The following is a 446,147-nucleotide window of genomic DNA, read 5'->3' as shown; positions in this document are numbered from 1 at the left end:
GCTTCTTCCTCTCCCACTCCCCCTGCTTGTGTTCCCTCTCTCACTGGCTGTCTCTATCTCTGTCAAATAAATAAATAAAATCTTTAAAAAAAATGTTTAAAAAAAAGAAAGAAAATATTGACTTTGGTCGATAGCCTATCAGCCCCCTTTCTACGAGCAAAAGCCTCTGGTCCAGAGGTAACTACATGCAAAATGTGCTTCTGTGGGCTCCATCAGAGACCAGCAGCCTGCTGACCCAGCCTGGCCACATCCGGGTACTTCCCGGTTCTGTCTGGTCCTCCTACTGTGAGCTCTGCCTCCCCCTCCTGCCTTCAACCAGCCTTCAACCAGCCTTCCATGAACCATGCTGGCCATCTCTGAGCTAAGGGGCCTTAGGAATGCCTGCTGCTCTCTATTGCCCCCAACTGGTCACCCCGCGCTGGCCAAAGCAGCCTGGCATCTCCATCTGTGTAGCAACGTGAAGGAAGACTGCATGGTCACAGTTGTGATCTAGTTCTGTGAGTATGTCTTAACTTTCCTAGGGGTTCTTCCAGAAACCAAATCATCCCTTGCACAGCTTTGCATCTCCAGGGACCTTAATAACTAGTCACTGAATGAATGACTGAACCATCTAAGGACAAATTTGCCATGGTGCCTTGGTGGAAGGTTGAGATAGGCTGTAGAAAGAGGGTGTATCACTTCTGCCCCAAACACACTAAAATGGACTAAACAACAGAGGAGAGCCCAGCAGGCCCCTTGTTGTTCAGGTCAGGGGACACCTCTATCCCTTCAGAACCCCTTGGAGGTGACCTTACTGCCAAACAAATCTGGACTCATCACCAAGTTACTGGTTCAGAGAAGACCAGGTCCAATCTCCGGGGGTGGGCGGGGGGTGGCTGAGCTGATATAGAAACTGCCACACAAGAATGTTTTGGGCACATCCTGGAAAGAGGAACCTGGCACGGAGGATCACTGTGACTCATTTGCTCTTCCATTTCTCAAGAGGAAGTCAAATCAATCACAAAATACCACTTCCTGAAATGACGAGTGGTTAGAGTGTTTTCTTCTCCTTGTGAAATACAATTCCCTAATATTGGGGTAGGCGTGTGTATTTCTCAGTTGCTCTTCTTGAATCAGTCTCTGTAGTCACAGCTGACTTCCAGTGCCAGGTTGGCCACTGACGAGAGGTTGGACCCTGGACAGATCAATTCATCTTTCTGTGCCTTTGCTTCCTCTTTTTTAAAATGGGGACATGACACCATGTGTGGCCAGCACTGTTGAGAGGATTAAATAAGAGGACTTATGTACATCTCTTTGGACAACCCAGGAAAATACAGATGTTAAGCACTTGGTCTCTGGACTTTAGAACCTATCCCAATGTTCTGAGTCTCATGCAGCCCAGATCTTTTCCCTCTTCTGGAAAACACAGGAATGGGACTGGATAACTTTGATGGCATCTTCCAGATCTGAGAGAACATGACTGGGTCAACAGAAAGGTGGCCATTTTGAGCCAACTCCGAGAAAGATAAGTTCTCATGTCACTGAGAGAGAAGCATGTTGAGCAGTGTGTCCAGGGTGAAAGGATTCTACCACATTCAAACTCTAATGAGAGGCCCTGTTCCTAATAACAGTTGTCGCTTCCCCCCAAAATAAGGTTGATTCTCAGGTGACCACACCTAAGCCATTGTGCTGAGTGAAGAGTAGGTAAAATATCTACACAAAACACAGGATGTCTTGTGACCATTACGCTCTTCTGGGATCTGGTCACCAGAGGTCTTTCACAAGGAGTCAGTCAAGGGAGGCCTGGGGAGTCAAGGAGATGACTTTGACTTTATGTCCCATGAGACCTGAGTTCACATCCTTCACCTGCCTGTGGGTAGCTCCAAGAACTTGGGCCAGTGGCTTGTGTTCTCTGAGCTTCAGCTCCCTTATATGTGAAATAGGGATACCGGCGCTGTGGGGAAGTTAGAGGTCAGAGAGGAAGTCTCATGAATGAGCTCCTCTCCCATGACTCATACCTTCACAGCAGGGATGAATATGTTATGATCGAATTGCATTTATGAGCACACACTGTGGAACAGGGGACTCTTGTAAGTACTTTAGCTCAAAGCACTCTGAGTTAGCTGCCATCGTGACCTCCGGTGGAGCTGAGGGCTGCCGTGGCCTAACGGAGGTCATGCAGGGAGTCAGGGTGGGGCTGGGATTTAAGTCCAGATCCATCTGCCTCTAGGATTTATATCTGAATCATAATGTGACACAGCCACCAGGGCATGTGGCAATGCATTAAAGGATTTCAAAAAACATGCACTTGATATTTGCAATATGCCCAAGTTAAGGGTCATTCCTTCCAGAGCTATTATTTTGCATTTCCACCCTGAAGTGATTTCCTAACTCTCCTTCAGCTTAAAGATGGCTGAGTCTAGCAGGAATTAGACCAGATGGTGCTTACATTGCCCTTTCTTGCAAAGGAGGGGCTCCCCCCAGCATACACACTCATGCACCTGCTTGCTGGGCCTTTCTTCTGGCCCAGGCTTGGCTCAGGCTGGTGCCTCAGCCTCAAGGCCCCCAGGAAGTAGGCTCTGCTCCATACCTATCCACACTCAGCCACCCCAGGGTCCTAGCAAAGGAGCGGGTATAGACACGCACAACATGTCACCTAGAACAGAAAGTGCTTCTCAAACGCTTAGCTCACCTCCAGGAAATCTAGCCCCAGGAGAGAATCAGGAAAACAAACATCCAATTCTTAAAAGCAGCCATGTCCCTCCTGTGGTAGAGTAGTTGCAAAAATCTCCCAAATCCCTCAGCCCTTTCTGCATCCACAAAAGACACGTGGCCCCATCACCCTAGTGTTTGCCCTAGCAGACAGCCAGCAACCATCACAAAATGAGGGAGGCCATCCCTACCAGCATCCTCACCATGGACACACCAGCAGAGCACAGAAGACTGCATGAGCCCAGGAGAGCTTGACCCACCAGCAAGAATAATTGCTTATTCTTTGAAGCCGCTGAGTTTTATGGCTTGTTATACTGCGATAGCTAACCTCACCCACCCCAGTTGCACCCAGTTATAACCTGAACTCCCCCAGCCACACCTCCTTGGTTCTGAATTTCTCATGCCCTGATTCCAGCCAGGAGACCCGACAGGGGGTTGGTGAGAAACAGGCTAGGTTTGAATCCTAATTACCCGCCCCCCAGCCCAAGTCTTAGCCCCTCAGATCCTCCTTGGGACTAATGCTATCCAGCCCTCGGGGCCATCGTGAAAACCCAAGAGAACATAGATGAAGCTTAACACTGGGTAGGTTTTCAATAAATGGTAGCTTCTGGGAAGTGCTACATTGACATTTGTTAAGTTTTTGTCTTCAAAATTGAAGCCCTGTTTCAAACCCATGGCAACACCGTTGGGGTTTCAGGGAAGGTGGAAGATATTCGATCCCTTCCTCTCCTTGTGTATTTGTGAAAAATCCGTGCTACACAAAGTCCAGTGCCGAGCACAATGGAAGGATCCAACTTGGGAGAATGCAGTCCTCATCTCTAGGATGGACACTCGCATGGAGGACATGTATAATGGGAAATTTATATTTGGTCTTTGTCCCTGGTTCCTGGCACAAAACTCTGAAAACTCTTGGAATTTCCTGAGCAATGGGAACGTCTTGGTTATTCATATCAACCCCTTTGAACCACACCTGTGTCTATGCTACTGTGGTGACTCCTGACAGGCTCCCAGATACCTTCAAGGTGGGGGCTGACCTCCAGAAAGACCAAGACATGATTGGCCGGCTGGAGCTCCCAGCCCCACCTCTCACTCCTACCCCTGCCTCTGGGGAGGGGTCTGGGACTCAAAGTTGATTTCAATCACTAACAGCCAATGATTTGATCAATCTTGCCTATGTCACAAGACCTCCACAAAACCCCCCGAATGACAGAGTTCACAGAGCTTCCGGCATGGAGGTGTTGGGATGGTGGCATGCCCGGGGAGGTACGGGGTGCTACCTTCAACCCATACCTCAATTATGCATCTCTTCCCATTTGGCTGTCCCCGAGTTTGTACCCCTTAACATAAATCAGTAACAGCGAAGCGTTTTCGTGAGTTCTGTGAGCCATTTGAGCAATTATCAAAACTGAGAAGAGGGTCACATGAATCCCTAAATTTGTAGCCGAGTTGGACAGAGGTGTCCGGGCAACCCATTTGCAACTAGGGTCTGAAGTGGGGGCAGTTTTGTGGGACCGGGCCCTTAACCTGCGGGGTCGGTGCTCATTCTGAATGGCTAATGCCAGAATTAAGTTGAATTGAATTGTTGGAGACTCAGTTGGTGTCAGAATCAGAGAGAGTAAGCCAAATATCCAAGGCTATCATCTTCCCTCTAGATGTGAACGCTCAAGGCCATGGCCTGTCACACTCCCTCCTGGGACTATGCCCATGGCAGGCTTTGGGAGAGAGCAAAGGACCAGGGACTGTGCAGAGGCTCTGGTCTCTCCCCGGGCAGGGCCATGGGGAACAGCTTGGGCCTGTGTCCATGGCAACTTTCTCCTCTTTCCAAATTTGCAATTTTGAATATCAGTCTCTGCCAATATCCAAGGGGATTCACAGGAGACTCCCAAACCTATAATTTGGGGCACACACTGTAAGAACCCTTGTGTGGGGCTGGGCATTTGGGCCCTGCTGCCAGTGTGCCTAGCGGAAGAGACGCAGGGGGCTTCGTTCAGGCCCTGCTCTGCGGTCTGGGCCTGGGGCTGGCTCAGCCTGGAAGAAGGACACCTCTGTTATTGGCAGAAAGGTACTGTCTAGCCTCAGGCCCTGGCCCAGTACAGTGAGATGCTTGGAGAATCAGTCCCAAGGCGAAGGGTTGAACACAGTACTCCGAATTCAAAGAAAGGGGCAATAGCCAGAGGTGACAGCAGGGTACTGACATCAGGCCTATTTCTCTTGCTCGCAGCGGGCACGTGAATCCAGCCTGCCCTCTGTTCAGGACGGCCCCGCCTTCACCGCCATGCTCTCACGCAGTCTCAGAGCCAGGCCGGTCAGTAAGGAGCATACTGTGCCCCTGTGGGAGCACCTCCCCCGTGCAGATTGGTGTAATCCTATGTTAGCAGTTATCATATGCTGAGCACATACCATGCGCCAAGCCCTGATATCATGGTTCACACACCCTCCAAAGATGTCTTGTTCATTCCTGTTTTAAGAGGAAAGTAAGGCCCAGAGGTCGTAAGTGACATATGCCAGGTCACCCGCGAGCAGGCGCTAAGCTGGCATCTCAACCCCAGCCTGCCAGGGGGTCTGACACCAGGTGGCTCCGTCTGTTTCTACAGTGAGGACGGGGCACAGGTGTCCACCAGATGGTACGTGTGTGATGGAGCTGACTGCGTGTTCTGTGGGCTCTACCCACCCAGCCCTGGAGCCCCCAAACCACTGATAGGCCCAGAAATCTGCTTTCAAGGCATTTGATTCTCCTTGGTGACCTCTGTTAGCAAATTTAAAGGATAAAGACTTTTGAAAATCATCAAGTCATGGACTCAGTAATATTTGTTTAGGCATATTCATAACCAACAGGATTTCATCATAAAATGGGCCTAACCCCCTCCTCATTCTCCATGCGGCTCCCTGGAGCTCTTTCTTTGCTACAGGTAAGATGTGGGGGCAACAGTCATGTATCCTGCTGGGGAGGGTCAGAACTTGCCTTGCCAGCCATCAACCCAGGGAGTCTGAGTGGAGAGAGGAACGCCACTGTTCACAGGCAGCCCAGGCCCAAGGACGGGACTCGGGGAGGAAGGCAGCACTCACCCCTGACCCAGCAGTTCAGCCCCTGGGGCCGTATTCTGCAGATGCATTATCTTGCAGACAAAAGTGCCTTCACAGCCTGGCTTATAACCATGAAGATCTAGAGATGGCCCGTGAGATGGCCCGTCGTGGGCTCTGCTGTGTAACCCGGATGCCCCGAGCACTGACATACAGCCCCCCATGCCTCTCCCTCCACTGTAGATGTCCTCACCTAAGGTGCACTCCCTTCCTGGGGGCAGCCGCCACCAATGGCTGGTCACTGTGGGGGTATAAAGGCCTGGTCCTCTCGCCCCAACTCAGCACAGCCCTGAGCGCCCACCCCAGCCTCAGGTGAGGCTCTGTTGTGCCTCCATCATAGTCTAGCATCTCCCTCTGCTCAGTCCTGCTCGCGGACTCCTCTCTGGTGCTGGTCCCCATAAACTTCCTCCAGGCTAATCCCCACCTCACAGCCGTTATGAGATAACCATGGTGTCGTCAGAAAGTCTGTAACACACACGTCATAGTTATTTTAAATTCTCCACCTTATTATGCCGAAATCTCTGCCATGTCTGAGTCTGGTTCTGAGGCGTGGCTAGAGCTTCCTGGAGCTGGGTATTTACGTTCTTTAGGTCAGTCAGGCTCCGATCATACTCCATTAGGTTGGGCTCTGAGGAAATAATTTCCTTTGACGTCAGGCCTTGTTAAGAACAGAACACTCGGGTCAAAACTGGTTCCTTTTCCTCTCCTCCCGCAGATATTTACTGCGGGAACCCAGCCAGGCTCCTGGAGGTAAATCGCACAATGTGGTGGGGTTCTTGCCTTGCGGGGTTGTCCACACCGAGCTGCCCGCAATTCACCAGCTACATTGCAGTTTCCCTCTGCGGGCTCTGGTTCCCACGGTGGCGTCCACATGCGAGTTTCTGCTGTAGTTGTGACTCCTCGTGCCTGCTTGTCTGTCTCCAATCCGGCAGGCAGTGGTTTGCCCTGCGTCCTCCCTTCTCTTATGGCTCCCAGAGGAGGGATCAATTTTTCAGTGGGTTCAGCTTGTACCTGTTCCTGGGACGGGGTGGTGACTTCCAAGCTCCTTCCACGGGCTTGGTTGTTCTCTTCAGGTGGTGTTTTGGTCTTGCTGTTTGGCATGTTTTCTCATTGTTGGTGGGAAGCCATGCATAATGTATTGGGTAACCAAAACTGAAGCGAGTTGCTCTTCGTGTGGGGTTTTATGTTAATCTGGCCAGGCGCCATGCTCGGATTAACACTGATGGTAACCGTAGGCACCAGACATTTCAGTTTTTCTGGCTTCCTTGTTTTTTTTTTTTTTTTTTTTTTTTTTTTTTTTTTTTTAGCTTTCTCAATGGTTTTGGGTTTCCCTAAGAACTCCTCCTTAAATAGAGCCTCTGCTTGCAGCTCCTTGGGCTGCGATGTGCTGTTACACTGGAGCCCAGCGATGCGCTGGCGAAGTGTGAGAAGGGAAAGCATTTTATAATCTTGTGATTAACTCTCAGGCTTTTTGTGGGCCTGAGTCCCCGGGCTATGACCCTCAGAAGTATGAAATAGGCCACGCCCTTTTTTTCTTCCTCCCCTGAGGTGAGAGGGAAGTCTAGATGAAGCTGGAGTTGGCTACCTACCTTCCCACCAGGTCACTATGGCTCTGCTAGGTGGTTTTGCTATGGAGAACATTTTGGTGATATTTCCCAGTGGTTACTTTTTCCTCCCCCCTGTCCAAAACACACAGGGATTTTTCTTGATTCTTTACCTTGAGAATCTGGCAAAGTTCCTGAAGGTAAAACCCACAAAAGCATGCCCCTCTCACTGGCTGATTCTGGGACCCCAGGAGTTTCTCACTCTCAAGCTAATCCACAGCCCGCCTCCAGCAGGTAGTCAAATTTAGCACATCAGTGTTCGTGCCAGATCATGATTCCAGTGGCTTCTGTTCCAGGTAAACTGATCTTGGCTATTATTTTCTGAATTCCCCAATGTCTCCAGATTTGAGGTGGTGGTTTGCCCTGGGACCTCAATTTTCTGATGAGTCTAAAAAGTCATTGATATTAAGTTCATTTACATTTTTCCTTGTTGTATGAGTGGAAATGACAATTTCCAAGCTTTTTCCATGTCAAATTTTATAGCTGCTGCAGAATAATTATTCTTTTTCAAACAACTCCTACTGTACCTCCCATCCTCCTGTCCCTAGGGGCTCCTGTCCCTCCATGTCCCAGGGGCCCATGATCTACAGAAGACTTGAAAGAACAGCTTCCTTCAGATCCCGCCATTAGACTGTAACAAGTGATGAATGAGCTCCAGGAAGTGGGCATTTTTATCAGTTTTGTTACCTGCTGTATCCCCAGTGCCTGGAACAGTGCCTGGCACAGTGACTGTGTCCTGAGTGACTAAATGAACTATCAACCTTTTGTTAGAGAACCCTTGAGTGAACTTCCCAGGTGTGGCCACCTTTGATGGCCTCAGCTAGCTTTCATCTCTATGACGGTCTGACTGTCTCTGGGACCCTCAGTTGACTGGTATTGGGTTAACATTCCCTGAACACTGGAGAAATAAGACAGGGTGCCTGGTTCCAAGTAGAGGGTCCTTGTGCCCAGTCTCCATCAGGCACAAATTGATCATTCCACTTTCTTTTTTAAAAAATTGCCAAAGGCAACAGCTCAGAGCCAGAGATTAATAGTAGAATCCAATGGTTTGTCTGGACAGGAATTCTTATTCATTCAGGAATTACCCTGTGCCCTTCTTTGAACTCTTTGTTTTTTATTAGATACGTAATCCTTATAAAGTTTCTGTGATGTGACCTCTCATGATCTCCCTTCTATAGTGAGGAACCCAAACAAAGAGACTATATAACTTGAATAAGCTCACAGAGTAAGTGTTGGACCTCGGATCTACATCCAGACTTGGCTTTCTCCAAAAACTAGTCTTATCTTTTCAGAATTGGGAAAATGATGTCAGCAGCAGGTGGGAGGGTTGACTTTCCCTGTGCACTGGTGAATTAACAGGAACTGGATCACAACATGGGGCAAAGAGGAGGAGGGAGCAGAGGTCTGGGTAGAGGAGGGAGGGCCATTGCTTAACTGAACACTGGGCAGAGCTGGTCTTCAGGATGCCTGACTCTTAGATGGCATTTAGGGCAGCTGTCTGAAGGTCAAGGCCATGGGCATCTATGTTCCCATGTTCATCTTCACTTTCCTCCCAGGTCACCAGGATGCTGCTTCCTCCTCTCCTTGTTTCTGGGGTCTCTGGCTGGCACTGATAGCCATCTAACGTGTTGAGAGAAGCCAGTTTGTACCATTAACCCAGTCCTACTGCAGGGAGCCGGATGGGCACGTTCCAGATGGGGGATTTGATGGCCATGGCCAAGGGTGTGGCCGATGTCCATAAAGGCAGAGGTACAGCTGTGAATGAGCACTAGAGATGGGTCAGCTCAGATCTGGGTTGAGTCCTGTCTCTGCCACTCACTGGCTGGGTGCCCTCAGGAGTCAAATTGCTTCCTGAATCTCAGCTTCTTTATCTGGCCAACAGGGGGAGCTGCTCTGCCCCCAGGAAGCTGGGGCAGCATCAAATGAAGACTGCAGGGGACGGGGAGCTGTGGGGTGCAGAAGGGCTGTGAGCCCTCTCTGCGGTCTGCTATTTTGCAATCATTCTCAGGGTCAAATCACTTCTCCCAGATGTGCAGGAACAGAAATCATCGTAAGAAAATGGCTCCCTAAGGAAAGCCTCTGACTCAGCCCCTACTTGGTTCAGTCGCTGGGGGTGGGTAAGTGTGGGCTTCCGCTTGGCTCCCCAGTGGGCAGTGTGTCTGGCAGAGCTTCTGTCTAGACATTCACTAGGGGCTCTGCCCAGCCTCTCCTGAGCCTCCTTGTTCCCGGGGCACAGATGCCTCCAGCCTGCCAGCTCGGAGCCCAGGAAAACAAGAGGGCTCCTTCCCGATGTTATGGGCTGTATCCCCTCCTAAAATTGAAGTCCTAAGCCCCGGCCTTTCACAATGTGACTGTATTTGGAGGTAAGGTTATTAAAGAGGTAATTAAGTTAAAATGAAGTCATTAGGTCAGGTCCTAAATCCAACGTAACTGGTTAGAAGAAGAAATTAGGACACAGACACCCACAGAGAAGGACATGTGAAGACACAGGGAGAAGACGCCAGCTGCAAGCTAAGGGGAGAGGCCTCCAAAGAAACTAACCTTGCCGATACCTTGATCTCAGACTTCTAGCCCACAGAGCTAGAAGAAAATAAATTTCTCTTGTTTAAGCCACTCAGCCTGGGACACTTTGTTATGGCAGCTAGAGCAAACCAGCATGCCTGGCTTTCCTCCTCACGGTGAGTCAGGGTGAGGCAGAGACGCCATGAGAGACAGGCGCAGGGACGGACTGGTTGCCCAATCAAGGCCAGGAGGCAGCAGTAACAATTATAAATATACACACACACGAAGAGTCTTAAATCATATGAGGCAAAAACTGACAGCAGACGATTGAATAATAAGAACTGGAGATTTCATATCTTTCTCAGTAATTGATAGAACAATTAGACAGAGCATCAGCAATGATCTAGAAGGCCCGAGCAACATGATCAACCAATCTGACCTAATTGCTATGTATTGGACACTCCTTATTATGGGTGCAGAATATACATTATTTTCAGGTACGTACGGAATGTTGCTCAGGATAGGTCATATGCTAGGCCATAAAACGAGAAACCAACCAAAATGTACATCCATGTAATTGAAGCATCATTCAGCTAAAAAGGAACAAACCACTGATACACACAGGACCACGAATGAAGCTCAAAGACTTCAGGCTGAGTGAAGGACTTCTGATACAAAAGACTACATAGTAGTGGGGTGCCTGGGTAGCGCAGTCATTGAGCGTCTGCCTTCGGCTCAGGGCGTGATCCCAGAGTTATGGGATCGAGCCCCGCATCGGGCTCCTCTGCTGGGAGCCTGCTTCTTCCTCTCCCACTCCCCCTGCTGTGTTCCCTCTCTCGCTGGCTGTCTCTCTGTCACATAAATAAATAAAATCTTAAAAAAAAAAAAAGACTACATAATACAGGATTCCATTTCCATATCTAGAAAAGGCAAATTTATAAAGACAAATGGCAGATCCATGGTTTCCTTGGGCTGGAGTGGGAGTAGGGATTAATTGCAAATGTGCACCATGGAATTTTTTTGGGTGATAGAAATGTCCTAAACTTGGATTATGGTGATGGTTGTACAATTCTACAAATATACTAAAAATCATGGAATTGTACATTTAGAATGGGTGAATTTTATCATAAATGAGCTACACCTCCATAAAGCCGTTAAATACATATGAGGGGCACCTGGGTGGCACAGTTGGTTAAGTGTCCATCTCTTGGTTTTGGCTCAGATCGTGATCTCGGGGTCGTGAGACTGAGCCCCACGTCAGGCTCTCCACTCAGCACAGAGTCTGCTTAAATTTCTTCCTCCCTTCCCCCTGCCCTTTCCCCCTGTGCTTTCTCTTTCTCTCTGTCTCTAAAATAAAGAAATAAATCTTTAAAAAATAAATAAATCCACCCATACTTATATGAGATAACAAATGATGTGAAGAAAAATAGGCAGTGAAGAAGGGTAGGAAGGTCACAGTGGTTTGCAAATAGTGCAGTCATCCGTGGCATTTGCCAAATACTTTCAAATTCCCCTTCTAGGCACATGGTAGGATGACACTTCCTGGACTCCTTATGGGTAGTTGGACAGTGAGTTGACAATGAGTGTGACGTGCGGGACTTCCAGACCGAGGATTCCATTGCTCACCCGGGATCTTTCTAGAGCTCAGTCTCTCCCTTGACCCCCTGGCCTGGCCACCAGCACCACGTACATGATTGTTTCATCAGCCTGGGTGTTTGAGTCACTGCGATGGACAGGTGACCCATGACTCAGTTACTGCATGACCTACCCTACTGGGACGCAGACAGGTGGTCAGGGAAAGCCTCAAAAGATGGGAAAAGTCCGAGGGAGGTCAGTTTGTGAGTCAGGTGGGTGTCTGGGGGGAAAGGGTACTCCGGAGAGAGGACAGAGCACGTGCAAAGACCTGGGGCATTGGAGGAAGAGCAAGGAAGCCGGTGTTGCTGGTGCTCAGCAAGTAGGGGGCAGGGGAGATGATGTGTGACGCGTAACGGTGAGTCAGCTGGAGAAATCCACCGGGATGTGCTCAGCGAGTGCTGCTCCTCTAGGCTTTAAGAGCCTTGTTCCAGCTGCAATATTGGGAGGAGATGGATAGGCCGGAGGTAGAATCAGGAAGACCAGTAAGGAGGTCTTTGTAAGAATCTAGGTGAGAGCTGCCTTCACACTCTGCCACTGCATCATTCTTCCTATAAAAAATTCTTTTCTCCCCCAGCTTTATTAGGATATAATTGACATCCAGCACTCTATAAGTTTAAGGTACACAGCATATAATTTGATTTACATCTATTGTGAAATGATGACCACAATCCATTTAGTTAATATCTGCCATCTCATGTAGGTACAAAAAAAAAAAAAAAAAAAGAGAGAGAGAAAAAGAAAAAAAATACTTTTTTTCCTTGTGATGGTAACCCTCAGGATCGCCTCTCTTAACTTCGAAGTGTATCTTACAGCAGTGTTCATAGACTCACCGTGCTGTGCACACCACTCCTCTGTGGGACTTGCTTATCTTACAACTGGACATTTGTACACTTTGACTGTTTTCCACCAATTCCCCCTCCCCCTGCCCCACTTCCAGTAACCACAGATCTGATCTATTTTTCTTTCTTTTTTAACTTGGAAGTGTAGTTGACATATGATGTTGTAAGTTTCAGGTGTCCTATAAATCTGATCCAATTAGTCCTACACTTAAAACTTTCAACAGCTCCGTATTGAGCATGAAAAAGAGTCCACGTTTCTCAACATGGCATCAACCTACCTCCCCTGCACCACCCACCACTTCCCTTTCTATGATTTCGGTTCCCCTGTCTCTGAGTCTCCTATTCTCCCACACACTCGCCTCCCCACCTGGGTCCATGTGGTTTCCTCATGTCCCTGCCATCCACAGCAGGGAGGGGAGAGGAGATGTTCCAGAGAAAGACCACTTGAGAGAAGCCAGAGCTGGGAGGGCGCTGGGGTAGGGTGTGAGGGAGGATGTCCAGTCCAAGCTGCCCCCTGGTCTTGGTCCTGGAGGTTAGGTTGTGGGCCAAGGAGCTGGGGTTCTGAATGGATGATTGGACTCAGAGTGGCTTCTCCTTCCTTCTGGACTCTCTGGCCCAGTGTGGGCAGAGGTTACCCTCTTTCTGCCCACCATGATTCAGACCTGGCTACTCATGGTGGGAAGTACCCAGGAGGGTCAGGTAACCGGGTGAAGCCCCCAGCCCTTGGGAGAGAACCGGGCAGGCCAGTGGGCAGCAGCAGCGTGGGAAGCTGGTGAGCCAGGAGGCTGGAACTGGTCTGAACGGGCAGGATCGTGCCACAGGAAAAGCTTACAAGGGTGAGAGTTTTAGCCAGCTCTCATTTAGTCTCTCCCCGAATGAGAGACCAAAGTGCTGGCTGGCCTCTGGCTTCCTGCTACGTGGCAGGTCCCTGACTCAACAAAACTCTGGGCAGAGTGAAGAGATGAAGTACAGCACCACAGTGTAACCCCGAAGGATCTCCCACCTGCCCCAATTCCCTGGAAATATCCGTTCAAAGCGAGCTCACGTTCCCAAATGACTTCCTCCAGAATCTATGGTGAGAGAGAGGAGAGAAGAGGGAGAGTCAGAGAGACAGACAGAGGGACAGAAAGACGGAAAGAGAGAAATCAAGAGAGGAAGAGAGACAGCACAGCTGACCCAGAGAGACCAAGGATGGGGAGGAGAACCCACTTGCCCGGTGCTGGCTGCCTTTCCTATTTTCAGAGCCTTCTGTAGAACAGCATGGCTGGCCCGTTGTTATAAAGCTGCCAAGCTGTTTGTGGTCAGATAATGATTTTAAAGTTAATTAAGTCTGAAGGAATGAAGTACAGACGCCTGCTACCATGTGATCAATCTCAGACACGTCACTCTGAGCCAAAGATTTCAGACACAAAAGGACACACGCCATGTGGTTGCATTTGTATGAACTACCCAGAGTAGGTAAGTCCTAGGGACAGAAAGCAGATCGGTGGGTGCCAGGGCTGGGGGAGGTGGGGAGCCACTGCTCAGTGGGTATGGGGTTTTCTTTCGGGGTGGCGAACATGCTTTGGGACTAGAGAGAGGGGGCAGTTGCACAACATCGTCAAGGTACGAATCACTGCGGAAGTAATGGCTTGCTTTCAAATGGTTAATTGGGTTACGTGAATTTCACTGCCCTTAAAAATGTAATTCAACCAACTTCTTTAAATTCAGGTATCTCATGCAATATCTCATTCGTCTTTTCCTTAAAGAATTAGCATCTGTACTAATTAGCATCTGTCCCGAAGCCAGGAGATGGGGGGTGGGGGTGGAGGCGGGTGGGTATCTGCTATACTGTGAAAATCTGGTGGCCCAGAAGCTTCCACAAAAGCAAGTGACTTTTCATTTCAAATCAGATGATGCTATAAACCCAACTGAGGGGAAAATATCTGATGATTTCACAGACCCTTAATGCATTAGACCTGACCAGAATTAAAGGCTGATTTCAGCTGCTCCCCACCCCTACTACAGAAAGGGAGATTCAGGAGATGACACATTCTGAGAGGTGTCCTGTAGCATGTGTCCAGCTCTGCGTCAGATCCAGGCCACCTGGCTTTGTGAACCCAGAGCTTGAGTCCTCATCCCTACACACTCAGACCACAGCAAGGGCCGCTGTGTGCCATCTGAGGCCTCCCCAGCCTGGGTCGGGTGGTTCCGGGCCCTGGGCGCATGGGAGGTTCACCTGGGAACTGAAAAATATGCTGATGTCTGGAACCCACTCCAGACCAGTCTCCAAGTATCTAAAAATACCTGGGGATTTTTAAAAGCTCCTTCAGGATTCTAACGTCGAGCTAGGTTGAAGACCACTGTCTGTGTTTCTTCCTCTGGTATCTGGAATTTCAATCATCCTCGGAAATTGTCCAGGTCCAGAGAACAGGAAACACCACGGCACAACCCCCCAGCCAGCATCTGTGTGATCCCCCAACAAGCAGCTGCACGACCACCCACGCAGCAGCTGCACGTGACCCACCCCGAGGGATGTCCCACCGTGCCTCGGTGACCTCCTGGCACTTCACTGAGGGCTACTGCATCAACTCCCTGGCCGGACCGCTTCCAAGCAGGATACGGGGCTGCTGTAGGATGCACCCCATTCCCCGTGAAGGACCTGCCTCTTGTCCCCATAGTCTCTGGGCACAGTGGTCTTTCCAGACGCTGACTGTCATCAGAGCCCTGAGTCACTGGACTCAAATCCCTGCAACAAGTATGGTCATGTTGAAGGCTCTGTGTTTCAGGCAGACCCAGAACAGCTCCCAAGTTCAGGGGTGAGGGCTGTGGGCACCATCAGCCAGTGCCCAGGCCCTGACCACCGATGATGCCCCTTGACGCTTCCAGCCTGCGGGACCAAGACAGCTCCTTGAGTGACCCCATCTCTCAGCCTCAAGTGACCCCCATCTCGCAAGCAAGAAGCCAAGAGCAAAGGTAATCATACTCCACATAGAATAAAATAAAATTCTTACCGAAATATCTGGCTGCAAATGTTCTTCTTTTGCTGGAAGCTGTCGGCAGCATAATGAAGCTGGCAGACTATGTGCAAATTTCTTGTGTATCCTTTTTATAAAGAACCAACCACATCCTCAAGCAGACAAGCTAATTCCTGTTTTCCAGTAACAGGAGATCAGCATCTATAGAAAAGAAATATATTTAGAATGCCCTTTATCTGGTGTTTTCTTGGATTTCAAACAAGAAGGCTTGCTGTGAGGAATTCGTCCCTCAAATACAAGTGGGCCCAGGCATCTTGGAATGGCCTTGGGCAAGTCACGGGACGCCTAGGTATCAGTTCCTCATCTGTAAAATGGGAACAATAATGACAACTGCCTCTCCGGGCAAGCAGAAGATCAACAAGACAAGGGAGGCTGTGAAACAGCAAAGCCCTTCACACGTCAGTTCCCACACAGCCTAGAAAGTGGCCACAATGCCCTGCAAGTACGCAGAGACTGCCAGGATGCTGTCTGACTCCCGTCTGGTGTGTGCCAGAGTCCTGCTAGCGGGGAGACCGAGGACATGGTCCCCACGGCCGCATGGAGAGATGAAGCCCCCACAGCAGCCAGCGGCAGACCCTCAGCCTCGTACTCTGGCTGCTCATGGTGCAGCTTTTTGTTCCATTGCTAGAAAATTCAGCACCATCCCTGCATCACTTCAGGTGTGGGAAATTGAAAAGGAAATCCCAATTAGGAAACAGCCAAGTGACATTTAGGCAGCCATCAATGTCATTGACATTGTGGTCTTGGCCATCTCAGGGAAAGGCAGTTCCCAGGGGGCGGTGCTGTTCCATTTAAATACATATGGAGCTTACAGAGGCCAGGAGCAACCCCTGGGAGGACAGCCCCCAGAATGTTCTTCCTACTCCCCTTCTTGTCTTCTCTGATCCCGTCTCTGCAGTATTGCACGTGTAGTGTGTTCGTGATCGCAGAACCGATCCCTGCCATGCAGGTAAAACAAGCATTGGCCAGCACTCGGTGTGGGCAGGTCCCTTCCCCCGTAGGCTGCAGGAAAGCAGGGACTCAGGCTGCCACCGCCACATGAGGTGGAGGCGGGGCTGTGGGCTGCTGGGCCGGGCAGCACTGTCCTAGGCTGCAGGGGGGCCAGCCTTGGCCATCTGCGGACAGTTCCAGCTGCTGGCATCCCTGAGGGGTGCACGGGGCCAGTACAGAGGAATCGCCCAGTGGTGCCTCTGGGGAGTGACCTGGGACAGCTGGCCGCCAAAGAAACCACACTGTTCGAAGACAGCAGCAAAGCCCCAAACCAGAGGCTGGGGTGGAGCCCAGCCCAGGGGCTACAGGAGCAGTGTAGCAAGCAGAGAACTCTGGAGCTGGGACAGACTCAAGGACCTTTAGGGACCCAGAGTGACATCTCTCTGTATTCTCCAAGCACACAGGGCTAGGAGGGGAATAAAGAGTGATAGGTAGAAGCCCTTCCTATGACCTTGTGTAATAGGGGCTTTAGAATTGAAAACTCTGTGTCTGTGTCCAGGCTTTTCCTTTTTCTAGTAGTGTGAATCTGGACATGCTACTGAGATAGGGCTACCAGAAATAGCAAATACAAATACAGAATGCCCAGTTATGTTTTTAGTGCAAGTGTGTTCCAAATATTGCATGGCACATAGTATCTAGTATAAAGGTATTCATTGTTGGTCTGAAATTCAGATTTAACGGACTATTCTGTATTTTATCTGGCAACCTTATGCTTATACCTTCTGAGTATCCATTTTATCTTTGGTCAAAAGAAAGATAATCAGGTAAGAAACTTTCAGTTGCTGGAAACAAAAAGGACAACTGAAATTGTCTTAAAACATAAGGGGGGATATTTTGGATCCTTTAGTGGTAAAGACCTCATCATATGGACTTCAGACCTGGCTGGATCCAGCAGCTGATAATGTCAACCAAGTCTGGTTCCCTCCCACCCTCCCCTGTTTGCTTCCTGGGTGTCTGTTTCATCCACATCAAGGTTTCCTAATTATTAAAAAATGCTGAATGCCATCTTTGGGAGCTAATATTTTCTCCTTTGTGTCTAATAGGAAGAGAACGTATCTTTTGGTGTTTCTCTCAGAAATGCTGGGAAGCTTCTCTTCCCTACCTTCCCAAATATCTCTTGCCTTATGGCTTTGACTGGGCAACCAAATCCATCCTTGAACCAGTCCTGATGGCTGGGGAATGAGATGTATGTACTGGCTAAACCAACCTGGTCTCATCCCAGGAGCTGGGTGGACCGGGCTGGTATAGGAAAGAGGTAGATGCTGGAATAGATGTCAGAGCCCTGTGACCAAAGTGGGGAGCCGGCTCCAAATACAGTGCCCACAGCAGACTGCTCTAAGGATAAGATAGATGAGACTGACCTCAGGTGTGTGTGTGTGTGTGCACATGTGTGTGTATGTGTGTGTAAAATGTTAGCTTTTCCCCTTGGACATGATCACCCTTACTTTCTTTCTCAGCCCCTACCTTTCTCCCGGCCAGATGTATGACCCAATCTCCACTCCGCTATCACAGAGCAAAGAGGCCTCCCTGGGAACCAGTGTGCTGGGCCTCTGTCCTGGCTCTGCCATGTGCCCTTAGCAGGTCTCTGCCCCTCAATGGCCCCCATTTACATCATGGGGGTAGTGCATGTGTGTAGGGGTGTGGGGAGCGTGGTTGTACCAGGAGGGCTCTGGTTCGAGGAGTGACCTTTGCAGACCTCAGCCTGCAGTGAGAATGACAAGGCTCTAGGGCATGGGCTTCTGCTTTGGGGAAAACAAGGGTGGAAGGGCAGATATGGTGGGCCTTGCTTGTCAGCCGCAGGGAGAGGGGAAGCAACCTCAGGGGCAGAGGAGACAGGAGAACTGCTCTCCAAGCACCCAGCCTAGCCCTCCCCTTATCTTCACTCATCTTTCTTGGCAGCAGTGTTCAAGGGCAAGCCACATCCCAGGTAAGCCCAGCAGAGTTGGGGCACTGCTCCCAGTGCCTAGCAGCGCCCAGCCAGGTAGTCGTGGGGAGCCAGGGGATGACTCAGCCAGGAGCAGCTTGACTGGCACCAGCCACACGGCCAACGGGCTCACTGTGGGAGAGCGTGCTGGGAGCACCAGGTCTCCTGGCCTCAGGCCAGTGTGCCCTGCACGAGGCGTGCCCCGACCCACAGGCATTATGCACAATGACGACCAGCTCTCAGTAGGCTGGCTGTGGAGCAGACTTGTTAACCTGACAGTTTACCGGGTGAATATTTCAGCGGACTCGTGGGTCACCCCAGCACAGTTTAGCGTTGTGGAGGCGGAACCTTCAAACCCACGGTGCTCGAGGCTCACTGCCACCCCATCCCTCTAGGGTGGCCGAAGGGTCCCGCTGTGCAGCACTGGCCCGGCACGTGTTCACCCTGCGGCCCCTCGTTCATCCCCGGCAGCCTCACGCTGCGCCTGCGTGGGAGCCATGCCAACGAGCGCCCACCACCCGGCGGGCATCCGGACGTCCAGGAAAGCTGCCTGGGTGCTGCCCGCTGGGGTCTGCTCACCTGGGACCCGGGGCCGGACACCGCCGTCTCCGCCGCCCAGAGCCGGCCTGGGATCCTTCCTCGGACACCGCCTGGGAGCCATCCTCGGGCTCCCTGCCCCCTCTGTTCACCCAGTGGCGGTGGCCTTGGCCCTGCCCCCTGTCCCCCATGTGACGAGTGGGCAGGGGAGGCGGGCAGGACCAGGAGGAAGCTGCCCGGGCCCAACATCATCAGTCAGATGCAGGCTCCCTGGCTCCTCGGTGCCTCTGGGGACGTTGTGTTGATGGCAGTCCTTGGCCTGCTAAGAGCCTGCGGCTGCCCCGCCTGAAGAAGCCTTGCCTGCCAGGCTAACCTCTGCCAGGAGGGGCTGCGGCAGGCCGGCGGAAGCCCGCCTGGAGTTCGACTTGGTGCAGAGCGCCCCCTGGCGGGCACCAGCGCACACCGCCTCGCACACCGGGGGACCGTGGCCTTCCTCGCAGACCCAGCTCAGGGGCTCCCAGCCTGGGTCGGCCAGCTCCCACCCTCCCCACCCTCGCCTGTAGCCTCACCTTTCCTGGTGCCACATGTGGCTGGGAGGGTGTGTAGGATTCCTGGGGATTTCCACACTGGGTCTTCCTGAATTCTGCCCAGCGGGCCAGTCTTGTATCTTCAGTCTGGGCAGGAAGGTGGGGCTGCAGGCCATTAGCAGGGCAGGAGCCCTGTTCAGGTTGGGCGGGGGGATCTGAACCAGTTCCCAAAGAACCAGCATCGCTTAAATCTCCCCACTTGGGCAACTGAGGTCAGAAATGTTCAGTGAATCTCCCAAGAAGACAGATTTCAAGTGGTATTGCTGAGATTTGAAACCAAGGCCAAGGACAGAAACAGGACGGTAGCCTTCATTGACCTGGCCTTCCAGTGGCTCTGGTGGGCAGTCCCCTTCTGTGAGGCTGTGCCAGCTCCCCTTCCCCTGGACTCAGTGTGGCCCTTTGCTCTTGTCCTCCTGACCAAAGCAGGGTGGCTGGCCACGGACTGGAAACCTTAGAAAGTCTGATTTGGCATCTGGGCAGAGCTGGGGCTGGGATGGAGTCTGGGTCAGTCCAGTCTCAGGAAGATGATGATGGCAGAGCAGGCCCATCATCTACCCTAAGCACTGCCCTTGGAGTTCCCTGGGAGTAGAGCGGGTGGGCCGTGGTGGGGAGTAGTTGCTGGCAGAGGCAAAGAGGCACGCAGCCTGGCGCAGGGCCAGAGCTCAGGGCTTGTGAGAAGCAAGGTGTAGTGTATTGTTCTTGGACCCCGTCCGTCCCCATGGCTACCGTGGGCATGATGGCAAAGCAGCAGGCTAGGCCTCCTTGGGCATGCACTATGGAGGGCTATGACCTCGCTCCTGGCTTGCTGGGGGAGGGGTGGGCGCTGTAACAGAGGGCGCAGAAGCACTGGAGTCCGGCAAAGGTGGTTTTGACTCCTGCCTGGACATCTTTTAGCTGGGTCACTGGTAAGTTACACTGCCTCTCTGAGTCCCGTTCCCCATCACGGCAGTGGGGATTGAGGGAGGTAAGCCGCTCCAAGAACCTGGCTAAGTGCTCTGGACCTGTCCTAATGGCCATAATGCAGCTGCACTTAACAGGGGCCCAGGAAGGGTTGTTTCCTCCGTCGTCAGCTGCGGCATTAGCTAGGGCTAGTGTTTGGTTCTCGAACCGGGTCTCCTGCACATTTTATACATTCTGCACTTGAATTTACATTACACATTAAAGAGTGAGCCATTTTTATAAGGTGGGATGACCACCTTATAATCAAACACTCCTAGGTGATGTCAGGACCTGAGTTTTCATTTGTACTTAACACAATTGACAGCAAGTGGCAGAGAACGTGCCTATCTTTAATGTTTCTGTTGGGCTCTGGTGCCCTTGGTCTTGGGAGCCAGCAGTCATACTATGGCTGCCTCTTGGGCTTTTTTCTGGGGCCAGGAGATGGAGTAGGAACCCTCAGTCCTAGCCAGAAGCCTGTCACCATCCATGGGCTGACTAGCTTCTGTGAAGTTAGGGTCCTGGGAAAGGGAAGTCCCCAGAAATCATGGTGGTCACAATGACCCTCTAGAAGCTTCTTATCAATGAGCTACTGAACCCCAGCAGTCACAAATTCAGCCAGAACCACTCTGTAGATCACATTGCATTAAGAAACCTTAGGAGACATTTTGTTTGTTTTTACATAGCAAAGTTTTATTTTCCCTAGTTGTTGAAAGTTATAAACATTGGAAGGATATATATTATTTTATGCATATAAATATTTAATTTGATGCTGGAGTCAGGGGATTGTTTCCCCTTTCTTTTGAAGAGGGCTTACCATTGTTGAATAGAAGAAGCACTGAACTAATTAGTATAGATAGAGCAAGGGGTGCGTGGGTGGCTCTGTTGGTTAAGTGTCCAGCTCTTGATTTCGACTCAGGTCATGATCTCAGGGTCATGGACTCGGGGCCTGGAGTCTGCTAAAGATTGTCTCTTTCTCTCTCTTCCTCTTCCCCTCCCTCTTCCTTCTCCCCCACCCCTGACTGGCACCCTCTCACTCAAAAAATGTATGTATGTAGAGCAACCCTGGCTGTAATTGGCAATTGTGGCCACACGATGGTGCTCTCAGAACACTACTTACAAGTGCGTGTGTGTGTGTGTGTGTGTGTGTGTGTGTGTGTGTGTGTGTGTGTGTGTGTTTTCAGCAGCACACTGTCATTTCCGAGCAAGCCCTTCTGAGGTGGGGCTCTGTAGGCCTGAGGGCGGTCAGAGGAGTGACTTGAGAAGCACCCATGGGAAACACACACTTCTGGGCAATTCAAGGCTGGGACAAGGGTGAGGCAAGTGAGGCGAGCCAGGTGCAAATCTGAAGGAGGGCAAGCAGTCCAGGACCTGGCCTACTGGGCTGAGATGAATGGCACAAGCCCTGGGGAACGGCCCCCTAAGTCCTCAGGAGAGAGGAAGATGCTTTGATTATGACCCTGGTCAGGTAGGACCCAGAGAGTGTGGCCAACATAATCAGATGCACATTCTGGGGGAGGGTTAAGAGGAATGGGCAAGGTGCTGCTCATTGGCAGTCCCGCTCTGAGTCAGAGGTGAGTGTGAGCGTGGCGGCCAGCCACAGAGAGGCCGGCGGGATGAGGAAGCCGAGTGGAGCATCACCCTGGAGGCTGCCCACCTGTCCGCAGCTCAGGCTTGCCGTGGCCTTTGGTGGCCCCTGCCCACGGCATCTGCCCCTGAGGTAGAAGAGGCCACAGTGCAGCAGCTGGACTCCAACAGAGCCGTGGAGGGCCTGGCGCCTGCGGCAGGTGTGTCTCTGCCCAGGTCCGGGTCCTTAGTATTACTAGTGACACCGAGAGAGTCAATGCGGCCTGCAGTGTGGCCTCTGGAAGCCGACAGAAAGAGCTGACCTACAAAGAAGGGTCCCAAGTGTACAGGTGGACGAAGAAGTCAGCAGATGTTGTGGTCAGTCTAAGTCATCATTGTCTATAAAAGAAATGGGAGTAATGAATGAAGACAGGGGTGTGACTACTACTGAATATAAGAACATGGAAGAGAAGAATGGGGCAGAATTAGAACCTCCAGACTCCTGGGTCCTTCCTTGGGGCTTGAACGTTGTCTCATAGAGATATAATGGGAGCCATACATGCAATTAAATTTTTTCTAGTAGTCACATGGAAAAAGGCAGAGGAAATCGCTTAATAATATAATTTCTCTAATACAACATATCAAAATATGATACAGTTGGCTCTTGAATGATGTGGGGGCTCAGGGTGCTGAACCTCTGCCATCATCATCTTCCTGAGACTGAACTGACCCAGACTCCATCACAGCCCCAGATGCCAAATCAGACTTTCTAAGGTTTCCAGTCCGTGGCCAGCCACCCTGCTTTGATCAGGAGGACAAGAGCAAAGGGCCACACTGAGTCCAGGGGAAGGGGAGCTGGCACAGCCTCACAGAGGGGACTGCCCACCAGAGCCACTGGAAGGCCAGGTCAATGAAGGCTACCGTCCTGTTTCTGTCCTTGGCCTTGGTTTCAAATCTCAGCAATACCACTTGAAATCTGTCTCTTTGGGAGATTCACTGAACATTTCTGACCTCAGTTGCCCAAGTGGGGAGATTTAAGATTTAAATTCCGCTTTTGACTCCCACAGAACTAAACTGCTAATACCTATTGCTGATTGAAAGCCTTACTGATAACAGTTGATCCGCACATATTTTGTATTCTATATGTATCATCTACCGTATTCTTACGATCAAGGGAGCTAGAGAAAGGAAAATTTTATTAAGAAAATCTTAAGGAAGAGAAAATCCATTTATAATACTGTACTACTGTATTTATCAAGAAACTCATGTTATTCAAAGGTCAACTGTCATTTCAACATGAAACCAGTGTAAGTACTATCAATGAAAAATTTTATATTCTTTTTATACTAAGCCTTCCAAATCTGGTGTGTATTTTAACATTTATACCACATTTCCTTTGGATGCTAAATTTCCACTGGACTATTTCACCTGTATTTAGATTTCACAAGATTTGGAGTCAAAAAAGACAATTCACCTACCCAAATTTTTCCAAGCATATGTAAAAGCTTTCCAACAACTAGATTGTGTATTGATTTTTAAATCAAAATGAAAATTAATTAAAATGAATAATTTAATTGTCTGTTGATCCCATTTCAAATGTTCAATAACCAGAGGTGGCTGGAAGCCCTGCTATAATGCACAGTTCAGCTCTAGACTTTTTCTTTAATTAATTAATTACTTAATTAAATTTAAATATTGTTACTTACATACAGTGCAATATTGGTTTCAAGAGTAGAATTCAGTGATTCGTCACTTACCTACAACACCCAGGCTCATCACAACCAGTGTCCCCTTTTAATATCCATCACCCATCTAGCCCATCCCCCACTCACCTCCCTCCATCAACTAGCTCTAGACTTTTTAAGGTCAAGTATGTGTTAACATTTAAGAATACCAAGTAAAGAATAGAAATAGAATGTATAACTTCCAAACCAGTAGAGGGAGATAAAGACCAAACCAAAACCAAAACCAAAAAATGCACCAAGAAATACTTCCTAAATTCAACAGAAGAAAGACAGGAAAAAAAAAAAAAAAAAAAAAGAACTTAAAAGAAAAATCATGGTAAATAGAAACACAAAAGAAGGTTAAAAAAATAGGTATAAACATATCAGTAATCATAGTAAATGTGAACAGATTAGGCTCATATAGTAAAAAATAGAGGTTACTTAGGTTGAATTTTTAAAAAATCAAATTCTAGCTGTTTGCCAAGAGATATACCTAAAACATAAAAACACCGAAATATTGAAAAAAAAATGAACTGAATCTGATGTACCCCCAAATAGGAGCTAAACGTGCTGTAGTGCTTGAAATAAGACAGAAGATGTACTGAGGGGAAGATTTAATGAGGATAAAGTTTATTGTCACCACAAGATAATAAAGAGAACAATTCTTGGAGATACAAAAGTCTTGAACCTCTAAACACCTAAAAAAGCTTGAAAGGAAGAAAACAAGCAAACACGAACCTGTGACCTAATGAGGAGAATCTGACCAGTTTACAACCTTAGTGGACATCTTATGACAGCACTCTCAGAAACCAATAGAATAAGCAGAATTGAAAAAAATTAGTAGAGAAGTAAAGATTTTATTTTATTTCGTTAGTTGACAGAGAGAGAGAGTGAGAGAGCACAAGCAAGGGGAGAGGCAGAAGGAGAAGCAGGCTCCCTGCTCAGCAAGGAGCATGACGATGGGGCTTGATCTCAGGACCCTGGGATTATGGCCTGAGCCGAAGGCAGATGCTTAACTGGCTGAGCCACCCAGGTGCCTGAGAAGCAAAGATTTTTTTTTTTTTTAAGATTTTATTTACTTATTTGACAGAGATAGAGACAGACAGCGAGAGAGGGAACACAAGCAGGGGGAGTGGGGGAGGAAGAAACAGGCTCATAGCGGAAGAGCCTGATGTGGGGCTCGATCCCATAATGACGGGATCACTCCCTGAGCCGAAGGCAGACGCTTAACCGCTGTGCCACCCAGGCGCCCCGAGAAGCAAAGATTTTGAGCAACACAAGGAGCACGCTTGAAGTAATGGATATTCACAGAAGCCTTCGTGGAACATCGATAGAAACCGAGCGCATAGCCCATCACAAAAAAGGCGCGACAGATCAACACTGAAGAATCGTTATTATTCACAGTTCTCCAACCTCTGCGCAATAAAATCAAGTATCAGTAAGAAAAAAGAGCTGAAAATAAAGGATATGTATTGAAACGCTAAAAAACTCATTGTTTGTTTATGTCTCAAAGCAGATATTGGAATGGAAATTACAGAATATTTAGAACCGCATGCAGCACAAACAATGCGTTTTAAGACTCATCGTAGGTAGCTCGCTAACACCGTCCCTCAAAGGAAACGTATGGTGTTAAACGTGTATGATTAGAAAACAGGAAAGTTGAAAACTGAGAATGAGTTGAAGACATGAAACAAAGGCAGCACGTAATGACAGCTGTTGTTGTCGTGTTTGGTCTATCCAATTCAGCTCTGCGGGGGGTTGGAGAAATGGCTTGTCCGTGCGATGTATAAGTTCTAACTTCAGGACCTAGGCTCAGCCCTTTCCTTCTTGTACACTCTCCAAGTCATCTTATCCACTTCTACCATGTTTTAAGATACCCTCTAATGAGCCTCAAATTGATATTGACAGATAACACCCCTAAGTTATAGGCTTCCTTTTCTGGCTGCCCCGTTACCCTCACTGGTTGGCTTAACACATCCCACACTGGTGGCCCAGCCTGTCCCAAGCTTGCTCCTTTCTCCATGTCAATAAATGTTACCGCCCACACTAACTTTCAGCAAAATCCCAGGAGGTCATTCTTGATTTTACCTTCTGACCCATTCCATGAGGAAGGCTTACGGTTACTTCTGTTTCCAATGCATATCCCCAATCCAACCCTTTCTCTCTGTCCCCACTATTATCACCCTAGATGGGCCGCCACCACGTCTTGTCTGGCCTTATACAGGGACTTCCTCACTGGCTTCCACATGTGCCCCATCCCCCCCCCCCCGGCCATTCTCCACATGGCAGTAAATAGTAAATCGGAGTGTGCCACTTCTCTGCTTAAAACACTTCACTCATCATGAAAGTCTCAAGTCCAAACTCCCCTCCAGATCTTAGAAGGTCTTCCCTGAGGGGTTCTTGCCTGTTTCTCCATGTCATCTTGGAGACACCCCCACCCCACCCCCTGCTCCACCCCTTACCAGCATTATGCTCTGGGCAAACCGGTCACTTAACTCCTTTCCTGTCCCAAAGGCTTTGCACCTGCTTCTCTCCTTGAAATCCTCCCCACCTACTCTGTCAATAACACCTTGACTTTGTTGAATAAACAAATACATACTTATCTGTTAACATAGGAATTTTTTAAAAAATCCTTATTACATAGCCAAAGACCATGAGGCCCAGAGAGATTGAGTCTATTTTTTAAGGCATTTTTGACTATAAGAACATAAACCTAATGGTTCCAGCAAAACATTTGAGATGCTTTCTGGCTGGACCACCGTGGTCCACACACACATTACTGTGGCTAGGGCAGAGAATAATCTCATCTGATAGACCCTGGTCATGTGTCCATCCCACTGCTGAGGGGTGGGATCAACTCCCACCAATCCCCATGGAGAGAGGATAGGTGAAGAGAGGTTTCCTGAAGCAGCTATATTTGCAACAGCCCCAGAGAGAATGCATTCAACGTGGTGAAACAGGTGAGTAGTTAAACTGTGGTACATCGAATCCTACTCAGCAATAAAAAGGGATGAGCTTTTGATACACGTGGCAAGGTAGATGGATCACAAGGGTATTATGCCGAGAGAAAAAAAGCCAATCTCAAACAGTCATATACTGTATGATTCTATTTAGATAACATTCTCAAAATGACAAGATTGTATACATGAAGATCAGACTAGTGGTTGCCAGGGTTAGGGATGGAGGGGGCAGGAGGTGGGTGTGATTACAAAAGGGGTAGCACCAAGGAGATCTTTGTGGTGACGGAATAATTCTGTCTCTTGGCAGTTACAGAAATCTACCCATGTGATAAACTGTCACAGCATGATACACATTGTACCAATGTCAGTTTCCTGGTTCTGAGATGTAGCCAGTGGGGAAAACAGGGTAAAGGGTATGTGGGACTTCCCTGTAACATTTTTGCAACTTCCTATGAATCTATAATCATTTCAAAATACAAAGTTTAAAACAGAATATTCACTAATAGCAACTGTATACATTCCTAATCTATTATGTATCTACATAGAAAGGTCTTCTTAGGAAGTTAAAACTTGCTAATATAGTCACTTTAAAAGATTTCTCTAAAAGATCAAAAGGCAAAAGGTATATGATAATTAATGAATATAAAATTGAAATAAAAACTCTTGGAACAAAACTAAATTTTTATTGTGGTTTAAAAAAATATAAATATAGGGGCGCCTGGGTGGCACAGCGGTTAAGCGTCTGCCTTCAGCTCAGGGCGTGATCCCGGCGTTATGGGGTCGAGCCCCACATCAGGCTCCTCCGCTAGGAGCCTGCTTCTTCCTCTCCCACTCCCCCTGCTTGTGTTCCCTCTCTCGCTGGCTGTGTCTCTCTCTGTCAAATAAATAAATAAAATCTTTAATAAAAAAAATTAAAAATAAATAAATATAAAAAATAAACTATTGATAACTCCGGTGTTGATTGTCCATCCAGTGGCCACTGGGAAGCATCGGTGTCACACTTGTGTATATTATGTCTAGAGCTATGTCTATGTGTTTAGGAGTAAGTGAATTGTTTAATGTTACAGAACATTTCCAAGCCGCTACATGGAAACACTGTGACTATTGCACGGATGTGCTGTGCCTGCGGGACGATGAATTTGAGTTCTAAGAGAAACAAGAAAATGGATGCTTGGCGCTGTTGGGAAATGAGATTTTGTTGTGGAGAATCTACCACTTTCAAGTGCTCTGCAAGGAAGGGTTTGAAAAGTTAAATAGCTTTTTTAAATCATTTCTATATTCAGTCTCTCCCCACACAGCGGATGGTGGCCGTGCTGGCCCTGGCACAACATATAACATAAACCTGAACCTACAAACCAAATCCATGACATTTGCTTTTTCTCTTGAGGATGTAGGGCAAGCCATGTGGCTTCTGGACAGTGCTTAACATTTTTAATCAAGCATTTCCTCATGGCATTAAAAAGAACATCCGAAGGGCATATTCACGACCAAGTCATGTTATTTTAAAGTCCCCTAAAACAGGACACTTTCGATGATTTCTACCATGCCGAGTGCACCTTCCTGCATAAAGGTTTGCTCTGCTCCTGCATATTATTTATCCTCCCACAATATTACATTATTTAAAAAAGGATTTGAGGCAGGTATGTGAAAAGCTTTTTCTGACTATTGGGTCATTTCCTTCAGATAGATTCACGGAGGGTAAATAAAATACTTCAAGTTTAGGGTTTTCTGCAAGAAACCTCTGGAAGGAAAAGACAATCGGTCTCCATGAGTGAGCGTCACATCCACCCATATTTAGAGCGATCATTCCCACATTTCATAGTTCTCCAGAAACACAGAGAGGTACTTCGGCAGAGGACCCAGCTATAATGACTTATAATGAAACTGCCCATAAATTTTCCCTTAAAACCTGAAGTGAACCTGTGGCTGAGGTTTGAGAATTCAAATGTGCTCTCCGGGCAGATACCTCGGTGGCTGTGAGCAGAAAGCAGAAGTGGCCTGCCTCCCTGCTTCTTCCCCTTGCATCAGAATCAGGCCAGCTCCTGCAAGAGCCCCGGTGGGGACAGCTTCCCAAGCTCTCCAGGCAAGCCCGGCAGCAGGTGGCCTTGGGGAGTTTGAGCCACGGGTCCTGCTGGTGGCTGGTGGTGGGGATGGGGGCTCCTCTCTGAAGGGGCAGATGTTGCTCCCCGGGCCTGCACACTGGCACAACCACGATATTTATAGAGTCTCACAACTGCCCCCTGAGCCTGGGGGGAGGGATCAGCAGCCTCTTTTTAGAAATGTGGGTGAAGGCACAGAGGAGTGATCTGCCCTGCAGCCCTGCTGTTTCCAGCGTTTGTTTCCCCATCACCAGAGCCAAGTCCTAGTTATCCTTGTGGTGAGTCCTCTAGCACCAACACCCCCTTTCCCCCTGGGACCACACTGGCCCTGGAGCATAGGAGGAGGAGACCTTTCCATAGTCTCCTGATTTCTTATGTGATGTGATGGTGAGGTCAGCAAGCCTGTGAGACGGTGGTGTGCTGGTAAGCCCTTAACAACCAGCTCTCAAAAATATGTCTGCCTGCCTGCCTATCTATCTATATCTATGTCTGTCTATCTATCTATCTATCTATCTATCTATCTATCTATCTATCTATCTATCATTTATCTATCATCTACCTATCTACTATCTATCTACTATCTATCTATCTATCTATCTATCTATCTATCTATCTATCTATCTATCATCTACCTATCTATCTACTATCTATCTACTTATCTATCTATCTATCTATCTATCTATCATCTATCTACTATCCATCTATCATCTATCTACTATCTACTATCTATCTATCTATCTATCTATCTATCTATCTATCTATCTTCTATCATCTATCTATCTATCTGCTATCTATCTATCTATCTATCTATCTATCTATTATCTATTTCAGTTTATTATACATTTTACTGATATAAAGCATGTGGAACCCATAATTTACAAATAATAATAAAGCATACAATTCTCGACTGCAAATTCTTTTTTTTTAAAAGATATTATTTATTTATTTGACAGAGACAGAGACAGCCAGCGAGAGAGGGAACACAAGCAGGGGGAGTGGGAGAGGAAGAAGCAGGCTCATAGCAGAGGAGCCCGATGCGGGGCTCGATCCGGTAACGCCGGGATCACGCCCTGAGCCGAAGGCAGACGCTTAACCGCTGTGCCACCCAGGCGCCCCTCGACTGCAAATTCTATTTAGTCAATTAGTTTTTATGGAATGCCGTTATTACTTTTTGCCCAATTTTTGAATCTGTAGCCAAACTAGACCGTCAATTTAACCATGATTTGACAAACGGAGTGGCGTCCTGATTCACAGCGCTTTACCCTGTAATTTATGGTCATTAAGTCTGATATGTAATATACTGCTAACTCTTTCTCAGATGATGTTCATTAACTGAAACCATTTTCAGCTTTCGTGCTACGTATGTCAGAACTTTCCTCAGTTGTCAACGGCTTGAGTGACTTTGTTGAACTGGATAATTGTTTTCGAACACCAAAAAAGTATTTCCCCAAGTTTGTATGCTCTTGACAATGTGATGGCTATAGACACGGCCCGATTTAAATTTAATCTGTGTTAACAATTTCCCCACCACTTCCTTTTTTTTTTTTTTTAAAGATTTTATTTACTTATTTGAGAGAGAGACAGCCAGCCAGCGAGAGAGGGAACACAAGCAGGGGGAGTGGGAGAGGAAGAAGCAGGCTCCCAGCGGAGGAGCCCGATGTGGGGCTCGATCCCAGAACACCGGGATCACGCCCTGAGCCGAAGGCAGACGCTTAACGACTGAGCCACCCAGGCGCCCCTAACTTTAAGGTTTTAATGACACAAGAGTACTTTTCTTCTCTCTGGGTCAATCATGTTTCTTGATTCTACAATGAATATTGTGTGAAACCACATTACTGTCAATGCCGTTGATTAGTTTTCAAGTTTTTAGGACCAACCTATCGATAAAACAAGTAAGAGTCTTATAGTCCCCTAACACAAAGATTTTAAACCACAATGACATGAAAACAGTAAGAAAACTTAATAAGGGGATGAGAGAGGAAGTGTAACCAAGCTAGTATCTTTATCTTTCATAGCAACGAATACAGTCTTGATTTAGTAACGGAAGACTGCACGTACTATGAAAATCATGACAGTAACTGCCAGAAAGAAATAGAAGAACATGATGAACAAACTTGGAAAGGCACAGGTAGAAGAATAAACTACAAATACGATTACGAATCAGGAAGGAGTCTGAGAGAGGAAGAAGAAAATAAGGGAAGGAAGCAAATTTTCTTGTTTTTCATTTCTGAAGGTCAAAAGGTACTGTCTAAAATTAACCCTAAAATAGAATTATCAGTTAAAGTTGTAATGGTAACCATGAGCAGATCTGTAAAAAATCACTCTTAGTGATTATTTGGGCCAAGGTGAAAATAATCACAGGCAAAAGAGAAGCTAGTTTTTGTGTTTTTATAAGCTGAATTTTGCTTCCATGTGCAGGTATAGTTTTATAAGTGAAAAAAAAAAAAACACCCCACATCAGTACTAAAAAAGCGACTTCTGCTTCCTCATCCTGGACCCCGTTTACTTTGCAGTAGCCTTTTTTACAGCATATTTTGCTTTCGACCACATATGCAAATATCCTGCATTCACATTTCATCCCTATTTCCACTTTCCTTGGCTCTCCCCTTTCCCCCTTGCCAGCCAGGGGAATTCTCTCCTTACACCGAGAAGTGGTCACATTTTGTGCTTGTCTACACTCCAAATATTCACAATATGCTAAGCGTCGCGTTTGGCCATAGGTACATTCTTATTATTTAAATCCCATTACCCTAAATGTATGTATTGGAAAGGGAGGCTCAGGGGGCTTAGACACCTTACTCTGAGTGCTACAGTTTAATGGCTTAAGTTGGTACATTCCTGTTCTTTGCAGCAAAGGATTAAGATAGTTAAACCAATATGAGCACGGGCACCTCCCAGGAAATGCCCCCAGGCAGAACTGTTGAGAAGTGAAGGGTGACCTGACCAGCCAGGTTACACACTTGTTCTATTTGATTCTCATGAAAGCAAAATCCATATGAAACTGTAATTTCTTCATTTTCAGATGAGGGGACAATCTCAGTGCAGTTAAATAATGGGCCTGAGCTCACCTCTCCCCACCTGCTTCTCCCCGCCCCCAACCACCTGCCTACAGGAACACGTGGTCAGTCCCTTCCTCTGATAGGTCTCCTGGCTGCCAGAAATGGTGCTCCCTGGAGGGAGGACAACAGGGTTCTGCAGCCTCCTCTCTGAGCACAGCGGCTCAGCGCCTCTGATGGGAACTGTGGCAGCCCTGCTCCCGTCGCTGTTCAACGTGCAGAGCTCCCGCTGATCTCCTCCTGCTCTGCCGTTTCTGTAGGGCGCGTCCGGGAGCCACGCCTGAGTGGAGGCCCCAGGGCCCCCAGGCCAGCTGGCCAAGTGGTTACTGAAGCAGGGAGCCAGCACCTGCTGTGCTTCCGCTGCTTTCCCCTGTCACCGAAGGCCACTGTCTGGTGCCAAAGCGCAGAGGCCCCCGGGATGGCTGCAGAGGAGTTGGGCTCTGCACCCTGAAACAAGGGATGTGGGACCCGAAGAACAGCCCTGGGATGTGGAGAAAGGTGCGTCCCTCCCTTTGCATCATCTCGGTGCATCTTGGCAGGAGTTGGGAGGAAGGCTCCTCCACAGAGACCTCTGATCTTGCCTGAGCTCGCACATCCAAGAACGGAAGCTGGGCCACCCTGCTCTTTCTGCTCCACCCTGCCTCTCCGCACAGTCCTCGGGCAGCGGTCTTAACCCTACTCAGCAACTCTGGACCCCCCAACCCCAGCCTCCCAGGCCTTTGCTTCCCTGTCTCCGGGGGCAAACATGGCAGCAGCTCATTCAATGGGGCCTTTCTGTTTCCTTCTGCTCAAGGAGAGGACAGGCTTCGCGGCCTTGCAGGGACCTTTTCTGGGGCATGGGCCCCTGGCTGGGTGTGAGGCTGTAAGGATGCAGGATGAGAGGGCCTTCCCTGCACCTGTCCTGCCCCCAGCCCCTCAAGAGGTGGCAGCCAGGACAGCCAGCTGTGCTCAGGGCAAGCCATCAGCGGTTGTTCTGATCGGGCACTTGACCGTGGTGACCCCAAAATGACCTAATCACCATCACTTCCCAGGCCCCACCCAGGCCACATTTGTTTGGTCCAGGTGTTTATGGTTCCAAATGAAGATGTGAGAGGAGGGCACAGCTCTCTCTGGGAGGCTGAGCTCACATGAGAGAGGACACTTAGGAACCACGCATGGCCATGTTCCCCCGTGGATGCCGAGGACCGGGGAAGGGAGCAGGTGGAATGATACAGACAGCGGGAAGCAGAGACCAGAGGAACAGCACCCGTGCTCACTTCAGTGAAGGCAGCCACTGGGTTTCTGCTCCAACGGGGAGCTTACCCAGTGAGGCCTGTGGAAGAATCACCCAGGCTCCTGCCTGTGGGGGCTGAGGACACACGTCCCATGCAGGCCCTACACTAGGCTTCACTAAGGACAACGGAGACAAGTCTCGCCTTCAGAAACCATGTCTCTGTTCTCTGCCCCAGCCTCCCTCCGAAAGGTCAAAGACATGGTAGCCCGGACACCGCGGCCACGGTGTGGCGTCTTCATTCAGTGCTTGCCTGGGGGGTCAGTTTTACTTCACAGCCAAGCCTTGGAGGTGCATAGCAGGTCCTTGGGTGCCACTTTCCCCCCTTTATCTTCCTGGTGACAGCCCGGGAAAGCTGAGCACAACTCCATCCAGACCAGATATCCCTGCCCCGCCTGCCCCGCCTGCCCTCCCTGCGCTGGAACGTGGCCTCCTGTACGTTCCCAGCTGGCCTCTGAATATCTCTGCCTTCCTACCCTCTGCTTCCCAGGCCTCGCCTAGCGGGCTCCCAGCACCTCCATCCTCTCGCGGTGCAGACTGTCTTCAAGGAGCCTGAGGCTCCAAGGTAAATTCTTCTCAGGCCCTCCCCTAGGGTGAGTTCACTGTAGCCAGTAAGGGTTGAATGGGGCCTTTGGAAGTGGAAAAGCAGCCCCTCCTGGATTAGGTAGAATTTTGGAAGGGCCATCATCTAGAGGTCTAACCCCTCTCTCGTGGCCTTGCCACCCCATCCTTCTGCTGCCGGCTGTGTCCGAGATTCAGCGGGGGCTTGCATGGCTGTTCTAGGTGCCACAGCAATGCAGAGTGCTCCCCTCTTCCCCTGCCCCCTCCCCTTCCTTCCTCCCTCTCCCCATTACAGCTGTTGTAGCTGTGGTTGACCTGGTGCAATGACCGGAAGGCCGTTCATCCCTTCCCTGGCATAGCCCCAGGCCCTTGTGTGATGAACGTGGTTTTACTTTGGTTTCTCCTGGTTTCCCCAGGCCTGCAAGCAGCCTCTGGGACCCCACGCCCCACTGCTCAGCTATGCCTGCTCCTGGAACCCTAGCTCTTCATGTTAGCCCCTCCTTGGGCTCTCACTTGAGGTCTGGGTCCCAGGCCTTGCCCCTGCCATCTTTTTGGGACTGACCAGCTTCGCGGTCACCTCTCTGCAAACATGTCCCCCCAGCACCTACCAGATGCTTTGTGAATGCTTTTCATTTTTTTTTTTTAGCATTTTTTTTGCATGTAAACAGTGGGTTCATTTAGCTTTTATTGAGCTGTGAGAAATGATCTAATTTTATTCTTTCCTTGTATTTCTATCTAGTTGTCCTAGTTTCACTTACTAATAGTTCATCTTTCCCCGCTGACGTGAGATGTCGCCTTTGAGTGTGCTAAATCTGCACACCTGATTGAGCCTATTTCTGGATCTTACGTGCCGTTGTTCCTTCTAATTATCCCTGAGAACACTTTTCCCATGATGGAAGATACAGGGTATGTTAGGGTTTGCAGTATACCTAGTACTCCCTTCCTGCTCTCTTTCTTTCTCTTCTAAAACAAGTTTCATTGTGGAAAATATTTTAATATACGTAAATATAATAATATAATGAACCCATGTACCCACAGTTCAACTTCAACTTCGATCAGCATTTTGCCATTTAAAAAAAAAAGATTTTATTTATTTATTTGACAGAGAGAGACAGTGAGAGAGGGAACACAAGCAGGGGGAGTGGGAGAGGAAGAAGCAGGCTCCCAGGGGAGCAGGGAGCCCGATGCGGGGCTCCATCCCAGGACCCTGGGATCACGCCCTGGGCTGAAGGCAGACGCTTAACGACTGAGCCCCCCAGGCGCCCCCGTTTTGCCATTTTTGGTTATGTATATCCTATCCCCTACTTAATTATTTTACTCATTTTTTAATGTAAAATTTTGTATATGTTGAAATGCATGACTTAAAAAAATTCCTCCATTTGGGTATGTAACCCATACCTCTATCAAAGCATAAAATATTTCCATCACTTCAGAAAGTTCCTTTGGTCTTCCTTCCATTCCGTACTTCCTTCCCAGAGGCAACCACTGCTCTGATTTTTTTTTTTTTTTTTTTTTTTTTTTTACCAGGGGTTCTTTTTCATTTAAATGCACTTTTTGTGTGTGGCTTCATGCAGTCAGTAAGGTCTGTGAGATTCATCCGTGTTGCAGGCTGTATTGATGGAAGGATCTTTTTATTGCTGAGTAGAATTCTATTATATGAATATACCATGATTTGTTTATTCATTATCCAGTTGGTGGACATTTGGGCTGTTTCTGGTTTTTAGCTATCATAAATAAAGCTATTATGAATATTTATGAATGATCTTTGTGTGGACATGTGTTTTAATTTATCTTGGGTCAGTAGGTAGGAATGCATTCCTGAGTCACATAAGTGTATGTTTAACTTTGTGAAAACTGCTAAACTGTTTCTGAAAGTAGTTATATCATTACACATTCCTATCAGCAATGTAGGAACATTCCAGTTGCTCCAAGTCCTCACTATTTGGTGTTAATCATCTCTTTTAGCCATCGTAGTGCGTGTGTTGAGGCATCTCAGTGTGATTTTAATTTCCACTTACTGATAAGTAATAATGTTGAGCACCTTTTCATGTACCTTTTGGTCATTTATATATATTTGTGTATATATGTATATATTCATGTATATATATGCATATATGTATATATTTTATATATTAAAATTTTTTTTGGTATCTAAGGCTTTTGTACATTTTTTATTGGGTTGTAAATCTTTAAATTGTTGATTTGATGGAGTTCCTTATATGTTCTGGTTAATTCACTGGTCAGATATATCCTTTGGGAATATAATCCCGGCCTGTGATTTGCTTTTTCATTGTCTAACAATGCCTTGTCCAAGAAGCTTTTTCCTCCTCTCAGGGCCCATAGATATTTTTTAATGTTTTCTCTCAGGAGCATTATAGCTTTAACTCTTTCAGTCTGAGAAACCCCTTACGTTTTGTTTATTCGTTGTGTTTAAGGGTTTTTTGTTCGTTTGTTTGTTTGTTTCTTTTTTTTTTTTTTGGTATATGGTGTGAGGTAAGAATCAAGATTGATTTATTTTCATCATGGACATCCATGTTGTTCCAGCACCATTTCTTTTTTAAAAATTTTAATTAGATTCAATTAATTAACATATAGTAATTATTAGTTTCAGAGGTAGAGTTCAGTGATTCATCAATCATATATAACACCCAGTGCTCAGTACATCACGTGCCCTCCTTAATGCTCATCATAGAGTTAAGGGTCCATTTCTGGGTTCTTTATTCTGTTCCATTGATCTGTGTGTCTGTTTTTTGTGCCAGTACCATGCTGTCTTGATGATCATAGCTTTGTAATAAAGCTTGAAGTCCAGAATTGTGATGCCACCAGCTTTGGTTTTCTTTTTCAACATTCCTCTGGCTATACGGGGTCTTTTCTGGTTCAATACAAATTTTAGGATTATTTGTTCTAGCTCTGTGAAAAAAGTCGATGGTATTTTGATAGAGATTGCATTAAATGTGTAGATTGCTCTAGGTAGCATAGACATTTTAAATAACATTTGTTCTTCCAACCCATGAGCCTGGAATGTTTTTCCATTTTTTTGTGTCTTCCTCAATTTCTTTCCTGAGTGTTCTATCGTTTTCAGAGTACAGATCCTTTGCCTCTTTAGTTAGGTTCATTCCTAGGTATCTCATGGTTTTTGGTGCAATTGTAAATGGGATCAACTCCTTAATTTCTCTGTGTTGTGTCTCATTGTTAGTGTATAGAAATGCAACTGATTTCTGTGCATTGATTTAATAACCTGCCACGTTGCTGAATTCCTGTATGAGTTCAAGCAATTTGGGGTGGAGTCTTTTGGGTTTTCCATATAAAGTATCATGTCATCTGTGAAGAGTGAGAATTCGACTTCTTCTTTGCCAGTTTGAATGCTCTCTATTTCTTTTTGTTGTCTGTTTGATGAGGCTAGAACTTCTAGTACTATGTTGAACAACAGTGGTCCAGTACCATTTCTTGAAAAGGCCCTTTTTCCCATGAATCTTTTTTCAAAACATACCCTCACCTTCCTTATTGCCAGAAGCTGCACTCCATTCCCCTTCTAAGCTGGCTCCTCACTGATATCCTGGCTCTGATCTCATGAGATCTCCCTGCAAAGTGGAGCCTCTTTAGGGAAGACCTCATTGCTGTCAGTGTCACATCAGTGGTGGGAGGGCATAAAGGCACTCAGAATTAAACAGAAGTTTCAGCTGTTTAGTCCTACTTCCCTAAAATAAAACCGTTTTGGCATGACAGGTGTGTGGCTGTGCATGATGAGTCCGATGTCTATGAATTTCCCACAGACAGACCAGATCTCATCACACCAGGTATCGAGCATGGCGGAAGGCATATGGTGGTGTTGAGGAGATGGCAGTGGGACAAATGGAGGTGTAAATCAAGAGAGGTTTTGTCCAGTGCCTTACTGAAGCTCACATCCTTAGTGATGTCTTTACCTTCTCAACCACCAAAGATAAATGAGCTTAGCCTAAAGGACTTGTTCTTGGGTTTAAAGTTCCTTGAGAAAGGCATTCTTCTCTCTTATTTGTGTCTGCAGAACCCAGCTTAATACCTGGTCCTAGCAAATCATTATGCTGGCTGAAGAGGGTTGAGTGGCTTAAGTTTGACTGAATAATAGCTTATGGTTCTTCTTTATCTTCTCAGTGAGCTCCTTGTTGGGTATGATGTCAATGCTACTGATGCGGAGCTGTAAATTCTACCTTCCAGCTATTTTTGAAAATTAAAAGAAGTATTTGACCATCTGTAGTCTTCCGATACTCTGTCATTCTCCAAGTCTCCACCAGAATTTACCACTACTCCTGTAGGCTCCAGGTGTCTTGTAGGGTTATTTCCCAGTCACACCAGTATTCACGTCCTCCATCTCCAAGAAAGTACAATTTGCTGGTTGGATTTCCTCTCTTTTTCTGGAGTTTATCATAATCCTACAGGGAACATGAAAATTCAAGGACATTGCTTTCGCTTTGGATTTTAAAAAAATGTCCCACTGCTATGTAAACAGCCTTCTTTCTTCTTGATTCCAACTTGTTGTAAGAAATACATTGTAATAATGACATGGGAAAGAGTTTATGATGAATTAAGTGAGAAAAAAAACCCAACATGTTATAAAGCAGAATTTATGGCATGATTTTAAATTTGTTAAGAAAAAAATAAAGACCAAAGAAATATATTTTGGTAAACACAGAAAAGAAATGAAATGTTATTCTCACATGGGTTATTGCTTAGCAGTTTATGGTATTTAGGATATTAATGATTTTAATTTTATGCTGTATTCTTTATACTTTTTTTGCATCATGTGTGAAGTTAACATGATTTATTTTAAAAATCAGGAGATTATTATCAACTTTTTTGTTTATTGCCCTAAGTGTGGATCATAAGCTCTCTGCAGAGAGTATGATAGAGACTACCAAAATGCATTCTCTCCGGGTAATAGGATTAAGGCTGGCACATGGCTGAACTGCACCTCCCAGCCTTCCTTGCCATTAGATATGGCCATGCAATCGCAATGGATTGAGAGCCAAAGTGATGCATGCCACTCACAGGTTGGGCTTTTGTGAGTAAAGATGGGCTTTGTCCATTTGCTTTCCCAGTTTGCTGATGGGTTGCAGATGACAACAAGCCTTTAAAGGACAAAGTAGCTTGTGTTCCTGTATCACTATCTGAGGGAGAACCACCTGCCCTCTTGAATTGTAGGAAATAGCCTTAATGGAAGCTTTGTTTACTTATCTCAGTTTCTCCAGGGTCTAGCTGGGACCTGGCACAGAATAGGTGCTCAGTGCGTTTGTTGATAAGAACTGAATGTTGACTTTCCCGGTATCTTTGTCACAAAGTTATAAATAAAATATGTATCCTTAACTTATCTCAATCTTATTATGCAGAGTTAGTAAAATACTACGGCATGTAAAATGTGAGAAGCTTGCAACAGTATGTTTCACTTACTCCCTCATCTTTGTGAGACTGCTGTCATATATTTTTTGTGGGTATGGTATAAACGCCAAAGTACAGTATTACATTTTTTGTTTTAAACAGTCCTAGTGTTTTAAAGAAATTAAGGCAAGAAACAGTAAATAGTTTGATTATATTTGCCATTACTAGTGCTCTTCTTTTCTTTCTGTAGACCTACATTTCCATCTGGTTTCTTTTCCCTTCAACCTCAAAAACTTCCTTTAGAATTTTTTTTTTTATTTTAAGATTTTATTTATTTATTTGACAGAGAGAGAGAGAGAGAGAGAGCAAGCACAAGCAGGGGGAGTGGCAGAAGGAGAGGGAGAAGCAGTTGGTGGGATCAAGCCACCAATTTGTGGCTCCATCCCAGGACCCTGGGATCATGACCGGAGTGGAAGGCAGATGCTTAACCTACTGAGCCACCCAGGCGCCCCCCCCCCCTTTAGAATTTCTTGTAGCACAAATCTTCTGGAGATAAATGATTTCAACTGTTATTAATCTGAAAATAAATTTGGTTCTTATTTTTTTTTCAAGGATTTCGTTACCAATTTCTGGTTTTTTCTTTTAATATGCTAGAGATATTTTTCCATTGTCTTATGACTTCCATTTTTTCCTGACAAAACATTGGCCTGGGGTTGTGTTTTTGTTCCCCTGTATGTAATACTAGTTTTCTCTGTTTCTAAGATAACCTTTCGTTTTTCAATGTTAGGAGTTTGACTCTGATGTCCCTAAGTGTGGGTTTCTTTCTGCTTTGCTGTGCTTGGGGCTTACTAAGCTTATTGTATCTGCAATTTGTTACTTTTCAACAAACTTTGGAAATTTCAAACATTATTTCTTCAAATATTTTTCTCTACTCTCTTCTCTCTCTTCTTTCCCTCTGGGACTTCAGTTACACATCTATTATGCCATTTGGTATTGTCCCAAAGGCAACTGAGTGCAGCATGTTTATTTTTCTTCAATTTTTTCTTCTCTATCTTTCAGATTGAATAATTTCTATCGATTGGTCTTCAAGCTCATTATTTTTTTTTCTTTTGCAGTCACCATTCTGCTGTTGGCCATCAGTAAAGTTTTCATTTCAATTATACTTTCTGGTTCTAACATTTACATTGTTTTGCCCTTCTCTTATTTTATTAACACATACAGTGTTATATTAGTTTCAGGTGTACAATATAGTGATTCAACACTTCATACAGCTCCCAGTGCTCATCACAACAAGTGCCCTCCTTAATTCCCATCACCTATTTAATCCAATCCCCACCCCATCCCCTCTGGTAACCATCAGTTTGTTCTCTATAGTTAAGAGTCTGTTTCTTGGTTTGCCCCCCCTTTTTTCCTTTGCTTGTTTGTTTTGTTTCTTAAACTTCACAGATGAGTGAAATCATATAGTATTTGTCTTTCCCTGACTGACTTATTTCACTTAGCATTATACCCTCTAGCTCCATCCATGTCATTGCAAATGCCAAGATTTCATTTTTTGTTATGGTTGAATAATATTCCATTACATACTTATACCACAACTTCTTTATCCATTCATCTGTTGATGAATACTTGGGCTGCTTCCATAATCTGGTTATTATAAATAGTGCTGCTGTAAACATACGGGTGCATGTAGCCCTTTGAATTAGTGTTCTTGTATATTTGGGGTAAATACCCAGTGGTGTGATTACTGGATCCAGGGTAGTTCTGGTTTTAACTTTTGTTTTCCGCAGTGGCTGCACCAGTTTGCATTCCCACCAATAGTGCCCGAGGGTTCCTTTATTTCCACATCCTCACCAACACTTGTTGCTTCTTGTGTCTTTTTAAAATTTTAGCCATTCTGACAGGCGTGAGGTGATATCTCATTGTAGTTTTGATTTGCATTTCCCCAATGATGAGTGATGTTGAGCATTGTTTCATGTGTCTGTTGGCCATCTGGATGTCTTCTTTGGAGAAATGTCTGTTCATTTCTTCTGCCTGTTTTTTCATTGGATTAGTTATTTTTTGGGTGTTGATTTGTGTAAGTTCTTTTTCTTTTTTTAAAAAATTTTTATTACGTTATGTTCGTCGCCATACAGTACATCCTTAGTTTTTGATGTAGTGTTCCATGCTTCATTGTTTGGCGTATAACACCCAGTTGTGTAAGTTCTTTATGCATCTTGGGTACTAACTCTTTATTGGATATGTCATTTGCAAATATCTTCTTACATTCAGTAGGTTGCCTTTTAGTTTTGTTGATTGTTTCCTTTGCCATGTAGACGCTTCTTATTTCGATGTAGTCTCAATAGTTTATTTTTTCTTTTATTTCCCTTGCCTCAGGAGACATATCTAGAAAAATGTTGTTATGGCTGGTGTCAGAGACCTTACTGCCTGTGCTCTCTTAAAAAATAAGGATTTTTATGGTTTTAAGTCTCACATTTAGGTCTTTAATCCATTTTTAAAATTTTATTGATTTGATCCATTTTGAATTTATTTTTGTGTATGGTGTAAGGAAGTGGTCCAGTTTCATTCTTTTGCATGTAGCTGACCAGTTTTCCCAGCACCATTCGTGGGAGAGACTGTCTTTTTCCCATTGGATCTTCTATGTTCCAATCTTCTTATATTTTCCATTTATTTGCTGAAATTTCCTACCTTGCAGTTATTATAACTATCTATTCTTTTTAAATCCTTGAATATGTCTCTAATAACTGCTTTAAAGTCCTTGGGTGATACTTCCAACATTGGGTTCATCTTGGGGTCTGTTTGTATTGACAGTTATTTTTCTTCTTATAGGTCACATTTTTCTATTTCTCCAGATTTTCACTAATTTTAGTCATATGCTGGAGAATGTAGATGGTACACTGAAGGGATGCTGCATTATGTTTTCTTCCATTAAAGAATGATTAGTTTTGTTCTGGTTTTCAGTTTAACTGCTGGAATCTCCTTTTGGTTCTGCCAGGTTTGCTTCAATTATTTGTTAGGGCTTTTCTGTTTCAATTTTGAAGTTGTTCCTGGTTCATAGCTCCTACTCTAGGGTGTGGTTCTTACTCCTCTGCGTGGACTTTCTGGACCGTGAGATGAATTCTCAACATGTTCAGTGAGGTCTTTCCAATCTGAATGGGATGTAACTCTAGCCTTCCTAACACTGCCCAACCTCCATTCAGTTCTCAGCCTTGGAGAAGGTGATCTAGGTCATTTGGGGTCTTACCCCATGTGTGCACAAGCAACCCTTGGCCAAGGACACACACGATGAGTTCCCACAAAACACATTCTTCTTAGGACTCTACCCTGAACATTCCAGCCCCTTCCATCTTACACATGTTTAGTTCAGGGAGATTATTGTCCCCAGGCCTCTGCTTGCCTGTGCCCTGTCAGGAAGTCACCATAGGAAGAAAGCCAGGGCAACTGTGGGGCTCACACCTATTGTGTTATTCTTATCTCAAGGACTGTAGTCTTCTGCTGCCTGCTGTTTAATGCCAGGAAACAGTTGTCTTATATATTTAGAGTTACTTTCAGTGGGCGGGTATGTTCTGTAACAGTTACATATCACAAATAGAAGCAGAAGTATAATTGCTATTTTTGGACATTTAAAAAAAAATCATAGAATCTCACATTTCCCTTCAATAAAAATACAGACGTACACGAGCAGTCCATAGTTCCCTGGCTGCTGCAGGGTCCGAGCATGGGCAAGTGTCTCAAGAATAACAACTTGTCTTCGTGCAGCTCTTTCTAGTGTTTAAAAACCTACTGGCAAATATTACTTGATTTGTTCCTATGACATCACAGTCGTTCCACCCCACAGATAAGACATAAAGTCTTATGTAAAGATGGTAACTGTCTTAGTACAGTAGTGAAAATTTCAACTGAGATCTTCAACCCAGAGCCCACCCTCTAACAACTTTCCTCTTCAGTCGACAAAAGCAAGTCTCTCCCTGGGGAAGAGTCTTGGCCCAGCTGCCAAGAAAATTAACATTTCTTTTCCCACAGTGGTGCACACTATATAGCATCATGGATCTTGGAAATAGTATAACCAGAGATTTTAATTAGTTGCTTTAAAAGCAGTGGCACCCACTGTGGACTGACAAGGTGATTCTTGTGCAGCTGCACGCACTGCGGCGTGTCTCAGGGTGACCCCAGGTGCCCCTCCTGTGCTTCCAGATTTCCAGCTTCCAGTGTAGCTTCCTTGGTACCTGTGGATAGCAGATGAGAAATGAAAGTTCAAGTAAGAATGCTGGTAACTCTGCCCCCTGCCCCCTGCCGGGGAATGGGCCTGGGGTCAGCAGGGCCGTATGGCCTCGGTGTTAAGCTGGATGGGTCTCCCATTTTGGCTGCTGCCTCCTGGCAAGTTTGCACTGGCAAGAGTTGAGTTTCATTGTAACGGTGTTTTCATTTTTGAGCCAATGTCAGAGACTTTTTGCCCCCCATGATAAAGGATGTTGCCCCTCACTTACAGTTACGTAGGAATGGTCAGTTGATTGTGAACTAGGAACAGGTGGTGAGCTGGCCTGCAAAGATCAGGCGTTCACGGTACCTACTGCTTTTGCTCATGGGCCACAGGGAGGTACTCTGTTTGGAGGGACTTGCTGGCCGTTGCTACACGGATGATGCTGTGGATAGGTGATATGAGATGATACAAACTAATGAACCTGAAGGAAAGAGAATTGTGAGGCTGAGTTTCAGAGAACTTCATCCTATTACTTAAACTTTTCTTTCATGATGACTTCAGTGTTGCCCCACAGCTGGCCATCTAACGCTGGAGGACTCCCTAGGTCAGTAGTACAACTTAGGTCTGAGGACGGAAGAGGATGGAAACCAAGTGAAAACTCTCTCTGGGCCCGAGAGAGAGGAGGCTGATGACCCCATGCAATGTCCACGGGTGCACTTTAGACACATCTCTAACTAAATTCACCTAAGCCCCACTATTGTCTGTGTTTTACCAGAGGTTCAAGGGGAATTCCAACTGGACAGCACAGGGCTAAATTCTGTGTCCACTACTCACTAGCTTTTCCTCTTTGTCCTTGGCCCCAGCCAGCCCTGCTTGACTGCTGAGCTCACTGCCCTAAGGGGCCTTTCTGTAGGGCCCGAATCATCCACCAGAACCAGGCAGTGCTGGTCATGTCTGGGTAATGGGCAGAAGCAAGCATCTGCTGACTCTCCACTTCTGCTTTCTCCAGGAAATGAGCAGAAACGCAGTTCAAGTGATTCATAGTGAAACGTTGCTGGAGACTAACCATGCTGGCTGAATCCTCTTCCCCCAGGTCTGAGGGGCTCTGGCTGGGTCTGGGGGCACCCATGCCACCTGACGTCTGCAGGCCCTGACCGCCGCACCTCTGGGTAGGTCTCCTTGTTCCTGGCCAGGCCACGCCGGGCCAGAGGTGGGCATGGAGGTCCTGTCTGTCAGGGAAGGGCCTACTGGCCGCCTCCTGAAAAGCTGGGCCTGGGAGCACACGTGACCGCCCGTGCCTGAGCTGGGCTTGTGGATGGGGGGGGTGCTGATGAGCGGGAAGTGTGTGCCTGTGGGCGGTGCAGGTAGTTGGGGCCACTCGAAGGCGTGGGTCTGCTGGGGTGTCTGTCGCTGCTGGAGTTTGCCGAGCCGGCCTCGGCTCCAGCTCCATTCCTCATCCTCCGACCTCAGGTCAAGCCCTTTCTCACGGTTCTGCTAAGGAAGGTGACGAGCCGCACCTGGGGGAGGCTGGATGCAGGCCTGTCTGTGCTAAATCCCAGGGATGGAGAGGGGAGGCTGACCGGGAGCCCCTCCGCCCAGCCCCCGCCCAGGCCTCTGAAGGGTGCTGAGCAGTGTGGGCCGCGTCAGCCCGGTCACCAAGAGACCTAGCTTTGTCCTGGTCCGGGGGTCCTTCCCCGGGGGTCTGGTAAGTAGGTGCCTCTTTGGGCCTCCCTTTACTCATGTGAATTACCCCATCAAACCCCAGAAACGCCAACATTTTCTGAATCAGCAGGACCACCTGGCTCACAGAGCCTTTGCTTTTCTCCCCTGAAATCATACCTTATAGAACACTGAACCAATCCTTTGTTCCAGCTTCTCTCAAGCGATGAGGAGCGAATCGGGCAACTCGGGATTTCATGTATTACTCTTTCCAAGGACATTTCGATGTTGACATGACGTTCTGCAAAATCATCCATTTAATTATTCGAGAAATACTGAGGGAGAGCCACTTCCTGCCAGCCCTGTTAAAGGCATTGGTGCGGTGGGCTGAAGTGGGATGGGGGGGTTGGGAGTAGGGGATTGAGAGGCCAGGAATGTGTGTGCCTCCTGGGTGGAGTCCTGAAGGAAGAGAGGGTCTGAGCCCTGTGATCTTTGAGAAGCATTCTGGGGCGGGGAATAGAGAACGTCAGGGTGCACTGCAAGGAGGCCTGGTGGGGGCCAGTGGGGCAAAGAGTGGCGAGGTGCAGGCCGGGTGACCCAGCCAGAGAGGGATGCCATGGGGTCAAGTAAGGGAGGGCCTTCCCGTTCAGTGTGAGGACCTGGGTTGTGCCCCCCCAGACTTAGGGAGATTCTAAATGGTGAGTAGGTAGAAAAGAAAATTTAGAAACAGTGATTAGGGTATAAGAAATATCACCTAAGTGTTTTTTTGTTTGTTTGTTTCGTTTTGTTTTAAATCATCAGCACCTTTGAGGTCCTTCATAGGCTTGGCCTCTCCATCTCTTGTCAGACAACATGGTTGTCCAGAATTTGGGGCTCACTGGTCCCTTGCTTTTCTTTATAGTTTTACCTCATATGTTGAAATTGCTAAATACGTCTTATTTAGTTTTGCATGTTTTTTGGACTTTGTAAATAGGAATTAAAAATTCTTTTAAGACTTGCTTCATTTGCTCCACATTATGGTTCTGGAATTCCTTCGTATTGTTGCATGTGCTTCTAATTCATTCATGTTTCCTGCTTGCTGTATAGTATTCTGTTATATATAAATGTATCTCAATCTATTTCCCCAAGTTAATTCTGATGGGCACTTGGGATTTTTTTTAGGTTTTTGTTTTTGTTCTTCTATTATAAGCTGTTAGGTGCTCCCGCACTTGCAAGTATTACTAGGACTCCCCTTATGCATATATCCCAGGCTACGTGTGCAAGAATTCCCTAAGGTACGTACCCTGGAAGTGGAACGGGTAGGTTCACATATCTTCACCCTTACTGGATGATACCAAATTGCTTTCTAAACCAATTGCACTATTTTACCCCCCCCCATCAGCAATATGTAAAAGTTTCTCTTGCTCCACATGCTCGCCAACAGTTGATATTGCTGGAGTTTCCACTGTTGCCAATCTAGTGAAAATGAAAATCTACCTATGTTTTTAATTTGCATTTCCTGGATTACTAAGGTCAGGCATCTCTTCATATGCTTATTGGCCATTGTGGATTCCTTTTCCCGTTCAAATCTTTTGTCCATTTCTCATTGGGGTCATCTGTCTTTTTTACCCTACTGATTTTCTGTAATTTAATACATAATTGGATATTAATCCTTTTGTCATATATGTATATTATAGTTTTCTCTTCTTTGTGCCTTGTCTCATTACATTATTTGCAATTTCTGCTAATGATCAAATTTCTTAATCTCAAATGAGCTTCATGTATCCATATGTTCTTTTATGATATATATGTGTTATCTAAGAAATTCTTGTCCACTATGAAATCATAAAATTATTCTCTTACATTTTTGTTTTCTTTTATAATTTTGCTTTTCACATTTAAGTATTTTTGTCCCATCTAAAAATGATTTTTCTGTATGGTGTGAGATAAAGGGTAACATTTTATTTTATTTTGTTTCTCCCAAATGGATAACAAAGAGTGTTAGCTCTATTAATTAAAAAGACCATTCTTGGGCGCCTGAGTAGCTCAGCTGGTTAAGGGTCGGGTCATGATCCCAGGATCTTGGGATCGAGTCCTGCATCAGGCTCCCTGCTCAGCAGGGGGTCTGCTTTTCCCTCTGCCCCCCTCTCCGCTTATGCTCACTCTCTCACAAAAATAAATAAATAAAAAATTTTAAAAAATTTAAACATAAAAAGGCCATTCTTCAGGCGCTGATCTACACGAGCTCTGCTGTAAATCAGGGTGTCACGTACGTGATGTCTGTTTCTGGGCCCTCTCTTCTGCCCATTTGTTTATTCCTTTGCCACTACTATATTTGATTAATTCTACGCTTATAACAAACTTTGATATCTGAAAAGAGTCTCTTTATTTTTTTTCTTTTTCTTCCATCCTGTCTTGACATTCTTGGTATGTTCTTCCTTCATATGAATTTTAGAAACAGTTTGTCAGACTCTACAAAAAGCTCTGATCAGGTTTGATTGAAAATGCAATTTGGAGAGATATACTATCTTAATGAAAATGACTCTTCCAACTTATGAACCTGGTTTGTATCCTTATTTATTTAGATGTTCTTTAAAATGTTGAAATTACATTTTATAATTTTCTTTATAAAATAGTGCATATTTTGTTCAGAGTTATTCCTAAGTGGTGTATTTTTATGCATTTAAAACATAGATGTTTTTATACACTTAATACATAGACATCTAATTTTATACATTTAATATGTACATATACATATATGTATTTTATATCATTTTGTATTTATATTTATATCATTTTATATGATTTTTTATCACTTTAATTGTCACTAAAAATATGTGTTTCTGACTTGCTGATGTATGCTTGCATTTTAAAGAAGAATCATTTTAGCTGTTCTATGGGTAGCAAAGGAAGAAGGAAGACTATCAGTTAAAAGGATGTTGTACTAATTCAGACTAGAGGTATTGGTGGCTCATCCTGAAGTGACAGTAGAGATAATGAGAAGTGGTCAGAGTGCTGCGATTCTAGATACTTTCTGAGTGTGAGATTTGATGATGTTTTAAGTGTAGGGTGTGCGAGAGGGAAGTTGAAGACGACTCCGGAGCACGCGGGAGAATGGGATTGTCATAGTTTGAGATCGGTCAGGGGCAGAAGGAACATACTTGCAAAGTGGTGGTTGTTCCAGAATATAGGTTTGAACAGATAAAGGTGGAGCTGTAGATTAGACACCAAGTGTAGAAGTGAAGTCTCGGCAGCCCCTGACCCTGTGCGACCTTCATGGTAGAAAAGCAAGACAGCTTGGTCACCTGGGGGGTTAAGGGGGAGATAGCTTGCGCAGGAGGGAGGGAAAGAAGACAAGCTCCTCGGAGTTCTTGAGCCATACTATAGAGCTTTTGAAATTTTATTTAGTTACATATATTTATTTCCAAATGGGGACTTGAATTTATTTCCATTTGTTATGTAAGCCATCAAAGTCCATGTGCATTTTGCACCTGAAATGATGTTTCCTGGCAACACGCGTAAGCCCTTGGTTGACGGTCCCATTTGAAGCATCTGCACACCTGTTAGAAGCTTCCATCTCAAAGTCTAGAGCTGTGCTAGCTAACACAGAAGCCTCTAACCACACCTGAAATCCCAGTCTCAACTGAGATGTGCTGTAAGGCAAACTGCACATCAGATATCAAAGATGTTACAAACAACAAGAAAAAGGAATCTGAAATATCTAATCGATACTTAGAAATAGTGATTGCATATTGAAATGATAGTATTTTGGACATACTGGGCTAAATAAAATATATTTAAAAATATATTTGAATAAATGGCTTAATTAATTTTGGTTCTTTACTTTTACTTTTTAAATGTGGCTACCAAAACAATTTTAAGTTACACATGTGGCCTGAATTCGTGGCTGGCTTTGTATTTCTTCTGGGCAGTACCCTTCAGATGTATTCATGTTCGATGGCCAGAGGCTTTTGTGGGAAACACAGTTCAAGAAGGAAGGGAAGCCAGAGAAGTGAAGAGCCACTCGTCCTGAATAATTCCAGGGAGAAAGAAAGTATGGAGGGTAAGAAGAATGGATTTAGTACTTACAATAAATTAGACACGGGGCAAGGCCCTGGTATTTGCCATCTTATTTAATCCCCACAATAAGCTCAGTGTCATTACTCCCATTTTACAGATGAGGAAATGGAGGCTCAGAGAAGTAAGGTCCTTCATCCTCAGACAGTAAGTGGTTCAGCTGGGATTTGAACTTAAAGCCTGTGCACTTTGAATTAGCGCCACCACCACTGTGAGTGGAAGAGGAATAGTCAAGGTTTGGCCGAAGTGTGAAAACTGCTCTTCCCTTTTAGCAAATGGTTAATCCTTTTTTTGAAAATTCATCTTTGCAGAAGATTCACAGCAAACAAAAAGGTTGCGTGGGGATCCTTTTTATCCCAGCATTGCCCATAACAGCAATGGAGACACCCGACGCATCCCATGATTAGGGAGTGGAAGTCAGTTATAGACAATAGACCAAGAACAGCTTCTTGGTCATTAAACCCGATAATTTAAGGGAAACGGCAACATAGGCTATGTTTATGATATGATGACGGACGGTTGATACAATGAAACTGTTTATACATCAGTTCTAAGTCAAATATGCTTCGACGTGAAAAGTAGCATGCAGAAAAAAAGGGAAGTATCTTAATTTTTGTTTTTAACATGATAATAATAACAATAATAATAGTAATAATAATACAGCCCAAGTAGCACTCCAATACGGCTTTTTAAAGGACAGGCACAAAATAGAGATATAGAGGCATAGATGAGTAAAGACGCATACAGGAAGAAACTGCTAGGGAGGCTGGTCCGAGCTTATCAGGAGTTAGGAAGGCCGAAGCATGCTGCGGGGAACCCACAGGCTTCCTCCTCCTACTCTTTGGGTGTGGACCAGATCGAGCAGCGAGGGGCAGCTGGCTGGCCGATGGACGTACTAAAGGCAGGGCCCAACGACCCTGCCGCTCTTTCTGCGTTTCCGCCCAGAGCATGCAGCACACCCCTTTACTGGAGTGGGACTCGGGGAGTCTTTCACCTCCTCCGCGGGTGCGCGAGGCTCTCCCCTTCTGTAGTGCATCCAGCGCATGCGCAGCAGCTGCAGGGGTGGGGGTGGGAGGTGCAGGGGGTGGGCAGGGACGGCCACCATCTTTGTAGAGAGCGAAGGGTGAGTGAAGAACCAGGAGAATCCAATAGGGTCGGGCAAAAATCCATGTATTGAAAAGGGGAAAAAACCAAACAAAGGGACAATACTCTGCAATCAGAACACAGAGACTTGTAACTTCTAGTTCTTCCTTTCCCATACCTGTCTCCAGGAAACATTTAATTATGTAAATTAACGGGGGGCACGTACCCCTCCAGAGGGATTCCACTGCTTCCCCTTGTGGAAGGGATCGCTCTCAGAATCTCCCATCTAAAACATGTCTTGGTTCCAAGAAATACTTCTTACCTCACGCAATTTAAAGTGTCTGAATAGTCTCAATTTTGACATGTGTATTTAATGGGATGATCCCCCTCCTCCCATATAATGAAATAATAGTGTCATTTTATAATTGATAGAAACTTGGAGTTGAGGAAATAGAGGAAAGAGAAAGGGAAAGTGTATTGATGAAAAGCGACCACACAAGGAAGAAAGTGATGGGTGCCCCAGTTACTACAGGCAGTAGGTACTGATAAATTTGGGAATTACCAGGTGCTCCCTTTTATTCTGTTTGACTCCACACACGGTGTCCGGGCACAAGTGGCTTTCACAACCAGGCTCCCCCTTTCAGCTGCACCTGGGTGTAATTACTAACACCTTGCAGTTTGGATGTAGGATTGAAGCCTGGGAAGTGCTGTCATCGAGTAAGGGGGGGATGGGAGGCTACGGAGGGAGGGATAGATAGGACGCTACCTGACTAGGCTCAGGTAGGGGGCCACATGATCAGGCTCACCCCAAATCCCAGAAATGCTGAGGCCTAACAAAACCAGAGATAAGAGAACAAAGCAGACCACCCTGCCCTGGGTGTCAGAGGTCGGGTCTTTTCTGGCAATCACATTGTGGCCATAAAGAATGACCAGGCCCTAAAGAAGAAGTAAGCCATTAAAGATGTTATCACCAGTCCTTACTCAATGGTGCTATCAGTGGTAGAGGCATTAAAAAGATTTAAGTTCCCCGGTCAGTTTTCAATAAAAGACCAACCATAAAAGCCCTCAGTGGCAACTTGCTTGTTTGAGACCTCTCTCACTCCTGAGAGCTTTTGCGGTCTCCTGGCTTAATAAAATTCTGTCACTTTGCTCACTCTCCTTTGTCTGCAAGGTTCATTCTTTGACTCTGAGGCAAGAACCTCACTCTCTTGCTTCATCATGTGCCGGTAGTGGCTACTTTCTAATCACAGGACGGCTCCGTGGTGGTAGGAGTTTGGAAGTTGGAGAGAAGAGGGTTATTTCTCAGTTGGGGCATCAGGGATACCTGGCCCAGGAGGCAGCCAGGAGCTGTGTTTGGAAGGTGACAACACGGGGTTACGTGGAACAGAAGGAGGGGCATCCCAGGGAGAGAATACTGAGTAAAGGCAAAGGATCACGTGATGAATGAACAGTCCATTTGGCCAGACCAGACCCCACTGGAGGTGCAGTGGGAAGTTAGGCAAGGAAGGAGGTTGGGCCATATCATTGATGGCCAAGAGCTTGGGAGTGTTCCTTGAAAACATGGGGAGCCATTGAAGATAATAGAGCAAGGGAGTGGTGTGATGGAGCTGTGCTCCCCGGTCTGCCACTGCGGGGTGAGTGGGAGACAGTGGGGAGCCTGGAGGCAGAGAGGCCTGCCAGGGCACGGCTGGGGAAGACATGGAGCAGCAGAGCGCTCACCCCGGGCTGCCAGGAGATGCCCCGCAGAGGGCAGGCCGCCCATCTCATCCATTCGTGTACTATTTTGAGGTTCCTTGACTCCTTTTGAGGCTCCTCAGGGTCATTCTCGCATTTCCTGTGCACGTAGAAGAATTACGTCTGGGTCAGAAAATATTTCTTTTTTTTTTTTTAAAGATTTTATTTATTTATTCGACAGAGATAGAGACAGCCAGCGAGAGAGGGAACACAAGCAGGGGGAGTGGGAGAGGAAGAAGCAGGCTCATAGCGGAGGAGCCTGATGTGGGGCTCGATCCCAGAACGCCGGGATCACGCCCTGAGCCGCTGTGCCACCCAGGCGCCCCGCTGGGTCAGAAAATATTTCTGACACATCCAGAAACTCACGAGCTTGTAGGACACTCTTTTGGGTTAAACACATATCCAGGTGTCAGAAGAGAAATGTGAAGGCGCTGAACGCAAAGCTAATTTGAAAAGTAAAACTTCATTGGTAGACTGACCCTTACGGAGCATTATTCCAGGTGCTTCGTGTTACAGGTGGGGAAGTGAGTCACTTGCACCCCTGAGGGTAAGCTTTCAAGTCCAGCGTGGGGACCAGCGGCAGTTCCTCTCCTTCCATGTTTCATGCACAAACGACCCGGCGCACGGAGAAAGCTGTACAGAGCCACAGTTCCGGGGGCTTGTTCCGGAGGCTGAGTGTGTCATGCTGGGTGTGCTGCTGCTGGCAGCCCGGGAGAGGCCGGCCAGCTGGGGTCCACCTTGTGCCCGGGCTCATGAACCGTCGCGGTTCCCGGAGATCAGCTCCTGCCTGTGGGGATGGTGAGGTCGCCCTGCTCTGGGCCAGCTTGCCTGGGCCGCACGGAGGACCCGGCACCAGATCTCCTGCGGCCGGACCTCAGCAGCACCTTTGTAGAGCCAGTCAGGGAAGCCCTGCGGTGCTGCTGGCGAGTAAGAGCTTCCTGCTAGAGCCCAAGGTGCCCTCAAGGTACATTCTTACCACCATTGCTGACTGGGTCAGGCCAGCCTGGACCGCTGGAAGGGGAAGAAGGGTTTCACAGTCAGAAAAGTCTGGGTTTGTCCTTGGTTCTGATGCTTGTTAGCAGTCTGAGTTCGGATAAGGTACCAATTTTCTCTGAATGTCAATTTCTCCGAGGCTTGCTTTCCCCTCTATGTCAGGGGAATGATAATATCGACCATGCATGTTTTCTAAGATCAGAGAGCACAGACGGCTCTGCGGGTAGACGCTCGTCCAGTGATGGCGATGTGTCCACGAGCGGCACTTCCTGAGGTTCCCCGGGAGAATGAGCCACAGACTAGCTCCCACCATGGAGCGGCTCCCCAGTGGTGGGGGCTGGGCTTCTTGTTTCTTGTGCTGTCCCTAGCCCATGCCTTCGTGCAGACAGTGACAGCTCGGTTTCAGCTAAGCTTGGAGGGTCTGGCCAGGGGAACTGCTCCCTGGCTATTTCAGGCAATGTGGAAGTCAGTGCACATACCGAGATACAAAACCAGGGACCCTCCTGCAGGACACGGCAAGTTCCTATATTCTGTTGCTATTGCACAAACCGCAGAGGTGTGTGATAAGCGGGAGTGCTTGGACTGGAATCAGAAAAAGGAAGTTACGATGGCCATGGCAGGTGCAAGCTGCCCAGTTCCTGTCAATCAAAATCCCCATCTTAGTCTTCATGGGGGATCCCTCAACTTTTGGAAATAACCGAGTCATTTGAGGCAGGATGTAGGGCTCTGGGCTCTGCTGTTCTCTGCTGGTGGGAGCTCTCAGCCCTTGGCTGATGGAGGAGGTGGGGACACTTGCTAACTGAAGAGGGCTTGGGGCAGCACCCAGGCGTCTGCTGGTCCTTGCCCTAGAATGGGATGTCAAGTCTCTCAGGGAGCCTCCAGCACTACTCGTTCCTCTGTCCTCCCGGCCATTGTCTGCAGGGACGCTCGCCACAAGAGGGGTCCCCCTACACGTGCTCTTGTCCTTGCCCTGGAGCTGGCTCTTGGAGACCGCACTCCTGCTCCTGGTTCCCACTCTTTGTCTTCAAGATGGCCACCTCACCACCTCTAGCTTTGTCTCTGTGCGTCCCAGGACATTCCTCCGAAGTCTTGATTTAATCCACTGAGTGTCCTGCTATCTGTTTAAAATCAGTGCCTCTTTGTGAGGAAATCTGAGATCGGACACTCTCAGCAGACAGGCCAGGAGGGGGCTGATACAGAAGAGAAACCAGGTCTAGGGTGGGGGCAGCTTGCCTTGTCTGTGGGGCTGGGCCCTAAAAAGTGACTGAGGCCCCAGAGCACATCCATGGAGGGCTCTCTGGGATTAGGCCCCTCCTGGAAGTGCAGGCAGATTTTAGGAGCCTGGAGGCAACAACACACACAATGGGAGTGGGGTAAAGTGTGGCACGTATGGGGGCTGGTGTGAGCCACAGGGCAAGAGGCAAGGGTGTTCTGCCGACATCTAGCCTGAACTGGCTGTGCTCTCATGTATATTCACTTGTTTAATTCTTTCCACAGCCTTTTGAGAAGATATTGTTCCCATTTTACAGGTGTAGGTATGGAGGCTCAGAGACTGTAAGGCACGAAGGCAGAAAGCTAGAGAGAGGTCGAGCTAGGATTTGAATGAGATCTGTCTGAGGCTGCTCTGGGTCTGCCCTAGGAGCTGGGTCAGGATGCAGTGAGACAGGTCCTGCCCGAAAGTCCAGGTTCAGGGTGGTGGTGGTGTCTTACTGGGGAATCAAGGCTGCCATATAGCCAGACTCAGAGGTCCCGTTCCCAGACATCCTGAGCTGGTCTGCTGGTGGGCCTGGCACCCTTGGCCCCCGCCCAGCTCACAGTCAGCCCAGGAGCTGCTGTCAGGCCTCCACACACAGCTCCTCATCTCGCTCTGGACTTCTTTAAGGAAGCACTCCTCCAGGGGCTTGCGACCTCTTCCCAGGCCTCTTGCCTCTCCTGGGGCCACCTCGAAATCCCCTGAGACCTTGTAGAAACCATGCTCGCCAGGGGCCCACCCAGACCAGTGAAGTGGTCATCTCCAAGGAGCAAGGCCCCCCCAAGGGGTTCTGGTGCGCGGCCTGGGTTGGCGAGGATTGCTCTGTTTCTAGACGCGTTGAACTATGCTTCATCCCGTCGGATTCTCTTGGATGTCCCTTTGCCTCTGTGTTTCCAAAGCAACCCTTCCTCGCCTGCACCTGGGCTGTACTTTAGCCTCCTGGCTCTTCTAGCTTCTTGTCTTTCCCTCCTCCAGACCTGGCTTAGTGCAAGCCAGGAAGCACATTTCTAGAATATGTTTATCGGGTTGTTCTCCTCTTCCACACCTTCAAGATCTCCTCGTTATCTAGAACACCACATCCGTGTCAGCCTACCCTCCTGGTCCTTCCTGACTCAGCTGCACTGTGATTTCCCGTGATGCCCGCGGGCACCCTTCTCCCCTCTGGAGAGCCGGGCTGCTTGCACTGACCTTGTTGCCTGCTCACCGTCCTGTTCCAGCCCTTTAGCTGGTTCTGGTCTGTGCTGTGCTGTTAGTGAAGCCCTTTTGAGCAGCAGCCTCAGTAGGACAGGGAGAGGCAGGATTGGTTGGTTCTCAGCTGCAAAGACAGCTGGGGGGTGTATCTTTTACCCACAACCCCAAATCTGGCTCCTCCTTGCTCCTAAGAAGCTACAGCCTGACGCTGTGGCTGCCGCATGGTACTTGCTCAGCAAATGCTGAGGACTTCACGGCAAGCAGGAAGGGCTGCCTGGAGGAGGGTTCTGTGCGCCGTCATCTAGCACTGCCATGCTGCTGAGCTCTGAGGGAGGCTAGAGCTCTCTCTGGAACTGCGGCTTTTCAGGAGCTCAATGCAGCCCCCGTGGGCAGTCTCAGGCCCCAGGGAGCACCTGCTACAGTCATGACAAAGCTTGGTCGCTTCTCCTCTTGCTCTTTCAGGGACAGCTGGTACTCACCCTGGTGGCCCGGTGAGGCGTGGGACGTGGTGGTCTGAGGAGAGGGAAGTGGGAGGTGGAGGAGTGTCTGTGGACAGGGCTCTCTGGGGGACCGAGGGGAAGCCAAGGTGGTTGTGGTTGTGGCCGTCCTCCGTGCCTCGGCTGTGTGGCCCCTGGGCAAGGCAGGCAAGGAAGGAGGTCATATGTTCCATGCTCAGAGGTCTCTGGTTTGGGGGCCTGCAGCGTGGAGCCTCTCGAAGCCAGCAGAGGCAGAAGCTAAAGGGACGGTATCACCTCTGTCTCCTGCCCGTGTCACGTCACACGGGTGCACATGCCCCTGATGTCATTTCTGTTCCTGGAATTTCGCCTTTTCCAGAATGTCATGGAAATGAGGTAACACAGTGTGTGGCCTTTTGAGACTGGCTCCTGTCACGTGGTGTCAGGCCTCTGAGGTCCATCGGGTTGCGGTGTGGATCAGTAGAGTGTTCTTTTTTACCGTGGAGGAACATTCCATTGAGCGGCTATACCTGAGTTTGTTTATTCCTTCACCCCCGAGGGACATTTAGGCTGTCGCCAGGCTTGGGGGCTATGAATAGACTTGCCGTAAACATTCATGTGCAGGTTCTGGACGGACGCGAGTGTTTATTTCTCTGGGTAAACACCCAGGAGCGTAACTGCTGCGTGGATATATGTTTAACTTTCTCAAAAAACTGCCCTTAGTGGCTGGACTGCTTGCGTTCCCATCAGTCAGGGTGAGAGTTGTGGTGTCTATGCATCCTTGCCAACACGTAACAATTTGTGTGTGTTTGTTTGTTAAAGACATTTGAATAGGCACATCCTGGTATCTCAGTGTGGTCTTCATGAGCAGTCCACTAACTGTCCACCTCGAAACTTCTGCTTGCAGTAGGCTGGGAGTGAGCAGAGCGTCCGTATAACCATAACTTCTCCTACAACAGATCCTTCTTTTCAGTTTACTTTTAACTTGTAAGCTGTCCTGTTAGCAGGAAATGCTGGGGAAGAGGAAGCAAAGCCTAGCCCCACCTTGCCCATGTATTTGGAACAAGAATGGCTTTATTTTTTTCTGAGAGCTCTAGGTGGAGGCCAGGTCCTTGCTGACACAGGAGCAAGGGAGTCTGGATCTGCTGACATGCAGCGAGGAACTGACTTTCGAAGGGAAAGGAAAGCAGATCACTTCTAACCTTGCATGGGAAGTGTGCTGTTCTGTTCTGTCTCGTCTGGTTTAGAGGCTCCCCCGGCTCTGGGGCCTGGGGGCCATGGTCTGTGATGTCGGTGGTAAACAGGTATGCCTCTGTACAACCCAGGGGTGGGAAGAGTCACATATGCTGATGAGAAACAGGGAGAGGATTCTGTCTTGAATCTTATCATAGCAGCTCTTTGTCACCAGGTTTGAGCTTCTCCACAGAAGACCTGAGGCCCAGGCTTCCCTGCGACCTGCCCCGCGAGAGAGCGGCTCCACACGCCTTCCTGCTCCATTTTCCCTGGAGTCTCTTCCTGGCACCTTAGCTCCAGGGGCTGCTAAATCACATCTTATATCCTGAGATTTTACCTGTTGGCAAATTACTTCACAGAAAGCCAGGGAGGACACGGTCCATGGAATGTTGGTTTAGCAGCACGAATATCCGCAACCCAGCGGATTCTCCAGGCTCTGGATGTTATCCTCCAGTGCGCAGCCGTGAGCCGGATGCCCTGGGCGCTCTGTCTCTGACCCTGGGGGCCCACGTGGCCACTCCCTGGGAATCCCTCCCGGAATCATCACTAGACGCATCCTCTGGTTCCCTGCCCACGTGCGCAGACAGGGAACACCGCCCCTGCACCGGCCCACCGCACACAGCCACAGGCTCGCAGCCCACTCAGGCACCTCTCCAGCCACTCTGCGCTGACTCACGGTCCCACATCTCTTCTGTGGTCAATGCATAAAGGCCAGAGGGTAGAACTGAGATCACCAAGGTCATTTCAGTGAGGAGAAACCTAGTGTCAGAGAGGGGAAATAACTTGGTGAAGGCACCACAGCAGCCCGGCTGGGACTGGACCCCTGCCCTGGGATTCCCATCCCAGCCCTGAGGCTCCCCTCTGCCTTGGGGGCTGCATGAGTGGGCGGCTTCCTGCCTAGCACCTCTCTCTTGCTGCCTCACGCAGGCTGCAGGAAAGCAAGGCCTCTAGCCTGCCTGGTTGGACGTGCGAGGAACCATGACTAAACCGTGCTGTGTGTCACATGCCCTAAGCCTGACTGGGAAACAGCTCACTGGCAGAGAGGCGGCCTGGAGAGCCCTGGGACCCTCCCCGCCCCCCAGCATCCAGTCCTCTGGTTCTGCCAAAGCCATCTTTCCCTTAACCTTGCCCCATCCCCACCCCCACCCTGCTCCGCCCTGCAAACTTCCACCTCTCCAAGAGATCTTTATGGGGAGGCACGCCTTCCCTCAGCCTGGGTTACCTGCCAAGCAGGTGTCCAAGCCCTTCTGTCTACCCAGGGCCCCAAACCAGCTCTTGTTTGAGCTTAGCCTCCAGTGTGCATTGCTGCCTACAGACTCAGGACGGATTATGCTTTGGCCGCTGACTGACAATGGCACCCTGGGTGGGTCCCTTCCCTGCTCCGAGCCTTGGTACCAGCTGTAGACGCAGGCTGATAACTTTGACATCGCTGGAAGGTAGGAAGATTACGTGAAGTGATGCAGGTAAAGGCCTGTACCAAGGGGGCACCAATAAATGACCATCCATCCCCCCATCCTAACGACATGTGCCAAGTACTGACTTAACCCTGGTGCCCTGTGAGGGATCCTGCTATTATCCCATTTTATAAATGAGGACAGAGGCACTGTATGTTTCATCTATTTGGTCTAAGCCATTGATTCAAACTGGAGTGTCCTGGTTCCAGAGTCTCTGCTGGTGGCTGATACGCTGTGTGTATTAGAATAGAATCTATGGAAGTTTGGGCTTTGAAGTGGTGTTTGTTCAAATTGTTGATTTTTGTGAAAAAATGCCCTCAGCTCCCATTCTCATCAGGTGAGGCCAGTGGGTGGGGTCAGGGATCTTGTGGGTGAGAATCTGTCTCTTTTTGAAATTCTGATGTTCGTTCATCATGGATTTTTTGGTATTAATTTTTATTTTCAAAGATATTGCATTAAAGTGTTATTTATCTGGGCTACTGAGATTTTACACGTTCCCTTACATCTTCTGCCTGAGGTGAGTGTCTTACTTGCCTCCCCCTAAACCCAGCCCTACCCCAGTGAACCTACCCCAACTTATTGCATTTTGCCCAGGATAGGAAAGCATTAGCACCTTCTTACAGAGGTAAGAAGGCACTTTTGATAATGAAGTAGGTTAGAATGATTTCTTCTTGCCATTTGTCACGTAGCCCTGAGAAGTTAGTTACGCCTTGTCACCTTCCTCTTCCAAATAAAACTGAAGTAGGTCTAGAACCGGGAGAGGGGATGGCCACAGCCTGACAACTGAGTTAGACAACTTCTCCCTGGGATTTCACAGATCCCCATTTGTTAGAAATTCTTGTTTTGAAAACATCTCTATTGAAGAGAATGTGTTTCAAACGTTTCACTTCAGTAAATATGGCTTCTTAATTTCAGAGGAAGTCTGAAGTGGTTTCCGATATCTCCCCTGCATATCCAGCCACTTTCCCCAGGACCACATTTTCACCTTATTATCTCACCTTCTTAGTCTGAAAATGTGGCATGGCGGCGAGCCCACAGAAGGGTTATTGAATGGATCTATTAGTAGTGCCTGTAGGTGTGGCTACAAAATGACTTTTATGTGCTGGAGGCAACACTTAGCTTGGCTCTAACAGCCATCCTGTGCGTTGCGTTACCTGTGCTGGACCTGGGACTGGTTCTGTTGGTGATGGAGATGGTGGTTTGGTTGGGACATAGGGACTGTCAGAGTCTGGGAAATCCAAGTAGAGATCTTGAAGTGAGAAAAGAGACCTTGTTTAGAAGAGGGCTCTGGACTACAGAGAGAGAGAGAGAGAGGGAGGGAGATTTGGGTGCCATCAGTATATAGGTTCCTTCATTCATTCATTCATTCATTCGTTCATCCGTTTATACAGGAACATTTGGTTGAGCACCTATGCCGTGCCAACCACTGACCTAGGTGCACTGCCTTCCTTCATGGGGCTAACAGTCAGTGGATCTGTGGCTCTCAGGGGGAGGAGCCCACGAAATGAAAACACTTGCCGTCTGACTCCAGAAAACCACTGCAGGGATCCCTGAAGGAGACTGAGCACCAGACAGGCAGAAACGCAGGGCAGCAAGATATGTGGCGAGATGCAACAGAGATGCCATTGCTTTTTCACCTACCAAGTGAGCACAAATGAAAAAATGATAAGTCAGAAAGTGTGAACTCGTGTGCATTCTTGGTCAGAGGACTATACAGTGATGCAGAGTTTAAGGAGAAATGGTTTGGAAATATGCGTCAAGATCCAGCTATTTCCTTTGCAGGAATTTAAGAATGTATTACAAGCTATCATTTAGTCACCGATACATGCAAAGACTTAGATAGGAGGCCTATCATCATAGTGTTATTTATAGTAGTGAATAATTTGAAACTAGTTAAATGAATGATCAACATGGCTCTACGATCACCATAAGCCATTCAAAATGACGTAGACGATCTTGAACACGGAAAATATTCATGAGATGTTTTTGTGACAAAAAAGTTGTGAACTAATTTAAAAGAAGATATTTGTGATTTTTAAAACCAATGAAGGAGAAGTTTCTAGAATATACTCCCTCAAAGCAATAAGAGAAAGACTGGCAAGAAAAAAATAAACAAAGGTTACAGATAGTCAGCTGGCAGAGAAGGAACTACAAATAGCTAAGAGGCATCTGTGCTGCTCAGGCTCATTAGAGAAATGCAAATTAAAATGACAATGAGGGATCACTTTACTTCAATCAGATTGGCAGACATTAGAGAGCCAGGTAATTGGTGAGATGGAAGAGGAGCCTGTGGGCAAAGTGTGGTCTGGTGCCAGTTTCCTGGAAGCATCTTAGTTGGTGATACTTTCTTGAAGTTAGCAGGTGTATAACCTTGACTCAGCTCTCCTGCTCCCAAGTCCATACCCAGAGGCAGTCACATGCAGCCCCATGAAGGGACCTGCATGGGAAATGTCCAGAACAAAATTGAGTGCAGTATGGAAAGTTGTGGGCAATCTGGCCGTGACTGCAGAGTGAACAAGTCCAACAGGCACGTGATGCCCACTTTGTAACATGGGGCAGCAGTTAGAAGAAACGAAGCTGACAAACACAGAGCCACATGGGTAGGTCTGAAGGCATATGCTGAGTGAAAAAGTGAGTGGCAGAAAAGATGCAGAAGGTCATTTGGGGAATTCAAAATGCCTGTATTCAGAAATCATGTCATCTGTACCACGTTTTATAGGGACCCAGGTTGTGAAGCAGGTGGGGTGGGCAGGGTGGGGAAGAAGGCAATGTGAGTGGGAAATGGGGGCCAAGCAATAAGTGAATCAACCAACGAAGCCAGACAGGAGCCTGGTCCAGGGCAGGGAGGACTACGCTGGGATGTGAGGCACCCACCACCTGCTCCTGAGGGCCAGCCCCACAAAACAAAACTCCTACCAAGCCCCAGCCAACCAACCATCAAAAGTAAAAGTATAAAGTTTGCTTCAACAATATTAGGAGGATTTTTTTTTTTATTAAACAACATATTCATAGATAAAGGTCGGAACACCAACTGGCATTTTTCTAGGTATAGGCAAGCTGGTGTCAAAGGCTCAGAAACATCCAGAGTAAAGCCAGTGCATCACTGAGATACTAATTAGTGAAAACTGATGGTGCACACACCAAAAAAGACACTTTACGACATGGGAGCACTCAATCCAAAACACGGGATGAGGCTCAGGGGTATATTGTTACAAAGCAGCTTATATAGTGAGACAGCAGTGACTTCATTCTTCACAGTGAGTGGTTATAATGTTAGAATTTTTTAAATGACAGGCAGTTGGTCAGTGGTTGCCTCATATCAATCTTGGAAAACAGTTTAAGTTTTGCTTCTGATTTCCAGATACGTAAGCAAGAAACAACTGAGGTCAAGTTAGTCTTGCAAAATAAGTTAAATTAAGCTTTGCTTGTATGACTAAACTGGTTTTGTCTGCTCAGGGAATTTTCAAGGTTGGTTTGTTTTTTGTTTTAATACTTCATATTCTTCCCGATATTTGGTTCCTTTCCTATTTTGACACTGAACTTTGTAATAAGAAAATGAAGTTTGAGAGTGATAAGCATGTGTGCTGGAAGGAGCGCTAGGGACTCATGGAGTTGTGTGCATAAAGGGTGAGAATGTTTCAAAGGGGGATGGTAAGTCTGGCCACATGGCCCTTCGTCCATTCCCATTCTAGCCTGCAGGGAGGTGTGTGCTGGGCTAAAAATAAAGCATGAAATAGCCCAGAGAAGAACACTGGTGGTTCCATCTTTGTGTGCCCAACCCTCTGGTTGCTACCCCATGATGTGTGGTTGTTGGTCACCGACCAGACTCCACAATGGATGCCTACATGGTGACACTGTGGTCAGGGAGGGCTTTTTGCAGGAAGCCTGGACATTCTGGGCTGCACGTGGAGTTTCCTATACTCCTGACATGCAACGAACAAATCTTTGCTGTGCTGTGAGTCAGTCATGACTCAACTAAAGACTAGGACAATTGAGAAGTTGAGGACACAAGGGCATCTTCTCAAGGTTACCCTTCTGGCCAATCGGTCTTTGGCTATTTTTACTGCATAAGTTCTCGTCTCATGCCTACTGACCCAAGATCAGCAGCTTGCACCCAACACCCCTGTGTGCTCTAATAAAGGAGCTCTTTAAAGTTAGCATGGGGGGGGGTTCAAGAGTCCTTTTGAAGACTAAGTTCTCTAAAAATATGGAATGTGAACCAAATCATGCTGAGAGTGAAGAACCTATATCCTTTCAGACTCGTGTGGTAGAGGGGCGTTACCACTGCAGATATAGAATTACAGGCCTGTGCAAATACGGGTGACAGTTGCACATACCCCTTCTACTTTCTCCACCGTTTAGAGGAGGAACAGCAGCAGGTAATAAATAAAACAGAACCAAACAACAGCAAAAAAAAAAACAAAACAAAACAAAAAAACACGCTTTGGTGTTAAAGGTTTGCACTTCAACTGGACATCTAGCTGCCCGTATGCCTTTGCCCAGCCAGCTTCCTTCCTTATATAGAGAAAATAAAAATGCCCATTTCTCCCCCGAGTCTGGGGAAAGAGCCCAGCACAGTGCCAGACACATGTCAGATTGTCCCTATAAAGTCACATCTAAGTCAGAATCTCCTTTAAAAAAAGTCTTCCTATTTTTGTCAGTTTCCTTTCAGATTATCAGGGGAACCATCTGCAATAGGAACTGAACCGCGTGAGTGCAGCACCTTGTCCCACACCCAGCTTCATCAGGAAGTGCTGTGACAGGTCTTGACATTTCTGGTTTTTTGTTCTGAATTCAGATCTGCTTTGCTAAGGCATGGAGGCAGAAGACGTTTCAAGGGCTGAAGACAGAGCTGAGTATCCGGGTTCCAAAAATGAAGGCCAGCCTGATGTTGCTCAGCCTGACCTCCCACGTGGAGGGCAATCTCCTGGTCCCACTGCTCTCTGGGAGATGCTAGAGAAGAAATTTCTGGAATACCAGAAGTTGGCCCATGGGAGCCCGTCTGAACATCAGCAGAGCCTGTTGAATCTCCTCCCACTGTTCCTGAAGGTCAGTATTCTTATTTTTGAAACTGTAAGAAGACGATACAGTGCTCTGGGGACACTTCTGGGATGATCGGAAGCCGGAGTTGGTGGTTTTAATATCATCACAAGTGGTCCCTATTGGGTTTCTTAGAGGGGAGTGTTGTGCTATTTAATAAAGATGGCAAGCAAGGCTCATCTCCAGGATGAGAAAGAGTTGGAAAGGACAGTTGGCTCTTGAGTAATATTGTCTCCTTAGTTAAAAAAAATTATATTGTTCAACCACAATCCCGGTGTGGGAGCCAGAGAAAGACCAGCTCCTCTGAAGTTAGGGAAAGAATGTGTGTCCTGGGTTGCAGGGATGGCAGGTAACCTCAAACACCAGCAATGCCAACAGTGAGGCCTGGGAGAACCCAGCCACGGGCATGGGAGAGAAGCCCAGCTTGTCCACTGAGCTGCCATTCTGGCCAGTGGCAGCTGGTGACAGTTTGGGTACAAAGGATTCCCTTTGTTATCTCAGAGCAAAGGTCCTGCCCATGAGGTCTGCTTTATAGTTGAATATATTGAAGTTAAGTTGCAGAGTTGGAAACACGTCTTTTTATGAGGACTTAATTTTGCTTGACTATTGATTCTTGGTTATTATTTTTAAAAAAACCATATAGGTACATTCAAAGCACAGAGAATATGAGATACCTTTCACATTTGAAACTAGACTAAGACAGATGGAGACCTGGCTGGTTTTCATTGGGAAATTCCCTTGCTGATTTGTTTCATCTAACTTATTAACCAGAAATAGTTAAGGACTTCCAAAGATGAATCAGAATCTTCTTGGGATCGTATTTCTAGGATGCGTTGAGTACTTAGGCATGTCTTTCTGTAAAAAATTTTTCCAAGTAACTTACCGTCCATGAATTCATTATTTTCCTCCATCTTTTGGACTTGTATAGCTCATCCATTCCATTTCACAGTTTGGATAACTGGCACATAAAGAACGTACTGGAAAAGAAGAACTAGGAGAGGACAGACAGCTCAGGTTTCTCATTCTTAGCCCTCCCTGCCCTGACAACCCTGCTTCTGGAGGGTGGTTTAGTCTCCCCCAGTTCTCAGGTCAACTTTGCCTTATGGAAAGAAAAATCTAAACAACATCTTGCCCCCGCCCCCCCGCCCCACCAAAATTTGCTGCTCTCCGTGCATGTGGGCTTGGCCATCACATTATCCCTTTGCCACCCACTGGACATCCGTGGCTCAGTTGAAAGGACTCTTGTTCACGAGCCAGAGCTTGGTCCTCCTTCACTTCTTTCCAGATTGTTGATCAGAGAATTCATTCATTTGTTGTCCACATATTTATTAAACTTTTATACCCTGTGTTGGGGCCTGGGGCTCTGAGAGTTAAGAATATAGACAGAGGTTTTACCATCGTGGAGAGTTTAGTCCAGGGTGGAGGATAAATAGCACCCGGAATGTGTCGTATTTGCTTGTAGGGGTTAACGACTTTCAAAATGGAAAGTTTTCACGTGAAAAATCAGATTTCCAGTGTCTCTTGAAAATTTTGGTAGATGTCAGTAGTACTAACCATTGGATGGAGATGGTGAGGGGCACCCCTTTTAGACAGAAGCTGGTCTCTGTTTCTCAGTTTATCTCAGTCCTCCACTCCCTAATATCTTTTACCCAACCCACGTTCCTCATTTATGTTGCCTGACCTGAAGGCATTTGAGCTTTGACCCCACATGTACACGCAGTTCCTATTACTGAACTTCGATATTGGTCCGTGTTTCCCAAGCTCTGCGCTTGTAACTAGAGGCACAATGGCCCTATTGTTGAACGCATGGGCTTTGGGGTCAGAGAGGGTGTCAAGTCCTGGCTCCATTACTAATTAGCTATGCATCCTTGAGCAAATTATTAAATATTGCTGAACCTCACTTTCCTTATCTGTGAAGTGGAATCAATAACACTTTGCTGGGAGTCCGTGAGGGTGAGAGAAGATAATGATTGTAAAGTTCACAGCACATGGAGAGCAGACAGGATCCCAATGACCTTTCCACCAGCCGCCAGGATACTAACTGCGGGTGTGCCGTTTGAGATCCCATTGCCACAAGTCCCCAGACTGCTGACACAGTCTGATAGGTTTTGAGTCCCTGGAGCTCACCTCTGATGAACCCTGAAGAAGCAGAATATTACAGGCTTTTGATCTTTGCTTAAAATCTATATTCTTTTATTAAGTCCTACATGTCTACAAGCCTCTTGTTTCTGTGAAATTCTAACTAAGAAAACCCCACCAGAGTCAGAGCCCTTTAGGCTTCTTCATTAAGGGTTGGTGATGGAAAGAAACATGGGGAAGGTCAGAGGGTTTGTTTTGTTTTGTTTTGAGTGTAGTGCAGATAAAGTCTGAAATGTAGATGAAGATGGAGAACCCCGTTGGAACACAGGTCCTTGTGTAAGAAGTCAAGCTTGAAACCGCTCCGTTCGGACTGTTATAACTGCAAAACCGTGTTCTTCAAGGTTGTCTGTTACGCACTGCCTTGGAAATACATGAGAATTTAAAAAGTTATGCCAAAGGGGCGCTTGGGAGGCTCAGTTGGTTAAGCATCTGACTCTTGGTTTCGGCTCAGGCCAACATCTCAGGGTCATGGGATCCAGCCCCCTGTCTGGCTCTACATTCAGCACAGAGTCTGCTCGAGAATCTCTCTCCTTCTCCCTCTGCTGTTCCCGCTCAAGCACTCCCTCTCTCTAAAATAAATAAATAAATAAAATCTTTTAAAGAAGTAAAAGAATAAAAAGTTATGCCAAAGCCTTCGTCATGTTGGTTGTCATGGCAACCATGCCCCCTGTGGACCCTGAGACAACCGAGCGCTCTAAAGGAGTCCCGGACTACTTTGTTCAGTGGAGTGCAACTCTCTATACCTGACTCTTTTCACTTTGGGCCCAAGGAAAACTAGGATAATCTAGAATATTCTTTGTTTTAAGATAATGCACACAAGGCATGTTGAATTGCCGCTCCTGCTTGGAAAGGGCCGCGTGCCTGGGTTGCGGGCACTTGCCTGCCTGGCCCAGGCCCCGTGTCGGTCAGAGGCAGTATGCAAGGGGCAGCCCATGTGTAGTCCGGGCTCGGGTGAAGGTTGACAGCAGTGAGTGCCCTGCCGCAGTGGCCGCCACCTGCCTCGACCTAGTGAGTCTTGAGATTTGGCGAGAGGTACTGTTCTGTGTGGGAGACTCCCTCAGAGCTGCTGCTTTCCCATCTTCTTCCCAAAGAACTTCCTTTTAGCCTCTTCGGCTTTCTCTCCTATTTGATTCCTCCAAATCCACAGCAGAGGACAATGTTTTCCCTAACTCTGCATTAACTGCTAGGCAAGCGCAAGGATGGGTTTGGTTGGTTCTGTAGCAAATCCCAGCCCCATTGCCTCCTGAGTGGAGAACAGCTGCAGGCTGTTGAAAAGTGAACCCATGCACAATCTAGGTGACTGTCTTGGTAGTAAGGAAGAACTTGATGGAATTTCAGGGCGTTGGAACCCCAACAAGGAACTTCTCTGGAAGGATGAGTCAGAAAAGAAGTTCTCATCCAGAACTGCATGCTCTCCTCCCCCGCCAGACTCCATCGGGCCTCTCTTGAGGTCAGGGAGGAGTTCTTAGCCAGGGCAGGCGGGCCCTTTCACGGATACTAGCTAATACCATTCACCGCGCTCCACCTACCTCTTGTTTAGTGTTATGAGCCCTCATAATACCCGTGAGGTCGGCGCCATTTTGATCCCAGCCTTGCCGCTGAGGAAAGAGAGGTTTAGAGATGTTGCGTAACTTGGCCGAGGTCACCTCGCTGTTCGCGAGGAGCAGAACTTAACTGGGCCACTCTGTCCAGGCCTGTGTCATTAGCCCCTGGGCTCCCTCCCTTGGGCAGTGCTGGGGTTCATAGAGCAGAGCTCATTTGGCTTCCTTCCCTGTCCCGTGACTCCCTGGACATCCAGCTTCGCCTGGCTAGTACCGATTGTGTACAAAAGAATGTCATGCCCTCTCCATGTGATGTTTGGGCAGCCCCAGGATGTTGCAGACAAGAATGAGGTTTCATTGCCTCACACAGGAAGCAGCACAGAACTAATGACTTCTCAGCGTGCACAGCAGTGTTTCCACGAAGGATTCAAGCGACTGTTGCTGTGTTCCTGCCACGAGCCTTGGGCTTTGGTCTTTCTAGAACCCTTCCTGTCATAGGGTCTCACACCAAGAGAAGAAAGCCTTCCTCTAGCAAGCCTGGGCTGATCCTGCTGGCTCTTGGTTGAGCTGACTTTGGGGGAAAAGGAAACACTGCAGATCCTCACGTTGCCCAGAGATATCCGGTGATAATAGACACCGGGAAAGCTGGAGCTATAGATGTAGCTGTTCAGGATTGTTCTTGGAATTTGTACCTGGAGAGAAAACAGGCAGAAAGCTAGGGAACCCCTGGCAGTGAATGCAAAATTCCTCACCGTCTGGGACAGACAGCCTGGGGTGGGGGGAACCAAGGGGGACGAGGGGAGCTCTGTGGATGTGCTAGATTAAAGATGCGAGAATGGGTCCACACGGCTCCCTTGAAGAGGTGGGATCCACATCCCCTCCCCTGGGATCTGGATGGATTTGTGATGACTCGGCTAATGGAATAGGGCAGACGTGACATTTGCAGGTCCAGGCTTCAAGAGACTTGCAGCTTTTTCTTCCCATCGCTTCTCACTTCCTGTCACTCTCAGGACCCTGCTGCCATGCTGTGGGGAAGTCTCAGCAGCCCTGAGTAAAAGCCTATGTGTAAAGGAACCAAAGCCCCCGACCTTGCTGCTGACAGCCAGTGCCAACTTACCAGCCATGTGGGTGTGCCGTCCAGCAGGTGGATCTCTAGCCCTGTTAGCTGCCCCAGCTGAACGAAGCAGAGAAAAGCTGTCCCTGCTGAGCCCTGCTCAAATTGCAGATCCATGAGAAAAATAAGCCCCTCAATTTGGGGGCGGTTTGTTGTGGACCGATCTCTAGCCAGAACAGTGGGTAACACGGGGAGGAATCATTCATTTCCTAGTGTGGAGGGATTGGAATTAACACTAACTCGATTGCACTTGGCAGTGAGTGTTCGTGCATGCGTGTGTGTGCATGTGTGCAGATATACAGGTAATTACAGGTACTTCTGAGACGCACAACCCTGCCAGTGGTGCAGAGCTTATGCCTTTGAGTGTGGCCGATCATTCTCATATAAACCACGCGTGAACCCAACTGACAGCGGGAGAGAGAGAAGTAACATTAAATATAACAATAGGGATGAGCAGTAATTGTTCCCAAGTGTAGTGTCCTGAGGGAGCATTGAAGGTAAATACCCTTCTTTGTCCATCCCTGACATAGCCAACCTCAGAGTGGGGTCCACGACATGGCGAATTACCATCTCAGAGAAACAACATTTTGTGTGTGCAAGCAAAGTTTTGATGCATCACTTTTTTGTAAATTTAATTTACAGCGGAGAGGGTCATCTGTATCACACTAGCAGGGAAAATTCGCATGAAGTCTCTGAAATGTTTTGAGCTCACTTAAAGATCAAACCACCAAACTCGAGGGTAAGGAAGACATAGTAACATTGCAGCCATCCTTGAAAACCAGCCAGGTTCTGTCATTCGAAAGCTGGGGTTTTCTCCCATCCCCTTAAGAGCTTTTTTCGTTCTCATCTTCCTTTGGAGGCCACAGCATCATTTTCTTTCTCTTTCTTCCATGGGAGAGACAGCCACGAGGCACGATGGTGCAGCTTAGATAATGTGAGTAAATAAAACTTAAAAAAAATATTGAGCAATATTCTCCCAGCATGCAAGTCCCAGTTTGGGAAAAAATTAGGTCCTTTTGGAAGCTGCCTTAACTCTTTGGGGGTCTCCATGGTACCATTCAGTAAATGATTGACTCTGTGCACCAAAGTGCACCCCAGTGGCCTGAAAGAGTTAATGTGGCCTCCAGAAGTGCCCATCGCGGTCCCAGGAAGGAGTGTGAGCCTTGGGAGACTCTGGCTGAGCATACAATTACTGTTCAGCTCACAGTGGCCCAATTTACTTTATTGTAGAGTGCCTGCAGGAGTCCCACTGCTTGAAGACGATCTGGATGCTTCTGAGTCGACTGCCTGCAAATTGGTCTTTGAGGGGTTTGCCCGAGCAGGGAGGAGGCACAGGAATTTGTTAGGAAGACATCATAGCAGAGTTTTCAGTCCTGGACAGGAGATAATCGTATCAGAAATTCCTAGCGGAAAGGACTGATTTTTTCTTTCCGGGGATTCAAATTACCAAGTGATAGCCGGTTTCCAGGGGGCAGCCATAAATTTCTTAGCTATGCACATGCAACCTGGGTATGAGTGAGATAGCTCTTCACTCTGCTGCTTACCTGATTCTCCGGGCTTACTCTCCTGCCTCAGCCTTAGTTTCTGTAAAGTGGGAATAATCATAACAACCCTAATTTCAAAGGTTGTCGTAGGACTAATGGAAACAATGCACATAAGGGCTTGGCCCAGCGATTGGCACAAACCCGGCATGCAATACATTCAGCCGTCAGTCTGCGTGTTGTGGATTCATAATCATGTATTCGCTTATCGAATATTTGTTGAAGGTCTACTATGTGCAATAGCTTTTAACATTCACTTAGCATGTCTGTAGTGTTTTTTCCTTTTTTAAGATTTTATTTATTTATTTGACAAAGAGAGAGTGAGCGAGTAAGTGTGAGAGCACAAGTGGTGGAGGGGGGAGAGGGAGAGGGAGAAGCGGGCTCCCGGCAGAGCAGGGATCCCCACGTGGGGCTTGATTCCAGGATCCTGGGATCATGACCTGAGCCGAAGGCAGACCCTTAACCAGCTGAGCCACCCAGGCGCCCCTAGCATGTCTGTAGTTTTAGCAAAGTTCTGATGAACTGCTTTTTTATTTACAAAGGAAAGGGGCAACTCTGTCCATTTATAGGGCAGACAATATAAGAAGTATTTCAGGTCACAAAGTTTTGTTCAAAACAAAATAAATATCCATGTACTCACCACCCATATAAAAGAAAGAAAACATTTCAGATAAACTGAAGCCACCTGGGAATGGGTGCTAGAGTTCATTCCCCTTCTGCCCTCCTCCAGTACAAACCCCCATCCTGCTGAGTTATCATTCCCTGTGGGGGAATATATGGATATAGTACATGCATCAAAGTGCATGAACATAGATATTCATTGAATATATTATATGGATACAATATGTATTATGTATATCCAAATATATCTATATCCACGTTATACGATAATATGAATACATTTTAATAATCCTAAGTGATATTATTGTGAATTTTATTTGTAGATTGACAGGTTTTCTAGATTCAAGATTCTAATATGCTTTGGCAACTTGCTTTTTACACCCAACATTCTATTTCTGGATTTATCCATATTGATACCTGTAACTCTATTTCTTTTTCAGTTCTGTATAGTATCCTTACATAAGTATGCCGCAAGTTATTCATTCACTGTCCTATTGATGAACATTGAGTTCTTCCAATGTGACACAATCATAGATAAGATGCTTAATAGTTCATGTTCATGTCTCCTTGTGCACATGTGCCAGCATTTCTTTTTTTTTTTTATAATGATTTTTTATTATATTATGTTAGTCACCATACAGTACATCCCCGGTTTCCGATGATGTGCCAGCATTTCTATAGGGAATATGCCTAGAAGGGAATTGCTGGGCCATAGGATGTGTCCTCCTATAACTTTATTGGATTGGGTTAAATACTTTTCAAAGGGATTTTTTGCAAGTTGTGCTCCATCAGTAGATCATGGGGGTTTCCTGGTGCTTTCCCACATTTAGTATTGTCAGGCTTTGCGTTCTCACTAACCAGAAAAATATGACTATCTCATTGCACTTTTAATTTGCATTTTCCCGATTATTAGTAATTTGGTATTTAGTGTATCTTTTATAAGTTACTTGTTTCATTTGCCTATTTAAAAAAATGAGGGTTTTTTTTTTATTAATTTGTAGGAATCTGGATACTATTCCTTTGTCTGTTATATGCATTGAAAATATTTTTTCCCAATCTGTGGCTTATTTCCCTTGTATGTAGTATCCTCTAATATAGAGAAAAATTCTAGAAGGTTTTTACTCTTTAATGAATGCGGTGTCTACAGCAAGGAAACACATTTCCCCCTGGAATTTTATTGCTTTTCTCACCTTTTCTAGAAGGACGATCTCTGCTTTAAAAAACTCGGTCATGTCTTTGGGCAGGAATATAATTTAATATGGCTGGTGAGCAGGAGCAGTGAATGGCAGTCCAGCAAAACTGTATTTTGTTGAGGCCACTAATTGCCAGGAACGTGCTCAGAAGCCTACCTTCCTGGGAAGGTGGGAAACCAGAAATGAGGAGTTGCCAGGAACTCAAGTCCTGTGCCAAGAGTAGTCACTCCATTCTGACTATTGGTCTAGAGAGAGCTCTCCTCATCCTGGGACTAGTAACGTCTGCCTGTGACAACACAGGCGAACAAAGAGAGAAGATTCTAATGAGAAGCAGACTGGGAGGGAATTCTGAAAAGGGTCAGGCATCCTAAGTGGAATTTTAAAATTAATGACTTCTTTTAAATAGTATCCTAAACAATGAAAGAAAAAGTCCAAGGCAAAAAGATGAACAGATAGGATAGAACTAGAGAAGGAACAGAAAAGAAAGAATTTTAAAGAATTAAAAAAAAAAAAAGAAATAGGAGATTAAAAGCGACAACAACTTGGACTCAAAAGAATTTCCTGAGCCTGGAACTAAAGCTAGAAAGCAAAGGAATAGATCGAGAAATTTCATTTCATGTGAATTTCAGATTTCTGTACAGTGAAACCTAATAATATCAAATTAAAAGAGAAAATGGCAAATTAAAAAAAATCACAATAGTATTATGGACATTTTTTTATGCGTAAAGAGCTTTTTAAAACAAATAATAGTGAAAACCCTAGTAGAATAATAGGCTAAGGGTAAAAACAGGTAATTCAAGAAGCATGAAAAATGCTTGTCTATTTCAGTAATCAAAAGGCTGCAATCGAGGTGAGATCTTTTTTCTTCTATCAGTTTTCTTATTTAAGATGAAAAAACATGATAGTGCTCAATGGGTGTAGAGAAACTAGTCCTCTCCCAGGGAGGCCCTGGCGAGGCTAATCGGGTCAACTTCCTCTGGGGAATGAGTTAGGAATATGCACCGAAGCACTAAAAAAATAAAATAAGAAGCATGCCCTTGTAACTTGCAATCCCACTCTTTAGAATTTATCAAAGGAAATAACTGTCTGACTTAAACTAAGATATCTGCGCAAGGTTCTAGAAGCATGAAGCCTGCGAGAGGAGAATCTGTGAGATGCAGCAGTGGGTGGGGTAAGGAAGGTGAGGGAGAGGGGAACCTAGAGAACCACCTTAGAATTTCCCACTGGGGCAACTTGTGCTTGGTAGAACCATTTGTGGAGACGAGATACAATAGATTTGGGAGGAAGGCAATGGTTTGGATTATGTGTACTTGACACTTCAGGAACACGAGTTCAGGGCCCAGTTAGATGTGGGTTTGGAGCTCAGCAGAAGTTGAAGACTTCACGGGCACTAGGGTAGGGATACAGTGGAAGCCGCTGGGGTAGGTGTTTCGGTGGCCTTTGGGATGCACCTGGGACAGTGAGGTGGCCCACTGGCTCGGGCTGGCGGGGAGAGTGGCAAGGCGAGGCTCATGCCTTGATCTGTAGCTTTGACATGTCTGATGGAATCCTGTGTATTGCACTTCAGGCCTGGGAAAACTCTGTGGGGATCATCTGCTTTCCCAGTCTCCAAAGGCTGGCAGAAGATATTTCTAACCAGCTCGCCCAAGAGATACAGAAGGCACTTGCGGGAAAGCCTGCAGGTAAGAGAACGCTTAATGGAGAGCAAAACAGCCTTGCGCGCTCCTCCCAGGACTTCTGTGAAGCCCCTCCCTGCTTTCCAGTGGAGTCGGAGTGGTGCCTTCCAGAGAGCCCTACAGGCTCACTTCTGCCACTGAGGATGTTGGGAGTGGAGGGAAAGGTTGGCAGAGGAGGGAAGAGGGACTTGCAGAATTCTGCTCCTCCTGGGAGGGATACACACACACACACACACACACACACACACACACACACACACACAAAGGATCAGGGTCTCTGGGGGGGGTACTAGGATAAAAATGTGTGTTCAGTGAATAGCTCGATCCAGAAAAGACACAGAAGGGAAAGCCAAGCACCTTTTCTGTTTTGGGGTCTCCTGACTTGCATTCTTCTGCTCCTAGAGCTGCACCCTGGAGGCTGGGCAGGAGGGGACTCTAGGGGGAAGGAGTATCTTGAGCATAGTGTGGGTTGCAGAACTCTTTTGCGACATAAGGGGCTGGAGGATATAGGAAGTGGGGTGAAGACTCTGGATTGTGAGAAGTCCAATAGCTGAGGCGCTTCTTATTATTTGGTAATGGAGAGCTATTGATGGTTGTTGAGCAGGGATGGTGGCAAGATAAAGACGGTCCTCCAAGGAGATTAATCTGGCAGAGTGTGAGATGGCATGGGTTCGGATGGCATGGTGGAGAGGAAGGGAGACAGAAGTGCCCTAAGGATGCGAGGGCACATCTCACGGGAAAGGAGGCCAAGGGGAGGGAAAGGTGGCTGGACAGGTCACCGCACTGCCCTGCTGGTAACGCTTTCTCCCCTTCACGTGCTGTTGCCAGAGCAAGCGAGGGAGGCAGCCGGCCAGTTGCTGCGGTGGAAGGGGGATGTGGATCAGGACGGCTCCCTGCTCCTGAAGTCAGTGTTTGTGCTCACGGGGACCAACGCGGTAAGTGTCGGGCCCCGTGGGCCCCAGCTGGGGAGCTCTGTATCCACGTGTGGCAGGAAGTCCCAGCAAAGGCAGTGGCACATCTCAAGGTGTCTTTTTTGCTATGATACTGAGTTATCGTTTCTCCGGCCCTATTTCCCTTCTGACCTAGAACATGGACTTGAGCATCTGAAATTCACTTTCGAATCCTGCTTTTTCAGTTGACAAGCTGCGTGTAACCTTGGGCAAATTGTCACCTTTCTGTGACACAATTGCGTGGCTGATTTTAAAATGGGGATAATGCCTTAGTTCAAGGGTTAGTGCAGGGATGAACACGGCTGATTGTATGGACAGTTTTGTGTGTCCGGGCAAGCCTGGGATGTCTCGTGAAGGTCAATGAAACCCCCCAAGCCCCCTGAGTCAGACTACGAAGCCACCTTAGTTACCATCCTGTGTACCTGCTGTCTGTCTGACTCCAGAGCCTGTGCCCTGAGCCACGGCTCTTTACTGCCTCCTGCTAAACTCAGATGGAAGGAGCCAGCATCAGGCACCTGTCCCTGCCTGCCCAGAGACAGCGCCTGGATGAGACTGGCTCCTCTTTCTTCCCTTCCCACGGTGCCCCATCCTGGTGGCCGATGTGTCCTCCACTGTGAAGCTGGGGCTCTGGGGCTTCCCTGCAAGTGGACAGCGGATGGCTGGTGTCCTCTTAGGCAAAAGCAGGCCCCGGCAGCTGTGGCTATCAGCAGAAATGGCCAGAGGTCCTGGACAGGGCAGGCCCAGAGACTCATGTGTCTGGTGAGAGTGCCCACTGCATGCCAGCCTGGCGCTCAACGCCGGGAGCAGCAGAGAACCAGATGGGGACACGGCCACCCTGAGGCTAAAGGTGAACACAGACCTCAGCCGGGCATCTGAAACAGTGCGCAGAGCCGTGAGAGGAGCTGGGAGTGCAGTTGCTAACCGCAGGGAGGATCCCCTGGCCTTTGCTCTATATACCCCCCCCCCCGCCCCCAACCACCGCCAGCACAGCAGCCTGAAGCACAGGGCAGGAGCCTTTCTGCCCGTGGGGCAGGACTGTTCACAGTCTGGTAGTAAAAATCAACCTAAGAGCTTGTTTTCCACTGTGAGCAGCCAGCCCTAAAGGCAGTGAGACAAGTAAGCAGCTGGCTTTCAGGGGAGCCAGTGCAGCACGGAGGACAGGGGAGCCCCCCTGAGCAGGGTCCCAGCAGAGCCAGGTGTCCAATACGGGTGTGGCCATTATAGTGTACCGGAAGCTTCGAGGGGAAAGGGTGGGACCAGCCGCTTGCATTATCTTCCTGGTCCTGACCCAGACTATACATTCTTCCTTTCTCTTTTTCTCATTTTGCCACTGTATCTGTCACATTAGTCAGCTGGGTGGGAAGTTGGGTGAACAGTGTGCTTTAGAGTAATGCCATACGTGTGCACACGCGCACACATGTGCACACACACACATGCAGACATGGCTGGGGGTTTGCCGTAACCCCCAGGGGAGCTGCAGGCAGAGCACGGGGAAGAAAGCCTCCAGGACGCTCCATTCTGAGGCTGGTCCCCTCTCGGCCCCCTTCCTGTCTTCTCCCATCTGTCTGGCCACCCCGGTTATCAGGCTTCCCCTGTAGGACCGTTTCGGTCTTGGGGAAGTCTCAGATCTGAACAAGGGGACAGGAAGGGCCTTGATCAGGTCCTTCACGTGTTATGAGCATGTCCTCCTGAGTGTCCAATTCTCTAATCAGGAGGCAACCTACCCAAATCAGTAGTGTGATCGTTTAGGAAAGCCCTTGTTTTTAGCTCTGCACCTGTCCCTCCCTCCCTCTCTTCCTTCCTTCTTTCCTTCCTTCCTATTATCTATCCTATAAAAGATGAAAAGTTTATCGAGCACATAGTGGACACGCTGTATAAATTCAATCTTCACAGCCGCCCTAGGTGGGTCAGATGCGTGTCTCCACTCTTATGTGAGCCTGTGTTGCCCAGAGAGAGGACGGGATTTGCCCATGTTCCGGCTAAAACGGCTGCAGGGGCTGGACCATGCTGCGCGGGGTGGTCACGTCTGCGCTTCCCTTGCAGGAGACCCTGGGCAGAGTTGCTGAGTCTGGCCTTCCAGCCCTGCTCCTGCAGTGCCTTTACCTCTTCTTTGTCTTTCCTCTGGAAAAGGACGAGCTTATTGAGAGTGATGTGCAAGTTCAGAGGATGTTCGTGCAGGTGAGTGAGAGGAGGGCTCCACGTCCCTGGGCCAAGACTCTGCTCTGCTTCTTGGAGATGTTTTCGTCTTCCTCAGCCACAGGCCTAAAGCAACTCTGTCCTCCTGGAGGGCCAGCTCCTCTGTCTGCCCCCAGGCTCTGCAAATGCCAGCAATCCTGTGCATCTGGAAGATGAATGTCCTTCTCTCCGTCTTGTTGCATCCCTGTATCAATAGTCCCCTGGTTCTCCCCCAGAAAAGTGTGCCGCTCCTCTTCCTCCTTCACTTGGCCCCAGCAGCTCCTCTTCCTCCAGGCTGCGTTCCCGGGCCCTGCCTGCCCCTCCCAGCAGGGGGAGCCTCCTGTCCCCCTGCCTTCTCTGAGGACAAGCATGCTAACAGCATCTGCATAAGGGTAGCTGACGTTTTCCAAGTACTTCCCTGTACCCACCCCTGCCATGGCCTCCCCGAGCCCTCTCTTCGTTCCAGGATGTGTGTAGTATTACAATTCTGATTCCATGTCAACTAAAGGATGGTGAGTGAAAGTGGGTCCAGGGTCACAGAGGTAGCGGGTGGGGGGCTGGGATCGGGACCCTGGAGATCTGGCTCCCAAGCCCACTTTGTGATGTCACCACCTTCCCCCTCCCGGAAGCTGTCTCAGGCTGCTGCACATCAAATGTAGTTTCCTGGCGTCCTTCCCCGTCTTTCCTCTCCTCTCTCACTACCAGCTGCAACTTTTAGCATAACTTCTCGCCTCTTTCCCTGCCCCCTTACTGACCACTTCTGCTTTCTCAGCTTCCCAGATGCTGCATTCACCAGAAAACTCCTCCTGCCTCTCTGGAGGAGACCTTGGCGGGGGAAGGGTAAGGAGGGCCCTGTGTCCTCCTCATCTTCCTGCAGCCAGGGCCTCCAGCACCGTCTCACAGAGCAGGTGCTGAAGAGCTTTTGTGAATTTCCAATTGCGCGTGTGCATTGCACATGGGCATTCACGTTAGCGTCTGTTTGAGATTCATTCTCAAGCCATTATCATCGTTATCAGAGGTTATCTCACAGTTCACTTGTGGTAGGTTACCCTTAAGTTGCATTTGTTGGAAACTTAGGCCTCATTTAACTGTGTATAAATGATATTCTAAGTGGTGGCCAGGATGCAGTACTGGGCATTTTGACACATCTTTACCATGTGGCTTTTACGTGTCCTGCAGAGAACTAGTGAAGCCCCGCCTTCACGGCCCGATCCATATATGGGCAGAACGCGAGCCACAGTGATAGGCCATGGCGGCGTTCCTCAGGGTTTTCCTCATTTCATTCTGCAAAAATATATGGAGCTGCTCCCATGTGCTGCCCTACACCAGGCTGATGGTTCCAGGAGCAAGCATAGTACTCTCTCTCGTAGAGGTGGCAGAAAGACAGGGAAGCCAAACAGGGAAAATAATCATGTAATTAAAGAACAGTGTCCCAATGTTTTAAGCGCTCTGAAGGAAAAATGGAAGGTGTGCTGGGAAATGAGGACAAGGGAACCTGATTTATAGTAAAGCATAAAGGAAGGCTGCCTGGAGGAAATGGCCTTAAACCAGAGCTGAAGGTTGTAACGGAGGTGTGAAGGGGAAGGGGAGGGGACAGGAGCAGAAATGGTGTCCAAGCCAAGGGTCACATGGCCATGCCCACCGGCTGGGGAGGCCAGCAGATGGGGTCTGGAGCTCAGCTCTGTGGCTGTCCAGCTTGGACTCTGTCACTGTGTCCAGAAGGGGCTAACAGATTCAGATGGAAGGAGCCCTCCATATTTGCCCAGCTAGAAGGAGATCCAGGTAGACCCCCCAGAGCCAAAGGGAGGGCTGCACACAGTCACAGGAGAGAGGAGGCAGGGCTGGTCTGCACAGAACTCTGTGAGCCACAGTTTACCCCAAGTGGCAGGAAGGTATCAGAAGTCTCTCTGGTAGCCATAGGGAGACAGGTGGGGAGGAGGCACAGGGCCCAGATAGGAAGTCATATGCTAAGGCTCATGATCTTATGAGAAGTAGAGTTTGAGTGCCAACCAGGGATCTGGGAACACATTTTTTTTTTTTTAAGATTTTATTTATTTGAGAGAGAGAGCGAGCATGAGGACGATCAGTGGGGAGGGGCAGAGGGAGAGGGAGAAAGAGACTCCCCACTGAGCAGGGAGCCCGACCTGGGGCTTGATCCCAGGACCCTGAGATCATGACCTGAGCCGAGGGCAGGTGTTTAACTGACTGAGCCACCCAGGCGCCTGGGAGCACACCTCTTTTTAAATAGTACTGGGTCCTATTAATTCTGTGCTTAACTTTTGATGGCATTTTTTCCCTGCACTTCTTTGTAAAAGGACAGCTCCCTAAGTCAAACCCTTCTTTGTTATTCTGAATTGGAAAGGGTAACAACTGCTTGTGTTAAGATTGTGCCCTGGGGGTTATACGCAACTAATGAATCATGGAACTTTACATCAAAAACCAGGGATATACTGTATGGTGACTAACATAATATAACAAAAAATATTATTATTTGAAAAAAAAAAGGAGTACAGACTTGAGCCCACGCCCTGTCACCCTTTTCTAGGTGGCGCTGCTGACCATGGTGCTCTGGGGCAGAGGGTGACCCGTACAACCCATCCTTTGCACTGAGACATACCCTTCTGAGCTCTGGAAAAGGAGGGAAGAAATCTGTTACAGGAAGGAGGCTTCCTAACTAGGCATCTTTTTTTTTTTTTTTTTCCCAGATGTTGCTGAACATTTGCAGTGAGTCTCAGGGGCTGGAGAGACTTCTATCAGGAAATGAGCTCCAATCTCTAGTGATTGCCACTACCTGTCTCCGGGAACACAGCTGCAGTTTTTGGAAGGAGCCCACCTTCTGTGTGCTGAGGGCAATCTCCAAAGCTCAGAACCTCGGCATCATCCAGTACCTGCAGGGTATGACCCCGGGAGACCAGGGCTGGGATGTGGGCCCACTTTCTACAACGAGACCCTGGAACCAAAATAGAGATGGACAAACAGGGTCTTCACGGATGCCCATCTATGCCCCGTGGATGACCCTTCGCTTGGTTTCCTTCATGAAAGTGCGTTTATTATTTACCGTGGTGCTCCATCGGGGGAGGAAAGGAAAGGGGAACTCATTTAGTGCACACACGCTATCACACACACACCACCGTGCTGGGCCCATTCGTGCAGTGTCTCATCTGTCTCTTTGAGATGGATATCAGTGCCGTTGTGTAATGGGGAAAGCGGAGGCTGAGGCTGGAAGAACTCGCCCAGCTCCCTCGCTCACAAACAGGAGAATCACGTTCTAAACCCGGAGATGCCCAATCCTGTGCTTTTGGCTCCGCTCTGGGCAGCATCTGTAGGGGTGAAGGTCGTAGATTCTGGAACCAGACAGCTGGGCTGTGGACTCCAGCTCTGTTCTCCTGTTTTCATACCTGAATGACCTTGAGCTCTTAAGCGCCTATGTGGCTCAGTTCTTTTATCTGTGAAATAGGGGTAGGAAACCCTTGCCCTGTGGTCTGTCTTCTCTCTGGGGCCTCCTGTAACAGGGGGCGTCAGTTGCTGACAGCTGAGAGAGTTCACCAAGCCCACTGCCCTACTGTAACTGAGCCCAGGACCAAACGTCAGCCCCAAGCTAGGGATTCAAGGCTCCCGGGAAGGCCAGGGCCCAGCAGAAATGGCCCCGGGCTGAGTTGGCCTGAGATGCTTAGTAGCCCAGGGAACTAAACTCCATAGGCTGGAGTCAGAGAGCCCTGAGAAAAAGCTGCGTGCATTGGCGGCATGGGTCTCTCACTGTGTCATTATTGTTAGCTGTCCCAGACAATAACCAGAAAAGAAAATACGCACTTCGGTGGGGAGACTGCTGCCTGGAGCACTGAGCCCAGGACCCCCTTAGGTTCGGAACGGGTAGTTTCCATGGGCGTAGAGGCTGAAGAGAAGGTCTGGAAGAAAGGGCTGGCCTGGTGGTTACCTGCCAAGCCTGCAGTTCTTGGGGCTAACCTGCCCCACATGCAGACTCTGGGGGGCATCTGAAGCCTTGCAGCTGAGGGACAGAGCATGTGTTAGACACATGTGTGTCTTTGCTGACACCCAGAAGCAGCTACTTCCAGTGAAAGAGCTCGAAAAATAGTGATCCACCGAATGCAAATCCAATGACATCCCTCTTCTGACTCAAACCCTCCCTTGGCTTCTCACAGCTCTGGGTAACTGGCAAGTTGCACGGCCAGGGCCCACACATGAGCTGGCCCTGCCTTCCTCCCCCTCCGTCGTGGCCCACACTTCTGGGTGCTAAACCGCTGGGTACCTTAGTAGCGGAAACACACCATCTTTTGGTCCCTCGCCTTCTTACATACTCCTATATCCTGCCCTGAACTTTTTTATCAGGTGATCTCTGAGCATCTACGGTGTGGCTTCCTTAAGAAGGTCTTTCTCAGTGCCCAGCGCTGGCATCGTGTAGCTCACTACCCGATGGACCCGCCCCTCCTGCCCCTGCTGCATGCTGGGAATTAGGAGCAGCCAGCTAAGACGCTTCCTTCCTCTTCCTGTTTCACCCACTCTCCATCTGGGTCTGCAGAGTGTGGCTCTTGGGATGGCACTGCCCATGGGGGAGACTTCTTCTTGACTCAAGACCCAGCAGAAAAGTGTTTTGAATTAATTCACATTTACATCTTGATATACACAGTTTAAAGGAGGGCCGGGAGGGGACAACCATGACAGAGAAGCTACGGCCTCCAAACTCAACAGGGTTGTTTTCTTCCTGCAGCCATGGATTGCATCAAACTGTCCCTTCAGAACCTCTCCAAGCTTGCAGACAGCCTCCCGGCTCCCGAGGTGAGCGAGGCAGTGAACCTCATCTTGGGCTTTGTGAAGGACTCCTACCCTATCTCCTCGGCTCTGTTTCTAGAGTTCGAGAATGGAGAGGGCTACCCTCTGCTCCTCAAAGTGTTGCTTCGGTAAGTGGTTGTCGTTGGTGGGAGAGAAACTGCCAAAGCCTAGGTCCTCAGTATCATTTGGGGGGCTTTGGAGAAAGACAGAGATTGAGGCTTCTTGGAATGTCTTCTGAAACATAAATTTCCACAGAGCATGGCCAGAGAGACTTTTATTGCAAAAAATAATTCAAGGAGCATCAGGGTTTGGAAGCCACTTCCTTTGAGGCCTGATGAAGAATTACCATGTTCATCTGGTGATATATACCACACGCATGCCCACTGGCTTGCCAGCCACCTATCAGAACCCACATCTCCATGTTGGAGCGCTCTCTGGGACTGTTGTAACCAGCTCTGCCGACTTGCTTGGGGGCTGAAAGTGCTGAGGAGTCAACAACCCCCAGAAGTAGCCCTCAGCTGAGGGCTGGCAGGAGTTGATGTATAAATACCCAGCAAAGTTGCCCCTTGGGTGGGACATCTCTACCCCCCTCCCAGAGTCCCCAGGAGCATTACACTCCTGTTGCCCTGCAAGGTGCTTACCTGATAATGCCCCTGCACTGGCTTCCTTCCCTTCCTTCTTACAGACTCCTTCCACTATCAGTAGTTTTTGGTCCAACTCCCAAATAAAATAGCTTCTCTCTCTCAAATCTTTGACTATGAGAAACCCAAATGTAGACACCATTGAGCTGGGCCAGGACTCATCTCCTGCAGTCTGACTTGCCATATCATTTTCAGGTCAGGTCCAGGGATAGATAAGACAAGAGATGGAAATCAAAGAAATTCTTTGATTGTTCCAACTTCTCCATTGGTCTTGGGGAAGCTGCTTAAAGGCAGGGCCACGTACACTCCCTTGCGCTCTGCTGTGTGAATGTGAGAAGCTGTTTTCGTCCATGGGGTATTGCTTCCCACTGTGCTTCACAGACTTCACTGCAGAGTCAGGTTTCTGGTCTAGAGGGGTCAGTTGGATGAGGGGGCTGAAGCCCCAAAAGGATGTGATTAGATGACAACACCTTGAGGGCCTTCCTCCAAAGGGACATTACGCATAAACGTTCCTGTGGGGTTGCTAGGTTTTACACTGGTCTGGACCATAACCAACTGGCTACTGCTCCCAAGGCGGTTTGTGTCATAGCAATTCCTAAACATTTCTTTCGTTAAATGAGTGGTTGGTTTTCTTCAGACTTTTTGTGGAAGCCAGAGGGGGAAATGAGCCTGTTCTGGGGAGTGTCAGGAAGGACCCATCTCAGCTCATTGGGTTTTTTGTTTTTTTTTTTTCCCTGCCTTACTTGAAGTCATACTGGAAGCACTTTTGCTCTTGACATGGCAGAGCTGGAATAAGATTTGATAGAGAGACAGACCCTTCTCCACAAGAAGAGAAAGGTAGCCCACCTACACATGAGTAGCTAAGAATGAAAATAATACTCAACCTTGACATAAGCATAAGGAAATCTAATAAAGTTTGATTACTTCCCAAGAGGTTTGTTTGTCCACTCGAAATATTAAATCTCTCATTTTGGGGGTGCCCTGCTCTGCTGGTGTGCATGTCTTTTGGGGTAGGTTCTGCCATAGAAACCAGAAACATGAGTAAATGCTATAGCTCTTCACAGGTTTCTACGTATTCCGACTGCATATCCTTACACCAAGGCTGACGTTTGCAGAGTGACTTTTATCCAGGGCGCTCCCCTTGCCTTTTGGTGCCGAACTGGTGCGGACCTCTGGGGGCCTGCCATTGCCTCTGCACCCCAATGAGGAGCGCCATGAACAAACATGGCTGCCCCATCCAAGAAGTCCATGGAGCTGGCCTTGTCTGTCCCTGCAGGTACAATGGCCCGACGCAGAGCGAGGTGGACCCCCACCTGGAGGAGCTCCTGGATCTGGTGGTGTGGCTGACCACCTGTGGGAGGTCAGAGCTGAAGGTGTTTGACAGTGTCACGTACCCTCAGCTGGAAGGCTTCAAGTTCCATCACGAGGCTACTGGTGGGTCATTTTATGTCTCTGGGGGCCTGGCAGTGGCTGGCACTGTGCCCTGACAAATGCTACACGGGTCTTTTCCTGATTCTTTGTGAGGAAACCAACACTGGGCACCTGTTAGTGATTCTGTCATGCCTTCATGGAGATGACCTATGGATTTAAACTTGCTCCTCTTTGGATGTTTTTAGATGTCTTGGTGGGACTTAGAGGAAATTTTTTGCTTAATGAATGCAAAGACCCTCTCAGGTAATGGAGGGAGCCTCTGACCTCCACCCCCACCTCTACTGTGACTTACTCTGCAACGTGTGTTCCTATGCGAGGACTGATGGCCCCAAAATAGCCACCCAGCCTCAGAGTCAGGGCCTCCTCAGTTCTTTGAGGTTGGTTGGTTATTTGCTTGATGAACTCTGCTTAGCAGAGGCACCGGTGTGACCAGGCAGGTATCTGCTCCCTGAAATATCTCTGTAGAGACTGTCACACACACTGAATTATGATCTCTGCAAGTGGCTGATAAACGCATCAGGGACAATGCACTGTGACACCAGGCAGGTGGGTCGGGTCAGGAAACTGCCCAGAAGGAACCATTCAGGTGGGGTCTCAAGGTTCAGAGTGGATCACCTAGGGAAAAGGAAGAGGATAAAGTTTAAAGGCAGGAAGTACAGGCTGAGGGAAGACGTGGGAACTGCAGACGTCCCAGTGAGTCTGGGGAAATGGGCACGGAGACAGGAGCAGACCAGAGCGTGGAGGCTGTGAAGCTGTAAGGCCGGCTTAGGGGAGGGCACCTTTGGACGCAACTCCAGGAGATGCACAGGGAAGAGTCTAGATCAGAGGGGAGTTCCAGGAACATCTCTGGGGTCTGAGGCGGGGAGGGCTGGAGCCAGGGAGTTCTCCGATGGAGTGTCTCCTGGGCAAGAGAAGACGAGGCTTCGCCTTCGAGCTGAAGAGAAAGGAGGGGATGACTTCCGAAGGTGTCCCTGCTTAGCCACTTGGCTAGAAATGAAACTGACTTTGCTTAGTAATCTTTAACATCATTTGATTTTAATTGATTAAAACCAACCCTCCAGCCCAGCTTTCTCCAAAGGAAATATAATGTGAGACATATCACATAATTTTAAATGGCCTAGTAGCCATATTTTAAAAAAAAATTAGAACAGGTTATTTTTCATAATATATTTTAGTTAACCTAATACATCCAAAATATTACCACTTCAACATGTGGCCATATAAATGATTGTTAATGGCGTTTTGGGGCCTTCTTTGTGCTACATCTTAGAAATCTGGTGTCTATTCTTATACTCATGGAACATCCTGGTTGGATGGCCACATTTCCAGGGCTCTGTGAGCCACCACATCTTGGACAATGCAGCTCTAGCCTTACTCACACCGTGGGCAGCTGGCTTTTCTGGACTTGCAATAGACATTTACCCACAGGAGCTGGAAAATAGAAACTGTAGATGGTACTTCCTGATGGCAACGCAAGGACGTGTTTCTAAGCATAGGCAGGAGAAATGACCTGCAGGATTATTCCTTCTTTCATCTTCAGGGGTGACTGTTAAGAATCTTCAGGCCTTCCAAGTCCTACAGAATGTTTTCCACAAAGCCAGCAACCCCGTCCTCTGCACCAAGGTCCTGGCCGCCATCAGGACCATGTGGGCCTGGAATGCCCGCAACTTCTTCTTGCTGGAGTGGACCCTGCAGCCCATCTCGCAGTTCGTGGAGATCGTGCCCCTGAAGGCAGCCCCAGTGCAGAAGCACTTCTTCCAGCTGCTGGAGGCCCTGGTGTTCGAGCTGCATTACGTGCCCCACGAGATCCTGCGGAAGGTGCAGTGCCTGATCAAGGAGAGCCCCGAATCGCCCTGCACTCTGGTGGCCCTGCAGAGTGTGCTCAGAATAGTCGGCAGGGACCTGCTCTTCACCGACATCTTCCGGGACTCTGGTCTGCTGGGCCTGCTGCTGGCCCAGCTGCGGAAGCGGGCCAAGATCCTGAGGAAGTCAGGTGCCTCCCGGGAGTGCTGGGAGGGGGCGGGGGAGCAGGCTGGGGGGTCTGTGTGCCACTCTGCTGCCCATCCACATAACAGGAAAAGTGAGCGTGCCCGTGTCCCCTGGCACCGTGAGGGTTGGAGAAGGTACCTTGGGCACGTGGCTTCACAGAGCAGGCAGCCCCTCTATTTCCTATAACCAGACTGATCTCCAGGAAGAGGCCAGAGGGATGAGTGTACCTCTAAACAGACTCATGGGGCTAACTCCGCCTGACGAATTCTCAGCTTGCAGATCTCTCCTGCACCACATAGTGTCGGAGTATGGAGCTGGAGAGACGTCGGGGGGTAAAGGAGCTCAGAGAGTCCTGGGGCTCTGGCAGGGCAGAGGGTAGGGGACATATGTGTGTGTGTGTGTGTGTGTGTGTGTGTGTGTGTGTGTGTTGGGGGGGGTCAGCTGGTACATAGCCTCTTTTTGGTGCTATCAGGCCCAATAGTCTCCCCTCTGGAGCAGTAATCACTGCAGCCCGGCTTCCCCTCCAAGTCTTGTCCCGCTTCTGTGTTCTTCTGGGCTCTGCACCTGTGGCACCTTGGCAATATCCCTTCACCCCTACCTTGGCCCTGGGCTCTCAACCTCAGCAGCCTCTGCTCCGCTGGTGGGACTTCAGGCTCCCTTCTGTCCAGGCGGGAGTGCTGGCCCGAGCTCTGTCACTGCCTGACCACACACCCCACACACAGACCCTGCTGTGGTTGGTCCACGCCTCCCACCTCCACCCACCTGCGGATAGCAGCCAGGGTGTGAAAACTCCTTTTCCAGTTCTTCCGGGCTTTCCTGCCCCTGCCCCTCTGGCCTTTCAGCCTGGAGAAGGCACACTGGGACACTGAATCCAGCCCCTTACCTCTCCCCACCTTTTGGCCTTTCCTCCTTGTACTGCATTGTCTGGGAGGGGCTGAGGGCTCTCTAGCCATTGGCTGCTTTTGGAATTGGGCTTCAGAGTCAAGCTAAAGTCGTCCGTCTTGTCTATTCCCTGATCCTGTCTCAGGGGAAGAAGCTGAAGGAGAGAGTGTGGGCATTGGGGCCAGACAACCCTGGATGGGAATCCTGTTCATGTTACTTACGAGCTGAGTGATCCTGAACAAGTTACTTAACCTCTCTGAGCCACTTTCCTCCTCTGTTAAATGGGTGCAAGAATGTCTACATCATAAGGATGTGGTTAGTACTAGGAGGAAGTACTGAGAAGGTCTCCCTGCTGTGCCTGGGGTATCTTAGGTGCTCGAGAGATGTTAGTGGTCTTCTCCCCCGTAGCTTCTGTGGTACTGCATGGAGGACTGAGAGAGGCAACTTTGGGAGGCCAGGAAGGACTCACATCTCCCTGGGAGTGTTTGCAAATAGGGTCAAGATTGAGGTTGAGGAGCTCCCAGCTTTATACATCTGGGCCTCTGGACCGGGCCTTGGAGACCGTTTTGCCATGTGCTTTTCTCCCCTGCCCTTTGCATAGTCTTTTTGTTTAATGTTTCTGTGTTACCTTACTGGGTATTGCTTCTCAGCAGCCTGCTATTGAACTTGCTTTTAAATCCAGTCCTCAGACTATGACCATTCCCAGCAGAACTGGAAATTTTTTGTGAGATGGTGCGCACTCAGTCTTACTTTGTGCTTTCTGTTGCTATTTATGTTTCTATTGTTATGGTGTCTAGTGCTTAGTGTTTCTATTGTTTCTTATTCTTCTTAGATACTTTGTCTCCTGGGTAATAAACTCTCCATTCATTCATTCATTCATTCCCCAAAGAGGTATTGAGTTTCTCTCTTGTGTCAGGCACTTTTCTGGCACGCAGGATGCCAGGCAACAGTGAACACACAGGCCTGGTTTGCCCTCATGAACCTGATGGAAACACCCATCCACTCCGGAATCTGTCAAGCGTCTCCGCACGTCAGGTGTGAGCTGGCAGTCCTCCCTCCCAGCCACGGATGGCACAGTGTAAAACTGTCCAAAGGAAGGTCAGAAGGCAGGCCTTGGGCATCACGGAGAGCGCTGGTTCTCAAAGAGTGATCCTCAGACCGGCTCCGTCAGCATCATGATCTGGGAACTTAAAAAAAAAATGCAGTTATAGAATCTCACCTGAGACCTCCTAAGCTAGAACTCTGGGGAGGAATTCCAGCTTCTGGATTTTAGCTTACTCCCCAGGGGATTCTGATGGGCTTAAGTTGGAGATCTATGGCTGTAAGGAGTTATAAGATGACTTCTGCTGAATGGGGACGTGCACTCCCTTATAATAGATGAAGTATGTTCTCATTTCCTTAAGACTATAGAAAACTAATGGAATCAGAGATTTGGGGGCCATACCATGTGTACTTAAGATTGTATTTATTGCTTCTTAAATACAACAGGAAGCAAAGAGTCCTCGCTTGATGTGCACGATACAGAGAGAGAACTGACCTGTGTGATGCTGAGAACGGTAGTCACACTTCTGAAAGGCTCAGTACGAAATGCAGGTAAGGATGGTACCAAACTCATCTTGTCACTGCTTGGTAAGACATTAATTATCTCCGGTGGTTTATGTCAGTGCTCCAGGTTATATCCAAGGAATAACCAACACTAAAGCTGTGGCTAATGTCCATTTGCTGGTTGATGTCCAGTGACCATCAGTAAATTGGTAGACATCTTGGTTGACAGATTTTACTTTTAAGATTGCTAAATAACTTTGCGATAGAGATATCCTAAAGAGGTATCTTAAATTTATGAGACCACAGGGTGCTCTCCCCCTCTTTCAAGTAAAATCTATTAATATCCTGCTGTGCCAACTAAGGTGCTTTTTTAAAAAATCAGAATTATAAAATATAGGTAAAGAAAACTAATCATTTTTAAGAGGCTTCCAGACCATGATGAACTTAGTAGCTCCATCCAGCCAAACATTTTCAGCTTCTTAAGATCATTGACTTCCATTTTTTAAAAAAATAGGTGCATTACCTATGCATGTGTATATATTAGGTTATGAAACAGATGTATCAACAAAGTGACATCAGTGGGTTTAGGGATTCGGGGCGTCTTTATCTGAGCCCCTCATGGATCAACGATACCAAATGTGAATGATTATTTCATATGCAGGGAGTGTCTAATGTTAGACTATAAATGCATATTCCTAGGCTCCCTCCCAGAGATCTAATTGTAGCAGGTCAAGGTAGAGCTCGAGAATCTTTTTTTTTTTTTTTTTTTTAAGTAAGCTCCATGCCCAGCATGGAGCCTAGTACAGGGCTTAAACTCAAGTTCATGAGATCAAGTGTAAGATGCTTAACTGACTGAGCCACCCAGGCACCCCAGGAATCTACTTTAAAACAGGCTCCCAAGGTGATTTCCATGTAGGGGTGCCTGGCCCATAAGTGGAAAAATCCTGTTTCATGGAGTCGACCAGCTCAAATCTACATCACACCACTTGAATGATTTGGTTACTTCCTAATTCTTATTCCACATGTGACCCCACCAAATATCAATCCTGCAAAAGAAATTTTTCCGATTACTTTTAAACAAAAGCATACCACTAGTCAAAGTTCTTTAATCCCCCCACTCTGGGCAACTAGCTCAGAACTAAATATGTTCGTAACTTCAATTCTGGTTCGTTTTCAGTAAGAATTTTGGCAGAGAAGAGAGGGAGTTGTCATTGGCCCTGGATTAGGCTACTAAGTGGCAATAAAGGTTAGAGGTATTATCTAGTTAAAGTTTGTATTAGGTAGGTTTCTTAAAAAAAATTCACTGAAAAATTTTTGAAAAAAATTTCAAAAACAGAATTTTCATTGAATAAAAAAACAAGTTTTTTTTTGGTTTGTTTGTTTTGTTTTGTTTTTGTTTTAATTGCTCCGTAGCTTCAGCTTCTCTTTTCCCCTTCTCATTTTAACAGTGGGTATGGATTTGGGGGGAAAAAAAGTTTCTAGTGGGCAGAAGACACGCATATAAAGGGAGCAAAACAAACTTGGATGTTGTAAGAGAAAGCTTTCTTGTCATTAAAGCCAAGGCACCGAGGCCCCATTGCTCTAGCCCCATCCTGTCTGTCTGGCCCACAGTTGTCCTGAAAGACCACGGCATGGTGCCCTTCATCAAGATCTTCCTGGATGACGAGTGGTACCGGGAAGCCTCGCTCAGCATCTTGGAGCAGCTCTCCGTCATCAACGCCGAGGAGTATATGAGCATCATTGTGGGCGCTCTGTGCTCGTCCACTCAAGGCGAGCTGCAGCTGAAACTGGATCTTCTGCAGGTGACGTCCAGTCTCCCTCTGTGACGGGCTTTCCCTCGGACAGGTAGTAGGTGCTTGGCATTTGCGCAGGCATTCCCTTGGTCCCTGTACTGTCCGGGTCAGGAAGTACTAACTGCTCTCACAAAAAGTCCCGCATCCTCCGTAGCCTGACCCCTGGGGAGTTTCTTTCCTGTAGAGTCCAATCAGTGGGGGAGGGGGATGCCATTCAGGGACAGCTGCCATCTGGGCATCTCGCTCAGCCAGGGGACAGAGAAAGGAGCATGGAGAGCTGCACGAGGCGTTCTGCAACCTTAGAACTAGCACACTTCTGTCCAGCTTGCTTGGGGCACAACTCACTTGGATACGAGGGGCACCAGGAAAGGTACTGTGGCTGGGCAGCCGCTTCTCAGACACACTGTCAACGGTGGAAGCGAAGTCTGGTGGCCAAGCAGCTGCCTTGTTGAGTTGACCAGCATTTAGCGAGTGTCTACCCCCTAGCAGCCGAGTGCCCAGCTCACACAGCCATCCGGGCGCTCAGAGACGAGTGCTCCTAAGAAGTGAGCAGTCATTGCAATGCAGTGCGGTAATGCCCTAGGAGGTCCTGAGTGCGGGCTTAGCCACGGGCGCAGAGGCTAGCAGAGCCCACTCCTGCCTCGCACGTTGAGGACGGCTTGCAGGAGGATGTTGGCGCTAGGACGAGAGGCCTGGCCGCAGAGGACACAAGGGGAGGAGTCACACCGGGGTGTCCCTTGTGGGTAACGAAGATGAGTGTAGGTTTTTGTTTTTGTAATATTTTAAGGATCATCAAATAATCGTAGCACAGTTAAAGTGATAACACATGCCCTCACCACCATGCCTTCTGCCTTACGATTTTGTTGTCCTTGTTTTTCCATGCCTTTTGTCTTTGTGGCCTTACACGTTTTTTAAAATTCCCTTTCTTTTGTTATATCTTGTTGAAGAGAAGTATCCCCCAGGGGCCCTCACGTACATGTGCAGCACAACCCCGTGCACAATACACACTCGTGTCTCAGTGACGTACGGCTACCCTCGATCATCGGTGAATTTAAAAAAAATACGGAGTTGCTCTGACTTCCAGAATTAAACAAGCAGGCCTACCCAGCCATGACTATTTCTGTACAAAACCATTTGAACATTTAGAGAACGGTGCTCGGTTTCTTTTACCTACTTGCTTCTCTGCAGAGCCTGTCACTGTCATGTGATTGTCCGACACGTGTGTTCCCATCATCACATGGCCTGAGCTTGTGCTTGGCATGGCCAAGGCGTCATGAGAAGCCAATTCAAAAGGGACAAGATGACCATAATTACCACGCATTTCACAGATGACCAGAACCAAAACAGTGATGTAATTATAGGGCCAAAGAAATCATGGGGCGCCTGGGTGGCTCAGTCAGTTAAGTGTCTGCCTTGGGCTCAGGTCATGATCCCAGGGTCCTGGGTTCGAGCCCCACATCGAGCGCCCTATTCAGCTGAGAGCCTGCGTCTCCTTCTCTCCCTGCTTATGTGCTCTCTCTCTCTATCAAGTAAATAAATATAATTTTATAAAAAGAAATTAGTTTTATATGAAATAAAATCAGACTTATATGAAACAAAAAGTTAACTATCTGTTGAAAGGTACTAGAGTCCCATGATTATGTGAGGTAAAGAGACTGAGAGGGAGCATGTGAGGGAGCGTAAGGGAGAGAGAGAAGAAGAATTAAAGGCAATTTGCGGCTCGGAAGGACCTGAGCTTCATGTGGTCTGGTCCTACTGTTCCATCAGGGACATGTCCAGAAAGCATTTAATATAAATTGTGCATTGTAGCTTGAATCTAAAACTAGTGACTTATAATCTAGGGATCTTTCCTCCTTAGCCTGCCATTTATTACATTTTTTTTCTCACATGTCTGTCTCCAGCCTGATTTACACGAGCCTTATGCCAATAAGCAACAGAGAAGGCATGACCAAAGTAGTCAGGCCCTTGGGTTCCTGGTGGATGAATCATTGGAATCCCCAACTGTTTCTGGTATTTTCCTATTAAGAGTCAAACAGATTTACAGAGAGGAAAGTTTTGGCTTTACTCTGCTTGGAGACAACAAGAGTCTCTGTGTCCGTTATAAAGTATCCTGCTTTGCTCATGGAAAGTTCATCTTACTTACTCTGCAGCCCAGAGACACGTTATTGGAGTGTCAGCCCTTGGGTAATAGGACTGAATTTCTAGAATTAGCAATGTAAAGCCTTTATGGTATTTTACAGATTCAATACCATTTCAGAGTCATGCTATCAAGGGATTAACACTGTGTTAAGCTTATTTAACAAAGTCATACCCTGTGTTCAATGTGCCATCTTCTCCCTTGGTGCCAAGTCACTACTGGGCAATTTGGGGTGGCGCCTGGAGCTGCTAGGGCTCTCCCAGGACTGGGGCTGTAGGCACGTTGTTGCTCTAGTGGGTGGTGGGGAGACATGGGGCTGCTCCCGACTGGCCCACCACCGAGTCATGTGAGGGGCTATCCAGTGTTTGCTGGAGTCTGGTATGGAATCTGCATTTGTTCCAAACGTCTTGGGAATCTGTTGGAACTTTAGAAACAAAGAGAGAAAATTAGCTCTTTCTGGATGGATCTCCCTCTTTAGAAGTTGAGGGTGGACTCTGCTCAAAGCACCGTGCCTGCAAAGTGAGTCAGATGCAGGATGAGGGGGAAGTGATGGAGCGGGGTGACCTCTGAGACCCTACCCTCTGCCCCTCCCCTCCCCAGAGGTTTGCCATCTCTGACAGGCATTTATACCCAGGTGTGACCCTCACTTCCTTTCCCTGAGGCAGTCGGCCAGTTGCTTTGGAGGAGAGAATTCCTCCAGAAACACCCAACTTCAGGCAGTCGTTTCCAAAATCCAGTGGCGCTTCCATACCAACAGGAAAGCACATGTGACTTCACCACCTAATCCTGGCAAATGATAATTGAGTTAAAGAATAATGTAAGCAAATGAATTTCCTCTCCACTGCCTGTGGGACTGTGATTGGGTTATGCACAAATTCAGATTGATCTGCTAATATACATTTAGCTGTTCAACTCTGTGCTTAATCGCATTACCTCACGAGTCTTCTAGCATGACACATGGAAAATTATGAGGAATAACACATAATAGAATGTGAAATAAATCCTGTTAGTCCTAACGTAGTTAGCGCTTTGCTGCAGACATCCATTTTATAGATTCAAGCTGGAGGAATACTAACTCAGAGACAATGACATGGTAACTGAGTTAAGGAGGAGAAAATGTGCTTAACGCTGACCTTTCTTGAAATGTGTCAACCCTACCCTGATTACTTTGACTTCAGCTGATTAAATTTACTCCCTTCCGCAGACTGGCAAGCCTTGGTGATGCATTATCATGCAAAGTTGAATGACAGTAATGGAGACCCTCCTCCTAGGCCCCCAGTTCCTGACAAATCGTTTCCCGAAGTAGCACAGTATTTATTTTCCTTTATGATAGAAATGTTTCTCTTTAGTTGCTATGAAATTAAGCCTTTGTAATTGGATTCTGGACTCTTTACTTTATGACTCTGCAAATATGAAATTAACCCCATCCCAAGAAATAATAGAGCAGTCTAAGTTCTAATGAGATTACCCCCATTTTAGATAATGATTCTGAATTTAATAAATCAAACAAAGCAACAATTAAGGACAGCCATTTCTTTTCTCCTCCCCCCTCCCAGCAGGAGGAGAAAGGAGCCATCTAGGAATTACAGGGGACAGACCCTCTACGAGACACAGGTCCTAAGACGGACTTTCATTGGGTCGCTCTGTTTTAAAAATATCCCCTCTCAACACTCCTTGAATGATGGAGTCCTTTGACCAATATCTGGTTGAAATTGGATGATTGGAAGGTGGCTTCTTGAATAAGAGGGGAGTTTGGTGGTCACCCATGCTGAGACAAGTGCCTGTAATTTGATTTGTTTGTTTTTTGCTCATTCTCCCTTTTTCGTATTTGTTTTGTCCTGTGTCCTTGTGATAAACAACAGAACTTCATTCCATTCGTTTACCTTCAACAACCTCCTACTAGCTTTAGGAGCCGCCGAAAGCACTCCTATAAATTTAGAGGGCTTAACATCCTACAACTTCAGATTTCCCAATGTCTTGGTGACTGGTTTATTTTTCAAGGCGTGAGTCACATGTCCAGGCACAAGGTCAGATGCAGACAGTGCAATGCATGCTATAAATTTACCAGTGCCCATCCCGTCACCCAGAGTATCAGTCGGTGGGACGAGACCAGCACCACCACACACACTGCAAGGTTAGAGTGTGTTTCCAACTTGGTGGAAGAAGTAATATTCTGTTGGGAGTGAGTTGCTCACACGAGGCAGGCACAGATGAAGCAGATCTGGGTGTGGTTGTCCTGGCCCCGGAGTCCCCTGGGTGGGGAATAGGGGCAGGCTGCTGCAGGGATGCTGTCTACACAGAGAAAGGCCTTGTTTGTCTAGAAGGCTTGGTGTTGCTACACCATGAACTTCACACTCCCTGAGCATCAGCCTTCTGGAGAACCTGCTTTCACAGTCTACATGCTTCTTTTAAGGACCTGCCTATAAAGTAAACTTTCCTGGGTTTTGAGCCAAATTCAGAAGTAGTTAGTCCAGATCTTTCCCTCCCTCCCCCCTCCCTCCCTCCTTCTTTTCCTCTCTCCTTCCTTCCCTCTCTCCCGTCCTCCTTCCCTCCCTCTAAAACATTTGTCAAATACTGTATATTGCACACGGACCTCAATGAACAGCATGCTGTAAGTGCTCAATAAATGTTTGATTTTAGAAGGAAGTAGAAGTTTTGTCTAGTACTATCTCAGTGATATGAAGAAGGTAGATTCTACTATGTATGTTATAAATAGCCTAAAGTCCACATATGGTCTATTCTAGAAGCTATAGTTATGTTTCCTTCCATCGAAAGTTTCTCTTCTCTGCCTTCATGACTTCATATTTTTCAACCAGATATTAATAGACTCATTTTACCATCTTTCTTCATTAGAGGTACTCATGCTTGCACAGAGGGAGATAAATAATGATAAGCTCCTTCATATAGATTTCACTGTGAGTCTTCTTTGCAATGGAAGAGATGGTTCATGCCACCATTCAGCAAATATTGATTCAGTGCGCGCTACATTCCACGGCAGTGGGTTGCCTGATTTCACAGAGCTTCAGTCTAGTGGAGGGCCGAGGCAATTTTCAAGTAACTTCATGACAGTGTGAAGAGAGTTTGGTTCAGCAAATGAGAGGGGGCTGTGTGAGCACTCGGCCCGGGGTGAGTACAATCCAGGGGTCAAAGGAAGCTTTCTGGAGGGAGATGCATCAAAGTTAAGATCCAGGAGGGGAAACCAACCCTATCCCTGAGCATAGGCTTCGACAGCAGCCTATGAAAGGAGGCACTGAGGGGTAACCTAAAACTAAAAGGAGGAGGAACAAGATGGGCACCCCACTGTCCGGAAGCACCCTCAGCCAGCTCACTGCTCCCACACCTTGAACAGGGAAGAGCACAGGCAGTGCTTTGGCAGGGGGGTGCTGGAGCTTGGCGTTAACAAGCTGCTTCCTGGATTTTCCTCATTTTTATCCTGTTGATGTCTCAGTCTCTACTCAGGATCCTGGAGACCCCCAAAGGCCGTGCCGCTTTCAGAGTGTCCAGTGGCTTCAATGGACTCCTGTCCCTGCTCTCTGACCTGGAGGGGTCTCTCCAGGAGCCCCCGCTGCAGACATGGGGGATGGTGTCCCCCAGCCAAACCCTGGATCTGGTCCTGCACACCCTCCGTGCCTTGTCCGCGGCGTTGCACCTGGACCCTATCAATGGGGACTTCTTCAAGAGGAACGGGCTTTTTGAGAAGCTGGCCGAGGACCTCTGTTTGCTGGGTTGTTTCGGAGCCCAGGAGGAAGAGGGAGCCCCTCTGCACTCCGGGGCGGACACAAAGGCCAGGCCATTTGCTGATTTGCTGAGTGTGGCCTTCACCTCCGCCAGCCCACTCCCACCCAAGATACAGAGCTGCCTCCAGGTCCTCAGCTTTCTGGACAGCATGGCCAGTGGCACCCTCCACCTGCGCAGAGACCTAAAGGAGTTCCCAAGGCCTGGGCAGGACCCAGTTGTGAATGCCCAGAAGGAAGAAGCTGGCGGGGACTCCCAAGGAAACTTCAAGCAGTGGCCAGAACTGGAGGAGAGGTAGACCTTTGCTGCTGGCTTCTGTAATCGGCTTATCAGTGTATTTCTCTCTCCTGTTTTCTCCCAAATATCCTGTGCATGTGTAGTGGGTAGGAAGCCTAGACCTACAAACTGGGGGGAGGTGGGTGGGGGAAGGGGTGCAAAAATGTCACATGACTTTTTTCCTTTAAATCAAGTTAACTTCGACTCCAATCTCTTCTACCTTGGGTGCTGGCAGAGAACCAATCTGAGTCAATACGTGGTTAGAGGATGCTTTTGAGTGACACAAGAACTGGGGGGCTTCCCAGATCTTGGAAACCAAGGACAGAACTCTGCCGATAAGCTCATTTTCTCTTTTGCCATCTTTGCTGCTGTTCCGGGGAGGCTTGGAGCCTGTACCCAGCCACCCTGGTGTGCTGGGCAGACTTTGCCTTTGGGAGTCTGAGCTTACCCACTGCCCCCACCCCACCTTTGTCCCTGCACAACCCGGGGGTGGAATTGAGGTCCTCTGACTTGCAGGATAACCATTGTATCCTTCCCCCTCACTAGTTCCTCCTGTTCTTTTCTCACTGCTTCCACTTCTCGTAACAAAGACAATCATCTCCGCTTTCCTCACAGGCCCATCTCCTCCATGAGCCCAGACTTTTGCAGACAACGCTTTACTTTCATTCCTGTAAGACAAACTTCCACTAAAGCAAGGAAGCCCAGAGAACACCCCTCTTCCTTTGGCGTGGCAGGGGAAGAAAATGAAAGAACATGTAACAAGAGTGGGTTCTCTTTTTTATTCCCCTAAGGTAGCAATGACAAAACACAAATTAATATTGCAATAAACTATCCTGCCTACCACCTCTCCACACCCTCTGATGTTTACCGGCCACAGAACGCCCTTCTGAGAGACGTGTACTTTTATCCAGCGATGTTGGATTGGCCAGACTTCAGTGCTGGGGGCTGGTGGTGAGGGGAATAGATGCCAAATCTCCAACTACGTAGATAATCATATCATTGTTCTCGTCTCTCTGGCTAATTTGCTAAATTAATTGGTTTTCTAATCTTGCATTTGCGCAGACACCAACTTGCTCATGAAGTATGTATTGCTGGCTTTGATTTGCTAATTTTTTAAAAGGACTTTTGTTCATGAGAAAGTTTGGTCTTTCACTCTCTTTCCTTGACTATTTTTACTATCAAGTTTATGATAGCTGCCTAACGTGAGTTGGGCAGTGTTTTCTCTTCTATTCTCTGGAAGAGTTTATGTAAATAAAGATTACTATTTCTGTTCCTTAGCTGTGTGATGGAATTTGCCAGTAAGAACCTCATAAGCTCAATGTTTTCTTGTAAGAAGATTTATTTTGTGATAATAAATTTATATTTCTTCTTGAATCATTCTTAGTAACTTTTCAAGTTCATTTTCCCATTCCAAGTTTCAATTTACTGGCATAAGGCTGTTCACAATATCTTTTTAACTTTTTGCTCCTGACACGATCCTTTGTGTCTTTTCTCTTCCCCTGCCCCCCAGCACCCCAGCATTCTTGACAGAGTTTCATTTATCAGCGTATCCCATGAGCCAACGTTCAGCTTTTCCGATCTCTCATACATATATTTTCTATTTCTGTTTTCATTTGTTTGTTCTAATTATGTCCTCTACTTTCTTTGGGTTTATTCTGGTACTCTTCTCCTTAGTTTAATTGATTAGGAGACTAGTTTTCAGTTCTCTTTTTAAATGCAAATTTCTCTGTCACTTTTTTTAGCTGTTACCACTCAAGTTTCATTATGTTGCACTTCCAATATTATTTAGTCCTAAATATTTTAATTTCCTTTGTGACTTATAGTTTGATTCTTGAATCTTGTTTGAATTGTGAATTTCCAAAGTTACAGGGTATTTTTGGTCATTTTTCATTGTTGTTGAGTTCTTATTTTATCATCATGAGAGAAGGCGGGCTGTATAATGGTAATCCTCTGAAATTAGTTGAACTTGACTCTGTGGCCTCCAATATGATAAATCTTCATAAGTGTTCTGTGGGTGCTTGAAAAGAATGCATATTTTCCAGTTGTTACACTCAATGTTCTATTTCTGTCCTTTATATCAAATTTGTCTATTCTTCAAATTTTCAGATTATTTAATCTGCTTGACACATCAGTTACTAAGCTATGTTAGATATTTTTCATTATGTGATAGATAAGTCAATTTCTGTCCATTTTTGCCTTATATTTGAGGTTATTAGAATCACACATATTTACAATTTTTATATCATCTCGTGGAATCGAAAAATTTCACTTTATATGGTGACCTTCTTTATCTCTAATAATACATTTTGCCGTAAAAACAATTTCGTCTAGTCATAATAAGGCTATACCAGCTTTCTTTTGGTTAGTATACGCCTGGAAGTTTTTAAAAAATTCTTTGGTTTCAAGCTTTCCAGGTCCTAATGTTTTAGGTGTTTCTTCTGTCAACACTAGAGAGCTAGTTTTTTGTTTTATTTTATCATTTAACCCAGCCTGGTATTTTTTGTTACTGAAGGATGTGCTTTGTTTATACATATATTTTTAAAGATTTTATTTATTTATTTGATAGAGATAGAGACAGCCAGTGAGAGAGGGAACACAAGCAGGGGGAGTGGGAGAGGAAGAAGCAGGCTCCCAGCAGAGGAGCCTGATGTGGGGCTCGATCCCATAATGCCGGGATCACGCCCTGAGCCGAAGGCAGACGCTTAACCGCTGTGCCACCCAGGCGCCCCTGCTTTGTTTATATTTTTATAATTATTGGTATGTTTGGAATTATTTCTACTTTGCTACTTTGTATTTTCTATTGCTCCACATTTAAAAAAAAATTTTTCCTTGTCTTCTTTTGAATTATTAGAATTTAAATTTTTAATTTAATTTTTCCCATTGACTAATTTGGATTTTATACTCTCTGTTAGTCTTTTAGTGGTTACCCTAAAATAATTTCACAGTCATCCTCATAATGTTTAACTATTTCTTTATTTACTATTGCTGTTTATCCTTATCCTCTTTCCAATACATACGTGTTACATATGTAATATGGAAGCACTTAATTTAACTCTTAAATGTATTCTTTTATATCTAATGTATATATTACTATTGCCCAATATTAATTTTGGGCAGTCCATCAATCTAATCTAAATCTCATTTTAGCTAATCCATCAAATAAGGCATTTATTCATGTATTTTTTGTTGAGGTATAATTGACATATTATATTACTTCAGGTATAAAACATAGTGATTCAATATTTGCATATAAATATATATTTTAAAGACTTTACTTACTTGAGAGAAAGAGCGAGAACGCTCAAGTGGGATCCAGGGCAGAGGGAGAGAATCTCAAGCACACCCTCACTGAGTACAGAGCTCAACGTGGGGCTCGATCTCACAACCCATGAGGTCATGACCCGAGCCAAAACCGAGAGTTGGACGCTCAACCGACTCCTCAACCGAGGAGCCACGCAGGCGCCCCTCAGTGTTTTTACATATCAGGAAATGATCACAACAGCTAGTCTAGTCATTAACACCCATCATCACACTAGTTCACATGTTTTTTCTTGTGGTAAGAGCTTTTAAGATTCATTTTCTTTGCAACTTTCAAATATACGGTATAGTATTATTAACTGTAGTCGCCAGGCTGAACCTTATGTTCCCATGACTTATTTATTTTAAAACTGGAAATTTGTACCTTTTGACTCCCTTCACTTATTTTGCCAATACCTCTACACCCTGCTTCTGGCGACCACCAATCTATTCTCTGTATCTATGAGCTCTTTGTATTTATTTTTTTTTAGATTTCACATAGAAGTGAGATCATATGGTATTTGTCTTTCTCTGAACTATTTTACTTAGCATAATGCCCTCAAGGTCCATCCATGTTGTCACAAATGACACGATCTCCTTCTTTTTTTGGCTGAATATTCCATTGTGTGTATATATCACATCTTCATCCATTCATTCATCCATCGTCGCTTAGGTTGTTTCTGTATCTTGGCTAGTGTAAAGAATGCTGCAGTAAATATAGGGGTACATGTGTCTTTTCAAGTTGGTGTTTTCATTTTCTTCAGATAAATACCCAGAAGTAGAATTGCTCAATCATATGGTAGCTCTATTTTTAGTTTTTTGAAGAATCTTCATAGTCTTTTCCATAATAGCTGCATCAGTTTACATTCCCACCAACAGCGCATGAGTGTCCATCACCAACACTTGTTATTTCTTGTCTTTTTGATGATAGCCATTCTAACAGGTGCTGAGGTGGTGTCTCATTATGGTTTTGATTTGCATTTCCTTGATGATTAATGATGAAGAGCACCTTTTCATCACCTATGTATCTTCTTTGGAAAGATGTCTCTTCAGATGTTCTGCCCATTTTTTAAAAAAGATTTTATTTATTTATTTGACACAGAGAGAGCGCACAAGCAGGGGGAGTGGAAGGCAGAGGGAGGAGAAGCAGGCTCCCCGCTGAGCAGGGAGCTCGATGCGGGACTCCATCCCAGGACCCTGGGATCATGACCTGAGCCGGAGGCAGACGCTTAAACAACTGAGCCAGCCAGGTGCCCCGTTCTGCCCATTTTTGATTGGATTTTTTTTTTGGTATCGAGTTGTATAAGCTCTTTATATATTTTGGGTATTGACCCTTTATCATTTATTCCATTTGCAAATGTCTTCTCCCATTCTGTAGGCGCCTTTTCATGTCAGACGGTGTCCTCTGCTGTACAGAAGGTTCTTAATTTGATGTAGTTCTACTGGTTTATTTTTGCTTTTGTTGTTTTTGCTTTTTGTGTCAAATCCATAAAATCGTTGCCAAGATCAATGTCGAGGAGCTTATGTTTTTTTCCAGGAGCTTTATGGTTTCAGGTCTTATGTTTACATCAAGTCTTTAATCCATTTTGGGTTAATTTTTGTATATGGTGTAAGGCAATGGTCCAGTTTCATCCTTCCGCATGTGGCTGTCTAGTTTTTTCTCAACACTATTCATTGCAATTCGGTCCTTTCCTCACTGTATAGTATTGGCTCCTTTGTCGTAAATTAATTGACCACATATATGTGGGTTGATATGGTCTCTCTATTCTGTTTCATTAATCTATGTATCTTATGCCAACGCCATCCTATTTTGATTACTCTGCCTTTGTAAAATCAGGGAGCGGGATGCCTCCTGCTTTGTTCTTCTTTCTCAAGATTGGGACATTGCTCACTGCACTGGTACCACAGCTGCACTTTGTGAGCCAGGCCTTGACCAGATTCCAGGCCCTTCTCTTCTTGCTTTGTCTTGGGGACAATTCCCTTTCTGAGGCTCCCTGGTCTCTCTCTTCTGGGGGAGGAGGCCTCTACCCTGGCCACCTGGAGAGCACGCAGGTAAACTAGGTATCTCAGCATTGAGCCTTTTTCTACCAGCTCTTAGAGGGCAGGGAAGTCGTTGTCAGCACCAGAAGACACGAGTAAGTGGTATTGAGTGATGAGAAGCAATAGTCATTTTTCAAATGTCTCTGGGGGCTAAGCACTAAACACTTCTATTCATTTAACTCCTTCCCAATCCTAGAACTTCACTAATAAAGAAACCAAGGCTAAGAAAGGATAAGGAGCATCGCCAAAGTCACACATTTAGTAAGTAAGCAATAGAACCAGATTCTGATCCCAGGTCTATTTCCAAAACCTGTGTGTGTGTGTGTGTGTGTGTGTGTCTGTGTGTGTGTGTGTGTCTGTGTGTTCTTCCTGCATCTTCTGGAAACTGCCACATTAATGGTGATGATTTTCCAAATGTTCTGACACAATAGCTTAAATAGTTTAAAGCTGGTCTCTAACCTATAGATGGCATCAGCCCGAATTCTTTACAGAGTAATCCTGTGTCAGATGTCATCTTGGTTTCACAATGAGTAATTTTTAAATGTGTAAGAGTCAGATTTCAAAAATAGAGCAATTTTTTCCTCATTAAAACTAATACATCACCCTGGACCTTTCCTAATGGTTAGAGAATAAGTGAAACCCTAGCCTCTCATGAGAGAATCAGGGGGATAAAGGCAGGGCAGTGGGCTGGGAATGGGGGACATGGTGAACACCGTGAACACTTGGCATCTTCTTGACAAGTGCCTTGGCTCAGCCCTGTCTGTGCAAAGTGGGACTTGCGCTCCAGGGAGGAAGGGCAGGGGCTGTGGGCCTTGGACTCAGGCCAAATGCTCTATGCCTTAGTAGCCATGTTCTTTGGGCCTATTGCTTTATCTCCCTGAGCTTCGATTTCCTGGTTTGAAGGCAGTGGTAACAAAAGTATCCACTTTGAAGGCCGTTGTGAGGTGAGGGCTGGAGAGGAGAATGGTTCTAGTCATTGCGATCAAGGATGCTGTCTCCCAAGGACTTGTGTGCCGGTTGCTGTGCTCTGCTCTCCATAAGCCTTGGTTGGTTTAATTCATACAGCAACTATGATTTAAGTATCATTGTTCACAAAGTGGAAGTTATATATTATGGATTTGCCCAAATGCATATGCAATGTCCAAAATACAGAATAGATAATCTCTATGAGACGTACACCCCCGCACACAGCACACCCATACCACACACACACACACACACACACCCCCCATACAGAACACCCCTACACCACATCCCCCCATAGACCTTTACACACACACACACACACACACACACACACGCAGGCACACACCCCACACTCACACTGCCCCCCAACCCCCCCACACAAATGTCGTTTAACGGAGTTTAATAAATGGTGGCTACAGTCGTGATAACCATATGGGGACCTTCTCTGGTATCTACCAGGTCCTGCTACCTGAGATGGGTAACAGCCTTCTTGGCCAGCCAATCCACAGTGAGGGTCTGGAGGTGAAGGTGGAGTGAGGAGTGAGTCAGGCCATGGCAGGCCTTGCAAGCTCACCACATGAGGCCATCTTAGTTTTGTCCTACAGGTGATGTGGAGCCATGGAAGCCTTTGGGCAGGGCTGTGGAATGATGGGCTTTGTGTTCTAGAAAGGCCACTCTGTACGACTGGGACCGGAGAGGTCCCTCTTCAAAACCAGGAGTGCTCCAAGTCTGTTGGCTGTCAGAGGACTTGGTTCCTGCCCTAGCATTTGACCTCTCCTGGCCCCTCCTGGGCCTCGTGGGCTGACCTTCGTTCATTATATCAGCAACAGGAACAATATCAATGACTTGGAATTTGAAGCCAAGTCGTGGCTGTAATGCAACAGGAACGCGGTGTGCGCCCGGCAAAGACACGGTTACAGCGGGTGCTCTGCAGACCAGAGCCCTAAACTGTCCTTTGCAGTCCTCTGCTGCTGTTCATCTGGGGTCGGATCTAGTAGTCACTCAGTAAATATCATCATGTTCAAAACCCAGAAAGATTTTACTTTCTGGACATATACAATATATGCTGTCAATTCCAGAGACCCAGCGAGAGTGCTGGTAAACTGTAAAGCTGAAGTATACGAACCTTTTGCCTTTCTCACAGTAGCTGTGGCTCAGACATTGCTACATACCCACAGCTCTGGGACAGTCTAGGGGTTTGCTGGAGTCAGAAGCTCCGCACACCAGGCTGCATTAGGGCCTGACTTTTTGCAGCTCTGGCTGAGGCTTGTGGGCCCTGGGATGGAGGCATTTTGGAGGGTGTCCCTCTGATGCTAGCCCCCCACTCAGTCCTCCTTGACATCAGCAACCTATTCTCTGACATTCAATGCCTGGGGGCAGTCTTGGATCTGGGTCTTAGGTGGCCTTGGAGGGTGGCCTGGCTTTTTCCCTGGTGACTCCCCTGAGCGGTCACCCCCCAAAGGGGTCTTGCTCTGTCACATCTGCCATTCAGGCTGGGCCTGCTTTTCCATGCTCCTCTGGATGGCCAGGGATTGAATGTGTGCACGCGCGCGTGGTGTGTGCGGGCGCATGCAGACATGTGTGGGTACTTGTGCGTGTGCACGTGCATGTGAGTACGTGGGATGTTGGGTGTGCATCTCAAGTGTGAGAACCCAGCTGAGCCCGAAGCGTCTGCGCAAAGCCTGTCCTCCCTTCTGTGGACCTGTGGCTTTGCAGGGAGCTTCCTCTTAAACCGCAATGCGCCAGTCCGCGGCGACCCCATCTGAAGTTTCGTTTTCGGCAGTTTCGCTTCTGGCCGCCAACACGGTCTGGAAGCAGGTGCTCTTCCTCCTGACGAATCGTCAGCAGGCCAATAGCAGCCTAACGCAGCGTCCGTGCCTGCGTCCGGCACGTCCCTCCCTCTCCTCTCTGGGTATTTTATCCGCTCCCGTCGCCACAAGAACGGTGAGTACGGTCCGAGAAGATATTTGGAGACACAGGGACCGCATCCACGTAACTTTGATTGCGGCATATTGTTAGAGTTTTTCTATTTATTGTTAGTTGCTATTAATCTCTTACTGTGCCGAATTTACAATTAAACTTTATCATAGGTATGTATGCATAGGGAAGAAAACAGGGTATACAGGGCTTGGTACTCTCTGGGGTTTCTGGCATCCCTGCAGATAAGGGAGGACTACGGTTTCTTGTCGTGTCTTTTTTTTTTTTTTTAAGATTTTATTTTTTTATTTGAGAGAGAGAGGGAGTGCATGAGCGGGGGGAGGGGCAGAGGGAGAAGCACACTCCCCGCTGAGCAGGGAGTCGGATGCTGGACTCGACCCCAGGACCTTAGGATCATGACCTGAGCTGAAGGCAGACGCTTAACCGACTGAACCACCCAGGCGCCCCTCTTGTCGTGGCTTTTGAGATCAGGAGAGCTGACTGTTAGAGCTGCCTGCCGTGCAGCCTGGTGCCGAGCCAAGCTGCCCACTGCGGCAGGATGGCTGCCCTAGCGCGTCCCTAACATATCTCCTGGACAGTGGTGGCACGGCTTCTCCTCCAGAATGCAGCTCCTGCCTGCACCTCTCTGGCTCCCTCCCTGGCAGACATGGAGTCTGGAGAACGCGAGTCCAGAACTTCAGTAAGCACTCAGGGAATGCCCACACTGGTGCAAGGCACTCGGGGCCAGGCACCGGTGAGTACTTGGGGGAAGGGACAAATGACTGCTGCCCCAGCCCTACACCTGGGTGTGGGAGAATCAGAAGTGTGAGTGGATCATTACCCCTGTGCGGTGGATGCCGTCCAGGGCAGCCCCAGAGATTAAGGGGGAACAGAGCAGTGCACCTGACACAGCCTGGGAGAGGAGTTCCGTGGGGCCTTCCTGGGAGAGGGGATCCCTGAGCTAAGCTACGATGAGAGAGACAGGGGCTTGGATCGGGAGGGCTTGGAGAGGGCATTCCCAGGCCTGAAAGACCCCAAATCAGCCCTGCTGAGGGAAGAAAGCTCAGGGCCTTGGTAGGGATTACAGAGACAGAGCCACACACTTGAGGGTGGTGCTGAGACCTGAGCCTAGAAGGGGGTCCAGGCACGAATGGCCCCAGGGCTGGCAGGAAGGGGGGGTGTTATTCCTTGGGGAGTGGGCAGACATGTTGCAGAGGCCACTCTGGTGTGTGTGTATGTGTGAGACTGTGTGTGAATGCAAGAGTGTGAGTGAGTGTGTGTGTGTGAGTGTGGTTATGTGTGTGTGTGTGTGTGTGTGTGTGTGTGAGTGTGGAGGGGGAGAGATGGATAGAAATGACAACGAGGAGGGGGAGGAAGGCAGGAGCTGGGGTCTACCCCCCCAGCTATGGTAATGGCCGGCATCCAGACAGCAGGCTGCTGGCAGGAGAACCTTTTGAGACCTGTTTTTAGGACATAATGTCCTGGCCCTGGTAACCAATGGGGTGAGCCTGGGGGAGGAGTGGCTGGTGCAGGCCCTGACAGGGAAGCCCTGGTGGAAGATCTGGTTTGGGAGAAGGTGGCGGCTGTGTGCAGTAGCCTGTGCAGACGGCCAAAATGAGATCGTATGCCTTTTAATTTTCTAATGAATTAGTCAGGAATCCACTGGCCATAGTAAGAAGAGATAGAGTAGCTTAACCTGCCTGAGAATTTGGATATCGTCTGGATGAGGGATAGTCTGACTTCCACAGCTAAGCAGGAAAAATCCCCGGATCAGATGTGAGCACCATCATTGACGACGTGCTGCTGCTGTGGTCACTGGGCCAGGGGATGGGGATAGCCAAGCTCGGGCTCTGTGTGATGCAATGTGATGTGGTTCCACTGGTTCTGAAATCCCTGCAGGCCTCTGGGTTTTTCAAAGGCAATGACATCACTCTTACTTTGTAAAACTTGACCAAGCGTCCCTCCTCCCCTGTCCTCACCTCTGGGCCTTGAGAGATACAGATAATCATGTATATGATTTTGGATTATAACTTCTGGATTATAACTTTCAGTTACACTCACAGGTCTTTTGCAAGATACAAGCCATCCAGGAACACTAGGTCATGTGGGATATCACTGTCCGCCCTCCTTGGCATTCAGAACCCCTACCCTCATTCCTGCTCTTGGGATCCACACCTCAGAGCAATGCTTCTCCAAGTATGGCCTATAGCCCAGCTGCCCGCATCAGAATCAGTTGTGAAAGTGCTAAAATACAGTCTCATAAACCAGATTTCCTGAATCACAATCACTGGGGTTGGAGTTTATGGATCTGGTTTTTGTTTTTTTTTTTAAGTTCCTCTCATTATTTTTAAGCACATTAAACTTTAAGAACTTCTGCCCCAGGTACTGGGTGTCTTTTCCTTAAAAATGTTTTTTAAACATCTAACTTTTTTTTCTTCAAGTGAAATTGACATAACATGAAATTAACAATTTAAAAGCACACAACTTGGTGGCATTTAGTACATTCATGATGTTGTGCAAACACCACCTCTGTCTAGTTTCAAAATATTTTCATTATTCTAAAAGGAAAACCCTATATATATATTCTCATTCCTTCAGCCAACCCCTGTGCAAACATCAATTTTTCTGTCTCTTTGGATTTCCCTCTTCTGGATATTTCATATGAGTAGAATCATACAATACGTAGTCTTTTGTGTCTGGTTTCTTTTCACTTAACATATTTTCAAAGTTTATTCCTATTGTAACATAGATGAGTTTTTCAAAGTTTATTCCTATTGTAACATAAATGAGTATTTTATTCCTTTGTTATGTGTGAATATCATCCCATTGTACGCATACACCACAATTTGGTTATCTATTCATCTGCTGATGGACATTTGGCTTGTTTCCACCTTTTGGTTATTGTAAATAGTGCTGCTGCGAACATGTATGTAAATGTATTTGAGTATTTGCAGTTCTTTTGTGTAAATATATAGGAGTGGAATTGCTGGATCAAATGATAATTCTACGTTCAATGTTTTGAGGAGCCACCAAACAGTCCTCCATGTTAGCTGAACAAATTTTATATTTACCAGCAATGTATGAGGATTCCAATTTCTTCAGATGCTCACCAATATTTATTTTCCATTAAAAAAATTATAGCCATCCTAGTGAGTGGGAAGTAGAATGTCGTTGTGGTTTTGATTTGCATTTCTCTGATGGCTAATGATGTTGAGTATCTTCATGGGCTTGCTGGCCATTTCTGTATCTTCTTTGGGGAAATATCTATTCAAGTCCTTTGCTCATTTTTAAATTGAATTGTTTCTCTTTGTGTTGTTTAGGTGTATAATTTCTTTGTATATTATGAATAATAGACACTTATCAGATACATGATTTGCAAATATTTTCTCCCATTCCTGTTCTTTCACACTTTTAATAATGTCCTTTGATGCATAAAAGCTTTTTATTTTGATGAAATCTACTTTATGTATTTTTTCTTTAGTAGCTCATGCTTTTGGTGTCACATGTAAGAATCCATTGCCAAATCCTAAGTCATGAGGATTTACCTCTGTGTTTTCCCCTAAAAGTTTTATGGTTTTAGCTCTTATGTTTAGTTCATTGATCCATTATATGGTGTGAGGCCAGGGTTCAACTTCATTCTTTTGCATGTGGCTACGCACTTCTCTCAGCACCTTGTGTTGATGATTCTATTCTTTCCCCCACTGAATGGTCTTAGCATCCTTGTTGAGGACTGTCAATTCTATTCCATTGGACTGTGTGTCTGTCCTCAAGCGAGTACCACACTGTTTTGATTACCATAGTATTGTAGTAAGTTTTGAACTCAAGAAGTGGGAGTAGTCCAGCTTTGTTCTTTTTAAATATGGTTTTGGCTATTTAGAGTCCCTTGCAAGTCCATATGAATTTGAGGACTAGCTTATATCATTGAGTATGTTAGCTGTGGTCTTTTCATAAATGTCCTTTATCATGTTGAGGAAGTTCCTGTTGATTCCTAGTTTTCTGAGTATTTTTATCATGAAAAGGTGTTGGATATTATCAAATGCTTTTTCTGCATCAATTGAGCAATCCTTTATTTCTTTTCCCTTTGTCTACTAATAGTGTATTACATTGATTTTCTTATGTTGAATCACTCACATTCTTGCATTCCTGGGATAAACCCCACTTAATCATAGTGTATAATTCTTTAAATATGCTGTTAGATTTGGTTTGCTAGTATGTTGTTGAGGATTTTTGTGTGTATATTCATTAGGGATATTGTCTGTAGTTTTCTTTTTTCTTTGTTTAGCTTTGGTATCAAGGTAGTAATATAGGCTTCCTTGCTGTTCCCTGAACATGCTGGACATACTCCCACCTTAGGGCCTTTTGCATTGGCTGTTCCGGTTATTTGAAATGCTTTTCCCACAGATATTTGCCTCCCTCTTTCAAGTCTGTCCAGTTGTCACCTTCTCAAGGAGGCTGACTCTGCCACCCGAATTAAAATTGCAAATTGCTTCCCTCCTCCACCCTAACACTCTTCATTCTTTCTCTGCTCGAATTTTTTCTCTCAATGACACATAATATATAATTAACTTATTCATGATAATATATTAATATATTATACTATATTATAATATGTAGTATGTATTACACAATAAGAACTTTTATTATTTATAATTTACATATTTATTATGATTATCCACTCCTCCTCTCACATCCTGGGTATGGGCTTCAGTTTGTTTAATTTATAGATGTATCTAAAGTGCCTGGCAAATTGTTAGGTCAATAAATATTTGTTCAGTTGAATTGAATAAATTAACACCAATCATTTCACTCCTGGCAGATTAGCCATCCTTGGCTGATGGTGCCAAGGACAACCTGACCATGGGCTGTAAGGATAGCGCAATGGGCATGATGTTTGAAGATCAGTTGTTTGTAATTGGGATCAGATTTGTGGGGGTTTTGTGTGTTTGTTTTTATTGTTATTATTAATTTGAGAATTTATACACAGTAAAAGTCCCTTTATTGCTGTGAAGTTCTATGGGTTTTCATTCATTTAATTTCATGCCATGTGACCACAGTCAGGACACAGAACAGTCCCATCACCTCAAATAATTCCTGAATGTTGCCGCTTGATAGTGAAATCCTTTCTCTACCCCTAACCCCTGGCAATCACTGACATACAGTTTTGTCTTTTCCAGAATACCATGTAAATGCAGGTATACCATGTGTAATCTTTTGAGGCCAGACTTTTCCATTCAGCATAAGGCCTTTGAGATCCATCCGGTTCTTTGCATGAGTTGTTCATGCATTTTTATGCAGGTACTCCATTGTACGGATGCCAGGATTTTCTCCATCTGTAGCTTGTCTTTTCATCTTTAAAGAGATTTTCATAGAATGAAAATCTTTAATTTTGATGAAGTACAATTTATTAATGTTTTCTTTTGTTGGGCTTTTGGTATCGTGTGAGAGCTCTGCCTAGCTCTGGGTCACCAAGATTTTGTCCTGTGTTTTCTTTTAAAAGTTTTATAGGTCTGTGATCCATTTTGAATTTCTTTTACTACAGGGTGTGAAGTTAAAGTCAAGATCATTTTTTTTTGCGTTTGGATATCTAATTCCTCCTATGCCATTTGTAGAAAATATTATCCTTCTCCATTGAATTATCTTTGTACCTTTGTGAAAAATCAATTGGCCTTATTTATGTAGGTCTTTTTCTGGACTCTATTCTGTTCCATTGATCTGTGTGTCTAGCCCTTCACGAATACTGTCTTGATCACTGTAGCTTTGTAATAAGTCATAAAACCAGCAAATGTGAGTCCTCCAAATATATTCACCCTTTTTAAAATTGCTTTGATTATTTTAGCTCTTTTGCCCCTGGTTGTTCTAGTATATGTAAATATAATGATCATGGGCGCCCGGGTGGCTCAGCCCGTAAGCGTCTGCCTTTTGCTCAGGTCATGATCCCAGGGTTCTGGGATCGAGTCCTGCATTGGACTCCCTGCTCAGCGGGGAGCCTGCTTCTTCCTCTCCCACTCCCCCTGCTTGTGTTCCCTCTCTCGCTGTCTCTCTGTCAAATAAGTAAATAAAATCTTTAAAAAAATATATAATGATCGGCTTGCTTGCATTTACAAAAAATGTTGGGATCTTGATTAGAATTCATTAAATCTATAGATGAATTTAGGGAGAATTGAGACAATTCTATTACATTTTACAAACCACAAATTTTGTATGTTTTTCCTTTTATATTGGTCATTCTTTCTTTCGTTCTTTCTTTTTTTCTTTTTTTAAAATCAAGTTCTGTGGTCATTAGAATACAGAGCCAGCACAATTTTTTAAAAAAAGATTTATACCTAAGTGTTTAATCATTTTTCAAGCATTATTTTAAATAACATTTTTGAAGTTTTGTTTTCCAATTGTTTACTTCTAGTATATAGGAATATGTCTAGTTTTTACATGTAACTGTGTATCCTGAGACCTTGCTAAGTTCACTTGTTAGTTCTAGGAGTATTTTTTTAGATACTGCTTGGGATTTTCTATGTAGACAATCATGTTGTCCGTGAATAGTGAGGTTTTTCCAATCTTTTGTTCCAACATGGTGTTGAATAGGAGTGTGGAAAGCAGATACCCTTGCTTTGTTCTTAGTCATAGGGAGAAAGCCTTCAGTCTTTTGCCATCAAACATCAGCTATGTTTTTTTTTTCTCCTCCTCTTCTTCTTCTTCTCCTCCTCCCTCTCTTCCTCCTCCCCCTCCTCCCCTCCCCCTCGTTCCCCTCCCCTCGTCCCCCTCCCCCTCCTCCTCCTCCCTCTCCTCCTCCTCCTCCTTCCCATTATTAGGTTATGGATGATTCCTTCTATTTCTAGTTTACTGATAATTTTTATCAAGAACAAATGTTGGATTTTTCAAATGCTTTTTTTCTGTGTATGATCATGTTTTTTTTTCCTTCTTTAGTTTATTAATATGATGGATTACATGGATTTATTTATTTTTATTTAAATTCAAGTTAGTTAACATATAGTCTATTATTAGTTTCAGGGGTAGGCTTCAGTGATTCATCAGTTGCATGTAACACCCAGGGCTCAGTACATCAAGTGCCCTCCTTAATGCCCACCACCCAGTTACCCCATCCCCCCACCCTCTGCCCTCCTGCAACCCTTGTTTTGTTTCCTAGAGTTAAGGGTCTCTTATGGTTTGCCTCTCTCTTTTATCTTCATTTTTCCTTCCCTTCCCCTATGTTCATCTGTTTTGTTTCTTAAATTCCACATATCGGGGCACTTGGGTGGTTCAGTCAGTTAAGCGTCTGCCTTCACTCAGGTCATGATCCCAGGGTCCTGGGATCAAGCCCGCGTCGGGCTCCCTGCTCAGTGGGGAGTCAGCTTCTCCCTCTCCTGCTTCCCGTGCTTGTTCTCTCTCCCTCTCTCTCTCTCTGTCAAATAAATAAATAATTTAAAAAATTCCACATATGAGTGAAGTCATATGGTGTTTGTCACATTGATTTTTGATAGTGAAACAGTGTGGCATTTGTAGGATAAGTCCGGTTGGTCATAGTGCCTTATTTGTTTTATACATAATTATATTTGATTTTTAAATAGTCTTTTTTAGGATTCTTGCACCTCTATTTGGAAGAGATGTTGGCAGGTAGTTTCTGTAATGGCTTTGTCTGCTTTTGCTACCAGGGTAATTTTGGCTTCGTGAAATGCATTGGGAAGTGTTCTTTTCTATTTTTTGAAAGAAATTGTATAGAATCGGTGTTATTTATCTTTTAAATGTAGAATTCACCAATGTAAAAGTCTGGGCCTGGAGTTTTCTTTGTGGGAAGGCCTCTAACAACATAATCAGTGTTTGTAATAGCCACAAACTATTTTGCTTATTTATTTCTTCTTGCTTGACTTTTGGTAGTTTGTGGCTTTGAATGAATTGGTCCATTTCACTTAAATTGTCAAATCTGTGTGCACAGAGTTATTTGTTGCATTTTCATATTATCTCTTTAATGTCTGGGGGGTATGTAAGGATATTCTCTCTTTCATTACTCATATTGATATTTTGTGTCTTTTCCCTTTTTTGATAGTTTAGCTAGTGGTTTTTCAATTTTTAAAATGTTTTCAAGGAACTAAATTTTTACTTTATTTTTTCTGTTGTTTTTCAGTTTTTAATTTCATTGATTTTTGTTATCTTTATTATTATTATTATTTGCTGCTTATTTTGAGTTTATTCATTTATTTATTTTTAAATAGTGTCATCACTGCTCAGCCTTTTGGCTAAGATCAAGTGTAAAATATAGTGTCTTAAGAAGCAGGCTATAGATTTTTAATTGGAGAACTTTCGTCTTTTGTAATGTAAGCGTTTCATCCTACACATTTTCCTCTATGCCCTGCTTTAGGACCATCTCACATATTTTTCTGATATATGTCCTTTTTATTTGAGTTCAAAATATCTTAAAATTTTCCTTGAAACTTTCTCTTGGACCCATAGGCTATTTAGAAATGTGTCGTTTACAATACGAATGTACTAGATACTACTGAACCGTACACTAGAAAATGGTTAAGACAGCAAGTTTTAGGTTATTTGTATTTTATCACAATTAATAAGAAATATGTTTTTTAGGGGCGCCTGGGTGGCACGGCGGTTAAACATCTGCCTTTGGCCCAGGGCGTGATCCTGGTGTTATGGGATCAAGCCCCGCATCAGGCTCCTCTGCTGGAAGCCTGCTTCTTCCTCTCCCACTCCCCCTGCCTGTGTTCCCTCTCTCACTGGCTGTCTCTATCTGTCAAATAAATAAATAAAAAAATCTTAAAAAAAAATAAGAAATATGATTTTTAACTCCCACGAACATGGAGATTTTTCAGTTATCTTTCTATTATTCATTTTTAATTTAATTCTGTTATGATCAGAGAACATACTTTGTATGATTTTACTTATTTGATATGTTTTAAGGTTTATTTTATGACCTACAGTCTATTGTGACAAATTCCCACAGAACGTGAAGTGTGTTCTGAAGTTGTTGAGTGAGATCACGTCAGTTGGCTGATGGTGTTGCTCGGTTCTATACCTTTGATTATTTTCTGTCTACTTTTCCTATCAATCACTGGGCGAAGACTGTTGAATCTCCAGCTATAATTGTGAATTTGTCCATTTGTCCTTTCACTTCTACCAGTTTTTGTTTATAAATTTTGATGCTCTGTTGTGAAGTGCCTACACATTTTGGATGTATGCCTCCTTTAATGATGATGCAAATAACATTTTTTTTTTTTAACATTCCTGGTAATTTCCTTGCTCTGAAGTCTGCTTTCTCTAAGATTAGTAGAGCCATACCAGCTTTCTTTTCATTACTGTTAGCATGGTTTAAATTCTTTTTTACTTTTAACCTATCTAATATCATTATATTAAGTGGGTTTCTTGCAGACGGCATATAGTTTGGTTTTTTATTTTTCTCCATTCTGACGCTATGTGTCTATTAAATGGTATATGTAGGGGCGCCTGGGTGGCACAGCGGTTAAGCGTCTGCCTTCAGCTCAGGGCGTGATCCCGGCGTTCCGGGATCAAGCCCCACATCAGGCTCCTCTGCTATGAGCCTGCTTCTTCCTCTCCCACTCCCCCCCCGCTTGTGTTCCCTCTCTCGCTGGCTGTCTCTGTCTCTGTCAGATGAATAAATAAAATCTTAAAAAAAAAATGGTATATGTAGGCAGTTTTTACTTAATGTAATTTCTGATGTGTTTGGACTTAGGTCTTCCATTTTATTTTTTGTTTTCTCTTTGTTCCCCCTTCTTTGTTCCTCTGTTTCTCTTTCCCTACCTTTTTGTGGATTATTTGAATAGATTTTAGTATTCAGTTTGAATTTATCTATTGAATTTTTGACTCTCTTTTTGTCTAGTTTTTTCAGCGCTCGTTCTAAGGATTAGAGTGTACATACTTAACATTCTACTGTTAAGTATCAAATGGAATACAGGAAGTTTACCTCTATGCAGATCCCTTTATTCTCTGCTATTTTTGTTGTAATTGTCATACATGTTGTATCTAATAATATTTTGCTTTCAACCATCAATACATATTTTAAGAACTTAACAAACGATATAGTCTTCTATTATGTTTACCCAAATATTTACCATTTCTCTTGGTCTTTCTTCATTCCTGAAATACCAAGTTTCTTTCTGTTATTGTTTCCCTTCCAGCAGAAAAACTCCTTTCAGTATTTTAGAGAAAATCATGACAAGAAATTCTCTTTGTTTTCCTTCATCTGGGAATCTATTTATTTTGTCCTTATTTCTGAAAGATAGTTTTGCTGGACATGAAATTATGTATATTTCTTTTCAGCACTTTAAAATTGTTGTGCCTATACCTTCTGATTTCTCATGAGAAAATCCACAGTCGTTCAAATTGTTCTTCCCCTGTATGTAATGTGTTGTTTTTCTCTGGCTGCTTCTTTCAAGATTTTTCCCATTGTCGTTAGAGTTTAGCAGTTTGACTATGATGTGCCGGGGCAGACATTGCTTTGTTGCTTTTGTTTGGGTTTTGCTAAGCTTCTTGAATTTTTAAGGTTCTGTATGCACCAAATTTAAAATTTAAAGAAATAATGGCTAAAAGCTTCCTGAACTTTTTTTTTCCCCCCACACGACACTCCTTCTCTTCTTCTGGAACTCCTACAATGGGATATTAGATCTTTTAGTATCGTTACACGTGAGCTTGAGGATTTCTTACATTTTAAAAAAAATCTTTTGGGGCGCCTGGGTGGCACAGCGGTTAAGCGTCTGCCTTCGGCTCAGGGCGTGATCCCGGCGTTATGGGATCGAGCCCCACATCAGGCTCCTCCGCTATGAGCCTGCTTCTCCCTCTCCCACTCCCCCTGCTTGTGTTCCCTCTCTCGCTGGCTGTCTCTATCTCTGTTGAATAGATAAATAAAATCTTAAAAAAAAAATCTTTTTCCTTTTTGTTGTTCAGATTGGGCAATTTCTACTGATCTATCCTTAAATTCATGGACTCTCTCTTATCTTTCTTTTATTGTTCTCATTTGGTGAGATGTTTAAATTTGTTATTGTATTTTCAGTTCTTAACTTTCCACTTGGTTCTTTTTTATTACTCCTATTTCTTTACTGAGACTTCCTAGTTTTTCATTCATTTCAGTCATAGTCACCCTTACTCCTTAGAGTGTGGTCAAACAGCTGATTTAAAGTTTTTGTCTGATTAAAAAAAATAAAGTTTTTGTCTGATAGTTCCAACATCTGGGTCACCTCAGGCTTGGCATCTGTCGATTATCTTTTTCTGGGTGAGATATTGAGATTTCCCAGATTTGTTCTATGCTAAGTAATTTCAGATTGTGCCCTGGACATTTTGAATGTGAGGAACTCTGGCTTTTTTTTAACGTCTGGAGAATGTTGATTATCTTGTTTTAGCAGGCAATCGACCAGGTTAGGTTCAGTCTGCAAGTTCTTACCCACCTTCTGTGGACCATGTTTCCAGTATTAGTTTGGTTTCACCGACTTGGCAGTGAGATTTGATCTATTCTCTCTTTGCTTCATGAAGTAGTCAGTCTTGGGTGATGCTTTACCCTTGAGTTCAGTTCTCAAAGCCTCTGGAATGTGATTTAGGGTCAGATCCACACACAGAGCTCAGAATTGAGCCCAGAGGCTAATACATAGTCTAACTTTCTTAAGCTTCCTCCTCTTCATCATCTCCCCAACACTTTATGGCTCCCAGGGGCCTCTTCCTTCTCCTCTGTCCATGAAGCCGAGGCTTTAGTTTCCCTGCTTTGCCATGTATTTCCTACCACTGCATCTGTTTCTGGTGACAAGCCAGAAAAGGAAAAAGAGAGACAAGAACAATGGAGATTTTGCCTACACTCTTGGAACCGTAGTTCTTCTGGTTAGAGAGAAGGCTTGTCTTCTCCCAGATATTCAGACACCTGCCTGGCTGCTGCTACCGCTATGAGGTTACCTGGAGTCTGGCTCAGAAAGAATGAAGGAACCCAACAAAGAAAATCTCAGGGGTTCTCATCCATGCTCTGTGATCTTCAGGAGGCTTCTTTCCTGTTCCTCAGGCCAGAAACAGAGATGTTTTCTTGGTGCTCTGTCCTTGTCTGCACGTGGCGCACATTTCTGTTTTCAGATCCCCCGTGAGCACATACCAAGGAATTCTGGAGGGGGACACCCTAGGAAATTCAATGCCAGTTGCATGGTGCTTTGGGTTTGGTTTCCTTCTCTGCTACCACTTACTTTTCAGAGTCATCAGAGAGCTGCTTATGTGCTCTATGGGAGTTTTGAGTCACATTCAGTGGGTAGGGCAGAGTAGAGTGTGCTTACACCATCTTGAAGGGATCCAGAAGCCCGTATGTGTATGTGCTTAACATAAAATGAGAGCTTCTCCATCTCCTCTATGTCTGGAGGGAAGGGGAGAAGACCAGGCAACTAACTTGTGTTGAATATCAACTATGAGACAGCCACTGTGTCCCAGGGCCCAAAAGCATTATTCTATCTCTTTGAGAGAAGTATGGTGTTGTGAGTTCCACTGTACAGTTGGGGGAAATTAGGCTCAGATTAATTACTTCAAGTTATACAGATAATAAGTGGTAGACTGAGGATGTGTATTATGGCCTGTCTGAGAAAGATTCAGAAAGGTTTATGAAAAGCAGAAGAGACCAGAAAACTCAGATCTGATATCCCGCTTTCCCTCTCTCTGCAGGGCGGATGAAGGGGACACTGTGATCACACACCCCGGGGTCCTATGCGTCATGGTGAGACTGCTGCCTCGGTTGTACCACGCAAACCACCCCCAGGTACTTGCTGATGAACACACATATTTATCTTTTTCACGTGACTGATCATTTAAGCTCCTTCTGGCCAGACTTCTTCTTTGCCTTTGCCCTCAGTACCTTGCGTTAGCAGACCACCCTTGCAAAGCACCTTCTGCTGGGGAGACTAGAACGTCTGGGACCCTTGACTGAGTTCTGCCATCCTTCCTTCCAAGGCCACTTGAAATAGGTCATTTCTGCTGGGGAAGTGACCTTCTAAAAACAACCACCAAACAAAAACTAGCTGAAATGATTCAACCTTCATGAGGCACGCCCTGGGTTCTAAGGACAGCAGTGGGCATTGGTGGGGCCAGAAGTCCTTTGCCCCCCCCCCCATCTAGTCATTGATCCTGCAGGTGCTGGCTGTGATCGTGGCTCGGTGCTCTGTACAGGACACGCTGGGCTAACAAGATGGACACTGTCCGTGCATCTTGTGTCCATCATGGGGACCAAGAGATGGTGCCGGTGCAGACAGACTAAATAAATAAGCTCACAAATGAATATACAATTACAAATTGTGACAAGTGATTATAAGGGGGAAAACAGGATGCTGAGAAAGAATAATGGGAATGGAGGTGGGGGAAGACCTGATTAAATCTAATTTAGAGGAAGGGGTGGAGGTCAGGGAAGCCATCTCCTAGATGGTGACATTTAAGCAGGGCCCGGAAAGATGAGTAGCAATTAACCAGGCAGGAAGGAGCCTGCTGCAGGCGGCTGGGGTGGGAGCAAAGGGGGAGAGTGGGAAATGTGCCATATGGGGCAGGCACAGGAAGGCTGGAGCCCTGTTTAAGTATGGAGTTTTGTCCCAAGGGCAGCAAGAAGCCTCTCAAGTGAGTAGAGGATGACTCTATCAGGTTTTTGTCTCTGTTTGTTGCATGGGGAATGGCCTGGGAATGGGGGCAGCAGTTAGGAAGCCATGTCTGTGGTACCACATTGAAGGTAGCTCAGATACAGTGGTGTCTGGGCAAGTGCAAAGAGAGAGGAGAGACAGAATCTCAGGACCTGGAGATGAATGAGTCCAGAGAATAGGAAGAGGGAGACTCAAAGACAACCCCCAAGTTCTTGTCCTGGCAGAACGAAGGGCTCCATTGTAGGGTGAAAGGATTGAGTAACAAAACAAGACAGTCCTTGTTGAGGAAAACCTGGAGAGTGCACGCTCCGATGAGTGCAGATGAAAGGAAATGAATTGAACTGAGCAACCAGGTGTGGCGCTGGACCCTTTCGTGGTTTGCCCTCCTAGCAGTTTTCTCAGGAGTATTATTTGTTTTAACCAGCGGGGAAACAGAGGCTCAGAGAATGTAAATGACTTTGAAGGATTCCCAGTTGGTGGACCCGGTGTTAAATGTGGTCCTACCTGGTGGCAGATCTCCTGGTCCTTCCCCTGCACAGCAGTGGCTTCCATAGGAAGAATGAGGGGCCGGGGTTGCAGGTCCAGCTGTGTTCTGTCCAGGATTTAAAAAGGAAGTGATAGGTTCTAAGGGGAAATGAACACTAGTGGTGTTATTAATCACAGCCTGAAAATGACAATGACCTAGAAAATATTGCAAGCCCACCAAAATCAGTGAGAGAAGTGGAGCGGGGCAGCAAAAGCCTTCGTGTGTAAGGAAGGGGACTGTTTTCACCAAGGAAATTCTGTAATGCTTCATACATTGCAAAAAAGGACTGACCTGGTTCCATGTCTCAACATCCCTTTGTAACTAGAATCTTTTTTCTGGTTCCTGTTCCTTTGCTGGAAGGTGATGATGAAGTGATGATCAAACCAACGAATAGAGACACATCTCATAGTGAAATGGAACGCACTTACATTTCTCAACATTTACAGAAAAGCAATAGCTGGAATAATATGGGCTCGATCGTTTTATTAGTTACCTGTTTCTGTGTAACAAAATGCTGCCCGGTTAAACTATGTCATTCTTTCTTATGGTGCCCGTGGCGTGGGTGGCCTCCATCTGTGTCCCTCCAAGTGAATTCTCCCACAAGCCACACAGTAGCTTAGGGCTCCCAAAGACAGAAAAGCCGAAGCTGCCAGGCCTTCCAAAGGCTTAGGCCTTGAACAAGCTGTTGCTTCCACAGCATTGGTCTGTTGGTCAAAGTGAGTCACAGGTTCAGCTTAGACTTAGTGGGAAGGGCCATATGCCTCCGCTACTGTTGTGAGGGGTTACGTGTGTGTATAGGACAGAGGGAATTGTCGGGGGTCATCTTTTAAGACTAGTACCTACTGGCCTTTAGCATCAGCTGGTACATAAACATATTTGACCCCGAAATAAAGTGTCTTCTAGTTCTTTACATATCTTCTAGTCATTTAGTTGTCTCAAGTCTGGGACTTGACTTTCCTTACCTTGACATTCAAGACAGGGTCTGCCCAGAGCACTTTGGACACTAATCCACCCTTAGGGCTACTTCTGTGCCAGGCATGTTGTTTCATCCATATTCGTCACAGCTCATCCCAGCACACTAGAATCTCCCCACACTGCAGGTGCTTGAGGCTCAAGAAAGTTGTGTAGCTTCTTACGGTCATGGAGCTGATGAGGGGAGGTCTGGAACTCACTCCTGGGCCCCAAATCAAGGTGTGTTTGATGAATAGGTCTCTCGCCTTTGCAGCTTTTGCAGAATATAAGGTCATGAATTCTTGGCATAGTACATTTTTCCAGGTGCAGTAGCCTCATTGTAAGGATGTCTGGTTTCCTTTGCTGTATTTCCAGCCATGCAGTGTACTTGGAATGAGAACAACGAAGCCAGTGGTTTAGGTGGCCTTAGCAGCCAAATGGTTGCTGATGGGTATGTCGTGCTAAACTTCACTGCAGTGATGACCGATGAAGTGATGTAGAGCAGAGGGTGGCCTGTCTCTCCACTGCTAGTGAATGGAAACTGCATGGCTGAACCTGAGTTTCAGATACACTCGGAGTTGTCACATTAGTGTATGGAGTGGAACTCGACTCCTCTGTGATGGTAATTGGACACATTAAGTATGCAAATGAGAATTCCATTTGGTATTCAGGTCACAATAAGTAATTTAGGAAAAGTCTAATTCTCCCTCACTGTCTCTCAAAATGCAAATGAAATGTAGTAGTGCATTTTCTCGAATATTTTCCGCAGATGCCAAATCAGCAGCTATTAAAAGTTGAATAATTACAGTAATTAATTTCTGAAAGGGGGGGTGGGAAACCTCATAGCGATCAATAGAACAATAAATCAAATGAGAAACGAGACCACACAGGAAAATGCTAGAATGAAAAGGACTGCAGGACCGCATCTTTGGCGTGGGAAGGTTCAGTAGATGGCAGTGTTAGTAAGAAGATGGAATGTGAGTTCCCCTCATCTCCCTGTTGGTTGGCTTGATGGTTCCCAGCATAACGCTCTTAGCCACCTTCCTACCTGGTGGATGCTCTTCCTTCCTGGCGGATGAGAAATTGATGGCTTTCCAAGGTACAGACGTCATTTCAGGAGTGACGACTTAAATAACTACGTATATGGGTGGTCTGATTTATTTCTAATTATGGCCACATGAAATTTGTTTTGCTCATAACCAAAAGGTGTCTTTCCCCCTTCCAAAATGCTAGCACCATGAGCTGCTCTGGAAAGATAAACCAGCTGTGTCATCACTGGTATTAAAATTGGACTGTGGGAATTGAACTGTGAATGTTGCTGTCCTAAGCATGAGGCAGAAATGGAGTCCAGCTCAGTTCTCTGGAAGCTAAGTTGGCCTCAGAACAAAACTAATTGGAAAGAAGACATTTTCCCTTTCTAGCACGCTCAGCAGCCACAAGGGTCTTTCTGTAGGGATGTGGCTGTGGGCTGGAACTCTGACCTGTCCTCTCTGGTCCCTGGCATCACTCTGCTTTCATCAGGATTGCGGCCTTTATTCAGTTCCTAGCAGCGGGGTATTTGCTTGTGCTCATGACAACCGTAACTCAGAGGGCGGGAAGCCAGATCCAGTTTAGCAGAGGTGGGACTCACACTGTGTTGGAGCCACCAGTGTGACACATGTGCACCTGTGAATAATTTTACTCAGCATCTTCTAGATGCCACTGGGGATTCAGAGACGAATGTCACAGGAAGTCACAGACTGAGTTGAGAGTGCCTAGGAGTGTAGAAGACAGTAAGACCACACTCATGGCTAGAACAGAGGTTTGCCCACTGGGCCTTGGGGACAGAGGGGAGGGAAAGCCACAGAGAGCTGGGGACACTGGAACCAGGCTTTAAAGGAAAGACATGCCCATGCCAGATCAGGTAGAGGAGGGAGGGAAGAGGAGAGGCTCATCCACAGAGACAGTCACACGTGACGATGTCCATTTGGGGACTGAGTAGTTCAGCTGGGCTAGGATAGACCATGTGGATCGGCAGTGCGTGGGGCTGCAAAGTCCGGCCAAAGCCATACCATGAAGGGCGCTGAACACCATGCTAAGAGAATTGAACTTTATTGGGTTACCATCCATCATCATCATCATCATCATCATCATCATCACGAGACTCCAGTCTTAATGTGAACACCTGCTATGTGAGGCAGAGTTCAGGCTCTGGAGACACTAGAATTTCATCAGATCTCAGCTCCGCCACTTAGCAGTCACACAGCCATGGGAAATGAAGCCTCTGTGAGCCTTCACTTTCTTTGCTGTAGTATGGGGGTAATAATGTTGTCCTCGTGGCATTATTGTGAAGATTAAATGAATGAGTCCTTAGCATGGTGAGTGGTGAGCAAAACGTACACTACACCATGGGAAACACTTGCTGAATGGTAGAACTACTGCTACTAGTTGCCAGAAACTCTGTATTTTATCACTTAATCTTTATAATAACCCTGCAAGGTGGGTATCAGTATTGCCACTCTGCTGATGAGGACTTGAAACTTGTAGAAGTCGAGTGACAGAGTTAACACGGTTGCTAGGTGGTGGATGCCCATGACGCCAGGCTCCTGGACCTCCTGGCTCTGTGCTAAGGGACTTTTCCTGTATGGACGTGGTAGCCATGGGAGGCTATTGGAAAGCAACACCATGATCAGACCTGAGCGTTAGAGAGACTGTGACCTACAGTCAGCCGGCACTGCGAGTCACTGTTGGCTGTGTTCCAGATTCTACTGCCATGGAAATGTCCTGTGCAGTCTGATGGGACAGAGAAAAGACTGGGCTCTGGGCTGCATTTGTCTATCAACTCATTCTTGATTTGGAAAAGGGTGCCATTTTCTGGAATTAGCCTGCATTTCAAACACATTGAACTAATCATATGGGTTTCAAATAACTAAAATATTGACAGCATTAATAGCCCTTGGTAGCATTGTGTAAGGGCGTGCTATTTGAAAAGAGCCATTTCCTCCAACAAGGAAATGGGTAAAGTAGGAGTCTCATTTTGTTAAATTATGACACATTAGAAATTCCAAATATGTTGAATTTTATGTATCCTATGCTATTTCATACTGAAACCCCATCCCCCCATTCCTGTTGTTGCTAAGCGGGAAAATGTCAATCCTGGTCAAAATCCAGTTTACTTTTTAGAGGAAATAAACATAATTTCACAGGACAACAAAAAGGATCAAAGCAAAATGCAGTGGATGTAGAATGATGGAGCAGAAGTTAAAGTTGTATGGGAAGACGTCCGGCCCAATTAGTTCTGTGACTGATGTAGGCTACTTCCAGTCTCCACACCTCAGTGTCGGCTACTGAGATTTGGCCTAGACCACAGGGGTTGCAAACTCAATGTCTTGGGGCCAAGAAGGTCAAAGAAATGTATAGGTGGAAATAATAGGGAGTGGTGAGGTCTGTGGCTGTCAGGAAGGGTACTTCTCCTGCCTACAGGCACTTTCACTTAAATAGGGGCAGTAAAACAGAAGGAAAGTCAGACTATGCCCACCAAATAAAACACTTTTAGACACCATCAGTTTAGGACACTTATGAGATCAGAGTTCCCTTCCTTATGAGCACATCATACTATGTTAAAATCATGGGCTTTGGAGTAAGACTTGGTTGAATGCCAGTTCTGACACTTATTAGCTGTGTGACCCTAGGAAATTGATGTATCTTCAAGTCTCAGTGTCCCCTTATAATATTTTCCCATTGGGAAAAGTAATGGAGAGTAGAGTTGTAAAGTACTGAGCACAGTACCTGGCACACAGTATCTGCTCATCAGATGGTGGCTCCATTATACCACCCCCCGCCCCGACAAGTGCCCCTTTTCTTCTAGTTTTGGCGTCTGTATTCCTAGGACTTTGGGTCATGGCATATAGAAATCTGGAAATAGTAAATGGAAGATAATACATTTTAGGTATATTTCCAACTGGCGTTTTACTATTATTAAATTAATAACAGAGAATTGGTGTTGAGCTGTATGTTGCAGTCTACTTGTGAATCAAAAGACTGAGTCTTCTCTTCTGCCTGTTTTGCATTTGATCCATGACCTGAGTGAACTCAAATGGCAGATGACATAAAGCTGGGAGGAGGAGTTACCCACTGGCTGACAAAATGGGGATGTGAGGGGTTCCTACTAGCCTGGGAAATGGATCAGAAACCTTTTGGGTCAAAATTCAGCAGAGATGATCAGGCCTGAGCTCATGTCTTAATGCGCAGGGAAGAACAGAATAGAATATGTGAAGGAGTCCTAGGGGGTTTACTGCATGGTCAGTAATTGTCCCAAGTGGGATAAGGACACTGCTACGGTGAGCGCTACTTCCCTCTCTATTTATAGAAGTATAGTGCCCAGCTAAAGGGAGGTGGTTGTCCAGTGACCACTTAACATGCTACATCTGTGTTTGTCCAGAGGAGAGAAGCCAGGATGGTGAGGAATTTGAGAAACTTCCTTAGTCATGGAAGGAAGAGTGAACAGATCTCAGGGTAGGTAGCTTAGAGAGAAAGGCATTGGGGAAATAAGAGCTGGGCAAATACTTGTTAGTCAATTGGTGGCAGAACAGTACACACAAAGACCAGTTAGTTATGCAGCAAATGATCTGGGCTCAATATAAGGACAAACTTGCCCAGACTAGATGGGCAGCTGTGGAGGTAGTGAGCTAGTCTGCACTGGGGGTTCCAAGTAGCTTGGAAATGTGGCCATTGGTGGGTTACATATATATGAGACTCCCACCTATCCTCTCAAGATGGCAGAAATGGTCAAACCCATTTAGGTCTTGCACACAGCAAATATTGTGTACCAGTTACTAAATTCAGATGATCCCAGTGTGGGCTAAAGCCATGAGCACTTAGTTTTTCCTTGATGTTTTGAGACACTGGCCTAGGACAGGATGGGATAGGTACCCACTGCCCAATCCATAGAGTCACCAGTTTGAATTGGCTTTGCCTTGAAAACCCAGAGCTGGCCAGTGCTCTGCAAGCTTCTGCACCTCGGGGCCTGGAATGCAGTGATCCCAGTGATAAAGTGGAGCTGACCTTCTGGTTTGAATTCCTGTCCCTCTACTCACCATGTAATCTCAGCAAGCCATAATCTCTCTGGGCCTCAGTTCCCACATCTGTAAAATGGGGTAATAATAGCATCTAGTTCATGGTGTTTGGGGATTAAGGTGTTTGGGGATGAGCCAGTACACGAAAGCACTTAGAAGAATGAGCCTTCAAATAGTGAGTGGGCAGTGATGTTGGCTCCCATCGCTAGCCACGGGGCCTGCAAACATGGTAGGTGTGTGCCCCTGCTCTTGCACTGAGCTGGTACAATGCTCAGTGGCCACGAAACCAGATGCTCAGTTGGAAGGAATCTTCTTGCTATTAGAAGAGAAGACCACAACTAAGAAGTGTTGATTTCCTGAAAACACTTGTATTCTATAAGAAAAAGCACTTTCACAGAAACTGTTTCTACTGACTCCCACAAACAACATACCAGGGGGGTTGGTATTTTCATTATCTCCATTTTAAAGCTAAGGAACTGAGGCTTTGAGAAAATAAGTAACCTGCCCAAGTTCACCCATTAGTTAGTGTCAAAGCAGCACGAGAACCTAGCTGTGGGAAGATTTTGTTGTCCTGTGCTTAGAAGGTGAAGGAAGGGTGAACGTCTATCTGGAAGCTCAGAAACAACACGCCAGGGCTTAAGCCACAGTTTGCTTGTGAATAGATCCCTCATCTCTACCAGAGACTGTATACTGTACAGTACGCAGTCCTTTGTCCAGGAAGATCCTCCAGACAGTCGTGGATGGCTATCTGTTAGCTGCAACAAAAATCTGCTCTAAAAATATTTCTTAACTAGGCAACCCATGGAACGGGAGAAGATATTTGCAAATGACATTACAGATAAAGGGCAGGTATCAAAGATCTTTGAAGAACTTCTCAAACTCAACACTCAAAAAACAAATAATCAAGTCAAAAAATGGGCAGAAGACATGAACAGACACTTCTCCAAAGAAGACATACGAGTGGCTAACAGATGTGAAAAAATGTTCAACATCATTAGCTATCAGGAAAATCCAATCAAAATTCAAATCAAAACCACATTGAGATACCACCTTACACCAGTTAGAATGGCAAAAACTAACAAGGCAGGAAACAACAAATGTTGGAGAGGATGTGGAGAAAGGGGATCCCTCTTACACTGTTGGTGGGAATGCAAGTTGGTGCAGCCACTTTGGAAAACAGTATGGAGGTTCCTCAAAAAGTTAAAAATAGAGCTACCCTATGACCCAGCAGTTGCATTACTGAGTATTTACCCCAAAGATACAGATGTAGTGAAGAGAAGGGCCACATGCACCCCAGTGTTCATAGCAGCAATGTCCACAATAGCCAAACTGTGGAAGGAGCCAAGATGTCCTTCAACAGATGAATGGATAAAGAAGATGTTGTTCATATATACAATGAAATATTACTCAGCCATCAGAAAGAATGAATACCCACCATTTGCATCAACATGGATGGAACTGAAGGGGATTATGCTAAGTGAAATAAGTCAAGCAGAGAAAGACAATTATCATATGGTTTCACTCATAGGTGGAACATAAGGAATAGCACGGAGGACATTAGGGGAAAGAAGGGAAAATGGATGGGGGAAAATCAGAGGGGGAGATGAACCATGAGAGACTATAGACTCTGGGAAACAATTGAGGGTTTCAGAGAAGAGGGGGGTGGGGAGATGGGTTAGCCCGTAATGAGTATTAAGGAGGGCATGTGTTGCATGGAGCACTGGGTGTTAAACGCAAATAATGAATCATGGAACACTACATCAAAAACTAAGGACGTACTGTATGGTGACTAACATAACATAATAATAATAATAATAATAATAATAATAATAATAATAATATCTCTTAACAAAAGTTGTGTCAACAGTATACCTTGACTAAAGCACCAGACACATTCGGGGAAGTTTATACTGCCTTTTCTTGGTGGGGAGGAAGCCCTGGTGGCAGGCAGAAAGGGTTCTGGCTGGAGAGTGGTGTTGGGCCTCACACAGCCCTCCGCTCGCTCCACTGCTCACCTGACCCAGCTGTCATGTAGTGAGGATGTGTGTGTCCAAGGTGATGGAAACTCTCCACTGATGTTACAGGGTCCAGGCTGGGCAGGCATCCTCCTGGATGGATATTCGCAGGCTGGTTTCCCTGGTGGTGTTCTCAGGGCTGACCACAGACTCATTGCGGGGAAGGTGTTGGGAGCTGGGGGTGAGTAAGCCTGGCTGACAACTGCCCATGATCCCCAGCCTTTCCCTGAAAAGCCATGCCCACTTTCACCCCTTCATCTTTGCATGTGCTGTCCCCACTCCCAGGAAGACCATTTTCCCTGCTGGCGTGGTTCTCTCATCATTATCCTCCAACGCTTAGTTGGTGCCTCACCTTTTCTGGGCACTCGCAGCCCTCTGGGTTAGGGGTCCCTCCTGTGTTTCTGCCCTTGTGCTTGCACTTAGCAGGCAACTCTGGCATTTGAGGCAGAGACAGGTACTAGGGCAACAAGGGTGAAGAGTCATTGTCTCAGGCAGCAGTTCCCAGTGTGGTGGGGACAGGGGGTGGTGGGAAGAGATCTATCTGTCTATCTATCTATCTATCTATCTATCTATCATCTATCTATCTATCTATCTATCTATCTATCTATCATCTATCTATCATCTATCTACCGAGAGAGCTATCAGAGTGTATTATTTATGACTGAAGGACGGACAGTGCTGCTTGGGAAAATCAAAATGATTTCTCAGATGAGAGAACATGTGAATTGTCTCTTGAATAATAAATAGGAGCTCAGCAAAGGATGGGACTGGAAGGGACATTCCCAGCTTCGGGCAGCAGTCAAGAGCGTGGTGCATTCAGCAAAGGGAGAGAATGTAACTAGGGCTGGATCACGGGGTGGACCAAAGGGAAGGATGAAGTAAAGTTGGGAAGAGACAAATACTTTGTAAGTACGAGCTCCTAGGCTTCTCTCACCGGGCAGCATTAGACATCATATGCGGTGATTTGTGAGGGAAGCAGAAGGTTTGGAGCAGGTGCCCGCATGCATCTCGGTCTTAGTTGCAAGGGCATCAAGGAAGCCTTGTCTTGTGACATGGCTTCTACGGATTCAGTGGGACTCAGATCTCTTACACGTAAACCAAGATCACAAACTCCCACACCTACAAGGCCAGGTGGACACCACAAATCAGTCTACCAGGCTGATGGGGACTGTGGCAAAGGGGAAAATTTACACCCATGTATAGAAAGAACTAATCCTAAGTAAGCAAAGATAACCATAACAACTTATCAAATGAAACCCATCTGTGGGCCTTATTTACCTGTGCTATTTTGGAAGAGCTGAGGTCCCTTAACTTGTACCATCTCTTTTCCAAAATCATCAAAGAACATTTCAGCCAAATTGGAATAAGCAGCTAATCCAAATTCGAGGAGCTCAGTAGAACTCCCTGGTTCTTTCTAAGTGTCTGGGGGAGACCATGGTCATCTGATGGTTTTTACATCTATGTCAGGACACATCATAGACTTATGTGTCCAAAGCCCATGCCTCCTGGGAGGGACCCACCCCACCAGCACCCAGTCCTCAATGGGCTCTGGGACTGTATTAATCTGGACCAGAAGAGAAAGTGGTGGGGGGGGAGGGAGAGGTAAAGAACAGCAAACATCCACAGCTGGACAAGGATAGACTCGAAGCCTTGACTGTTAAGTGGAGAAAGGAAAAAGCTCCTGAAGGCTGCCCCGCAAATCGCTCTGTGATAATTTGCCTTGCGGGTCCAGCCTGCCCGCCAGCCCATGGCCCCACGCGCTCACCGCGGAGTCCTAATTGAACCACCATCCCCTAGCCTGCATTGGAAGTAATATGCGTTAGGAAAATCAATCCATTTGTAGGGGGAGAAACCAGACTGGTTTCCTGCTACTGCTCATATTTTCACTAAAACCCCATTTTACTGGAACCAACATTGAAAAAAACAGCACATTTTATTCAAAACAAGGCAATATTGGTATTGACAGAGCTGCAGTGATAATGAGGACGATCGATGTCCCCTCCTCCATTATGGGGTATTGAGCAATTTTGGAGTAAACTTGTGGCATCATTAGACAAGATCAGCATTTCTCCCTTTTGAAAACTTTCGGGTTTTTTTCTTTGTTTCTTTTTTTTCCTGCTTTTTTGCATATTTAGATTTTAAGTAGCTCTTCTCTGGTGGATAAAAAAAGAAAAAAAGCAAGCAACAACGAAAAAAGAAAGCCAAAAGTCCTCAAAGTAATAAGTGAAGTGCTGATAATAAAACTGAAGATTGTAGACATTTCTTTTTAATTCTTATTAATAATACATTGTGATGTTATTTTTGCATCTTGCTTCATACAGACTGTCTCCCCAACTTTTGCCCCAAATTAAAATATTGCAGTCACCAAATAATCCAGGTTCTGGAAGAGGGAAAATTCAGAGCAAGCAGGTAGAGGCTCCCTCTGTGTTCTGAGAGGAGGAGACAAGAGGAAGGGCAGAGGTGTGGGCTCCGTGGGATGCAGGGAGGGACCCACATGGAGGAACTCCTCAAGTAAAAGTGATGGAATTGTTTGGTGCAAGTGAGTTTTGACATTTCTTCCTTCTGTCTCTGGTCCCTATTGGGCTGTACATTGCCTCTAACAGTTTACACTGGGTGTGTCAATACCGTAGTGACAGGGAAGGGACTGTCTCAGTCCATCCAGGCTGCTATCACAAGATACCATAGACTGGGTGCCTTATAAACAACAGAAACTTATTTTTCATCGTTCTGGAGGCTGGAAGCACCAGGAGCATGGTGCTGGCAGATTCATTGTCTGGTGAGGGGCCACTTCCCCACTGATGGCCCAATTCTTACTATGTTCTTATATGGCACAAGGCAAGAGAAGGCTCTCCGGGGTCCCTTTTATAAGGACACTAATAACTAATGAGGGGTCCGCTCTCATGTCCTAATCACCTGGCAAAGGCCCTACCTCCAAATACATCATGTCGGAAATTAGGTTTCAATATATGAGTTCTGGGGGACACAGACATCTGGCCCATTACAGGGACCATCTTCTCCCAATGATGAGATCTTCCCGTGGCATCAGGGATAGTGACAAAATGGTGACACTTCAGAATGATAAAATCTGCCTGGGAGCAATTGCCCTGAAAAACCATTCTAATGTAGTTTAAATTTTAAACTAAAACTAAGATGGGCTAAAATTTTAAGTTGGAAGTGTTACTGGAGACACTGTAAAGATGGAAATTTCACTAAATGCCATCAGTTTGAAACAGGAGCTCTAGGTGATGTGGTCCTGGAAGGAGGAAGGGAAGCCGAAGGGTGAGCTGCGAGACCCACCATTTTTTTTTTTTAATCTAAAAACCAGGAACTTGTTGAGAATTTTGGCGTCCATATTCATCAGGGATATCGGTCTGTAATTCTCCTTCTTGATGGGGTCTTTGCCTGGTTTGGGATCAAGGTAATGCTGGCCTCAGAGAATGAGTTTGGAAGTTTTCCTTCTGTTTCTATTTTTTTGAAACAGCTTCAGGAGAATAGGTGTTATTTCTTATTTGAATGTTTGGTAGAATTCCCCAGGGAATCCATCAGGCCCTGGACTCTTTTGTTTTTTGGGAGGTTTTTGATCACCGCTTCAATCTTGTTACTGGTTATTGGTCTATTTAGGTTGTCAGTTTCTTCCTGTTTCAGTCTTGGTAGTTTATAGGTTTCCAGGAAGGCATCCATTCCTTCCAGGTTGCTCAATTTATTGGCATATAGTTGTTGGTAATAATTTCTAATAATTATTTCTATTTACAAATGTTGGAGAGGATGGAGAAAGGGGAACCCTCTTACACTGTTGATGGGAATGCAAGTTGGTGCAGCCACTTTGGAAAACAGTGTGGAGGTCCCTCAAAAATTTAAAAATAGAGCTACCCTATGACCCAGCAATTGCACTACTGGGTATTTACCCTAAAGATATGGATGTAGTGAAGAGAAGGGCCATATATACCCCAATGTTCATAGCAGCAATGTCCGCAATAGCCGAACTGTGGAAGGAGCCAAGATGTCCTTCAACAGACAAATGAATAAGGAAGATGCGGTTCATATATACAATGGAATATTACAGCCACCAGGAAGGATGATTACCCAACATTTACATGAACGTGGATGGAACTGGAGGAGATCATGCTAAGTGAAATAAGTCAAGCAGAGAAAGACAATTATCATATGGTTTCACCCATTTGTGGAACATAAGGAATAGCAGGGAGGACATTAGGAGAAGAAAGGGAAAAATGAAGGGGGGAAAATCAGAGGGGGAAATGAACCATGAGAGACTATGGACTCTGGGAAACAAAATGAGGGGTTCAGAGGGGAGGGGCAGGGGGAGATGGGCTAGCCCGGTGATGGGCATTAAGAAGGGCACGTACTGCATGGAGCACTGGGTGTTATACGCAAACAATGAATCATGGAACACTACATCAAAAACTAAGGATGTACTGTATGGCGACCAACATAACATAATTAAAAAAAACCCTAAAAACTGATGATAAACAGTGTAAATATGTGTCCCAATACATTTTAATCCTTGAAAGATATATGCTACTAAGTGGCATTTGTAGCCTGCAGATGAATGCCATCTTATTGATTTCTGTCTCTTAGTGATACAAACATACCCTTGACCACCGTGACAGGGTGACCCCAAATCACTGCACTTGTGAGGTAGAGATGGGAAGTGAGGTGAACCTGAGCATGGAGTCTGGGGTCAAAGCCAGGCTCTGACCTTACCATGTGGCCTGGACAGTGTACTTCTCTGGGCTTAGTTTCCTCATCTGTAAAATAGGCAGAGTAATACTACCTCCCTCCTAGGATTCCTCAAAGGGACTGTATAATCTGTATATGTCAAAGTGTTTAGACGGGGGCCTGGCACATCCTGAATACCCAGGAATTATTCTCATCCCAGGGTAAAATCGGGCTCCCACAGGAGATGCCAGGCCTGGATTCCCTTCTAAATCCAAGAGCTCCATGAAATATGTGAGGGGCTGCAGGGAACCCCTCCCTCGCAGACACTGTAAATCCTCTGTGAGAGCTCATTTGTCATTGTGCTGAGACTGTCCCTTCACCTGTCTTGCCTGTAGCCCCTGACTCCCTTGAGAGCAAGGATAGTGTCATGTTAATCTTGAAATGCCTAGAACTTTACCCAGCGCCTGACACTGAAGAGGCAGTTAGTAACTTGTTTGAGGGAGAGAGGGAAGAAGGAGAAGCGGGGAAAGACCCCAAGAAAGCTTTCATGGGGAGGTGTGCATATCAGATGGTCTGAGACTCTATGGGACAAGAAGCCAGTCGTCATTAGAAAGAACTTTATTCAAATGAGTGCCTCTGCGGTTTCTCCTGGCATTACGCTGGCGGACTCAACTAGACATGACCTACATTGTCAGGGGTCTCTTTTCTTGAAACCAGACACCAGGGCAAAGATGTGCAATACGAAAAGCATGCTAGAGCCTCAGGTCGGGTTCCGGGGAAGTGGAGCCCAAGACAGAGGTATAGGTACGTCAGATCCTTCAAGGGAGGGACCAGGGATGGGGAGTGACGGAAGCAGAGGTGCAGGGGAAGCTCAGTGAGGATGTGCCAACCTCAGCCTGAGCCCACAGCGCAGGGCTCTCGGCATGAATGGCACCACAAAGCCTGAAGGACTTGACCTCGTGGGTTACAGTCTGGTGTGTGTGCATGTGCGCGTGTGCACATGGTACATGGGTGTGTGTGCGTTTGCACATACACAGGTATATGTATAGCTATGCGGGCATGTATACATGTGTGCATGCTTATGTGTGCACACACGTGCATGTACACACACGTGTATACATGTGTACGTGGCTGCACATGTGCGTACACATTTGTGTGTCTGTGTGCATGCATGAACATATATGGGGGGACAAATAGCCCCTGGGCAGGAAGCTCCCACTTAGGGCAGAGCAGTCTTCCAGAGAAGGGGAAATGGTGATGGGTACACAGGAGGTCTGGGGGAGGCTCCCATAGCATCCACTGCAGGAAGATTCCATTAAGTTCTAACTGGTATCTCACCTTAAACCATACCATATACAACAGTAAAAGAGAATGTGGGCAGTCCTAAGAGTTTTTGTAGAGGAATTTCCACCCCCTACCCCCAACACCCCTACCCTTGCGTATATGTGCAGAGGCCTGGAAATTCCAGGGGTTTCTATTGTTATGAAGAAAGGAAGATTGCAAAAGCAATGTATTTGGCTCAAATATTTACTGAGCCGACTCTCTGCACTCTCTTCTGTGGAATTCAAGGACAGAAAGATGCCAAAATGACTGGAAAACTAGTAAGGGTGCGATGACATGGCTGTCCGTGTCCAAGAGGTGGACGAAGGACAGTTGCAAGGTGTGGGGGGGACAACAGCCAGGGGCACTGAAGGCTTTTGGCACTGGAGCTACAGCTGCTGCTGGCCTGGGCACTGAGCGTGGTCTGGTCGGGCCACAGCCAGTCGGCAAGGGCGCTGCCTGCGGGCCTGCCTCCCGGGCACACTGCACCCTCTGTGCCAGGGGTACGGACTCAAACACAGGACTGCTAGGGGCCCACGAAAGGCACAGCCACTGGCCAGCCCCAGCTGCCTCTCACAGACACAGGACTGCAACCTGTCTGACCCCGCCTTCCTACTTTTCGAGAGAGGCCACGCGTCCGGACTTTTAGGTAAAATCTCCAGATGTTTAAATGTCAGCAGTTAATTCAGAAACTGCTTAAACATCGCCTGGGTCAGACACCGTGACCCTGGGGCAGATGCAGCTTCTCACTGGCCACTTCACAGTCTCTGTTTCAAGCCTGTCCCTCTTCAGCAGCTGACCCCAGTGGCCCCCCTCCTCCTGCATGGGACAAGGGCACGTCTGAGAACTCCCGAGACAGATGGGGTGCAGTGAGAACAGGCCATGTGGGTGCAGTTGCCTGACCCCCCAACCTTTTTGAGGCCTGGTTGGGGGTCAATCCAAGTTGCCCACAAAGTAGTCTGACCTCAGGGCTCACCGCTTGCTTTTCTACCTCTTAGCTTTCCCAGGAGATCCAGTGCTCCGTGGCCAGTCACATCCAGTCCCTGGTGAAATCGGAGAAGAACCGGCAGGTCATGTGTGAGGCGGGGATGCTCAGGACCCTCATGGCCTCCTGCCACACAGCCCTGACCACCAGCCCCAGCCCCTTGCACTCCAGCCTCATCAGGATTTTTGAAAAGCTTGCCTCCCAAGCCATCGAACCAGACGTGTTAAGGTACCGTGTGCCGCGCATTAAATGCAGCTGAGCCATTGGCATCCATGCTCAGGTACAGCGGACAGGAGGAGTGCACAGGGTCAGGTCTCCCCCTGCTCCCTCCTGCCTCTCCTCTGCAGGGTGTGGCCCTTCCCAGCACCAGATGCTGTGAGTCCAGGGAGGAGCCTTGGGTCCATGCAAGCAGGGGGCAGGCCCACAAAACAGACATGGCCCCTCCCATGGAGCTGAGAGTCCTGGGGGAGAGGGTCCCGCAGACAACACAGAATAGCATTGTGGGGGATACTCAGTGGACAGTGCCAGAGCTGTGTGAACGGGGAGGGACACAGTTGGGAGAGCATGTGGAAAGGGGCAGGGCTTCAAGGCAGTGGGTGGCTTAGGCCTGAGGTCTGTGCTGGCGTTCATGGGACCCGGAGAGGAGGGAAGAGGGCATGTGAGGATGCCCCACTGAGAGGAATGGGGGCTGTGAGGGCTTGACACCCCAAGGGGCCAGACTGCAGGGAGCTGGGCTGCTGTGAGGAGCAGGGGCTGGGACTCCTGACAAGGAGAGGGACACAGGCAGTGCTCCCTTGTATCCTTGGGGAGCCTTCCCGCTGGCAGCCCCTCCAGGAAGGCACCTGTTTCCTGGAAAGCTGAGCAGGATGGAGAGGCACAAAGCAGAGCAGACACAGCAGACACAGACCAAAGTAGAGCAAATGCCTTTTTCCTTCAAGGTCCAGTTTGAGGCTCCTGGCTGGTCACTGGTCAAGTCAAAGACACCTAAATGCACTAGCTCTGTGGTCTGGGTGCCAGGCCAGGGACACCCTGCTTCTGCATGGTTTGAGGAAAGGTTTCCAGGCAGAGAGAAAAGCGTGGAGGAGGGGACCAGGGAGCACCGAGATTTAGGAAAGTGTTCAGATGAAGCTGGAGAACACTTCGGCCCATAAAAGGTCTTCATTTCTTTCTCTTGTATGTTATGATTCCTAGACAGTTTCTCGGTCTTGGAATTCCCCCACCTCCATCGTCGGCTGCAATGAAAATCCTCCATTCATCTTCTGTGCACAGAGGGGACTCTGGAGGCTCAGGTGAGGACAGAGGAAAGAACAGGGACAGGTTAACGGGAATCGAAGAGACTGCATTCCTTATAGGGGAGCCTTAACAACAGGTGGGAAGCAGCCAGCCTTAAAAAATGGTATTGCCTGCTGCGCAGCGGAGCAAACGAGGAAAAGCAGGATTGGTTGTCCCAGAGAAAGACCAGATCGGGAAGGAAAAGGATGACCCCCACCCTCATATAAGATAGGTGATGCTGAGCGTGTACTTGACCTCTTTGGGTGCAGATCACAGAAACAGCGATAGGGTTTCCTTCACGACACACCACGTGTTCGAGTACCCAGTGCTGCGCTTGGACAGCGGTGCCAGTGATGGCTTTTTGCACAGCTCTCAGCTCAGGGGTCAGCTAGGAGATCAAGAGGCCAAAGCATTGGGTGGACCCCTAATATCGGGCATGGTCCCTGGGAGGCTGCTGGCTCCAGGGAGCAACTTAAAGAAAAGAAAGCAGTGAGCATACCGAATGTGAGGTCACATAAAGGCATAAAGGCAAGGAGGTCTTTGCTGAAAAGCATGGATGGAGAGTCAGCTTGTGCTGGCAGCCGGAGATGGGGAGCAGAGCTTTCAAAGAGACAAGCTACTGTGAGTGGGGAGGTCAGGGAGCCAGGACAAAGCATCCTGAGTGACGACCAGTGGGGTAAGCCGGGAAGCGGGGGGTGTTTGTGGGGAATGGTGGGTTGAAGGGAGAAGTTTCTAGGAGCATATTGTTGCTGCAGTTCACTGTTACTGAGTCAGCAGAGGGCCACCTGGTTGGGTTAGCCCTCCTTCTGGGCTGTGGCAGAAACACTGGGACTGTTGTCAGAAGAGCAGTGGATATGTTTGAACAGGGACGCGGCTCTTCATCTCTCCTCTGGCTTTTACCCTAGGGTCCCAGGCTGGCGCAGCCGGGACTGCTGAAGGTCCCGCGGGAGCTGCCCTGGATGCCGGCCCCGGCCCAGCAGTCACACAGGCCCTCAGGCCCTCGGGGACATCCCCCGGCTCAACCACCGCCCTTCAGACCTCACTAAGCCTCATCTCCATGACCTCCCCGCGCCACCTGCAGCCTCAGAGGGCGGTCCTGGCGCCATCGTTTGTGGAATTCGACATGTCCGTGGAAGGTTATGGGTACGATAGGCTTTCTTATATTTGGAATGCCCTTTATTAATTTCCCAATGCCTCTGGTGAATTATAATACTGATTATAAAACCGTCGTTCTCATCAGCTCTCACCACTCCGGAGTGGAAGATGTCTGGGTCAGGGACACCCTGTCTACTCAGTGGCTTCTTGGGGCCAGCATCCTCAGACACATAGTGCTATGACCCTCTCCTTCCCCTGTGGGCCTGCTTTCCAGAATGCCCTCCCCTTCAGGGTCCAGTGTGAATTCCATCTCTTGGGGCCCTCATAACAGCATCAGCCACTTTCTGTCCTCATGGTGTAAGAAGGAGTGAGGCCCTGCAGAGGGACAGAGGGGAGATGTCATGGCCAGAAGCCGGATTGCTGTTCACTGATCTGAGACACTTTTCTGTTTCCAGCTGTTTGTTTATTCCGACCCTGTCTACAGTTATGGGAAGCAGCACAGAGTATCTGGTCTCCGGAGGGATTGGGACAGGTAGGTGATTCTCGGTTGGGGGGGGGTCAGCTTGCTGAGCTGAACTTGATGTCAGACTTCCACTTGGCATTTCAAGAGAGTGGGAGTCTCCCTTATTTCTGTATCTCTGCCCATGCGTCATCCTTGCAGTTTGCCGTGCCTGTGTTAGGGCCCAGCCACGACTCCGCACACAGTGGGGACGCAGTGAACACTGATGCGCTCAGTTGGTGATTTGATGGTGGAGTCTGGGTTGGATTCATTTTGTTAGTGATTGACACACGTTGAAATGAACACTTCACCCCACCTTAAGTCTCTTTCTAGAAAGGAATGTGCATTCTGTGTGGATGGCCATCTGACCTACCTGGGCCCTGGCAGGCTTTGCGCAGTGCTGTGCTCAGCTAAAAACTGGCTGGGCAGGACAGGGCAAGTGCCCAGTGCTGTCTGAACTAAGCACCTTTGGTTAGGAGAACCAGGGCTTCTCTGGGATGGTGGGTGCTGAGGAGCCATTGCATTCACAGTCCATCCGCACGGGGCACCAAGTCTGATTCTGCTAATTCATGGAGAACGGTGGGCCTGCTCTGTACTGCCGACCCTGTTGCGGGCAGGAGGACATGGGTTTCTCTAGAGCGGAAACTTCCCCATACAAGGTTCAGCTGAACGAGGCTGGTGTCTCTGCCTCACATAGCGTACTGCCCAGCTTTAGATCAGCCAATGATGACCGTCTGCAGGGCTGTGTCCCCTCTCCACGCCCTCGGCAAGGTGGCGCAGATTGATAGGTGGGATAGAATTGGAGGGAGGCTGTGGGGATCGAGACTCAAGTTCTGGTGGGAATATCACTTACTCCTGCGAGTACGAATACGGGGATGAGCTTCAGTGGTGTAGGGTTGACATAAAGTGGCCAGGAGTCAGACCAGGCACAGACCAGACTGGTACATAGTAGGGTCACACCTGGGCCGAATGAGAGCCACAATGACTCAAGACAAGATTCCAAGGCAGGAGAAAGTCTAAGGGGATGCTTGTGTTCTGACTCCAGGTGCAGCCAGGGCATTCCCTCCGTCTGGGGGCCTGACCTTCTCCTGCTGGTTCCTGATCGGCAGGCACAGCACAGTCATCGAGGGCCACCCTCTGCGCTTCCTAACCCTGGTGCGTCACCTGGCCAGGACTGAGCAGCCCTTCGTCTGCTTCTCTGTCAGCCTGTGCCCGGACGACCTCTCCTTGGTTGTGTCTACGGAAGAGAAAGCCTTTCAGCCCCTGGGTAAGGTGTTGGGGGCTGGAGCTGTCTTTGCCCACTGTGGGGGAAATGGAGCTAAGTCAGCAGCTCTTGGCACGAGAGCCTGGGAGACCGACCCTCCTTCAGTGGCTGGTGGCTGGTCCAGCCTCTGCCATTTAGAGTTCTGCTTGGCTCTCTAAGCTCATCCCCCTATGACGGCCAGAAATGGCCTGTTCTTCTTGTGTGCCCTGAGAGTGTCCCTGTTTCATAGGGGGCCACCCAGAAGGCGCCAGGGGTGGCTTGCCATCATTGTCACAAAGCACAACTCCCTGGGGCGCCTGGGTGGCTCATCGTTAAGCGTCTGCCTTCGGCCCAGGGCGGGGTGTGATCCCAGAGTCCTGGGATCGAGCCCCACATCAGGCTCCTCCGCTGGGAGCCTGCTTCTTCCTCTCCCACTCCCCCTGCCTGTGTTCCCTCTCTCACATGCTGTCTCTCTCTCTGTCAAATAAATAAATAAAATCTTAAAAAAAACAAACAAACACAACTCCCTATCTCCCCCAACCTTCTGAGGACTCTAGGGCAAACGTGCATTGCCGCAGAGGCAATCTCGTGTAGGGTAGACCCCGAAGCCTGACTCCTGGGTTGGAGTCCTGCTGCATGATCCTGGGCAAATTATATAACCTGTTTGTGCCTCAGAAGGGTAGATGCGGATTGTGATAGCGCCTATCTCACAGGGAGGCGTGAAAACGAAATGAAGCGACATTCGTAACCATTCTTAAACCAGTGTCTGGTACAAAGCAGGACCTCAAGCAACGATGGCTGCTGTTGCGGTTATTTTGCGAGGGGGTCTAGGCCACGGCTCCTCGGCATGAGCCCTGCTCTCCTGGGTTGCTGCAGCATGACGCTGTATGTGAAGTGTGGCGTCTGTGTTCCCTTGCAGATGTCATGGAACCCGAGGAGGATCCTGAGCCTTCCGCCGGACGCCAGCTTCGGGTCAGGTGTGGCCAGCTGCTGGCCTGCGGTCAGTGGCACCACCTGGCTGTGGTGGTCACCAAGGAAATGAAAAGGAATTGCACCGTCTCCACCTATCTGGATGGACAGATCATTGGCTCAGCCAAGGTGAGCTAGTTGCCCCGAGCTCTGCTTGCCCCACTGGCATGCTGCACTACCTGGAGTGGTCTCACTTCCGTTCCTCATTCTCATTCGGCAGCAGGGTCAGTATCTAATGAAACTCTCCCTTGCTATCCAGAACACTTGGCTGAGCTCAAACATGAGAAAAACCCAAAACACAATAAAGTGAAAATCCTTCAGAAACTGGAGTGAAAGCCACACGACCAGAGCAGAAGGTGAAACATGGAAATAAGAATAGTCATAAGAGAATAGAAAGTTCCAGAGTGAACAAGGCTTTTCACAGTATAAGTTGTGGCTTCCCCAGGAACGTTGATGCAGGGTCTAAGATTCTGCTTTTCTAAGAAGCTACCTGGTGAACCTATTACGACTGTTTGCATACTAGACTTAGGAGCCAGGCACGAGAGCTTGCAAGGACACCAACACCTCTTACCAGATTTACAGAAAGAATGATGAGGAAAAGATGGTTCCCTGCATAGAGAACACATAGCTGGAGGGGGTGTCTGATCACTGCCATTTAGCGTCACCTGAAGTCCTGAGGCATAAGGGAGAGGGGCATGGCAGGTGTGCTCCAGCATCCACGGTTAGAGATCCCCAAAGCAGCCAGAGAGAGAAGGGCCCAGAAGAATTCCGAGGGAAAGTGCAGCCAGAATTTCGCCCGGATTACAGAGAGAGCATCTCAATGTAGGCTGCATTCTAGAATCACCCGGAAAGTATTTTTAAAGTTATATTGTGCAGGCTATTCCTAAGATCAATCATACCAGGATCTCTGTGTGCAGGGTAATTTGGTCATGTGTTCAGAGTTTCTCCGGTGATTCTATTATTCAGCCAGAATGGAGAACCTTAGATTAATAGGGTTTCTCATTTTGATAGTTTGACACTTGGGACTCGATAATTCTTTGTTGTAGGGGCCCATTCTGTGTATAGTAGGATAGACACTTAGCAGCATCTGTGGCCTCCCTCGATGCCGTAGCATCTCTACCTCTCTCTCTCCAGTTGTGACCACCAAAAATGTCTCCACACACTTCCAGATGCCCTCTGTGGGACAAAATCACCCCATGGTGAGAGTCATTAGGTTAGAACAACCTAAATTTGATATAACACAAAAGATGAATTCAATGCTATCTTCTAGTATAATTGTCTTATCAGAAAAAACAGTGGTGACCAGAAAGATTCAGCAGGAGCATAACAAAAATAGGTCTTCCAAAACATGAAGTTAACTCTTTTCTCAAATCCTTGATGATACTTGCCCTTCCTTCCTTCCTCCATTTCTCCCCTCCCCTCCCATCCCCTCCCTTCCTCCCTCCCTTCCTCCCTCCCTCCCTTCCTCCCTCCCTCCCTTCCTTCCTTCAATATTTTGGAGCACCCACTCTTTGTTAGGTACTGTTTTTTTTTTTTTTAAGATTTTATTCATTTATTTGACAAAGAGAGAGACAGCCAGCGAGAGAGGGAACACAGGCAGGGGGAGTGGGAGAGGAAGAAGCAGGCTCCCAGCGGAGGAGCCTGATGGTGGGGCTCGATCCCAGAATGCCTGGATCACGCCCTGAGCCTAAGGCAGACGCTTAACGACTGCGCCACCCAGGCGCCCCTTGTTAGGTACTGTTTTAGATACTAGGAATTGTCCGTGCCCACCGGCCAAATACCTCCAGGAGTGTGCATGTAGTACAAAACAAAAGTTAGATTTATTAAGCTTGCTATAGCAAGACACTCTATTCCATGGGGTAACAAAGACTTGGAAGGAGCATAGATAGGATTAGGGCTTATTTTAGGTATTTGGGGGAGGGTTCAAATAAATGGTTCAAATAAATGTTCTCATTTGTGTGCTGTCAGAAAGAGGGAATTTGATGTCTGTGTATGTTCAGAACTTTTATCCAGGAAGTAGGAGGAATGGAGCAGGTTAGAGTTGCCATTGGAGAAAAAAGCAGCATCACTCATGTTAGCCGGGATGGAAGGTGTGGTTACTTTTGTGGTTGTACAGCATCTTTGTTATTATCTGTTCAGGCATGATTACAGAGTGGGCTTGTTTGTTGTTGTTGGTGTTGTTTGTTTTTTTTCTTTTGCAAAACTTGCTAGTATTCTTGTTTTGTCTTATAGAATAGGTTGGTATTCTGTGAACTATTTCATGGACTTTGAGGCTAAGAAACAAGTCCTATTGATGTTCAGACCTCGATCACACCTAGCACAGGGGCTGGCACACAGTAAGCATGTAATAAATATTTGATGAACTGCATTGAATTGACAGCCACAAGGAGTAAGATGGGCTGGATGATAGCGTAGTTGAGTGAGTTGGTACATGGATGAACAATTGACCTCATGGGACCAGCTAAGCCAGAGTCCGTCAGCAGGAAGGTTGGCAGTGGTGTGATGCCACAGGGATATGCCAAAATATGCCATGGGGAATGACCAAGACTTGAGTCAGACAGAGTTGACTTTCCAAGATGACCTCAATAAGTTGGTTCAGGATCAGCAAGTGAAATTTAATTGAGGTAAATGTGAAGGCCTGTGTTTACATGCAGACATTTGCTGAGCAAGAACAGGATGGGAGAGCTTAGGTTGGGGATGACCCAGCTTAATGATGGTTCTCTAATGTTAGAGCCTTTGTTTTAATTTCCAAGGGAAGACAAGTTCAATTTTAAGAGGTGGGGAGTATTTCAGCAGCCTGAATTGAGCAAAATGGTGTGGGAGCAATTTGAGACATCTTCTGTTTGTAATCAATGCAGATGGTGCAGTGAGTATGTGCAGTAGGAATTTGGGGAGAAAGGCAAGCTGGATTGCTGGGGTGGGGCAGAGCCTCAGCGCAGGAGACAGAGAAGTCCCTGCCTGGCCGGAGGCGAGAGGGGGTGAGAGAAGTGTGGACCCCACGCTAGGCAGGCCTGGTGACTGAAAACTTGTTTGTTTTTGTTTGAAAATCTCGTTTAATTGGTAGAAAAAGACTATTTCTGAAATTGTATGACCTCTCATTTGAAAAATATGTTTTTATGTACATAAATGTGGATATGGTGATTTTATAGTCATTATAAAAACACATTTTGATATACCTGAAAAATATTGAAAAGAAGAAAGAATGCCTATATTCCTTCTATCTTACCCATAGTTTGTAGTTTCTTTTCGTTTTTTCCCTTTAAAAAATTAGCTGTGACTTTATTGCAGAGAAACTGTTGTATATTATTTAGTTAATTTTTACTATTAGTTAAAAAATATTTACCCACGTAAGCTTTGAAATTATCATTTTAAAATTTGTGATACTCTGTTAACTAGTTTTATTATTGAAATTCTTATTGAGTTAATTGTAGGTTAAAATGTAGTTGTAAGAAATAACAGCAAGACAAGTTGGTGCAGCCACTTTGGAAAGCAGTGGAGTTCCCTTAAGAAGTTAAAAATAGAGCTACCCTATGATCCAGCAATTGCACTACTGGGTATTTACCCCAAAGATACAGACGTAGGGAAGAGAAGGGCCTTATGCACCCCAATGTTCATAGCAGCATTGTCCACAATAGCTAAATCGTGGAAGGAGCCGAGATGCCCTTCAACAGATGACTGGATTTAAGAAGATGTGGTCTGTATATACAATGGAATATTACTCAGCCATCAGAAAGAACGATTACCCAACATTTGCAGCAACATGGACAGAACTGGAGGAGATTATGCTAAGTGAAATAAGTCAAGCAGAGAAAGACAATTATCATATGGTTTCACTCATTTATGGAACATAAGAAGTAGGAAGATCGGTAGGAGAAGAAAGGGAAGAAGAAGGGGGGGATAAACAGAAGGGGGAATGAACCATGAGAGACTATGGACTCTGGGAAACAAACTGAGGGCTTCAGAGGGGAGGGGGGTGGGGGACTGGGATAGGCTGGTGATGGGTATTAAGGAGGGCACATATTGCATGGTGCACTGGGTGTTATATGCAAGTAATGAATCGTGGAACACTACATCAAAAACTAAGGATGTACTGTATGGTGACTAACATAACGTAATAAAAAATTATTAAAAAAAAAGAAATAATAACAAGAAATCTTGTGTACCTTTTACCCAGTTTCCCCCCAATGGTGGCATCTTATAAAACTGTAGAACAATTTCATAACGAAAATATTGATATTGATGCAACCTACTAATTTATTCGGATTTCCCAGTTTTACTTGTGCTTGGGTATATGTGTATGTGTTCCACACAATTTTATCACACGTGTAGGTTCCTGTGTCCATGACTCCTGCCAAGATTCATAGTGTTTATGTCACCACAATGCTCCCTTGTGTTGCCTTTTTATAAAAATTAAAACTACAGCCACTCCCACTCACCCACACCTCCCTCCCCTATCCCTGTCCCTAACCTTGGCAACCAATAATCTAGAATGTTGTCATTTCAAGGATATTATATATATGGAACTGTACAGTATGTGATCTTTTAGGATTAGATTTTCAATCAGCGAAGTTCTCTGAAAATTCATCCAAATTGTTGCTGTGTGTCAATAGGTAATTCCTTTTTATCACTGAGTAGTATTCCATGATGTGAATATATTTGTAACCACTCACTGATTGAAGGACATTTGGGTTGTTTCCAGTTTTTGGATATTACAAATAAAGCTGCTATGAACACTTTTTTCCTTTTTTGCTTTTTATCTTATTTTGCTATGAACATTTGTGTACGGGTTTTTCTGTGAACTTAAGTCCATATTTCTCTGGGATAAATGCCTAAGAGTTCAGTTGTTGAGTCATATGGTGATTGTGTGTTTAGTTTTATAAGAAACAGCCAAATCATTTTCCCAGAGTGACTGTACCATTTTACATTTCCCACCAGCGATGGTTGAGCAGTCTAGTTTATCTGCATTCGGTGTGGTCACTGTTTTTCATATTAGCCATTCTGACAGGTGTAGAGTGATAGCTCATTGTGTTTTTAATTTGCATTTCTTTAATGGCTAATGAGATTAAAAATCTTCTCAAGTGCTTATTTGCCATCTGTGTATCCTCTTTTTTATATAATAATATTTTTTTATTGTATTACGTTAGTCACCATACAGTACATCCCTAGTTTTTGATGTAAAGTTCCATGATTCATTACTTGCGTAAGGAGGGCACGTATTGCATGGTGCACTGGGTGTTATACCCATCTGTGTATCCTCTTAAGTGATGTCTGTTCAGGTCTTGTGGCCATTTTCTAATTGGATTGTTTGTTTTCCCTTTTGAGTTTTAAGGGTTTTCTATATATGCTAGATACTAGTCCTTTGATGTGTGATTTGCCAAAGAATTTCTCCGAGTCAGTAGCTTGTGTTCCATCTTCTTTCCCATAGGAGTTCGCAGAACAAAAGTTTTTATTTTGTTGAAGTATAATTCATCAGATTTTCCTCTTATGACTCAAGCTTTTGGTGTCAAGTCTAAGAACTCTTTGCCTAGCCCTAGATCCTGAAGATTTTCTTCTGTGTTTTTTTTTTTCTACAAGTTTTCTAGATTCACATTTAAATCTCTTATGAGTTAACTTTTGTAGGAGGATAAAGTTTAGGTTGAAGTTCATTTCTTTGCCCATGGATGTCCAGTTGTTCCAGCAACATTGATTGAAGAGGCTATCCTTCCTCCATTGAATTGCTTTTGAACCCTCATCAAAAATCTGGATTTATTTCCAGATTCTGTATTCTGTTCTACTTATCTATGTGACTATACCCCAACCAATACTACAGTATTATAATTATTGTAGCTACGTAATAAGCTATGTAATAATATTGGTTAGAATGGTGCCTCCCACTTAATTCTTCTCTTTCAAAAAAGATAATCAAAATCACTCTTCTTTTTTGAAAAAGAAGAATTAAGCTATTTGTTTTAAGTTATCCTTGTGCCTTCAAATATAAATTTTAGAATTTGATTGTGTCTGCAAAAGCCTTCTGACATTTTGATAGGAACTGCATTAACCTATAGATCACTTTAGGGAGAAATAATATTTTTACTGTGTTGAGCGTTCCTATCCAGAAACATGGTATGCCTCTCCGTTTATATAGGTCTTCTTTGATTTCTTTCATCCTAGTTTTTGAATTTTTAGTACATAGATTTCATATATTTTTTATTTAAATATTTCATTTTCTTTAGAACAATTGTAAATGATAGTGTTTTTAATTTTAGTTTCTGCATGTTCATTGTCAGCCTGTAGAATGTGATTGATTTTTGTATGTTGACCATGTATCCTGTGACCTTGCCGAACTCACTTATTAGTTCTAGGCATTTTTCTTTTTTTTTTTTGGTAGATTCTTTGGAATTTTCCACATGGACATGTCATCTGCAAATAGAGATAATTTTATTTCTTCCTTTCCATTTGGATGTGTCTGTAATTATTTTAGTACATAAAACTTAATGGATGTACAAATACTGGACATTTAGGTTCTCAATGGAACGACTGGAATAAAAAAGATAAACATTTTAGTGGCTCTTAATATTCCTCATCAAATTTGTTTCCAAAGGCACAGTGTCAGTTTTTTACTCTCACCAGCATTTTGTAAACTGTTTTCCTGCATTGTTTCTAAGCTTTAAGAGTGAGCTTTTTAATATTTGTAGTAAAATAAGCTTTTTTTAATGTTTTTTTTATTATATTATGTTAGTCACCATACAGTACATCCCTGGTTTCTGATGTAAAGTTCGATGATTCATTAGTTGCGTATAACACCCAGTGCACCATGCAATACGTGCCCTCCTTACTACCCATCACCAGCCTATCCCATTCCCCCACCCCCTCGCCCCTGAAGCTTTTACTTTGAGAGAATAAGGTATATCATTTTATATCCTCCGGTGTTTATTTGTTTAATTCTGAGGTTAAATCTCTCCCTTTCCCTCTCCCCCCACCATTTTGATTTTAACAGATGTTGTATATTCAGGCCTTACCAGGGCCTTTCCTTTCAATGGATCCATCTTCATTTGTGGATGTTTATGGATATATCGCTACCCCTCGAGTTTGGAAACAAAAGTCATCATTAATATGGCGTCTTGGCCCTACATACCTCTTTGAAGAAGCCATCTCAATGGACACTCTGGAAGTTATTAACAAACTTGGCCCAAGATACTGTGGTAACTTCCAAGCTGTGCATGCCCAAGGTATGGAGTGCTTTGATTTATAATGATCTTGCTGATATTATTTTTTAAATGGACATCCAGTTATTTATAGCATATTTATAAAGAATAAACTCAGTATAGGTCAGTCATTAGGGAAGACCTCTGTAATTGGATCATTATAAATTTACAAGCCAACAGAAAATGTCACAGAAAAGGACATGACAATATCCGTTAGATTTCAACTCCAAAGCACATAATGGAGGAGAATGGGTAGGTAATACCATCAGCAAAGAAAGAGAGAAGAGAATGCGATAAATAAGTTACATTCCTTTTAATGAAGAAGCTTTTTAACTAAAGTATACTGTTGTCTTCAATTATTAAACAGGCAGACAAACACATCCACATTTCCATTATTGATTGCTGGCTGTTCAAGTAGGGAGTACTGCTCTCTGTGCTCCGTCAAGTCAAGGGGGTCAGCTCCCATCTGGAAAGAATGATGAATGAATTTATGTACAGAAGCCTTGTGCATAGTGAAGGGCGATTGAGCACCGGAGAGTGTTTCTGTCTCCAGACCCCATGTCTTCTTCAAGCTGCCATTTCCTGTGGCAAATGGCACTGGCCAGAGCCATGCAACGAGGTCAAGTCTAGAGCCAAAATTTTGCCCACTGGGTACTCAGGCCATGCAGTTCTGGTAGCATGCGTGGCTCTTCTTGACCCAGGGGCCAGGGTGCTCTTTCCAAGTGGAATGTTCACCGTGGCATGTAGCTCATTGAAAATCTTCAGGCTTTTAGCCCAGTCTCTCTCTCTCTCTCTCTCTTTTTTATAAGTCAGCTTTCTTATTACTAAGCATTTTGGTTTTGGAGGGTGAGGTTATATCATCTCCTTTGTAGATGTTTCAAGCTTTAGCGAGTTTACACCTCGAATGCCTTATTTTATAGTAGAGTTAATCCTGTGAGATTTATCCACAGTTTCCTGTAAATGTGAGAGAAGCACAGATGGGGCAAACATGTAACATAAACATACAACATACAAACGTACAATATAACAACACAAGACAGTCTCTCAACGAGAGCTTCGCCATAGAGCCATAGCTGGTTATTTTACTGAACTTGTACTTTCTTTTCTGTGAAGAGAGTAGAGATGATCAAAGATGTGTTGTTTTAGGAGTGGACCCTGATACAGAAGCAGCGCCCCTGGTTGCGGAGGAAAGGATTTCTTTTGGCCTTCACTTGGCCAGCTCCTCCACCACCAGTGTGACGGACATCAGAAACACTTACAGTGAGGTGGACAGCCGCCTGATTGCCAAAGAGGTACGACTTCTGCCTCACTTGTGCCCCCTTTTGGAATCATGATCTCATAGCTTGTTTCAGCTTTCAGTGCTTAAGTGAACACTAATTCATGTTTGTGCATGTGTAGACAGATACACACAGGCGTGCTGCCCATTTCATTCGTTAAAATAGCGTATGCTTCTCCACCCATTAGCATCCCCTGAGACCAAACCTTTTATTTATAATTGCTCAGAGGAGAAAGTAGGTGCTCTTTATTCTTCACTGGAGAACAGGAACAAATGGAATTCGAAAAACCTTTGTGACGCTGAAAACATTATTGAGCTTCTCTTTTCTGGATGCTACTGACCGCCCCCCCCCAGCCCTGCAAAATATTCTGTGAATTGCCATGTTTATTTTAAGCAGCAAACTTGCGAAATAGCAAGCAGACGTGTTTGTCGATGTAGATGCCATTAGATGAAGTAGTTCCTAATTCCTGCCCAGCGCTCTTCCGCTTAACGCTGATGAATTTGGGCTGAGTTGTTTACATTTTCTCCACCCTCACAGACAGAGGGACTTCTCCCTTTACTGAAGAGGCTCAGTAAACAAGGGACGAGGTCTCGTTGAGCAGCACAGCTGTGCCTGACCCACAGAGCACCCTGGACTCCCATCTGCCTAGTCCTCTGAGACGAGTGAGGCCGGGGCCTGCAGAGGCTGGACAGCCTGGACCGGCAAGGAGGCAGCCTGGTTCTCGTGGCCCCGTTCCACCTCCACCTGCCCTTGGGTCCCCCTTGCCCTCTTTAGCTCTTCATTGCGACATGTGGGACATCTGGGGCTCGACTGCCCCACCAGAGCTGCTCCCACGTGACTAAGCCACAGCCTGGGAGGCGGGGCATGGGAACCCGAATTTTGGCTTCTGTCTCCCTGACTTTGGTTCATTTATTATTTAGTCACTGACTTTCTCTTACTGGGCACCAACACTGGACCAGGCCTTGGGTGCCTGACCGCCCGGATCTTATGAATAAAAGCTCTTTGATTCCAGGGAAGTTTCTTCGGACTAATTGTTGCTCATTTCTCTAGATGAACATTTCATCCCGTGACAATGCCATGCCTGTGTTCTTGCTAAGAAATTGTGCTGGCCACCTCTCGGGTTCTCTTCGAACCATTGGAGCGGTGGCTGTGGGCCATTTAGGTAGGTAGGGGCTTGACCTTTTACTACTATTTGGGAAGATGGGTATGTGGCTGTCATTGCTTGTGTAGCCGGGACTTCTGAGCCATTATCCAGTGAGGGTGAGAGTTGGAGAGTTAGCCCTGTCGGAGAGTTGGCCTTCCACATCGCACAGAGGTCAGTTCACCTTGCCGCATCCGGCAGCTGCTAGTGAACTCAGCTACTAACCAGGCCGGCATCCATGCACAATGCAGCCTGTCTACTGGGCACACTGGGGCCCTTCGACAGAGGCGGTGGTTGTGGTTGTTTGACAGCCAGTGACTGCTGCTTGTCATGCGGTTGGGCAACAGCAGTGAGCAGGGGCTTGGGGCAAGGTCCAATCTCGCAGGATCTAGAGAGCAGACAAGGGTCTCGTGTTGTCCAAGCAATCAGCGGCCTGAGGCTCAGAGAGCTTGTGGCTCGCGCAGCACTCTGGACGGAGACAGAGGCGCTGATCTGAAATCCTCTGGGCTGTTTCAGCCTTTTGATGACCCAGGAAGAGCTCAGTGCAGGATCTCTCAGTGAGCTAAGACTTTCAAACCTCCTTCCCTTCCTCCCAGACCCAGCCTGTCCCAGGCATACAGGCCCCTCTACTCTGAGTGCATGGTGGCACCGGCACTGGCAGCTCTTTTGCCCTTGCAGGCTTCCAGGGGACTTGCCACTGCCCTGAAGCTGCGATCTATTGATGGAATGCCCCTTCGTCCCACACAGGCGTAAGGGTGTTCCACTCCATCCCAGCAGCCAGCAGCCTGGACTTCATTGGCGGGCCCACCATCCTCCTGGGCCTCATTTCCTTAGCGACAGATGACCACACCATGTATGCGGCCGTGAAAGTCCTGCACTCTGTCCTGACCAGCAATGTCATGTGTGATCGCTTGATGCAACACATCTCTGGGTACCAGGTAATCCCAGCATCCCGGCCGAGCCTGTAACTCCCCAAAAGGCTGTCATTCCCAAGGAGCAGGGAAGAGCTTCCCTGGCCCTAGGGGTCTTTCCCTCCAGGGTAACTTCTGGAGAAGGGAGACCAAGAAGGAAGGGTCTTGAAACCAGTGTCTTCACAGCAGAGGGCCAAGTGATGGCCAGGCGGAGAGGGACTCTGATCGGAATGGGGGTGTTCATCTATATACCTGTCTGTACCTTTCACTGAATTCAGAAATCATTTGTGATCCGCCTGCTTCACACCTAATATGAGGGCTAGGAGCCCGGGTGGAGGAACAAGGGTGCTGAGTTTGAATCTTGCCTCTTCCTCAGACTTGCTATGTAACTTGTTGAGTTACTTACCCTCTCTGCCTCAGTTTCCTTAATAGTATGATATGGACTATCTCATGTCCTGTGTCGTGGGGTTGTAGTGAGCACTAGATCATTTAACTCAAGTGGAGGGCTGAGCATTACGGCTGTGCAGAATAAGGGCTCTGTAAGTGCCAGCCATCTCTAGTTCTTAATCTCTTTGTGCCTCAGTTCCCCTGTGTGTAAAATGGGAATAATAACAACACTTATTGTGTAGGGCTATGATGATTAAGTGAGTTAATACATGCTGAGTGTTCAGAAGAGAACCTGCCCAGAGTAACTGTGATTGTTAGTGCTGTTTACTATTTGCGAGGTCACATGAGACATGTTCACTGCCCTCGAGTACCTTTCTGCATGGCTGGAAGGAAATCAGGAAGGGCAGGACAAGTGTCAAAGTCTAGACAATGTCACTGGGGTACAAAGGCCATGGTGGTTCCTCCTGGGTACAGCAGGAGCTAAGAGAAAGCCTCCCTGTCTCTTTGGCCTCCAAGTCAGGGTCTGAGAAGAAGAAAGCTTCTCAGGCACACCCTCTCTTGCCTAGACTGCTGCCACAGAATCTCACTGATACCAGTCCCAGTTCTACGTTACAGACCTGATGATGCCTCTTTCTAGTGCAAACCCTTCAAGGACACCCAGTCACTTATACAATATCCCAGACTCCTTGTACTGGATTCTAAAGGCCTTTAAAAACTGTCCACCAACCTGTCCTTCCAGCCCCATTTAGCCCCATTGCCTGCCCAGCCAAGGCACCTTCCTCCCAGAATCTTGCATGGTCATGGATTGCTAACCACATCATATTACTTTGTGTACCTGTGTCCTCAGCTTGGAGTACCATCTCCCTCTCTTCCCCAGGTCCAGCTCAAATGGCGAAGGGTATCTCTCCTCTAAGCCCTGTGCTGAGTGTGTGGCCGTCTCTTGGCTGCGCTCAGCACCGCGCATGTGCCCGGTCTCACTGCTCTTACCCAGTGCTGTAATTATGACTCTGCTCATCTCTGTGAGACCGTAATTGTCTAAAGGCCTGGGTGTTTCCTTATTCTTTGCCAGTATATTACTGAAACCAAACAGATACTCAGTAAATATTTTGGTAATAAGCGAATGGGTGTGTCTGGGTTTATATGAAAACTCAAGAATTGGGGCTTTTGGGATATTAAAAACTTTCTTTGATCATGTTGTTAAAAGCAGCAGTAGTGGGATGTGTTCCCCTTCAGCACATACGGATCTGCCGTGACTAGGGACTTGGGCAATTATTATGAGTATTTCCAGAAAGGTACGTAGCACTTCCTGCTCTCATAGGTTTATCTAGAAGGATAAAATAAGACAAATACCAAGATGATTCTAGTATTCATTGAGTGCAGTAAGTGTCTGAGGTTCTCTTCCAGAACTACCATGCTCTCTGTGACTTGGGTGTTCTGTAGTCATCTTCCCAGAAACTCTGGGCTCATGGAGATCTGGAATGCTCACACACACTCACTGTGGCCTCCCCACTGCTAAGTGTAGGGCCTAGTGCATTGTGAATTCTCAGTGAGTGTTTTCTTTGCCTGAGCAGAGTGCCTTGAGAGAGGTAATGTGCTACAGAGCTATAAAGGTGGCCAACATCACATGTGGGACTGTGTTGCTTGAGTTTTTCAGGAAGAAGGAGATGGTGGAGACAAGGAGTAGTCCATGGATGGAATCTATTTACTCAGTTCATATTGTCTGGATATCTCCAAGGAGCTAGGTACTGGGGCTAGGCAGCAGGGATATGGATGAGTCCCAATATGGGGCTCGATTCCAGGACCCTGGGGTCATGACCTGAACCAAAGGCAGACGCTTAACCGACTGAGCCACCCAGGCATCCCGGGAGGGTTCTTTTTAAGATGAGAAATACTAGAGCATTTTTGTTGGTGGGAAGAAGTGACAGAAGAGAGAGAGATGGATGCAGCTAGGAGAGAAGAGCTGTCCCATGGAGCCATGTCCTCAAGAAGGTGAGGGGTGGGTTCCTGGGGCCACATGGATGGAGAACCTCATCTTTAGGATGAAGAAAACCAGCTTACTAGAAAAACAGAGTTGAAGTGCCAGGCCAAATGAGGACTATTCTGGCATTTGACACTATTACTGCAAAGTGAAACCAGTCAGCCTGCGTGTGTGATTTTTCTCAAGCAACTTTCAGCCATCCTAATTATGTTTTGGTGGGGGAGTGGGGAGTGGTCGGATTTCAGATATATCTAAGAAGTGACTAGAGCAGTCTGGAATATTACTCAGGCATCAAAAAGAATGAAATCTTGCCATTTGCAACGACATGGATGGAGTTACAGAGTATTTTGCTAAGCAAACTAAGTCAGTAAGAGGAAGACAAATTTCATATGATTTCACTCATATGTGGAATTTAAGAAACAGATGAACCTAGGGTTAGGGAAGGAAAAATAAAATAAGAAGAAAATTGAGAGGGAGGCAAACCATAAGAGACTTAACTATAGAAAATAAACCGAGGGCTGATGGAGGCAAGGTAGGGGGGATGGGGTAACCAGGTGGTGGGCATTAAGGAGGGCACTTGACGTACTGAGCCCTGGGTGTTATATGCAACTGATGAATCACTGAACTCTTCCTCTGAAACTAAAAAAGAAAAGAAAAGAAAAAAGAAAAAAAAAAAGAAAGAAATATAGGAGGAAACCAAGTGGTGTTCTGGAAACACAGGGGGAGCTTTTCAGGAAGAAGCAGGGGGTCCTTAGTGAGAGGTCAAGTCACACAAGTGCACGAGTACAGGAAAGTGCACACTGGTGGGAAGCAGCCACAGAAGCTGCCATTTTTTCCTCTGAGATCATGGAAACGAAGGAGGTAGCAGCAGAGGGCAGAGGGCTTGCAGGCTGGGCTGTCGACAGGGGCTGGTGGAACAGGCGGGTGAAGGAGAAGGAGTCCTAATGATGCATTCACGAGGAAATTGCGTTGTGTTCTAACTTTTTCAGATAATGGCTTTTCTCCTGAGGAAAAAGACCTCTCTCCTGAACCACCGAATTTTTCAGCTCATCCTCTCCATTGCTGGCACTGCCGAACTAGGCTTCGGGTCATCTGCTGTCACCAACGTTGGCGTCTTTCGACACATCCTCTGCAATTTTGAGGTAAACTGGAGACCGGTCATTACCCTGAAGGAGTGGGTGTGTGTGATGGTAAAGAACATGTGGAGCTGCCTCCGCACTCCGCAGGCCAGCTTCCTCAATAATCGTGAGGGTGGTGAGAAGGAAAACCTCAAAGGCTTTGGAGCCCGGAGGCCTGGGTTTATGCTTAATAAGAGACCATCGATGGGCTGCATGGCCTTGGGCAAGTCTCTTGATTTCTCTGAGTTCTAGTCTTCTCATGTGAAATGGGAAGCATCCCCTGTCCCTCACAGGCTGGTGTGGGGGTCAAACCAGATACTATCTGGGAACGGATTCTAAAACTGTGGAGTACCATATATATATATGGGCTTAAAAAATATATTACCCCGATTCCTTTGGATGGTGATTTGGTGTTGACAAATACTCCTTGAAAGTGCTGACTGAGAGACCCTGAGGGCAGGCCTGAGACTAAGTGAGGGGTACTACACAGAACTTTGGGGGATTGCTCTATTCACAAAGCACCATTTACTGAGTGCCCAAGGGGTCAGGCACTGGCCATGTCCTGGAGACACGTTGATAATCAGGATTCAGCCTCTCCACACAGCTGCCTGGGCCCAGGACGTGACCAGGCCTGCAATGTGCTGGATGCCACAACGAGACAGGCACAGGGCATCAGGGGAGTGGGGTAAGAGCACAGTCTGTTCCGATTTGCAGATCAGGGACTCTGAGGCTGAGTGGGGCAGAAGGCATTCAGTGGGGGAGCATTCCAGGTGGAGTGTATGCTGTTTGCACACAGGGGGGATGAGAACAACTGTGAGGATTAGAGAGCAAGTGGCTTGGAGGGTGCCTGCGGGGCTGTTTGTTTCAGGAAGAGGTGAGACTGGAGGGGGACGGAGATGAGACAGGCAGGAGATGCTAGTCTGCACGAGAGGACGAGCACTTTGGCCAGCCCCTGCTGCAGAAGGATTTTAAAAATGGATTTTCTTAATTTAAAAAATGATATACGCTTATTATAGAGTATTTTAAATTACAAAAAAGTGGGGGTGGAAGCTCCTATTTCTGAGATCCACATGACCGTTGTCAACTTTTCAGGCATTGCGTTTTTATACATTCTAGGCATACTATGCATGTATTTTTATATCGTAGTCATGATCATAGTGTAGATATATTTCAAGTCCTGCCTTTTCTCACATAACAGACATTAAAAATATTTATTATAGACTCTTCTTTTTTCTTTTTTGGTTAAAATACTTTAAACGAAAACAAAGACACTAATATTCTGCTTGTCTGCTCCCTACATCTGACTACGTTAGGAAGGTCTGGAACCAAACCTTTGGAGGAAAATCCATCAGCCAGGCCAGTCACTAGCACAGCCCTTACTCTCTCCTCCTCGCAACTCTGGTTCCAAAGGCGCCTGTGTTAAGAGTAAATACTGCATCTCATTACAAGACAGAGAGACAGGGAGAGCGCCTCCTAGAGCTCATCTCCCAAAGTCTGGGACTCTAAGAGCCAGAGAGTGGCAAAGACACAGCCCTGGCCCATGGACAGGCAAAGTGGGGAGGAAGTAGGGCTTGAGAAGGGAAGATGAGAAACATACGAGGGGCCAGGGAATAAAGGAGGGAGGTATGTGAACCTAGAAGCACATGAGTGCCAGGAAACCCCTGATGACCTATGCTGCACTGCTGCACAGCCAGTCACTCGTAGTCCAAAGAGCATTCGTGAGACCCGCCCAATCCAGAATTCAAGGTCCCTTCCGTGACGGCATGCCCTTTCTTAATCTCACAGCCCAACAAGCCCAGCGCTTGAGCAGCGCTCTTCAACGCTCCATCATGACTCCTTTGATGACCCTCACCAATAATGCTTGTTAAAAATACAAACTTCACATTTTAAAACATTTATTATGGACTTTTACAAGATTTGTTCTGAATCAGAACAATATCTGTCTTATAGCGAGTTCCCGGTTTCTTTACCATTCCCCTATTGTCAAAGTCTTAGATTTCCCCCTAGATTGTTGTTTTGAATAAATGTTATTATAGATGGCAATTTTGTGCATATATTTCCCTTGCTTTGAAAACTATTTCCTTTGAATAAATGATCAAAGTGAAATTATTAGGATAAAGGCTTTATAAATAATTTTTAGATTATTACTAAAGTTTTCCTAACTGTTGATACCTAAGGATGTTAACTAAAGAATGACATGTTAGAATTTTATTTTAGGCCCATTACTCTGGTGGCAGGAGCTCAAGACAAGGGACAGTGGGTCGTGGGATTGTTACAGAAATCCAGGTGGAAGATTTTGAAATCTAATTTTGGCAAAGGCAGTGGGATAAAGAGGATTAATGAAGTTCATCATTCAAATTAGAAGTGATTTAGAACTTAATGAAAGGAACACACTATATAACACTGTGTATAACAAAATACTGTGGGGAGGGGTGCTGCTGAGAGCTAGATTTAGAGGAAAATTTATAGTCACCGGTGTAATGTGTATTAGAAAAAAGAACATTTAAAATTAATGAACGGAACCTTTAGATCAGTAAGTTAGAATGAGCAAACAAAAATGGAAACACAAAAACCCCAAACAAACAAACAAAAACAAAATTCAGAGAAAGAAGGAAAGAAAAAAGAGATGAGAACATTACCTAAGTAGGAAAGAAACAAACATAGACAGGATCACCAAGGCCAATAACTAGTTCTTGTAACACAAACAGACCTGTTGAGATTGGCTAAGGGGGAAAAAACAAACAGGAGGCACAACTAAATAATATTAGGAAGGAAAGGGGTGAGTAACCACAGAGGAATGAGCAATTAGGTCGGCAACAAGAAAATAGGATCAGCAGATTGGTGCCAGTAAATGTGAACACACTTAGCTCATTCCAACAATCTCCAAAATTCACTCAAAAAGAAATAAAAACTCAGATGGTCCCCTAACCATCAAATAACAGAATCACAGGTTTAAAATCTTACAAACAACATCCATAAGGCAAGTCCAGGCCCAGCGTGTCTGTAGGCAAGTTCTGCCAGTCAGGAAATGGGCCATTCCAGCCTTATCAACTCTTCCAGGAAACTGGGAAGAGAGCGCTCCCAGCTTATTTTATGAGCCGATCTTGATTGCAGAACCAAGAAAGGACATATGGGAAATGAAAAAGTACAGGCCAATCTTATTCATAAATATTGCTACAAAAATCCTAAATAAAATATTAGCTAATTGAACCAGGCTCTGGATCTGGGTCTGAAGATGGATGAGAGGGTTATGCAGGAAGCCAGCCAGGTGTGGAATATCGTCTCCCTGTGCACAAGAGGAAAGGAGATATGCATAAATGACCTCACTACACTGATAAACAAGACAGCATGCCTTGGCTGCACCTGACCTTCCAAAATGATGTGGCTGAGTTCAGGCAGCTTGGCTCCAAAGCATCCCTGCCAGCAGCCTGGCCCAGAAATTACCCGTGGAGGAACCCACCACCCTCCCGCTGCCTGTTCCTGGAATGACCATGGGCACCACCCCACCCCTCCCTGAGTAAACGTTTAGGTAAGCTGGTGCTTTTAAAGCTGGAGTTAAGAAAACAAACAACCCACAAAAACCAGAAGCTTAAAAAAAAAAAAAGTAAAACAAAATGACATGAAATAAAATTTAAAGATTAGGGGAACAAAATTTCAAAAAGAAGAGAACTTTTCCAAATGTCTGCCTCTATCAAGTAAAGGAAGGGCAAGGATGTGTTAAGTTGTAGATTTTGTAATTTGTAGGATTGTGTAAAATTTGGAAGTCACTTAGAGGTCAACTGAAGGTCACTGACAAGCCTAGAAAAAAGGCAAATAATGGGGTCAGAAGTGAGGCAAAGGGAGGAGGATGCAGTTGAGACAGTCAGTGGGCTTTTGAAGAAGAAAAAAAGAGAAGAAAATAGAAGGGAAGAAGTTTCAAGACTTAAGGGACTTGAGTCTGACTGTAGGCTGAGGAGGAGGCAGCAGCAGAAAAGGAGGGTTAAAAATACCTGTAGCAGAATCAGTACTGATGGGACAAATCCTTGAAGGAGAGGGAAAGTTTAGAGATAAAAGAGTGGGTTACAAGAGATAGGGTGGGTTCCATGCATGATGATTGGGACAGATAGTTGAGAGGGAGGAGAGAGATAAGAGGCTGAGAAGTAGGGAGAGACAGGAAGTTGAGAAGCAGGGGAGAGACAGGAAGTTGAGAAGCAGGGGAGAGACAGGAAGTTGAGAAGCAGGGGGGGGGAAGGAAGTTGAGGCTTTGGGTTCCTTGAAGAAGGGATAGGCCAGCCGATTCTGAGAGTGAGTTGATCCCGGGGTGGGGAGAGGACAAAATCTGAGGTACTATCCATTTGATATTTAATGAAATCTAATCCAGACATCTTAATGCCGTTCTCAGTACAAAGGTTATGTGACACAGGATAATAACCAAAAGATTACATCAAAAACTGGGGATGTACTGTATGGTGACTAATATAACAAAGTAAAAATTATTGAAAAATAAAAATAAAAATAAACCCTAAAAATAGGCAAAAAAAAAAAAATAACCAAAAGATTCAATTATTCATGTTTCCCAAAATTCAGATACTTGGGATTATGTAAGTTCTAAAGAGCTAGGCAGCCTCCAATGTGATGAGGCAGGTTCTTATTGTTCTCGTGCTCTGGAAAGGAAATAGGAATATGCTTCTGCAGGAAAGGTAAGGGCTCAGGGCACACAAGGTCGGTCGGTCCAATCTTACTGTCTCAGTTCTCCCAGCATTGAGTCGGACAAAGCATTTGCTCGATGACTGCCTTCATGAGTGAACATTCCAAGAGTGCAGGCTCTTGGGCTTCTACAGCCTTGCATGTTGGGGTGCCATGCCTGCCTACCCCCACCCCTGCTGGGGCCGCATCAGCCCACACCAGCTCTCCCAAACGGCAGCTGCCCTCTTCTGTGTGTGCCGGGCAGTGGCTGTGCAAACAGGAGCTGGAAATCTGGTCGTGTGCTCTGGCTTAAGAGCAATCCACTTATTTCATCTTGATTTACTTTGTGTTCACTCTTTTAAAAAATATGATGTGTCCTTATTAAGTGCCCTCTATGTGGCATGTGTGGTGCTAGGCCCTGGGGATTAGAGAGGGTGGTCTCTGCCTTCATGGGCCTCCTCAGAAACCTGGGTTCTTTGCGGCTCTTTTGCTTTCATTCTTAAGTAAGAGGATGGAGCCATGGTCCCCTGCTCGATTCAAGTGAGGTCGATTATTGACCCTACGGGTCATTGTCTGCAGGAGATGCTTGCGGGAGCACAGTGAGCAGACAAGAGGATGGGCTCTGTGGTCAGACAGACCGGGCTTTGAAATCGGGCTCTGCCAATTAGAAACCGTGGGGCTCCAGGCAAGTTTCTTAGTCTCTCTGAGCCTCACTCTTCTTAGCTACTACATGCAGATAATGATACCGCTTTAGGACTTTGCTGGGCCCTTCTTGCCCCTAGAAAATGGTCTCATTTATAAGTGTGGGGTCTTTAAACTGCTCCATGAATGCACTCTTACAATGCCACGTCAGAACCGTCTCCATTCTGGGCTCTAGGAAATGTCAGTATTTGGAAGTAAGGAATAGTAGAGCTCTCTAAAGGGAAACAGGCAGGAGACCTGAAGGCACCCCATGCACGTGCCCCAGCAGGACAGTTAGCAGCTGCGTTTTGTTTGTTATGAATGATAAAGTTCACTCTTGGAATCCGAGTGCGTTCCCTTCAGTGTGCAGCTCGCAGTGTGGCTGTGCGGGAGGGGAGGGGTCTATGCAGGAGGGGAAGGGGCTGTGCTGCAGGTTTCATGGAGGAGGGGATTGAAGAAAGTGACGCGAGCACAAGTTGGGTGTGTGGTTGCGGTAGCATCAAACCAGACAGGCAAGACTCAGCTTCTAATTCCAGTCCTACCACTCGCTGGTGGTGAGTGGGACTTGCCCCTCAACTGGTCTGTCTCAACCTCCATTTCCTCCTCTCTAAGCTTGGATGACTGGTGCTTGCTTTCCAGGCCCCAGTGAGGATGAGCTGCATTTGGTGTGGGGCTACAGGGGCTGCAAGGCTGAGGGAAGACGGGTGTCCTTGCTTCCAAGCTAGACTCCCATTGAAGCACTGGGCAGCCACAGAGATGGGCAAGAGAGGAATGGTGTCTGAGCTTTCCGCTGGGAAAGGCACCCTCTAAGTTCTAGGTGTCAGGAGAGCTGGTCCGGTTCCTGAGCTGCTAAATGTTGTTTGTGATTTCAAGCCTAAGGAGACCATGTCCAGCCCTGGACCTGCTCACATTGCCTGGAATCTCTTCTTTACACGTGTCCTGGTTTCACTGTGTGTTTGTTGTCTCCAGCTCTGGATGAATACTGCGGACAACCTGGAGCTCTCCCTCTTTTCCCACCTTGCGGAAATCCTTCGATCTCCAAGGTAGGCTGGGTTTTGGCAGGGTGGGGGCTAGAACTAATGGCTTCATGCCAAGAAGGGGAACTGAGGGGGCAGGACAGGCAGGGGCTCGGCAGCCACGGCCTTCTCCCATTTCCAGAGCCCTGAGTTCCCAGGTGGCAGCATGTCTGTCTTAGTCCCTGTGGAATGCTGTAACAAACTATGATAGACGGGGTGGCGTATAAACAACTGAAGTGTCTTTCTCACAGTTCCAGGGGCTGGAAGCCTAACATCAAAGCCCTGGCAGATTCTGTGTCTGGTGAGGGTCCCGCTCCCTGGTTAAGAGCAGTCTTCTCACTATGATGTCACCTGGTGGGAGGGGTGAGCGGGCTCGCTGGCATCTCTATTATAAAGGCACTAATCCCACCACGAGGGCTCCACTCTCATGACCTGTTTACCTCCCAAAGACTGCACCTGCAAATACTGTTGCATTGAGGGTTAGGTTTCAATGTATGAATTTTGGGGGACACAAACATTCAGTCTGTGGCAGCGTCCTTCCCAGTGGCTCACATATGTGAGGCAAGTCTCTCTCCTGGTGGATTTGGGCCCCAGGAGGGGACTTTCCAGCTCTGCAACTAGCACCGTCTCAGGGGCTCAGCAAACAAAAACCCTTCTCTGTGTCCCGTTTGCCTCCCAACCCACTTTCCCTCGAAGTGACTTCTCCAAGTCACTTTTTAAATTGTTCGGGGCTCTTTTGGTTTCAAGTGGTAGAAATACAACTCCAACCACCTTAAGGAAGGAAGAAAGGAAGGAAGGGAGGAGGGAGGGCAAAAGGAAGGTTGAGAAAGGACTTTATTGGCTCATACATTGGAATGGGGCAGATCTTCACACGTGGCTGGTGGTGCTCACACTACTTCATCTGACACCTGTTACCCATCTTGTCCATGCTTTCCTCCATGCTGGCTTCATGTGGGCAGACGTAAAGATGGCTGCCAGACAGCTCCTCAGAGCATATCTTCTGTCAGCACAGGCAGCACAGAAGGCTTCTTTTTTACTCATTAGTCTCAGTAATAGGCTAGGGTCTCACTGGGCCATCTTGGGTTATGGGGCCAGGCCAGAGCATGACTTCACCTCTGGAATGGCTGGAGGGGAGTTAGAAAATGGTAGGTCCCCCCAAAAAATCAGGGACTGGGATCAGAATAAGGGAGAAGGGAGGCAGGGAAGCCGCCATAGCAACCCATCTCCTTCCTCACCTCAGGCTGGTCACACCCACGTCCACCTGCCTCCTTTGATGTCTTGACTACATTTGTGAACATCTTTTCACTCAGCCACTCACTGAATATCTATTACAAACCCATTCCATTTCATACCGAGTTCTTAGTGCTGGAAGTTCAAGAGCAGGACAGTGCCGTGGAGAAGGAACACAGAAAAACAGGCCGCATAGTGCTGTGATAAGACAGAACACAAAACACAGTAGGAGCTTATAGGTGGGTGAGCGCACATCTTGCCCATTAGGCTGATGAATACAAACCACACACAGACCTGGGCTGGGTCCGCCTCTGTGTGTATCAGGGATGTGCAGCTTGCAAGAATTTATCGTATTAGTGCTGAAAAGGAAGGAGCCATCCACTCAAATTCACCCTCCTTCATCTTCCTTTTTTCCTTCCCACTTTCTTTCTGCACTTGTTTCTAAAAGATGGACATTTATCCTGGGAGCTGTTTTCTTTGGGGGAGTAGAATTTACTGGAAATTGAATTTGTGATTATCCTAAGAAGGAGGATGCGGATGCTTGAATTCTGTCTTTTTCCCCTTTGACTCTCAATGGCGTGTTCATCCACTTTGTGGTTTGGGGCGGGCAGGAAGAGCACACACCCAGACAGACTCGCCAGGGGCCCGCGCTCCTGGCTGTGGAGAAGTGCTCCGCGGTCACACGCGAGTCTGCTGTCTTTGGTCTGAGTTTTCTGAGACCAGCATTAGTTTTCCCCGAGGCTTAGAATTTAAAAGTCAATAACTGGGGGTTGTCTTTGAAGGCAGTTTCGGGGGGTGGAAGGGCACAGGAGGCTCATCCCTGAACAGCTCTGGCACTTGGCAGACACATATTCAGTGGGTGTCTGACACCATTTTGATGAGTTGCCAAGAGAGCATTGGAGTCAGAGGGCCATGGAGCAAGCCCAGCCTGGGAAACCTTTTTAGCAGAAACACAGCAAATTTGGTTCATTCCAGTAAAAGCTTTTACTGCCTCTCTCCTGGGCTCACAGGGAAGGACCCCGGAATGCTGAAGTTGCTCACCAGACACAGCTTATACCCAAGCTCGTCTTCCTCTTCAATGAGCAAGGCCTCACCTTTTCCAAGATCCCTACCATCATTGCCATCCTGGGCTGTCAGCTGAGGGGCCACTTCAGTATCCAGGACTTGCTCAGGTACTGTGCCAGGCTTCCTAGGGGGATGGGCAGAGCCTTGGGACTATTTCACAAGGGAATATAGGCCCTAGTTCTCTCCTGACCACACTCAACCCAGCAACATGACCCTTCAATGCAGTGGCAGATTCCATTTCCTTGGAACCTTCTAGAGGTTCTGTTCAGGGGTGAGAGTTGAGAAGAGGGTCTAGTCCGCTAGACTCCCGGCAGGGCTATGTGCTCACTGTTCCCTGGTGCTCAGACACACTTACTACCCTGAGAATTCAAGAATTTCCATGAGCACAGTCATCCTCATCAGCCGTTGACCCAACAGGTCTGCTTTTTGCAGACTTCCCAAAGGACAGTCCCAGCTGGCATGGTATTTAGCCTTTTCCGTCCTCATCACTACCTATTCTGTTGATCTGGCAGAGCCAGAGCTAACTGCTCTGATGAATCCCGACAGATTGTAGAAGTCTCTGGAAACACTGCATTGATCACAGAATAACATGATTCACCTCAAACCCTCCCTGGAAGCGGATTTGGGTGGATCTGTGTACAAAACCTTTATGTGTGTTGAGTAAACATGGGTTGAGCCCACCTTTGAATGTATCCTTCTCTCTCTGCATTAAGAATCGGGCTGTTTGTTGTATACACCCTCCAGCCTTCTTCCGTGAACGAGAGGCAGATCTGCGTGGATGGGGGCCTGGACTCCTCAGTGCCTGGTGAGAAGACCTTTCTCAGACGCCAGTCTGAAGGCAGCAGGATGAGCCTGATGGCACCCCCGAGAGCCACCTGTTGTGGGGCCACTTTGTAGAGGGAAGGGCTGAGGCAGAGGAAGGGGACAGTAGCCACAACTGAGCAGTTGCTCCCAAGTACGGGCTTGTGAGGTCATTGTTTTTATGAGCCGGGTTGCAATCAAATCAAATTGTGTATTCTTCCTTTACAACCTGGAATGGCTTCTAAGACCTCCAGAATAAAACTCAGTTCCCAATTGGCCAACAGGGGGAGTCCTTCATGATCCAGTTCCTGCCTACTTCTTGGTTGAAACTGTCCTACCCTTGCTCCCCTGGTGAGCCCCAACTTCAGCACTCTGAAGCACCCGCACATCCTAGTGTGTGATAACGCCCTCCAGCCATGCTTTGCAGGTGCTGTTGCCTTGGCAGAAATGCCTCTCCGGTCCCACCCCACTCCCTACTTCACCCACTGGGGACAGAAATGCCTCCTGGTCCCACCAAGCCAGTTAACTCACCTCCTCTGCTTCTAAAACCCTTGGGCTTACTCTAATGTGCAGGTTTGTGGTTTGTTTCTTTGAGTTTCTCTCCTCCCAGCCAGGTGCGAAACAAGAGCTGTGTCATGTTCCTTCTGCTAGGGCAGGTGTGAAGGGAACAATCACTGACCACTTTGTCCTGGGCCCTCCAGATCTGTGCTGTCCAAGACGGGAGCCTCTAGCCACATGTGGCCACTTAAATTCAAATTTTAACTGATAGAAGTTAAATACAATTAAAAGTTTAATTCTTCAGTCACACCAGGGACGTTCCAAGTACTTGCTAATCACAGGAGGCTAGTGGTTACTGCATCGGACAAGGGAGATATGAAACCTTCTTTTCATTGCAAAAGATTCTACTGGACAATGTTACTCAGTCTAGAAAAAAATCTATTATCCTTAGGTCAAATCTGAATAGTAGGAATTACTATTCCCATTTTGTAGATGAGGAAACGGAGGCTCAGAGAGATTAAGACCTTTGGGGCTAGAATCCAAGTAGAGAGAAATCTGACCCAACTTCTCCAAGCTGCCTCATCAGTCTTATTTCTGCAGCATGGCTTGTGTGCTCTGAATTGGTTGTAAAGTAACTGGCTAACCAAGGGGATGCATGAATGAATGGGTAATGGGACAAAATAAGCTTATTTAGTCACCCCCTCCTTCTTATATGGACTTCATTCTGAACTCTGCAATTCAGGCTCTGTGTTTAGTGTGACATCGGCATGCTGAAGGCCTAGCCTGGAAGCACACTGAGAACAGGAATTGAGATCAAGTACCCCAAATCTCCACTATGCTCTTCCCAGTGCCTCCCATAATGCCCAGCATGTAGTAGGTGGTCAAGAAATGTTACAGCCTATGATGATAATGGGGAAAAAAAACACTTTTCTATTAGAAGATAAATTTGACCCTATTTTTAGGATTTTTGGGGGGGAGTGATGGGAAGCATCAGAAACATCTCCAGTTAAAGGGAACTTTAGGAACATTTTCTGAAGTTCTTTTTAAGCATTGCATAGAAGTCTAGACTTGAATGCCAAAATTTTGAGTCCCATCCATGCCCAAATTCCTGAGTGAACTAAGCATTTGGTGAATATGATTGCTTACTGCAGCAAATATTATGTCTCTTTACATCCGTTTTCTCTCAAATCTGAATTTCCTTTTTTTGTAGCTGGAAGCCAAACATCTGGAAAGACAATCTGGCTCAGAAACCAGTTGCTGGAGATGCTGTTCAGCGTAATATCTTCTTCCCAACTTCATCTGTCCTCTGAGTAAGTAGCTCCAGGAAGAGCGATTTGGCATGAAGTTGCCTCATACAGGGTGCGGTATTAAAACCTTTTCTTAATGAAAAGTTTAGCATCTCTGAGTCGGTTTTCTGCAGTGTGTTTCCTGCACCAGTCAGAAAGAAAATTACATTCTCTCCACCCAATAAAGCAGACCTTGCCCTAAGATATTCTGATGCAAATGTGCAATGGGCATGAGTAACTCAGAACAGATTTGGTATAATTACAATAAGCTCCTTTTGTCACCATTGCTATAGTGTAATTGTTATTGTTTTGGCAGTTGTGACAATTACTGATTTTGATGTCCTGTACTTGGCAGACAATAGAGTGGAGAAATGGTTAGCCTAAATAACATCTATCAAGGAAAAGGCTTGCCAAATTCTTCTGCTATTTACTGTCAGTTTTTTAGTTATTTTTCCAAGTTGGAAAAAGAAGTATCTGCCTTCAATTAACTTTCAAAACAATGTGTAACCATAAAATTCCATTAACCCTCTCCCTCTGACTGCCTGCTTTATGTCCAACTCCGGAGTCAGTCATTCAACAACTATTTGTTGAGCACTTACTGTGTGCCAGACACCATCCCTCACTCCGAGAATGCAGTGCTGAGAAGTCAGTCCAGATCCTTGCTCCCACTGAGTTGACATTTTCATGTGTATGTGTATTTGGGGGACAGAGGAATGGGGTGAGGAGTCACCCTTCAGTAAAACAGCCTTACAAGTAGTGCTTAAAAAGTCTGCATTCCTAGAATCTAAGCATGGTAGAACTGGAAGATGCCTGGGAGATGAGCTAGTCTCTTTCCTTTTTCATCTTTTTGAGTGAGAATATAGTGTAGTGCTTAATCAGTGGAGCTCTGATCTCTAGACCTTCTGGGTTCAAAGCCCAGCTCTGCTTCCAGAGACCTTGGGGAGGTTAGTTAAGCCTTCTGTGCCCTCTTCTTCTCATCTATCTGAGGATAAAATTAGTACCTGCTAAAGATGGAAGTTAATATGTGGCTTGCCCTAAGCACAGTGTCTGGGATACTATAGATACCCCATAAGCTAACTGCTATCATCATCATCATCTCACCATCCCTGCCATCATCATCAACATCATCACCACCACCATCATCATCACCACCACCATCACCATCACCATCATTATCATTACCACCATCATCACTACTACCATGATCATCAGCACTACCATCATCATCAGCACTACCATCATCATCACCACTACCATAATCATCACCACTACCATCATCATCAACACCATCACCATCACCATCATTATCATTACCACCATCATCACCACTACCATCAGCAGCAGCACTACCATCGTCATCACCACTACCATCGTCATCACCACTACCATCATCATCAACACCATCATCATCACCACCAACATCAACATCAAGAAAAATGACCAGAGCTCATCAAGAGCCCTTCCAGAGTCATCCAGTTAGTCACAGGAGGCAGGGAGAGAAGAGAGGACAGTTCTTTGACTCCTAGTCCTGTGGCCACAGCCTCACTCCCTTGTCTGGCAGCTGGCACTGAGAACACTGCCCAGCAAAGATGGACCCTTCTCTGGCTCCCAGGAGGCAGAGTCCTTTGCTGACCCATTACTCCTGAGGTTTGGTTGCCCACCTCCCTGCCCTCCAGTCCTTTCTAGCAAGTTTGTATTCTCCAAACTCATCATTTTAAAATTCATTTTTGAAAGTGACAGTTAAACATGTATTTTGCCTAAACTGATAAAGATGCATAAATATTGGACTATTCCATTGAGATTAATTTTCACCTGTATATTTGAAAACGGAGTTTACCAACCATTGTGTGTTTTATGTGATTGTATTGATATGATTAGATGAGTGGCTAGTCAGACCCTGTAAGTATGAATACTAGTGGGGTAGGGCTATCGAGGGGCCTACACATTTGTACAGGTTGATACAGTTTCAAATTGCTTTGAAAAACTTTAGCCAACTTACACTTCAGCCATTAATAAACATATTCAGCCATTTAACAGCAAACTTGCCAGCATTTTATTTTACCGTTCTTTAAAAATATAACATGTACTTCACTAAGTAATATCCAGATTAACCTTAATTTGCCTCTCCTCGATGACAAGTGAGGCTGGACATTACTTGTATTTCCTGGATGTGTTCTTTGCTCACAGACTGTGAGATAATTTATTGCATTTATTGACCCCACAGGACAAAGGAAGAGATGTTTCTGAGCCTGGGGCCTGACTGGTTCCTGCTCCTCGTGCAGGGCCATGTGCATTCCAGCACCACCGTGCTGGGGTTGAAACTGCTGCTGCACTTTTTGGCAAGCCCCTCTCTCCGTGGGCGATTTAAAGATGGCCTGTTTGCGGGATCCTGGGTGGAGCGCAGCTCTGAGGGCGTGGACATTGTGATAGGTGAGTGTGTGGCCTTCTCCAGGGGGTGGGGTGCCATCTGAGCCTGGGCTGCGGGTGAGGACCTGCCAGGCTCCTTCCTGCTGGGGGCTTCACTGCTCTTGCAGTAGGATCACCTTGACCCCTGACCCCAGTCGGCCCCAGTCCCCTCTTACTTCCTGGTGAGGATCCTCTTTTGTCCTTACTGCTTTCCAGATGCTGGGGCCTTCCTTCCAGTCCTCAAAAGTTTCTTAGCTCTTTTGCTCTTCCTGAGTTGTTTCCCCCAACCCCCAACACCAGTAAGGCTCTCCTGGCTGGTGTGGGTTCATCTGTCAGGTCTTAGTTCAAATGCCACTTCCTCCAGGAGAGGAGGGTCCCACCTGAATTAGGGCACCTCTGTTTTACTCTTTTGCCCCCAATACTTTTCTTTATGCTGCTTGTCACAATTCACAAGCGTATATTTATTTGGGTATTTAATTCCTTAATGTCCATCCCTCCCACTGAATTCCAAGTACTTGGTGAGGGTCTGGGCTTCTGTATATTTGGTTGAAATGCTACGTCCCTGTTGCTTAGTATAAAGTTGCCCTAGTGCTTCTAAGGTTGTAGGCACTAAATATGGATCTGTTTTTGAATAAACGAATGAAGGAATGAATCAGTATGTCAGGAATAGGAAAAGGAAGTCTTGTTGAATACTTTCTTATGTCCATGCATGTATGACATATTCTATCTGGCATTTCTATGGGATGGGTAGGTGGCAGGGAATCCCTTCATGGGCCCAATCCCCACCTTGACCAGAAGCATTTTCGACTGTTACCGATTGGATTTTGTTCCCCTTCCATCTGATCAACAGATAACCTGAAGAGCCAGCCCCCCACGTCTGACCAGAGCCCCTGCCTACTTCCTGGGTTCCGAGTCTTGAAGGACTTTCTGGGCCACCATGTGCACATTCCGGAAGTCTACCTCATTGTGTCCAGCTTCTTCCTGCAGACGCCACTTACAGAGTTGACAGATGGGCCCAAAGTAAGTTCCTGGAGTGTCCCTGGGTTGGAGTGACACACCTGGTTTTCTGATCCTATGTGACCAAGGTGGTTCCCTGAGATTCTCCACCCCTACTTCCATCCATTTCTTCTAACTCATGTGTTTGACCTACTTCCTTCCCCTTTGGGCAGCTTTTCAGATCCCCTGAGCTCCTGGGCCTCTGCCTCCCATCCTCCCTGCCGGCAGGTCTGTGTTTTAAGTCTTTCTCCTTCTGGGCATGGCTAGAGCAGTCACATGATGATGGGGGTGGCATGGGGAGGTTAATTGCTGCCCCCACAGAATTAGAGCCTCAGCTTATGCCTTCTGAAAAAGCCTGTCTCTTTACCTAAACCATGCCCCTCGATTCCCCTACATTTTAGCGTAAACCATCTTCTGCCCCAAAGCTGCCTTTGCTCAGATGATTTACCTCACAGTGGGAGTGGAGAACCCCAGAGGGGGGCATTGCCCTGGCACCCCACTTTCCACCACCTGTTTATGCCATGACCCTCTTTATCACCCTCTCTCTATTGTCACTGGCAAAGGGTAGCTCTTCCAGGCTGATCTGGATTCCTTCTGCTGCTTTCCTGAGTGACCTCGCCAGTGGTTGACCCTTCTTTCTCCTGTGTTTTTAGCACCTCCTTTCTACGGACTTTTTCCTCATAGACCATAAGTATTGCGAACTGCATCCCACCTAAAACCACTTGACTCACACTCTTGACCAACTGCTGTCTTATTTATCATCCTCGTGTCCTTCCTTAGCCAAATTTCTCCAAAGAGGAGCATGCACTCACTATACACAGCTTCTCACCACGCACCCACTCACTCATTTGCACCACATCCAAGACTTCATGAGCTCCCCTGTGGGACCCTTTGTGATTGGGTGCCCGCCTTGTCTCTCCAGCCCAGCTTCTTCGCTGCCTGCCCTTTGTGCTGTGCACCTCCTGAGTCACCTCTCCGATAAGGCCAGCTGCTTTGTGCTTGCCCCCCCGTGCCCTTAATGAGCTCTTACTCCCATGTCTCCTGCCTGGGAGGGGTCGCCCCTCAGTCCTCAGCTCAGATTCCAGCTCCGGCTTCGACCCCTAGACAGGGGGACTCATTCCCTCCCGTGCGCACACCTTCCCCTTAACCGGCACTGACACGGTTACGTGGTTTCCTCTCTCCTTAGCCACTAAGCCCCTCGAGAACATACCCTACTTCTTTCCTTCCTGGGTGCCTGAAAAATAGCAGATTCAAAAATTGTTTTTCAGTCTCAACTGAGTTGAGTTAAATTGCACTGAGTTGAGTTTGGGGGAGGGGCATGGCTCTATAAATAGAAGTCTAGAAAATCTACCTCTCAAGCACATCCTTATACTTGACCTCTCTAAATCTTGATATATGCTAATAATATTAGAGACCACACTTCAAAATAAAGTTCTTAATATACTGTGCTAGGTTCACCGCAACCCTGTATTTCAATTTCTCCAAGAATGTATCGTAGGGAACAAACATCTGCTGAATGTCAGGACCCATGATAGATGTTTTACGTATTTTATTTCGCTTGATATTTATAACCATCCTGTGGGGTAGAGAATGTAATTTTCATTTCACAGAGAAGGAAACTGAGTTGCCAAGAGGCCGAATAAGCTGCATAAGCCCAGCTTTTAAGGAGGCAAAGTCAGATCACCCTGCTGGTCAACCCCTATGTTCCCTCTGCTACACTCGGCACTTTCCCCAAAGCCTTTGAATTCCTCATATGTCCTCTGTAATCTCATTTACAAAAATTCATTTAAGTTGATTGTGATTTCACACCAAACGAAAGAGCTAAACTCGATGCAAATTGCTGGTGGGTCTGCAGCACCTTCTTGGGGGTGTGCATTTCCCTTGTGCACCCCTGAGTGGGCTGAAGTTCTCCACATGGGCCAGCCACCTAGGCTGCTACTGTGCTGTCTTTCCTTTCCCACTCGGGCCCCCTGGGAAACACGATACATTGGCTGGACAGCCGGTCCCCTTGGTGTGCTTCCATGTCTCTCTACAGCCCTTGCCCCCTCTTTCAGGGTAGCCTGGACGCCATGCTCCAGTGGCTCCTGCAGAAGCACCACAACGAAGAGGTCCTTCGGGCTGGGCTGTGCACTGAAGGTGCCCTGCTGCTTCTGGAAATGCTGAAAGCCACCATGAACCAGGTGAGAGCCATTCCCCTCATCTCATGAGGGAGTTTCTGATGGGAAGACAAGTTTGACTTTTTCCAGCAGCTTCCCTTGCTGATAATTAGCAAGTGTTATTCAGAACTCTTGATAGAAGAGGCAAGGTGGGTTCCTTGTGATAACTTGGTTGCTCAGTGGAAAACACAGCCTAAATGTCCCCAGTGGAGTTTACACACTCTTGCCAGAAGACATCTATTTTCCATTGGTTTACATATTTGAGTCTCTTCACTGGGAGATTTAATGCCTTCCGTCAGGGGAACATTCCTGAGCAACTGCTCTAGGTCAGCAGCTTCAGGGGCTGGCAGGGGGTGGAAGGGGGTCTCTCCCCTCAAGGAGCTCACCTCCACCAGGACAGGTGGGCCTCACACGTGAGTGAGCTGTGAGGTCGAAACCTGTTAGAGAAGACACATGCCCACCAACTACGTACATGACATGGAGAGCCATTGACTCAGGCCTTTAGAGTCCAACAGAGGTAGGTGGAGAGGTTATTTTAGACATGAAGGCAAGTGTGAGGGAGTAAAGGCCATGTGGCCTGTGAATGGGGGTAATTGTGAGCCAGATAAACAAGAACGTGCATGAAAGGCTGGAAACTTCTGACTTCATTCTGTAGACCCCAAGGGTGACTGGAGGCTTGATTCTGTGTGGGGAAATCCTCTTACTTCTGTAAAATGATGCATGCTTACCTTTACAATTTAAAAAGAAGAGAAAGCTAGAAAGTAAAAATCACCTGAAACACATGCAGAGATAACCACTGTGAACTATAGTGGAATGTTCTCCCAGACGCCTAAGATTATACCACATCCTTACAGAGGGTTAGGCCACGTAAGCCACTCTTGCCTTTTTTTCTCAACATGTTGTTGGGAATTATCCTTATTTGTACATGGAAATTTATGTTGTTTTTCAGAATGTTCATTGTTATAAAAAGTCTGTAATGAACTTTTTTGAGCAGATATCCTTTCTCTGTAGTTTATATTCTCCTTAGGGTGAATTCTGGAATGTAGGATAGTGGGTCAAAGTGTCCTTCATGTATTTTCTTTTGGACACACTTCTCAGAAGGTTGCATTAGACATTAAACATACACAGTCCTCCCCCTAAGGTACCTCCCGCCATCTTGCATAGGAGTGCCCAACCCATCCTCACAGCCCCAGCTGTTGGGTCTTGGCTTTTGACTCAGTTTAAAAGTCACATCTCTAATATACCAGATAAATGTTTTATGTTTGACATTAGAATGTAAATGCCTGGCCTTTTTTTTTTTTTTACTCCTTTCAGCATACTATACATTTCCTTTATTTTATCTGCTTTCATGTTATTCGTTTCGTTTGCTTTTTAAAAATAACATTAACTGGCTAGAAAGGTAACAAACTCTTTATGCTGCAAACAGAAAATATGCTTTTTTTTTCAGGCACACAACCCCAAAATTAATTGAACAATTAATTCCATGTAATGGAACCATGAGTACGTTTTCCAAAGAAGGAAAGTATACAATTCACGTGCTCTGACTAGGACAAAACAAAATAAAATGGATCGCAACAATAAAAAACAGAGAGTTTAACCACGTTAAAATAATATGAATCAAGAGGTCTTTAAAACTGCAATCACATTAATTCTAGAAAACAAAAAAAAATTTGAAGATGCCAAATGTCAAAATCTTAGAACTAGACAGAAAAAAAAATCAGGAGACTATATCTAAAGTTCTTTAAATCAATCCACAAGTCCTCGGCTCCTTAGGTAGTGGGAGAGTGTGGGGTAAAGTGGGAGAAGGTGGGGTAAAGAGAGCATGAGCCTACAAATACAGAATAAGAAGGAAGAAATAATCCTACAGAAAATTAAATGAAGTAAAAGAGGCCATTTGTGCAAACTGAATAAAATATCTATTAAAGAAGATCAAAGAGACATTTAAGAGCCTAAACAAGGCAATAATGAAAAAAATTGGGGCCCAAGAGTTTCATAGGAACAACTTAAATAATATAAGAATTATGGATTTAACATCTTCTTGAAAAAAAGAAAAGAGAACAGGTTTTTTTCAGTAAAGCTAGCATAATAATTATATCAAACCTGACAAACATATAACAAAAAGAAAACTGTGGCCCACTATCATTTATAAATATGCACTCAAAATCATACATAAAATATTTAAAAACAGAATAAGGAAGTGCACTGAAAGAATAGGAACAGAGTAACTTCGTGAGCTCTTTGCAAAAATGCAAAAAATCTGTTGATGCAATTTGTCATAGGTAAGTGGCTAAAAAAACAAGCATATGATTACCTAATTACATGCTAAAAGAATATATAATAAAAAAATTAAATACATTCTTGTCTTTAAAAAGAACAAAAAGTGTGATCTGTACTTTCTTAGCATAATCACACACACACACAGACACACACACACACGCACACACAAGCCCCATTGCTTGGGTTCAGTTCTTGGCTTTGTCCCTTATCTGTCGGGTAACTTTGGCAAGCTACTTAACCTCTCTGCGCCTCTGTCTTCCCCCCTGTAAAACAGGAGTAAATGTAGAGAGTTGATGTGAGGGGAGAGGAGGAATGCCTGTGAAGCCCTTGCAACAATGCCTGCACACATTAAACCCTTCCCCAACGGATGGCCAGTATCCTGGGCTAATCCATAGACTTACGTGTCTGCAATTAGGTGTCTTGCTGACCGTCTCAGAAAGCCCCCTGGCTCCTCTTCAGCCCCCAGTCACGTTCCCGTGCACGTTCTCATGAAGTGTGCCTTCAGCCCTCAGGAGGCTCTGGAGATGACGCCTGGGAACGGACTTTCCCTGCCAGCGTGCTGCAGTTCCTGGGCCTTGTGCACAGCACGTACCCCCAGGATCCTGCCTGGCGGGCCCCGGAGTTCCTCCAGACATTGGCTGCAGTCACCTTCCCTCTGGGAACCCGCAAGGTAGGACATGTCACTGTTCTGCCCAGTGAGAGCAGGGGTGAACGTCATCATGCTTCAAGGGCAAAGGGAGAAATTCCTCTCTATCCCTACCCCAAACTAAAATGCATTTTAAGGCAACTTGGCTGAAACATGAAGTAAACAACTTGGGTAACTTTCCTTTACTTGGCTGAGATGCAGCTTGAGGTCACTTTCAGCTCTGAGATTCAGTAATTTTTTGAGTTATCAGGAATCTTAGTAATGAGAAATTTGATGGCAGACCAAGTCCAGCTCTATATGGAATACTCACACTGCTAGCGTGAACCAACAAATTCCACCGCAGGAAGCCACTGGCCCATACACACCAGACAGGAGACAGGGAACAGGAAGCGTCCTATCTTCAGGTCTCATGACTCTCATCCTGTCTGCAGGTCACGCCCTGGGACTCCTTGCTGTCAGAGGGTTTGCTGAGGCTCAGCTTAGAGCCAGACAAACCGAGGTTGGGAGGGCAAAGGGCCAACTGGGTTCTGAGGACGTGGTGTGAGTGTGAGCCACGGAAAGACCCAGCAGGCCAAGGGGGCTCGGTGGGTTGGGAGCGTGTGGCAGCTGAGAGGAGCAGGTGAGGACGGTGGAAAGGGCTGGTGCAGGAGAGGAAGGGCAGGCCTCCCCTCATCACCCCTACCATCGTGTAGTAGGAAGTTCAACAGGGAGGGTAAACCAGTGACACGTGTCTGCAAATCCATAACTATAGCTAAAGGAACATGTTAGAAGGCACGCGGTGCTAGGTGGAAGGTTTAGAAGCCGTGGCGAACACAGCGTGGGCATGCAGTATTTGCTCCATAATTCTTTGCTGAACAACCAAATGAATAGGACCAATGTGTTCGTTCAGCTACTCTATTTTAGGTGTGTGTTCATGGTGATAAGCTGCCATCTCCTGACCACCTCAGCAGTCCTGAGCCTGGAGCTTTATCTAACCTTAGTAACACGCTAGGCAGGAGGATTCTGCAAGGGGAAAGTGAGATCCAGAGGGGCCAAGTGGGGCTGAGCAGTTTCTGCTGCATTTAGTGGGGACTGTAAGACCCATCTCACAAAATGTTCGAGAGAATGAAATAGGCCAGAGTTTACATGATTCATGAGTGACAGAGCCAAGATTGAAACCTCACTCTCACCTCAAGGCCTGCATCATTTCCATCAGTCAGTTTAAAATGAAATTAAATGGCCAAGTAAAATTGGAGTAGTTTTAATGAAAAAACTAAATATAATGACTAGAAGATTTACAAAAAGATAAAATGGTTTGGTGGGTTAATGAGTTAAAGGAACATACTGGAAAAGTAGGCGTTAAAAAAAAAGATGTGGCAAAGAGCAAAGGCAGTCACTGTGGGCAGCCCAGGAGGGGTGGTGGATGGGAGAGAGTCCAGGCGCCCCTGGACCAGTCAGGGAGGATGGACGATCCTTCAGGCTGCCCCTCACCATCCCCCAAACTAGGGCTTCTGGAGGGGACCAGGACCCCGAAGTCTGTGGCCTGACATCCTTAGTCCAGGTCCCCACCTTAGCTTCTACACCTGCAGGCCAGGCTCACCATATGCTGAGCCGGGGTTCCAGCTGGCTGCCCGCCCACAGCCCACACTCTGACCCAGGGCTCTTCCTCCTCACACTCAACAGTTCCTGCCTGGAGGCAGGCCTGGCCCAAAGTCACTTCCCCAGCGACCACAGATAAGCCAGACTCTGTCTTGGGACTCCTGGCTCCAGTTTCAAAGTCTTATCCCCACACCTCTGAGCTGTGTCCCAGCTCCCCGTCAGCTTCAAAAGGCCTTTGTTGCACAGAAAACACGATAGGCCCTCTTCATGCAGAAGGCTGGTGGCCAGAAGGCTTCGATTTGCTGTAAATATATATGGCATCTTTCCAGTCAAGGCCGCTTGGAGCTAATTAATGCAGCCACCACCTCCCTAGGTGCCATTAAATTCATTTTATGGCTTAATTAAGAATGGCTGCATTAATTTTATGAATGAGCAAAGGGAGGTGCCAACAGATGAACGTGCATGAAAAGTTCATGGGCCAGGAGTCAGGAGCCCCTGGCCGCGTGTCCTTGGGTGTGTCATTCGGTCTCCCAGCATCCTCATGTCCTCCTGGAGGGATCTGGGCTGACAACCCCTGCCTCATCAATCTCAGATTTTTATAAACATAAAAATGAGAAAGTGAAGGCCAAGGCATTTCAGGGACTTGGATGCCAGGACTTGAGGAAGTTCTGTTTGTCTTCCCAGACGGTCCAGTCTGTCAACATCAGCAGGGCTGGCAGGCAGTAAAGGTGAGGGCTCCACCAGGAGGTGGGAACAGCCTCTCCTGAACATAGCACTGCTACACGCACTGTTTTCTCACTGTGGCCTCACGTGTCTTTGTGAGGTCTTTTCATGGTCGTCATTTGACTGACCATGAGCTCTGGCTTCAAGGAGGAAGTGGCTTGCCCAGGATCCAGTCTGGGCTTCAGTGGCCACCACTGCAGGCCTCTCTTGCTCCATGCTCAGCTTCTTTCCATGGCTCCCACCTACCTCATGTTCAGAGACCACAGCAGGCCCTCTGATGAGCAGTGGGACTCTGGGCAAGTCACCCTTCTCCTCAGAGCCTTCATTTCCTTACATGTTAGTGGGTTTGATAAGGACCCCACCCATGTACACCCCAGAGGTGGACGTGAGAGTGCTCTGAGGCAGGGCAGGCCACTCATGCTGGGGCTCTCTTGTCTCTGAGGAGCCCATGACTCAGCCTGCCCAGAACGCCAGCAGCCCGGGGACTGAAGCCGAAGGCGACGGCATTGCAGAGGGTCTGCAGGCTCCTGCCTTGTCACATCCCACCTGGCGGCAGCTGAGGGAGTTCATGCAGCTACTCTTGAGGGAGTTCTTGCTGGCGGCCTCCAACCCCAAGCAGTGGCTGCCACTGGAAGTGCTCCTGGAGGTGAGCTGGAAAGGGTGTTTTAGGGCTGTGTGCTGTGGGAACAGGCCTGCGAGGACACGGGCATCACAAGGGCAGGGGATGCCCAGGAAGACCCGGAGATGGTCTTTTTGGAGAGCTCGCCTAGGCCTGCAGATGCCGGCCCGCTGGGGGTTGAGAACACCTGCTGGGAATGCAGTGGTGCGGTGGGAACCACAGACCCTGGCACGGCAGGGAACTCACCAAGCAGCTTGTGGACAGATGGGTGAGGGCAGGGCTTAGCCAGGTCCCTAGAAGCAGAGCCCGAGGCTGGGATTTTGCGGAAGTGATTTGGGGGCTGTGCTCTCAGGAGAAGCAGGGAAGGGCGGCAGAGGGGTTCAGGGGGAAAGCGAGCTAAGAAATGGTCTCCGCCATAGCCTGGTCCCAAGGGGAACACTTGGTGTGCTATCTGCATCTCCGAGTTGCCCCACCTTGAGGTACCTGCCCGGTAGTTGTTGCCTGTGGGTCCTCCACAACTTGCCTCCTCCACTCAGGAAGTAGGCGTCACCTCTCGGGTGAGGGAACCTCGTCAGCAGAGGGCAATGCCCTGGAGAAGGGGCAGCCGGCACTCCTGGGAGCTGCGTAGTAGCCTACGGGCCATGCAAGAAAACTCGGTGGGCACGAAGTGGACGTGATGGCTGTGTGGGCACTCTCTTAGTCCCCAGTGTGCTTCCAGGCTTGTCCGGACAATGCCACCAGCCAACAGAAGCGAGACTTCCAGTCTGAGGTCCTGCTTTCCACCATGGAAATATTTCACACGCTGAGTGGAGGCAACGTGCCCATGCTCAGAGGTGAGTGGGGGGTGACTTTTTCCTCCTAATGACACAGAGCTTCTGACAGCTGAGCAGGAAAGCCAGCCCCTGGCTCACAGTGCTGCAGGGCCCCTTGGGAGCCATGGGAAGCCACCCTCCACCTGCACGTCGTCCTTCCACAAATCCACAATGAGAGCTCATTGGCCCTGCCTAGAGGCCCCAGGGGAGGCATGTGTGCCCCTCTCCAGGACACCCCTGCCATCTCTGGGCCACTCAGAGACAAAGCCTCTGAGCTCAAATCCATTCTCCTCTGGCTTCAGTAGGATTCGCCTTTTCCATTGAGGGAAGTCAAGCTGGCAATTGGAATTTAACATTCTTCTCAGCATCTTGTTCTGTGGTTTCTGAGCCACGGAATCCTTAGTGACATGGCTCATCTTCTGACTCTTCCTTGTCCCACAGTGTGGCAACCCTGACTTTTGGTCTTTCTTGGGGAGCTTCTGTGGGGTGGTAAGGTAGCGCGGTGAAAAGCATGAGCTGGGAGTCCCAGTTCCACTCTTGGCTCTGTCACTAGACAGCGGTGTCACTCGGGGCAGGTGCCTGAAGCTGTGAGCGGGATGGCAACTGTGGCTAACTCAGAGGGTTGTTACAAGGATAGCTGAGGTCATCACATCCCCATCTGAGCACAGTGCCTGCTTTATCCTCTGTTCCCTGTAGCAACGGAGCCGTGGGTCACCGTGACAGCCTTCGCATTTACCTTATGCCTTCAGTTTTCCTCCACCTTCCTTCCAAATGCCTACTAGAAGAAATGCCACCCCTGGTTTGCCTTTTCCCCACTTGGTTTATGTCACTGACTAGATTGTTCAAGATTAATTTACTTTGAAAAAAAAGTGTATTCATTGGGCACCTACTGTGTATAAGACCCCATTTTCCAGCAATGGTATATAGAAGGTTACATCGGGGTATACAGAGGTGAGTAAGCTGTGGTTGGTTACCACGAGGGGCTTGGAGACTGTTGTGGAGAGAAGGCTATTTGGACTCTGATGATTTCTCAGACATGGTATGTGTCCTCACTGCCCCTGCCCCCAGGCAGTAAAGAGCCTCAGCCAAATACAGAAGCTGCTGCTGCTCCTTCACTCGCAAACATCTCCCACTTCACCCAGAAGCTGGTGGAGAAACTGTACAGTGGGATGTTCTCAGCAGACCCCAGACACGTTCTTCTCTTCATCACAGACCGCATCGTGGTGGTAAGAACCCTGGGCTGGCCATGGTTGGGTGGGGATCTCCTGCTGACCCACCAAGTGTCTGTATGACACACTGTTAGCTGCTGACTAGTTGGTCCAGTTGGAGCTGCTGTCCTTCCTGGAAATACATTCTGAGAGGGTTTGGAGGAAGGAGGAGGAGCTTTCTGGCCCAGGTAGTACCTGGTGGATGTTGAGTGCCCTGCAGGGCTCTTACCTCAGACCATTTGAGATCCATCGCAGTGAGTGGGAGCAGCAGGCCCCTGTGCTGGCGGCTGAGCTCTGTCCCCTCCTAGACTCTACATCCCTACTTTGGATTTTTATTGTGATTGTTGGTTTAATCTTAGTTATTATTATTGCTCATTGACAAAGGGCCAAAAAGCTCCTTATCTCCAAAAGGCCTATTTCATTTCATTCTTACTATGCACCTCCATGGGTCATATTTGGGCCTTCCTGAAATTGCCATGAGTATTTTTTCCTAACCCTATTATTCCTGCGTGCGCTCTCCTTCTCTCCCCAGATCAACCTACACACACACCCACACAAGCAAATGCATGTCTGTAGATACACCTTTAGATGTAAGTGTGTGTGTGTATACATGTGCACACATATTTTATTGTACATGTGTACACACACACAGAATCACACCATCTCAGAATTCTGGTTGGGAACTCTACCTTGTCCTCATCTTCCATTCTAGAAACTTTTCCTGACAAGTGGCCGTTCACTCTTTCCTTGAACCCTTCCTGTCTGAGGAGCTCACGCTGGCGTAAGGCAGTCCCAGCCAGTGGGGCACCTGTGATTGCTGGAAAGCTGAAATCTGCCTCCAGAAACTCCTGCCAGTGATTCTCAGCATGCTTTCTGCAGCAGAACCCAGGGGAGCCACTCTCCTTCCTCTTCACACCTCATAGAGAGGGTGACATCAGTGTCCCCAGAATACTTCTGTCTGTGGAGTCAGCTGCAGACCCCAGGACTGGGCCTTGGCATAGTTCCTAGGGTGCTAGTCAGTCTGGCTGTCTCACAGTTCTGGGCAAGCCTGAAAAGGACGTATTCAGATGCTTCCTCAAGAATAACCCCAAGATGGGAGAAATAGCCTTCTCAACTCTGAAGGGATTAAAATCAGATTCTTGGGAAGTTGTGTTGAGAAATGAGAGTAGCCACTGAGCTCCCATCTTAGCTCAGGCCACAAAGACAACACCACGGACTGTCAACCATGGACTAAACAACAGACATTCTTTCTCACAGTTCTAGAGGCTGGCAAGTCCAAGATCAAGGTGCCCAGAGATCTGGTGTCTGGGGAGAGTCCTGTCCTGGTTTGCAGATGGCCATCTCCTCACTGAATCTTAACATGATGGAGGGAGAGGGGAAGCAAGCTCTTTCTTGTCTCTTCTCATAAGGCCACTCATCCCACCATGAGGGCTCCATCTTCAAGACCTCCTTACCTCCCAGAGACCCCATCTCCAAGTGAGAAGCTAGGGTTTCAACATAGTTTTGGGGGGATGTAAACATTCAGTCCATAGAAGCTCCCCAGTGCTCAAAGCAAACACTCAGAGCTAACATCAGAGAGTGGGTGCCCCCTGGGGCTGATGTGCTTTCAAGGGGGTGCCAGGTCAGACTCCGCTCTGCACATATCCGCCATCCTTCTCTCCTCCTTGCTGCCTTGGACTCTCACAAATCTTAACTTCAGGTTGACAGATGTGACCCATCTGAGGAGTAGGACAGGATGATGATTAAAAACATGAATCCCAATTTCCAGAAGATTTAAATAAAACTTAAAGTCATAGGTATAAACACATACCTATGTAATTCGAAGAGAGCAATCTATAACTGACAGGTGACCTAATAGACTGAAACATTTTGCACATAATTTTTGGATATGGATTCTTTAAACATTTTTAAATTTATTTTTATTGAGATATAATTGACATATAACATTGTATAAGTTTAAGGTATGCCACGTTGACTTGGTACATTTATGTATTGCGACAGGATAACCATCATGGTGTTACCTAACACCTCTATCAAGTCACGTAATTATCTTTTTTTTTTTTTTGTGGTGGGAACAATGAAGATCTAGTCTCTTAGCACTTTTAAGGTTTATAAGACAGTATTATTGCCTATAATCACTATGCTGTGCATTAGACCTCCAGGATTTTTTTTTTAATCTATTAGTTATGATGAAGCAATGCAGCCAAGTAGATGGTTGGTCCCATCAATGTTAAGGCTTCAAATCAGGACCTTCTGCCCTCCCTCCTAAGTTTCTCATCTACTAAAATTTGTTGGCCTCCCTTCTACTTTAGATGGTATGGTGGGTAAGAGCATGACTCCAGAGTCTGGTGTGGGTTTGACTCTTGCTGACCACTTAACCTCTCTGACCCTCAACCTTCTTATCCCTAAAATGGAATAATTTCATGATGCTAACTTATGATGTTATGATGCTTAAATGAGGCAATTCATGTAAATCAGTGCAAAAATGCTTAATAGGATAACTGGAATATTGTAAACACTCTACACATAACTATTATTAATAGTTAATAATATATTAAAAATTAGACACTATTAATAGTATGTTCTTATATAGAGAGAATCAAGTATCAACCATGTTCCTGGCATTTCAGAAATTTCTGGTTCCTGTCTATTTTTATAATAGGATGGTGGTAAACTTCTAATTTCTTTCTTTTTTTTAATTTCCTTTTTTCTTTTTTTAATTTTTAATTATAATTTTTAAAAAATTTCATTCCGACACAAGTGTTTGATAAATCCAGATGTTTGAATTAACTTTAGTGATCATTCACTTAAATAGAAGCTCAAAGGTAAAGGAAAGTAGCCCTATTTGAATTTTAGATCACATCGCTCTCTGAAATACAGAACAGAATCTAAGATTGTGTCATTTTCACAGTTAACTGGGTCAGTAACTAAAACATGCAGTGTTCACAAGCACGTGTGTGTGTGTGTGTGTGTGTGTGTGTGTATTTATTTTACGGCACAGGTCATCGAGAATGCCTCTTCTCAAAGGGATGCTGGCATCAGTGCTCTATACAGCAGTTTAAATAAAGTCATTCTTTACTGCCTGTCCAAGCCCCAGCAATCCCTCTCCGAGTGCCTCAGTCTTCTCAGCGTCTTGGGCTTCCTACAGGAACACTGGGACATTATCTTTGCTACTTATAACTCCAACGTCAGCTTCCTCCTGTGTCTCATGCACTGCTTTTTGCTGCTCAATGAGAGAAGGTAAGAGCTGCCTACTTGTTTCCTCGCCTGCTAGTGGTCCATGCAGAAAAGCAAGCTTTAGCGGGACCCTTGATTGGAGTCAATTTGAATGTTATATATATTTTTTGTTTATCTGGTTGTCCAAATTATGTGCAGTTTTTGACAGTATAGTTGATTGTCCTCAAATCTGTCCATGTAACTGAACCACTGGAATCATCATGGAATAATAGTTTATCCCATTTCCACATTCTCCGGTCATAAGATAGCTTATTGATTTAATTTTAGGGCCAGAAACTCCAACACTGAATATATACATTGATTTTATGCTGCAGCCAGATTTCAGAAATATTAACGTTTGATAAATGCAATCTTAGACTGGGAAAATATGTAATAAATTGTATCGTGCAAGCCAGGCATAATTTTCTATATGCAGACAATTTATAATAGAAAATGATATCCATAAGCACACTTGTGTAAGAAATACTAATAAAAAGAAACTGAATTAAGTTTATTTTTTTAAAGATTTTATTTATTTGAGAGAGAGAGAGCATGAGCGGTGGGGGAGGAGCAGAGGGAGAGAGACAAGCAGACTCTGCATTGAACGTGGAGCCCTACACAGAGCTCGATCCCACAACCCTGAGATCATGACTTGACCTGAAACAAGAGTCAGGTGCTTAACTGACTAAGCCACCCAAGCACCCCCTGATTTAAGTTTATTTAAATCCTTTTCTTGAAGCCCAAAGTTTGAAAATATGTTAGGTTTCTCTGTGTATATGCACTTTCTTCTTTTTCTCTGTGAATATTCTATCTCATGGCATCCTACTGCTTACAAATGTTATCTCTTGTTAGTAGAGCCATGGTGAGCATAGAGGAAAGGAGGGCTATGGGATATTATACTTTGCTCTTGTCTTGTTGTTGTTGCTATTGTTGTTTAACCCCAGTACACATTATGTTTACTTACTTGAAAAAATTCTAAAAATCCTGTCAAACTGACTATTGAATGTTATAAAACTCAACTTGATTTGTCTTAAAACTCTCTGGGAATCCCTGGAAAACACTTATAGCCCAGAAGAGGCACTTGCCATTTTATTTGTTTGAAATAAAATAATCCATTTTTGGTGGGTTAAATTGAGAGGTTCTTCTCTCTTGCCTGTGTTCTAAGAGTTAAGCCTCCCCATACTGGAAGCATAGGTAAGAACAGAGGAATGCTAGCTTATGTATATGCTTGGACCTCCACCTTCCTCAGATCCCTGTGTTTAGCTAAATAGCCTCCAGATCCAAAAGGACTTTTTTTTTTTTTTAGAAATTTCAAGGATGGACATTCTCATATGATGGTAAATTTTCATTTCCTTGTTTGTCATTTTGGGTTCAATCCACAAACATGTAGTGAGTGTCTGTTCTGCTTGGTTGACTGAAGGGGCCCAGAGAAGAAGGCATGTGGACGTTAACAAGATTAGGAACCCTAGAGCACACGGTTCACGGGGAACCTAGTACGTAAACCACTATGCCTCCACTTAGAGCCAACTATATGATGTGCAGGAAAAATGGAGATGTGGGGCCTTGTTCAAAAATTACTAAGATTTCAAGACAGTGACAGCAGCGCGGAAGCATGGACTCTTTCTGAGTGTGGACCCTGCATAACTGCACAGGTCACGGGCCCATAAAGCTGGCCTGGCCCCTTCCAGGTGGGATGAGATGAGTGCCAAACAAGGCAGAGTTCAATATTTTGAGAATCTACAAAAACAAATAATCGGTTACAATGGTTGGGAAACAGGGAGAAAGTTCAGGGGGGCTGCTGGAACATGGATTAGATTTAATAAGACTGGAATTTTAAAAAATGAATTTTTCATATTTTTCCTATTGCTATTGTATAATATCTGCCACGGAAGTTGTCATGAGGCGTTTACTTTAACTTGATTAGACAAGTTTTTCCAATTGATAATGTACTGAGTTTGGAGGGTGATTATTTGTAATAAAGAACAATGGAATGATCCCAAAGAAATGAGTTTACAGTGAAAAATCTCTTGTCTCCTAGTTATCCGGAAGGATTTGGATTGGAACCCAAGCCTAGAATGACTCCTTACCATCAAGTCTTTCTTTCTCCAAGTGAAGAAGGGAGAGAAAAAGGAGAGGAAGACTTCCCAAATTTGAGTGATGGTACATTTTATTTGTTGTTTGTTTTAGGGGGAGTGGATGGGTGGCGGTAACTTCTGGGTTGCATTCTTCAACTTTGTGGGACTTGGTCGGACTAAGAGCTTGTCAGACTTACTATGAAATTCCAGAGGACTGCACCATAAGGTGATTTCACTTCTCAGGTGGTCTCTTGAATTTCCCTTCAGATCACTAGAACTGGCATGTCATCTCACCTCGTTCAAGCTGTTCCCTAGCTCTCTCTCAATTTTCTTCTCTAGAAAATGGGAATGGAGTAAATAAATTCCTTATTTTTATAAGATTTTTGGCTGATGGAGTTTATTTTTGGATTTGCTAACATCAAATCAGGTTAAAGGGATTGGCAATTTAAAAAAAATAACAGCCAGATCCATGTGTCTAGAAATTGCTCTTTTGATCCAGGAAACTTCAACAGACTTTCTTTCACCACTTTGGTTTGCCAACTGTGCTACTTATCTCGTGATACCAGATAGTTGGCACAAGGGCCTCTGTCTTCTGGTCATGTGGTCATGTAGGTGCCCAAAGCCAGTGCTTAAAACTCTTGTGAGTTTAAAGTGTACTCTGACACAGTGTTAATTACAACATGAACATTCATATTTTGGGTTTGGCTAGTAAAATGGACGGAGCAATGTCCATCCTCCTAGAGCAAGAAAAATGGACTATAGAGGCTGGTACTAAAGGAGTGACTCAGTGCTCTGAGATCCAAGGGCATTTAGGCATTTAGGGTACTATAATTATGGGGCATAGCAGGTAAAACTGGCCTGATAGACTGGTCCATATCTGGGCAATCCAGGGCACTGAGATTGGTGGGTGGTGGGAAGCATGATTCAGTGTCAGGAAAGAGGACTGGCTTGGGTCCTGGGTCCCTAAGCATAGTTTTGGGTTTGGTGTTCATTCTCTTGAGGGGCCAACATAAAAGGTACGTTAGAAGGAGCTGTTGGAGGTGGTATTTGGTTACCCAGAGCTTACACAGGTATTTTTCTGTTTGTTATCTGATGGAATTGAGAAGTAGGAGAAAGAGACTCCTTGTGTCCATCAATCATGCTTCCCAGCTCTGAACATCTGAGCAGGCAGGACTTGGTGGTGGGCAGGTGGGGGTGGGGAAATGGCATCTCACATGTATCTTGGTAGCATTGTCTACATACTGACTGCTTTCTGGCCAGAGCTTGCAAAGCTTGAGTGATGTTCAAGAGAAATGCAATAAAAGCAGCTATGATACACCATGTCCTGGCCCTTGCTGGAAGAGGCACCAAGGCCATCCTGACTGTGTGATGTGCTCTCTCTGTTAGTCCAGCACAACATCCAAAAAATGGTGCGGACCCTCTGGCAGCAGCTCATGGCACAGAGGCGGCAGGAGCTGGAGGACATCTTCAAGATTGATCTCTCTGTGAAACCTGGAGAGAGCGAAGTGAAGATTGAAGAGATTACCCCACTCTGGGAGGAGACGATGCTCAAGGCCTGGCAGCATTACTTAGGTCTCTGTCCATTTGGCTCCAGGGAATAGAACTGCTGGGTCTCACAGATGCAGACTTTCCCAAAGTTCCACTCAGGGCCCAGAGCCTTTTCCAACCAGATCTCTCTCATCCCTTTGGTGGGTGGGATTTACATCACTGAAACCTCATGAATCTTTGCTCACAAAGAATGAGTGCTGCTTTGCATCTTGGGTGAAAGAAGGCCAGAATTCAAGCAGATTCTAGTAATCTCTTAGAGAGAATGGATATCATGTCACAGCTGTAGCCGAGAACCCTAGCCTAGAGCTCGGGGTTCTAGGTCTTGCCCTGATATTCATCTACCAGCTTTGAAACCCTTCACCAAATCATGCAGTGACCTGGAGCCTCGGGTTCTTCATGTTCCAAGTGAAAGTTTTCTTCCCTAACGTATCAATGATCCTTGAATTCTTTTAGTGACTCAACCGTTTTCCCCTTCATATTAGTTAATGCAGCTATAAGAATGTTGTTTTAATTTTTAAATTTTTTTGAGATTTTATTTTTAAGTAATCTCTACACCCAGCATGGGCTTGAATTTACAACCCCGAGATCAAGAGTTGCACACTCTACTGACTGAGCCAGCCAGCCCACCCACCCAGAATTTTGTTTTTAAATTGGTCATTGCTCCTAAATTATAGCTCATGTACTTGTTTTAAGTCTTCCAGCATCACAAAATTCACAGTGATTCAAGAGGTAGTTATTTCCATATGTATCATCCCACACTGCCTGGCAATAGAGAACTTTTATTTCATCGGGTTTCTAAACTAGCCCTGGAAAATATGTATGTATGTACATGCCTATGTATATACATGTATAATTTGAAGCCAAAATATCAGATTCCATTTCAGAGAAAAGCTTAATAAAATAGGACATCTACCCCCATACACATATAGTGAATAAAGTGGTGAGATGGACCTCAGAGCTTACAAATGGCTCTCTTTTTTGCCAACAATCACATAGAAAATTCCCTACCTTTGATGATCTATGTTTTAAACACATAATCTTATTTGCCCTCCATGACACCAGAATGAGATTAGGTGCTATTATCCCCAATTGACAGGATGAGAACACAGGAACTTTAGCTAACTTGTCCGGCATCTCACTTTGAGTCAGTGAAGCTAGGAGTCTAAGCTGGGTCTGGTGACCCCGAAACCCACACTGTATGTCTTAGTCAGGAGATGGCAGTGTGTGCTTGTAGCCTGGGCTGTTTTCCTTCCTGGAGGTGGCTCACTGGGTTTGTGCCCCTGGCTGGCCCTTTGAAAGCCAAGCCTGTTGTAGAAATAGTGTGCGCTCTCCTCTCAACTTCACCTCTGACAGTTTTTACTTCCCTGTTCCTAGCATCTGAGAAGAAGTCACTGGCCAGTCGCTCGACTGTGGGACACCACAGCAAAATGTCTTCATGGAGTGGCAGCTTGTCTTCAGCCATGAGGCTGATGCCAGGGCGGCAGGCCAAGGACCCTGAGTGCAAGACAGAGGTGAGCTCAGACCCCTTTCCTTAGAGAAGCATTGGGCATTTGTTCCAAACCCCATGAGTCATGTCTTCTCTCCCTCTTGTTTCTGGACATGATCCAATTCCATATTCTTCTGAGCATGTAAGTTTATCCATGTGACTTCCCAGTTGAGACTATTTTAGCCAGGTTTTAGGCTAGCTTTAACTTGAAGTGAATATGGGCTCCCCTTGAGCTCCAAGAGCAGGTGTTCCTTGTAGCATTAAAGCCCAAACCAGTCCTTGTTCCTACACTCTTTTTGAGTTAGCTGTGCTCAGAGAGTACTAGCTTGCAGCTCAGCCGGAGCTGTATGTGTGGGCTCAGCAAAGGGGGACAGAAACATTGGCACCATTACCAGGAAATGTAGTGGTGGATCGTCTTAACTATGTGGGGCTGAGTTTTGGGGATTTTTTTTTTCTTTCCAAATTCATTTCTTTAAAGCTGCACAAGAAACCATCTTAAAATTCAGTGGCACCAACAATGACAGTGGATGCTGTCATAAGGAATTTGGAGCACAACAGGGGTGGGGAGGTATCTCTACTCCATGTGGTCTAGAGCCTTGGTTGGGACCATCAGAAGGCTCATTTACTCACACATCTGGTGGTTCCTGCTGACTTTAGTCTGAGACCTTAGCTGAGACTGTGGGCTGGAAGACCTATACCTAGCTTCTCCATGTGTCCTGGCCTTCCTTACAACCTGGTGGCTGGATTTCATGGGCTAATTTCCAAAGAAGGGGGAAGGAGAGAGAGACAGACAGACAGAGAGATACAGAGAGAGAGTCAGGAGGAAGCCTCATTGCCTTCTATGACCTCGCTTCACCTCTGCTGTATTCCTGTGGTCGAGACAGGCATGGAGTTCTGCCTGGGTTCAAGGGGAGGGAAACAGACTCTTCTTCTGGTGGGGAAGTGCAAGGTTCTGAAAGAGCATGTAGGACTAGAAATATTGCTGAGGCTCTGTTGGGAGAACACAATCTGTCATATTCTACTGCTGGGGTCACTGACTTATTTTTAGAGGCAATCTGTGGTCATTGAATGGACATGACCTTAGAGTCAGAAGACCTTGGGCTATTAACTTCCTTGAGTCTTTATCTCCTTATCAACACAATGGGATAGATAACTGTGGGGAATTGTTGGAAGGGGTTCCCCAGGGAGGTAGGATAGATGGTTGATAGACACATGACACAACTAGAGCTCTCGGCCCATGTAACTTTGGAAGATGAGGTTGACTCCAAATCCCACCTGCTCCGAGTACGGGCTCCGCTGTCCCCATGGCTCTGTTGTCCACTGTGGCCAGTGACTGATGGGAGGACACTATCGTCAGATGCTAGGGAGGAGAGGAGCCAGGGCTGCCTGGGCAGGGGAAGGAGTCTTTCCTTTTTCCGAGCTTCAGAAACAAGAGGATTTAGGACATCTGGGGAAAGAGCCCAGACATCGAAGGGAAGACAGAAGATGAACTTGACTGGGCTCTCTGGCACCCGGTGTTCAGAACTGTGGGTAGGCTGTGTCCTTAACATGTTGGCTTGTGGAAGACACTGCGCAGTCAGCTTGTTGACTGGCTAACCGAGTGAACAACTCACTTAGATTTGTAACAGCTGTATCACACAACTATTATCAGCGCCATTGTATAGATGTAGAAACTGAATCTTAAAAAAAAAAAAAAAGTCAAGGGTTTTACAGTCAGGAAATGGCAGCGTGGAGAAAGGATCTCCTGTCTCTGTACTGCCAAGCATGACCGTAGGCAATTCTGTGACCTCTCAGAGCCTCAATTCCTGATCTTACTACTGGGACTGTTCACACTAGAACCTGTGAAAGCCCTTGGAAACTGCAAGTGCTTTAGAAATGGGAGACAATTTCCAAAATTCCGTCTTACCTTATCACTCCCTGCCCAAGGGAGGACCATTACACAGGTGGTATGGCTGCACTGAGCCCCAGACGCTGGAGCACCCCCACCTGAGCCCAAGCACTTCCTCCTGACCTGGCGGGGTCCAGCCCCTCTTCCCCTGGCTTCACCCTGGACCAAGCCAGTTCTGTCCCCAGGAGGTCGGTCCAGTCCGGCTGCGATGCTGGGCACGGGCACGCATTGTATGGGAACCCTTGCAGGCCCTTGCCAGTCCCGCAGCCCCTCCCAGATCACTGTCATTAGCATGGCTCAGTTGCCTCTGAGTCCTGGGGAGACTGGTTGAGAAATGGTTCATCTGAAAGAAGCTGAATAGATTGCAATGTTTGAGGCCCTGTAGGTCTACAAATGGCTTGTAATAATTTGCTCTGGGCTCACACTGAGAGATCTGGAGGCAAAAAATATTTTAAATTGGCTGTCTTTGGTGAAGGCAGGCTGCTAAAGATACTGTCTTCTACCTCAGTTGAGGTCTTCATTCATTCATTCATTCATTCACTCAACTAATAGTTATTAAATGCTTACTTTGTACCTTGCTATAAGCACTGAGGTTACAGAAGAGAGAAAATCTGACATATTCTCTGCTTTCATGGAGACTGCATTTTAGGGGGTGAAGATAGACAATAAACAGATAATTTGTAAATATGGAGGGTGCTAATTGCAATGAGGAAAAATGGAACAGGGTAAGTGGGAGAGGGAGGCTGTTTAGATGAAGGTGGTCAGAAGCCCTCTCTGGAGGGGGGGCATAGGAGCAGAGAAATAAGGAAGAGACTCTCTGGAAAGCGTGGTCAGGCACAGAGGACCATCAGACAAAGGCGCTGAGATAGGCATGTGCTAGGGTTTTCTAAGGCAGCAAAGACCAGTGTGGCTGGACTGACAGTGGAGAGGGGATCCCTGGGGGACGTCTCCCTCAGCTGTCACCATCAGGAAGACCTGGGCTTTTCCACAGCAACTCACGAACCCCAGGACTTCTGTTACACTTGCATTTCTCAGCACAGTCATCTGGGCACTCAGAAGCTCGGAGAGTTTACCGTGGCCCAGCTCTCGTAACTGCACACACCTAGTGCCATACATTTCTGCAAAACACACACACACACGCACACATGTACACGCACACACCCCTCTCCCTGCTTCTGCCTCTCTGTTTGAACCTCGTCCATCTTTGATCTGATTTAGTCATCCTTTCTTCAGTTTATATTCTCTTGCAGGCTTTTTAAAGAAAAATTCGTTTTGAAACAAAGTAGACTGTGTTTTTAGAAATGAATTGTGTCTTTGCTTTGGAGCACTCTATACCAGTAACTTGGTCTGGGCTGGGCACAGTGCCTGGTACGTAGGAGGCCCTTAAAGAATGTGTGTGGCACTGCATGGAGTGAGGGAGTAACACGCCTTCCCTCTTCTCGCTGAGATGAAACTCAGCCTTCAGACCCTGCATCCATCACTCATCCTCGCGAGATGCCTTTGTTGCTAACAGAAGGCACAACTTCTCAGGTACATATGTAGACTGTGATGTCATAGGAGAAGAGCATCAACTATTTGCCCTGGGGTCTGTTTAATTATTTTTAAAAATTAATTTTGATTATTACAGCTGATTACACCTCAGTGAGCAATGTAATTGATATTTTCTAATGTATCCCAAGGAACATTTTGTACAACACGCTTTTTGTTGTTGAAGGTTAAAGACTCCGTTATTGGTTTTTGCCTAAATATGCCCACATCATTAGTCCCTCCAGTGAGAAGGTCGCCATCTGGAAAAAGCAGCATGGACACATTATTCAGGCACAAGTGCATGAAATTGGTGTTTCTGCATCTTCTGTCTCTCTTCTGGAAAGAAGAAGCTTGTAATTAAAGGAGTTGGTTTTGGAGGAAACATTATTCATTTGGTGTTATTCCTTATCATGTCAGCGGCTGACAGCTCTGTAGCACTGATAAATTGTTCCTTGGAGTGAGACATACGATGTACATTCCTAATTCCTCTTACCTGTCTTTGTTTTTAGTAGAAAACGTTTTCCTCTTGGCAGGTGAGCTGAAGTTTGAGGCAAGGTGGTATGATGGGTGTTATTTCTTCCTTTTCTTCTCCTGACCCCATCACAGTCCCCTCTGGGGTCAGATGGTGAAGTTACGGCCTCTCCCAGCGTTAATGAAGGCTGTGGGGGTCGGCCTGTTGGACAGAGCTTGGGACCCTGGGCTCCCTTGAGGCCACCAGAGGCCAACGATGGTGTCCTGAAAGCTGCTTCCTCATGTCCACCTTCAGCTTAGAGCAACCCAGAGTGTGTACCCCGGCCAGCTGTTCCCCATCATGGCCCTGTGTGCAACTTGCCGACTCGGTTTTAGACCATCTTATTTAACAATAAGTCAAAAAAACACCAACAACTCATGTTGGTTTCTTAGCTCTAACAGATACACTATGGCAGTGTATGATGTTAACATTATGGGGAAGCAGGTGAGGGGTTGACGGAACCCTCTAGACTATCTTTGTAACTTTTCTGTAAATGCAGAATTATTCCAAAATATATAGTAGGCAACCTTCTTTTTTTCTTTTTCTTTTTTAAAGAAAGAGCATTAGCAAATGGAAAATAGGCAGACAGAACACGAGAGCTAGGGGCTGGGTGGGAAGGGGCCGTGAGGATGAGTGGGTGCGAGACCTGTGAGCAGGGGGATGCTTGAGGTCACTGGGGGATGCAGGGAGGATGCCATGGCTCATGCTAGATGTGCCCAAAGTGAGGGCCTAAGTAGTGGGGGAGCGGTATGTTTCTGTGTGTAGGGGTAGGGTTGGAGGGTAGAGCCCCCGAGGGAGGGGCCAGGCTGGCAACTGTGGCATCATTTAGATGGGAGATAACGGAGGCCGCAGGGGCAGGGGTTGGAGCAGTGGAAAGCAAAGAACACACAAGAGAATTCTGTAGAACCAAGGCTGGGATGAACAAAAGAAGAGGGCTGCCGCGGACAGAGGCCCTGGCCTCTTTGTAATCAGGCAGTGAGGAGAGAGGACCCTGGGGCGTGGCAGGTGTGGGAGATATGTGACCCTCACGGTTCTGTTGGATCTGCAGAGCATGGGCGGAACAAGCCAGAGGAAGGAGGTTGAGCGTCAGGGCCACTTCTAGCCTGTAAAAGGGTGGGAGTCCCTCTGGGTGGGCACAGCTGCCTGACCTGTGTCTTGTTCAGCAAAGTGTGAGCTGGACCTTACCCCACTTTCCTCCTGGGATCGGCGGTACCTGGGCGGGCAGCTGTTCCATGCAGGGGCCAGGTGGACCCCACCTGAGGAGGGAGATGCACACTCCTGCCTCCAAGCAAAGCTGAGGGGCTTATAGGGGCGTAAGGCCCTTTGGAGCAGGGCCAGGCTCAGGATCCACGTTTCTATGGCTTTTAGAGATAGCCGAGCAAGCTTCCGATTGCTGTCTTCAGAGTTGAAATGGCCCAAGTAGGGAAGCCAGGGCTGTGCAAGAATTAATAGAAGGGACAAGAAAGCACCACAGCCAGGGGGTGAGACCTGCAGTTGCTGAAGTAGCAAAGACAAGCTCTTTGCAGGAAGTCTCTGCCTGCTCTGGCAGGGACACAGACGCGGGTCACACACTTGCTCCGAGGTCCCTGGTCTCTAAGGGCTGCCTTGTGAGTGAGCCCTTTGCCCACCAGGTACACTAGGGCCTCTTGTAAGATGTCAGTGCCCACTCATGGGAACCTTGATCTCAGGGCCCAGACACGTGTGTGGGCAGGGTGACCGCAGACTTGCCGTTGGCTACCTCCTGAATGTGTGCCCGGGCCCACCGTCCCAGCCGCAGACCCAGAGCAGCCCTGCCCCTCGTGGAGGAAGAGATGCTGCCCGAGGCCAGCAACTGAATGACAGCTGAATGAAGGGCAGCCCTGGCTCGGGTGCCTGGCAAGGGAAATGACATTTTTGACCATTCAACTCTGAGCACTTAACCCATTATCTCTTTTAAAAATCATTGTGGAAAATTTCAAACATATACCACAGTAGAGAAAATAATAAGATGAATCCCCATGTATCTATCCATCACTTCACAACCACAACGTTCAACTCCTGGCCAATCTCGTCTCATCTCTATCACTACCCACTTTCCCCGGCTGCACGGAATAATTTTGAAGCAACATCCCAGATATCATATCATCTCAAGCATAAATGCTTCTGTATACTTATTTTCTCTTAAAAGAAATCACGAAACCCAAATGGAAATTGCAGGAAGGGAGGCAAGTACGCAGGATGGGAAGGCTTTCGCGGTCACTGGGGGAGTGATCAAGCAGTTCCTGGTCTTTCTTTCTGGCATGTTTGTTCGTCTCCTGCTGCTGTGTGACTTTGGTCTTGCTGAGGCTGAAGGCACAATGAGCCTCAGGGAACTCAATGCCTCTGCTTCTGGAAGGAGGGGAGGGACTGACGAGGACACAACGCTTTTGAGTTTGGTGTTTCGTGCTTCTGAGTTCAGGGGATGCTCAGCACTTAGGGTGGAAGCCTCAGCTGTCACTCACCTGGGGGAAAGGCAGGAGAGCCCCAGGGCTGAGAACAGATTTTTGAAAATGGAAAGAAATGGGCTTTGACACAATGGGAAGTCAGTGGCGGAGTATCGCGGAGCAGCTGGAGGAAGTAAAAATGCAAGTGTGGAAACAGAAGTCAGAGTTCCCAGGGTCTGTCTACTGTAAGAGTTTCAGTCACAAATCTGTAAGAAATTTAAAAAATCTGAAATTCAGAAGATTGTCATGTGGACTCTTGTAAATTCAACATGATATTTGTGGGCAATAGAGAAAGCACTTTCCCAGGAGATGAATACGCCTTTAAGAGAGATGTGTGAAAGCAGGTGGCCTAAATTTTGGGGGAAATTAAGACACATGAGGTCTTCTAAAATTAGGCCAGAGGACCTAGAGAGGGGTGCGATCCTGGTAGTACGTTCTCGCCGCCGTGGCAGAAGGGCAGGGAGACAGCCTCTGCCAGCAAATCAAGGGAGGAGCTGGAGGGACAAAACCACTGGAAAGAGAAGAGTGCGTCAGAAAACCTAAAATCAAGCACTTGATGCGAAGTCACAATGATGTGTTGTTGGAAAACCCCATTGTGTTCAGTGGTGGGAAAAGTCTGGTGAGCAAGTAATTAAATGGGACTGTGTGTTAGAGGAACAAAACCACTCGGAAACAAATGAAAGTGTGATTTAAGAAGAGGCTTTGGAAAGTGTAAATCCCTTTATGGATGTGAGCACAGTGACTAAGGCCTTCTGCTAAACGGGATCTTCGTTTTTGTAATTGCCGTGGGCAAGGCTGCCAGTGACTTACTTTCTCTTGATGCTTTTCCAGAGATAACTCACCCTAAAAATAGTGTCACTCTCCCCAGCCTGAACTTAGAGCTCTTCATGGTATGTCTGGACTAGAATTAGTTCCAGAAAGGACTTCTATTATGCTTTGGTTGTAGACGTATTAGGGAGCAAGAAAGAGAAAAATGATGGGGTCCACTATCTTATTTCTTAAACCCTGAAGTTTCCTTTTTCACTGACGCTGAAGTTATGTAGCATGAATCATGGCCCTGGTCTTGCAGGAGTGGTGTTCCAACGCCACACCCAGAATGGACCTTCCCAGGGGAGCAAGGTATCCAGGTGGTGGAGGTGGGGACACAGCGCTGTAGGCTCATAGGAAGGCAGCCGGGCTGGGGCGACACCTGTGCGTGTGTATTCGTGCATGCGCAAATTGCCCTTTAGGTTTTTTTCAAGTGGTCTGGGCACCCAACCAGGGTGCTGTCTCTCACTTCCGCTATTCCCTTGACATGCTTGTGTGTGTGCGTGCTCACGCACACACACACCATTTTTCAAACAATTGATGTTAGAACCCACTCATCACATCGTCATCGAGAGGTGACCAGGAAGGAGTTGGTTCGGACAAGAAACTCCATACCAGCAGTGAGCGTGGACGATGGGTCCCGACAGCAGAGGGTTTGAAAGAGCAGCAGCATTACCCACGCAGCATTCCTTTCCAGAACAGGGGGGAAGGACAATCACGGGCCGACGGAGACCGTGGCTTTTCTTTTTCCATTTTAAGGAAATCTTTAATGTTACTAGTCTATCAAAAGTCCTTGTTACAGGAGTTTGGAAAATAGAAGTAAATGAACAAAGCAAACACCGATACCTTTAATGATGTTTCTTTACCAAGTGCATCATTTGTGAGACATCCTTATCTTCCTAATAGAAGGATAATTAACATCACTAATTATCTAATTAAGTTCATTAAGCATCCACCAACAGCGCACCGGGAAGTTGACATTATGTTCTACTGTCAACAAATGCTTTTGATTTCTTAGGAAGTAATTAAAATGTAAATTAGCATGCAATTATATGCACGGGGGAAGGTTTGAATTAGATATTCATTTCAAAACTGCTTAGAGCAACATAGTTTTTGTTTTTTTCTTCAATAAAAGCAGACATTTTGCTATTGATGGTAAATATGAGAGTTGCCATTCTGCGGTGCAGTGTTTGAGTCATTGCCAGGTTCGAGGACTGAGAGGACACGGAGTGTTTAGTTGATACGTTGCTACTGTGCTTCGTGCTTTTGTTCTTATTCGAGCATTTTATTTAATACGTTGGTGTGTTTGTGTCTTTCGTGTTTAAAAAAATCACAACTGATTTTTTTTTTTCCTGAGAACTTTCTGTAACTTAAATCTCTAGCTGACTTTGCCCTTTAAAGGTGTTTTAGGTCAAGTTTTTTAATGTATTCTTTCCATCAGGTTAGATTCAGGGAATGTAATCAGTGGCTTGCTAAGTGCAGGTCGCACACACTCCCCTCCATACACAGGAAAGAGGGAAGCTGTAAAGATCAAACTTGTGGTCCAGTCATCCTTGATTGCAGGTTTACATTTCTCTACTTTTTAAGGTGGCCCCTTGGTTTCTGATGAAATATTATAACTTAATGTATTATAATGAGATATTACAACTGTTGTGCTAAATACAGCGACCTCATCAGATTAGAACCCTTCCTGAAACATCACGGAGTCCCCAGACATTTGCTGGAAAAGAGGGCATCAAGACAGAAACCACCATGGCCAAATCCCTAAAGTTCTCACTTTTTAAACAATCCCAATTGAATCCTGGAATGCCCATGTTTTATTAAAGCGCGGGGTTTATTGTCAGAGCTCAGTGGGTGGGATGCCCACCTTCACCATCTCCTAGCATGAAGACACTGGGCCCTTTGAGCATCGACCTGATGTCACTTGTTCAGTGAGGAGGAAAAGTCTTTGCTGGTGATATTGAACACCCCCAATCACTTTTTGGATGATGTTTCCAGGGATGGATTTAGGTGTTGCCGGATCCAGGCCCTTCAGTTTCGTGTGAACGAGATTTCAGATAAATGCAGAGAGAACACAGTGGCATGAGAGAGACTGTCCCTTGTTCTCTTGAAAAGACTGGCGTCAGGGTTTGGCTGTGAGTAGAGCCTGCTGAACCACTGGCTGCTCATCACTGTGGGTGCAGGCATCCCCAGAGTCCAGGCAGAGAGAGGCTGGTCTCCCAGGACCGGTGGGGGACAGGTAGCATGGCACAGGGCCCGGTGGATGGACATGAGGCTGGCTGGACCCTGACAAGCAGAGACATCATGCCAGAGGAAACCCACACAGGGCTCTCCATAGAGACAGGCAGTTGTGGGGGTGGGCCCCGACTTCTGTCCCAGCTCTGCCAGCAAGCTGTGAGCTGTGGTGTGGTCTTCGTCTTTGTTCTCATTTGTCAGTCCAGAAGGGGCTCCTTTTTTCCATTCATGTAAAGGGTAGTATCTGAGCTGGTGGAGACCTTGGCCTGACCAAGGTCTCCCACTGCTAAAATCAGATAATGCTGACCTTCAAATAGGCAGCAAGCACCCACCTCAGCAAGAGAAAGAATTTTCTTTACCTAGAATTTTCCTCTCAACTGTTTATTCCTGAAACTTATCATAAAATGTGGTCTGCTATATCATGACTTCCTAAGAATACAAAGTCCGCACAACAGATGAATAATTAATACCAACAGTAACTCACTCCATCCCATGGCTGGCTTGCGGTCCTTCTTCCTGCTAATCACACATTTCCTCATCCGTGACCGGCATGAAAGGATGGCAGCATCACCGTGCTCCACGAATGCACCATGACACCAAGGGCTCTCCCACCTGAGAGTGGCCCAAAGCTACCTCTGAGTGTTTTTCTGGTCATTCAGCCTCACAAGCAATGGGGCTAACGTTGCTTTGCTGTTGGCAGCAAGGCAATAGCTTGAACCGTCTCCAAAAGAGACAGCACTGAGGTCATGCAAGTTCCATAAATCAATGGAATATGTTCAGCATCAGGTCCTGACCACGGCCCATTGAAAGGTGCATTGAATCTAAATTATGTTTGAAAAGTCTTTAGGGACAAATGCTCAGTTCCTTCTCCAGAGATGTCTATCCAAACAGAAACATCGAGTCTGAAAAAGTTAACTGGATCTTCTCACCTTCTTCTCTTTTTTCTGATTTTCTTTCTTTCTCTTCTGTAGTATTTTTTAAAGATTTTATTTATTTGAGAGAAAGAGAGAGAGCAAGTGAGGGGAGGGGCAGAGGGAGAAGCAGACTCCCCGCTGAGAAGGAAGCCCAACGCCAGGCTCTATCCCAGGACGCTGGGATCATGACCTGAGTCAAAGGCAGATGGTTAGCTGACTAAGCCACCCAGGCGCCCCTCTTTTGTAGTATTTTTATTACAAAATCAGGCTGTGTTCATAGGCCATTTTTGGTGGGTGTCTTGAGGACTGTTTCAAAGTAACCGGAAGTCCAAGTCTTCAGCTCAATCCACAATATTTTAATGTATATAAATACCACATCCTATGTTCAACAACACATGAATTTATTGAATGGACATAGTGTTCCTCGCTAAAAATATAGAGATGAATAACTCATGAACCCCATATTTAAAGAATCCTTGTGCTGTTTATTGATCTCCCTACTCAGAAGGCATCTAAGAAGAATCAGAGTAAATGGGTTTCTGAAAAAAAAATGTCTATCGGTCAAGATTTTGTAAATTGAAACAGATTTGAAATTAATTTAGGAACCTGGCAATTTAAAAGAATCGTGGGTTGAATCCTTTTGAAAACTGAATATGGTCCTTTACTTTAAAGGCGAATTATACCCAGGAATCTACTTTAAGGTTCGGATTTTTGTATATTAGATTTCCTAATGTGAGACACACCTGCATTCCAAAAACTAATGTGGTGTTTAGGGGGAAGGTATCATCATCCTAAGAAATGCTTTCAATTGTGAAAAATTATGACCTAAGGATGGGGGGAAACACATTTTTGTTTACTTCTCTAAATTTGGGTTTTTAAAACTTAAATATATTCGTCAATGCAAAAATGCTTTTGAGTTCATGAGACAGAAGTGTCCCCAATTTTATAAATGAGAAACCGGCAGATGGTCGTGGGGTGGAGAAGGAGCGTGGGGCCCTCCCGAGGTGCTGCTGCCATTCACAACCCGCTAGGGTCTGCTCCCAGCTTGGCCACCAGGCGCCTGCCACGTGAGTTACAGCCGCCTTCTCGCCCTGGGACCCATCTATTATGAGAAACCATTTTGGTTAATTAAAAAAGTGTTTCAAAGTCTCAGAACAGGAAGTTCTGAAATTTTCTTCTCTTTGCTGTTGCCGTTGGGGGTTGGTGTCATCTCGGCTCCGTGGCCTGGCATAGGAGGGAGAGTGGGGACAGCAGAAGGAAGCGTGGCAGTCCAGTCCTGGGGGCCTGGGAGAAAGGTTCAGAGGTCCTCAAACTGATCGGTGCTGGTTGATCTACTGCTATAACCAGGGGTGACGAAGGGAGTAGCTGAGGCTGTCGAGCAAAACAAAAGTGCAGTTGAATGAGCGTGTGTCCGACTGGTTCTTAGAGATGGTCCCCAGCTCATGGATTTCTGTGTGTAGGAGCTGCTGTAAGGCTGGGGTGCCAGGTGAAGTGTCTGCCCTTGGTTTTCGGGAAACAGACTATAAGCACAAGGGAATGGATGAGAAACTATTAGATAGTGTGATGTAATCTGAAGGAAACAGATGATGTGCTAGAGACTGCCTTGTGATCACTGTGGGCTGGAAGCGACAATGAACTTGAGAGGAAAGAGGAGCCATCCAGCATCCGGGGAATGTGGACGCTCAGCACGGACCCAGCTAGTGCCAATGCTCGATGTGGGAATGAGTTTGTATATTGGAGAACAGAGAGAGGTCCGTATCAATGGAGCATGGAGCTCAAATGGGAGCGTGGTCCAGGAGGAGGGTCCAGGACCCGGTTGTCAGGCACCTTTCCATCTTCCCTGGAGGATCAGAAAACATGTGCTCTAGCTTTTCGGCCGCCATTGTGGAGCATATAAAGCCTATAGAAGGAAGCCTCCCCATAACCTGCAGCTCCCCTTTGTTTTCTCTCTCTGAAGTGTTAGTTGCTGTGTGCAGTCTGCTTCTAGGCTAGGCATCGTCCAGAGTGAAGGAAGCTGTATGAGTTTGCCAGTGCCGCCATAATACAGCAAGGCAGACGGGAGGCTTCCCCAGCAGGCTTCTCTTTTCTCACACTTCCCATCCATCTGAGCCTCGTGGGGGCCCTGACACCCAAGAAGGAGGCACAGAGGAGGGAGGGTGGCTTCCTTGAGAAGGCCCAATACCTACGATTCCAAAGCTTTTGTCCTTTGCTACACTGGAGTGTTGTTGTTTTTTTTTTTAAGTAGTCATGCTCCATGTACTCATGACGATTGAATTTAATAAAAACATCACAGTTCAAAAAAGACAAATTAGAAACCACTGTTCATCTTAGAAGTTAATATGTGAGTGAATTTAACGAGAGATGAATTGAGCTGTGGTGATCTGGTCCCTCCTCAGCCACTCTGAGCACCAGTGGTTTGTCATTATTGCTGGAAATATGGTTATTACTCCGGTACTGCTTGACATTTATTAGGAATCCAGGGGCTATGTCTCCATAGCAGAGAGAAGTGCAATTATCTGGGCACTTGGAGAAAAGAGTGTTTCCTGGCCGGAGTCATCCAAGTAGATATCCTGCAAAGACCCCTTGACCATGACCACGCCTTGCTCACTGGGCATACGCCCCTTCTTCATATCAGTCTGCTAACATTTGATGGGCGCACATGTAGATATTCTCCATGGCTTACCATAAACAAGGATGGCATTTACTTGCTTTTGTCAGGGAACCCAAACGGGGTCTCCACCAAGGACTTATATTTAAAGGCAGATGCGTCAGTCTTACACAGAGAAGGCATAACAGAAAAACTTTATTGAATGTTTCACAACCAGGAAAATACTGAATTTCAGATGGGTTTAAAGTGCAGGGGGTGTGCAGACCAGACCCGAAAGTGTTGCCACTGACCCTGATGGGTCCCCTTAATCCTGACCCCAGCTGCAGAGAATTCAGCCCAGCAGAGTGACAAGGGTCTATGAGTTTCATTTCAGTCTCTCAAACTTTGATCATTGCATCTGTTTTCCTGGCCCTTGGGGACAGAGATGGGCAGTGTCCCTGAGGAGCTTATTCTAGTCCAGGGAGGAGGCTGGTGGGAAATTCAGAGTACTGCTCTGACAGGGTTTCTTCTCTGCCGTGGGAGCCCTGAGGAGGTGTTCCAGGAAAGAGCAGAGAATTAATGATGGTTTCTTGTTAACTTCAAAGTGTGCACACAGACACAGTTTCTTCTGTCACTCATTGCCACCCAGTAACATTGTACTGTTAATCAAACCTCTCATCCTCTCAGCCCCCACCAATGGAGAAGAGGGGGCCAGTGAGTGACAGTGCGAGTGACCAATGAGAATGTGAGATTCATGGGGGTGGAAGTCTCTTCCACCTTTGGTTTCACTCCTGTCTAGGTGAATGGGAGTTCACCTGAATTTGACTTGAACCTGTCTCTTTTTCCTTTGGCCAGAGAAAGTCAGAGTTTAAGGAATCTAGATTTGACGCTAAAATCAAACAGCATGGTTATTGCTTTTTCTTTATTTAAAATATTTTATTTATTTATTTGACAAAGAGACAGCCAGCGAGAGAGGGAACACAAGCAGGGGGAGTGGGAGAGGAAGAAGCAGGCTCCCAGTGGAGCAGGGAGCCCAATGTGGGGCTTGATTCCAGGACCCTGGGATCACACCCTGAGCCGAAGGCAGAGCTTAACGACTGAGCCACCCAGGCGCCCCTGCTTTTTCTTTATGGAATTAGTAGTGAATACTTAGAAACTTTAAAAAAGTGTAAAGAAGACTGCCTACAGTGGAATCATGTTATATAGGGTTAAGTTTAAAAATATGTTCACGAAATGAAAATCAAGTTGTCAACAACACTCTTAAAATTCCCTGACATTATTTGTCAAGAACGATGCCATTTGTGACTTTGTGAATTTGGTACCATCGTTCTGTATATCCACCAGGCAGCTTTTCCACCATTTGCGAGATTAAATACTATTTCTTTGTTAAGTGTCTGGTGAAGTGGTTGGCTCATGCAATTAGGGGGAACTAGATTTACCAAAAATTATTTGTCTTTAAGCATGAGAATTACACTCAGTACAATGAGTTGTTTACACCCAAGGGAAATGTGGGACTGTGTCCAACTGGGAGAGCAGTGACTCATATCTTCCATCTCAGTTTCATCATGGGGCTTAGGCGGAAAGGTTGTGAGAATTCTATTGTATTTTCTAATACGCATTTTACTTAGGAATACCTTTCATGTACTTTCCATATTCATATTCAATACTGCTACTCCTCACCCAGCCTCCCCTGTTGCTAACATCTTATATTACCATGGTGCCTGTGTCAAAGTGAAGAAACTGACATTGGTGCATTACTAGTAACTAAACTCCAGACCTTATTTTGCTTTCCCTAGTTTTCCCACTAATCCAGGATCCAGTCTGGGCACCACATTACATTGAGTTATCATGTCTCCTTAGGCTCCTCTGATTTGTGACAATTTCTCCGACTTTCCTTGTCTTCCATGACCTTGATAGTTTTGAGGAATACTGGTCAGATGTTTTGTAGAATGTGCCTCAGTTTTGGTTTGCTTAATATTTTCTCATAATTAGCTTGGGTTGTGGAGCTTTGGAAGGAAGATCACAGAGGAGAAGTGTACTTCTCATCACACTGTGTCCGGTCAGGGGCGCATGACACGCATGTAAGTTCATCACATGATCGTGGTGGTGTCTGCCAGATTGTTCCGCTACAGACTTCCTATTGTTCCCCTCCCATACTTGATTCTTTGGAAACAAGTCCTAAGTCCAGCGCACCCTTAAGGGTGGCCTCCTGGTGAGGGAAACATCTACATATATTATTTAAAATTCTCTGTAAGGAAGGTTTGTCTCTTCTGCCCCATTATTTATTTATTCAATCTTTTACTTGTATCAGTAGGGACTCACGCATATTTATTTTATAATTTGGGCTATAATCCATTAAACCTGTTATTTATCTTGTGCTCAAATTGCTCCAGCTTTTTGCTGAGAGTATTTAATTGATTTCACACTTGCTTTCTTGATCTTTTTTTCACTGATCACACAGATGAATCCATATGAATTTTATGTTTTAATGAATCCCACGTAATAATTCTAACATTTTTGGAGTGTGTATTACTCAGGATAAGTTATGTTACAGTTACAAACATCCCCAAATCTAATTGTCCTAAAATAGCAAAGGCATGTTTCTCACTTGTGCTACAAGTACTGTGTGAGTTGGCCAGGAGTCTGCTGTGCCTTGTCCTCACTCAGAGATACTGGCTCATGGAGCAGCCATCATCTAGAACATTGAGTGTTGCCATGGCAATTAAAAAAGAACTTAGCAAATGGCTCATGAACCCTCAAGCTTCTGCACACTTCTTCCCAGCATTACATAGCTCAAAGGTAGCGGGAAGGATAATCATGCCATGTACCTACAGGAGGAGAGAACTGGAAATATTTAGCAAACAGCACTATTGACTAGCATACTGTATTTTCTTTTAGGTTTTCTTTTCTATGCAAATTCATACAGATTTAATTGTTGTTATTGTTAGCATATGGTTTTCTAACCTCCCTTTATTTTTTTATTTTATTTATTTTTTTTTAAGATTTTATTTTATTTATTTTACAGAGACAGCCAGCGAGAGAGGGAACACAAGCAGGGGGAGTGGGAGAGGAAGAAGCAGGCTCCTAGTAGAGGAGCCTGATGTGGGGCTTGATCCCAGAACGTTGGGATCACGCCCTGAGCCGAAGGCAGATGCTTAACGACTGCGCCACCCAGGCGCCCCTCTAACCTCCCTTTAAACATATGAATATATCAAAAACCTGGTTCGATATCATTAAATCTTTTTTTGACAACAGGGCTGCAGTGAATTATTGTAGAGGTTACATATAAAGACATCTGGCCAGAGTGGCAAAAGGACGCTGAAATCCAGCCTTTGTCCCACTATTCAAGTTATCCATCCAGGCCTGGAACAGTGTCTGCCCAAAGGGGGCACAAAGGTGCCATGTGGGCTACTGGTGGTCCTTTGGGAGAGCATGATTGGTGGTGACTACATGATACTGTCTCATCAGGTCGCGCCATTCTTCCATGTGTTGATATTTATGTTGTGCCATTTTGTGCTACTGTAAATAGGGTGGTGGAAAATCTTGTCAGTGAATATTTGTGCGTGTCTATCTTCTAGTTTCCTTGCAAGAACTTACTAGCAGTGAAAATGGTGAGGTTTTAAAAGAGATGTGCAGCATGTCAGCACACTGTAGATACAGTCCCGGTGAAGAGTTTAGTCCCAGACCCAGCATGTGCAGTGCATGGCTGGAGAGCCCAGGACCTCTAAGTGTAATCTTGGCCCCAGGTTTCTGAGCGGGCTCTGAGGGGCTGCCTTCAGATGTTGGCCTTCCTTGTGTTGGCAAGGCCACACAGCTGTGATTACAGGGCTAATGATGCTTTAAACAAACAAGTATAACGACCGTCATCAGTGGACAGCGGGTGCTTCCTGTGAGGCAGGCGGGTCACCAGCAGCCGGCCAGCCCCAGGGGTGCCCTGGCAAAGGTGGACCCCACCAAGCTGAGGTCAGCTCACTTACAGGTGACCCTTCAATTGGATGTGCCCCATTCCCCATTCCAAGATCTGGTCTGAATCCTGTAGCTAAACCCTTCCCTAAGGAGACACTGGGAGAGCAGGGCACAGGCTCTAAACCAGATCTGCATCCTTCTCAAATCTCCAAACGGCCTCCTGAGGCCCTTTGTTCTACTTCAGAGGTTCTCAAACTCTTTAGCACACAGGCAGTTGCTAAGCAAAGGCTATTTAGTTCCAATAAGCTCTGCTCGGAATTTGTCCCTGATCGACGTACCACATCCACTGCTGCCCAGGCAGATGGGCCTCTGCCCTTGAACCGACCCAGATCGCCCACCTCCCGTCTCCACATCCTGAGCGTGACAACTTTCCAGAGCGCGAAAGGTCTCAAAGGCCAATAGGAAAGTAACGTTTGCCTAGCACTGTGCAGACACACAGGGGTGGAAATTCAAGTCGGGGAGACACACATGATGGCAGTGTCCAGGAATTCATCTTCCGGCAATGCATTTCCCTGGAGTGTTTTGTTGGAGTCCCTCACCCTCGCTTAGCCCACTTCCTCTTCTGTAAAGTGGGAGCAATCACAATACAGATTTGTCAGGAGACTAAACAATAAATGTGATAATGCATATGGAAACTTCTTTGTCAGGTGTAAAGTGCTAGGTCCTTCCTTTCGCCTCTGAGCATGAGGAGCCTCTCCCTCCCCGACTTCAGGTGCACCTCTGTTGGGCTGCCAGTTCCATCCTTTCTTGCTCATTTGGTAGAACCTGCACCATCAGGGACCTTTTCCTTTGCTTTTCAACCTTCTCCCACCCACTGCCAAGGTCCCGCAGCCTGGTACTACATTTGAGTCATGTTCTTCCACTTTTATCGTGTGACTCTGCTCCCACTTGTTTCTCCTCTTCATGAGTCAAGTTTCTCGAATGAGTTGCTTTATACTCCATGTCTCCACTGTCTTCTCTCCACATTTCTAGCTGACTCATTGCTGTCTCATCGTTCCTCTGAAATAACTCACAGAAGTTACCAATGACCAGTTTCTGCAGACACATCCCATGGACATTTTCAGGCCTCATCTTATAGGACTTCTCTGGAGCATTCACTATGGTTACATGGCCCTTGGCTTCCATGACATCTCTTTCTGATTTTCCTTAAACCTCTAACCTTTCTCCTCCTGGCCTGAACTTCGCTAGTGTTCTCCAGGTCTCGTACCTTTCCTCACTGGTCTCCTCTCTGTACTTATTCTCTGCATCCCTCAGGGTTTGCCTAGCATCTGGTTGTTTATGACTCACAAATCTATCAACCTTGGATATCGCACCTGAGATTTATTCTAGGGAGGTGCAGCTGTACCTCCAGCACTTGAAATTCAGTATGTCCTCATATCACTTACTCTTGCTTTTTATCTTGTTCTTGTGATCGCTCTTAATTTTTCTTAGTTTAGTTTATCTAATTTAATTCATTAGGAAAACCAGAAATTTTGGAGAAATTCTTACCGTTTCATACAGTCACCGACTCCTACCAATTTTACATTTCATATAGTTCTTGAATTTGACAGTTCCACTTCACTCATTCCACCGTGTGGTGTCTCACTTGAACTGTCATGGTAGTGTCCTAAGGGGGCTCCCTACTTCCTATCTTGCCTTCATTAAATTCATCTTCCAAATTTCTGTAACAATGAGTTATCTATAATGCTAATGGACCACATCAGACTCCTATTTAAAACCTCTCCTTTAATTGGGGCACCTGGGTGACTCAGTCGGTTAAGCAGCTGGCTTCGGTTCAGGTCATGATCCCAGGGTCCTAGGATCAAGTCTTGCGTTGGGCTCCTGGCTCAGCAAGGAGCCTGCTTCTTCCTCATCCTCTGCCCCTCCTCCTGTTTGTGCTCTCTCTCTCGAATACATAAATACAATCTTTAAAACAAAAAAAAAAAAACACCTCTCCTTTAAGATACAGCTGAAGCAACATTTCAAACACAGAGCCTAATCTGAACATGATTTGGGACAAGGTCCCCTCCTCTGTGTGTTTACTGGGTCCTGTGTTACTGTGTCCTGTGCACAGCTCTGGCTCAACATTGGCCATGGCAGCTCATAAGCATCTGTCTCTTCCATTGGACTCCACAAAAAGAGGTATCAGGTTTATCTTTGTACTCCAGTACCTGGGAAATAGTAGGTGAACTATGAATATTTTGACCTTGACAATGGGGAGTAAATTTGAAATTAGAAATGAAGTATCTGAGCAAGGATGTAAGCAACCTTGAACTATAGATTGTAGGTACGATATGTATTTGAAGAGGAAAGACGATTTATAACTTAACTCACATAGCATTTTATCTGATTGTGAAGTTTGAAGAGACCATCTAGGTCAACTGTTTTCAACTGATCTTACCCATGACCTACACACAAATAGTCTCTTTGGGGGACCCTTTTTGGTTTACAAAGTACTTTCAGCATATGGTCTCATGCTCTCTTCATAACATTTCCTCAGAATAGTCAAAGGAGGTACTTTGAACTCATCTTACAGATGGCAAATCAGATTTCGAAAGCACTGAGTGGTTTGCCCATGTACTGTGGCCAGCAGGGCCAAGAACCAAGGTCCCTGGACTTCTACTCTTTCTACCTCCCATTCTCTCATTTAGCAACACTGAACAACATGGAAATCTGGATATCTTTTCATAAGCCTTGCTGAAGTCTGCCTGCCTGAAACTCCCTACCCTGGTCCCAGTTAATCCCCGTGGCCCTCCACACAAGGCCCATCCCTTTATGGCAAGATGGCACACGTGCCATTTGACGGGAGCTGCTTTGTGTCCAAGTATTCCCCAAGAGTTCTCTTCTCCTGCTGCATGTCTCCAAGGCATCGTATTAGAAAGAAGTCTGGGCTTTTGCCTTAACTGTAAAATTAGTCAAATTTGTCAGCATTTCATTTCACTTGTGATGCTCATAAGGATTGCTTTACTTACAAATGTGTGTAAACAGCAACATTAAAGAAAATTTTGCAAAAAAAAAAAAAAAGGAAATAAAAGAAAAGAGAGAAATCATCCTATTCCCAGTACTCCAAAACTGCAACTGGGGTTTTAAAATTGTATTGTTTTCATATTTTTGAGTCTTTGCTGATAAACACTTTTTTATATTACTGAAATATACATAGAAAAAAGTGTTCAAATCAAAAATACATAGATTTAAGAATTTGACAGGTGAACATGTGACCAGTACCCAGAAAAGAAAATGCAGCCCAGAAGCACTCCCAAACCCCATGTCCCATCCTAGTCACTAATCCCCTCTTTCCCCAAAGTAGCAACTATTCTGGCATCTAATATACATTAGTTTTTCACAGTGTTACTTTTATGTCAGTGAAATGACAGAGTATATAGGTTTTTCTCTGGCTTATTTCACTCCAAACTATGTTTGTGCAATTTATCTATGTCATTGCATGAAGTAGCCATCATTCGTTTTCATAGTGTTAGAATAATAATTCTCAGGAACTGTTTACCCTCTTAAAAATGATTGAGGACTCCAAGAAGCTTTTGATTATGTAGCCTGTATCAATTGATATTTACCACATTAGAAATTAAAATAAAATTTAAAAGTAATGCCTTTTTTAATTCATTTAAAAATAACAGTAATAAACCCATTACATTTAAAATAAATAACACTTTTAATGAATAACCGTATTTTTCAAAATGAAAAATTATTAAAAGAGTAGTATTGTTTTATATTTTTGCAAGTCTCTTTAATATCTATTTGGCTTAGTAAGAAGACAGCTGGATTCTTGTATCTGCTTTTTTACTCAATCAGTTATACTATTTTGTTGTTGTTGTTGTTGAAATATATGAAGAAAATCTAGCCCCCTGAAGATATGTAGTTAGAGAAGAAAGGAATATTTTAATAGCCTTTTCAGAAAATAGTAGACATTCTTTGATATTACACCAAAACTCAACAAGTAGTAGTTTCTTAAGGGTTAGTTGAAACCTTTATCAGTGAAATTTTTGTCCTCCATTACATTAAAATATACTGATCTGTTTTGCACTTTGAATGGATATTTTAATTCATACGTGATTTTGTAACATGCATCCTAGCACGCTTTAGGAATATTGGTTCCCTGAGTTACATAGATCTCCCTAATGGTGACATGCTTCCTTGTGCAGCATGATAAAAATCACGTCACCACCAATCTTATAAGAAAAACTTTTAGCTCCTGGGAAACCATTAAGCTCAAAGAGGCAGATTCACATTTTCCGACATTCTAATATTTAACATTTGAAAGCCAAATTTCATCTTTGGCAGCAAATAGTGTCAGATTGTTGTATTTGAGATGACAGATTAACATTGTTCATTTTCAAGAAAACATCTACCACACACTTCAGTCTTAATAACTGTAATTTTGTCTTTCAGTTATTCTTTCAAATAAAAATGCTGTTCTGTGACAAAAGCAGCTAGTTTAGCTCCTAACTCTAACAATTGCATAGTGCTTTTTCTTGAAACAACCATCGTGTTTTTTGGTATTGCTTTATGGATACTTCCATTTTATCACACAGACTATTAAAAAAGTGTATTCAAAAGTTGAGATTTAATACAATTAATAATTTCTACTGTTTTATCAATGACATTCTTATGTGAGGACTTTTTCCTGCTATGAGTTCCTAGTGGTGAGGAATATACACAATCATTATTCTACGGTTGGTGCCAAGCCCTCGATTTAGATTATGATGCTAGTTTTACTCACCATTGCTTTTGGGTGATCAATGCAAATGTCAACATAGTGAAAAAAAAGGCAAAGATGTCCCAGTGTTTTGAAAGTAGCTTTTATGTCACAGATTCCCTGAAAGGGTTTCAGGAACCTCCAGGATTTATGGACCCCTTTAAGAACCATTACTGTAGGATATTCAGTATGCAAATATATATCATAATTGATGTACCCAGTCTATTGCTGATGGACATGTGCATTGTTCCCAGACTATTCAAATACTGAATAGTACTGACCAGTACCGAATAGGGACTATTTCAAACACTGCTGTTATGAACATTGTTTTACATGACTATAGAAACACATATGTATGAATTTCGCTTGGGTATATATCCAGGAACGAAATTTCTAACTCATTGAGTATACATATATTCACTTTTTAAGATAGTACCAAACAATGTTCCAAAATGGTTGTACCAATATAGCAGTGTAAGAGAGTTCATTTGCTCCATATCATAATCAAATATGATATTATTAGCCTATTTGAATTTTGAATATTCTCATTGTGGTTTTAATTTTTGTTCCCCAGATGACAAACGAATTGATCACATTCTTATATGTCTGTTGGTCAGTAGAACATCTTTTATTTATTTAAATTTTTAAAAAGATTTATTGTATTTATTAGTCAGAGAGAAAGAGAGAGTGCAAGCAGGGGGAGCAGCAGGCAGAGGAAGAAGCTGGCTCCCTGCTGAGCAAGGAGCCTGATGTAGGACTCGATCCCATGACCCTGGGATCATGACCTGAGCTGAAGGCAGATACTTAACTAACTGAGCCACCTAAGCATCCCTAGGACATCTTTCAAAATTAAAAGCCTGTTCAATTTTTTCTTTCTAAAAATTCTTATTGAGGTTTTTCTGGGGTTTTTTCCTTATTGATTTATAGCAGTTTTTCTATATATTCTGGATATGAGTATTTTTTTTTTAGAATGGTAAAAATAAAGCCCTCAATGACTTTTTTTAACTTTTTATCCTGAGAATTGTAGATTTATATGCAGTTAGAAGAGATAATGCAGGGGTGCCTGGGTGGATAAGTTGGTTAAGTATCTAACTCTTGATTTTGGCTCAGGTCATGATCTCAGAGTTGTGAGATCAAGCCCAGTGTCAGGATTCACATTGAGCTTGGAGCCTACTTAAGATTCTCTCTCTCCCTCTCCCTCTGTTCCTTCCTGGCTTGTGCATGCTCTTTCTCTCTCAAAAGGAAAGAAGGAAGGAAGGAAGGAAGGGCAGCAGAGAGATACCATGTACCATTTACCCAGCTCCCCCAGTGGTATCATCTTACAAAACTGCAGCAAATGTCACAACGAGGAACATTTCAGTCACCACGAGAATCCCTCATGTTGCCCCGTGACAGCCATTTCCACTACCTTTCCCCCTATTCCTGTAACCTCTCATAACCATTAACATGTTTTCCATTTCTATAATTGTGTCATTTCAAAATATTATTTAAATGGAACCATACAGTATATGACCTTTGGGGACTGTCTTTTCACACTCACCATACTTCTTTGCAGATTCATCCAGGTTGTTGCTGCATGTAGCAACAACCAACAATTCATCCTTTTTATTGTTAAGTGTTCCATGGTATGGATGCGTCACAATGTGTTTAACCACTTGCCTGCTGAAGGACATCTGGGTTGTTTCCAGTTTTTGTCTATTACGAATAAAGCTGCTATAAACATTTATGTATGGGTTTTCAGTTTCTGTGTGAGTATAAGTTTTCATTTCATTGGGGTAAATCCCCAGGGGTACAACTGCTGGGTCATATGGTAGTTGCATAGATTTTTGAAAACACTACTGACCTGTTTTCCAGAGTGGCTGTATGGTACATTCTTACCAGAAGTACATGAGGGTTCTAACTTCTCTGTATCCTCACAGGCATTTGGTGTTATTACCTTTTAATTTTAGCAGTTTGGATAGGTGTGTATTGATATCTTACTGTGGTTTTTTGTTTGTTTGTTTGTTCATTTGTTTTTTTTTTTTTTACTTTAAATTCAATTAATTAACATAGTGTATTATTAGTTTCAGAGGTACGGTTCAGTGATTCATCAGTTGTATATAACACCCAGTGCTCATTACATCATGTGCCCTCTTTAATGCCCATCACCCTGTTACCCCATCCTCCCACCGCCCCCTCTCACTGGGGTTTTAATTTTCATTTTCCTAATGGATAATGATGTAGAACATATTTTCATGTGCCAAGTTGCCATCTGTATATTCTCTAGTGAAAAGTCTATTCATGTCTCTACATATATTATAATGGGTTTTGTATATAATGTGATATAGGGATCCAATTTCATTCTTCTGCGTGTAGATACCCAGTTTTACCAACACTATTTATTGACACACAAGATACACCACATCCCCATTGTGTATTTTTGGCACTCTTGTTGGAGATCAATTGACTATAGATACATGGATTTATTTCCGGGGTCTCTATTCTGTTCCATTGGTTTATGTTTGTTTTATGTCAATATTTAAATAAAAATACTATACTGTTTTATTAATATAGTTTTATAATATATTTTGAAATTAGGAAATGTGATGCCTCTGGTTTTGCTCTTTGTATTCAGTATTGCTTTGACTATTCAGGGTCTTTGTGATTCCATATGAACTTGAGGATTGCTTTTTCTCTTTCTTTAAAAAAATGCCATTGGGATTTTGATAGAGCTTGAATTGAGTCATAAATCACTTCAGCTAATATGGACATTTTAACAGTATTAATTCTTCCAATCCATGAATAAGGGATATGTTTTCATTTATCCGTGTTTTCTTTAATTCCCTTCATTAGTGTTTTATAATTTTTAGTGTACAAGTCTTAACTCTTTGGTTAAATTTGTTTTATTTTACTCTCTTTGTTGCTGTTGTGAATGGGACTGTTTCCTTAATTTCCTTTTAAGATAGTTTGTTGTTTGGGTTGGAACATAACTGATTTTTGTATGTTGCTTTTTTTTTTTTATAATGATTTTTTATTATATTACGTTAGTCACCATACAGTACATCCCCGGTTTCCGATGTAAGGCTCGATGATTCATTAGTTGCGTATAACACCCAGTGCACCATGCAATACGTGCCCTCCTTACTACCCATCACCGGTCTATCCCATTCCCCCACCCCCCTCCCCTCTGAGGCCCTCAGTTTGTTTCTCATAGTCCATAGTCTCTTGTGTTGCTTTTGTATCCTACAACTTTACTGAATCATTTATTAGTTTAGTTCTAACAGGTTTGTTGTCTTTGTTTGTTTGAGTCTGTAAGGTTTTCTACATATATGTTTATATCATCTGCAAACAGAGATAATTTTACTTCTTCCTTTCTGATTTGGATGCCTTTTATTTCTTTTTCTTATTTAATTACTCAGGTTAGGACTTCAGTACTATATTGAATAGAGGTGGTGAGAGTAGACGTTCTTGCTTTTTGCTGGATCTTAGTGGGAAAGCTTTCAGTTTTCCTCATTGATTATGATGTTAGTTGTGGGCTTTTCATACATGGCCTTTATTGTGTTGAGGTAAATTCTTTCCATACTTCTTTTGTTAAGAGTTTTTATCGTGAATAAATGTTAAACTTTGTCAGATACTTTCTCTGTGTCTTTTGAGGTGCTTACGTGTGTGTGTGTTTCTTTTCTTTTCACTCTGTTAATGTGGTGTATTAAATTGCTTGATTCCCAGATGTTGAATCATCCTTGCATCCTAGGGAAAAATCCCTCTTGGTCATGGTGCATTATTTTTGCATTGTGCTGTGAATTCTGTTTGCTAGTATTTTATTGAGGATTTTTGCATCTATGTTCATCAGGCATATTGGCCTCTGGCATTCTTTTTTTTCTGATGTCTGCTTGGCTTTGGTATTAGGATGATGCCAGCCTCATAAAATGAGTTTGGAAGTGTTCTCTTTTTTTTTTTTTTTGAAAATTTAAGAAGGATTGGTATTAATTTTGTGGGAATATATTATACTTTTATATATTGCTGATTTCAATTGAAATTTTTTCTCAAATTTCTCTCTCATCCTCTAACTACGATTTATGCTCAGGCCTGAAATTTTCTTTGTGGGAAGAGTTTTATTTACAGATTTAGTTTCAATAATAGACATTGCACAATTCAGATTTTCTATTTCTTTTTGTATCAGTTTTGGTAGGTTATGTGTTCCAAGGAGTGTATCTAGTTCATCCAAATTTCAAATGTGTTAGCATAAAATTATTCGTAATGATTCTTCAAGTGTTTGTAGAATCTAGAATGATGTCTCATTTTCTCATTCCTGCTCCTAGTAATTTTTGCCTGCTTCCTTTTTTCTTATCAGACTTTCTGGGGAGATTTTAAATGTATTTTCCTTGGGTTTATTTTTTTTTCAAATTTCTAAATATATATGATTAATTTACATGCCTATTTTTTCCTAATAATACCATTGATGATCACATATATTCCCACAAAAAAGTTTTAGGTCTATCATACATGCTTCATTATGTCATATTTTCATTTTCATTTAGGCTAAAATATTTTCTAACTTCCATTTTGATTTCTTCCTTGATCCATGGGTTATTTAAAATATTATTGCTTAATTTTTAAATATTTGGGGATTTAATATATTTGTGGCTTAATCCCTCTATGTTCAAAAAGTATATTCTGTGTGATTTTATTAGTCATTTGAAATTATTTTACCTTTGCTTCATGTTCCATCCTGTGGCAGGTTTCAGTAGTGATTCCATTTGTGCATTTTGTCTCATTTGACTTTCTGCATTTTTTAAAACAATTGATGAGATAGGGTTTGCTTATTATATTCTTCAATATTCTATATTTCTATCTTTCTTGTCAGCTTATTCTGTTAGTTACTGAGAGATGAGTTAACATCTTCCTGTGTGATTGTAGCCTTGTTTGTTTCTGCTTTTAGTTCTGTTAGTCTATATATTATGTATTTTGAAGCTATGTTATTAGATGCTTCACGTTTAGATCTTAAACTTTCCTAGTGTATTTATTCTTTATCATTATGAAACATCCATCTTTGTGCCTAGTAACAATTCTTGCTTTAAAGGCCCCTTCAAGTGACATCTATATGGCTTTACCAGATTTCTTTTGGTTAGTGTTTCTCCAGTTTATTATTTTTTTTTACCATCTTTTCACTTTCAACCTTTTGTGTCCTTATTTTCAAGGAGTGTCTCTTGTGAGTAGCATTTACTTAGTTTTTCCTTTTTGATACAGTGTGACTCTGTTTATCTTTTATTTGGAGCATTTATTCTGTTTACATTTTATGTAATGAGTGACAATTTTAGTTAAAATCCATCTTATTTAAAATTTTTTGCTTTTATATCTGTTATTTATTCCTTTTTTTCTCTTTCAACATATTATTAACTGTTTTAAATTATTGTACATCCCTTCTATTAGCTGGAAGTCACATATTTTTTTATTTTGTTTTTAGTGGTTACGCTAGAAATTACAACAGCATGCACATTTGCTCTATTAGAGACTAATGTAAATTAGACCCTTTTCCCAAATTTTTAATTGAAAAACTTAGAACATTATTTCATTTACCCCATCCATCTTGTTATTTTTTCATATATTTCAATTCTTCATTTTTCAGATCCCATTTTCAAATCCCGTTATTATCATTGTTTTATTATCTTCCTACAACCAATATCCATTTAGATATACTAATATATTTACCATTTCCATAGTGTTTCATTCATTCCAAAGATTCAGACTTCAAAATGGAATCATTTTCATTCTACTGAAAAAGTTCCTTCAGTGTTTCACTTGGTGCAGTTCCAATGGTGACACATTCTTCCACTGTTATTCACCTGAAAATGTTTTAGTTTGTCTTTATTTTTGAAAGATATTTTCACTGGCTAGAGACTTTAAATTGGTCAGTTTTTTTTTTTTCAGGATTTGAAAATGTTATTTCATTGTTTCAATGCTATCATTCTTACTGTTGCTTCTTTAAAGATAATATAATGTGCTTTCTGTCCTTTTGAATATTTTGGGGGGGTTAATATTCAAAATGTATTTTATTTATTTTATTTTTATTTTTTATTATCCTTTTGAATATTTTTTGTCTTTTTTTTGCAGTTTCATTGTGATGGGCTTATGTGTTTTTTCTTTGTATATTTCTTGTTTCAGAATTATAGAATTTCTCAAATCTGTGGCTCAATGCCTTCCATCTATTTCGGAAGATTCTCATTAACTTCTCAGATATTGCTTCTGATCCATTCTTTTATCTCCTCTCCTTTTGAGACACCGATCCACATATGCTAGGTGCTTTCTCTATATGATATATGTATCTAACTATTTATCTCTTAAATATTTTCCATATTTTTGTCTCACCATATTTAGCAAGAATATTTCTTCAAGTTTATTCACCCTCTGTTTAGGTGTATCCACTCTGCTGTTAAACTTACTATAGAGTGTCTAATTTCAATTAATTCATTTCACAGATTTAGAATTTTTATCTGGTTATTTTTAATAGATTACATATCTCTTGCAAAAGTCTCCATGTTGCATTTTTTGGACCACATTACTTGCATTGTTTTGAGGTTCATGTGTGATAACTCTAATACCTGGATACATGTAGGTATGTTTTTATTACGTTTTTCTCTTGGCCCTTTTTTTGGGCACATCTAGTAATTTCTGCTTGACCACTGAATATTTCATATGAAAGTTCTCCATTAGAGGCTTCAGATGGTGTGATCGTTCTCCAGAAAGGACTTTCTTCGTCTTCTGACATGTATTTGAAGTGGGGGCAGATTGCTATAATGTACTATGAAGTTGAGCTCATTGGAAGTTGGGTTTCAGCTTTCTAAGACCTGGTCTATTTCCAATTTGCCTTTATTTCTATGGTGCAGCTCTTCAGAGATCCCTCTTTAAAGCCCATCTCCTATTGGTTTCTCCAAATCCCACTGCTTATGTGTTGACAACTACTTAAAGAACATCAGTGCAGGAAGTTGGGCTTACTTCACTGTCCTATTTCTGGACTCTTGGTCTCTTATGGCCTAGATGTCTTGGTGAGCCTAAATTCCAGTTTTTGTCTTCTTAGCCACCTGAAAGCACCAAAAGCTCTGTTAAGCTTCTCTGCTTCTTAGTCATCCCTTTCTGGTCACCTTCTTGACCTCTTCTGTTATTTGAAAACTTGCAAATATCTCAGGGGCAAAAAAAAAAAAAAATCATGGATATTGGGCATTGGGCACATCTCAGTGAGTTTTCTTTATCTCCAAGATCTTGACTCTTTAAGTCTTGGCTGTCTTGGTAGCTCTCTGCTGTCTTAAAGCAGATTATTCCAATATGGCTTTTTCTAGTTATTCTTAGGAGGAAGATTGACCTGTTATAACCAAGTCATCATAGCTGGAAGTGGAAGTAAACCTTAGACATGTATGTGAGTGTGTGTGTGTGTGTGTGTGTGTGTGTGTGTCTGTGTGTGTATGTGTGTGTGTAGTATCAACATAGATAAAGTATTTATGGGGTTGTGATTGATTTAACCAAAAAACTTGTAACTTATTTCCCATGATAATTGGTCAGAGTAGGGAAGTTCTCATCTAAAATCACAACTGTCATCAAGCTGTGACTTGCTTCTTTTCTTTTCCAGGATTTTGTGTCATGTATCGAGAACTACAGAAGAAGAGGACAGGAACTATATGCATCTTTATACAAAGATCATGTGCAGGTAAACAACAAGCTCTTTTCTCTGCACAGAAGACTAGAATCTACCTTGATTCTGAAATAAGGAATCAGAAGGGCTTTTGGCTTAAATTCTAGTTGGCTAAGTCAGTCATTGGTCAGCAATGATTCAGTTCTCCTTGCATGACCTGTGCAGTGGATTTGGACCCATGCTGTCAGCAGCTGAGGAGACAATGTAGCATGTTTATCCTCTTACCTACTGATTCATCCACTAGTAAGTAGGTGTCAAGAGGCCAGGGTGCCTCAGACTCTGTGCTGTGAGCTAGGGGCACAATTGTACACAGAGCAGACCCGGGCCTCGCTCTCTGGTAGCTTCACTCTATCTCTATGGGGGGATATACATTAAATAACTGCACAAGCAAATAGATCATTATTGCCTATGATGAGCAAGAGACATGGAAAATATAGGTACAATGAGAGATGATGATGTGGGGAGAATTTAACTTGCGCAGATCAGAGGTCCCCTCCAAGAAAGTGACCATTAGGTTGAGATCTGAAGGAGGAGGAGGATGGGCTGAAGTATTTTGAGGATGTGTTTTTGGCTAAGGGAGGACATGTGGGAAGGTCCTGATCAGGAAAGAGCTGGATGTGGCCAGTTGACTGGAAGAAGAAGTGACTGGGTGACCTGAGCTGGGAACGAAGAGGGGTGAAGATGAGGAAGGACTGGAGCACGAAGGGCTTGCTGCCACCTTAGGGCTTTCGAATTTTATCCTAAATGCAAGGGGTCGCCACTCACGAGGGCAGATTTAGGTAGTTAAAACAGCTCTCTAGGGGTGATTTCTGGGCAGTCAGAGTAAAGAGCATTGTCTACCATGCCAGGGAGATCTCTAGCTGAGTCTCAGATCTGCCTCTTCCCAGGCATGCAGTCTGAGCCTCAGGGTCCCCATCTCGAAGACGGGATCATACTGCCTAACTGTGAAGACTGAAGAACCAGTGTAGAGCACCCAGAAGTGGCTGGCAGGGAATACATGGCCCGTGTGTAGTTATGGAAGGGCCAAGAAGTTCATCTTCAGTCAATGCTGTTGTTAACAAAATGTTGTTTAAAAATGGTTGCTAGTAATAGAGCACAACATATAGTATTAAAACCATACTAAATATATTATTTTCTCTATGATTTCTCTGTTCCAAAGCCTATGCTACGTATAGGAAAGGCAGAGATTAACATGCCACTGCTGTGCCTGGAAGGTTCTTAAAACTCAGCAGAGGGACCAAGAGTAAAGAAATAACCACAAGCAGGGTGATGAGGCCAGTGCTAGGATGTTCTTCTGCAAAGAGAAGAGCAGTAGGGTGTAAGGAACCGTGGGCTGTGCCTGGGGTGAGGTGAGGTGGAACAGCGGGGCCAAAATGTCAGGGAAACAAAATAGGCTCTGATCAACTTAAGCCAAGTAACCTGGTCTAATTCTCTCCATATAAGCTCATTTAGGAGCCCGCACATGGCCCTGGGACTAGGGATTCATGAGATGTGTGGCCTGCACCCCAGAAACATGAAGGTTAGCAACACAGCCTCCCTGGCTATTTTGTAAAGAGGGGGCCAGTTTATCAGACTTGACAGGGGTGGAAGAGGACTCGGGGGGTCTACAGGACATGCTACTGTCAAAGCTATCAAGAGGCATTCTGGTTTCTCTGGCAGCACAGGCTCTTAAACAGACTCTCAGTTTGGAGAAGGGCCTCATCAGGGGCAACCCCCTCCACCCCAACATTGCTGACTGCACCTCACAGCGGGATGGGTGCCCTGCTGGAATATTTGCATTTTACCTGTGACCCTCAGACAGACCCTTGCATATCGGTGTCCCACCATTTGTATTCGCTGACTTCTTTCAGGATTAGCAATATGGCTAATAAATTCAATTGTTATCGGGGGAAAAATAGGATGAATCGTTTAAGATTACATTCTTTATTTATGGACACCCTTGTCACACTTATTCCATTTCAAGTTGGAGGATGTTGTTTGTCTAAATGTCCAAAACAGCATCCAGTCAAGAGTGTGAGCATCTCTCTTCTTACTGTTGGAAGAGCCTGGGAGATTTGCTTATGGCTAGGAGAGATGTGCTGTGTGGTACTTTGTAAGTTTCTGCTGGAATTTGTGAGATTGAAAGTTCATGGGGGGAAAGGACAGAACCTCAGCAGAGGCTCTGAGCCCAGAAGGAATGTGTCCGGCCTTCTAAAACATTGACCTGGCTCATTTTCAGCAGCGGGCCTGAATGGGGTTCGGATAATACTTGAGATAGTTGTGTAGAGTTTTACTGTTGGAGGTATTTTTGAGAAAATCAGTATTTTGAGGCTAATCCATAAGGATACTTTCCAAGTGTTTAAATATTTAAGACAGATTGTTTCAACATTTAGAGGAATGCAGAGGTAATCACTGTCTGCCGGAGATAATGGGGTCTGGAGCATCCACCCTGCTTTTTTAAGGGGCAATACATTTTCCCGGTGCAGGCCCCACTCCACTTCCAGAAAAGCCACGTCCAGATGCTGTAAAGAGATCAGACTTGTGGAACCTGCCATGTTCTTCAAGGACAGCTTCTCCCAAGTGTACTCTGTGAGGTCTCCCCAGGAGGGTGGGGCTACTGAGATTCAGGGATCCTGGCCCACAGGGCTCTCAGGAATAGGTGGTGTAAGACTTCTCTAACTTGGCATTTACCCACAACCGAGAGGTCTCCGGAGATGGCAGGAGCCCACAGCATGACAAGGTCACATTACCCAGTGCCCTGGAAGTTAATCCAAACATCATTATATCCCATCATTATATTACCAGTAAATCAGGCAATTCTGATATTCAGTCTCCCCAGTTTCTTGTCGCTCCAGAAGTCCTGGCAAAACCATTTCTTCTCCTCTGGCCCTGCCCAGATTCCCCTTTGCCTTCTCCACATTATATTTCTTCTCTTCCCTGCGGTCCAGCTGCTCTGGTTCTGCTCTGTTGTATGCCTAGACCATGCTGTTCTTGGGGGGGTGGGGGAGTCCTTACCATCATGTACGGAAATGCCTCATTCTTCCTGTGATGTTTTTAAAACATTCCAGGCTTTCCTGGTTAAAGCGCTTTGCAAATGCCTGCCATCCCAGAAGTAGCCTTTCTTCTAGTATGTGAGAGGCACTGTCCTGTAGCACTTTTGGGTTCTCTAGGGGCCAACAGGCTGTTGCCATTTCTTGCTCAGTTTCTGTATATCCATCAAGTGTTTGTCACAGCTCTTTCTTTCTTTTTTTTTTTTTTTTTAAAGATTTTATTTATTTATTTGACAGAGATAGAGACAGCCAGTGAGAGAGGGCACACAAGCAGGGGGAGTGGGAGAGGAAGAAGCAGGCTCCCAGCAGAGGAGCCCGATGTGGGGCTCGATCCCATAACGCCAGGATCACGCCCTGAGCCGAAGACAGACGCTTAACCGCTGTGCCACCCAGGCGCCCCAGCTCTTTCTTTTTTAAAAATAAATTCAATTAGCCAACATACAGTACATCGTTAGTTTCCGATGTAGAGTTCAGGAATTCATCAGTTGTGTATAACACCCAATGTCATCACATCACATGCCCTCCTTAAGGCCCATCACCCAGTTACCCCATCCCCCATCCACCTCCCTTCAGCAACCCTCAGTTTGTTTCCTATAGTTAAAAGTCTCTTATGGTTTGTCTCCCTCTCCAATTTCTTCCCACTCAGTTTTCCCTCCCTTGCCCTATGATCCTCTGTGCTGTTCCTTATATTCCACATACGAGTGAAACTATATGATAACTATATTTCTCTGATTGACTTATTTCATTTAGCATAATACCCTCCAGTTCCACCCACATTGATGTAAGTGGTAAGATTTCATCCTTTTTGATTTTTTGATGGCTGAGTAATATTCCATTATATATAGATATAGATACACACACATATATACATATGTATCACATCTTCTTTAACCATTCATCTGTTGATGGACATCTTGGCTCTTCCCATAGTTTGGCTATTGAAAAAATGCTCCACATCACTTGGCATCAGGGAAATACAAATCAAAACCAATGAGATACCACCTCACACCAGTCAGAATGGCTAAAATGAACAAGTCAGGAAACAACAGATGTTGGTGAGGATGCGGAGAAAAGGGAACCGTCCTACACTGTTGGTGGGAATGCAAGCTGGTGCAGCCACTCTGGAAAACAGGATGGAGGTTCCTCAAGAAGTTAAAAATAGAGCTACTCTAAGACCCAGAAATTGCATGACTAGGTATTTACAGAGATACAAAATGTAGTGATCTGAAGGGGCACCTGTACAACAGTGTTCATAGCAGCAATGTCACAGCACTTTCAGATGCAAATACCAGAAACTCAGCTCAAACTGTTATGTCATACTGAAAAATCTAGGGGAAGCAAGCTTCAAGAAGAGCCGGATCCAGGGATTCGAGCTCTGTTCTAAGCAATCAGTCCTCTCTCTCCCTCTTCCTCTCTTTCACACACTTCCCCCCAAACAGACACACACACCCCCCACGTTCACATCAGCACACACACAGCTATGTATGAGACTCCTACAACATAAAGGCGCCAGCGCACATGGGTGGGGAGCCCGGTGATCTCATACTCCCAGGCTGTGCATCCTAGAAGTAGGCAGGGCTCATGCAAAGCCTGGGAGCCACTCTCTAACCAGTACAAAGGTTGTGTCTTCTTGCTGAACCATGTGCCTATGGGCTATCTCTGCCTCGGGGAGCACGGCTGATGCACGTAAAGGCGCTCCGGTTCGAGGCAGGTGGCCATGACCGTGTACCCATACATCCACCTCTCTACACTGTCCGCTCCAGATGGGCTGCAGAGAGCACTGTTCCCAATCCCGGGGAAGGATGCACGTTAGCCCGTCCCATTATCATCCTTCATCCCTTGGAGTAGCCGGATTTAGATGCCATTCAGGACTGAAGCCAGGGCTGGACTCAGCCCCTCCAAAGCATGGGGGACCAAAAGCAGGGAAGGGCTGGTTGCCCAGAAGAAAAGCTCATCAATGCTACCCAAAAGTTTCCATTAAGCCCCAAATCATAGCTACCTCTGACATACCAGAAACCCTGTCTCTGAGTCTCTGGTGTGGCATTTGGCTCTATCAAGCTTTAAACTGAAAGGGGACCTTACCTGGTGCAGAAACATGGGCATCACAGAGCACCTTGCAGGTGTGGGAACTCAGGGCTTTTCTGTTTGGTCATCTCATGCCCTCTGTCCTGGGACCACCTGTAGCTTTCTATCACGGACTAAATAATCACTCATCTCTGAGAGGTCTCACCACTGACACACGTCTGTCTGGCCACAGGTATTCCAGACAACTTATTTGCCCTGTGATGAAGATTCGGGCAGCCGTGAACCCTCAGGCTGCATGGGTAGATCATTGGGGGTGAAGAGGATACTCTTAAAAGACTAATTTTAAGTCCAGGGTGGACAACCCAATAGTTTGGGATTGTTCATGCTCTCTGAAGCTCTATATGTTATTCCAAGCCCAGTGGCAATCTCCAAGGAGTTGAAATATTTTTCTCAAATGAGTATTCATTTCATATAGCCTAATCCCTGTAAAAGGCTTTGGACAGGCATTATTTTTCTGGAGTTCCTTATGAACCAGTTGGAGTATTATGTAAAATGCTGTAACTATTTTGGATAAGAATTTAAGAAACAAAATAATCTTGCTTTGAAATAGGATTTGCTTTATTCACAGTAATAATACTGTTTATGCCAGGCAAGTCACTACGTAAAACTCTTGAAAATATTGTCTCATTTAATCCTTCCATAAACCCATGGTTTTATTATTATTGTAATATTATTAACTGCATTTGGTGAGGAAGCTGAAGCCCCTTTATACCAGACTACTGGGGAAAAGCAGAAACACCATGACAACCCAGCTCCATCTGATGCCAAAGACCATGGACTAAGCACTGTATTGTCTGCTATATTTTCTTTATTTTTTTAAGACTTTATTTATTTGAGAGAGAGAGAGAAAGAGAGGATGAGCCAGGGGGAGGAGCAGAGGGAGAGGGAGAAGCAGACTCCCTACTGAACAGGGATCCCGATGCGGGGCTCGATCCCAGGACCCTGAGGTCACATGAGCTGAGCCGTAGGCAGACGTTTAACCGACTGAGCCACCCAGACTCCCTGTTGTATTTTCATGGGAATTTTCTAGTTCCAAGAATGATTTACCTGTTCCAAATGGCCCACATTTACAGGCCTAGCTCTAAGTCCGCCATGCCAGTCTTTGAAGTAATACCATCAGAAATCATGAGTTAATAGAATGAGGGCAGGCCCTCAGGAAAGGAATCAGCAGGCAGACTTAAGTGGAGGCTTTGGAATCAGATAGACTGGGTTTGAATCTCAGCTCCATCACCTGGTGGTCCTTGGAGAAGTCATTTCTCCTTTCCCAGACTTGATTTGTTTATGAGGATAATAGGAATTCTTTACAAGTTTCAAGTTTCACTCGTGGTGCCACTGGGTAGAGGATATGAGATGCAGCAGGTGAGGGGCTCGGCCCTAATGTATGATAATGATTTTTTTTCTCTTTATGTTAAGTTTATGAGATCTGTGCTTCTTGTCACTAACACTATCACCTTTTAGTTTTCTGAAAACTTAAAATCAAATTTTAGGGCAAATGCCATCAAGTATTTGAATAATTGCAAAATTTCACCCTGCAGACAAAGCTGATTCCACTGTTGAAACAGACAGGTGTCAAAGTTCCCTTGGCAGGTGATGTTGAAAACTTCAGTGTGGCATACAAAAGCAGTTTAGGGGTATATTTTATAGAAGGTTCGAGTTACACTGTAGCAGAAGGTGTGTCAAGTGTCACGTATGCAAACTATGAAGATTGCATAGGTAAGGGATTATTTTCAGTTATATCAAAGGTTTTAGCTTTTATGAACATTCTAGAACTCTTCAACATTCTAGAGTCCTATGATATTAGGATTTAAAAGACCCTTAAACAACATCTAGGCCAAATCTCTCATTTATCAGTTAGAGAATCTGAGGTCCAGAGACAGGAATGACTTGTTTAGATCTACCAATTGTTGGCAGATTTACTAATCCCCCACACCTCCGGTCCAGACACTGAAAGGAGTATCCTCAGCATCATTTTTGAAGAGTAGGGTCTGTGGTGAGATTCTACGTTCCGTTTATAAAATAGCTGTCCAGTCTACTCTGATGAACAGTCCCAGGACCTTTGGGACTAGTTGTGCTTTGCACAGCACCCAGCAGTTACATTGCTCTGAAGGCCAAAGGGCAGATGGTTTTTCTCCTCCTTTGACCTGGATTAAATGGTCTCAAAGCTAAAAAACTGATCTCTTCTCCTGGCCTAGTCCTGGCTCCAGAGTATATTACACACCCTCAGGTGTGCAGGGCCACCTAGAAGGGGTTATTTCTCTCGAACAGTTAAGTGGGCTTGGTCTGTTCACCCCCAAGCCCATGAGAAATGTGTCCAGGAGTGACCCCGTCCTTCTGCTTTCCAGAGGCAGAGATGTGGCAACATCAAGGCAGCCAACGCCTGGGCCAGGATTCAGGAGCAGCTTTTTGGGGAGCTGGGCTTGTGGGGCCAGAGAGCAGAAGCCACACTTTGCTCCAGGTGGGAACTGGACTGGAGAGAAGGACCAGCTCGCATGAGGAGACGCATCAGACGCTTGTCTCCCCTGGAAACTCTGAGTTCAGAAAGGTTCAAGGTAAGAGTTTAACGCAGCAAACCAATGATGCTTCCAGGCAGGAAATGTGTAGGGAAGTGTCTCCTTTGCTTTTCCTTCCCATGCTCTCTTCATCAGGAGTGCTTTGAGAATGCTTTGGCATGGGCAGGCAGGAGGGGTCCTGTGCACAGTTAAATGTAGGAGTGCTGTAATTTATTCTTGATGCCATTTAACAGAAGAAAAGAAACACTCTTTCTCCCTGGTACATAGAAGGGTTGCTCTAACCACAGCCTGAATGAATAAGTAAATGAGTGATTGAATGAATAGTGGAGTGGTTCATTCTGACACCACTAACCCAGGACAACACGGACATCCACAAAAGTCCAGTGGGATAATCTGGACATCAGTGTTTGCAAAGAGCCTAGTGATGGCCATTGTGTGTTTGTACAAATTATTGGCCATGGAGCAGTCATAACCAGCCCTGCTATGGGCATTATCACACAACCAAATCTCGTAACAGGTTTTACAGTGGAAATATCTTGAACCCAGCTGTTTCTGCAAGCTTGAGCTCGTGACCCATGTAATCCAAACAACATTGAGGCCATATTGGATTCCTAACCAACGGCATCTAGGTAGTCCCTGGGAGTTACCTGTGATGAAGTTTGAGCTCTGTGTTGTCAAACTGACAGTGTTGCCTTTTAAAGAATGGGGAGCTGGTTGGATTAGGAGTGGGTATGGAAAAATTTGTTAATAGTTCTTTCATGTCCTCGTTGAACAATTCCAATTCAAGATATTCTAGAAGGCAGCCTTCCAGACACTAGAATGCAAGACATTTCCTTCTGCATTCATCCTGAGATACAATGTTGGGTTTATTCTCTAGTCTGTAACCTCAAGATCTTTTATCCACTTTAAATCCTTTATAAAACTTAATGAAAAAAATTATATTTCATTTACACTTGAATTTTTAATGTACTCTCAGTAAACCTCTGGTTTTATATAGTATTTTTCCCTCAATACATTCCTTAGGAAGTGGAGGCAGGAAAAATAAGTATCCTGCCCTCTGTGCTAGTGACAAAGTCAAAATCTGGCCAGAAAACCTGGTCTCTGGTCTTTCAGGCTGCCCAGCCCCAGATCCTGGGCCTGGTCCCCTCTCCAGGGTGGCCCATACCACAGACATCCGGGATGCTATTGAATCCCATTTTGGCATCATCTTTGGTAATTACTGTAAGTCCTACTTAATGGAAGATTGTGGGTTTTTTCCCCTTTGACTCGGGACCATGAATACTTGCATTTTATTGTGGTCCTTTAGGATTTAGCTCCCTCCCTTTTGCATCTAAGACTAGAGTATATGAGTAATTCCAGGGGGTCACGTGCATGTGTGTGTGTTTGTGGGTCTGTGTGATGGGGTGGGGGGCACAAGAGTAGTCTTCGGATTTCATTTCTCTTTTCTCTGGTTTTATTTCAGGAATACCAAGACAGAAACGGCAGTGTTTCGGAAACAAATGTTGAAAAGCAAGGTATTTCATTTATCTGTTTAGCTGTTTTTTCATTCGTCATTAAACCACTTCTTGGCTTTATTTAATATGAAATAATATTTTGGAGAAGAAAATGCTGCCAGTCTAAAGTAGGTGGTGCTAAGACTCTTTTCTTTACTGTGCTCTCCAGAATAAGGAGGAACCAAGAATTTTACGTTAACGTTGTAACAGTAAGAATTTTATCTTGTCAATTTGCTATATCAGAGAGACCTTAAAAGTATCCCCAAGTAATACAAATACACGCTCGGTATGTGACCCAAAATACATAGGAAAAAATAAGAAAATGCTTTAAAATAAAAATGGTTTAAAGAGGTATTTGTACTTTTTACACTGAATTCTGATGATAACAATGACAGCTACAATAGTCATTATTATTTCCCAGGCTAAAAAAAAAATACTTTGAGTCATTTTTGATATTTACACTTACTCTTTATTTGTATAATTCTCATGGAGAAATTTGGTTGGGTTGGCTTTGCTGGAAATCCTGGGTTTATTTTCAGAGGTCATTTGGCATGACCACATCCAAGCACCCGTGCACACACGGAAATACAACACGCACATGCGCACAGACACCTGCACTCTATTCTAGACTGTGTTTCTGTCTTTGCTTCAAACGCTCCCTGTTTGTGAGTTTCATTGTCTCCTGAGGTGCAGCTAGGGTCCTATCCTTAACCAAGTGACAACTTCGAGCGCTGATCAAACTTGTCTCATTTAGTGCCCAAGTACTGGATTTGGCATTGAGCTTGCTGTCTTGCCAGTCTGCAGTAACTGTGCCCGGAAGTGAGGGTGCTGGACCCTGAACCCAGGTTGATTTGGGGGTCCCACTGTGGCACAGGACTTGGGATAATGTCGTAATGCCCATTGGCTTCTCTTCTCTTTACCCTAAGCCCCACAGCTCCAAGATCAGAGGGGGAGTCTACAGAGATTGCGGTGGTGGAAAGCATGTGCTGATGTGGACTATGGGCATGGGCTGTTCAGTCCCCTCGTCCCGATGTGCAGACCCCTGCCCCCAGTAGGGACCTCAGCCAGGGAAGAAGAAAGGGCTATGGTTCTTCCCTGTGCTTCCCTGGGTGTCTATATCTATACAGTGTTCTCTGTGCATGGGGGAAACCAGCAGACACTTTCATTCATCCAACTGAGAGACTCCCAGGTGGGGAGGAGCTCAAAGAGGTGAGCATCTTAGCACAAAGAAAATGGCCAGTAGCCCCTCAACCTTGCAGTCACGTGCTATGCGCCTGCCTGCTTTCGGCAAGTGGACATTTAGGACGGGGTCGGGGAGCAGGATCCAGAAACCATGCGGTCTGTGCTCAGCTGGAACCCAAATGCCTGTGCCCAGGAGTTCGTGCTTGGGAAATAATCTGGGTGTGCACACACATGACCACAGCACAGCGCACTCATGCTAGAAATAGAAACTGTCTGTGCCTCTGAAAAATTGGAGATGGATTAGGTGATTCTGAAAGAGCCACACAATAGAATATTATATAGCTGGTTTAGGTGAGTTTAAAGAACTTTTAATGGAATGAGAAAGTGCTCATAATCTCAAAAAAATTCTAGAAAAGAGGGGGCGCCTGGGTGGCTCAGTCGATTTAGCTTCTGCCCACAGCTCTGGGATCGAGCCCTGCATCAGGCTCCCGGCTCGGCAGGGAATCTGCTTCTCCCTCTCCCTCTACCCCTCCCCTCTCCTTGTGCTCTCTCTCACTCTCTCAAAATAAATAAAATCTTTAAAAAATTCTAGAAAAAAAAAGTAGACGCAGCATGATTCTTATGATATCAAAAAATCGTGTGTGTGTGTGTGTGTGTGTGTGTACATGCGTGTGCAGGCAGGCACATAGCTATACGTCCAGAGAAGATATTAGAAGTAAAGAACCCAAATTGTGAACAGGGAAGAGAAACAGACTTGGTTCAGATTCGGCCTCTAGTTCTTTGTGACCATATGACCTTGAGCAAAGTAATTGGCCTCTTCCACTTTTCCCTGATTGTGAAGGGAGGTCGAAATAGAATCTGCAACCCCATAGGAGTAGATGAAAAAAATGTCACCAAAAGCATCCAGCACAGAGAAGGAGCTTACTTACTCCATCTGAGCTCTTGTTATTAGCAGTATGTCTGGGTGCATGAGCCATACTTGTTTTACTTCTCAGATATTTTAAATTTATTCTCACAATTTTATGGATTTTCCAAGTTTTTTTTTTTTTTACACTAGGATCATAGTGCATCCATAATTAGAAAAAAACCCCCCACTCTTTTAAAAGAATGAATAAGTGAAATTCAGAAAAAAACAGATTCTAAATGACCCTAAAAGGAATTTCTCTATTGATTAATGAGGGTGAATTTTGAGATGTTGCCCTGTGGTCACTCTGGAGCTACAGAGCAGCCAGACCTGGGCACACCTTCCAGAATAAATCAGCCTAACAGTGTGTTGACTGCACCACAGGGTCAGAGGGGTGATGTCCACTTTAGTGAGGGACACGCTGAGATCCACACCACTCACCCCTGCCCTGAAACCTTGCAGTTTCTCTCAGTGACTCAGGCCCACACTATGCACCATCCCTTGTAAGGTCAAGTGGCTTACACCAAAAACGTGTGTCCCTTTATGCTGCTGCAGATGACCTGACACCAAAGGAAGCTGAGAGCAGAAGAGAGGAGGTGGCAGTGGACTGCACCCAGCTGACCTTCTTCCCTGCCTTACGTGAAAGTCTGCACTCCGAAGATTTCTTGGAACTATGTAGGGAAAGACAAGTTATTTTACAAGAGCTCCTTGATCATGAAAAGGTAATATAGCCCATCACAATTGTTCTTTAAAAATTATCAGACATGAGATCAAGCTTTCTTCATTCACGTGGGAGGTGATATTTCTCTTCATTATAAAAAAAAATGAGCAAAAAGAACAGGCCTGCTTCTAAATTGTTGGGCCCAGAGCAAGGGCACAAATGGAAACTGACAGACCCTGCACTGAGATGTTTAAAAGATATAAATTAAGGGGCACCAGTGTGGCTCAGTTGGTTAGGTGTCTGCTTTCTGCTCAGGTCATGATCCTGGGTCTTGGGACCGAGCCCCACATAGGGCTCCCTGCTCAGCGGGGAGCCTGCTTCTCCCTCTGTCTGCCGCTCCCCCTGCTTGTGCTCTCTCTCTCTCTCTGTCAAATAAATAAATAAATAAAAGCTTTTTTTAAAAAAAATATACAAATCAAGCTAATACACTGTTATGAAATATGCTCTAACTTCCAACACTGACCTTTATAATACCTGGAAGACCTGGAAGTTTTCAGATTTAGAATTCTTGATATCATTTGGCACTTTGGCTCCCTGCCTGCAGTCTGACCACCTTGAGGGATCCATCCCACATTGAATGTGGATGTGTTTGGACACTCAGCCCATAGGTCCAGGCTGTGCCTGCACTGCTCACCCTGCCACCAGCCTCCCCTGGGTGCCCACTTAGGCCTAGGGGTGAGCACACTTATGGTCCTGTCAGCCCTCCGCAGGGTGGACCTGGAGAAGATGAGTGCATGGGCCAGGGGGCAGGCTGGGCAGTTAGCAGGGAAGTCCGCAGCCCAGGATGCCTGGAGTGGGGTTGGAGGACCCACGGCATGGCTGCCTGGTGTGACTGGACTAGGGCCGGAGGGATCCTTAAAGTATGGACCCAGCAGAGGATTCCTCTTACCCAAATCTAAGGAAGGCATGGAAGATGAAGTTTATGTCTTAGAGTAAAACAGCCTGAGCTCAAATCCCAACTTGGCAACGTACTAAATTGCATGTTACCTAACCTTTGTGAGCCTCAATTTTTCTTATCTTTAATAGCGAATGTAGAGCAACCATTTCATAAAATTCTTGTAGGTCTACCATGGGACAGTGTAAGCAAAGAGACTGCTCAGAGCTGGGCACACGTGAGGTAGCCCATTTAGGACCAGCTCTCTTCTCTTGCTAAAGGCTGGGTGGTTTAAGGGCCTCCGAGTCCCACCCATCAACCCTTCCGTTCACGACGTAAGAGAAGGAGATGCACCAGCAGGACAGAGGAGCGGGCAGGGTGTGGCCCGGAGGCCGTGCAGGGACTACGCAGAGATGAGCGTACGAGAGCTGAGGGCTAGTCTGGTGGATGAGAGTGGATCCGGACTAAGGGCCACCGAGTAAGCAGCCTGGATTTCCAGGAGCAGGTGCCGAGCTCAGCGAGCCTGTGAGGGGGCATCAGCAGGTGCAGACATGAAGCCTGTCCTTTCCAGGGCCGGGTTCCTTGCAGAGGCTCCCGGGGGTGTTAAACTGGGATTTGCTCCTTGTAGGGATTGGAGAGAAGGGGGCCGGCTTGAAGTGCGTTGCCAAATGGTCTGCTGCAGCACTTTTATCAAGTTCCTTAGCTGCTCTCAGACTGGGGTCAGAGTTTAATCCGCGCCATCTTGTAACATCATCCTTCTTACACCTGCTTACTCCAAAGCTTGCAGGCATAGAGCACATTTGCAGTCCCGATCACAGCTCGCTACCTATGACTGGGCTCGTGCTGGTGCATCTACCTGCACTGCCCCAGCCGCTGACTCTCTGAAGCCCATCTGGACCGCCTCCCGCTCTGGGACCTGAAGTACCTGCGGTCTCCATTGCCTCACCCCTACCCTTGCTCCTGGCACACACACTAACCTTCCCCGCTTCACCTGTCTACCTCTCTCACTGCACTGATGCCCCTTAACAGGGAACCACTGGGTACCTAACCTCAGGCATGCCTGGAGTAGACATTCAGTAAACACTGATGAATGAAGATCTGTTAAATTCATGTTCATTTTACTTTGATTATAGAAGTAAAGTAGGTCTACTTTATAAAATCTTTAAAAATGGAAATCAAAATGTGTGTGTATATATATATATCACATATACACACACATATACATTTATATACTGTGTGGTATTCATAATACCCAGCTGCTGAGGACTAACAGCTGATAACGGTTTGGAAATTAATATAGGATTGTGCTCATTTGAGAAATGCTTATTTAGTAAATGTGTAATCAATTGAAAAACAGCTAGGGGATCAATGTTTTTTTCTATAAAAACTTTTCTTTGCCTTATGGCCTTAAAAGATTATGTAAAGCAGGGGGCAGCTTTATCCCCAGGGGACATTTGCCAATGTCTGGAGACATTTTCAGGTTCATGAGTTGCTGGGGAAGGGATGCTGTTGACCTCTAGTAGGCAGAGACCGGGGATACTGTTAACTATCCTACGAAGCCCAGGACAGTCCCTCCCTCCACCAGAAAAGAACTATTCAGTCCAAAATGTCTACAGTGTGAAGGTGGAAAACCGCGATAGGCAGGGTGCCTCTTAAGCCGATGTCATGTTCAGCTATCCCCTCCTACAATCTTGACAGGGTAAGGAAGTATTGGATTGTATGTGTCCATATTGGTTATTTTCATCGTTCTGATAAGAACAGGTCAGTGGCTTTGCTTCTGCTTGGTGTATTGATCTTCCGTTGCTGCCGTAACACACGACTACAAACTTAGTGATTATAAACAGCACATTATCATCTCAGAAGTCCCAGCACAACATGGTTCCGCTGGTTCTCCGCTGAGAGTCACACAGGGATGAAAGCAAGGTGTTGGCAAAGCTACATTTCTTTCAAGAGGTTCTGGAAATGAATCCATTTTCAAGCTTATCCAGGTGTTGGCAGAATTGGGTCCAAATGCTTCTATAGGACTGAGGTCCCCGTTCCTTTGCTGCCTGTCGGACAGGGATCATTCTCAGCCTCTAGAGACCACCCACATCCTTTGCCTTGTGGCCCTTTCCTCCTTCCTCAAAGCCGGCCACTACAGGGCAAGTCCTCTCCCCCTTCAGACCTTGCCGGCCCCCTTCTGCCTCCCTGTCACATTACATCTCTCCCACTAGCCAACTCTTCTGCCCTCTTCTGTTGCTAAGGGCTCATGGGAGTACATTGGACCCAGCAGGTCATCCATGACAACCTCCCTATTCTAAAGTCTGCTGATCTGTACCTTAATTTTTTCTGCAGGTTCTTTCAAGCAGCACCTAGATAAGTATCTGATGGGTACATCGGGGGTGAGGTTCCTGGGGGACATCTTTGGAATACTGCCTACCATTTAGTATCACTTGGGGTCCATATCCTACCTAATCCAAGTCCTCAGCTTCCAAGGGGAGCTTCTGTGGGTAGCCTGGCTCCCGTATACTTCCCAAGGCCAGCCCGGGCGGAGGGCAACATCTGGAGTTCACCGTCACAGCCAAGAGCTAGTCTTAGCCTCAGTGTATGCAGCAGGTGGGTGACATTGGTAAGTGTCCTGGCCTCTGAGAGTTTTATTTTTGCTGGTTGTCCCACTCAGTGGCATTTCCCTCAGGGGTCCTGTTGGAGGTGGTGGGGGGCAAGAGCCTAAAGGCCACAGGTGACTGACTTTGCCAGCCCCCAAGAGGCAGGACAGGACCAGGAAGAGACTGTTCTCTCATCTTCCCCTGTCTTGTACTTAAACCTCAGTCTTCCTTGGTCTCCGTGTCACACAGCAGAAGCACCACACGTGGCTTGTTATGGTAGCAGGGATCTCCAGGCTGTGCAGACAGGAGCACGCTGAACCCAGCAGCGGCTGCGAACAAGAGCATTCGTGTTTCCACTTAGCACTTGGTATATCCCCTTGCCTGCCTGGAGGGGACAGCCTGGGGGCAGGGGCCCAAACAGATGTCAGCTCCCTGGAACCAGAGACTGAGCAGCTGAAAGGTCAAGGTGATTCCTGCCATTATCTGGACATTTGTTCTTTGCACAAGTTGTTTTGATTCACTTCATTGGGTTGTGCTTGTTGCCTCTGGTTTCATGGTAAATTACGGGAGAGGTTATTTCCTGATTCAGCCTGAGTTTCTCCAGGATCAATGGAACCAAACCACTGGACGCATTTGCTCCCTGGAGAAGGAGGTGTGGGAGGAGAGCAGCCAGGGCCACACAGGGGCAGGCTCCTGATGGTGGGGTCAGTGGGGGGTGGGGCAGAGGCTGCAAGCCGACTTTGTACAGACCCCACTTACCCAATCCCACCTCCACCACGTACAGACCTAATGACTTTGAGTAAGTAATGGAACCACTTCTGACCTCATTTGCTTTATGTTTAAAATGGGGTTATACTCCTTGACTGACCAGCATTGCGTGTCCCTACCCGAAACTCTGTGCTCCATGCAAGGGGAGCTCTCAGTGGGTAGTATCTTATCACTGTAGGCCATTGCTCCTCCTTTAATAGTACCTCAGGATTTGTTCTCTCACTCCAAGAAGGAAGGAGATATGGGGTGCAAACCCAGGTGCCTAATTCATGGCCCTGAGGAAGTGGGAAAGGGCCTGTCAGTGCAAACAATGAAATGCTCTGATTCAAACCTGGCGCCCGCCGGCCTGACCCCTGGGGTGCTCCTGTGAGGCGAGGTGCTGCAGGGGCACAATGCAAGACTCAAGGGGTCTGAGTGAGGCTGTTGTCCTGCTGCCATGGTGGAGAATGAGGCAGAGAGTCAGCGAGGAGCCTAGGAGAGACCTGGCCCACTGGGGTGGGGCCCCCATGGGAGTTCCTGCACCCACCACAAAATGCAACATTCTGTGAGAAAGAGGGAAGTTGGCAGGCTTGGGGCCTGAAACAGAAGGAGTCCCTAAACTTGAAGCATGGGGCAGGAAGGAGCACGGGGAAGCAGGCCGCAGGAAACCGAGAACATCCTGGGAGTCAGGTCTAGACTAACAGCTCTCCAAGGAGCAGGCCCTGGCTGGCTGTGGGGGGGATGGACCCGCCCTGACGGGCCCTCCTCCCCTCCCCCACCTCCACCAGCCAGGTGCTCATGGTCTGTGCCCCCGCTCCCCGCTGCCTGTAGCCGAAGCCGCCTTCCGAGCAGTCTGTCCTGGTGTCTGGTGCAGGCCCACCGCACTCTGCCCACTCTGCCGCCAGCACCACCTCAGCACGTGGCTGTCATCATTGCCGAGTCTTCCTGTGGTTTCGTTACAGGCAGGGACAGGCTTGCACTCATCCTCGTCCTTCCCTTTTCTGCCATGAAGCATGTGTGCTGACGAAAGGTCTGCCGCACCGGAGAGTGCCACTGTGTCAAGAGGCGGCTGCAGGGAGCCAGCCAGGGGTGCAGGGCTCAGGGAGTGGGCCGACGGCCTGTAGCCAAGACCTGGACTACTCGGGGGTCCCTGGAGACCTGGCTAGTGGGCGAGCCCCTCTGTGAGCAGGAGGGCTTCCACAACAAATCCACCACTAGCACCAGGAGGCCGATGCTGGCAGTTCGTGCCCTGGAGGGGAGCTGGGCACAGGACAAGTGCTCAGACTGGACTCAGAGCCTCCCTTTGCTCTTTGTTTATCGCTGTTAGTGGCAAAAAATGTCACTAGCTGGATGTCTGGAGCTTGCTCTGTGTGCTTTCGCTACAGCACTTCATCTAGTCTCACGCCTGTGGGGGTGGCTGTTACTTCCCTTTCCCTGGTGGTGACAGTTGGGCCTGGAGGGCCTGCTAGCTGGAGTTGCTGGGATCTGAGCTCAGATCTGTGTTGCTCGAAAGCCATGTGGTTCTCCACGCTCTCCCAGCTCACTGTGTTGAGCAAGTTATACTAACGCCCTACTGCCCTGTTCCCATACTGGGGCTCAGGCATGTTGGCTCCAGGCCCTGTTGTGCTTCTTTTGTAAACTTTCTGGTTAGCAGTGGTCCAAGCGGGCAGGCCTCCAGGTCCCTTACCACACACGGCATGTCTGCCCAGGACACAGCGCGCCGAGCACGTTCCAGGCCGCCTGGCCGCCTGCTCATGCCCTCGCCCGTGGTCCACTGCGGCCTTCATCTCCCGTGCACTTTCCTTATTGTCAAGGACAGGAGCTGGATGTTGAGAAAGGAGGGATTGTTGCACTGACCCCTGTCCTCCGAACATGTTCTGGCAACAAAGTTTGCACATGGCAGGTGTGTATGTATATTTGGAAGGAGGGGGTGGTATCCTCTGTCTTTCTCAGGCTGGCACTTTCTGCCTGTATGGAGACAGTTTGTAGCCAGCATTGGTTGTAAGCTGGGATTCCTCTAATTCACACGTCTCCATTAGACCTTTTGGGTCCGTGCTTTTTCTCAATTTCTCAGTGAAAGCACAGCCACACAGGGCCGTGAGGCGGGTGTGCATCTGCGCTCAGAAAACCTGCCGCCAACGAGCCATGGTATAAGCTGGCCACCCCACGGCGAGCCCCCGGTTTCCCCTCCCCTGCCACCTCAGAAGTGCTTTGCCAGAACAGTCTAGGAGACTCTCCGGGTTGTAACCTCTTTCCAGGCCTCTGGGGGGCCTGTTCCTGCCAGAGACTCCAGGGGGATGCAGGCAGGCCTGGGGCTCCAGAATGACAGCGGCTTAACTCCTGTCTGTGTGGCGTGGGAGCTCTGATTGCCCCCAGCGATACCTGCGACAGTAATTACTCTGCGCTACCTTGGCGTCATTGATTAATGATTCCCAGAACCACAAACACATTTCTCTGCGAATAGCTCCGTTTGACATGAGAAGCGGTATATTTAATGCATGTTAATTATGGGCCTGAGTCAGCCACCGTGCTGTTGGGGATGGTGCTTTGTATCCTGCCACCTGAGCTGCTCTTAGAGCTGAGGCTCCACGTGGCAAAATGGGCTTCCAGAGTCCTGTCCAGAGTCAGGACTCAAGTGGCAGTTGTTTTTGCTGTTGCTATTCTCTTTAATTATATGAAAAACTAAAATTATTTTTTATACAAACTCAATGTGAAGTATTAGCTTGAGTTTGCTCGCAGGGAATCAGGTCAAAGGGAGTAAATTTTTGCTCTGGACAGCAGAGAGCAGCATCAAGCTCTTCCCAGGTATTTTGAGATGAGGCCATTTATAGAAAGTGAAGAAGCGTGTTAACCTTTCTAGGTGGTAACTTCCCGCCCAGGCAGGTGAATGGCCAGGACTGACTCTAAGATGCAGAGCTGGGTGTGTCCCTACTTCACACCTTCTGTGACCCTCTTTGGCATACTTTGTGCACAAGGCCGCTCCCAAGCTGGTCCTGCCCCTCCCTGCACGTGTCTCTGTCACCCTTATGTACACACACACACACACACACACACACACGCTCACACCTGACTTTTGACTCTAACTGTTCACAGCTACTTATGATCTCCAAACATGTCCAGCTAGTTCAAGACTTTGTGTCTTGGAATGCTTCTCCCCTGGTTTTGTCCTCTTTACTCCAGGGTCACCTCCTTGGGGACCATTTCTACGAGGTCAGCCCTGCCCCCATTCTCACCCCTGTCTGGGCCAGACAGCCCCCTGTGTGTCCTGAGTGCTTGTGTTCCCCCCTCTGCATGCCATGCTGCGACAGTCGATATTCTCTTTCCTGTCAGACCATGAGCATTGTCAGGGTGGACTTTGTCTCCCTCCACGCCCAATAGTGCATGGGACACGCACTAACCATTCAGTGCAGACCTGGTAAATGAACACAGGAACGAATGAAGGCGTTACGAGCAATATGCTGATATGAGATGAGACCTCCTCCTTCATAGCCTCGCTGGCGTCTGGGAGTCAGCTTCTCAGAGTATGGTCTTCAGATGACCTGCGTCAGAATCAGGCTGCTTAGCAAAATGCAGATTCCAGGGCCCACTGCATACCTGCTGCACCAGAACATCTGGGAATGGAGCCTGGGAATATGAACTTTAACAGGCTGCCCAGGTGATTCTCACTCATTCTCTTTGAATAAATGCCCGAGATCCACAAGTCCAGGTTTTACAATTTTCAGAGCTGCCCTGGCTAGAAATGTGCTCCAATTTCAGTCAGTCGCCAACGAGCAATCCTTAGTACATGCGGCTTCCCTAGACTCTGTGCTTTGAACAGTCCTCAATGCGTTTCACATGATGCTGGAACAATTTCTGTCCTTTCCATCTGGTCTCATCTGAGCCAGCCGTGAAAGACGGGGAGGCTCTGCTGTGTGCAGGCTTGCCTGTGGAAGTGGCACCTGCGGGCAGGCAGGGGGCATCCCCGCTCCTTGTCTCTGCCTGGAAAGATGAGCTGCTGTAAGGAGAGCCACACATTCTGCTTCTTCTCAGATTTGCCGAATTGATATAAAAATTATCTCTTTCTTGTTTTATGATACATTTTTTGAATACTTGTATGACCGAACGCTCCATTTAAAACTGATGTAGATGCCAGAGTTCACAGGTAACCAAAATAAATGGAATTTATGTAGTCTCTCCCCTTATTATACTTAACTTTTTTGTGGCAATCGGTACATTTTTGAAAAATCAGAATACTTATTCCATATGCCGGGAGAACAGGATGCACTGATACCAGGGCCTAGGCGAGCAGAAGATGTACAGAAGGGACATGTGATCCGCGTGAGCAGGGCTGAAGCTTCCTTTACTGTAGATCCGCACAGGTGCAAGGAAATGTACGCATCTGCTCTGTTCCGGGGTGTCTCAGACGGCTCTGCACCTCGCTTTTTCTGCCCATCAGATTAGGGCATTGTACTAACTTGCAGACTAATAGTGCTGGAAGAACCGCAGAGGGCCCCAGCTGACCTTCCCCTTTTGCAGATGTGCACACTGAGGCCTGACATGCTGGCAGGGGCTGCCATGGAATGTCCCAGCAAACTGTTGCCCCTGTAACTTCAGCTCTGGGATTTTTGGATTTCCAGCCAGCCTGTTCCTTGTCATACATGGGGCCAAGTACGGCCACATACTTAGTGACCCACCTGCCAGGAGGAATGATATATTATCTAGCCGACCTCCAAACCATTCTACTTCTGAAGCAGAAGTTCCTCTCTTTCTAAAGTGATCGATAGAATCACGGCATGAGGGATTTTTTAACCATGAGTAAACTTGGGAGGCAGCCCTCCCAGGGCTAATTTAAATAGAAGAGCAGGTAAGAGTTCACTTGGGTTCATTTTTTAGTTTTTAAAATGCCATTCTTTTCCAGCAGAATCAATTTTTAAGCTATTAACCCAGCTCTCACCAGACATTTTTCTTGTGGTTTGGTTTATTCTGGTTGTTACTTAATTCTCCCCAAAGGAAAACACTAGGAGCTCATAGGAATGTGCTCTGGCCTCTGCCGTGGGCACCACAGAAGGTGGGCAAGCGGGAGCTTCGCAGGGAGGGGGGAGGCTTGGAGATACGCAGGCCAGGGCTGATACCGGGGCTGTCTACATCTCACTGTGAGAACTTGAGGATGAGGTCTGCTCGTACAAAGGGATAAGAGGAAACGTTTAAACAGGCTGGCTTCACAGCCTCCTGACGGTGCTGGTGGGCATGTAAATTGGGGCCACCTTACAGGGAAGCAGTCCAGCAATAGAGGAAAATTTAAGATACCCACAGCCTTGATCTTCAGTCCGACTTCTGGGAATATATCCTTCAACCCACCATCCTGTGTGTTCCAAGTGATATATGTCCAAGGATGGTCACCACAGCATCGCTTGTAATGTCCAAACATTTGAAAACAGCCTGAATCCACAGGGGATTGGCTGAATAAGTTCTAGTGCGTCCTTGCAAGGAAATACTCTGTAGCTATCAATAAGAGTGAGGCAGCTCTGTAAGAAGTGACTTGGCAGGGTCTCCAAGGTGGGACATTAAGGGAAAATACTAGATGCAGAAGAGTGAGCATATGAGTATGCTATTTCTATAAGATAAACAGGATGTATGAACATCTTACGCAGTTACGGAATCTCTTTGAGTGGTTATGCTGTAGGAAAGGTACAACTTTTTCCCTCCCCTCTGAGACTCCCCAGCTAGCCTGGAGAATTAAGTTGACAGAAGACAGATCAGCAGGATAACACAGCTTTTACTTTTACAGGTACGTGCGAGTCTTCACAGGAAGATTAAGAACCCCAAAAGTGGTTAGGCGAACACAGCGTAGTAATTGTGAAAAAGTAACCAAAGTATACAGGGAGGATAAAGGGAGCTTCGTTCAGCCAGGTTTATTTGTACGAATTTGTACACTCTGTGTCTCGGGTGCTGAGAATGTTCTTTTCCTCCTAATGTAAGGAGGGCATTTTTCACCTGGGAGTTTTATCTCCCACTTTCAAGGGGAATAAAAGGGTAGGCCAGAGTGCCCTTTCTGCACCTGCTGCTTTTTAAATGTTTTTGACTCAAAATAGTCATGACACACTGGCATATTTTAGGGTGGCACATCTGCTGTCTGTCAGTACAATGAAGTGGTGATGGTGCTCGCCTCTGGAGGAAGCTCTCAGCGAAGCCGGCGGGCTCCATTCAGTTGCCTAAAGTAGACGTGTATCCTCAATCCTTCCTATTATTGTTATTGCTTTTATTGGTTTTGCCGTTTGTCTGGTAGCAGTTCTTGGTAATTCTACCAATTCTTGCTTAGATTCCCTACTTCTCTCTTTCCTCCCATTTGTCTCTGCAGCCATATCCCAAGCCGTCTTTCTTGAGTGGACCACAGAAATAGCTACATGACTGATCATGTTCCCTCCACTCTTGGCTCTTCTGATCTACTCTGCACCCAGCAGCCTCTTTCAGAAATTGAACCTTCCCATGGCTTCCTGTTGCAATAAGCGTAGAACCCAATAGCCTTACCAAGACACCCAACCCCTGCCCCCCCAACCCGGGATCTAAACATACCTACTTCTCAACTTCATCTCAGCTACTGTGAACTCTTTTCTGCTCTCCAGATCTGCCCTTCCTGCCTCTAGGCTCTGGACTGGATGTTCTTTCCCCTCAAATGTCCTCTGAGTTTTCCATGGCCGCCCCCCTTCCATACATCAGGTCTCAGAGTTTGTCTAAAATAGTGTCCCCTTTAAGCTTCTCTCTTCCTTGTGATCACCCCACTTTTTCTCTCTGAACACATATCATCATTGGTGATAGTTTATTGGTTGACATGCATGCTTACCATCCATCATCCCCCCTGGATTTTAAGCCAGGGTAAGGCTTCTTGTTTGAGGGTAAGGTCCTTGATTATCTTGGCCATCTCTCTAGCTCCGAAGCCCAGCTGGCATGTGGTAGGTGCCGAGTGCAAACTTCTGAATAGATGACTGGATGAATGAACAAATGGGAAATGTGTCCATGGTGAACGGTGGCTCTGCCGGGGGCTTGAGGGCTACCTCCTTTGACAAGGCGGATGCAGGAGGGGCCAGGGGAGCCAGCTGCCCACAGGAGGCTCGGGTTTTACGTATCAGGACTCTTAGCGAATCCTGATTTAGGAAAAATAGTTCAGAGACGACTGTGGGTCCTGCTTCTCTCGGAACAAAAAACCCTTGGCAAATCTTCACTTTCAAGCCGTGGCCCTGACTTTGACCCCATTAGATGCACAAGTTAGGAGCCGGGATTCAAGGCCTGCTTTTCCGATTTCATCGCTGTGACCCCAATACTGTTCCCAACGGTGAGCAGGGAGCTTAGCTTCAATCTCAGGCTCTGCCACTACTAGGTGACTGATCTTTGGTGAGACTCTTCTCTCTGGGACCTCTTTTTTTTCCTCCCCAGTAGTAAAATCTCCCTCGCCTGGTTGTAAGGATTATATTGATTAGTATGTATAAAATGTTTACAATGGTTATATGTTAGATAGTAAAAATCAATCAATCAATCAATCAATCAATCAGTTCCTCTTTTGTGTAATTAGAATTATCACAGAATTACCGTGAGAAAATTTTGGCCTTGGCCTTACTTTTGGTCCATTTGGGCTCCTGTCATCTAGAATTCATTTATCTCCTCATTTGTTCAGGGATTTATTCCATGTAAAGACCCACTGAGTCCTTACTTCATGCAGAACTCCAGGTCATACCAACACACTGTCCCAGGTCAGCCTCCCCGGGAAGCCAGCTCTGGGCCGGAGTGTGCACGTGGGACATTCACTGAGAGATGACAGCCACAGGGTCGTGCAGAGGGAGAAGTGCAACTCTGATGCAGTCTCAGCCAAGGCCTCAGTTGATACCACGAGAGCAGGAGGTATGGGGTGGAATTGAGGCACAGAGTGACTCTTCCTGCCCTGCAGAGACCAGATGTTGGGTAGAGACTGCCACCGGAAAAGGGGCGTGCCCTGTAGCCAGGCACGCTCTTTAGCACAGGTGTTCTGGAAAGCTGTCAGCATTTCCAGCTGCTGAGAATGAACCTGAGTCTTTAAGGAAGGGTCTGGGGGGAGCACGTGCCTCCTCTGCATATACCTGGACGAGCCTTGGCCTTGCAGAGACAGCCGGACCAGTCTCACACTGGTGGTTCTGGACAGACTTGTTCCAGTCCTGGCTCAGCCACTTATCAGCTGGCCCCCTGACAAGCTCCATTACCTCCTTAACTGAGGGATGCCTGGGACCCTGAAAACCTTCCTCGTTGTTAACCACAGAATGTTTTGCATGGCTGTGGAGGGTTTAAAGTGAGAGGAAGATTGTCCATGTGCTCAGTACAGCCATGAATACTCATCCGCGTGTCTTGGTGGGGGTGGGGGTGGGCTTGGGTAATTCAAATAACGAAACAGGGTGTTGGGTGTAGAAGTGCCACGCAGACTGTGAAGAGCAGGGCCGCGCTCAGGCAGTGGCTCTGTCCCTCTCTCCAGGTGCTGCTTCCACCTCCAAACGCTCAGTGGGCGACTGACTGGTCGCTGCCTTCGTGCCCTCCATAGGAATGATGGGCGTGCTTCACGTGCACATGGACTGACTCTGACACTGTCTCCCTCCAGGTGACACAGAGGTACTCCCTGGTGATCGTGCAGGGCCATCTGGTCTCCGAAGGGGTCCTGCTCTTCGGCCACCAGCACTTCTACATCTGCGAGAACTTCACGCTCTCTCCCGTGGGGGATGTCTACTGCACCCGCCACTGCTTATCCAAGTGAGTTCCCGACTTTCCCGGCACACTCTTCCCTGAGCCTCGACTTCCTTCTCAGCCACCCCGAGTCCTACCCCTCCCCCCTTGGCGTTACTGTGGGCTTCAGTTTGGGCCTGAAACTGAGCCATGAGAAAAAGCAGAAGGATCTTAAGCCATAGGCATCCGCGACGCCGGTTTCCCAAAGCTAGACTCTGGAGTGGGTAACAAGGAGTCAGCTCCTCATGCTTCATGTGGGATGGAATGCGCCTCAGGACAAGGGGGAGCTCTCCTTAGCTTGTTTGGATGATTGACAGGCCCGTCAGCTTACTCATTCAGCAGCTTGTCCATTGCTCATGTGGTGCGAAGCATCGGGCTCCGCCCCTCTTGCTGAGTGAGAAGCACGAGTGCACTCGGCCGCACAAACAGGTTCTTTTGGAAAGAGTGTGGAGCACCCTATTTTCATGGAACAAAATATTTGTCGTGGGAGGACTCTTCTGGGCTCGCAGTGGATGACATGGGGCTAGTGTGCTGAGGGAGGGCTACTGGAAGACATGGACTGAGATCTGGGTTTGGAAGGATGGATGAGATTTGGGTAGAAATTTGAAGAGTCATTTTTTTTTTACACCAACTAATACCAGAGGTCTTTGGCAGGAGATTCAGAGGTTCTTCTTTATAATCCAGGATATTTATTCTATTCGGGTTCAGGTAGCTCTCACTGATTCTCTTGGGTTTACAAAGTGCAACCACTGAACATCAAAGTGGCTGTGTTCACGCTTTTGCTGGGAGTTCGGTTGTCGGCTCCTGTGTTTCCACTTGGTCATCACATCTGAATACGTTTGGATGAAGACATCTTGATTTTTCTGGCTAGCAAAGATTCAAATGATGACAAGACAACTTCTTAACCCAGTGGCCCTCAAACTAATATCAAGTCACCTTGAGGGCTACTTAAAACAGACTTCTGGGGCCCCCCTTCACCCCAGTTTCTAGTTTGGTAGGTCTGTGGTAGGGGTTGAGATTTCAACAAGTTCGCAGCTGATGCTGATGGTACCGGTCTGGGACCACACTTTGAGAACCACTGTTTTAGACTATTGACAGGAAAACCAGAGTCTTAACCTGCCAATAACTAAGAATTTTAATGCCTGGTTTTCATATCATTTCCAGCCTATGGCAGGAAGCAAGAGTTTAAGGAGTGTGGAAGAATGTCAACTCAGCCTCCCTTGATTGAGACTTGCTCTAAAATGCTTGGCCTTTTTCTTTCTGCTAATTTCCATCTTTTATTCATACCAAATGTTCACCGATTGCCGTGAGTCTTCTGTGCTTTTCCAAGGCAGGAGGAGCATAATTAATACTTGGCACATGCATCCCATCTTATTGCTCATGTTTTATTGATACTGATCAATACGGACAATGGGTCTGCAGACTCGCGTTTCTGAGAGCTGATGAAAGCTTTCTGCTCTACCTCTATGCATGGGATGCCCGTGTAATGACTTGTAGAATCCATTGCTCCGCTCTCGGCCTCTGGCTTAAATCGAGTTAGTGTTAGATAAGCTCTTATTGATTAGGCAGATTGTGTTTATGAGGTGCCTCTAATCGAGGTCAAACTGACTATAGCTGCACTTTTGATAGAAGCCCCGTTGTCAGGTTGTAGGTACTCACCTGATTTGCAATGGCAAAGGGGCCTTCCCGTGTCTGGGAATGTACTTTTCTAGAATGCAAGTAGGAGTGGAGTGAGAACAGATTACTACCCTGGAATATCATTTGGGAATTGCTTAGGTAATTCTAGTCACCAGACCTCAGAGAAGTATTTGTTAATCAGACAGTGCTTTCTATCTGAGGTCTTGTCTGCTGCCCTAAGAAACTGCTAGCTCTCATGGAGATGTGGTTCTCAGAGACTGGCTATTAGATCACGTCAGATCAATGGGGATTAAGTCTTATTTTGACCATGGAGACTAAGGAAGACACATAAATAAGCCAGTTAAAAATAAAGCTAACGCAACCCTGAAATGTCTCTCTAAAAGACTGCCATTAAATTGAGTATAGTTGAGCACTAGACCTTGAAAGAGGCTCTCTGATGCACCATAAAAATATCCCAAATAAAACTCAGGAACAGTGCAAATCCTCCAGCATTGATCGCACTTGCGTACTTTGGAACTTTCCTCAGAAAGTGAGAACCTTTCCAGAAGGTTTATTTTGCTTTTATTGAGATCCCCTGTTGCCTGAATCAAATGACTATATTTGTTTCCTAAGGCTGTATAACAAAGTACCAAAAACTGGGTGGCTTGAGAAAACAAATTTATGGCCTCCCAGTTCTGGAGGCTAGAAGTCCAAGATCAAGGTGTCGGCGGGGCCGTGGTCCCTCCACAGCTCTAGGGAGGATCCTGCCTTTCTCCTTCTAGCCTCTGGTGTGTCCCTATAGCCCTCAGCCTTCCTTGGCTTGCAGATCCGTCACTCCAGTCATGGCCGCCTTCTCTCTGTGTGTCTTCACGAGATTGTCCCTCTGTGTGTGTGTCTGTGTCCAAATTTCCCCTTGATTTAAGGATGCTGGTCCTATTGGATTAGGGCCAAATACCCTATTCCTAAAAAAAAAAGAAAAAGAAAAAAGTCACATTCTAAGGGATTGGAGGTTTAGGATTTCAACATATCCCTCTTGGGGGACACTACCCAGAATAGCGGGAGGCAAGGTCACAAAGTACAAGATTGGATTCATCTTATGGGAATCCAAGCCACCCAGCTGGTTCTTCGTGATAGGGTGTGATGTGGAGATAGTCTCCACATCAGTCACAGCAGCTCTGAAGCGTCGTTGCTCTGTTTAAGTCGATTCAACAGATCCTCTCTGGACATCTGGACTGTGCCTGGCACTGTGGTCGACTCCATAAACACAAAGAGCCAAGTCAGATGTGGGCTGAGTCTGGGAAAGAGCTTGTGATCTAGTGGTTGATTCTGGGTTAAGTTACAGGTATAAATTCTGACAACCATTGGATAACTTAAGAAATAATTTCAAATATTTCAGTCTGAAATCCCCACTTTGACTCTCAAAGACCACGTCAACCCATAAGATTATCACTTAGTTTGCTGTGGTTTCCCTAGTTAAGAATATTAAAAATTACACTGTGGCCACTCTGGAAATCTTGCAGATGTCATGACAGCTGTCAGGCAAAGGGCTGCGATACCCTCCTAGAAACTATGGCCACAGCTCTCCCTAAAGAAGAACATGCAGCAGGCCCTCCTTTCCATTCACTGGCCTTAGGCCCTCGAGGTCTGACTCAGTGCACAGAACACGGGGAGTACAGCGTTGGCCGAGAGACCCAGTCGTGGCTGTGTGTGACTAATGCTACGTAAGATAGAACTCCAGTGTGGACTTACATCCGTGAACTCAGTAATGTTTTTTACAGTGTAGTCTTCCCGAGCATTCAGGTCTGTCTGAGCATTCCTGCGCTAGATGGTTATTCATTCCCTCCAAGTAGGAGAAAAATGAGTGCCTGTCCTCCTAAAAGCATTTTCCGGAGCATTGTTCCTCATGTCACCAGTGTCTCAGAATGCTGGGTTACAGGATCAGTCAGCACAGAGGACCTGAAAGGAGGGAGCTCACAGGGAGAGCTCCGTATGAGCCGGCGAGCCTTTCTGCCTCAGAGGAGAGAAAAGCGGTTAGTGAATGAGCTTGGGTTTTAGAGTCAGAGGACCCAGGTTGGAATTCAGTTCCACGTGACCTTGGAAAAGTCACTTCTCCTCTTTGCTGACCTGTGTGACAGACCCACGTCTCTGCTTCCCCCAGGAAGCATGGCCCGAAGGCCAATTGGCCTGTTGTGCAGGCCGGGTGGCGAGGGCCACCCTCAGAGCTGGGGTGGGGAGGAGGCGGAGTGCCAGCTTCTCACCCATTCCTGCCGCCTTGTGCGGGTGCAGGGGCTCTTCCAGCTCTTGGCTCTTTGGATCTGCGGTTGATGCATAGGCTTCTTGAGGGCTGAGGTGCCCGGGGTGGGGACGGGGGGCTCTGGTTCTCAAGTCCTTAAAGGGCATTTGACCAGAGCTTTTGCAGCCATGCACCCAATTTAAATTTGCTGCGTAACTCAGAATAAGTCTCTAACTGAAATCAGTTTTGTTAAGTCCCCGCTCATTGGTGGTGAAGAGCTTCATTTGGGTCCCTAAAGGTGTTGCCGTTACTCCCAGTGCATGAACTGTCCTCTTGGGAATGAACTGGAGTCCATTTCATTATTTTCCCTTTTTCCCTTCTCCCTGTCTTCCCAAGGGGAGTCATTCTGACCTCCGAGAGGGCTCCAGGCTCGGGGCCGGTGCTCTGGGGGCCACTGCAGATGCTGTGGCCAGTGTCCTTCAGCCTGCCGGCTCTCTTAGCCCACTGCATACGTCTTTGGGGCTCAGGGGTGGCTGGGCCACCCCAGGCCCACGATGCTGAAGCCTCACTGAACACAGGTTTTTTATGGAGGCTGCCTCTTCATCTTTCCGCCCTTGCCTTCTGGCCTGAAATTTCTCCATGTGTAATGGCGTCTTTCACTCTTCCCCACCCCCTTGACCCACGTTTGATCCCCGTACCCAGAGAAACTTCTTACACTCACACCCTGTGCCACTGTCTGCCCTGGAGGCTGTCCCCTTGCCTGGTGACACTCGTGCCCCACCCTGCTCCAGGGCAGGGCTCACAGAGGCAGCAGCTCAGAAAGTGGTCAGCGGGTCAGCAGTGCTGGCTCCCCGAGCTGGCGGTGATGGCAGCCCTCCACCCACAGTCTGCAGAACCAGGCGTGGGGCCGCACGGCAGGAAGCAGAATAAGCCCTCCATATGCCCTCTCACTGCTTGTCCTGTCTCCTCTCCAGCATCAGCGATCCATTCATCTTCAACATGTGCAGCAAAGATAGGTCCTCCGACCATTACTCGTGCCACAGTCACAGCTACGGGGACCTCAGGGAGCTCCGGCAGGCACGCTTCCTCCTGCAGGTAAGCCCCGGGGAGGGGGCAGGTGGTCCAGGTGCTAGTGAGGCCCCATCGGTGAGGGACATACTCCGTGACCCTCTTCACACCTGTGCACAGCCCAGTGCCCTTTGGGACACATCTGTGAGTGTGACTTATGTTGGGCCTGGTTTCCTGGTTGGCAGTTTTGACATCTGCTTCACTCTCTTCCCAGTCCCTGCTATTTGGCTATTGGAACCTTCTCTCTCTTGGTGTGTCATTTAGGACCCCCCTTTGCTTTATTTTCCCCTTGACATGCCCCAGAGTGGTCTTGAAGATTCTGGAGCACAGGACAGGGCAGCTCCGTTCCCTCGTGGCAGTGCTGATGACTATGAGTCGAGGGCCAGCCTGCCCTGTCTGAGAGTGTGGACTGCCTCCACTGACCTCCACCCCTGCCCTTTGCCCTCCCCGTAACCAAACCCATCTCCAAACTCCTGGGCATTTCCTGTGCAAGTAGTTTGGAGATCTCCTGACTGTCCCTGCCAGCCAGGGTCCCAGGGCTTCACCCAGCGCCTCCAAGGGCTCACCAGGGGCTAAAGGAGTCAGTTCCCTTCAGAGGCGGGGCTCTGCCACCAGCAAGGCACAACCTAAGGCTTCTCACTTGAGTTGCAAAGGGAGGAGCCCCTGCTGGCCTCAGGCACATCTGGTCTCCCCCAGCCCAGCCTTACTAGTAACGAAGCTGCATCTGTGTCCAGAGGCCTCCCAGGCGGCAGGCAGAGCAAGAGAGGAGAGACCACCCTTGTAGGAGGGGAGGAGCCCCATCTCTCCTCTACCCTTTCTGTAAGGTCTCTGTTCCGCAAAGGTTGGGGCGGTGTTTGGCCCTAATCAACCTAGTCATAAGAGTGTTTTATTGGTACATGTCGTTGGGTCTATAATTCATCATGTGATCCTCCTGCCGTGGGGCCTCCTTACAATTCTCTGAAGCTCAGGGAGGCCTTTCAGGGGGGCTCATTCTAGAAAGGGTCTGCGAGCTGCTGGAATCCGACCAGCCCTCTGCCTCCCTCTCCGCTGATCTTTCCCACAAAGTGTTGGTTCTCATCAAAGCACACTCGTGTGCTTCTTTGCAAGGAGAGTGAGCGAGAAGGGGACAGCCGGAAGAAGCCCTGCCCCGAGGGTTCTGGGCAGCGTGGGCAGCATGGGCCTCATCCTGACCATGGCCCTGCCGCTGTAGCGACCACACCTGGTGTCTTCCACCATTATGTAGATAGCACTCAGCACATTTTTCGGCACATCTAAGTACTCAAAATTATTATTTTATGATTTTGCCTACCTTATAGGTTTTATGTGGTAGCACATAGGTTTCAGCAAGTGCGTTTCGTCCCCCTCAGTAACAGGGATGGTTTCCAGATGTTAGCCTGACAGTAGCGGAAAGGAGAAGCGGGAGGGTGTGTGAGCATGGCCAAGTAGGGTGGGATTTGGGGGAGGGAAGAGCTTCGTGAGCAAGGCCCCCATTTCTCTTGGGTTCTCCCAGGAGAAGGTCAGATCTTGGCTACTCAAGGCTGCCAGGAGAAGCCATTATGTCTACCTTGACCATCTGTTTTGCACAGTATTTAGATTTTTATTTGTAGAAAAATATCCGAGGCCCCTGCATGCAACCCCCAGCCAGAGGCGTTTGCGTTATCATCACAGGTGCTTTGCCTCTGCTCGGGAGCCTAGTGAACTGGACTTTGAGAGCTCACTTCCAGCCAGGTGGAAGCGGGACCTGCTTCTGTTGTTGGAGGCAGCGCCCCCTCTGTGCCTCCGTGCCCGGGGCCCCACCCCTGCCTCCAGCCCTGGGAATTGTCTCCCTGACCCCATCTCATCCCCAAGCCTCATCCTCCATCTAGACTCTCTCTGTGGCTGTTCCAAGTCTGTTATTTACACAGCTTGGAATAGAAGGAAGGGAGACAGCGAGGGAGGAGAGAAAGGAAAAAGAGAGGAGATTATGTAGAGTTCATTGAGGCATTAACAAAATACCCTTGCTAGGTCTGCACGGCCACATCAGATTGGCTCTGCCAAATGCGCTGGGCAAAGTGCCTGGCGCCTGCAGGTCTGTAGGTCGGCACACAGTGCTGCCCAGAGGACAAGTGGCACCCACCCAGCCAGTGCCCCTAATGTTTCTGAAAGTGTGACTCTCTGGTTCAGGAAGCCAAACTCGTGACCCAGAAGTGAAAGTGTCTGAAGGTATCACCGGGCCCTTTCCTCCCTCTCTCTGTTCCAGGCTTATCCTGGGAGTGGGGTTCTTGCTTCCTGCTTCAGGCAAAGGAAGTCTGAGGCCCCCTGCCCTCCTACCCATTCTGCGGGGACTCCCCTCGTCACCATCGCCAAGGTCTTTGTACCCCCTGGGGAGGTTGAAAGAACCAACCAGGAAGGGTTGCCTGAGACAGAGAACCAAATGACCCGTTTGGGGGGTCACCCATTGTGGCCTGGGGTCTCTCCGTTCCAGGCAACTTCAGCAGCAGTGAGAGGGGTTTCTCTTTATAGGACATCGCCCTGGAGCTCTTTTTCCAAAATGGATATTCCAAGTTTCTTGTCTTTCACAACAACGATCGGAATAAGGTCTTCAAAAGGTAAGGGTTTGAAAATCCTCCAAGAAAAATGATCATGAACTGATTGCAGATCAGAGACGGGGCTGCTCTGTTCTCAGGAGCACTGTTCTCAACCCACAGCAAGCAGGATTTAGGTCAGACACAGGAAGGACTTGCTGACCTGCAGAGCTATTAAATCATGGAATCAAGTACAGAGAAAGATGCAGAAATGTCTTCCCTAAATCCTGGGAAACAGGCTCCATTTCATGGACTGAAGTAGTTTAGGACAGTAATGACTAAAGAGGGAAGAACTTACACAGACACAACACATTTAAGAGGCTAGCTGTTTAATGGGCCTTCCAGAATCTTCTGGCTTTGTTTTTTTAATTTTCCAAATAATTTTTTTGGCTTAATCTTTCTTTTTGATCCCAGTTGCCAATTTTAGTTGTTCCAATTTCATATTTCACTGGAAAGAATTCCAAACAACTGATTTCCCACTTTTTCATGGAACATCTTTTTTTTCCTTAAAGAGAGAAGCCTGTTGTTTTAGTTTAACTTCTTTCTGCAAATAGATGAATCAATCGAAGAAATTGAAGCTAGTGTTTAAATGTTTTGAGACTAACGGTTATTTTTTTGCGTCATAACTAAAGTTACAGACAAACAGATTTATGGAGAATCTAGAAGGGCCAGTGAAGGAAGGCAGGTTCCTAGCCACAGACGGAAAACACAGAAGGTGGATCAGCAGAAGGGGTGGGTCAGCTCCCCTTTGGGCTGGGAGTTCGAGGTGCTATTTGACACCCCCATTTTGAGCTCAGAGGCTCTAGCCTTGCCTTCCTGTTGGCCGTGGCCAGTCACTGGCGCCACGACCAGCTGCCGGATCCAAAGGGCAGGGCCAGCATGGGGAAGACGACTCCTGCAGAGAGGCCGTCGCCCCAGCTCCGGGCACATCTCCATTGCCTGTGGGCCTTCCTCCGGGGCCCTTCAAAGGAGGGCTATTACACGGCCTCTTGAGGCTTTCTCCAAGTTCCATTTTAGACCAAACCAAAGAAGTAGGCAGGCAATGCAGAATCTCACATCCATCTCTTCCCAGGATTCCTGTGTGTTAAACACAGTTTTGCACAGTTAATCCTGAAGTTTTCTATACCATAGTTCAGGCAGTGAATGGTGGTCAAACCATACCCAACCCCGCCTCAAGGAGCCTTAAGTTAGATGGCATTTTCGTGGCTGCCCAGATTGGCAATGGAATTGTCAAGTGCCCGGCCCAGCCTGCCAGGATGCATCGTTTTTATTGTAATGAGTGTTTTATTGTTATCTTTTTTATCAAGGCTAAAGTGTGTAATGCCAGGGGGTGCCGCAGGCATGCCGCAGAGGTACACCCTCTGGTACACCGGGTCTGGTGTTCATGACCTGGGGGGCAGGATGGAGTGGGGGAGGGGCAAGTATGTACCCTATCTCTTGACTGACACCAAAAATGTCTCCCTGGTGGTAGAAGAGTCTTGACTCTGCTGCTGGAATGATCCTTTCCTTTTTTTGTTTAGCTTCTGCTCTTTCCAACCCAGCTTGAAGGGGAAAGGCATCACAGAGGAGCCCCTCAATCTAAGGTAATGGCACAGGCAGGAGTCAAGCCATGCTCTCGGGGCATGACACTGGCCTTGCTTTGATTGTTCTCATTTGTCTGATCCTACAGTGACGTCTTGCGAAGAGCACATCTATCTACCTTCCCCTTCATTTTTCTCTCTCTCATCCTCATCCTTTCAGCCTCCTCCTGGCGTTTCTTCTGGCAATTAAACCTCTGCAAAGGGACTTGAAATTCCATGTGCTCTGTGGCTTTTTCAGACCAACATGCAAGAATCGGCCCTCTGCCCATGGTGGGCGGGGCAGGTAGCCGGGTGTGGTGTCAACGCAGGCCCAGCCTTGGTGTCAGGACCCCAGGCGGGGGCTGTGAGCAATCCCAGCTTCCTATATGAGACTCTCCAAAAGCTCAGAAGCTCAGTTAGCATATGGTGGCATGTGAGTCAGATACTAACTTACGACCCTGTGATACGGAGCGCCTTGCCAGGGAATGAAATGCTTACAGCCTCCTCCCTTTACAAGTACCCAGTTCTCTGGAGGGCTCATCCGGGATTGGTAAGTGCTTTTATTTCAATTAGGAATGAAATGAGGAGGAGAGATGGTTGCTGGTTTTTCTCTAGGAGTTTATGTCGAAAGGGGTGTCCCCAGGAGATTCAAAGTATTTATAGTAAAAAAAAATATTTATAATGAGTATGGAACAGGTTCCACCAAGTCATTCCCAATAATTTATCGATAGCTTGTTACGTGTGGTGGTTGCTGCTTGACAGAACAACAGGCAAAGCACCCAGCATCTTCCCTGTCCTTACTCGTTTCCATTTTCTCGAGGAAGGTAGAAGGAGGCAATTTCAATGAGTGAAATACGAAGCATATTAGACAGTAAGCATAAGTGTAAAAAATGAGGTAGGTAGATCAGGGATTGAAATCTTGGGCTGGTAAGGGAAACCCTCACCAAGAAAGCAATATTTGGATTCAGCTGTGAACAAAGTGGGGAAAGGAGCTATGCAGGTAGCCAGGGAAAGTGTGTTTTAGGCTGAGGGAAGAGCAAAGCAAAGGCCGTGGTGGGGGTGGGGGAGGACAGTGGGCTCAGCTGAGACCAGAATGCTTGGGGCGCAGGGAAGAGGGGGGAGAGGTAGCAGGGGCTAGTTCATGCAAGCCTTGGGGGCTGCTGGTAATTGTGTTGGCTTTTACTCTGAATAAATGGACAGTGTTGGAGGAATGATGTGACCTAACTTATATTTTAAAAGAATCACTCTGGCTTCTGTGTCAAGAATAAGCATCGTAGGTCGAACGCAGAAGTGGGAGTCCAGTTAGGTGGCTTTGGCAGTAACGCAGCCGAGAGATGCTGATGGCCTCGATCGAGTCGGGGGGGCACAAAGATGGTATGAAGTGCTCTGTTTATGGACACGTTTTGACGCCATGTCTGCTGGGATCTGTTGACAAATCAAGTGTGGTGTGCATGTGTGTGTGTGTGTGTGTGTGTGTGAATTTAAAGATAAGACCAAGGGTTTAGGCTTGAGCAATTGGAAGATGGAATGGGAAGACTGCAGAAAGAACTACTGCAGGGAGTGGTGGATCCAGGAGCTCAGTTTGGAACATGTTAATTTTGAGATGCCTGCCAGACATCAAGGTGGAGGTGTCATGTAGGCCAGTGGATATATAAATTTAGAGTTTAAGGGAAAGGTCCAGGTGAGATGGAAACTTGAAATCTGATGGCTATGTGGGCCTATGGGAACAGGATCTTCCAGGACCATTCTGCACCTGTCTGGCATAGCCCCAGCACAGCTCCAAGCATGGAGGCCCTTGGGAAATATAAAATGGGAAAGTTCTGGAGTCAATTGGGAACAATGCATAATGCGCCAGAGAAAGGCTTATCTAAGCTCGTGGAAGGTGGGCTTTGACAAAATGAGGAAGCCCCGGTGGAAGCCCTGGTCCTAGCCGCAGGGACCACCCAAGCAGGGACCTGGTGAGACGGTGTTGCAACAGCCAGCAGTGGGCTTTGAGATTAAATTGATTTGGGCTCATAGTAGGTGCTCGATAAATACTGTAATTCCTTCACTTAGTTTTAGCTTCACTGTATTTGTAGGCGTGCATATGGAATAATTGATTAAAAACAGGTGGCTGTCTGTGCTCCCAGACCTTGTGCATCTCTCCTCAACAGCTCTTCTTCTCTCATCAGCCACACTGGACCTTCAGGAGTTTCAGAGAGGAAAGGGAACAGTGGCCCCCAGCCTTCAGAAGGCTTGGCTGGCCATTGCCCCATGCCTAGAGCAAACTTAATTATTTTCCATTTGGATTACTAAGGGCAATGCCAGATCCACACAGTAAGTCTTGAAAAATACCCATCTTCTTTTCAGACATTCTAGGAAACTTGAGCTTCTCATCTCTCATAGAAGTGTGCAGTTCGTTCTGAGAGTTTTTACCTAGCCCAAGAGTCTTGGCCTGTGCTGTAGGTTTTTGTATCTTCAACTCCCAGCTTTTGAGAACTGATTTGGCCTCTCTGCAGGCCATTCCCTACATGTAGGAAACCTGAGCTTTGGGGTACCAGAGTTTTGTCTAGAATTCCCACGACAATGGCTGTCTCCATAACTGAATTCCAGGAAGGTTCTGTAGGCCTGGATCCTAAGTGGGAAATACTTGCAAAGCCTTGGATGAACCTGGGATCTGTAATCCATCCGTGGCTCCCCATGGTACAAGACTAGAGCATTCTGATAAAAGCATGGTGGCATCATCAGATATTGATAGGGTGCAAGATTCTGCAAGCCTCCAGGGGTTTCTCATAGAAAGCCAGCTAGACACTTCACCAGCTAAGTGTCTGGCAGCCAGAAAGTCCCACAGGCAGGCTCTGCTGAGGTCTGAGGAGGACTAGTTGGAAGAATAGAAAGAACAGCTGAAGTGACAGGGAAGGCCAGCTGGTTGAGAATGTCCATGTGAATAAACACATCCTTACACTCGCAATTCTCTGTATCCTCCACAAAAGGTTGCAAACAGCTTTGAAATTAAATGCAGGGTACAATGATCATTTTTAAATGACCCCCAAATTCCTTTAAGGGAGAAAAAAATAGATGTGATCAGCTACCTGGGGTGATCTAGTTACCTAATTGTCCTGAAAATAACAACAAAAATACAATTGTTCTGGGTTACATCATTTTCCAGTGACAGAAAACAAGAAATAGGGGGCTTTTTGAACTTTTTTTTTTTTCCGGAAAATACTTCCTCTTGGCAGGGACTATCAAATTTGTCCTTGGCTAAAGGGTAGTCGGTACCAAAGAAGGCAGTTCCCTTTTTACAAGATAAGAAAAAAGAGCACTGCAGAATTTAATCTTTTATACTGATGCTCTGAAAAAGTAGGGCTCTACCATTTGGACTTATTTCTGTGCAGATATTTCTTTGGGATGCCAGCATTCTATTTTTTCCCAGTGGTCTCAGTTCACACTGAGCCCAGAGTTTAGAAGACTTTGTATAGAGAAATACAAAGCACGGATGCCTGTCTGGTTCTTCTCACAAATCCCTGTTGTATACAGCACACACCTTTATTTTTTTAATTTTTTATTTAAATTCACTTTAGTTAACATATAGTGTATTATTAATATCAGAGGTAGAGTTTAGTGATTCATCAGTTGCGTATAACATCCAGGGCTCATTACATGATGTGCCCTCCTCCATGTCCGTCACCCAGGTACCCCAGGCCCCCCACCTCCCCTCCAGCAACCCTCAGTTTGATTCCTAGAGTTAAGAGTCTCTTACTGTTTGCCTCCCTCTCAATTTTCATCTTATTTTATTTTTCCTTCCCTTCCCCTATGTTCATATGTTTTGTTTCTTAAATTCCACATATGAGTGAAATCATATGGTATTTGTCTTTCTCTGACTGACTTATTTTGCTTAACGTAATACCCTCTAGTTCCATTCATGCCATTGCAAATGGCAAGATTTCATTCTCTGTTATGGCTGAGTAATATTCCATTATATATATACACTACATCTTTTTTATCCATTCATCTGTCAATGGACATCTGGACTCTTTCCATATTTTGGCGATGGTGGACATTGCTGCTATAAACATTGAGGTGCTTGTGCCCCTTCGAATTCCTATGTTTGTATCCTTTGGATAAATACACACACATGCCTTTAAATGGGCCAGAGGCATCCTTCCATATCGATGGTCCCTGAGATGCTCCCTTGCTGTGTCATCAAGGCAAAGTGTCCCTGGGCTGGAGTGGGCTGTTAGGTATAAACAGAGCTTGTATTTGGGACCTGATTGTATCTGGGTATTTGTAGTTTCTGAAATGTTCTCTCAATTGTATAGCTTACTTAAATATAACATTTAAAATGAAATGCATTTTTTGGCAAAGTTCTACAGTTGAGTGTTGTCAGAGTTTCCTTTATAGATTCTCTTTGAAAAATAATGAAAGACAAAGCTCTCAGAAAACCAACCATAAGAAGCTATAAATTCCCATAAGATGATGATCTTTCAAGACAATCAATCACACCCTCACAGGCACCACTGCTAGCAGCATGGAGGCTAAAATTCAAGTACCTTTCCTGCCCATGAGGGCTCCTTCAGTCCTGCTCTCCAGAGATCAACACTGTTGACTAGCTGGGAGGCTAGGAATCTGTCACATATGTGATTACTTTGATAAAGATAGCTTCAGCCTCATCACTGAGTGCAGAAACATGTTCCCTGTGCTTCTTGGGAAAGCACAGCCCTGGGGTCGGGGGAGGCAATGGTAGACACTGCCCAACTCAGACCGCGGCGTCTAGAGCAGAGTTGCTGGACCAGAAGTGAACTAAACAACCTGGTGGTATAACCAATACTCCAGCATTTAGGAACTTTTCACATGGTTGGCTCAACAGGCTGTGAGCAGCTGAGTCCGGTGACCTGCAGTGAGCCCTACCCGGGTCATGCATAGACCTTGGTTTCGGGCCCCGTTCATGTTACTCTTATCTCTCTTGCTCATATCTCCTCTTTGCTATACCCTTAGCCATGACCTCAGATCCACTTCTGGGTAGAAGCTGAAATTAAGCCTCTCTGTCTATACCAACAGTGGCCCCTTTGTCCTTCCAGCTCCACTCAGTCATGTTGCTTCCATGAGGCCAGGAGGGGTTGGGGTGAAAACCCAGAACTGTGAAGAGAGAGGCTCGCTGGTTCCAGGTCCCCCACCCAGCTTGCTACTTGTGCTCAGTCACCACCAGAAAACCTGGAACATGGGTAAAGAAGCCATACGTTTCTTTTTATTATTATAGCATCTTCCAGGACAAAATGAACAATGGATAATTTTAGATTAGTCTGGTGAACTGAGGTTAAGTTGCTCTTTCTCTTGAAATGCCTTAGCTCTTCGGGATGGCTGTAACTTGTCATATTTATTCATAAATTAGCACTTGGCAGATGGACAAGGATCTGTTTATTGCTGCATCTAGGCTGCAAGATTGTTTTAAAAAATTTTTTTATTTTAAAATAACTATAGATTCACAGGAAGTTGCAAAAATAATACATAGAGCCCCCATACAGCCTTCTCTTAATTTCCCCATATGGTTGTTACATTTTATGTAACTATAGTACAATTTCGAAACCAGGAAATTGACATTGATACAATATGTGTGCATAGTTCTGTGTCATTTTATCCTACGTGTAGATTCTATAACCACCACCCCTGTAACATAATTAGTTGTTTTTAGCACCACGGAGATATCTCTTGTGCTACCATTTTATGGTCCTACCCACCTTCCACCACCTCTCACAGTGTTAAAGCCTGGCAACCCCTGATCTGTTTTTCAGTACAATCATTTTGTTCTTTAGAGAACGATCTAAAAATGGAGATGGGGATGGAGATACAAGAGACCGAGGCAGTGACTCCAGGTCATGGAGGCAAAGCACAGCAAGGGCAGAGGTCACACAGGGGTCACCTAGGTCATGGCTGGCTTGCAGAGAGGGCAGTGATGAGTATGTGACGCACGGAGGTTGGCCTTTTTTAACTCAGAATAATGCTACTGAGATCCATCCAAACTATTGCATGAATCAATAGTATGTTCCATTTTATTGCTGAATAGTTTTCCAGGATATGGATATACCAAGGTTTGCTTAACCAATTGCCCATGGAGAGAAATTTGGCTGTTTCTAGTTTGGGGCCATTACAAATAAAGAAGACTATTTACGTTTATATAATTATTGAAACGTTAGGATATAAATCAGCCATTTTATTTTTTGTTTCCCTGTTTATGTTTTTCGCTGTTGTTCATTTCTCTGTTTTTCTTTTCTTTCCGCCTACCTGTGCATTACTGAAAGATCTGTTAAATTTCTTTTTTTTTAAATAATATTTTTCATTATATTATGTTAGTCACCATACAGTACATCCCCGGTTTCCGATGTAAGGCTCGATGATTCATTAGTTGCGTATAACACCCAGTGCACCATGCAATACGTGCCCTCCTTACTACCCATCACCGGTCTATCCCATTCCCCACCCCCCTCCCCTCTGAAGCCCTCAGTTTGTTTCCCAGAGCCCATAGTCTCTCATGTTTCAACATGAGATCTGTTAAATTTCTACTTTGATTTATCTATAGTACTTTTGAGTGTATTTCTTTGTATGAATCTTTTGTATACATTTTAGTTGCTTGAGGGATTGCATTATACATACGTAACTTACCACAGGCGACTGGCATCGAGACTTTACCAGTTTGAGTATAAAGACCATAAGTCTTTCAAGTCTTAAAGTCTTCTTATAAAACTTTAATTTTCTATGACTTATGTCTATCATCTTCTTAAACATTTCCTCTATATATGTAAAAAAAATTCACCAAATATTTCCCAAAGTCATTTTCACACACAGATAGTCTAAAGCAAAGAAAGGCAAAGTGGATTTAAGAAGCAAGTCAGTATCTTGGCCAGCACCAGAGAGCCTGGCTTCCAGAACGTTCCCCTTACCACTCTCTTTCTTCTCCTAACTGAGGGCTTTTCTTCTCCAGAGTCGTTTATTCTCGTTGGCTGATTAGTCTTCAGGTTTTTGCCATAAGCTACTCTAGGGAGATGTTGAACGGATCCTGGGGATGGAGACACAAGAGACTGAGGTAATGACTCCAGGTCATGGAGGCAAAACACAGCAAGGGCAGAGGTCACACAGGGGTCACCTAGGTCATGCCTGGCTTTCAGAGAGGGCAGTGACTAGTTTAGCCTAAATAGGGTTTTTGATCTGTTTGAGGAAAGTGAAACCCCAGGGTTTTCCTACCAAGTGTTTTTAGGCTTAATACAAATCTCAGGAAAGAAAAATGACCTATTTTAGAGCATGAAAGAATGTCAACATCAAACCTTTTCCTCGATGAGAAAAAAAGAAAGAAAATGTGCAAGATGACACCTAACTCATCTGTATCTCCACTCTTTGCTTCGTTCTACTGCCAGGGTTTCCTGGCTAACAAGATATCTAATGTGACTATCTCCTGCAGCAAATCAAAGCCCCTTGCGTATTTATTTATCAGTCCTGGTGAAGGCCAACACACTTACAATGCTTTCCTAAGACATGGCTGTGAAAATGAAAGCATTATAAAGCACCCAGACCAACGATGGCAAAGAAATGTCGTCTTGCACCCCAACTGCACCCTTGGCCGTGAATCCGGGATCGATGCCTGGAGGTACTGAGGACCAGGAGTGGTAGCGGAAGTGTGGTGTGACACAGCAGGAGAGGGAGTAGGGGGCAGGTCTGTGGTCCAGAACAAGATCCTGCCTAGCAGCCCAGGGGGGCATTTTTTCTTAATTCCCGTTCTCTGCCAATCCCTCTGAGTGACTAAGAGGGGAACAGCAGTTCTAAAGGAAACGTGTCTCCAGGGGTTAGAAATGAAAACGGATAGTTCCAAATAACTGGCCACCACTCTCTGTTTGGATCATATGCCCTGCACGGGTTCTGGACTTCTTGGGTGAGACATGAAGTAGCTAAAACAGCAGAGTGGCTACCTTAGGGACATGTGCAAGGCCCCCCACGTGCTAGTGGTGGCTCTTGAGCCTTCGGCATGACATCTCATCACACACGTCATAGACGCGACTGCTCCGTTCGTCTTGGGAAGGGCTTCTAGTAAATCACTTCAGACATTCAACGAAAGGGAGGACGTAAAGGATGATACTCTCAAAGCTTACCAGGATGCGGTGAAACATTCTCTAATATGTTACTGGTAGATACGTAAATGTGTAATCTTGTTGAAAACTGTGTGATAGCATGTATCAAAAATTATTTTTAAAAAAACACACTGTTTAACATATTTGCAATAATGAAGCTGCGCCAAGAAAACAATGTAAAATAGTTTTTAAAGTTTTCATCATACAGGCTTTCATCACAAAATGGCTTCAATTAGTGAAAAACTGGAAACAACTTGAATGCCCAATAGTAACTTATGTGTGTTTGTTCAACTGGCTTGCAGATGTTTTAAATTACGGTTATTAAGACCATGTAACAACATGGATTTCAAAGCAGGATAAAAATGAGGTAAATGCCGTAATTTCAACTGCATATAAAAATATATACAGAAACATAACTCGTAAGGAAATCTGTCAGTATTATAGCTGGCTCACGCTGCAGAGATGTGGATACTTTAAGAAGTTATATTTAAAACTATGTTGTGGTTTTGTTATTTTTATAACGGAAAACATTTAATAAAGGGAAAAGCTGAAAAGGGAATTTTGAATCGTATTTTCGGAGATTTTGGAGAAAGCGTTGTCACAGCTAAGCATTACAAAGGAAAGTAAGCAGTGAGGAGGGAAGAAATGAAGTATGCTGTCTGCTTTGCTTTTTCATGTGAAAAAGAAACAAGCTAGTCCCATTGGGTTAACAGATGCCCCTGGTTTTCCACTGACCACTGCAAAACCCGCCACCAACATAGGAAAGTCTTGATTAGGAAAAAAAAAAAAAGTTTTCCTAAATATATCTTCCTTGATCCTTTCCTTTCAGGCAGTACAAAGGTATGAGTGAGTGTGAGTGAACAGTACAGGGAAGGTTCTCGGCCACTGTGAGAATTGACTCCACCACTGTCAGTTCTGCCAAAGATCTAGTATGACTAGGGACACCGTCCAAAGCAGTATTTCAGTGCTGAGATGCACCAAGCTTTGGTTTGTGCAGAGAACTGACTTCTCCTGAGTACTCTGTGTGCTCTCTGCTTTAGACGCACGACAGCCCTTGCAGCTGGGGCTGGTGTTCTCCCACTTTACAGATGAGGGAACCAAAGCTAAGCAAGACGTCCAGGGACATGAAAAGAAAGAAGCAGAGCTATCCTGGACCTAGAACTGTCCAGCTCTAGAATCTTTGACTTTTCTCTATTGCAGGCCAGCCCTGCATACCACTTGGCCCTGATCTCCTAACTTTCTCAGACAATAACATTCTGTTCTGTCTTCTTTCAACTGGTCTGCACAGGACAAGGCAAGCTTCCCTCCCCCCACCCCTAGACACAGCCCCTGCATCTAGCACAGTGCCTGGTAAGGTATTTATTTATTGACTGCACCAACCCATACCTGCACCCATTCTTTCCTTACTCCCACCAGAGTCTGGAAAAGACTTGGACATAATAAGATGGGAATGCAATCTCATTCGTTCACAGCCAGTCAAGAGCTTGCAGATTCAGTCTAGAAAGCTCCTAGAACAAACTGTGTATGTGCAGACAAGAGAAAAAAAAAGATAGTACTGGTTCCAGCCCAAGATATTACCTGCCAACACTTAATGATAATATCTGCCCATCTCTATAGCTCAGTTTTGTCACCTTCCCAAGACTGAATGTCCCTCCGCCCTCCTACCAATCCATGCTCTGAGATTCTTGACCTCCAAAGCTCTGAACCAAAGCATTCCCACAGAATGAACTCCACATTTGGGAACTGGCAGTCAGTCCTGAAGTGCATGACAATGTGACTAAGAGCGTGCTGGCAGTATTGGCTGCCCTGGCCACGGGTTGTAGGCAGGAAAATTCTGGGAAGAATGCGGATGGATGACCCTCTTCTGATTCATTGTGCCTGTACGTGTGGATGTTTGCATGCAGAGAAGAGAGAAGAGGTAAAGAACTAAAAGCCCTTCGGTCAACAAAATCACAAGCCAGGGAGGAAGGGAAAGGTATTTTATGGGCTTGGCTGGAGGAGCTGTTGCAGGAATGGAGGGATCCCACAATTCCCTGGAGATGCAGCCTCCTGCCTTCTCCCCTCCCTCCCTTTTCCCTTCCTGCCTCAGGGTCCCAGGTCACCTCCAATCTTCCTGGGAATCCTTGGCCATGGAGTTGGGTGAGACCAGATTGGAAAAGATGGCCTTTCTTGGTGCCGTTGTGGCCATAGTCTTGATTTTGTTCAGCTTGTCCCGGGCTTGTTGGCATTTTCTGAGGCAATTCGAACACAGATCTTTCTCTTCTACCAGATATAAGTTGTCCAGCCTCTTGATGGTATCTATGAATGTATCTGACTCCTCTGCCTTGGGAAAGGGGTTTCGCTTTGTGTTGAGCTTTTTGAGCTTGGGGAGCTTAGAGATGCTCTTGGGAATGCTGGTCAGCAGGTTGTCATGTAGCCCGACCTCATGGAGCTCCTTCAGAGCACCCAGCGTGGTGGGCACACTGTCCAGATGGTTCAAGCCTAGGTTCACAGTGCGGATGTTTTTGAGCTGATTGAGCTCCACAGGCAGCCCGTTGGTGGTCAGCCTGTTGTTGCTGACGTTGAGGTACAGCAGAGTGGTCATCTGGCCGATGGACTCAGGAAGCTTGTCGATGTAGTTGCTGTGCAGGTCCAGCCACCGCAGGTTCTGGAACTTGGAGATTGATTCCGGGATTTTTCTGATCAGATTCCGGCTAAGGTCGAGCTCATCCACATCAGTCAGTCTCAGGATACACTTGGGGAAGTTGGTAATTCCCATCTTGCTCAAGTCAAGGCGTTTTCTCCCATCAAATGTGATTTTGATACAATTCTTGGCCACATTGAGGGTGATCTTCTTGCCCTTGGGGCCTTTCCCGCCCTTGGCCATGTTCTTTTAGTAAGGGTGTGTGTTTGAAGCGTGTTGTTCTGATTGGTTGGTGATCGGTTTGAGGGAAAAGTCACAAGAAACTGCTAGATATACTGTGACAAGAAGAGAACAGATGTCTAGTTAGGAGATGACATGAGGGCACTAGACTCCCCCCAGATTGTAATGCTTCACTCACTAGTCATCAAAGGAGAGAAAGAGGAGGGTGAACAGAAATTAGGGCATCAGCAGAAGTCACCTAGCCAAAGATCTTCAGCAAATTCAGTGTCCCCTTTGGCGTTGAAGGGTCAGCCTGAAGGATGCTCACTGCCCCTCTGGCTGTACCATTCCCTGACATATGAATCTCTCCATTGTCCTGGACTCAAACGTATCCCCCCACCACCAAGGGGTTCATGTGTGTGTGTGTGTGTGTGTGTGTGTGTGTGTGTGTACGTGTGTTCTCGTCTATCTGCCACATCCCAGACCCTCACAAAAATCTAGTGTTTCCCTATGGCTATCCCATGAGTCCCTAGGGGTGGAACTACTGAGTTCTCAGAAGCAGCATACCCTGGATATGAGGGAATAGGTGGGAGTTAAGAATGCCTTATGTATTACATCTCTCCTCACCTTCCTTCTGGACCCAGAGGCACCAATCAGGCCTGAGCTACTGTCATTGCGGTGCAAAGGAACAACACGAAAGTGTCTTTCACTCAGCCCGAAGTGGGTGTGTGTGCCTACACCTCGCTGAGGGGTGCGAAGGAGCGAGGGTTGAGCCTGGCAGTAAGAGAATGCTGTCTTTTCTACTTCCTACCCCCTATGCTTCCTCCCTTACATCCTTCATGCTGTAATCCCAGTGTAAACACCTATGCTGCTGCCATATGGAGAAGTATAGAATAGACAGAGTCATGGGTAGATTCTGGCCTCAGAATACTTGGCTTAGAAGTCTAGATCTGCATTAAAGAATTTTCTTAAATTTTTAGTGCCATGGTTTTCTCATTTATGAAAACAGCTCCCTTGTAGGGCTCTTGGGGAGTGTAAATTATCTAAGCTATAAAATGCTTACAACAGTGCCTGGCACATAGTAAAAGATTGATTAATGTTAACTATTAAATATTATTATCAGGAACTTTGCACATATTCCTTTCAACCTTCAACAATCCAGTAGGATCCATAGGATTATCTCCATTGTGAAGAGAAGAAGACTGAGGCTTGGGAGTGAGGATGGTCTTTAGTTAGGAAGAGGATGCAAACTGTCCTGTCCTATTCTAAAACTTAGTGCCTCTTGCTGGCTGATTTCCTATTTTGGACCAAGGTTCCACTCTGGACAAAAGCATGCTGTCAGGAAACAGTGCTTGCATTAGCTCCATTTCCCCACAGGGATGAGTGGGAGAGATGCCCTGCAGTTTATATAGTTCATCATTCAGGCCCTTTATCAGGAACCAGGTTTACAAAACGCAAGAAGCACCAGCCATCGGGGTATGTGAATCTATCATCACACTTTTTCCTCATACAGTAATCCTCAGTGTCAAAAGGAACTGGGTAAAACTTACCTTCCACGTGCTTACTATCAATCCTGCTATTGCCATTCCTAGCTAAGGTCAGAGGGTCCTACCCTGCATAAGTCATCCTGGGATGCAGATCTCCATGGTAAACCAATGAAAGCATTCTCAGCGCTCAGCAGCACTGATGTTCTTTCAAGCAGGCCCTATAAGCTGCTCATAGCTTTAGAAACAATGAACGAGCCATGTTCAGGCATAATTGGCTAGTTACCCAGGACAGTACTGTGTTTGCCGCTCCTGAAACTTTTATGTCATGCGGTGTTGAGGAACGAAAAAGGATACAGCAGCTTAAAAACAAAGGCCGGGGTTCTAGCCACAGTTAAGATGGAGGAAGTGCATCCTCCCTTGTCTCACCTATTGAACGCAACTAAAGGCCCCAGACAGAACTTCTGGAGAAGCTGAGGATAAGATGAACAATAAGGTAAAAAGATATCTGAGGATAAGATGATAAACAGTATCAGACAGATTGGAAAAGTAACTCAAAATAAGACCAACTTTGCAGCAGTGGTGATGGAAAGAAAATCCCCTTTCTATGGCCAAAACCAAGAAAGGGGGTCTTTTGGGATTATAGAGAATGAGGGAGATCTCCTGGTTTTTTCCCTGTTTATTTTTTCCATCCTCTGCTGCCTCAGCCCCAGGCAATCCCGTATTACTAGAGTCAGCCAGGCAGGCAGCTAGAACTCTGAGGGAGGAGGGCCATTGTCTCTGACCAAACTTCAGTCCCAAGGACATGGAGGTTGCTCTTTTCTCTCTACCCTACTGCCATTTGGCCCCAGAGGTAGAAATAGTGGCAGGAAGTATACAGCAGATTAAGAAAATAAAAATCCCTAGATTTCTATCCGGAAGACCAAGGACAGAGGCCACTCCTAGAGCCACAAAGGGTGATTGTAAAGAGGAAGGGGTTTAATTAGGCTGTATATGAACCCTGGACACACACTGAGATGGCTATGCATGGATAGAGCCCTGAACAGGATCTTTAGTACCTAATCCCAAACTGTGAACCCCAAAACTTTGAACGTTGAGCTGAGAGGTAGACCACTGCACAGGGAGAGGTACTGATTTGAATAGCACTGCAAATTCTTTGACAACTGAATGGACACTATAACCATAGTCCACAGAATCTACAGAAGGTGTGCCAGAACTTGTAGCCTGTGATTGCCTCCTAAAATACATATATGTCAATATCCATATATAGGTATATCCTAGAAGAAGGAGAGGAAAAAGTTGTGGTGCAGAACAATATTTGAAGGAAAAATGGGTAAAAACTTTTAACTGTTGGTGAAAGATATAAAAATGACAGATGAAAGAAGCTCCATGAACTCCAAAGAGGACAAATAAGCTTAAAAAAAAATCCACACTCGGACATATAATCAAACTACTTAAAATTAAAAACAAAAAAATTCACCTTCACAACCTGCCAGAGAATGCATATTATCTGTAGGGTCCAGCAATGCGAATGGATGTAGGTTCCTCAATGGAAACCATGGGGGCCAGAAGCACTGGAAAAATACTGTTTTCAAGTGCTGAAAGTAAGGAACAGTCAGGCAGACAGGGAATGAAGGTGTTCTGGATGAATGAAGGTAAAATGAAGACATCCTCAGATGAATGAAAAATAAAAGGATTTTCTACTAGCTGAGCTGCTGTACAAGAAATGCTAAGGGAAGTTCAGATGAAAGGGAGATGATGTTAGAAAGAAACTTGGACTTGGGAATAGAGGAAGAGTTATGGAAATGGTAAACATCTGATAAACATAATAGACCTCTCTTCTCAAGATCTTTTAAAAAATGTGTGACAGTTAAAAGCAAAAATTGTAACACTGACAGGTGGGGTTTTCAGTGTATGTAGATGAAATACATATGACAATTACAACATAATGGGGGGAGTTATTGGGACCTAAATGGTAGGTAAGATTTTTACACTGCTTTGGTAAAATATTAATTCTAAGTAGGCTGTGGAAAGTTAAGTTTGTATATTTTAATCTCCAGAGTGATCACTAAAACAACGGACAGACAGAGGAATAAATGAAATATATACATTAAAATGAAACTAAAAAAATAAGAAGTCAAATAACCTAACAGGAAGCAGAAAAGGCAAAATGGAAAAAAAGAAAAGCAACTATTAAAATGGTAACCTAAATCCAAACATGTCAATACTTCCATTAAATGAAAATGATCTAAACACAACAATCCAAAGTATAATTATCAGAATGGATAATAAAAGAGCAAGACCCAGTTATATGCTACCTATAAGAAATCCACTTTATATAAACGAAAGTAAGTTGAACTAAAAGAATGAAAAAAGATATACTATGCAAACACTGAAGGGAAACAAGTGACATTATTAGCATCAGACAACATATATTTCAGAGCATGAAAATTTACCTGAGATTAAGAAGAATACTACATAAAAGAGACACTTCACCATGAAGGTATAAAAATACTAAATGTATATGTACTTAAGACCACAGCTTTGATGTAAAAGAATAAAAACTGATAAAATTGAAAAAAGGAAATGGACAAATCTATAATTAGAGGTGGAGACATCAATACTTGTCTCTCAACCAAAAAAACAACTAAACAGAAAATCACAAAGGACAGGGCTTTTCAACCTTGGCTCTATTGACATTTGGGGCCAGATAATTCTTTATTTTCTTTGTGGGTAACAAGGGTGGGGCAGTGATGCGGAAAAGACTTGTTCCATGCAATGTGGGATATTTAGCAGCAGAAGGCCAGAAGAGTCTATGCACTAAGTGCAAGTAGCTCTCCACTAGTTGTAACAACCAATAATGTCTCCAAACATTGCCAACTCCCCAATGGGGGGCAAAATCGCCTCCAGATCAGAGCCGCTAATATAGAAGAAGTGAACATTACCATTAATCAGCTGGATCTAATTGACACATAAAACATTCTACCTAGCAACAGTATACACATTCTTTCCAAGCGCAGATGGAACATTCACAAATATGGACTATATTCTTGGTTATGAAACAAACCTTAACAATTATAAAAAAATCAAAATAATGTAAAGAATGTTCTCTGAAAATAATGGATTAAATCAGAAATCAATATCAGAATGACAACTGAAAAATCTCCAAATACTTAACAATCACATATTTATAATTATTCATTGAGTCAAAGAAATCTCAAGGTAAATTAGGAAATGTCTTGAACTGAAGAAAATGAAAATAGAACATATCTAAACTTGCGGTACGCAACTAAAGCAGTGATTAGAGGGAAATTTATAGCTTTAAATGTTCATACTAGCAACATTTTAAAAAGTAAGAAAGGTCTCAAACCAATAATATAAACTTCCATCTTAAAAAACTAGCAAAGAATAGGGGCGCCTGGGTAGCGCAGTGGTTAAGCATCTGCCTTGGGCTCAGGGCGTGATCCCAGAGTCCTGGGATCGAGCCCCACATCAGGCTCCTCCGCTATGAGCCTGCTTCTTCCTCTCCCACTCCCCCTGCTTGTGTTCCCTCTCTCGCTGGCTGTCTCTCTCTGTCAAATAAATAAATAAAATCTTTAAAAAAAAAAACCTAGCAAAGAATAGCAAAAAAACCTAAAGCATGCATGTAGGGTAAATAATAAAGAAAGAGAAGAAATTAATAAAATTGAAAGGAGAAAGACAACAGAGAAAATCAATGAAACTAAAAGCTGTTTTTTTTAAGAGATTAGTAAAATTGACAAATCTTTAGCCAGACTGACAATGCAAAAAGAGAGAGAAGACACATATTATGAATATCAGTAATTAAAGAGAGGAAATGACTAAAACCCCACAGACATAAAAGGAATAATAAGGGAATAATATGAACAACCTTAGAAAAAAAATTAGATGTTATCAACCACAAACTATAAAAATCTCACCGATGAAGAAACAGAGAAACTATGAAGACCAATATTTATTAAAGAGACTGAATTCATACTTGGAAACCTTCCCTCCCATAATCTCCAGACCCAAATAATTTTATTGACAAATTCTACCAAACATTTAAAGACAACACCAATTTTATATGATCTTTTCTGAAAAATTGCATTGTTTTTATTTTTTTAAAACTCAGTTAAAAAAGACTAAAATGTTCTTTCAAAAGAGGCATCTAAATGGGTTCCTAATTTTGTATATGGGCTTAGGTTTTGTAACCAATAAAAAAAGCTGCTATCAAATATGAAAAAAAATATAAAAGGAAGCAATGCCTAACTTATTTTCTAAGGCCAGCATTCCCCTAATGCTAAAATTACACAGAGACAATATAAAGAAAGAAAACTATGGACCAATATTCCTCATGAACATAGACACAAAAATCCTCCATAAAATATTAGCAAATTGAATCTAGCAATATGTTAAAAGAAAAATACATGACAACCAAATGGGAAGGCAAGTTTGACTCAATACTCAGAAATAAATGTAATGCAACATATTAAGAGACTAAAAAGAAAAAAAATACATGATCATTTCAACTGATGCTAAAAAAAAATCTGTGACAAAAGTTAACATCCATTTATGACAGCAAACCAGTAATAAAGAGTTAAGGAAGAGTTTAGGCTCTTCCTTAACCTGAGGCTCTTCCTTAACCTGATAAAATGCTTATACACACCCACACTCACACACACACACATACACACACACACACACTCACACACACACACACACACACACACACACAAACCCTATATTTTGTATCATACTTGGTGACAGACTAAATGCTTTCCCCCTAAGTTGGGCAACAAAGCAAGAAGGTGAACTCTCAGTATGCTATTCAACATCATATCAGAAGTTCTAGCCAGTGCAGTAACACAAGAAAAATAAAAGCATACAGATAGGAAAGAACGAAATAAAACTCTCCTTACAGATCATCTGCTTGTCCACCTAGAGAGTTCCACAAAATTTAAAAAACACTCTTGGAAGTAATTAATGAGTTTAGCAAGGTTGCAGGACATAAGATTAACACCTCGGTTAACACACAAAAATCTTGTCTATTCCAGCAATAAACAACGGGAATATGAAATTTGAAAAATAATAGCGCTCCAAAAAATAAAACTTTTGTGTATTTCACATAAGTAATAAAAATGTACAGGATTTCTATGATAAAATTACAAAACAGTAACACAATAAAGCAAAGAAGATCTGAATAAATTGAGAAACATAGCATGTTCATGAGTTGAAAGACTCAATATCGTTAAGTCTATTAACATTAAGTCTATTAACCAATTAAATTGGTCTAAAGATCAATGCAAATTCCAGTAGGATTATTTGTATACATGAATGAACAAATTTTAAAATTTATATTGAAAGGAAGAGGAACTAGAAATCCAAAAAATTCTGAAAAAGAAAACATGAAGTTAAGGGGTTCATGCTTCCAGTGTTAAAATTTACCGTGTAATTACAACATGTAGTTTTGGTGAAGGGACACATACACAGACCATTGGAATAGAAAACAGTCCAGAAATAGAGCCACCCAAATATAGCCAAATGGTCAAATGACTTTTGACAAAAGTTCAAAGGAAATTCAATGGAGAAACAATGAACTTTCCAACAAATAGTGCTGGAACAATTGGTTACCCACATACAAAAAAATAATAATCTCAAACTATTGAAGTTAACTCAGATTAACTCAAAATGAATCACAGATATGAATGTAAAGTGTAAAACCATGAAACATCTAAAAGAAAACATACAAGAAAATCTTCATAAGCTTGAGTTAGGCAAAAGTACAACCCATAAAAAAATAAAAGAAAATATTGACAAATTGGACTTCCACAAAACTTTAAATTTCCGCTCTGTTAAAAAAATCAAGAATCGAAGGACAAGCTACAGAATGGAAGAAAACATTTACAAATCACATGTCTTACAAAGGACTATTATCTAGAATCTATAAAGAGCTCGAGGTCAACAGTAAGAAGACAAACAATACAATAAGAATAAAATGCCCAAGAGATTTGACAAGACTTTTCACCATAGAAGTTACATGGTTGGCAAATAAGCCCACAAGTTGCTCAACATCATTTGTCACGAGGAAAATGCCAATTAAAATCACAAGCAGAGACCACTACACAGTTATTAGAATGTCTAAAATAAAAAAACAAAAAAAAACATAAAAATCTATACAGTACAAAGGTTTGATGAGGATACAGAGCAACCACCACACTCATGGGAATTCAGAATGTTAGTCTGTAAAACGGTTTGGCAGTTTCTTATAAAATGAACTGTATACTTACCATATGACCCAGCATTTCCCCCAACTAGGTAATTACCCTAGAAAAACAAAACTTTAGGTTCACACAAAAACTTACTCGTGTGTGTTTTAGCTGCTCTATTCATAATTGCCAAAACCAGAAGAAAACAACCCAAAGACCTTTTGGTGGGTGGATGGATGAAGAAATGGTGGCATATCCTTATCATGGAACACTGTTAAACAGGAAGAGGACAAATCCATTGATACATACAACACTTGGATGAATCTCAAAAGCATTTTGCTGAATAGAAGAAACCAATCTTAGAAGCCTATATGATGAGTGGTTCCATGGATATAGCATTCTAAAAAAGCCACAATGATAGTACAGAAAACAGATGAGTGGTTGCCAGGGATGAGGGGCGGGGAAGGTTTGACTACAAGGGAGCAGCAGGAGGGAGCTTTCTGGGATGCTGGAACTGCCTATATCCTCACTGTGGTGCTTATGTGAAACTGCACATATGTAAAAGCCCAGGGAACTGTGCACTAAAAAAGAGAGGAAATTTTACCATACGTAAATTTACAATTTTTTTAAAATCTTAAAAATATGTGGGACTCCACTTCTGTTTCTGTCCTTCTCACTGTGGCTGCTTGCTTGGCCTGGTTTAGAAGTCTGTGACTTTTTATGCCCCCACTTAGCCCTGTCCTGCCCAGTAAAGGGCATCCAGATATGTACCATATGGCATTGCTCTGGCATATGTGCATATCAGCACAGGGAACAGTATGCACAAAGTGGTATGTCAGAGAAACTGTCCAGCTGCACTTGAGTTGAAATCTTAATTTAAAGAAAGATGGCCCAAGAGCAAGGGATCCTGTGCTCTGATCTTAATGTTTATCAATGACTTTTCTGCATGGTAAGGTTGCCAGATTTAGCAAATAAAATTACCCATTCCCAGCTAAATTTGAGCTTCAGATAAACAACAGATTATTTTTAGTTTACGTGTGCCCCGAACATTGCATAGTTCTGTATTTTATTTGGCAATTCTATCCCATGGGTCTGAACAAATAGTAAAATTTCCTTTGTTCATGATCCTTGTATTAGTCCTTTGGGACTAGTTTAAGCCAAATCGATGTGCTTATTCCTGCATTCATTCATTTGTTCACTCACCGAGTAAGTATATTGAGAGCCTAGTAGGTGCTACACAGGTGAGCAATAAAAAAGGCCAGTCCCCAAGCTCAAAGATCTAAAACCTAGATTGTTACTGATTCTCCTGAGCTCCCCAAACTTTGGGCTGTCTTTTGTATTTCTTATATTCAAGATAAAGTTCAGCTCAAACACAATAAGCATGGGCTAGACGGGCCCTGGATGAGAAGGATGCTTCCCATAGACTGAAGACCCACCTAGGTGAGCCCTGCTGAGCCTGCTCCCCAGAACCTATCCACACCCTTATAAGAAGCCCTCCAGGGGCGCCTGGGTGGCACAGCGGTTAAGCGCCTGCCTTCGGCTCAGGGCGTGATCCCGGCGTTATGGGATCGAGCCCCACATCAGGCTCCTCTGCTATGAGCCTGCTTCTTCCTCTCCCACTCCCCCTGCTTGTATTCCCTCTCTCGCTGGCTGTCTCTATCTCTGTCAAATAAATAAATAAAATACTTAAAAAAAAAAGAAGAAGAAGAAGCCCTCCAGTGCTGATGAATCATGGGAAGGCAGCAGCATGGAGCTGCCCACAGAGGACTTCTCCATTAAAGAGCTTCTCTCCAACAGGCCCATTGGTTCTGAGCCTGCTCATGAATTACCTGCAAGGCAAAGCAGGGGCTAAGATGATGCACCCCACCTCCTCCCCAGCACATCTGGGTCCCCAGTCAGCCACAGGCCAGATGAAGCATGATCAGCTTACCTGGCTGGGGACCTTGCTCTTGGTTATGGAGAACAGGGTGTGTTGTATTTGCTTAGGGTCCATCAGGACCCCCTTAGCTGCTGAGTGCCACTGGAAGCAGACCAGTGCAGAAGCCCCCAAAGACCAGGAATAACCCTTCTCTCATTCAACTCAGAATGGTCAGCATCCTGCCCAGTTCTGCCCATCGAGTAGGAGAACAAGTATGGGCAAAAATGTGTAAAACTCATGATCTTTTGATTCAACAAAAACTGGTTAGATGGTATGATATTATCAATTCACAGAATCCTAAAACGTCAGAGTGGGACCAACAACCCTCACAAGGGAAGCTGGAAAACGGAGAAGGAGACATAAATTGAGAAATGGATAGATGGATAGATGGATGGATGGACAGAAAGATGAACAAATGGATAGACAAATAAGAGATTTCATATTATCCGAATAGCTGAGAAGCCCTAAGACAAGAAGCTCTTAAATGTGCTGGGTCTTTTCGTCTTGAACAATTGGTTTTTATACTTTGGAAAAACTGGACCGGTTGGTTGATTCTAATTTCTAATTAATTTTTCTATCTAGTCATTGTGAATCAAACAGCATGGTGGGACACCCCATGGATATCTAAATTAAAAACATAATGGCAACCTATATTTTAGTGCCATCAAAATATTTGCAGGCAATTTTTTAGTTTTAAGATTGTTATCACCACTATGATAATAGAATTTATCCTGTGCCTCACACTCATGTGTCTTTACATTTCTAATTAAGACTGACTTTGTATATATCTGATATCTTTTAACATCTTGCTAATGTGATCTCACAATAATTATTTCACTCTTTTGACTAATGCATTGAGACACAGGGTAGACACACTGTACAACTGAAACCCCAAAAGTCACTGCTGTTTCCCAGCCAGTGTTTGGAGCTAACTTTTCATGCTGTATGGGTGAGAAATATCTTTTGCTTGAGGGCCATCTCTTAAGGGGAAATAATGTAAACTTCCTTCAATAGAATCACTCATTCCAATGGCACTGCGCTTACTCTCTCCTGACTTTGATAAGACCCATTCACTGGACACGTAAGAGGCCAGCCTCACCTCCCTTGTGACTACTCACGCGGCTTCAAATCATTGCCTGCGCCCTCCACCCCTTCCCCAAACGTGCTGTACCTTCTCATAAGCAGCCAGGTGGCAGGTGGAGATGTGGGTGGTCACTGTGGGGCCGCCCGTGGAGTGCATCTGTCTGGAACCGCTGGCCAGGGCTCTAAAATGGGCACTAACATTTGACTGGGGCCGAGGCTGCCCTGGGGGAAAGAATTACCATTTGTCTAGTGCCCCCTCCTGGCCAGGAACTGTGCGCTCGCCTACTGCTTTACCGTGTTAGCTGGTTTCCAGAGTATCGGCTCATGGGGGTGTAAACATGAAGTGCTTTTGTGTTTTCCATCCCTGCCCCCAGCTGTGTTAGGTTGAGTCCCTCTTTCCTGTGGGCAGAGAGACAGATCGCTAGGGATAGGGGACAACCTGGAGGCAGAAAGATGTCTGTGAAGCTCAGAGCAGCAGCTCCACTGCACATGTGGCACAGTTGATGGAGAGAGATGCAGACAGCAGGAGTGGGGTCTTACAGGGACCCCATGACTGGGGGAGTTCCCTGACGACATCAGAAGATCCACTCAATATCATTCACTCAGGTGACATGTACCAAAGTAACGATTGCAGACCTGCGGTGGGGCCCTTCCTCTGTCTCCACAGCAACCATGCAAAGTGTCATTCTTATCTTTAGAATAAGAGAATTGAGGCTCAGAGAAGTCAAATGACTTTCCCAAGGTAACACAGACAACACAGCACAGCCAAAGCAAACCTAGGTATGTCCGATACCAAAGCTTAGGATCTTTGTGCTCTACTATGCTGCCTTTCTTTTCTCTTTCTACTGTTGCCTTTGCTCTAGCAGTAGGCAACGCTTATCCTGGGGGGCACATTGCCAGCCCCCTGACTCCAAGGAGAAGAAGGCGTTCTGGAATCCTAGCATTTCCAGGGTGAAATACACCTGGAACAGAAATTAAAGCTGCTTGTCCCTCATGTCCCCCAAAAAGTGTGCTGTTGGCTTTGGAATCTGTTGTCCCTCAGCCACACTACTCCCCCAGGACCCCCATAGTGTGAGCTTCTGGCCACAATGAATGTGTCAAGAAAGTAAAGATACAGATTTTTCATCCAGCGTGGCCGGGAAATGTCAGCCCACTGCATTCCCAGGTGCTCACCAGAGACTCGGGGCCCTCTTCTGCCGTGGGGGCCTGCTGGCTGTGTAGGGGTCCTGCGAGGCTGTATGCAGACCACCAGAAGTTTGATTTTCACTGTGTGGGCTCGCTGTAAAATCTAACCCCTGTAAGACGCACGTCCGATCTTCCCAGACAACAGGCCATCCCCATGTGTCAATCACATGATGCTCCCCACCCCCTCGCCATCCGACACAGACATGCTCAGCCCTTAGAGCACATCATGCCCTCTGCTTCGCAAAGCCACATCCCTTTGCCATTTCATTCAGTCCTCACTACTCTCCTGTGAAGTGAGAATATTCCTCCTACCCCAAGATAAGGATGCCGTGGGGTGGAGTGAGGCATGAAGTAGTTTATCCAAGCTCACACAGCTCACCTTATTCCACGGTTTCTGGGTGAACGTTCTTTCCGTGATAATAGAGCTGCCGCAGAGTGTCAGGTTCACTCCACGTGGCAGTTATCTGGTTAATCTGATCAGCGCAGCTCTAAGTATCTTCCTGGGCTATTATGCATGTGTAGCTCTGTCTGCCCCTAATATTATTTACTTCTCCATCCTGAGCCCCAGTGCGGCTGTGCACATGTGCTTCCTGGGAAGCCGTTATCTGTCAAACTGCCTCCTTCCCCTGGTGGATAATAAGAATTCAACTTTTATTTGGAGCAAAAGTTCCCAGGGGGTCACATGGCCCAATAACAAAAGATTCTGATTTCTTATTGGTTTAATAGCATCTATTTTGTAATTCTGAACGTACTCTGTTTTAATTGGATTTGTTAAAGGAACAAAAGGGAATAGGTGCCTTACAATTAAAATAAAATATTAAGATTATTAGTTTAACAGACTAGAAACGCCTTGTTCATCAACGAACGCATTCAAAACACACAAACCAACCTCCACACACAGGAAAGCAGAAGGACCAGTCAGTCCTGGTACCTGGAAACCTCAAGAGATGAGCGTTAATTCAATTTCAACCAACGTGGTTTAAATACTGCTACTGCCAGATAGATGTTATTGCATTTTCTCCCCACAGCCTTGGCCTTTCCTACAGATAAGGCAATGGGCCCCGAAAAGTGGCCTGGAAGGGTGAAAAGTACAGGGGCTTGAGACCCACCTGGGTTGCCACCTGCCTCCTCCTCTACCATCTGGGGGACCCTGGATGGTCCCCTGAGCCTCACTGAGCTTCAGCTCCCACTTCTGTGAACAGATCATAGAGTGGCTGCTTCTGAAGGTGGGGTGGGGGTGAGCGAGCCCTGGGGGCCTGCCTTGTGCCTTTGTGTGTTGGGGGAGAGGGGAAATAGTGGCATGATCAGGACAGCGTAACTGGTCAACAGTGGAGCCAGGACTCCACGGTTCCCACGAAGTAGAAATCTGATTCAGGCTCCACAGCCCCGCCTCCCTACTGCGGCATTTCTGCCTCGCCAGGGGCACACTTTGGATTACTTAATCCTGCAGAACGAGCAGACATAGCTCCTTGAGGCACAGGCCCCCAAGATTGCAGAGACGGGGGCCGTGCCCTGCGGGTGTGCGTTTCTTCTGTACCCCACCTGGCCCCGGGGAGAACTTGCTGAGGGGCGAACACGACAGGGACCCCTGTGTACCCTGGAGGCATACACTGGCGGGTACCCTGATGTGGTGCCTTCATCTGCTGTAGGAAGGCCCCCAGCTCCGAGGGGGCTATAAATCCTCCCGCCGTGAAGCTGTGAGATACTGTGAAGGGGAGCCCTGAAGATCGACCTTAAGGGAACAGTTGAACTTCCCATGGCCCTTTTGGATTTATTCATTCATTAACAATAGGTCCCTGATAAGCGCCATGGATGGGTGTGGTTTTATACAGCAAGCAACATGAAGAAGGAGAGGAACAAAAGCAAAGAAGTAAAAGATGCCAGGTGGCAAGGAGTGCAAGGGGGAGAAAGAGTCAGGACACAAGAAACAGAGATGGGGTGGGCAGTAGGGTGGCGTACGTTTCTGGAGAGGGTGACCAGGAAGGGCCTCCTTGAGAAGAAGACATCCGGGCAGAGACTGAAGGAAGCAAGGATCCAGGGAGATGGGGAGGGGCTTCTGGATAGAAGAAGAATCAGATGGAAAGGCCCTATGGCAGAGGGGAGGGGAGGAATAAGCACAGGGGAGAAGGAGGGGGGGTAGATGGAAGGAAGGAAAGAGAGAAGGAGGGTGGTGGAAGGCAGGGAGAGAAGAAAGGGAGGCAGGCAGGCCAGAGGCACAATTAAAAACAAAATAAGCAAAAAAGAATGAGAACAGACAGACTCTGGCTTATTTTCCAAATAATACTGTGGTTGAAAAAAATCCCCAGGGCATGTCAAACCAGAGAGAGAAAGGCAGGCCCTACACTTCCCCCAAGGCCATCCCAGACAAGCCTGTGTCCTCTCCTCTCTAATTTCTATCTGAGACAGGAGGAAACCTAGACTCCCGGCTGGCATCAGCCATAATGTGGTGCTGGGCTGTTTACCTCGCTGTGAAGTGTGTGCCCTCAGATAGGGTCTCAGGTCCACCAGGAAGCTACCATGTGCAGGACCCCTTACATGCAGCTCACTGAGTGGGAGCCCTGGGGGGCTGTGGATGTAAACCAGACATGGCAGGGAAGTTGACCAGGCTGGATGAGAACTGTGTCTGCCATGGGTTCCCTGGGGGCCATGGCCCAGCCACTCACCTCTTCTCTGTCTACACTCCATACCTTGGTGATCTCACCTAGTCTCATTGTTTTAAATACACGAATGACTCCCCAACTTTTGTTTCTTGTCTAGATCTCGCCCACCCATCCCAGACTTATGTATCCTTCTGCCTATTTAACATTTCTACTTGTACTATGTAAAGACATCAAAATATATTGTGTCCAAACCCGAGCTCCCTGTCCACCCGCTGCACCTACAGCCTCCTCCGGCCAGGCCAACAGCAACAGCATCTCGTGTGTCAGGCCCCAAACTGTGGCATCACACTCAACACCCCTTTTCCTCTTAGGTTCCATGTTCAGTCTGTCAGGAAATCCTGCTCGCTCTGGGCTCAAAGTAGATCCAGCCAGAATCCTACCATTGCCCACCACGTGCCCAGGCACCACCCTGGGCTGAGTCACTGCCCTTTGCCACTGGGCCTTTGCGGTAGCCTCTTATCTTGTTTTCCTGCACCTGTCTTTGCCCCATGCAGTCTGTTCTCGACACAGCAGCCAGGGGATTTCTGTTACCACAGCAAGTCCCACCATGTTACTTCTTGGCGCACAGCCCTGCAGTGACTCCTGTTTCACCCAAGAAAGGGCTGGACACCTTCCAGTGGCCCCATGGCCTGACCCACCACCACCTCTCTGAGGGGCTCCCCACCGCTCGCCCCCACACTCACTCCACATCTACCACCCAGCCCAGCCATTCCTCTAATCTGCCCCCACAAACTCCTCTTTATGGCCTTTGCTCCAGCTGTTTCATTCTTCTGGAAGGTTCTTCTCTCAGATATTTACTTGACTGACCTGTTCATCTTCTTCAAGGTTTTGGGTAAAATTTACTTTCTCAAGTCAGCCTGCCCTGATCCCCCAATTAATGATGCAAACTGAACCCCAAAATGTCTTGATCCTCCTTGCTCTGCTGTACCTTCTTCCATAACACTTACCACCTAAATACTATTTTATAATAGGCTTACTTGTTGTGCTTATTTGTATTGTCTGTCCCTTGTTTTCCTCCCCTAACAGACTCTAAACTCCCAGTGCCTGGCATGCAGGAGGCCCTCAGTCAATCTTGGTACCAAAGTCATCCCAGTTCCCATGACCTCAGACAGGGGTCAGCTTCATCCCAGATTCCACAGCTTGCAACCGCCGCTGCAGAATCCCTCTCGGCCCACTGTTTTCCCACCTACTTTGAAAAGGCTTCTGGAACATGCAGACTATTTTTTAAGGGAGAGGTCTATGGGGAAAAGTCATCACTTTGACACCACATATTTATTAGTCACCGAGTGTGTACCCAGCCCTGGGTGGGACACCCTTGAGGACAGGAAGATTCGTCCAAATAGATGCATGCAACGGCGTGGAGAACTTTTTGGCTGTGAGATTAAGTGTGCAGGGCAGCTGGAAAGCGGGTTAGCAGTACAACAAATGAAGTTTTAATTGAGTTAGTCCAAAGGGAAAGAAAAGCTTCCAAAAGTAGGGATGAACAAATGCAAAAGTAGTGCGATGAGATCAAGCAAGAGGTCTGAGGAGATGGGGCTGTCAGGATGAGACCTCCCCCCTACCCCCCAACCCAGTCACCAGGAGGCACAGATGTCACTTCTAAGAACCTCTTTTCAAGAAATAAGAACAAAACATTTTGTATAAATATGTTTATGGCAGTGCCATCCATTTAAAATAATAAAAACAAATGGACATCATCCATATATCTAACAATGGACAATTGACAACTTACTGTCCAGTCACAGCATGGAATGAATATTCAACAGCAGCTAAAACAAAACTAAAACATCATTTTCCAAGAAATGCTGAAAGGAAACATTTTGAGATAAAATGTTATGAAGAAAACATCTGCACCCATATGACCCCCATGCGCTCGTGAGCGTGCACACACACTTTAAGGAAAAAGATGGAAGAATGTCAAAATATTAGCAGGAATGCTTTCTGGAAATTATGGTGTCAGGTTATTTTTACTTTCTTTCTTAAATGTGTAGTTTCCAAATTCTCTGCAATAGATATAAAATCTATGTCTAATCAGGAAAGAAAGTTACAAACACATTTCACGTGCACACACACGCACACACACGCGCGCACACACACACACCCCTACTTCCTTTCCAGTTGCATGAATTCTGTAAAGCCACTCAAGTCACTCTGTTTAAAATAGGTGTGTGTGTGTGTGTGTGTGTGTGTGTGTAAAAGAGATTTTAAAATACTGAGCTATTGAGCATATTTGAGTCAAAGAGGGCAATCTAAGAAAATATTCCCTGGACAAAGACGAGAAGGGACCACATGTATAGAGGGCCACGGCTTTGGAGGTGGACCAGCAGGGCTCACATCCTGACTTCCTATTTCCTGCTAATGTATCACCAGCCTCGGTTTCCTTGGGTAAAGTGGGGTGATGAGAGGGTTGCATAGGAGAGAAAGGTCAGGGTGTGACAGGTGTTAGTGAATGGGAGCTTTGGTGACAGGATGGCAGCCGTGGTGCTGGTTGTTAGATGAGAACCCCGATTTGCCCGGCTGCAGTGGCAGATGGAGGTTGGGGAGCACCTGAGAAGCGACCCACCAACTGCAGACAATGCAAATTAAGCCGAAGTGGAGGGCTGGGTTTTTGAGGCAGCCCCTTGCTTGGCCATGCTGAGAGGGCGGTGGAGGGGTGGGGGGGGGCAGCCATTCTTGTTCCCTCCAGAGACATTCCCTGAGAGCCAGCCAGCCCTCCACCACACTGAAAACCCTGATCAACCACAGACGACTGATACACAAACCGCGTGGCCTTTTATGTGTTGGTGACCCAAACTAGGCTGCAATGTAGGGGAGGATATTTGTGTAAACGGTGGCTAACTTTTCTCCATCCAGAGAGGAAGGCCGCTGGAAGGGACCAAGGGCTGATTTTTAAAGGGACACTAAGGGTGGTTAAAAAGGTGGTTTGGGGCTCGTTGCTTGTATGTAAAGCACCTGTCTTTCGAAAATGCTGTGACTTCTAATCTTCATTTTTTTTCTGTAGAACTATTTCCTAAATGCAGATTTAGGAAAATTCAGATTTCCCATGCCTCCTCGAGTCTTTAGCGGGCTTACTTGAAGTTATTACTGAAGGATTCAGCCCTATCACCAGTAAGAGAGACCCCTTTTCTGACTCTGGGCAGCTAGATATAACTTGCTGGCCATGATAGGAGAGATGGCAACAAAGACAGCCAGCAGCACCTTGTTTAGGCTGCAGCAGCTCTTCTCCGTAGTGACCACGTGTTAGCTATTTCGTCCACTCCCTTCTTGATGTGTATAAAAGTACTTAAAAGAAGGCAGGCACTCGGGCAGCAGGGAACGCAGGGGCTTTGAGGCCAGTAGAACTGGGCTCCACCCCTCCTTTACAGCCAGCCAGATTTTAATCCTGAGATCAGTTTGCTGATCTGCAAAATGGGTCAGAAAAATGCAGCTTGTTACGAAGAGTAAATGCCGGGATGACTATACATTGAGTGGTCAGTGCGTAGGGGGCGCTCAGTGAGTGGTTATCTGGCTCCCGTGGTCAGTGCCTTTATGATCGTAAATCCACCGAACAGCACCGTAGTGATCTCTTCCCTGCAGTGAGTAGCCCTGGGACACTCCCCACTGGTCCTTGATACCAGATGTAAGACGTGAGGAACAATCTGCTGGTTCCCAAGGACAAAACTCTTTGCAACCTTTTAAACACAAATTATTAATGATGATATTAATAACAAAAGAAAAAACATAGTAGCAATGAGAAGGTATAATGAAAAGGTGTGATTATACCTTTGTGCACTCTTAACCTCTAGAGCTTGCTACAGCCCAAGCTACTCACTTGCTCATTCATTCATTCAACAATTTGTATTTGCGTCATTCTATAGGTCAGGGTCAGCTTGGAAGAGATGCGGTGAACAGGACAGACATTGCTGTATTTCTCAGGAAGCTCCTATTTTAGAAGCAAATCAATAAAAACAAACAAAAAGACCCAAGATCATTTCAGTTGGTGTAGACGCTCTAAAAAAATCAAACCTGGCGGATGCCAAAGGGAATGCCGAGGGTCAGGGAGAGAATATTGGGGCGGGGGTGGCCTAATGTAGACGGAGAAGGTCGGGGAAGTCCTCTCCGAGGTGACATTTGAGCTGACACTAGGATAAGGGCACGCGGGAGGATTTGGGGAAGAACACCCCCGGGAGGGTGCCCCAAATGCAAAGTCCTACCAGTGGGGAGGAGCTCGCGGTGTTCAAGAGAAAGGAGAGGCCTTAGGCGCTGGAGCAGGGCCACCAAGGAGAGGGTGGGAGATGAGGACAAAGAGCTGGGGAGGGCCTGCATGAGGGGGGACAGCATCACCCCGGCTGCTGGGAAGTCTCCAGAGGTAAAAGAAGACAGCCCCTTGCAGGCAGAAGAAGAAGAGTGTGTACAGCAAGGGGGTGGGGAGGAGAAGGATGGCGCGTATTTACCGTATGTGGTAGAAGCAGAATCAGTGGAAGGGTCAGCTGGGTTGCAGGTGTGGGTCAACGAGAAAATGCAGGCTGAAGTTCTAGCGGGCCTGGCGTTTTCTAGACACGTTCCCTCTTTTGTGCTGAGGGCTAATTTATGTCCGAGTGCATTACGTGTGTTATCTCATTGGATCCATTCGCCCTCCTTTAACCCATAAGCACTGAGCCTTCAGAGCGTGTCCCCTGTCCAAGTCACACGCCGGTCAGACAGAGAGCCAGTATCTGCTCGGTCTTCTTGTCTGTGGGCTGAACTGCCATTCGGCTTTTCCAACGGCTTTTCCATTTGGATTTTACAACGTCCAGGCATAAATTTGGCCCTCTGGGCTGACAAGGAAGCTCCTGACTCATGTTTTCCAGACATAGGCTCAGTAGACCTAGATTCTGTGGCACTCTCATTCTAGACCAGGCCAAGCCCCATCCTGAAGACTCACCTGTCACGGCGCAGATAACGTGTGTGTTATCTATCGGACCTAGCTCTGGGGGCTGAGATGGGATCTACGATGAGAGACAGGGAGGAAAGTGGAAGTTGGCAATGAATCGGATTGGCAGTGGATGGAAAGCCTGGTGATGGATCGTGTGGTAGGGGAGCCCACCATGCCTGTTTAGAGGGGCGCATGTTTCTGTGCACACCTTCTGTTCTAGGGATCCCAGGGACCAGGAAACATCACCCAGTTTGACTTTCCCATCACCCAGGTGATGGCTGGAGGGAGAGAGCATGAAGTCACCCTCACCTCTCGACAGCAAGAGTAGGAGACCCTAGGATCCCCAAGAGGACATTGGAGCCACCAAGCACTAGGCCCTAAAAACTCAGTCCTTAGACAACTGTGGGGTCAGGTGCTCTGCAGAGTGGGCGGTGGCTCTCTCAGTACTTCCCTGTCCCCTCCAAGCTCAGGCTCAGGCTCAGGCCCAAAGGCGTATGAGTCATGGACCAGTCGCAGCTTTGTCTCTCCCTAGATATGTGACTTTGTACCCATTTCCTAACCTTTCTGACTCCCCGTCTCATCCCGCAGGAGCTGGCGTTCAGTACTTGGTTCACAAAACATATCACCTACGGTTCGTAAGTGTATTGAGAGCCTACTATGTGCCAGACCCTTTGCAAGGCAATGACACTGCATAGTTGTTAACACATTTGAATTCAGTTCCTGCTTTCAGACTGTGTGTATAGATTATATTGACCACCTACTATGGGCCAGACATTTTACAGACATTATACGGAATTCTTAAAACCACCTAATGTATTGATTTTCATCTCCACTGGACAGATATGGCAACTAAGGCTCAGAGAGGCCAAGTAGCTTGTCCGAAGTCACAAAGACTGGAAGTAGAAGCACTTACCTTTTCCCATTATACTTGTCATGGAAATAGGGACATAAGGCATGTGTTCTAGTGTGTTCCTTGAAGAGTCCTTGCAAGACCCGGCCCAGCCTAGGACTACTTGTTAATGGGTCCCAGCATTCAGGATAACTTGTAGCAAGGGTTTTCCTCCAGACTTCTCTCTCAAAAGATAGATTGTGACCCCAAACCCCACCACAGTCAGCAGTCATTAGACTCCAGCCTCCTGAGTGAAGAAGAGTACCTGTTCTGCACTTTCTTTGAGGGGTCACTGGTGGGGTTAAGAAGCAGTTCAAACTCTAGTCTCCCCCTGCTTGTGGAACAGCAAAATGCTCCGGATGCAGACTTTGGAAAGAGACCCAATCGTGACCCCAAAATTCCCCAGACTCACACACCGTCCTTCCCAAGCTGGCCCATGGCCCCAGGCACCCGAGAAAGGCCAGCTGGGTCCCCAGCTAGGGCCCCTGCTAGCCGCCCTTCCTGCCTGGGGCTCAAGGCCAGCTCCCTCCTCTCCTAAATAATGAATCAGCTCCTGTCTGGGGTTTGTAAATAAAGCACGCCAAGAGAACCAGCATTTCCAAAGTTGCTTACTCAACGGAGGGGAGCAAAAAGCAGAGTTTGTTTGTCAGAGTTCGAGTAAATCGATAAACACAGGGCCACCACCAGAGAAAAACTTACCCCGATTCCTGCCAGTTCCTCCTCCTCAACTGTGAAACTTTGTCACCAGGCAACAAGAGACTGGGGACCTGGGAGTTAATTAGCATAATCTTGACGCCAGCCTGCAAGGTGAGAGAACACAATAGCTGAAAAGGTCTCCAGGACACCACAGGCCAGGCGCAGCTAGCTGCCCACGCAGAGGGACGCCCAGGCCCCGGCTCCTCCGGCTTCTTGTCACGGGTGGGGGGAATGGGGGGTGGGGGAGTGGGGGTGGTTTCCTCCCAGCCACCCCCCGCAGCGCAGTGGACACTTCGCCACCAGGCAGAGCCCGCTTGCCATGGCCACGCCGGAAGTGGACATTGCTAACAGGGAAAAACAGCCATGCTTGCCCCTTTTAAGGGACAAATACTTTACTTTTATAGAAAGCATTGAGTGAGTCCCACGAAACATCACTCGACTTGTTTATCCAAATAGCTTTTTCAGTTCTTTGATCTGTGAGTTATCTTTTATCTGTTCATTTGAATTTAATTATTTCTTGCAGATTTCTCTTTGTGCCCTTTTTAGACTATGAAGTCAGAATAACCATAATGCTCGTAAAAACCATACAAATATATAGTCATTTTTTTCCTCACTGAATATTATGTCAAATGCTGATGTGTAATTTCTAAAATCTACCTTTTGATTGAATATGTAACAATCTGGTGGACTGTGCTTTCCTGCTGTTTCCAATTTGGTGCCATTGTGAATAGGGTTGCAATGAATATATTTGTACATTTATAATCTTTTTGTTCAGTTTTTTTTCTTTAAATTAAATTCCCAGAAATTGAGAGCAGCAAAAAGTTACATATGAAAACTATTATTCAAATAATAAAAACATTGTAGAAAAATTTGAAAATGCATACAAAGAAATAAAGAAATAAATATACTCTAAATTGCACTACCCAAATAAAGTTAGGAAATAAATAAGTTAATTAGCAAATAAATAATTTGAACTACAAAATAAATCTAAGCATTACACATTTTGAAAAGTACAAAAAAGCAAAAGGAAATAGTTTAAATTAAAAAATAAAAATATGGTTAACCACAAAAACTTTAAATACATGGATGCCACCACTGTTTTGTTTAATGCAAAGCTAAAAGAAAACATCATTTAATTTAAACAATAAATGGATTTAAAATAATTATCAAATTCAGATGAGTAGAAAATTAAAAATTACCCGAAGTCCTATGACCCAGTGCATAAAAGTACATAATTTAAATTAGAAAATAAATAATGTGAAAATCATAAAACACAGATAAGCAAAAATAAAATCAGTATTTTATGGAAGAAAACGCACAAGAAGATCAATACATTTTAAAATGCAGATATGTAAAACCTCATGAGAATTATAGCCGCTCAATTTCAGCATCTGGAGGTAACGTCCTGTTCTATACCCTTCCAGACTTTAAACACCTCTTCGTGTTTATCTCACGGATGTGCAGTAATAACTTGGCAACTTTGCTCATGCTCATTGTTTAACTCCAGAGGTACACAAATTACTAATTTGTCAGGTAACTGCCTTCTAAGTCAGCCAGAACTAAGGCTTTTGCTGTTGTTGCTTTTTGTTTACTTTTGTTTTCTTTTCCTGGTCAGAGGGAAGAGCTTGTCTTGCGGGTCAGGGCCCAGGGTCAAGGTTTAGTCCGGGCAGGTGCTTTCTTTGCACAGCCCAGTGTGTCAGGGGTTCACAGATCCCTGCTCTGCGAGGGCTTGGGGTGGCTCCAGCAAGCCGCCCTGAACTCCCTGGGGCTGCACACCACTCCCTCACCCCACCCACCCACTTCCTCATCTGTAAGTGAAGTAATGGCTGCTTCATTGGGTCGCTGTGGAAGTCAGACAAAAGTCTTTGCAATCCTTAACGCATGATGATAATAATAATAATTATTATTATATATTATTATATAATATTATATAATATATAATTACATATTATATATTTATATATAATATATGTATAGTCATATATTTTTATATATAATTATATAATTATGTATATATATTATTATAATTATGTATATAATTATAATATTATTAGGTCTTATATATATTTAATTTATTATATTGTATATTTATATATTTAATATTTATTAAATATAATTAATATATTATTATATTGTATATTTAATATATATAAAATATATGTATATTTACATGTATTTTATATATATTTAATATCATATATATCTTATATATAATTATATTATATATTTAATATAATTATATATTATATATTTAAATATAATTAATATATTATTAAGTATGTATATATATTATAAATATTATTATATATAATAATTATTATTATTATTATTATTATTTTTAGGGTCTATGAGTGAAGGGGGTGGGAGATACAGGCTTCCAGTTACGGAATGACTAAGTCACAGGAATAAAAGGCACAGCCTAGGGAATACCGTCAGGGATATTGGTCTAGCGCTGTGTGGGGACAGACAGTAGCTACACTTGTGGTGAGCACAACATAATGTCTAGAGATGTTGAGTCACCGTGTTGTACACCTGAAACTAATGAAACATTGTGTGTCAACTGGACTCAAATAAAAATAGATATATATAAATTTTTAAAGAAGAAAAAAATCCGTGTAGGCGTATACACATAAATTCTCAGATCAAATGAAATAAGACAGAAGTGGAAGTGGAAAAATAAAACAAACACATAAAAACAAACAAAACGTTAGAGACTGAGTCACCTTTGGTTCGGTGTCTCGGCACTGCTGGTGACAGCGTCCTTTGCTGGTAGTGAGGGAACGATGGATCTTCCTCGGAGCTCATAGCCGATGAAATGAGAAATGGGACGGTGACATGGCTCTATCTTCTGCACACCATTCCACATGCAGGCAGTGTCACAAAAGACCACCGGTAAAATTCTAGAACCCTCTCTGAAATGGAAAATGACCGAGGCTGTCTCTCATTTCCTGAGCTATAATAGGTACATTTTCTTCCCTTGTTTCCTGCTCCCGTCAGACTTACAAAATCAAGTAGCAAGACTAGCAAGCTTGGCCGTACTAACTCTACGTCCTTGTAGCTCGACCTCCCCAGGAAGGCTCAGCACCGTCCTTTCCAAGGTGGTGACCCCTACTGTCTCCAGCCTGGGCTCTGCCCATGTTTGTAGCCTTCGAGGCAGCCTGCCTTCCAGAACAGGGACAGGTGGCAGGCTCACAGACTGAGCAAGAGAACCAAATCTTCATTTGAGCCTTTGCAACCGAAAGCAATAAACTTGACCATGTTTTGCTTCTGCTCATTGTTACTGTTGTTTGCCTGGATAAAATGGACGTTATGGATGATTTCTCTACTGGGGGTGGTGGGGGGGGACAGGTGAAGCCAGGCCTGGGAGCTGCATTTTGTCTGTAAGAAACCTCCCAAGGAAAGAATTGAAGAAGAGGGATGGGAAGCCTGAGACAGAGTATAGGCTGGCAGAGCTGTGGTGGGAAGGTGAAGGGGCACTTCCCCTGCTAGGGCACTTGGGCGGCCAGGCTTTGTCTGGAAGGATCCTAGTGCAGTGCACATGAGTGGAACGTGCAATGCATGTGGTGGGATCTGTGGGCACCTGAACGGGACCGAAGAGCAGGGAATGGCTGGAAGGAGGAGACATGATATGGTTGGGTTTGGCAGAACATCTCGAACAAAGGTCTTAAGAGCAGAAGGAGAGTCTCACAGAAACAGAGAGGGGAAGAAAACAGAGCTGGAAAAGGAACCAAGGGATACCTCCGAGGCCAAGGAACTGGGCTCTACAAATCCTGTGCTGAGCAGAAAGGGCATTTGACATGGAGAAAACCCCTCCCCACGCCCTTCCCTGCACGACAGCTTGTTGCCTTTCTAAACTCCTTCCCACCACATTGGTCAAAAACAGTATTTCTTTGGTTCAGTTTGTATTTCTTAATTATATGTGTAGAAACATAAACCAGTACAGCCTTTTAAGAGGACAGTTTGGCAGTATGTAGCACACTGGAAAATGCTCGTACTTTTTATCCCAGTAGAACCACTGCCAGAAATTTCTCTCCTGGGTACACTCACCAAGCGCCCAGAGATTTATGTCTGAAGCTGGTCACAGAAAGGTCATTTGTGAGGACCAAACCCACCCCAGGGGCAGTCTGGACCCATGTGTACAGCGGGGTCCTGGGGCTGTAGAAACGAATGTCCTAGAGCAACGCAAGCAGACTCCGCCCAGCTGTGAAGCCAATGAAAAGCACAGATGGGAGTATCCCAGGTATCGTCAGTTAAAAAACAACACCCACGACAGAAGCATATAGACAGGCATGGGGTAAAACTATTCCGGAAACCGTTAACCGTGGCTCCTTCTTGAGTGGGAGCTGCAGTTCAGAGACTTACATTTTGTGGCCTTCCACATTTTTTAAACTACGTACATGAATTATAGTCACATGTCAGTATATTATAATCACACATATTACATGTACATGGGTAAAGCAGGCTGAGGCGTGGCTGTGGGAAATCCAGCGTGGGGTTGTGAGGCTTGAGCCTGTTTCTGCATGGCCCTGGGACTTCCCACAGACCACACGTAAGGCAGCAGTAGAATGTGCCAGCATCACAGCAGAGCGGAAGTGACTGCAAGAGCCTAACCTTCAGTAGGGTAGTGTGGGGGCAGGCAGAGCTTGGATAATAATTTTGTTACCCTGCTGGGAGAGGGGCTGTATGCCCTGGGGAGTCTGTGGCGTTCCTGGATGCCCTGGTCCCACAGAACCCCAGAAATTTCCACCTCTCCCCTCATTCATGCCTTGAGATATTTGGTCACCATCATTGTTTTCTGTCCCACAGGAGATACCCTGGCTCCGACAGGACCATGCTGCAGAGGTGGCAGGTATTGTGACCCCCATAGAGGACTCTCGGTCTGGGGAAACCCTCTAGGAAAGCACATCAGAAAATAGCTCAGGCCCCAGTGATGCAGAGACAAAGCATGTGGGTGACTTGGGAGGGATTGAATTTTTTAATTTACCAAAATGTCCCAAGTATTTCCCTAAAAAGATCTTAGTGATCGAAAGTGGTACTTGAGGCTTGGAGCCAGAGCTGGGTAGTGTGTGTGTGTGTGTGTGTGTGTGTGTGTGTGTGTGTGTACCTGTGTATGCACTTGCTCAGCCATGCAGATAGACACATATGTATAAATAGACACAGTGTAGAGGGGCTCAAGGGTTCGCTTCGTGTTCTGAGAAGACGCACGGGACTCTCAGCTTGAATGGACGGACATGTAGCCTGTGATTCTCAGTGAAAGGCAGGGACCCCAAGAGGGCCAGTCCTAGAGATCACATGGCAACAAGAAATAAACTTGGTCACTCTTGTCCAAAATCCTTTCCCAGCGAGAGGGCCAAGCAAGAGGACAGCGTGCGGGTCCCCTGTAAGAGGTGACAGCTGTGCTAGACTGTTCATTCACCCCTTGGCCTTGCTGATTTTTCCCAAATACAGTCCCTGACTCCGCCTTGACTGTGCATTCTAAGATCATAAGAACGAGTGTTATCCCAATAGGCGGGGACAGAAAAGAAAGTCCCTAAATTCCCAGAGGGAGACAGATCGTTAAGCCTCTGGGTGAGGGCTCCTTTCTCTGTGACCGCAAGGTCCCCTCGGCTTACTTTTTAATCATAAAAAGGTCAACAGTAAGTTCACCCACAGCATTCGTGCTCTTATTTTAATCAACTTTTGAGTATCACACCACCAGCTAAACAAAAGAAGGCTTTATCCTTGGCTTTGGACTGCTGAGCTCTCTTTTTTTTTTTTTTTTTTTTTTCTGGCCACCTTTGCTTCCTGAATATATTTGCTTCAGTTCACGCTGGAATTAGTGTGGCCTCCCTGCTTCGGCCTGGCTTGGGTGCAAGGTGCACGGGGAACAGTGGAGGTGTGTGCTGCCCACTTTCACTTACACAGCGACGGCTGCAAAGGGCTGAGAGATGGACCCCATGGCCCTTAGGAAGATGCCAGTCGTGTTTGGTTTATCTCCTCTTTGTCTCCTCTGGTAGAAAAGGGACATCAGCAATTTCGAGTATCTCATGCATCTCAACACGGCAGCTGGAAGGACCTACAATGACTACATGCAGTATCCGGTGTTTCCCTGGGTGCTGGCAGACTACACCTCACAGGTAGAGTATTCACGTGGACGCGGTTCAGATGTCCTGAGGCTTCCTGACCCTGAAGACCAGGGCGTACTAAAGCGGCACACAGAGCCTCTGCTGCGAGATTCAGTCCCCCTGGGCCTGAGGGCTGCTCCAAGCTCCAAAGGAGACCTTTGGAGTCTGGCTGCTTGGGTTCCTGTTCAGATCGACCTGTGGGAAGGTGACCCCACCTGTGGGATGGTCAGCGTGATGAGGACAGTTGCTAACATGAGCCCCAGAGGGCTTCCTGGCTTCCTCACTACCACGAAGGCAACGGATACCCATCTGCTGAGACATGGCCGTGGACCAGTGCTGGTCCTTCAAGCGAAGGAGGCCATGGAATGTGTTCCTTGAATCAACATGCGTGGGGTTAGGCGTAGAGGAAAGGAGAAAGACAGAGAGAGACGCAGAGATCCAGAGAGAACAAACTACTCCCCCATAGCCTGACTTCAGCAATAGAGATGCTGGTATGTGGACTTCACTCAGGATCTGGACTGAGACGTGTTGGGACAGGGGAGGCTGACGGCAAGGCCAGATCATCCCCTCTTAGAGCTGTGCCCCTGGCCCTCAGCAGGCAGGAGAGGGAGGAGGAAAGCTGACACAACTGGGCCGAGGTGACATTGCCGGGAATGGCCTGGCTATGAAGCACTGTCCCAGCCACGTAGGCTCTGGCCATCAAGGGGTGTGTTGGGGTGTGTATGTAAAGGACAAAAGGTGGCAAAGTCCTGGTTCAGACCAGCCCTTGCCAGTCCTGCCTACGGCTGCTTGAAGACTGACACCCAGGCTTTGGGAGAGGGAGCCTCAGTCTTTTCTGACCGTCCATTCCCAAATAAGACATTGAACACAAAACTTTTCTCCTCAGCCGCATGTTGCCTTTATTCCCCTAAGGACCCATCTGAGGCTGAGGTATTTCAAAAACGAAACATGCAAACAGCAGCTGTAACTCACGTGTTGGAAAGTGGTGGTTTACCAGCCGCTTTTGTTTAGCCCAAAACGTTCGTGACTTACCCATTTTTACGAATCAGGAGATTTCTCCTAAAAATCTGGATTTCCGATATCTTTTGGAGAATCAGGAGATCTAGCAGCTCAGAAGCCCCATGCTGTCCTGGCAAAATCAGCAGTGGCTGAGCACGGCTCTCCACGTGTGCCGTCGGTCACGGGGTCTGAGAAGGGCCTGCTTCGCTCTGCCCCCACCCCCGTTCTGCAGGTGTGAGATGGGGACTGGCCCTGTCTCCCCAGGGGCACTGCTGTGGTTCACGGCTAGTGAAAAGGAAGAGAAGTATAAAGAAACACTTTCTGTGAAACGTGCCAATCCCGGGGGATACACAGCTCCTCTGCTAACATGTACAGCGTCTCTGCTCAAAGCAAACATCTCTGAGGACACTTGGCCCTAAAAACTTCAGGTCTCCACTGCCTTGTATTATATTCCCCAGGACAGAGGAAGGGGTGACATTACATGCTGTCATTGCCCAGAAGGGAGCGGGCTCCAGAAAAAGGAGGCCGTTCCTCACATTTCCTCCCTGAACAGAACAGAGGACTTCTAACTTCCAGAAAGTCAGTTTGATTCCCGGCAAGGACCGTGAACTACTGAAGCATACAGCTCTCTCCGCGAGGGCTGGGGCCCAGCGCCTCATAGACAACAGGGCTTCTTTTCAAAGTCTCTTTTCAGTAACTGGTGGCAATGTTCTGATTTGGGTCAACTTGGAACAGGTTCAGTGTGAACTCAATCTTCCCCTCCTCTTATTTTCCTTCTCTCCCTTATTAAGTCTTTGTGGATCACTGGCTCTGGGGCCATAAAACCCCAGCACGCCTGCTAATCACCAGAGAGGGGTCAGACCAAACGACGATAAACCAATAAAGAGAACCATAAAACTAAAGAGCGTGACTCCTGAAGTCTCGCTGGGGCACAAGAGGGTCTGAGGGGAGTTAACTCCAGCTACACATCTACCTTCTAGACATTGAACTTGACGAATCCCAAGACTTTCCGTGATCTCTCAAAGCCCATGGGGGCTCAGACCAAGGAAAGGAAGCTGAAATTCATCCAGAGGTTTAAAGAAGTTGAGAAGACTGAAGGTGGGTAGATCCCGGCTTGACTCCTTTTTCTGCAGTGTTGCTCCTTCAAGTGCCTTGAAATGGTCGTTGGGAAGGATTTAGGCTCTCACCTAGCATGGAAACAATTACGTTTGGGTAGGGAACAGCTCTAATGCGCCGGTCTGCACCCTGGCTGTGTGAAGGATCGCCTAGGCAGGTTTCACACGCATGGATGTCCGGGCTCCATCTCTAGAAAATCTCACTGAAGTAAGGCTGTGGTGAGGTGCCGGGGACTGAGAACCACTGTGCTCAGAGCGAATACCTCTGGACCTAGGGGCTGCCCGAGGGATGAGTACATTCCTTCAGCAGTTTGTCGGGCTGAATGTGCACAGGCCAGCCTGCGCTCGTACATACAACGGTCCATTTCAAAGAGAAGGAAGTTCAACTCCGAGAGTTCAGGCAACGCATCCAGGATCACAGCTTCTAAATGGCAGAGCCTGTATTTGTCTGGCTCTAGAACCGACTTCCCAAACTTTGTTCATCTGCACATCACCTTTACAGTTTTGCCACATTCACATACGGCTAAAACTCCTAATGTCTTAAGTTTTTTTCTTTAGGTCTAGTCACTTCTGAACTTTCATGAATGTAATTTAAAAAGAAATTTTTCTATCATGTATTTGATACTAGCTGTATTGGTTTTCTCAAATGCTTTGAAATACACATATAATTTGAAGTAAGGAGCAGCCATCCATGTACCATGAAAAATCCCTCAGGAACCAGAGGGGTTGTGCTTTGGAAAGGCTTACTTGGCCCAGAGACATTGCTTTTAGTGAGCAGGTTCTCAGCAGGACAGGGAGGCTCTTGCTGCATCCCACACAGTGCCGTAGAGGCACACCTGGGACCCCTGCACTGCGTGGGGCTGGCACCCGGACTTGCTCAGGGAAGATGGGAGGATGTGGACGGTTGGGCAGGCCCTCCTGCCCAGCTATTTCCTCCTGACCCTGAGGTTCGATCGTTAGGACCCCTCTTGGGTCCCCCACCCAGGTGGTGTTCCTCTGGCTGCCAGGCATGGCTGAGTTCTTTCCACAGAGGCAGGCCGGGGGAGCATGGGATCTCACCATCCTCTCGCATCTCACCCTGGGTGTGCATTGGAGATGCCCATTGGGCTTGGGACCTCATACACATCCCTCCACCGTCCTCCCAATCAACTGACTTTAGAGAGCTCCTGCATGGCACAAGGGAGGGCTTCAGGCTGGGCATGGAGCTGGAGGCAAGATGGCGGAGCAGTCACTGCAGGGAGCTGGTTCAGGCCTTTGTCAGCTGCGCTGGTGGGACTGTAGGCACACTGGGGCTTTCTACGTACCCCTTTGCTCAGAAGACCAAAGCATTGTCTCCCCGTGAATCCTGAGCACAGCCTTCCCAGAGCCTGGCTCTGCCCACGTTCTTGGCAGTAGAACACTGAGGACGTGGGAGTGCAGCTGACGGTCTTGAATGTGCTTTTGACCACCGTGGCTACTGGCCAAATCATAATGGCGTCTGTGAGCAGAACCAAGGCTCGTTGGCCTGCAGGCGCTCTCTCGAGCAGGGCTTGTGCTCGCTGCTCATGCTCGAGCACCGTGGAGCCTGTGTGTCTACAGTCTGCCCCAGCACAGGTGGGAAATCTACCCCAGACATGTCCTTTCTTGCAGGAGACATGACCGTCCAGTGCCACTACTGTACTCACTACTCCTCGGCCATCATTGTCGCCTCCTACCTGGTCCGGATGCCACCCTATACCCAGGCCTTCTGCTCTCTGCAGGTGAGCTCCCCTCCACACACACGCATACACACACACACACACACACACACACACACACACACAACTGTATCTCACAGACTAAGGGCTGGGCTTGGATGAAGCAGAGATCTCCCTGCTAGAAATCCAATTTCCAGCCGGTGATTCTCACTTGATGCTGGCTCCAGGATTCTGGGCGGTCCAGCTGAGGCAGGCTGTTCGTCACCAGTAACCTGTGGTGACCTGCCCAACAGTGTTGCAAAAAGACTCTAAAGATAAGGAATGAAAGATACGGAGAAAAAAATACTTAATATAAGTCGGTTTTAGTGGAAAAGGAAAAGCAGAAAGCGTGAAGATTTCCTTGTAAGTAGGTGGTAGGAAATTAGAAAAATAAATACAAAGAAGGAAAAGTGAAAAGAGTACCATTTGTGACTTCAGAATGCAGACAGCCATGCTAAGTACAAGTTGAAAGGCTTAAAAGGACAAAGTATTTGAATAATGAATAGCTGAACCAGAGAGAGAAACTAACCAGCTTACCCACCCATAAACCAAGAGACCATTCATCATGCCCGCTTAGCGTTGCCAGATTTCACAAATAAAAACAGGATGTCCAGGTACGTTTGAATTTCAGATAACCAGTGAATTTTTTATACTAAAAAAATTATTTGTTGTTTATCTGAAATTCAAATATAGCTGGGCCCCCTTCTGTTCTACCTCAGCCCTACACAGCGTGAAGTGAGCAAGTCTGGCTCCGAGTGGGTGGTGTTGTCCAAGGCTCGTAGGGTTGCGGGGATAGAGTCCTCTGCAGGCAGCCGAGACGTTTTTCTCTCTTTTCTTTCTCACCTTATCCCTGGGATCCTGCTTCCCAGGTTGTCCCAGGGGCACAGCTTTGGACTGGGGAGAGCCACTGGGTAGCCCAGCTGCAGCCAGCTGGCTCAGTCAGCTCCAAAGTGAATGCAGCACACAGCCCAAGTGTAGTCCCTGATCTGCTCCAGGCCTCACAAGTGTCCTACGGAGAGGAAGGCATGAGCCCCGGGGGCAACAGGCCACGAATATGCACAGACTCACTCTGATAGCGAAGTTCATCAAAGAGAAAGTGCGAGTGTTCCAGGAATTGTGGGTTTTGGTCTGACCTCACCAAGAGGCCACTCTCTGTGGTCAGATGACCTTGCCCCTGAGAGACCAAAGGCCACGTCAGCACTAAATCCGACTCCTGAGCCCTAGGTGGGAACGGGTAGGCAAGGTCAAGGTGATTTCTCCAATTAGGAACAGAATCCCTCCTGTCTTCCGTGTCTTGGCACAGTGTTCTCTCTCCTTAAAGGCATGGATTGTCTAGACATTGTATAACCTCCTCTCCCTGGAAATTCACTCAAAAATAATAAGTGTGCTTCCCCTGAGCCTTTCTCAGGCAACAAGCATTTTAAGTAAGTTTGGTTTGGAGAACAAACGGTCCCAGAGCTACAGCCCGAGCCAGGAATCCCATCCAGATGTTGCTCATTAACCCACAAGAAGCGATGATCTCTGTCGATGAGGAGGGTGATGCATTCCGCTGCAGCGTTCCCTCCAGGTGGTTCGATGCTTTAAAAGCTTTCTTTTGTCCCTCCAGTCTAATGCTCTAAGCCCCATCTCTACCTGTGACTAAGGGTCCTCTCTCATGGACGGACAGGAGGCAGAGTGAACGCGAAACAGCATCAGCTGTGAGATTTATACGCTGCTCCACGGATACAAAATCTTCTGCAAGTGATTTTGCCTCTGGAAATGAGGGTTAATTATGCGCCGCCCCCTGAGCTGTTGAGATGAAAGGAGGAAATGCGGGTAAAGCCCCAGCTCAGGGCTTGACACCGCGTAAGTGATCAATCATTGTTACTTCCCTTCTTCTCCCTGCAATCAGCCAGATCACATCTGAGCAAGCCCGAACTTGTTCGAGCTGGTCCGCTCTGGGCTCAGCTAATTCAAGACAGTCTGGACTGCAGAGAAGCATTCCAGGATGGCATGAGCCAGATGAAACAGGTGTGCTGCAGACCCCCAAAGATACTGGGTTAAGGCCACTCTGAAGTTAGTCATGACAAGCTTGAGCTTTCTTTTTAGCTAGTTTGATCCGTGGATGACCACACTAAACTGGTTTGAGACGGTCTAAACCAGTGCAAGATGGTCAGAACCAATTTTATCTGCTTTTGGGAGACACACATGTAGTCACATCAGCTCCAGCCCTTTGACTCCCATGTTGAAGTCCGATGTGATCCACGGTTTTTCCTGGTTCAGACCTATCTGTGGCATGTTGGCCCATCTGAGTTGAAATCATCTGGGCTGTCCATATGTGCTGCTTTTTACTGACTCTTCTAGTGCACCATAAAGAAAACCCACCATCTTCTGCTTTTTCCTTAGAATAAAAGATGAATTTTAGCTCCCAAGGGAATGGGTTAAAGGCTACATCTGGGGGAAAATGCACCTGGCTCTCCTTTGGGAGGCTCTCCTGGGGCCTTCACAGAGCTCCTTAGGAATGTTCTGGCATCTTCCTGAAGTTAGGCTTTTTCTTCTGTCCCACCCCGCTTCCTAGGGGGCACGCTCATTTCTTCTTAAGAGACCTTTGCTTCACCCCTGTGTGGTGACAAGGAAAGGAGCCTCACCATATTCTCCGTGGACTAGACTTCCATTCCCCAGCATGGACCATGGGGTAGGGAAGAGTAAGAAAGGTGGAGAAGATGCAGAATCCAGGCATGAGCGCTTCTTATTTTATTTAACTGGAAAGCAGGGAACTGAGAATGTCCGGTGTTTCCAGAGCCGGGTGTGCACGCAGGAGTCAGCATGACAAACAGCATGCTTCCCCATTCTGCATGAAGTAAGCTCTGCCTCTTGCCTATTCTTGTGAACAAGCCAGAGCGCCTTGCTCATTTGACGGCTCGGCGGGGTGAAGGCGTGCATTTATGCGTTGCACCCTGTGTGGTCCGGTGCACTGTCGAGAGACAGACAGGCATTCCTTGGGCACTGTGGCCTACCCCCCCCCCCCGACCTCAAGCGGGATGTGGACGGAAGGAGGGGCTCTCACCCGCGGCCTAGAATTGCCATGCCACATGTTCTGATCCCGGGGTGGAAAGGGTGCTCTCTTCCCTTCATGTTTGCATCCTACTGACTTTTGCTGCTCTTGGAATCACCGTGTTCCTCTGTGGTTGCTGTGTTTGATCTTCTGCCTCAAACCTGGCATTACAATGATAGACTGTCACAGTCCAGAAGATACGGCATAGGCGCAATGCGAGCCGAGCAGGGACACGCACAAGTCATGGGATGAGAGGCAAGCCGGTTGTGTGCTGTTGTCCCCACACTTGGAGGTGTGAGACCACTGTCTGCCTGAGCTGGGGGCTTGGCTCCTGGGGTACCACCACTCTCCGTGTCTCCCTGCCTGGAGCTGGTGCCCAAGAGCCCCCCGGAGGCCACACCGCTGCCGGGGCCGCAGCCTGGGCCCCTGCTCCCACTCTGGCAGGAGCACCAGTGGCCGTCAGGCCCGCGAGGAGACTTGCCTGGGCAGGGCAGAGCGAGGCAGCAGCGCCCCAGCGAGGGCACAGTGGCAGTGCTGCCGTGGCTGCTGTTACATTTAATAAGAAGCTGAAATAAAGTGCTGTGTTAATTAAGTCGCAGCCCGTGTGACGGCAGCTGTTACCAGCAGTGGGGAAGGGTTTTCTCAACCACCTGAGGCGAGATGGCTGGTTTTCGTGTAAGACAGATGCTAACTGTAGAGAGAACTGTGAACCGCCCGGGAGGTCTGCCTGGGAGCTCTGGGGGTGCCACACCACAGGTCTGGGTGGAGTTGTGTCCAAAACAAAGGCACAGTTAGCGTTATACTGACTCAACGAGGAGCACTAGAACAGGCTCATGTAATAGAGACAGGCAGACCTGGGACAAAGTCCTGGCTCTAGAACTTTCTAATTGGTAGTATTGAATAACTCAGCCTCCCTTCCTCCTCCTATAGAATAAGCCCTGTCTCGGTAGGTGGTAGAGATGAGGTGAGCACAGCAGGGGAGCCCTTGGGCTGGTTTCTAAATGCTCCCTGTGTGTCTACCCTCCTCCCCATAGGAATAGGCCGCAGGTTTTTCAAAAACCTTTGTGGATTTTGTCTGTTGAGTAAAGGGCCACATCCTCCAGGAAAGAAAGCTAATGGCTTCTCCGGGGTCAGCCCACCCTCCATGGAGAGCAAGACTGACAAGGCAGCCCAGCTGGAACACAGGCTTCCCCAATTCTCTGTCGGACCGACAGCTCCGCTTACTGAGTGCGAGGTTAGAGCCTGACATTTTCCTGAAGAAGCCTGCAGAGGGCCGAGCCCGGCTCTCTCCCAACCGCACCCGCTGGCCCCTTTGTTTCTTTGGCGGTGGTGGTGTCTCAAAATGACCCTGATGCCCTGCCTGCTCTTTTCTTCCGGCCCCTGTCCCAGGACCCCACCCCTCCTCACTTCCCCGCAGACCCCACCTTCTGCTTCCAGTAACTTTTAAAATCTTTTTCTTTTTCTTCTCTGGAGCTGCTGTTACCTTCCCCGTGCACACCGAGGTCGGAGCCCAAGCCCCGGGTGGCTCCTCAGTTCCCAGTCTAAGAAGGAAAGGGGTGTCGGGGCGGGGCTCTTGGGGCACCTCTTCCTGTACGCCTGGTACTGCCGGAGGAACCTCACACATGCACACTCACACTCATGTGCACACACATGTCTTCACACCCACAGCAATCACCCAGGTTGCAGAGGAGAGTGTGGGAGACACTAAGACTTGAAGAAACCCCCTGGTGTTCACACTGCCAGGAGTGCGGAAACTCCCACGCAAGTCCGCCTGGATGCCTAGCTGGGGCACCTTCTCCTCTCGCAACACACTGCCTGTTTGACAGACAGAGGACAGCAGCTTAGATCAACTGATGTGCACACAGGGCCCTATAAGCGAATTGGTTACATGGGATACTTGTAAATTACCAGAAAGACCTTCTGCCAGGAGAATGGGTTGTCAGCCTGCTCAGTAAACCAATCCCATTACTCAGATGCGGCAGTGGATTGACTTGGGTCGGTCCCGCAGGAAAGGAAGACTAGACTTTCTAGCACATAGTGCATGAGTCTCTGTGTTTACGTGTCCTTGAGCACATGTAGTTGCTGTACTCCCTGTGGGTGTTGGTCAAGAATTGAATGGGTTTTTTCCACATAGTTTCCCTGCCCGTACTGGAGGGGGGTTTAAAGAATGTGGCTCTTGAAATGCTTACCCAGGGATACAGGTGCGTGTGGACCTTATGGTCTTACACATGGGAGTAGTGCCTTTAATACAGAACACTCCTTTCAAGATCGTTTCTAGTTTTAATAGACGTACCACAATCACGGGCTTTCTTTGGATTTGACTCCTGTCAGTGTCCAACGGAAGTCCTTATGGGCCATTTATCTCCCCATTATTTTGCTTTTAATTTTGATTCATCTCTTCGCAGAATTTTGCACCTCTTGAAAGTATTTTAACTGAGGGAGGATACCTAGGGTTATATTGTTTCTGAGCCGTTAAATATTCAGAATATCTTTCTGGCTTCTCCATGAAGGAGTGATATCAGTTGGACATAAAATCCAAAGCCTGTACGTCTTGCCTCGGAAACCTCCAGCCTTGGCTGCCTTGTCTTCTAGCTTTTTAACGTCACATGGGAAAAGTTTTCTGCCAACGAGAGGTTGTTCCTTCCTTGATCATAATAATCTTACTATTATTTTTTTCAGCATGTTGGCTACACGTAGGATTCATTGTTCTTGACACTCGAGAATATCTATGGAATAGATTTAGGAGCAAATCCTGGCTCCGTAATTCTCTGTGATCGTTTGGTTTCCATCCAGCCTCTAGACTTAATTTCATTATGGTTTTATTTTATTTTGTTTTGCACTTTCCTTATGGTGGCGCTCTGCAGACCTTCACTGTGCCTCCCTGCTTCGCTCCTTCTCTCCCTCCCTTTCCTCGTCTTCTCCTCCTTTTCTCCTGCCTTCCTTTCCTGAGATCGAGTCCTGGCTGAGCCGCACTGCTGGCGGCCCGCAGAGTCTGTGTCCACCCACAGACTTACAGTACAAGCAACAAAGTAGCTCCGCTTTTTCTTCTAGGGAATTTGGCCTTTCTTTTGTGTTGCAGAGTGAGAAAACCCATTAATTTTGAAACAAATGTATGCAAATACATTTATTAATATAGGAAATAGGAAAATCAGTTATTGCTTCCTTTATAAATAATACAGGCTTAAGTTTTAAAGATATTACTTTTGCTAAAATGCATTAGACAGCTGTGAAAAAAATAACATTTTTCTTTGTGGTAATATCTTTAACCAGATTTGTAGCACTAACAATATTTCCTATGTATATATTATTTTTATTTAATACAGGTAATCTTTTTATTACCAAATCATATTGTTTCTCAGGAGATTACCATCAGCACTCATAAAAGCTGCAAAAGGAATCCGGGAGGACGAGAAGGCATCAATCTCTTGCAGATGTGAGGCTCGGGCCGCAGATTAAATATGCAAAGTTCTTAATATGTTTCAATGAGCCACTTGTTAGGTGCAGATTTATTTAAAAACACTCTCCCCCTATTTTGTTTCCATTTCAATTTGAATCTGATGGTGGGCATCGTCCCCTAATTTCAACCCAAGAGCAAAGTGACCTTGGAGAAAAGCCACATCTTTAAGCCGCCCAGGTAGCCAGGTAGCGTGTTCTGTTGCAACTCCAGGGGCAACTGGCTTTCTTGGTGTCCCTGTCCATGTGCAGAGAACGACCCACGGGCCTCCCTGGATGCTCAAGTCTGACTCGGAAAGCTGACCGGTCCACCAAGATGTCCAGCATGGCCTCCTCAGGCATGTGGCAGATTGTCCCTTCTCAGAAAGAGCTGACACCCCTTGCCCCCCACGTAGGAGATCACGTTGGCCCCAGGCCCAGGGATTGTCCCAATAAGCTGGCACAAGGGCAAAGAATGCATGCCCTTCGGTGGGGCACCCATGGGTTTGACCCGGTTCTGCCTTCATTGCTTTGATAGCTTTGGGAAAACCAGTATACTTTGAGGAGGTTCCGTTTTCTCATGTGCAAAATGGAAGTACAGCTCCTTCCTGACATAGCTGCTGTGAGGATTAAGAGCCCACGGCTCCGTATCAAGTGCCTAACATGGGGCAGACTTGCCAAGAGGAGCCTGTGGCCCTTCTTTACCCTTCATCCACTCCTGCAGCTGCCCCAAAGTTTCCTTGGGCAAATGCTGACGGGAAACCTCAGCCCCTGAGACGTGAAGGGAGCTGACAGGAGCAGAGGAGGACACTACCCATTTGTTTCAGGCTACAGGAACTCTGCAGAAGTTGGCAGAAGGACGACAAGTTCTCACTGAACAAAGGCCCAGCCTTGATGGGGACAAGTGAAATATCCAAGCCCAGGCAGGTGTTTTTGGGGTGCCCCTAAACTTAAGTAGACCCAAACACCTCTTTCCCGAAGTCCCTCTGCCCCCAGCATCCTCATTCCTCCAACCAGACCTTTCTTCCTCCACCCAGCCCTCGAGGCCCCCTAATAAATAAGGATAACAGCAACTAAAGAGATTTGATGATTCAGATGAGAGAAGCAGAGAATCCAAGGAAAGAGTTTGCTTTAAGACTTACCTGGGCCAATCCTAGCTGCCCAGCTTGGGATGCCTCAGGCCACCTGTGGAAATGGGCCTTGGAACCAGGGCCGCCCGTGGAGAGTGTGTATACACCTTCATGGACCAGCTTCCTGTCTGGGAGGTTGGTGTACCTCCAGCTCTTCAACCTCAGACCTGTTCTCGCTTGTCAGATGTCAGCAGGGCCCTGACCTAGCCTATTTTCTTCTGCTTCTGTTCTTGGCCTTGGCCTTGCCTCTGCTCAGAACACTGCCGTCTTCTCTGTCACCAGGCTTGCAAACTCACCAGGGGTCCGGTTCTTCAGGAAACTTGCCCTGATCCCACACGGCATGGCTGACCTGCTCTCTGTCCTGTAGCGGGTTCGTTGTATCCTGTCTGTGCCTGATTCAGAGCTGGCCCTTAGCAAATGTGGGGAATGGTCAGATGAATAACTGTGTGCTTCCTGTCTCTGATCTGAGCCAGAATTTCTGAAATGGAGAATAAATAGTGCATCATGTATCCTCTGGGGAAGCCTCCGTGCAAGGGTCCAGAGAATGATCAAGTGAACAGAGGCACGAAGAAACCGTGTCACGCATGCATGGAGTGGTGAACGAACGTGTGTGGGAGTGACTGGATGGTGGAACCCATGCCTCAGTGGCCATGGACGAGAAGAAGCCCACACAGGCGGTGGCTGGACATCTTACCACACACAGGTGATCACATCGGCTCCTTTTCCTCACAGGGCGGAAGCTTTGATGTGGCAGACAGAATGTTCCACAGTGTGAAGAACGCGTGGGAGTCGGCCTCCAGGGAGAACATGAGTGACGTCAGGGAGCTGACTCCGGAGTTTTTCTACCTGCCCGAGTTCCTCATCAACTGCAATGCCGTGGAGTTCGGTGCGTGGAGGCCGTGGTGTGGCCGGGGTGGGCTGGGCAGGGATCACCGCCCCCTCCACCCTGAAGCTCAGGTAGTGACTAGCATTATCAGTAACTTTGCTGGGCAACTGAATGAACAGGCCCTTCGCCAAACCAGCGTGGCTGTTGTGAGGGCTCCCCTCGATGGCGGCACTCAATGACGAGGTGGGAGCCAAGGAAGGACCTTAGGCCCCGGGCTGCCAGGATGGCTCTGAGCCATGGTCCCACCCATGACCCATCCTGTGAGGGTCCCCAGGCCTCAGGCTGCTAATAACCGGGTCTGGCACTGCCCTGCTTCGGGACCTGGGGCAAACACCCACCCCTCTGGGGCCTCATGTTCCTCCACAGCCCACAAATAGGTTAACCTGGACTTGGCGAGTTGGACCCAGAGAAGCTGGGTGTCCTGGGAGAGACTGCTTGCTGGATGGCGTCTAAGGGTGGCTGTGTGGGGATGCTGGTGGCTCCTCCTCTTTCCTGTGCTCCAGGCCCCACCCCAGGATGAACTATGCCTTCTCACTGGTTTAGAAGAGGAACAACAATTCCAGGAAGCCCCCGTGAGCCGGTCCCCTGGGGGCTGTGTGTGGACCTTGGGAGCCTCCACGACAAATGTCAGGGTGACTTGTGGAAGGGGCTGTTGTGGTCAGAGCCCGAGGCAGGGTGTGGGCCAGTCTCCCCCCAGAGGAAGGGGGATGGGATCACTCACCCTGTGGAGGACACTCATGAACTATCACCAGCACACACCTGTGCCCCAGAGCTCCCCTTCCTGGGGGCCCTCCTTCTTCCTCCAAAAAGCACACAGGGGCATGCAGGAACTTTTTTAGACCTTGGGGATTTAGTTGGGCCTCCTGGAACTGACTGTCTTGAAGGTGTTTACATTCTGTACGGGGATGGAGGAAAGGGAGAGAAAATATAAACATGTTTATGTAAGTGAAAAGCTGCCTGATGCTGAGAATTGTTATGAGGAAAGAAGGTAGGAAAATGGTTCAAGAATGACTCAGAGGGCCCTGTGTTATTCTGGTCTCTGGGAACGATTACCTGAGTTGGTGACAGGTGAGCTGAGACTGGCTGGTAAGAAGAGCCCCATCAGGCACAGACCCGTAGGCCAGAGAGAGGAGGGGAAGGTTTTATTCTAGTTGCATCACGAAGGCTCTGGAGGGTTTAAGCAAGACCATAACTGATGTTTATTAGGCAACCATCATATGCCTGGAGTTTTTCTAAGCACATTATGCATATTTCTCTTTTAATCCTTCTACCAGCCCTCGGGGGGCAGGGGGGGAGGTTGGTAACAGGTAGAAAAAGTGAATCCCAAAGAGATGAAGCAATACGTCCAAGGTTGTGCGGCTAATGGGTAGGAGAGAGACTTGGGCTTGGATCCAGACTCTTTCTAATGTCTGGGGAAGCTGCCTCTAAAAACCTTGCTGTCCTTACTTTAACAATGGAGAGAAAATGCATAAATTATAGAGTTAAATGAAGATTCAATAAGACGATGTGTGCCAAGCACCTGTGCCCTGGCATAGAGTTAGGTGCTCAAAATACGATAGCCTTTACTGTTAGTGTGATTATCTCCTCACTGCTCTAGCCCTGGATAGAAAGCTCCCAGATGAGGGGCGTCTGGGTGGCGCTGTCGTTAAGCGTCTGCCTTCGGCTCAGGACGTGATCCCAGTGTTCTGGGATCGAGCCCCACATCAGGCTTCTCTGCTAGGAGCCTGCTTCTTCCTCTCCCACTCCCCCTGCTTGTGTTCCCTCTCTCGCTGGCTGTCTCTATCTCTGTCAAATAAATAAATAAAATCTTAAAAAAAAAAAAAAAAGAAAGCACCCAGATGAAAAGGCATAGAATAAGAGGGGGGATGACAATGACCACACTGCTGTCATTTGATAGGACTTGTGAATCAAGCACGAACCCACCTGGGAAGCAAGGAGGGCTTCGTGGAGGGTCAAGGCTTAGAGACCAAGTAGGAGTATTCCAAGCAGAGGAGTGGGGGGGACACACCCGACAGAAGAAGCAGGAAGTAGTGAGGCCTGCGGAGGACACTTGCCTGATCTGCCTGGAATCAGAAGTCCTAGACAGCACAGTGTGTATCCCCCTGGTTCTGAGCCTGGTGTGGACTCCCACTTACCCAAAGCCCTGCTCTTTCTCACCCGACTCAGGCTGCATGCAGGATGGGACAGCACTGGGGGACGTGCAACTCCCTCCCTGGGCTGATGGGGACCCTCGGAAATTCATCAGCTTGCACAGACAGGTGAGTTGACCAGGGTCATGGCCTGAAGACCGCAGTATCTTCTCAATCTCCATGGAGGCTTTCTGGGCAAGCAGAGGGCTAGCGACAAGTGCCTCTGAAGATTTTATGTCTAGAAAGCCCAGAGAAAGTGCTAGGTTCCATGCTCCGGGTTAACAGGAAAAAGCTTGTGTTCTGGGCTCTTTTAAGAGTTCCATTAGACTTTACCCTTGTGCCAGTTTGTTGTGGGAATCACTGGGGGAAGAAAATTCAGGTTCTTTTTGGATGCCCTGGGTCAAGGCAGTGTCTTTAACTGGCCCCATAGGCAGGGCCATGCCCTGGGCCATACTGTTCAGTATAGCTCAGAGAGGGGCTGAGGGCCCCAGGAGGCTCCTACTGGCCAAAGGATTGGCTAGGCCTGGGGAAGACTTGGTTTATTAACCAGAGAGGTCGGGACACATATCCTGAATCAAATATATGCATTAGGATAAACCACAAAAACACGTGCAACATCATCAGTCATCAGGAAACATATATTAAAACCACAGGAGATGACATTACATACTTACAAGAGTGGCTTAAATTTTAAATATTGACAAAACCAAGAGTAAGCAAGATAGGGAGCAATCAGAAGTCATTACACAATGTTGGTAGGAAAATAAAATGGTACAGCCACTTTGGAAAAAAACTTAGAAGTTTCTTATAAAGTTGAAGATGCATTTGCCTTATCACCCAGCAGTTCTACTTGTGTATATTGACCCAAGAGAAATAAAGACAGGTCCACGGAAAAGCATTCACATAAATATGGGAATTAATTTTACTCATATTAATCAAAAACTGAAAATAACCCAAATGTCCAGCAACTGGTAATGAATAAACAAATGATACATCCACACAATGGAATACTACTCAGCAATAAAAAGAAACAGATTGCTGATACATGGGGCAACATGAATTAATCTCAAAAGCATTATCCTAAGCAAAAGAAGCCAAAACCCAAAGCTACATACTATGGGATTCTATTTATGTGACATTCTGGAAAAGGTAAAACTGTGGGGACAGAAGGCAGATCAGTAGTTACTAAGGTCTGGAGTAGGGGATGTTGGGAAAGGAGTACAAGAGAACATTTTGAGTTGATGTAAATGTCCTATATCTCGGTTATGGTGGTGGTTACATGATTGCGTGCATTTGTCAGAATACATGGAACTATACCTTTAAAAAGGGTGAACTTTCTTTAATGTAAATTATACCTAAAAAGAAAAAATCTGGGGTGGGCCTGACTAGTAAAAACAAAGCTGTACTCTTTCTTCTGTCCTTCTCCCTTGGCAAGGAGAAAATTCTTCCCTGGTCTATCCTTGCCTCTGGAAATGTCGTAATGGTAAGCATCTCTCCCACAACCCACTGGTCTTGAGTAGTTGGACCAGAGATGAACTTAACCTTCAGGTGGCAGCAGCCCTCTGCCAAGGTGTTCTCAGAAAAGTTCTTGGCCTGGGCTGAGTGAGCAAATTCACTCTATAGGCCTGACTACAGATGCCAGTAGTCTAATGGGGAGGGAGCTTGATTAAATAACCACACAAATAACAAGGAAATTATAACTGCACAACATGCTACAAAGGAGAGAAATTCAGTGCCATCAGATAAAGGTTAGAGGTGTGACCCAGGGGAACTGGGTGGTGACAACAGTGGGGAGACCTCTTTTGGTGGATTAAAGATTAGGTTGGAGTGGATTGGGATGTTAATGATCAATGTCAGTGAAAATATCAGAGTAGGAATCTCTGAAAATCCTCTACTCCAAAAAAGCAATAAGAATAATGGCAGAGATTGTCATAAAAACTTTTCAGAACTCTGGAAATTAACCAGAGGCTTGGAAAAACCAGGGGAGTATTCCTTTGAGAAAAATGGCTGAATCTTTGTAAGGACAGCAAGCTTTGTAGTGTTTTAACTTACACTATTCTTATTTCTCCTCTTCAGCTCCATAGCAGCTTTGAAAACCAACAGCCCACAATAACAGTGGAAACCAACAGCCTAGCAGTCATTGGAGGGGGAAGATTGGGGTTGGATCTCCTTCAAAGCCCCATACCCAGCAAACTGTCATTATTTGACCTGTTAGTGGTTCCCTGAAAGTCCCCACCAGCGAGGCTGTCTTTATTTGATCTCAAAGCCTGCATAGTACAAAAGCCTTTTCTTTGGAGACATTTGTGAAAAAATAAACCAGAGACAATTGTTCACCACTGTGGCTGCCAGAGGCAGTGGATATAATTGGGCAAACAGGAGACTAACCAAAAACTTAAATGGAAAAACCAGGGAATGAGATATTTATTAGGAGGCCTTGAAACAACTTCAAAATATCCCTGAAATCTAGAAGGACACACACATCTGTAGGGCTGCTTTCATGCCCAAGGCTGTGTCCATGCTCCTAAGGTCCTACCTACGCTTCCCTTCTGGCTGAAATTGAGGCTCTGTGCAAGCAGGATATGAGGCAAAGGCAGAGTTTTTACCAGGAGGCTTCTGCCTGGCTGAACACTAAAGCTATGCCCTAACATGGACACAAAGCCCCTCCCTGGCCAAAGACTGGCATACTAGCTGGTTCTAGGCATTTAAAGAAATCTTCATCCAATCGTAAGATGACCATTGAGCTAATAGAGCAGAGGTTTTAGTGGCCACATACAACAAAAACGACAGACTTTATAGAACTAGTTCAGAAAAGTCACTAAACAAACAAAGAACAATAACAAACAAGACAACAACAACAAACCCTCGGGAGAGGGGAAAATCTGTTTTCCGGAGTTGACACCCATATTATATAAAATGTCCAGTTTTCCACAAAAATTATGAGACATGTAAAGAAAAAGAAAGTGTGGTTCATACAGAGCAAAAAAGCAGTCAATAGAAATATCTCTGAGGAAGCCTAAACTTTGGACTTACTAGACAAAGACTCTAAATCGGCTTTTGTAAATATATTCAAATTATTAATTAAACAATGTTTAAAGACCTAAAGGAGAGTATGACAATGAGAAAATAGAAATAAGGATATAGAAATTGTGGAGCCGATAAGTACAGTAACTGAGATGGAAAATTCACCAGAAGGGATCAATAGCAGGCAGAAGAAAGAATTAACAAACTTGGAAGATAGGTCAATTGAGGTTATCCAGTCTGGGAAACAGGAAGAAATGAGTGAAGAAAGATGAAAAGAACCTAAGCACCTGTGGAACACCACCAACCATACCAACATACACAAATGGCAAGTACCAGAAAGAGAGGAGAGAAAGGGATAGAAAGAATATCTGAAAAAATAATGTTCAAAAATATCCCAATTTTGATGCCAAACATTAATTTATACATCCAGGACACTCAGCAAATTCTAAAGAGATCTATACTTAGACACATCATAAGTTGTCAAAAAGGAAAGTCAAAGGAAGAGTCTTGAAAGCAACAAAAGCAACTCATCACTTAAAAGTTATCTTAAATAAGATTAACAGTTAATATATCATTAGAAGCCATAAAGGTGGGGTGCTGGGGTGGCTCAGTTGGTCGGGCATCTGCCTTTGGCTCAGGTCACGATCCCAGGGTCCTGGGATCGAGCCCTGCATCAGGCTCCCTGTTCAGTGGGGAGTCTGCTTCTCCCTCTCCCTCTGCCCCTCCACCCACTCTTGTGCTCTCTTGCTCATGCTCTGTCTCTCTCTCAAATAAATCAATATAATCTTAAAAAAAAAAAAAAGAAACCATAGAGGTAAGAAGGCAGAGGTATGAAATATCCAAAGTGCTGAAAGACTATCAGCCAAGAATTTTATAGCCAGCAAAACTATTCTTCAACAATGAAGAAATTAAGACATTCCCAGACATATAAAGCTAAAAGAACTTATCATTAGCAGACCCACCCTATAAGAAACACTAAAGGGAGTTCTTCATGCTAAAATAAAAGACAGTAACTCAAGTCCACGTGAAGAAATAAAAGTGAATGATAATAAGGAAACAGAAGTGGTAAGGATGGGAAGAGACAATACACATGAACCCCAAGCTGGTGCCTGGCACCTAGTAGATATGCAGTGTAATCATTGTAGCAGACGTTACCTGGAGCTCACGGTGCGCCAGGCACGGACACAAACCAACCCTCACATAAGTCCACAAAGAAGGTACATTTCATAGATGAAGAAGGTGAAGGAACTGAGGAGCAGAGCTATTAAGGAACGTCCACGGCAGTGCTGGGGTCCAGCCTGCCCCAGAGCCTGTTCTCCTAACTGCTACACTTAGTCTCAACCTCTTGACATCTCTGGTCAGAATCAGCTCTCCCTTTTTCTTATATTGATCTCAACAGGACCCTGAGACTTTATTTTCAGCCTTCTCTTTAGATACCACGGCAAGACATAGATATTCTGAACCTCGTGGTTATAATATGGAGTGAATGAGCTAGAGTTATGAGAGCAGTCAGATCTGTCTTCCCACTAGCTGGAGGCAGGAATTGGATGGTCATTGGGTGGCCCACGTATCTTCCCACTTAGTGCTCATGAAGCTCGGTGAGATGTCCCATCTTTCCTGTGCAGAGCCAGCATCCTGAGGCATGTGTCCCCCACCCCTGCCGTGATCTGTGCAGAGGGCTCACAAGTCCAAGGGAGGCCTTCATTTTTCATGCTCTTTGGATTTTGGTTCTAGGCTCTGGAAAGCGACTTCGTCAGTGCCAACCTCCACCACTGGATAGACCTCATTTTTGGGTACAAGCAGCAGGGGTCAGCTGCGGTGGAAGCCGCTAACACCTTCCACCCCTACTTCTACGGTGACAAAATGGACCTCAGCAGCATCGGGGACCCCTTGATCAGGAGCACCATCCTGGGGTTCGTCAGCAACTTTGGACAGGTGCCCAAACAGGTGCGGCATCCATGTTCTTGGTCTTGCTTTCTCCAAAGAGTGTGTGCACTGTGAGCTTGGGAGTGAAAGTGAGGGTGTTTTCTCCTGGATGGGAACAAGAGAGGCCTGGGGAGGGGAAATGGTCTTCCTACACCCCCCAACATCAGGGCTTACCCCTCTGCTACCGTCTGATGTTGATAATGATGATGACGTCAGTAGTGATAATGATGAGGACTGCGTTCCCCTGTGATATATGTGCGTCTATGCCGCAGAGTTGCTGTGACGAGCCAACGAATGGAGACATTAAGTGCTCAAAAGTGCCTGAAATATGATGGGCACTCCACGAATGTTAGTTACTAGTTAGATTCCCTCATTGAATCCTCTCATAAGCTCTGGGTGTAAGGATTATTCTTTTACAGGTCAGGAAGCTGAGGCTCAGAGAGGCTAAATACGTAACTTGCCTACAATTGCACTTTAACAGATGCCAGAGGTAGAGCTCTAGTCCCATCTGGCCCCAAAGCCTACACCGTATCACCAGCAGTGGGAGAGTATCTACGTTCTGCCCCGGGGCCCTGGTGAAGCTGCTGGAATCTCATGTGGGCCTTTTGCTCCACTGGCTCCATCCAGGAACAGGATAGTCATGTAGTGATGTGAAGCTATGTGTTCACGGTGACATCCTGGGGACTGGTGTGCATGAGGAGTGCTTATTTCACTCATCCCAGCCTTGTTGACCCTCACACTTCAGTTCATCGTGGAGAGGTTTTATTCTTAGGGACAGCCACCTGGGCTACTAGCATGGCCCCATGGGCTGAGGTCTCAGCCTGGGCAGTCAGGAGCCATGCTGGGAAATGAATGCATAAGCCTAGCCAATTCCAGGGCCATCTTGGGCAGCAGCCTTCCCCGCACGTAACCACGAGGCTTAGATGAGCTCATCTTAGAGTGCAAAACTAGCACCATCTTTTCAACCTGGTCTTGCATGACATGCTCCAGGTTTGCTCAGCTCCCAGGGGAGGGCAGTGTGAGAAGTGTCTAAGGGTGAGTTGGAGAATGCCCAGTGTATCCAAAATGTGGGTTTGGCCAGGGAACGCTTTGTAGGAAGGAGAGAATTTCAGGAAAGAAGCTTGGGTTGCCTAATGGTTTCATTTCTTTAAGAGATGAAATAATCCCGATAAAGCAATTAAATCAGAATAGTAGCCACCCCCATCCAATTGTGTCCTGGTTGATATACTCATAGTCCTTGTCCACAAGCAAAAAATACTTTCACATCAGTGTGCTCACAGAGTGCGCACAATTTTAGATTCTGAGTTTATATAACGATGTAGCATTTGAGCATTTACGAAAATATTTCTAAGTAAGCATCAGAATCAGAGTTCTTCCAGTGGTCCCAACTAGAGGCAGGATTCAAGTACTCCAGGCCCGTGCACTCGCCATCGAGGGGCTGTGCGTGCTGAGGCTGTGACAGGCCTCTCTAGCCTATGGTGCTTTAGTCATTCTGTGCAAGGAGGGACGTTCTTTATTGAATGCTCATTAAAAGTCACCGCTCCGATTTCTGTTTGTCTTGCTCACCCACCCGGCTTTAGTAGGTAGACCAGTATCTGACTGAGGGCTGTCTCGGAGCCTAGGCTGCTGTGAGAACCCCCTTCCCCCCACCCTCCGGCTGCCTGCGGAGCCTCGCCTCTGCCCCCGTGCCCGGCTGGGGCCGGCTCTCACCCCTGCATTGTGGCACCCAGTGGATGTTTCCATCGAGGAGCATGGGCCCAATGGCTGGAAAACACAGCCTCGTTGGGGAGGGGAGGGTGGAGAGCTGGAGCTGGCCTCAGCTGCCCTCTGTGGCAGCCGCGCAATTCTGCCAGCAGCGTGGCCTTGTACCGAGATTCTGCCAGCAGCGTGGCCTTGTACCGAGATTCTGCCAGCAGCGTGGCCTTGTACTTCATGTGTTGCCCGGTTGTGCAGAACGTCTGGCATTAGGGACAGTTTGACAGCAGAGATCTAAGAAAAACGAAAATAAAAAAGGCCACTAATGGGGTTTGCCTGTGCTCCTCAGCATGTTTGGACGGATGCTATTAAAGAATTCTGTGTGGATGCCCAGATGGACGTGCCTGCAGAGCGTCCGGAAGGGAAAGGGAAAACTATGGGAAGCAGCTCCAGCGAACGAAGAGAGGCATGTGACCCAGAGAGGAAAGAGGGTCATTCTGACCCCATGATATGAGAGGCAGCTCTGCCAGGGACCAGGGCTCCTCGGCGAGGTCATCCTGTTCCCACGCAGCGTGGAGACGAGGCAGCGAGGAGAGCTATTTCTGCTGGTTCTGCGCTGTGAGCTGGGGAAAGTAGCTGCCCCTCTCTGAGCCCCAAGCCCCTCATCTGCAGCGTCCCAGGGTTGAACCAGATAGTTCTGTGTATGCTCATCTCAGTGAGGAGCAAACCCGGCTCCGGCAGCACTCAGAGCAGAGGTGCCACGGTGACTTGCATGGGGACGCCGCCGCCGCCTCTGGCCATCTGTCCCTAATGACTTGTATGGTCTGCGTCTGTCCCCTGTCTCTCCAGCTTTTTACGAAACCCCACCCAACCAGGAGCGCTGCGGGCAAGCCTTCACCTGGAAAGGATGCCATCCTGCCTGGAAGCCTGCCCAGCCACCCACAGCCCTTCTTCTACAACCTGCAGGCGCTGAGGCCCTCCCAGGTCACAGTCAAAGGTGACTACCTGGTCTGCTTTGTTTGGCGCCCTGTCCCAGAGTTGCCCCTTCAGCGACTGTCATTCCTTTGGACGTTCAGGAGTACAGACCCTTCAGGGTCTTGGGGTTTGCCTTTAGGTGGCTGTGTCTCAAGTCACAGAAGGAATCTGGGAGGCCTCTGCTCTGGAAGTGTCCAGAACCACCTCTGTTAGATCCTGACAGACTCACCTGTCCGTCTGTCCAAGACACACGTTCCTGTCTTTCTTTCATATATATGTGCACACACACACACATCTCTCTCTTTCTCTCTCTTTCCTGCACACACAGACACCCCTTCTCACCTCGAAAGCCAAGTGAGGAAGTCCCAGATTTCCCGAGGGAGGGTTGCAGCCTCCGCTCCTTGGTTCCCACCATCACTGTTGCTCCCGAGCCCCCAGGTGGGCCTGCCCTGCCCCGGGGCGCACGGCCCAGTGGGAGTTCCAGCCTTGCTGCTTCCTAGAGATACGGCGTGTGGGAAGTCTGGCGTCTGTGCCACCTGCAGGCTGCGCAGCTTTGGGGAAATCCCACTACGTGGGCAACATCTGGAGTTGTATAAGGAGGATAAGGTCCGCTTTACTGGGGTTTTGCGATGTGTCCTTTTTTCCTTTCAAATCCAAGAACAGTGTCTTTGGCATACCCAGCCCTGCTAGATAAGGTGCCTGGGAGGGGCAGGAAGGGCAGAGCCCCCCAAGGCTCCTGTGGCTTTGTGCCATCTGCCTGGACAGCCTCAGCCACTCCTCCCATGACGTCAGCCCTTAGAGACACTGAAGACCTGCATGGCCACATGCGAGCTTCATGTATGTGTGAAAGCAGGGGAGGAACCTAGGGCCAGAGGACCCAGCTCGGGACCAGGGTCTAACACAGTCCCTGGAGTGAGGCCCTTGAGTGACGGCCTTGGCGAGCAAGCGGGTCCTGCCCAGGTTGTGCTTTGCCAAGTCTGGGTCACCTGCCATGGCTCTTCTCTGGGCCCAGTGATAGGGGGTGTGGTCCTTTGGTGTATAAGCTCCACCGTACTAACTGGGGGGCAGATATGTACCTTTTCTCTCTAGGCTCGGAATCCCCCAAAGGAGCCATTGGCCACATCGTTCCTACCGAGAAGACCATCCTGGCCGTGGAGAAGAACAAGGTGCTGCTGCCTCCTCTCTGGAATAGGACCTTCAGCTGGGGCTTTGACGACTTCAGCTGCTGCCTGGGGAACTATGGCTCCGACAAGGTGGGTGGGCATGGGGCGCAGGGCCGGGCTTTGGGGTGCAGGGCAGGCGCAGGGCCTTGGCCACCATCTGTGGGGGCAGAGGTGGTTCGAAGATGGGCCAGCCCAAAGCAGGTACAGCTGCCCACACCCTACTGCCCCCACGTGGCTGTGCCCCCTGCCTGGGAGGGAGAGTGTTTGTACAGCTGGGCTCAGGGCCCTCGTGGGCCAAGCCTCCAACTCGTGTTCCAAGGAGCGGAGCTTACAAGTTCTCAGTGCACGCTGTCACCTCAGAGCAGTCTCTGCCACCAGCTGGTCACTCGGCTGCATGGAGGCCACTCAGACTCTCACTTAGCCTGGGTGGGAAGTCAGGTTCCTCTGGCCCCGGTCATGGCTGAGAGTCAGAGGACAGCCCCCGAGCATTCAGCCGGTGCCAGAAGCCAACCATCTGCTGACCCTTCCTCCACCCTTGACTCCGGCCCTCCAGTGACCTCCCTTCTTGCTGTGGCCCTGGCAGCCTCCCAGGCTCCTTGCTTAGCCCCACTCCCCTCCCACCCTAATTCCCACCACTGATCACATGGCATGAACTCCCCGCCCACCAAGTTCTCTCTCCGCACACCCAGCCTGCCCTACCACTTCATGAGGAAACCGGAAACCAGTCCCAGATGTCAGCCCCTCCTGAAAGCTGTTTCTGACTTCCTCAGGCTGTCGTTGGCCTCCTGGGGCTCACTGTGCTTCCGAGGGATTTTCACAAAGTCCCCATGACTGCCTGCTCGCTTGTCTCTCCCCTCTCCCTAGAGTATGAGCTCCCTGGCGACAGACTTGCACTGCCTGGATTTTGTCACCAGAGCCAGCCTCCCGAACAAGTGACATGTCCCCCAGTTCCCATGGCACACAGGCAGGCCAGCAGTCTCCAGACCTGCCTCTGTCCCTCTGTCACCCTGTCCCGACTCCCAGCCCTGTGCTGGCCGGGGCACCCGTGCTCATCCCACTTGTCTCCTCTAGATTCTAATGACGTTCGAGAACCTGGCTGCCTGGGGCCGCTGTCTGTGTACCGTGTGCCCAGCCCCCACAATGATCATCACCTCCGGGGACAGCGCTGTGGTGTGTGTGTGGGAGCTCAGCATAGCCAAAGGCCGCCCAAGAAGCCTGCACCTCAAGCAGGTATGGAGCCTCAGGTGGGGACGGCGCCTGGGGCGGGTGCGGGGCCCGAGCGCGGTCTCCCAAGCGCCAAACGCCCTGCCTCCCTCAGCAGCAGAGAACACGTGAGGCACTGGGGGCAGCACACGGCTGCCATTAGAGTGCCACGGTTTCAGGGCCACGGTGGATTTGACAAGCCCACAGGGCGGGGGCCTCGGTGGGAGACGCCACTTGCACCGCAGAGCCAGTGAAACCAGTTTCCTTGCGCTAAAGAACGTTTTCGACCATGTGCTGGGGACACTTTTATGCCGACAGCCTCATCTTACCTTCTCAACAGCCCTGTCAAATAGGTACGATTATCATCTTTACTGGAGAAAAAACCAGTTGCGAGGAAGAGACTCGCTCTAGAGGCAGAAATGGAGAGGCTGTTTCAGAGCAGAAGTGGTTGTGCAGGAGTCGAGCGAAAGCAGGGGACAGCGGACTCATTCTGGTCCTGCCGCAGGAACCGCCGCTGCCCTGATACCAAGCAGAGTGTCCTTACAGCTTACTTAAGACTCTGTACATTCATTTCACTCTTGTAAAGCAGGCACTGCCACTCCCATGTTCGCAGGAGGAGACCGAAGCTCAGGAAAAGCGAGTTTGCCTTTTAATCTAGGTCGATCTAACTCGAAACCCCTGCTTCCTGCCTGTGCACCCTTGAACTTGCCTGAGAGTACCACTAGGTAGCCTCAGCTCTAAAGTGCCACTTATTTTTACATCTGTTTTGTAGTTGGCCATATAGACCCAAGATAACGAAAACGCAAATGAATCCTGCAAAACTCACGATGGGCCAGATCTCCTAAACTGAACATGTTTCACGGGAACCGATCCTGGGTTTCCCTGGATGCTCTTCAAGCTACCCCCAGCGCGTGGGCAGTACGCGGTGGGCTCTCAGTGAACCTCGAGTGAGGTGAAGGAAAGAATCGATCAGTGCTGAGGGGGCTGATGAATCCTGGGGAGCAGGGGCGCCTTGCCTTTTCACGTGTTCACGTCATTCTGGGTTTCCCTGCTCCCTTCCACGAACTGCGGTCAGGGGGCTGGGTTCTTATTCCAGGCCTGAGTGAAGAGACCGTGCTTTACTCTGTGACATGTCCCCCTCTCCCAGGCCCCACTCTGGGGACAGCCGCAGACCCAGCCTGACTGCGGAGCTGGCCAGCCATGGGGAGTCAGGGAAGCGGCCTCCCCGGCTGCTCCAAGGTCCCTTTTAGAAATGAAGATGAACTGTAAAAGCCCCGGTATTGACAGCATAAAAATGTCCTTCATCATCCTCTCCTAGCTATAAATCAAGAGGAAAAGGGAGGGGGAATCCCACAAGCTCTTTTTTCCTAGGCAAAATAAAATACTTTCGCATGTACCGATAGCGGCTGACATGGCCTTGGGGATCCCCCAGGCCACCAGCTGCTCAGTGAGGGCATCTGTCCCCGACTGGTTGACAAAATCATCATTAGTTTCATAAGCAGTTTTTTTTTAAGTGTTTTATTTTTTAAAGATATTACAACATTAAAGACAAATTTCAAATTCACTTCAAAGTTGAACAATTCTCTCTAATCCCTATAAAAGTTTTCATTGTTGCATGCTGCCATCCCCAGATATACATATTTATACCATTCTGATCATTGTGTAGTTATGTTTATTCTATTTTCGCCCAGCCTATCAAATCGTTTCTGCTTTTCCACAGTCTCTATAATTTACATTTCAATTGTTCCATATTATTCCATTTCCATAAAATTACATTTCAATTGTTTTGTTATGTCAGTGCGCCACAGTTTAATAAACCATTTCTTCTAAAACTAGACAATTACATTACTTCCAAATTTTAACTATTTTAAATAGTGCTGCAGAAAACAACTTATACAGATTGCTGTTTGCTTCTGATTAATTGTTTCTTTAAAATAAATTTCCAGAAGTGGAATTACCAAGCAGGGACATAGTGCTTTATCTACAGTGGCTCCGTAGCTTTACGGCCCCGACGAGTCAGTGCGCCCAAGTCGCCACAGGTGGCCAGCGGGAGCGCTTATTTCCAGAGGCTTCTAGTTTATTTTTTGCTACTTTAGTTAGGTACGATGACATCATGAAGTTATTTTGATCGCCCGGGCAAACAGGTCCTGCACTAGTCCCCTCCCCTCCGCCCCTTTATTCTGGTTTCACTTCCTGTGGTCTCCGTTACCTGCGGTCACCCGCTACCCAGAAGCAGATGCTTCTCCTTCTGACTCCTTGTCAGAAGGTCAGTAGTAGAGAGACACCGCGTCACGGTGCCTATGCCATTCCCCTTGTGTCATCTCATCAACTCACATCATCACCGGAAGGGTGAGTACGGTGTCCAAGAAGATATTTTGAGAGGGAAAGGTCACATTCACATAACTTTTGTTATAGTATATTATTATAACTATTCTGTTTTGTTATTAGTTATTGCTATTAATCTATTACTGTGCCTAATTCGTAAGGTAAATTTTGTCATAGTTACGTATGTATAGGAGAAAAAACACAGTAGACACAGGGGTCGGTACTTTCTGCCATTTCAGGCACCTGCTGAGGTCTTGGAGCGTGTCCCCCATGGAGAAGGGGGGACTACCGCATTCTGAGAAAACAAGAGGCATTAGAGAACACATTGAAATCGGGTGTCCTCCTTCGCTGATTCCCCCAGCCTTTCCCGACGGGGCGGGCTAAGTGCTCACGGTGCCGCGGGCTTGGGTCCATTAATGGGCAGCACACGTGTAGGCACTTGGGCTCAGAGCTTCGCCTTCTGAATCCCCAGCCCTGACTGCAGGGTCCCCTGGTTTACACACTGTGGAGTCGCCATGTCCCCTGCGGTCAGAACTTAGACATCAGAGCTCTGGTCAAAGCCTCTTTTTTTCTCTTCCTTTAGACAGTTTCCGGTTTCCTAAGATGACCCAAAGCATCTTCTGTGGGTCACATCCAGAACCTTGCCAGCACCGTCTGGTTGGTGCCACATTAGGGTCTGTTAGAAATAAACAGGAATCCCTGGCCGAACTTCTAATTGCTGGGACCAGGCAAAGTGACACCTTTGAAAAATGCTGCTCAGCCTCCTTGACCCAAATGAGGGAGCCGTCATCTGCCTGAGGGTGGAGGTTTGCCACGAGCTAAGCCAGGGTGGTCACGATTGAGAAGGCCACCTCCGCACTTCTCTGGCTGACTCCAAAGGACGGCAGCACATGCGCACACGGGAGCCCTCAGATCATGCTTACCTGGCAGCTTCTGGGACAGTTGTGACGGAAACCACACTGTTGCCCACAGCAGTGGGCCTGGGGGTGTCAGGCCACCGCAGCCCCTCTGGCACGCGTCCCCGGGGAGCAAGGCCTCTGGCCCTATCTGGATACGTGGGCATCTGTGAACCAGGCCAGACCCAGCACAGGCCAACCTGAGGGCCAAGACCAAGGCCCTGAGTCACCTGCTGCCATGTGGCCAGACAGGCTATGAACCCAGACCCATCGTACGTGAAAAGTCGCTTCTTTTGTAACTGTGACCTGACCTCCCTGCCTTCTTCCCATTTTAGTGGGCAGATGCATACTTGTTTCCGAGGCTCCCTTGGTGTAATGCTCAAACCTGAGCATGCCCAGAAATTTCCTGGAAGACTTGTGAAAACCCATGTTTTGGGGCCCAACCCCAGAGTTTCTGATTCAGTAGGTCTTCGATAGGTCCCAGGAATTTGTGTTTCTAACATGTTCTCGGACAATGCTCACGCACCTGGTTGTAACGGCGCACTTTGCAAATCAGGAGGCTGACATGTGACCAGCCGCAAGACAGTGCGGGGGGCACACGGCAAGAGGGCGCTGCTGGCCTCTTTCGGTTATCGTAAATGGACTGCAGACCCACTCAGGCCGGGCCTCAACTCCCAGAAATGGATGGAACTGAGAGGCCAGCATGGACACACACACACACACACACACACACACACACACACACGTGTACACATACCACAGACTTTGGAATCACAGACTTACCCTGAATCTCTGTTTCCTCCTCTGGGCCCAACAGTGAAAGAGAGGGCAGGATTTCTCCCCAGGTAGCTGGATGGAGGGTCCCTTTCCTCACCTGTGGGTCTGCCTCTTGTCTCCAGGCCTTGTATGGACACACCCAGGCTGTCACATGCCTGGCAGCATCAGTCGCCTTCAGCCTCCTGGTGAGTGGCTCCCAAGACTGTACCTGCATCCTGTGGGACCTGGACCACCTCACCCACGTGGCCCGCCTGCCTGCCCACCGAGAGGCCATCTCTGCTCTCGCCATCAGTGACGTCTCGGTAAGGCCCTGCCTTCTCCATGTCTGGGAGCCCGCCTGGCAGCACGGTGCAGTGCCCCGAGAGAAAACCCAGGGGCAGAGAGAGGCTGACCACGCAAGAATGTGGAGGGGCTCCCGAATGTGCGGACTGTTCTTTACCAGGCAGAGCGGAGCCATCAACGTGTGCAGCATCTGGGTCTAGATTTTGGTTTTTTCCTTTTTTATTTTTCTCCCTCAGGGTGGTGGGGGTGGTGGGAAGTGTCTGTTCTGGCACAGGCATGGAGTTGGCTTTGGTAAGAGCTCTGCTGGGCTTGACTGACTGATTGAGCTCACTGACCAAATCATCGTTAACTCAGCAGGTGCTTCTGGTCTCCATGGCAGGAAGTGCTTCTGCTTGTCCCTCCATGCTGGCTACCATAGATGAGCCTGTCAGGAACATGTGTATGTTTGAGAAAGACAGAGACAGAGAGAAGAGAGAGAGTTAGAGAAATAGATATCTAAATCTCAGTGTGGAGTTTCTCCCAGGCTGGAATCCCCATCGTAGGGCACAGGGTTCCCTGAGGATTCAAAGCCTCTGCAACTGCTCGCAGAAAGCCCCAGGAGGTCCAGCGCATGGACAGAATGGGCAAAGGGATAATAGAAGGAGGGGGAGATGCTCAAGAAGGCTCCTGGTACCAACTTTAGTCCAAAGTGGTCTCCAGGTAGGCCTGAATCGAGGATGACTGTTACATGGGCAGATAGAGGATGGATGGATGGATGGATGGATGGATGGATGGATGATAGGTGGATAGATGGGTAGGTGGATGGATGGGAAGATTGAAGGATAAATAGGTGGATGGCGATAGGTGGATGGATGGATGGATGGATGGATGGATGGATGGATGGATGAATGGATGGATGGATGGTTGGATGGATGGATGGATGAATGAATGGATGGATGGATGGTTGGATGGATGGATGGATGGATGGATGGATGATAGGTGGATAGATGGGTAGGTGGATGGATGGGAAGATTGAAGGATAAATAGGTGGATGGCAGATAGGTGGATGGATGGATGGATGGATGGATGGATGGATGGATGAATGGATGGATGGATGGATGGTTGGATGGATGGATGGATGGATGGATGATAGGTGGATAGATGGGTAGGTGGATGGATGGGAAGATTGAAGGATAAATAGGTGGATGGCGATAGGTGGATGGATGGATGGATGGATGAATAGGTATGTGGGTGGTTGGAAATTTGGGTGAATTAGTGGGTAGATAGGTAGATGGACAGATAGAGAGTGGATGGGTGGATGAATAGATGAATGGATGGTGGGTGAATGAATGAACTGGGGGATATATTGGGAAAGGAACCAAGCCCTGATCTGAGAGAGCATAAAACCCATAAAGAATAATGTCCTCAGTCCTCAGAGAAGACTTACATCAGGACAACAACTTGTTGACTTCAACTTGTCCTGAAACCAGTTGTGCTCACCAATTGAGTGCCTGCTGGGCCCAGTGCTGGGTACTGGGCAGAGATGTATCAAACATGGTCCTTGGCCTCAAGCAGACTCTATACTGAACAGTTCAGGAAAAGACATGATGGAGCCCAGTCTAGAAGGCTACGGAAGGGCACTGAGTTCCCCACATCCCTTTTGTGGTTAGGGCAAGACTCAAAGGCATGGCTCCAGCTGGTTTTATGAGACCTCAGTGACAGTGACCACTACACCATTGGCTATAATATAGACAAGGACGTGAGAAGAAAACTCTGGACATAAACATTACAGGAGATTCAATGGGGACATTTTTCCTCAGAAATTCCCTTCAGAGGGACGTTGTCCAATTTTATGAGCCATATACAATCATTCAGACCTCTCCTTGCCCTCCATCAGGTGATATCCAGATTTTCTTGGGTTTAGGGCTGGCCAGCCAGGTATCGGTCCCATGTCCAGAGCCAGGGGCAGTCTCCAAGCTGGATCTTCTATGCCAGTCAGTATATGGTCAGGGAGAGGGCTGTGGAAGGACCCCAGTGGGTGAGCCAGTCAGCTTGTGTCAGGGAAAGCAGTATCCAAACACATGGTTGCAATAGGAAAATAGCCAGGAATTTGCTGTGTATGAAAACACAAGAGACCTATGAGTCATCTGGGAAGAAGCGGGTGTCTTAGAAGGTCTTGGATTACCTGGTTAGTCTTCAGAAGATAGCAGGGTAAGGGTGCATGGGTGTAAACTCTGGCTGAGCAATGGCAGATGGGCAGGCAGTGACCTCAGCAAGGGGAGTAAAGCCGGCTCTCGCTGCTGCAGGGCACCATTGTCTCCTGTGCGGGAGCCCACTTATCTCTATGGAATGTCAACGGACAGCCCCTGGCCAGCATCACCACGGCCTGGGGCCCTGAAGGAGCCATAACCTGCTGCTGCGCGATGGAGGGGCCAGCATGGGACACAAACCATGTCATCATCACTGGGAGTCAAGACGGCATGGTTCGGGTAGGTGTGTCTTGGGCAGAATGAAAGCATGGTACAAGAAAGTGTTTTTCTTTGTTTTGCTCACTTCCGCCAAGAGTCTAAATCTGTAGGCTGCATTTGAAACCAGGTGGCATGCCAGACCAGGTCTCCACAGCAAGGGAGGACAAAGGCAAGTCTCACTCCAGGCAAAAAGTAAATAAATAAATACATACATAAAATTATATATATAGTTTTATACACACATACACTAACGTAATGAAATAAACACTTATCACAAGGTGTAAAACCCGAATGGTCAAATGCACAAGAACATACCCAGTTCTGAAAAGAAATATTTGGGCCATCCATTCACACACTTGCCCATCCATCCATCCACCCATCTGTCCGCCCACTAATCCAACCAGCTATTTATCTCTATACTTATTCATCCATCCATCCATCCATCCTTCCATCCATTTATTTTTCCATCTGCCCATCTATTCATCCATCCACCCAATAATACAACTATCTACCTACCCAACTATTTATCTCTTTCCTTCCTCCCTTCCTTCCTTCCTTCCTTCCTTCCTTCCTTCCTATCCCTCTATCCAATGATCTGACCTTCCATATATCCATCCATTTACCCACGAATCCATCTATCCACCCACATATTTGTTCATCTACCCATGTATCTATCCCCCTAACTCTGGTTCTGTGCCAAATTCTTCATACGCGCCATAGGGGACACAGAAATTAATGGTAATAGGCCCTTACCCTCAAGATGCTCGTATCCTAGACGACAAGACAAACAGAATACACGTATGCAGTGCATGCTATGACCATGCTATGACTTCCTCTGAGGAAGGCCATGGCGAGGGAAAGCATCAAGAAACCAGGAAGAGAAGGAAACAAACACTGAGGTGTGAGGATTAGCACAGGAAGAACAAGGTTATTTTTCTGAGACTGACAGGAGAGATGAAGGAATAAGTAAAGATAACTCAGAGGCTTACTCAAGAAACTGTCAATTGAATTCCACAGTTTATGAAAGGAAATGTCAACTGAATGCCACGAGATATTAAAGAAAAGGCCCATTGAATTCTATAGATATTTATGAAAGCTTGCTGTGTGCCAGCATGGCTACGACTTAGCCTTGCCTTCCAGATGTCCAGGCCCCCAGTTTCAGAAGAAGCAGAAGATGATACTTGCAGAATGAATATGTGGGGAGGGTCCACAGGGAGACTGGATTTATTTCTAACAGAGAGACACGAGCGGGGGTGGCAGTGTAGCTGAGTCCCGAGGAGGAGGAAAGGTCACAGCATACGGAGAGGCTGGGCAGGCCTAGGGGCCAGTGTGTGTGGATAAGAGACAAGACTGAGGAGGGCCCCTTAAGAAGCCTGATCTGCGGCTCTGAGGGGCACGTGGTCTCTGCAGAGAGCAGGGCGTCCTGGGCTAGCCAGAACAGGAGGGGGTCAGCGAGGCCTGGGTTTGGTGGGGTGTGGTCCAGAGGAGCCCGGCCTGCCTGGGCAGCAGGTGCATTTCTTTCAAAGGCCCCCCACTGATGAGTGGGAGTCTCTCATACACTCAGCACTCATTTATCCGGGATGGTAACCGAGCTCCTGTGATGGCCCGGCGCTGTGCTAGGCCTGGTGTGGAGATCGCAGAATCTTTAAGGGAAGGCTGGTCCTTGTCCTTTGGCTACAAAACGTCCAGACTTAGCAAGTGAGAAGCTGTAGGTGGTCAGCCTGAGGACACTGCCAGGAGGGCTTGGGACCAAGAGCCAGACACAGAGGATGGGGAGGCCCGGCTGCTGAGTGAGGAGGGAGGCCTCCAGGGATGGCGGCAGTGGAATGTGCGGGCATTCGCTGAGTAAAATGACAATAAGCTAGCTGCTGAGTCTCACCCCACTGCTAAGAGGCGGAGGGCAGGGGCACTGCGGTCACAGGAGGGCAGAGCGAACCCATCCAAGCTGCGACTGTGCTGGGCCGAAGCCTCAGTAAGCTGTCCCAGAGAATCCATGAGTCCTGGAGGTGAAAGGGCACCATGCTCCCACCCCTTCCCTCAGAGTCACTTGGATGTGAGAGAATGGGTGGGCCCGAGGCTCCAGACGGGATCATCTCCCCAGCCACGGCCTTTTCTCTTTTCTGGACAGATTTGGAGGACTGAGGACATGAAGACGTCAGTTCCTGGGCTGGCAACACCAGAGGAGCCCTCGGCTCCCCCTCCAAGCCCTAGAGGTACCTGCCCTGCTGGGGGGGGGGCACCCTTGCCTTGCTCACTCTTTCCTCTCCTCTGCCCTCCAGAGCTCCATTCAGGCCTACAGAGCCCAGGGAAGGGGGACAGAGCACAGTTTATTGCAAGCCGTTAGTGGGATGTGAAGCATCACGGAGAAGTCCTGTTGCATCCTGGCCCCATCATGCTGGGACCAGTGAGCTCTGGGCTGCTCCTTGGACGTGCGAGCAGTGGTGATGGCGATTGTCAGGAGCTCCTGAGCTTCAGAAAGGGGAGGGAGGGACACGCCTTGCAGAACTTGGTTTGATGTTCTCCGTCTGCCTGGATGACTCTTCAATGCCAAACTTCTCAGCCTAGAACCTGGGTCCAAATACCTACTTGCTTAGACAGCCAGGCTATAGACAGCAGCAGGCAGGGGCCAGGGAGGAGCCTTGCCCTATGTCTGGGGAGAGGAAGTGATTCCATAGTGTCCGAGCCTGCCCTCTGGATCCTGGCTCAACCCACCCAACCCCATGGCAAGCTCCTCAAAGTGGGTCTGGGGGTCCTCTGCATCAGCAGCGCCCAGGAGTCTTATTAAATATATAGATCTGGGTCCTGCTCTTACCTTCAACCCCAGCAAACAATTGGGGTTGTTAGAATTTCCATATCTAACAGGTGCCCAGGTAAGTGTGGTGTGCGCCAAAGTAAGAGAACAACTATTCCAGAATCCTCTTTGGGTTGTGGCGGATGGGACTGAAGTAGGAAAATCTGTTCTCTCTCCTTCCATCACGGCCGCTGGTACCACCACCAGCATGGCCACCATGACAGAACTCGGAGGGAGAGGGCTGACCAGGAGCGGCCTCCCTGGTGCACACTTGTCACACATTCTCTTATTTGTCACGGCAACCGTGCGAGGTAGATTTTACTATAACAGCCCTGTGAAGGAGAAGGAAATTGAAGCCCAGAGAGGCTTAGTAACTTGCCCAAAGGTGTGTGACTACTATAGTTCTCACTTCTGCCACCAGAGCAGACACAACCAACCTCAGACTACCTTCACACCCAGACTAACCTCAGCCACAGGTACTGCCACACGTCACCATCCACAGCACCACCCCCAACCACGGGCACAGAGGTCACCATCAAAGCCATCGCCTCCTTCTCTTCCACCACAGCTGTCCCAGTGGCCCCCACCATTATCTCCTCCAATGCAGCAAACTTCCCTTCTCAGCTCTGTCTTCATTGAAGATTCTGGCCCAGAACCGAGACATCTTTCCTGGTGTCCACGAAGTGTGAATTCTCCTGTCATCATGAGTCCCTCTGGTTTGCTCTGCATGCCAGGACCCATGATCTTTCATGGGAGAGAATTTTCCAGAGTGCTGAGGGCTTCCTTCTGAAAAGAATAGCCATTTTCAGTTAGTTCCTTTCTAGAATGTATTCCACACCTCCTTGAGTCATTTAGTCATCCATTATGGTTCTTTCTTCACACAAGCATACACAGACATTGGATCAGCCCTTGCTAGGTCGCAGGCTCTGCACGGGGAATCCCTTCTTCAAAATAAGCCATCCAGGAACACTTGTCAATAATCTGGGCTGACCCAGAGCAGTGACCTCACAAGGATCTACAACCACATTCACTTCACGGGTCCCAGTGTCTCGAGGGTCCTTTGGCACTACAAGGAATCAGCCCATCTCGGCAGAAAAAGAAAGATGTGCTGGGCTTATGCATTCTAAGAAACTGACAGCAGTTCTTTGGAGAGCAGGGGCCAGACTTCCTCCCCACTGGCCACCCACGTGGAAGAGAGTTGGCATGGGATCCTTATTCTGCAGCCTGCCATGAACAAGTCTGTGGTACACCTGCCTGAGAGCGTGCCGGGGCAGGCTGGGCACCACTGCCCATTTCTGAAGCTATGGAGGTCCAGGGAGGAAAAGGTACATAAACACACGTCTGAACAAGAATGCTGGGCGGATGGAAAGACAGATGAACAGAGGGCACCTCAGAGACGTTCTACTTGTTCTGAAAGTGCCAGCGTATTCATGGATTTCTACTCAAGAACAACAGTTATGCTGAGATCGTGCTCTTTGGGAATGGGGTCCGGAGCAATGGGAGTGAGAGAAAAAGCAGGAGACAAGGCTGTAGACCTGGCTGGCCCCAACAGCTTCTCTGTCCCTCAGGTCGCCCACCCCGTCAGATGGCGATCATCCTAACGTGATAACAGAAAAATAATAGGGCATAGACAAGAGTCTACTCAACAAAAAAATGCAGCTCGTCCTTATAATTTTCACAGGCTTGTGAGAGCCTCCCCCCCTCATATACCGGCTGATGGCATTAGGGAGCTCACAAGATGGTTTCAGGCCGGCAAGGGCCCCCTTAGGCCCAGGTCCACATCCTTCCCCTGTCGTTTGTGCTGAGGGTGCCTGAGGCCACCCCTGTCAAATAGAATTAGGTGCCAGGGTCGTGATCACAGTTCAAGGGAGGATTCAGGTGAAATGACATGAGGGCACAGACACATTCATGAAAACCAGGCTGGGCCACAGGACGGAGCCAGCAAGCCCATATGCAGGCTTACACACCTAAGCCAGTGGAGGTCTTGCTGTTCTCAAAATATCGCTCAAAATGGTTTTGCTGGAAGGCGACAGTATTGGGCATGACTCATAGATATTTGCACACGTGTCCTATGGCGTGCATATCGCTGCATCCTGAGACGTCGTAAAGGGCAAGAGAGGAGATCTTTGAAGATATTAAGGATGCTGCATCCGTGTGCGGATGTAATCTAATTTCTGCCTGGAATTCATTAATTTGTCATTTGCAGCAAGGACCAACCCCGTTGAGCACAATTCATTTTAGGAATCACTGCGTAGATCTGGACTCAAACTGGTACATAAAAAGTGCTCGAGGGAGGCTTGTTGCTTGGACTTTTGCACAAACACAAAATGCACATGCATTTCCCAGTGCACAGGCCTGTGTGTGCACAGAAGAGGCCACCTCGGCACAGCTGGGACAGCGGCATCTTCCCACCCGGCCACCGAGGGACCTCGCGGGGATGTACCCAGCTGATGTCCCTCCATCTCACCCCTCCATGCTGAAGGAATTACTGTCTGTCCCCAAATGCAGTCATTAAAATGAGTGAAGTAACAATCATTGAGTTATATTTTTTGAAAAAACGTTCTCAGCATTTAATTATTGGTTGTGGCGTGAGAGGATTTAGATAAGTTGATAATGCCGACTTTATGTAATTTATTTTTACTAGGCAATTACGGGCTGCATTACATCCTGGCAGCAAGGTATTGTGGGGCATCTTATTAAGCATAAAGCCAGTAAACACTGATGAACAATTTTGCTGAACTAGGCATGCAATTTAGAAAGCAATAATACACAAATCCAATTTGGTACACAATGGATACCGCAGCACGTCAGCACATGTAACTATCACAGCCTGCAAATTAAATTGGGACGGCCCTTTTTGCAACAGCACAGGCCAAGATTAAATATATTTCCCCCTCAATTTAACAAGTTGCTGACCACAAATATAAATACGTGTGTATGTGTTTGTGGCCCCGCGTGTGGACGCACACGTGCATGTGTGTGAGGCCACTCGGGGTTTCGAATGATTCTCCTGCACGATGCCCACAGGTCACAGGTGGGAGAAGAATCTTGCCCTGTGTCGAGAGCTGGATGTCAGCCTCGCTCTGACCGGGAAGCCCAGCAAGACCAGCCCTGCGGTGACAGCTCTGGCTGTGTCCAGGTAACCAAGGCCCGTGTTCTTCAGGCCACCAGCAGGGGGCGCCGGGGTTGCCCCTAGGAAAGTCCCCGTGGCTCTAGGCTCAGGTCTCATGGCCCTGGGAGGTGGCCTCACCGCTACAGTGACCTGGGAGGGCCCACCACGCACAAGAGGCCAACGAGGTGCCCCTGCAGGACCCTAGGACATTTTTTTAACACACACATGTTCTTGCTCTCTCTCTCTCTCTCTCAAATATCCATGAATTCATGAAGAAATCTAGAAGGTAGAAGTATATGGCTTGGTAGTGTCATGCTGGAGAGGGACTTCCTTCCTGAGGCCCACTACCAATCAGGACATTTGGTGTGGTGATGATCCTTGGTTACCAAAAAAAAACCCAGCCTTTTGAAAGCTCTAAGCCAGTGTAGAGTAGCCGAGTGTCAGGCACTACGCTGGATAGACACTGTTTAATTCTTCACAGTTACCCTGTGGCAGTAAGTGGTACTTACTCTCGTTAAGCCAAATACACTAGGAAGTGTAGCCTCAGGAGGCCACGGGCCTTTGAGACCTGTTTCCCTTCTTCCCTCACTGCCCTGGAGTGGGGGCTCAGGTTCCGTGGTGGTCGGAACCACACCATGTTCTAGAAACCACGCTGAAGTGAGGTGGGCGAGGCTGGGCCATGGACAAAGGGACGGAGAGTCCAGAGCCCTGACTCTTTGCAGGAAATCTTGCCATTTGTTTGGCTGGGGTTGGGCGGGGTGGCGGCTGTGTGTTCACAGGACAGCAGGCACACCTGGAGATGCTGGAGAGAAAAGTCTGGGCCTCACCCTGCTCCCTGGAGCCTGGACATCTTGGACTGTCCCCCTATACTCAGGAGGGAGACCACAATCCTCATAGTTCAAAAGTCCCCCTCCCCCCAGGTCAAAACATTCTCCAGTTCTCCCAGCCCCTCCCCCTGCCTCAGATGGAGGCCAGGTGCAGGCCCCACGGGGTCCTGGACTGAACCCCCCTCCCCCCTGTGTCGCGTTTCCTGAGGGCCAGCTGGGGTAAGTGGGACTCACAGGCTTGGCTCTAACAGTCCTGTTTATTCCTTCTCTTCCCAAGAAACCAGACCAAACTCCTGGTCGGTGATGAGAAGGGGAGAATATTCTGCTGGTCTGCGGAAGGGTAGGAAGAAAGAGACGGCGGAGGTCTGGCCGAGCAGCGTGCGTCCTGAGCGGCAGCGGCACCCCACGAATGCGGGCTGATGCAGTGCCTGGGGTGCAGAGGAGTGTCCCCCGAGGAAGGGACTGCTGGACCTCACAGCTGCACACGCTGAGCCACTGCATGGCCTGTGGGACTTCGGCCGTGGACTGTCCAAGGACACGCTCTGTAAAAAGGAGAGCACCTGGGAGCCTGTGAGCAACGACCTAGAAACCGTGACTCGCTCACAAGCTTCCCACGAACTCACAAGACTCACCTTTCCAGAGGGCTTATTACATGGGAAAAAAATTGGGTCGCTTACTGGAAACTAATGGGAAATATTGGATTGTCTTTATTTTATTAAAACAACTGTTTTCCAGATGCCAGAGGGCTCGTGAGTATAAAATCACCACCCTTTTCCACTCAGGTGTTTGCCTCCCCTACCTAGAAAGCCAGGAAGGCCTCAGGGACGCACAGCCCACTCTCAGAGTGTTTCTCAGGCCCTCTTGTCTCCCTCCGTGGAACCGCCTCTCCTGCAGGCTTGTCTGCTGGACAGGGGCCCGGGGGGAGCAAGGGGCCACGCTCAGAAGGCTTACTTCCATGGCTGAGACACAGGATATGGACATGAGGCCACCCATGTCAGCCTGGGAAATGGGGGAGAGACACCCCGCCAAGGTATGCCTGCCCTGTCTCTGTACCCCACAGCAGGCCTGCTCTTGGCAGGCTCTTCCCTGGGCCTGTCCTGACACGAAGGTCAAGGCATATGCCTTGAGAGTGAGTGAGGGATGGAGAGGAAAGAGTGATCTATCTGTAAATTTCGAGGGCTTTGCGAAGGGCAAGACGGAGGAGAAGGTGCTTCTGAGGTCCACTGCGCCCCTCCCTGGGTATGAAGGGCCTGTGTCTGCCCCCGGGGCCGGGATCACCCCACCTCCGGCACCGTCTGCGTGCGCTATTAGCAGACAGCCCATTTGCAATCCCCTCGTCAGTCTGGGGCTGCACTGAAGGACCATAAATTGAAGAGCAGAGAGCACCACTCCCCAGGAAGGCCAAGAAGCAGGGTCATAAATATCATGGCGGGGCTGCTGTCATGTTTCAAAACACCATTCATCGCGTTTTCCCAGGGCTGAAAGGTCTGTCGCCCCAAAGACTGCCTTGGGCTCATTCACTGGACAAACGTTTCCTGAACGCTGTCTTTTGCTTCCCCACATCACTGAGAAAAGGGGGGACGGTGTCAGGTCTTATTGTTGGAGTCTTGGGGCGAAGATGTCTGTGCCGACAAACGTGACTGGAGGTGGAAACGCTAAAGAGAGAGACGCCCCGTGCCCGAGGGTAGGCCCCGGGTGACAGTGTGGCTGTCCTAGTCTGCTCGGGCTGCAGGACAAAGTGCTGGGTAACTTAAACAGAAAGACTTTCCACAGTTCTGGAGCCTGGAAGTTCGAGATCAAGGTGGCGGCAGGTTTGGTTTCTGCCGCGGCGTCTCTCCCTGGCTTGTAGTGGCTGTCTCCCCTGCGTCCTCAGCTGGAGCTCCCTCTGTGTCTGTGTCCTAACCTCCTCCTCTTGTAAAGATACCGTCATGTTGGATTAAGGTCCAATCTCATGACCTCAGTTTACCTTAATTACCTCTTTAAAGATGTTCTCTCCAAAAACTGTCACATTCTGAGGTCCTAGGGATCAGGACCTCAACCTACGAGTTTGGCCGGGACACAATTCAGCCCAGAAGGAGGTGGCCCTCTGGCAAAGCTGGGAAGGGCGGATATGACTTAGCCGTGTGCAGGTGGAGACTAGGGAGACTAGGCAGGAAGAGGAGACCGCACTGGCGAGGGCGCAGGGCAGGCCAGGCCGGAGCCAGAAAGAGCAAGCTGCCAAAGAGCGAAGGCCGCGCGGAGGCTGGGAGGAAGAGAGGCTGTGGCCCCGGAGCTGCGGGGACTGCAGCAAGCGCGGGCTGGCGGTGGGGCAGGGCCAGCGGGAGTGGGGGCCCAGGAGTTGGATCCCCAGGGCCCAGCTCCCAGAAGATGCTCTGCGCGTGTTGCTGGCCTACGTGACCGTGCAGATTAATGGATGAGCCGTGGTGTCGGGCACTGCTGAGCAGGGCATTCTGGGGGTGAGAAATAGCTCTGAGTGACCGCAGGCCAGGCAGCAGCCCTGCCCATGGGGGCGGGGGGCGAGCATGGGGGGGGTGGCTAGGGGGCAAAAGGGACTGAAGAAGGTGAGAAGAGACTGGAGGGGACTGGTGAGGCCCAGGATGTGTCTGGGGACGGCATGGGGGAGGCGGCCCCGGCAGCGGTGGAGCGTCTGTGGGAGCCGGTGGGGGCTGTGGGCCCAGCAGGAGCAGGAGGCAGAGGAGGAGCGGAGGAGAAAGGGCCCCGTTTGCACGCTCCAGCGGCTGGGTCCGGGGAGACTCTGGCGCGTGCCTGGTGGCAGCCTCTCTCCCCGCTCTACGAAAGGAAGCGAGCTCCATGTGTCCCCAGGGCCTCGGGGGCACCCCTCCGGGACCAGCTTTCTGGCACTGGGGGAGGGAAGCCACTCCACACCCAGATCCAGAGGGGTCAGGGACGCCCCCCCCCCCCCCCCGGGGCCTCACCGCTGACCCAGCCCTGCTGCGGGCCCCTCAGGGTCAGAAGGCGAGTATGCCGGAGGACAGAAGGAGCAGGCCCAGGACGGGCTGAAGAGGGAAGCCCCGGGAGCAGCGGAGGTCCAGAGGGACAGGCTTCTGCTGGCCTTCGTATTGCATCCGCCAGTCGGTGCTGGGGGCCCTGACAGTTGTTGGGGATGGAGGGACGTCCAGGGCAGAGGTGAGGAGCGCCGGCAGACGGGGCTGAGCTGCGACGGTCACGTGGGTCCAGGCCCCTGCCGGTACCCCAAATCTAGCAGTGACAAGGGGACCCCAGAGCAGGAGCCCTGCCAAGAAGTCCAGACGTAGCTCGGTATCTAGAGGCTGGACGCTGCAGATGGATCATGAATAAGAGCAGTTCCCCGGGCCCCAGGCAGCCTGAGCCCTTTTCCCAGCAACCCCACTTCCTGCCAACAGCAGCCTCAGTTTCTCTATCTGTAAAATTGGATCCTGGTGCCTACCTAATGGCTTGTCATGAGATGAATGTCGTATCTCTTTATTTTATGGAGGGCTGAAGCAGACACCAGACCGCCTGTCCTAACATGATGCATCTCTCAATATATCGCTGGTTCAGTCACTCACCAGTATCTTCTCCGCCTGAGCCAAGCCCTGTGCCAGGGTCCTGGGGACAGAGAAGCCTTCTGCCTGTTCCCACAGACGCTCCGTGCCTGGACTGGGGCGAGGCACAGAGAGAACCTGACGGGAAGCAAGCTCTTGCGTCCTGAGGCTTCTCAGGCTGGAGCAGTGATGTTCACGCAGGACGGCATTGCTTCAGGAAGATTCTGGAATGCAAACCCACCTCTCCGTTTCCTGGTCCCTCCTAGAGCAGAAGCCGTATCCGCGTGTTCAACAGTTTCCCAGGCCGTGCTGTTGTGGGTGCCAGACCTACTCGGAGACATTCTGGAATAGACAGTGACAGGACCTGGCAGGGATGGAGGTCATTTACCCCCTGCTGCCCACCTTGCAGTCTCAAGACAGATGGTGGGGGGCTTCCCTGGCTTCTGGGGTCAGGGAGCCCCATGTTCCACTCACTTTCACTGGCCCAGCCAGAGACAGTAGCTGTGCCCAGTTCTCACCCAGTTGAGCTCCTCCTCGTGACAACTACTTAACGACTGTGAGGCTGGCTGGCACAGTCGGTTGAGCGTCTGACTCCTGGTTTCGGCTCAGGTCGTGATCTCAAGATCCTGAGATCAAGCCTCCATCGGGCTCCTCGCTCAGTGGGGAGTCTGCTGGAGATTCTCTTTCCCTCTCCCTCTGCCTCTGCTTCTGCCCCTGCTCTCTCTCTCTCTCTCTCAAAATAAATAAATCTTAAAAAAACAAAACTGCGAGACCAGCCCCCACCCCCCAATCCCATGACTGTGATGACAGAGGGCTCCCACACTCGCATCCTGGGAAAGTCTCAGCTCTGTTCACCATTCCAAATAAATGCTGCTTTCCCACCCATTCATCACAGTAATGCTCACCCTGACCTCCTTTGGTTTTCTGTCTCCTCTGAGAGGCCAGGGAAGAGAATCTAGCGCAATGGACAGCGTCTAATTGCAAAGAGGCAGAGAGGAAAGCAGGGCTTTCCAGTTCAGTCTGCAAAAGTGCAAGACCACGGTGCGCATCTGAGTCAACCCTCTGGGAGACACCTTTACCCACTGTGGGTCCCAGCAAGGCTTGAGCCATGCCCACCTCTCTATCTGGATAGGCTTGGGCTCACATGGGACATACTTACCCTAAAAACTATTCATTGCTTATCAGAAGTCCAAATTCAACTGGGTGTCTTGTATTTGTTAAGTCCCAGTGCCATGCTGTGTGGACCACCCAGAGGCGGGGAAGGATGGCGGCCTGCCCAACGACCCCACATGCCCATAGTACACAGTGCGTGCTGGTGAATTGCTTCTGTGAATTGCTGGCACCTGGTGGAGGGACCACAAGGGGTTCTTTGTGCCACCAGACATGTTTCCTCTGGCCCTCACTCTTGGTGTGCACACCCTGACCTTCTGGTTTTCTTCCTTTGTGCTCTGGACTCCACTTGGGACAGCAGCTGCTTCCCCCAGGCTCAGCCAGCAGCCGGGAGCCAAGTCCTGAGGACCCGGTCACAGGCCTGTAGAGAACTCAGAGATTGGATTTGGCCACATTAGCATGCAGCCGAGCAGGGCACATGTGGGGGGAAGAGACTCTTCATATGAAAATCCTGATGAAATTTGTTTAGCATAAAATCAAATCTCTCTAAGCCAAAATCAGTTTTGCTTTAGTAAATTCTGGATACATATCACATGTGCCTATCCAGGGTGTGTGTGTGCGCACGTGTGTGTGTGTGTGCGTGTGTGCCCACACAAGCGTGTTGTTTCCATTTCATTCTTAGGGCTGCTGCCAGTAGCAGCTTCCCAGTCTTCTTAGTAAACAGGATTCTCCAGATTATCTCCTTCCCCCAAATCCCTGAAAGCTTGGAGAACCCCGTGTGGCCCTGGGCTGAGCTCTCTGCCCGCAAAGCAGCGGCTGATGCAGACGCCCCTTGCCCAAGACCCGCTATTGTCATTTGCCAGAAATGACCACCTTACACCCACCACCCTGCCTTGACTCCAGCTCCCCCGGGCCCAGCGCGGTGCCCAGCACACTGCGCAGCCCTGGTCTTCACTCAGGCAGTAGCACTGATGCGACCTCACTGACGGCAGAGGATGGCTTACGATAACTGTCCATCCAGGCAATTGTTCATTCATTCAATCATTCATTCACTCACTCACATTGCCCAGGTCCACTGAGTGCCTGTTCCAAGCCAGGCTGGGGCCTGATGGAGAGAGGCTGAGTCTGGACACGGATGCCTGAAACTTAACCCCTAAGAGCCTGTAGCCATCAGAGATCACACAGCCCCTCTAATTCTGCTATTTTACAGGTGGGGAAACCAGGGTCCAGAAAAGGGAAGGGACATAGCTAAGGTCATGGAGCGGGTAAGTGGCAGAACCTGGTCAGGGCTCTGGACAAGAACGGCCCCTCTGCAGTACCACATGGCCTTATGTTCCTTGGGGGGGGGCACGGGCAGATGGAGGTCTAAACAGCCGGCCACCAGGCCCTGGAAACTCAGCGCCCTACCTTACTCTCCAGTGCCTGGGTTTCTGGGACCAGCTGCCCCGTCCCACCTCACAACAAAGCACGGAAGATGAAAAGTGGGCGTAAATGCTTTTGGAGGAATGAAAAAAAAAAGAAAATGGGTCGAACACTTTGTATCAGAAGAGCCCAGCTTGGATACCTCCTGCAACAAGGAACTCACTACCTCAAAAAGCAGCGTGCTGGGACCAGGAAGTTCATCGTCCCTGTGTGGAGCACAAGTGGCAGGAGGCCTTGCACCGGGCGGCTGGGCCCTGGAGCCCTGGGAGCAGAGCCTGTGGCATCGCCCTTTCTGACCCCACGCGGCTCTCCGGCTCTGTGCCCCTGCGCCCCGGTTGTCCGTCCTTCCTGGGGTTCTGTAAAGTCGGACTGACAATTCCCCTCCTCACAGGCTGCTGGAAGAGCCAATGAGAGCACGTGTGTAAGCTCTACCACAGAGCAGGGGCCCAGGAAAGGCTTATTATGGTTATTACACTGATTATCGTGCTTTCTCACACAGGGCCTGATAAGAGAGTAATACTTTCCTTTTCTTCTCTCTCCTCTCTGGGGCATTATCCCCTCATTCAAACACTTCCAGAACTTTCCTCATTCCCGTACTACCTTCACAATTTCTCTAGACCACTTGTATCAACTACAATGATCTTAATGTTGTCTTGAACTTCACAGGTTCCGTGAACCTTAACCGCATCTAAGCATGAATGTCGGTGAAATCACAGGTTGGAGGCACAGCCTCTGTTTTTTCTAATTACATAAAAATAAAAGGAAAAACAACAATTCTTGTCCATGTCCCCCTACAACCACCCAGTCCGGGGTCTCTTAAAATACAACACCAAAGATATGACCCACTAGGGAAAAAGTGGTTAGACTGGACCTTGTCAAATTCAAGATCTTCTGTTCTTTGAAAGATACTGTTAACAAAATAAAAGCCAAGTTACAGATTAAGAAAAAAAATATTTGCAAGTCACATATCTGACCCAGAACTTGTATCCAGATGACATTTTAAAACTCCCAAAATTCAAAGAAAAGAAAATAAACAACCTGGTTTAAAAAAAAATGCAAAAGATTGGAACAGACACTTCACCAAAGAAGGTATCTGGCTGGCAAGTATGCCTACCAAAAGATCTCAATATCGTTATCATTTGGCAAATGCAAATTAAAACGAAATAATAGGCCACAACATTATAAAAATGACTAAAGCTAAAAAGATTGACCATACCAAATATCGGCAAGGACGCGGAGGACCTGGAACTCCTATATGGCAGAAGGAAATATAAAATGGTACGACCACTTTGGAGAACAGTTTGGAAGTTTCTAGAAAGATAAATTCTTTCTTCCCTTACAGTATGAAAGCAGCAATAGACAATGCATAGATAACGTAAAGGGATAGGCATGCCTGTTTTAATACAACTTTATTTATGGATATGGAAATTTGAATTTCATGTAATTTTCACACCACAAAGTATTATTATTCTTTTGATTTTTTTGAACATTTAAAAATGGAAAAACCACTCTTCGCCTGCAGGCTTTATCAAAACAGGGCTGCAGCTTGCTGACCCTGCTCTTGGGTGAGGAGCCAGGGCCATTTCCATGAGGAACAAGGACAGGCTTTAGGCGTAAGGCCTCTGCTGGAAGACTGCAGGCAGCAAAGCCAGGTTCAGGTTGGGGGAGGCATCTTGTCGCCATTTCTGTGTGAAACAGCATGATTGGGGTTCAGTGAGCTGAGGGATATGAGCTACCCCCGCTGGCTGTGGAGCACCGATGAGAGAAGGTGAGGAAGGTGGAGAGCCCTCGAGGGGCTGAGGGTGACACCCACAGGAGGCTGGAGCAGGGAAATCCCCAGAGTCAGCTCCCAGGGACAAGGGACACCCCCAGGTGACTTCCTGGAATAACCGAGGGGTCATCCCATTTGGATGACTCGCCATTGCGCAGCAGAGAAAGCCCAGGAAGGAGGGGCATCCCACTCCTCACTTGAACCCCGTGTTGGAGAAGCCTATGGACTTCGGGGTCCCATGGTGCACAGTGAGCATGCTCCCCCTCACCAGTGGGAGGGGCTTCAGCTCTACAGATGCCCACAGTGACCAGGGGATTGGCCAGCTGGGCTCCTGGCCTCTATGGCTCAGAGTAGTGAACAGTGATTACCCCCAGCAGCCTCAAGGAGGGGCTGCCTAACCTCACCTATTGGGGGTCTTTGGGGCCCTGGGACCACGGCAGGGTCACAAACTGCTGGTTTGAGGAGCCAGGTAGAGCCTGCAGGTGTCTTCAGTCTGGGCCATTAGAGGGAATCATTATTTAGAGTCTGAATGCCTTGGGGAGGTTTGAACGGCACTTCTGCGTGGAGCAGACCCTGCTTCCTCCCCTTGCTGTGGTTTTGCAGGCTGTGTCAGGTTCACAGCATCAGGCTGGCCCCCAAACCCATTTTAACTTACAACCACTGGGCCGGCACATTGGCAGAGGCTCAAAGCTGGGGAAATGTGCAAATACCCCCACTGCACTGCACGCAGGCGCAAAGGAACACAGGCCCGGGGTTCCCACGAACCCAGACCCCTCAGAGTCAGTACGTGGCTGGAGAGAATTTCTCAGCCATTCGCTGGGGTGATGCCCTCCTCCGGGCACTTTCTCAGCCATTCCACGTTTATCCATAAGTACTTCTCCAGCACCGGCTCTTCTCAGGGCCACGATGCAATGGTGAACAAGACAGATTAAGGTCCCTGCCCTTGGGTGGCTGATAGTCCAGTCATGGAGACGGACAAGGACAAAATGAAAAGATCACAGCTCATGAGGGACATCAGGGGACACTCAAGGTACAGCAGTGAGGGACACCCTTCAGAGAATTGGTGGCTGAAGGACAAACCCAGATACATGTTGTCTCATGTTATCTCCTGTCTTACAGTTAAGGAAACTGAGACTGGGAGAGGCTGGGGGCCCAGTCCCAGCTAGAGGGGCCTGGATTCAGGGGAATCTGTGTCCCCACCTAACACGGCATCACAATGAAGAAATTCAGGAGGTCCTTGTCAGGACAGCACTTAGCCCTGCTGGGCCTCTCCCAGTGTCCTCTCCTTGGCTCTAAGATGTGGCCCACCCTGTCCTCCCCTGACCTTCCTTCCAAGGCATCATGGCTCTCTCTCCCCCGTGCTCCACAGGCCACCTGGGCAGCGTGTGACGCAGGGAGGGGTGGGCCCTTCTGTGCCGTCTGCTTCCCCGTGGACTGTCCTATTACCAACATAGGAGACAGCACCTGCTTCTTCTCTGAGCGCTAGTGCCAAGCCCAGGGCCTGCTGCAGGGAACAGGGACACATGGCCGTGAAAGGAGCCCAGAGTGGGCACTTCGTGGCCAGGTGAACCCAGGTGAGGCAGCGCCCTCTGGGTGGCAGGGGGAAACCTTCCCATAATGACTCCAAGGAAGGCTCTTTATCCCACCTCAGTTGCAGGAGAAGAGCTTTGCGGGGAGAGGAGAGCCTGGACCGAAGCACCAATCAGCCCCCAGCAAGACTCTTCCCTGACCCCTCTTCCGCAAGAGCAAGATTTCCCCTTTCCTGTCCAACCCCCTGAGCATCTGTGAGGTCCTGAATATCAGAGATAATGTCCTGTGTATTTACTTCTGTCCGCACTGCCTAAAGGGACTGATCCCATGTGGGCACTCCAGGAATGTGTGATGAACGAATGAATGATGAACTGAAAGGAACCCTCAAAAATTCTACAAATATGTTTTCCCAGTGTCTGGCCAGCCCTAAGCGAAGAGCACCACCGTGGCTGGGAGGCTGGGGCTGAGCTCCGGCAGGGATACCCTCTGTCTGCTTGTGCCATGGACACTGTGGCCTGGGGACCAGCAGGCACTGGGCTTGGCACTAAAGCAGTGAGGATTGGAGATGGCAGACAGAGGTACAAAGGGCAGTGAGAGACAAAGAAAGAGTGGAAAATGTCATGGGAGCAGGTCGCCTCTTGGGACAGGACCTGGGCAACAGGCGGGACACCTGGTAACCAGCTAAACACAACTGAGCCTTCCTGAGATTGGCAGTCTCACTGCAGCAGCCAACAGGTGGGAACACTGGACCCTGGCTGAGACGTGGCTTTGAAGTCGGACAGACTGTGGCTAATGTCCCAGCTCTGCTGGGGAACTCGAGGAACCTGATGTAACCTCTCTGAGCCTCGTTTCCCAAGTCTGTGAAATGTCCACGATCATACCCAATCCCACTGGAGGGTTAAAACGTATTAGGTGCAGCACATGCATTCCCTTAGCCGGGCGCCTGGCACGGCTGCTAACTGGCGAAGCTGGCCCTTCGGTGTCCGCTTGTCGGCCAGCCTAGAGCCGTGGGCTGCCCATCTCCTCCAAGGACATTCCAGCCTGTTCTCCTGGCCTCCCATCCACTCATTCATTGAACACTGAACACTCTTCACCAAGTGATCACGGTGTGTCCAGTGCCGGTGAGGGCCCTGGAGATGCAGCAGTGCCTGGTAAACAAAGCCCCAGCCTGCAAGGAGCTTGCATGCTACTCCAGGAGACAAACGGTAGGTACGGAAGGAAAATACCTGGTAAGTAAAGTGCCACTCCGAGGAGATACAGGTGGGAGGGGGGCAAGGAAGAGGGGAGGAGACACGTGACAGGGCGCCCAGGGATCGCTGCCCCAGGAAAGTGAGAGCTGAAGCAAGCAAGGGATGAGCCAGGTGGGTGCTGGGGGGTGGGGGGGAACATTTCAGCACAGAGATGAGCCAGTGCTCCGAGAAACCACAGGGGTGAGGGGGGTGACTTTGATTGGGGGCAGAGCGATGGAGAGAAGCAGGGACAGGGGCAGAGTAGAAAAGAGGGGAGGGTCATAGGGAGCCCGTCCCCCAGGATGGCCAGCGGTCTCTGCTCTGCAGACGTGGGGGAGGGGGGCAGCTTCTAAAATATAGCAACAGAAGGTTCCAGTCTGGCCAAGTCTGGCTAGGTGACCCTGGCCTCTCGCACCACCCACATCCTGAGAAGGTGACTACCAGCTCCACCCGAAGAGGCCGAGTGCTCACCCCCACTGCCACCAGCTCTTGGGGGCCACTCCTTCCCGTTCCCGTGTCCGCGGCATCTCACGTCACTGGGAGCCTTCTCTGGAGTCCGGCCACAACGCTGTGGGCATTACCCAAACCGGGAGGCTCATGTCAACCTCCTCCCCACTTGGCTGAGGCCGGACCCCTGGTCCCCCGCGCCCAGCAGGGACCTGCTCATGTCTGCTCCCAGAACAGCGTGTCCCGGGCCAGGCAGGAATCCAGCCACCGGACTCCAGGCGGAGCCCAGGGCCGTGCGTGGGGATCGCTGTGAAAAATAACACAGATGGTGAGCCTCGCCATTTCCTGTACAACACATAATTAGGTTAGATAAGAAACTAGCTGTGTCTAAGTGCTATAAATGTCTATATTAAGCTATTTTGAAAGTGCCGAGCACTTTGACATTTCAGAGTTCAGAGTAATTGAGGTATTGAAATAAAATTGCTTCTGTTATTTAAAAGGTCATTATCGTCTTCAGCTAGATATATGAGGACTATTTTCCACTCTAGTGAGCCGTTCTCCCCGGCACAATTAGCATCGCTTGAGCAGAGGCCTGCTGGGGGACTCCCAGCCGCAGCCCCCGCCAGAGCCCAAGGCAGCCGCGAGGACGCATGGAACGGCAGGAGAGCGGAGGAGAGCCTCGTCCGTGGCTGTGGACCCACCCTCCGTGCGGTGCCTCCGCAGCCTCATGCCGCGCAGTTCGTCTGTTCGTCCCGCCCTCACGGGGGCTCCAAGGACACAGCACTGTGGGAACGCTGCTGTGGATGGAACCGAGGCCACCTGCAGGGACGGAGCGGCGGGCGGGGGCCCGGGGGGGCCGGCAGGGAGGTGAGCGCCAGCCCCTGTGTGCTGAACACTTAGCACGCTCCCGGAGTCTGCCAGCCCTCTACTGTCCTGGCTCCTTCGAGCCTTGTCATCTCCCTAGAGGAAACGTGTCCATTTCAAAGATGAGAAAACTGATTCTCAGGGAGGTTGAGAAGCTGGAAATAGCAAGAAAGTGGCCAGAAATGTCATAAGAGTTAAGAAGGGGAAGAGTATTGCTCAGTGCCCAACCCTGCTCCCTGTAGCTCAGACCACTCGCTTGGGCCTCGCTCCACCACATCCTGACCCTCCCCCGGCCCATGCTCCTCGCACCTCGAGGGCTCCTTGCGAAGAACAGAAACAAGAGTGGCCTCGGCTGCACTACTCGGCCCGCAAACTTAGACCAGCTGTTTCTGGGAGGCAGGCTTTGCTGACCTGGGGTGCTGGCTTACAGGAGAGCTGGGCACCAGCTCGTGGGAAGCCTGACGGGTACAGGGTGCCTTGCAAGTCCTCATCAGTCACATGGGTTCCTGAGAGCATCCAAACCAGGTGCAGATCTCAAACTCCCCTCCTCAAGCACGACTCCTGGAGCGTCCCACCGAAAAAACCAAACATTGCAGCTTTTCCCCCATTCTCATTCAAGCCACTTACCACCCCCACCCCCAACAGTTACGTTCAATAAATAGAATGTTCTTAACTACCAATGAGACACCTAATTTAGTACTAAAATATATCCTTGGTTATCAGTGATTTAATGTATCACAATCTCCAAATGTCCCTCAAAGGGAATCTTGACTTCCAAAGGCATCTTCCTCTCAACAGCATGGGCCCCACTGCTCCAGGGAAGAGATAAGTGGCAACAAGTCAGCCTGGGCGTATCCGTTGGGCACTCCATCTGCGTGAGGCCCTGCGCTGGGCAATGGGGAAAAGCTTCAGAAAAAGCACTCAGTCTCTGAAAGCAGGGGGTCAAACGGATATTCGAACACCCCCGTTCACGGCGGCACTATTCACAGAAGCCAAAGAATAGAAACAACTCACGTGCCCATCGACGGATGAACAGGTAAGCAAAACATGGTAGGGAGAGGCGATGTCACAGTACTCAGCCTTCTAAAGGCAGGAAATTCTGACACGTGCAACTCTAGGGATAAACCTTCAAGACATTATGATAAGCAGAGCAAGCCAGTCACAAAAAGACAAATATTGAATGATGCCAATTATGTGAGGTACCTGGAATGACCGAAAAGAGACAGAAAGCAGAATGGTCGTGGCCAGGGACTCAGGAGAGAGGGGGTGTTGGGCAATTATTGTTTACGGGGAACAGAGTTTCAGTTTGGGAAGATGGAGAAGTTCGAGAGAAGGATGACAGAGATCACTGACTCCGTGTGAGCGCACTCATTCACTACAAACCGCCAAGACGGTCCATTTGTGGTATATTTTACTACAATAAAACAAATAAGAGTAAAAAGTAAAGAAACATGCATCCTAGTGGGGCCATCGACACTGCCAATGACGTGTGGCGGCATGCGGGAAAGCTCAAGGGACACGAGGCAGAGTAATCCGTTTGAAGTCGGGCTTCCTTGGGCTCATTTGTGGTTAGAAGTTCTATTTCTTTTTTCTTTTTTATAATTTTTATTTTGTTATATTAGTCACCATACAGTACATCCCCAGTTTTTGATGCAATGTTCCATGATTCATTATAAAAGTTCTATTTCTCTCTGCTACATTATGTCCGTTCGTGAGCTCTAAAGTCACACTGAGCTCCTCAGAGGGAAGCGAGTCTGGCTGAGCAGCGTGAGCAGCAGGGCAGATGGGACTGTGGCGTCCCCGGGGGGCATGAAAGGCTACCCCACACGGACAAGGAACCGGAGAGGGTGGGCCAGGCTGGGGTGCAGGGAGGGAGCAGCTGACACCCCTGCTTTTGCCAAGGAGCAGGGAAGGGCTAGAGTGGCTGGAAATTAGACCAACCCTGACCCTTTTCCAGAGAGAGTACTAGAAAACTAGGTGTTGAATTTGGGAGAGAAAAACAATACACCTGAACACCCTTTGTAAAGTGTAAGCAACTTAGCATGTCTAAGCTTCCCTCACTACCTGGTTCCAGAGTTGGGATTCCATCTGGGGAAATAAAATATTGCCTAAGCCTCTACACATTAGCCTGACCCCGTCTAGACACTGAAACCAGGTATCTTCCTCGGGAGGCAAGGACTTTTCGCCCAGACCCAAGCCCTCAGCTCTGGTCTTCTGACTGTGGTGGTTCCAGATGTTTCTGAGGCTGTGGGGCGAGCCCCGAGCCAGCCTCCTGGCCGTTGTGGTCCAGTGCTTTCCTGGGAAAATGCACTGCCTCCTTCTTGTCCCAGAGAAGAGGAACTTCTGCGGGTCTCTGAGGAAGTAGATACCCTGGGGTTCCCGTCAAGCCCCCCACCCTGCCGGGACTGACCACAGCCAGAGTGCAGCCAGCCATGGCCGCCTCACCACCGCCCCCCCACGCCCGACAAGCATGTGATTTCAGGCTGGTCTTTGATGGAAACTGGCAGAGGGGGCTGCCAACAGGACAAATATAGCCGTGTCTTTTTGCTGAGTTGTGGAAGCTCTGGATAATGTGGTTTGGGGCACAGGATTCGGATGTCTTCGGGAGGAATAAAATCTATAGGAAAAAAAATTCCCTCCATGTGGGTTGTGTTTTTTAGTTTTCAAAACACCTTCACTGTCCTTTTCCATGCTTTGTCCCCTTTCTAGGTTATCAAGAAGCAGTTGGGTACTAGGCTATGTGACAGGCTACAGGGACAGTGTGGTGACAAAGCAGATAAGGGCTGCCCTTATGGGACTCCCTGTGCCCTGGGGAGAAGAAAGCCATCATTTCATTGTCCTGTTCCCCAGTGGCGAGCGCTCTGGGAAGGAAGACGTGTTAAGGAAGCAGGGCCAGGAGCTGGAGACCAGTTGCTGGCACCTCGTGGAAGGCCCTGGGAGCAAGGAAAGGCCGCGACTGCACCCAGGCCTAGCACTCCTTGCGTTCCTGTGGGTCAAATAAATACCAGTAGATGTTTTCATCCTCAGTCTGAGTGAGAACAAGTCGATGGGAGAGCCAGCCCGGGCGCTAGAACTCCCTGCACCAGCACTCCCCTCCTGGGCCTTGGGGCGGCTCCTTTCTGGGGTGCAGCCCCTCTGGGAGCCCTCCACTCGCCTGCCCCTCCCTGTGGTCTTCTGAGGCCCACATCGAGGGGTGGTGATGACGAGCCCAGCCTCCCCTCTCCTCCAGAGGCAGACTTGTCCCATAAGGAAAGGTAACTCTTTAAATGTTCATCGGCCCTGGTCATTTCTCACACGAGGACACTGAAGACCAGAGAGCTCCAATAGCTTCTCAAAGACACACAGCAATTAACAGGCAGACTCAGAATTTGGACCAGAGCTTCTGACTAAATCCTGTGCTCCTGCTACTGAGTGAGAAAAGCCAGGACGCCGGCAAAAGAATACAAAGTGCGTGTGAAGGGAAAGAACGCCAGACACAGAACTCCATTTATAGGCTCTGATCTGGGCTCTGGCCCCCGAGCCAGAGAATGGCTGGACCCGAGCGCTCGGGTCATAGCCTGCTTACGGCACATGACGGAATCACTGCTTTCCTTGCAAATAGAGTGAAGGCATGAGGAGAGCGGGAAAGGGAGTGAATACGGTAAGAGCAAGAGTGGGATTTGGTGAAGGCCGGAGTAGGAAGAGCATGTGCGGGAATGTAGAGGAGAGGCAGAAGGAGCTGCCTGGAGGAGAGGTCCTGCCTACGATGGGTGGGAGCACGGGAGGGAGCATAAGAGGTCCGCAAGTTCTCAGTGGTGGCCACCAGGGGGCGCTGCCAAACCCCCGAGCAGCAGGGCTGTTGTCCAGAGTTGGCCAAAGAGGAATAGAGGTGGGAGAAGCGCCTGGCCGGAAGAGCTGGGGGAGGGGCGAGGAAACGGGGTGTGTCCCCACCGCATTCCAGTCTGTTAATTCAGGAAGTCCTAAACCCTGGATGGATCCCTCATGATTCCCTTCCTACCGCTCATGGTCACACGGGCCATAAACAGAAAGAGCTTGTCAATGAGCAAAGGTCTCCTTTTTACTCACTTATCTGGAACAAGCATGTGGCCAGTTATGTGCATAAATTCCAAATCTATCAAAATAAGAGAACGCACTAAAGCTGAAAGTAACCAGGCCACCAACCTCCCTTCATTGGGGATGGGAGTGGGCAGAATTCCAGATTTTTAGGGACTTTAAGTAAAGACCTTTTCTCTGCAGTGTTACCCGTCAGGTGTACCAAATGCTCTTTTCACTGCAGCTTGTCTCCTAACCGGAATGGCTGCAGTTTCTGCATGATGATACGGTGATCCCCACTGCTGGTTGTGAGGGGAAGCACAGTGCCCAGCATCCCTCCCAGCCTGGACACTGCTTGCAATCCCATTTGAAAGGTCCGGGGCCCATCTCCCTTCCCAGGCAGCCCTGGCTCCCGTACACCAGGGTCTCCCAGGTGAGGCAGACGAGGAGCCACATGCTGCCTGCTCTCGCCATGTACCTTCCCACCAAGAGCTCTGTATGTAACTGGATAGTTACAGACCAGGGAGCCCCTTGCCCCCTCTGGGCGGATTCTTGCCTCTCCACAGAGCTCTGCTCAAACGGACACTTTTTCAAAAAAAGCCTGTCCTGACCCTTTCCTCTTCTGGTTGCCAGGGTTGGGATTATTTCCTTTGTGTTTCTTGTGCCAGACCACAATAGAAAGAGCACAGGATTGACACCGAGCAACCGTGACTTTTAATCCGGCTCTGCGACACACGGTGCAGCCTTGGGCAAGCTACGTAGATGCTCTGAACCCCATTTCTCCCAGTCATAATACAGCAGCAATGCCACCTTCCGTCAGGACTGCTGTGAAGCCCACAGCAACAGAGAGCCACGCCCAGCACACCCGAGTACTGCCCGCAGTAGCCACTGTCCATACAACTTGCCCGTTGGCTGTGCTTCTTTGTACGGGCTTCTGCATTCGGTGCCTGGCACATACTCGGGTGTTCAGTAAACATGCGTGGCACTGAGTGTTGCCCCGTGGAACTCCCCTGATGCTAAGCTTGCCCAGTTTGATGATTCCACACCCCTGCAACACTGACCTTGCTCATTTCAGCTGGGAGCCATTAGCTGTCCCCTCCGGCTGGGTGCTCTCCATCAGCCCCCCTTGATCAGGCTGAGACATGCCTGACCTCTGAGGGTGGGGCGGGGATGGAATGTACACAGGCTGGGGCAAGAGGAGTTATGGAAAGAAGGCGAGCCCTGTGTTGGGATCCTGATGACCACTAATGAGGTTTTGTGACCTTTAAGTCATGGTCTTATTTGTAAAGTGATGGGGGACTGACGGCAAGGTTTAAGCAGACAACCTCTCAGGTCTCTGTAAGTCCTAACATTCTATAAAGAGGGCATGTTCCTGGATGCCAAGTCATTGGCTTCTGTTACCTGGAGTCCCGTGTTGCCAGCTGGGGCCACAGATAAGATCTGTCCCTTCACGGTGACATGTGACTTGAGTGGCACTCTCTCAGTTCAGGAGGAGGCCCAGTCTTCCTTTGCTCGCCCCTCCACTGACATCACAGAAGGCCCAGATCAATCCCGGCTAAGCTTACTCTGCCAGTGTAGACAAAACGCTGTGTACCTCCCGAGAGGTAGAGGTCTCTCTATTCTATTGCCTCTAGTGCCTAAGGAGCACGTTGTTCCAGAGCTTGTCACCCCTGTGCTACCAAAGCCAGCAGCTATGTCTGTGGCACTCAGGGAGCACGGTGACCCCGCCTGGGCTCCTTGGTCCTGGGGCTCTGGCCCTAGATGCCATGGAAGCAGGAGCTGTGTGACTGCGTGGCTGCCCCTGGGGCTTCGGTCAGTGCCCAGAGGCGTGGTCTCAGCTCCCATGCTCTGAGAAGTGCTGTGCGGCCTCCGTGGCCAGAGCTGCCTCCTCTCGCAGCCCCGACGCCCCCCGTGGGCTGAGCAAACGGTGTCAGGGGAGGGGGCAGGCAGCGGTATTGGAACCAGCAAGGGAGGCGGGCCCCCACAGCTCTGGGAGGCTGAGCCTCATCCTACAGGCCGTGGAGAGTGGGGTTTCAGGCAGGCGGTGACTCAGGCAGTCCGCACTTTAGAAGCATCCCTCTGGCAGCACTTCGGAGAATGGGTTAGCCAGCAGGAAGAAGGTCAAGGGTGAATACAGAGGCCCCGAGGGAGGTGCCCGGAGCAGAGCTGGTGGAACGCAGGAGCCATGTGGCCAGAGGGGAGGGGCAGGTGCTGGTACCGTGAGGGAGGACACAGGATGCAGCATGACTCCAGCGCTGTCATCGTGAGCAAGCTCGCTGAGCTCTCTGACCCTCTGCTTCTTTGATGGCAGATGGGGGCGGGACGGTATTGCTTTAATGAGGTAATACGGAAAATGTGCTCAGGACGGTGCCTGGCCCCTGGTATTTTTCTAGAAAATCAGCAACAATTCTGTGGCTTCTGCTCATGACCTACATCTCCGACGACACCAGGTTTCCTGTCTTCATTAGGAGATGAATGGTGGCGTTCTTAAGGAGCACGGCTGAGCTGTTGAGGGGCACGGGGTGTTCAGGATGTGGTCAGCAGTGAACACTGGCTTCTGGGAGACATGGAGGTGCTCTGAGGGGAAGGGCTAGTGGGTAGACATGGAGCCCAGGAGAAGGGTCCAGAGACTCCAACTGGTAGGCTGCCTGGGGCCAGAGCTTGGTGGTGGAGTTGGGGGGTTAGGGTGGGGATATTGAAGAGGGGATGGTCACCACTAGTCCCTTCCCACTCCTTACCCTCCCAGCTGGAAGGGTGACAGACTTCATCACGATGCTCCTAGGGGACCTTGCCGTTAGGACCCTGGCGAAGAGTCTCCAAGGGTCCCATCTCATGTGGAGCACGGACTCCTTTAGAAAACTGAAGAGAGCATCAGGCCCTCGCACAAGCAACACAGACTTCTGCATAAAAATTCCTGGGTGTTCGTGGATACTCTCAGATCCCCCCCATAGACCCAGGAGCCTGGGGTCCTCGATCGTACTTATGCCCAGGGCGCCATCACACCCACCTGCCAGCTAGCAAGCTGTAATAAAGGAAAACGGACTGCTGGCTCTGCCCGCCGCAGCCACGGCCCCCACACACACCAGCGACTAATGAGTTTTTCTCCTGTTTGCTGATGGAGGACACTTGTAATAAAGTTTAATGTGGAAGAACAAGGTGCATTTAAACCAAAGCTGTAAACATCTCTAATTCTATTTAAAACTATAGGGTCCAGTACATTAACGTTTAACAATCAGACACTAAATTGGCGTGAAGCTAATTGAGCTGTGTTTATTAGAAAGTAGACACCAAGTCATCTTTTATCAATGACAACAGAAGGAGCAGAAAACTGCAGTGGCCACCCTCACCCCCCCACCGTATGCATTAATTAAGAGTCTTCCCCAAATCGCCACCCTATGGAAAGACTCTGATTGCTTGGGGGAAATCCACTGACCAGAGCACATGGGGCTCAGCGCCAAAGTCTGTTAGCCCTGTGCACTTGGGGAATTGTTTTCCCCAGCAAAACAAATCATTTTTAAAAATGCAAAATGTACAATTAATTCAGAAAGAGCCAAGGCTCAACCTCTATTCTATTTGACCTCTGCCACGTGCACACTGCTGAGCGCCTCCTCCTTTGAGAAACTCCCAGACATGGCTTTCTCCAACCCTCTCCCCCTCCTCTGATCGCTCTCCCCTAGCCTCCTTCAGGCTCCTCACCTGCTCCTGGAGCTGCCAGCAGGGAGCTCCCCATCACTCAGGCCAAGACACCTTCTCTCCACTTTGGGCTGCTTCTCCCTGGGGATTTGGCTTCAAGGTGGCAGACTTCAGCTGTGACCTACACTCTGAGGACAGCCCTCAACCCTTCAGGGGGTCCAGACCCCACATTTCCCAACAGTTTATACTCATGCCACTCAACACGTGGTCTGGATTCAGAAGCATGGGCATTCCTTGGGGGCTTGTCAGAAACACAGACTCCCGGGCCCCCTATAGACTTCCCGAACCATGATCCACAGCTTAACAAGACCTGGTGATGTAGTCAAGTTTGGGGAGCCCTCGTCTACCCTACCCACTGGACACTCCGCTGGAGCTCCCATTCAACCTGTCACGTAGAAGGCACGCCCTTCCTCCAAACCATGAATGTCTTCTTTGCGTCCAATCCCAGTGAACAGTCTCTGTCCAGTGTAGGGGGTGGGGGTGGGGTAGGATGTGATGGAGAGTCAACATCCCACCATGTGGCTGCCTCAACTTCCCCTAATGGGCTAAGAATGACACAGAGCTGGGTCCCACCCTCTCCCCAGGAAATGCAGGGATACTGAAAGACATCATCTTCTATACGGAAGCCACCCAAAACTTCACAGCCACGCAAAAAGACTCTCTCCAGTATCCCTGTGACGTGGCTCATTTGAATCTCCACCTTGTGCCCTCCCCCTGCTGTCCCCAGTGCTGCTTCGTACTACTCTAGGCCTGCTGGTGTCCCTACTCCAAGCCAGAGGGTCCCTCCAACAGGAGAAGCCTGAGAGTCCCTCTCCATCGAGAAGAGTGTCCTCAGGGCCCTGAGAAGGCCTGCTCGGCGGGAAGGTGCAGGGCACGGCAGGAGCTCGTGGTGGCGTGTACCTCAGAAGACATAACGTAAGTGGACTCCCTGGGCAGGGACACTCAGGGCGAGTCTTCTGCTTCTTGAGCCGGGAAGCAGCTTGGATGCATACCGTATCAGTCAGAACCCTCACCACTGCCACCTGATGGGCTTGCCCAAAAGTAGGGTGTGGAAGGTAGGAAAATGGGGTAGTTAATGGAATCAAAGGAAGATCTGAAGGAAAGAGAAAGTCTGAGGGATTCTAGAGTCTGGGAGCCAGGATTCTGTGCTTCCGGGACATTTTCCTCCCTGCTTCTCTCTCAAAGTCTCCTTCATTCTTCAAGGCTTCTCTACCCACCAGAGACGTGGCTGGAGGCAGATCCGATACGCGGCATCCTCGCTTCGCTGCCCAAGCGAAAGATGGTTTGTTTCTCCCAAGGATTCTGATTCGCCCAGGCCAGGCCTCTTGCAAGCTTTGGACCATTTTTTTTTTTTGTGGCCTGGAGCACGAGCCCCATTCTTGGCTCAGCCTAGGCTGTAGCCATGCATATCAGAGGCCGAGTGATGACCAAGGGCGTGAATAGTCTCGAAGAGCATCAACTGGTTTAGTGTTCTTATCCCAAGTGAGTGTTTGGGTTTATCGATGTGTGGGATGGCCCAGATGACTACGCACTAAAAATACCAAATGCCCCATGTCATTTTCACTCCAGCAAGTATCAGGAAGGGTGGGGGCTGCTGGCTTTTTCTGACCCGTCCTGTGAGCTAACAACATCATGACGCTTTAATGAAGACATGATCCCAATGAAATCCCAACCCTTTCCCCGCACCACTCCTGCTTTAGTTCAGAGCTTGGGAATGCTGTTTCTCACTGCCTTGCTTCCTGCCATGTTTTCATGCTTCCATGCTATGCCTGGCCGAGGTCAAAGCTCACCACCAAATCTTAGCGTATCTCCGAGCAATGGGTTCTTACTTGTTCTGACTTCATTTAAATATACAAGCAATTGTCCCTTTTACAAACTGCGTTAATATAGTTTCAATAGATGCCTGAGAGTAAAAGCACGTTGAAGAGCTTTTCCTAATCTTTATTTGATATATTTCCCCTTACTTATCTTTAGAAATGTAAGGCATGGTTCATGATTCATTTGATAGAGAATAAATGAGTAGACCCACGTTTTAAGTTTACTATAACAATAATGTCAAGATTTATCATTCCAAAGAAACCAGGGACAGGTCATCCATTGCTTGTAGTTCTGAGCAGAACTGGGATGGTTTGCTTCTGGAGAGAACGGTGGGATGAGCTCTGCTTGGATGTGGACGGTACCTTCCAAGATTCCCTCAGGAAGCATCTTCAGTAGGGGGTGATGGCTGGCAGGCTCCTTTTATACTCCATGTCCAGCTGGTCCCTCAGTCACCCCGCATAGCGTGGATTTGTGCAGCTACGACCGGAATGTTGGAGGAAACGTCTGAGTGGACTCTACAACCATGACCTGTTAGACTAACCTGCAGCTACCAGCTCTTAGAAGCTTGTGCCCTTCTGGTGACAAATGTTTATGTCCATATATGATGGCCCTAACCCCCCTCTGAATTTAAGGAGAGGGTTTGAGAGTGATTGAAGTTCAGTTTGGTTCTGCAGAAGCCTCTGGGCTCCCTACCCTCTTGCCTGTCCCCACGATCTTCTCTTCACGTGCCCCGCTCTCCACCCCCACCCGGCACCCCGGGACCCCACTAGCCTGTACGGCTCCTTGTGCAGATGAAGAAATCACCCTCCTTTCTCAAAACACCACTGAACCACACTCTGCTGGAACGCTGCCGTGATAAAACAGGATAGGCTGCCCATGGTGATTATGACATGAATTGTGTGCCAACCACACATTCTGCGCTCCTAAAAGATGCTCTGGGAAGTTCCAGTAATGCCTTCCAAGTGGTATTTCTCCCTCAAAAGCTGTGTGGTTTATTCACTACCTTTGAAATTTGGCAGAGAGGAAGGGAATGGTACGGGTATAGGCCAGAGAGAATGATTTCCTCTTTGTAAAGTCAGGCTTCTTCTGCTTCTAGAAAATATACCTGCTCCCAGTGTGGAACCTTTCCAATAAAACACAAGACGTACTCATAAGCTATCACGGGGTCCTTGGGAGTGTTAATATAGAGCCAAGTTCACGGATAGACATTGGTTTTTGAAGCTATTGTAATGAGAGCCTTGCACTGTAAAGAAATGTTCACTCTGAAACTACGGACTGGGCGTCACATGAATGTTAACACAGTGTAGTGTGAAGCAATGTATAGTAGCCCGAATCTCGCAGTATTCGTTATCCTGACAGGTTAAGTCACCTTTAATATAAACATGAGTCTGAGATAATTAGGGAATAAGGAACTCGACCGAGTTCACATGGCTATACAGGGTTATACAGAGGGGCACAACTCACACTCAAGGTTGTGTTTAAAATACATAATTTACCATACATACATGATCCACTACAAAGCCGAACGATTCGTGCAGTGCGCAGTAAATAACCACCCGGAGCGCACCCACACGAGAAGTGTCCTTAACAACACAGTCGACAGGGCGTCTCTCTTCTAGAAGGTCTCCATCTTCAGGGAGATCCCGGATGTTGTATCGTCCACACAGAACGACTTCTGCACAGATATATTTGCCCCGTGTCCCTGCCTGAGCCGAACCCAAACACGCGAGAAACCACGCGGGACATTGAGTCGGGAGAGGCCCTTTACAACAGTAGGGTCTTTAAAACACATTTTTCCAGCTTGGCCTGCACTTTCTACCCCAGGGGAACCAGGCAAAAACTCTGCTCACACACGAGTGGACGTTCAATCAGAGGTGGTAACCTTGGCACACTTCCAAGAGGCCCCCTTCCTCCAGTGTGTTCATGGATGGCTAGCTCCCTCCCTTGCTCCTTTGGAAAACAGTGAGTAAGAACTTTCTGGAGAATGTAAGTTTCTAGAGCAATATAGGTCCACCGTGATGAAGGGGGGAAGTCCTTCAGAATGGTATGCTACTCTCCCTGCGGCCTTGAATGATCACAGGCGGGGAAATGGGCAGTGGCGTATTTAGACAGTGGACTGTTCGCTTAGACATTGAAGTTCCCCGCAATCTGCCTCTGCCCTTAAATCACCAGGGTCAGTGCATCTATTTAAAACAAGAGATGCTATCTTGAGTGACCATTTGCAATAAGCGGTCCGCTCTGCTCGAGGCACCCTAGAAATGTTCTCTGACCTTTTGAAAAACCAGTTAGTACGTATCTACCATCTCATACTTTGGTCTATAATGGCATTTCCTCTAGCTATATACTATGAGCTTGATATCACAAATACAGGAAGAGTACAAGATTAAAATAAGATTTTAAAAAGATTAAAACCCAAAGAAAGGAGAAGAAAACATGAAGGGGTTTGGCTCAGCAGAAAATCTCCTTGAGTGCTCTCAGAATCAGAGTCCACACTGCTCAGGGCTCGGACCCAGACACATCCTGTCCTGGGAGATTCGTCCAAGGGCTGTGGCCCCTACTCTTTGACGGAGAGGAGCCTCATACCTCGTGCGTCATACCTCTCCTCGAAGGCACCTGGGACGCCGTTGGAAAGAGGCTCCCCACCACACAGAAGGCACGAGGGAAAATACAAAAATAAGGATTTTGTTTCCAAGGTATCATAAATAACTAGGGTGGCAGGTATTAAATAGGACCACAGAAGAGGACCGCGGAAGAGGACGCCACGTTACAGCTTGTTCTCCTCAAAGAGGATCTGGGCATAGACGGTGCTGGTGGGGAGGCCTTTGGCAGCTCGGTGGGGTTTGACCAGCTCCAGCTCAGCGTAGGTCAGGTTCTCCTCGGCAATCTTCGGCTAGAAGACAGAACACAACACAACTCTAGCTGACCACAGTGAGTTCCGCATCATACCTTCATTCATCAGGTGCGCATTTTCACTGCATTCTGGGGATCCAAGGGGGAACAAATGGACAAAAAATTTCCAAGGATAGATAAAACCTAAATAACACAATAATACAGATCTCATTGTCTTCTAAAGAACATTATGCCCTGCAAAGAGACATCATGATTTATTCTTGACACAGAAAGCTAACAATAGGGGCGCCTGAGTGGCTCAGCTGTTAAGTGTCTGCCTTTGACTCAGGTCATGATCCCAGGGTCCTGGGATCCAGCCCTGCATCAGGCTCTCTGCTCGGCCTGCTTCAGGGACTCACACTCCCCTTGCTTGTGTTCCCTCTCTCGCCGTCTCTCTCTGTCAAATAAATAAAAATAAAATCTTAAAAAAGAAAAAAAAGAAAGCTAACAAAAAATGATTAAACATTAGGCCACAAAGTAAACTCTAATTCTGAAAATAATGTTAACAAACAGTTTCTCTCTTTTTTTAAAAAAGATTTTATTTATTTATTTGAGAGAGAGAGAGAGCACAAGAGCGGGGAGGGGCAGAGGGAAAGAATCTTAAGCAGACTCCCCACTAAGTGTGGGGCCCAACTCAGGGCTTGACCCCATGACCCTAAGATCATGATCTAAATGGAAATCAAGAGTTGGAAGCTTGGGGCGCCTGGGTGGCACAGCGGTTAAGCGCCTGCCTTCGGCTCAGGGCGTGATCCCGGCGTTATGGGATCGAGCCCCACATCAGGCTCCTCCGCTATGAGCCTGCGTCTTCCTCTCCCACTCCCCTGCTTGTGTTCCCTCTCTCGCTGGCTGTCTCTATCTCTGTCAAATAAATAAATAAAAAATCTTTAAAAAAAAAAAAAAGAGTTGGAAGCTTAACCAACTGAGCCACCCAGTCATCCCACTAACAGTTTCTGATCAAAAGGAAAAAATAAAATGAAAGAGACAGAAACAAAAAATTCTAGAAATTAATAACGAAATTAGAATGACACCATCTAGACATTTTCTTCAATGACTTAATATGTACAAAACTAAAGCTCTGGAATATCTTGATAATGATGAAAAAGAAAATATTACTTGCTAGAACTCAAAGAATTCAGTACTCACAGAAAAATCATAGTCTTAAATATTTATATTAATAATATGAATTAAATGGATCAAGCACCCAATTAAAGAAGTTAGAAAAGAGCAAAATAAATGGGAAAAAAAGTAGAAAGAAAGACCAGTAAAATTAAAACCAGACTGTATGAATCAGAAAGCAGAACAACAGTAGAATTATAAGAAGACCCAAAATTGGTATTTAGAAAGCAGAACAACAGTAGAATTATAAGAAGACCCAAAATTGGTATTTAGAAAACACCAATACAACAAATAAACTGAAAAATAAATTAATCAAGATAAAAAGGGGAAAAAGCCCAAATGAATAAAATAGGAAATGAGGAAGGGGATATAATGTTAATAAATTTTTTAAATTAAAAAAACTACTTTGCTCAACTCATTGTCCCACATTTTGCAATACAGTATAAAATGGGTAATGTTCCAAAAAGTATAAATTATAAAGATTAACTCCAGAAAATATGAATGTACTAATTATCATCAAAAAAAAAGGAAGAAAAGGAAAGGAAAATAAAAGAAAGAAAAGAAGGGAAGGAGGGAAGACGGGAGGGAGGGAGGGAGGGAGGAAGGGAGGAAATATTGCCAAAGAACTCTTTCTTAAAAACACCAGGCCCAGGCAGCTTTATAGGAAACTTTCTACAAGAAATTCCTTTAAGGAAAAGATAATTCTGGTATAATTAAACTGATCCAGAACATTAAAAGAAGAAAAACTTCACGTATTTTAAAACAATCTCATTTATCGATGTACAGTTTAAATCAGATTTACTCAGAATGAGGAAGCACATTAAAAGGCAGATAACTGCGTTCCAGGAATGCAAAGACGGTTCAATATTAGAAAATTCTCCCAGTACAATCGACAATAGCCATAGATGCAAACAACAATATAGTTATCTCTATAGATGCTGGAAAGGCATTTAGTAAAATTAAAAAGAAATGTTTTTGTTAAAAACAACTTTTGAACGAAGCAGGCATAGATGTATACTTCCCCGCCATGATTAAGGCACATAATTAAGATAAAGAATCGTGGGTGGATTGCGACGGAGTGATGGCAGCATCACAGCAGCAGAAGCCATCCCTTTTTTCTCTCCCCTTCCATGTACAACTAGTCGGACATCCGTAATCAAAAAGAAAAGCACCTCTGCACAGTATCCCAGGACACCTGAGAGCTCTGTCCATCTGTGCACCTGAAGGGTGGACCGGACTGCAGAGGGAGGGTGGTGGTGGTGGAGCCAGCAGTGGCACGGGTGGTGATGGCAGAGAAGGTGTGGCCGCTCCGGTGACCAGCCAGCACCACCTTTCTGGCAGAGGAGGTGGAGGGTGAAGGCAGTGAAGCCTCCTGGGCTGGCTCTGTGCCTCACAGCTGGAGGGACCAGTGCCCTCTCTGAGGAGACCACAGTGATGGGGGAGAGGAAAAGAGACTGAAAGAGGACCATCCCCACTCAGGATCCCCCTACGGAGCAGTGGGCATACCGAAAGCCCCAAGCACTGAGCACACACCTTCCCCACTCACCCCTGCTCTGTCCCCACCTTTTGCTTTTTTTAAAATGCACAGTCCTCCCAACCTGAGCAGCCTGTCAGATCCCTTAAGAGAAGCCAAAAACTTGTGCTATAGCGCCACCTTCTGGAAAACAAAAGGAAGGCTCCTAACTACCAACCTGTTGAACCGTTAGAATCAAAGTAAACAAAACCTTGCCTACATAAAAAAGGTGTTCACTACTTCAAATGCAGTCGCAGAACCACTTCTCTTCAAACACCATGAAAAATCACAGTAATATGAAAACAATCACAGTAACACGCTATCGCAAAAATAAAAGACAATTTTCCAGCAACCAAACCCAAAGACATGGAATACTGTAACCTAATTGATAATTTAAAATACTTGTTGTAAGGAAGTTCAATGAGCCACAAGAAAACTCAGGAAGACAATGCAGTGATCTGAGTAATAAAACTAATAAACAGAAGGAATACTTTACCAAAGAGAATGAAGTTCCAGAACAGAAACAAACAGAAATTCTGGAGCTAAAGAACTCAATAAATGAGATGAAGAATGCACTAGAATGTACTGGAAATACAGCAGATCATATGGAAGAGAGAATTAGTAAGCTCAAGGACAGAAATATAGAAATGATTCTGGTGGAAGAGAAGAGAGACCTAAAATTTTCAATAGTGAAGAAACTATGTGAGTCATCTGACTCCATTAGAAAAGCCAACATGAGAATAATGGGTATCACAGAAAGAAGAGAGAGGGGAAGGGAAGAGAGCCTATTCAAAGAAATAAGAGCTGAGAACTTCCCATTCCTGGGGAAGGAACTGGATATACAAGTCCACAAAACTAATAGAACACCTTATTATCTCAATGCAAAAAGACCCTCTCCAAGACACATTATATTAAAACTGTCAAAAGTCAACAATAAAGACTTTTAAAAAGAGCCAAGGGGGAAAAAAGACAGTAACCTACAAAGTACCCCTGTTAGGCTATCAGCAGATTTCTCAGCAGAAACTCCACAGGCCAGGGAGAGAGGAATGACATATTTGAAGTACTGGAAGATAAAAACTTATCAGCCAAGAGTATTTGGCAAAGTTATCCTTCAGAAATAAAGAAGAAATAAAGGTTTTCCCAAACAAAAGCTGAGAGAGTTCACCACCACTAGACCTGCCTTACAAGAAATGTTGAAAGGAGCTCCTCAAGCTGAAATGAAAAGACGAAAGTACACAAAACTCTGATTAAGGCGATACATAGAACTAGACTACAATAACTCTTCTTTAGAATAGCATATTAACTCCTTAACCACAGCATAAAGGTTAAAGGAAAAGAGCATTAAAGACATTAAAGATAACTATAGTTACTACAACTTGGTAACAAAATCACAGTATAAAAAGAGATCATTTGTGACATCAAAAAGGGGAACAGTAAAAGAACGGAGGCTTTATAGGCCAGTCAAGATAACTTGCTATCTGCAGAAAAAGGACTGTGTTATCTATGAAATGTTTTGTGTAAACCTCATGGCGACCAAAAAGCAAATATCTAAAGCATAGACACAAAACATTAAAAAAAGGAGGGGGAGGGGACTGTGCCAACAACCATGAAAAATCATCAACTTACAAAAGTAGACAGAAACAGAAGGAAAAAGAAACAATGGAGAGACAAAATAACCAGGAGGCAAAAGATGAAATGGAAGCAGTAAACACTTACATACCAATAATCACCCTGAATGTGAATGGATCGAACTCACCCATCAAAAGACACAAGTGGCTGGATATATAAAAAATAAGACCCAACTAAATTCTGCCTATGGGAGACTCACTTCAGCTTTAAAGTTACACATAGGCTTAAAGTGAAAAAATGGAAGATGTTACTCCAACAAGCAGAAATGAAAAGTTAGGCATAATCATACTTATATTAGACAAAATAGACTTCAAGCCAAAAAGAGTAACCAGAGAAAAAGATCATTACATAATGATAAAGGGGTCAATACATCAAGCAGATATAACAATTGTAAATATATATGCTCCCAACAACTAAGCAATGAAATTAAGTATATATTAACTATATTAAGTAATTAATATTACTTAAGCATACATGTATACTATATATTAAGTCATTAATAAAAGTAATTAAGTAATTAATAAAAGATCATAAGGGAGAAATAGACAATAATACAATAATTGTAGGGGACTTCAATACCCCACTATCAGCAATGGATAGACCATTCAGACAGAAAATCTACAATGAAATGTTGAAATTGAAACATACTTTAGAACACATGGAGTTAACAGACATATATAGAACATTCCCCCCAATAGCAGCAGAATACACATTTTCTCAAGTGCACATGGGACATTCTCCAGGATAGATCATGTTAGTCCACAAAACTAATCTTAGGAAATTTAAGAAGACTGAAATCATAACAACTATCTTCTCTGACCACGTGGTATAAAACTAGAAATCAACAAGAGGAAAGTGAGAAGATCTAAAAATATGTGGAAACTAAACAACACATTTCTAAACAACCACTGGATCAAAGAAGAAATCAAAAGAGAAATAAAAAATTATCTCCAAACAAATGAAAACGAAAACACAACATCAGTACAGTGGGGTATATCAAAAGCAGATCTGAGAGTTATTGTTTATAACAATAACTGCATATATTACGAAATTAGGAAGATCTCAAACAACCCAATTTTACACCATAAGGAACTAAAAAAAAGAAAACAAACCAAGCCCAAAGTTATCAGAAAGAAGTAAAAAGTAAGGATCAGCGTGGAAATAAATGAAATAGAAACCAGAAAAATAATAGAAAGATTCAGTGAAACTAAGAGCTGGTTCTTTGAAAAGATAAACAAAATTGACAAACCTTAAGCTAGACTAATTAAAGAAAAATAGAGAAAACTCAAATAAAAAAATTAGAAATGAAAGAGAAGACTTTAGAACAGACACTACAGAAATACACAGAGTCATGAAACTACTATGAACCATTATATGCCAAAAAATTACATAATTGAGAATAAATATTTACATTTCTAGAAACACACAACCTAAGAAGACTGAATCAGGAAGAAACAGAAAAGCTAAAGAGTAGCTTTAGCTAACTGTAAAGAGATCGAATCAGTAATAAAATACTCCCAACACAAAAAACTTCAAGACCAGACAGCTTCATTGGAAAATTCTACCATACATGTAAAGAACAATTAATACCAATCCTCTTCAAACTCTCCTAAAGTATCAAGGAGGAGGGAATGCTTCCAAACTCATTCTATGAGATCATCATCACTTTGATACAAAAACCAGACAGGGATATCACAAGAAAAAGAAACTATAGACCAATATCCCTGATGAATATAGATGCAAAAATTCTCAAAATAATGTTAGCAAATCAAATTCATGAACATATTAAAAGGATTATACACCATGACCAAGTGGAATTTATTCCTGAAATTCAAGGATGGTTCAACACACAAATCAATAAATGGAATTCACCACATCAATAAAATGAAAGATAAAAATCACAGGTTCATGTCAATAGATACAGAAAAAGCATCTGGCGAAATACAACATCCTTTTATGATAAAAAAAAAACTTTAATAGACTGGATATAAAAGTAACATACAAAAGGCCATATATGACAAACCCACAGCTAACATTATACTTAATGGGGAGAAACTGAAAGTGTTTTCCCCAAGATCAGGAACAAGGCAAGGATGCCCACTCTCACCACTCCTATTCAATATAATACTGGAAGTCCAAGCTAGAGCAATTAAGCACGACAAAGAAATAAAAGGCATTCAAATCAGAAGGGAAGAAGTAAAATTGTTATTGCTTGCTGATGACATGATCCCTACATATAGAATATCCCAAAGAATTAGTAAAAAACCTATATCGGAAGAGAGGCAGGAAACAAAACCAACATATAGAAATTAACTGCACTCCTTTGCACTGAAGACGAAGCACCTGAAAAACAAATAAAGAAAATGAACCCATTCATAATAGCATCAAAAAAATACTTAGGGATAAAATTAACCAAGTGAAAGATCTATACAATGAAAATTACAAAACTTTGCTGAAAGAAATTGAAGAAGACACAAACAAACAGAAAGATATCCCATGTCATGGATTGGAAGAATTAATATTGCTAAGATGGCCATACTACCCAAGGCCATCTACAGATTCAACATAATCCCCATCAAAGTACCAATGGCATTCTTCACAGAAATAAAAGAAACAATCCCAAACTTTGTGTGGAACCACAAAAGATCCCAAATAGCCAAAGCAATCTTAAGAAAAAAGAACAAAGCCAGTAGTAGTATGCTTCCAGATTTCAAACTATAGTACAAAGCCACACTATGGTACTGGCACAAATATAGACACATCAGACAACTTAAAAACCCTAGCATCTATGGTCAACTAATATTTGACAAGGGAGACAAGAACACCCAATAGTGAAAGGATAGTCTCTTCAACAAATAGTGCTAAGAAAATTGGAGAAACACACACAGAATAATGAAATTGGACCACCAACTCACATCATTCATGAAAACTAACTTGAAATGAAATGAAACAGAAGTCCTAGAAGAAAACATGTGGAAGAACCTCATGGATATTGGTCTTGAAAATTTTTTTTTCTTTTGGAAATAACACCAAAGGCACAAACGACAAAAGAAAATATTAACAAATGGTACTATATAAAACCAAAAAGCTCCTACGGAGCATAAGAAACAATTAACAAAATGAAAAGACAACCTATAGAATGGGAGAACTTTTTTTCAAACTATATTAATGGATGAGGGGTTGAAATATTCAAATAATATCCAAAATATATAAAGAATTCCATCAACTCAGTAACAAAAGAAAACAAAATAATCCAATTTAAAAATGGGCAAAAGAATTAGACATTTCTCCAAAGAGGACATCATAATGGCCAATAGACACAGGAAAAGATTCGCAACATCACTCATCATCAGGGACCTGCAAATCAAAACCGCAATGAGATATCACCTCACACCTGTGAGAATGCCTATCATCAAGAAGACAAGAAACCACAGGAGCTGGTAAGGATGTGGTAAAACCCTTACACTTTGCTGGGAAGAATGTAAATTGGTCCAACCACTATGGAAACAATATGGCGGTTCCTCAAAATATTAAAAATAGATGTACTATATAACCCAGCAATTCCACTTCTGGGTATATCCCCCAAAAAAACACCAAAAAACAGGACTTCAATGAGTTGTATGCAAGCCCATTGAATTGCAGCACGATTCACAAAGCCAAGATATGGAAACAACCCAAATGCCCATCAATGGATGAATGGATAAAAAAGATGTGCTGCATATAGACAATGGAATAGTATTCAGCCATGAGGAAGGAAGACATTCTCCCATTTGTGACAACACAGATAGACCTGGAGCACATTATGCTAAGATAAGTGAGACAGAGAAAGACAAGTACTGCATGATATTACTTATACGTGGAATCTAAAAGTTAAACCTATAAAAAACAGTAAAATGGTGGTTGTCAGAGGGGACTGAGAGGCATCAAATACAAGTGATGGTGCCTAAGGGTACAAACTTGTAACAAGCAGTAATAAGGCACTGAGATCTAATGCACAGGATAATGCATGTAGACAATAATATTGTACTATAATTATGTGCATGTATAATTATGTAATGTGATGAACATCGCTACATTGGCAATCATATTACAATATGTAAATGTATCCAAATAGCATATGTATACCTTAAACTTATTTTTAATAAGTTTAATATTCTTTTTAGAATAACTGGTAATCCAATTCTAGTGATATTAAAATCTAAGGCTGTAATAATTAAAATACTGTGTTACTGGCAAAGGAATACACCTGTATGTCAATGAAACTGATGAGAAAGTCTAGAAATGAACCCCAAATTATAAAATAAATTATTATTTTCCAATAAATAGTGTTAAGACACTTGGGCAGCCATTTGAAAAAAAAAATCATATCCCTACATCATTCTTTACACCAGACAAATTCCTGATAAATTTCAAATTTTAATGTGGAAAGTAAATTCATAAAAAGTGCTGGAAGAATGTGTGGGGACATTTTTTAAAAATAACCTCAGTGTATAGAAGGTATTTTACAGAATAACCCAGGATCGATACAAAAAAGATATGAACACCTTCATGCCACAGACAGTGAAATATTTCCTAAATAAAGTCAAAGGATAATTAAAAAATGAAGAAAATATTTGCAACTTATATCAAAGGCCCTACAATGCAACATAGATAATGGCCAATAATCCATGAGAAAATTAAGCAAAGAACAACAGACAGGACCAGAGAGTTCACAGGAAAGGAAATTACAAAGACTCGTACACACAAATGAGACTCAACCTCTAGGAATAAGAGAATCAGGATTTAAAATCAGACATCACTTTTTGTCTTTTACATTAACAAACATTAAAAGAGAAAAGGTGCGGAAAGAAACAGAAGAAACAGGCCCTCTTGTATATCGTCAGTGGAGGTGTTTGTTGGTACAAGCAAAAATCCGGAAACACTTCAATGAACATCGGCGGGAGACTGGTGTATTCGTACAACGGGTATATGGTGCAGTCTTTAAAAAGAATGATGGAACCATACGTGTACTGTATGTTTTCCTATCATTTGGGTAAATATGTGTGCATGTATCTTACGTGCTTAGAAAGCCCTTGGAACCTGCTTGGGAAATCAAGCACCTGGTACCTATCCATCTTGCCCTCCGGTGACGTCACCTGGCTGGCCGAAGGGAGACATACAATTTAGCATGCAGATGTGTTGATACCTTTCACATTTTCTTGTAGGCACATGTATTTAAACAACACATTAGTTAATTTTAAGTCATCATCGGAAAAATAAAAGTCAGTCACTACTTTACAGTCATAAAGACACGTGACTTAGCAACCTGCTTTTTGTTCTTGTTTCTTGGCTTTGGTTGTGTTGTTTTGATTTCTGATTTTTCGTGCTTCCACCTTGGTTATCTTGCCAAGATTCAGGACAAGTAAATCATTCACATTCAATTTAACATTCTTAAAAAGAATGCCTAAAGCAAAAAGTCTCTTTTCTTTTGAAATGGAACATCATAATAGAGACAGGAAGCAAGAGACAAAGAGAGTTCCTAACTCCTACAGCCAGTACAATTGCCAAGCGACCTTCGCAAACTGGCCATTTTTAAATTTCAAAGGACATTTGGAGGGATGAGAGCCTCCTGTTTTTCTTTTGACATCAGAAGTCTTTACACTGCTTCTTAGTTGTCCATATATTCCAAAGCCAACAAAAATCCCGTTTACATCTTGCCTTTCAGTTTAATTACATTTCACATTATAATGATTCCATTTAGAAATGCCATGTGTCCTCAGATAAGCACGCAAAACCCAACTCATGTAAATTTTAGAACCAGGATTTATGAAATCATATTGTCCAGGTGTTTTATTACATTACCTTGAAATTGCATTGTTTTCTAGTGTAGATTATCTGTTTATTCTTAAGTTATTCCATTACGTTTGGATATGAAAAATAACACTAGCTTTCTCAATACAGGTCACCAGGCTGGCTGGGCTGATGTGTTGTTTTCATACATTTTTATGATGTTCCTATAGTAAACATAATTCAATAAAGCCAAAGCACACTAAATAAATAATTGCATCTAGAAAAGCAATAAAAACAAATAAAATTAGTACTTTCATAAGTGGAAAGGTACTTCAATTACTGCTACAAGCCAACAACCCACCATAAAATGTGTAGAATCATTTCCCTTATGCATATTTCTGGGATATAATAATTTGATTGAAGATATGAGGCAGCACACAGGAGGCTCCGAATTGCGAAGTGTATACAGTTTCCAACAGAAGATGCATAATGTCGGTCCTTGACACCTTTAAAGAACCTGTCGTTTTTCCGGCGTGCTCACTGGGCTGTCACCATCAACCATGTGCTTAATTACATTTCCTGGCTTGTTTAACTGGAAATAAATTCCTAATGGCCAATGAAAGGCGGTAAATGCAGACTCCTCACCAGTTCTCACCAAGCCGCCTTGTTTTTGCCCGGATGCTTTAGTGGAAGGTTCAGGGCAGAAGCAGCTTAGAGCAAATGATCGGAGTCATTCATTATTGGTGAAACTATAGAACTGGCAGGAAAACCAGGAGCCAGGACAGCACATAAAGGGTGAAATGGGTGATGCGATGGGGCACCGCCGGGGTGAGGACCCCGCAGTGGGTCCTCAAAACCCCATCCTAATCACACAGAAGTAGATGGGCACTCCAGGGTACAACCTTCAGTGATCTCGAACGGGCTGTTCACACCTCGCAAGTGCTTCAGACTGCTCGCAGACACAAAAGAAACTCCTGGAAGCAGGATTTCCAGGCCTCGGACACTTAGGTCTGATGTTGCTGTATTCACTGGACAGCAGGAGCAGGAAGAAATGGGAAGGAGGGGAAGTGGACCAACGGCTGGGAGGGTCAGACAGGGTCCTTTAGAAAAGGCCCTAGAACTTTCCAAACATGTGAGAAGCAACTGCCCCATTTCCTCTTTCCCAGGACTGTTTGGTTTTATTTTCTTTTCCCCCTCAGCCTACAGACCCCTGGTCAGTTTCTCCATTCCTCCATAAGGGCCTGGTGTTTGTGATCCACTGCTTGGGATCTTGTCTGTTCTAACCCTCTTTGCTTTATGTACCTGTAATCTCACTTCTGATACATTTCCTCCCAGCCGAGGGAGAATCCATTCCTTAGTCCGGAAGAGGATTCAATAAGCAAGAGGGGATGGCGGTTCACATACAAATACATGTTGATGCATCAAAGAAAGGTTGGAATGGAACTCTGAAAAAATCTCTTGGTTGGTGGAAAGGTTCATGGGGAGGAGGCAAGGAGACCGGCCCTGAGGCCATCATCCCGTGGCTGCCGGCAGAGCATGGCTGCAGGGCACTTTGGACCGGACTTCAAATGTCAGCTGTGTGACCCTTCTGCTGTCCTTAAGGACCTCACAGACCCCACACTTGAACTCAACTGCTCATTGACCACCACTGAGCCAAATTAAACTCCCACATAGCACAACTTCCCCTCGGAAGGCTTCAGAAAGCATTAGCACACATGCCAGTTTTCTCATGCAGTGATGGAACCTTCTGGACTCTAGGTGTAACAAGGTCAGTGTGCAGTGAAATGCCAAGTCTTCCATGGCCCATCCTGCTGTTCTGCCAGTGGTGAGACATTCACCCGCAGACGACACCCCCTGGGCTGGACCTCCCACTTCCAACTTAAGCGCTTCTTTCCCCCAGTTTTGGAGTATTGATTATGGAACGTGGCTCTGTGGAGAAGGATTTACTTGCTACGGCTCACACTAGAAAAGTCAACCCCCAAGAATCCAGAAGTTGTGCACCTGTTGGGGACACACCACACTTCAAGGTCCTCATTGGTAGTTTGAGTATTTCATGCTAGGATTCAAGCCAAAAATTAACATTCCTACCAGGAGAGAGAGAAAGAGAGAGGAAGAGAGAGGTTGATTGAACATTCTCTGCAGACTCCTACAAAACAACACTTTCTCATAGCTATGATCACCTCTGGGTGTGCACGCTGAATTAAGTTGCAGGAATAAAAGAAAAATGGAATTGCAGCCACTGCAAGTTCTCTGATGTCAGAAGTTCAATTGGGGAATAGCATTATCTGAGCAAAAGATCAATAACCAGGACATGGGGATGTTTATGCTAACGTCACCTTAGAGTTAAAAAATGTGATTGCAGTTCTACCGACTCGCACTATCAGGAATCTATTTACCCAAGAGAGAATTACATATTATCGAGGGCAGACTTCCTCTTCCCCCTTCAAGATAAGTGCTCATTTTTTATTCAACAGAGGAGTATCTAGTAAAACAAATTCTCCCCTCATGATGCGCGCACACACACACACACACACACACACACACACCGAGGAGCTGGAGGCCGTGCAATCAGCGAGGCTCTATTCGATGGAGGGCCCTTGACGGTATCCATAGGTCCAAAATCGGGAAAGAAAACTATGTCATAGTTCTTACTGGTCCAGTTAGAATCGGCGTGCCTTGGATACGAACTTGACTAAATTTTGAGTTCCACAGGTCTGCCCATGGGCATACTCTGCTTTGGCCAGGCTGTGCGGCAGGTGGCAAAAGACCTTTTTTTTTTTTTTTAAGATTTTATTTATCTATTTATTTTAGGGATAGAGAGAGAGGAGGGGGAGGAGCAGAGGGAGAGAGACAAGCAGACTCTGTGCTGAGTGCAGAGCCTGATGCGGGGCTTGATCCCACGACCCTGACATCATGACCTGAGCCGAAATCAAGAGTCAGAGGCTTAACTGACTGCGCCACTCAGGCGCACCTGGAAACAAGACTCTTGATTAGAGATGTCCACTGGACAGGTGGGAATAGGAAGCTAAGCGGTGAAAGGGTAGAACTAGAGATGGCCAGGGGAATTTTCTGAGTAATTGCTGGAGCCACATGCCAGGTCTACGCACCATCTCCTTAGAGGTGAGATCACTGGTCCACTAGGACCTCTGGCTTCAGCAGCATGACTGATACCAGAATCCTCACTCCCAGGTGAGGGCTGGAATTCAGCTGCACTCCCCAAATTCAGCATGCAGCTGTGACTGCTGACATGGGTGCCTCTTGACACTCTGAGCCAGGGTCTAGCGACCAGGACCCTTGGTCATCACACAGGGAGCACAGGTAGTCTCTGAGGCACAAAATGCCTACTTTCTCTGTTGCTTCAGAAGTCCATAAACCTTGGGATTATATCTACCCAAATTCCTACCCCCTGCCTGGCTTTCACATGATTATTCAGTAACTGATGGCCAATGAAGCAGGGTTCTCTATTTCTTTGGAAGGATTAGAAAGGATCTGGAACTCAGGAGAGAAGTTTTGGATGGAGATTAAGATTTCAAAGTTGTATCCAGGTTTTTGGCACCGTGAGTTGGATGAAGTCACTTGGAACTCTTGAGCAGAGCAAATTCGCATCATGCTCTTGACTCTGGAGAATTCAAAGGATGTTTAGCAAAGCGCGTTCCCAGAATGAATATGACGTGATGGAAAGTCACATGCCCCCGGCTAATTGCTCTGAGGACACACAGAGGTGACCAGCTATAGAACTTACTAAAGCCATGCACAGAAAAGGCCCAAGGCTTTACAAGTCATCAGACAGACGGAGGTCTCTAGATTTCACCAATGCATGTTTGGAAGCTAAAATGTGATTATAGATAAAGCTCTTGGGGAGGGTCCTGACACATGAACCTCTTCACAGTGGCACAGTGATAGCGGCGATTAGCTCCGTGATCTAATGCAGACACTCATTTTCTCTTCCCCATGGACCACACATGTATGTTTTCCCAGCTTCCTTCCAAAAGTACTTTTACCGGCAATATTATTCAAAAGAATATTTATGTTTAGAAAAAGAGAGTGTTTGGTTATCTCCTTCTATGTAGGAGTCCGCTCGGAGAATCTTCCATTTTGAAACCTCAGTCTTCCAATCAACTGCAATCTTTAACGCTCTAGCTCATCAGGTGTCTGGGGTTCAAGGGTCTACCTGGTGGTTTTAAGGGCATAGATTCTCGGAGACAGAAAGACTGCCATTTACCATCTGTGTGACCTTGGGCAAGTTTCTGAGTTTCTCTGTGCCGCCATTTCCTTGCCTGACACACCTCACCTATGAGACTCATAATAGTACCTATCCCACAGGGTTATTTTGAGGATTAAATGCGTTAATACATGTAATGTACTTAGAAAATTACCTTGTGGGTAAACAGTAAATACCACACAAGTGTTCACTTATTATTATTACTGTAATTTTTATTATAGAGTACAGCAAGTGTTGTTTTGAAAATTGGTCTGTTTGAAACACTTAGAGGCAGAGAGAAGACGACACTCCAAGATCATTTGGAAAACACCACCTGCCAGATTCTTTATTTTTTTTAATGATTTTTTATTATATTATGTTAGTCACCATACAGTACATCCCCGGTTTCCGATGTAAGGCTCGATGATTCATTAGTTGCGTATAACACCCAGTGCACCATGCAATCCGTCCCCTCCTTACTACCCATCACCGGTCTATCCCATTCCCTCACCCCCTCCCCTCTGAGGCCCTCAGTTTGTTTCTCATAGTCCATAGTCTCTCATGTTTCATTCCCCCTTCTGATTACCCCCCCCCTTTCTTTATCCCTTTCTTCCATTACTGATCATCCTAGTTCTTATGTTCCATAGATGAGAGAAATCATATGCACCTGCCAGATTCTGATGGATGCCATTGGATCTCAGGCCAGTGCCAAATAAATCCAGTGAGATATATATATATATTATAGTGATAAAGTTAAACCTTCTAAAAAGATAAGTCAAACCACTCAATGCCCTGCACAAAATTCTCCAATGGTTTCTTACTACACTTAGAATAAAATCTGGAGTCCCAGGGACGCCTGGGTGGCTCAGTCGTTAAGCGTCTGCCTTTGGCTCAGGGCGTGATCCCAGAGTCCTGGGATCGAGCCCCACATCAGGCTCCTCCGCTGGGAGCCTGCTTCTTCCTCTCCTACTCCCCCTGCCTGTGTTCCCTCTCTCACTATCTCTCTTTCTCTCTGTGTCAAATAAATAAATAAAATCTTTAAAAAAAAAATCTGGAGTCCCTATCAGGACACTGATCCTTCCTGACTTTGCCCTGGGACTCCTCTGACCTCAGTTCACACCACACAGTACCCTTTTGGACCAACGCTCCAGCCAGACTGGCCTCCTGGTGTGTGTCAGACACGCCTGCGCCGTACTCCTTGCCCAGAGCCCACCTCAGGGTTTTTGCCCGGGCTGTGATCTCTGCCTGGAATGTTCTTCCCCCAAATAGCAGTGTGGCTTGCTGCCTCATTTTATTGGGCCTTTGCTCCAAGGAGGCTCCTCCCCGTCAAACACAGTCCCCCCCCTCGCTCTTTGCTCTGCAATCCTGCTCTGCCGAACATGTGTCACTCCTGGGAATTACAAAGTCCTGTTCATTTGTCTTCTCCCACCAGAACGTAGTCATAGCACCTAATACTTAGTGCACCGACAACTATGCAGAAAGTACTCTTACTAGCATCCTCATTTTACACGGGTAGAAACAGAGGCACCGAAATGGCAAGCTTGCGGCCAACAGCTAGTCACTGGGGGAGCTGGTGCTAGAGCGAGCGTCTAACCAAACCACTCAGCTCTCCAAAGCACTGACTTTGTCAAACCTCCGTCCACGGCACGCTGGGAAATTGTGAGCAACTAGTTCTCCCAGAAAAACGTTCTGCTTTATAGCACTGGCTGACTTACATGCACAAATTTCACGATGCCAAAGAAATCTGTTCTCTCATGGACGGAAGTGGGCTGGAGCACACCCCTGGCTGTAACTTAGCTTCCAGAAGGTACCCGACTCAGGTGCTAGCTTGGCACGTAGGGGACAGTCAGTGCACATGTTTACATGATTGACTGAATGAGTTCAAGACAAAATGAAAGAAAACCAGTCTGAAAAAACCTTCCTTTAAATATGCTGGGGCTTCAGGAATCCAGCAAGTGGATGCTTTTGGATATCATGAGCAGAACTATGGGACTTTCTTCTCTTTCGGCCTATCTAGGGTTTCCATGTGGACATTCTACCAAGAAGAAGGCTACCTACGTTCTACTACTTGGAATCACGTAAATCCGCACGTGGCTTTCAACTTCAGAGGTTAAAATATAGATGTATGATGATACCAGATTGATAGATAGATGATAGAAAGATGATAGATAGATAGATAGATAGATAGATAGATAGATAGATGATAGATAGATAGATAGATAGATAGATAGATAGATAGATAGATGATAGATAGACAGACAGACTGATGAAAGAAATGATTATACCGTGACACTTTGCCGTTATTAAAAGAATGGGACGGATCTGTGCGTACTGATGTAGAAATATGAGCCTGATATATTGTTAATGGGAAAATACTTCAATGCGTAAACATTTTGTTTAAGATCAACCTCATTTTAGGGAAGTTGGCACACACTAATTATTTGTCATAATCTGTAGCCATGACCTACACTGACTGTGGGGTGACTGGGTATACATTTTGGGAATAGAGAGACAGAGATGGATATAAGTTTGTATATACACAGAAAACTGCTTAAAGAATATAAGCCAAATAGGAATTTGGCGACTGCAGAGAAATGAGAGCCTACGGAAAGAATTTCACTGTCTAATCTTAACAAACGGATATTCGGAACTGCCAGCCCCGCTCCGCGCCCCACTTAGAATCACCACTGCAACTTTCATCATATAAAACCCGCCCAGTGAGGTCAAGACAGAAACCGCTCCGAGACTTGGTGGACTAGAACTTTACTGAGTGCTCTCGGTGAGGGACAGTGGAGCCCGGAGCCCAGTGGGAAGGAACAGGGACCCGAGGCCAAGTGCCCGACCAGACCCTGCACTGCCACTTCCCGGTGGGGGCGCGTGTGCTGGTCCTTACCTCCCTGTGGCTCCCTGCCTGATCGGGGAGACGGAGCCAATAGCCATGCTTAGGTCAGGTTGTCCCCGCGTTCCTAGGGACAAGCACCAGGATACCGCCTGCATGGGAAAGTGTCAGGGGAGGTGAAGGGTGTGTGTCAGCACCATTGTCACCAAGTTCTTCACCATCACCACCTTCATCCCATCACCACCATCACCATCACTAGCATTATGTCATGGACACAATGGACAGGGCACAAACCAAGCCTTAAGACCAGACATCAAATTACAGCAGGTATGCTGGCTCATTTGTTGAATTCATACGTAACGTGAACAATGGGCACCCATGACTGAATTCGTAGTTTGCAATCTTCATCTTTCTCTGCCTGCTCTAGTCATACACTCACGAGGCTGTGTCTTACCGCCTTTTGGACATCACATGTGCTTGCTGGAATTTATAAATTTGGCTTTTGGGAGTTATAACAATAAATTAGAATTAAATCTGGCTAGGGGCATAAAATCCTTTCAATGTTCCATTAGTTTGTCATGAACTCAGAATTTCACATCAAGATTTTCTTCTGGATATTTTGAATAATTTAGCTTGATGTCACAGATACAGTGACTATTTTTTCCCCCAAAATGGCACCTTTTTCTAGTATTCTGTATTTGAGATTGAAAAAGTCTTCTAATAACAATTCCAAAATGTTCTGCACTCAAAACTGAGGTTTTAAATGAAATCAGCTTTTTCTATAAAAAAAAAAATCAAATGTGAGCACAAATGATATTGTTCCATGAGATTACAAAAATAAAATAGAGTAAAAAAGTTAAAAAAAAATTTCCCAGCAGTGCAATGATCCCAACAACGAAGGGCCCAATAAAAGCAGCAAATCCGCTGAGCTGAGCTGGAAAACAAGCTACCTCTCTGAAGGGACATTCCCTGCAGACACACAGGGGTGGGCCTTCCCACAGCGGGGCCTCTCCAGGACCCCCAGGAGCAGGATGAGCCCGTGCCACCCGGTAGGGTCACTCTCGCAGCTGGACCGGCAGGACCTTCAGGCCTCCCTCTGGACTCAGCCAACTTCCTTTTTTTTTTTTTTTTTTTAACTGGGCCAACTTCTGGCCCGGCTTCCCTCTCCGCCACCTGTTCCCTTCCATCAGAAGATTCTAAGACTCGTGCCCCTGTCCCCACAACTCCTTGCACACTGCCTGTCGGCACTCCATAAATGCATGAGGAATGAAGAGGCACGTGGAAGACTGCGACACACTATGACTGCATCAATGACGCAGTGAACAGGGGACCACAGTCCTGAGGTGGTCTCAAAGCACAAGGTCCCATCGTCCTCCTACAGCGGGGTGAGGCAGGCTCCCGCTGCAGCGCTGTGGAGTAGGGTCCCCACCGTCTCCTCAAGGGACTTGCTCATGACTGCCTAAGGTGCTACCAGTCTTAAAAGACCCCTGGAGTCTTTTAAGCAAAATCTTTTGAGTACAATCAGGGCCTCCAGCAATTTCCACTGGCCTCAGACACAGCTGAGAAGCATCCAGCCTGGTGGCTGTCTGTGGTCAGTGCCAGGCAGCAGAGGGCCTGGGAGGTGACAGCCTTGTGACAGAGTTAACAGTCCCTAACTCATCACCTCCACTTGGGGGGGGGGGCGGGGCCCGCCTCACCTCCCTGACTCTGCTTCGCTCTTTCCACAGGGCCTGCCGCCTGCTCTCTCCGGACTGGAGGAAATTCATGAAACCAAATGACTTCTGTTTCCCCTCCTCTCATCCCTTCCGAAGCTCAGCATCTATTCTCCCCTCCAGTCAACATACATAACTCCCCGTGACAATAATGGGATATATGCATGTGTACCGAGGGGAGCATAGAATTTTTATCTCTGTAAAAATGGTACTAGCGTGGTACCAGCAAAGTTTGTGTTTTTTTCCCAAGGCTTTTACTTGGGGCGATATATTGTACATGTGGTTGTGGGTTTTTTTCTTCTTTTTAATTTTAAATCGAGATTATGAACATATTTTATGCAGGTTAATATATCCTTTTCATGTAAAATTTAACTGAAACCAGTTCTAGCCCATTAACGACAACAAGAGAAATTCTCTGGCTTATTATAAACATCCTTCAAGAAACCTGAAATGCGTGTCCTCTGGAAATAATTTTGCTGGGATTTGGGTTATTATTAAAATCCTCTCAGAATTCTATCACTGGCGCCTTTAATGTGCCTCCAAGCCCTGTTCTGCTACGGATCAGAGAGAAACTTCTGGTCTGGGCAGGATATTCTCGAGAGTGAAACGGGGCCGGGGAAAGGGGCTTCTTCCCTGAGACCAGGAAAACGCCAGACAAGGCGAGGCATCTGGGTCCTGCGCTGACCACTCAGTGGAAGGCCGTTCCTAAGACAGGTTCCCGCTCAGCTCTGATGGCATGAACCGCATCCTCTGTGTCCATTCGGAGTGCTCCGATCTTCAGAATCCATGAGAGGAGGCAGGGGCACTGCAGACTAAGCTCGAGGGAATCCCAGGTGGGCAGGTCTTGGTCACACACCCCCTACGTGTCAGAACTCTCTAGCTGTGAGAGGCCCCAGGAGATCACAGGGCAGAGCTACCCTCAGCTGACACAGGGATAAGCTGTCCAGGAAAAGTCCTCAGGAATGAAGGAAACTCACCATACCCTTTAGAAGCGGATTCTCGTGTTTAATTTTCTCTTTGTGGATAAATAAGAAAACCCACCATTCTCCCCAGTGGGCTGAACTCTTTACTAAAATGTAAAAACAGTCTTCTCCAGATGTGACCCTGACAAGACTCTGTCTTGTCGGCAGTGACCCCCCAGAGCTGGCTCCTGAGTTTGATGAGTTATTCAGAGCCACACTCTCAAGCTTTCATGTTTCTCAGATTCGCCGGGGATCTTGCTGAGTTGCAGAGTCTCATTCAGCAGGCCTAGGTGGGGTCTGAGCTTCTACTTTTCCAAGAAGCTCCCAGGTGATGCCCAGACTGCTAGTCCGTGGATGGCACTTTGAGCAGTGAGGACTCAGAGCTCCGATCACAGATCTCTGTCCTCAATCGTCCATTCACTCCACACACACTCTGCAAGTTCCAGCTCCTTGACTAGAGACACAGGGATGAGGAGCACAAGTCCTTGATTATTTTTAAACTAGTGCTAATGTAAAACTTCTGTGCATTGAAGGACACAATCGAGAAAGGGAAAAGGCCACCTACAGAATGAGTGAAAATATTTGCAAATTATATATCTGGGAAGAGGTTAATATCCAGAATATATAAAGAGCTTCTACAACTCAACAACAACAACAACAACAACAACAACAAACAACCTGATTTAAAAAAAAACAGGGGGAAGACTTGAACCCACATTTCTCCAAAGAAGATGTACAAATGGCCAACAAGAACATAAAAAAGATGTTCGACATCACTAATTGTTAGGGCACTGCAAATGAAAACCACCAGGAGATACCATCTCACAGCCATTAAGACGGCTACTATCACAAAGACAGGAGACAGCAGTGTTGGCAAGGATGTGGAGAAATTCAATCCTTGTGCACTGTTGGTGGTAATGTAAAATGGCACAGCCGCTGTGGGAAACAGTAGGGTAGTTCCTCCAAAAATTAAAAATAGAACTACCATACAACTCAGCAATTCTACTTCTAGGTTTATATCCAAAAGAACTGAAATCAAGAACTCGAAAACATATTTGTACATCCGTGTTCACAACAGCATTATTCATAAGAGCTAACGTGGAAGCCACGTGAGTGTCTATGGACAGATGAATGGATAAGCCAACTGTGGTATATACATTCAAGGAAATATTATTCACCCTTACAAAAAAGAAAAAAAGAAAGAAAGAAATTCTGACACATGTTACAACATGGATGGTCCTTAACAATGTTATGCTAAGTGAAATCAGCCAGTCACAAAAAGAGAAATACTATGTGATTCCACTTGCCCGAGGTCCCGAGAGTCGTCAAGTTCATAAAGACAGAGAGTAGAGGGTGGGTTTCAGGGACAAGGAGAGGGGGGATTGTTTTATTTAATGAGTACAGAGCTTTGCAAGATGAAAAGAGTTTTGGAGCTTGTTTGCACAGCAATGTGAACGTACTTAACACTACTCAACTGTAAAAATGGCTAAGATGGTGAATTTGATGTCATGGGCATTTGAGCACAATTTTCAAAAAAACAGCCCCTCCTGTCTCCACCATCTAAGGCGTCTACGATGTAGAGCCTTTGTTGTCCAAGAAATGTAGAAGTTGCTCCGTAAAAAGGAACCATATGGTGCCAGGGGAGGAGAACGTCAAATCGGGCAACTAAGCATGATTTCAGTGTGGTGTGGGAAGTGCTAAAACACAGGTCAGGTGCCGTGGGGACCCCACGGAGAGGCCCTGAGGTCAGATGGATGGGGAGGCGGTGGGCATGTGAGCCAGTTGTGGCAATGAGTAGGGGGGGCAGGGACAAGACTGGGCATACTGAGAAGTAACAGTCACCACCGCACAAGCTGCGGGGAGGCCGACGGCACCTAGATTCTGGACGGGACAGCCATTCCCAGAGGCAGGGGTATCCTGGGAGGAGCAGGTAATGAGCCCCGTGTGCGCTGTGCTGAATGTGGGGGGCAGGTGGAGCCTCCAAGGGAAGGTACCATCAACAGAAGAACCAGTCTGGAACAGCCTTAAAGACCCAAGTGAGGGAACGGACGGGCTGCCACATGGCTGCGGCCCCTGTGCCAGTGGTTCCTCCCCCAGGCAATCCGCTCAAGAAGAAGGGTACCCCAGACACAGCCAACGTCCCAGAGAGGTGGAGAAGGAGAAGCTAGCCGAACCACCTGCGGAAGGGCCACAGCTGGGAAGCGGAGCAGTCAGCTGGGGTGGTGGCAGACGACCCAAATTTACCTCCAGGAACAAGGACGCCGATGCCTCAAAGGGTCAGAAATAACAGTTTCACCGAAAAGTGCCATGAGGGTGGGTGACGGGGAGCTCACTGACGCGCAGGGGCATAACTGGTGCCTGGAGAACCAGATTACCAAACTAGTGGGTAAGTGGGGCTCAAGGGGCAGAAGGGCTCCGAACGGTCGTGAGCGAGCCACAAGGTGAGTGGCAGCTCTGCGGCAGGATGAGGTGGGGCAGCAGGGGCAGGACAGAGCCGGTGGGGCCACCGGGGCACCGGGGCCAGCGGGAGGCAGCCCGCACGTGTGCGGCTCCCAGGAAGCCGTGCTTCATGCTGGAAGCGAGGGGGAGCCCGGAGAGTATTTTAAACGGGAAAACGAGGAGCTGTGGTCGGAGCTGTGTTGGAGAACAATCTCTAGGCAGCAATGTGGAGGATGGATCCGAGCGGACAGACAGGGTACCAGAGACCTGCGGGGAGACTTGCAGTAACGAAGCCGTGATGTGCCTGTGTTCTCTGTGTCTTCAGTCTGTCGCTCACAGGAGATCGTTTTCTCCTCAGAGAAGAGAGGTGGCCCGAGCCTTCCAGCTCCTGAGCACTACACCCAAGTGCCTTCGTTAGAGGTGTCCTCAGCGAGGAGGACGTGGACTCGGAGGTAGGAGTGTGCGAAAGTCCACTGAGCCCAAAGGACTGCGCTCTCTTCTCTTTTGGTCCGTGTCGGGGTGCTGACTACCGTCCTCTCAAACTCACCCTCCCTGTGGCTATTCTTGAAGCCCTGGGCTCCTGCCTCCACACCACAGAAATGGTGTCCTCTTCCTCCTCTTGGCCTCCCGATCAATGAACTGACCCGGTGCAATAAAGATCAATCAAAAGGCACTTGTGGCTTTGTCTGTTTCTTCGGAAACCAGGAAGCCAGGATGGTTTTCCTGGAAGTATCTGCGTTCGCTCCGTGGGTCCTGGGGGGGCTCTGCTGCGGGGCTGCTTAGCCCGAGGGAGGCAATGGGGGTCCCCAGAAGGCTTCAGGGGGTCTTGAGCCAGTGCCAATCCCTCTCCCCCAGCTGAAAGGAAAACTACATATTTCGAGGGCTGTGAGAGTACTCCACTGTCCCTAAAAGGAGGAGGAACCTCTGATGTAGGAGCAACGCCTCACTGTCAGTGTTGAGGGTTATTAGACAAACCGATCACATCGTCAGTCAGAGAGACCCTGCGTGATCGCACACGCCTCACTCTCCGACGAGGTCACCGTGAGAGCGACGAGGTCCCCGTGAAAGCGGGCTGCTGTGTTTGTTTTGTTAAAAAAGAGGAGGGTCAGTGTCTGTATCTTGATTATAAAATGCTTAAAATGCCTTTCTCACCTCTTTTTTTCCTCTTGAATCCTATCTTTTAAACTGTCCAACCACTCTCAGGCCCTGGCATCCATACTGCCCACGACACGCCATGCTGTCTCGGAAACATACAAAAGGATTCCCACGTTTATGCTTTGAGGGTGAAATCACAAAGAAACACGTCTGTCCTCTGGGCCTGCCGGCGTCCAGAGGGCCCACCAGGAGCGCGCATGTGCACTTCAGATGAGTGAGACAGGGACGGCGAGCCCCTAGAAGAGAAGCTGGCACACAGTAGGGACTCAGCAAACACAGATTCTCCCTTCTTGTCAAGGAATAGCTGGAGGCGGCGGGCAGCTTGGCTTCTCGGGGTGAGCATGTGCTAACGTCCCTCTGGAAAGAGGGCTGGGGGGCTCTGCAGCCCACTGACCACTCCAGGAAGCACCATTTTATGCAGATGGTGGCAAAATGGAACAGCGATAAAAATAAACACCTCAACTGGTACCAGGCCCCAAAGAGGAGATGTCTCCAAATTCCTTCCTAAAGCACCCACCAAGGCCTCTGTGAGTCAACAAGTATGTATCGACTCTAGTTTCAGCTCCCATCAAGACTTATTGATCTGAGAGCTAAATATCGACCCAATTGAGACTAAGGTCAATGTTGCCCTCCCGGGAAAATAAATCTTAATATTAACTAAAACCTGCAGACGCTAGGCCTGGTATTTTTGACTCTAAACTGCTGGTCAGACAGAGTCCCATTCAAAGTCAGCTCTTTTCTTTATTGCCTATTGTTATGGGTATAAACTGGTTTCCAAATGGTCTCGTTTCTGGAAAATTCTGGTAAGGAAAAGTTTAGGTCTTTTCATTTCGTAAACGATCCACAGATAATTCGGTATCTAGCAGCTCTTATTGGAGATACTTCCATCAAACAAAGATCCCCTCCGAAATGCATGTAACTGCCCCAAGTTACTTTCTGTGAAGATGAAGAATGTCTTGTGTTGCATCTGCGAGAGGAGCACACCAGCTCGAACGAACACACAAGCAAAGCTCAGCAACTAACACTTGTGATTAAGACCAGAAAACGCTGCTGACTCCATCTGTTTACAGGTGGCCCCAAAGTGCCTAATGAAGCATTCTGTCCCCAGAAAGTGTACAACTGATTTTTGTTTAATGGATACATGAGAGATGCCTCCCACCCCAGGCTGTGGATGAGAGGAAGTTGTCCCTTTATGACCGGTGGCACTGAGAAGGGGCTGTCCTCTGGAGCGGCAGCACCGTCTTCACGGGAAGTGGATCGCTACTCCTGTGAGTTGTAGGAACTCGGTTTTCTTAACCAGGGTGTGTGTCCTTCTATGCAAAATTGGAGATCGAGGGGGGAGCTGATTGTGAGAATTAACCATGATGACATGCAAAAAGTACTTTTTTGGCTCTCTCTCTGGGGTATATCCATGGAGTATCAGTAAATAGCTGTTTCTGTTATTACCAGGGCTAAAATTTTGGATTAGAAGCAACAGCTCTTGAACAACTCAGAGAGAAGGTAGGGTGTGAAAATTTACAAGGCATGTCCTTTTTTGAGGTTGTTGATAAATATCAGAACAAGGAGAAAAGATCTGAAAAAGATACACAGACACTCACACTCATGTGCAGTGATATGCACAGTGGAAGAAGTGAGAAAAGTTGATAGATTTAGCCTTTGTGCCCCACCGAGTTTCTAAAAGCCCACCGAATGACCAGAGAGCTATTAAAATCAGCAAACACTCTATAGCTGCATCTGAGGACAAGACAGGGGTAGTCAATACAGCAGAACTGGTGAGGAATTTTTGATGATCTGAACCAGATGCAATCACACGAAATGGAAAGTCCATTGGAACCCACAATTCACTGCAAGCAAAAGAAGGCTCTCTTTGGAAAACAGGTGAACTAGCCTCTCTGGCAGAACAGCAGGAAACATGGGTGCAAATCCAACCCATGCCAGGAGAGCCACCAGACCCAGGCTCCACCCGGAGGCAAGAACCCAAATGAGCTGGTTAAAACCTTATGTTCTGGATTCAGAAGGAGCAGAGCCAAGTCTGCATGACCTTGGGTTCCGTTCTGTACCGCACTGACTCTGCATCTCACTGTGCCCATCTGTAAAAGCAGAATGACAGCACCCACTCCATGGGACAGGTATGCAGTGTCATTAACAAATCTCCATCATGCTGGGTCCTGCTCTGGGCACGGGGGACATCGCAGCAACCAGAGCAGACAAGCTTCCTGCCTTGATGGGCTGGGCATTCTGGTAGAAGGGAGAGGCAATTAATAGATAAATATAAAGTATGTCGGGGTACCTGTCACGAGGAGTGCCATCAGAGGGTGAGCAATGTTTTACATAGGATTTCAGGAAGGCTTCTCCATCAAGGTGACATCTGCATACAGACCTTACAGGGAGTGACAAGCCACAAAGCATATCCTGGGGAGAATGTTCCAGGCAGAGTGAAATGGTGCAAAGGCCCTTCCAGAACATGCTTGGTATGTTTAAGGACTAGCAAGGAGGCCAGGGTGGCCAGAGGGGAACAAAGAAGGGAGACAATGTCAAAAATGATGTCAAAGAGGTAAGGGGAGCTAGATCTTATACGGCTGAGCTCTCCAATATGGTAGCCACTAGTCAAACGTGGCTCTTCAGCACTGAAAACGTGGCTCTGAAATGAGCTGTACATTAGGTGCAAAATATATGGTAGATTTTGAAGGCTTCGGAGAACAAAAAGCATGTAAAATATTTCATTAATAATTTCTGCATAGATTATATGTTTAAATGATAATCTTTTTGCCATATTGGGTTAAATAAACCATATTATTAAAATTGGTTTCACCTGTCTCTTTTTACTTCTTTAATGTGGCTACTAAAAATTTAAATGACATATGTGGCTTGTATGATAAAGGGCATTATAGGCCACAGTATGGAACTTGGCATTTACATTGAGCAATATGGGAAGTAAATAGAAATGCACATGAGGTGCTCCGCATATTTCTCAAAACTAGAATTTTATTCCCAAACTGCTCAGATGTAAAGGCAAATAAAGATATTTGGGAGGAAGACATTAGATTCAAGAAAGAATAATAACAAAACTAGTAAACGTTTAGTTCGAATAGCTGTTTAGAATGTAGGGATGAAGTGTAACAAAATTGGCAAGGAATGATTATTGAAATATGACATAAAGTAAAATAAAAAGGAATCTGACAAACAGATAAAACTGAATACATTCCCAAATTCCCAATGGGCCAGAGAAAAACAGGCAAAAAAAAAAAAAAAAAAAAAAAGGAAAAGTGTTTCATTTTAGCCATCCTCCTAGATGTTAACTTTCACTTTTTAACTCGCATTGCCATAATGCCAATGAGGCTAATACTTCGCATGTGCTCACTATTGGTGTATCTCCTTCTGTGAAGTGCACGTTGAAGATTTCTGCTGCTTCTGCTTCTTCTTCTTTTTTTCTTTTTTTTTTTTTTTGGTAGAGTTGTCGTTTTATTTCCTACTGATTTGTGGGTGTTCAGACATTCTGGGTAAGAATCCTCCGCGGGAGGCATGCATGCCGTCACGTTCTTCCAACCTGTGGTTTGCCTTTGCATTCTTTCCTGGTGCCTTTAAATCACAATCGACTTTCTAAATTTTAAGGTTTTTTATTTTTTTATTTTTATTTTTAGAGAGAGAGAGAGCAGGGGGCGGGGCAGAGGCAGAGGAAGAGAGAAAATCTCAAGCCAGCTCTGCACTGAGTACGGAGTCCGAAGGGGGCTCGATCCCACAACCCTGAGATCACAGCCAGAGCCAAAATCAAGCGCTGGACGTTCAACTGACCCAGCCACCCAGGCACCCCGACAATCAACATTCGAAATTTTAAGGTAATCCAAATTTTTCAATCTTTTCCTTTATGATCGGTACTTAATGAGTCTTGTTTTAGGAAGTCTTTGCCTGTGCTGAAGTTAGGGACATATGCAATCTTTAGGAAGCTTTATATTTACCTTTCCTATTTAAGTCTATGATCCTTCTCTAATTAATTTTTGTCTATGGGATAACGGATCGTTGTTTTTCATATGGATAGCCAACAGACCCATCACCCTATATTGAAAAGTAATCCCTGCCCTGCCTTGCAATGTCACTTCTGTAAAAAATCAAGTGACAATACATACGTGGATCTGTTTGGGGCTCTTTATTCTGTTCCTTTGATCTATTTATCTATCTTTGTGCTAATACTATAGTTTATCAATTATTGTAGCTTCAAGGTAAATCTTGAGAATTGGTATATAAATTCTCCACCTTGTTCTTTTCCTTCAAGCTCATCTCGGCCCTTCCCAGTACATCCACATTTAGAATAGGGCTGCCAATATCTCTCCTTCTCAGTCTCTCTCTCTCTCTCCCTCCCTCTCCGCCTGTCTGTCTCTCTGTCTCTCTGTCTCTCACACACAAATATACGACTGCTAAGCAATGTTAGTGACAAAGTAAATAACAATTAGAAACTTAAAATTTTTCATATGTGTGCACCCATACCAATACAAACTAGTGAATAAATAAAAGAGAGAAGGTGTCCAGCTCTTCCTTACAGAAGAATTTCGAGTAGTAAAAATAGAAGGATTAAGGAAAAAACAAAAGCACCATTAGTACACCATAGTAATAACTGCTACAAGCAAAATCCATGGATGAATGCTAAAATCGTGGGCAAAAGTTCAAGGAAAAACAGGCTATTGCTTAGACTTGACATATCTTCCCCGAAATAGTTATTAATTACTGTGGTGGTTAGCAGATACCCTCAAATTCTTTAATACTTCTCCTTTAGGACAGGGAGCTTCTCTCCTTCCCCTGAGTATGACTGGACTAACTGACAGGCTGCTTCTTCTTTTTTTCTTTTTTTTTTTTAGATTTTATTTATTTTTTTGTCAGAGAAAGAGAGAGCACAAGCAGAGAGAGCAGCAGGCAGAGGGAGAAGCAGGCTCCCCGCTGAGCAAGGAGCCCGATGCGGGACTTGATCCCAGGACCTGAGCCAAAGGCAGATGTTTAACCGACTGAGCCACCCAGGCGTCCCTAGTGACTGGCTTCTAACAAACAGGTCTGGAAAGGGAAAAATAGTAACTTCTTATGGAGGAAGCCTGGCATGAACAGCACCCTAACCAGGTGATCACGATTAATGCCACCATGAGTAAGACATATTGACGTCACACATCCCCAAAAACATGCGATGAGGAGGAAACATCACCTCTGTATTCCTCTCCAAAATCCAGAACCTCATCTCTACTCATCAGAAAACCTCAGAGAAAGCCAAATCAAGGGACATTGTAAACAAAAAAAATTAACTGGCTACTTTTCTTCAGAAGTGTCAAGGCCACAAAAGAAAAAGAAAGACTAGGGAATGTCACAGACTGGAGGAGACAGGACACATGACAACAGGGTGCAATGTGATATCTTGGACTGGATCCTGGAACAGGAGAAGAACATGGGTGGAAAAACGGCTGAAATCTGGCCGGAGTCTGGAGTGTGGTAAACAGCAATGTGCTGACAGTAATCTTCCTTTTGACAAAGACACTAGGACTATGGGAGATACTAACCCTAGGAGAAGCTGGGTGAAGGGCAGACAGGAACTTGCCGTGTCTTTACAACTCTTCTGTAAATCTACAGTTACGTCAAAATAAATAGCTACAACCTATTTTCTGGAAGGTTCTTCAGCAGTCTCTTCAGAGTAGTTATCAGGTAAATTTATATAAACAGGACCATATTCTATTTATACCCTCTGAAGTGTGGCTTTTTTTTTTTTTTCATCTTTTTGAAAAATAGTATTTATAATGGAACATGGTTCTCCTTGGATTTTTAAAAAGCCACTCTGGGAACCAGATGTAGAGAAAAGATGGCTCAAAAGCTGACCCAAGAAGAGAGAATGCCTTTGACTGGGGACCAAAGCACCAAGATCTTTCAGCACGTTTTGAGTCAGGAAAGGTACTCCTTGCACCTCCAGTATGTTTAAGGCTTGCGGGGACAACAACAACACAGAATACGGTTACTCACCAGGGTGACTTTCCTTTGTGGTTTCAGCAGCTTCGGTTTATGGAATGTGGCAGCTATGGGAGCTGTGGAAGCATGTCAAGGGTTTAGCTTGCATTTCCTCCAGGATTCGAAACGCCCACATAGCACGAGCATTGCAGACATACTCTGTGGAGACTCACGCACCCCTTCCTGCCCCCGTAGAAGAAGTTCGATTTCTGACCTAGACACCACTGGGTCCCCCTCCATGGACAGCAATCATACCCTAGTCTTTGGACATGTCATCCTCTCCCACCAGCAAGGTCAGTGAAACAACTCTGCATAGAACACTGCCAGCTACCAAGAGGTCAGGTGTGCAGGTGAGAACCAGGTATGTTTGGTAAAGCCTACGCCAGAAACTTCCCTGGGGCTTCATCCTAACTACATACTGACAGTTAGAGTAGTGACCGTGACCCTCACAGCAGCCCTCAGAGGTCATCAGGGAGGCGGGTCTTATTGTCCCCATTTAACAGAGGAGGAAACTGAGGCTCTTCCCCCCAATATCATGTAATGACTATTTCAATGTTTTGGAACTTGAGCTTGACCTTGAAAGTCGGGCAGACCTCACCTCCAAGGCAGGCTCTACCACTTAGCTCTCTGAGGCTCTCTTTCATCTTTCGTAAGGTAGGGTACTACGTACTCTGATTGAATGAGACGTTACAGCAGGGTTCTCTGCCCCCTTCCCTCCCCAGATCTACACTTGCCATGCCTCCCAGAATGCCCAGGCTTTCCAGCCCCTCTGTCCACCCAACATGTGTTCAGCCTGAGCGCAGGTGGCTTTCAGCACAGGACCCCAAGGATCCCTAGGGGACAGTCCTCGTACTTCCAACTACATTTCAAACTCTTTGAGGTATGAACATCTCCAAACATTGGCCACGGTAATTTTAGGAACTATCTGTAAATGGTCTCAGTTCTCCTAAGACATGAGCCGTTCTCTTCTCCAGAAACACTCATCTTCCTCACCTGTGTTGCTCTACATTACAACCGGAATCAAAGACTAACCCTCATTTTATCCCCAGAACAAATCCAAAATAAACTACATGCCCGGTTTACATCTTTAGAAAAATCAGAGAGACTTCATTGCCTTGAACGAACCAAGAAGATGTTGATACCCCTTTGTCCCACCCCACCATGTGTGAGCATGTTAATAGGTCAAGGTGAAATACATTGTGGAATCAATCTGTGCCCGTTGACCTCCCCCTCCCATCTCCCCACTAATGCCATGCTGGGCCAGTGCACCCCCCTCAGCCCCACCCCAGTGATGGAGCTTAGTTATGATCAGAACCTAGGTGGGGTTCTCCAGGCTATATAATCACCGGATGTCACAGCCTCCATCTGTCTACTCCCCCTGTCCCGATCCCACTGCAAACCCCGGACCCACTTCTAGATGAGCCATGCTGGTTCCCACATGGGTAACCGTAGGCTAGCCTCCTACCTTTGGCAGGCACGGCAGGAGGGACGTCGGCCTTCTCCTTCCGCCTCTTGCCCTTCTTGGGTTGCAGTGGGGCCAAGCTGGTCACACTGGTGACAGTCTCCCCTGAGCTATACAAGAAAAGAGTGGTGGTGAGGGCAAAAGCAGGTTTGTTGCAGGGAAAGGGAAAGGAAGCAAGAGCTTCTGTGTGCTTCCTGAGTACCTACGTAAGGTGAAGCTCTCTTACAGCCGGATGGGGATCACTCCAGGCTGATCTCCAGGGATGCCTGGGAGGTCTAGCACTGACCTGTGGCTAAGATAAGGGTGGTGAGACGAGCTGGTTGGTGATTTATAATGTGCCGTTTAACGTTCAAAGATCCCTGGAGAGATCCGGGGCCAGCTTGTCTACGCAGTTACAGATGCAGAGATTGATGGTTTATACTGGTTGCCTCAGTTACAGTCTGGCTTGGCCACATCACCAAGGGTTTTAAGATACGATTAGAAACTTCCGCTTGAGCTACCCTAAGACCAAGATTCTTTGCACGTATTTTTGTGGTTCACCATCCACAGAGCACCTGCTGTGCAAGGGAGAAAGGGCCCTGGGAGCTGCACCCGGACATCTCCAGGGGCCCCCGTGACTGGTCCTGCTTTCTTCTCCCACTGTACCTTTACTCTTAGTGGACGGTAAGTGGCTTCACCTCAGGAGGGCTGTGGGTGGTTTCAGTTATCTGGGCCTGTGTCCTCGCTGAGCTGTCAGGTTCTTTCTATCTGTCACCCAGAATGATGATACTGGTAAGCCTTATATTGCAGGTAAGAAAACCAAGACGCGAAGGTGTTAAGTGACAAAACTTACACACACAGACTGGCTTGATGGGAAACCTTGATGCTGCGTGCGGGATGGAGTCCACACGCTTCCTTGAATGGCTATCACTCTTATCTCAAATGCGTCGTAGTGGCTCCAGCAAAGGCCCCTTTCAGAGCCTCTTGTCCTGAGACACTCGTTCCAGCCAGCTAGGTACAGTTACCAAGAGAGGCTGTCTGCCTAATGCAAAAAGAATTTCTAGTAATCCATAGAACTATGACTACTGCCTAACGATCAGAATGAAGGGGGGCAGTAAACAGTTATCGCACGAGAGGAAGGCTCTTACCTATGAAAACATGCTAAGGCTCCCTCACGAAAGGAAGCCAGATTAAAACAGACTGCACTTCCTTTCTCCACATACCCGAATGACAATAATCACATCGGATGTAAAGCACTTTTTTACCAAGGATGTAGAGAATCAGGCACTCAGAAGTACGGCTGGTATGAGTGTAAACCCTTCCCAAAGGAGACTAGCTTGGCAATCAGACTAGCTTGGCAATCAGAACTATAGAGACATACACTCTGACCCGGCAATTTCACTTCCGGGAAGTTATTCTGTGGATATCCTTGCACGTGTATGAAATGTATCTGTAAGATTTGTCCTCACGGTGCAGTTGCTGACAGCAAGGGATAAGAAAGAACCCAACTGTCCCTCAGCAGGGGACTGGTTAAGGAAATGATGGTGAGTCCACAAATACACATGCGGGGTTCTCTGTAGCCGCAAAAAGGAGTAAGAAGCTATTTATGTGCTGATGAGGAAAGATACATTGCTGAGTGGAAAAGCTGGATGTTGGACAATGTACAAAATGTGCCCTTTTTGTGTAAAAATAGAGAAAAATAAAAATATATATTAGTGTTTGCATATACATGCATAAAAAAACTCTGGAAGCAGCCACAAGAATTTTTAAATAGTGGTTCCAGGGGCACCTGGGTGGCTCAGTCAGTTAAGTGTCCAACTCTTGGTTTCAGCTCAGGTCATGATCTCAGGTCATGAGATGGAGCCCCACGTCTGGCTCTACACTCAGCACAGAGTCTGCTTGGGATTCTCTGCCTCTCCCTCTGCCCCTCCCCCTATTCACCCTCTCTCTCTCTCTCTCTCTCTCTCTCTCAAATAATGAATGAATGAATGAATGAATGAATAAATAAAATTTAAAAAATAAAATAAAATAATGGTTCCTTAGAAAGGGGGTGCTGAGGAACTAAACAGATGGGAGACCAGGCAGGAAGAATTATCACTATATCGATTTTTAGTCAATTATTTAACTTTTTTTTTTTAAGATTTTATTTATTTGACAGAAAGAGAGAGAGAGAGCACAAGCAGGGGGAGCTGCAGGCAGAGCAGGCAGAGGGAGAAGCCGGCTCTCCGCTGAGCAGGGAGCCCCACGTGGGACTCCATCCCAGGCCCCTAGGATCATGAACTGAGCCGAAGGCAGATGCTTAACTGACTGAGCCACCCAGGCAGTCCAATTGTTAAACTTTTTAATTTTAATTATTAAACCATGTGATTGTATAACCATTGAAAAACAGAATCATTGCAAAACAGTAAATTAAACACAAATAAATGTCTGCATCCATTTAAGAGAAGGTAAGCTATTCTAACAGAGTCCTGGGGTTTTTTAAATGAACAAAGACTGCCTCACGCATTGTGGGAAAAATTCCAAGAATACAGATCATGCTGAGATTCCCCAAAGACGGCTTATTTTTACTAGGAACTGAAACTCCAACGGGCCATAGGTTTAGAGTACAGGGTCAATTGTGTAAACTCACAAATAGCCCAAAGGAATGTGCGTTTACAAAACGCTGACACTAAGAAGAAACAAGGGATCAAAAACTCTCAGAATTGCTTAAATACACAACTGCACGAACAGCTTCATCTCACAGCTTTCAACTCTTGAAGTGTTTATTTTTTTCTTTCCATTTTAAATTAATGCATGTTCATGTTTTCAAATGGTAATTACAGGCATGGAGAAAAAGGAAAATAAATGTCTCTCCTAACCAAAACACAGCCTTCTTAGATATTTCCAGTCTTCTTCCTCTTTCTTGTCTAATTTTTTTAATGGGCTTCATTTATTTTAGAGAAGTTTTAGTTTCACAGCAAAATGGAGTAAAAGGTACAGAGATTTTTTTATATGCCCCCCCATGTCCCCTGCACATGCGCAGCCTCCCCCATCATCAACATCCCCCGCCATTGTGGGACGTTTGTTATGACTGATGAACCTATATCAGGACGTCATTGGCACCCAAAGTCCATAACTGACATGAGGGGGAGTTGGGGGAGTTCCATGGCTTTGGACAAATACACAATGTATCCACCGTTGTACGATCACGCCGAATAGCTGAACCCCCCAAAACACTCTGAGCTCCCCCTATTCATCCATCCTGCCCCCCAACCCCTGGCAACCATGATCTATACACTGTCTCCAGAGTTTTGCCTTCTCTGGAATCTTATACAGGTGCAATCATACACCGGGTCGCCTTTTCAGAATGGCTTCTTTCTCTTAGTGATAGGCATTTAAAGTTTCCTCCAAGTGTTTTCATGGCTTGATAGCTCATGTCTTTTCAGCCCTGAATGATATTCCTCTGTCTGGACGAACCACGGCTCGTTTACGCATCCCCTACTGTGCAATATGTTGGCTGCTTCCAAGCTTGGGCCATTATGAAAAACACCGCCACAAACATCCATGTCCAAGCTTTTGTGTGGACATTAACTTGAAACTCTTCCTTGATTTTTATTCATTGTATTTTTTTTTTGGTTGTAACGTAATATAATTTCACACCCTTTTTACCTAATCTCTATTTTCCATATTGTTACATGCTCATACTACTCTGCCGAGAAGCTATGCCACAGTTTTCTCAACCATTCTCTGACATCTAAGTAATAATACTTGATACACGAGTAATATTTCCATAAATGTATTTATGCATCATGGTTTTCCACTCTGAGACTTTTGTTTTAGGTGAGAATCTTAGAGCTGGGGTTACTAGTTCATGGAGGAGGACCATTTTAAAGGGTATTTAATTCCCACTGTCAAAACGATGTCCAACAAGTTCGTACTGCCTCACAGCCACTCAGTCAATGGACGAGGGTATTTCTGTTTTCAGTCTCCTTACCACCACAATTATTGGCTTAAAAAAATTACTCGCTTAATGAATAAAACCGTGATCTCCCTTTTACGTGCATTTCTCTGACTTCCAGTGAGAATGAGCATTTCCAGCATGTGTCTAGTTGTGTTTCCCCTTTTACGAATGATGTATGGACATCTGCTATCATTTATTAGAGTCCCGAGTTTCTCTTATAGATTAGCGTGCACCTTTCACATCGGTCTGACATATTTATTGCAGACATTTCCCCCCATTCCCTTTGAATTATGGCTTCTTGTTAAATGCGCGGTGATTTGTTTCTTTTGCTAAAATCATTCGGTGTTTTCTTTGTGTCTGTTGCCTCTGAGTTTGGAGCGCCCTCCCCAGGTGCAGCTCACGCCGTGCAGAATCAAAGATTTCCCCTTCCCCTTCTCTCTTCTTGGACTCGGTCCTTTAGCTCTTTAATACGAAATGAAAGTTTTGGGACATCATTTGTATAAATGCGTGCTCGCAGGCCCAGGGCTTTCAGTAAGTTAAAAAAGACTTGCTCTGTCATCACCGTGTTCCTTCAAAACAGCAAAACTGCACTACACTAACTTTAGCTCTAATTCGTACTTCAACAATGAGAATTCATATACAATGAGTCAGCCCCATGACATGACCGATGATTTTGCTCGCAGAATATTATGTCTCCCATTGAGCCAGCAAGACTGGCGGAAATTCTTGACAAAGAAACTCCGCATTATAATTCCCTTCCCAGGAAGTTAGTCTATATCTTAGATTGGAACAGGACTGCGTTTTGTCTCCGACACAAGGGAGCAAGCGTTGCTGGAGCCAGTCAAACCCAAAAAGTTAGAGAACGGGCCGGAAAGTCCATCTAAATGAGAGAGCTGTGTGACTGGAAAGCAGTGTTATTTCTGGAAAACGGGGCTGTCTTTCTGGCTCCAACCAGGGCCACGTGGCTGGCACGCGTGTGTGACAGGTATAAGGTTCTGGCTGGACCACCCCTCACGGCGTCCCCCTCCCACAAGAGCTGGGCACCTCTGCTCTGTGGCACATGGAGGTCGGATCCAGTGAATGGGCACTGGACAAGGGGATCGGGTCTGCACGAAATCAGGTTCCACTCTGACTGGAGGGGTGACCCTGGGCAAGTCACTCGCTTCCTGGGCCTCATTCCCCAATCTGTAAACACAGGGTTATAATGAGGCTCAGACTGGCTAGCATAGCCTAAATTAGACGGCGCAGGAAGTGGCTCAGTAGCACGGACCCCAGTCTCGGGTGTGGGGGAGCAGCGTGGAAGGTTTCATGGCATGCCCCAGAGAGAACAAGGTTGCCACGTGGGTATCTCCTGGCACCGTGTCTTGGCCCTGAGGGGAGGGCTACAAGTTACAACTTAAACTTTGATCAGAAAATCTTTCCTCCCAAGATGGTACAGCATGCTCTCCTATTACCACAGAGACAGCGGTGTTTTCTAAGAACCAGCACAGCACACAGCCGGCAGGTAAGGAGGTGGACGAGGCTGCCCCCCTGGGCAATGGACAGCTACTCCAACACACCAGATGAAGCAGGCAACCTGGATTTTGCTAGACTGAACACACTGCAAGCAACTATATTTTGCCGAACTGAAGTTAGTAAGAGCTGCACTTGCCTCTCTCCTATGCAAGGCACCGTGAAAAGTGTGTGATATCCATAATCTCGGACCCTCCCAGATGGAAAAATGAAGCCTCAGAGAGGTCCAGGCAGGAGACGTGGGATCTGATCCAGGTTGGCCTGTCTCCTTGGCCCCGAAGCAAGGACTCTGGGTCCAGCCCAGACAACAGAGAATAAGAAAACTAGGACAGGAAGAGGGTAAATCAAGCCAGATCCACAATGGCTGCTCTGGGCTTTAACCAGCTCCCTAAAGAGAAGGTACTGAAAGGCGAGATCAGCATTCCACTGCATGTAAGTCTGTACTAAATTTGGGTCTGTTACAGCTGCTAGAGCCCTGCCTGGGTGGGAGGAAGAGGGGCCAACCTGAGTGCTGGGCACTTGGAGGCAGGAGCTGTGGCTGGTGTCCAAGACCAAGGGCCAGCCGGGCCCAAGATTGGGCAGAGGAGGAGGGGACCATGTTCTTGTACCTGGAATTATCTGGAATAAGTGATGTCAGCTGTCAAAATGGAGGTGGGAGGAGGAAGGCCGCCATGTGGAAATTCGGTGCCTCTACTCTATAGCGAAGTGTTCGGGAGTAGAAAAAAACAATAAAACAGTACAAACAGAGCTGATCCCCCCAAAGAACATAATTAAGACGAACACTCGTAGACCCAGCCACATCTTGCCTCCATAACTAAATGTGAGATCAAAGCACCCTCATACTGAACCCCAGTGCCTGTGGCATAGGGGTCCTCACCCAACCATCAGTGACCGTCCTCATACCCGCCGCTCTCTGGGATAATACTAGAGGTGCGGCTAACCATTCACGCTGGGGGGCTTTAGTCCATCCAACCCTCGCCCCCCAGATGCCAAGTGTTTCCTTTGGTCCAGAGCAATCTTTGAGCCTCAACACAGGAACTATGAATCAAAATGCTTCCTTGAGGTCTGTTTGATCCTGTTTCTCATCGAATGAGCAGGCACCCTCGTCCCTGGGCACACAGCTGTCTGTCACATGCTGCAAAGGGATTTGTTGCTGTTTGAATTGGGATGGCCAGGATGCCAAGTGTTGTCTGTCGGCCAAACGAACCCAGCCCAGAAAGCCCTTCGGGAACGGGGTTGAGGAAGACGCGCTGGTTCTGGTCCTGCCGGCATCCCCCCAGGCCTGCTTCTTGGAGCCATGTCCCGCCAAGCCCTTCTAGCTCCATGCTGTCTTTCCAAATCATTGCTTTAGTTGCCTATTTCATCTGCAGAAATGTCCATGTGCTTCCTTTCCTCCTGCCCACATAGCTCAGTTTTGACACTGATGATGCCTGATACGGGTCCTCAGAGGACCATGAGCTCCTTGCCAAACAGCTCTGGGCTCCCTTGTCCAAGATCTCCTGCAGCACACTGATCGCCCCGTAACCCTGTACCCTGCAACGTCAAGTGTGGAATCTTAAAGGAGGAACACGGTCTCAACAACTACGGTGGCAACTCACTGTCATTACCAGTTATGGTCAATTATATCTCAATAAGCCGTGGGGAGAAGTGTGATTACAGCCCCCCCACCCCCAGCTTGGCTGCCACGGAGAAAGGCCAATGACTCATGCAATAGGGCAAATTTCCCGACATCTCGCTCTAGGCTTCGGGACGTGCTCCGTGGGCTTCCCTGGCCACTGGACTACTCAAGGTTAATGGAAACCACATGCCAGGAGCTGCCTCAAAGTTGTAGAACTCCCCTCTCAAGATGGACGAAGGGTGACACCCACTCACGCGACTCCCTTGAAATGACTTCCATAAATGAGTGATACATGCCAAGAACACAGAACCGTGTCTGGTATGCAACGAGCATGTAATGGGTCTCACCTTCTATTATCTCACCAGTATTATTATCATCAGTACTATGGAATCTCCTCTCAGAGTCCTTGAATAGGGAGCCAGACATGACAGTTCTCTGCGACCGGGGCCAGAAGCAGTGCCCCTAGCAGAGCCCGGCAGACCCTTGGCGGTCACGGTGCATTACCCGCTGCTGCTTCCGTCCTGCGACATCTTGGCGTGCACATTGCAAGCAGCATCAGAGCAAAGCTGCTTCTTTGTGAGCGAGTTGCCAAGGCGTCTCCCTGTCCACAGCCTCCATGGCCTTTTATGATAAAAATCATAAATGGTTTACACAACCCGAGAGGTTCTGCTGGGGCCTCTGTGTTGAAGCCCGTCGTCTGCAGTCCCTGCCAGCTTTGTGAAGTCTGAGCAGAGGCTCTGCCAGGCCACTGAGTTGTTTGTGAATCTGCAGTCTCTGAATACAGACTGCTAAGACCGGGAGGCACTTAGTTAATATTTGGTGGTTCCACGCAGTGTTCTCGTCTTGGGTCGTAGGAATAACGGCAGAGAGAGGTCGCGGGGGATGTGCACCCCGCCTCTATCGCCTGTGCCCCTAGGGTTGAGGGTACGTGTTTGGGTGGGATTGACCCCAGCCACCCTCTGGTTACCGTGCTTGGTTCAGGCTGGTCCCCTAACACTGGGGGGTGACTGTGTTTGCTGTCAGGAAGCGAGACGAACTCCTTCATTAGGCCAGAAGGGAATGCACCTGCCACCACGTTTCTCTTCCCAAGGGGAGCCAGCCTGGCCTGAGCAGATGCCAACCCTTGAGGCAGCACTGCCCAGAGACAGGCTGGGGATGGAAGCCACCACCCTGGTAACACTGTGTCTCCTAGATAGAGCTGCCCTGAGGCCCACCTGCTGCAGCACCCCTAGTGACATGGGCCGGCCAAGCCCCTTCCTGGGTAAGAGCATCTGTGCTAGCCTTCCTGTCACCTGGAATCAAAAGGTTCGTAAATAGTACAGAGGGCTAGCTATTTATCTAGCAGTTGGCAGTTTTATTCCTGTTCTTAGTCTGGGGAGACTAATTTGTGCCTTGCAGGGTTTTATGAGGATTAGAAATAAATCCCATAAAGTGTTCAGAAGCGGGGGTGCAGGGGCATCCGGTGAGTAATTACGAGGAATTAGCCCACAGCGGCTGAGAGCCCATCGAATCCTCACAGCGACCCTGAGCGAAAGGGACAAAGGCAGACTTGCACCCATTTTGTGGAGGGTGAAAAATTCCCAGAGAAGCCAAGTGGCCCAAGGTCACCAAGCTGCCGGGTGAACGCTCCAGGTGGAATGTTCTTTACATTACGCGAGGAATAACAACCAAGCTCATCTCACAGGCTGGCCCTTGTCATGCCTGCCTCTGCCTGGGGGCTACGGAAGGACACTGGGCCTGAGACCTGAGGTGGGGGGGGGGCGGTGAAGATGAGAGGCCCAGCACGGATGTCAGGGATGCAGGACAGGGGCCAGGAGACACAACGCCCACATCCACTACCCCTGCGCGCACCACCTTCCAGCTCGGGTGAACATGGCCAGAGCGGAAGGCGTTTAGCAAGTATGTGGGCTAAAACCAACAAAACGACAACAACAAAGCCTGGAGCATTTGCAAATTGATGCCTGTGACCAGAGCACAATGACCTTTCAAAGTCAGGGGGGTGGAGGGCAGCTGCAGCCGTGGCCAGCGTCTGTGCCATGGCCAGCGTCTTCCCTCTTCTCCTTCCACTGTCCTGGCTTCCTGTCGAGTCTCCTCCTCGTTCGTCTGTGCGAACACCAGCACTGCAGCCCTCACAAGCAAGTCTGAGCTTCCCAGCATGCCCGGGGCCAGAGCATCAGCCCTGGAGCCAGCTGGCCTGGGCTGGCCTCCCTCGCTGCTCCACCTCCACCCAGCAAAGACCTCACCACCATCCCACACTCTTTGTGCATCAGTTTTCATCTGTAGAATGGGACAACCCAGCACCCACTCATGGGGTTATGGTGAGGAAGGAAGGAGATGCATTGTGTGAATGAATTCAATGAAGAAGTATGTGGCAATGCTTAGCCCTGTGCCCATCCCTGGCTTCTGGCCATGCCACCCACTCCAGCCTCTTCTTCCTGGTGCTCTGCCCTGAATCCCCAGGGCACCTCACTCCTGTGGACCACGTGCCTCCAAGCCCCCAGCCTCCCATCCAGTGTACCCCTTTCTCCCCACTTCTGTGCGCTGCCCTCCCCCAACCCTCTTCTGGAACACTCTTACCCCGCCTTCAATACTTGGCCCAAATTTCATCTCCAGGAAGCTTTCCCTACCACCCACCGGCCCAGAAGACGGGGTTGGCGGCGCCCCCTCTAGGCGCCTGCATCAACTTTGTGGGTATCACATGGGCACTGTCACGGTTTTACATCTCTAGTTCTCCCATTCAACACGGACCTCAAGGGCATGGGCTGCATATTATCTCATCCTTGCCCGTCAAGCCTTACAAGCTCACAAGAAGTTCTATATAGCAGAATCACTCATAAGTATGACTGAATAATAATAGAACCACTTGCATAGAGCTCACCATTTACAAGGACCATTGGAAGCACTTTATACAGACTCTTTCAATCCTCCCAACACCACCAAGCGCTGGGCTATCTTTGTCCCCATCTCATCGAAGACGTAGAAAAACTAGCCGAAGGCACACAGCAGATAGTGGCGGAGTGCAGATTTGAACCGAGGCAGCCTGGCCCCAGAAACTCTAAACATCACAGCACATTACCTTTCACAGAAGAAACAAATTTTGTGATACTACCACTCTGCAATATTATGAAAATGTACCAAGTAGTTACATATCTAAGCTTAGAGCTGATATGTTCACAATTCTCTCTGAAATCATTCCTGCCTTCATGCTAAGATCCTGAACAAGCCAATTATTCATTAAATCCTATACCGTAGGGGTATGTTTTAAAAAAAAAAATCTCTGATGGTTCAGAAAAAACTGAAAAATGTTTAAAGGAAGCTCATAAACCACAGTAACCCTGTGTCTGTAATTTATCCAACATATAAATAGTCCGTGCCCCTGCTTATCCGTGAGAAAGCGTACGTGCCAGAACCCATGAAGAAAGCTTGGATTACTTCGGTCCCGTAACTGCTGTTGGCACAGGGAACATACTGTCCATTTCAATTTCTCCTGTTTGCAAATACTTTATTATCTCAACCCCATAAGAAGAAGTTAAGCAACAGGTCAGGAAATCTATTGACTAAGAACTGCCTTTTTGGTGTCCGTGTCCATCTTCTTGGCAACTTTCCTGAACTTGACCTACGGAAAGAAGGCATCTGGACCCGTGGAAGAAGACGTCATGGTGTGGGGACACACCGTATCTCTATGCAACTGGTGGTGCTTCATTTTCAAATCTGACTTTCTGGGACCTTTAGGAGTGGTTTTGTGCTTATCCATTGAGCTACTCTCAGGAGCTGCCTTCCCTGGGGAAAGCACATTTAAAATCTTGCAGAGCCTTGAGAGCTCCCTCTGGCCCGGCCTTTCGCTCCAGAAGAGCACTTAGCCATGGGAAAGGAACAGCCTCCCAGCCCCAAAGTCAGCACCACCCTTCCCAGGAGATGGCAACTTCCGACTTTGGGAGCGACACCCATTCAAGACGAGACTCGTTTCCCTTCTGTATGAGCTTCTCGCAACAAGCCATTGAAACCCCTAGGGTCTCCAGGTTCTGCCCCAGTCACTTGGCAGGCTTTCTCTTTGTGACCACAGCCTCAGCCCCAGCACAGCCTCATCCTGGGGGGCCCTCCCCTGCCTGAGGGTTTCCGTTCCTGGCCTCTTGCCCTGGCCCTGCGCTCTCTGCCCATTCTCCCTTAGGAGGAAGTGGTCAGAGGACAGAGAAGAACATTTATGCTGATAATAGCTTGAGACTCTAGGGGCCCAGCCGCCCACTGCCATAGCACAGATGGAGCTGGGGTCTGGGAGCCCCCAGCACCACAGGGACAGGAGGAACTCCCTGGGCCACAAAGAACAGTGCCGGCCAGAACCAGTCTGAAGGACTGACCAGTTCACTAGTGAGGCAGAGGATCTGGGCTGCAAGCAGTTAAACGGCCTGAGGTTCTGAGCAGGAAGACGAAGGGCTCCTCTGCATGGTCCTGGGGTGCAGTGGAGTAAAGGCAAGCTTTCCAGAGGTCGATCTGTGGGAGGCCCCCACAACAGACATGCGCATGGAGACAGCTTGACTCGGGCACTCAAACAGACTCGCCGAAAGCACCAGCTGGGAGAGGGGTGGCATCGGAGTGGGCCTCTGCGGTCATCCCTGATGTCTGGGAGGTATCCCGGGTCTGGGGAAGACCAAACTCCCCTGCCCACCAGGCTGGGGTAACACCCTCCTGTGCTCCAGCCTTAGCACCAGCTCAGACTAGGGGCAACCCACGGGTAAGTCTTAGGAGCCCACATGCCTGGCACTGCTGGCTAACAGTGAAAGCCAGACAGGAGACCACAGCAAGCAAATCCTGTGAAGCACTGGCAGGCTGGCCCCTCACAGCCTCTGAGCCCCCCATCCATAACCTCCCGCCCACATCCAAAAGGCCGGTCCTGAGGGCCCCGTGGAGCACATGCTTTTAACAAGAAACAAGTACCTTTATGGAGAGATAATTGAGTCACCATAAAATTCATTAGCCTAAGTATACAATTCAATAATTTTTGGCAGATCTATGAAGTGGTGCGAACATCACTACAATATACTTTTGGACATTTCTATTACCCCAAAAAGTTCCCTCTTGCCCACTTATAGTTAATTCCTGCTCCCACCCTCAGCTCTAAGCAACTATTTTCTGTTCCTATAAATTTACCTTTTCCGGACATTCCAAATGGATGCTGTCATACCACATGTGATTTTCTGCATCTGGTTTAGTTCACTTAGCATAGTGTTTCTGAGTTCATCCATGTGTGGCACGTACCAGCAGTGTGTTCCTTTTTATTAGCAAATTGTATTTTATTGAGTGGATTACTAAACGGTGTTTATCCATTCACCAGTTGTTGGCTATATTTAGTTTGTTTCCAGCTTCTAGTTATTAGGAACAAAGCAGCTGTGAACAACAGTATGTATGTCTTTGCGTGGACATATGCTTTCATTTCTCTTAGGCAGATTTTTCTGGGTCATATGGTAAGTTTATGTTTAATGTTTTAAGAAACTACCAAATGGATTTCCAAAGAGGCTACACAATTTTACATCCCCCACCCCGCAACAAACAGCGTTCCAGTTTCTCCACATCCCCACCAACACCTGACATTGTCTTTTTATCATCACAGTTGTGGGTATATAGTGACATCATATTGTGGTTTTATTTGCACCTCTTAATGACTAACAAACATATTTTCATGAACTTTTGGCCATTTGTATATCTTCTTTAGGGACATAACTATTGAAATCTTTTTTGTCTACTTCTAATTGTATTATTTGTCATCTTAGTATTGAGTTGTTAAGAGTTCTTTATGTATTTTATCCCAGCATTATTTGTTGAAAAGACCACGCTTCTCAAATTTTTTGAAATAATTTGTGAAGGACTGGTGTTATTTTCCCCTTTAATTCTTGATATATTTCACCAGTAAAGTAATGGGGGCCTGGGCTTTTCCTGGTTGGAGAGATTTTAGCTAACAATTCAATTTCTTGACCTATTATAGATTTATTCACTTTATAGCTTTCTTTTTAAATCAATTTTGGTGATTTGTGCCTTTCTAGGAATTTTTCCATTTTATCTATGTTGTCTAATTTGTTAGAATCAATGTGTTCATAATATTTTCCTATAATCCTTTTAACTTTTAAAGAGTCTGTAGTGATTCCCTTTTTTTTTTTTTTTTTTACTTTTAAGTAGGCTCCACACCCAGCATGGAGCCCAACACAGGGCTTGAACTCATGACCCTGAGATCAAGACCTGAGCTGAGACGAAGAGCCAAATGCTTAATCAACTGAGCCACCCACGTGCCCCAGTGATTTCATTTTTGCCTCCTGATTTGGTAATTGGCTTTTTCTCTTTTTTATTTTCATGTATAGTCTAACTTAAGATCTGTCAATTCTATTGATCTTTTCAAAGAACCAACTTTGGTTTTATTGATTTTTCTGTGTGTGTGTGTGTGTGTTCTCCATGTCATCGATTTCTGTTCTAATCTTTATTATATCCTTTCTTCTGCTTACTGTGGATATCACTTGCTCTTCTTTCTCTAGTTACTTATGCTGAAAGCCTAGGTTATTGATCTGAGATCCTCCCTCTTGTCTAATATGGGCATTTCGAGCCGTAAGTTTTTTAAGCACTGCGTTAGCAACATCTTTCAAGTTTTGATGTGTTTTGTTTCCACTTCTATTTAATTCAAAACATTTTCTAATTTCTCTTGTAATGTTTTCTTTGTATTATTTAGAACTGTGTTGTTTTAAATTTCAAAACGTTTGGGAATCTCCCAGATTTCTTTCTGTCATTAATTTCTATTTAGTTCTATTGCTCAGAGAATAAACTTTGTATGATTTCTTACATACATAAAATCTTTAAACTTATTCAGATTTGTTTCGTGGCCTAACTATATGGTCTGTCCTGGAGGATAGTCCCAGTGCACTTGACAAGTATGGCATGTGGTCACTGGGTAGAGTATTCTATGTCAAGTCAAAATTATTGATCTTCTGTGCCCTTGTTGATTTTCTGTCTAGGTATTCTATCAATTACTGAGAGTTGCCCATTGCAATCTCCAGCTATTATTCTAGAATCACCAACTTCATCTTTTAATTTTCTGTTTTTCTTCATGTATGCTGAGGCTCTGTTGTTAGGCCCATATACATTTATAATTGCTATATCTTCCTGGTGTGTTGATCCTTCACAATTTGTAATTTCCTTCTTGGTCTCTAGTCATATTTCTTGTCTTAAATCCTATCTTATCTGATATTAATTAAGCTACCATCTCTCTTGTTACTATCTGCATGGTATATTCTCTTCCTTTGGGTGCTCTCCATTCCCCACCACATAGGTGTGTTGCCTCAGCTAGAAATACACTTGCCCCAACTGTGACCAAAAGCTCAGGCTAACAGAGCTGTTGGGCCTCCCTGCTCAATCCCCTTAAGCAGGTCACCACCACTGATACCGCTGCTGAACGTGAGCACTGCCCACTGCTCCAAGTCACATGAGCCCCCTTCTAACAACAGAGCATCTGGTGGTCCTCACAGCACTCCCTGCAGGAAGGAAGAGTGTCAGAGCAACCGGAGGCCAAAACGCCACCAAATCCCACTGTTGCCAGCAGCAGCTCAGCAGTTTTTCAAGTATAAAAGCCTCTGAGTTTAGTATATACCTTTGGTCTTTCCAGAGTGCTAAAATGGTTATTTTTGTTGATTTTGTTCAATTTTATAGGTGCTTTTTGGGGGAGAGGACTTGCTGATCTCCTTACTTGGTCAGACATCTCTCCCAGGGACACATGCATTTGCACTCACTGCCTCGTAAGTTCCACAAAGCGGGGACTTCTGTCTCTTCGCTTCACGGCTAGACGACTCTTAGACAACAGCGTGGTAGACAGTAAACTCTCAATAAAAGAAGTTTGCAGTTTGATTTTAGTAACAGGGTTTCTCTGGATCCCAAACTCAGCAGAAGTAACACAAAGCAATCGGGTATAGGGACTGTTGGGGCTGCAAACAGTGTCCCCCAGAGCCATCCGAATTCACATTTAACTGAAGTTTTTATGAAGATAATTGTAGATTTACATACAGTCATAAGAAATGAAGCAAAGGCATCCTGGGTACACTTTACCCATTTTCTCCCAGCAGTCTCCTAAGAATCAGATTTTTGATCCATTGATTTTTCTGTTGTCTTGCTATTTTCATCAGTTTCTGCTTTGATCTTTATCATTTCGTTCCTTCTGTCTGCTTTGGGTCTAGTTTGCTCTTTTCCTAATATCCCGAGGTGAGACTTCAGATTATTGATTTGAGGGCTTTCCTAAACCTCTAATGTAAGCATTTAACACCATGTCTCTCCCCCTCAGCACTGCTTTAGATGCAGCCCACATGTTTTTTTCTGTTTATTTTCATTTTTGGTCAATTCTCTGTATCTTTTTATTTCCTTTGAGACTTCCTCTTTGATCCACGTATTATTTTTAAAGTGTGTTGTTTCATTTCCACGTGTTTGTGTGATTTCCATTGCTTCAAATTTGTTGAGGTTTGTTTTAAAGCCCAACATTTGATCTAAGATAGACCAGATCTTACGGCGAATATTCTGCGGGGGCTGGAAATACAAGTGTTCTGCTGTTGGTGGTCCGAGAGCTCAATATGTATCAATTTGGTCCTGTCAGTTGATGGTGGTGTTTAGATCTTCAATACCCTTGCTAATTTCCGTCTAGAAGGTCTCCTGGTTGCTGAGAGGGGTTGTTGGAGCTGCCAACTGTATTGGGGATTTATCCATTTCTTCTTTCAGCTCTTTTGGCTTTTGCTTTACGTACTTATAATTCTCCTGTTTGGGGTATACATATTTAGGGTCTTTGCCTTCCTGGTGGATTGATCCTCTCATCATTATCTAATGTCCCTCTTTGTTTCTAGTAAGTTTCTCTGCTCTGAAGTCCATTTTATCGTATTACTAGCATACCACTCCTGATTTGTTTTGGTATTGCTCATGCGCTGTGACTTTTTCCATCCTTCTATTTCAGCCTACCTAAGTCACTGGGTTTGAAGTGAGTGTCTTGTAAAGAGAATATAGGTGGGTTGTGTTTTTTTTTTTTTAAATCCACTCTGTCAATCTCTATCATTTAGCTGATATATTGAAACTGTTTTAAGTTTTCAACTGTTTAAGATAAACAGTATGTTAGTAATTAAGTCTGCTATTTTATTATCTGTTTTCTGTTTATTTCCTGTGGTTTTCATTCCTCTGTTCCTTTACGTTACTGGACCATATTTTAGGATTCTATCTTTATTTTTCTATACTGTTTTGAGTGCATGTTTTTCATAATCACTTTAATGATTGCTTTGAGCATGATAAATAAATGTGTGAGTTACCAAATTTCTATCACTTTAAGTGAAGTGTAAAAACCTCACTTCTATTTAGGTAACTTTGCATTCCCCACTTTTAAATATTTTAATGCTCTTCTTGAGTATCAGAGGGTTTTATAATTTTGGTTTCAATTATAAAATATTATTTTTAAAACTCAGGAGGAAAAGAATAGCTTACTTATGTACCCATATTTCTGCTCTACTGTTCCTTCCTCCTTCCTAATGTATCAAGTTTTTTTCTTCTATTTCAAGAATTTATTTTAGCTTTCTTTTAAAGTAGGCCTGATAGTGACAAATTCTTTCAGTTTCCCTTCATCTGAGAATGTCTTTATTTCCCCTTTATTCGTAAAGGACAGTTTTGCTGGATATAGAATTTGTAGTTGACAGCTCTTCACTCTCAATATTTGAAAGTGTGCCACTTCTTGGGCTGCCTGGGTGGCTCAGTCAGTTAAGTGTCCAACTATTAATTTCAGCTCAGGTCATGATCTCAGGGTCATGAGATCAAGCCCTGCATCAGGCTCCATGCTTAGTGAGGAGTCTTCTTGTGATTCTCTCTCTCCCTCTTCCCCTCCACCTGCCCTCTCTGCTCATGTGCTCTCTCTCTCTTCCACTCTCTCTCTAAAATAAATAAATAAAATCTTTAAAAAAAGAAAACGAGGCCACTTCTTTCTGCCTTCCTCCGATTCAGATGAAAAATGCACTGTCATTCAAATTTGTGTTCCCTGTAGGTAATGCATTATTTCTCTCTGGTTGCTTTTAAGATTTTTTTCTCTGTCTTTGGCTTTCATCATTTTCTTCTTACCACCTTTCAGAGTCCTCCTTTGGTTGTTTCTGACATTATTTTCAGGGTTTATGGCTGTGCTTAGCAGGGAAGAGCAGGGAGAAACTGACCTATGCCATTGTGTCTGAACCAGAAGTCTCAAATTTCTAAATGCTGTGAGTCTGCAATATCTCCTTTAACTGTTATGCCACCTGTGAGGTGTGTTCCACCAGCTAGAAGGCTAGCATCTCAGCACATATATTTCTAATGGCCACATTCTGCCAAGCAGGGCATAGGGCAAGCAGGCCCTGGTGGAAGGGAATTAGGAGGATTTGTGGTCAGAAGGCATCAAAGTGGTTCAGTCTAGCTGCTAGCTTCTTCCTAAACAGGGGAAACAAGCCTCTTCTAGCATGCATGTTGAACCAGCATGAGCCATATTTTCTCTGGACCCTCTAGGGGTGATAACCAGAGTATGGAATCTAGAAACATGCAAGTGCATGAAGAACACACATTTTTAGGCCAATCTGCAGACTAACATGCAGACCCTTAGGTAAAGATACAAATTTAGCCAATTTCTTGGTAATATCAATAGAAAGTAAAATATCAAAGAGTTTCATTTGAAAAAAGAAAGAAAATATTCTTACCTGTTCTGAGGACATTTCACCAAATAATGTCTCGCTGTAAAAAAAAAAAAAAAGGAAAGAAAAGAAATAGAAGATGGTAAATAAATGTTACTTTAGATATATACATGCTCCAGGAATCACTGGGAAATACAGGTGCCCAGGTGTTGCCCAGATGTTGGCACAAGCCACTTTCAGGGGCTTTCATACTTCTCTCTGGATGAATACAGCAGAACCATAGCATAGACACCACGGTGACTCGATACTATTCCACACCTACATTGAGTCAGCCATGACCTCCTAGTTTGATAACTCAAAGCGGTCTTTTTTTTTTTTTTTTTTTTTTTTCCCAAGCCGGGTTGAGGTGGGTTCTAACCTGGCAGGTCCTGGAATAACAGTCACCCAATTTCGAAGCTCTGTCTTAGTCATGAGAAAGCCTTTTGAGACAACCTATTTCCACTTAGATGCTCCTCTCTGTAAACTGGCTTTTTGTTCCCTGATCAACGCTCTTCCAGAGGGGCCCTTGGAAAAACAGTCTTAGAGCAAGACATCCTCCCCAGTGGGTCTCACTGAGAAAAAACAGATTCTAGCAGCAGAGGAAAAATAAGAATACCTAGGTAGTTATCCTAGTAAATGTCCGGTCTAAGCTCACAATTGAGTTCACTTCAAATAGAAGGTAAGCCATGGGCCCCGGAGGTGGGTGCCATTACATCAATGGCACCAATGAACCACACCTCCCTGTATCTATCTACACCCCTGTGAACCCCCCCCCCCCACACACACTGAGCTTGACTGCCAGATGTGCTCTGGCCAATGAAACAATAACCAATATGTCACAAGCACAGACATAACAGGCCCCTGTGCTCTGAGGTTTGCTCATTTGTTCCTTCTCTCATTGCAGGGAATTCTTCTGCTACCACGTAAAGAAGCCTGGCTAGCCTACTAGAAGATGAGACCACATCGAACAGACACAAGTCATCCCAGCTGAGGTCCCAAAGCAGCCAGGCCCCAGGGGATCCACCAGCAGGCTGCGGCTGCAGGAGCGACTCCAGCGAAGACCAGAAGAAATGCTCAGCTAAGCCCAGCTGAAGTCGCTGATGTATGGAATTGTGAGCAAATAAAATCGTTGTTGTTTCAAGCTGCTACACATGGAATGATCTGTCATATAGGTGACCAGGGGAGGTTCCAGACCAACATGACAGTGTCTCAGCTTTAGAGAGGGCTTTTTAGGGTTACCTGTCACAACCCCTTATTAGTGCAAAAACTCTTCGTCCTGTTTACTGAGCACCTACTCTGTGCTGAGTAATTTACAGATGTAGCAATAATAAAACCATACCTAGTATTCACAGAACACCTATGTTCCTGTCCTTACTCCAGGCTTAAATAAGTCAGTGATCATTTGTCTGGGGTTTGCAAACCAGTGGGCACCCCTAGGAAGGGCAGTTTTAAGGAAATCAGTTTCTAGATCCTCAACTAACATGGTGTTCTTTCCTCAGAATTCATTCTCCCAGAATGTGCCTGAGCTCTGGCTGTATTCCTTTCCCTCTCTCCCCATCACATCACTGTTTCTCTTCACAAAATCGAGGCACACCTCTTGCCCATCCTGACTTGTACTACGGAGGTAAAGAACAGTAGGCATCAACTGAGAAATGATTTGGAATGTTGGTGCCCGTGCTGAGAAAGCAAAAGACCAATGACTGGGCAATTAACCCTTTCACCAGCAGGGAGGCTTCCGATATTTTGTTTTCGACAAGGATTAACTAATGACCTAATCCAGTCGTCAGCTGATCGAGTATTAAATGACAGATCATATCCCCTTGCATGAATCTGCTTAATAACAGAATCCAGCATCGTTTCTATTCTTAGTAATAGAATTCAGCATCAATTCTATAGTTTAAAAAGTAGGAATAGAAAAGATGCTGAATTCCATTATTACGCAAATTTGTGCAAGGGTATATGAAGTAAAATAAAAGTTCATTTTAATAAAAATACATTTCCAATAAAATGTTCTTCTTATGACTGATTAAATTGATAACATCTATGGGGCTTTGATTAATTTTATACTCATTTTCCAAATCTTATTAATTGTACAATATTAATAATACAGAAAAAAATGTAACGTCTAGAAACTTATGGATTAAGGAAATTTTAAATATTCTTAATTTTAATTTTCATACCCATTATTTTTATAGAGAAGTGTAAACAAAAAAAATTGTATTAAAGTGGGATAAAATTTTCTGAGGGAACTAGATTGAAGATAAAAGTTCAAGGAGAAAAAGGAAAAATACACAATTTCTAACGGCTAAAGCATGTTCATGGAGTCTTTTTAAATAAAAAGAGGTAGTTATTATATTCATGACATTTAGATGTAAAAGAAATTTAACCATTTCATTTTAAGATATCAATATTTGTGATGCCCTGGAAATTACCTCCTTTGCAACAATTTACATTTATGATGAAAAAGTTTAAACGTCAACAAAAAAAAGTTCAAAGATACATAGTTTTTGAAATGCTTTCAGGTGCTATGCAGGCAAAAATGTTTGAAGACCACGACTTTGCACTTGAATTTAATCTTCACAAAAACTTTGTCATTGCACTTAATTCTACGGTGGAGGGCACTGAGGCACATTGAGATTAATGACCGTGCCCAAGGTCACACAGCTGGTGTTAGGGGCTGAGCTGCGTCCCTCCTATGTTGAAGCCCCTAAAACCCTACCCCTCTGAATGTGACTGTAGCTGAAGATGAGGCCTTTGAACAGGTGATTCAGTTAAGATGAGGTCACTGGGGTGGGCCCTGATCCAACATGACTGATGTCCTTCTAAGAAGAAATTAGGAAACTGACAAGTGCAGAGGAAAGACCATGTGAAGCCACAGGGAGAACACAGCCACCTAGAAGCTTTACTACGGCAGCCCAAGCAAACTAATACACCTAGGAAGGGGCAAAACTGGGCAGCCTGACTCCAGAGCCCTCTCGTAACTACTCCTCACCCTTCTCAGAGAAGCTGGGCGGCTGGCATTCGAGTTCCTATAGACGAAGAAAGTGGCTGGAGCAGGGCGGAGCTGGGGCTGGAGCCCTAGAGAATCCATACACTGACCTGTATCTTGGGAAATCCAGTCCAGGGGCAGTGAGGTGAGCAGCCTGGAGACCAGAAAGCCAGGGAGTAGGAGGATGGGCCAGGGACACTCATAATAGTTGGCCATAGGGCAGGGGGCTGACTCAGAAAGACCAGGAGCCCAGTGAGGATGGTCAGTGCCGGGCACAAAATAGGCACGGCAGCCAGCACCTGCTGACCGATGCTTATAAGGTCTCAGACCAGTAAATGCAGGGCCGATGTCCCTTGAATGAAGAGGGACTGCCCAGGGAACCAAAAGTAATCCTGGATACCAGACATAAGACTTACGGGCATCTGAGAAATAGCCCTTGCCCAAAGTCACCTTCAAACGTACGTAACTTAATCAGTGCTGATTCCAGAGCTAGGGCTGCCCTGGGAGCAGAGCCTGTAAGATAAGCACTTCAGTACAAAGAGTCTATGTGGGACGTGATCCCAGCAAATCCACCGGAGAGCGGGGAAGTGAGACCAGGAAAGGAAGGAAGCCAATAAAGGGGGATCCTGGAGCCAGTCTCCATCGTGCGCCATGGCCTCGCAGCCAGCACACTGACCCAGAGGCTGCGGGCTCCACACAAGGCAACCATACTGCACAGAAATGAAAACTCAGGACACTGTTCTTTTTCAATGGTGATCTTATGATCTTTAGGGCTTTGAAGACTAAAAGGAAGGACTGGGGTTTTTTTTTAAAGATTTTATTTATTTGAGAGAGAGAGAATGAGAGAGAGAGAGCACGAGAAGGGGGAGGGTCAGAGGGAGAAGCAGACTCGCTGCTGAGCAGGGAGCCAGATGCATGTGGGACTCGATCTTGGGACTCCAGGATCATGACCTGAGCTGAAGGCAGTCGCTTAACCATCTGAGCCACCCAGGTGCCCACAGGACTGTTTTTCTCACCTCCTGGCAGAAAGATGTCTGTGAGCACCAAGCCCTGGGGCTACCCTTTCTCTGCTCCTTCAGCCAGAGCCATACTGCTCTCAGCCCCCACCTCATGGCCAACCTCCCAGACGACCTGTCCAGGCTGAAGACTGTGTCATCCCCATCTGGGCCTGCCTCTGTCACCACTACCACCCCCAGACAGGTGCTTTAGGGTGCAGGTAGCCATCCTCCCCCATCTCATCAGGCCCTGTAGCAGTGTTGGGGCCTCAAGGTAGAGCTGACCCTCCCCTGTCTTTCACCTAATTTGCCTGCACCCTCTCCAGACCCCAGGCCTTGCAGAGACCCTGAGATAGGACCCATGGATATCTCTCCTGTTCCCCAAGCATCTCCCGCACTGGGTGAACACTGTAATAGCCCCTGCAAAAGGTCCCATGCATTTGCAAAAGGAGCTAGAACGACTAGGCACAGTGCTCTCTCAGCCTCCCCCCGCACCGGCAGGGAGCCAGGCAGCCTGGAAAAGGACCATCTGCACTTCCCTGGGGGGAGAGATAAGACCAGAGGTGTCCCCCGCTTCCTGCCAGCCCTTCCCTTCACACAAAAACTGTGCTCCCACCATGTCACATCCAAAACCCCAGCCCCTTCCAGGAAGCAGCCCTGCCTTGACCATGTTTCCAGGCTGGCGAAGTTCCAAGGACAGGTGAAGCCATTTCTCCCGGTCACCAGGTGGAAAGCTGCGAAGGAGAATGAGGTTTTCTATTGCCTGTTCTCTTACCAGAGAGCAGCTTCATGGCCCCACGAAAAGCACTGATGGAAAGCACCAGCACATAAAGGTGTGTGTCTAGAGACTCGTCCTATATGGAAGTCGTGAGCCCCAGGCGGCTATCTAGCACTCGAAATGTGCCTCGTCCAAAATGCCGGAAGTATGGAATCATGCTGGATTCCACCCTTTGTATGAACAAAGGAATGTAAAGTATCTCATTCAGAATCTTTATGTTGATACTGGTTGAATGCTATTTTAAATATATTGAGTTAAATAAAAGAGATTTTTTATTTTTTACCTTTTTAACTTGTTAACGTGGCTACTAAAAAAATGTCCAATGACAAATGTGGCTGGCAGTGTATCTCTACTGGGGACAATGCTTGGGGGGCTCTGCTTGCCGTTGCTGCCTGGATGGCTGATCCCGCAGTCACCATGACCATGATGGAAGGATGTAGGTTTGGAAAGTGAGCCCGCACAGGGAGGATAGGCCCCTTCCCATGGCAGCAGTGGGCCCACGAGAGCCAGCCGAACATTCCCACACACTCTGAAGACCAAGTCTGTGTCTGAGAAGTATGTGGAGAGGAGGGCTCATGCTAGGATTGTCCAAGTGTCTGTGACACCAGGCAGGTGAGCCCTTCTACTTCCCCAAGGCCCCAGGGTCGCCCCTCTGCTCCTCGTCCATAGCCGCCCCACCCCATGCTCTGAGCCTCCTCCCCGCACTGAGTGTGACCGTGACAGGGGTGCACCCCCACCTTCTTCCTTGTACCGCTGGGAGTAGAGATCATGGGCTCTTTGGCCCCATCGCCATGGGGAAGCGGTGGGAACAAGCCTGCAGCTGGGGAGGGGAACACGGGGGTCTAGCAAGTTCTAGGCAGCCCCAGCTCCAGGCTAGGGTTCTGGCACATCAAGTGCCAGCCAGACTGAGACATCACGAACACAGAGCGTAGGGACAAGGGTGTGAGCCCCTCTCCTTCCGTCTGGTTCTAGTGTGCCTCCAAACTGCCCCCGTAAGAGCTCAGGCAGGGAAGGTTGGGGGATTACTGGAGCCCCCTCAAAGCAGCGAGTCTGGACTCACTCCTGAACAGGCAAAGGCCACTGGAAACCCGCGTGCTTGAGGCGCCACGAGAGTAACTCCCAGCTTGGTCCTGGGCCCCCAGGACGGGTGTTTTCCAGGGGGACTCAGAGCCGCAGAGGCCCTGGGACGAGGCTGCAGGCACCAGGCACTAACAGCCAGGACAGAGACTCACAGTTCAGGAGGAAAGTGGAAAGCACGTAATGCAGGGGTGCAATGAACTCTGGCTCACGTGAAACAAGGCAGAGCGAGGCCGGGGTGAGGGCAGAGCAGCGGGAAGGCGGAGAGGGAAGGACGACGGCCCCTGGCCTCCTAGCTTCCAGGCTGGGTTTCGTCTACCCCGGGCACCGTCCAGGGGATTGCATTGGCAGGGGAGACAGCCACTCCGATATCCTCTTTGAAGACAGATCCTGCTGAAGCAGCGGGAGTGCAGGTGCTGGGCTCACCCCCACTTTCTGTGTGTACGTGAGCAGACTACAGGCCTGGGTGCTCTGTGGTTCTTACTCCGGTGAGAGAGCTTGGCTTTCCTCCATGTGGCCAGGATGCAGAAGGCCCGATCCACACGGTGACATAGAAAACCCAGAAAATGTCCATATAACAAGGGGGTCTGGGCCTGATTGTATTTTTTGAGGGTACAGGAAACATATCTCATCTCTGAGTTTCATTTCAAGACAGTAATGGGATCCTTTCAAAATATTTGTTATAAAAGAGGGGTACAGAAGAGGGCAGAGTTCAGAAGAACCGGCTCTAAGGCCTTGCTACTCAAAGTGTGGCCTCATACCAGCAGTGGTGGCCCCACTGAGATCTCATAAGAAGTAGGGAATCAGAATCCTCGTCTGAGCAGGTTCCCTGGTGAATGGTCTGCTCGTTAATGTTTGAGCAGTGCTGCGCTAAGTCTCCGAGGTCTGGGTGAGGGCTAACCCTGGGCGCCCCACGCACAGTCCTCTGTCCCCAGCCCTGTGGTGGCTGGGAGGTGCGTGGCTGCTAGCGCCCCATGGGGCAGGACCTGCCCTCCAGGCCTACAAGAAGGCCAGCCTGCTGGAGAAAGCCAAGCTCCGGCTCCCTGGGGGCTCAGCAGCTCTGCTGGCTGTTGGGAAAGGACCTTGGCAGCAGCCATGGAAGGCTGAAGGCAAATTCCTTGGCAAGGCTGGCTCCCAGATGGCGAAGGTTTCTTTGAACAGAAATTTCCTCGGCATCAGGCTGGGCTCTGCCACACCCGTTTCAGGACTTTCTCAAGCTCCTCCTCTGTGTCGTCTTGCAAATGGGAGCAATAGGGATGGTCATTGCCAGACCAGTGGTGAGGATTGCCCAAGAACGTGGAGGAGCCCGTGAGCAGTGCGGCCGGCAGCAGGTGCCCCGGCGAAGCTCTTGGAAGCCCAGTCGGGCTTTCCGACGCTGTGCGAGGGTGCACACGAGGCTGTCTGGGCCAGCTCCACGAGGGGCAAGGGCGACTAGGATCTGGGTTCTCAGCGGCTGTGTGTGAGGCCTGGCGTACGTGTCTCAGTCGGCCTCGCTGGCTCCGGAAGGGATGGATGTCTCCCGAACGAAACTCTGCTTTGTTTCCCCGATCCTGCCTGCGAACTAAGAGCCTGTCCCGCTCCTGACCCCAGGCAGCCGCGCCTTTGCCGCAACACGGGCTGGGAGACTGCTTGTGTGGCTTCCAGACCCTGACAGCTGGGAGCAAAGCAGCTGGGAAACACACAGTTGTGCCCCATTTGCAAGCAGCTGTCGTAAGCCAAATTCCAAGGCCAGTGAGTCAGGTGACGGGCCTGTGCCTTCCTCAGGAGTCTCTCGAAGGGGGCGCGTGCATCTGTACACGGGCAACGGAGGCGTGGGCAAGGGTCTGGAGCCGGAGCAAGGCTCAGGCACTCTTGACAAGGTAGGCAGGTGCTGCCCAGGAAGGCTCTCCCGCACAGCACGGAGACCGCACAGAGCACTGTGGGAAGGCTACGGGCCAAGAAGGGTTGGCCACAGGCTCTGTCTCCAGCGCTGAGTGTGCTGGGTGTCTCGGGCCCTCTCCACTCTGACCTCCAGAGGCTGGCCTCCGCGCCCTGCCCTCTGGCTCCTGGTTGGTGAGAGCAAAACAAAGCAGCAGCAGGACATCCAGAGGAGAGGGGGGAAGGGAGGGCTGAGGGATGAATGCTCCGGGCTCCCCCCTGCTGCTTTCTGGTTTGGCATTGCCTGGGTCCCTCTTCTAAGACTCCTGCTGGTGACACTTCTCCTGCAGCGGCAGCTCTCGCAAGTTCCAGGAGCCTCTCCTGCCCTCATCTGCTAACTCTGCGATGGCAACAGCGTCCTGCAGGCTGGCCCCTGAGTGCACCCCCACCTTCCCTCCGGGGTTCCCTGAGCCCTGCCCGCACCTTGGTGGAGAGGCCCCCCGGAAGCACTGCGCCGTCGTCTCCCTGTCCGAGTGTTCCCTTCCACCGTGACCACCACATCTAACACTGCCCAGCTTGGTGACCTCAGGCTGACGCGTCACTCTAACCTCACGTCATCGTGCACGCAGGACACTTACAAGCGTCGGCACGTGTTAAAGTTTTCGTTGCTATTGTTGTTGAACTCTATCCTCTCAGTAACGCCATGAGACGGCACACTCCTGCTTTCCCATGACTTGGATGGGCAAGGTGAGGCTCCCCGCGTAGGTCATCAGCTGGTAAGTGAAGCAGCCATGTGAACCAGAGCCGGTCTAATTCCAGAGCCCAGCTGTCACCCATGTCATCTCGGGGAGCGACAGCACCCACACTTGCTTTGGGAATTCAGAAGGTTGGGCAGGGAGGGCATTTCAGAGGAAACACACCGGCTCTGGTGGAAACGAGACAATGAGGCTTGGTGAGACGCGGGGGCTGGAGAGGGAAAGCAGGCAGCCTGCACAGGGAGGTAAAAGTTGGAGTCCCCAGGGGCGCCTGGGTGGCTCAGTCGTTAAGCATCTGCCTTCGGTTCAGGGCGTGATCCCCGCGTTATGGGATCGAGCCCCACATCGGGCTCCTCCGCTAGGAGCCTGCTTTTTCCTCTCCCACTCCCCCTGCTTGTGTTCCCTCTCTCGCTGGCTGTCTCTCTCTCTCTCTGTCAAATGAATAAACAAAATCTTTAATAAAAAAAAAAAAGTTGGAGTCCCCAGAGCTGTAATCATTAAGAGAGAAAGAGCAGAGCAAGAAGGGGCTGAGGACAGATGCAGGGCCACAGGGATGCCGACAGGAGAGGAGACGGAAGGGACCCCTCAGGCTGGGTCGAGCCTTCCTGACCCCACCTGCCCGCGGGACACCGCGCCAGTACTGTGACAAAATAATGAACACTCACAACCGTGTGCAATCTGAGGAAGGCTGTGTCCACCCCAGTTCATGTCACAGAGGAGGACACCGAAGCTCAGGGTGGCTAAGGAACACGTCTAAAATCAGTCTCCTGCGGCAGAGCCAGAAGCGAATCCAGGTTCGTCTGACTCCACAGCCCCTTCTGGGCGAATGACAGAGGTAAGGGCCACCCCCTCAGAGAGTGCGGAAGGAAGGGATTTGAGAAAAAGAGAAATTTCAATGTGGGCACAGCTGACTTCAGCAGAGTCCAAGGGAGACACGTGGCCTCGCTCGCTGTACTCACCAGTCACAGGGACACGATCCCTGACTCACGATGCATTTTTCAAACTAGGTTATACTTTGCCCAGCATCTTCCGCCTGTCTGTGGTTTGGTTGTGCTCCCATTCCAGACATGACCTTATCGGTTCTCTTACCTCTGGCTTTCCTCTTGCTAAACACAGACTGCCAGACGATGGTCAGGGTGAAGAGGAGGACGCTGAGGATTCCCACACAGCACACGAGCACAGCATAGATGTAGAGATCTGAAGGCAAGCGCACAGTGGGGCGTTGTCAGCACAAGCCACAGCAGAGACAAACTTCATATGTTACCAAAAATCAACTCAAAATAAACCACAAGCCTAAAATAGAAAATATAAACTAGAAAACGTGCGGGGGGGAATAGGAGAAAAATCTTCGGAATCTAGGACTAGGCAGAGAATTTTTTTTAATAATTTTTTTTATAAATATATTTTTAAGGACATTTTATTTATTTGTCAGAGACAGTCAGCAAGCACAAGCAGGGGGAGTGTCAGGCAGAGGGAGAAACAGACTCCCCGCTGAGCAAGGAGCCCAGTCCGGACTTGATCCCAGGACCCTGGGATCATGACCTGAGCCAAAGGCAGACGCTTAACTGACTGAGCCACCCAGGCGCCCCATTAGCAGAGAACTTTTATACTTGACACCGAAAGCATCATCCATATAAAGAAAACTTGATCAATTTGATTTCATCAAAATTAAAAACTTTAGTTCTGTTAACACCCATATGAAGAGGATGAAAAGACAAGCTAAAGATTGGGAGGAAATATTTATAACTGTATATCCAACAAAAGACCAATATGTAAAATATAAAGAACTCTCAAAACTCAACAGTAAAAAATAAACAACCAGTCCGGGGCGTCTGGGTGGCGCAGTCGTTAAGCGTCTGCCTTCGGCTCGGGGCATGATCCTGGGATTCTGGAATCGAGCCCCACATCAGGCTCCTCTGCTGGGAGCCTGCTTCTTCCTCTCACACTCCCCCTGCTGTGTTCCCTCTCTCCCTGACTGTCCCTCTGTCAAATAAATAACTAAATAAAATCTTTAAAAAAATAAAAAAATAAACAACCAATCCTACTAGACAATGAGCAGAAACAGAGACATTTCACTAAAGACACTATACAAGTGGCAAATAAGTTCATGAGAAGATGTTCAACTTCCTCAGCCAATCCAGAAACGCAAATTTAAACCACACTGAGATATCTCACACACCCATCAGAACAAACAAAATAAAAAATAGTGACAATACCAAATGCCAGGAAAGATATGAATAAACTGGGTCACTCGGCATTGCTGCTGGAAATGTAAAATGGTACAGCTACCCCAGAAAACAGTTTCTTAGAAGATACATCCACAAATACCCTTCAATTCGGCAACTGAACCCTGGGGCATTTGTCCCAGAGAAAAGCAAACTTCCGTTCACGCAAAATAGCAGCTTTATTTACAGGAGCCCGAAACTGGGAACTGCCCAGATGTCCTTCAGGAGGTGAATGGCTCAACAAACCGTGGTCCATACACACCACGGAATACTGCTCGGTGATGTGGCAATCTGGAACTTCCAAAGAACGATGCTGTGTGTGTGTGTGTGTGTGTGTGTGTGTGTGTGTGTGTGTGTGTGTGTTGGGGGGGGTGGGAATCCCAGAAGGCCACATACTATATGATTTTATTCATATAACGTTCTTGAAATGACAAAACTATAGAAATAGAGAACAGATTAGCAATTGCCAGAGGTTAAGGAGGGACAAGCTGATGGGAGGAAAGTGGGTTTGGCTAAAGGAAGCCCTTGTGGGGATGGGAACGTTCTGCGTCTTGGCCGTATCAAAGTCAACATCCTGGTTGCCATGTTGTACTATAGTTTTGCAAGATGTTGCCATCGGGACAAATTGGGGAATGGGTGCAAGGGATCCCTGTATCATTTCTTAGTCATACATGTTCATATACAATTGTCTCAAAACAATTCTTTTAGGTTAAACAATGATCATATGTGTCTCAGTCAATTTGGGCCGCTGTCACAGAATACCATCGACTGAGCAATTGAAACGATAAACATATACTTCTCCCAGGAGCAAGGTGGTGGCAGAGCCGGTATCTGGTAAGAGCTCTCTTTTTGGTTTGGGGACATTTCCTCTTGGTATCCTCACATGACAAAGAACAGAAAGACACCAAGCAAGCTCTTACGGGGTCTCATCTTATAAGGGCAAATAATCCCATTCTTGAGGGCTCCACTCTGGTGACATAATCACTTCCCACAGGCCCCCTCCTAATTACGGTCATATTAGGGGCTAGGATTTCAACATACGAATTTGGGGGGGACACCAACCTTGAGCTCATAACAACCTACATTCATTTCTTAAACTCCAATGATCAACATCCTCGCCAGTCTGGTTGATAAAATGCCAACTGCTCAGAAAGGGAAAGGGAAGCCAAAGGCAGTGTTTTACCCTTTTCTGCAGCAAAAAGCTTCAGTTGCTTGAACTTGGCAAAAATGTTTTTCTACTGACTTAAATTTCTTGAGCCAACACACATTTATTATCAGCCATGTTCAGCACTCGCCTAAGTACAAGAAATATAACAATGGACATTTAAAAGTTTCATCAAGAAATCAGAGGGCGGCATGGCATTTGCGAAAACAGGAGCGTGTGCCCAGTACTAGAAACACACAGGGAAGGAACTCAACCGGCCTGAGGAGGACTGGAGCTCTGTGCTGAGTCATATTTAAAAAAACACAGAAAGTGCAAAAGTGTATGGAAATAATAAAAACACAGAGAGAGACAGGGTGAAAAAAGTGGAAGCAGCTTCATGGGACCTTATTACTGGCCACTCGAAGTGTTTCTAACTGCTCCCTGTAATAAAGGAGTACAACGAGCACTTACAAACGCAAACCTTCATGCATCTCTCGTATGAGGTTTTTAAGATGAAGTTCCTAGAAGTGGAATTGCTGAGGCAACAGGAATGCACCTTTGTAAAGCCCTCGGGACCTGGAGAAGCAGTTAGTAAAGTGTCCCAAAGGAAAAAGCAAGTATGCTGGGAGCAACAGGGGGGCTGGCTTCCACAGGGAGCTGGGGAGGCAGGTAAGGCTATGGTCGGTGAGAGACGAAGAGGGAACATGGGATGGAATCAGACATCTCAGGTTCCTTTCGACTCTCTCTTCCCCGGGAGGCTCAGTGTCGTCTCTGACCCAGAGTCCACGATCCTCCCACGGTCTTAGGCTCAGTCAGCATTTTTGCCTCAGCTAGTCTCAGAAGGTTTCTGTTCTGGAGCTTAGAAGCCTGGACTAAAGTAAAAGAAGTAGAAAGCACAGCAGGATAAGGCTGCAGGTGAAAGGAACACCTGCCCTAATATTTAAGGGAACAGGAGGGTGGATAGGAAGAGGCTGCTACAGGGGGAGCTGGGAGCCAGTCACAGAAGCAGAGGAAGACTGAAGTGAGAGTTCTAGAAGCCAAGAGAGTAGATGTCGTAAGAAAGATTCAATAGTATCAAGTGCTGCTGGAAAATATCCACTGGATTTCCCTGCTTGGAAGCTACTGGAAAAGTCCTGGGGGAAAGCCAATTCAGTGGGATGGTGGGGGCCGAGCCAGATTACAGGGGTCGAGAAGTTTGAGACAGGAAGAGCAGAAACCCTCTCCTACAACAAAAATCAAAACTGCCTTTTGGTAGAGACACCTGTGTCTCCGATGCGTGAGCTTTGCAGATTCACTCGGTGGGAGCTCTGAGTGGTCAGAGTTCAGGGCTTGGGTCTCCATTTAAACAATGAAACTGAGAGCTAGAGCAGAGGTCACAGACCAGGATTCACGACAGGAGCACAGGATGGGCCAGAACACGGAGAACATACGTCCCGTCCTGGATTTACAAGCAGTTGAGCAAACTGCTTGGGGACCAGGACTGCGTAGCTATTTCTGGCGCGAGAGGATGGCAAGTAAGGCAGTCCCACTGCCAGACGTGGGGCGCGAGGACCCAACATCTGCCTTGAAGGGATTCCAAAGATGCAGGAAAGGCAAGGGCAATCTGGCTTCTGTCTCACTCTTGGTAGGAGAGACAAACTGTGTCACTGAAGTTGCTGGACCACTGGAGCACAGCAGCGCCCTCCACAAGCTCCCTCTTCACCGGAGCCCTTTCCTTGGTTTGGAAACTGGCAATCAAGCAGGGACAAGGTCGTGGTGAGACTCTCCCACAAGCGTCCCCAGGAGCACGCTGTAGACATCTGCGGCCCGTTCTGCCCTGGCAGGAGGCGAGGGGCTGGGAGAGGTCCAGGCACTGGTTTCAGATCACAGCCTCCACCACGTGGCACAGAGGGGGCTCTCCACAGGCAGCCCTCGCTGCAGACCATAAAACATCTGGCCAGTCCGGAAGGCTCGGCTACGCCGCCAAGCACGCAGGCCCACGGGCTGGGGACACTGGCCGACGGGCACCAGCCGCCTGTGTGTGTGTCCCCACAGGCCTGGGAGCCATCGCGCCTGCTCTCCGTTGTGTGCTTGAGACCATAGGAACCTGAGCAAGCGTCACCTTGCAGGGGGAGCGAAGCTCAAAAAGAACATCTGAGTTTCCCTGGATGGGCAGCGCCCAGGGCCCGAGTTCCAGTTTTACCCTCTGTTTCACGTGTTCCTTTTGCTGCATACAGACAATTGCCCTGTTTAATCTACTCAAAACACTGAAACCACCTCCCCCGATTTTCTCTGCAAACAGAGGTAAAACACTGAGCCATCTGAGCCAGGGTCACAAACCCTTAGATGGACCCTGGCCCCGCCACCCGGCGAGCTCGAGCAAAGCTGTGCTCTGTCCGGCAGAGGCGGCCCCCACGCTGCTCCAGACAGTCCTGCTCCGCCTGGAAGCCCGCCCCGTGCGGCCTTCTCTCTGCCTTTCCCTCAACTTCCTCGTACACACCTCTCTAATTATAAATGTTGGCTCAAAGGTTTTAAAACTCAGACCAGACCGGGCCAAACAATGCTTGTCTGGAGGCTGAATCCAAGCCTTCGGATCCAAACTGAACAGAACACGTGCCCTTAGCTGAATCTGGGGTTTGCTTTTAAAACACCACATACACCTGCGCCCTTGAAATCATTCTAAAAATCTTGTTACGTTCCTCAAACACATGTGCAGCTTTGTCTTCTGCCATCGGACTTCCAAAGGCACCAATGTCATTTTTAGGCTCAATTGCAAGCTGCCATGCAGAAAATGTGCCCCCCGCCCCAGTCCAGGCCTCCCTGAAGCAGATGGCGGGGCCGGCAGGCTGGAGGGCCCCTCACGCGGCAGGGAGGCCGAGACGGGGGGCGCAGCGAGCCTGTGCCAGCTCCCCCCTCCCAGCCCACCAAGCCACCCCAGGGCAGGCCGGGTGGAGAGGCCCCAGCGAGAGGCAGGCAGCACCTGTTGCCCAGCAACCCTGAGGCCAGCGGGAATATTCCGCGCTGCTCTGAAGCCCGGTGGTCCCAGCATGCCTCTGCACAGTGAATGAAGCAACTCTCCTGACCACTGACTCGAGAAAGTCGATGTCAGTCCTCAACTTTTCCAGGGAAAATGCAAACACCAAGATCTCAGGTCTCTGCAGCAATTGTGTTTCTTTTTTTTTTTTTTTTTTTTAATCCAGCTTGTGATATCATCTTGCTCGGGGAGGAATACCTGAACAATAACCCTGAGGGATTTTAACTCACTCCAGCATTTCACCAAGAGGCCTGACAATGCTGGGTTTTGTGCTGCAGGCATGTGACCCGCTGAGCAAAGTCCCAGGAGGACGGCTGTCCATCAGCAAGCCCGGCTGCCGCTCGCCCATTCAGGAACAAAAGGGCAAAGGCCCGGGATCAGGCGCCAGGGAGTTTCATCTGTACCCCTGACCTCGCCGACACTGTGGCTGGGGTAAGAAAGCAAAACACACGGCTCCTGCTGCCAGAACCACAGGGCAAGGACGCTCTGGAAACAGCTGCTCTGAGGCATTAGACAGAGTGAGGATCCCAATTCTTTTCTGAAGGGACCTAATTCTCTGTGTCGAGAAGTAAGCCCACGCTGGGCTACGGATTTGGGGCACAGAGCTACGTCAACAGTGACCCCGATAGTTGATAGCTACGTGTGAATTATAAAGTACTATTAATTATACACTTGTTTTAGACATGCTGATTATGCTGCAAGGCATGGCGGGACCATATGCTGCAATCTTTCCAAATATATGAAGTCTTGTTTTTTGTACCATGGGTATTTTTTTTTAAGATTTTATTCATTTATTTGAGACAGAGAGAGAGAGGGAGAAGCAGACTCCCTGCTGAGCAGGGAGCCTGGCATGCGGCTCGATCCCAGGACCCCAATATCATGACCTAAGCCAAAGGCAGACACTTAACCGACTGAGCCACCGAGGCTCAGTACCATGGGTTACTTCTAAATAGGGTCCTTAGACCACTTGCATTGGGGAAACAGCCTGGGCCCAATACAAATGTTTTGCTCCCTTCCTAATGCAATAATCAGATTCTCGGTGGGGAGCCCAGAATCCGGGTTACTAACAACCCTCCAGGAGATCCTTATGCATCAGATGATAAACAAGGCTCCCGCTGTCCCAGCTGCCAGGGACCTACCTTAGGGATGCCCTGGATGTCTCCATACTTCTCCCCCACCGTAAGGCCTGGGTCATGGGGCAACTCCCAGAAACACGGGGGAAATCAATTGTTTTTTTCTACTGCTTCGCTCTATGAGGAGTCAAGTCACTTTCATCTCCTTGCTAACAAATAGGCATTCCCTGAATGAAAGGCTGAGGGAACGAGCTGGGGATTATTTTGCTGGGAGAGGCTCATGAAATAAAAAGCCACAAAGCGGGGCGCCTGGGTGGCATAGTGGTTGAGCGTCTGCCTTCAGCTCAGGGCGTGATCCCGGCGTTCTGGGATCGAGCCCCACATCAGGCTCCTCCGCTATGAGCCTGCTTCTTCCTCTCCCACTCCCCCTGCTTGTGTTCCCTCTCTCGCTGGCTGTCTCTATCTCTGTACAATGAATAAATAAAATCTTTAAAAAAAAAAAAAGCCACAAAGCCTACATAAGAAAAGGCTGGGAATACAGGGGATCTCTACTGAATGAGAGTGCAATCTGACAAAGAAAATATTTGATGGCAAAACAATGAATCCCAATGTCCTATCTGGGTGACACTGTCTGGTTTGCAAATAATGTTCATAATCACATTTACATTTTTCTGAGAGAGAAGGTGCCTCCACGCCCTGCTTTTAACTGCCTATTGGAAGAGGTGGGTTTGGGTCCAAGCGCCCGTCCCACCCCCATGGGACACGATCTCCTTCCGCCACATCTGTGAGTTTCCTAAAGGTGAGGGAAGCCCCCGAGGCCCACTCCCATCTCCCCAGATCTGTTCGCACGGGGATTCATCAGCAATAGATGCCACGCCTCCGCTAGACGCAATCCGTCAGTTTCCTGATCACCTTTTGACATTCATCAGTTTTTCACTGACCAAAGGCGCTGCCTAAGAACTCACAAAGTGCATTCTTTCATTGCTTCCGGTCATAATCTTCACCTGCTTTGTGATGATAATTCCCGTGAACTTTCCTCACTCTAAGTAAGGCCAGGCTCCTCCACCGCAGCGCTCCTGGACATTTGGGGCCACATACTTCCTCACTGTGGGGAGCGGAGCCGTGCATTGTTAAGACCTTGAGCAGCACCCCTGGCCTCTACCCGGTCGATGCCAGGAGCATCAAAAGGTTAGTAGTGGGGGTGTCAGGGTGGCTCAGTCGGTTAAGCAGCTGCCTTCAGCTCAGGTCATGATCTCAGGGTCCTGGGATCGAGCCCTGCTTCGGGCTCCTTGCTCAGTGGAGAGCCTGCTTCTCCCTCTCCCTCTGCCTGCTGCTCTGCCTACTTGTGCTCTCTCTCTGTCAAGTAAATAAATTAAATCTTTAAAAAAAAAAAAAAAAAAGGCTAGTAGAGGCAACCAAAAACGTATCCAGACATTGGCAGATGTGCCCTGGAGGGGAACACCAACGTCCTGCTGAGAATCACTGCTCCAAGGCTCCACTGTGAGTGCAGCAGAATCCCCTCCGGGGGTCCGGTGAAAACCCAGATCGCTGGGCACCACCCCGAGTGTTTCTGATCCTGTAAGTGAGGGGCGGGCCCGACAGCACGCATCTGCATCGGACTCCCAGGTAATGCTGCTGGGGCTGCTGCTGGGATCACCGGGAGAGCTTTCAACAAATTCCGGCTCAATCAGACTTTCCAGAGCTGTGGCCTAGGCATCAGTGTTTTGTTTTTGTTTTTTTTTTTTTAAGATTTTATTTATTTATTTGACAGAGATAGAGACAGCCAGCGAGAGAGGGAACACAAGCAGGGGCAGTGGGAGAGGAAGAAGCAGGCTCCTAGCGGAGGAGCCCGATGTGGGGCTCGATCCCAGAACGCCGGGATCACGCCCTGAGCCGAAGGCAGACGCTTAACCGCTGTGCCACCCAGGCGCCCCATGGCATCAGTGTTTTTAAAGCTCCCCAGGGGATTCTAACATGGGTTGAAAATCACTTGCTGAAGGTTCTCAAACTATTTCTAGAATCCCAAGCTCTGCAAGAAACAGGAGATAAAATTTGTCAGAGTAAATGTACGTTTCATTTTTATACTACTCGAGGATCCCTCCCTAAAATCGCTTAGGAGTAGGAATTCTAGAACAAAACAAAACACATAACCCCAAAGTATACAGATTGGAGCTTTGGCCTCCACTCTTTCAAAACCCAGGGGCTGATACCACCAGGGATTCCCACCCTACTCTTTATTTATATATGAAGTACACCCCCTTCCTCTCTCTCTCTCTCTCTCTCTCTCTATATATATATATATATACACAGTTTTTTGGGTTTTTCTAAAGATTTTACTTACTTATTTTAGAGAGAGAGAGAGAGCACAAGTGGGTGAGGGGCAGAGGGGAAGGGAGAGGGACAAGCAGCCTCTGTGCTGAGCCCAATGTGGGGCTCCATCTCACGACCCCAAGGTCATGACCTGAACTGAAATAGTCAAGAGTTGATGCTTAACCAACTGAGCCACCCAGGTGTCCCCTCCCACCCTACTCTTGAGTAAGTTTACGATAAGAAAACAACTTGATGGGGGTGCCTGGGTGGCACAGCGGTTAAGCGTCTGCCTTCGGCTCAGGGCGTGATCCCGGCGTTCTGGGATCGAGCCCCACATCGGGCTCCTCCGCTAGGAGCCTGCTTCTTCCTCTCCCACTGCCCCTGCTTGTGTTCCCTCTCTCGCTGGCTGTCTCTATCTCTGTCAAATAAATAAATAAAATTAAAAAAAAAAAAAAAAAGAAAACAACTTGATGTCATAGCACAACTAAGAAGTCAGGGTCTTTTGTTGGCTAAAACGCAGGAGGAAATTACTCAAATAAGAGGGATGGAAGCTATCAGCAGAAGGTGGGAGGGGAAGGGACAAAAGCAGGGAAGGAATGTGTTTCTTTTCACAGAACCAGCAGTTCCAGCCAAGGAGATGGGCAAGTTGGTGTTTCACCTAAGACCCCCCACCCTTGCTAGGGATGTCTCTGCTAACAGCCCCCATGGGAGCCAGTGGGAGCCAGGCTGGAGCTGCGCAGAAGCCCCCTGAGCTGACCTGAAGTTACCTTTAGCTCATGATACTAACATCACTTCCTACGGGCAGCATGTCCTGCCATTTTTAGAACGTGCGAGGTACGCATTTGCATGCGGACACGCTAGGCATGGGCGAAGGAATGGAAAATACCGATGCCAGCTCCCCGCCCCAGACCCTAACACAATGAATAAACGCTTCCTGTACTAACCCCATGGGGAGATGGTGCTTTGAGAACTATCTCCCTGTCCCCTCACCTGTAACAAGTAATAAGAAGTCCTTAGCTTTCGATATTTCCTTGGGTTGTGTGTTCAGTTTGGTATACCCCAAGTGCACCTTCTTCCCATTCTATTCCCTTCCTATTATCTAAAAGGAGGGGCATCTTATAATAAGGAAACATGCAAGACCTACCTTCAAAAAATGCCCAGGTCTCCTTCTTTTTCTCAAAGGACGCATCTTCAGAAGCTTTGAGGGAAATCACTGTAAGACAAAAAAAGAAATGGCACAGCGTGAAGGACAGTAGTTTCTGGGCCCGGCCCACACTGTTCTCCGACATAATGCCATATGGTGTGTACGGCACTTACATTTATAAAGCAATTTTCCCATTTGCAAAACCACATTTAATTATCACAACTCACACATTAGGGAGAGGTACAATGCCTGACACATAACAGTTGAGGCACCAGTGGGGGGAAAGTAGGTTGTCTTTGTTTAAAAGCCAATAAATGGCAAAGCTGGGACTCAGTAACATAGAAGTCCCACTTGCCTCATATACTTACAATACAGAGTCCTCCAGTGGGAATCCCAAGAACCAAAACATTTATTTTACCATTTTAGTGGCCATCTTTCTAGGTACAGTGCACTTGCCGGGAACCCCTAGAAAGAGGAGTCTGAAATCATCTGACGGCTCAGGGTCTGCGCTCTGAGCACCATTCCATGCCAGGCAGGCACACACAGCAGGAAGCATCTGATTTTGAGATTATTTTGTCCACTTTTAGCCGGTAGTTGGTCATTGACCTTTTTGTGCCTGCTTTCAACAGTCCGGGAAACAGAACGGAACCACACAGTGTAAAACCTTGAATGTTACATGAAAGAGGCTGGAACCATGGAAGGAAAGATTCCATGCATAAGAGTAATCTTATCATGGGTCAAAAGATAAAAATTAAGCTGACCAAAAAAAGCATAATGTCAAGGAATGAGATTATTGTCCGATAGAACTTTCCAGGACGAAGGAAATGTTCTACGTGTGTTCTGTACATTTAGTAGTCACTGGCTACTTGCGGCTACTTGAGAATGTGAAATGTGGCTAGTCCACATGGGCCTGAGGAATTGAATTTTTAATTTAATTTTAATTTAAATTTATATAGCCACCTGTGGTCTGTGGCTACCACACTGGAGACTTCTAGAGAAGAGAATCTAGGACCTGAACAGAAAGACAAAGGAGATTGGAATGGAGATGGAATCAGAATGAGAGGCAAGGCATATGGCAGAGATGGTCTGAAACTTTAACTCTATTTACTGTCCCTTCCCAAAACTTTTGTATTATATTGTCATGAATTTCAATCTCGATTTTCCATCTTTTTACTCCTCTAGGCCTTACACTGGGTATTTCCTATTGACCCATCTTGCAGATCACCAATCTTCCCATCTGATAAACCCGTCTATTAATTCTTTTTTATATTAAATTAATTTATTCATCTTTATATATCCCAGCTCCCAGATGAATTTCTCCAGCTTGTCACCTAATTTCACCATATTTTCATATTATTTTAATGCATATGCCTGATAACTTTCATATCTGCATCCCCAGTAGATCTGTTTGTTATCTGTCTTTGCTTTCGATCCTGTCCCTTGCTATGTCCTAACACTTTTTTTTTAATTGAATGCCAGACATTGTATATAGAAAACTATGGAAATGCTAGACAAAATTTTATTTTCCAGGGTGCCTGGCAGGGTCAGTGGGCAGAGTATGCAACTCTTGATCTCAGGGTTGTGAGTTCGAGCCCCACATTGGGTGTAAGGATTACTTAAAAATAAGATCTTTTTTTTTTCAGTGTCCATAAAGTTTTATTCGAACATAGCCACATTTATTTGTTTACATATTTTTTATTAATAATATTTTTATTATATTATGTTAGTCACCATACAGTACATCCCTAGCTTTTGATGTAAAGTTCCATGATTCATTACTTGCAAATAACACCCAGTGCACCATGCAATACGTGCCCTCCTTAATACCCATCACCGGCCTATCCCCTTCCCCCACCCCCTCCCCTCTGAAGCCCTCAGTTTGTTTCCCAGAGTCCATAGCCTCTCATGGTTCATTCCCCCTTCTGTTTACCCCCCCTTTCTTCTTCCCTTTCTTCTCCTACCGATCTTCCTACTTCTTATGTTCCATAAATGAGTGAACATTTTTTTACTTAAAAATAAAATCTTAATTTTTTTTTTCCTGGTAACAAGTTAAAGTAGAAGGATGAACACCTAATCCAATCAGGATTTTAACTGCCTAGAGTCTAGGTTTCAGTTTTATATGGTCTGGACTATCTCTGGTTTGCCCTTATTTCAGGGATCCTCAGTGAAAATTCTAGAGTATTAACCAGGGCCCTTCTAATTGTTAAAATTGCCAAAAGCTCTGCTTGCCTCCTAGGCATCCTGATTGATACTTTCTGCACAGCTTCTCTTAACTAGTGCTGCTTAAGTACGGTTGAATTTCTTAAAGACTTAAGTGTCTCCAACAATTGGGGTCACTAGCTACTCTTCTCTATGCTCTATCTATCTAGGCAGTCCTTCAGAGAACAATTAGGATAGCTGAAATATATATGTGCACATATAATTATGTAATATAAATGTATTTATGATATATAAATATGTAATTAGGACAACTGAAATGCAGCTTTTTTTCCCCACTTTCTAATTGTTCTCAGAAGGAAGGCTTTGGTCTGCTATAAGCTAGTCTGCGACTACTAAAGAACTCTCCCGTTAGAACCTAAATTCCTTAAAACATATCTTCTGTATCCCCAACACCTGGTAGACTGCGTAGCAGCTGGTAAGTGCCTAGTAAATAAATGGGTAATCCATTTCTTTCTGAGTGCCCCACAAAGTAAGCAGTCTGGCCCTCCAGGAATGAACTCTTGGTCTTGCATGGAATATTTGATAAGCCACATAATTTGCCCATTATCCGTCCTGCTTAATTTCCCCACCCACAGCTGACTGCCGGAGCAATCAATCAAATTCTTCCTTCAAGAATTTAACTAAGAAACACAGTATATCTGGTTGTTGTGGGTCCTGCGGCCCAAAGAGCTGGTGGCCTTCTGGGCGGCAGCCATGTTGGAAAAACAGGCAAGTGGAATGGAGCAGGGGCAGAACCCACAAGGGGAAACTGGAAGTGAGAGGACTCGTGGAGCTGAGCACTTGATCTTGCTGGAGCTCTAGGCCCCAAGAGGGCTGATGTAATGTGGTTGCTACCCTTGCATTCTATGAGCTCCATATCCTTCAACTATCCCTACCTTTCCTCTGAATTAGTTTGAAAGGGTGTTCATAGCTTCAACTAATTGAGCCTAGGCTAGGATAACCATAAAGAGACCCAATGAAGACAATATAGAAAGGAAAGACAGATTATCTCCAAGGACCTGAGTTTTCAGGAGATCGAGATGCCCTTCATCATCCAGAGCCTTATCACTCCAAATGTGGCCCACAGACCACAAGTGCAATGCCACAAGTGCACAATCACAGGGTCCCCAAGTCAGACCTACTGGATCAGAATCTGCTTTTAAACCAGATACCCTGGGTCAATCTCATGCACTTTAAAGTTTGAGATGCACTAATACGCACTGGGTTGAAAAAATAAGTTGCCATTTACTGGTTGCGTAACCTTGGGCAAGTTGCTTGATTTCCCAGTGCCTTAGTCTCACAAATAGGGATGACAAGTGCCTACTCTTAAGGGATGTGTAAGAGTCAAATGGGTTAATACACGTGAAGTGCTTAGAACAGTGCCTGAGGGGCGCCTGGGTAGCGCAGTCATTAACCGTCTGCCTTCGGCTCAGGGCGTGATCCCGGCGTTCCGGGATCGAGTCCCACATCAGGCTCCTCCGCTGGGAGCCTGCTTCTTCCTCTCCCACTCCCCAGCTGTGTTCCCTCTCTCGCTGGCTGTCTCTCTGTCACATAAATAAATAAAATCTTTAAGAAAAAAAAAAAAAGAACAGTGCCTGAGACCGAGTGAGCCATTTTTATCCACAACGATGTTAGCTCTATGAGAAAAGGGATTTTTGTCTATTTTCTTCACTGCTCTAATTCCTGTACCTAATTCCAGCGTGGTCCTTTGCTGACAGCCCTTTGTTTCACCGTGTGACTCTTCAATCATCCAAATGGGCCACAAGAAAGGCTTCCTTGTCCTTGTCGCTAAATGTCTACAGTTCAAAAGGACTGCTACCGTCCTAGCAGAGGCAGGTGCCTTCGGATAACTTTTTCTTCATTTTTCATTTTTTCCTTGCAGAAATTGTGGGCCCTTGATGTAGTCGATAACAATGGCTTTGCCTTATTTGGGATACAAGAAAACAAGGTCTCCCTGACCAACTTCTAGAGATATGTGTTGAAAGAGCCAACAAACTGGGATCCTAAGCTAACAGGGCTCTGAGCAACGAATTAATGGATGTTCCTCATTTCCCTCCAGCACAACTTTTTTATGGGAAAATGCAGTAACTTGGTTTGCACGCGATTACCAACCCCGGTCATAACTGTATCTGTTCGCGGACTCTTTCAGAGCTTTGGAAATTTTTCCAAGATTTTGCCATAACTATCTTGTTTCAGCTGCTAATCCCCTGCTATCTCAAAGTGAACTTGATACATTGTCAAGCCCTGTGTCTGAGTTCACACACTGTGAGGAAACAGTGTGGGACACGGCCAGATGGATAGAAGGGCTTTGTAGTGGACAAGCAGTGAGTCGGCCGACTTGATCAGCGCGCTGCCCTCACGGCACGGCTGCACGTGGCGGACATAAATTTACAGCTGCCAACCTGGGGACGCTGAGTGCAAGAGGCCACTGCAGGGCAGATATGGAAAAGGGTAAAATGATTCAAGGAAACATTCTGCTTCGCCACGGAAAGAGCGGCAAGTTTCCAACCGCCGATTATTCATGTTGATCAAAGACTCTCAGAAATAAAATGCAAGTTTCTTGATCATAGAGCATTTGTAACGGCTTCCGATGAACTTAGCCATCAGAAGGCTGCAGCCTTTTAAATGAAATTCCATAAATCTATGACTTCCAACTACATTTCCCTCGCCTGGTGATCTGGCTGGATTCTCAGACAACTGGAAAGAAGGCAGCAAGCAACCTTTCATACCCAAAGTGATAACTCTTCCAGCTCAGGGGCTGAAAGTCCTTGCCTTCTAATAGCTACCTCTCATTGGGGGTGTTCCCACCATAATCCCTCAAAGATTAGGAATTCACATGCATTCAGACAGCCTTTTAACCACTGGGTTGTCTTGTAGGGTCATGCAGGAGGGATGGGGGCTCATCTTCTGTGCTGGGTTTCCAAGGTTGGGAGGAGGAATAGCACTTCTGTCCTTCCCAGAAGGGAGGTTTACTTGAATATCCCTGCCTGACCCTCCCTCCTGTCCCACATCCACTCACCCACCCACTCCCCCAGGGAAGGGGGTTGGGGAGGAGTCCCTGATCCAGGGGAGCTCCTGACACATTTCCCCTCTCTGGGAATGTAGTCAAGCCCTGCACAAGGTAGCCTCTGTCTTGCTACCTGCTCTGAGACTGGGCTCTCAGCAAATAGCTAATGAGGGGATAGGCAGTGTGCGGCCCGTCGGGAAGGTCTCATTACCCCAGCCCCTGGGAGTGATGCCAACCCTGCTTCCTGGGGAGCCCTGCCACTCATGTGCACTCTCCTCTTCCATCCCACCTGCAAGGACCACCTCCACCCATGACGTGTAGAGACCCCAGCCTGCCACGCTGGGCCTGGGGGAGGGTCCCATGGAGGGTAGTGCAACTGATCAGGAGAGCAAAAGGAAGTCCAATTAGGTCTCGGCACCAAACCACTTTTCTCAATACAGCTTTATCTGGAATAAAGTGGGCATTTTTATCTCTGTCTGACTCCTAGGCCCATTTATCGATCGGTTTGGGCTCACAGTAGAGAAAACAAGTAAAGAGCATTCAAAGCTAGGTGACCTACTGACTGCTTTGTAATTTCTTGGGACCCCAGTGCCCAGCGGGCAGAGCCTGCGTCAGAACTTCTGGTGAGGTGGGGGCCCAGATGATGGAGCTTCAGGCTGTCTGGGGGCCTCTACCCAGGGCAGCAGGATCAGATGAATCTCGAAAGGGGCAAGTTGTGAGATCCACCCTATCTCGGTCCCTCTCGGAAGAACTGGTTGAAAGTGGCTACAGGATCAAACAGTCTGGAAGAATGCAGCTCAGAGGCACCCAGACGAACTGATCGTATCAGCCTCATGTCTGGAGAAGCAAGTTGGAAAGAAAGAATCTTAGTCAAGCCCCCTGTGATGAGACCCGTGGGGAAACCATCACTCAAAGAGGTGTGAAAACTGAGAGGCTTGATTCCTAACTTGGACAGAATGTCCTGCCAACTCCCGTGGGGAGGGCATGTTTCACAGGCTGTGGCACACTGTGTCCCCTGAGTTTACACTGAGACCCTGGGACAATGCCCTCCAGGCTGAGGGGCCTCCCACTCCCCTCCTGGTCTGCTTTTCACAGTTAATATTGACACCCTTCTCTGGACCTGCGCTGACCCCGTCAGCCATAGAACAGGTGGCTGACGATTTTTAGGAGCCGTGGAAAGGCTCCCTTTCTTCCAAAACTCTTTCTCATCTGCTGCCTTGTGTCCCCAGTTCCTTTAACAAAAGGTCTTGCAATTAAAGGAGTTTAAATTGCAACCATGGGTTACATCCAAAGGAAGGTACACAGCACATTTCTGATACAGAAAGCCTTCCGGAATGCAGGTATTGATGGAGAGAGGTGTAGAGGGGTCCCCAGCACAGCCAAGAGGACTAAGGAGGTTGCGGGGACACGGGAAAGGCCAGCCTGAGTTCAGGAGACACACCTTCGCCTTTCTATTCCCACGGCTTGTCAGGCGGGGCTGAAGTTTTCTCCCAGATTACACGACTTTTAATCATAGAGGGTGTTACCTTTATTCAGTGCCCAAGACCAAGATTCCTAAACTTTGGTGTGCAGTGGAATTCACTGGGACTCTTGCTAAAATGAACATTCCCAGGCATCACCCCTGGGCTTCTGACGAGAAATCTGGGGAGGGCTTGGGAATGTGCGTGATTAGGGAGCACATCGTCCAGGAAAGCCTGAGGCTCGGCGTCTCACGGCTCCACTCAGAGAAGCCCTGGCTCATCCACTCTGAGTAGAGAGGTGAGCACAGAGTCCAAGTCCGGGGGAGAGGTGATTCAAGTCATGAGGAGCCAGACCCTGGAGCTCAACCGCTTGTCCAGTCCAGGGCAGGGTCCGGAGCTCGAAACTCAAACAATGCGTCTTCCCGTTTAACCCAGGGAAAAGAAAAGTAACAGTAAAGCCTAAGGAGTAAGCCTAACCCATGAGTGTTGTTTACAAAAAACTCCAGACAGGCCCTTTAAATAGCATGTCTCAGGACACAAGCACACAGTTTTCAAGGAAGTTACTTTCTAAAGAGCAGACCACGTATAACGACTGATGTGTCTCCCCATGCGGCTGACTCAAACTGGAAACCGGAGAGAATCTGAGTGAGAGACACCGTCCTCCAATGGTGACCTGATATTTCATGCCCTCCCTCCTGCACAACGTGTTGCCTGAGAAAGCATCACGGTGCCTCACTCCTTCATCTTGTTCGTTAGCCACACCCCCAGCTGACGCGAAGGTGACAGCTGGCACTGCACACCTCTTCGCGTCCCAGAATCCTTCTTGGCCCTTGTAAGTCATAGTTACTTTGAATGAACACGTGAATGGAATGAGCATGAGCATTGGTATTGGTGGGTCAAGACCTCCCAAAAAGAACTTGGTCCTGGGACAATGACACTGTTACATTCTGGAAGGCTGGGAAGAGAGGCCAGGAAGAGACCCATCCTACCCAGTCACCTCCCTTCATCTGGAAGCCCCTGCCTCCGAAGCATGGGAGTACACCATACACTGAGCCATCAAGCCTGACTTCTCCGCAGAGTTCTGGCCTCGGAGTTCTGGGTCTGCTGTGATTGATCTTAGGGCCTCTGAGTTCTTAGTTCATTACAGAATGGAGGCAGGAAGTCCCAAGACCTTAAGCAGAAGACAATTCTTAAGTTCACTGGAGTTGGAAGGAGACCAGCCACTGAAAGCCCTGGTCCCTGGCATGTAGATCGCGTTGATTTGCACCCAGGGGCTGTAGGAATCCAGACGGCAGACACCGCCCTGCCTCAGTTTCCTTAAGCAGCATCTTGTACAGAACCATAGGAGGGAAAAACCAAAGGAGACCAAAAGAGGTTGGTGATAGGAAATACGCACAAGGAAAGATTCTTAAAGAAAATAAAGAGGAGTCAATACTTTCATTGCAAATTCAAAAATGAATATACTCCGTTCTCTGTCCCTCCTTATTCAATGATGGGACAGTTTCCCAAGGAAAAAACTGTTAAAAATGTAGCTGTGTAGCCACTATTTATAACTGGATCAGCGTTCTCAGGGAAGGCAACTGCAGCCCCAGGGACACACAGAGACTTTCTCTGTCTCTGACCCTCGGAAGTTCGCCTATTGCTTCACTTCCCCCTTGTGTCTCCAAGATTCAGGCCAAAGGCAGTGTCTCTTGGGGCTCAGACAAAGCCATCCATGTGAGGAAGCCCTCTGCGTGACCTACAGGGAGCAGCTGATGAGAAACGGAAAAGCTCCAGCTGTGTCTATTTCAAGCCACGCTTTTCTTCTGCATCCCCGTAAGACAAATTCTAAAACACAAAGGAAGGCAAAAGAGCAAACAAACAAACAAACAAAAAACCCCGGATTAAATAGACTTCCCATTATGACAAGGCAGTTGGAAAAGAAGGTCACCTTGGGAGATGGAATCCGCCTTGGGAGATGGAATCCGCCTTGGGAGATGGAATCCGTGGCAGAATACAAAGGCCATGTGTATGCCCCTGAACAGCCAGTAGGAAACGCTGAGATGTAGGGCTTGGGGGCACCTGGGTGGTGCAGTCATTGGGCGTCTGCCTTTGGCTCAGGGCATGATCCCAGAGTTCTGGGATCGAGCCCCACATCAGGCTCCTCCACTAGGAGCCTGCTTCTTCCTCTCCCACTCCCCCTGCTTGTGTTCCCTCTCTCGCTGGCTGTCTCTCTCTGTCAAATAAATAAATAAAGTCTTTAAAAAAAAAAAAATGTAGGGCTTGGGAACTGGCCCTCTCCAGATACAATGCCGGGCCAGGTCTCTATATTTGCTCGCTACCACCTTCCACTCCTTGTTGACATTCATTAAAATGGCATTTTACCAAAGAGCCTGGGTCACTTGTTCATTCTTTCTTCAAAAAAAAAAAAAAATCCTCACTGAGCCCTTCTATGTACCATGCATTTGAGAAGAATCCGGCAGAGTCCCTGGAGTCGAGGTCCCTGGCCAGGTCCACCTGCCAACCTTGGCTCTTACCGCTGCCCCCTCTGGCCCTCACCAACCACAAACATGCAGCCAGCTTCAAGTCATCTGCAAATTCCTCTTCTCCCCTCGTCTATCCTTTAGCTGGACCTGTTTTGTCTCTTGACATGGCACGGCCCACAGCTGTCATAGCCCTCCTCACCCTGTGGCCCACCCGCATCCTCTGGGTGACCTTCTCATTTCCCCCGGGAATGTATCCTTGTCTCTCCTTTACTCCCAAGCTAGCATCACCCTCGTCTATGGCCCGTTCACATTCCCTTTTTATTAGCTATCTCCATAATATCTATCAGATCTATGCTCGTATCTACATGTCCCCTCCTCCAGATTGCAAGGCTGGGGCCTGGAGAGGGTGGAGATCAGACCTCCCCACCCGTCCCTCTCTTTAAGGTAGGCACAGTGATATCGGGTTCATAAACAGGGACTTAATACATGTTTGTTCAGTTTGATTTCAGCCTCTTAAATTCTTTCAAGACCACGGCAGTTGGAGTGAGGGTAGGCACACTGAAGAATTGTTTCAAGTGTTGTTTAAATTACACTCCTGTTGTCAATTTGTTCCCTTTGAGGATCTGGACCTGTTGACACTTTCAACATCATGATGTGTGCTTGCTTAATTAAGCAGTAGCACTAAATGTTTAGTAAATCTCACTCCTAATTATCTGCTCCGTGTCTCCAGAGAAAAAGGAATTATTTAATTTCTTCCCCTGAAACTTGAAATACAGGTTCCCTATGGTAGTACTTTCAGATCCAATTATTAAATTCCCTCTAACATTTTGGGGCTAAGTAGTCAAATAAGAAATTGTAATTTCATCTTTGCCCCCAAATACTTTTAGGGTAACGGAGTTTTCCGTTTGCTTTGTTCATTCCCCGCATTTAAAGCTTATTTATATAATCTTAAGTCAAATAGTCATTTGGCTTATTAAAATATGTTATTTGGGGTCAGACTGAGATACTGATTAAATTGCAGGAGACAGCCTTTGCAAATTGCTTCTATTATTAGCATTTTCACTGTTAATGAAGACGTCTCCATCGGAAAGTATGCAGATTCATTTTGGCTCAGACTATCAGTCTGCCTCTGAGTCTGTGGGTGGCAGGACTGGGCTGAAAAGCCATCAAAGGTAACGTTTTATGAGGTCTGGGGAATTAAAGTTGCTGTCCCTTAAGACCTCACCAAGCAGCTTCATCTCACCATTGGGTGGTAGCCCAAACCTCTGCTTGCACTCTTTTATTTCCATTCTGATTTCCTTGTTCTGCCAACTGCAACCTTTCTATATCACCGTGCTGGGTGCAGGGCACTCAGGACACCACCTCCCTGCTATCCCTGGGGTCAGGCAGGACCTCACCCTGCGCTTCACCTCATTGTGTCTCACCTGCAGTGAGGCCCAATCTGCATTTCACCTGCTCATGATGAATGAGTGAGAAGATACTACGTAAAGGTGACTGTCATTGGAGCGGGAGACACAGGGCTCCCGGGGCCCCTGGGGATCGACGTGACTGCACCTGGTCCCCAACTAGAGCACTGTGCTTCTCTGGATTTCCCACAGACTGACCTTCAGGGGCTCCCGGCAAAGAGCTCTGTACCTTCTCCCTCCAGTGCTGACCTTCTACTAAGAACATTCTGCTTTTTCCAGACCACCAATGGGCTGGTCTGGGGGAGCCTGAACCAACACCAACCCAAACTAGCTCCTTCTGTTGCCCCAAATGTTGGCTCCATCTCTGGCCCCTGTCTCCTGGCATTCTCACCCCCCGTCCCCCCGCCATGGCTTCAGCTGCCTGACTCAGAAATCAGTTCTCAGTAGCCAGATCAGACAGAAGCTTCAGCTCCTCATGCCTGTGCACCTACCAGACATTGGTGCAGTGTGGCCTCCAGCTATCTTCCTCTCAATCCTAAATGTCCCCTGTGGACCAGCTGTGGGCCCCACACTGCTCATACTACTGAGTTAGACCTCGGGGTGCCATCCCCAAGCTCTCTCTCTTCTCTCAATCGATTACTAAAGACTTCTCATCTGACCTTTCCACGTCCCTCCATTCCTCCTACCAAATGTCGTCCTCCATCATTCCAAGCCTGGGCAACTACAAAAGGCTGCCTCCTCGTCCTCCAGTCTGGTCCCCCAAATCCATGCCCTGAACAGGCAGCACAGGGATCTGTCAGAAGACTTTAATACTTCCCAGGGTTTTCCAAGGCCTAAAGCAGAGATCCCCCAAACTGTCTGATGATCAAATCACCTAGACTTCATGTTAAATATTCAAATTCCACCCCAGGCCTAATAGACTGGAATCCCCTGGGCAGATGCTTGGGAATCATGGGAATGTTGACAGTGGCCCCGTCGATTCTTGTCATTAGGAGAGGTTGAGAAGAACAGCCTACAAAATCAAGTGTAAATTCCTTAACATTCAGTACAAGTCCCTCCACCTTCAGCCCTGCCTGCCTCCCCCAGTGATCCACGGCCACCCCCGCCCAGCTCAGGCTCCAGCCCCAGTTCAGGCTCTGGAACCGCGGTGATGGGACGCCCACACGCGGAGATGCCGCCTCCTCCCGTTCCCAGCCCTGCAGAAATAGCACGGCCTTCTCCCTCATGCTCAGGGGCTCTCCCGTGGGTCGAATGAATGCCCCGTGCACACCGCGATCACTGCACCTACATTACCCTGGAAAATCCTATCTGTGTTATCAGCCACCCCTATAGACAGATCTACCCACATGTGTCCCCAGGTCCCCAGCAGACCAGGTACTCGGTAAAACGCCCACTGAGTGAAGGGATAAATGAGCCCACCCAGCGCGGCTGAACCGTCTCCAACGTGTTATTTCCCGAGGCCATGTGTTCCCTGAGCCCAGCAAAGCTTCCTCCGCTGAACTGATCGCATCTCTGGAGGCTGCCACTCATTTCCTAATCACGTTCGCCCCTCTTCCCTAGTTTGAGTCGATCTTTCTGGAAATGAGGTTCCCAAAACGCACTGCTGTAGTCCCCATGAATCTCACCAGTGCCGCACACACGACACAACCGCCTTCCTTCGCGGGGACACCAGGCCAGTTTGTACGCGGACGGAAACCCGGGCGGCTGTTCGCGCTGCCGAATCACACCGCAGACGCGCGTCCAAGTCCCTGCCGCCGTCACCAAGGTCCCCGCACAGAGACAGCCTCTCGGCCTCTCGTGGACGACCCGACAGTGCCTGAGGTGCGTTTTCCCCGCATGCATCGCTCTGCCATTTTCCAAATGGAATCTCATTCTGTTATTTCCTGCCTGTATTTCTCACCTCTCTGGATTCGTTTTCATTATGTTTTTACTCCTCGCTGACTTGAAAAACATTTCCCAATTTTGTATTTTCTGTAAAGTTCATTAGGGTGCCGTGTGCTCCTTTTTCAATGTCGTTGATTAAACAATTAAATGAAATCAAACCTAACATTGGCCCTCCCGGTTTCCACTGAGAACCTCTCCAGAGGGTTCCAGCACCATGTGTCACTTAGGACTTTTTGATCCATTTTCTCCGCAGGCAGGGCTTGCTCAGTCCCATGCTCACAGAGCACGAACAATTGAAGAATCTGCATAACATTCTTTACCTTTCCTTCTCCCTCCATGTAGTAAAAACAACAGAGGTTCGGGGCGCCTGGGTGGCACAGCGGTTAAGCGTCTGCCTTCGGCTCAGGGTGTGATCCCGGCGTTGTGGGATCGAGCCCCACATCAGGCTCCTCCGCTATGAGCCTGCTTCTTCCTCTCCCACTCCCCCTGCTTGTGTTCCCTCTCTCGCTGGCTGTCTCTATCTCTGTAGAATAAATAAATAAAATCTTAAAAAAAAAAAACAACAACAACAAAGGTTCATCTGATAGGATTTCTCCAAAATAAGGTGAGCGTGACCCCCCCGCCCCTGTCCTCTAGAGGGTCACGTATTTTCAGTTGTCATTATTTATCATTGCATTTTGTGCCACAAAGAACCCACAACCCTACAGTCAGGAGCCCTCCCTCCCACGATCTCACACAGACATGATTTGCAGATAAACCCCGATGTATCAATGCCCTAGTCTTCAAAATCCCCACTTCTCCATCACGTTTTACTGACATGCACAGCTAAAACATAAAACGGCAAGTTGTGCTTTGCCTCAAATTAATACAACTTACATTTCTTACCCAAACACTTTCAGAGATGTCTCCAGGGAAAAAAGCCACAACGAATCCATATGTTGGTGTAGATTTTTTTTCCCAAAAACTTGCTTTTTTTCCCCCACCACATATACATGCTCCAGGACTCACCCCAAATTGGGGGAAACTCAAAAATATATAAAGCAAATAACACTGCAGATATGGGGATGAGCTTGTTATTTGGTTTGGTCTTGGGTATTTTGTTCTGGTTTTTTTATTACTCTGTATGACATTTATAAAGCATTTTACAAGCACATGGATAACGAGCTGGACTTTGTAAGGAGCCCCCCTCTTAGGGACGCAGCAGGGATGTGCCAGGTCGTGGTTTCTGTACAATTCCCTGAACACCCCGTGTAACTCCATCCCTTGTCCTCCCCTTCAGCAGATCAAATCGAAGTGTAGGTGATACGGACTGACATAGGCTCACACCCTTGACTCCACTATCATATGTAGAAACAATTTAAAGATGCTAGACTTCAATCAGCGCTCATGAAAATTCAGTTGTGGTGCCACCATGATATGCACGAGTTTCATTTATTCAACAACCTGGCAAGTGAACTTTCCCAGAAACGACCTTTGCAACCGATAGGCCAATAACCACATTTCCATCCCTTTCTTCCTCAGAGGAGAGCAACATGTGACCTTTCCTAAGTGATAATCACTCCCAGGTCACAAAGGACTCCAGCTAAGGAAAAGTCAGGTGTCTTGGAGAATGCTAGAGGCTTGGAGACAGGGATTCGGAGGCACCTGCGTATGCCAGGATGAAGTCAGCCTAGGCCCTGATCTCCTTACAACTGCAGTGTTTCAAAATGAAAGCTCTTGGAATATCCAGCTGCCCCTTTGCGCTTTTCCTCTCGAGGCACTTCTTGTACAGACCAGGAACTTGCAGATAACCTCGGCCCCCTTCCATAATCCATCGCCCTAGGCCACCTCGAAGGTGCTGCACTGACTCAGGAAGCCAGAAGCCACAAGCTTGAAACAAGCGCCAGGTTGCAACTTACAACCAGTTTGCTCCTGCAAAGACCAGACCAGACCCAGTCAGAGCCACAGTGGACCCCAGCTCTGACCTTTGGACTTTTTCCCTCATTATAATACTAAAAATCATGCCTGGGGGGTGGAGACTTAGCATGCAAATAAAATGTTCTGTCAACTCACCTGCGTGCCCAAGTCCCTGTATTTCCCTACCTTTACATGGGACATGTATACATGACGTCACCCCTTTCCTGCCTTTTCTTTCCTTCAAACACTTTCCCTCACCCTGGTTCGGGGAGCAGCCTGGTATCCCTCTTACTAAGGCTGTCTCCCTCATGCCCAGGCATGAGCTTGCCGCCGTAAACGCTATCCACGCCATCCTTGGCCTTCTGTCTGTTCCTACCTGGGAGGGTCAGAGAACCCGGAGGTCAGTAACACCTTGACTTAAAAAAAAAAAATAATAGGAAACTAGGTTTTAAAACTTTAGGCTATCTCTGACAAGTTTCTGGAATGGATTTTTTTATTATTATTAAGACTTGAATTTTTTTTAGAGCAGTTTTAGGTTCAGAGCAAAATTGAGGGAAGGGTTCAGAGCTGTCCCATACCTCCAGCCCCTACACGTGCACAGCCTCCCCCACTGGCAACACCCCCCACCAGAGGAATGCATTTGTTACAACAGATGAACCCACACTGATACATCATAACCACCCAGCGTGCATCGTTTACCTTAGGGGTCACTCTTGGTATGGGACGTTCTATGGGCTTGGACAAATTAATCAGGACATGTCTCCACCATTATAGTATCACACAGAATGTTCTCATTGCTGTAAAAGTCCTCTGTGCTCCACCTATTCATCCCTCCCTCCCCGCAACCCCTGGCAACCACTGGTCTTTTTACTGTCTCCATAGTTCGCCTTTTCCAGAATGTCACGTGGTTGGAATCATACAGTATGTACCTTCTTAGATTGGCCTCATTCACCGCACAATATGCCTTTAAGATTCCTCATGTGTTCATGGCTTGATAGCTCATTTCTTTAGAGTGGATTTTTTTAAAGAGTTTTAAGAAATTTAAGAAGGAAAAGGAAAATCCTAAGAGACATTGGCAGGTCAATCCCAATTGCTTTTCTGATAGGTTTACTAGTAGGGATCATGAAAAAGTTACAGATATCTCAAAGCTGGTTTTTCAGTAGAGAACTGATAGTCACTAGCAGTGGCCATGTGGGCTAGATGGAAAAATATGGTCAAGATAAAAGCCCAAATGGTAAAATTAAAGTTCCCAGCACTGTCAACAAAAAGAGTACAGGTAGATAGATGACTCACTACCCCTAAAGTCCTGGCCAATGCAATAAGGTCAGCAAAAACAAAATCAATTTGCATTCTTGAGAAGCAACTGAAAAGGTCTATATTCAAAAAAAATAAGATAAGTCACTGTGTTGCCAAATGTTAGTCAACAACGTTTCTATACATCAGCAATAACCAATTTAAAAGAAGTGTGTGTGTGTGTGTGTGTGTGTGTGTGTGCATGTAGGGAGAAGGGATAGATCTTACTTACAAGTGTACAATACTTAGAAATAAACTTAATAAAAAATATTCAAGACTCATGTTAAGATACCTTTTACCGAAAGATTAAAAAAACATCACCTCACATGCATGAAGGAACCTAGCAGTTCCGTGGACAGGAACATTTAAAATCATAAAAACATTGGCCACCTGGGTGGCTAAGTAGGTTCAGCATTCGACTTTTGATTTCAGCTCAGGTCAGATCTCAGGGTCCTGAGATCATTGCAGTACACTGAGCTCCACACTGGGAGTGGAGCCTGATGAAGATTCTCTCTTTCCCCCCCCTCGGCCCCTCCCACCTCTCCCTCCCTTTAAAACACACACACACACACACACACACACACACACACACACACACATAAAGACATAAGATGTATATATCCCACATCAAAGTAATTTATAAAGTCAATTAAATCCCAATAAAATCAAAACCCAACATAATTTCTAAAAAAACTATGTAAGATCAGCTGAAGAAAAAACTAAATGAGACTAGGCAAGACATTTATTTAAAAAATGAGACTTGCCCTATTCTCTAATAATTAAAATAGTGCTTTATTGGTGAGTATGGAGTTTGCATTTAAATGTAGGAATTTTGCTCATGACATTGTAGCATTTCAAAACAGGGAAATTTTATCTGTTCAATAGATAATGTAGGGACAATGGGATAGCCATTTGGAAACAAAGAGTTATTTATTATTATTATTGTTGTTGTTATTATTCCACACCTTATACAAAAATGGATTCCAAAGAGATAAAGGAGTAAAACTTTCTTTTAATCCTTTAAAAATATTAAAGAAAAATACATAAAATACTTTTATAAGCTTGGGTGGGAAATACCTTCCCAGATAATATACGAAACCAAGGCACCATGTGCAGTTTATTGAATAAATTACATCACAATTTAAAAATATATATATATGACTGAAAAAAGGAATACCGTAAAGGAAAAAAAAAACCCAGCAAATTTGACAACATAAATATCCTGAAAATATAAAATATCTATGTGGTAAAAAAAATAAACAAAGTGTAAGGATAAGTAACAAACAGGAAGAAAATTCTGTATCATATATAACACCTAAAGAATTAATGATCAGGAAAATATATATATATATATATATTTATATGTATGTATGAAAAAGACAGCAACCAATTGAAAAATAGGCAAGTGTTAGGGACAGGCAATGACAGAAGAAATTTTTTTTATTATGTTCAGTTAGCCAGCATATAGTACATCATAAGTTTTCGTTGTACTGTTCAACGATTTGTTAGTTGCATATAACACCCAGTGCTCATTCCAACATGTGCCCTCCTTAATACCCATTACCAGGCCACCCCAAGTTTTAAGATTTATTTATTTTTAGGGAGAGAAACAGAGAGAGAGAGAGAGATAGCACGAACAGGAGGGGCACAGGCAGAAGGAGAGAAAGAATCCCAAGCAGACTCCATGCTAAGTGCAGAGCCCAACACAGGGCTCGATCCCTCAACCCTGAGATCACGACCTGAGCTGAAACCAAGAGTCAGATGCTTGACTGACTATGCCACCCAGGTGCCCTGACAGAAGAAATTTTTTTAAACAGTCAATAAACATATGATGAGATGTTCGACCTCACTAATAATTGAATACAATAATTGAAATTAAATTGTGCTGAATATAATAATCGAAATTAAAACAACAATGAAATATTCTTCTTCCCATCATTGGGATAAATAATGAAAAAGATTAATAATATCCATTGGTAATGAGGCTTCAGGGAAATAGACCCTATCATGCAATGATGGTCAGAGTATAAATTTGTAAAATCTTTTTGGAGAGCATACGGGCATTGTCTATTAAAAATTTAAATATGCATGGCCTTAGGCCCAGCAATTCTCTTTCCAGGAATCCCAAAGATGCACTTGAAAATGTGTAGAATGATGTTCACTGAAGCACTTGTTGTGTTAATGAAGAATTAGAAGTTTCGCGAGACTTCATCACCAGGGGAACGATGGCATGCAGGCTGGTGTTGTCTGGCTATGTAATAGCAATTACAAAAAGTGTAAATAATATCATGGGCAATGCTTGTAAAGCATGAAGTGTAGTGTTGTTGGAATATATGGGTGTGGGTGTGCACGCAATGCCCAAAGACGACAGACTTGATGGATGCAGACCACACCATTGACCACGATGACCTCGGGGGACGGCAGTGCACCTGAGGACGTGAGGATGTAAGCTAGATCTCTGTGGGCTAGCATGCACACGGAAGTCCTGAGGAAAGAGGAAGGATGGACAAGGGCCTCGAATGAGATTATAACTAGAACAGGCCAAGGGAAAGAGAGGTGACTTGTCCCAGAGAAGGTAAATTACCCACCGAGTCTTGCCCACCTCAAAGTATCGGTAGCAAGAAGGGCTATCAAAGACCATTTCATTCGTTCATCAAATACTTATTGAGGGTCAACTGTATACCAGGCATTCATAGTCCTCTTCCTCTTCCTCCTCCTCCTCCTCATCTCCAAAAAGTCTACATTACATAGAACCAATCCATGGGAAAAAGGCATGGTCAGGGCTGGTGGGAATATAAACTCGTGAACGACTCTACAGGTCAATTCACCTCCTTAAATCGTATCAATCTAAATTGTATCAGTCATTAAATGGAATATACCTTTGGACCCAGCAATCTTATTTCCAGGACTTTATTCTAAAGGCAGGGAGATTTGTGGAGATTTATTGACAAGAATTTCGAACGACTTCACTGTCCAGTAACAGTAACGGAAAAGATAAATGGTGATACATCCCCTTCTTGGAATACTACCCTGCCATTAAAATTACGCGACGGAAGCACATTTAACAACATGGGAAACCGTGCACACTCTAGTAACACGAGAAAAGCCAGTCAGAAAATAGTACTTGCGGTATGAGTGGAATTAGGTTCTTAATTTTTATTTGCACACAAGTGACTGGGAGGGTCTACACTGAAATGTCAACTTAGGCCTGGGTGGAGATATTGCAAGCCATTTTTATTTTCTTCTTCAAACCCTTTCAGTATCTCTTCATATATTCCCTACTTGAACTATATTATTTTTGCAATAGGAAACAGCCAACATGTGGAGACCAGGCTACACTGCTGTTAACACCTGCGCTGTGCCAGGAACCACCCCTCATCCCCTACCCCCCACCCCCCCACCCCCCTGTACACAGCACGAGTCAACCTCCTTTTGCAACAGTGAGAGGAGAAAACACATGTGTCAACCATTCTTCCTGGGAGTTTCCAGTGGAAGACCAGCAATTTTTTCTCACATTAAGAGCAACGCAAGGAGAGCACCACAGTCCGTGGTCAAGGGTAGGGGAGAGGGGTAGTGTTAAAAACATTCCCAAGAAAATTTCCCCTCTCCTGTGAATGGCTTGTGAAGCCTGCAGGAAGGAGAGCAAAGTGAGTTCCTTAGAACAGAGGGACTCTGCAGCCCGGAGGAGGAAAGGGACTCACTCCGAAAACACTTCTGAGAATGGCTATTCAGTGTTATAAGCCAAAAGTATTTGCCCACAGAACTTTTCATTGTGTTTGTTTTTATTCTGGTTTTCCATATAACAATTATTAATATGAGGTGAAGATTTAGGAAAACAAGGCCCCTGGAAATGAGCAAGGAAAAGGGCCTGGGGAATGGTGCCCCAGGAGGCTGGAGCCACGGGCCTGTTCCCTGCCTTGCCCAGGAAGGACAGTGAGCCAAGCTTCCGCAAGCTCCCCGCAGCCTGGGGCGGACATGTTCCAACCTAAACAAGCCTGTCTGTTCTCAGGTCATTTATGTAGAGTCACCTTTTAACCTCCCGGTGTAGTCCCTTGAAGCCCACACGGAACGTTCTAGAAGGTATGGTCATCCCTTCCTAAGATTTCCAATCATCCCGTTGGAAAACCACAGTCCTGCTCAGAGGCTGAGACAGGACGAGGAGCAAGAGGCTCTGAGGCAGAACAGACACAGCCCAGGAGGCCCAGCTCTGCCGTGAGATTAAAACCACTCCCAGGGCCTATGGGGGGTGAGCATGAGACAGACAGACAGAGACAGGGAAAAGAGGAGGAAGAAAAGAGGAAGTGAAGGGACGGAGAGGGAGGAGGGGAAGAATCAGAAATGGGAGGACCAGGAGATGGAAAGAAAAGGAGAGAAAGAAGAGAAAGGAGGTTCGGAGAAAAGAGAGGCAACAGGAGGAAGGGAGGTAGGGGAGGCAGGGGAAGGGGGAGAAGTAGGACAAGGGTCTGTATTTCCAGTGAAACCTACGAACCACCTCAGGTTCGGGGAGCACATACCTCAATAAACATTCTAGAAGGAACCCACCTTCTCTCACTGAAAGTAGATTCACATTAAGTAATGAACTACATGACAGCACTTGAATGCAGGCAACCTTCTCATCTATTCTAATTGGCACAGGGTCCTTACTACCGAGAGACGTAGTGCACAGTTCCAGAATATACTGCGACATAAAAACAAAAAGGACATGTATAAGATCTTATGTTTCAGAGCCGAGTGATATTCAGAGTGGATGCCCTCCTCGGCCCTTGGTCATCTGATGCATTTTTCTGTTTTCTGTGCCAAAAGATATATTTATACTAATAGTCATTTGTTTTCTTGAATGAATTTGCTTAGGGAGAAAAAGTGCACATTTCAGATAATACATCATTCCGTGCTTAAGAACATTATAATGAGCAAACTCCAAAGGCAAATAAAGTTGTACTAACCCCTACCTACATAAATTATCTACTTTAACATGTCCCTTATTCATGCAGGATATTAAAAATACCCTTTCTCTTTCCATCAAAAAAAAAAAAAAAAACTCTTCACAACTGAGTTTTATCCCTTCAAAAAAAGTTTATCAAAATAACATCACTAATGCCTTTAATATTGTATTACACATATATAATAAAATTAGATTCTTTCTCACACTTGGGACCATCAGCTTTACTTTGTGATCCTCTTTACCTTGTACTAGACCAAATTCAAGTTTAAGGCAATCAAAAATGCAATATTTAGCACACAATAGAAAGTCTTATTAAAACTGTAGAACATTTGTGATAAAAAACGATAACCTTCAAATATGGTGCTTGGTAGATAAGATGTTCCAGAACATGGCCCATGCCTCCTATCTTTCTCCAGGAAGGGAGGGCTACCTCTGGTCCTTTGCCCACATTCGGATGATTTTCTCAGTGAGATGCTGCCTGGGACTTGGATCAGTTCCTCTGGGCAAAAGATCAGAGGCACCAGCCTGCCCTGCTCAGGGGCCTGGAAACTGACATCAGGACCTCCCAGTGCCTGCCTCCCCGCCGTGGACGCCCAGCACCCTGCAGCCAGAGCAACCAAGGCTGATTGCCCCCTGAGCTGGGGCAAAGCACACGCATGGCCCGTCCAATCTTTTGGATATGAAGCTTTTGCCCAGGGCCAGGTTGGGCAGGATGGGGCCAGGCACTTGCTCCTTCCTCTCCTTCCTTTCACGTTAGCCCCAGTGTCCAAGGAAAGATCTAGCCTCGTTCCCACAGCCTGGATCACATGGCCAGGGCCCACAGCGGCCACGCAGATGCATTCTAGCCCAGCAGAGCCCTCTCACCGATGAGAGGGAGGACCACTGATCTGTCCCCCATCTCTCCGCAAAGAATGGATATGCCCTTACCTCTCATTTCCGTCGCCGAGGAGCCATTGGACCAGGCAGTCCACTTATTCCTGTGCTTGCTGATCTCCTGGACTTTGCAGACGTAATGCCCTTGATCTGCCGGCCGGAGAGTCAAAACAGAGAGCGTGTAGAGCGCCCCGCGCCTCTCCTCGAGGAGGCACAGCCTCTGCCTGAAGGCGCTGCGGCTGTAGTTGCCATAGTACTGCACCACCCGGAGCTTGGTCATCTTAACCATCAAGGCCTCCTGCGAGTCGGGCCGTGCGAAGAACCAGCGCACGGCCAGCAAGCTGTCCTTCCGTCTCTTCTGGGAGACGTGGCAGAGAAGCGTGGCATTTTCCCCCTCCAGGTAGTCGACCACAGGCCCTGGGGACACGGTGACATTGAGGGCCCCACACACCTCTGCCGAGGAAAAAGGAAGGAAGAAAATGAGCATGGCCACGGCCTTCCCCGGAAGGACACACAGTGCGTCTTTTCTCCAGGAGCCATCTGCGTGGCCAGAGGGGCAGGCCACCCTGCTCCCCTCCACGCTCACTCTGTGCCTTTGTGCTGGACAGGAGGGCTCCTTCTGGAGCATGGCAGGGACAGGGGTTTTCCGTGGGCTCCCACGTCCTCATTCACGGGACAATCCCATCCACGTGACATGCCACGGACCACCTGGCCCAGACATAGTTGGAAATTTTCCTTAATTAGCTACTGACATTTAACATTCAGGAAATTTCACATAAAGATTGGGGTTTGGGGAATCTGTTAAAAATTTCCAGCCTGCATCCCATCCACCAGCCTGCCTCCCAGGGTCCAATTTTGATCAGTCTCATCCCCTGCCTGAGTTGGCAATGCTGTGGGTCCAGGAGCTGCCCTTCCCAGCCCCTTGCCCGGTCTCAGCTATTTCCACTGTAACCAAGGCAGAGTATCAGTGCTGGTCAGGCAGGCACTGACTAGTACCAAGGAGCTGGAACAGCAGAGGTTTCTCGGTTTCTTGCTCTAGGTCTTTTGCGGACTTGCGGTCCATGGTCCTAGAGCTGCAGTGCGGGACTAAAGAATGAATGAGCCCAGGAACGGGGAGGAGTGGCAGAACCCCCGGCAACTCGAAAGATGCTCCAAAATCCCAGACCTGGTCTACTACTTCCTGTCCTTTGTCTTCTTCATTAGATCCACCCCAAGGGCTGCCCCTCCCGAACTGCCCTTCTGCCCCCCCTCCAAGCTCACCTTGGAGGGAGCCATCCCAACACCCACCCAGAGCTGCCAGACCAGCAGACCTCACACAGAGGCCTTCCCCGGGAGACTCACTACATGGTGACAACAGGGACCGAGCAGTGCATCCGTCCTGCCCTGGAGCTCACCGCTGAAGCCATCAGCTGGCAGGCAGAGCCCAGAAAGGGTGTTTCCGCACAGGAAACCTGACGGCAGGGCTGTCTTCACCCCAGGTCCCACATCCTCTCCCTGCACGGCCAACTGTCCAACAGCAGCAAGCACCATCCCCCTCCTGCCCCACCACATAAGCAGGAGTCCCTGGGGTCATCTCAAGCCATGGCTTTCAGCCCCAAATGTCACCTCTGGTCACATGAAGCGGCTTGGGACCTGATGTGAGGGTCACCAAAAGTTTTGAACTTTGGCCAACACTGCAGGTAAGCAAGAAGGAAGGATGAAAAATAGATCAGGAAAGACTTGAACCCTCCTCTGTGAAGAGGCCGTGAGGCAATAAGGTGAGGCCCTGTGTCTGTCAGGGTGGGAAAGTCTCCTGTGAAAAATATTCTTCACGGTGAAAGTCCAGGCAATAAGCTCATCCTCCTATACGGATTCCACTGTTGAGTTCATAAACTGAATATGTCCAGAGATATGACTGAAGGCTCAATTTTCTTGAATTTTCTTTCCCATGTCTCAGAAGCCAGGCCCACCAGGATAGTCCAGGACACTCCAAGATCCTTACTTAACTTAATCACATCCATAAAGTACATTTTGCCACATAAGGTAACATTCACAGGTTCCAGGAATTAGTACACAGACATCGTTGGGCGCCATCATTCAGTTTTACCACATCGTGATACTCTTTTGTTACCTCAAAAAACAGATGGACATAAATTCACAACAAAAAGGTTAGTGCTGGGCTGGACTCTCCTTGTGGAACAGAATGAGACCTTCCCTGTCTACAGCGACAAAGGACAAAGCCAGTCCAGGGAGATACTAGCGGAAGGAGGGGCGTCAGCAACCAAGGAAGGTGCACATTCTCTAATAACAACCTCGCTGTGACAGAAATGGCTCATGTTGGACAAAAGAGGAGGAAATGCTCCCCGCTGTCTCCCCCTGCCTCTCGCCCATCTGCCCTATACCTTGCCCAGACGCCATATTAAATTAGCTCACGTCCCTCCTGACTGCTCAGGCCCTGTCTGAAGTCCCCACGGGCCACAGCCAGGACACCAGGCGGACCCACTCCAACAGCTGCCCGGGGATCGACAGGCGGAGAGCAGCAGAGAGCGGCAGCTGGCTTCCAGAACTGAAGCCCAGCTTTACCCGCCCCCAAGGGCCCCCCACTGGAGTCAAGGGGAGAACTGGGGAAAGCAGGAAATTGAAACAAGATGGGTGGGATGGGAGAGCCCAGACCCCACACCCCAGTCCCCTCCTATTCACGCCGCGCGAAGGAGGGGTTATTTATAGTGACTGAAACCAGGAGAATGTGCCAAGTGCTCAGTCCCCATGGGAGGCCAGATTCCATCCTGGAGGCCAACGAGTAACTCTTCCACTTCTGCAGCTCAGACCAGGAGTCAGCAGCTCCCGGGAAAGCCAACGGACTGAACCATCTGCCTAAAAGGACCCCTCCTTTCCTCTTTACCGGGGCACCTCTCCGCCTTCATCTTCCCTATATTCTCTTACAAGTGGTCCACACACGCTTCTCCCACCAAAGTGCAAAGACCCTCGTTATGGGCTGAATTGTGCCCCCGAATCCATATGTTGGAAGCTCCAATCCCCACTCCTCAGAATGTGACTGTATGTGGAGATAGGACCTTTCTAGAGGTGACTAAGTTTAAATGAAGACCTTCACCCAACAGGTGCGGTGTCCTCATAAGAGGAACTCTGGGCACGGACACATGCACGCACAGGAGGCCGCCCATGTGAGGACACAGGGAGAAGATGGTCATCTGCAAGCCAAACAGGGAGCCTCGAGAAAACCAACCTTCCCAACACCTCGGTCTCACACTTTGGGCCTCCAGGGCTGTGGGAAATAAATGTCTGTGGTTTAAGCCCCCCAGTCCGTGGCACTTTGTTCTGACAACCCTAGCAAGTCATACAACCTTGTTCCCAGGAAAGCTCGTTTTGGCCCTACGTCTGCCTCCAACCCAGATATTTACACCCACTTGCAACTCAAAGGCAGGAGTGGAGGGTGACTGAAATTCAGGGCCAAGGGCCCCTCGGGGTGTAAAGCTTTGCCAGAGGACATAGGCTCTCAGGGGTCCCCAGGGCTGCGATGAGCCCTCCTTGAATGCCAGGTATTCCCAGTAGCACACTTCCTTTGGCACTGGAGATGGCTAGCTGAAACCCAGCGAACACAGCTCCCGTGCCGGCCTGGAGGGGAGGGGGGAGTGCAGGTGGAGGCCCCAGGGCCTAGCAGATGTCCGCTGAGCTGGATGTTTAGTTAAATACTAGGAAAGACAGCATCACACAGCACCCGCCCTGGGCAGCTGGCAGGCCCCCTAGGGCTCAGCAAAGAACACAGCAGGTGGGAGGCAGGACAGTGGGAAGCAAGGGTGACACCAAGCAGTGTATGGAGTCAGGCTGACCAGAAGGCAGTGCCCGTAGGAGTCCAGGCCTTTCCCTTCTGGGTCTGTCTGAATGACAGAGCATACACCCACCGTGCGGGGCAGAGGGGCAAGCCAAGCAAACATGGGCCAAGCCAGCTACAAGACAGGGGGGTATGGGTGTCACCCCCCAGGCAGGGCGGGCTCCCCTCTCCTGGCCTAGGACAGAGAATTGTCAAAAAGTCATTCTCGCCCAGAGAAGAAATGAATTTCTTGCTTTGTGACCCTGCATTGCAGGGAAGTGAAGTGGGAGGTAGACTCCCCAAACCTCCTGCCCCAGGCACCTCTGCACCCAGAGTTCCCACTTCCTCCAGCTTCTGTCCCAGCCTGTGCTTCGTTCATACCCCACAAATACTTGCTGGTCAGGCATTGCACAAAGAAGACAGCATTCCTAACCTCATGGAGCCGACAGTCCAGTGGGCAAGGCGGCCTGTCGGTCCTGGGGGAAAACAACACAGGAGGAATGACAAACAGTGTCACATGCTACAGAAAAAAGGTGCAAAGTTTTAAAAAATCAGGGCAAAATCCTGATCTAGTCTGTGGGGTCAGGGAAGAAGGAGACTCTGGGGAGGTGACTGTGAGCTAAAGGCTGAGTTGGGGCTAATGACATAAAATTCAGGAAAGCAGCAAAGGCTGACCTTCCTGGGAGAGAGGGGGCGTCACCTGTGCAAAGACCCTGAGGCACGAGGAACCTGGTACAGGCTGGAGGAGAAAGCACAGTGTCCTCTAGTGAAGGGTACCACACAATGGCCCAGAAAGCCACCAGGCCTGCCAGTGGATCTCAGGAGGGAACTTCCAACCCCAATAAGGACCCCTTCAAGGCCAGTTCTCGAAGGAAGAATATGACAACATTGGCAGGGAAGAGACTGAACGAAACTGAGCAAAATGGATTCTGGCCACAAGGAACCCTCCCTCATGTGGGCTGGGCACTGGGATTCTCACGGCCTGGGCCTTCCCAGTGTCCTGACGGGGCTGGGCAGAGAGCCAGGGGGTGGTGTTCAATAGAGCAGGGCTAGAAACTCGGTACTATTAGCCTCAGTTTCCTCGTCTGAAAAATTGGAAAATGATGCCTGGCAAGGTGAGTGTAGGCTCCAGTGAGGAAACACCTTTAAAATCCTGATACTCGTAAGCTTACCCTGTAAGCTCTGAGAGCTGGGCAGGGGAGGGCAACAGAAAATGACACATGCCGACCTGTGAGCAGGGTAGGCTTCTTGGGTGTACGATCCACAGTCATCCAAGGCCCTACACATGGAGGGGCCTGCCACTTGGCTTAATCTCTGCTGTCACTCTCTTGAAATTTTTAATCAGGGACCCCACATTTTCATGTTACGCTGGATCCCACAAATTATGTAGCCGCTTATGCCTATAGGTAAATACAGGCATCTCTATGAATTCACTTCATGTAGATAGGATTTCTGGGGTCTAAGCGTCTTGCTCACTGGCCATGCAGTGGAAGAGGGCAATTGCCAGCTGCAGGGGAGTGTAGGCCTTCTAACAAGGCACCCTCCTGGCCTGGGACCCAGAGGTGGGTATGGCCGCCAGCCATGTACTAGCGGCTCCGTGGCCCTCACTCCTTCTCTGTCCTGAAGAAACTGCTCCCACTCACTCACATCATTCCTCTGGCTGCTGCCCTGAATTTTATGTCATTAACTCAGCCTTCAGCTCCCCAGGGTCTCTTTCTTCCCTGACCTCACTTAGCCAGAAGTTTCTGCATTCATAAAGAATGCAAATCGTGGGTACCATTCAGCAGCAAAAATCTCATTCTTATCAAAAAGACAGTCTGAATTCATGACAAATAAATCTCTGAAAGATATACAGTTGTATTGTTTAAAAACCCATGGCACTGGGAGCCTGTAAGGATCAAGCACCAAGGAGAAGTGCTACCAGACCCAGCCTATGGGGCGTTGCTTTCACATGAAGCCCATCCCCTGAGAACAGCTCTCATCCGGGAAAAACACAGGACCCTGGCCAACGATGAAGGCTACCACTCTATGCCAAGCATTGTCCTAAGCGTTTTAGGGTTATTTTCCCAACTGATCCTCATACTATGATTACCCTCATTTAACAGAGAGAAGGGCTGCCTCGCAGAGAAACTCAGCGCCCGGCTCAAGCTCGCACAACACAGCAGAGGAGGAATTTGAACACCAGCCAACTGGCTTCAAAGGCAACCCTCAACCACCACTCTGGACCACAGCTTGGCTTTTAGTAAATATTGTGCCCCTCGGTTTCCTTTCTGGTAAAATGAGGGGTTGGACCAAGTAACTGCTAAGGTCCCACTCTGCTCCCAAATCAAGAAGTAGGGAAAGCGCGGCGGTAAAGAGTCCAGACCCACGTCTAAAGCCTAAAGCGGCTCTGCCAGGCCCGCCGTCGGGGATCGCGGCCAGGAGTCAGGGGGGGACGCTCAGCAGAGGGTGGCGTTCAGCGCATGCCACACAAGCGGGGCTGTCATGATTATCCACCGCGTGGCCTTGGGCACAGCCAGGGCAGACTCTAAAGGATCCCGAATTGCCTCTCTCAAGGCTTCTGAAGTCTCCCGAAAACATAAAAATTTCCTTGACTCCCCCCACAAAAGTCACTCTCTGGGGGTGCCCTCCTTGATAGCACCTGTGATCACGAAGGGGGTCAGGGCGCCTGGGGGTGGGGGTGAGGACCCCTGTGCCCCCTTGCATGCTGCTGGCTGCTGGCTACTCCACCAGAGCTGTCCTGGCCCAACCATCCCAGTCAATGTCCCAGTCAGACCTCGCATTTCCCACAGCACCAATTTCAGATTGACCAGACACCCCGCTGCACTGGCAGCCAGGGTACAATGGGTGAATCTCTTCCCACTGTGCTCCAAGTCCCTCCTCCTCAGACTCTGATCTAGGCTGGCTCAAATGTCAGCTCCACCACTTGGTAGCTAGGTCACCCTTGGAAAATCACTTAATCTGAGCATCCGCTTCCTTACTTACAAAACACAGCTTAGACGGGATGAGCACAGTCCAGAGCCAGGCTCCCTGGGTTCAAATCTCCGCTCTACAACTCACAAGCCTGTGACTTCAGCCAAGTCGATGCCCGGGCCGGGGCCTCAGTTTCCTCATTTATAAAGTGGGGATACTAACAGCACCGCCTCCAAAGGTTATTGGCAAACTGAGTGAATGTTTGCAAGGCACCTGCATATATAAACTTTGCTCTTGATTACTTTAAAGCGCTGTTGTGATGAAGTGAGATATGCGTAGCAGGACACCTGGCCCCACAGGCACCCAGGAAATGTAAGAGCCATCGAACTATTCATTATTAACTATTATTCTAGCCCTTGGACTCTTCAGCTCCGAGGCAGGCAGGCAGGGCTCCGGGAATCAAGAAAGACACTTCTTGAGCAACTCAGAAGTGAGAGCAGCAACCCCAAGAGAGCGCCAGCAGTGCGGGCAGAGGCTGTCCTAAAGCAGGGGGCTCCGGTAAAGGGTCCCACTTCTTCCAGGCGCGGACACCGTGTCTCACCCGGCCTGGTCTCGCAAACCGCCCGCGGACAAGCCCCGGGCTGCCGGGGCGGATCCAGCCCTTCCGACGGGGTCCGAGAAACTCCCCGCAGCGGTAGAGGAAAGTTGCTGCTGCACACTACCTGCCACCAGTTGTTGGTCCTGACTGTCATGGAGAAAGAAAGAAAACAAACCAACAACTAGGGCCGGCGCGTCCCCGCTTCAATCTGGCCCCCCAAGGCTGGGCCCTGGAGGGCGCGGGGGCCCTTGCGAGTGTCTGCGGAGCCGCAGGGCCCGGCGGAGGCAGGAAGGGGGCCCCCGCACGGCGGCCCCGGGGAGCCGGGGAGGTGCCGCCGCGCTCCGCCGGGCTGGCGCGGCCACAGGGACCCGCGGAGCCCCGGCCCCCCGGGCGCGGACGGGGAGGGGGCGGCCCGGGAGGCTGCAGGGCCTCCCCGCCAGGCCCCGGCCCCGAGCCCCGGCCTCCCCGGCGCGGGCTGCCCTCGCCCCACCCGCGCGCCCGGCCCCGCCACGCTTACCCGGGGCCGGAGCCCGCGCCAGCAGCACGGCCGCCGCCAGCGCCAGGAGCCGCATCTCCCCGCCGCCGCCCGGCGCTGTGACGCCCGAGCAGCGCCGCCGCCCGCCCGGCCCCGCCGCCAGCCCGCCCGCCCCGTGCCGCGCCCGCCCCCGGCCCCGGCCCCGACCCGGCCCGCCCCTCCCGCGGCCCGCCCGCGCTGGCCCCGGGCTGCTGGGTGCCGCGTGCCGCACGGGGCCAGGCGGGCCCCCCTCATCCCCCCAACCCCCCACCGCCATCGGCTCGCCCAGCCACCTGTGGGGGGGGCTCCTTGTCGCCCCCCCTCCATTTCACAGATGAGAAAACTGAGGTTCTGAGAGGGGATCGCTGGAAGCAGGGAATGCACAGCTGCAGTGGGCTTTGCGGTCTCTGTATCACAGATGGTTATTGCCAAGGGGAAGGGCGCTTGGAGTTTGGGGCTGCTGCGGGGGCGGGGGGGGGCACGAAATGTAGTGGCTGCTGGGACCTGAGGCTAACCTGCTTCCCAGTGGACCTCTGCCATCTCTCCACAACGACCTTTGAGAGTCAAGGAGCAGCTAAGGGAGAAAAAGCCCTCTTTGCCCTGAACTGGGTGCAGGGGATGTCAGGAATGAGCTGGAAAATCTTGGAAAACTGAGAGAGTCCACAGAGACAAGTTCAGAGTGTGTGGACACTGTTAAAACCAATGACTTGGGGCACCTGGGTGGCTCAGTAGTTAAGCCTCTGCCTTCAGCTCAGGTCATGATCCCAGA

The 446,147-nt window shown here is 46.9% G+C and overlaps 3 protein-coding genes and 1 long non-coding RNA gene across 13 annotated transcripts; 1 reads left to right on the top strand and 3 right to left on the bottom strand.

Moving 5' to 3' along the window:
• The first annotated feature begins 44,155 nt into the window (after positions 1 to 44,155).
• On the top strand, positions 44,156 to 324,666 carry WDFY4 (WDFY family member 4). Of its 5 annotated transcripts, none has more exons than XM_057308808.1 (62): positions 44,156 to 44,298; positions 63,038 to 63,288; positions 72,996 to 73,110; positions 73,933 to 74,039; positions 76,098 to 76,232; positions 78,935 to 79,124; positions 80,956 to 81,145; positions 82,935 to 83,092; positions 84,630 to 85,082; positions 87,449 to 87,553; positions 89,117 to 89,307; positions 94,884 to 95,464; positions 116,309 to 116,402; positions 132,809 to 133,023; positions 133,987 to 134,084; positions 134,973 to 135,210; positions 135,618 to 135,694; positions 136,707 to 136,928; positions 137,824 to 138,002; positions 144,850 to 145,081; positions 146,204 to 146,349; positions 147,385 to 147,496; positions 148,223 to 148,413; positions 151,741 to 151,893; positions 158,185 to 158,258; positions 160,472 to 160,633; positions 161,240 to 161,331; positions 163,036 to 163,135; positions 165,336 to 165,541; positions 166,368 to 166,537; positions 168,568 to 168,693; positions 171,452 to 171,616; positions 174,339 to 174,539; positions 175,231 to 175,345; positions 176,393 to 176,550; positions 179,534 to 179,772; positions 181,787 to 181,908; positions 183,210 to 183,395; positions 184,746 to 184,882; positions 214,045 to 214,122; positions 221,564 to 221,770; positions 223,194 to 223,245; positions 225,866 to 226,032; positions 238,834 to 238,982; positions 243,780 to 243,900; positions 246,376 to 246,461; positions 247,958 to 248,020; positions 284,753 to 284,795; positions 285,943 to 286,062; positions 288,030 to 288,147; positions 289,794 to 289,903; positions 298,208 to 298,361; positions 300,528 to 300,619; positions 305,246 to 305,458; positions 307,982 to 308,129; positions 309,176 to 309,360; positions 310,342 to 310,500; positions 314,594 to 314,773; positions 317,039 to 317,221; positions 319,329 to 319,413; positions 323,019 to 323,130; positions 324,208 to 324,666. In XM_057308808.1, exons 2-62 carry the CDS (start codon positions 63,055 to 63,057, stop codon positions 324,272 to 324,274), a joined length of 9,561 nt encoding a protein of 3,186 aa, XP_057164791.1. In that variant the 5' UTR covers positions 44,156 to 44,298; positions 63,038 to 63,054; the 3' UTR covers positions 324,275 to 324,666. The 5 variants fall into 5 exon arrangements, with proteins under 5 accessions (XP_057164791.1, XP_057164792.1, XP_026337319.3 ...); XM_057308809.1 differs by having other exon boundaries at positions 174,336 to 174,539; positions 309,197 to 309,360; XM_026481534.4 differs by having other exon boundaries at positions 174,336 to 174,539.
• LOC130543067 (uncharacterized) lies at positions 168,048 to 171,856 on the bottom strand. Its single transcript, XR_008958092.1, has 2 exons — positions 171,348 to 171,856; positions 168,048 to 169,397 (listed from the first exon to the last, which is right to left on the bottom strand). It is a non-coding gene; the product is annotated as an uncharacterized LOC130543067 (long non-coding RNA).
• On the bottom strand, positions 257,970 to 280,084 carry LRRC18 (leucine rich repeat containing 18). Its single transcript, XM_026481538.3, has 2 exons — positions 279,950 to 280,084; positions 257,970 to 259,047 (listed from the first exon to the last, which is right to left on the bottom strand). The coding sequence occupies exon 2, from the start codon at positions 258,953 to 258,955 to the stop codon at positions 258,188 to 258,190; it is 768 nt and encodes a 255-aa protein (XP_026337323.1). The 5' UTR covers positions 258,956 to 259,047; positions 279,950 to 280,084; the 3' UTR covers positions 257,970 to 258,187.
• Positions 324,667 to 346,723: 22,057 nt separating the features above from the next.
• Positions 346,724 to 445,486, bottom strand: VSTM4 (V-set and transmembrane domain containing 4). Of its 6 annotated transcripts, XM_048219276.2 has the most exons (9): positions 445,382 to 445,486; positions 437,600 to 437,998; positions 416,121 to 416,189; positions 406,301 to 406,408; positions 396,788 to 396,821; positions 379,033 to 379,139; positions 377,583 to 377,644; positions 365,381 to 365,478; positions 346,724 to 348,260 (listed from the first exon to the last, which is right to left on the bottom strand). In XM_048219276.2, exons 1-9 carry the CDS (start codon positions 445,434 to 445,436, stop codon positions 348,236 to 348,238), a joined length of 957 nt encoding a protein of 318 aa, XP_048075233.1. In that variant the 5' UTR covers positions 445,437 to 445,486; the 3' UTR covers positions 346,724 to 348,235. The 6 variants fall into 6 exon arrangements, with proteins under 6 accessions (XP_048075233.1, XP_057164790.1, XP_048075232.1 ...); XM_057308807.1 differs by lacking the exon at positions 365,381 to 365,478 and having other exon boundaries at positions 346,724 to 348,656; XM_048219275.2 differs by lacking the exon at positions 365,381 to 365,478.
• Positions 445,487 to 446,147: the final 661 nt, after the last annotated feature.

This window comes from Ursus arctos, unplaced genomic scaffold (genome assembly GCF_023065955.2).
Source record: "Ursus arctos isolate Adak ecotype North America unplaced genomic scaffold, UrsArc2.0 scaffold_7, whole genome shotgun sequence".
Classification (NCBI taxonomy): Eukaryota; Metazoa; Chordata; class Mammalia; order Carnivora; family Ursidae; genus Ursus; species Ursus arctos.
Note: the sequence above shows the minus strand (reverse complement) of the source record. Positions and strands in the feature narration are given on the sequence as shown.

Coding starts and splice junctions, on each gene's coding strand:
- WDFY4 (XM_026481534.4), top strand. CDS start 63,055: ATGGAGGCAGAAGACGTTTCAAGGGCTGAAGACAGAGCTGAGTATCCG. Junction 163,136..165,335: donor CAACTTCATCTGTCCTCTGA/GTAAGTAGCTCC, acceptor TTGACCCCACAG/GACAAAGGAAGAGATGTTTC. Junction 214,123..221,563: donor TATACAAAGATCATGTGCAG/GTAAACAACAAG, acceptor TCTGCTTTCCAG/AGGCAGAGATGTGGCAACAT.
- VSTM4 (XM_048219275.2), bottom strand. CDS start 445,436: ATGCGGCTCCTGGCGCTGGCGGCGGCCGTGCTGCTGGCGCGGGCTCCG. Junction 416,190..437,599: donor CTCGGCGACGGAAATGAGAG/GTAAGGGCATAT, acceptor TTTGTCTTACAG/TGATTTCCCTCAAAGCTTCT. Junction 379,140..396,787: donor GTGAAATGTCCTCAGAACAG/GTAAGAATATTT, acceptor TTTCTTGTATAG/CTCAGGGGAGACTGTCACCA.
- LRRC18 (XM_026481538.3), bottom strand. CDS start 258,955: ATGGCCAAGGGCGGGAAAGGCCCCAAGGGCAAGAAGATCACCCTCAAT.